Raw genomic sequence first — 576,716 nt, 5'->3', positions numbered from 1 at the left:
TTATGATTTCTTAGGGATACAACCCCAGTAGAGACACTGCTGGATAAAAAGTATGCACAGAACAAGAGAACTTCGGTTCTGCACACACATATTGTATCTAGGATATACAGTGACATATTCAACATGTATAAAACTGCTTGCCATCTGGGGGAGGGGGTGAAGGGAGGGAAAAGAAAAGTCGGAACAGAAGTGAGTGCAAGGGATAATGTTGTAAAAAAAAATTACCTAGGCATGGGTTCTGTCAATAAAAAATTATAATAATTTTTTAATTAAAAAAAAGTATGCACAGTTTATAGTCCTTTGGACATAATTCCAAATTGCTCTCCAGAATAGCTGGATCAATTCATAACTCCACCAACAATGCATTAGTGTTCCAATTTTCTCACATCCATTCCAGCATTTATCATGATGAAAATGCCCATTCTAAAACTTGATCAGAGGAGGGATGCTTGTTTAGAAAAGATTGGCAAAGAGATTTTATACTTATGCCTCATAGAGGTTTGGGTAAATCTCTCTATTTCAAAAGTTTTATTTTTAATAGAGGACCAGTCTCATATCCCTGTGAAGGAAGGATTTGATGTCTATTAATCTGGTGGAATCCTTCCTTCTGAAAATTACTTTTAAGTTAAATGTTACCTCAGCTCTCCAAAGTAATCTTCTTCATGTATCTTGGCTACCCTCTTTGCTTGACTTCTATACTCATCCACTTCTAATCCTAACTAGGCAAAGGACTTTTGATTAAAGTCCCATTCTAGGTGAAGATCTCTTAAAACCCCACCTTTAATGTATCCAAACAGCCAAGTTATGATCTCAAACTCTTAGGATTATGTTTCTCTGCCGATGTCATATTTCCTGAATTAAAGCTGTTTTTACTCCTGATGCAGAGAAAATTCCTCAAGAGGAAGAGCTAGGCCAGCACAAGAACAGTCTCTACTAAAAAAGATCATACTTTGCTTTGGGTTGTCCATTTCTTTCCAGAGTGACTAGCCTTCATGTCACAAATAATTCAAACTGTGGCTAAGAACATAAAATTGATTATTTTCTTCACTCTACCTAACATCCTCAATCTTCAGAGAAGGTGAAGAAAATTGATCATACCTATACCAGATTAATTGCTTTCTCCTACATTTCTTAAGCCTTTTTTCCCCGCTCCTTTAACCTCACCTCCCAAGAATAAGAGTTCTGCTCTTTGTGCTCTCTCTCAAGTTCTCCCTGCCCTCCTTATAGGCCTGTCAATGACGGATAAAAGATTTTTTGGTTAGATTAGGACACCCTATTATCCTTTCTACCCATCGCCTAAATGCATAGGTCCTTTTGAATACTTTGGTACATGTATTTTTGGTTACCTAAGTAACTCCTTTGCTGTTTGCAATGTCCCTAACCTCTGCTTGTCAGGTTTGTTTTCTTCTAGACTTCAGTCAATTCAGGGAGCAAACTGATTCTATGCTCATCTCCACTATTGTGCTCTGGTAACCAATTTGTTTTGTACTCCCTTGGTCTAAGTTTATCTCTGTAACACTCTCCCAACTGTATTTCACTCCCAGCTTCTGGACAGCTTTTATACTTGTTAAGTACAACAAGTATCTCTAGATTTGCCTTCCAAAATAGCCTCAAAAACTTCAGCATTATCTCCTAAGCCTCATCCTGTTTAGGGATGATCCCTCCCTGCCTTTGAAAGATTTCTTTTGCAAACCAGAGTGTTATATGCCCGAACTCTGAACTTGAAACAAAGGATTCTTACAAGGTACTAAGTGGAATTGATGAGACAATAGTTATCTAGTTTAGCATGGTTCAGTATGGTCGATTTAATCTTGCAACAAATAATGGTTTCCTAGTGATATAATGATTGGTTTATACTCAGTGTGGAGCATATAAACAGGGACTGAGAGCCACAGAGGAGAAGCTCTCCGAGCCAGAGAAGACACAGGACTGGAGGCAGGAGCTTAAGCTCTCAGAACCAAGGGGAGAAATTCAATTTGATCTTCCTGGCCTCCTCCACTTCCCCCACTAAGACCAAGGCCAGACTGAAAGGCTCTCCAGAAAGCTGCCCAGCATCAGTCAAAGAGATAATAAAGGATTTGGACTTTAACACCTGGCTGTTCTTGTAGTGATTACTGAACTGAAACAAAGGCTGCTCCCAGAGACCCCAAGAAAACTGAACCAAAAGAACACTACAAAAGAGTGAGGAAAGATGTAAACAGTATTTTCCCATGTCAGGAAAAAGTCCAAATGACTATTAGAGATATGACAATTCCAAGATTTTCCTGTTTATAAATATGGAGTGTTTGTGAGGATAGAATTCCTTGTCAACTTCCATTATCTATTCCCTCATTTCTGTGCATTTTAAACAGCCTTTGAGATATTGATTAGCCGATCTTTAGACAGGTCAGGGGCATGGTCTGCCAGGTGCATTCCATCTGGCAGCTCGATTCCCCTCTCTCTGAACTCCTTGGCACTTCCCCTCCTCTTTGATCTGCATTTCCCCTATGAAAATCTGCTTATGGTGAAGATCTTTGCTAAATTCTTTTCAGGACTAAACCCAATATGAGGTTATTTTTTTCTCTCCTCCTCACAGTGTCTTTCCTCTCCTCCTCACAGTGTCTTTCCTCTCCTCACTCTAGCTAACTCTGGTTAGTCTGTTAAACTTTTCTATGGATCTAACCTGCTAGTAAATGGCATACCCAGGTCTCAGGGAGTATTGTCTTTCTACAGAATAATTATGAGTTCCACTGGAATTTGTCTTTCATATGTGCTCCCATACTTTCATATTTACCATTCCTGGTATCTATTGTATCCATTCATTTTGTCTGTAACATATTTCCCCTAAATAAATCACTCTTTTGCTAAAGAGAATGGCCATTGTGAATTTGTCACATATTTATTTTGAACTAGAAATTGCTACTCCAACCTCATTAGTGACTGATGAATTATATGTGATACTGACTGTGGCTCTTCAATATTCGAATTCTTTCTGCTTTCAGGTTTTTTCCCCCTTGATAGCACACTGGATAGAAGACAGGCCTGGAGCCAGGAAAACTCATCTTCCTAAGTTCAAACCCAGTCTTAGACAATTACTACCTGTGTCACTTTGGGCAATCACTTAAACCTGTTTCTCTCAGTTTCTTTATCTTTATAATCAGCTAGAAAAGGAAATAGAGAGCTACTCCAGTGTCTCTGTCAAGAAAACCTCAAATGGGGTCACACACACACACACACACAAATAAGACAACTGAACAAGAACAGTAATTAGCTCTAATATTCCTAGGAGTTTTCATTTTGGGATTTCTTTTAGAAAGTGACCAGGGAATCCTACTTTGCCCTCTGGTTCTAAGAATCTGGTAGGTTTTTCACAGGATTTCTTAAAATATGTTTTAGGCTCTTATTTTGGTCAAAATATTTAGGTAAATTTTTCTTCTCATCAAACTTTTTTAGGTCAATTGTTTTTGCTATGAAATACCTTATATTCTGTTTTTTTTTTCCTTTATCTTAATATTTCTTGTCTCATAAAGTCATTGATTTCTATTTGGTTCATTCTAATTTTCATGGAGTTTGTTATTTGGTCAATGTTTTAAACTATGCCAATCGCTTAACTCCCTTCCCAATTCTTTTTAATTAATTTAATTTTTGATTTAACAAATTAAATTATTTAATTAATTTTAATTTCCTTCCGATTTTTATTCCTAGAACTCATTTCTTTTATGAAAACCATTTAACTTTTTTTTTTAATTCTTACTTCAGCTCTTCCAAAAATTCTAGTTGAATTTCTGCTCATGCTCTGGGTTTCTTTGAGTCTTTGCATGTAGATATTTTGGAATCATTCCTTCCAGGTTCATGTTTAGAGTATCTCTGTCACTAGAAAAAATTTTTATGATGAGATTCTTTTTCTGTTTGTTCACTCATTGTTTCAGTCTACTTCTTTTTTTCAGACTATTGTTAGGGCAATCTCTGTGGGAATGTCTGAGTTATTCTTGGGACATTGTTAGAATGTTTTTAGAATCTCAAAGACCTTTTAACAAGATAACCTTTCAATGTTCAAAAAAAAATCTTTAAATATACCCCCAAACAGGTCTGTTCTATGCAAAGTCTGTCTCTCTGGTCTGAGCTCTGCAAATTTCTGACCTGGATTTGGTTTTGAACAACAGGTCTGTGGACTAGCCCTTTGGAATTTCAATAGGCTACTATACAAACAACCAATACTGACAAGCTGGAAAGTTCTACTGGTTAAGAATGACTGAACTGCAGGCTCCCATTTGGTCTGTCCTGGTTATTTCACTACAGGTTTCAGACTGGACTAGAGGCTAAAATTAATACCTCATTTCATTAGTGGTGTCCATGTCACACAACTGCTACTTGCTCCTGAACTTTTCCCTCTTTAGGCACACACTCTTACCCTGTATCCTTTATGTTCAGGTCCCCTCCTCAGTCTGCCCTAGATCTATGACTTGAAAATGGGTAATAAACAACAGAACTGCCAATTGGCACTTGTTCCTGTACCGTGCACTTTTCAGCCCTTTTGTGTTGAATCTGGGACCTCCTCTTGCCCTAGTTCTCAGCCTCTTTGAGCTCCTAGCCAAATCCCATACCCCATGTATACAGACTTCTCTATCCATCTCACTATGCTGACCTGGAAAAATTAATGTCTGTGCTTTTTTCCCTTGAATTTCCCAATTGGGATTAATCCTGTTGCAGTTTCTATATCTGTTTGGAGAAGATTTGACTTTTTTTGGATATTGAAGCTTGCTATATTTCTTGCTACTCTGCCTTCTTGCCTCTACCCTCCTTAATTGATCTTTCAATAGCATGATCTTGGGACTTTTCACTATCTTGACCATTTTCTGAAAGCTCTCCAACTTATCTTTGCCCTCTCCAAAATGTGAAAATGTGTCCATAACTGATCATAATGCTCCTGAAATGATCTTACCTGGACAGATAACAACAATTGTTGTGTCTCTAGTTCTGCACCCTCTGTTTCTTGTAATGCAGTTTTTAGGGTAGGCGGTGATACACCATGGTTTTACCTCCTTGGTTTTATAGATTGTAGGTTTAGCCTCTGCTCTGACTCCTCCCTCTGAGGTAGGAGAATTGAGTCGATGCTACCTACCTCATTCAGTCTTTAGTTTGCGTAATATATATATATATATATATATTATATATATATATATATACACACACACATACATACATATATATGTATGTATATATATATACACATATATACATATATATATATATATTAATATAATATTATATATATATATAAGTGGGTACTCTGTGCCAGGCAAAAAAATGAAAGAATACAATCCCTGCTCTTGAGCAGCTTGTAATCTAATGGGGGAGACACAAGCAAATAACTGTGCAAATAAGCTATATGTCAGATATATTTTGATACAGAAATCCTCAAAGACCTGAAAAAGGCTTGCACTCTTTATGGGGCTACATCAGCTTATGTTAAGATATTATTACAGAATTTGGCTTTTGAAATCTTGATCCCTAATAACTGGAAATCTTTGCCAAGGGTATGCCTAGAACCTGGACAAAACTACTTGTGGCTTTCTGAATATAGTGAGCTCTGTAGGATACAAGACCAACAAAATAGTCAAAGTGCAGTTCATGCTGCAATCACCTGTGACCTACTAACAGGTGTTGGTTCCTATGCAGATGTTGCAGTACAGATTAATTATTCCATAGCAGCTTATGAGCAAATTACTGCTAATGCTATCAAACCATGGGCTTCTCTCCACAATAAAGACAAAAGGGTGAGGCCTTCACAAAAATAACACAAGGGCCAAATGAACCCTTTGCTGACTTTGTGGGACGTTTGCAGACAGCTATCACAAGAACTAAGGGTGAAAATGCAGTAATAGACATTTTGATAAGGCAACTTGCTAAGGAAAATGCTAATGAGGTTTGCAGAAGAATTATACTAGGACTGCGCAAGGATGCTCCTTTAGAGGAGCTCATAAGACGCTATGCCACAGTGAGCACAGATGCCTTTTATACCCAGGCTATGATGCAGACTTCCCAAAATCCAAACATGAGAAGACAGAGTCCTCTTGGCAAGGGACTTCCAGAGAGACTCGTAGATGCTTTCAGTGTGGTAAAGTAAGGCATCTGAAAGCTCAATGTTAGTATAGAGACAGAGTGAGAACACAGGGTGGGAGAACAAGACCCAATACTCCATGTCCAAAATGCAACAGAGAGTTCCATTGGCCTCAAAATGCAGACAGATTCAGGGAAACGGGATGAGGGGCCCAGCCCCAGGGCCCAAGGCAAAAAACACTTGGGGCATGATGGCAGCCAATGGTGCACCCAGGGAGGGCCAAGAAGTCCAGTACCCAGACATGACCAATCAGCCAGAAAGCCATATGATGGGAGAAGGGGATTACACAGTCAACCAGTCAGGAAGCAACCTGATGGCAGAAAGGAATTACAATTGGGGAGAATAGAGCTGTATGCAGCTGGGACAACTGAGATACCCCCTGGAGAGGTGAAATCTGTTCCTCTCCAGCCTATGGATCCCCTACCTCCAGGCACAGTAGGCTTGACCATTTCACCTCCTTTTTGTACGTACAAACCAGTGTCCATCCACACACTGATGTGGGAAACTGGGGAATATGTAGATAATATCCCAGTCACTAATACAGGTAGACAATGTGTGACTTATCACCCAGGAGAATTAGTAGCATCAGGTTTACTCATACAGAATCCTAATAAGCAGCCTGGTGATAGTCACCCAGATTCTGATTCCAGACCACAAAATCCAGAAATATACTGGACAGCAGCTGTAACAGCTGACCAACCTATGCTCATGATCTATATAAATGGCCTACCATTGGAAGGATTGGTAGACACAGGTGCAGATCGTACAGTCATTAGAGGTGCCAATTGGCTCAGTCACTGGCCAAAGATTAAAGCAGACACCTACATGTCTGGAGTAGAAGGATCAATAGCAGCTGAAGTTAGTGCTGCCCCTATGAGATGGACTTTTGAAGGCAAAACAGGAGTTTTTACTCCTTTTATAGTTGAAAAATACCCATCAATCTGTGGGGAAGAGACATTTTACAGCAATTAGGGTTAAAAATGAGTACTTCCATTTTTTAAGCAGGGCTGCTGTTGAAGGCCTGCCAACACTTTCACCTGTTCCTCTCCAATGGAAAATGGATACACCAGTGTGGATAGAACAGTGGCCCTTAGGTAGCGATAAAATTCAGGCCTTATTAGATATAGTACAGGAGCAGCTTGAACAAGGGCATTTACAACCTTCTCCAAGTCCTTGGAATTCCCCAGTGTTTGTTGTAAAAAAGAAATCTGGAAAATGAAGGATGTTGACTGATTTAAGAAAGGTGAATGAACAGATGGAAACTATGGGAACTCTTCAGCCTGGACTTCCATCTCCTCGATTGCCTAGAGAATGGCTTCTTTGGGTCATAGATATTAAGGATTGTTTCTATTCTATCCCTCTGAATAAGGAGGATATGATGAGATTTGCCTTTTCAGTGCCCAGCGTTAACTTAGCCCAGCGTTAACTTAGCTGAGCCTTATAAAAGATATGAATGGACAGTTTTGCCACAGGGAATGAAAAACAGCCCCACTATGTGTCAAATGTATGTTGCTGCTGCTCTTGTTCCAGTAAGAAAAGCATTTCCAAAAGTTATGCTATTACATTACATGGATGATATATTGGGATGGGCACCTGAGGAACAAATGCTAGAAGCATGTCTACAAAAGACCATAGAAACACTAAGATACTACAAATTGTACATAGCTCCAGAAAAAATTCAAAGACATCTCCTTTTCAATATTTAGGATATGAAGTATACCCTAAGGTGCTTACAGTACAAAAACTGTCCTTAAGAGCAGAGAAGCTAAACACCTTAAATGATTCTCAGAAATTCATAGGAGATATCCAATGGATACAACCAGTGTTAGGCCTGACTACCTATCAATTACAACTATTATATGATATTTTAAGGTGAGACAGTGCTTTAAATTCACCACACCAGCTTACAAAAGAAGCTCAAGAGGCTTTGAGAAAAGTTGAACTGGCTTTATCTAATGTGGTTGAAAAAGTCATTCAAAAACCCTTGGAAATATCAGTTTTTGCCACACAAGAAGCACCCACAGCAGTCCTTCATCAAGGAGACAGCGTGATAGAGTGGGTGAACCTCCCGGCACAACCAGAACAAAGCCTTACTCCTTACCCAGTGCTTGTGGCTAGAATTTTATTAAAGGCCATTAAATGAGCAGTACAATTATCTGGGACAAGACCTGACAAGATATACACCTTTTATACCAATACACAAATTAATGTGTGTTGTGAGACCATCCCAGAGTGGCAAATTTTATTAGTCTTGGCTCCAAATTTTACACATGGGTCTCCATTAAAGATAACCAGACTATTACATAATTGGCGATGGATTCTTGAAGAAAAAGTTTCTGAAGTTCCTCTTAAAGGACCAACTATCTTTACAGATGCATCCAAACATAATATTTGTGCTGTATACTCTCATGACTTAACTATAAAGAGAGTAGTCAGAACTCCTTTTCAGTCCACTCAGCAGAATGAATTGTATGAGATCATTCTAGCTCTTACTTATTATCAGGAGACATAAATATAATATCTGATTCAATAGGTGTGATACAAAGAACTGCCACAGCCCAATTAAAATTTGCAGCCTCTAATATATATCAGCTCTTTAAGAAACTTCAAGAGCAAGCATCCAGGTAAGATTTATATTTTGCATGTCCACTCTCATAGTGGACTTCCAGGTCCCATTTTTGATGGTAATTCAAAGACAGATAGCCTTCTAACTATGTTGGTCAATACTCCTTTATTCCAAGAAATCCAGGAATCTCATTCTAAATATCATCAGGCTACTTGAGCTTTACGTTTACAATTTGGAATAACAAGAGAGGAAGCGAGGAGCATAGTAAAAGCCTGTACGGCTTGCCTTCCTTTCCACGCTCCTACACGGCCTCCAGGGAAGAACCCTCGTGGTTTGAGACCCAATGAAATCTGGCAAATGAATGTGACCCATTATAAATCTTTTGGTCATCTTTTTTTATCCACGTTGTGGTAGACACCTTTTCAGGATTCACTTTTGCAATACCAGCAGCAAAAGAGACAGTTGGAGTGGTCACTGAATTCCTCACACAAGCATTTGCCATTATGGGTGTACCACAAGCAATAAAAACAGACAATGATCCTGCATATACTTCCAAACATTGTGCACACTTTTGTGTACAGTATAAGATTTTACACATCACTGGCATACCCTTTAATCCTCAAGGACAGGCAATAGTAGAGAGGAGAAACAGAGACATTAAGATGCTCCTCTAAAAATAAAAGAAAGGGGAAGCACCAGGTAACCCTAGAGAACTTCTAAATCTAACCCTTTATACTATTCTTGATTTTTGACAAAGACTCACTGGCTCTGGCAGATAGGTTTTATAACCCACTGGAAGGGCAGTGTCTAGTGCGAGCAGCTCACTATCTTTAGATAATCTCTAAGTGATGTGGAGAGACCCAAAAAGTGGTGAATGGTTGGGACGAGATAGGCTAACTGCTTGGGGGAGAGGGTTTGCTTGTGTCTCTACAGGTGGAGAAGGAATGAGAGGGTGCCAACAAGCCATATTCACCTTGTCCATCGCAGAGAGACGGAGCAGACTCTTGAAATGAAGGAGAAGACCCAAGAAATATTGGGTGGTTCTGTTGCTGATTGTGCCCACCATTGAAAGAGTGTGTCAGTTATGGCATTTGACTCATGGACATCAAAAATTGTTGGACTTCAAAATCCTCAGGAATCATTGGATTCTCTGAGACATAATACTTGAAAGCCCTCAGGAATCATTAGATTTTCTGAGAAATGATAAGACTGTTACAGGACTTCAAAATCTGCTGGAATCATTGGATTCCCCAACACATAAAAAGACTTTTGCAGGACTTCAAAAACTTGGGGGGATCATTGGATTTCCTGACATGTGAAGCAATAGACAATAGATTGGTTTTGGACTATTTCTTGGCTGCTGAAGAAGGCGTATGTGTGACTGTTGTTTACATACCCTCCTTCTAGGACTTCTGGCAATCTTTTACAACACCATGCTGATTTATATTGTTTGTTATACCGCTACTTGCATGTACAATTCATGTTTGTTACAACACATCAAGCCTGCACTGACTGAGGGAAGGGTAATCACTAATAGCCTCTATGTTATTGCTATGTGCTTGTGTAATACCTCCTATGCTGATGGGTTTGTGCATAATAAGACCCTCAGCCCAGAAACCCGCTAGCAACCCCCACTTCCCATTGGTGCTTTTCATCTTCCTTCCTGAGAAGTCACCTCCCCTTGGGGGCTCTGACCTCCCTGAGGAGTCAGGGATGGCATGACCACCTGTGTTCTAAAACAAAAGAAAGCAGGAGATGTAATGGGCTGAGGTTCAAGTTGATGCACTGAGGTCCCAAGCACATGAGGCTAAATAGTAATTGGACCATACTCTATTAATATATATGCTTGGAGAAAGAATGTCCCTGCCCACTCTTTGTGCAAGTCCTGATGTGTTGTATAGGAAATGATGATTTTGGTGGTGGAGGCTGGGGGGCAGGGAAAAAGGAGGAAAGAGACTGCTGGCTGGTTTCTGTCACAGTTTCTCACATTGCTATCGCGATCTCTCTTCACCTCTGCTGGCTGGCTTCTTGTTGCAGCTGCTCACATTGCAATCACGATCCTTCTTCACCTCTACAAAGAATAAAGATCGAAGATTTTCTCCTAACCTGAATTTCTGACTCCGACTGATTTTAAATACGTGGTCATCACATAAAGGAACCCAGGAAATAGAGATGAGGAGGGAAAGCATTCAATGCATGAGGGTGGGGATAATCAGTGAAATTACAAGGAGTCTGGAGGTGAAGTATTTTATGATAGGAAAAGCAAGGAGATTAGTATCATTTTATGGAATATTTGAGGGGTGGAGAGAGAAAGATATAATAAGCAGGGAGAGTGAAGGTTATGAAGGATTTTGAATGTCAAACAGAATTTTTATATTTTATTCTGGAGGTAATAGGAAGTCATTGCAGTAGAAGGGTGATGAGATCATATCTGAATTTTAGGGAAATTACTTTAACAATGGATTAGAATGACTGGAATGGAGATAGACTTGTGGGAGACAAACTAATAAACAAATTATTGAAATAATCTGGATGTGAGGAAGTGAGGACAGTATTTGAATGGTGGCAGTATCAAAAGAAATAAAGGGTTGTAGGGCAGAGATGTTATAAACAGGACAACAGGACTGACAACTGACTGATTGGATATGGAGAGTGGGAAAGAGTAAGGAGTGGAAGATAACACCTGAGAGAAGTAATTCATTTGTCCCCCTACTCTATATCAATCACTATTAATCAATTTGTTAAAACCATATCAATGTTCTATATATAAGGCCCCAGAACTGTGAACTGAAGATTCCAAATTTACCTGCTTAACTATAGGAAGTTAACTAAAGGCCCTCCATCCTTGTTTTACCTTGTGAGGGTGACCAACCCCAGTGTGACAGAGTTTACAGCTATGTGGAAAGTCCCGCAAACTATTTTTGTACCTCTGGACCAATCATCTGTCCAATAGGAGTAGATCATCATCTTATAACCACTTAGGTCACTGACTGTGAAAGTTTAACATAATTTGTTACCCTGCTGGTATTCATATTTTAGTCTATGTATTATATGTTAACTAATAAAATTGTTGTTCTGTATTTAGCATAACTATAACTCTATAAAATATAGCCCTAAGGGAGATTATGAGAAAAATCTGAAGTCCACTTCATTGGAGGGTAACAAGGACTCTTTAATAAAGTGTCATAGGCTCAGAAGCTCTGTCTCAGTCTCTTATTGTAGGTGGAATAATTTTAATTCCCACACACCTTAATTAGGAACCAGGGTATTTAAAAGGTAGGTGGTACCTTGACAGTAATGGGGAAGATAGAAATATATTGAGGCATGTCTTCCATGACACTCTCAAAGGACTCATGATGAAAAATGCTAATTGCCTCCAGAGAAAAAACTGATGTCATCTGAATACAGACCAAAGTATATTATTTTTCCCTTCTTTCCTCCTTCCCTCCCTTCGCTCCTTCCTTTTCCCCCTTCCTCCCTCTCTCCCTCGTTTTCCTTCTTCCCTCTTTCTCTTCCTCCCTCTTTTCCTTTCTTCTTCTCTTCCTTCCTCCCTCCTTTCCTTTTTCCCTCCCTTCCTTCCTTGTTAAGGACTATCCCTAGGTGACGGGGCAGGTCAATTCTCCTAGAGCCTCCACAGCTGTGAATCATAACATCTGAAGGAGTTGCCAAGCAGCCTTTACTACACAGGTGTTGCTTGAGGGCTGGAAATGAAATAAATTGGAGGCAGAGGGAAGAGGAGAGAGGTCAGAGAACAGCAATTGCCATCGCCATCACCTGCTCACATGAAGAGATCCATTTTATAGGTCTGAGTTAGACCTCCAGCAGCCACTGGTAGGTGGCTCCCATGTATCGAAACACTTCTTCCCATCAGCATAGAGATGATAATTGAATCCTTGGGACCTGATAAAAGCACCAGCTCAAAAACCCAGAAACAGAGTGCTATAGGACACCTAAGAATGAAGATCCAGCAAAGCAGACTGGGAAGGAGCAGTCAGATAGGAAGGAGAAGAACCAAGAGAGAGTAGTATCCTAAAAACCTAAAGAGAGAGTATCAAGGAAAGGAGGGTGGTGGATGCTGTTAAAATTAAAGCTAAGGATTGAGAAAAGGCCATTGAGTCTATCAGTTAAAAGATTATTACTAACTTTGAGAACAACTTTGATCGAAATTGTTGATGAGGTCAAAAGCCAGATTATAGGGAATCAAGAAACAAGTAAGAAGAAAGGAAGCAGAGGAGTCTATTAGAGATAACTTTTAAAAGTTAGCCATAAAAGGCAGTAGCGCTAAAGTGGGAAAAAAATTAGAGGGGATGGATAGATGAAGTGAGAAGTTTTGAGGGATGGGGGAGATGTGGGCATATTTATAGCCACTAAGTAGACTGCCAGATTAAAGGGAGATCACAACACATTTGAACGATACTGTTCACTGCTCATAAAGCTTAAGGGAAGGATGGTAAGTATCTTAAGGCCTAACTGATAGGAAGAGAGGAGTCCTGAATTTGGGCAGCTAAAAGAAGAGCTATTTGGGAGCTGACCACAAGGAAAGAACATCTCAGAGGATTGGTCAGTCCTCTACTTCAGGTTAATGCTTCCCATCTCCCAGGGAAATGCTTCCCATCTCTTCAGTCAAATATTAATCCAACTAGCACACCTAGGTGTTCTCCCTGAGAAAAATGGAGTGCATATTGATACAGGGAAGGGAATAGAGGATAATTATTGAAAGAATTATTTCAATAATTGTGGGAGGGAATGGTGACATTTTAAAGGATGTCTTATTTCTTTCTCTGGGTATTTTTCCTCATCATTACCCTCATCCTTCCATCACTACCTCCTCTCCTATTAATTTCTCTTGCCTATATTCACTGGTTCTTCTCAAGGTAACAATTTTCTAATCTGATAAACACATCGGTTCCCATGTGAGATGTCTCCCAATATTAGAAGTAGGATCCAAATTTTTCTGGAAATGACAATAATTCTGTACTTCAATGGATTTTTGATTTCACTGATGGGGATATTCTCTTTATTAGAATAGATCAGAATATACACAATTACCCTGTAATGTATGACTTTTAGCTACACTTTTAAAAATTATATTTATTTTATTTTATTTTTGGTCTATGTTTTATATAAAACCTACCCAGAAAATCTGCCTTCTAACTTTTAAAAATACTTTATAAGTATTTGGGTTACTAATTTGTTATCCTTGAATGTCATTAAAAGATTAGATTATTTTTCAATAATATATTTTATACATATATCCTGATTACTACTTTTTGCCCATAAATAATAGACAATATAAAAAAATAGAAATGTGCTGTAATCTACTTGTATCTACTATGCATTTCTCAATTGACCTTTGGATCATCTCTAATATTAATTATCAGACAGAGTAATGTTCCAAGATTCACAACCATACCACACTAATAAGAAGAAATCTATGCATGTAACACACAAGTTACAGTGCATGGGATGGCTATGTGATAGACAGTTAAGGCATATGTTTTTGCTGTGTGTCTCACACATACAACTTATTAATTGAGTAGGCTAATCTTTCAACTATATGTCATAATCTACATGACAGGCATTTTCATCCATTCAACTTTTCCTATATAAACTGTTAGGATGATATCTTTTAAAGTGATATTTACCTCATGGAGTTCCTATAATAACTTAAAATGATGCATTTAGCCCAAAGCCCTCCACAAAGAACAGAATTTGAACAATATGCATCAATTAGAAGGGGAGCACAAAGCTGGGAAAATTTTTTTTACAGTTAATATTTCTAATAAAGACCTCATTTCTAAAATATATAAAGAATTGTGTCAAATTTATAAGAATACAAGTCATTCCCCAAGTGATAAGTGATCAAAGGATATAAACAATTTTCTGATGATGAAAGTAAAGCCATCTATAATCATATAAAAATGCTCTAAATCACTATTGATTAGAGAAATGCACATTAAAACAATTCTGAGGTATCACCTCATACCTCTCAGAGTGGCTAAATTGACAGGAAAAGATAATGATAACTGTTGGAGGGGATATGGGAAAACTGGCACACATTAGTGGTATATTAGTAAGAGGGCCTCAGGTCTGGGTTCAAGGTCTGGCTCAGCCATTTACTTGGGCAAATCAGTCAGTTTCTTATGTCTTTATTTCTCTACCTATAAAATAGGAATGGTAATAATACCATATCATACTGGATGCGTGAATCTGTCCTCAAAGCCAAGAGTTCTGGGTTCAAATCCCATACCAGAAACATATTGGCTTTATGCTGGGCTAGTCACAAGCTCGAAGTGCTCTTAGCAACACTTTTGGACAAAGGTACCAAGTACTGGTAGAAAGAATTTGCTCACCTAGAAGTCCTAGAAGTTCCCAATACCACTAAATCATAGATCTGGCACTTTTCTCTATCTGTAATAAAACTTGCATTATCTTGGATTCTAGGATCGTTGTAAAGATTGAATTAGATAATAGATATAAACCATTTTTCAACTACAAAGCAATGTATAGATGCTTTCTTATATATTACTTACATGCAGGAAATGGTGTTGAAAGTTGTTAGTTAAAAAAAATGAATAGTAAAGGAGGGGGGCCAATGATGTACCAAAAGTGAAGGGTGAGGGTGAGTCTGTGTGCTGTTGTGCTTCATAACATTTAAGGACCTAGAAAGTCTTTAATCTGATGTATACCTCCATTAAGAAGGATTAGTGAAAGGATGTGGACAAAAAGAAGCATATAGGATGGGAAGACATAGGTTTTGAAGTATATGATTTGGGGATGTATTCATACTAATGAGATTTAAGATCCACTGAAGTGTTAAAAGATTAATATAAATTAATCACAAGGTCTGTGTTGAGAGACCTCCTTGTTCCCAGGCCAGATTTGATCTAACTAGTGGGAGAAAAATGAAGCAGAGACCATGGTCCAAGGTCTTAAGGACCACCCAGTCTAGCTTGAGGAAATCAAATTCATATACACAGGAGGTCTATAGGATGTTAAAGAAGGAGGGATAATGAATAATGGGATGGTGAAGGAAAGCCTCATGGAAGAAACAGGTCTTAAGCTTAGACTCAAGAAATGAATCAAATTTGGACAAATGGAAAGTGTGAGAAATATTGAAAAGTTAGAAAACTTGCAAGAAGAAAGTTACAAGCTTCAAGGTAATGTGAGATAATAAGTAGCACTGACCAAGGAGTTTTCAGAAGGAGAAACTAATTTAGCTACAAAAATCTGATAAAGGGGGTTTAGGCTAGAAACTGGCTTAAACCAGCCTAGGTCATTGACTTAGAGAAAGCTTTTCTTTATTACAGTTGCTTAATAAGCTTCATGCATATAAGCCGATGTACCTGACATAAAATTAGAGTCTCATTAACAGAACATGGACAGATGACAAGGGAAAAGGGGACATGCTTATACTTGTTTAGGGCAAATATAAAATGGACATGTTAGAAAAGACTGTAACCTGGAAGGGAACTGAACAATCAGTTCTCTAAAGGAAGGGAATTGCTACAAACTAAAAGTATGAAGCTTGTCTAGTTTCTGAACCCAGTGTTCCCTCTTCCTAAAAGAAAGGGGAGTCAGCTTCTGGCCAGAAGCATCCAGTTCTTCTGCACTTCTCTAAGATAAATTTTCTTTGATATCTGAATTTCAGCATCAGCCATGTTTCAAATAGAGAGAAAGAGAGCTGGCTTTGGCCATGACCTTAATGAAGAACAAGTTTAAAACCCTCATTTTTTTTAATCCTCTTTATCTTCTGCCCTAGTTCAATTAGACACTCCCTTATGAAAACATATTCCTGTATGTTGCTCAGATATAACTGACTGAGAACTTAAAGAGATTAGATCCCATAAAGAGATTAGCATTTTTTAACATGGGATGTTTACCATTTATCCCAGAGCAGCTAGGTGGTTCTAAGTTCAAATATGGCTTCAGATACTTGCTAACTGTGTAATCTTAGGCAAGTAATGTTTTGCCTCAATTTCCTCATCTGTAAAATGAGCTGGAGAAGGAAATGGCAAACCATGCTAGAATGTTTGCCAAGAGAACCCAAAAGGGTCATTGGAAACTCAGACATGGCCAAAACAACTCAGCAAAAATAATGAAATTAGCTTAAATTTGTCATCTAACTTAAATGGGCCTTTACTACAGCAAGATGTCCCTTTTATTCTTCTACATATTATTGTCTATCTCTTCCCTTATCTTAAGAAACACTAATCAACTAAATCAGCCAGTGAGGGGTGGGGTTATGCTTACACACACACACACACACACACACACACACACACACACACACTCTTACACACATATACACTGCTCTATCACTTGACTGTCATGCATTTCACTTGTTATTCCAAATGCCTAGGATTTTCTCCTTCTTCATGAATTCTGTCTCCAGGTTTCCAAGGCTTTCTTCAAATCTTGGCTAAATTTTCATTTTCTGCAATTCCCTGCTTTTCCCAGTGCATCTTAATGTGGGTATCTTCTCTCTAAGAATATTTCCAATTATCTAGTATATATCTGATTTGCACATAGCTATCTTCTACATGTTTTCTCCCCTCAATAGATTGTGAACTAATTGAGAGCAGAATCTATTTTTGCTTTACTTTGTATCTCTAGCACAGTATTGGCACATAGTAAGAATTTAATAAATGCTTGAGGGCATGTTGACTTGAATAGAAAAGTTTTGGGAGTGGATACCTGGTAGATCTCCATGGGAGTGGCTGAGAACTCTTAGGTTTTGATTAGTGCCTACTAACAAAAGTTTGGGGTTTGCCTGAAAATGCTTAGCTTACCTTCTCCTCCAACTACAGTGAAGGTGGAGGACTCTGTGTGGTAGCAGGTACGGTTCCAATTCAAAAAATGATTTAGGGGCATGAAAATTCTGATTTGGCTCTGCCCCAGCCCTATATCATGGAAATTTCCTTCAATCTAATCAGCTATCTAAATTTATATTACACACATGGTCTACTCTGGTAGACCATGGTTTATTAAAATATATGACTTTAATACACAATAAACAAAACAAATTAAAATGTCAATAAACATAATAAAATATCAAGCAACTATCAAGCACGCTCCTCTTGAAACACCTAATTCTCCTCCCAAACCTCCTTCTACTGTGTAAATCTAGGGGAGAAATTAAGAGAAAAAAAAGTGGAAAGTGAGGGAATCAGCTCTTCACCAGTGAGATTTTCCCCCCTTTTAGAGGAAACAACTCAGGGTAACTAGCAGCAGCCAATCCAATGCAATTCTGTCATCCTCTCTGATGGTCTCTTACCACCACTAATACCATAACAAATGCCTTGGACTTGGTTCTGTCCTTCAATTTCAACTTTATCACTGAAGATCTCTGGGACAAGAAGTCTTGTCTTCCTTGCTCCCAATTTAGGCTGCAAGTATTTTTACTGGAAGCAGCAGCAGGGAGGAGGAAGTAACTATCACCTGCCTATCCCACCAAAAATGTTCTCTCTCCCTCTCTCCCTGTCTCCCCCTCTCCCCTCTCTGCCTGTCTCTCTCCCCCCTTTCTGTCTGTCTTTCTGTCTCTCTGTCTCTTTCTCCCTCCCTCTCTTCCTCCCCCCCTCTCTCTTTCTTAAAAAAATTAGTAAGCATTGCATATTTGTTTTCCTTCTCAGGTTATTTCTACCTTATATCTAAATTCGATTTTTCTTGTGCAGCAAGATAACTGTATAAATATGTATATATATATTGTATTTAACACATACTTTAACATATTTAACATATATTGGACTACCTGCCATCTAGGGGAGGGGGTGGGGGAAGGAGGGGAAAAATTGAAACAGAAGGTTTTGCAAGGGTCAATGCTGAAAAATTACCCATGCATATGTCTTGTAAATAAAAAGCTATAAAAAAAATATTAAGCATTTATTTTTCCTCTCACTTTCTACACATGAAGAAGAAAAAGAGAAGAAAAATGTTGCAACAAATAGGCATAGTCAAGCAATATAAATCCTCATATTGTCCCTGTCCATTCTTATTTTGTATATTGTCTTTCAGGAGATGAGTAACATTCTTCATCATTGGATTTTGATATCATGACTAGTTTTTTTAATTATTCATTTTTATGATATTGATGTTATGCTGTAAATTATTTCCCTGGTTCTATAACAATCCATAAACACTCGAAATTTCTTTTCAGAACAGATGGAGAGGAAGTAGAGAACTTTGGGAGCAATACTACTGTATGCAGGCACCTCAATAATCTATTTTCTCTGCCAGGATTTCTAGAATTGTAACTCTGCACTAAGGTGAAATAATTTGTAGAAACAACCACTCTGCAAAAACAAATTACTTAGGAGATACATAATAGGAGGGAATCATGAAATCTAGAACTATACCTTACCACCCTTAGGGAGACCCACAAGACTATTTTCAATTACCTTGATGAGCAAATGAGCAAAGTGAATGAATAAATGAATGGATGAAAAACCATTTATTAAATACTGGCTAGAAAAACAGAAAACTTACAAAATAAACCCACATAAGTCATCAGCATTCTTATATATCACTAACAAAACCCAAAAGTTAGAGTTACAAAGAGAAATTCCATTTAAAGTAACTACTGATTGTATAAAATATTTAGAATCTATCTGACAAGGGAAAATCAGAAACTTTATGAGCAAAACTACAAAACATTTTCCACACAAATTAAGTCTGATCTAACCAACTGGAAAAATATTAAATGCTCTTGGATTGGCCAAGCAAATATAATAAAGATGACCATACTGCCTAAACTAATCTATTTATTTAGCGCTATCCAATCAGACTCCCAAAAAACTATTTGATGACCTAGAAAAAATAACAACAAAGTTCATATGGAAAAACAAAAAGTCAAGAATTTCAAGGGAATTAATGAAAAAAAAAATCAAATGAAGGTGGCTTAGCTGTACCAGATCTAAAATTATATTATAAAGCAGCAGTTACTAAAACCATCTGGTATTGGCTAAGAAATAGACTAGTTGATCAATGGAATAGGTTAGGTTCAAAGGACAAAACAGCCAATAACTTTAACAATCTAGTGTTTGACAAACCCAAAGACCCCAGTTTTGGGGATAAGAATGCAGTATTTGACAAAAATTGCTGGGAAAATTGGAAATCAGTATGGCAGAAACTAGGCATTGACCCACACTTAACACCATACACCAAGGTAAAGTCAAAATGGGTTCATGACCTAGGCATAAAGAATGAGATTATAAATAAATTGGAAGAGCATAGGATAGTTTACCTCTCAGACCTGTGGAAGAGGGAGGAATTTATGACCAAAGAAGAACTAGAGATCACTATTGACCAGAAAATAGAAAATTTTAATTATATCAAATTGAAAAGTTTTTGTGCAAACAAAACAAATGCAGACAAGATTAGAAGGGAAACAATAAGCTGGGAAAACATTTTTACAGTCAAAGATTCTGATAAAGGCCTAATTTCCAAAATATATAGAGAGCTGACTCTAATTTATAAGAAATCAAGCCATTCTCCAATTGATAAATGGTCAAAGGATATGAACAGACAATTTTCAGAGGATGAGATTGAAACTATTACCACTCATATGAAAGAGTGTTCCAAATCATTATTGATCAGAGAAATGCAAATTAAGACAACTCTGAGATAGCACTACACACCTGTCAGATTGGCTAGAATGACAGGGAAAGACAATGTGGAATGTTGGAGGGGATGTGGGAAAACAGGGACATTAGTACATTGTTGGTGCAATTGTGAACACATCCAGCCATTCTGGAGAGCAATTTGGAACTATGCTCAAAAAGTTATCAAACTGTGCATATCCTTTGATCCAGCAGCGCTACTACTGGGCTTATACCCCAAAGAGATACTAAGGAAGGGAAAGGGACCTGTATGTGCCAAAATGTTTGTGGCAGCCCTGTTTATAGTGGCTAGAAGCTGGAAAATGAATGGATGCCCATCAATTGGAGAATGGTTGAGTAAATTGTGGTATATGAACGTTATGGAATATTACTGTTCTGTAAGGAATGACCAGCAGAATGAATACAGAGAGGACTGGCGAGACTTACATGAACTGATGCTGAGTGAAATGAGCAGAACCAGGAGATCATTATATACCTCAACAACGATACTGTTTGAGGATATATTCTGATGGAAGTGGATCTCTTCGATAAAGAGAGCTAATTCAGTTTCAATTGATCAAGGATTGACAGAAGCAGCTACACCCAAAGAAATGCACTGCTTGCATTTTTGTTTTTCTTCCCGAGTTATTTATACCTTCTGAATCCAATTCTCCCTGTGCAACAAGAAAACTGTTCGGTTCTGCACACATATATTGTATCTAGGATATACTGTAACCTATTTAACATGTAAAAGACTGCTTGCCATCTGGGGGAGGAGGTGGAGGGAGGGGAAAAATCGGAACAGAAGTGAGTGCAAGGGATAATGTTGTAAAAAATTACCCTGGCATGCGTTCTATCAATAAAAAGTTATTAAAACAAACAAACAAACAACAACAAAAAACAAACAAACAAACAAACAAAAAAAAAAAAAACAGAAAACTGAGGAAAGCCTCTGAGTGCTTTGAGTAGTCTTGTTGAAATCAGAGTAGCAATACCTCATTCAAAATAAACCTGTGACAAATTCATAATGGTAAATTTAAAAAAAAAAAAAAGAAATAAAAAAATTGTGTGACCCTGGGCAAGTTACTTAACTCCAATTACCTTATTTTTTTTTTTTTAAAGAAACAAATTTACAATGGCTGTTCTTTGTCAAAAAAGGAAAAAGATTTATTTAGGAGAAGAGGTCACAACCAAAAATAAGTGGTAAAATAGGCATAAGGAGGAGCAAATATGAATTGAGAGAGCTTATAGTTAGAAAAAAAAAGGAATTTGGAAGAATCCATTAAAAGAATATGCCATGAGGCCTGAGTATGTTACTGTCTGGCAGTTAGAGGAGATTAGCAGATGAACCAGAGTTAGAATAAGGAGAAAGACTCCATTAGAGGGAAGGCACTGGTTTTAGTCCTGAAAAGATTTAGCTTTGGGGATCTCTCAGAGAAGTAAAGGCTAGAAAGGGGGGTAGGGGGGAAGAGGGGGATGTGGAGGGTGGGGCATCAAGGAGCCAAATAGAATGCAGACCAGGTTCCAGACCTGTCTAAAGACATGCTAATCAATATCTCCTAGGTTATTTAAAGACGCTCGGAGGTTTGAAGGATAGTGGGAAGAGTTCTATCCTCACAATAAATCGGGATAGTCTGGGAATGGGTTATATCTGATAATAGCCAGATGGACTTCTTCTTGTCAGTCCACATCACTCTGAGACCTGAAGAGAAAGGTCTAGTGGAGACTGGAATCGGTAGAAATGTGTGGAATTGGATTTTTCTCAAGACCAGAGGGGACACAGGCTGCCTGGAAGCAGAACTCAGCATGTGATCCGCAAACCACCGAAGACAGACCTAGCGGGTCCTAGCGTCACCAGCAGCCCCTCCCACCCAGACCCCGCACACGCACACCCCCTGCTGGAGGTGTAAGGGAGGTAATGCCGCGGATGGAACAGCCCTGGGAGTGGACATCTGCTACTTCCCACAGGAGAAGATGGTGACAGGATGGAGTTCTCAGGTTATGGCTTGCCTGATCACAAAGGATGCATTTACTCAATAGCCTGAAGTATATATTTTATTCCTAATGATGTGAATTAGGAAGTATATATGCATATATTTACAGTTATTTGTTGGGGAAAAATCTCTTTTATCATTTAGCAGGGTGGAGGAGGGGCAGAATGTGTAGGGGAGGGGAAAGAGATTGATCAAAAGAATGATCAAGTGAATATATACATAAAGCCTTAAGCCAAGATTCCCTAGCCTGAGGTTTATGAATTGGGGTATATACACGTATACGTACATACACATATGTATATGGACGTAAAACTGCGTATATGGTTGATAACTTAATTTTGGTTTAATTGGTTTTGTAATACCATATATTTCATTTTATATATTTATAAACATTAATCGGAAAAGGGCTTGATAGGCCAAAAAGGTCCATGATCCCAAATAGTTAAGAACCCCTGAAACCAAGGAGATTTGTGGTCACACAAAAGGGGCAGGCGAGGTAGCCCGCTGAGAGTCAGGGACTTTAGCAGTTGCCTCGGAGCGCCCTCCGGTGTTGGTGATGGGCATAGCCTCTAGAGGGGAATATCTCACAACCATTGTTATTAAATAAGGTCAGGGATTGGTCATTAGCGCACCCTAGTGGTTAACTGGTTCCTTTGATGAGGGAGAAAGCGTTCACCACAAGGGGGATCAGGAAAAACTCGCCTGACCCTCACAGCGACCTGGATTGCAAATCCATGAAGAAACCGAAACTCCTTCACATAACCTAACTTCAAAGTTCATCAACTTGACATATCCGTGCTCCTCCGCCCGTCTTCGGCTACACTCAGAGATGCCCTGTCCTTGGCCCATAAGTATTCCCCTTCTGTGTTCAGAGCTCTGAAATCCCTTTGTCTGGGCAGAATGTGGTGCTATTTCTCCTCTCCCTCTGCTTTGTATAACTCAAATCTGTTCGTCGCGCTCCCAATGTCCTCCAGTCCTGACAAAGATTTCCCCAGGCTATCACTCCTAGATTTCCCCAGGCTATCACTCCTAGATTTCCCCAAGTATCACTCGGGATAATGCTACCGGCAAGAGTTAGTAAAACGCGGACACCAAAGGTGAAGAGCCGCCCTGAGAAGGACTTAGAAAGCTCTTACACCCAAGTCCTCGAAGGAAGGATGGACCACAATAGCAACTCTTACAATGGTGACACTCTCTTTCTGCCCTTATTTTGGCTCCTTGGTGAATCAGTTCGGTTCTATAGAGACCCCCTTTCTCAAGACCTTTATTTCCTTGCTCTGTCAAGTCTTAGTTGATACTCACCACTTACTGTCTTTGCTCCTACTCATGGACAGCCAAAAAGAAGTCAAAGAAAACCATGAAACTATATTGACTAGGTCCACTACAAATTTATTTTTCCTTTTTTCCCTCTTTTTTATTAAAAAGCCTTTTATTTTCAAAACATATGCACGGATAATTTTTTAATAGGTTTTTATTTACAAGTTATATGCATGGGTAATTTTATAGCATTGACAATTGCTAAATTTTTTGTTCCAATTTCTCCCCTCCTTCTCCCCACCCCCTTCCCTAGATGGCAGGATGACCAGTTATGTTAAATATATTAAAGTATAAATTAGATACACCATAAGTATACATGACCAAACTGTTATTTTGCTTTACAAAAAGAATCAGACTCTGAAATAATGTACAATTAGCCTGTGAAGGAAATAAAAAATGCAGGTGGACAAAAATAGAGGGATTGGGAATTCTATGTAATGGTTCTTAGTCATCTCCCAGAGTTCTTTCACTGGGCGTAGCTGGTTCAGTTCATTACTGCTCCATTGGAGCTGATTTGGTTCATCTCATTGCTGAAGATGGCCACGTCCATCAGAATTGGTCATCATATAGTATTGTTGTTGAAGTATATAATGATCTCCTGGCCCTATTTGTTTCACTCAGCATCAGTTGGTGTAAGTCTCTCCAGGCCTTTCTGAAATTATCCTGTTGGTCATTTCTTACCGAACAATAATATTCTATAATATTCATATACCACAATTTATTCAGCCATTCTCCAATTGATGGGCATCTATCTACTCAGTTTCATGGATAATTTTTTAATATTAACCCTTACAAAACCTTGTGTTCCAATTTCTCCCCTTTCCCCCACTCCCTCCCCTAGATGGCAAATAATCCAATATATGTGAAATATAGTAGAAATATATCACTATAAATTTATATTACATAATCTAATTGAAGTCAAAAGTTAAGAAAATTTATAGAAAGGGGGACTTGGTGGGATGTTAATCAATAATGTTAAATGCAATAGAGAGATCAAATAGGATTAAGAACACAAATAGAAAAGACATCCTTGGTGGGTGGAGCCCATCTATAGCCCAGCCATTTTTAGCAGAGAAAAGGCTGAACTACCCCTCCCACACACACACACACTTTAAATTATGTCACCAAACAAATTTTAGAGCAGCAAAATTCACAAAAGACAGTGGAACAATTTTCTAGCCCAAGACAACTTAGAAGATTGGCATGAAAAGTTTGTTATGCCAGGAGTAGGCTTTGGGGTGACTGAATCAATAACATCAGTGGTGGTTTCTGGACTTTCAGCCCACAGATATTAAAGGGGTCAGACAACTTTGTTGATATTAGGGACAGAACTATGTTGCATTGCCCATACATGGATCTGAGTCGTAGTCCTGGGTTTCAGTTCCAGGGCAAAGAGCTCTAGCTCACCAGATACACAAAAAAATCAGTGAAGAAAAGATTCATTGAAAAGTAGAATTGGCCAAATGAAAAAGTAAGAACAAAAGCTCACTGAAGAAAGTAAATCCTTAAAAATAAAAAACAACTGACTTAGAATGGATCAAGAGAGATAATTTAATAATTATTGTTCCACTGAAAGCCGTGATTAAAAAAAAAAAGCCTGGATATCATATTTTAAGAAATTATCAAGAAAAACTGTCTTGCCACTATAAAACCAGAGAGTAAAATAAAAATTGAAATAATTCATTAATTACCTCCTGAAAGAGAAACTGAAATGAAAACTTCAAGCAACATTATAACCAAATTCTAGATCTTCCAAAATCTAGATCAAGATTCTTCAAGGAGAAAATATTACAGGCAGCCAAAAAACCCAGAAATTTGGGAAACCATCTTTACAAGTATCTCTAATAAAGGCCTCATTTCTTAAATATATAGAGAACTGAGTGTAATTTATAATAATAAAAACCATTTTCCAATTGATAAATGGCCAAAGGATATGGACAGGTATCAAGGGTGACTTACAACACTTATTCATACTTCTGTAAACAGCTTTAATTTCTTCAAATCACCGTTGATTAGAGAAATGCAAATTAAAACAGCGTATTAGATTGATTGATATGACAGAAAAGAAAATGACAAATGGTGGAGGGGCTGTGGGAAAATTAAAATACTAATGCACTGTTAGTGAAGTTGTATACTGGCATTCAACCATTCTGTAGAGCAATTCGGAAATATGTTCAAAGGGTCACAAAACTATGTATATACCCCTTGATCAAGCAGCACCACTACTATGTCTATATTCCAAAGAGATAAAAATGAAAAGGGAAAGAATATACGTGTGTGTGTGTGTGTGTATTTGTATGTATACATACTAGGCCAAATGGTAAAGGAAATACAAAAAAGTCAATGGGGAGAAGAATGCCTTGAAAAGCAGAATTAGCCAAATGGAAAGAGAGGCTAATTCACTGAAGAAAAAAACTCCTTTAAAAAGTAGGAGTGGTCAAGTTTGGAAAAAATATCTAATGAAGAAAATAACTACTTTAAAAGTAGAATTGGACAAATGGAAAAGGAGGTATAAAAGTTTACTGAAGAAAATAATTCCTTAAAAATTAGAGCTAAGCAAATGAAAGCTAATAACTTTATAAGAAATTAAAAAACAATAAAACAAAACCAAAAAGGAAAAAAAAAAGAAAACAATTTGAAATATCTCACTGGAAAAATAACTGACCTAGAAAATAGATACAGGAGAAATAATTTTAAAAGTATCGAACCACCTAAAAGACATGATAAAAAAAAGAGCCTAGACATCCTCTTTCAAGAAATGTCAAGGAAAACTGCTCTGATATTCTAGAACCAGAGGGTAAAATAGAAATTGAAAGAATCCAATGATCACCTCCTGAACGATCCCACAATGAAAACTTCTAGAAATATACAGCCAAATTCCAGAGCTCCTGGATCAAACAGAAATTATTGCAAGCACCCAGAAAGAAGCAATTTAAATATTGTAGAGCCACAGACAGGATAACACAAAATTTAGAAGTGTCTAAATTAAAGGATCAGAGAGTTTAGAATATGATATTTTAGAGGGCAAAGGAGCTAGGATTACAACCAAGAATCACCTATCCAAAAAAACTGAGTATAATCTTCAGGAGTAAAAATAGATATTCAATGAAATAAAGAACTTTCCATCATTCTTGATAGTAAAGACCAAGATAGAATATCTGAATAGAATGGAATAGAAAATTTGACTTTCAATAAGAGAAGCTTTAAAAAGTACACAAGGAAAGAGAAATGATCAGGTTAAACTGTTTACATTCCTACATAGGAAGAAACTTGTAACTCATAAGAACTTCCTCATTATTAGGGCAGTTAGAAGGAGTATGTATAGATGGAAGGCACAGGTGTTAGTCAAATGTGAAGGGATGATATCTAAAAAAATAAAATTAAGGGGTAAGAAAGGAATGTATGGAGAGAAAGGAAAAGGGAGAGGTACTATAGGGCAAATTATCACATATAAAAGAGATAAGGAAAAGCTTTTACCTTGGAAGGGAAGAAAGGGGAAGTTAGTGAACCTTATTCTCATCTGAATCAGCTTAAAAGGGGAATAACATGCACACTCAATTGGATATAGAAGTCTCTCTTACCTTATAGAATAATGGCAATGGGAGGAATAAAAAAGGGTGGGAAGATAATAAAAGAGAGGGCAGATTAGGGAGGGAGTAGTCAGAAACAAAACACTTTTGAGGATGTGACAAAAAATATTTGAAGTAAGTTTCACTGGTAAAGGCCTCATTTTTCAAACATAGAAAATGGAGTCAAATTTATAAAAATAAGAGCTATTCCTCAATTGATAAATGATCAAAAGATATGAACAGTTTGCTGAAGAAATCATACCTATCATACCTAGTTATAGCCCTATGTTCTACCTCACTAGTGATCAGAGAGATGAAAATTAAAATAATTTTTAAGCACTACCACATACCAATTAGATTGACTAATAAGACAGGAAGAGAAAATGACAAATGTTAGAAGGGATGTGGGAAAAATGAGACATTAATGGACTATTGGTGGCATTATGAACTGACAAGCATTCTGTAGTACAATTTGGAATTATGCCCAAACGGCCATAAAACTATGAATATCCTTTGATCAAGCAATACCACTGTCTGTACATCAGAGAGATAAAAAACAGAAAGAGAAAGAATATATATCTCAGCTTTTTTCTAGGGGCAAAGAACTGGAAGTTGAGGGTATGTACATTAATTGGGGAATAGCTGAATAAATTGTATGTGATTATGATGGAATATTATTGTGCTAAAAGAAATGATGAATAAGATGCTTTCAGGAAAAACCTGACTTCCATGAACTGATACAAAATGAAAGGTACTGTGTACTATGTACAAAGTAACAGCAATATCATAAGATGACCAGTTGTGAATGACATAACTATTCTTAGCAATACAATGATCTAAGACAACTCTGAAGGACTTATGAAAAATATGATCAGTTCCCAGAGAAAGAACTGATGGTGTCTGAATATAGATAGAAGCATACTTTCTTTTTACTTTATTTTTCATGAGGGTTTTTTTTTGGGGGGGGAGTCTATATTTTCTTTCACAATATGACTATTATGGAAATGTTTTGCAAGATCACATATGAATAACCTATGTCAAATTGCTTGCATTCTCAATAGGAGGGGTAAAGTGGGGAGGAAGGAAGGGAGAGAATCTGGAACTCAAAGTTTTTTAAAAGAATATTAAAAGTTTTCTTTACATATGTTGAGAAAAATAAAATACTGAATACATGAGTCAACTATGCTTAACTCAATAAAATACAAAAAGGGGCGTGGAGCCAAGATGGTGGAGCAGGCACACACGACTCTCTAAGCTCCTCTCATTATCCTCATAACCAACTATTTAATCCAGCCTCAAAAATAACCCTTCACTGTTTAAATTCATGAAGATTAGAAGCACTACAATTTACCAGCCGAAGTCCATCCGGAAACTCGCCAGGAAAGGTTTGTCCTGAGGGGCCAGGAACAGACTAGCACAAGTCAGAGAGGCTAGTGTCCTGAGCAGACCAGGGGCAGGGGTGACCTCTGTGGCTAGAGAAGTTATAGGGACCACTCTGCTATAGGCTAACTGCTATGCCTTGATTACAAAGCAGTAAACTGGCAGAGAAGTTAAAGCCTAAAACAGCAGGTACTCTAAAAAACGCCAGAACCTAACGAGATCTGGCTGTAACCCCTCAAACCCGGAAGTGACTCAGGCAGACTTTACCACAGCCCTTCAGCCACATCCGGCAGTTCGGGGCTTTTGCGGGGGCAGTTACAAATCTGCACGGCACAGGGCATAGCCTGGGCAGCCTCTAATCGGCACAGTGGGGGGCTCGGCCTGGGGCAATAGAACCTCCCCAGATGACTGTGCTTCCGGGGCAGACACGTCTGGTCCCTGCAAATCCATTCACTGCTCAGCTGCTAATACCCACAGCCCCAGGGCGGGCTTTGGCTTGGGAAATGAAACTCACTGCTCAGAGTCTAGCCCCAATGCAGTCGTTATCACACACAGCAGGGGTTCTTTGAAGGGCACTTTCTCAGCCCGGCCCTGCAGGCCTGAGTTACTTTCGGATGGGGAACTCTTTCCCAGAGCACTCCAGTACCTCCTTGCTTTTTGTAGCTGGTTGGCAGGACAACTACCCATCCATACACCTTTCACTGCTCTGTAGAGGAAGCTGGTAACCTCCTGGCTCTGAAGGCAGACGCTACAGGCTTTAACAAAATGAGTAAAAAAATCAAAAGAACGATTGATAGTTTCTACACAGAAAGAGAACAGCTTTTCAACCCTGAAGATACTAATAGCAGACAGTCTCCAGACAATTGTTGGTCTCCAATACAAAAGGCTCTCCTAGAAGAGACTATTAAAAACCTTAAAAGACAGCTAGAAGAAAAATGGGGAAAGGAAAGAGAAGGTATGCAAAAGAGTACAGAAAAGGCACATAACTCATTAAAAGAAAAAATTAATAAAGTGGAAAAAGAAAACAACTTCCTGAAATGTGAATTGGAAAAGGTAAAAAACTCCCAAGAAGTGCAGGGAAACAGAATTTGCAAACTGGAAAAAGAAAATAACTCACTAAAAAAAAAAAAAAAAAAAAAAAAAAATTAGTGAAATGGAAAAAAATTCCATCGAGCAAAACAACTCAATTGGACATATACAAAAAGAAGTAAAAAAAGCTAATGAAGAAAACAACTCACTAAAAATCAGAACTGAACAAATAGAAATGACTGGTTGATTGAGACATCAAGAATCAGTCAAGCAAAGCCAAAAAAAAAAAAATGAAAGATTGGAAAAAAAATGTCAAATATTTACTTGGAAAAACAACAGACCTGGAAAATAGATCTAGGAGAGATAACCTGAGGATCATCGGACTACCAGAAAATTATGATGAAAAAAAGAGCCTAGATACTATTTTACAAGAAATCATCAAAGAGAACTGCCCAGAAGTAATAGAATTGAAAGGGAAAATAAACGTTAAAAGAATTCATCGAACACCTTCTGAAAAAGACCCTAAAATAAAGACTCCGAGGAATATTGTGGCCAAACTTCAGAATTTTCAGACTAAAGAAAAAATTTTACAAGCAACCAGGAAAAAACAGTTCAAATACCGAGATGCCACAATAAGGGTCACGCAAGATCTGGCTGCCTCAACATTAAAAGATTGAAGGGCCTGGAGTCAGATATTCCGAAAGGCAAAAATACAAAAAGTCATGCTGGTTATGAAGTAAAATCGGAGGTGGTGATTAAGGCTTGAGAATAATGGGTAAAATTTGGAGTCCACATTAAGAAATAAATAAAAGATATAAAACAGAATTATTGAGGACCCAATATAAGTTGGATAGCTTGAATTTGTAAGGTGCCATGTTAACATGGTTTCTATTTTCTCTTTGTCCTGGAATCAGGAATAGAGAAGAGGGAAGTGAGGAAATTTAGAATTAGGAATCATCAAAGTAAAAAGTCCAAGCCCAAATGAATGTAATATAGTAGTGAGGATCAATAGTATCCTATTATATATCCTATAGCTGATCAAATGCTGTCAGAACCACCTCGTTTGGATGAAACAGAAAGTTTGGAGTGATTATAGCTCTGAAAGCTTTTTAGTGGGCATAGGGAAATGGGAGCAGAGGATGAGAATTTTTGATCACTGAGGGCACTTCCAAGAGTAGTAAATCTTGGCAGTGGAACAGATTAAAAATCACATGGTAGGAAGACTGGACTCTGCTACCTGTTCAAGTGATAGGTGTTGCCTATGTTTCTTATCTGATTTGCTTAGAAATTCCTTTTAAATGTGACGTGAGAGAGTGCAGGGATAGGGAAGGTATCTGTACCTCTCAGACTTTAGGAGTCAAGGCTCAAGAAAAGCTTAAGCAGGCTTTACTTTCAGTAACTTAGTTCAAAGGAAATCTTTAGTTTGCTTATCTTGTTTGTTTAGGCTGTCATGGGGAATGAATGGTTGATTGAGAAATAATGATTATTAAGGTAGCAACCATATGCTTATCTCCTTATCACACCTTGGAGTATTAGATATCCTAGAATCATAACACTAGAATGTTTATTTCAAATCTTACTTTCCTGTAAACCTTCCCAGTTCTCCAGTTATGATTGGGAGAACTTTAAATATAGATTAAAATCAATAACAGTTTGAAATCACATTAATACTGAAGGGAACATTCACTTGTATGAAACTTCTCTTTAGTCTGACTCAGTCTTGCATTCATGGTGAGTCAATTCATTTTTTTGTCCAGATTCCTCAAGTTAAGATGGTTCCCTGTATTTCCATATCTTATTTTTATGCTCTTTTCAGCTTCTGCACTCAGGGCTTTTGGCTTTTCTTTAGCACAGCTTTAGTGAAAGATCATTAACTTGGGTATCCAATGCTTTGGGCTTCCACCATTTACTGGCTAGCTTATTACTTTTCTCTTCTAAGCCTTAGTTTTCTCATCTGGAAAATGGGCATAATACTTCTACAAACTAAGCTAAATACAAGTCAGTAATTATTATTATTATTATTATTACTACCATCATCATCCTTGTCCAGTGAAAACTATATGATACTCACAAGAGATGAAAGTTCTCTAGGAGTCACAGTTTATTGAAAGTCAGATTGGCATAGTAAGTATAGCAGTACAGACTTGGAGTCAGAAAAATCTGAGCAAAATCTCACTTCAAATCCTTACTAAGAAAAGCCAAATAGTGAAGTGGATAGAATACTGGACCTGAAACTAAATGATCTGAGTTCAAATCCAACCTCAATAATTTATAAACTGTGTGTATTTAGGCAAATTATTTAACCTCTGTTTGCCTTGGTTTCCTCAACTGTAAAATAACAGCTCAGGTACACATAATTGTGTATGAAGTGATTAAGAAAGACAGTATATGATTTAAGGAAGAGAGATAATTCATTAGCATTTTGTGAGTTTAGAGAAAGAGGAGATCCTGAAATAGTCTGAGAAAGTTTCAGAGGAATGATGGATTTTGAATCTTTAAAGGATGGGTAGGGTTTGGTTAGATAAAGAAGAGGGGACAAGAAAAAGATAAGCTTGTCCAGCTGGTAGGCTGACAGAAAGCAGAAAATACCTGAGGGCATTGAGGAGATGATCCATATATTCAATCATCTAGAATCTAGCTTCTTAAACTTTTTCTACCTTTTTTGCTGGAGAAATTTTTACACAATCCTGGGCCTACAGGAATGTAAAATAGCTATACAAATTAAACATTTACTACTAATAAAGCATCATTCCATGACCCCCATATTCAGTTGCAAGACCCCATATGGGATTGTGACCCACAGTTTAAGAAGCTTTGATCTAGAGTGCCTGAAAGGAGAGATTTGTTCCTGGAACAAGTTGGGTAGTTCTGTGGCCAGAAGACTTAGAGAATGAGAGGTGGAGAATAGAGTGAAAAATATGTTCTGTATGCCACTTGAAATTCTGAACTTGAAACAAGAATGGTTCTTGAGAACTCTAGAAAATTAAATGTGGAATATGAGACATCAATCTAAATGAATTAGGCAGTCTGTGTTTGGCTTTTGCTTTCTGACATACCAAGAGAAAATATAAGCATGTACCTGACCCCAAAATGGCTGCTCATTTTTGGTGCTAGGAAGACTGAAAAACATGTTCAGTTTTCTATTCTGAGTGAAATGATGAAATTTAGAGAGAAGAAAGGGCGAGCATAAACCAGAGCCTTTCTTGCAAAGAGAGGAGATTCCTGGTTTACTAGGTCCTCCTGCTCATGTGAGGGAGGAATATAAAGAATGCTTGAAATTAAACAGCCTCCTCAGTGACCCAGTGCGGGTAGTCATGACAGAATTAGGTTTCTGTTATACCTGTTTAGACTTGACTGGAACAGTCACCATGTCTCTGGATTATACCTTCAGTGTAAACTTTAAAAAACTTGGTAAAGTGAAATGGTGAGCGGGAAAATATCATGAAACAAAGTCTGATATTTTGGACAGGTTTTTAGAACTGCCCAGTCTGAGAATTGACCTGTCTTTATTACTATAGTGATGGGGGAGGGAAGGGCAGAGAAGTATCTCACCAGGCCCACATATTCCAAGCAGGTAGGACTGAGGGATGGTTTCCCTTAGCCTAGACTGGGAGTATGTGGAGATAAGGGCGATCCCCTCCTCCTGGAAATCATGGAGCACAGTCCAAATTTCTGCAGAAGGAGGTGGGGGCAGGGGAAGAGAAGCAGGAAGGAAATAATGAATTGAAAAAAATAGAGTAAATGTGATCTGTGTTTGTAATAGGATCTGGCCTGGGGCAAGGCCATGGCTATTTTTGGCTGGGAAAAAAGAGAAGCATCCCCTAGCTCAGGGCTGGTTCCGGTCAGAGACTGTAATGTTCTCAGTTGGTTTTCTGGAGGTCTTGGGAACAATCTTCATTTCAGTTCAGTAATCACCACAAGAATAGCCAGGTATTAAAGTCCAAATCCTTTATTATCTCCTTCACAGTCTAGTTTCCTTGCCTAGAGCCCAGGCTAGCTTTTTAAAAGGCCTTCCAGAGTCTTGGTTTCAGTGGAAAAGCTAAGGAGGAGAGCCCTGTCACCAAGGCGGTGTGAGACGGGATGAATGAATGGTTTTTTTTGTTGTTGTTTGTTTGTTTTTTGTTTTTTTTTACTTTTTATTGATAGAACGCATGCCAAGGTAATTTTTTACAGCATTATCCCTTGCATTCACTTCTGTTCCGATTTTTCCCCTCCCTCCCTCCACCCCCTCCCCCAGGTGGCAAGCAGTCCTTTATATGTTAAATAGGTTACAGTATATCCTAGATACAATATATGTTTGCAGAACCGAACAGTTCTTTTGTTGCACAGGGAGAATTGGATTCAGAAGGTAAAAGTAACCCAGGAAGAAAAACAAAAATGCAAACAGTTTATATTCATTTCCCAGTGTTCTTTCTTTGGGTGTAGCTGCTTCTGTCAATCCTTGATCAATTGAAACTGAATTAGCTCTCTTTATCGAAGAGATCCACTTCCATCAGAATACATCCTCAAACAGTATCATTGTTGAGGTATATAATGATCTCCTGGTTCTGCTCATTTCACTCAGCATCAGTTCATGTAAGTCTCGCCAGTCCTCTCTGTATTCATCCTGCTGGTCATTCCTTACAGAACAATAATATTCCATAACGTTCATATACCACAATTTACTCAACCATTCTCCAATTGATGGGCATCCATTCATTTTCTAGTTTCTAGCCACTACAAACAGGGCTGCCACAAACATTTTGGCACATACAGGTCCCTTTCCCTTCTTTAGTATCTCTTTGGGGGATAAGCTCAGTGGAAGCACTGCTGGATCAAAGGGTATGCACAGTTTGATAGCTTTTTGAACATAGTTCCAAATTGCTCTCCAGAATGGCTGGATGTGTTCACAATTCCACCAACAATGTATCAGTGTCCCTGTTTTCCCATATCCCCTCCAACATTCCACATTATCTTTCCTTGTCACTCTAGCCAATCTGACAGGTGTGTAGTGCTATCTCAGAGTTGTCTTAATTTGCATTTCTCTGATTAATAATGATTTGGAGCATATTTTCATATGACTATAGTTTTAATTTCTTCATCTGAGAATTGTCTGTTCATATCCTTTGACCATTTATCAATAGGAGAATGGCTTGATTTCTTATAAATTAGAGTCAATTCTCTATATATTTTGGAAATTAGGCCTTTATCAGAACCTTTGACTGTAAAAATGTTTTCCCAGTTTATTGTTTCCCTTCTAAGCTTGTTTTGTTTGTACAAAAACTTTTCAATTTGATATAATCAAAATTTTCTATTTTGTGGTCAATAGTGATCTCTAGTTCTTCTTTGGTCATAAATTCCTCCCTCTTCCACAGGTCTGAGAAGTAAACTATCCTATACTCTTCCAATTTATTTATAATCTCATTCTTTATATCTAGGTCATGAACCCATTTTGACCTTATCTTGGTGTACAGTGTTAAGTGTGGGTCAATGCCTAGTTTCTGCCATATTAATTTCCAATTTTCCCAGCAATTTTTGTCAAATACTGCATTCTTATCCCAAAAACTGGGGTCTTTGGGTTTGTCAAACACTAGATTATTAAAGTTATTCTCTGTTTTGTGATGAATGAATGTTTCTGAGTCTGAGGGCTTGTGCTTTAGCATCCAGCCACCACAAAGGTGGACCATGGAATGAATCTGTCTCTCGGTGAATCTGGCTCTGACCCTGGCTGAGTTTGTCCCAGCTTATATGCTCTACACTGAGTATAAACCAATCATTATATCACTAGGAAACCATTATTTGTTGTAAGATTAAATCAATCATGCTGAACTTAGAGAACTATTAATCACCATGCTAAACTAGATAACCATTGTCTTTATCAATTCCACTGAATTAGCACCTTGTAAGAATCCTTGTTTCAGAGTTCTGGCCCATAACAAGAGGCGTTGGGCATTCCGGATTCTTTGACCTAGGAGGTCAACACTGCCAGTAGAAGGTTAAAGATAAGAAAAAACTGTATAGTGAAGTAAGAACCAAAGGATTAACTGTTCTAACCTTCTTCAAATAATATATATCATCCTCTAGAACTTACCCTCCCCATATCAACATCTATAAATCTCCCATAACTATTCTATCAAATGAAACAATATTTATAAAGCACTTGGTACACTACCTGGGACATAGTGGATACTTAATAAGTGCTTATTCCCTTTCCCATTCACTCTTCCTTCCCTTATAATTTTGCCTCCTCTCCATCAACCTGTGTAATTGTGTAATCTTATACATTTCCCTAAATTTTTTTCATCACATCTTCTCCAGTAACTGTTATATCACACCTAATAATTAGGCCTTCCCCATTATGCCTTGTATCAACTCCACCTCTAAAATTTTCTTACAACTGCTCTATTATCCTTAATTGTACACTTTCTTCATTTCACCTACATATCCTTTTACCACTGGCCTTCAATCCCAATAATAGCCCCTTCACACGTTGCCCATTCACTATAAATGTCCTTTCACCCCCATAACTCTTTCCTCTCCATATCTCTCCATAAGTCCCCCCAACTCCCTTATGATCCTCTCCATGCTCCTACAACTGCCTTCTATTCAAATCAGTTGTAGCTATAGCCTTTAGCTCTGAGGCACTTCAAAATAGCCTGAAGATATTTGAAACCATTGCCAAAATTTGGGATTCTAGTACTGAGTCATTTCTTCTTAAATAAGAGTCTAGAATTCTGAGGAGGTCCCTCTTATATTAGCAGGATTCTGTCCTTCCCTCTCCTCCAGCCCTGGTTTCCTTACTCCAACTAACTTTCCTTGTCCCTTTATGATGTCCAGCAGTCATTTACAAAAGCAGATTGGAGGAACATTAAGAGTTATGGAACAACAGACATGAATTTAAATAATCTGCTTGTCGTGGTGGCTCTGCTGTTAAATTTCAGTCACTGGGGCGGAGGGCTGGCCCTAAAAGAGCAAGTAAATTGTCAGGGATCATCCTTGACCTCATGGGAGAGGGAAATAGACTAGAAGAACCCAAAGATACGGCATTTTGTGTGCATCATTCTGTAATTCTTTCAAGATTAATCAACCAATCAACCAATCAACAAGCATTTATTGTCATTACTATGTGACAGGCTCTGAGCTAAATGCTAGCATTAGAGATACAAAAAAAAAAAAAAAAAAGGGAGGGGGCAAAAGTAGTCCCTGCCATCAAGGAATTTACATTTTGATGGAGGGAACAAGTAAATAAATTGATATAGTACAAATACATGCAGAATAGATAGAAGGGCCTTGGATCCTCCATGAGGTTCCCTAGGGCTAGAGAAGTTGAAGAAGTGATTAGAGGTGAAGAAATATTGTGAGGAGTAAGGAGATTGGTGGAAGTGATGAAGAAGGAGGGAAAGGAAGGAAAACACAGGGAGAGGTTCCTAGTCTACTAGAATTTAAAGAATTCTACTCTATTAAAGAGTCTACTAGAATTAAAGAATTTAAAGAAACCTTACTGGACATTTAGTTCAAGTTCTTCATTTTATAAAGTTAAACATTTGTCCAAAGTTCCAAAAGTAACAGAGCTGGAATTTGAATCCAGGTCTTCCTTCTGACTCAAACTCCAATATTCTTTCCCCTGCATGTCATTATACATGTCTCAGAAGTTTTATAGGTGGTAGGTATACATTCATCCATATACAGGCACTCTGATATCCTCCACTACGGGCCACACACAAGTAGACACATATACTGTCTCAATGTATGGAAGTATGCAGATAACACTCACTCTGATGCAAATGCATGTTCATATACATACAACTCCATCCTACCACATGTAACATAAAAGCTACAACTCTGGACGTGTCCAAATAATGTCACTATCATTTTTGCTTGGTTGTTTCAGATATCACACGTTAATGAATCTAAGATCAAGGTTCCAGACATTCATAAGTATAGAGATTATATTTTGCACATTATTGTTATTGATTGGTCCCTCCTCCTCTGACTCTTTCTGAGCCCCTTTGAGATTTTCTTGTCCAAGATACTGAAGTGTTTTGTTATTTCCTTCTCCTGCTCTTTTTGTGGATAAGGAACTGACTGAGGCAAACCGGGTTAAGTGACCGGGTTAAGAATCACACAGCTAAGAAGTTTCTATTTGTGTCAGCTATTGACTTAGTTGGCACTTAATACATGTTAAATTTTGAATATACTTCAGTGATATGTCAGTGTATTTACTTCTATGCATGGAGAGGATATAGCTACTCTACAAGTAGATATTTTTAAAAGAAAGCACAAAAGAAAGAAAGAAAGAGGGAAGGAAGGAGGAAGGGAATAAAGAAGAAAGAAGAAAAAGGAAATAAAAATGGAAAAAAGAAGAAAGAAAAAAGGAAGGGGGGAAGGAAGGAGGGAGGGAAGGAGAAAAAGAAGGAAGGAAGGAAGGAAGGAAGGAAGGAAGGAAGGAAGGAAGGAAGGAAGGAAGGAAGGAAGGAAGGAAGGAAGGAAGGAAGGAAGGAAGGAAGGAAGGAAAAGAACTTTCTATAGTGTGGGATTCTTGAGACTAGAATCTGGGTTGTAATATCTAGCGACTCAGAAAATTCTCATAACAGGCTTCCGGAACCTAGCAAGTATGTTCCAGTAATAGCTCTTAACAACTAAAGCTATTCCAAAGTAGGATAGATTGCTTGGGGAAGTCATGGGTTCAAACTCTTTGGAAGATTTCAAGTAGGAGTTTGATGACCACTTGTTCGGAAATTATGGAGGGGATGCTCTTCCAGGCATGGGTATAGGTTGCGGAGTGCTCTTGCAAACTCTGAAGTTCTCTCACTCCGGGTCTGTGATGCACAGACCTGCAAGCTTTGGCGCTGATCAGCTTCGTAACCAACGCCACCGAAGCAACTGGGCGTGGGGCTTGAGCAGGTGAACTAGAAGTAGGCAGCAGGCGTGGGTGCTCTCAGAGGGCCCTTTAAGGGGCGGTCCTCAGGTGGTTGGCGAGTTTCTAGCCCACGGTTTTCCCCTCGCTGGCTTTCCCGATCTCCCCGCTCCCTTTCCTCTCTTTCCCTCCCTCTTCCTCCTCCCCTTCTTCGGCTTTCCCCTCCTCCTGGGGGCGGCTCTCACCTGGGCGGACCGGCAGAAGCAGCCAATGAGCTGATGGGGCGGGCCGCAGGGTCTGGGTAGCGGCTGCGACCGCGGCGGTTTGGTCCTGCAGTGCCGGGGGTCTAGTTGCGGGAGAGTGCTGGTGATGCTGGCCCTCAGCCGGACTCAGGCCGCTGCCGACCCGCCCAGGTAACGCAGGCTCAGCCGGACTGACGGACGAAAGGGCAGATGGATGGAGGCCAGAGGCTCCCCCAGAGTGGCCCGACTGCCAGGCAGACCACCAGCTAGCCCTCTAGAGAGGCGCGTGAGTGGAGGGGGTGGGCGGTGCCGGCAGGCAGGCTGACAGACTGACGGCCAGCCAGTCTGACAACCAGACAGCCCGAGTGTGCCCGCGCCTGAGGTGCCCAGACAGACGCTGTCTAGTTCTTGCTTCGTCTGGTGGCGCGGGACGCCGGGACGCTCCGCCTGCCCGCCTTGGGAACGGGCGGGGAGCGCAGGAGAGGAAGGGGAGGGGAGGTCGAAGGACTGCCTGGGAGCCCCCTCCTCCGGCTGGCCCCGAGATTGCATCAGCCTCCAAAAAGTGGGTATGCCGGAGCTGGAGCTGGAGCAGAAGCCGGCTGTTTCCCCTAACTTACTCAAGCCCGGCCTCACTCTGGGCCGCGGAGCTCCCTCGAGCTTCGGTCCTTTTCTTTCGCTCTCTCTTTGTCCTTTCTCTCTGCCTGCAGGACTTTAACCGCCTTGGCAGCTCTGCCGGGAGCTGAGATCTGAGCCGGGGGCCCCAGGGGGTGGGAGGGGGGAGCCCTCAGCCCGCCGGACTCTCTTTCCCTGTCCCGAGTTCCAGGTTGCGGACAGTGAGCATCCGGCTCTCTCGTTGGCTCCCTCCACTGAGACAGCCTCTGTGCTGCCCTCTCTGCCCTCCTGGCCTCCCAGTGCCAGGTCAGTCTTGGCTGAGGACCTCGGAGGCCACTTAGCGTTCCGAAGGCATAGTTCCCAAACTGCTTTCTCTGACCTACCACGCCTCTTGGGGTGGAAGGGGGGGGGGGGGCGACCGTTGAGGACAGGGTCTGCCCGCCGTTTGTTTTTGCACTGTATATAAACACTTTCCCTCGGACCAAGAGGTTACCACCGCCTACTTGGAATGCCAGTGATGTTTGGCTACTGAGGCCAGGGTGGCGGGACTGGGGTGCTGTGGCTCCTCCGGAATCTCTTGAAGTAGGTTTGAGAGCTGGTCTCTTCCTCCTAAAGCTCCCAAGCCTAGCCCCGAAGTTTCTCCTTGATTTCACTTCTGAGGACAGTGGGTTTGGCGGCTTGGCACGGGAATAAAGACCATTTTATCTTGGAAGTGGCCTGAGGCTGTGGAGGGGGCAATGACCTCTCCTAGGTAAGGGAGAAAAGAGGCTGGTTTGTTTGAGGATGTAGAAGAGTCAGGTTATGTTGAATTTGGGTAGGAAAAGAAGTTGGGCATGTTTGTCCCAAGAGACTCAGATTATCGGAGTTTTGTGGACATAATTGTCCATTACTAGACCAATCCTAATTCTCTAAAAGAGTGAAGTTGAGAGGGCAGCCTGATACCTCTAAAGCTGCAAACACCCGTCCAATTTTACTTCCATATGAAGGCAAGCAGTGACTTGAAGAGAGGGACTCCTTCTCTGGGAGTTTTAGCAAGCTATAAACTCAACATGAACTACTCAATCCCTAAGAATTTATTAAGCACCCACTACGTGCCAGGTGCTGTGCTAACTGCTGGGGATACAAAGAAAGGTAAAAGACCAAAGGAGCTAACAGTCCAGTGGAGAACTAACTGTGTGAAAGGCAGATCAAAGAGACAATGCAGTCTTAGACTGTCTAAATCTTAGCTGTGTAGTATCCAGTATAAGAGAGATAATAATTGTCTATGTTCTGTTCTCTGGATCAGGCAACATTTATGGTGCTGTTCACTTCTGAGCACAAGCTGCAAGATTTCCAGAAAAGTGACTTAAGTTTGATGAGGGAACTGAAGACCCTGATTGAAAAACAACAACAACAACAACAATAAACAAACAAACAAAGAAATTAGAGATGTTAACATGGACAAGAAATTTAAAAGAAGCATGTTAGCTCTATTCAAGTATTTAAAAGGCTAATATATGGAAGGATTGCACTTCTGCTTGGCTCTAGGGGAAAGAAATTGACTCCTTGTAGAGAAGATTTAGGCAGAACAAGCCTCTTGCAATTAGAGCTATCCCAAAGTGAAATAGGGAGCTACGGCATGTTCTACTACATGCTGGGATATATCTAAGAGATTCTTGTTCAGACATGAGTTGATATGGCCTGTGAAGCCCCCTAACCAACTCATTTTGCGATTCATTCTTATCTACTATTCATTTCCTACTATGTTTTGGTCAGGAGGTCTCCTTTGTCTTGACATCCCTTGATTTACTAAGTGCCCTAAGGACACACTCTCTCCCTGAACCTTACTGTCTTGTAGACAGACGAAGTCAGCTTGGAGAGATCTGAGTTGTCCCAGCATGATTTTGGCAGCTATAACAAGATGTTTCTCCCTACCTTCAGGGAACAGCCACACCTATTTTAAGCAGCTGAAACTGTGTTTTAACCCATTGTTGGACTTTGGCTACTCCATCTGGAAGGACAAAGAATCTTGGTATTTTGAATCTTTTCTTTTGCTTTTTTTATTATTGTTAATTAAGGGAGGAAGGTTTGAAAGCATGTGCAGGTGGTGCCATTGCTAGAAGACAGTCATTAAGAGTTATTGATGGGTATCCTGGCTTTGCCTGACCTGATCCTGTCTTTGCCTGTGACTTGATGCTACTCCACCAATGTTATGAAGCTTTCATTTTGCAATCCCCAAAAAACCTGAATGGATACACTTGAGTTCTGCAGTATGAACAAGTAGCACACTGCTTCACTTTCAAAAACAACACTCATAAGAAAATATATCTGGGAGTAGAGAATGTTGAATCCACATTTCCTCTATTTTATCCTTCTTTTTGCTCTTTCTCTACCCCATTCCACCCAGAATTTGACTTTATACTCAGCCAACCTAACCTAGGGGCAATGGCTTCCACTCCAAGATCCTTAATATCAAGTTAAACCTTCAATATGGGCAGTACTTTGAGAGAATGAAATCTCATTCTTTATGTGACTATCTCTAAGTAAGCAACTTTAACAGTTTCTGTGTTTAGGTCTATTATGTTGAATGACCAGTATAATTCAAAAATAAATGTGAAGTAAGACAAAGAGGGAAGAATTATGTTGAAAACTACTTGTAAGGAGTATCCTCAAATTCCATTCCACTTTTTTCATGTTATTCTTTGTCTTAGACACATATAGGCAGGGGCACAGATAAGTACATCTTGAGATAGAAAGAGAGAACATCTTACTCCCTGTCCCCCAGTCACTTGGCTACAAATTTGAGGTCTATTGTTTTTTTCCCATTATATAATTACTAGCTCTTTATTATTATCTTTTTTTGGAGTTTCTTTTTTTAAACACTTTTATTTAAAGTATTGAGTTCCAAATTCTCCTTCCCCTGCCATGATAAGCAATCAGATATTGGTTATACATGTACAATTGTGTGAAACATTTCCATATTAGTTATTTTCTACTAGAAGACTCAAATAAGAAGAAAAAATGAAAGAAAGTGAAAAATAGCATGCTTCAATTTGTATTCAAACAATATCAGTTCTTTCTCTGGAAGTAGATAGTATGGTTCATCATTAATCCTTTGGGATTGTCTTGGATCATTATGATATTGAGAATAACTAAGTCAATTCTTCAAGCAATATTGCTGTTGCTGTGTATTATATACTCCTGGTTCTGTTCGCTTCACTATGTATCAGTTCATATAGGTCTTTCCTAGTTTTTCTGAAATCATCCTATTTGTCATTTCTTAAAGCAGAATAATATTCTATTATAATCACATACCAGAGCTCCTTTAGCCATTCCTCAAATGATAGTTGTCCCGTGGATTTCCAATTCTTAGCCTCCATAAAAAAAAGAGTTGCTGTAAAGATTTTTGTACAATTTTCCCTTTTTTGGATATCTTTGGGATATGTCTACTGTTTTGAACATATCAATTTGCTCTTCCCTCAAGGAATTTATAATCTAATTTTGGAAAAGTGGTAGGGAAGGCTTATAATCAAATTACTGTGATTCAAATTAGAATTGTTAAATGCAAAAGAAATAGAAGTATGGTGAAATGAAGAAAGCGATGAAATGAGAATCTGCATTCCTATTCCAATCTTGAATTACATTGGTAAATCACTTCACATTTCTGGGACTTTAGTTGCTTCCTATAGAAAATGAAGAGGTTGGACTAGAACGATCTCTGGAGTCTGTTTCAGCTCAAATGTTAATGATATTATGGGAAAGCCAGGAAAAATGCTAAAAAAAAGTTTCAAAAGGGAGAGCTCAAAGGCCATGAAGAACAACTTGTCTTAGGTTTGCCCTGAAGCTATAGTTCTCTAGGCTCAGGAAAAAAGGAGGGGGCAGAGCAAGGTCTTGAAAAATAGGTATTGCTTAAAGGGATGGTTTATGGAAAATAAGGTGTATGGCAATGGTAGGTAACCTTAGTTGAGATGTTAGACTCTGACTTCTGTACTAATTGGCTCTTCCATTTTACAAAAGATATAAGGATCATAGTGTCAGCATGGATTGAGCATGATGTTGGTTCGCAAATTAAGTTTAGTTAGAAAAGGAAGTGATAGAATCATCCCTTCTTGCAGTCCTGTTACTTGTGATTTGGGTCTCATTCACCAAGTACTTTAACCAGAAGCAACTGGTTATAGCCTTTTCTCAGAGGAAGAAACAGGTAGGAATTTGCTGGTTATCTTAAGATTCCCTAAGCATATACTCCCATGGTTTTGCCTGGTAACCCCTCCTGGATATTGATATTCCAAAGAGTTTTGCTTATTTTCAGAATTGTATTGATGTGCCTATGGATGCTGAAAAGTAGGCTGGGAGGCAAGAGCCAAGTTATCAGGTTGGTTTGTTTGGGAAGAAGAACAAATTCAAATTTTGCTGCGTCAGATCTCATCCAGGCCAAATGCTTCCTTCAGGGGAGTACAACTTGATGGAACTAGGCCAAGGCCATGGGGGAGAATGTTATTCTTTATCTTAGGCACATGTAGGCAGGGGCATAGACAAGTACATCTTGAGATGGAAAGGGAGAACATCTTTCTTCCTGTTCCCCAGTCATTTGGCTACATATTTGAGATAACTTGTTACTTTCTTTTTTTCTGGGGCAGGTACATGGGAAACTTGGCAGTTGACTCTAAGTCCTTATGGCTTCACTATTACTAGTTGGGAAATTTCCAGGGAAGAGAAAAAGAGTTGACCTCAAAATAATTGTGGAGGGGCCTGAGGGCCTATTCCCTATTTTCTGAGCTGAGCCTTCAGAGTAGGACAGAGCAACCTTGGATGCTTTTCTTCTAGGGAAAGAAAGGAAGAGATAGGGATCCCATAGCTGTAGAGAATGACTATAGAACTTCTAGGCATTGCTGGGCAGCTAACTGCCTCCTGGTAATGAGGATTCCTATATATATATCTGTCAAGGGAAGTCTGGTTCCTCTCTGTGTTCTCTTCTGTTTCATGTATTTTCTGGTTCATGGATTGGGAGCTGAGTATAGAGTGTAATCAACTATAATGCTTCCTGGCTCTGTTAGAATCCTTCCCCCATACCTTATTCCTCACTCTGATGAGTTTTATATTCTTGCTTCTTTATCTGTGACTTTATCCTGGTCCTTGGCCCCACAGCTTCTCATCCCCTTTCTCGTCTCTCCATCCTTCTTTTCTTGTACACGTCCAATTTCTCCTAAATTTTTTCGTAGCTTTAGAAAGAATTATTGCATTTTCTGGAAAGAATAATTCACTGAAAGCTCTCATGTGGATATTTCTCTCTACTCAAGTCTATACTCAAAAGATTCTCAAAAGTCTATGCCTCAAAAAAGGCAATAATGAATTTATATGGTCATTGTCTCACAATAATTCAGTGAGAGAAGTGTTAAAAAATATGTCCATTTTAAAAGTGAGAAAATTCAGGATATTGTGACTTATCCACACAAATGTTGCTGCTAAGAATAATGATACCTAAATATTTATATATCACTCTAAGGTTTGCTTTTGCAACTTTCACAAAAAGAAGGCTTTTTTGTCCTTAAGCACAGATTCCACTGATTCAGGCAGGATGCGTGTGCCTGGCACCATGACTAGTGGCTGCCTTTTTGGCCAAGGGCCATTCAGGGGAGATACGCTTCCTTCTGCATTCTTTAGATTGTGGGGAATTCTAGTCTTATAAGCCACAACTCAATTGGAATGCAGAGTCCTGGCTCCCATCCTGCTGAAGGAAACCTGCTATTGTCCCATAGAATGGCTAGTATGCTCAGGTGTGGACCAAGCCCAAATAATAAGACTTACATGACTGAATGAGAGTGAGGAAAGTGCTCTGGAAACATGAAAAACATTACATAAAGGTAAGCTGTTATTATTACTAATTTTTAGCTTTACTTGCCATTACAAATATACTGGTTTGCACCAATGTCACGTCTACAGAGTTGGGAAGAAAAGTGTTTCTAGTTAGGATCATGTGGTGTTCAAAACAAAAGTACTCAAGTTCCTAGTGACTTCCAAGCATGCGAGCAATGATTCCCAAGAAAACTTTCTAGAATACTCAGAGCCCAGGCAGGTGTCCTATATATGGAGTTTAACCAATAATATTCCTTATAGCTCAAAAGTATATGTTCTGTTTGTCCAAAGTGAAATAAGAGGGACTTCAGCTTGAAGACTTAAAGTTTGTCTTCTCCAGAATGACTCAATTCCTTCATCTATGCAATGAGGTACTTTCCCAGGGCTTTTTTTTTTTTTTTTAATGTAACCATGTATAGCAATGCTGAGAGCATTTCAAAGTCTATATTCTCTGCAGTAGGACCAATGAAAATTCACAGGGATTGCTTGAGAATGGTCCTAGTCATTAGGGTGGAGTTTTCTAGAGGATTAAATATAAACAACTGTTTCTGGTAGTTACTAGGAAAAAAAAAAACAATGAAAGTTGGGAATTAAGTATGCTAATTCTAGGCCTATCAGTAGATTGAATATTTTGGGATTTTAAAAGTTTAAGATTTGCTTTCTGGAAAGATGGAGGTACTACATCTCCTTTTTAGAGCTGTGTGAGCAAAAAGTAGCATCAACCCTAATCCATCCTGACTGATGAAGGGACCAAATTCTGCTTGTCCTTGTCATCCTGAGTGTGAAAATACTATATTTTCCAGATATTGGTGATGGTATCATAGGACATGTTTGCCAAATAGAAAAGTTTGTGTCTTTTTACTGCTTAAAGGCCCTGAGAATGAAGAAACTGGGAATAAAAAATTGTATGGAATCTTTCTTGCCCCAATCTGGGCAGTGGATGATGACAAAGCAGAGGGCACTCTTCCTGTACCCTTACCTCCTTTACCTATTGAGGTGTGCATCCATTCATTCTTGGCTCCTATAGATGCACTGTGCCCAAAATTTAGCTGAAATCAGGATCTTTTCAGTGAAAACTGCCTATTCTTCCAATGAAGTTTGCTACCTCTAGTTCTACAGGTAGAGGGCGAAGCCCATATTCATATTTCCTTTAAAAGAGCAGATCCTCCATAGAGTATTCATGGGTCAACATGGACAAGAATCAAGAAAGATAAATCATGGGTGTATAGGTTAAAATGCTCACCTTAACTAGATCATGAATCCGAAGAAATATTAAAATGTAAAATACAATAGCTTTCAAACAACCTGTGAAATGGGAGATAAATATATATATAAAATATATGTATGTATACAAATACATATACATGTACAGCCATTTTTTCAGATGAGACGATTGAGACTTGGAAATGTTAAATTCCTATCCTTCAGGCATACAATTCATCAATTTTAGACCTCAAACTGGCATCTCCTGACTCTAGGACCAGTGTTATTTCCATTAGACTAATATTGTTCCCCTTTGAAGCTGGAGTATGTTGTTGACAAGTAAAGATTAGAAAGGTTGGCTGGTTATAGTTTAATAATATGAGTTAAACAGTGACCCTGAAGTGCCAATGCTGAGAAAGAAGATCAACTGAAATCAGAATGGGCAAAGTTTACTTGGGAACCTGACTCAGCTATTGTGGCACTTGCCAGGCTTGAGGAGGGGAGAGGTGGCTCACTTTGTGAAATATTCTTACAGATGCATTCCTTCCCCAACTTTACATGTTTTTGCAAACCTCTTAATTCTGTTTTCCTAATCCAGTTTCCTTTCCACACTCTTGACCCTCCTGCTCAATACTGAATGATAACAATAGTTTGTATTTATATAGTTCTTCACATTACAAAGCTCTTTCCCAATATATTGCCTCATTTGGAAGATCTCCAAGTGACATCTGACATTTGACTTTATGGTCTGGGCAAACTTACACTTTTCCTTTGCACTGGACCAAAAGATGAAATGCTGAATCTAGGGACCAACTATTCTTAGAAACCCTTCCCATAGTCAGGGAATGTGTCTGGTCTTTTTTTTTGGGAGGGGGGGAGGCGGAGTAGGTAAGGGACAGAAAAAAGAACATTTAAACATTTATATAGTGCCTACTTTGTGCCAGGTACTATGTTAGTAGGAACTTAACAAATATCTCATTTGATCCTTTGGACAACCCTATGAGATAAATATTATTTCCCCCATTTTATAGTTGATGAAACTAAGAAAAACAGAGGCCATGTAATTTGCCTGGGGTCATATAGCTAGTAAGTGTCTGAGGTGGGATTTGAACTCAGGTATGGAGTGGTTTTTCCATCTTTCCCATTCAGTTCATTTCATCAAGCATTTATGAAACACCTACCATGTGCCAGGCACTATGACAGTGCTGGGGAGACAAACAGCAGACTGACAAAATCAATTCCTTCCTTCAAAAAGCTGGGAGATGCAGCATGCACGTAATAAGAAAAGTAAAGAAAAGAGGTATACAAAATAATTTCGGAAAGGGATGAACAACGGTGGGAATCCAGAAAGATCTCGTGTAGGAGCTGGCCCCGAGCTAAGACTGAAGGGAACTGAAGATTCTGAGAAATAGAGATGAGGCAGTAGAACTTTCCAAGTATAGGAAAAAGCCTATGCAAGATACAAGATGGTGGGAGATGGAATGTTTCCTAACGAGAACAATAAGTTGAACACTTTTTGTCACTGAAGATGAAGTAAGTGTAACCGGCCTGAAAAGAGACTAGAGACAGATTATGAATGTAATGATAGAGGAGTTTGTAGTTTGTCCTAGAGACAGTAGGGAGTCACTGAGGCTTCTTGAGCAGAAGGACATAGTTAGAACCAAGTTTTAGGAAAGACAATGCCTAGTCATTCCTTACTGTTCGTGTCTTGTCTCAATAACTCTGGATCAGGCGTTTGGCCGTGGCAAGAGCAGGGATGGAGGACAATTCTCAATGTTACTTAGATAAGGAGAAAGAGGGAAGAGATGTTGTCTTTCAAGGGCTCCCTGATAGATACTTATGAGAAAACCATGAAAGCAAAGCAACTACTTAAACACAGTTTCCCCTTTCCTAATGTTCAGAGAGAAAAACCTCTTTGATGGAAATCCAGGACTGTACTTAGTCATTAGGTAACTGGATATCCCATTATCCCCAAGCATCTCTGACTTAAGAGAAAAATATCACCCTAGATTGAACAGATGGTAGTAGCTGACCTGAACCACACATTATGACAGCACCCCTGTTGCTTTCTTGTTTTCCAAAGGTAACAATGTTCCTTTCACAGGTTGACTAGACACATGGTCCCCATCTGCTCACAGCTTCTGTTCCTAACCCATTTTCCAGCTTAGCCAAATTTTTCTAATGCAGTCCTTCAAATGCTGAAAGTCACACTGGCTAATGTTGAAAGAAGAACTTTGGGGTTAGGACCTTGAAGATCAGATTTATAGTTTTAGGTCTCTTTTTACATGGCTCTGTGAGCTTGAGGAAGATGTTTAACCTCTTAGGATCTTATAGACTCTTGTCAATATGATGGCAATTTAGATTAGAAAACAAACTTTATTTCCTTTGGACAAGATTTCTAGATTGGTGAACTAGGGAAATGCAGTGCAAGCACTGCCTTAGATTTCAGTAAAGCATTTGACAATGTCTTGTGCTGTTCTTATGTTAGAAGATAACTTGGAGAATTTAGAACTGCTTGAATATCCATGGTTAGACAGCAGTCAGTAACAGTTCAATGCCAGTTTGGAAGGTCTTTTAAAGAGTGAAGCACTCCAGGAATCTATCCTTGGTTCTGTGTTATTTTAATCTCTTTATCTAGAATAAAGACAAAGACAATCATATTGTAGTTGACCTGAAACTAGATTCAATAGCTCATGAGTTATATGACAAAGTCAGAATTCAAAAATTTCTTGACAAGCTATAACAATAAACTGAATTTAATAAGATTTTATTTAATAGTAACATGCAAATGCTTAAATTTGGATTCAGGTGTATTGTAGAAGACTAGAGGTCTTCTACTGGAGACTGACTACTTGCCAGCTACATTGCAATTATCATTCTTATTTTCTGTGACTTCTTTTTAATCATCATTTATTTATTTAATTATTTTTTGAAACTCCTTTCTGCTTTGGAATAGCCAAGGTGCTGGCACATTGTAGTATATGCTCCACCTGAGGGTTCGTATTGTCAAATTTAATCATGTAAATGTGTATGTGGTGGTGAAGGAGAGAAGTGACTGCAGGATTAAGAAGGAAAAAAATGAATAAACATGGTATTTTTCTTTACTATTTATTTGTCTAATACTTTCTGTCGAGATAATCAGAAGAGAGATAAGATTACCTTCGTTTTCTATCTCTGGCAGGTGGCTTTTCATATTCCTTTGGTTTCTTAGTAAGAGAAAAAGTTAATAGAATGGAAAGATTTAAGAGTCCAGCAACACTGAGCTTGACCACAAGATCTCTCAGCCTCAGTTTCTTTTTCTGTAAGATGAAGATAGAGTAAGTAATATCTATTTCATAGGGCTGTTTGGACTATCTAGTCAATAAATGCTTGTAAAATCCTTGGTGAAACTTAAAAAATTATACTTAGAAAAAAAACTTTCTTAGGCATTTTTTAGCTGACCTGCTGTCAGCTTTAAGAAAATGTCTATGGGATCTGAAATTGCTATTTCATCCCATATTTTCCCTTTGGCATTGGTGTGTGTAATGGTGATTAATGTGAAATGGACTCAAGGTAAGAAACTCCAGAGCTGGAAGTGTTTTTACATCCAATTCTCTTTAAGAGTTCTTATTCTGTGTTTTGAATCCATTGGTTTGTGTGCATGTTGTCTCCTTCATTAAAGTATAAGCTCTTTGAAGGTAGGGATTATCTTTTGTCTTTTTTTTTTTTTTTTGTATCCCCAGCATTTCACATAGTAATGACTTAATAGATGCTTGTTGATTGATTGATCCAATCCCAACTGGAAAATGAGGAAATCAAGGTCCCTACAACTAAAAATTGCTTGCTCAAGGCCATATAGCTTGTTAGTGGGATTAATAGCACTCATTTTGCCTCTGATAAGTTCTGTCCAGAGTGCTCTTTCCACTACCCTGGGCGGCCTCCCATCAGCTCTGTTAGCTTTCACTATTATCTCCTGACTACTAATTGAGACACTCACAAAAATAAAGATGCAGCTTTCAGCTGAATTCCCTATCTCTGTTCCCCAAACGCTGAGCACAGTGAACTCTCCCCTCTTTTTGTATTGGAAGGGCTTGTTCTATTTCTGTCGTCAGAACAAGGAAAAAGAAAGTGAGAGTTAATTATGGTGTTTGCAGCCTTTAAGTGAATCTAATTCTGGGTGTGACTTTCAAAAAACTTCTCCCTTCAGGCTGAACGTTTCCTTTTCTCATTCCAACTTCCAAGGCAAAAGGGATGAAAACTAGCAAAAAAAAAAAAAAAAAATGGAATATTAGCTCAAGCATGTGAATGCAGAAAGAACTCCAAGACAGAGAATGCACCTGCTTCAGTGAAAAAAAAAAAAAACCAATCACAGGTCTGAGCTTCTGCATCCCGCAGCCTTTCTTCACATCCTAGCCCAGGGACCTGCCTGTCCTGGAGATGAAACCCTTTTCCTTTCCCCCCCTTTCTCAGGAGCTTGGGGCTTCATGGCTGTGCTCCTCAATGCTTAGCTAAGCCAGCATTGTGTAGGTGGGGTGTAGATATGAGCTTTGTAATGGGTCTGAAATGGACTAATAATGAGAGAGACAGATTGGGACCAATACGGTGGGTAGGTGGGGTAGGAGTGGGGAGAGGGAGGGAGGGAGAGTTCTGAACAAGAACAAAATCAGAGGACAGGAGCGAGTTAATCAGAGGAGGAGTTGGTGAGAACAGCTTGGAGAAGGTGACTAAGGCTAGATATCCTTGTAGGGAAATATTTGTGGAGGAAGATTTCTGGTCTGGAGAAGGCAAGGCTTTCATATATCATATCAAACAGTTCAGGGTATCATATACCAAAGGGAAAGCAATGACATAGGAAAGTCAAAGTTCAAGGAAGTTGTGAGTTGTCCCATCGCTGGAACAGGTAATGAGTGATAAGAGGAAGAGGCAGAATTCAATCAGGCTATTTGTCTCAAAGTCGAGTGTTCTTTCTACTCTACCCTCCTGGGGATAGAGGTCACAAGGTCCTTCTGCACTTCCCGGAGTAGAGAAAATATCAATGTGGTCCCAAGTAACTCTCTAAGAGGATGAGAGCAGAAAAAATGTTGGTTTGCTTTTGTAGAGCAAGTTCCTTGCTGGATGAAATTATCCGGGAAAACAAACAAATGTAATAAACCACTTGGGCTAACTGGCCTTATCGTTCCAGTCTTTAATTGCCTTTGGAGTCAAGATTAAAAAAAAAAAAAAAAGAAAAGAAAAGAAAAGAAAAGAAAAAGAAAGGATTCAGAATTCATTTCTGAATTCAGAAATAATTTGAGGCTAAATATGGAAAAAAAAACAGCTGTCATTTCACTCAAAACACTCAAAATTCCTATTTTATCTGTTAAACTGTTTATTGCTGTTTGCTGTGTTAAATAGCCTCTGGGCCAATAAGCCCAGTGATCAGAGCATGAAATTAATAAAATTCAGGTAATAGGCATCCAAATAGGTCAGGGAGTTACATTCACAGAAGTTCCATTCCTTGGCCATAGAGTACCTCCTTGAGAAAATTGAGGGGTAGCCAGGAGATGGCAAATGGACTGATTCCTTAGAGTTTGGAACTTAATCTTTGATTTGAAAAGATGAAGGTAGCACATGCTACAGGAACATGACAATCAGTTATATTCCTTCTCTTTTTGCTTTGGAATTCAGTCTCTATGCTTGGGCCAGCCCCCTTTTCTGCCCATCCTAGCCAATATCTTCCCTCCTACTGGAAGTATTGTGCTGCTCTAGAGTTGAAGGTGGGAAGTGGTTAGGGGGAAGGGTAGTTCTTGCCAGTGTGTGAGTGTATCTGTCTCCACATGCCTTTGTGGGGATGTGGACATGAACATTCTTGCATTAGTTAAACCAGGGGAAAAAATTTGATAGTGTTACTGGAATGATGTTTTTGTATTCTTATTATCTCTATTCTGATTAGTTATGGGAGAACTTTGTGTTTGAGGAGTTGTGTCTATCTGTGATCTCAGTGTATCGATCCATCTGTATGGGAACCTTATAGAGCTCACTCCTCCACTAAAGGCTGCATTGCTCTGTCCCCCCTTTTCTCAGTACTTCTAGATTAATCACTGAGAGGGTATCCGTAGTCTTTTCTTTTTCTGTTATATTTCAATAAGTTTTTCCCATGGGTAGAAGAGGGAATAGACTCTAGGAACTCACGTAGACTGGGTCTTTTTTAATTTGTCTTTTTCCCCTTAATAGTTTTATATTTATCTAATTACATATAGAGATAGTTTTCAATATTCATCTTTGTAAGATTTTGAGTTGCAAATATTTTTCTCTCTCCCTTCCTCTCCTTCTTCCCCAGACATCAAGCAGTCTGATGTAGGTTATATATGTACAATCATTTAAAACATATTTCCATATTAGTCATATTGTGAAAGAAAAATCAGAACAAAAGAAAAAAACATAAGAAAGAAAAACCAACTAACCAAAAAAAAGTTAAAATAGTATGCTTCAATCTGCATTCAATATGCATTTATCGCCATAGTTCTCTCTCTGGATGCAGATGGCATTTTCCATCCCAAGTCTATTGGAATTGTCTTGGATCACTACATTTTTAAAAAATATTTTTATTTTATTTTATAATAACTTTATATTGACAGAATCCATGCCAGGGTAATTTTTTTTACAACATTATCCCTTGCACTCGCTTCTGTTCCAATTTTTCTCCTCCCTCCCTCCACCCCCTCCCCTAGATGGCAAGCAGTCCTATATATGTTAAATATGTTGCAGTATATCCTAGATACAATATATGGGATCACTACATTGTTGAAAAGAACTAATCTTGTTGATCATAGTTGATCATCACATAATCTTGCATTTATAATGTACAATGTTTTTCTGGTTTTGCTCACTTCATTCAGCATCAGTTTATGCAAGTCTTTCCTGGCTTTTCTGAAATCAGCCTGTTCACCATTTCTTATAGAACAATAATATTCCATTATAGTCATATACTATAACTTATTCAGCCATTCCCCAATTGATGGACATCTGCTCAATTTCCAGTTTCTTGCTACTACGAAACGAGCTGCTACAAACATTTTTGCACATGTGAGTCCTTTTTCCTCTTTTGTGAGCTCTTTGGGCTACAGATCTAGTAAAATAAGTCTTAAGAGAACGTTAGCCCAGACAGACTGAAGAAATCAGTTTCAGCGAAAACCTCAGATGTGATTAGAGCCAGTTTGCAGACTTCCCCAGTTAGATCCATTTGGATCATAAGATCAGAGATTTAGAGCTGGAAGCGGTGTTAGGGTCAAATGAGTCCAATCCTCTCATTTTACAACCGAAGAAACTTAGGATGGTTAAGCAAGCCACTTGCTCATTTTGGCTTCTCTGTAGGCCTCTTTTTGGAGATATTTGAACTGGTCCTGATGACCAGTCAACAATCTGTGCTGATGAAGACATAACAAGAATTAAAGTTCCTACCGAGGACCTCATTCTCTTTCCAAGCCGTAAACTGATTCCCAACCCCAACTACAGATTTATTTTTCAAAGTCATGTCTTGTGGATATTGGCATTGACAAAATTTTTCTCTCTTCTCCTTTCTGGCTGTTCCACTCTTTCCAAAACTTTCTCCCTGCAATACAATACACATTGTCTTTGCAGGTGAAGTAAATTACAGTACCTCAGGTACCGACTCACTTAAGTTTGAAATATCAGAAACACAGGAATATAGATTCTCTTACTAGTATCAAATTTGATTCCCCTAAATTTATAAACGAAGATCCTGGAGACTGTAGAAGGCTAGAGGCTGAATCAGAATTAGGACTAGAATTTCCCTTATCTTTGCCTGCCTATATGATGTTGAACAGCTCACTTAATCTCTCAGGTTTCTCATCTCTAAAATGAGGGATTGAACTAGATTTCTGGGATCCCAGTTAGCTCCAAAAACCTTGTTATTCTGTATACCTGGCTCCAAATCAGGCCTTCTTTATACTATACCTACTACAGTGTCACTTCATTTTCTTCAGGAATCTTCATTTTATCCTTCTTTTTATCTGTTGTTGCTTTCCAGAGTGGATCTCTGAAATTATTGCCTCCTCTTGCTAGTTTTCCCTTTTTTCTAGCTTTCTATCCAGACTGAAACCTATATTTCAACTCCTTAAGTCATAGAGAAACAGGGTCCTTTTTTCTCTGGGTTCCAAGTCTACTTTGCAGGTCAGTTCATGTAATACACACATACACACACACACACACACACACACACACACACACACACACACACACACACTGAAATATATCCAGTTAACTCCAGTGGTTCCATGTTACCTCTCAAATCAAATCTAAAAATCTATAAATCTTAGACTGTGTGATTCTGTCATTTCTTCTTTCCCTCTCCTCTTACAGTGACACAGTTTCTAAGTCTTGCTGTTTTTTTCCATCGCACTGTCATCTTTCATCTCTTCTTTCTCCTCTCACTCTCCCACCACTTAATCCCAGACCTTTATTCCCTTTCACCAACAACTTCCTAACTATTTTTTCCTAAGATCCCTTCCAACTCTGAGAGTCTCCTTTCTCTCCAATCCATCCTTTACATGGTTGCCAAAATAATCTTTTTAAGGCCTGGCTGTATCACTTGATGACTCAACCTTCACTTGGCAGCCTTTTGCCTTGAAGGTAAATTACAAACCTTTTAGATTAATATTTAAGACCCTACACATTTTGCCTCCAGCCTATCTTTCTAATCTCATTTAACATTGTTCTCCTTCACATATTCTTTCTCCTTCCTGTCAGACGGTTAGCTTACTCCCCCTCTCCTGGATTCAGACAACTAGCTGTTACTCCCCCTCTCCTGGAATCCCTCTGTTCCTGACAGCTGAATTTTCTTTCTCCCTCCTCAAATTTTCTTTTAGAACTTTGTTTCCATTTCTGTTTGGTCTGTGTAACATTTTGTATTTATTTGGGTACATGTTTTATTCCTCCTATCAGACCATTTATGTCCCTGAAAGCAGGAACTATGTACTTTTTAATATTTTTGTATCCATAGCAAGCACATTGACATCTTGATTTTGCTGAGTTGTTTCAGTAGAATCTAACTCATCGTGATCCCATTTGGGGTTTTCTTGGCAAAGATAATGGAGTGGCTTGCCATTCATTTCCTTTTCCAGCCCAATTTACAGATGAGGAAACTGAGGGGTTCGAGACTTGCCCAGAGTCACATAGTTAGTGTCTGAGGCCACATTTGAATTCAAGTCTTTTTGACTCCAGACCCAGTACTCTATTCACCATGCCACTTAGCTGCCCTCATTGACATTTATCAGGGATTTAATCAGTGTTCAATTGAATTGAATTAAATATATGTTCCTTAAACAATGATACAATCAAAACAAATGCAATGTATTAGTAAGCTTCTGAAGTTTTCTATAACAACGGATTCCCCCTTCCCCCCCCCCATTTTTTGTATCAAACATCTATTGTTTACCCTGCCTTCTATATGCCAGTGATTCTCAGCTTAAAGAAATGGCATGTCTGTCAATCTGTGTGTCTCATTCCAAGTGTGGTTATCCCAGGAAACTACTAGCTTCAGGATGGGGATGCTGGGACCATAGTTATCTTATAGTATATAGTATATACCCATTATATGCCCTTAGAGTATATAGTATATACCCATACTTATCAACCTTCGCACAAATTCTCCCACTCAGTAATGAAAGGGTTTCTGAAGACTCAGAGCCCCAGAGAGAGGAGGGAGATTGAGTAAGAGATATCTGTGGCGTTCTTTGTCCTGAAGTCACTAGCCTTTTTTTCTTTTCTTTTTTTTTAAATACAGGTTTACCTTAACTAAAGTTATTGTTTCTCTGAAAAGATACTAAAGTAGATGAAAAATGTTACTGGGTCAGACACTTCCAACAACAGAGATATGACTGTTTTATTAATGACTTAATTTTTTAACTGCCATGCTCCTAGTCCCTCTTTCTAGTGGAAAGAATTTTAGTCAATATTAACAGGTTCACGGGTATTCTGCTGAACTTGAGGTCACAAAGTGGTTAGAGACTCCTCCAGAACCAAGCTAAGACAAGTGATGTATGTACTCGGACTCAGGAAGAAAATCCCTTCCCCTGCTCTTCCTTCCCCAGACTCTGCTATATTGGGTATCTTTCTGTAAGAGTTTAATAACCAGCAGAGAACATTGATATCCAATGAAAAAAGAAGACATCTGGGAGTCTAAGACTTCCATGGTGATGTAGCCTTGATGTAACCTCCTTGGCTGCTCCCTCTCATTCCACACGATTGCTTCATAAACAATGAACATAGTTTCAAATTGCTTCTTCTCGTTAAATATACTCCTAGAATAAAGATGCTGTGTGGGTAGAAATATCTGTATATTATTAAAGAACAATGGATTCCCCTGCTCCCTTCCTACTTCTATGGTTATGATATAATTTCTAATGATTCAGAACAAATCTTAGACAGGATAAAGTATTATAGAGCATACTTTGGCCAAAAAAAATTTGTATAATTTTAATGTTACCTTTAAGGAGAAATTAGAGCATTCTGGTTCTAGGAATTGTCTTTGGATCATTCTTGTCAATAAAAAAATTCAGTGTTTATAATAATAACATGTTTCTTAGATACTTAGTTAGGTCTGTAATTTCATGGTATACACCTGTACCATCTTTGATGACTTCAACATCAAGAACCATATTAATTATTAACCCTAATTCCAGACTTATTTTCCCATTTTTAGATAGCTACCTGCTCCAAATTCCATTTCTGTCCCTGACTTGCCCCTGTCTTGATGGCCTGACAAAAATCTGGCTTGAACCAGCTAGTTGAATACAGCCCAGATAATGCTCTTATCTTCTAGTACACTCCCCTGAACTTATAAAATGACTTTTGTTGATAAGCATTTTTTTTTTATTTTCTTGTCTCCCAAAGGTCCAGGATCTATCGGCCTCATAGTTCTTTGACCTTTTAAGTTACCATGATCTTCATCTCTACTTTAGTTAGTACCAAGCATGGTCAGCTTAGACTCCATCATCTCCTGGAACTATTCCACCTCCTTCTCAGACTCTGACCTAATCTCCAATGTTTTTCCTTCTCCTTTACTCATAGTGACCCTGTTCTGCCTCCTCATCCTAACTTCCAGCATTTTGACCCTCTCTATTCTAATCTATCTATTCCCTTCTAACTTTATTCATGTCACTAATCAGCCTAGACCCCATGGTGGATTTTTTAAAATTGAATCTTGTTAGCATTTAAAAATTTTTTGCTCTTCTTACTCTGTTGTTATTTACTTGCATTTTGCTTTCTTTCTCAGTTTGTCTTTTCCTTCCTTCTTGATCTCATTTTTCTTTTGCAGCAAGATAACTGTATAACTATATACACATATATTGGATTTAATAATATATTTCAATATATGTAACACGTATCAGACTTCTTGTCAGCTAGGGGAGGGCATGGAGGTAAGTTGGGGAAAATTTGGAACAAAAGGTTTTGCAAGGGTCAATATTAGAAAAATTATCCATGAATATGCTTTGCAAATAAAAGCAAAAATATGCTTTTAAAAAATCTTTTGCTCCCTTAATCTTCCTCTGTAAACACTTTAACATTCTCAGCCTTGAGCACCCTCTTCCATCCATTTATTTCTTCTGCTTTTGAATTGCTAAGGGTTATTGGATAAGTCCACAAAGTCAACCTAACCCAGTATAAATTCATATTTTTTATCTTTATCTTTTTCTTTATCTTCTTTCTATTACTTAGATATTATAGACTCATTGGATTCTAAGAAGCCATCAAGTCAAGGGGATGGATACTTATATTTGAGTGGTTACATGACATTATAGATGAGTTCTAGATGGCAAATTCACATTTACCTTTGAGTCTTATTAGCTATGGACCTTTGAACAATAACTTACTTCACTTCTCTGTACTTCAGGTTGCTTGTCTGTAAAGAGGGAAGAGGAAGAAGAATACGTGTAGTACCTAATTCATAGGAAAACTCAAGTGGCATAATGTATGTAAAGTATTTGTTAAACTTTAAAATGTTAATAATCAATAATAACAAACTTAAGTTTTTAACACATGTAAGAGTCCTTAACAAATAATCATCTGGATTCTGCTTGAACACTTCCAGTGATAAGGAAATTAGTACTTCACACAGCAAATCATTAACATTGTACGAAGTTCTAGCTTTGTATTAAGCTGAAATTTGCTTTTACCCAGTGGTCCTGGTCATGCATCCTGGAATTCCACAGCAATTAATCTGCACTCCTACATGCCAAATATTTGATGATGTCTAGCATATCTTCTGCTAAATCGTTTCTTCTATAGCATAAGCCTCCTTAATTCCTCCACCTGTTCCTCCTGTGACATGGTTTCAAGACTCCTTTCAATTCCCATTGCCCTCCTCTTGACATGATCCAGTTTGTCAGTACCCCTTTTAAATTATGTTCAGGATCGAAGACAAACTCCAGATGTAGCATGATCTGTGCATAGCTCTGAAGGAGAGTTATGATCTTTTTCTGGAAATAATAATAGGAACAATAATAATAAATACTAAAATAATTTTTTGTAGTGCAGATCTAAGTCATCCTCTTATTCAATAAATTTCTTTGCCTCCTTAATGCCTCCAGGATCAGATAGAAAGCCCTTTGTCTGACTTTTAAAGCTTTTTTTTTTTTACAACCTGGGCCCAACCTATCCTTTCAGGCTCTTTGCACCTTGTTCCCCCTCCTTACAATCCAGTCAAATTGGTCCTCATTTTCCATATGTGATACTTTATGCTAACCTCCAAATGTGGAATTCTACCCCCCATCCCCTTCTCTATCTCAGAGAATTCCTCACTTCTTTCAAGTACCTCCTACACAGAGCCCATCCTAATTTAATCTTCTTTCTCCAGACTACTTGTTGCTGTCTTCCCCTTCCAGATTGATTTCTTCCTTCCTTCCTTTCCTCCCTCTTTCTCTTTTTATTTGTTTCTTTTTCTTGTTTTTTTTTTTTTAAAGGCCATTCTTTGCTTAATTTCTTTCTTACCTAGCCTTAATCCCTGAATGGGTGTGGCCTCAGTTAAATTGGGACCTGAAAAAGACCTTAGCTTAAAAAGACCAAGGTCTTCCACTGTATCCAGGGCCATCTCCAGTTGTCCTGATCTATATCTTGCCACTGGACCCAAATGGTTCAAGAGGAGAAAATAAGGTTGGTGATTTTGCACAACCCTCCCTTCCTCAAATGCAGGTCAAACTACAACACAAAGTCCATCCTAATTTAACTTTCCCCTACAACTGCTAGTACTTACCCTTTCAAACCACTTTGTAGTTTAAATTTTAAATGTATTCTGTATATAATTGTTTTGTGTACACATATAGGTACATAATATCTCTCCCAATAAAGTAGAAGCTGCTTTAGAGTAAGATAATTTCATTTCTTGTCTTTATGTTTCTAATGCTTAGTACAGTGCCTGATGCATAAGTCCCTTAATACAGGTCTTCTTAAACTTTTTCCACTCGCAATCCTTTTTCGCCCAAGAAATTTTTACTTGACCCTGGTATATAGCTATATAAAATAGGTTTACATATCAAACATTTACTGATAATAAATTATAATTTTGCAACCCCCACATTCAATTATAAGGCACCATATGGCATCATGAACCATAGTTTAAGAAGCTAGGGCTTAATACATGATTGTTGACTATTTAGTAATATATTACAGATTATTTAACCTCCATTTGTGTGTCTCTATCATTCTTTGGGTTACCTGCAATCAATCAACAAGATTTAGTTAATGCTTTCTACATGTCAGGCACAGTGTTAAATGCCAGGGATACAAATACAAGTAGAAAGCAAGCCAGTTCCTACTCTCAAGAACTTTACATTCGAATAGGGGAAAAAACTGTGAAGGAAGCTGAAAAGCCAGGAGTGTGGTTAAGGATAAGGAGGAAGACTTGGCTGAGCTGGGTGTCCTCCTTCAACAGAGTTTCTGGGAGGGGCCAGTAAGTCACTGGGAGAAGCAACAGAGGTTGAGTGCACTTCTATTTGTCTGTATTCCTCAGACTGAAGCATTGGAGCATGATAGAGGAATGTCAGAATGGATGTCATTCTGGAGAAGAAAGTTAATTCTTTAGCGTGGCCGTTACTTTATTGATTCTCTAAAGATCAATGTATTTTATGACTTGTGAAGAGATTGGAACCACACTGTGTCTAAAAAAAAAAAAAGATTGTCTTTTTTGCTAGGGAATTGCATGGGAATATTGAAGGTGATATGCAGATTTCCAAGTGCCATCCCATTACTAAATGCCCAAAAATAGGAGCAGGGATGGTGGTAAGGATTTTTACTTGTATTTTCATTGGTAGAAGGACATCCTAGGGGAGTAAACCCTCTTTTGGAATTCAGGTCAGCTCTTCTCTGTAACTTCTAATCCTAAAAGGTAAGACTTGCTCAAGCTCCTGCTGTCAGTATATATTAGAGATAGAACTTGAATTCAGATCTTCCTGCTTTCACAACCAGCTGTCTGCCACACTGTGCTGCTTCTCACTATAAGATATCTTTCAGGAATCATGCAATCAGGAGAAGAAGTAAGAGTTTGGGGCTAACTGATGGCCAAAGTGCCTAGGTATTGTGTTGGGCCAGTATTTAGATCTAAAGTAAATCTTCCTTTAGTGGATTGGCTGTACCTTCAGCAGATTTATGAGGGGACATTGGAAAAGAATTACCGTGATAAAAAGGTGTTGAACAATTATGATCTGTGCAAGGTTGGGTTGGGGCGAGGCACATTGATGAGATAATGTATCAATTGAAAGATGTAATTATATGCTCATACAGCACCAGCTTTTGCAGCCTAAGCTTACCCTCGCTTTTTTTGTTTGTTTGTTTGTTTGTTTTTGCCGCGGGAGGATGGGGTGGGAAATGGGACAAGACTTTCAATTTTATTGATAGAAAAAGTTGCTCAGTGTTGGGCTGTGGGAAATCTCCTCATTGAAGCAACTGAGCTTGTATCTTCAACACTTAGGATCCTTCAGCTACACCCACAGAGAGAACTATGGTAAATGACTCTGGACCACAACATAGCATTTCCATTCTTTCTGTTACTGTTTGCTTGCGTTTTTGTTTTCCTTCTCAGGTTTTTCTACCTTCTTTCTAGATTAGATCTTTCTTGTGCAGCAAGAGAACTGTATAAATATGCATACATATATTGTATTTAACGTATACTTTAACATATTTAACATGTATGGGACTACCTGCCATCCAGGGGAGGAGGTGAGGGGAAGGAGGGGGAAACTTGGAACAGAAGGTTTTGCAAGGGTAAATGCTGAAAAATTGCTCATGCATATGTTTGTAAATAAAAAGCTATAATAAAAGAAAAAAGAAAAGAAAAGAAAAACACTGACACTTCTTAGAAAGATGCCTTGGAGCACTGAAAGAGAAGTGTGATGGGCTTGCTCATGGCCACTGAGGCCTGCTTTCCAGCCACTAGTGCCAAGCTGTCTCTCTTATTAGTTTTTGTTTGTTTGTTTGGAGAAAAGCCATATCATATAAGTAGTTTCGTTTTGCATTTTCAGCCCAGCACCTGACACATTAGTAGTCACATAATAAAGGCTTATTGAATTATAGTTATCATTTTCCTAAGAACCTCTGTTAAATTTGTCCTCTCCTATCTTATATGTATAAGGTTGATTTATTGAACTCAAGTGCTTGACTTTATCCCTATGACAATTTTTAGAGCCCTATTAAATTTCACTATTTTCATGTTAGAGAGGGAGGCTCCCAGTGCACATGCTGGAGCTGTCCGCTTAGTCTCCCTCCCCAGGTTCCCTTATCCATTAACAGTAGGCATACCAGATATCAGACCCAGTAGTGAGGACACTGGGTAGACAAAAGAATGGGACACAGGCAAAGGAATTCTTTTCTTTCATTCCAGCTGACTTCCTATCACGTTACTCCCAGCAGCTGTTCTAAACTTGCTCTTAGCCCTGTTCCCCTGCCACTTATTCCTAGCAAATGACTGAGATAATTGTAGTCTTTTATGGAAGGGAACCATACTAGATACAGGGAATAGCCTGAACAGGAACTGAGGTGGAAAGTCCGGGGCCATATTCTAAAGAGAGTTTTGTCCAAAGCATAGAATACATGGAGAGAAGTAGGTGAGGTTGGAAAGGTAGATTGGGACCAGATTTTGAATGCCATGCTAAGGAGCCTGGATCTTCTGTGGTAGTTAATGGAGATCTATTCTGCAGAACAGGAGAGTGACATGATAGGTGACATGGATTAGCTCATAGTAGCTATTTATTACAGTTCTTAAAGGTTTGTGAGAAGCTTGCATATCATCTCCTTGGGGCCTCATAATATTCCTGGGATGCAGGATATTATCACCATTTTACAGTGAAAAGGGGGGGTTTGAGAAAGGTTATACAGTCCTCAGTGTCTATAGCAGAACTTGAATTCATTTTCTTGACTCTAAGTTCAGTATTCTATCCACTGTGTCACATAGCTGCCATGAGGTAATTGAACCTTGCAGTGTGTAGAATGTGTTGGGTAAAGAAAAGAATCATAGCAGGAAGAATCATTGAAACTATTGAAATAGTCCAGAAAAGAAGTAATAAGAATCTGGACCAGGATAGTTTTAATGCCAGGGCCCTCTTTTATTTCTCATTATTCCTTCATTAATTTTACTTCCATATCTCACATTCCACTACCACCACCCAGAATGTGGAAGACTTTAAAAGTTAAACAGAACAATTTGTACTTTATCCTGGGAGCAAAAGGGAGACACTGAAATTTCTTGAGTAAGGGAATAATCTTTGTTTTAGGAATATCAACTTGACACTTAAGTAGTGGGTAGAATGAAGAGGGAAGGATTTGGAGACAGAGAAATCAATTAAGTTATTGCAATAGTCCAGGTAAGATTTGGGCCGGGAGTAGAGTGGTAGCTGTGTGATTAAAGATTAACTGATTAAATATGGGAGATGAGGGAGAATTATTTTGAAACTGTAAAACAGGTTGACTAGAGGGATGGAGGTACTCTCAAAAAAAAAACAGGGAAGTTAGAGAAGGGGGGCGAGATTGGGGAAAGATGTCACTCTGAGCCTCAGTTTCCTCACCTGTAAAAATGAAGATCTTGCTTAAATGGACCTATTGGAAGGAAAATGCTTTGTAAATGAATTGATAATTTATGAAATTGGGAAGGCAGGTTTGCCTGGGTTTTTTAGGTACTTACTTGGAAAGTCCTTGATGGCAACAGAAAGTAAGGCTGCAATCACACTTTGGTAGGGCACAGATGGTGACAGGACAAATATCCCTGAAGGCATAGAGATAAGCAGTGAAAAAGGTTAAAAGCATTGACCCCAGAAGACATTGACAGCAAAGTCTATACAACTTTCTTTGATTCAGCACATATATTTGATACATGTTTAATATATGATATAATTGGCAAGTTATGCTTCTTTGATCTTTGGGATGGTTTATAGGTGACTTCTAGGTTCCCCTTTGTAATCTTACTTTCTGCTACTGCTCCTTTATATTGATTATTTAAAAACAGGCAGGAGGACCCTAGCAAGATACAATCTTAACATAGTAAACTTTCAAACTATGTAAATATGACTGATACTTTCAGTTTGGAGTGTTCTATTTTTACTTATTTATTTATTTTTTGCTGAGGCAATTGCGGGTAAATGACTTGCCCAGGGTTACACAGCTAGGAAGTATTCAGGGCTGGTACTCTATCCATTGCACCACTAGCTGCCCCTGAGTGTTCTATTTTTCAAAGACTATTAACTAGTTGGAACACATCCTGAGAATAGATAAGGGGTTCAAAGCTATGGCTAAAGAAGAGAAGACTTGAGGGGGCTCAGCTTTAAGGATTTGAAAGACTCTGGTGGAAGGATAGTATCCTTGGATGAGGCACAGAGATACAGGTTTCAGCTTGAGAAGAGGAAAAAATTACCTACAAGTAGAGCTGCTAAAAATGGAAGTGGGAGGGGCAGTATCTGTTCTTATCAGTTCTTATCTGCTAAATCCTGTCAACAGAAGATGATGCAAGCCTTTGGTGTTTGGAATGAGGTGAGTGGGTGCTAGGCTGGTGCTTTGAAGTGAAGAGATGAGCTTCCAGGAAGGGGAGGGGAGGAACTGATATCTGCTAAAGAGGCAACTTTGCAACCTCCTTTATATACTGGTGCTGAATGAGTAGGTAGGGTCTGTTGCATGGAAAATGGCATTACTATTGAAATACAGGTATGACTGGGTAGGCAGGCAGAATTCAGAACCAGGCACACACATACACACACACATATTTTACCTGGAGCTACCCACTGCTTCTCTGCAGCTTCTTGACCCAATTCTGGGTTTGCTTTGGGTTTGATTTAGTCCCATGCCTCGGGTTGGCTTTCGGTGTTCAGGCCAGGATAGAAGCAGGGAGGTTTGCTTGGGGTGGAACAGAGCCTTTGTGGGTGGATCAGGTTCTAAACTTTGTGTAGGTAGATCTGTGAGCTCATCTGCTTGGCTTGCTGTTCTGCAAGCTCCTCATCTGAGCTCTCTCTGCTTTACGCTCCAATCCTTTGTTGCCCCTTTTTTTCTCTTTCTTTATTATTATTGTTTTCAGTCTGTTTTTAATTGAGTCTGATTCTGTGTGACCCCATTTGATATTTTCTTGGCACAGATACTAGAATGGTTTGCCATTTCCTTCTCCAGGTCATTTTACAGATGAGGAAACTGAGGCAAACAGAGTTAGGTGACTTCCTCAGGGTCACATAGCCTGATTCGAACTTTGGGAGATCACTGTGCCACCTAAGTTGTCCCCTTCTTGTTCTTTATTCCCTCAGAGTCTTACTTTTTCCATAAGGCTTCTGAGAAGATGTCTATGTTGGAAGGTCAGAACAGATGACCACTTGTTAGAGATGTTGTAGATGTATTAGACCAGGTGACCTCTAAAGTCCCTTCCAACTCTGAGATGCTAGCATCCATTGACTATTCTGCCTAGAATAAACCATGTCATGGGAACCTAGGAGTTATTTAGAGTTGGAAGTAGCCTCAGATCGTCAGTCCCTTCATTTTACAGAGGAGGAAACTGAAGGCCTAAATGATAAAGTTACCTTTCCAACTTAACATGAACTGACGCTAAGTGAAATGAGCAGAAGCAGGAGAACATTATGCACGGCAACAGCAAGATTATACAGTGATGAAAGTCACGTTCATCAGAATTGATCAACAATGAGATGATTTAGGCCAGTTCCAGTAGTCTTATGATGGAGTGAACCATCTGCACCCAGAGAGAGACTATGGGGACTGAGTGGACCACAACATAGTGTTTTCACTCTTTCTGTTGTTTGCTTGCATTGTGTTTTCTTTCTCAATTTTTTTCCCTTTTTGATCTGATTTTTCTTGTGCAGCATGATTTGTGGAAATATGTATAGAAAATTGTACATGTTTAACATATAGTGGATCGCTTGCCATTTAGGGGAGGGAATGGAAGGAACGAGGGAAAAATTAGAACACAAAGTTTTGTAAGGGTGAATGTTGAAAATTATCTGTCTGTATATTATGAAAATAAAAAGCTTTAATTAAAGAAAATAAACATACATGACACATGCAATGCAAATGGGAAAAAGAGGTTATCTGTCCAAGGTCACAGAGATAGTAAATGAGTAAGATGGAGTGAGGTTAGCCTCCTATGAAGGATGAGTCTTGGCCCATCTCCCAGACTTTGGAGAGGTTTACTGATGAGTTGGTTTCAGGAATCTCTTTTATGGGTCTGAATTACAATGAAGTGTTATAAACCTATAGAATTACCTGACTGTGGGGGTGATTCATTCATTTAATAAATATTTGAGTATCTAATGTATGTAGTATATTCTGTTAAGTGCTGTTGGGTGACAAGATGAATAAACCAGTATCTGTGTTCCAGGAATTTGCACTCTAGTGGGAAACAGTAAGGCTAGTATGTGTAAAAAAAAAAAAAAAAAAAACAATGACTACAGTACAAATTGTAATATAATACAGGAGTGACAAACCAGTGGAGTGGGGAGGAAATTCTGAAGAAAAGCAGAGTTTAAAGGGACAGATGACTCCATTCTCTATCATGGCACAGCCCAAGTTGGGGCCTCAAATCCCTTGACCATTTGGAACAAGGTGGTCCTCATGGGCAAATTCAGGGGCTGCTGTATCACAGAAGTAGGTCTTACGTTTGACAAATACTCTCCTTCCCCCCCACCTTCCATCCCCTTCCATACACATTCATTCTGGAATGAATGTGGCAAATGTAAGACGGGAAGCTGGGGGGGTGGGGGGGAATGGTCCTCCCTTGTCTTGCCATTGTATTTTTAAGTGGATTTTGTCTGCTGCCTAAAGGATTCCGCAGCTGCCCTCAGCGGTTGTGTTTGTGATGACATCTCACCTTTAAGTCATGCTCTACAGTTTTTAAAGTTTGTCATATACATTTCTCATTTGGTGACCCGTTGAGATTGACAACTTGGCAGAGGTAACAATCACAGCTGTCCAAAAGTGGAATGGAATTCCTTAGAAGACAGAGGGTTTCCCCTCCCCTGAGGTCTTCAGTAAGAGGGCAGGTGATCAAGGATATCACAGAATAGTGCAGCAAAGTTGACAGATGCTAAGCTTGGAGTCAGGAAGTCCTGGATTCAAATTTCATCTCTGGTATTTCCTAGCTAGATGACTCTGCATAGGTCACTTAATAAGCCCCCACAATTTCCTAAATTGTCGATTTGATGATTGGATGATTGTGATGTGGAAATCACAGGACCCTAAGGGTGTTTATATGTGAAATTTGTAGGATGTGAATTATTTCCATTTTACAGTTGTGGAAACTGAAAGACATGGAGCCATTAAGATTAGCAGCAGATTGAGGAGGAGAAAAAAGCCTAAGTTTTCTGCTTCCTCATACCATGCTCTTTCATGATCCTGTCACAGAGGAGTCGGTTTTCCCCAAATCCAACCCTCTCAGAAAGAAAATGACCCTGGGAGGTTGGAAGATGGCTTAGGAAGTTCCCCATCATAGCCCAGGCTTCAATCCTTGCTCCTGTGAGACCCATGATGTTTTGATGAGTGGCTAAGCCCTGCTTCCCTCCCGTCTGCTTTCAGCGTCAGGAAGGCAGGCAGACAGGCTCAGGACGACAGTGACTTTTTATTTCCCCAATGAATGTGGGATTCATGTTTGCAGACTTGAATGACCAGCTTCTCGCCCAGAAACATAGCTGGGGCTCTCGGAGACCTCTGATCAGAAGCCACATCAGTATGTGGTCCAAAAGAAAGACTCTGTGTAACTCGGTTCACGTGGCCCTGGCCACAGATCTCCTCCTCCTCTGCTCATCAGGCTGTGGTGGAGTTGGCTGGCTGCTTCGGGGAGGCTGGGGATGATGGGGGGAGCAGCGCACGGAGTTTGTTCTGTTTGTGTCCATTGCCTTGTTATTCTGTTTGCCGTTGCCTTGTTAATTAAGCTTCCTGAAGAGCCTTAGTGCCAGTTTCCTCCTGTGTCAGTCATTAGGAATGTCCCATTTCCTAAAGCTGGCTTACACTCAGAAGCAAAGGAATATGGTATCAGTCTCTGCCCAGCCCCCTCTCTATCCCCACAGGCATTTCTCTGTGGCCAGTCATGCTGTTTCCTTATGTTAGAAAGAAAAGCATCTGTGTACTTAAGGCAGAAAAAAAATATGAAGCCTTTGTTCATTTCCCATCATGGTCCAGAGCCTACTGTTCCCCTGGAGTGGTGTTTCCCAGTAGTGTCCTAGTGTGACCTGAGTGTCTGTGCCAACGAGAAGGCTTTGGGGGCTGGTATGCCTGGAACAGGGGGCCAACCCCATCCATTTTTCTTTGCTTGTGCCAATGTATGTGTAGCAGGGGCAGGGAAGTAGTGGAAAATGTGGGGTTCGTAGGCAGGTGGGCTTTGTCATTCCCGACATTGTGGAGACATACAGATCCTCAGTAGGTATTCAGAGCAAATGACAAACTGCATTTTGTAGTACTTGAAGGTTTAAGGAAATGCATTTCTCTTCACCCTGTGAGGTACCGATTAGTATTGTCGTCATGGAAGCCAACTGAGGCTCAGAAAGGCTAAGTTAACTATCTGCCTGTGGTCACACTGTTACAGAGTGGATGAGGTAGGGATTCAGTATTTGTGGGAACTGTGGTGAGGAAGCAATCCACTATGTTGGAAACTATTGGCTACAAACACCTAGACCAGAGATTCTTAAACTTTTTGGTCTTAGGATCATTTACATTTTTTTTAATGGTGCTTTATTTTTCTGAATCTATGCAAAGATTGTTTTCAATATTCATCTTCACAAAACCTTGTATTCAAAATTTTTCTCCCTTCCCCCCTCCCCCAAAATAGTAAGCAATCTGATATAGTTTAAAGTTGTGCAATTCTTCTAAAGATATTTCCATATTCATCATGCAGAACCAGATCAAGAGAAATAAAAAACAGAAAGTAAAAAAAACAAGCAAGCAAGCAAACAACAACAAAAAATGAAAATACCATGCTCTAGGATTCTTTACATTCTTAAAGATTATCGAGGATCCTTCCCCAGAGAATTTTTGTTTATGTGAGTTTTAGTTACTGATATTTATCATGTAAGAAATGAAAAAATCTTCATATTATTATAAAAATGGTTTTAATCTCATAGATTCCCTGAAAGGATCTCTGGGCACGGACCACACTTTGAGAAGCACTCATCCAAACTATGCCAGGACTCAAGGATCCAGGAATTCTAAAACTGGAAGGAACCTTAGAGGTTATGTTAGTCAACTTTCTTATTTTATAGATGAAGAAAATGACCCCCAGAGAACTTGTGCTCTGTCCAAAGTTGCTTAGGTAACTTAGATCCTGTGACTCCAAGTTGAGGGCTCTTTCTGTTGCACGGTGTTGTCCCTTCTTTCAGTGAATTCTTTATTCTGACTTTATGCTGCCCACCCCAACCTTCCTTTAGCTCTCAGGAGGATTTGGGGACATGGGTAGCCAATTCAATGAGACTGTGGAAAAGTCATCTCTTCACTCAGAATCAAAATAGGTGGTGCAGTGGATAGAGCACCAGCCCTGAAGTCAAGAGAACCTGAGTTCAAATCTGGTCTTAGACACTAACACCTCCTAGCTGTGTGACCCTGGGCAAGTCACTTACAATTGCTTCAAGGGGAAAAAAAAGTGCTATTAGGAACTTCAGCCCAACTTGCTGAGCTGAAATGGGATAGGATATATTTATAACCATTCTCTCATTCTAATTTGATAAAAAAAAAATCACTAAATCTGCTTAAAGCTGCAATGGAGCTTAGAAATCAACTAGACCTATTCCTCTCTCATTTTTTAATAGATTAGGAAATAAAAGTTCAAAGGAATAAAACAACTTGATTGGGATTTCATAGCAAGCCAGTGGTACAGCCAAAATTATAACCTATATCAATTTGATCACTAATCCAGGACTCTGGAAATACTGAAAGTAGCTTTGACTGTAATTATATGGTAATCATGTTTGCCCATCCCTCCTTTGGGATAAACAGAATTGACCACTGACCACAAAAGATTATCAATTGTCTGAGATAAAGATGACCACAAATCTCACTGCTGATGGCCCCTTCCCCCAAACCTGCATAGGTAGCCGCTCCTCTGAGGGAGATGTGGATGTAGGCACTCAGTGATCTTCCTCTTTGCATCATCAGGCTTCTTGGGGCTAAGAGGGAGGGAGGGAGGGAGAAAACTATGTTTGTGGAGAATCTGCCCCTAATTTCCTGTGACATTTGGTAGTCTACTCTGCTTAGATATCTGGAGTACTTGTGCTCATCGCTCTGGATGCTATATATATATATGAAACATACATACACATATATATGTTTTTTTAAATTTCTTTTAAGAAAATTTACATCTATTAGAAGGTCACCAGCATAATGAGATGGCCAGGATTTTTTGGTGGTGGTGGTTTTTTTGGGGTTTTTTTTTTTAATGAACCACTGTGCCCAGAGGTTGTTCCAAGTGTTAAAACATAAAATATAGCATTAGCACATCATCATTGGCAGGGCACAATCTAGATGCTTCGGGACATTTATTTAGGACAGAAGAAGCATTATCTTTATTCAATAGGAAATATGCCTTCTGCTTTCCAGAATAAGGGGATGGATCAGGAAACATGTGAGGGTTCCATGTGACAAAAAACATAAAATCATTAGGGGGCTGGTATGAACTAGGAACACAAAAGAATCATGGGGTTTCCTGAAGCTTATACAGTATCAGATGTGGTTGTGACTGTGAGTGCTCCCAAGTGGGCTGGACCAATTGCTGGGTTCCTATGGAAACTGATCATTTTACATATTGAAATGTCTTTGTTGCAGCTCTTTGAGCTGATTCTAAGCTAGGAGAAGAAGATTTTCAGTGAGTTGGGGATAAGACAAAGATGCAGCAGGCAGGAAGAGGAAAAGGAAAAGAATTCTGGGTCCTTGGGTAGGCACAGTATAGTTGAGAGAGAAGTAGGAATAAATCCTGACTGGGCTTTAATCTAGTCCAATGGAGTTAATCTTCCTCTTCTAGTAATAGATATAAATAATAATCTATTAATAGTTCTTAAATATTGGTAAATAGCTCTCTTGGGATGGGAATGTAATCAGGAAGTAGCATGTACACATATAAGGATGGGAATTTGGATAATGTATAGGGCTGAGGAGATAGAAACATTAAGAGTGACATCTTGTGACTGAAAAATTGGTGTGATATCTTCAGGATTTATTTTAATAAGGGAGCACCTTTGTGGTGTTATCTGATGTGCACCCAAAGTACTATGCCACATCCACTATATGTGTATGATAATATATTTACTTTTTATGATCCCTGAATTCCCCCCGTAGAGCTTCATTCATTTGAATCTACAATGTTTTTTCTCTTTCCAAGAGTCCCTTATGATCCTGAAAATATTCCTCAGAAAGATAGGGTTTATTACAAAAGATAAAATAGATAACTTTGATTATATGATATGGAAAGCAAACCAAAAATCAATATACCTAAGATAAGAAGGGAAGTGGGTAAATGGAAACGTTTGTATTTTGTTTCAAAATTTTTTCTATTAAATATCTCTTTTATCTCTGATAAAAGTTTGATTTCCAAAGTATATAAAGGATTAATATAAAACTAATACCCATTCCCCAATAAATAAGTGGTCAAAGGATATGAACAAATGGTTATCAAGAGAAGAATTGAAAAGTTATCACAATCACTTGAAAGAACTCACTAATAATAAGAGAAATACATATCAAAACAAACCTTAGGTTTTACCTCCCACCCTGAAAATTGGAAAAGATGACCAAAAAATTGCAATATTCAATTGTTGGAGAGATTATGGGATCCTAATCATACTAAAGAATTGTTGGTGGAGCTGTGAAATGGTACAACCAATAAATAAAATGACCAATTTTGGGAGGGAAAGGGATTGTGAGGCAATTGAGATTAAGTAACTCATCCAAGGTCACACAGCTAGTAAGTGTTAAGCTTAAGTAAGTAAATGAGTTACATTTGAACACAGGTCCCCCTGATTCCAGGGCCTGTATTCTATGCACTTTGCCATCTAGCTGCCTTGATGTCTTTGAACAAGAGACTTTGTTAGTAGACTTATATACTCCCAAGAGCACTATTGATAAAAATAAATATTTATAGCAGCACTTCTTTGCTATAGTAAAATAATTGGAAACAGAATAAATAAATGCCCCTTGATTGGGGAATAGCTAAACAAACTGTGGTACATGAATGGAATGGAAATTACTATGTTATTAAATTTGTGGTGAATAGAGAAGCATGGAAAGATTTACATGAAATGATGGAGAGTGAAGCAAATAAAGCCAAGGAAACAGTTTGCATAGTAACAACAAAATGCAAAAAAACAAACAAACAAATATTCACCTCTCCCCTTAAAAATAAAATATGATGTAACAAAATTGTAACGTTCAAACAGGATTCACATGAAGAGAAATCAGGACATCTCCTTCATGGAAGTAGTTGGTCCACAGGCATTACGCATGGATTTTTTCAATGTATTGATTAGTTGTATTGATTTTTTCCTGTCTTAAAAAAACCTATCTCTTATATGGAATGCTTCTCTGGGAAGGGGGAAAAGATCGTGGGGATAGTTATGATAATATTAGAGTGCCAGGTCTGGATGTGATCCAGTTATTCAAGTTACTTAATCTGTTTGCTTCAGTTTCCTCATCTGCAAAATGGGGATAATAATAGTACCTTCCCTCTCAGGATTATTGTGAAAATCAAATGAGATAATAATTGTAAAGTGTTTATCATTCTGACTGACACATAGTAAGCACTATATAAGCATTAGTTATTATAATGTAAGAAACAGAAGACATCAATTAAGACGTTTCAAAAAAGAAAGAAAAATACTCCTTGGAGGATTTACAGCTTTTCCAATCATTAAAGCACAGCTTAGTTAAAGCAGGACTGTTAGGAATGAGGGGAAGGGAAGGGAGAGGATATCAGGGGAGTGGAGATCCCAAGGCTATATTAATTCTTTAAAAACTAGCAGATCAGTATCTTTACCCTCTCTATGTGTAGATAGATCCTCTGTGTGAGCCATTTCTTTAACTCAAAGCTCTCCCCAGACAGGGTTCTGTCTCTGTAGCTGTCTTTCCTACATAAACTTTCCTGGGAGCCAGAGAAAAGGGAAAACCTTTCTGTGGTTTCCCATTAAGTGCCTGCTATCCTTTTGTTCCCCATTCCAAAGACTCCTGTGTTAAGGATCGAGGATTCAGAGGCAAGTTTTCATCAAATGCACTGGTGAGGTAGAGAAGAGCTTTTCTCTTCTGACCCCTGCTCTGAAGCAGGCAGGATTAGGTGGAGGATTTGTGACTTAAACTGCTTCTAATCTGAAGCTAAATTTAGAAATGGGACTGACATCCACATGATTTTCTTTTCTTCTCTAAAAGGGAGGTTCCTAGATGGAAGCCTCACAGTAGTGAGGAGGGGAGGAGGAGAAATAGAGAAAGAGGGGTAACTAGAAGAAGGGATAAAGAGAGAAAAAAGAGAAAGAAAGAGGGGTGGGGGAGAGACTCAGGAAGCTCTAATTCCAGAGAAGGAGGCTTATCCAGACACAAACTTGATAATGTGGCTTGTGATACATATGAAGCATTTGTGGCCCCTGAACTGTAAATAATTAAAATTCTGGGGGCAGCTCAGCAGATAGAGTGCTGGCCCTGGAGTCAGGAGGACCTGAGTTCAAATCCAACCTCAGACACTTAATATTTCCTAGCTGTGTGACCTTAAGCTAATCACTTAACCCTGATTGCCTCACAAAAATGAAACAAAAGAATACATTCCTCTCCCCCTCAATCTATTTCCAGCTTCATTACTCAGAGATAAGACAAGTTGATGGGGAGCCTTAAATTGCTTCATAGGGCTTAGTGAGCTTAGAGCATCATAACACTGAAGCCTTCCTGCTCTGTCTCAATCCTAGACTTTCCCTCACCCCCAAATTCCAATACAGCCATGGCCACCTGCCAATTCTCCTCTCTTTCAGCTCTAGATCAGGCAGCTGGGTAGCACAGCAGATGGAGCACTGGGCCTGGAGTCAGGAAGAACCACGTTGAAATCAGCCTCAGAGATTTACTAGCTGGGTGATCCTGGGCATAGTGTGACCATTCAACTTCTGTTTGCCTCAGTTTCCTCAATTGTAAAATGGATAATAGCACCTACTTTAAAGGGTTGTTCTAAAGCTCAAATGGGATAATAATTGTAAAAGCACAAATATTTAGTAAATGTTATATGAATGTTATTAAGAGTTTTAAACTTGGGTTCTATGGGCTTTTTAAAAAAATTACATCTCAATATAATTGGTTTCTTTTGTAATTCTACAGATTTTATTTTATGCATTTAAAAGCATTATTCTGAGAAGGGATTGACAGGCTTCATTAGGCATTGCCACAAGGGTCCAAGGCACAAAAAGAATTAAGAACCCCTAGCCTCAGCCTATGTAAGATTTTAAGATCCTTCCAGGACAATGACACCATCATTGTAGTGGTCCTCACTCCCAGGACTGACTGAATTCGATACAACTTCCTATTTACACTTGTATTGTAAATTCACAGGGAATTTAGTGTCCAGCTTCCCCTCAATTAAATGTATATTGTGTTTCAGATCAGATGCCCTGTATTTTTGTTTTGAGATGACTTTCTGAAATGCATTCTTTTAGTTTCTTGGGCAGCTAGCAGGCAGGAACAGAAAAAAGAGTTAGAGGGAATGTTGCTGTGCCAGTGGGCACAGTCATTTCAGTTGTGTCTAACTCTTGGCAACCCCATTTGGGGTTTTCTTGGCAAAGATACTGGGATGGTTGGCCATTTCTTTCTCCAGATCATTTTACAGATGAAAAAACTGAGGCAAACTAAGTTAAGTGATTTGCCCAGGGTCACACAGCCAGTAAGTATCTGAGGCCAGATTTGAACTAAGGAAGATGAATTCTCCTGACTCAGGTCCAACACTCCATCCACTATGGCACCACTTGACTGCTCCAACATTCCTTTAGTCGAGCAGTATTTTAAATCCACTGGAGTCCTTAGTTAGGGCTTGTCAAGGTGAGAGAAGAAGAAACATGGCCTTGACTTTAGGGAGCTTATCCATTTGGTTTTGAGGAAACTGAGCAGGGGATAAACATCGAATGAACTCATGTTTACAAGATGGAAATGATCAAGTTCAAGTCCTTTGAGAAAAAGTCTCCCTCACTATCCCTTAAATGTCCAGGTTTCTTCAACTTGACTGTTGCTTGCTGTAAAAGGGGATGTAAAATGACCCTACAGTGTCAAGTTCTGGGACCCCTCATCGAGAGAAAATGATCATCTAGAACCTGTCAATGAGTAGGTTTCAGAGGATCTATAAATTTAGATAAGGGGAAAACTGCATATTCATTTTCACTAATCTCTAACTGAAATTTAGCTTTTCTTTCAACCTAAAAAGATTATTCTGAGAAAAGTTCTGTAGGTTTTGCCACACTGCCAAAGGGATCCATGACATACAAAAAAGGTTAAGGACTTCTATCCAGAACTAATTCAGAACAATGTCCTTTGAAAATTAATTGAAGGAATTAAGTATGTTATTAACATAGGGAAGAAAAGACTTAGGGGGACATGTTTAATCACCTTCAGTTTTTTTGAAGTGTGGTCAGAGAGAATCAGACTTCATATGGCTCCAGAAAGGAAAACTAGACCAATAACTGGAATTTACAGAAGAGGGATTTTAGTTCAGTAAACAGAAGGGTGGCTTTTTGTATGGATGTTGTTTTTTAAACAAAGTAAAGTGAATCACTTTCTTTGAAGATGGGTTCCTCATTACTGGAAGTATTCAGACAGAGACCTGTGTGATCATTTGTTGGGACTGTTAGTGGAGGGGATTCATACTTTGATGGGAGGGTGAGTGTTGGACTAGATATTCTCTAAGGTCTCTTTCAATGCTATAATTTATTCCTAGGATGGAAGGGAGGAGGAGGAATGTTCCAAGAGCCACAGTAAAGGAGAGTCCCCAGTCCCTTACAGTCCCCTTGCATACGAAAGGATGCTAAGATAACTCATTAAAAAACAAACAAAAACAAACCTCCAACTGCTTGGATAGACAAAGATCCTAGCCAGTTTATATGGCATCTAGGAAGATGACTGATTTTTAAGCAGGTGAGTTTTCTGTCTTTGAGGAGCCAGGCTTAGCTACGTCCCCTCGGACTGCCCCCATCGGTACAGAAGCTTAGTTCTCCTGGCTGTGGCCCGGCTCCCTCGCAGGGGACCCAGGACAGAGTGAGCCTACTGTGGTTTCTCTGGCTGTCCTTGCGGAGTCTTTCCCTGCCAGCAGTTGACAATGGCCTGTTTCAGAGCACCAGGGGCCAGCCTCTCACTTTCTTGGCTCCAGGCTCGCTGGCAGCTCGGCTCTCTAGGTGGCTGCTTGGGGGAGGAATTCCTGCCTCGGGCCTCTAACTAGGACACCTCCCCCACCCCTTTCTAATCCAGGTAAATCTCAGTGGGACTGACCGGCAGGGAAGAGAAAGTCGTGTGGAGACCTCAGCCTTTAATGTTAATGAAAGTTTCCGAGACCCCTGGGTTTGGGATCTTTGCAGCACTGAAGATGGGCCAACATGAGCAAGAGGGGGAATGGGGCCTTCTTAGGAAGGAGGAAGGACTGGGACAGATCTAGTTAGGAGACGGGCCAGTGGAACAAAGCTCAGCCAGATGATTCCCTTCATTTTGGAAAACTATTTGTTAAGAACGTTTTCCTTTATCTGAGGTAAACTTTGCCTCCCTCATTTTCCCTCTCCCTATTCCTTAGGTTAATTCCATTTCTCACTCCCAGTTTCCCACCCATGGAGAGACAATGAAGATGTCTGATCCCTTCCAATATTTAAACAGTCATCATGTCTTCCTAAGTTGTTTCTCCTCTATGCTTAATTACTTCAGAACCCCTCAAACTGTCTTTTCCTTTCTCTAGTCCCTCCTTTATTTTTCTTAGCTGTGTTTGTCTCTACCTCTCCCCCTCTCTCAACCTCGCTTTGTCCTTTTCCATCATCTGCCTGCCCCTGATGCTGTGTTGTACAGCTGGCTTCTGCTGAGAATCAAACCAATTTCTTATGGTTCTTTGTTCAGTGGAGATAGGGGTCAGCTGATGGCCCTGCAGATCCTTGGGTGCAGTCATTGTTTTGCTGTTGTCATAATCTAGTCATTCTAGTAAACTTTTGAATATTGCAAATGACAGAATGCAAAAATTAGTATCTGGAGAATTATTGAGCTTAGAAGGGAATTTTCCTCTTTCCATGATCATTTCCTCACTTCCCCTTTCTAATTAAGCACATGTTTAGGTCAGATAGTCATTACTGATTCTTCTAGCCATTCTCAGTGTGAAATAAACTGGGGTGAAATCTTTATGGAAATAATCCATTACTGCATAGTGGATTAGGGCAGGTTTTGGAATCAGGAAGACCCAGTTCAAATTCTGCTTTTGTCACATCTGAGCTGGGAGAGCTTGAGCCCAATCTCTTGGTGTCTCAGTTAGCTCCCTAAGCCTCTAAACTAGAAATTAAGGACTGATTTGTGTTGGTGGAGGGCATTTCCACATTGGTATTTCTCACAACAGGTGAAATTACAGTTCCCCACCCTCCCTTTTCTTCCATTATCTTGCCATCTCTATATACCATACTCAGTGTTATCAGGATCTGTTGACTCATGAGGTCATGGTGATCCTTGGAAGGCTTTTTTTTTTTTTTTTTTTTGTACACTTACTGCTGTTCTTTCTTTTACTTGTCTGAATGGATATTACACAAACTGTGAAGCCACATTAATCAAAGATTAATGTATAAAAGTTAATATAAAATAAATATAAACTCTATTTGACAAAATTTTTTACAAAATCATTCAACAATGGTTCTCAATTTTTTTTTGTTTGGCATGGTATTTTGTGCTTGAAGATGAACATTTAAACTGACAACAAATAAGAGTCCTTAGGAAGTCCTGCCTCCAGACTTATTATTCAGGTTTTGAGGCAGGTTTACTTTACTTCGAGGAGGCAGCTTTGTGCCTTTTCTCCTTGAGCTGCCATTGTAACCCTCCTGACATCTTCCTGAGATCAAATCCAGCTTCAGCCATTACTTGTGTGACCCTGGGCAAGTTACGTAACCGAGTTTGCCTCAGTACTGTATACAGATCTCATATCTGGAGAAGGAAATGGCAAACTCTATTACCTTTCTAACAGTATATCATGAAGAGTCAGACGTGACTGAAGACAACAGAACACCACCAATACCCAACTGGGTAGTAGCTGAGAAATATGCAAATCTTGGGGGATGTGGAGAGACGGTTCATTCATTGAAGTGAAATGAAAATGTAAAGTCTTACAATTCAGGCATTAAAATTCAACTTTGAGAATACAGGTTTGAGGAAACGAGGCTAGTCTATATAGTCTATGTGAAAAAGATCTGAGAGTTTAGCAGAGGACTTTAATAGCAGGATGCAGGATGATATGGCAGCCAAAAAAATTAAGTTCAATTTAGACGATATTAATTAGAAATCTAGTGTCCAGGAAAAGAAAGGTCATGGTCCTACTGTCAACTTAGATCTAAGGAACTGCATACTTCTGGTGACCCCATTTTAGAAAGAATATTGACAAGCTAGATAGAATGTGCCCAGGAGAGACCTGAGACAGTGCCATAACTATCAGCAGTGAGAAGGACATGTTAACAGTTTAAAAGTATTTGCCAGGCTCTTATGTGGACGGATTACATCTGTTTTGCTTGGTCTCAGAGTATAGATCTAGTAAAAATACAAACAAATATAAAAAAATACAAACAAACATCCCTTATAAGGGATACAAGAGCTTCAAACTATTTCCCCAAGCAGACTGCAGGAGATAGGAAGTGCCCAGACTAAATTGATGTCTACTTCTATTTTCTGCTAGTATCTTTTTTCAAACTCCCTCAGTTCAAGTGTCATTTGACATATAGCCAGCAACCCATTATAGTTCTTAGTTCTTATGGTGTCCTCTCCCCTCCCCCTCTCCTTACTTAAGTAAATATTCCCAGGACTCTCTTTAAACAAACAAAAAAAAAAAAAAAAAAAAAAAGAGAGCAAAGCAAAACTGTGGTAAAAGAATTGATTTCACCCTTTTCCCATCATACTCTCTGTTTTATGCAAATCACAAGGGCTGGTCTAATGGGAAGAGATGACGGCCTACACCCCATCCCAGCAACAAATTGCAGCTAATCTTTCTTTGGTCTTCCTATATAATTATTTGAAAAGGATTGTTCTTAAGTTGTCTTTTCACTTTCCAGTGAACCTTGCCAGGTCCTTTCACTGCAATCCCAGTAGAATTTTTGTCATTATATCAGTAGTGTCCATCATAGTGGAAGCAATTCAGAATTATTAATTGAATTGCATCTTGTTAATACTATTAATTTAGTAAATAAAATATTCATGGAAAGAACAAAGGAAAATTTTTACCAAGCCATCAAACTAATGATTTGATTCAAATGGCTTCAGTTAATGATGTTTGCTGTCATCTTTAGTATTAATAGTAGTGGTTTACATTGATTTAGCACTTTAAACTTTGCAAAGTGCTCTCCTCTCAACAACTGTATGAGGTATTACCTCCATTTTATACAGATGAGGAAATTGAGATTCAGACAGTTAAGTGATTATAGAGGACAAAAGAGTAAGTGGCAACAGAATGGTACAATAGAAAGAACCTTGGTTCTGGAGACAGGGATTGAGATCAAATTCCACATCTGTGACTTTGGACAACCTCAGCCTTCTCACATGTGAAATGAGGATGGTTGGACTCTAATCCCTTCCAGCTCTAGACTTATAATCTTATGAATGTAGATTTAAACCCAATTCTTCTGACTCCTATATTAATTACACCAGATTATTTTCAACTTTATTGTTTGTTCAAGAGTCCAGTATTTTTTCTTTCCTTTAGCTCTTACTCTTTACCCCAAATGGAAGTGAAGTTACCAAGAAGGTAAAAATCCTTGGACAAATTACTTTTCTGAATCATTTCCTCATCTGTAAAATCAATGGGTTTGTTAGATTAGATTTCTAATATTTCTTCCACATCTAACATTCTCTTCATGACTCTTATCATTCTTCAGGGTCCATAAAGACTCCTACCTTTTCCTTGAAGCCTTCTTTGGCTACCCAACTCATATTGCTCTAGTCCTTCAAGGTTAGACCTTCTGTCTATGTCTCTCCATCAATACTTAATCATTATAACTCCCTATACTTATATAGCACTTTTAACTTTATCTGAAATGTTCGCTCTATTAGTTTGTCCTTACATTATAAGGAAGGGAGATTCTTTCTTGTCTGTGTTTGTGTTACCTCCTTGAGATGTCATCAAGGCATATAAACGGTGTCTTCTCTGTGACCCAACATCCTGATTATCCTCATGAAGGACTTAATATATTAAATATATTAATATATTAAAGAGAAGTAATACATTAATAAACTGGAACATCTCCAAAGTCCCTCCTCAGTTCTGATATTCTATGATTATATTACATTACTTGAGTAAAGGGAAGTTTATCACTTGTTTGAGTTATACTTATTGAGCATGGCCTAGCATTTGCAATTCTCAAATCCCAAGTGTCTTCCTTATCTACTGGCACACATTTGTGTTCCTATTTACTATCACTGTAGATGTTCCTTTTCCAGCCTTGTGAAAAAATTTGGCCAACTTTCTGGGCCTGAGTACTAAGAGTAGTTGGTTCCCAAGAGTTTTTAATCTTAGGTGATGAGTGGCAGGTTCCCCATCCTCCTTCCCCTCCCAAACCAATCCTCTGCCACAGTGCCTGGCTTGGCAGTCACACAATAACCTTGCCTGTTTATACTGGGGCTGGGACAGACCACACTGTCTCAAGGGCATACTAAAAAACAAAACAAAACAAAAACCCCTAACCACAAAAGCTAATCAGGATGCACTTTCCCTGGGGTGGAGAGTATAGTAGGCACCCAGGATCCTAAAAAGCAGTGATTTCTATTCTATTCCATTCTTTTGTAAAACAAAAAATTCAATTCTCAAAAAATTTTGAGTTATAAATTTCTTCCCCCTTACTTCTTATTCTGCTCACTGAGAAGGCAGGAAAAATAAAACCCATTACAAATATGTATTGTCAAACAAAACAAATTCCTGTATTAGACATGTTAAGGAAAGGAGAGAGAGGGGAAGGAAGAAGGGAGGGAAGAAAGGAGAGGGGAAGGAAAGGAAGGAGGGAAGAAAGAAGGAAGAAAACATGTTTCAATCTTCACTCTTGAGCCTTTCTCTACCTGGAGGTAAATAATGTTTCATCTTAAGTCTTTTTTTTTTTTTTTTCTTTTTTTCTGAGACAATTGGGGTTAAGTAATTTGCCGAGGGTCACACAGCTAGGAAGTGTTAAGTGTCTAAGACCAGATTTGAACTCAGGTTCTCCTGACTTTAGGTCTGGTCCGCTATCCACTGCACCACCTAGCTGCCCCCTCATCTTAAGTCTTTTGAAATTGTGCTAATTCATTGTGTTGATTAGAATTTCAAAGTCTGTCGAAATGGTTTATTTATTTATTTACAATATTATTGTTACTGTATAAATTATTCTCTTGGTCCTGGTCATTTCATTTTGGATTAACTCATACAAGTATTTCCAGGTTTTTATGAAATTATTTTCTCTTCATCATTTCTTTTGGAACAATAGTATTCCATCACATTTATATACCATAACTTATTCAGTCATTCCCATTTTTGTGGACACTCTTCAGTTTCCAGTTCTTTGTCCCCACAAAAAGAACTGCTATAATTATTTTTGTATAGATGGGTCCTTTTTCTCTTTTTTTGATCTCTTCAGGATATAGACCTAGTAATGGAATTTCTGGGTCAAAAGGAATGCAAATTACTTTCCAAATTGCTTTCCAGAATAGTTGGAGCCATTCACAGTTCCATCAACAGTGCATTAGTGTACCTGCTTTCCCACAGTCTCTCCTTGTCTATGACCCTTTCTGGGCCTAGCCTTCCACTCAAACAATAATTCTTTCATAAGAATCTGTCCCAAAGAAACTTTCCGATGTTAATATGAGCAAAGTACATGGCTCCATTCTTGCAGTTATGCCCTCCCTCTGATGATACTCCATGAGCTGGAACAGAATTACCATTACACCACTTGGGCCTGGAATCTTGAGCCCTAATTTCTTGGGATAGGGTAGGAAGTCCTATTCTGTCTTGAAATTCTCTGAGACTCAATGAGTCCCATGGATGTAGGCTTTCTTGTTCCATTCCTTTCTTTTTGGGGGAACATGTGATCATTGACACAAAGACCATAGGCAAGATCTGAACTCTAGGGAATCTTCATGAAAATCCTAAAAATGATTTGTATATCCCAGGCCAAAATTCCAGAGTAGGAACCCACAAAGGTAGAATCATCTTATAGGCACCCTGGTCCAAAGTAAACCAGTCTTTGAAATGCAGATATGTTTTATAAGTTATTTCCTGGTTTTATTGGGTTTCAAGATGTCTTACTGCCCTTTTTGAGGACAGCCTTGATGCTCTGAGGGATCTCTAAATCCTCCTCCTGAAGAGTGAATCCTTCCTGAAAGATTCCATCTTCAAATTCTATTTCCCATCATAGTTCAGATCCCCTCCCATCAAAAGAAGTGCCTTGGTGATGTTTTATATGGGGAGGATTTATGGCTCTAAAGTCTTACAGTAGGAATTTACCTGCTGAGCTCTTTGGCAATTGGGAATTGGTCTTTTACAGAGCTATGATACTATCATCTGCATTTGATAAGCCAGGTATATCAACAAGCACCCTCTCTGAGTTCTGTGATGAGACATTTATGGGAATATGTTCTTGACTTCCTTGAAATACTTAGCTTTTATTTTCAACATGAAGTACAAATACAGTGAAGATAGCCTATCTCTGAAGACCATCAGAATGAACTAATCAACCCTAGGGACTCTGAGCCTGGATGAGATATAGGAATAGCCCAAAGTGATAGAAAGCAACAAATCCAAAGGAGACTGATCTTCAAATTAAGCCACATAAAGTGCTTTGACAGTCAATTATTATATCTACATAGTGCTATTTATGTTGGACTTTAAGATAGGTCAATGGTAAAATTATCATCATCATTTACATTTGAGAACCTGGAACAAGTTATTATTGGCTCTTATTAAAAAGTAAGTAATATTCTGTGATTCAGACCTCTTCTCATTCCAGATTTAATGTATTTTCTATACATGGGGAGATGGGGAAAGTACCATATTTCTTCAAAGTAAGGACTAAGTATGCCATCCCTTCAGAGTGAGGAAAAGAGAGCTAAAGTATTCACTCTTTGAGATTCTATATAACATTTGTTGAACTGAATTGAATTGCCCACACAGACTTTTTTTTTCTTCCAACAGAAGAATACTGGAATACCCTCAATGAACTTCCATTTCCAGATTTGCAATTTGGAAAGACTATACAAGGCTCTAAGTGCCTGCCATCATCTCCCAGTGTGAAGAAAGTTTATCATTAGAAGGCTGTCCACAAGGTAATTATCATTATCATTATCATTATTATTTATTTATTTATTTACCACAAGAACCCAGGAAACAGATAAAACTATAAAATGACCTGCATGTAGCCCCATTTTGCATCTACAATGATAATGTTGAAAATATTAAGGTAGAAGATGCTAAAAATCACCCATCTCTCCCTTTCACTTAATAGTGTTTTATTTCTTTCCAATTGCATGTAAAGATGGCTTTCAACATACACTTTTGTAAGATTTTAATTTCCAAATTTTCCCACTCCCTTTCTCTGTTTCTTCCTCCTCCTTCCCAAGATAGCAAACAATCTGATATAGGTTATACATATATAATCACATTAAACCTATTTCTACAGTAGTGATGTTGTGAAAGAAAAATCAAAACAAAAGAGAAAAACCACAAGGAAGAAGAAACAAAAAGAAAGTGAAAATAATATACTTTGATCTGCATTCAGACAAAATAGTTCTGGATGAAATCACACAATTCTTAAACTATCTAAATTCATTAATTTAATTGTTGGTTTTCTCGGTATTAGATTTTTATCCAAAGACAAATGATCTATTCCTGATTGAAATTCCATCTAGAAAGAAGGGTAACTCTTCTTGGAGAAGTTAATAAAGAAGCTGCTAGACTTTGATTCATTATATACATAGAAGCAAAAAAGAATTATCAATCCAAGGTATAAATGGACTAGATAAGTGGTCAAAGGATATGAACCAATAGTTCCCAAAAGAATTGCAAACTATTAACAATCATATGTTCCAAATCATTAATAATAAGACAGATGCAAATCAAAACAACTCTGGGTTTTGTGTCATACCCATCAAGTTGGTGAAGATGACAAAAAAAAAGAGGCCGTTGAAAGACAAGTACACAGATACGCTATTAGCAGAGCTATGAATTGATCCAATATTTCTGAACAACAATTTGGATTTATACTAAAAGAGTAAGTAAATTGTTCAGGTCCTTAGACATAGATATATACTCCAAGGTAATTAAAGACAGAAAAAAAGATCCCATATACATCAAATATAGCAGCATTTTGGGAGGGTGTAGCAAAGAACTGGAAAAAATAGTTGCCAATCAATTGGATAACAAACAGGTAAACAAATTGTGGTGCATAAGCATAATACAATTTTACTGCATTATTTAAAAAATATGAAGAATTCAAAGATGTATGAAAAGACTTATATAAACTGATACCAAGAGAAATAAGCAGAGGCAGTAAATCAATATACACAATACGCATAACAATGTAAGAAAGAATTAAACAACAATAACAATAACAAAAACCCTGAACAACTGTATAATTATAATGAGGGCAGCTAGGTAGGCAGAGCATAGAGCACCAGCCTTGAAGTCAGGAGGACCTGAGTTCAAAGATGATCTCAGACACTTAACACTTTCTTACTGTGTGACCCTGGGGTAGTCACTTAGCCCCATTTGCCTCAGCAAAAAAAAAAACAAAAAACAACAACAACAAAAAAAAACACCTATATAATTATAATGGTTGTTTGGCCCTGAAAAAGAGTTCAGAAACTTCCTTCTCTCTTTGCAGAATATGACATATTCTATCAAATAAGACCACAAGTTGCAGAAGAGTTATAGATTTGAATTACCTCACTGAGTTTCCTCATTAAAATTATGTATTTCAATATAATCACAGTTTTAGACCAAATGAAAAAATAGACCTCCTGCCATGTTTTATGACTTGAAGAAAGTGGTTGTTTTGGTAGAACAAAATACTATATTTGTAAGGATTCTCTACTGATGTTGACTTTTATACTAATTATATATATCCCTGAATACTATGAAGCCTTTTTAATTGGCATTTATATTTCTCATTTACAACAATGACAAAGAGATCAATACAACCTTCCATGATGAAAACATAGAGTGGACACAAAAAAGCATCTTGTCCAAGCTACAACATGCTGCTCTCAATTTCAGTGTGTATTTTTAAGAGGCATTGCAGAGATGAACAATGGGTCTGGGCTTAGCACTGAGTAGTAGAAAGCAGTCAATCTGCATCCCATCGGGGAACTTGAACAAATGCAGAGTTATAAATCAAAAGCTGTATCCTTTCTAAAAAAGAGTGATTAGAGAGAAAGCGTGAAGAAGCTGAATTCTGAGGCAGGGCTAAGTCCAAAGATGCTATTAATACAGTGTAGGGTCCAGTACAAGTATGAAGACACAGGTGTTATAAAAATAATTCTCTTTTCTTACCATTCCCTCTTCTATATGTCCATTTTCTACCTTTTGTTCTAGACTCTTCTGCATGTACTGTCACTTATTGGTGGGTTTCAGAGCAGCTAATGGAAGCTAGCAGTGATTTGGAGGAGCAGAGGCCAGGAAGAAGCTACTGCTTTTTGGGAGGGGAGGAAGACTTGGCAAGATGACTGGTTACTTGTTAGGATGCTGTAGGAAAGATTAATATATCAGGGAGGTTATTCGACCAGTTGACCTCTCAGAGTCACGTCTGAGACTCCAGGCCTGATATGGCTACTGAGCAGTACTCGCTCTCTACAGTACTGTACAGTAGAACCAGAGCAATATTGATTCTATAAGTCTAGAGAAGGATAAATATATTAATATTGTTTCAGCTTTCAAAAGCAGGAAAAGAATGGAGGAAGTAAATTATAGGACAGTGACCTTGACTCTGATACTTGGAAAAATTCTAAATATATTAGCAAAAGAATGATTAGTGAACAGCTAGAAAAAAAGAAGTGTTGGTCTACTAACCTAGGCACCCATTCTTGCAAGACTGTAAAATAAATCTTTCCTGCATTCATCAGTGAGTCAATGGAGTTTTTGGTAAGTAAGATATTTGGTTTCTTACAAATGGAGACTCTTTATCTGGGATCCAGACATTCTAAGTTGGGGTCACCTCTGTGGAAGCACGAGTAGATGTGTCCCTTTGATAGCTGATTTCAACGGCCTCATGGCTCGGCTCCAGCATCCCCTCCTCACTCATAGACTGTGCAAGATCCTATAATCATGTTGGTAAGTAAGACCACTGATGAATCCAGGAAACAGGAAGGGAAATAGAATGTGTTCTGCAGCAGCTAGGTAACTTTATGCACAGACCAAAATTAAGAATTAAAACAAAGGAGATGTCCATCAATTGGGAAATAGCTAAACAAATTGTGCTACATAAAAATAATGGATTATTACTATGCTGTTAAAAAAGTGAGTGTGAATATAGAAACATGGAAAGATCTGTAGGAATTGATCCAGAGTGCAGTAAGCAGAGTCAAGAAAACAATATGCATAGTAACTATAACAATGAACATGGAAAAAACAGTGACAAACCAAAAAATAAATAAGTGTAAAAATTCATAAAGATCAAGTGAGACTCAAATAAAAATAGACAATAGACAATACAAGCCAAAAAAGAAAAGAAAAAAGGAGTGTTGTTCATAAAGAGCCAGCATGGCTTCATCAGAGAATAGGATAAGCCCAATTTCCTTTTTTGACAGGTTTACTAGGCAGATAGATAAAAGGAAATAATTTTAGCTATAGCTATAAATAGCTATAGGAATAGTTTACTTAAACTTTATTTTAATTTTTTAAAATAATATTTTATTTTTCCAAATGCACACAAAAAAACAATTTTTAACTTTTATTTTTACTTTTGAGTTCCAAATTCTCTCTTTTCCACCTTTCCCTTACTCCTTCCTGAGACAGTAGGCTATATATGTGCAATCATGCAAAATACATTTCCAGATTAGTCATGTTTTGAGTTTACTTAGTTTTAACAAGACATTTGATAAAATAGAGAGCTGTGGGCTAAATGATAGAACAGTTAGACAAATTCAGAACTGGTTGAATGGTGACACACAAAGAATAGTCATTAATGGGCCAATGTCATCATGGAAGGAAATTTCAGGTACAATGCCTCAGGGATATGATTGGCCTACACTGGTTCCAAATTACTCTTAATGACTTGGACAAAGACATAAATGTCACACATGTCAAATTTGCAAATGACAATGTTAGGAGGGACAACTAATATAGTAAATGATAAAATCAGGAACCAAAAGAATATTGAAAGGCTAGAACATTGGACTAATTCTAATAAGATGAAATATAAAAGTCTTTTATATTTAGGTTCAAAAATTTGACTACTGAAATATAGTATAGAGGTCTAAAAATAACCCTGGGATTTTAGTATACTAGCAATGTGATAGACATAGTGACAGGGAATGGACCTTGATTTTTTTATATCAGGAATTCTGGAAGATGAAGCTCACTCTACTAGTGCAAGTTCTCTGAAACTTATTGTTATGGAGAATTGCCAAAACACTGAGAGGTCAAGAGATTTGCCTAGAACATTTCAGGATATGTTAGAAATAAGGATTTGTCCCAAATCTTCCTGAGTTTGAATCTAGTTCTCTCTCCATTATACATACTACCTTTCCTGATTGTTTTATATGGCAACAAAAAGCTAAGTTGAATTAGTGAAGTACTGGTGTTTAAGTTATAGAGGTATCAATTCTAGCATACACTGCTATGATCACTACACTTGGAGGATTGGTAACTTTTCTGGGTGTCCCATTTCAAGAAGAACACTGATAAGTTAAAGTTCAGAACTGGACAGCCAGAGTGGTGAAGGAATGTCCTTGAGATTTTGCTACATGAGAATTGGTTGAAGAAAGTAGTGATATTTAGTTTTAAGAAAAGAAGACTTTGAAGTAACATCAAAGAGCTATGTTGAATAGAATATGAAAGATGATCATATTCAAGAGGTTTGTAACTTGTTTTCCTTAGGTCCAAAAGTAGAATAATGGCTGGAAGTCACAAAGAAGCAAATTTAAGTTTGATTCAAAAAAAGTTTCTTAACTATAGAGCTACCAGAAGTGGGATAGAATGCCTTAGGAATCTATTCAAAAGACTGAATGAACATTTGTTAGGTATGTTGTAGAAGAGATTCTCTTTTGGATATGGCCTGGACTAAAGAACATCTCTGGATTCTTCCATCTGAAATTCTTTGTTTTCCTGAAAAAGATTCAGATTACTGGATAGATATTGCTGTAATTCAGTTGTTTTCAGTTATAACTGACTCTTCATTTGGGTTTTCTTGGTGAAGATACTGAAATAAGAAGCCAAGGTGGTGGAAAGAGTCCAGGAAGTTGCCTGAGCTCTTCTTAGTTTCTTTTCTTTCTTTTTTTTTTTTTTTAATAGATTTTTATTTACAAGTTATATGCATGGGCAATTTTACAGTATTGACAATTGCCAAACCTCTCGTTCCAATTTTTTTTTTTTAGCAAAATTTCAGGATATAAAATAAACCCACATAAATAACCAGCATTTCTATATATTATCAACAAAACTCGGAAAGAGAGCTGGAAAGGAAATTCAATTTAAAATAATTCTATGGGGCAGCTAGATGATGGATAGAGCATAGTCCTATAGGGACTATGGATCTTGGACTCAGGAAGTCCTGAGTTTAAATCCAGCCTCAGATATTTGACACTTACAAATTTGTGATCCTGGGCAAGTCACTTAACCTTGATTGCATTTCAAAACAAAAATAAATAAATAAATAAAGTAACTGGGAACAATTTAAAATATTTGGGAGTCTGCTTGCCCAGGCAAATCCAAGAACTGTATGAACATAATTACAAAATACTTTTCACATAAATAAAATCAAATCTAAACACAACTGGGAAAATATCAGTTGCTTATGTGTAGGCTGAGCTAATATAATAAAAATGACAATCCCTCCTAAATTAACTTACTTATTCAGTGCCATGCAATCAAACTACCAAAAATTATTTTATAACGGTAGAAAAAAATAACAAAATTTACTTGGAAGAACACAAGATCAAGAATGTCAAAGGAATTAATTTTTTAAAAATGCAAAGGAAAGTGGTCTAGCCATGCCAGATCTAAAACTATGTTATAAAACAGCAATCATCAAAACTCTTTAATATGGCTAAAATGAGTGGTGGATCAGAGGAATAAATTAGGTACAGAAGACACAGTAGTAAATGACTATAGTAACCTACTGTTTGATGAACCCAAGGACTCCAGCTTCTAGGAAGAACTCACTATTTAACAAAAACTTCTGGGAAAATTGGAAATAGCATGGCAGAAGCTAAGTATAGATCAACATCTTTCACTGATAACCAAGCTAAGGTCAACATGGGTATATGATTTAGACATAAAGGATAAATAAATTAGAAGAGTAAGGAATAGTTTATCAGTCAGATCTTTGGAGAAGAGAAGAATTTATGATCAAACAAGAGATAAAGAACATTATGAAATGCAAAATGGATAATTTTTATTATATTAAATTTAAAAATTTGATCACATTAAATGAAAAATTATTTAAATTGTTCAAATAAAACCAACACAATCAAAATTAGAAGAAAAGCAGAAATATGAGAAACATTTTTTACAGCATTTACAGGCCTGATAAAAGCCTCATAAAAATATATATATATATAGGGAACTGAGTCAAATTTATAATGTGGCTAAGTGAAGTGAGCAGAATCAGAACACTGTACATAATACAACAAACATTGTGCCATGATCAACTATGATAGGCTTAGTTTTTCTCACAATGCAATAATACAAAACAAATTCCAAAAGATTCATGATGGAAAATGCTACCAAGAAAAAGAACTATGAAGTCTGAATGCAGATTGAAGGATATTTTCCTTTTTTTTTTGGGGGGGGGTGGCTTTTTCCTTTTGTTCTGTTTCTTCTTTCACAACAGGAATAATATGTAAATATGTTTACATGGTTGCACACCTATCTCATATCAGATTGCTTATCATCTTGGAGAAAGGGAATAAAAAGAAGAAGGGAGGGAAAAAATGGAACTCAAAATCTTATAAAAAATGAATGTTGAAAACTATGTTTACATGTAATTGGAAAAAAACAACATACTATTTACAAAAAGAAAAGATACTGAAATAGTTTGCCATTTACTTCTCCAATGCATTTTACAGTCAGGGAAACTTAGACAAATAGTATTAAATGACTTTCCCAGAATCACAGAGCTAATAAGTCTGTATTTGAATTCAGGGAAGATGAGTCTTTCTGACTCCAAACTTAGCATTCTATTTACTGTGTCTCTTACCTACCTAATTGATTATTGGGGCTGGACTCTAAATCCTTAGAGTCAATACACTGAAGTCAATCTCTAATAGGAAAAACTCAGAGACTATAGATCATACATAGAGCTAGAAGGAACTTCAGAAGCCACCTAGTCCAGTTTACAAATGAGAAACCTGAGACTTGAAGAAGTTGTGCCCAAGATTGAACAAGTTGGTTTTGAGCTCAAGTCTTTTGACTTCAAACCAGGTGCTCTTTTTAATGTACTGCAATATACAGTAGTATACTTCCACTATCGTAAAAGGAACCAGTAATCATAGTTGTCCTTCCACTACTGATCCATATGGAATTTGCTTCTTTTTTGCCTCTGCTCTACTTGGTTTGCCCAAAGAACCAGGAACCGCTGCCGCCACCACCAGAACTCACTCCAAATACCATGTGCTCCTCCCTAGATATCTTTGTGGATACAAAGTGGAACTTTTCAAAAAAAGGAAACATTTTAAAGGAATCTCATGGAAAAACAAAAGGAAATTAAGAAGGAAAGACTTTCCAGAGCATAGGTTCCTTAATCTAAGTAACCAAATCTAGATAGGTTTTGCCACTACTATTTGACAACTAATTAACCACAATTTGTATTCTTCATTTCAAGTCTATCTGAGTGTGCTCTGATTTTCAGTAAGATTTATCTCCACTTTTTGTTTTAGGCTACTGCTTGGCCCTAGTTTTTCCAATAGCCTTCATCGTAAATGACCACTGACTTCCCCAGAACCTGTGTACATTACATCTTGCATATCCAGCAACAGACTCTCTTTCTTCTTGTCTCAAAGTCCAGGATTCTTCTGGTGCAGTCTAAGTTTCTGTTTTTCTCCTATCTCTACCCTTTCCAGTAACACCTATAGCATCAAGCACATTACTGCCATACTCTCTGAGCTCAATGGCAACTCAGATTATCAGATCTACCCATTTGCCCAGATCTAAGAAGGAAAGGAAGGGGGAAAGGAAAGGAGAAGAAGGGAGAAAGGAAAGAAAAGGAAAGGAAAGGGAAAGAAATATAATTCTATTTGATTCTCACATTATTTCTAGGAGGTTAAGTGCTATTATTACTATTCCCTTTTTATAACTAAGGATACTGAGGCAGAGTGACTTGTTCTGTCACTGGCTAATAAGTGTCTTGAACTCAAGTTTTCTTGATTCCAGGACCAATGTTTTATTCACTGAGCCACCTAGCTGCCCCTGACTCTTTGATGACTCACTCTTTAGGTGTGTCTCCCAGGAGAATAATTCCCCCCCCCCCCAGAATCCTGTTATTACTGGCTTACAACATTGAAATTACACTTATCATAAAAATAACAATTTTCTTTGGAAGGAGAGAAGATTATTCTTTTACACCCACCTATGCCACAGGGGCAAGGTTAAGAAAGGACAAACTCTGAATTCCTCTTCTTTTTTCTGAGCTTGGTTAGAATCATGGATTCTTCTTTCTTGTGGAGGTGGATCTGAAATATTTCCTCCTTCTAGTAAAGGATCCATTAAACTGCCTAATAGCAGCCCATATTAACTTCTGAAGAGATTTGTCAAACAGCCAGTGTTGGCTTGGGTAGAATTTTATTACATTAGCGGGTTGCTGTTTCTTATAGATATATCATACTTTGGCCTAGATTTTTAATTTTTATTATATATATATATATGTGTATATATATATATATATATATATATACACACACACACACACACACATACACACACATACATATATATATGATTTTGTTAATTATCAGCATGAGTCAGCAGCACAGGATTGTGTGTATGTGTGTGTGTGTGTGTGTGTGTGTGTGTGTGTGTGTGTAAGGGGGGGAATAGTTTGGCTCTCTTGGTAGGTCATTCTTTTTTTCTTATTCAAAAAAATGAGAAAATGAAACCCTCATAGTATATATACATCTTCATATGTTTATATATACATACATATGCCATGTGTATATACACATACACCCACATGCTTATTCCACAAAAGAAATTCCCATGTTGGTCATATTAAAAGTATGCTTCTCATTTTGTATTTTAAGTCCATCATCTCTCTGGCATGAGGTGGGTGGCGTATTTCATCTTGGGTCCTTTGGAATTGTTATTTACCAATGAATTGATCTAAGCTCTAAAATCTTTCAAAGTTGTATTTCTCTAGAATACTATTGTCATGATGTAAATTATTTTCCTAATTCTGCTTACTTCACTCTGCATCAGTTCAGAGGTTTTCCAGTTTCCTCTGAAACTATCCATTTTGCCATTTGTTGGAGCATAAATTCTATTATAAATCACAATTTGTTTAGCTATTCTCAATAGTTGGGTACTCCCTTAGTTTCTAATTTGGATATATTATGAAAAGAGCTGCTATAAATATTTCCTCTTTCTTTGCTCTCTTTGGGTTATAGACTTAGTGGTGGCTTTTGTTGTTTTTTGTTCTTTACTCAAGTCCCATTTTATATGACTCCATTTGGGGCTTTCTTGGCAAAGACATTGGAATGGTTTTCTCCAAGCATAGCTTAAGTAACTCTCCCAGGGGGTCATGCAGCTAATAAAGTGTCTGAGGCGAGATTGGAACTCTGAGCCAGCCCTCTAGCCACTGCACCACCTAGTTGCCCAAGTAGTGGAAAATGGTCAGATTTATAGTTCTAAAGTACATATAGTTTAATGCCTTTTCCAATGTCATGCTTTCAAAATTTCTTTTTTTAAAAATAGAATTTTAAATTGTTTTCAATTACAGATAGTTTTCAACATTTATTTAAGTTCCATTGTTCATCTCTCTCCAAGACAGCAGACAATCCAATATAGCTTATACATGTACAGTTATGTTAAACATATTTCCATATTAGTCATGTTGTGAAAAAAGAATCAGAACAAAAAGAAAAAACTATGAGAAAGAAAAAATAAAAAATATTTTAAAAAAGTTAAAATAGTATCTTCTATCTGCATTCAAACTCCATGGTTTTCCCTCTGAGTGCTGAAGGCATTTTCTACCCCAAGTCTATTGCAATTGTGGATCATTGTATGGCTGAGAAGTTGATCATCATACAGTTTTGCTGTTACTGTGTTCAGTGTTCTCCTGTTCACTTCACTCATGCTTTTAAGATTTCCAAATTCTGAAGCAGCAGCTAGTGAGTATATTAGCTACCCCCAGATGACTTCCCTAACATTTCCTACAGAGTAAGAAGGTGGGTTCAGGCTGAGCTGATGCTGAACCTTAGGCCCTACTCTCAGTGACGAGTGCAGATCTGCTCCCTTCTAATGGTCTGTGCATTTTCATGTTTCTGCATGGCTTTTTGGACCTTCTACAGCTCTAAACAGATGCATGAAACAGTTCCCTTGAAGATCCCAGTGGACCAACTGGAGAAATTGGAGGAATCTCCAAAAGAAAGGAGCCCCTACCTGGAGACTCTGGAGGAGAGGTGAGCAGTTCCACCCAAACACAGATTTCCTGAATACATTTCCCAACAGGACTTAGGGAGTGACTTCCTCTTCCCTCAAAGCCTATTCTTGAAAATTGGAGGGCTTGCTTCAAGGCCATCTGAGAGCCTTCTCAGCCATTCCTCTCCCACAGCTTCTTGAGCACAAGGACTGGGTTTCCACACCCTACAGTTATATCCTGCTGGCTTCCTTTTCCAGCTTCTCTGGCAGATTACTTTCACTTTGAAGCAGAGCATTTCTGACTTGGCTGGGTCCTGACCCTGGCTGAGCTCCTGGGGTCCTCACAGTCCTGCCCGTCTTCTCCCACCCCACCATCCCTTCCTCTTGACTATACTTATTCCTTGATTGATGTTCCAAATTCATAAGCTTACCACCCGTTGCTTCTTGAACAGAGAAATGGAGAAAGTTTTGAGGGACTTCAATGAGAATAAAGGAAAGCGAGAAGCCTTCCTAAGAGCCATACACTTAGCAGGACTAAGAGGATTCTAAGCATGACCCTGAATATTTGAATTAGTAATGCTCCCCTGTGATTGTACCCATACCCTGAGAATAAATTTTATCTTCAGAGTAGCTGTCCTCGGTCTTCAGAACATAGCCAAGGAATAATGAAGGAGCAGACTTGGGCCTGAGGAAGCATAGATTGGGAGGGAACTAAATGGGTTTGCTATTCTTAGAGTGGAATGTCTCCCTTGCAGTCTACCTGAAGGCCTAAAGGATGAAGAAATAAAGAAAAGCAGCCTAGAAGTGGTGAGTCTGGGACCCTTTTCCCTACCTTCCAGGAGCAAAGTTCCAAGAGATGGGAGAAGCAAGAGCTGGGGCTTCCCTTTGACCCGGCCTAAGATGTTTGAGGGCTGCTAAGGAAGTGGATGCTAGACCGTGATTTTGAAAGCCTTCACTCCATTGACAATGAGTTTTCCATAATGGTTGGCTCAGTCACCAGGAACCAAGGGAGCATCAGACTCCTGTGCTCCCTGGTGACCTCCTACGTCAACATGAAAGCATTAGGCCTTTCTCAATTGGTGAAGGTGATAGTTTTCACTTATAGATACTTGCTCAATATAAAAAACCACCATTCAAACTTACCTTTGTCCTTCTGGTAAGTTATTGAGTTCGTTTTGGGGTGTCTTACCTGGAGATCTTGGGTCTAGGGGTTGGCCTCCCAGGGTCCAAGTGTCTCAAACCTGCTATGTTTATTTGCAGACACCAAATAAATACAACCATCAATATCATAAGCTGTTCAAGGACATCCCCCCAGAGGAAACAGTTCTGAAAGGTGAGCTAATGACACAGTTTCATCTCAGACTGTATGGTTGGCTAGATCACGGAGAATCTTTTGGGTATTCCTACTCAGAAGCAGTCATGTTAGAGGCCTTTCTCTTGGCAGTATTTGAAAGGCAATGTACAGTGGAAAGATTTAAGATGAACCTTAAAGTCCTAACACTTCTGACCAAGAGCCAGTCACTTCTGTGCTCTGGACCGTCTCTTTCTCATATGTAAGAAATGGATCTTGAACTACTCCAAGGCCATTCAAGCTCAAACATGCTAGGATTGTTTTAGTGGGTGAGTTTTAGTGAACCTTGGATCTTTGTTGTTCCCTAATTTTTTTTAACATAAAAAGGTTTTGCTGATTGGATACAGAGTTGAAATCTTAAAAGTTTCTTGTAAATTGTGCATAGCCTTATAAATGTGTGGAGGGTTTTTTTTTTTTTTTATTCTTGTTATGGAAACTGAGTTTCTTCCTCACATATAGTGTTTTTCTTTTTTTTTTTTCCTTTTTTTAAAATAATTTTTTATTGATAGAATGCATGTCAGGGTAATTTTTTACAGCATTATCCCTTGCATTCATTTCTGTTCCGATTTTTCCCCTCCCTCCCTCCACCCCTTCCCCCAGATGGCAAGAGTCCTTTACATGTTGAATGGGTTACAGTATATACTAGATACGATATATGTGTGCAGAACCAAACAGTTTTCTTGTTGCACAGGGAGAATTGAATTCAGAAGGTATAAATAACCCGGGAGGAAAAACATAAATGCAAGCAGTTTATATTCATTTCCAGTGTTCTTTCTCTGGGTGTAGCTGCTTCTGTCCATCTTTGATCAATTAAGGCTCTCTTTATCAAAGAGGTCCACTTCCATCAGAATACATCCTCAAACAGTATCATTGTTGAGGTATATAATGATCTCCTGGTTCTGCTCATTTCACTCAGCATCAGTTCATGTAAGTCTCGCCAGTCCTCTCTGTATTCATCCTGCTGGTCGTTCCTTACAGAACAATAATATTCCATAACGTTCATATACCACAATTTACTCAACCATTCTCCAATTGATGGACATCCTTTCATTTTCCAGCTTCTAGCCACTACAAACAGGGCTGCCACAAACATTTTGGCACATACAGGTCCCTTTCCTTTCTTTAGTATCTCTTTGGGATATAAGCCCAGTAGAAACATTGCTGGATCAAAGGGAATGCACAGTTTGATAACTTTTTGAGCATAGTTCCAAATTGCTCTCCAGAATGGCTGGATGTGTTCACAATTCCACCAACAATGTATCAGTGTCCCTGTTTTCCCACATCCCCTCCAACATTCCACATTATCTTTCCCTGTCATTCTAGCCAATCTGACAGGTGTGTAACATATAGTGTTTTTCAAAGAAGGACTTTTCCTGCATAGTACCACTAGGTGAGGGTAGGGAGCCAAGAACTATGGTTTAGTGGAGCCCATTTTGAGGTAGTGAAGAAAGGTAGAGAGCAAAGAATGCTTTCACCAAAAAAAGGGCTTTGGAGGTGGAAGAAAAAGAATGATTATGAATGAGGTGACTATGGAGAGCATAACTGTTGTAGCAGGAAGAAAGAGATAATGAGATTTTTCTGAAGTGGGCTTTGAAATGCATCTCGGGACTAAGCTTCCAGGATTCTGAATGACAACAAGCTACTTAGAAGGAATAGAAAAATTTTGGAGAATTTTGGAGAGGAAATTGTTGGGGAGAGGACAAGAAGTAGGATTATGTAGGAAATCTTGTTAATTTTTTTAAAATTCTGAACTTAACCATCATCAAATAAAATAAGCACTTATATATTAAGTGAAACAGAGAAAAAGAATTTTACATGAAAATGAGTCTCACTTAAATATAGGATACTTTCCCCTTAAAGTATACATATATATATGAAATAACTTTAACATGTAGCTGTCCTGTTTGTGTTTCTCTCTTGTGTTTCTTTTATGCATTTTCAAAGACTTTAAAAACCCTTTCTCTTTTTTATTCCTTTGTTGAGACAATCTCTCACTACTTCCTAATTCTTTCCACCTTCGCATTTCCTACCAAAAAATAAAAATAAAAAATAAGACCAAAACCTTTATAAAATATTGGCCATATCCAAAAATGTATGTGTGAAAAAAAATTTTAGAGATAGAAAATATAGGAACAAAGTAGGAGAGGCTGAAGGGAAAAGGAAGGATAGGTTAGAGAGTGGCATCTCCTAGGCTCTGTTTCTAACTTTGTGGCATCAGATGGGCTAGATAGAACACAATCAAATAACCAACAAGCATTTATTAAGTACTTTCTCTGTGCTAGGCACTGTGCAAAGGGAAAGGGATTCAGAGAAAGGTAAAATAGTTCCCGCCCTCATGGAGCTTATATTCTAGTGAAGGAGACAACATGTAAATAATTAGGAACATATAAGATATATACAGAAAAGATAGAAAATAACCTTTGAGAGGAAGGCTGTAGCAGCTTGAAAATGGAGGGGAGCCCCCCCCCCAAAAAGCCTCCTTCAGAAGATGGTCTTAGAGCTGAGTGTGAAAGAAGCCAGAATTACTAAAAAAATAACTACAAGGAAGGGAAAGTGTCCAGGTATGGGGGATGAAGTCTGGAGAGGGGAATCGGTCTTTTCTAATAGTCTTTACTTCCTCTAGAGAAATCCAAAAGAATTGAGGGTAGAAGAAGCTATAAGATGAGTTAATTCAGACAGCCGACCTTCCTAGTTCAGGGAACTAGGGTGTGAGTGAAAGAGAGAAAGAAGGGTGGGGAGGAGGGGAGAAAAAGAGGGTGGGAGGGGGAAAAGAGAGAGAGCGGGGAGAGAAGGGGGGAGAGAAAGAGAGGGAGGGAGGGGGAGAAGGGCAAAAGAAAGAGGGAGGAAGGGAAAGGGGGAGAGAAAGAGAGGGAGGGAGGGGAAGAGGGGCAGGAGAGAGAGGGAGGGAGGGAAAGGGGGGACAGAGAGATACAGAGACAGAGAAGGAGGGGGAGGAGGGAAGGAGGGAAGAAGAGAAGAAAGAGGGGAAAGAAAGAGAGGGAGGGTGTGTGTGTGCTCACATGCGTGTGATAGAGCTCCAGCCTTGCCTTAATAAGTTTCTCATAGTGTTTGGGGGCGTTTCCTAATGTGATCTGTGCTGCATTATCTGCGATGTGTTTGCTTTTGGTGACTGGGGGTCTGTCTGTGTGCGTGTCTATCTTTCTGTCTTTGTATTCCAGTGTGTTCCTGTGCACTCCAAAGGGACATCCTCATCCAAGGTCGTCTGTACATCTCCCACAACTGGCTCTGCTTCCATGCCAGCCTCTTTGGCAAAGACATCAAGGTATGGCGGTGCTGCCCCCTTTCGGCTCCGCAGTCTCTGGCACGGGTTGGGCCGGCCGCGCGCTCCAGGCCGTCTGCTCTTTGAAGCCAGAGGCGATATTGTATGCACTGTTGTAGCTTCCTCGGAAGCTGAAAGCAGGAATAACTCGCTGGGACCGAAGGCTGAATAGCTGTACAGGTCACAGTCACTCTGGGATAGTCTTGTATTTGCTAACCTTCCATGTATGAAAACTCTCCCAACGTTGGGTAAAGCAGAACAGCCGGTCCCTGCGGCCTGACCAGCCCAGATCATTCTGGGCGTGTATGTGGCTTTTCCTTAGCAAGGGGGGAACCCAGAGTGGGACCAGAGAGTGCACGCCTAGCTGGCAAGCAGAAAAGGGTGGGAGACTGTTGCTTTGGAGGTGAAATGGAACTTCCAGAGCTTCTCTGTAGGCTACATTGTTCTCACAAATGGTCCTTCTGGGTGATCTCAGCAATGGGAAGTGGAAGGAGGGGAAGGGAGAGGAAGGCAGAAGGGGAGCTAAGGCAAAGATACTCTCGTAAAGGTAGAATCACACTATAGAGTATATTTTACTTTGCCTCGTTCACAGCCTTCAGGGGCTGAATGTCTGTGGGTCGGTGTTGATAATGCAGGGAATGGTGCCTTCTAACAGGTGGGGGAGGAAGGATCTCATGAGGAATATTTTCTCTCCCTTCAGGTAGTCATCCCTGTGCTGTCTGTCCAGATGATTAAAAAGCACAAGATGGCCAGACTCTTGCCCAACGGACTGGCTATTACAACCAACACAAGCAGAAAGGTCAGTGGGTCTCCACACTCCCCATCAGGCATCTCTTCTCTGTTCTTTGTGTCAACAGGTATTATCCTTTCAAGACTGGCCACTTTGGGATCTGGGAAGCTAGGGTGGATGGGAGAAGCTGGAGTTAGGAACACTCACTCATGTTCCTGATTTCAAATCTGGCCTCAAAGACTTAGTAGCTATGTGACCTTGGGCAAGTCACATAACCCTGTTTGCTTCAGTTTCCTCATCTGTAAAATGAGTTGGAGAAGGAAATGGCAAATTACTTCAGTAGCTTTGCAAGAAAACCCCAAATGGGGACATAAAAAATCAGATATGACTGAAAACAGCAATTGTTAACATAGCCCATCTCTCACCCCCCAAGGCCAGCCAAAATTCCCACAAGTCACTGTGGTTCTACAAGCCATTCTTCCTCTCACGGTGAGTTGTTATGTGAAATCTAAAATTGTTTCTTAAATTATGCTTTACTATTGGCACAGAGACCAATTACTCTATGCTCTTGCTGCCTGGGGCTATGCCCAGGGGTTCTGAACTATGGAGAAGGTACTTTTTATCTTAAGAACAAAGAGTTGCTGAAAATGGTCATTATTATAAAAGTACTTGTACTTTATTATTTTCTATGATAAGTAGGTTTTATCTTGAAGCTCATCCCCTGCCCCTTCTCTTCTCCCTCCTTCCCCCAGAAACCATATTGGAAATGGTGGTTAGATTCCTAGGCTAGTCCACAAAAAAATTATTTAATTCAGCATGTCATTGAACTATAGAACTAATCATACTTAATACACTATTAATAGTAATATTCTAGAAATTGTTTCTATGGGAATACTGATTCATGTCATGAGAAGAAAACATGGCAGCTTGGGACTATTTGTGCCCCTTGACCAAAAAAGACAAGTTGTTCACCACTAGACCACCAGATCAGGAAGGAAACTGGGAGACTGTTCCTATTGTCACTTTCCCATCTTCATTCCTTCCCACTTACTCTTCCTTCCCTCCCGAATTTCATATATTTGTGCACATAGACACTCAGTACCACTGAAATAAAACTTGAGCTACCTTACTGAGCTAGATTTCTTTCTCCTCTAAATTGCCAACCTTAGTTCTCACTTGCTAATCAAATCAGTAGCACAGAACCTCCAATTCAGTGTGTGGCAGACCTGTGGGCCATGATATTGAACCTTTTGGCACTGGAGCTCACCTCTCCAGACCAACAATCTTGAAGCAAACATTCTCTTAAAGGTTAAGGCATCTTTTGCTGTGGCACAGTAAAAGGTGATAATTCACTCAAGGACACGTGGCTGTGGGCCAAAAATCTGTATGCCCGTGGCAGGGGTATGTCATGTAAAAAGGAACATAGTGATAGAGAAATCAGAACACAAATTAACACTTGACTTTCAGCCCTAAGGCCAGGTAAACTTAGATCCTGTAATTCTTTGGGGGGAAGTAATGAAATACTGATCTGATCTGACCCAGTTAACCAAAAAAAAATTATTAAATGTTTACTATGTGTCAGGCACAAAATTTGGAGATAGAAAGAAAAAGCAATATGGTAGTCCCTGTCTTTAAGAAACTCCCATTCTAAAGGGGAGGCAACATGTATAAATCAGAGCCCAAATCTCCTAAAACAATTAGATCCTACCAGGGTATATCCATGGGTAACAGACCAAGTAGTAGTTTTGGCCACTTTCATCTATCTCACTTCCCTATGCCTCCTCTAATTTTGTCCCTTTCTTCTTGTCAGCTGATTGTCTGCTTCAGGTATGTTCAACTAGTAAAGGTTTATAGTGCCCCCCACAAAGTTTGCATTCTCATGGGAAGCTCTATAAGTTCAAAATGTCTTCCAAACTCAAAGGGATTTAGATATCTCTAGTGGTTAAATGATAGCTGTTATGATAGGCCTTTGAAATATGTATTTTAAAGATATGTGTATGTGACAGGGTTCACAGCCTTCCTTAGTTGTATCCTAGGGCTGATTGCCAATATTAGAGTTATGATATCTTCTTGAAGTCATGTTTGAGTGACAGAATGATCAGAATAGGTATTGTCAGTACCCTTTTCTCATTGCTGATATTTCTCTTCTGTATCATAGTATATTTTCGTGTCACTGATCTCAAGGGACAGCGTGTATGATGTATTAAGAAGAGTCTGCACCCATCTGCAGGTAATGTTGGGCACTGGCTTTCTTTGGGAGCTGGCTCTCCCTAGAACATCAGTCCGATGGAGGGCTCTCCCTGAGCTATAAACCTTTTCTAAGGGTCCCACTCTTCTTCTGCCCCAATATGTGAGATAGCAATACTGGCAAGCAAAGATGGGGAAAGAAGGGAGGGCAAGAGAGAAGATAAGAAATAGAAATATAGATTCTAGAGTATCCTGAGCTGAATTTTCAGATACTAGCATTTCTAATGAAGGCCATTTATCCTCTGTGGCAGAGTGAGCTATTCGGTCAACACACCTGCCTGAATGTTTCTGTGCTCATGGGTGTGCATTTATGTGTTTGTTGACACATCTGTGTCTTTGTGTATGCTCATCTGCTTAGAAGCTTAGTCACATCTGGCAGACTTAGTTTTTTTTCAGACAACCAAAATGATTCCTTTTCCCTATCTTCACCTTTATTTACAGAATAAATGGCAGTCAGAAAAAGCAATATAAAAATCATCTAAAAGCTTCTCTTCAGAACTTTGGAAATGGATGTGTGGGACAAGGGAGATAAGGATATGTGGACACAGGACCACCCAGGATAGTGTGCCCTCATCAGAGAAGGTGCTGTGCAAGGCAGAATTGAAGTGGCTCAAAATAAATACAAGAGGCACAAATTTAGAAAATCCACCCTAATTGTTCCTATGGACTATTTGGGCCTGACCTGTGGTGGAACATTCCAAGCTTGTATTGATATGATTAGCTACAATCAAACACACTGTATGTAGTTCAACTTGAACATAGTGATGTCATTTCGGTCCTCTTCAAGAATGAATAGCCAATCAACAATAAGAGTCCTTAACCTTTTGTGTAATCAGAGACTTTTTGAGAAGTATTTATGAAGCCCATGGACATTTTCTCAGAATAATGTTTTTAAATAAGTAAAATAAAACTCATTGGATTGGTTGACAGAAGGATGGAAATGATATTTTCCTGTCCTTTAACCTGGGACAATCTGAGGTCCATTCACTCCAGATGAAGGATTCTTAATCAAAGTTCTTTTCCAGACTCTATTTTAGGCTTTTGGAATCAATGTAAAAGAGGATGAAAAAGAAGGGTAATGGAGGAAGGAAGGGAGGGAGCCCTAGACAAAGAGGGAGGGAGCAGAATGAAAGTTCTGATGAAGAGGCATAATTAGTTGTCTCTGCCTATGGGACTTGCTCCTCACATTAGACTGGGATCCACAGGAGCTAGACCCTCAGGATTTCTCTGAAAATCCTGGAATCTCATGGAGCTTTAGCCCTGCAGAGAGAGTAACAGTTGCCTCCTTTATTCCGCAGCCTTCCAGTAAGAAGAGCCTGAGTGTAAGAGAATATCCAGATGAACCTGATTCTGAGTCTCTGGTGAGATTTGCCTATGGGAGCAAAGAGTTGGTGACCCACAATGTCTCTGTAGGAATGTGAAGCTCTAAGGAACAAAAAGGTTATCTGTTCAGGGAACCAAACACAATGGAATTAAAATTCAAGATTTGCTTTGGTTGATGCTCTCAAAGTGGGGACATCTGTTAGCAAAGCCATTAATTAGAGTCCTATTTATACTCCATTGTCACCTGTTGGAACTGAACTGATAATGTACCCCACTGATTAGCTCCAGTTAATGGGAGAAAAGCTGCTTGGATTTCCTAAATATATGTAAATTGTCCTTAAGAGAAAATCTAGCCTTTCCCTTAGCTCTTTTCTATCTCATTCCTCTCAGTAAAAAAGGTATAAGTTGGTGTAATAGAAATTCCATTTACAAAAAGTAGTTGGTCCAAAACCATGACGAAATGAATTGAAAAACTACCACAAGAGGTTTGGTTAGACTGAAGAATGGAGAAGCCATGATAGTTTTCAAATATTTGAAGAGATGATATATGAAGAATAACATTTGTTTTGCCTAAAATCAGAAGGATAGAAGTAGAACCAATAGGTAAAACCAGAGGCAGATTTTGGCCCAATGTTAGGAAGCATTTTTTTTAAAAAAGCAACTAACTTTCTTTTCTAAATCTGAAATTCTATTTCTTCACGTGGAAAATGACAGATGACTTCTAAGATACCTACCATCTCTATCTATGATCTTATATTATTTCACAATTGAGTCAGAAGATCTGGTTTCTAATCTGTTCTGTGATTTACTCACTTTTTTGGCAAGTCACCATACCTTTCTGGCTCTGATCTGTAAATTGAGTAGGCTGGATTGAATCTCCTTTGGTTCTTATTTCACTGGAAAGTTTCCCGAATTGTTAAATTAAGGAGTGATCCTTCGCAAAATAATAAGAAACTTAATAAGTAAGTCTGCATATAGATTTAGGGATAAGACTCTAGATACTGTTCCTGTGGTTAAAAGATGTAATGGTCTCTGAATATTAACCCTAAGAATCTGTCAATCGCTCAAGAGACATTTATTAAACATCTATTAGGTGCCCATTATGCTAAATTCTAATGATACAAAAATATGATTCCTGCTCTCAGGGAACTTATAATCAAGCCTAGGGAACCAATATTTAGATCTGTAAATGTATGTAGAATAGATACAAGGTAATTTGGGGAGAGGATATTATCATGTGAGAAGAGGAGAAAAGACTTCATGTAGAAGGTAGATTTTGAGTTAAGCCTTGGAGAAAATTAAGGATTTTGAGAAGTATAGATGAGAAGGGAGTGCATTCCAGGTACTAGGGAATAGCCGTTGCAAAGGCAAGAATGTAGTGTGAATTAGGAAGACTACTGGAGTCTCCTTTTAGTAAAGAGATCAGTTTGATTGAATTGCAAGTGTGCATGAAGGGGAGAACTGGAAATAAGCTTACAAAGATTGATTGGGCCCAGATTTTAATGGGCTATAAATATCAAATTGATTATGAAGGTAAGACACTGGCATATATCGAGTAAGGGAGTGACCTGCACTTTTAAGAAAATCATTTTGGATGTAGAGTGGAATAGGAAGAGACTTGAAGCAGGTAGACCAATTAAGAGATTATTAGAGGTGATGAGCCTAAACAAAGATCGGAGCTATGCTAGTGGAGAAGAGGAAAAAGAGAAGGTGTGGATATAGGAATGTCAAGAATTAGTGGCCAATAAGATATGTGGTATGAATAAGTCAGGAATCAAGCATGATGTTGAAATTGCAAACCAGGGTGTTTTACTGATGGTGGTGCCCTCAACAAAAAATAAGAAAGTTTGGAAAATTTGTGGGGAAAAATGAGTTCAATTTCAGTCATGTTGAATTTGAGATGTCTTGTGGTCTTTTTGTTGAATTTTTCAGTAGGTCATTGATGATGAGGGACTGAAGTTCAGGGGAGAGATTGGAGCTGAAAATATAGATTTGGATGTCATCCGCATGAATTTGGTACTTAAATTACAGAAGCTATTAAGGGAAGCATTTTTCCGTTTCATTTGGCTCTGTAGATAAATAAGGCTTTTAAGAGACTTAATGGAGTTCCATTTTCTGTCTTTCTGATAAAATCCTATGTTCAAATCTAATAGAGTTAGCAAGGTTTGTTCAACAAACAACCTATGTTTAGGTCAGATTCTCCACATGTGTTTATCAAAGAGTCTAGTGCTTTTCTCCTTTTTGTTTTTGTTTTACTTTACCAGACCTGTGATTTCTTCCGAGGAACTCCCTCCTCTGATACAGGCTGACACCTGCTCTGCAATTAGAATATTGGAGATTTGCCTGGGGCACTAAGGATTTAAGTGACTGCCCTGTATCAGAGGTGAAATTTGAATTCATGACTGGACGACTCTAAGACAAGGTTTCTAGCCTCCCTTCTCCCCCTAACGCCTGACTTTTTTTTTTTTTTTTTAGTCTATTAGCCTACCCCCTTAGGAAAGCAGTAGCTTCTTCAATGGAAGATTGCTCATGTGTCAGCATACACACTGCCTTTGGATGTGTAAGGAGGAACATGGCTATACATATCATAGAGCAGCATGAGAACAGGAAGTATGGGAGGTGGGGTTTGGGCTGTTGGACTTGAGAGCTAACCTGAGCAATGGCTTAGAGATGATATTAAGAGATAGGAAAAGTTTCTAGGTAACAAGCATTTAGCCAAGAGCATTGTTCTTATTTCTCATCCTCCCTTATGGAGTATTTGAGGAGGTGGTCTCATGGTGGACATGCTGACTCTCCCCAGAGAGTCATCTCAAGTTGCTCAGGAGTCAAACAAAAATTAGGGCAAACTCCATCTGGCTGATCTGAGGCAGAGCATGACTTACTTTTTTTTTGATTCAGCTGAAGGAAAAATGCACTGGGTCTGGTTAATTTTTAAGATAACATCATAGTTCTACATCAGCAGCTTTCAGTGAAATTGCTTTCCATTGATGCAGGGCAAATTAGAAAGGTCTGGAAAGGAGGATGGCTTATGAGTGGGTTATTTATAATGTTTTCACATTGCTCTGACGAAAAGATGATGGAACTGGTGCTTTGGGGCACTTGGGGGGTCATTGACTAGGTCTGTTTCCAGCTAACACTGAACCCTGGCATCAGACATATTCCAATGTAATTTTCCTTTTCTTATCTGTTTTCAGACCACAACAGGAAGGGGATTCATTCACTTTCACTTTAGTTTAAAGATTCAAAGACAGCTGGTTTGAGTCAACAAGAGAGACAGTGAACCTGAAAGATAGTGGGAGGGCATCTCCTTGTTACCATGGGAATGGCTTCCCACAGCTCTGAACAAAGGTCTAAAGGTTTTTTGGAGAGCACTTAGAGGTCTTGGACTGATTCCCTATCTTAGAGAAGCCTCCTGGGGATAAGGCAATGGTAACTATTTTGATAACAGTGGTGAGACAGGGATTTCTCTCCTCCTTAGGAGGGCCTCGTTCCAGAAATGAAATGGAGAAAGATGTCCCCAACTACATTGTCTCTGTCCCTCCCTGATGATGTCTTCCCCTGCATTCACCGGGGATCCATGAGCAGCCTGGGCACCAAGGAGAGCTCTTTCCCCTCTGAGAAACCCCTGGCATCTGGTGAGTTGAGCAGGGACAAGGTAGGATTATGTGGAGACCTTTGACCCACTCCCCTCTTCCCCCAGCTCATTTGTGTAAACTTCAGAATTCCAATGAGCCTAAAAAATGGAGGAGGAAGAAAGCTGGGCAGGGAACTTTTGAAGCAAAACTGAAATGAAAATATTTAGACATTATCAGGAAGGGAAGGCAGTTTTATGTAGAGTAGGATAAACCTGTGTGACAGGCCTCTCTGGATAATCTGTATCAGTAGCACCTACAGAGGAACTGCAGTTGTCCCCACTGCTAGTTTTATAGGGTTCATCATGGATGGGGAGGACTGTAGGGCTTTCTAAGAGCTGTTTGGGTACTACTAAAAGCCTTGTAACAAAACCCATATTTTAAAGTTCTTATTCTAGTTAAGGACCCAGAGTAACCCCCTTGGTTCCCAGGGAAAGGATTGGAGTTGGGATTCCTTGGGCTGTATCTTAGTGACAGGACTGTATGCCAGAGAGGCATTTTTCCTTTTCTACAACAGCTTCTGAAGAGATTGTGCTTTAAGGGGAGGTGGGGGAGCTGGGTACACCAAGGATTATAGGTTCTGATGCACTTCCATTTTAGATAATGTCATCCACACAGAGGAGGAGCTGGAAGGAGAACCGGAGGGCAGCCCAGAGCTGAGGCCCTGGGATTATCAACTGCTCAAAGTCTTCTTTGTACTGTAAGTGGTGTGTATGTGTTGTATGTGTTGTGTGTGTGTGTGTGTGTGTGTGTGTGTGTTTGCAGTAAGGAGTGGGTTTTGAGTCTTATGTAGAGAGTAAGGGCCTTGGGTATGGTGGGCTGGTCTCAAGGGTCAGGGGAAGAGTTTCCCCCAGCAGGTCTCACAATTCAGCAGCTCCCTAATAGAATCAGTGTGTTGCCACTGGAAGGGTGTACCAAAGCATCTAATCCAGTCCTCTTGTTTTATGGAGGAAAAAAATAAAGCAGTGTGACCAGGGTCCCATGGCTAGCTGGCTTTCTAATTTCTTTGAACTATTCTTGTGGAGTTATGAGGAAGCAGAGTTCTTCCTTAGGATCTTTCCTGTGCTCCTCTACCACCTGTAGATGTTTGTAAGTGTCACCTCCCAACCCTTTGTATACATACTTGTTAACTTTCAAGATAAGTCCTGGATATTGTAACAGTAATATGCACTGTGGCTATATCTCCTGTGAGCTTAGATCAGGATGACTCCCCATTGCACAGGTAGGGGGTGCAGACACAGGCTCAGGGGAGGCTGGAGTAGTCCCAGGGAGTCCTCACTGGTACCTGCTCGTTATCTCCCTGATCCCTCTCCTTTTTCCCCCAGTCCACAAACTTTGGACTTGATATCCTTGGCCTTCACTTGCAATCAACTCCAGAGATATCTCATTTTCATTTTTAAAAAATTAGACCTACAGACATAGGGAGTTCCTGGAGTGGAATTTCCTTTAGCCAAATGCAATCTTCAGTTTTGCATCTGAGCGACTCTTGTCCATATTAGCAAGTTCTTTACAATGGGTCCACTTCACAGGCTGAGGATTCCTCTAGCTAGGTTGTCCATATTTTATCTTTTATTCTCACTACATGACAAGCTCACTACCTTTTATCCCACATCTTGCCTTGGCCCCCCTGTGACTCTCATACTTTTCTCTTTTGTTCTTTGAATTATTCTCAATTTGGACCCTTTGGAAATTGGAGATAGTATTCCATGATTTGTTGCCATATATAACATCTTTGGAAGAAGGTTGGTGTTCAAAAAGATATTTTTGTCAGAGAAAATCTTGAGATCAGCAAAAGTACCACACTTTCCTGAATGCAATCAGCCTACCTTCTCCCTTTAATTCTGCGTTTTCCAGCTGCAGGGCCCAAGATATTTTATCTTAGCATAACAGGTTAAACAAGAAGCATTCTTCATCCATTCATGTTTTCCTATATGGATTGTTAGTTTTAATCTTTTTGGATTGTTATGATCTCACATAGGAAGTTCTGTAATATTCTGAAATTTGATGTAATCAAGACAATATTGTATGTAACTAGAAACATCTAGTGGACCTTTCCTTTGGTAGGAGCTTTAGAGTCTGTGCCAGACATCCCACGCAACAGTGGCAGACATCTTCAGCAAACATGTATATCTTTTTTTGAGAGACATGGACCTCTTTAGAGGCAGCTAGGATGTATAAGAGATAAAATGGTAGGCCTAGAGTCAGGAAGCTCTAATCTAGCTTCAGAGACTCCCTAGCTGTGTGACCCTACGCAAGTCACTTGATCTCTATCTGCTTCAATTTTCCCAACTATAAAATGAGAGTTATAACAAAATTAAGTGACTATAAAGATGTAGTCTTCTGAAATGCTTTTTTTTTTCATTTCTTGAATTTTATATTCATTAATTTTTTAAAAAAGACATGACGTGATAAAATTGCTTTTGTGAAAGCTCAACTATTCCATTTTCATTTTTTCATCATAGATATCTTAAAAACATGTACTGATCCAAAGTAGGCATATGTATAGTTATTGACAGTCTTTGACCTTTTAACTATAGTTAATACCCTCCGTGATTTTTTTGCATTTCATTATCTTTACCCTTTTCAGATATCTTGAGAATCAGTTTCTCAACATCCTCAGAATTATATTACTTTTAGCATCAGCTTCTCCCATTTTAAAAAGTAAGATTCTTCACTTTAGGGACTGTCTTGCTTACTTGTATTCATTTCTGTAGTGCTTAGCAAAGTGCCTGTCATGTAGTAAGTACTTAAGTAGATTAGATAAAGCATTTACTAAGTAACTATTTATCTGGCCTAATTCATTTGTTCTTTCTCTCTCTTCTTCTCCTCCCTCCCCCACTTTCTTTAAGGCTATTTCCACTTCTTCACATTGTACATGAGAATGTTTTGCTGTCATGGATGAAGAAAATAGTTATAGAAATATTATAACCACTCCATATTTGGAATTTCCCATTGGTCTCATTAGTGACTTCTTTACTTGACCCATTATTTCAGAGAACTGCTTCAAGTCACTTCTTATTCCCTAGCCATATTCTCTACAACAATTTTACCATTGGACTTATATCTTCTCCATCACACTGTAATTTTTGATCCATGAAAAGGACTATGTTAATCTACTATACAACGGAATCCCTCTCCACTACTGTTTTCCTGATTAAACCTTTCCTAATTGCTACTCTTTTATGTGTATTATCTTCTCCTATTATAAATGTAAACTCCTGAAAAGTAGGAACTATCTTTGTTTTTGTTCTCTTAACTCCTGTTCTTAGCACATAATAAGGGTTTAATGTTTTTAAATTCACTTATTCCTACAAATGTGGGCAGAGCTATTCCATTTTTCAGCAATATTATATCCTTCCAATTTCATCTTTAAATCTTTTTAGGATGATTTGGCTTAACTGGATCTCACATGGCTTTGGTTTTTTTTACTGCATTGATTTTTCTATTTCATGAGGTAATACTGCTAATAATTTTACACTTTCCTCTCCTGTAACATTCTGCAAAAGTGGTAATCTCTTCCCTACTATTTCTCTTCATTTGGCAAGGACATAAACTGTTGGCTAAGACATTTTCTGGGCTTCTTTTTTAGCCTTATTATAGCATCTGTTTTACATATGTAGAAACTGATATTAATGTCTTTTCCTTTGTCTGTTTCCTATTTTTTGTTTTTAGTAGGTTTCTTGACTAGGTCAGATAGGAACTATTTTCATATATATACACGTGTATATCAAGGTATATTACTATATATGTACACGTACATATCACTATATATGGACATGTACATATATTTCTATATATTATAATTTCTTCTGATTTGTTGCTTATTTTAACCTTTGTTCTGGCAAATTGAAGAAATTGAATTGAAGAAAGCATATTTAGGAATGACATATCAATAACCTGTACAAAAAAATAAAATTTCTTTGTTATTCAGGGTGATGTTATTCAGGACAAACAATTCTCTTTTTGAAGAAAATATTCAGGATTCATAGGCAGGAGACTTTCCTATTGCTAATAAGCCTTTGCCCTTTTTTTATCTCTTAATTCTGAACTACATTTTCAAGATTTCCCCTAGGAGCTATCTCCTGATTGTATCCTCATCCAATATTACATCCTAAATCTTCCCATCTTCTTAATGTCCTCTTTTGCATTGATGTTACTAAATATTAAGGAATGTGTTGTCTTAGGATAAAAAAAAAATCTTAGAAATGCTTTGATTTTTTTTTTTTACCTCTTTATCTTCTGCAATAAATGTTGGTACATAAGTCCTTTTTCATTTATTCATTCATGGTGGTCTTTTTGCTTGTATCCATTATGAGCACTGCCAGGTGAGATTAACATGTATCTGATGATGACACATTTTTTGTTGTCCTGGGATTAATTTTAAAAGCAATTCTACAAACTTCTGTTTTTGAGGACTGGCCTACCTAAATTTGGAGGGGCTAAGTACCAGAAAGTTGGTAAGTGAATGATGTCTATTTTTGGTTATAGCAACTCATACAATTTTTTAGTAAGGAATGAAAAAGTTGTCTCCACTCCAGTGAGAATCTCACTGTAGCTTCAATTTCCTTTTACATTGTGATTTTATTTTGAATGGGAATGTGCCATTGTTTAAATGAAAGTTTATTTTCCTAAAGAAAATCTGAACATCCTACCTCTAGGGCAAAGGAGTTATTAGGACTTAGAAAATCACAGGCCTTGGGAAATATTTAATCACCAATTCAGTATTGAAATCAAGTCCAAGGATTCAAGACCCAACTTCCTCTCTCCCTCCTCCTCTACCCCCCTCCCTTTTTTCCTCCCCCTTCCCCTTCCTCCTCTCCCATCAATATACTGAATTCTCTGGCTCAAGGGAATAACAGCATTATTAGTACTTAAGAGCAGGGAAGTGTATCAGAAGCCATATGGTCTAACAAAGCCTATCAGAGCCACAAACCTGTCAGGAGCAGCTTCTAAAAGCACAAAACTTTTTGCAGGGAGTTAGCATGATGCACTGAGGAAAATTTCCTGCAGCACTGATTTCTGGGTGATGTTCCTAGGTCTGCTATTGGATGGCCTTGTGATCTTGGTCAAACCACTTAAACTCTTGGACCTCTATTTTATCATCTGTAAAATGAGGATAATAATACATAAGGATCATGTAAGGTTATGTGTAAGGTATTTTTAAAAGTATTTTAAAATACTTTAGGTATTATTATTATTACCAACAGCAGAGTCCTGAGCAATGACTTACAGAGATGCTGTTCTGGATTTTAGCATGTGAACTCAGGAATGGTGGGAAGTAATCTAAGTTGTTCTATGACTTCAGAAAGGAAGCATTCTGATTTTAGTTTTGAGATGCACAGGGACTTGGTTTCTGTAGGGTTAGGTTTGTGGAACATAAATTTATTGAGGTTTAAGTTCCTTGTTTCTTTAAAAAAAAAAAAAAAACTTTCTCCGTAGACTTCTGGGATTCCAAAATTGGGTTGTAGCAGGATGGTTATGGGCCTGGCAGACCCTAAATAGAGAGTGAAAGTGTTGAGAAATAAAGATTTACATACAATGAGGGTATGAGGGATTTTATAGTCCCGTAGGTCTTTCTTTTTCTTTAATATGCTAATTTCCTCTGATTTTGTGGCTATTTTTATTCCAATATTTAATTTAAATCTTCCTGAGTATCACCATCAAGAGTGTCACTCAGTGACCTTCAGGGATTTGAGGATCAGAAAGCTACTCGATAACCACTAGGCCTTGAGACCAATGGAGCCAATCCTAATGGAAGGTGGCAATTGGGTGGGACCCTGGGTTTTCCCAGGGCGCAAAAAGAAAAAGTCTGTGGTTCCTGGGTATGTGGGGGGTAGCTATAGTTTGTTGTGTTAGGGATCTTGTAACTCTCTCACTATTAGAAGGAAATGAGACCTCATTTGAGAAATGGATCTGAGTTTCTCCTGATGTGGAAAGACTTTGGACTTCTGTTCATGAGGCTCTTAATAATCTGGAAAAATCAGAGAGGTGGGATCCTTTTTTTGGGAGGGGTTGATCCAGATGTCCTTTGCTCTTTTGTTACCTTAGGATCTGCCTCCTCGTGCTATCATCATCCTACATGGCATTCCGAATCTTTAGGCTGGAGCAGCAACTGTGTTCTCTGAACTGGGACTCCGTCTCCCACAAACACAGGTGAGGCTCTGCCCTTCCCAGCACCCGGGGGGCATGAAAAAGTGTTGCAGAACAAGCCCTTATTGTCTTCCTATTGGGCTCTGGGTGAGCTGTGACCTGTGGTACAATGACAGGGTTCAACATTTTTGGTGGGTGTGAGGAGGGAGGGGGATTTGTAGGGGAATCTGTGCAAGAGAAGGCTCCAAATCGTGTGTGTGTGTGTGTGTGTGTGTGTGTGTGTGTGTGTGTGTGTGTGTGTGTGTGTAGGAGGGGGATCCCATTCAGGAAAAGGCTCCAAATCTCTCCTCATCTCATTCCTAAGGGACTTGCCCATAAATTCCCCGTGTGGAAAGCCAAAGTGAAGCCTGGAAACCCTCCTGATATTTTCCTCCTCCTCGGCCCTGCACCCCCACAACTCACCCACAGACTACCTGCTGGTTTTCACTTTCCATCAGTCTCAGGTTCTTTCCCTGTGGCAGGTGACAACAGTAGAAGTTACACGCATCCCCTTTCCAAAAGAAGGGAGCTCTTGGTGTGGAGATTCCAGCATAGTTCCCCCTCAATTTGTGTTGCTGAAATGCTAAGAAGAGTCTTAATGAAAAGTTTGCTAATTTTCCTGCTACCTTGAACGCTTGATCTGAAGTACTGTTTATGAAGGAATCCTCTCCTGGTCTTAAAGGACTCAACTCATCAGATGGAGAAACCAGCTGTGGGATCCTGTGCTGTTTCAGCTGTCAGGAACAAGTGGGGGAAACAGGCTAAACTGCTTCTCAGAAATGGTTGCTTTCAGTAGGCAGAATGGTTTTTGGGCTACTTGGGCATCAAGAATAGGGTCTCACTGATGTCACTCCTACCATAATGTCCTTCACTCCAGTTATCTTTGGGATCCGAGGATTGAATGCCTCAGCTCATTCTGTGACTTATTCCTTTTGCTCCCCTGAACTAGCCTTCATCTGGCTAAATAAGAATTGCTTCCTCTGGGTTCCCTGAAAGTCTTACCCAGACAAAGTCAAACACCTGAAGCCAAAGAGAACTGTGTTGCTAGGGTACCTAGACATAAGTTCATGACAAAGCTGACTTGGAAAAAGGGGAGAGAGACTATGGTTCTTAGGTGGAGGAAGAGGAGATGTAGGAACAGAAGGAGGGCAGTGCTTGTATTTGTGGCCAAGTCTACTTGTGCCTGACAGCCTGGGAAGCTAGAAAGGCAACAAGGAGGAGATGACAGGGCACTCAGTGGCTTCTAAGGGCTATTTGGGGGAGGAGGCTGTGGGAAGAAAAGATGATATCCCAAAGGATTTCTTTGCTGAGTGTTGTCTACTTCAACCATTATGTGAAGCCAGAGAGCTGACAGGCCAGAGGTAACTTAGTAAAATAAGGCAGGGCCAGTGTTTTTGCTTGAATTATGGGAGTTATCGTTGGGGCTAAACTTAGGTATAGAAGTAAAGTGAATAATTGTGCCTTTAATCTATGCTATTCTTGAATATACACTTTCAGCTCTCTTTCACAAATGGTACCTTGGACTGTTGCTTCATTTTCTGAACTTCAGCTGGCACTGATTACTGGGGCTATATAGAATTTACTTAAGATCCTCTCTGAAAGAATATTATGATGGGAAGAGAAGCCTGTTTCACTTCTCTTTCCCCCACTCCCAAACTCCATTTAAATAATTTACTCACGGCTCAGGTGCTTCTTGGCTTTCCACACCTTGTTTTAAAGACTAGATATGTCAATATTTGAATTAAAACAGTTCCCAGATTTTTCTTCTTCAATCTTCCAGCTTTCTTTCTAAGTCTTTCCTATCAAGATTTTTTTTTTTTTTAAGGACACAACTTGATAATACTGGTCTTCCCCCTTTTGGAGAAGGGAAAAAAATTTCTGATCTTCCAATAAAATGTAAGCCCACAAACTCTTCCTGAGTGCATGAGATTTGGAAGAAGCAGAAGGAAATGAAGTTAGCTGAAAATGTAGTAAATTGGTTATCATGAATCCCAGTGCAAAAGACCTGTTCTCACAATTTCCTCTGTTTAGCATCCCATTCCTTATTACCATGGTTTCCATTCTTTCCCTTTCTTAAACTTTGGCTATCTTAGCACCTGGGATAGGCAGGGAGTCTAGCTTCTCTTCCTAACGTTTAAATTCAGACAAAGAAGGAACCTAAGGAAAAAGGGAACATGTCAAAGGCATCACTAATGACGGAACAGAAGTTCCTACCATGGAAAGCTATCCTTCCCCTTTTCAAGATTCCTGAGATAGGCTCCTTGGCCACTTGGGATGTTCCTTTTTGGACTCTAGAGAAAGAAAGCAGAAATACTAAGCTTTAAAGTGGACATATTATTGAATGAAAGTCCCAGCTTTCTGGGACACTTAAAAGACAATCTAAACAAAGAGTGGGGGGAGGGATATTTGTGAAACTTCCCTAATTGAACTCTGCAACCTTAATGCTGCTGTAAACATTGGAATGCCCTGCCCCTTCTGAGAAGCTCCTAGATCTGTCACACTACCTCCTTCATCTTGTCCTAGTCCGCGGAGAGTCAGACAGCACTGGGAAGTTGAAGCCATCTCATCCCTGAATCCTAGAGTGGGAAGGGACCTCAGATGTTGCTTAATTTAATCAATATCTGAAGCATGAGTTTGCATTACAGGGAATGTAGGCCTTCAGCAAATGGCCTTCGAGATCTTCAGATAGGGAACATACAATCTCATGAGACAGCTCATTTAATTTCTGGGAAACTCTATTTAAAAAAAAAAAAGATTTTGCTTATAATATGCAATCTCTATTTGTTGGTCTTACCTTTGTCTTCTGGGGCCAAAAAAATCGAGTCTAATCTCTTTTTGACTTGAAGATCTTCAAAGAGTTGAAAATAATGTCAATATTCTAAGTCTTTTATTCAAACCAAACACCCCCTGGACTTTCGTGTTTCCTTATCAGCCTGGCTGACCTCCTCTAGATGTGCTTCAGCTTGTCTATGTCCTTCCTTAAACATGGCAACCTCTTCTGAATGTATTTTAGATTCTATTTTCTGACAAAGAAATATTATAGAAGAATTATCATCTCCTCTATTCTGGACACTCATGTTTTTAAACATAAAATCACATTATTTTTTCTGGTTGCCATATCACACATTTAGTCATATTGTAGCCCATTAAAAATTATACTACCTTTTCATATGGATTACCTTCTAATAATGTCTTTCTTTCCTTCCTCCCCACCCTGACCCTGGCAGCTGACTTTTTAAATTCAAGTATAGCACTTCACACTTACATTTCTAAGGTTACTCTGGGGACTGCAGGGTTAGTAGTTGAGTTCTAGGGGCAATGTGGAGTCTTCTATTGTGATAACTGAAGTTGTAAACTATACGTATTTATTACACAGACATGTTTTGAACTGGATGTTTTTTTGACTTCTTGGGAAGATGGTCCAACCAAATTCTGTATTGTCTGGGGAAGTGGGTGGGTAATGCTGGGGATATTTCAATACAGTGTGATGTTAACCTGTAAACATATAAAAATATTTAAATTTTTTTAAAAAATCTGATTTTGTTTGTTTTCTTTGGTTTGGAAAATTCACTGTTATTGAGTCTGCTAATAGATTGTCCTGTACCCAGAAAGTAGTGGATCGTTTTTCTCTCTCTATGTTGCTGCAAAAACCACTGGAAATCTAATCCAAACTTTAATTGGACAGGATGGGATCACCACAGGAAAAGGCTCTAGCTGGAGTCAAAGTTTTGCAACACTACTCATAGTTGCTAGGAATGGTTACTCATAGTGTATATCTCCATTGCCCACATCTATCTATAGAGTATGTAACACATTGTGAAAATGCAAAGTGTACTGAACTTGGGTTGGGTTTAAATCTTACCTAAGACACAATAACTATTTAAGTTTCTTCACGTATAAAATGAGAGATTTGTACTCAATGGTCCCTAAGGTCCTTTTCAACTCTAAATATGAAAGCCATATTCCAATTTTGGATTCGGGTGAGTATAGAGCTGTTTAGGTGGAACTTTTATGTATCAAACCCATCAATATATCCTATGATCTTTAGCAACATCTGACCTTAGATTCAGAGGTTAAATTCCAAACTAGGCAATACTACCATTCCTAAGATGATACTACCCCTCTGAAATATGTAGATCCATGTACTTCAGTTCAGACTTGAGTGTTGTTGCTGTATCCAAGTGTTTTCCTCTTTGCTCCTCCAGAGGTGGTCAAAATTCCTTGATGATATAACTAACTAGTATAAATATTACCCTTCTTCACAAGAGCTGGGCCCATGCCTCATCTGAGGATGGGAGGAAAAAATACAGAAGGTTCCATTCAATATTTATTAAGCATTTATTATGTTCAAGGGTTTAGGCTAATTGCTACAGATATGAAGTAAAATCTTAAGATATTTCTCTAAAGCTCATCAGTAGTAACTTATTCATGGAGGGTAAAGTATTCTGAGAGGAATGGTTCAGAGAGGAAACTGACTTGCTATTGCTAGTAGGGTGGGCAATTGGTGCTTGGCCCATCTATTGATCCATAAGATAGTCCACAATGAAGAGAGAGAAAAGTGTTGGTAAAGAGAACATTAAATAATATAAGCAGTAGGAAGACATGGTTCCCTCTTAAATGAAATTATGTATCATCCTGGGAATAGGAATGTACTTTACCAGATTTGGGGAATAAAAAAATTTTATTGTCAATGAACAAACTTTTATTTTCTCTTTCCTACACTGAAAAAGATCTCATACTCTTATGACAAATCTGTAGAGTCAAATCAAACAAATCCACGAACTTGACTATGTCCAGAAATGCTTGTCAATGATTTTGCATCTTGAATTCATATCTATTGAAAACATTGGAAGCAGAATCTGTTTCAGATCTCTGGAATTGGGATTGGTTACTGCAACTGATCAAAGTTAAATCTGTCAAAGTTGTCTTTGTATGTTATTGTATAAATTGTATTCTTATTTCTGCTCAGTTCATTCTTCATTAGTTCATACAAGGCTTCTTAGGTTTCTCTGAATCTTTCCCTTTTGCTATTTCTTATAGCATACTAGTATCCCATTACATCCATGTGTCATAATTTCTTCAGTTATTCTCCATTTGATGGGTTTCATCTTAGTTTCCAATTTTTTGCTACTACAAAAAGAATGGTTATGACTCGTTTTTGTACATGTGGGTCTTTTCTGATTCTTTGATCTTTTTTCAGGTATAGACCTAATAATGTTATTGTTGGGTCAAAGAGACTTTACAGGAGAATAAGTGAGGGAACAATCATTTAACAGGTAAATAGTATATGTGTTAAGCATTATATAAATATTATCTCATTTGATCCTTACAACAACCCTGAGATGTTGGTGCTGTTATTATCCTCATTTTTCAGAGGAGTAAATTGAGGCAAACAGTATTAAGTGACTTACCCAGGGTCCCATAGCTAAAGCAGGGTTAAGTGACTTACCCAGGGTCTTCTAGTAAGTATCTGAGACTGGATTTGAATTCAGGTCTTCCTGACTTGAGGCCCCACACTCTATCCATTGTTATTCCTTGCTCTATTATATCCATTTTGTGAGCAAGAAAGTGCTATGTTCAGTGTGATGCACTCATGGCCCACAATGAACAAGTACAGTGGTCCTGAACGGCCATAACTTTCCACCTCCCTTTCTGTGCTTTCCCATGTATCTCAGTAGTTGAGATGAGAGGAACTGACAGAGAACTTGAGCAGCAGTGCTAGGTGTACTTCCCTTCCCAGGTCAATCTCAGGACCCAGGACCCCCACCTATCTCAGAAAGCCTACATTGGGAAGGTGCTGTCCAGAAGGCATCTCTGGCTGGCCCAGGATGTCAGCTTTCTACAAGAAGGCAGTTCTCAGTGTCACAAATGAGCTATCCTTACGCACAGGGCTGATAGACTTGTCAAGTGATGACTGCTTCAGGATCTAACTCTGAAGGTTCTCCATGAGCTTATCACTTCTGGCAGTCCACCAGGTGGCAGCAAAGATCACCAAAGCACCTCACGCTAATGCTTTGTCTTATACGCAGAGGTTCACAGCTGGTAGGAAGTGCTGATTTCCTTCTTCATAGGACATCCTTCCACAGCTTCTCCTATTTTTCTTACCTCTCTCCTTCCCAATGCAGAAATTTATCCCACTCTGGCCTTGTAGAACCTTGTAGACCTTGACATTTTTAAGATGACAACCTAGCTCCATCCACTTTTCCAGAATTATATTATTTCCCTCATTGCACTCTTCAGTCCAGGGAATCTGACCTTTTCATTGTTACAGGAACTCAATATGCCATCTCATTGGCTTGAATGACTTCTTTCTCATCTCTGCCTCTTACAATTCCTAGCTTCCTTCAATAACTAAAATTCTACCTCCTGTGCCTTTCCTGATTTCCCAACTGCTAATGCCTTTCCTACAAAATCACTTTGACCTTATTATGTGTATTCTTATGTGAGTATATGTTAGTTTTGCCAATAGAATTTAAACTCTTTCAGGACAGAAACTAAGGTATTTAGATCTTTGAATAATATGCACCTATTTAGCACATAATAAGCATTTAATAAATACTTATAAATAATAAATAAAATATCAAATAAATTAAAATAAATACTCATAAAACATGCTAGGAGCTGAGGGAGACACAAATATAAAAAATGATTATGCCATTCATTCATTAAATATTTATTATTTTGTGCAGTGATATGCTACAATCTCAGCAATACAAGTACTTTAAGACCTTATAAGAAATACAAAGTTCTTTGAGAATTCAGAGGACAGAAGAGATCACTTCCTTCTGTGGGTAAATTAATACATGCCTACAGTTACTCTTCTATGGAAAAGGAAATCAATCAGCAATGAATCATCTGATCCTTCCCGGTCCAAGTTCCTCTTCTCATTACCAAAAGTTTCCTTTCTCTTTTACTTCCTACTCCTCATAGGTAAATTAATATGATAGTAACAAAAGCAATTTGTTCTGAACGTCTGTTTTGAAGGATCCCAAAGTACAATTTGGAAAATTAACGGGTAATGGAGGATATTTGTCTTTGAATTCCCCTCCCTAAGAATAACCTTCATCTTCCAGGAACGGGCTACTCCCTTTGCCTAGCTCAATGTAACTGTCAGTTAAAAAATGTGAAGAGAAAAGTAAAAACAAAATAGAAAACTTGGGTCAAAATAAAGGGTGAACACATGGAAGTATCTGAAAGAATTTCCTTGTGAGTTTCTCTACCCCAAGCAGCCCAAGGTTGCTATAGTGACAGTACTTTACTGGAATGGCTGGGCAAGGTAGTTGCCAGGCTGCTTCCAGAACATGAGAATTCCTCTAAAAGTAGGCTCCTGTGTCTAGTCCAACTCTATATTGCTGCAATATTGCAGCAGGTGCTTTTTTTGAATGTTACCTCAAGGCTCAACCTGTTTTTAATTGATTCCAACAATCCTCACTCATTCATGCTTGATACTATGGGACAAAGCCAGAGGTTACTCTTTAAAAAAATAAAATAAAATAAAAGACATTCTTATAAAGGGTTATTCCTGCCTCGAAAGGGCAACCTTAGAGAAGGCAGAATTGTTAGGTTCTGAGGAAATCAGGACATGGAGAGGGAACCAAAGTCTAGGTTTCTCCCTAGGCTTTGAGTTGTGACTTCACTTGACTTCTCCTCAAGAGTTCAAACTTACTCTTAGTAGCCCAGGGGAGCCTGAAGTAAAATACTCTGCTTTGCCTTGGTTATTACTGGGGTGTGAGTACAGCTTTGTCTACTTTAGGAACACTCCTCTTCTATTTAGTGTCTGATCTTTATCTGAAGGAGGGGTAAGGATAAGAAAAGGAGTCAAGAAAGTTAAAATCTTTTGTGGCAGTGTCCCAGAAAAATCTGCCTTTTTGTCCCCAAACCATAACACAGATTCATAGAAAAGAAAATTCATCTTCCAAATATGATTTTCATGCCAATCTTTTGCTCTGGGGTCTCAGCAAAGTCATTGTGCTGAAAACTCCAAGCTGGCAAGGGTCCTGGACCTTCCAGGAAAATGGATTTCTTCCTGTTATTGCCACTGCTTAGCCCTCAGTGACACCTGAGGAGTGAAGAAAACACTGCATAAATAGAATGCCCCACAGCTCCTTTGTTCCTGGCTTCCCTCTCCACCTAGAGGCTGCTGGATTAGGACCCCTTCACCTGGATTGAGGCCAGGTTTTGGCTCTGTTGTATATAGGTTATATGGGGCTCTCAATTAAATTACCTCTCCCCAATAAATCCCACCCTGCTGAGAAAGCAGCCAAGCCGCAGTGAAGGAGGAACTAGAACCACAGTTTTGATGAATCCTTCCTTTTCAAGTAAATCTCTAAGGACTACATGAGGTTATTGATGCTGGTGTTTGGTACATTCACACAGGCCAATGCATAGCCAAGGGGAAAAGAGCCAAGGGAAAAAGAGAAGTTCCCAGAGAGAAAAAAAGGAAATGGTACATTAACTAGAAAAATACACAAGATATTCAGTAAGAATGAAAGCAGAGGCCTCCAGGCACAGAAAGCTGGCCACCCATGAATAGAATGACCTGTCAACATTAAAGGCTAGAATTTTTGTAAACAACAGTAACCCTTTATCAGACCATTATCTTAATCCTATCTGGCTCTTATCACTGGGTCAACAGACCTTTATCAGGCATTCCATTCCATCCTAAGCTTCCCATTTCACCAATAGGAAGTAAGGCTAACTCACTTGCTCAAGATCACATAGCAAGGAACAAGCTAGGAAAGCTCTGGGGTTTAGACTTCCAGCAGAGCTGACTTAAGCTCATCAATGCTTAAACTTGACCTGAAGCTTACAGAATGCTCTTCACAAATTGTCCTTTAAATTGGCTAGTGTTGTAGGTTGGCTCAGGCATGACTATTTGAAAACCTGACACCTATTGGAAAGGGATCGAGCCTTGCTTGAAGAAGTGTTAATTAGTATAGAATTTCTGGTAGAAGCTTTTCTTTGCTGAAAGTTCCGGGAATTCTATTAGCTCACAAATGATAGTCTCTCCAGGCCAAACAGTAGTTCAATATAATTTCACAGTTATTTATTGAGCAGCTTTTCTTGTGCTCAACAGAGTAAAAGAAATATGATATGGAGCCTGTTCAAAAGGAATAGGCTTCCTGTTGGGAAGAAAAGACACACAGATGAAAGTGACATAACAGAATGAGATAATATGAATATAGGTATAAAGAATGCCATATGAATTTAGAGAATTCATTTGTGGAATGGATTGGTTGAAAGGGGTAGACTTTGAGTTGGAAGTTGAAAAATGGGTAGATTTTAGAAAGGGGAGGAGGAAAATAACTTGAATATGGGAATGAGCAAAGTGTGTGTGCAGGTGTTTGTGGACATGGGCCTAGATATGAGCATGAGGAATAAAAGAGGAACAGCTGAGACACTGAGTTGAGTGAGATCAGATCACAGACAGTCTGAAGGCTGCGTAAAGAGTATAGATTTTATTCTTTAGGGAAAACTTTTTACAGATACAGTCATCATAGATGAAACTTCAGCAGGATCCTTGCAGATATGGCACAATCTTGCATTGATTTTTTTTTTCCTTAATGTCCATTATTGATGGCATGAAATAACACAAGGCTAATTTCTTTAAAGAGGTGGTAGGATGGATAGAGTATGGGCACTGGCCCTGGAGTGAGGAGGACCTGAATTCAAATTTGGCCTGAGACACTAACTATGTGACCCTGGGCAAGTCACTTTACTGTTTCTTCATCTGTAAAATGAATGGAGCAGGAAACTGTAAAGCACTCCAGTATCTCTGCCAAGAAAACCCCAAATAGGGTCACAAAGAGTTGGACACGACTAAACAGCAACAAACTTCTTTAAAAGCTCCTGCCTAGAGCCACTTTGACTTGCTTTAAAAAGAATTAGGCTTTCATTTCTTCCAAACCTAATCTTTTCAATTCAAACACACTGAATAGATAATCAACAAGCATTTACTAAGCGTCAACTGTGTATCAAACACTGTGCTAAACACTAAGAATAGAAACAATGATAAAAACAATACTTGCCTTCAATAAATTCTCATTACAATAGGGAAGACAATATATAAATAATTGGGTACATAGACAATACATTCAAAGTAAATGAAAAGGTACTCTTGGAGAGGAACATACTAGCACCTGGAGAAAAGCCTCCAGCAGATGGGGTTTGAACTATCTTGAAAGAAACTAAAAATTCAAGACTTAGAAATGGAAATGGAGAACATTGAAGGATGGGAGACCCACAGTACTAGGCAATGAGACAGGAAATAGAGTGTTAGGTTTGAAAACGTAAATTGCTTGGGATTGCTGGGATTGTAGTTAGAGGAAAGAGTCAAGAAAACTAGAAAGGTTAAAAGAAGCAGACTATGAAGAGCTTTAAATACCAGAGGACTTTAGACTTTATGAAGGGAGTCATTAAAGTTTACTGAGTAGGGACAAGTGGGAAGAAAATGGGTATGAATAATTCAAATGTTATTTACTCATAAGTCACAGTGGAATTGAAGGGATGAGATCTTTCAGCCATCATCCCTTGCAGAAGAAGCCTGACAGCAGCTTAAAAAGCTGAAGAAAATCCAGTGGGAATCCTTCATTCCAGATTCTCTTCCCAACTTTCTTAAGGGACAGTATTTTCCAAAAAGTGAATCAGGATATGGCACAACAAAAGATTACTCTCGTTTATGAACTGGGCAGAATATTTAATATAACTGTCTCAGAAAATCCACAAATATAGTAAAAAATGACCACCTACTAGGAAAACACAAATCAGCAGAATGGAATGTGGAACAAATAAATAGAAAGTATTGGAAGGAAAGGAATGATGAAGAAGTGGGGCTCAAAGAAAATGACAGGGATTTAGAAAATAGCTGAAAGAAAGTAGCAGAAACCCTGATAAAACAGTCATGTGTAAAACACAAAGCTGGAGGTGAGAAGTGCTAGAACTTCTTCAAGGCTAGGTGTCAGAGGGACACCCTGCAGGTGAGTATACATCTTTTCAGTTTCCTCAAGGTAGGAAGCTCCAATAGCTCTCCAATAAAGAGAGATAGAGTTGGAGAATAGATAACTGACCTTGGAGCCTTTAAGTTCTACTTCTCAAACATGCTGGCTATGTGCTCCAAGTCATTTTCAGACTATAAGCTGCAAGGTGCTGATTTAGATTGATAAAATGAATTACCTAGAGATTCTCAACTAGATAAAATTAGGATTCTAGGGGTTTTTTTGGTTTGTTTTAAGTGTCAGATCAGAATAAGGACTTAGAGAGGCAATGCTGTCTATGTAACTAGATTTGGACTCAGCTCTTTGTTCCTTTGGGGTCTGCTGGGCCCTGTGCCTGGCACATCATTATTAACTAAATAGGGACCTCTAACAGCAACAAAATGGGTGGCATTATTGTTTGAGTTCATCCCTCATAAATTTTTTCCCTTGGAAAGATCTCTTGGCTTTATTTGTTGAATTGCAAAGGTTAGTCAGTAAGTGAATATGCATTTATTAAGTATTATGTGGCAGCCTCTGTGCTTAAGAGCTAAGAATACAAAGAAAGGCAAAAGCCAGTTCCTTTTCTCACAGAGCTCGCCATTCTAATGCAGACACAACATGAGAACAACCATGTACAAACAAAAGATATATAAACATAAATTGGAGATAATCAATCAAGGGAAGATATGAGCATGGAGATCCAGAAAGGTTTTTGGTACATGGGATTTCAGCTGATACCTGAAGGAAGCCAGGAAACCTAGAGGTGGAGATGATGAAGAAGAACGTTCTAGGCATGGGGGCAGCCAATGAAAATGTCCAGAGTTGGGAGATGGAATGTCTTGCAAAAGAATCAGCAAAGAGGCCAGTATTGCTCCAGAATATGTTGGGGTGGAGGGGGTGGAGGGTAAGGGTTGAAAGGTAGGAAGGAGGCAGGGTGTGAAGGGCTTTGAATGCCAAATAGAGGATTTTAGATTTGTTTCTAGAGGTGATACTGGGCTCTCTGAGTTTGCTGAATAATGCGGCATGGCATGGTGAGACCTCTGATTAAGAAAATCAATTTAAGGCAGGGAGGCCAAAACTGGCTACTGCAATAGTGCAAGGTAATGAGATTCTACATTATGGGGTAAGGGAGGAATGTCAAAGGAGAGAAGGCAATGTATATGAGAGATATCATAAAGGTAGAAACAATAAGACTTCAGAAATGATTGGATATGGGGGGGCTTAAAGTAAGGAGAGGAGGATGATATATCGGGTTCTAGGTTGGATGACTAAGATGATGGTGACATTTTTAGCTGTGCATAGGGAAGTTTGGAAGGGGAAGGGTTTTAGAGGAAAGATATTAAGTTCTGTTTTGAACGCTTTGAAAAGTGCTGTTTTAGGCAACAAAGAGCTATTATAGATTCTGTTGCAGGGAAGCAATGTGATGGCAGCAGTATTTTCGGAAGATTAATCTGAATTGGAGGGAAAGGGTTGAATTAAGACAAGCCCAGATAAAAAGTAATTGCCATAACACTAGAGATCTTTGGTGTAAACTCCAAGGCATAAATAATGTTCTCTAGATACACTGGCAAGGTGGTGACCAGATTTTAAAGCTGTCTTTTTTTTTCCACCCCCAGAAACTTATTATCTTACTCACCGACCACAAAGGCTTCCTCAGCCTGCTTGTAGAATTTGAGCCCATCAACCAGAACTGGTATTGATCTGTGGTTTTGCTGGGTTTGCATCCCCTTTTCTTTCCAAAAGCATCTTCAGCCTTTTGGCAGCCCACATGCTGCTGGTAAAGTGGGTGGGGAGGGAATGCAGCAATGTAGCCTGGCCTGCCAATTAAGGGATTTGATTACCAAGATGTCTCTTCTGGGCAGGGCTGCTCCACACTACACACAGCCTAGTCTGAAGGAAGCCGCCTCCACATCAAGCCCTTAGCAAGACATTTTAAGACCAGAATCTCATGACCAGATTCGGTTTCTTTTACTGTGGTTTAACAATAGCTCTTTCTCCAACAAGTATGAAAAGCTTCGTTAGTAATATGGCATTGGTTGTTGTTGTGGTGGTGGTTTTTTTTTTTTTTTTCTTCCTTTTTTCAAGAGGGCTGTTGTGCCTTGGGGCAGTTTGTGAAAGTTTTAGAAGTGAATGATCTGAGAGTCAGAGAAAGATGATTCAGTTTTTTCTTTGTTAAATTGTTTCCATTTTCACTTTTCTGAAAGAGACAGAAACTTGAGCAGATGCTGCCTGTGATTTGGATGCTGTTCAGTTTCTCTCCTATGGGGAAAAGGGTTTTCTCTGTTTACTAGCCACTTGATTTCATTTGTGGCTGACCAGCATATAGTTACATGGGAGTAAAAAGCCCTCGGCTTGCTCCAACTAACACATGGTGATTTAACCGAGCTGCAGTATTGTTATTTTTCTCCAGGATAATGTTGGTTTAATTCTTCCTTACTGTTTACACTAATGGCGTCTATAACCACCCTTGGTACTTTAACATGTTTGCTTTGCCGTGGGTAAATAAATTCCATTTAAAGGCCTCTAGCACTTGACCCTTCTCTAACTGAAGTTCCTTTTTTTTTTTTTTTTTTAAATTAGCCATTTGCACAAATAATCTAGTTCCATTCTTTTCTCAGCTTTACATTATTATCCATTTTCCATATTTTTGATATCTATTTTGTATCTATTTGTAAAACTTATTTGGTAGGTACAATGTAAGCTCCTTGGGACAAGAACGGTTTTGTTTTGGTCTTTGTTGCCCTAGCATCTAATACATTGCCTGATACACTATAGATACTTGAAAAATACTTGAGTTTTTGGTAGTTATACAGTTTCCAAACTTCTTTTAGAAGTTTTTTTTTTATTTTTAAGTTGTTTAAGAAGTTGTTTTATTATTATTATTATTTTTTTAAGTTTCTCACAAGAACCTGTAGCATTTTTTAATATGGGAAATAATTGTTGCAAATATGGCTTCAGTAGCTGGTCATAGAACTTGTTTCTAATTTTTAATGACTTTAATAATTAAAAAAATATACAGATATTGAGACTAAGTTACTTCCAAAGGATTTGAGAGTAGTTCAGATATCCTCTGGACTTAATTGATATATTCTTCAACTTATACTACTCTTTTACTGATACTCTTCTTAATATTTAAAAATAAATGACAGATACTAAAAATGTTGAAATATGCTTTACCTCTTCCATCCCTTGCAGCCTTTCTGTGTTCCTAATGATTTAACCTAGCTTTCAGATAACATAAAACATTTTTTGGGGTGTAGAATCCCTAAAATTATGAGCAGGTGGCACAGTGAATAGTACGCCTGCCCGATAACTTCAAATATGGATTTAGACACTTAGTAGTTGTATGAAATGAACAAAACACTTAACCATGTTTTCCTCAATTTCCCCATCTGTAAAATGAAAGAAGGAAATGGCATACCATTCCTATATTTTGCCAAGAAAAACCCAAATGAAATCACAAAGTATTGGACATAACTGAAAACTACTGAACAACAAATCTAAAAATAAAATGGCTGAAAACAATACTCTGCATAAAATGTGTTATTTTCTATGAGAAGCAGTAAAGCTGGGGGAGTAGGAATTGGAAGTCAGATAAATCTTTTAATAGTATACTATATGTAAATCTGAACATTTTCACTGTTCAGTGAAGTGCTGAAATACTTTAAAAGTAAATAAACCACTGTATATGTAATATGAGTTAACATGATAATCTCAGCAATTGTATAAATTTTATTGAAAACAATGAGAATTAGCACTAATGACCATGTGTGACACGTGGCCAGGTGTTTTTATTTTAGAATAGTAAAAAGAAAATCTACCTGTGCTTATTTATATTTCAACTTCTGTTTAATGCACCTTAGTTTATCTCACTGTGAAAATTCATGATAAAAGGAAATTTCTCTTGTTCAAGTAAACAGTCATTTGATTATTAGCCAGTCTTCTCTTTGGGGTCTAAATTAGATGTACTTCATAGATAAGACTAATGCAGTGCCATGAAAACAGCAAAAGTGCAAAGTGACAATTATAGTCACTGGTATACCCATGGTATACTCATGACTATGTCTGACCCATTTTAATACCCAAATTTTCTAGGACATGAATCATAAGGTTGCAAAGTTCCCGGGGAACTCATTCAGTCTACCTTCCTGCTTCCAATTTTCTTTTTAGGAAAGGGCATTTCATTGCTTCACTCAGCAAATAAATATCCCAATTACTGCAGAAGTCAAAGTTCGACTTTATGCCTAACCAAGATATATTTTCTTCTTGTGTTATCTCCCCTGTGATTTTGGAGCTTGCTAGCTCTGGTTTTCTGAAAAACTGAAGCAGCTATGGGAATAATCACATTAACTCTATATTTATGCAATTATGGCCCTGTTCTTTTTAATAAAATGTGGCTCTTTGGGAGGCACTCAAAAACCAAGTATTATATCCTGCTGTCACCAGACAAGTTGATGAGACTGGGTTTGATTAAAATGTTATTAGAAATAATCTTACCTATTACATCTTGACTCCCCTAATCACTTAAATATGGTATCATACAAAAGTGGTGGTTACCCACTTGCATGAATTATGGGATGTCATAGTTTCTGCTAAAGGATCACAAGGTCACTATCACCCAAGTAACACTAACATTTATATAAATGACATTCTGTTGGAATTTAACAAAAAACACTTGTGACCTCAGTCATACCTTAGATATCTATATATATATATCTATATATATAATCTTAAGGACATCTTGTTCTTTCTTCAGTTTAATTCAACAAATAAATTCATTGCTAGGAAGAGACCAAAAAAAAACCCAAAACGTTCTTAGTGGTATTAATCTTCCAATTAGATACAGTTTAACTGTTCTCAATGACATTTTTCAGCGTAAAAATGCCCTCATCCTATTTGCATCCCCCAAACTTCTAAAAAAGATTGCTCTGGCTCAGCAAGACTCTGCCTCCTCCACAGCCTTGAGAATAGTACTTCTCAAGTCAACAGTAATATCAGTTTTCTAATCTTTATCTAGAAACCACAACTGTAACATATCCCTAGCCTTTGACTTTTTGGTACCAATACTCCCTCTTATTCTTGTGAGCTTTTTTCTTGTCTTCTCACTCCTTTTCACCTCTCACCCCATCCTTGTGGCCCACCCCCCATTTTTACCTCCATTCACCTGGCTGCTGAATGAGAACAGTGGCCCAAACTGTTTTAAGGTGTAGTTCAGTATGAACTCCCTCTTTGGTTAAAAGAAACTTTGTTCCTCTCTTAACATTCAGTTTGTGGTCAAGTTATTTTGGATGATGGGGGCTGGAGTACACAGCTTTGGAAATGATAAGAACAGGTTCCACAGTGAAAGCTTAACTGTTTTATGAACCATATGTTACTCTAGAGTCATGCATATGTATCCTATAGGTTTATGATCTATACACTTTATAAAATACATCAAGGCCTTTGAAAACATTCTGGAAAACACCACCACACACCAGTGACTGGGGTGGAGAGGCATTTCTCTTTATTCTTCGTTCCAGATATTGTTTACATTTTGAGCTAAGGGAATGGTTTAAGGTGGTGATTTTGTCTTTTTTTTTTTTTTTTTTTAAACATTCTAAAAAACAGTATAAGCTTTTGATATAAATACAATAGCAAAATCAGAATGAATCAAATCTCTTCTCCCAGAATAGGGAGAGGGAGGAGAGGAAAAAGGGGAATATATCATTATCACAAAGAGGACAAAAATATTTCTTTACAACAAACCAAGATGGTGCCAAATAGAATTTTGCATGTAGTTGTTTAATCTTTATAATATTTAAATGAATTATTAAAAAAGATGAATTATTAACAATGAGCTTTATAATTGTAGTTTCAATTAGGGGATTGTGTGAATAGTAACAAAAGTTGAGGCTAGGGAAAACTTCTGACGTTACACAGTGGCAGCCAGCCTCTACAATGCCAATATATATGAAATCGAAGCAAACCAGAGTAATCTGTTTAGTACAAAATTATTCAATATTTCTTTTTTTTTTCTTGCACTTTAGGAATTAGACAGAATGGGTCAGTGAATAAATTTCATCTTTCTCAATGATTTGCAGGGAAAGATTTCTTGTGGTGAATAGCAAATATTTAGAAATAAACAACCCCAAATAAAACTGATCCTGTTATTTTAGAGCTTGACTAAGGTTTTATCGTTATCAGCTTCCATTTCCTTGGTCATTCTGTATGTAGGGGGGTTATAAGGGACTGTGATTTTTTGAGTGTGTGATGTTCCATTTCTGCTATTTTAGTGAATGCTTCCTCATTATCATAGCTCTTAATTTTTCTAGATTGTGAAAAAGTTTTTTTTTAATTTGGCATAGACCAATTATACATACAACTAATGTATTTCAATATCAGATGGATGGTTAAATGTAATTAATTGCAAAATAAAAGTTTTGGTGCAAAGACTACTAACCAAAGTTTGAAAGTGACTGATTTGGAGGTATTGGTACATGTAGTTTCATAGGCTACATTATCCTGAAGTTATGGTTAAAGTATGGCCTTTCATTGTGACAATGCCTGAGAATTAAATATATTTTTTAAAGGAGGGTACATACAGCCTTGACATTGAGCATTTTCCTCTACCTTGCGTGCAGAATCAGAGATTTAGAGAATAGAAAGAAAAATGAGAAAATGTTGAAATTCAAGAAAAGATGAAGATAATTATTCAGAACAAATCATTTTCTTGCAAGTTTGGAGATGAGATCTTTCCACTCTGCCCTCTTCCTTGTGATATACATAGGTGTGATATGCTGCAGCCGTGGTTCTGGCTGTCCTTTAAAAAAGCTCTGACACAAGGCCTCTGTGTTACAGATTACATACATTCCACAGTCATAGCTGTTTTGTTGAGCAGGGGCTTTCTCTTCCACAAATGCCACTTTGTCCCCTCTTTTTCCCAAAAAGGCCTCCATTTTCCCTGCTACCTGTCTTGCATGGACAGAGTTGCTCCTGCTATGTGAATCATAATGGGAAAATCTATTTTTGTCTTGAAGATAAACCAACAAACTCCAATGAGTTCCCCCAGCTGCTTGATTGGAGTTATTATTGATGGGTAAGAATATAACTCTCTTGTGGGACAAGTCAAGAGGCTGAAGGAATAGGGTGATCTCCTCTGGATTGGTGGTACACTTGATGAATTGAGTAACTTCTGGGCTGATGAAACACACTTGGTCTGAGCAGTCATGGAACTGGTCACTAGCAAAGTACTCAAAAGCAAATCCAATAATATGATCATTAAGCCAGCTGGGAGGATCCAATAGTGAGACATCTGATTCCCGTAGTAAACTGTCCATGTAACTCAAAACAACAGGGTCCATTCTGCACAGAGACCAACTGGAAACAAACGCCAAGAGCTGAAGCAAAGGGTAGAAGATAACATTTACTGATGTATATCTTGTATAAATACTTTTGAGAAAACTAAATCATATTTGTACGAAGTGTGGAAGAACAATAGGTGAGATCAAACGACCTATCTTATATATTTTTTTAAATTTAAATTTTATTTTATTTAATAATAACTTTATATTGACAGAATCCATGCCAGGGTAATTTTTTACATTATCCCTTGCACTTGCTTATGTTTTGATTTTTCCCCTCCCTCCTTCCACCCCCTCCCCAAGATGGCAAGCAGTCCTATATATGTTAGATATGTTGCAGTATATCCTAGATACAATACATATTTGCAGAACCGAACAGTTCTCCTGTTGCACAGGGAGAATTGGATTCAGAAGGTAAAAATAACAAACGACCTATATTATAGCTCTTATTCAAAACATCTTATTCAGGGGTTTTGTGCCCAGATTTTTTATCAATGAAAAAAAAAATCAAATTTGTACCACCATATGTTGCCTTCCCCAAAATTCACTAGGTTGTGAGACTTCAATGACATAGTTTATATAGATATATTAATTCTATTTGCTACATAAATGTTGGTTATTATTACTCTATTCCTATTTTGTGAATGGGAAAATTGACAATTAGTAAGCAGGATAATTAAAACTAGAACTCGGGTCTTTTGAGTCAGTGCAGGGCTCTGTTGACTACTGTCATATTCACAGCTGACATTTTTATGACATTATAGTGCACATTCTGAAGTATTATAAAAACTTCCAGAAGATAACATTCTAGAAGGGTCCTTTCTCTTCTATGATAAAGGAAGTTTGTTTATTCATTCAGGAATTCCCAATTCCAATGAAATCATGAGTCTAGTCCTTGTCCTATAAAATTTAAAAAATTTCCAAAATAACCCCAGGAAGGAGCTACAGATATTGTTGCCCCCTTTTGTTTTAAAAGATGAGAAAAAATAATGTCCTGTTGAATAAAGAGCTGATATTCACAAATCTCATATAAAGGTGGGACTCAGTGCCTAAGTCCAAGTGTGTTATTTTCTCTCTAAAAAATATTTGTTTAAATAGAAATTGTTTTTAGTCTGCTAAGATGGTAATAGGCTTAATTCTTCCTCAAAGGGCTGTTGTGAAGAAAGTGCTTTATAAACCTTAAAGAACTATTGCATACCAAAGATTTATTTGTATTTAAATGTTAGATAAGATGCCTCAGCAAATAAGGAAACACTTTTTAATAATGCAACCAGAAAATTTTAGTAAGAATATAAGTTTTACTTTGTCTCAAAAGAAAAAAAAAAGGTGAAAAGTAAGCACAGCCTCCTTTTCTGCTTTTGGGGTGGGAGTAGAAATTGATCATTTGGGGGATTGTAATAAAGTTGATTATCTCCTGATCTAGTTCCTTGGAAATGTTTGCATTGAGTTAGGGAGCAAATTTGTTCCAGTATTGTATCTTTGGCACTAGGTGCTAGAGGGGTGCTTACTCCAAAAGGAACTGTTTGTTCTTTCCCCACGTAAGATGCCATTATAGAAAACATCAATATGTTATCAATGTACACAAATCAGGCAGTTCTGAATAGTACTGGATTTACAGTATCTTATGTTCTCTCCAGATAAATAAATCCAATAAATTCTTAATGTTTTAATAGAAAATTCCTTTGCGTCAAAGCTTAATAAAAGAATGAACCACATTATTTGTAATGATATATATATATATATATATTTTAACTTCATATACTAGTGAAGCTATTACAAAGCACAAAATAGTCAAAGATTAAATGTGATTTTTAAAAGGCTAACAATTTGATGCAAGGTGTCTTGATTACTTGTTAACTTAAGAATTTAAAAAAGCACTGGAGTAAGGAACTAGACATTAACAAGTTGCATGGTAAGTCATTTAACTTTTCTATGTCTGAGTTTCCTCAATTGATAAATGGCAGAACTGTAGTGGAGGATTCTGAAGACTTTTCTGGCTTGAAAATTCTGTTGAGTCTAAGTCTAAAACTTTCATGTAATTCTTGCATTGTAGGTACTTAATAATTGTTGAAAAAAAGAATTAATGTTTAAGAAGTGGTGGTTAGCTGTTACTTGAGGAAATATTTCCTACTGTAGTTTGTTAAATGATTTTCAGACCTAGTTAGCATGCTGTGTTTTATTGTTCAGTTATTTTTCAGTCATGTCTGACTCTTTATGACCTTATTTGGGGTTTTCTTGACAAAGATATGGGGGTAATTTGTCATTTCCTTCTCCAGCTCATTTTACAGATGAGGAAATTGAGGCAAACAAGGTTAAATGACTTGTCCAGGGTCACACAGCTAGGGTCTGAGGTTCAGATTTGAATTTAGGAAGATGTGTCTTCTTGACTCCAGACCCAGCATTATGCATTGTACCTGCTCAACTATGTCATTTAAATAGTAACTACTGAGCAGAGAAAAAAATCTTTAAAGTTGTTTAAAAGTTGACATGCAATATTAATATTTTTAAATCAAATGACACCTATATTTAAGACATCTGATTACTCTTGATATTTTATACATTACAAAACATTAAATAGTGATTAAATATCAGAATCACTCATTCTATAGAACTGCTTCTTGTAATATAGTTTAAAATCATATTATAATAAGGATGTTACAAGTAAATCAGAGCAAAGGAGTAGAATCTATTGATATTAAGTATTAACAATAGCATTTACAGTGAAATATACTCTATAGCATATATGGTTTCATCCCTGGAAAATGTGCATGTGGTTGTCAGAAGATGAAAACGCTAATATTGTTTGCTTTAGTAACAAAGCCTCATTAAGGAAGTCCAGACTTTTGACTCATTTCTTTTAAAATGTATAAAATATATAAAATTTATTTACATAAATATGTAACAATCTTTCATGTGTAGATCCATGTATATACATACACACATATACAGACATTTAAAAAAGAATGAGTCAAAAGTCTAGACTTAAATATCATGAGACTTTATTAAAGCAAACAATAAATTTATATAATCATTTAAAATAAAATATATAAATCAGTTAATAACAGCATCTCATAGCTACATATACATAATGCAGAAGATAGTTACTGATCTTTATACATTCATATATATTTTATATTACATAATGTTCTTTAAGTCATCTTATATTTACATACACATCTATAAAACAATCTCATTTTGATGTTATCATACAAAATTAAGTTTTTACATCTTTAAATTGAAGATAATATCCATAATTTTAGTTCCCAGAGGTTGATACATTATTCATCTCATGAGATTGCAAAGGAATTCAAATGGTAATCAATATAAAGTATAACCTTAAAATATTCTATAAATGAATTACAAGGAACTTTCTAACAATTATTTAGCTTACCCAAAATGCACCGAATACCAGAGATAGAAGAAACTCTAAAAAAAATCATATAAGGATTTGTTTTAAGACATCATAAAAAAAGCAGTAGCTCTGCTACACAGAATAAGTGCCTAAGAGTTCTTATTTTTCAAATATACTCTTTGTTGTACTATGTAGGGTTTAAATGTTAATTGCTCAGAAATATCTCAACTGCAACTGATGGTCACTGTAACATGACACTCTAATTGCCAGTAAAATGATTCCCTAAATTTAATCAAGGCATAAGTGCCAGTTGTGTATTAGTGGTCAAGTCACTTATTGAAGTTAATGACAATTTCATCTATGTAATGATCAGATCTGAAGTATAATCCAGCAAAATCAAGTGAAGAATTTTAACAAAATTTCACTTTTTGAATCAACCATGGAATTTTTGTTAGGCAGTATTTTGAAATCAACTAGCCCAAATTCCCACCTAACATATGAATGTTTGCTAAATGGTCATCCAGTCTCTGGGCTTGAAATTTCAGAAACGATACCTTCTCTGTTTTGATATGCAGCCCACTTCTCTAGTTAAGATCCCATCTGGAGTGTAAAATTCAGTTCTGGCTGCCACATTTTATGAACACTAATAAGCGGGAGAGTGTGCAGTGCAGAGTGAGTAGGATGGGATGGGCCATGAATACAACATATCCTATAAAAATCATTTGAAGGAGTTGGAGCTGTTTAGCCTAAGAAAAGAAGGCTTAGGGTTTTAGGGGTAGAGTGGGGAAGAGTGGGTATGACAGATATTTTCAAGAATACGAGGGGTTATGATATAGAAAAAAGATTAGTCTCTATATTGGGGAAAATTTCTAATTAGAAGAGCAATGCAAAAGTGAAGCAGGCTGCCTCTGAAAGTTGTAATTTCCTCCTCACTGGAACCTTCCAACCAAAACTTAAAAAAAGAGTTTACTTGATATCCAATGTTGAGCTAAGCACTAGGGAGACAAAAACAAAAGTGAAGTCAATGCTTGCCCTCAAAAAGCACACATTCTAATGGAAATTCTGAGAAGAGGATTTATTGTGATAGAATTGAATAAACTTAGAATAGTAGCTGTTTTCTAGAGCTTCTTCTCTGAGATTCTGTGCATTTTAGAAATTTGTTGGAAAGTTCTGAACTCATTTAGAGAATATTTTATGGTTATGCTTTAAATTGATTACCATTTGATTTCCTCAGCAATCTCATGAGAGGAATAATGTATCAACTTCTGGTAACTAAAATTATGGATATTATCTTCAACTTAAAAGATGTGGAAACTGAAGCTCAGAGTTTAAGTGAGTTGCCTGAGGTACTACAGCTGGAATCCAGGCCTTCTGATGCCTAGTACTCTTTCCATTACACAATTCAGATTCCCCATAACAGCCTCCACCCAGCAATGGTCCTAATATTGTTCTCTGGTGAAACAGTAAATTTAATCTCTTTTCCATATGACAGCCTTTCAAATAACAATAGATGAAAAATATTTTAAAAAGATAACATATGCAGAGCTGCTGAGAATTTAAACATCAACGGGGCCTACTAAAGACAGCTGGTGGAATATCGTCAGATTCAATGTGTTTGCATCTGTAGTGCCTGATCCATAATTGGCACTGAAAAATTGAATTTATTAAATGACATACAAATTTCATCTTTTCCTAAGCCCCATGCCATTTCAGATTCATTATTACATTACTGTGTTCCTCCATGTAGAAAACCAAACTCCAAATCAAGCTAACAATCATTAAGTCTCTTGAATTGGTACTAAAAACTTTTTTTAAAGGCCTTATTGCAATATATTTTATCCTAATTTTTATGTCAGCTAGTTTCTCTTAAGCATTCCCTCCTCTGATTAGCAGATTATTTAATCTCCATAGATTTAAATTTTACTGACATATCATTTTTAAAATTACTTCCAATTTCCAAAAAACTAAATATTTGATTACAATTAAAATATGACATAGGGTTGATATCATAAGTGATTTTCCAATGAACCAATTAAATTTCTTTTCACCCAAGATATTTTTTCATCAAAATTCAGCAGCAGCCTTGGTAAAACAAAAGTCTCCAAAGCAAAAAACCTGAAATGATCTCAATAAGCCAGCCAAGTAAAGAATGGCTACCACAAAAATCAAAGCAATAGTATACAAAGAACTATACAGAAAAAACCTGTTTCTGTGAACCTAAGCTGAGGAATTTCTGTTTAAAAAAAGTTATTTTATAGCTCAATATTAGTTTCGAGATTAAGGCAGATTTTTGTCTGCAATGTTGCTAAAATGAAAATTAAAAATGTCATAAAATAAATGTAATAAAACTCAAAATTCAAAAGTATAATTTTTCAATAAGTTTTCAAGTTATGTCTGTGAAGTTGCTCATGTGGTTTGGTGACTTAGAAAGTTAATGTGAAACTCTGCTGTAATAATATAGCATTGTTCTCATGGAATAACTCTATTTCTGTAGATTGGTCTAAAATTGGGTGAAAATTTGAAGGTCAAAAAGATAGCATCCTCTCCCTTTTTAATTATTAATGATCAATTGTTGGTGACAGTGATAGGCACTATAGAAATACACTGATGAGTGAATTTTGACAAAAAAGCAATTCTAGCATGTCTCTTAAAATGCTAATTTAAATTTTGTTAACTAGTTTATAGCTTGATATTTACATGACAGCACAAATAGAAATACTTTCAAAAAAGAAATTCAAACAATTTTAAGAAATTGACTATTTTCAATGTTAACCCTACAATCCAGAAGCCTTTTTTAAAAATTGCATTTGAAAAGGTCATTTAAATTTATCTACACAAGATATGAATGAAATAATGTGAATTAGATTTTCATACTATGTCCCAAAAATGCATCACACATGAGAATCTTTTGTGATCTAGCAAATATGAATTCATAAACATCAACATCCACACGATGACAAAATACCACTATTTTACAAGTGAAGAAATTCAACTATCAGTTTTTAAAAGAATTTTGATGCTATGCCTGACAAATTTTTACAAAACCTGGCAGTGGAAGATGGACACTTATTTCCTTCCATTACTTAAAAATGTCTTATTTAAGAGGAGAGAGGTGAAGACAACCTCTTGAGAGTCTCCTTAGTCCCAAAGTTCTAAGATTCCTTTTTTAAAAAATCTAGACATATTTATCAATGGCAAGGAGGTAAAGCAAAAGTACTGAAAGATAACTGTTCCCAGTCTTCCTTCAACTATTCAAAATATAATCAAATTATATATTTTTCTTTTATATTAGAAGGAATCTCAATTCGGAGTAAATATTAAACAATTTTCTTTTAGATGTCCATGATTAATTATACTTTTCTATCACAGAATTGTCCTTTGTTTGGAAAACTTCCTATACTGTACTTATATGATAATGAATTAAAACTTTATTAGTCTAAACAAATTAGGAAGAAGACTAATTTGAACTAGTAAAAAGTCTGGCTAGCAATCCCATTTTAAGGATATTGAAGGTGCAGTAGAAACAGATGGGATTTAGAGTCAGAAGATTGGGCTTGACTGCCTGCATTGCTATTTACTACCTATAACTTAAAACTTCTCTGGGCCTTAGTTTCTTCATCTTTTAAGATGGGAGTTTACTGGGCTAAATGATCTTTGATGGTACTCTCAGCACCAAATCCAGAGAGACTAATAAAAACCGAGGTTCAAAGAAGTTGGTCCATAGTCATGTAGCTAGAAAGTGTCCTAGTTAAAGAGTTCAAACTATGGCTCCTAAGTCTGGCATTGTCTATATTTTGTAAAAACATGAAAATAATTTTTTTTTCTAGAACCTACTTTAGCAAACCAAAAGCTAACACAGTATGGTCCAATAGAAGGCTCAGATTTAATGAATAACTCATTTATATTTATCGTTGTTTGGTATGCAAATTGTACTTGAAAAAACCTTGAAAACAGTTTTTAAAAAGGTTAAACATTTTCCTCTTAAAGTTAATTTATGTTCTGCAAATTCTTTTATAGCATAAGACATATTTTTCCTGTCCTCAAGTTATTTAATTATTGGGTTCCAAATTAATTAGATTTTTAAAAAATTTATTAAAAGTAGTTATAAGTTTGGTCTATGAAAAATGAACTTTTCCTTTCATAAATGTTTTTAGCCTTTTAAAAAAGTCTTCTGAATAACTGTGTTAAATAAAGCACATATAATGGACATTCTCCTGTAGTAGTAGACCAAGGTCGTTAATATAAACTGGTTAGCTAAGCAATGTTATTTTTATTTTCTCATTAACTTCAATGTAGACTTATGGGAAAAGTCATCAAATTCAGGTTTTGAAAAAGTAAAAACCTATAATAATCTCATGAATATATTTATTCATTGGTCATCAGGTAATACCAAGATTAGGGTCAAAACTGCCCTCTCAATACTCAAATATTAAAAAGGCAAACGTTTTTACAGGCATTGAGATGATAACACATTTTAATAAAGGAAAACATACAAAGTTAATTTCTTTCAGAAAGGTTTTCTCTAATGTGTAAGATTTTTTAAAAAGCTTTCCAATGACCAAATGTTATCTTTTCTTTATAAATAGAAAATATCAGAAAAAGTTTAATTCATATAAACACATTCAGCTACTGAATAAAGACTTTCCTATTTTGAAACTACTTTGGTCTTTAACAAATTTTTTGAGCAACAATAACATGGCATACAAAATAGGCACCTGGAACACAGACAGTGAACTCTCTTTAGAAACAGGAGATTTGTGGTACTATGGTATTCAAAACACAATTTGATGATTACTACATTTTAAGTGGACAGAGTGAATAAAAGCCTTGAATTAAAAAAAACAAACACTAGATTTGTCAAAACATTTTATGCATGACAATTTTTTAAATGTTAAAAGTTTGGATTGAAATGCAAACTGTTTAAATAGTTTTGAGTTAAGACATTTTAATAATATCCTTCTCATCTTAGAATATCTTTTATTAATAAGTTTAAACAGCTATAGCTCATTTTAGGACAACAGATTTACAGTTGGAAGGAGCTTCTATGAATATTTTGCTCTATAGTTCTCAATTTACCATACTAGTGTCAACAGTTCTGAACAGTTGGCTCTGACATGGATATGGCAAGTTCTTGGGGGAAGGGGGGTGAGGCGGGAGTGCTACAATCTGCAAATTCATTGGTGTGGAAACTCCTGTGTTAATCATCAACTTCATAATTTATAAATTTAGTTATCTGGGGGCAACTAGAGGTGAGGAGATCTGACCCAGGACCCAGTTCACAGTACTCCAATGTGTCAAAATAAGAATTTGAAGCTAGGTTTTCCAGCCTCCAGGATTCACTATCCATAAAATTATCTTCTTAAGATAACTAATATGGATAAACCATTCAACAAATAGCTTTGAAAAGTAGATTTCATATTCATATTCAGGAAATTACCCAGATTTTTAAAAACATTAGTTTCTTCTCATTGTATACAAATAATCTTGGAATTAAAAAAGTAACAGTTTCTTTTCCCCTTCCCGGGCTGTCTAAATAAGCTTTCCAACTCAACATTCCAGCAATATCTACTATGTTCATCTGCGAAGCAAAAGAGTTTTAAAATCTTTTATACAGAAATTCACATCTCAAATTTAAATATATAGGTATGGGTCTTGGATTTCTAGCTTGTTAAAAGTTGGAAGGTACTTTAAGAATTCTTTTAATCTAGCTCAACTTTATTCAAACAAAATGATCAGGAATAACACGTTTTACTTAATTATATCAATTCTTTATACGTTTATATCCATCATTTAGTATGGCATTTACACATACTATCTTGGATTCATAGTTGTTATATGTTTCTCATTTCTGGGAATATAAAACTGCTAGAGGACGGGTCCAAAGCAATAATATTTAGGTAGCATTTTATGACAGTCAAGTAGATACTGTGTATATTCCCATCCTCGATTTACACAAGGGGTTTAGTTACAGTCCCGATCCAATCTGTCCCAAGCTCTTTCCACTAAATTACACAGCCTATGGAGATTGGGTTTAGCCCAAAGCCCATTGGATTAGGAGTCTGATGAGTAGGGTTCTAGGCCGTCCTGCCACTTGCTATGTGACCCTGGTCAAATTAGACTCTATAGCTTGTTTCCTCATTTATAAAATGGGAACACTTGCCTTGACTATTTCTGTGAAGATCAACTGAGGACGCCTGTGAAAGTATACGGTAACTGCCCAATAGTTCAAGAATGTAAGGTAATAATATCAGCTGATTAAAATAATTATATGTTTGTTGAAGAAAAATATCTAAAATAGGGGGCTTGTGGCTTACCACATAATATGACATAAATTAATTTTTTTTAAAACTTCAAAGCCTTCTCCCAAATTGGGGGTGGATGACAGGAAGCTAACAACAGTAGAGATAATAGGTTGAACTCGTTTAATGAGGAACCTAAGGCAGGATTCCCTGCCCCCCTCCTCCCCACAGGTGATTCATGAAAAGGTTAAGCCCTTTCAGACTCACTAAATGGGGGCAGGAGTGGCGAGATGGAGGAGGGGAACAGCTGCTCTTCCTAGGTCTTCAGGTCAAAGCCTGAGAATTCCTAGCAAGGTCTGGGCGGCCTGACAAATATACAAAGTTGCCTTCTGCCGTGGGATACTTGGCGAGATCCAAGGGCTTGGGTGACAGTTTGCCCCACTACGGAGTCCTCCGGGTTCTGGCAGATGCAGCCCTGGGTACCGCCGATGTGGCTTCAGGAAGCTTACAGTAAACAAAGTCCTCAGCTAGGCGTCCCTTTCTAAGGGAGCTGCACGGCTACTGAGGGAGAGAAATCCCAAGAAGCCGCAGCTTTCCCAGGTAAAGGGTTGGGGAAAGGGAGGAGGGAAGAAGGAAGACTCCCTCGGGGGCGGGGAGCTCACCTCTCGGCTCAGGGTCCTTTGCCCACTCATGTGGAGCGGCACGTGTGTGTGCGTGTGTGGAGGGTCCTTGGCTCAAGGAGCGCTTGCCCTTCCCCTTCCTCAGGGTTTGGGGCCCTCTCCCAGCACTGATGCTGTCTCGGGTGACAGACCGCGGGACCCTGGAGACCCTCGGAGTCACGGCCTGGCTTTCCTTTCCAGATTTCAGAAGAGACCGACCGCCGGGGGCGGGGTTATGGGAACAAGCTGCCTCATCCCACCTCCCATTCCATACGAACGACTGACCCTCCGCAGGACCGACTTAAATCGGCTGCTCCCTCCCTCTTACCTGCCTCGGGCTTCACCCCCCGGGACGCGCCTCCGTTTTGGCTCGCGCCAAGCCTTCCCCTTCCCTCCCTCCCCCCCAGCCAGCAGTTAAGGTAGCACCGGCTGCCCGTAAAGCGAGGGCAGCCGTCGCAAACCCAGCTCTGTCTTCCTTTCTACCCGTTCTACCTTTGCGACATCGTGCTTGGAGGGAGAAAGTCAGGCGTCATTAAGAGTTGTAGTAACGGAGCAAAAAAAAAAAAAAAAAAAAAAAAAAAAGGGGGAGGGGGGCGGGGGAAATGGAGGCGAAGAGTGTCCCACGCAAGCGCGCCCTTCAGAGAGGGAGAGAGGGATAGGGCGTGTTGGGGGAGTCTAGGGGACTGACGAAAAGGGGCGTGGGAAGGGTGCGCGTGCCTGTCGCGGAGCCCCAGAGGGAGGGGCCCGAGGAGAAGGGGCGCGCGTGCGCGCGGTGACCGGCTAGCGAGGAGGCGGGGGCGCGGACTGAGCCGAGAGTGGGGGACCGCGTAGAGAAGGCAGCGGGGCGGTTGCCGGCGCTGTTTTCGGGAAGCCGAGAAGCGGCAGCGGCGGCGGCAGAGGCGGGTGCTAGGGGTGCGGGGGAGCCTCGCGGCGGGGATGAGTCCGGCGCGGGTGGAGTCGGGCTGACAGGGCGGCGGACGCAGGGGATGAACGGCGGCGGCGGCGGCCAGACCCTCCTGCTTCATCCCTCCCAGAGCCCGAGAACCGCCGCCTCGGCCCGGCCCGGGGTCTCTCAGCAGAGGCCTCGTCCGCCCCGGGCTGGGGGCTCCAGCTGAAGAGACGGCGGTGGCGGACCCTGTGACGACTCGGAGGTAAGAGCTGCGGAGGGGCCACCCTGCCCACGTCTTCTCCTCTCCCGCGGCGGGGCTGCTCGGCCCGCGCCCCGCCCCGGCGGCGAGCCGCCCCCGCCCGGCCCCAGCCGGCCGTAGAGACCGTTGGTCCGGCCTCGGAAGTCGCGGGGGCTCCGGGAGGGGGCGTGTCTGGGCCGCGCGAGGAGGCCGAGGCAGGCTTGCGCCGGACGGCCCCAAGCTGCGGCCGGGGAGGGGGCTGCAGCTCGCTGGGCCGAGCTTGGGTGCGCCGGCCTCGCCCCCCGGGCGCGGGGCGGGCTCCTTCAAGGTCACCCGGCGGCCCCCGCCCCATCCTCTCTACTCCTCGGCGTGACACCTCGCGCCGGGTAGGAAGGCGCCTGTCCCTCACTCCCAGAAGACAGCCCCTGAGGTCACTTCGGAGCTGTGTCTCGGCACAGATTCACCTGCTGCAGGGAAGGGTTTGCAGCAGAACTGCCTGGGCACGTGGAGCATGGTCTAGTTATCGATCTCTTTATTATTTATTAACCGGAGTCCTGATGAGAGGGATGCCACAGCTTTCCTACGGGCTCTTTGGTATCGCTTTTGGATGTTCTGGAAAATGAGCTCGGTAGCTGTGTCCAGGTCCCAAATGTTTCAAGTCAAAATAGTCATCTCGGGGCCGCTGCTGCTCCTTGGTACTGTCAGGTTTTCTCAGAAGAGCAAGTGCAAAGTGCTGCACTGATGTCATTAGTAACAAATCTGGCCGCTGGTAAAGCCATTCCACTCCAGAAAGTGCTCTCTTTGCTCTAGCTGTGTTAATTACGAGTTTGAACTTAGAAGAAGCTAATGCATTCAATCAGATCCAATGGTCCAGTTTAGAATTTACCTTTCAAGATAGGTCTCTTGGAAGCAAAAATTCATTCATCTAAGAGAATTTTATCATAAGTATCATGTACCATAAAGGGAAAAAAAAAGACTTTCCTCTTGTTTCCTCTGTATTATATAGTTAGCAGAGTAAAATAGCATGGTTTTATTCTAAGTTTATCGACAGTTAAGTGTTTGCTTTTTTTTTCCACTAGTGGTTGTATCATGAAAAAATTTTCCTGATGTTTGTTATAGTTTAGAGACTCAAGAATATGATGTAATTTAGAGAGAATTCAAAATTAATCACCGAATTGCCATAACACCAACCAATGTGACAGTTGTACTGGGGGACATAAGGCATCTTTTTTAGCCTTAATTCTGTTCCATTCTCCATTTGGTATAGAATTAGTATTTTAGCAATAACATTAAAACAAGCATGTTCTGCTTTCTTGATGTCTTTCCCTGTGAAACAAGATTAGCTTTTAAAATAAATTAAGCATTTCTAGCTGGAATTATAGACTAACTTAGTTTTCAATCATAATGTCAGGTGGAAAAAAATCTGCTGTTGCTCTCATCTTTCTAGAATTTTTTCTCGGGGGGAAGAGAAAAATTCCAGTGCTGCTTGGTATGAAGTGAAAATAAATTTTTAAAATTGTCATTTAAAAATTTTAAAATATTGTTTAAATTATGCTTTCTTTTATAGTATCTTGCTACCATTATCTTTGCTATTTAGTTATGGATAATGCTTTATTTTCTCTTTAGAATATTTGGTAGTCATCTGGGTTTTGTAGATTATAGATTGTGGCCAAAAAAAAGGTAATTTTGGCAGTTTGGCATTTTTACATATTTTGTACAGCTGTGATTTTTGTGTAATCTTTTTATTGGCATTAGATTGAATTTTGATGTCATCAATGAAATGCATGAATAAATAAAAACTTTATTGACCACATAATAAGATTGAGAGATAAGGGTTATACTGCCTTGGATTCCAAAGATATCCTTACTCCTTCAAGATAAGGAAGAAGGCCTCCTAGTCAATTGAATGGATCCTTTTTGTAAAACTTACTTGAAAGGCAGGGACAAGATAGGTAGGTGTGGCTAGATAGTGATCTGCAATTTGGAGGAATGTCCACATCACTATTATAGAGGGATCTACTCTTCTCCCTCCCCTAGTCCTTACTCTGTCTCTGTCTCTCTCCACACAACACACATACACACATAAATATAAAGATCATTTTAGAAAAGATGTTCTGAAAACTTGCCAATATTTTTTTAAGTTTTATTTTATTTAATAATAACTTTGTATTGACAGAATCCATGCCAGGGTAATTTTTTACATTATCCCTTGCACTCGCTTATGTTTCGATTTTTCCCCTCCTTCCCTTCACCCCCCCCTCCCCCCAAGATGGCAAGCAGTCCTATATATGTTAAATATGTTGCAGTATATCCTAGATACAATACATATTTGCAGAACAGAACAAAACTTGCCAATATTGAATGAAATTAATTATTAAAATCAAAGATAAGACTTTTTAATTTGAAAAAATAGCAATTGATATTTTATATTTTTGTTCATGATCTTGTACTAGTTATTAAGGAATTCTAGGCTAATAATAGAATGATTTCTTTCCTGTCCTCCTCCTTCTCCCATCTAATATCTTTTATATGACAGTGCTTTTCTTCCTATTAGAAGAATGTTGATGTACTCATTGAAAGCTTGGAATATATGGATTTGTAAGGATCTTGGCAGTTTGCTTCCTTGACCACAACTTCTTTTATAAAGTTGGACCCATATTCAGAGAGGGAGAGGGAGAAGGAGGGAAAAGGAGACTGTAGTAGATCTTTACTCTGCTATATTTGCTTCTTTCTTTAGGTTAAGGATCATGCATCATAGTAGAAAGTATTAACTAGTAAGTTGCATTTTGAAGTACTTTACAACCTTACAACATATTTATACATTTTGACTGATGAATAATAACAAAATAAATTGCACTGGTATTATTTAATTCTTGATGAAGAAGAATGATTATCTGGGTCTTTTATATTCTTTTTAAGTGAAGGATCTGGTAGAAATTAGTAATACAAAATCTGCCCATACCATTTTTCTTCCTTTTAGAATCTGTTCAATTGCTAATAGTCTATTTGAGAAGAATCTCATAAATTTTAAAGAAAAACTCATTGCCCTTTAAAATGAAAAGATTATTTTTATAATCCTAAAAATACTACTTTAATGTTGTCCTTTTATTTGTAGAATACTAATTTCTGAGGAGTTAAATAGAAGGAAGGACATTTGGTGAACCGAGCACTCTGGAGTCTGTGACTTGAGTTGGAATTTATTCTTTCACTATCTTTGTTGGATCATAGATTTAGAACTGACAAGGATTATTTAAACTCTGAGCCTCAATTTCCTTATCTTCATGGGTTTAAGTCTGGCCTGAAACACTAGGTGTATGATGTGACCTTTAGTCACTTAACCCTGTTTGCCTCAGTTTCCTCATCTGTGAAAAGAGCCTAAAGAAGGTTTAGTGGCAAACCACTCTAGGTGTGACAGAAATATCGATGTCACCACCACTACGTAGTGGGAAGGGAAGAGTTGTGAAGGTTGTAAGAAGCAGCATGAAGTTCATTAGGTCCTTCAAAGTTTTGACGCATTCTTATTAGAAAACCCTTGGGTGAGCCCGATAAGCTCTCTTTTAGCCCCAAGGAAATCTTAGACCAAATTGCACAGTTGTTGATCTTCATTGATAGAGGGAGTTTTTACATATTTTTACTTGAGATCACGCATGTGGATCAAAGGAAAAAAAGGACAATATTTAATCATCTATTTGAAGGAAGAGATAGATAAATATTACATTTAACATGTGCACTATTTTAAGTACTTCTGTGGGCAAATATTTGCTATTTTCATTTTCTAGGTAGGAAAAAAATTCAGGGAGATATTGAAGGACTTTTCCCTCTTTAAATGAAAAAAGAAAAACCAGGTTTTCATATATTGGATCTTATTTAAATCATAACATACCTTTATGTTGTGTTATTACCTTATGTAATCGGTATATAGTAATAGTTAAGGAATAAAAAGTCACAACAACATAATGGGTTGAAAATGAAAACCTCTGTTTAAAACAAACTAATTCATACAGTTAAACATATTTCCTAGGAAGAAGAGAATTTTTCTTTTTTAGGTGCCAGTCTTTGACCTAATGATAACAAATTGAATGACATTTGATATCAGAAAGTCAGTTGCAGAGTTCTGTGGCACCTGTTTATGATTTTTGCTTTTGATGGTGACATTTTGAGTGAAATACTATAGAATTTTGTAAATGTAGTAAAAGAATGGATTTTGGACTTAAATCACTTTAAAAATATAACTTAAGCATTTTCAATAGAATAATTTAGTCATTTTGAACTACAGAAAAGGAATTCAAATATATTCCTTTAATTTCTCCCTTTTATTAACAAAAAGCTGTAGTACTTTACATTCTACTTCTGTTTAACCCATATACTCCAAATATGATTATTTTGCACTACAAGTTTGTTTTATATAATTACATATTTGTTGTATGGAATGACTTGTCAATTTCTTTAAAATGTAATTTATGTTAATAACTTTCTCTCCTCTCACTTTCTTGTTAACCCTTTATAATCCAGCTTCAGACCCTATTATTCCACTGAAATTGCTCTCTCCAAAGTTATTAATGATCTCTTGACTGCCTAGTCAAATGACCTTTTCTCAGTTCTCAGTCTCTTTGACCTCTCTTCAATCTGATACTCAGCAGAATCATAGTCTCCTCCTTGACTTACTCTTTTCTTTCTAGGTTTTCAGAACCCAGAGAGTTCTCCTTTCTGTTTTTCTTCCTCACTATCTGACTGTTCCACCTCCTTTGCAGAATCCTCTTGAGATTCCATCTCATCTGCAGGTGTGCCCCAGGGTTCTGTCCTGGGCCCTCTTTTTCTGTATTATTTCACTTGGTGATTATCATCTATATGTTGGTGAATTTCAAATCTTTATGATCTGGCTCAAACTCTGCTGACCCTCCAATTTCAAATCTCCAACTACTTTTCAGATATCTCTACCTGGATGTCTAAAATGGCACTAATGCTCTTTCCTCCTACATCCTCCTCATCTTTTTATTTTCCTCATTACTGTAGAGAGCAACATCATCCTCCCAGTACACAGGCTCCCAACTTAGGAGTCATTTTGGATTCCTCAGTCTCTCTTACCCCCTTCAAAGGCATTCCCAAGCCTTGTTGATTGCACCTTTTCAACATCTCTCCAAGATGCCCTATTTCTCCATTTGACACTGCCACCACTTTAGAGCTTAGTTTAATTGATGAGTGTAATCAGCAGTTTTAAGGTTTTGTTATGTACTTTGAAATGTGTGATTACTTTTTTTGTATTTAATTTTTTCTGCCTACAGATACAATAGCATTGTATCATATTTTTTTTGAATGGCAGGAAAAATGTTACATACGAATAAATTTGCTGACAAAAGCACTTTTTGAATGAGATATAGTATGGCAGAAGAACCTAAGTTCAAGTCCCACCTGCTTCTGATACTGTCTTTGGGACTCTGGAAAAGTCACTTAACCTCTTAGGGTTCTAGGCAATTTTCTCACACTCTCATCTAGCTCAGGAAGTGCTATTGGTAAGTTGGATTTTCTCATCTAGGTATTCCTTATAATAAAAATCCATGTCCAGTGCTTATCCTTCAGGTTTTGGATGCTTAGAAAAGGTAGAGTTCTTAATCATCTAAAGCACTTTAAAGAAAATGTTTTGCCTCTAGGTCTTAAATGTGAATTATGATTCCAGCATATTTTGGCAGTGGGGTCATCCAACGGGCAGCTGCAGAGCAATGTTACATGTACAGCGAAAAACCCAGCTTGCTGTTTTGAGTCACAGACAGCTGGTTTTCTGAAATGCTTCTCTTTTATTACAAATGTAATGATCTTTGGTTGTGTTTTTCTTTTAAGATTATCTTTTTTCTAAAGATGTTGACAACCCTATATCTCAAGAAATGAAACATGTCATCTATGATTCCTAACCTAATTGGTTGCTAGGTTGCCTTTTAAACTAAAATTTTCTCTTCCATGTCCCTGCTTCCTGGTTTCTCTAACTTTTTTCAAGCCTCTGATAAAATATGGCTTATAAAAATCCTATTCTCCCTTCTTAATATTGGTGCTTTGTATGATTACCTTTAGTTTATTCTATTATCTTGTTTGTATGTAGTCTCCTACTCCACTAGAATTAGACTGGGAATTTGAAGACAGAGGCTGTTTTTGCCTTTTTTGGTATCCACAGTATATAATACCTGTCCTGTTATAGTAGATACTCAATACATGCATGTTGACTTGACTAAGCCATTTATTTTGAATAGTATGGCAGCATAAAGTTGCAAATGAAAAGTCCAGACCAGTAAGCTCTGGATCAGCTAACCTGAATTTAATCTTGGCAAATAAGTCATCTGACTTCTCAATTTTCGCATCTGTAAATTAAAGATAATAGTATTTTTAATGCCTATAGTCACTGCATAGGGTAGGAAAATGTCTCAGACCTTAAAAGTTCTATAGAAATGGAGATCGAGACAAAAATATACATTGGATGAATTCTGGGATAAGTAAAAATTTGCTTCCAAATGGAAGTAAATTGTAAGTTATGAAGTGTTTCAATTGTGTTCTTTTCTCATTGTAAAAAGTTTCAAAACATACTTTTCTTATGTGTATCTCCAGGTCAAAAATATAAAAAGCTTTGAATTCTTTCTGTTGTTGAGACCTTGGTACATTTTGTTATTTGATCTAATTGTTCTATTTTGACATGTGGTATGTCAAATCTTATGTCAAATTTTCTAACTACATACTTATGTGAATCATTCATTCATTGACAAGTTGTATTTTCAAATTATTTAAGATTTACTTTCATCCATCAATTATAATTCTAGATTAAATTGGATTTGCTTACAATTTCTTACAAATACTTGAGCATGCCTTCATGAATGAAAATGAGCACACTGCTTGAATTTTATTTTATGCTATTTAAATTTTTACTTCTTAAAACTTTATTGACTTTGCTAGTTTTTAATGTTAATGTCAATTTAAATTCTTTGGATAATTTTTTCCCCTCTCTACTGCTTTCCCCCAGTTTGATCTTTGTCACAAACTCCAGTTACTTCATTTTAAAAGTTCACCTATATTTATGGATGCATTTTTAAAAAGAAATTTCAGTTTTTAGTCATATGTAGCTTATTGTATTTACTATGTTTTTGTTGGTTTGCCTTATTGGACACAACTTTTTCGTAAAAGCTTGTTGGCCCCTTTTAATCACTGAAGGATGCATTCTAGTAACCAGTAAGAAATGTAAACTTAAAGCCCACAACTTGTCATTAAGCAGTAATATTTACCATATTAAGTAAACACTATCCTGTTGTTTAAGCTATAGAGTTTTACATTTGCTGTCTCAGCATGGTTCATGGGTGGGAGTAGGACAGAGGAAACCCTGATTGAGAGCTGGGCCAAGCCAGGAAGTTTGGAACATGATGGCTAACAAAAAGTCACAACAGAGGTGCATATGTGTTAGTGTTGACACAGAAATATTAGTATACTTTTTTTTTTTTTAAAGTATTCTTAATTCTAAGGGCAAATCAGAAGTTAGAATTGGGATTTCTGGCAAGACTGAATGGAATGTTGAATAAAAGTAAACAGTTATGGTTTGATGGCCGGAGGTCCAGTTTGTGGTAGGAAGAGACCTGTGGGTGGAAGTCTTGGTTGTCTTCTGCTTTAGTTGAACAGCAAGGTGTGTGCTGCAGACTTCTGTGGCTACTACCATAAAAACAGAAACTTAGGTATTAGGTTGTGTTGGAACTCCTCAAGTTATAGTAATATAGTGTAATATCAAGGCTAGCTTTCTGGAGGTCTTCTGGAAGGGCCTTGGTCTCAGCATGATAGACACCACGAGAATGGACAAGAATAGAGTCCAAAGTCTTTATTGTCTCTTACACAGTCTGTGTCTGTCATAGTCTGACCCAGTCTCATCTAGTAGTCTGCCAGTCTCAACCAATCCCCCCCCCTCCACTTTTTCCCCATTAAATACCCTATTACAATTACATTATTACAGTATACTGAGTATGTGTGAACTAGAGAACCATTACATCACCATACTAAGTACTAAGTATAAATGTGAACTAGAGAACCATTATCTCATCAATTCCACTGAGTTAATACCTTGTTTCAAGTATCCTTCTCCAGAGTTCCTGCTCTCTACAATATAGCTCACATTTATTTGCTTAACCTCTTGCTTTGTGATTTTCTCTTTTTTGAGATGAGCATCTTTTGAGATGCTTTTCTCATAATCTTATACAGTATCATTAATAATTTTGTACAAATATCATTCCCATTCTATATGAGAATAAATTGAGTCTCAGAGGTGAAGGGACTTGGCACTTTTGTCCCATGATTAGTAAATGTCAATCAAGGACTTATTCTACTTTACTGCCATGACCTCTCTGGATTCCACTTTTTAAAGGCATAGGGCAAAGGTAATTTCCCTGGTCTGGAATATCTTCCTACACATAATTGGATTGCTGAAATCTTGTCCTGTGTAAATTCCATCTTTCTTTGCTGTCATTTTCTCCCCAATACCTCCCATCTCTTTCCTAGGAACTTTTCATACACCCTCCTTTCTTGTTTATAGATGCTGTTCTGGGGGTCATAGCTCAGAGCTCCGTTTTTCTCTCCTGCTTGCCAGTGATTAGAGTAGAATTGTTTCTTTTTTGCCTTTGTATTCTCCAATGAGAATTCAAAGTCCCTGGTAAATAATAGGCACTTACATAGTGCTAATTAATTGATTGCTTATCTGTTTTCTTTCACTGATGTACTTAACACATTTTTTAGTTAGTACTAAATAGTAAAAATTGTTGATGATTACCGCTTTATAATATATCATTTGAGCTCTGAAAGTGTTATTTATCATTTCTTTCTCTCCTCTCCCTCCTCCCCCCCATTCCTTGAGATTCCAATTTCTTCAGGTGAATTTTATTGTTTTATTATTTTGTCTGCTTCTGTAAAACAACTCCTTTACAGTTTGGTGTAACACAGATTTCATAAATAAGATTAGATGATATTACCAGAGGCAGTGTAGTGTGATAAATATCACTGGGATTTGGAATCAGAAAGATCTGGGTTTAAATTCCAAGTCTGATGCAGAATTAGGGGTGGGATTCTGGGAAGGTTACTCTGTACTTAGGGCCTCATTTTTCTCATTGTGAAATGAAGGGGTTGGATATGATATCTCTAAGGTCCCTTTTCATTCTAAATCTATGAACTTGTGATCATTTTTATGTTTTTAATAGCCCAAACCTGAAGGGTAATTATGCCTCCAATTCTTTGTCGTTTGTTAAAAGAGTATTTTGTATTTTATGAAATTGACCCCTAGATATTTTATGCACTTAGTCATTTTGAATGTTTTTCCCCTTTCTGGTATTTTTCTTGTATTATCTTGTTTTATAGGAATCCTGGTTATTTTTTATTTGTTTTGCACTGCTACTTTTCCAAAAGTAACAGTTGTTTCAGTTGATTTTTTTTTGCTGATTCTCCAAAAGTTTCTAAACATCATGCTATCTGCAAATAGAGTAATTTTGTGTCTTGCAATTTTTTATATTTTTGTTTTTCTTTGCTTATAGTTATTACTAGGATTTCTAGAAGAGTTGCCAAGCAATATTGGAGAAAGGAGACATTCTTGATTTACTATTATATTTATTTGGGAAATTTTAAAAAGTATTTTCTCATTGCATATCATACTAGCAGTTGCTTTCAAATGCATACTTTTATAAAAATCTTATTAAAAATGGCCATGCTGTCTATCTTTGCTTTGTATTTTCAGAACAAGTTAATGGTATACTTTATCAGATTTTTTTGCAACAGTTAATATAACCAATATGATTTGTAATGATTAAGAATATTATCAATTATATAATTTTTTTGTGCTTCACTCTATTTCATGCCCTGCTGTTGCTATTTCAGCCTCCAAAATTGGGTGGCCATAGGCAACAACTGGATGGAATTAAACTTTTTGGCTCTGCCTTCCTGGACCACATATCCTCATCCTCCTTTTTTCTTCTACTCTGCCGTTTTTTCCACCTTGATGGTTTTCACATGTCTTCTCTCCCCCCTCATCTATTTCTCTTCTTTTTGCTCTAACAATTGCAAGCAAAGGAATTCTATTAATGTCTTTGGAAGACCTGGTGACATTTGACTACCTTATTGTGCTCACCATCTTTGTAACTTCCCCTATTTTGGCTCCCTTTGCTGGCAGCTCCTCTCAGGGCAGTGTTACCTCCCCCATTAGAATGTAAATTCCTTTCTTTAATGAACTAATGCAGAGTGAAGAAAAAAGATCTAGGAGAACAGTTTATACAATGATAACACGAAAAACAACTTTGAAAGAATATAGAACACTGATCAGTGCAATGACAAATCAGAAAAATCAAGATCAAACATACTATTCACCTGATAGAGATGAAACTTTTAAATGCAAATGAGATATGCATTTTCAGACTTGGCTTATGGGGGAAATAAATGCATTGTCCTAAATCAATCCACTTTATTTATTTTTTATAGCTTTTTATTTACAAGATATATGCATGGGTAATTTTTCAGCATTGACAATTGTAAAACCTTTTGTTTCAATTTTTCCCCTCCCCTAAATCCACTTTAAAAAGAAATTGTTCATTTGGGAGAAGGAAGAAAAGGAAGGATAAATTAATTTTTTAAATTGTTACTTGAAAAATAAAAATACAAAAAGAATGTAAACTTTTTGAGGGAAGGAATAGTTTTTTTTCTGTTCCTTCCTTTTTTTATTTTCTTGTATATTTCTGTTGCTTAGTATATTGCTTGGCACATAGTAAATACTTAAGTTTTTTTTTTTTTTTTCTTTTTTAATTCATCATGTCAATCCATTCCTTTATTATCTCTGGTATAAATCTGTTTTTGTTATAATGAATTATTTTGAAATATTGTTCTAATCTTTTTACTAAATTAAAAAAAAATTACATAAAGGGGCAGCTAGTTAATGCAGTGGGTAAAGCACCAGCCCTGAACTCAAGAGGACCTGAGTTCAAATGTGGCCTCAGATACTTAACACTTTCTACCTGTGACTCTGGGCAAATGGCTTAACCCCAATTGCCTCAGGAAAAAAAAGAAAGAAAGGAAGGAAGAAAATTTTACATAAGTAATTATTAGTGATGGTGGTTTATATATGTATATATTTCTTTGATTTTTCTCCTTTTGTAAGAATATTGTCATTCTCCCAGTCAGTCCAGTTCATAACATTGTCATTCTTTCAATCTCACTTTCCCCCTCTCTCCTATATCTGTTTGATTTTCAGATCTTATTGGTCTTACCTCTTCTCCATCTTTTAACATTTGTACCTTCTGTCCAATCACAAAGCCACTACTCTACTCCATTTTAGGGCCTCTGCTGCATAGTTACAATGGCCTCTTAGTTGACCTTGCTCTATGGTTTTCCTTCTGCAATCCATCCTCCACATGACTACCAAATCAGTAATCCTTATTCATAGGTTTGACCATGTCACTTTCCTGCTGAAGAAGATTCAGTGATTATTCTATTAGTCATTTAAAACTTTTGAGGTTTTAAGCTACATTACATATTCTTCTTTTAATCAATCCTTTTTTTTTTTTAAACCATACTGTCCTCCTTGTTCTCAATATATGACATTGCATTTTTTTACCTTAATTCATCATACTTTGAATATATTCTCTATCTCTGCCTCTTAAAATTAACTATTTTTACGCCTCAGTTCATGTCCCATATCCTTAAAAAGATCTTTTCCACTTTTATACCAATTAATGATATTCTATTCACTTCCATAGTTTTGTATTTATTTGTGTATGTAGTGTATTTACTTATCTTTAAACATGTTGTTTTTATCCTTTCAATGTAAACGTCTTAATAGCATGGAAGAACTACTTTACATTTTGCTTTTCAATCTTCTGTTCTTAGCTTAGGGTCTAGTACATGGTAAACACCATAATAATTGCTTATTGATTGATGGAAAACACATACTATGTGTTTCTCAACTATAATACTATAGCAGATGTTATTTATGTTGACATTTTTTCCCCTTGTATTAGAATTAGATTTTTGTACTTACTTTATTTCTCAGGATAGTGCCTTTTCACAATAGGCTTCCAATAAATGTATGCTGAGTGATTGAATAGTAAATTTTTTCTTTCTTTTCTCATAAGATTGAGAAAATTTTGTTTAGATTTTGACTTTTTTTTTTTTTTTTTGCTCTGGATCTTCAACTTGGTTGATTAATTAATATTTATTTAAGTGCCTCCACTTAGAGGTATTAATGTTCCTACTTTTCTCACCATTCTTAATGTTCACCTCAAGCCTTCTTGGCTGGAATGTAATCTTTAAAAAAAAAAAAAAAAAAAAAAAAAACTTCTATTTCTACCTGTTTGTCAAAGCCTATTCTCACCTGTTCCACACAACTTTCCATATTTGCTACACTGATGACTTCCTTTCTTGATCTCTTATTGTACTTTGTGCTACTTGCACAGTTATAATATGATCATAGACTTCTCTCTTTCTCCAGTTTGAGTTATACTTCATTTTTAAAGATACAAGCCAGCCTTGTACATGGCCATATTATCCCATATTAGTCCCTGAAAGCTTTAATGTATTGTCCTGATGGTATAAAATAAAGTTCAGTTTGAAGGCCATTGTGTACTGTTGTAGTTTACTTCATTCATTTGTCCAGGAATTAAATAGTACAATAAATATTGTCATCAATATAATAATGAATTTATATGCAGGTAACACAGCAGAATCAGATAAATAATAGAAGCCATCCTATGACGGGGATTCCAGTCTTCCATTAAAATAGTGGTTATCAAAGTGTGATCTGAAGACCTCCAGGATTCTCAAGCTCTTTCAAAGACTTCAGAAGGTCAAAACTTTTTTCATAATAAAAGATGTTTTTTACCTAATAAAGTACTTCTCCCTTTTTCCAGCTATGCATTTGGGTAAGGCAAGATTTTTTTCCTCATTTGTTGTTCAGTTGTTGCACTTGTGTCAGATTTTTCATGACCGTATTTGGGATTTTCTTGCAAAGATACTGAAGTGGTTTGCCATTTTCTTCTCCAGTTCATTTTACAGATGCGGAAATTGAGACACAGTGTTAAATAAATGACTTAGTCACACAGCCGAGGGCAGTGAGAATCCAGCTGTCTTCACTTAAGTCAGACATTAAGGAGATTTGCAAAAATAGGAAAAATGATGCCTTTCACTAAATTTTTATTATTTTGCAAAATTTAATTATTTTTCATAAACATTTGTTGTTATAACATAATAAATTTTTTATTTTAAAATATTAAATTAATATAAAATTTTCTCTATTTTGATATCTAATAAATTATAAAACCCACATAAAAGCTTGAGGACTGCTCTGTAGTACAAAACAAAAAGTTTAAATGTAAAAGTCAGCATTGACTTTCAGATGAAAAAGAAACATATAAATTTTAAAAGGTGAGTACAGAAAAATATTGATGAATTAATATATTGAGCATCCAAAGGAGTTGTTAAGGCTATGTGATATCTAATATATGCTAACTCTTTATGAATCATCTTTTTTGGAGATTAAAACCCCCTTTTTGCACAAAATCCTACTCTTCTTGAATCCTGCTCAGAACATTCAAATAATGTTTTTTTTTTTTTTTTTAAAAAGAGCCATCTAAGATGACAAGAAAAGATAATGACGAATGTTGGAGGGAATGTGAGAAAACTGGGACACTAATACAGTGTTGGTGGAGTTGTGAACTGATTCAAACTTTCTGGAGATCAATTTGGAATTAATCCCCAAAGAATTATCAAACTGCATATTCTTAGACTCATCATCTGTGTTTCTACTGCTTATACCAAAGAGATCTTAAAGGAGGGAAAGGGACCCACATGTGCAAAAAATGTTTGTGGCAGCCCTATTTGTAGTGGCAAGAAACTGGAAACTGAATGGATGCTCATCAATTGGAGAATGGCTGAATAAATTATGGTATATGAATGTTATAGAATATTATTGTTCTGTAAGAAATGATCAGCTGGATGATTTCAGAGAGGCCTGGAGAGACTTACATGAATTCATGCTAAATAAAATGAGCAGAACCAGATCATCATTGTACATGGCATCAGCAAGATTATATGATGATCAGTTCTCATGGATGTGGCTCTTTCCAACAATGAGATGATTCAGGTCAGTTCCAATGATCTTGTGATGAAGAGAACCATTTACATGCAGAGAGAGAGGATTGTGGGAACTGAGTGTGGATCACAAAGTAGCATTTTCTTCGCTCTTTGTGGTGGTTTGCTTGCATTTTTTTTTCTTTTTTTCTTTTTTTTTTTTTTTTTACTGTTTGATTTGATTTTTCTTATGCAGTAAGATAATTGTATAAATATGTATGCATATATGGGATTCAGCATATATTTCTTTTTTTTTTTTCAATTTTATTTAATAATTACTTTATATTGACAGAATCCATGCCAGGGTAATTTTTTTTACAACATTATCCCTTGCACTCGTTTCTGTTACGATTTTTCCCCTCCCTCCCTTCACCCCCTCCCCTAGATGGCAAGCAGTTTTATATATGTTAGATATGTTGCAGTATATCCTAGATACAATATATGTTTGCAGAACCGAACAGTTCTCTTGTTGCACAGGGAGAATTGGATTCAGAAGGTAAAAATAACCTGGGAAGAAAAACAAAAATGCAGATAGTTCACATTTGTTTCCCAGTGTTCTTTGTTTGGGTGTAGCTGCTTCTGTCCATCATTTATCAATTGAAACTCAGTTAGGTCTCTTTGTCAAAGAGATCCACTTCCATCAGAATATATCCTCATACAGTATTGTTGTTGAGGTATACAATGATCTCCTGGTTCTGCTCATTTCACTTAGAATCAGTTCATGTAAGTCTTGCCAAGCCTCTCTGTATTCATCCTGCTGGTCATTTCTTACAGAACAATAATATTCCATAACATTCATATACCACAATTTACCCAGCCATTCTCTAATTGATGGGCTCAGCATATATTTCTACCATGTTTATATATATTGTGGGACAGCTAGGTGGTGCAGTGGATAGAATACCAGCCTTGAAGTCAGAAGAACCTGAGTCCAAATCTGGTCTCAGACACTTAACACGTCCTAGCTGTGTGACCCTGGGCAAGTCACTTAACCCCAATCACCTCAGCCAAAAAAAATCACAACAAAAAAACATCTGATCTTATAACTGCCATGCTGTTGCCTCTCTTATTCCTCCTTTTCTGTCTTCTCTAGTTCACAATTTTATGAAACTTCTTGCCCTTTCCATTCTCATCTACTGATGACTAAACAGCCCTGCACCTTGCTATTTAAAGACTATCATTTTGGGACTTAACAGGCCTTTTATCCAGCCCATAGCTACCTTTTATGTATTGTCTCCCCCAGTTGGAGTGTGCTTGACAACAAGTATTGACTCTTATTTTTCTAGTCAATAAACATTACATGCATACTATTGTGGTATAGGCACTGTATTAAAAACTGTGGTTTCAGAGAAAGACTAAAGAGACTTCTTATTCTCAAGGAATTTACAGTTTAATGGAGACAACATGTAAACAACTATGGTGAAAAAGGAAAGAGAGTTTACAGAATAAATTGTTAATTGACAGAAGAAAGGCAGTAGGATTAAAATCAAGATTGGGAAGGACTTCCTGAAGAATGATGGTATCAAGTCCAAATAGAAACTGATCTCTGCTACTCTTTATTGACTTAGAAAATGATAAATTAACATTATCTATGCTGTCTTTTTAATTTTTTGTTAAACATTACCTAATTACATTTTAATCTGGTTCAAGCTGCACTCAAGTTTTTACTGGTTTTGTGGAGCACAGATTTGATGCCTATGTTGTAGAGATAGTATTTAGCTAGGACTCAAAGGAATTCGGTGCTTAGCATATATAATAAGTGTTTAATAAATTTTTTTCATTCACTATTGATGTTTACAGAAACATGATTTAATTGCAGGGCAAAACGTGGGGCTCTTCATCTAATATAAATTTAAATCATTTAACCAGGGATTTATTAAATTCTTATGTACCAGGTACTGTGATAGGTGCTGGAAATGCAAAAACAACAACAAAAAAATTAACAGCTGCATTTCTCAAGGCTCTCAAATGTATAAGTATATGTAGAATAAATACAAAATAAATATAAAGTTGTAAGGAAGGAACCAGCAGTTGGCATTATCAGTAAAGGTTTTGTGTAAATGGTATAATATATGGTTGCAGTAAAGTTCATTAACAATGGTGGACATGAATTCATATTTTAAATTTTGATAATTTCAATTATTTTTGACTTGCTTGTCAGATCTCATATTATAATTTTTTTTGTATTGGAGTAGCTTGTCTTTGTAGGGGGGGTAGAAATGTCATGTCCATCTTTTTATTATTGTTTGTTTTTGCTTGGATTATTATTAATATTACTTTCAACCTTTCATTTGAAGTCCCATTTTTTTAAGGATTAGTTTGTTAAGAAAAATTAGCCACAAATCCATTTAACCAGATTTATTTATTTCAGTCTTCTTTTGAATGAATAATTGGGGGGGGGGGGAATGGGACGCTCAATCCTACCATGTTTTAGAATGCTTTCTCCTCTTAGAAGACCTTTTACAATATGATATGTGACAGTTGGAGTGAATGTACTAGTATTAGTTCTTGTATTAATATTAGTAAAACTTAATTTGTTATTTTAAAAAATAAAATAAAAGTTTTGATATTTTTCTTATATTCTAATGTGTTGTGCACCCTACTTTGGAGGCCATTGATTTGAGGGAAGGGTAAAAGAGGAAGGGATTGGATTCATGAGGTGTAAAGGAAATGATGGTACTCAATAAGAGCTTTGAATTTTATTTTCTTCATTTAAAAACATTATTCTGAGAAAAGAGGCCTTAATAGACTGAAGTCCATGATACCAAAAAAAAAAAAAAAAAAAAGATTTGGAACCCCTAAATTAGGTGATCTCCAAAGTTTATTTAAGCTCTTTGTGCCCATGAATTCTATGGATATTTTATTGACTTGTCTAAGAAAAGTCTCATCCCTTCCCATGCTCTAAAAATCAGTCTCATCTATTTGTCCTTGGTTTTTGTTCTTACTGTTTTTTTTTTTTTTCCTGTGTTGAACCTTATTATTAAGCACAGTATTCTCTGCCACTTCTCAGATACATTTTAAAAAATTTATTTTTTTCTGGATTGCTTGGCCTTCATTACAGCTTGTTGTTACAGAATTTATATAGTTTAAAATTTTCCCTCTCCTATATTTGTCCCATGTGATGTTAGGCATTCCAGGTTGATATTTCCTGTTTCTGGCAATTTTTTTTTTAACCGTATTTAATTGAGTAGTGAACCAGGTAGTGATCATGGTTTAATTTATTTGGTATCCATTCCAACAATAAATATTATTAATGTACCTTACACTTTCAAAATTTTGCTGAGCATTTCTTGGGTTTGAGTTTATTTTGAAAAAGATCCTTGTCCTTTATTATGAAAAAATGCTTGGCTACAATTTTCTCCTTTTTTTATATCCTGGTTGCTGTACCTAGTCTGTTGCCCAATATAATTTTATTCACATACTCATAAACTTGGGTTAAGTTGTTAGTCCATATTAACAGGCCTATCACTTTTATTCTAGTATATCTCAATGAACATCTCTTTCGTTCCTTGCTATGAAGTGGTTAATTCTGAAGTTATGTGGTAATCTCGAAAAACAATATGTGCCAGTTGCTGTGGCCAGTAGGGTGTGGTTCAGAAAGGACTTGCTTCTGATGTTATTCCTTGGGCTGAGCTAGAATGGGCTAATTATAGAGACAAACTCTTGGGAAGGAAAAGAACAGGGTCAATTAGAGTATTCAGCACTATTTCCTTTAAATTAGTAGTTGAGTTTAGTTAGATAAAAATAAAGAACTAGTGAATTTTAAAAGCAATAGCTTAAAATAGTATTAGAGGTTGTCAGATGTTGTTGTTGATCTAATGGATTTTCATTCTCTTTCCAATAGAATATGCTAAAATTACTTTAAAACTACCAAAAAAAACCCCACTTGGACACATAAGTTTATAATTATTTAGAAAAATCTTAAGTGACTGCATCTCTTTTGCACTTTTTAGTTTAATGGATTTGCTTAATGAGTATGGTCACATACATTCTCAAATATTGGCGACTAGAGATAAGTATTGGACCTATGATTTCATTGCCATAGGGAACTCTCTTAGGTGAGGAAACTCTCTAACCAATGCAGGCTGTCACCTTCTCTGTCATTTTTGAGATTTATGTAGAGCAGAGATAGAAAGAATGGTTATATCATAAAGTCACTGTTCATTGTTGGGGGGGGGGGCGCAAAAATATCTCAGCATATTCTTATCATTGCCTTAAGAAAAGCAGTGTACAGAGTCAAAGAAGTGTCAGTTTTGTAAAATAAAAGGTCTTTTTCTTGCCTGCTGTACTGAAACTTCCAAATGAGAGAGAAGACAAATTGAACAACTTTATAATCTTCATTAAGAAGGTATTTTGAAAAAAACTACTTTAGAACAATATGTACTATTTTATTCATTGCTAAGCTGTAAATGCTCTAAAAACAAATATTGTTAATATACCTTATATTTTAAAATTTTTGCCGAGCATTTCTTGGGTTGAAATTTATTTTTTAAAATATCCTTGTCCTTTATTGTAAAAAACCCTTGGATATAATTTTCTTTTTATATCCTGGTTGCTAAATCTAGCCTGTTGCCCAATTTAGTTTTATTCACATTCTCATATAACTTGTATAAGTTGTCAGTCCATAGGCATTCATACTTGTTTCCTCATTTTTGGTGATCTCATCAACTCCCATGGTTTTAATTATCTCTATGAAGATGACTCTCATATCTGTATATCTTAACTTAGTCTTTCTCCAGAGCTTCAGTTTTGCATCAACAACTGCTTGTTTGGCTTCTCACACTGGATGATCCTGTAGATAACTGAAACTCATCATGTCCACTACAGAGCTATTATCTTCACCCTAATCTCTTCTCCCTCCCTCAACCCAATCTCAGCTACAGGGTTTTCTTTTTGGTTAATGATAACCACTATCCTTCCAGTCCCTCAGTTTCTCAAACTGAGTCATCAGTGGATATGTCATCCTACATGTCTAGTCATTTTTTAAACCTTTTTGATTCTCCTACCACATTTCTTGCATCTTTGATCCCTTTTCTACTCACATGGTCACCATTCAGGTTCAGACTCATTGCTTTTTTCACCTGGGCTATTGCAGTGGAGTTTCCTTTTTTCATTCTACCATCTCTGCAGTGCCTATTCTTCACAGAATTGCCAAAATAGTCTTCTGAAAGTATACATCTGAATATATATATATCCCAGTTCAGGATTCTCCAGTGACACAAATTCCCAATTTGTCTTTTCATACTTCCTTATGTTATATCATAAAGTCACTTCCACTTCACATACATGCCTTTTGCACAAATTGTCTTCTGTCCCTACATTAGTCATACAGTGATCATTTATTCAGTGCTTGTTAGCCACTGTGCTGAGTACCTGGGCTGCAAATAAAATAAAAATATAGTCTCTGTCCTGAAGGAGTCTTTCCTCACTTGTTTCTTTGAATTCTTAGCTTCTTCACAGCTTCTTTGGAAATCTTTTCTGATTCACAGTCATTTGTGCTGAATTCCTTCTTATTTTATATGTTTTAATTTTTATATACATTGTATTCCCTAATAGAATGTAAGCTCTTTGTAGCCAGAATCTATTTGTCATTTTCTCTTTGAGCTAAGTACCTTCTTTATTTTATTGGGTGTCCTAAAAGTCTTAGTGAAGTTTTAAGTAACTTTGTAGTAGGTACTTAATAAATACTTGTTGAATTGAATTGATTGCACTTAATCTTTACAAGAGACATTTATTTATTTTAAAGACTTGTATCCCATCCTGTTTAATGTTAAGATTCCACATACAAAGAAAAGAACACTGGATTCAGGAAGACTTTAGTTTTTCAACCTCTTTTCACCACCTGGACAAATTACTTCATCTCTTAGTTTCCTTAAATGGGGAAAGTACAGAGTTGTACTTAATGATCCTTGTAGCTCAAATACTCTGATTTCTGTTGAACGTAGGCATTTGGAAACAAAGAAAACTTCCCCTTTTCCTGTTTCTTATAATGTTAGCCATCCTTGCCTCAAGGATGATGCCTAGTGAAATTTTGCTCAGACTGATCTGATGACTTATGAATATGATTTTTGTGGTGGCAGGTGATGTAATTAATGTGTGTGTGTGTGTGTGTGTGTGTGTGTGTGTGTGTGTGTGTGTATGTGTGTGTGTTAGTGTTAGACTGTTTTTATTTGGAGGTAGGCAGGGATGTTTCCCTAAGTACATTTAATAGAGCAATTAAGGGATTTTTGCTTTCCTTTCCTTCCCTATTACATCTTCCATTAGGCGATTTCAGGACAGCTGATCCTGTTCTATATCCACTGTACCTTGTAGTTGCTCCTCCAAATTGAGATTCTTTCTTGGGGCAACCACATAAAAGTTGTCTTTGAGCATAAGACTTTTATTAAGAGTAAGGGTGAGGGAAATAAGATTAAGAGAGAAAGAGAGACAGGCTTACTATTCCTTTGCTTATTTTTAGGACATAGTACCTAATGGTAGAACAATTGAATGACAGGAGCGGTGAGGAGTGATGGGTTCAATCCATCTCTTTTTTTTGTGGGAATAGTGGAAAAAATGTGTTTTTGACAGCCCTGAGGGGAATGACCAAGAAAGATAACTTCTGGCTAGTGATGTGTGAGTGACATTTTCCTTTTTTTTTTGTTTTTTGTTTTTGTTTTTTTTGTTCCAAGAGTCAGGACTTTACTATCCAGAAACCAATTCCCCATCATCCTGTTACTAGAGGTTAGTGCAGATTGTTGCTGCTAGGGAGGGCAAATTAGGATGCTAATCTAAGGGGCAGTTGGATGGTGTGGTGGATAGAGTGTCCACCTTGCACTCAGGAGAACTGGAGCCCAAAGGTGGCCTTGGAGGCTTCCTGTCTGTGTGTGACCTGAGCAGGTAGACAATCTGAATGGGAAGGAGGGAGAGAGTTCTTCCTAGTTAGAGTTAGAGAAGAGATTGAATTCTCTGTTTATGAGTGTATAGCTATTGTTTTGTACTAATGTCTCTAGGCTTATATTATCCCTTGTGTTAAATGCTTTTATAAAGTATTGAGGAATGTAGTATAGAATAGTATAGAATTCTACATCTAGGTTATAGTATTACTTTGTAATCATCCATTTGGAGATTCTTTTGCTGACTGATATAGGAGTTTAATTGGATCAGGAAAACTGTGACCTAATGTCCTGATTTCCACACTCTTAATATAGTCTTCATTTAATTGCTATAGTTAGTGACTCTACTTCAAAATCTATTTCCCCTCTTTTCTGTCTGCTTTTAAGCTATTCTTTAAATCACAGTTCAAATGTCATCTTATCAATGAAGCCTTCCTTAGCTAAAAGTAATAATCTTTCTGGATTTGAGTTCTCTGCAGTATGATTATTTTGAATACCCTTTTCCCGTTCATCCTTCTACCAATCATTCCAAGTCATTCTATACTGGAGTGCTTACAGAGTTTTTTAAATGTTACAATTCCAGTCAAAATTAAAAATTTTTTTTCTCTGTCCTTGCTAGTTATTCAGAGATGATAAAGTTTTGTAGGCACTCTTTTTAGTCAATTTGCTTTTTTCATTGTGACAACATGTAAAATTTGGATGCTATAGTGCTGTTTGCACTCTTTAGCATGCAAGCATGGTCCTTAACACTTGGATACTTAGAAGCTTTAAGTTGACTCTAAACAGTGCATACCTTATTTTAACTATGTCTTTTTAATATGTATGATCTGTTGTATGTTCAAAGTTGTCCTAAAGCTTGATTTCATTGTGGCATATTATCTATGCTATAGAATGAATTTTCACTATCAACTCGCAAATGGAACTCTATTCATTATACCGACTCTGAGGATACTCTTTCTTTCTCCAGTTGTATTGTGTATTGCAATTTCTAACATTTCTTTTATGTAAAACACATTATTAAGAATGGCTTTTAGGCATCTAGATCTCCAGAAATCATATCCCAGAAGAGTTAAACCACTTAGCTTTGGAACACCTCATCTGGCCTACTAGATAATGCTGTCCTGATTGGTGAATCCATGTAAGTCTATTTGGCCTTGGCCTCAAATCCCTATTGTCCAATCATTCTTCACCATAGCCGTCTTTTTCCATCGAACATGTTCACCTTCCTCTTTCTCCCAAACACAATTCTTCCTTGTCTTTCCTATATGTATTGTGCCCTCCAATAGAATATAAAGGTTTTTTTTTTTTAAACCAAAGCTCATTGTATTTGTATCCCAAGACTTAAGGACATACATGGTAAATATTTGATTCATTTAGAAATGATAATTGCTTTGTGACAGGAAAAAGGACAATAGGTCAGATAATGTTAAAGATTGGGAATTAGGATATGTGTAAGCAAGGAGAAAAAGAAAAATCTGATTTATAAAAGAATTTGAGATACCTGAGAAAAAGGCAGCTGTACTGGATCTTAGGTTTAGGGGGCTTAGGGATGAGAAGAGTTTAAGGGGATTTAGTTATAAAATTAATATAATGTAGCAATCTCTTTACATGTACTGAGTAATGTGAAGAAATAGTTTTGATCTGGAACTTGGATTACAGATTAGGACTAACCAGAGAAAATCCATTTTTATTTAGGACTATTCAGGACTAGAGCTAGCTACAAGTAAGTTTCCTCTTAGAGGAAATCTCATGGAATATGTTAAGAAATTGGTATGGTGATACTGTGAATGGAGAGAGGGGGGTAGATTCAGGAACTGTTGTGGAGGAATAGTTAATAAATGGGTAGTATTGAATAGTAGAAATAGCTCTGAAGTTGGAGTCCAAAGATCAATGTTTGGAATCTTAGCTCTGCTGCTTGTTAAGTGACATATCACATCATTTTTTTTGGGACTCCATTTCCATTTGTTTAAAACAAATAGGCTAGATAGGGTAGTTTCTCAGCTCTCTGTAAACTCTTGTGATCATCCAGCTTTGTGAAAATATAAATCTGAGTCAAAATAAATTAAGTTATTAAATTATTACAGGCATATAAATTATATGACACATGTAAACATCTTACAAAAAAGGTGGCAGAGGATCTGGGTTTAAATCCTGACTGACATATACTATATGTTTGATCTGTGGGCTTTTAATCTCCTAAGGCCTCAGTTTCTGAAAAAATGAAGGGCTAGATTAGTTGTCCTCTGAAAAATCTTTCATTTATTTATTTATTTATCTTTGTGGACTACAAGCCCCAAATGAGTCAGTGATATGATGTGACAGCCAAAAAAAAAAAAAAAAAAAAAAAAAGAAAGAAAAGAAAAGAAAAGCTAGTGTAGTCTTAAGAGATACATAACTTCGACTAAAAAGAAGATAGTTCCCCACCAGTGATCTGGTGAGACAGTTGTGTTCACACACAGTTTAGAAAGTTTAGAAACAGTTTAGAAAAGATATTACTAACTTGGAGGAGGATTACCAAAATAATGAAAAACGCTTGAACAAGTCATTTGAAAAAATTGAGTGTATTGATTTTGGGGAAGAGAAGATTGGGATAATGCTTTGTTCAAGTATTTGAAATACTGATAAATAAAAAAGGGATTGGACCTGTGGTTGGCCACTGAGGATGGAACTGGTGCTATATTGTAGATAGAAGTTGAAAAGAGGAAAAGTTAGGATTGATATTGGAAAAGACTTCCTGAGAATTGGAGATACCAAGAATGGAATAAGTTTCCCAGGAGATAATAATTTTGCTTTCTTCTAATGGTCCTTTAAGCAGAGATTGAATGACCATTTCTTAGATATGTTGTGAGCTTCCTTTGGTTGAGGTAGATGATCTCAAAAGTTACTTCTGATCCTGGAAACTATAATATAATTTTTTTTATTTGTTGAATTAATTTGTGAATCGACATATTTTAATAATTTTGTTTGGATTTTACCATGTTTTGGAACTTGCTCTCTGATTCTTAATTCTGTTGCTCCTCCTTTCCCTCTCCTCCCTAGCAATTCTGAAAGTGTTCTGATGAGTCTCCCAAAATTAGGATGTTTGACAGGAAGAGAAAAGCTTTGTAAAATGTGTTGCTGTAAATCATAAGTGAAGGGGAAGAAGTATGACATTCTGACTCAAATTCTAAAATCTGACATGAGTAAATGGTCTTTTTTCAAGCTTATTTCATTAGAAGTAAATGAAAGTTTGAAATAGATTTAGGTTCATACTTGAGTTTAAATAATAGTATTTGATACTGAAACAAATTTATTGGGGGAAGCAGGATATGAAATGTTGTATTTTTTCTGTTTAGATTTGTAAAAGTAAAACTCATCTGCTTCTCAATTTGACTGTTTTGGAGAGGACAGTTAAAAACCATTTCTCCACTTCTGAATTGTTCCCAATGAGAAGAAAACAATTATTTGTCATCCTCAAGTCAAAACAAACAAACAAGTATTACAAGAGAATAGAGAGAATAGAAAAAGAGAATAGAAAGCATTATCTGGTGTAACAGATAAAGTTGGCTTCAGAGTCAGAAAACCCCTTGCGGGCAAATCCTGAGTCTTACAAATAATAGTTGTATGACCATGGGCAAGATACTAGATCTTAGTCTTCTAGGCATTTGTTTGAAGCCATAATTTACAGAGAAGGTGCAGACCTGAATTGGTAAAGATAGTGAAACATTGCATATTTCATATATTTCAGTACATGTCTCTTTCCCTGTGTTAGAATACGAGCTTATAATATAACTTAGAGCCCAAATATAATCAGTTATTTTTCACAACACAACAGTGAAGAAAGATAACATTTATCTTTATAATGGATACACAAAAATGTATTGTGTCTTTTCCTTATTACAGAAATAGGCATTTTCAGCACTGATAACCAGTGTTAGAACTGAAACAGATCTTAAAGATGTGATCTTAGGGTCTGTGAACTTAAAAAAAAATTTTTTTTTTATTAACTATTGCAATAATTAACTTCCCTTTAAGAAATGAAAGTTACTTATAGTCATATGAAAAAAATACTCTAAATTGCTATTGATTAGAGAAATGCAAATTAAAACAGCTTTGAAGTACCACTACATATCTCTCAGATTGGCTAACATGACAGAAAAAGAAAATGTTAAATGTTGAAGGGAATGTGGGAAAACAGGGACACTAATGCATTGTTGTTGGAGTTGTGAACTGATCCAATCATTCTGGAGAGCAATTTGGAACTATGCCTAAAGGGTATTAAACTGTATATACCTTGGATCCAGCAATACCACTCTTGAGTCTATATCCTAGAGATTATAACAAAAAGAAAAGGATACCTGTACAAAAATATTTATAGTAGCCCTTTTTTAAAAAAAATTAAACCCTTTTTATTTTCAAAACATATGCATGGATATTTTTCAGCATTAACCCTTGCAAGACCAAGTCTCTCTGAAATTTTCCTGCTGGTCATTTCTTACAGAAAAATAATATTCCATAACATTCATATATCATCTTATTCAGCCATTTTCCAATTGATGGGCATCCACTGAGTTTCCAGTTTCTTGCCACTACAAAAAGGGTTGCCACAAACAGTTTTGTAGCATGTGAGTCCCTTTCCCTCCTTCATGATCTCATTGGGATATAAACCCAGTAGAAACACTGTTGAATCAAAGGGTATGCACATTATGATAACCTTTTGGGCATAGTTCCAAATTAGCAGCTCTTTTTGTAGTGGCAAAGAATTGGAAATTGAAGGGATGCCCAAGTTGTGGCATGTGAATGTAATAGAATGCTATTGTGCTATAAGAAATGAGCAGGCAGATTTCAGAAAAATTGGAAAGACTGAACTGATGCTCAGTGAAGTGAGCAAAATCAGCAACATTGTGTGATGATAAACTATGATAGACTTAGTTCTTCTCAGCAATAAGTGATCTAAGACAATAGAAATGTGATGGAAAATGCCATCCACATCCAGAGAAAGTATTGTGGAGACTGTATACAGATTGATGCATACTATTTTTGTTTTGTTTTGTTTCCTTGTAGATGATTTTTCTTTCACTACATGCCTAATATGGAAATATGTTTAACATGATTGTACTGGTATAACATGCCAGATTACTTGCTGTCTTGGGAAGGAGAGAGAAGAAAAAGAAGGGAGAAAATTTTGAAATTGAAAAATCTTTTTTTAAAAAATGAATGTTGAAAACTCTTTAACATAATTGGAAAAAAATAAAATACTATTAAGTCGAAAAAGTAATTGGTTTCCTTTAAAAAATTTATAATTTAAAAGCATTCTGAGATAGGGTCTGTAGGTTTTATCAAATTGCCAGAAAAGTAATCTAAGAACTGCTGACCTAGTCTAACTCACCCCCTGATTTGGCAGAGAAAGAAACTGATTTTGAGATTAAAGTACCCTAAGGCCATAAAAGATATTAAGTGGCAGAACTGGGACTTGAACTCAGTTCTTTTCCTCCAAATCTAGGGGTTTTGGTTCCTAGAATAATGCTTACTAATGCTTACTAATACTGAAATTTTGTAGGTCTAGAATAGCAGGTAATGCTTGAAAACTTAGCAGCATTTTCTAATTACTGAAACTGAAAACTAATAGAGAACTTTGAGCTGCATGAAGAGATAATTGGTTCTGTTGATATTTCTGAATATTTTATTTCATTTTATTAATTCAAGTATAAGACTCCCTAAGAATTAGCAGAATTATACTTAAATTGAGCAAGCCATAAATGAACTCCCAAAGAAAACAATCTCTAGGATTAGATGGATTTGTAAGTGAATTCTACTTTGAAAGAACATTGAAAGAGTAATTCCAATATTATATAAACTATTTGAAAAAGTAGGTAAAGAAGGGTACTTAATAAGTTCCTTTAATGACACAAATATGGTTTTGATAACTAAACCAGAAAGAACAGAAACCTAGAAAACTAAGCCAATTTCTCTAATGAAGCAAGTATCAAAATTTTGTTTTGTTTTGTTTTTTATTAGCATTTTGTTTTTCCAAATACATATAAAGATGGTTTTCAGCATACATTTTTGTAAAACTTTGTGTTCTGAATTTTTCCCCTTTCCTCCCCAAGACAGTATAGGTTAAATATGTGCAATCCTTTAAAACATATTTCCATATTTATCATGTTGTGTAGTAAAAATCAGACCAAAAGGTGTGTGTGTGGAAACTATGAGAAAGAAGAAAACAGATGAAAAGGTCAAAATGCTATCTTTCGATTTATATTCAATCTCCATAATTCTCTCTGGATGTGGATGGCATTTTTCCTCCCATGTCTGTTGGAATTGCCTTGGATCATCACATAGTTCAGAAAAGGCAAGTTCATCATAGTTAATCATCTCATAATTTTGAATCTGTGTACAATGTTCTTCTGATTCTGTTCATTTCACTCGGTATCAATTCATGTACATCTTTTCGGGCTTTTCTGAAATCAATCTTGTCAATATTTCTTTCTTTTGGATTTTAAAAAATTAGTATTTTTTTAATATATGCAAAGATTTCAACTTTTACCTTTGCAGAATCTTGTGTTCCAAATTTTTCTCCTGCTCTTCCCTTCCTCCCTTCTCAAGACATCATGAAATCCAATATGGGTTAGACATAATTCTTCTAAACATAATCCCATATTCATCATGCTGCACCAAAAAAAAAAAAAAAAAAGATTCAAAAGGGAGGGAAAAAGAAAGAAAATTGGCAAAAAGAAAGATCAAAGGGGGAAAAAAAACACAAGAAAGAAAAAAAAAACAAATGAATATACAACAATAAAAAGGTGAAAATATTATGTTTTGATCTATGTTCACTCCCCATACTTTTCTCTCTGGATGCAAATGATACTTTCTGTCACAGGTCTATCGAAATTACTTTGAATCATCTCATTGCTGAAAAGACTCAAGTCTATCACAGTTGATTATCACATAATCTTGTTGCTGTATACAATGTTGTCTTGGTTCTGCTCACTTCACTCAGTATCAATTCATGTAAGTCTTTCCAGGCCTTTCTGAAATCACCTGAGTTTATTATTTTTTATGGAACAATAATAATCCATTACCTACATATACCATAGCTTATTTAGCCATTCCCCAAGTGATAGGCATCCATTCAATTTCCATTTCATTGCCATTATCAAAAAAAAAAAAAATGCTACAAATGTTTTTACTTAAGTGGGTCCTGTTTCCTTTTTTAAATTATCTCTTTGGGCTACAGACCCAGTAGTGAGACTGTTGGATCAAAAGATATTTTTTAGACATTTTGATATAGTTCCAAATTCATGGATCATTTAACAATTCCACCAATAGTGTATTAGTATTCCAGTTTTCCCACATTCTCTCCAAGCTTTATCATTATCTTTTCTTGCCATCTTAGCCAATCTGAAAGGTGTGAAATGGTACCTCAAAACTGTCTTAATTTGCAATTTTCTAATCAATAGTGATTAGAGATTTTTTTCATATGACTAGAAATGGCTTTAATTTTGAAGCAAAAATGTTATGTTTGTAGTGGCTAGAAACTGGAAAATGAATGGATGTCCATCAATTGGAGAATGGCTGGGTAAATTGTGGTATATGAATGTTATGGAATATTATTGTTCTGTAAGAAATGACCAGCTGGATGAATACGGAGAGGACTGGCGAGACTTACATGAACTGATGCTAAGTGAAATGAGCAGAACCAGGAGATCATTATACACTTCGACAACGATATTGTATGAGGACATATTTTGATGGAAGTGGATCTCTTTGACAAAGAGACCTAACTGAGTTTCAATTGATAAATGACGGACAGAAGCAGTTACACCCAAAGAAAGAACACTGGGAAACGAATGTGAACTATCTGCATTTTTGTTTTTCTTCCCGGGTTATTTTTACCTTCTGAATCCAATTCTCCCTGTGCAACAAGAGAACTGTTCAGTTCTGCAAACATATATTGTATCTAGGATATACTGCAACATATCTTACATATATAGGACTACTTGCCATCTAGGGGAGGGGGTGGAGGGAGAGAGGGGAAAAATCGGAACAGAAACGAGTGCAAGGGATAATGTTGTAAAAAAAATTACCCTGGCATGGATTCTGTCAATATAAAGTAATTATTAAATAAAATTAAAAAAAAAAAGAAGCAAAAATTAAAAAAAATACTATCAAGGATATTATAACAATAAATCATAAAAAGCATACTCTGTGACCAGTTGGAATTTATACCAGGAATGCAGGATTGGTTCAATATTAGGAAAACTATAATTGACTGTTTCAATAACAAAAATCATCTGATTATTTTAATAGATCTAGAAAATGCTTTTAACAAAGTGCAACACCTATTTCTTCTTCTTCTTCTTTTTTTGGACAGTACTATTGTTTCCTTTTTTTTTTGGCTTTTATTTATTTATTTATTCATTTATTTATTTTATAATAACTTTTTATTGACAGAACCCATGCCAGAGTAATTTTTTTTTACAACATTATCCCTTGCACTCGCTTCTGTTCCGATTTTTCCCCTCCCTCATGTTCCGATTTTTCTCCTCCCTCCCTCCACTCCCTCCCCTAGATGGCAAACAGTCCTATATATATTAAATATGTTGCAGTATATCCTAGATACAATATATGTTTGCAGAACCGAACAGTTCTCTTGTTGCACAGGGAGAATTGGATTCAGAAGGTAAAAATAACCTGGGAAGAAAAACAAAAATGCAAACAGTTTACATTCATTTCCCAGTGTTCTTTCTTTGGCTGTAGCTGCTTCTGTCCATCATTTATCAGTTGAAATGGAGTTAGGTCTCTTTGTCAAAGAAATCCACTTCCATCAGAATACATCCTCATACAGTATCATTGTTGAAGTGTATAACGATCTCCTGGTTCTGCTCATTTCACTTAGCATCAGTTCATTTAAGTCTCTCCAAGGCTCTCTGTATTCATCCTGCTGGTCATTTCTTACCGAACAATAATATTCCATAACATTCATATACCACAATTTACCCAGCCATTCTCCAATTGATGGGCATCCATTCATTTTCCAGTTTCTAGCCACTATAAACAGGGCTGCCACAAACATTTGGGCACATACAGGTCCCTTTCCCTTCTTTAGTATCTCTTTGGGATATAAGCCCAGTAGTAGCACTGCTGGATCAAAGGGTATGCACAGTTTAATAACTTTTGGGGCATAATTCCAGATTGCTTTCCAGAATGGTTGGATTCGTTCACAACTCCACCAACAATGCATCAGTGTCCCAGTTTTCCCGCATCCCCTCCAACATTCATCATTATTTTTTCCTGTCATCTTAGCCAATCTGACAGGTGTGTAGTGGTATCTCAGAGTGCAACACCTATTTCTATTAAAAACAGTAGGAAGCTTAGAAGTCAATGGAATCTTAAAATGACAAGTATTATTTTTCTAAAAGCAATTTCAAGTATAATCTGTAATTAGAATAAGCTAGAAGTCTTTGTAATTAGATCAGGAATGAAGTAAGGAGATTCATTATTACTGTTATTCAATATTGTGATAGAAATGTAGCTATATAGCCCTGGATCAGCAGGACTTAAGGTTTAAATCCAGTCTCAAGACACTTGACAATAATTGTGTGACCCTGGGAAAGTCATTTAATTGCGATAGCCTTGGCAAAAATAGAAAGAAAGAAAAAAAAAAAGCTAACTATAGCAATAAGACAAGAAAAATAATTGAAAGAATAAAACTAAACAATGAAAAAACAAAACTATTATCTTTTACAGATGATATAGGAGAACTTTTAGTAGAGAATCAACTAAAAATAGTTAATGGTAAGCAAAGTTTGAGGATATAAACTTACATAAATTAGCAGCTTTTCTATATATTACCATCAAAATCCCACAGGAAGAGCCAGAAAGAGAAATTCTATTTAATGTCTGCAGATATTATAAAATATTTGGGAGTCCATCTGCCATGACAAACAAACCCAGGGACCATATGAAATAATTGCAGAATGCTTTTTATATAAATACAACAGATCTTAAAAAATTGGAGAGCTCATGGGTAGGCTGAGCCAGTATAATAAAAATGACAAATCTATCTAAATTAATTACTCATTCAGTGCTGTACTGATCAAACTACCAAAGAATTGTTTTGTAGAACTAAAAAAAAAAAAAAAAAAAAAAAGAAAGAAAAAAGAAAAATAATTTATCTGGGAGATCAAAAGGTAGAGAATAGTGAAAAAAAATTATGAAGGAATATTAAGTCTACCTATAACCAGATCTCAAACTTAAAAAGCAGTAATCATCAGAACATTTTGGTACTAAGAAATAAAATGGTGGATCAATGGAATAAATTAGACATGTAACGCACAATAGTAAATGGCCATAGTAATCTGATATTTGATGAAATCCAAAAATTCATGCTTTGGGAGTAAGAAGTCACCATTTGGAAAAATTGCTGGAGAAACTAAAGCATTTTGGCAGAAACTTAGGTATAGACCAACATCTCTTATATACCAAATGTGAATGTATGAATTAAACATAAAAGGTGATATCATAAGCAAATTAGGGGAATATGGAAAAATTTACTTTGTCAGTTATAGGGGTAAGGGAAGAGTTTGTGACCAAACATGGGACAGAGAGAAGATCACAGGAAAGAAATGGATAATTTTGATTTCATAAAATTAAAAAGATTTTGCATAAGCAAAACCAATGTAGCCAAGATTAGAAGGAAAGCAGGAAACTGGAGAAAACATTTTTATATTGCCTTTCTTTGATAAGGGTCTCATTTTTCAAATATACAGGGAATTGGGCCAAGTTTATAAAAATACGAGCCATTCTCCAGTTGATAAATGGTCAAAAGATACAAACAGGCAGTTTTCTTTTCTTTTCTTTTTTTTAAATTTAATAACTTTTTATTGACAGAACCCATGCCAGGGTAATTTTTTTTTTACAACATTATCCCTTGCACTCACTTCTGTTCCAATTTTTCCCCTTCCTCCACCCCCTCCCCCAGATGGCAAGCAGTCCTATATATGTTAAATAGGTTATAGTATATCCTAGATACAATATATATGTGCAGAACCGAACAGTTCTCTTATTGCACAGGGAGAATTAGATTCAGAAGGTAGAAATAACCTGGGAAGAAAAACAAAAATACAAGCAGTTTATATTTATTTCCCAGTGTTCTTTCTTTGGGTGTAGCTGCTTCTGTCCATCCTTGATCAATTGGAACTGAATTAGATCTCTTTATCAAAGAGATCCACTTCCATCGGAATACATCCTCATACAGTGTCGTTGTTGAGGTATATAATGATCTCCTGGTTCTGCTCATTTCACTCAGCATCAGTTCATGTAAGTCTCACCAGTTCTCTCTGTATTCATCTTGCTGGTCATTTCTTAAGAGAACAATAATATTCCATAACGTTCATATACCACAATTTACTCAGCTATTCTCCATTTGATGGGCATCCATTCATTTTCTGCCACAAACATTTTGGCACATATAGGTCCCTTTCTCTTCTTTAGTATCTCTTTGGGGTATAAGCCCAGTAGAAACACTGCTGGATCAAAGGGTATGCACAGTTTGATAACTTTTTGAGCATTGTTCCAAATTGCTCTCCAGAACGGCTGGACGGAACAGGCAGTTTTCAAACAAAACAACTAAAGCTAGCTGTAGTCACTTGAAAAAATGCTCAAATTTGTTTTTGATTGGAGAAAGGTATATTGAAACGTCTTTTGAGGTACCATCTTATAAACTGAACAGATTGGCTAATATGACAGAAAAGGAAAATGGTAGTGATCAAGGGAAGTTGAAAAATAGGACATCACTGCATTGTTGGTAGAGTTGCAAATTGATCCAACTTTTCTGAAGAACAATAGAATTTTAAAAAATTTCTTCTTTATGACTTTAATTTTATTGTCTTATTGCTATTGCTAGCACTTCCAGAACTGTATCAAATAAGTATTGCTGCTTCATTCTTAATTTATTGGGAAAGGTTTTAGTATATTTCTGTTGCACATTTTGCTTGCTTTTTGTTTTAGAAAGATGCTTTTTAATGATATTAAAAAAAGTCATTCTGTATCTGTGTTTGGTAAAGCTTTTGGCATAAAAGAGTTTTCTATTTTGACAAGATTTTTTCTTTTTTGTGTGTATCTATTGAGATAGTGATGTGGTTTGGGATGTTTTTGAATTTCAGTGTGATTATGTTGATTGTTTTTCATCCTTCCATACTATAGATCCCATTAGATCACATGAGTGATTTCTTTCATAAATTTCTGCAGTCTGATAGAATTTTCTTTAAAAATTTTTAGTTGTTATTCATTAATGATATTGACCCATATTTCATATTTATTTAAGATCTTTATCTGGTTTTCTTTTGCTGAGGCAATTGAGGTTAAATGGCTTGTCCAGGGTCACACAACTAGGAAGTGTTAAGTGTCTGAGGGCAGATTTGAACTCAAGTCCTCCTGACTTCAGGGCTGGTGCTCTATCCACTGCGCCACCTAGTTTCCTCTTTATTTGGTTTTCTGCTAGTTTGGATACTTTATATTCTCAAAAATACTTCTCTTTTTAAAAAATATGTTTTCAATTTTATTATGCTATGTATATGTTCTGATTATTTTTGCTTGTTGATTTGACTTTCTGCTTTTTCTTTTCACATTAAAGATTTTTCAATTTTATTATTCTTCATTGAATCCGCTTTTGATTATCATTTGTATTTTTTGTTTCTAACCTTATTTCTCTTATTTTTCTTTCCTCATGTGCTTCTTTTGTGTTTGTTTCTTTATTAACTTTTTAGTTTTTACAAAATGTATGTTCAGTCAATTATTCTACTTTTTTTCTATTTTGTTAATTTTTATTAATATATGTGTATAGGATTACATTTTTTTTTTCCTTCTGAGGATTGCATTTTAGCTGCATCTCAGAAATTTTCGTATGTTGTTTCATCATTATAATTTTCCTTCATGTAATTACTGTTTTTAGGATTTGTTCTTTGATACATTCATTATTTAAATTTCATTGTTTAATCTCCGTTTGATGTCTGTCTTTTGTTTTTAGTCTGAAGCAATAACATTTATTGCATTATGTTCTATAAAGGGTGTATTAAGCTATTTATGCCTTTTAAATAGTTTGCAATATCTTTGTGCCTTATGGTGAGTTGAGAATTTTGTTGTATTTTGAAATATATGTTTATTTCTTTGTAGTTCCATTTAGAAGATTTCACAAGTCTGTTTCTCCAGTAATTTATTCTGGTTTATATTTTCCCTTTTGCTTATCTTTTTGTCTCCTGTCACTACTATGTTACTTCTTTTGTCAATTTAAATCTTAATGCAACCAAAGTATATAAGTATTATTGGTATTATTTTATTGACTATGGTTCCTTTCAACATCATTATTGTGATGCTTATATAGACCCCCTGAAAAGTCAATCTGTATTTGTTGCATATTGTTTCTTCTGTTGTTAGTGAGCTCCTTGAGAATAAGGGCTAGTTTTTGGTTTGCTTTGCATTTTTATTTCTAGCATTTAGCACATTATACTTTTTTGTTGTTTAGTCATTTCAGTTTGTCTAATTCTTTCTTTTCCAGCTCATTTTATACAAGAAGAAACTGGGGCAAATAGGGTTAAATGACTTGCCTACAGTTATCCAGCAACTAGTGTCTGAACTAAGGAAGGTGAGTCTTCCTGACTGTAGGTCCAGCATGTATCACCTAGGCAGTTGACTTGATGAGAGTTGTTAAAAATCTTTCAAAGTTGTTTTTCTTTTCGAAGTTATTTCTTTATAAATTATTTAGCTTTTGCTCTGTTCAGTCTACATTAGATCATATTATTCAATATTCTCTGAAATTGGCTTCTTTTAAAAAATTTCTCATAGCACAGTAATATTTTATTATATTCATATACCAAAATTTGTTTATCCATTCCCCAGTTGATTAAGACAATTGATTCTTAACTTTTTTTTTGACTACCTTGTTATTGTGAAGCTTATAGATTCCCTGAGAAGTAGATCTGTATTTGTTGCCTACATTCATAATTGAAAGAAATGCTGATTTTCATTTAGAGATGAATAAAAATGTAGATAGAATTTTTTTCCTCTTCAGAGCTCATGTTTCCCCTGAAATCTCTCCAAGGTCCTATGGAGCTTTCTGACTATTCTGATGATATGTCCAGAGAGTCCTCTGTTCTTATTGATTTACTAGCTTTTCATATTAATTATAATGTCCTTGACACATCTCTGCTCATGATGAGAAACTTCTTGATATTAGCACAAGCATTTTCTTTTTCTGTATTCCATATTGTCTTTTGGCTTACTATAATTTCTTATTTCATTTCTTGAACATTTAATAGTTTTTTACCCATCTCATTTCTATGAATTTTACTTTCTCATTCTATAAATTAACTTATTGATAGTGTTATTATTGTAATAGACATTAACTTAGGAAATATGGATAGTATTTATATGTAGGTATATATATGTTCATAATATTTATATGTAGGTATATATATATATGTTCATAGTATCTATTAGAGGCAATTAGGTGCATAGTAGGAGCAAAGTGTTAACTTTGAAGCTAGGGTGATCTGAATTTAAGTGTACTCTCAGATACATACTAGTTGTGAAATTCTATCTGCAAGTCACTTAACTTCTGCCTGCCTCAATTTTCTCTGTAAAATGAGAGTTCCAGACTTTTACTATAATATTCTTGAAAGTTTTCATTTTAGGAACTTTGTCATCTGTACACAAATAAAATATCTATCTCTCAGGATTGTTAGGAAGAATGAGATATTCGTAAAGCTCTTTGTAATAAATAAATAAATGTCATTTTAATGCTAATTCATTATTATTTGCTTAACCTAAACACATGTAAAGAAAACAATCTTCAGTTCGGTTCTAGATGCGTAATAAAATGTCTTTTGATTGAAATTGTGAGCAGTTTTTTTAAGTATGATAAGAAAACATAATGTTTGATGAAATCCTTAGTATGTGATACATTAAAGTGAAATAATTTTGGAATTATCCCCTGTGCAGCTGTAGTGGTTAGAGAAGCCAACCTCACAATCAGGAAAAACTGGTTTTGTGTCATGTCTCACAAATATCTTTGAAACACAAGCACTCTGATCAACACAATGACCAACCACAATTCCAGAGCACTCGTGATGAAATATGCCACCCACTACTAGACATAGATAATGGCCAGGGCTGTAGATTGAACTAATAAATTCATTTTATTAGTTCAATAAATTCACTCACTGCTCTTCTCCTTTTTCTTTCCCTTCCCCTTTACTTTTTGAACATTGCCATTCTGAGGATTTGATTTACTTGACTCTATATATTTCTTGCAAAAGTTTTAATTTTTTTCCGTGGTAATGAGTAAGATGAGATATGGAAGGAAAAGAAGATGCATACTTACTAATTAAAACCTTTGTCTGAAGTACATACTGACTGATTCTGAATGAATCATTTAACCTCTCAGTACTCTAAGCAGCTTTTTAGGTACTATTTAGGTACAGCTTTATAAATGTGGTTTTCTTTTTTAAAGTTCCTTTTTAGAAATTTTAGAAAATCTCTATTTCTCTTTCCACCCTTGACTCCTTTCTCTCTTACCCCACAGCAGCAAAAATACCAAAATCTCTTCTACAATTTTAATAGATATAGAGTCTGGATTTTCTTTAAGGAAGTCACCACAAAAAAGAGGTTTGGGAATAGAACTTTAAATAATATCCCCAAACAAATTCTGGAGTTGCAGAATCTATAAAAGGATGGGATGAAACAATTTTTCAGTCCAAGACAACCTAGAAGACAAAATGTCTATTGTACTGGGGTAAGAGTGGAGCTTACAAACTTTACCAAAATTTCTGTAAACCAGAAGTGGGCCAGTGGGTGACGGAATCAGTGGTGGCAATAGCTGTGTGGAGCTCTCAACCCATAGAAAGGCAGTTGGACAATTGGTCAGAAGGAGATTGGTAGCACAGATGCAGGACTTTGTTGCATTGCCCATATACAAGAGGACAAGGAAGATTTGTCCATTTTTTTCCTTGAAGTATTATACTCAGTTTTCCTGGATAGATTATTCTTAATCCTGGCTCCTTTGTTTCTGAATTATTGTATTTCAAGTTCTCAGATCCTTTAATGTAGAGGCCGTTAAGTCTGATGTTATCCTGACAGTGGTTCTGTGATATTTAAATTTTTTGTTTTTGATTGATTGCAGTATTTTCTACTTAACCTGAGAACTCTAGAATTTGGCTATAATATTTCAGAGAGTTTTCCTTTGGGGTTCTCTTTCAGGAGGTGATTGGTGGATTCTTTTATTTTTTATTTTACCCTCTGGTTCTAGAATAAAAGGCAGTTTTTCTTGACAGTTTCTTAAATGATGATGTACAAGATCTGTTTTATTTTGATCATGTCTTTTAGGAAGTCCAGTAATTTAAAAATTATCTGTTCTGCCTCTATTTCCCAAGTTGTTTTCCAATGAGATATTTCACATTTTCTTTTATTTTCTTCATTCTTTTGATTTTGTTTTATTGTTTCTTAGTTTCTCATAGAGTCACTAATTTCTACCTTCCCAAATCTAATCTAATTTTTAAGGATTTATTTTCTTCATTGAGCTTTTGTACTTCTATTTCCATTTGGCCAGTTTTTTACCTTTTAAGAAGTTCTTCTTTTCATTGGATTTTTGTGACCCCCTTTTAAAAAAAACTTATTTGTCCTGTTCTAGTTTTCAAGGTATTATTTTCTTTTACACACACACACACACACACACACTTTTTTTTTTGGGGGGGTGCCTCCTTTTATCAAGTTGTTGGCTTTTTTTTTTTTCTGAGGCAATTGGGGTTAAATGATTTGCCTAAGGACACACAACTATGAAGTGTTAAGTGTCTGAGATCACATTTGAACTCAGGTCCTCCTGACTTTAGGGTTGGTGCTTTATCCATTGTACCACCTAGCTGCCCCTCTTTTTTTTTTTTTAGGCTAATTTTTTATTCTAAAATTTTGATAGAAAAATATTTGCATTTAACTACATTGTGATATTGCAGGAAAACCACACACTCGATTGCTGTACCTTTAGTTTAAGCTTCAAAGAAACTAAACATTCATAATCAAGATATCCATTATTTACTATAACCTATCTTTGGAAGTTAATTGTATCTTTTTAAGCAAGCCAAATCATTTACTCATTCAAGTTAAATTCCAGGGCTGTATAATCTCTTGGTGTCATTGATATAGCATGTTAGTGAATAGTAGAATTAGATCTTTTTGATCTAAAATTTTGGTCAGAGAATGCAACTGCCTTTCAGTCTCCTTATATCATTATCATCCTCTAAAATGAAGGGATCTATTCTTTTGGTCAGAATTAGATCTCCAGCAGTCTCTAGCAGGTGACTCCTGTAACACTTGACCTTTAACTTTATGTTAAAGTTGGGCTCTGCTCTTGGGTGGAAGTTGGGAACTGTCCCACACTTCAAGGTTTTGTTATTTGTCCAGCTGTTATTAGATCTATTTCTGGAGATCTGTAGGTTTTTTGTGCTTCTGAGGATTGGTATGGTCTTTGCTCTCTTGGTTGTGTTTTGGTCTTTACCTAGGAATAGAGTTGTTTCCCCTCTAGCCACCAGTACTAGTACTTCTCCTGGCTCTGGGACTGTAATCACATACCTTGCTCTCCTACACTTGATGCTTCCCCCTGTCTTGAGATCTGGTCTCCTCTATGTTCTCATATCTTTCCCTGGGCCCCTTCCTCTCCTGTGGTCACAAGTACTCTTGTTCCTTTTGGCCCTGCGATGTGACCTGGCACTGCATATGGACAATGCAACAGAATCATGAACATAGGATTTCCTGCATTCTCCTTGCATTTCTTCTACTTCCCATTCCCACTCCACTGTCCATAGACCAAGAGCTTGAATCTCTTGCTGCATTTGCTCCAAAGTCAGGATTTAACACTGCCACTGTTAGCGGGACAGCCCTTTTCAGACAGTCCTTGTCTGCTAACTTCCTAAGTTGTCTCGTAATGGAAAATTGTTTTACCTGACTTTTCTATTTTTGGTTCTTGAGAATTCCGTTTGAGACATCATTTTAGAGTTGTTTGGAGAGTTATTTGAAAGAGCTCAGCTCTACTCCACCATCTTGGCCTTTTCCAATCTTCTCCTTCACTAGATTCTAAGGATCTCATAAAAGTCAATTTATAATTCACTCTACCCTCATCCTTTGAGAAGTAGAAAATCATAAAGATGAAAGTTTGCTTTGACTGGAATTCCATGTGGCCTCTGGTGCAATAGTACTTAGTTAGACAATTGAGCTCAGGGCAGGATTCTAGATTGTGCAAGATCTATAGGGCTTTCCTGAAGCAAAGGGCCTACCTAGCATGCAGTTGGGGCCAGAAAGTTACTTTATGACTTAAGGACCAGAATGTCAGTTGTCTTAGGTGGGAGGAAGCTGAGACAGTCCAGAGGAAAACAATCAAGGGAAGAAGTAAGAAAATGAGCAACAGAAAATTTTAATAAAAATAATATAAAGATTACTGAAGATTTCAGAAAGAAGAAAAGTAAGTCAAAGATATTGAGAATAAGAATATAAACCATAAAGGGAAGATGTTAATAGTGCCAGGAATATGGCATGTTTATCAGTAAAACTAGTAATCTAACTTTACACCTGTAAATAAATACTGCAAGACAAGAAAATGAGTCAACACCTGATGAGGCAGAGGCAGAATTTCTATGAGAATCTAGACTCACAGCTATGTGTTTCTGAATGTTTTAAAAGAGAATTGAGAATTGTCACAGAATTTGGGGCCTGCATAGAAGAAATAATTGGCAGAATAAAAGAGCTTAAATAGTTGGTGCCAATCTCACCAGAAAAACAAAGGAAAAAATAATTGGGAATAAAAATATATAGAAGTGAAAGGCAGTATAGAAGAGAAGCAGAATACTAACATTAAAAGAAAGATGATTTCTGTAGTTCATAATTGGTAAGTCACTTGAATTGATTCTAACTGAAAGTAAATAAATAGTATATTTGTAGTTTTGCATTTTTTTTTATTGCTGGCTTACCATGGTGATGTTTACCAGATGAAAAATCAAATTTTGAGAGGATGACAGATTAAGAGATTATAAGAAAGCCAGTGAGTTTTGTTTTTGTTTTTTAGTTCCCCTGAAAGTAAAAACAGAATTGATGAAAAAAAGCGGAACATCTGCAAGTGTCAAATAGCATAGTATCATATTAAAAATATAATGAATTGTAGAAAGAGCCTGATAGAAGAACCTCCAAAACTTTACTGTGCTAGAAAAACACGAGGGAAAAGGACATTAAAGCAAATCAAAGTAACACCAGAATCAATTTTTGTCCTGAGAGAGAAAATCATTAAGATAATAGTATTGAATCAATTTTAAAAATTTAAACATCGAGAGAGGAAAAAATCAAGAATTTGAACAGAGGTAAAATAACCCAGGAAATTAAAGGAAGAAATGAATGTGATAACTAATCTTAGACCACTTAAAGGAAAAATTTAAGACTAGAAAACAATATGAAGGACATGTCCTTTTAGGCTTCCTTTTTCCCCATAAAAGAAAAACTGCTTCCCTCTCCTCTCCTTCCCCCCCCACCCCCCAAACTTTCATAGCTACAATTATGGGTAGAGGGTTTATTTTTTGTTTGTTTTTGTCTTAAATCATCCAAGATTTTTCTTCTCACTTTCTTACCCTAACATGTTACAAAAAAAGTATAGTCAGGCAAACAAATTTTCCCACTGATCATAATAATTATAATAATGATCATAATAAAATTGTCTCACTTACTTTTGAGTCCTTCACCTCTCTCTACCAACCAGGAGGTGAGTAGTATATTTCGTCATCAGGCTTTTGGAACCATCATTGGGTATTTTGGTAATAAAAGGTGTTAGCACAAGAAATAATATTCCATAACATATATAACAGCTTATTTATCTGTTCCCCTTCTTTATAGACACTTCCTCAGATTCTCATTCTTGGAGAAGAATGGGAATGCCACCTCAGAGTTTTGTTTTGTTTAGGACTAATTCCTCTTTTAATCTGATCACTCTACTTGCCCTCCTTCTTTTTACACCTATTTTCCATAATTAGTGAAAAAGAATTTTTGTTGTAGTATGTGCATTCTTCCTCTTAGGGATAAGGTCCTAGTGTCAGCAGCTCCCTACCTACTCCTTATTTGAACAGGTATTTACTTAGGCACCCTGATTATATGAAATAGTATTCCCTAACCTTTTTTTTCCTTCACTTTCTCCAGTATTTTCCTCTTCTCTTTTTCCTTTCATTCTTCTCTTAGGATAACAGAACTAATCTCAGGCCTTTTCTAATTGTACTCCTCTGAACTCTGATACTGATAGGTAGGTTTAGAGTGGATACAGGTAGCATTTTCCCCATATTTAAATATAGGCAATTTATCCTTGTTTGTTGCTTCGATATTGTTCATTCATATTTACATATTTTATGCTTCTCTTTAATCCCATGTTTGAGTTTCATAGTTTCTTTGTAACTCTGGTCATTTTGTCAGAAATGTTTTGAAAATCCTTTGTTTTGTTAAAGATCTATTTCTTCCCTGCAGTATTATACTTAATTTTACTGGTTAAGTATTGTTGACTGTAAGCTCTTATCCTTCCAAGTTCTTTGCTGCTTTATAGTGGTGGTTGCTAAATTGTGTACAGTCTTGACTGTGACTCTTAAATACTTGAATTCTTTTTGCCTACTAGGAATAATTTTCTTTGAATAAAAGCCCTGGATTTTGGTTATGATGTTCCTAAGAATTTTCCTTTGGAGAGTTTATGAGTTGAGAATTACTTTTCAGAAAACATTATTTGGATACTCGTGTGTGTGTGTGTGTGTGTGTGTGTGTGTGTGTGTGTGTGTGTAAAACACAAAAAGAAATCTAAGTTGCAATATAACACTGCAAAATTAGCATTGGTTTCAAGCTCAGCATCAGTTTCCCAAAAACCTACTTTGAAGACATAAAAGGAACATTTTAAAAACAAGACAGACTAAAAAATTGATTCCTCCTACATAGTAACATTTTGAAAAGACATTTCAAAATGAGATGGAAATATTTTAGTATGTAACTAGAAGAATATGAAAGACAGAAGATTGAATATATAAAAAAAAATTGACAATTCCAAATCAAAACTATCTTGACAAAAAAATTGTAGTGGAGTGAGCTAAATTTTAGAGAAATTTTGCAATTTAATAGTGTGAAATATAGGAAGTTTTTAAATGAATTTAGTTATAGTTAAATAAAAATTATATACTTTTTCAGTCAGTTAGCCTTTTATTAAGTGTTTACTATCTTACAAGTACTATGCTCTACATTAGGGATAAAATGAAAGGAAAAATAGTCTACTCACTATCAAGGAGCTCAGAGTATTATGTGGGAGATAATTGGAATACATTGGATATAATTTCAGAGGGAAGGCACTAACATTAAGGGAGGTTCAGGAAAAGCTTCTCATAGAAACTGGGACTGTAGCTGAAATGAAGGAAGCCAGGGCTTGCAGTTGTGAGGGATGGGGAAGACCCTTATCCAAAATGACTACTCAGAGATCACTCAGTAACAGGCAGAAAAGTTGTTTATTAAAAACCTTCAGAAGATGAGCCATCCCATTGCGAGATAAGAAAGAGAAAGCTCTTGATAGGAAGGCTAAAGAAGTAGTAAAGATACATAGCTTTTATACACAAAATTATATCACAAATAAGAGAGCATTGAGAAAGGGGAGGGGGAGGCATCTAATTGGTTGTTGCTATTTGGAGAGATTAGAATGGAAGATTTCAGGGAAATCTCCTGATTTCTAGGAAACAGAAAATCAGGCCTTCAGGCTTAATCAGGCAGATAGTCCAGCTAATAGACTAAATATCGATAAATGTCAAATACCAATAAATGTCATCAGCTCAGGTTAAGTAAATATGTTTTTAGCTGGCCAGGACTCAAGTAAATATGAACCTGCACATATTATACAGGTCATAGGGGAAACACAGAAATAATGAAAATAAAATACAGAAAAAGAATTCATACATTCCTGTAAGTTCTTCACCTTATCTCTCTCTATTCCATACACAGGGAAAGGAAAATTTGGAGAGCATTACCGACATGGGGGATGTATGTCTAGTGAAAATGTTTTAAGAATTGAGAACTAGAGTGTGCTCAGAATAGAAGAGAACCCAGTAGCAATGGAAAACCAAATACATGGAAAGAGTAATATGAGACTGGATTGAAAGGAAAGAGAGAGTTTATGAAGAGCTGTAGATTTTATAGTTGATCCAAGACAATAGGCATTCACTGGAGTTTATTGAGTAGGGGGTGATATGATCAGTTTTGTGTTTTAAGAAGATCATTTTGATGGCTAAGTAAAGGACAAACTGGAGTGGGGAGAGATTTGAAGCAGGAAGACCAATTAGAAGTCTATTGCAATATAATCCAAGAGATGATGCCTATTCCTGGATAGCTGCAGTGATGGAGGAGAGGAGAGCAGATATGGAAGATGGTATGAGGATAGATCTCAACTGATGGGGTATGGAGGAGTATTGTGGGAAGGATGATTCCTGGGTTAGAAATATGGGTGCATGCAATTAGGAATAGGGAATATTATGGCAGGGAAGAGAGATAAGTCTAGTTTTAGACATATTGAGCTTAAGATGTCTGAAGAACATCCATTTCAAGATGTCTCTTAGATCGACTGGAGGTCAGGAAAAAATTTAGGGCTAGATGAATATATCTTAGGGCTGAATAACTAGATCTCAGTCATTTACATGAAGATGATACTTTAAGCCACTGGAACTGATGAGATCACTGAATGAGTGAAAATAGTATTTAGAAAGAAGAAAGCCCTTGGGGACTTTTGCCACTATTTATCTATAATATATATCAGATTTCTTGCTGAATTGGGGAGAGGGGAGAGGAGAGGGAAGGAGGAAAAAAAAAATCGATACTCAAAATCTTCCAAAAATGAAATTTGGAAACTATCTTTACCTGTGAGTAGGAAAATAAAATAATATTGAGAGGGAAAGAAAAGAAAATCAGATCTAAATTGTCACCTATTCCCACCAGAAATTGAGATGATAGGGTAGAGTAAGTCTCTGAGGTACTGAGGGGAAATGTTTATACTTGGTTCCTGCTATATCTTTGAAGTAGATATCCTCTTCTAAAAGTTAATAAACTTAAATTATTAAATGGAAATATGGCGGACCTCTTACTTTGTTAGTAGAGAAGAAAGTCCTACAAATCCCTCAGAGTACTTTATAACCTATAACCCCCTAGATTTGTCAGCTTGATTCTGGGAGATTAATTCAGAGAATATTTACTATGTGTTTCCTTTGTCCTGTCATACTTGTGTATGGGTCATTAAATGTCAAAATTCTTAGATGGTAGGGATTTGTCATCTTTTCATCTTAGTATCCCTAGTGCCTGACATGCAACTTGATTCTGTGTTTTTGTTAGAACCTGCAGTTTCTTCAATGTTGGGAATTCTAGGTGTGAAAACTTCCCACTTACCCCATCCATAACCCCCTCCAGCCATGCAGATCAGCCATTAGTTCATAATTTGTCTTAGAGAGTTAGCTAGGGCTCTGAGTGGTTAAATAATTTAGATCACAGGCTACCAGTAAGCATCAGGCAGTTCTTGAACCAAGATCTTGCTAATTTCCACACTGACTCTTGTTTTTGCCTTTTTGTACTTAGTATGTAGTAGGTCTTAACATTTGCTAGGTGATAACAAAGGAAGGCTGATATCAGTTTTAGTAATAGTGGATAAAGTTGAATTTGAATTAGAAAGCATGGAAACAGATTTTCTATCATGCTTAAATGATAATTAATTTTTACATATTTATTTTTTAAATTTTAAATATTTAAGGTGTATATCTTATGTTACAGTAATAAAGGAAAGTCTTTAGTTTTCAGAATGAAATAGAAAATTATTAAGGAATATTAATACTTCATTTTCAGCATAAAAAGGATAAAACAGTAAAAAAGACTATAGACTTGAACAGTTACATAATACTGATTTTGCACACAGAGAACTTAAGGGAACAAGAAAGTTATACTTTTCGGGTACACATGAAACGTTAAAATGAATGACAAAAACCTTTTAAAAGAGACATTTTATATAATTTCATTTTCAAATTATAATTAAATAAAATTAGAAATAGCAGTGGAAGGTTAAAATCAATTAATATCTACATTTAGACAGAAGAATAAAAAAATTATTCATGAAAGGACAATTAATAAATAATAAACATAAAAATCTGTAATATAATGCCAAAGAACCATGGAGAGAAAAAATGGATTAATTCTGCACTTAAAGTAAAGCTGTGGCAAAAGAAGTCAGTCTTAAGAAGGATTCTGCTACTAATCTGGAAAAACATAAATTATAGACAAAGCAATATTATGTGTATCAGTATATGCGTGTCTGTATTACATATGTATGTTTATATTTACGAAGGAAACTCAAGAAAATTCTAATTAAATCACAGAGGAGTTATAGTCTCTGTGGAAGGCAATGACTATACTGATAGAACCCAGATCTCTTGAAGTCTTGGTGTTATTACTTTAATACTTTAAAGATTTATGATTTATTCTGTTGGTTTGAGTATATTTCCTTCACCAGTGTATATCATAATATTGCTACAATTTAGAATATAGTGTTTGAGAGTTGGATTTTGTTGGGAAATATTATCTAGTAGCCAACCTTATGGTGAATTTCTTTCAATTTAGCTAAGTTTGTTCTTGGATGACAGTTTATATTTTATATAAATTACTTCATACTTGTAACTATTATCATTCTGGCATAGCATTCAAAAACCCAGGTTTACCTCCAAGCTAGTTGCGATATCAGAGTAGGATTTATGGTGGAATTGCCATATCCCTATGCCAGTACTGTTGGGATATTTACATTTATAATAAGTACTTATATAAATAAATGAATGTCTACTACAACTTCAAGTATAAATATTTACCCAAAAGGAAGTAAATTAAATAAGTCATTCTCATAGGAAAAATCATGAAGACCAGAAATGATGTGCCTCATAAAAAGACACCAGACCTTGATATTTGATGAGTATTGGTGTTTAGTTGTATCCAACTAATTGCGACCCCATTTGCGGTTTTCTTGTTAAATGAATGGAGTGGGTTATTTCTTTTTGTAGTTCATTTTGCAGATTAGGAAACCAAGGCAAAGAGGATGAAATGATTTTCCCGGCCACATAGCTACTAAGAATCTGAGAACAAATGTGAACTTCTGAAGATGAGTTAGGGTGCCACTTAACTGACTGATGAGTGGCTTCAGGAATTTTTAAGTTTTGTTTTCTCTTTGTTGCTTTTACATTTGCTTCTATTACTTTTGTTCTCTTTGGAGAAGTGGAGTATCCTTTTTCCTTCCAATAGCCTTTTAAATTACTAGTGAATAATTCTCTTTAACCTCATAAATTTCTTTCCAAGCTAAATATTCCCAGATTTACTCTCATAAGATATGAACTCAAGGCTTTTTGTTATGTGGGGGCAGAGTGTATCTCATTTTTATTCCTGATACAGCTCTCCCTCTTAATGTAGACTGATTGAATTAGTTTCAGTGTTACCAGTATACTATTTTTGATTCATCTTGAACTGGTTGTCTCCTAAAACCTTTGATATTTTTGTTTATATATGTATGTTTAAAAAATTGGAATGAGACTCTTTTTAAAAATAGTATTTTATGTGTCGAATTACATGCAAAGATAGTTTTCAATATTGACCTTTCCAAACCTTGTGTTCCAAATTTTTCTTCCTCTCCTCCCCCTCTTCCTCCTCCCCCCCACAGTAAGCAATTTGATATAGGCTAACCATGTGCAATTCTCCTAAATATATTTCCATATTTGTGATGGTGCACAAGAAAAATTAGATCAAAAGGGAGCAAAAAGCACAAGAAAGGGGAAAAAACCAAGCAAACAACAACAAAAAAGGTGAAAATAATTACGCTTTTAATCTACAGTCTCCATAGACAAAAGTAGAAAAGCATAACAGTCTGTGTTCTCAAGGAGATCCCATTCTAATGGGGAAGATCTCATTTTAGGTGGAAGATTTTAACTAGAAATCAGAAAAGCTCCATGTGGATATAGTGGTAAAGATATATGTTAATTTTCTTTAATGCCATTTCCATTGATAAAATGATAGCACTTTCTGATGTTGAATTATTTGACAATGCCAAAGACTTTGGTAGCAAGAACTTTCTTTTCTGGATCTCCCATAGTCATTATTGTGGTGGCATTTGCAGGAGCTATTGAGCCTGGATATGTTTGAAAGATAAAAAGATAGGTCTTAGTAACACATCTCCTGCGGGGAATAATTAGTTATTCCAAGTTATTAAATTAAATTAAAGGAAAATTAATCATGAAGATAAATGGGAATTGAGAAAATTAGCTTTACTGACAAGTCAAGTCTGTGACAATGCTAGGTCATGCAAAATCTTGCCAAAATCTTATATTCTCAAAAATTCGTAGAAACCACACATTTTAAACACTAATACTTTATGGGTCAATCTACTTGGAAAGGAGAATTAATGAAGTAAGAATTTGTTTTTTCATTATGTCGTTCCCAATTGTAATGTTTAGTAGATTTAACAGATCATTAATTTCATGCATATTTTGTGATCATCAATTCTAATCAAGGTACTGTGTAATTATCTTACTTTTAGTTTTCTTGAGATTTTTTTCTGGAAACATTTCTCTTCTCATTTCACTTTGACCTAGAAAACAAAGGAAATTAGAAAATGGGCAGAAGAGAAAAGACAGTGCGGGGTTATTCACATCACCACAGAAATTCTTCTTTGCCTCCCCTTTTCCCCTCACATTCTCCTTAGGCAATGGTTAGTTGCAGAATACACTCAAGTTGCTCCTCTGTTCACAGAGCTTGCATAAGAGAAGAATCATCACCCTCTGTTCCTCTGTCCTACTACTGCCTCCTGTGGTTTGCCAGATCTTAACATTTGTCTTGCTTATATTCTTAGCAGTATCTTGGAATGGTCATTTGATCTGTTTAAGAACTTCTGGGCCTTGCTATGTGCCTCTATATTGTGCCCTTAGAATCTCTACATCTTCTGTGTTAAGGCTAAATTTTGTGTGTGTGTGTGTGTGTGTGTGTGTGTGTTTTCTGACTCAGCTTTCCTATTAGAGGATGATCTCTTTGAGAACAGGGACTTTGTTAATTTTTCTACTTTTATATCCAAGATTGTATTGGAACCAGCTGCAAACCAACTTAGCAGATTGTTAAATTTTCAGTGCTACAAATCGTGTCTTTGTTTATTGGTTTTTGATTGTCTAGAAAGTGATAGAAAAATGTTAATAATGCAGATTAAACTTGAATGTTTCTGTGCATTTTTTTTTAAGTGAACCAGTATTAAGTTGTATGCATAGTAGTGTTTAGCATATAAGAAATCCTCCTATTTATATTTTTAAAAATATTATATCTGTGCTGATGAACTGAAACTGGTTGAACTATTTCAAGAACTGGCAAATATTGGATTGCTCAATTTACCTTTGTTTAGATTTTTGAAGTAAGAAAGAAGATAACAAAAAAGTAATTGAAAATGGAAACATTTAAGGTATCTTGAAAGGAAACATATTGTCATACAGTTGCTATAAGAATGTCACAAGGATTTTGCTGTTGTCTGTAAGAGGTTATCAGTATTTGAAAAGAACAAAAATTGTTAACAGATTGGATGCCAAGGACACAGATTTTCATTGCTGAAAGCTTGTGGAAAAGGGGCAGACCAAAAAGATGACAAGAAGGAAAATGTATCTGACTTTCAGTGATGATCATCCATAGAATAATGTGAATGTATGAAAATAGATTATTGAATAATGTTGCTTAATCCTTAGGTGATCATTATGATTATCTCTTTGCTTAATCCTTCGGTGAGCATTATGATTATCTCTTTGTATTGTCTTCTAAAAGAGTGTTTTGCTTGAATAGAGAATATGTTTTCTTTTCTTTTCTTTTCTTTTCTTTTTTTCTTTTTGCTGAGGCAATCAGGGTTAAGTAACTTTCCCAGGGTCACAAGCTAGGAAGATTAGAACTCAGATTATCCTGATTTCAGGGCTGGTGGTCTATCCACTGTACTATCTAGCTGGCCTGACATGTTTTCTTTTAATGTTTCATTGCTTTTTTGTTTCTCCTCTTCTAGATTGCCTTTCAACTTTGTGTATTTGTATTTCCAATCATTTGTTCTCATTTCTTTAGTGAGACTTCAAGGTTATTATTCTTCCAATTATTTCCGCTATGCAGATGACACATTTTACTTTTGTAATCCTCATTTTTCTTTCAAACCACTCAATAACAGCATATTATAGTCCCATTTATTCTCTTCAGAATCTACAGGTTCTTTTTTCTTACTCATCAGGTATTGAATTATTTTCCTTTATTTTGCAGAATTTATTCATAGATGCCAAAACTTATTATTTTTTTTTTATCAGTCTTTTACTTTGTATCTCTCATCATGACTGCTTAGGTGTTTTGTTTTGTTTTTTTTAAATAGAGATGCTGAAGTTGTTTGCCACTTCCTTCTCCAGCTCATTTTACATGGAGGAAACTGAGGCAAACAGGGTTTTGCCCAGGGTCACATAAGTTAGTAAATAGTTTTGGCTAGATTTTTAACTCAGGTCTTCCAGACTTTAGGCCAGCACTCTATCTACTGTGCCATCTAACTTCCCATACTCATTTACTGTATCTCATTTTTAAAATACTTCTGCTGTTGTAAGGAGGTTGGGATGTGATGTAGTAAGGGAAGTATGGGCAGCATTCAGTTACAAGCTTGTGGGGACTAATACAATATTGCTGCTAGTAACATGGTGAGCTTTTGGGAGAGAATGCCAAGTGAGCTCAAATTAGGCATATTTTTTTGGTACCTTTTACTTTTGGGGAGATTCCTGGTGGACTCTGGACACAGTTGAGATTGCTATATCTTTGATGCACACTTTCTGTTTTGGAGCGATGTTTGTAAAGGTTGTGGGGATGAGAAAAAATACTTAGTTCTCCATTTTGTTTGACCCGGAAATTTCAAAGCAAAACGAGCAAAATTTTAGCTGGCAGAGAAAAAAAGTTATAATTAGTAGGAAAATAGTCTTAAAAGAGCTTTGCCTGTAAGTTTGGTTAGAGAGTGATCAGCCTATAGTGAGACAACATTAGTAAGCCAGAGGGAATATGTGTGGGCTGACCAGGAATACAAGGAATAATGATTGACTTGCATCTTATCAACTTTGGTGTTCTAAGCAGAGTAAATAGATAAAAGTTGTAATGAAAAGAGAGTATATACTTATATTCTGTGCTATGAAATGTTTACACTGTGTGAGGTTTTTGAAAATGAGACTGAAATCTGAAAATGAAAATGAGAACAGCCAATTTATGTCTACCATGTTAAACTCACTCTTAGGATAGAGTAGAATGATGAAATTACATTATTTAAGTTATTGCTGTTTTTCCTTTCATCTAATCTGTAAGTTAAATGCTTAAATGATATAATTCCATTGTATAATAACAAAAAAGAGATGAAGAGAAAATGGTTCTAAGAGGCTAAGATCTCTGAAGGAAGACTATGGGATAAGAAAAAGAAAGGGAAAATAGAAAAATAAGGTTAAAGGAACAGGGAAGAGTGGATAAGAAATTCATATTAAAGGGACATAAAGTATGAATTCTTATCAATATTTAAAAATCTTTCTTGAGTGTTATCATTTATTATTGTTAAATTCATCCAGCGGTCATTTCCAATTTTAGGGAATTGTTGAGTTTTACAGAGGCTCAGAGTGATTTCATTTATTCATAATTGTTAACTCTGCCTTGTCATTATAAGCCTTTGATACTTAAGAAAAAAATTTTTTTAACCATTACATTAAACTTTCATATTCGTTTGTTTTCTTTGAAAAGATCAAGGAGAGAGTTTGAGACCAAAGAGAATAGGTTTTAAAGAGGATGGATGATAAGACTTTTCCCCCCGAGGCAATTGGGGTTAAGCCCAGGGTCACACAGCTAGGAAGTATTACCGTGTCTGAGATCATATTTGAACTCAGGTCCTCCTGACTTCAGCACCGGTGCTCTATCCACTGTGATATTTAGCTGCCCCATGAATAGGACATTTTAATGGGTTGACAGTACAGTAAGAAGAATTTGGCAGAGGTCACCTAGTCCAGCCCTCTCATTTTATAGATCAGGATAGTGAGACCCGAGAAGTTGAGTGAAGCCCATTCAGATCCTCCAGTAATCAAATCAACATACAAACCCAATTTTGGACTCCTCAGTGTGACTGGAAAGATCCAAGGATAGTGACAAAGAGTAGCATGGGTAGGTAGCTTTTACCTAAGAGAGATGAGACTGGATGACTGAAATTATTGGAGAGTCAGTGGAAAAGCAGATCTAAAGTTTAGGATAGGAACTAATTTACATAGAAATGATTATTGTAGCCATAGAAGGGGTTGAGATTGCCAGAGGAGAGATTATATTAAGAGGGATGCTGAAGTAAAGCAAAAATTAGGTTTAAAAAAAAAAAAGGCCTGAGTACAAGATAATCATCAGAATAGAGCAAAAGGAAGGGTATTGGGGGGATTCCAGATATTCAAGTGTTAGCTAAAGAGTGATAGTGATTGAAAGAAGAGTGGCTGGGTTTGTTGGTTTGGAGGTTATTTGTGATATTCTGAGTGAATAGTTTTATTAGAGTCCATATGATTCTCAGTTTTCCTTATCCAGCAGTAATCTCTTGCTTACCTCCAGTCTTACATCTTCAACTATCTTTTCATACATCTCAAGCAGGCTAGATATTCAGTAGATATCTTAAATGTATCTTGTCCAAAAGTGAACTTACATTATTTTCTCTTAAACTTTCCCAGTGTCTAAATTTTCCTGTTTCTGTCAAGGGCACCACCATCCTTCCAGTCTCCTACGCTTGCAGCCTAGGTATCATCTTTGATTCCTATTTAACACCCCCCCCCCCCCTACCGTGACCAGTCTGTTGCCAAGGCCTATCAATTTCACTTTTACAACATCTCTTGAGTATATCTTCTTTGTCTTTTTTGATAATGATAATATCCTAATGTAGGCCCTCATTATTTTTGTGCTTGGACTATTGAAGTAATGCTATTTACTGCCACATGTTTCTTTCTACTTGTGTCCATATTTAATCCAGTTGTCAAAGTGATTTTTCTAAAGCATGAATCAGACCATGTCACTCTCATACTCAATAATCTTCTATGGTTGTCCATCACCTCCAAGTTTAAATAAAAAATCCTTGATTTGGTGTTCAAAGCCCTTCCCCATCCCTTACCTTTCCAGTCTTGCACTACCCCCTCCCACCCTCATGTTTTGATGTGGTGACAGACCTCTTTGCTATTGAGTGAACTAAGCTGTTTCTCTCAGTTCAGGGTATTTTTTTTTCCTCCCACCATGTATGGACTGCTTTCCCTCCTCATCTTAATCTCCTGGTTTCCAGATTAAATTCCACCTACTACCAGAAGCCTTTCCCCATTCCTTTTAATTCTCATGCTTACCCCTCTGTTTACTATTTCCTGTTTACATTGTACACTTATTTTGGAAAATATTTGTTTTCTCTCTATTGTAAGCTCCTGTAAGGCAAGGGAACTGTCTTTTGCCTTTCCGTGTATCCTTACTTACTTAATTAAGTGCTTAATTATGGTGCTTGTCTCTTCCCTCCTCTACTTTTCTTCCTCTATGCATAGACTATCATATCCTATGTACAAATGCTCTTTAAAAGATTTTTTTTCTTTTGTACCCCTGAACCCTTCCCAAGATATCTTGGGGTTTACTGGCTAGAATTCTTTCTTCCAACCAGGCCTTGAACCAAAGCCACTCTGATTCTCATTGGCCACCTTAGGTCCTAGACCAAGCCCCATTTAGTTATTATTTGAGTCCTGATTGACTGGGATTGAAATGTAAGTAACAATTATTTCTGGTTTGGCTAGAAACCCTGAAGGTTTTCCCCTCCCAGATTTTTTTTTATTTCTTTAGATTTTTTCCCTTTTTTGGACTAAGTGAAAGTGAAGATTCTTTGTCTCAATTGCTACCTAGCCTTAATCATTGAGTGAGTACAGACTTGGTCAAAATGAGACCTGCTGAAGATCTTAGCTTAAAAGGCCAAAGTCTCCCACTACATTCAGGGTTGTCTCTAGTCAACCTCATCTATATCTTGTCACTGGACCCAGATGACTCCAGAGGGGAAAGTGAGGCAGATGACCTTATATTCCCTTCTTTCACTTATATCCAGTTCATTTGCATGTCATGGCACCATCTCTTTGATGTCATGATCCTCTTAAAGAATGAAGGACAAACAACCACTACCACCTATGGTACCTGTCAGATAATAAGTTCTTAATAAAATATTGTTGATTAATTAAATCATAAAATCTTCAGTTTTTAATCAAAATCTCAAGGACTTAGTAAGTGGCAAGGAAATGGAACCATCAAATTTTTTCCCCCAGATGTTTGCAGATAAGCCATGGGCTCTGTTTTTCCTGTGCATGAATGAAAGAGTTGGATTAAATTAGGTCTTTAAGTTCTCTTCCATATCTTAAAGATGTGTTTGTGTGTGTGTGTGTATAAGTCCAAAATAAAAACTGTGGGGTCCTCTTTCTCACCACTCTTCCCCCCTCCTCCTTTTTATTTGTTGATGATGTTGGAACTAAACTACTCAGTACTTTGATTTGAAAGTCCAATAGCATTCTGCCTACTGTTATTAAAACAAATGCATTGTTAAAGCAGTTTTTTTTTTTTTTTTTTAGAAAACAGCACTAAGTTTCTTAAACTTCTTTTTAGTTAATTGATTGTATCATTCATTTTATACAAATTTACTTCTTGTTGCAGCTTTTGTAAGGACTCATCTGTTGTATAGCTTGTTACATGAGTAGCCTTTTAAAAGGAAATAAAATTAATTTTGTTAACTTTAAACAGAAACAAATGTTACTTTCTCATCTGGGGTTTACTGCTTGCTTGGTTAATATATAGTTCTACTAGTTATTAATGCAAATAAATTTATTTAGATGTAATTTGTATGACAGCTCAGCAAAGCTTTATGTAATGCTCCAGGATGATATTCTGTATATCCATTCTTTATTCTTAAAAAATTAAAGCTATTTCTGTTTAGTGGTTTTAAACCACATAACAGGAAACATTAATGTGTATAATTTCCCCTCTTTGTCCTAGAAGAGAGACTATAAGATAAAATGAAAACAATATCAGTTACTTCCTGAGTTTTCAAAGTTAAGCAAATTTGATTAAATGAATTGTTTTAATATGGTGTTATTTATTTTATTTGGAGAAATAAAGTGAAATGTAACTAAGTCTTAGGATAATCTGATAGAATAAGAACAACATCAAAATGAACGCTTGGTAATTATTAACTTGTCACTTTTTAAATTTTATCTGTTTAATTTTTCAGTAGTTTGTAAGTCCTGAAGAGAAAATCAAAGAGTATCTTACTTTGTTCAACAATAAACAAATAAAAAAAAATTATTCACCCATCTTTTAATCATTTGCATTCATTCGACTTGATTAAGATGAGTGGGTTTTAGAAATGTTACATTTGGAATGTTTTTTTTTAAATTTTGCTTTTTTTAAAGTAAGTTTTTATTTGTTCCTCAGAATTTTCACTTTTAATTACATTTTAATTAGAAACATTTAAAATCAATATGAAATAACTCTCTTAGTACCTAAATATTATTGCTGGTGCCTGAAAATGTTCTCTCTAGTTCTTATTATTTCTGCCAGAAGGTGGTATTGTTCACTCATGAAGAATGCACTTCTATAAAACTCTCTTCTTCTGGCTCTATTTTTTTCTTAGGAGTTTTTTTTTTTTAATTAGTCATAGAATGGTAAAGGATTCTCATAAAATTTTTTATTAAACTGTGGCATTTTAGGAGACTAAATTTCTGCCTTTTAGAAGTAGATATTGAAAAATAAAATAACCCAATTAAATTGTTATTTAGTAGATACTTAAAATTTGGGTGCTATGTCTAGATGCTAAGGTATGCAGACAGACTCACACAGAAAATATTTTCTTCCCAGAACTTACATTCTATTGGAGAGAATCTGCATATAATTAAATATAAAATTATATATAAGGCAAAGAGAAAATAATATTGGAAATGATAGAGCAATAGCAAGTGAAAGATCAGAAAAGATCTGTTATAGGAATTGGCAGTTGAACTGAATGCTCAATGAAGGTAGGGTTTTAAGAGGATGGAGGTGAGGAGAGTGGTTTGCAGCATGGGAGAAAGTTCTTACAAAGATAAAGAGAGAGAAGATGGAATATTTCTTATGAGGAAGAAAATAAGTTCTTCAACAGTTTGGCCAGAATGTGAAAGGGAGTAATATATAATGAACCAGAAGAAAAGTATATTAAAGTCAAATTGTGAGAGACTTTTAAGTGCCAGAGGAGTTTGTATTTCATCCTAGAAGCAACAGGGAGCCACCGAAACTTTTTGAACAGAAGAGTTATGCCAGTGATCCTAAGTTAAATAACAGAGCCTGGACACAAATTGAAATTACTGCATTAACCTTCTGGCTGGTCTTCTTGCGTTGTCTGCCTTGTGTAGTATAGGCTTCATTCAGCTGTCAAATTTATCTTACTAAAATGCATGACTGACCATATCACCTTTGTTCAGTAAATTCCTTTGGGTTCACTGTTACTACCTCCAGGATCAAATACATAATTTCCTGTTGGACTTTCAAAACCTTTTATTACCTGATCTCTTTCTAACTTGCCAGTTTTGCTACATCTTAACTCCCCCTCCAAGTACTCCAGTAATAGGAGCTTTCTTTCTGTTCTTAGAATGTGACCTTTTGTCTCTCATCTTTTGAGCGATTTCACTAGATGACTCCCATACTTGAATATTTTCTCCCTCTTCCTTTCATCTTGACTCCCTCCAAGTCTCAACTAAAGGCCTACCTTCTTCAAAAAGCCTTTCCTGATTCCCTCCTTAATGTAAGTGTTTTCCTTCTGAGAGTATTCCAGTTTGTCCTCTTTCTTGCTTGTATGTACTATGTGCTCTTTGAGAGCAGGAGCTATTCTTCTCCCTTTCTTTGTGATCTTAACCACGTAGTATTAAAGCCTGGCATATGTAGTAAATACTTAATAAATCCTTGTTGATGTGGTCAGAATACAAAACAGAAGAAAACTTATTCTTCCAGCCTGATATCCTACATTGGAACTCTGTGTTTAGGTTAGGGTTCTGAGAAGGACTATAGTAATATTGTATGATCCTACTTTGTCTTATCTGGTGTCTTGCTGCAGGATTCAGAACCGTAATACTGATTTTTTTTTTTCTTCTTGGTGTCTCCCTTTGAAATCCCAGTTTTACCCCTGTTCCATATTTTCTGCCATGATCACTTGTCTGTAGGAGGAAATTTGTGATTTTATGCTTGAAAATGATTCATTGTGGTTTCTCTTTAGATTTTCCCCTTACTGCTCATTTTGGGAATTGTCTGAAGTATTTGTTAACAGTAGTTGTCTCAGGAGCTGGACTGCCTTTTTCTACTACTGGCATTTTGACTAGTCTCCCTTCTTTTATTTCTGCAAAAATGTTTCTTAGTTTTGTTGATATAAGTTCTAAATCTATAGATAGGCTAGCAGATGTTTTGTACTTTATAAAGTTATTTTGAATATAATATATTTTATCTTTTGCTGTTGACTTTTGTTGATTACATGTAATACCTCTTTTAAAAAAATAATTCTTTTTATTTTCAAAATACATGCAAAGATAGTTTTCAGTATCTAGTGTTAAAAACCTTGTGTTCCAAAACTTTGTCCCTTCCTCCCCACTCCTTTTCCCTAAACATCAAGTAATCCAGTATGTTAAATATGTGCAATTCTTCTTCTATACATATTTCCACATTTATCATGCTGCACAAGAAAAATCAGATCAAAAAGGGAAAAAAAATGAGGAAAAAAAGCAAGCTAACAAACAACAAAAAGAGTAAAAATACTATTATGATCCACCTTCAGTTCCCACAATTCTCTCTCTGAATGTAGATGGCTCTCCATCACAAGACCATTAGAATTGACTTGAATCATCTCATTGTTGAAAAGAGACACGTCCATCAGAATTGATTATCATATGAACTTCTTGTTGCTGTTTACAATATTCTCTTGAATACTACTCTTTTTTAAAGAGAATTTTTCATTGATGTTTTCTGTTTCTTATATCTCATGCTATCCTATGGATCTCTTTACCTCCTTCTTTTAAGAGCCATTCCATAGGAAAATAGTGTCATTAAGTTGTTAAGTATTGTTAAGAGAGGGAGGAAATTAGCATAGCTGATCAACCCATTGAGAAAATCTGAAAAATATGTAATATGTGGAACTCCCATCTTTACCAAAAGATAGGGGGACAGGGATGTTTTCATATTTCTCTTCAATCAAGTCCCTCTTTATCCTTATAATTATACTAATTTGCTTTTGATTTTTTGATGTTATGCTTTTTCTCTCCTGCATTTATATTCTTGTAGTTACTGTGTATATTTTTTCTTGGCTCTGATTACTTCACTTGCATTAGTATCCTTAGTATTCATTAGATAATTGTTTCTTTATTTTTTAAAAAATACTTATTTAAAATTAAAAACAAAATTGAAAAAGAATAACAGAAAAGGAACACAAAAAAACAGAATAAAACATTTCCATATGCCCAGCAGAAAATCAGGGAGAATTGAAAATATATAACAATAAATTTCCATTTTAAGAAAGCATATATACTAATAAAAGATTATATTCATGAATATCCATCTTTTCTTTTGTTCTATGATATGTACTTTTTATTTTATTCTTTTTTCTTCTCTTTCATCATCTCCACTTCTCCTATGCAGACTATAGTTAAGCAGGGATATATTTATATATACATACATATGCTTATACATACACACACACCCCACCCCCACATAATATACATCTGTCTATATACATACATTTACACATATGTAGACATACTTCTAAAACAGTAGTAATACGACTGACATAATATAGATTTCTCTCTTGACTTGAATCTTTTAAATTCGACTTTGTCTGAAATTAATGATTATTAGGCCTCCTTTTTTTCCTAATAAATTCTATTCCTGATCTTTATTTTAGTGTTTGTATATATCTTTTGTTTCCTATCCCTGTTAAGTCTGCTACTTTAATTCTACTCCTTACTGGGGTCTTCAAACTACGGCCCGCGTAGTTTGAGGACCCCTGTTAAGGAACTGAGGACGTTTATCCCCCTCACCCAGGGCTATGAAGTTTCTTTATTTAAAGGCCCATAAAACAAAGTTTTTGTTTTTACTATAGTCCGACCCTCCAACAGTCTGAGGGACAGTGAACTGAGGAACAGTAAAAAGTTTGAGGACCCCTGCCTTAACTTGTTTTGCTATTACTTAACCTCTTCTCATACCCACAGATTATCTTCCCTTCCTAGTTTTTCCCTCCCTCTTTATCCCAGTCTCATTAATCTACACATTTTATCCCACTATCTTTAATCTAACTAATCTTTCCTACCCCATCATATCCTATATCACCCTTTCCCTCTTTCTTTATCCCTTTTACATTAATCTACACCCCTTGTCTAACTGCTGTTAATCTACATACCCTGTTGTATTTCAATTTATCCTATTTCTTTTCCCCTTATTTCTTTATAGATTTTGGAGGGTGCTATAACTTCATGGTGTGTGTGTGTGTGTGTGTGTGTGTGTGTGTGTGTGTGTAGATTTTCAGAACTACCAGCTTTTCTCCTTCTTTACTTTGTCAGTTCTTCCTCTGCACCTCATTCATATAGCATAATTATTCTTTTTATCTTTTCTTAGATTGTTTTGCTTTTTAGAGCTAGATCATTCTCAATTCTGTCCCAATCTTTCGAATTACCCAATTACTGATTGGGTCAATCTTAAACATTTCCATGTAAAAACCAGTTTATACTTGTTGAGTCCCTTGAAATTATTCATTAATTTGCCAGAATGATTTCAGAAAGGCCTGCTAAGTAAGTCTCTTACTTACATTGACTGATGCTAAGTGAAGTGAGTAGAACCAAGAGAACATTGTATACAGCAACAAGATTATGTGATGACCAATTCTGATGGATGGAGCTCTTTTCAACAGTGAGATGATTTAGGCCAGTTCCAATAGACTTGTGATGGAGAGAGCCATCTGCAACCAGAAAGAGAACTGTTTTTTCACTTTTTTGTTATTTGCTTTCTTTTTGTTTTCTTCCTCATTTTTTTTTTCCCTTTTTGATCTGATTTTTCTTGTGCAGCATGATAAATTCAGAAATATATATAGGAGAATTGTATGTTTTTAATATGTATTTGGGTTACTTGCTTTCTAGGGGAGGGAGAAGAAAAAGGAAGGGAGAAATTTGGAATGTGAGATAATTTTGCAAGGGTGGATGTTGAAACATATTTTTGCATGTATTTTGAAAATAAAAAAGCTATTATTAAAAATAAAGTTGTGTAGAGGGGGAAAAGAAATTAATTTTTAGTGTTGGCTCTTATATATTAAATTTTCTATTGAATTCAGGTTTGGTTGATCCAGAGTCCTGAAAATCTGCAAGTTCATTAAATGTTTGTTTTTTTTATTCAGTATTATGGTTAGTTTTACTGGATGTGATATTTTTTAACCTTAGGCCTCATTCTTTTGATTTTTGATATGTATTATTCTGGGATCTGGGATCTTCTATTGTGTTTGCTGATAAATTTTGTACTTTTTAATTGTAGTTCCAACACAATTGATTTTTTTTCTTTTGTTTATTGTAAAAAAATTTTCTTTCATCTGTGAATTTTGAAATTTAGCAATAATATTCCTAGGTGTTTTTCTTGTAAGATCTCTTTGACATGATGATTGGTGGATTTTTTTTTTCCTATTTCTACTTCCTCTAGTTCTATCATTCCACAACAATTTCTTGTATTATTGTGTCAAGATTGTTTTTTGGTCATAGCTTTCAAGTAGTCCAATTATTTTTATGTTTTCTTTTCTTGTTCTGTTCTTTAGGTGTTCCTGATGTTTTCACATTCTGTTCTGGTTTTTTCTTTTTTTTATATTTTGTTTATATCTATTTATATTTGTGGTTGTTATATTTATATGTATGTATTGTTTATATATTGTTGCTCTATATGTGTTGGTGTCATAGTTTCACGGTCTTCCCTTTGTCCAATTCTAATTTTCTTTCTCTCCCCTTTTTTGTTGTTTTCTTTTTTTCCTAATTATATATGTATGTTAATTTTTTAAAATACACATTTCTTTATGAATCATTTTGGGAGAGAAATCAGAACAAAAGGGAAAAATCATGAGGAAAAAAAAAAGCAAGGGGAAAAAAAATAGTGAACATAGCCTGTGTTAACTTATATTCAGTCTCCATAATTCTAACTTTGGATGCAGATAGTATTTTTTATCCAAAGTTTGTTGGGATTGCCTTAGATCATTAAATGCCTGAGAAGAACCAAGTCTTTAGTTGACCAACACACAATCTTGCTATGGACAATGCATTCCTAGTTCTGCTTTCACTCAGCATCAGTTTGTGTAAATCCTTCCATGCCTTTCTAAAATCAGCTTGTTCATCATTTTTATAAAACAGTAATATTCCATTACCTTCATATGTCATATTTTCTTTCATCTGTGAATTTTGAAATTATTCAGCTGTTCTCCAATTGATAAGCATCTACTCATTTTCAATACTTTGCCCCCAAAAGAGCTGCTTCAAATATTTTTGCACAAGTGGGTCTTTTCTCTTCCTTTATGATTTCCTTGGGATACAATCCCAATGGTAGCATTGCTGCTCAAAGACATATTGCACAGTTTTATAGCCCTTTGAGCATAATTCCAAGTTGCTTTCTAGAATGGTTGGATCAGTTAATAACTCCTCAAACAAAACTAGTCCCTAGTTTTCCCACATCCCCTCCAATATTTATCATTATGTGTTCCTGCCATCTTAGTCAATCTAAGAGGTGTGAGGTGGTACTTCAGAGTTGATTTAATTTGCATTTCTCTAATCAGTAATTATTTAGAGCATTTTTTTTTCATATAACTATAAATGGCTTTAATTTCATCATCTGAAAATTGAAAGTTCATATCCTTTGATAATTTCTCACTTGGAGAATGACTTGTGTTTTTATAAATTTGAACAGTTCTTTATATATTTTGGAAATGAAGTTTTTTATCAGAAAAACTGGCTGTCAAATTTATTTTCCCCAGCTTTGTACTTTTAATCTTGTATTGGTTTTGTTTGCACAAAAACTTAATTTAATGTAATCAAAGTTGTCCATTTTGCATTTCATAATGTTTTCTAGTTTTTCTATTCCTCCCTCTCCATAAATCTGATAAGTAGACTATCCCTTGCTCTTTTAATTTGCTTATGGTATCACTCTTTATACCCAAATTATGGACCTATTTTGACCTTATTTTAGTATGGGCTGTGAGATGTAGCTCCATGTTGAGTTTCTGACGTTATTTCCCAGTAATTTTTGTGAAATAGTGAATTCTTATTCCAGAAGCTGGAGTAGTAGGGTTTATCAAATACTAAGTTACTAGATTAATGGTTGTGTTATGAGTACTTAACCTATTCCCCTGATACAGCACACTTCTTCTTCTTCTTCCTTCTTCCTTCTTTTTTTTTTTTTTTTTTTTTTTTACTTTTTATTGACAGAACCCATGCCAGGGTAATTTTTTACAGCATTATCCCTTGCACTCACTTCTGTTCCGATTTTTCCCCTCCCTCTCTCTACTCTCTCCCCTAGATGGCAAGCAGTCCTTTATATGTTAAATAGGTTACAGTATATCCTAGATACAATATATGTGTGCAGAACTGAACAGTTCTCTTGTTGCACAGGGAGAATTGGATTCAGAAGGTAGAAATAACCCGAGAAGAAAAACAGAAATACAAGCAGTTTATATTCATTTCCCAGTGTTCTTTCTCTGAGTGTAGCTGCTTCTGTTCCATCCTTGATCAATTGAAACTGAATTAGCTCTCTTTATCGAAGAGATCCACTTCCATCAGAATACATCCTCAAACAGTATTGTTGTTGAGGTACATAATGATCTCCTGGTTCTGCTCATTTCACTTAGTATCAGTTCATGTAAATCTCGCCAGTCCTCTCTGTATTCATCCTGCTGGTCATTCCTTACAGAACAATAATATTCCATAACGTTCATATACCACAATTTACTCAACCATTCTCCAATTGATGGGCATCCATTCATTTTCCAGCTTCTAGCCACTACTAAACAGGGCTGCCAAAACATTTTGGCACATACAGGTCCCTTTCCCTTCCTTAGTATCTCTTTGGGGTATAAGCCCAGTAGAAACACCAGCACACTACTTCTTAGCCAGTACCACATAATTTTGATGAGTGCTGCTTCATAAAATAGTTTTAGGTCTGGTACCAATTCTAATTTTCTAAGGATTATTTTCTTCTTTAAGATTCTATTTCCTTTTCTAGTTGCTTAACTTTTTTTTCATAATATTGTTTTTCACAGCTTTTATTATTATTTTTTAAGTTTTCCTCAATCTCATTTGATTTTTGATTTTTTTTTTTTTTAAGTTTTTCTGTAAATTCTTCCTGGATAAGTAGCCAAAATAAAATTAATGTTACTCTGAGGTCGAAGATGTTTTTTAATTACACTGTCCTTTTCTGACAATGAACTCTGGTCTTCTTTATCCCTATAGTAACTTTCTATAGTTGTGTTCTTTCTTTGATTTTTCTTTTTTTCTTTTTTTTTGGTGAAAATATTAGTATAAGCTCCTCTAATTTTGGGGTGGCGGTAGGGTGCCTTTAGTTTCACTTCAGCTCTCTATTCTGATATAGAATCCAAACTGAAAGCTCCCCACTCTTTCAAGTGTTCACAGCTAGCAATATCCCTGCCCTACTGCTTCTGCACTCACCAGGTAGACTGATTCCTTCTCACCCAGGGCTGCCTCTCGGCAGAATAGCTGGGCCTGACCTTCCTACTCAGAAGAAGTTTCCTTAGTCTTCTTGAATTTAGGCCCCAATGCTCCAGGCTGTCTGAGAGGTTCCTGTGGCTCTCTCTGAGAATTCCTTGTGCCCAGGGGGCCCCAGGGATCCCTATTTGGTGTTTCATTGGAACTAACTTGAAGGTGTGAGGTATTTCTACTTCACACTGGTTAAATTCCTGCCTTGGAGTCTTGGATTGTCCCAGGTGGACCCCTCTTAAGCCCCAAATCTACTACTCTATGCATTTTTTCTACTATTCTTTTTAAGATGGAAAATAATACTAAGATTTTTCTAATACTTAGAAAATAGTACATGACTATTTCATAAGTTTTTAATCTTTGCTTTATACAAAAGTTTGTTTTTGTCTCTTTTTCATACTTTTCCTTAAAGTTCATTTAATATTCTTTTAGTTAATGAATTCCTATCACTAACATGAAGAACTTCTTTGATTACTTACTGTACTTATTTCATTTCCCTTTCTCTCAAATTCCTTTTACAACTTTTTCAATATTCTGAAAATTTATATTAACCCTCTTCCCCAATTTTGTTGTCTTTTCCCCACCAATCTGTTCACCCTGAGGCATAAGCTTGTTTCTTTTGTGGGGGAAATCTGAAGAGCTTGGAATTTTATGACCTACTCTGCTATCGTTCCAGAATCCTCTCCCATTGCATACTTTCTTACAGCAGCACATTGGTATTCCATTACACAATTACTTTAGCCATTTGAGTATACACTTTGTTTTCACTTCTAGCTGTTCCAAGAAGTACTTCTATAAATATTTTGAAGTATATGAAAGTTTTTCTTATCATTTGGCTTCCTTGTGGTAGCGCAATTATCATCTCTGGTTCAAACTGTTTAGTCATTTTAGGCAGTTTATTTGCATAATGCTTAGAATTTTTTTTGAGAACTGTCCATATCCTTTGACCATTTATCTATTGGGAAATGGCTATTAGTTTTACACACATATTTCATTAATTTTGACTACTTTTTAGTCTTAGATGCATTAATGTTGTCTGTGCAAAATCTTTTCTGTTCAAATTTACTTTATCTTTTGTAATTGCCTCTATTTCTTTTTGATTAAGAATATCTCTCTCACCCATGGCTATGAAAAGTACATGGTCTTAATTTTCTATTTTTTTTTTTTTTGTATTACCATCTTTAACTTTAAGATATGGTTGTACAGTGTTAGTCTAAGCCTAATTTCTCCCAGATTGTTTTTTTAAATTTTTAAAAATTGAATCTTATGTTTTCTACTTTATTGAAAACTGGGTTATTGACTTTCTTTATTTCTGATGCTTCCTTGTCGAGTTTGTTCTGTTGTTGTTAATGCTTTTTGTTTGTTTTTTTTAAACTAGTAAACAGTAAACTGTTTTTGGTGACTACTGCTTTTATATAACTTGAGATCTAGAAGTGGTCCTTGGACCTTTTTTTCCTCCATATTATTTCCCATTATATTCTAGATCTTTTGTTTTTCCAAATAAATTTTATTATTTTATCAAACTTTTTAAAATATCTTCCTTGTAATTTGATTCTTACAGCATTAAGAATGCAAATTTATTTTGGTAATATTATTTTTATTATATCCATTCAGCCTAAGTATGGGCACTGATTTTTTTCCTTCAGCTCTTACAGATGTTTTTAATTTGTACAAAGCTTTTGTGAGCTTTTGAGGGGAGGATTGATCCCCATATATCTTAAGCATTTAGAGTGGGATTTATCTTTCTGTGATTCTCTTGTATTTTGTTATTGTGTAGAAATGCTGTTGATTTTTTTTGAGAATTTATTTTGTAGCCTGAAGCTACTAATTATCTCAGTGTCTTCATTTAAGCCTTGGGGTTTTCCAAGTAAACCATCTATCTTACCTTTAGCAAATAGGGATAGTTTGATATCCTTTTTATTCCTTTTATTCCCATCTTATTTCTATTGCTGTCATGTCTGGTACAATCTCAAATATAATTGGGGAAAGTGCTTCACTTCCATATTAGAAAAGACTAATGCATCCCTGTTGCATATGATGCTTGCTATTTTTTTAGATGCTTTTTATAATACTTAAAAAAATCTCTGGCTGTACTTTGTAGGGCATTTATCATATAACACTTTTATATATTTTGTCATATATAACACTTTATATTTTGTCAAAAGCATTGCTTTTCTTCTTCTGTTCTGCTCTATTGAGATAATTGTGTGGTTTGGAATATTGGGGGTTTTAATATGATTATTTTCCTAATGTTTAATTACCCTTGCATCCTAAATCCTATTTGATCATAAATTGTTATCTATTTGATTGGATTTTGTATAAAATTTTTGAGATGATATTCATTAGTGATATTGGTCTATATATGTGTGTGTGTGTGTGTGTGTGTGTGTGTGTGTGTGTATGTGTGTATATTTTTTAAATCCTTCCTTAATGTAAAATTAATTCTATGTGGTATTCTCTTCTTTTCTAAAATATGATGGTTCTCTGGGAGCTGTTTTCTTGGGGAGGTTTTCTGGAGGTAGCTTTAGTTTCGGTTCAGAGTAATAATCACCTCAAATGCAGCCAACTGATAAAAGTTCAGTCTTTTATTGTCTCTTCCAAAATAGCCCGGTAAACTTTCCTTGGTTCCGAAAGCTCTTGTTGCTAGTCCTTTGCCTCTGCAAGCTTCTGCCTCTAACTCAACTCTGACTCCTAGCTTCTCAATCCCCTCAACTCACTTCTTGTGAATCTCCCGAAGTCTCCTCCTTTTCTTGGAGGCTTCTAGCTTATATAAGCTCTCTAAAGGTGTGAACTCTAAAGTGTGACCTCTAATGTGTGAACTCTCCCAAAGTGTGAACTCCAAAAGTGTGAACCAATTACATAAGCATTGTTTTTATCAACTCTAGTGACTTAACACCTTGTAAGGATTCTAACACCATCTCCCCTCCCTTCCCTTCCCCCCCCCCCATGCAGAAAAAAAAAAGATTCTAGTAGGGGTCTTTCTTAATTTTTTTGAGAAGAATTTGTGAATTATGAATGCTAACTATTCTTTAAAAATTTCATAGAACTCATTTAAATCTTATCAGGTAAAGGAGTTTCCCTCTCTTTTGGTAGTTCCTTTATAGCTAGATTTAATTCGTTTTCTGAGATTGAGTTATTTAAGATCACCATATGGTCTTTTCACAGTTGGTATATTTTATATTTTTGAAGGCATTTTCTATTTTGTGTTCTCAATATATAACTGCGTAATATGTTCTGATTACTTTTTTAATTCTGGTTTTGTTGTGATTTCACTTGCTTACTTGCTATTTTATTGATTTTACTTTTTGGCAACAATATTCTGTAACAGTAACATACTACAGTTTGTTTAGTTTTATTTTTCCCAATTGATGGACATCTAGCTTCCTTACAATTCTTTTTTATTACAAAAATTACAATTGTAAATATTGTTGACCATGTTTTTCTAGATTTTTTGACTACCTTGGCAATATAAACTCTGTAGTAGTATTGCTGACTATACTTCATTTACTCTTTTCCAATTAGGGGATAAAATGCATAGAATTCTGGAGTCAGGAAAACCTGCCTTCAAATCTGACTTCAGACACTTAATAGCTGTGTCACTTTGTACAAATCACTTAACTTAAATTTGCCTCAGTTTGCTCAACTGTAAAATGAATATAATAATTCCTGTTCTATAGAGTTGTTGTGAGGATCAAATGAGATATTGGTAAAGTATTTGACAATACCTGGCACATAATGGGTGTAGATACAGTTGGTAAAAATCTCAAGGCAAGATATACTGTGATATATTGCTATGAATTTGGGAGCTAGATGTTTTTTGCCAAATGGAATGCATATCTCTTTAAATCATTACTAAAATCACAGCTTTTCTCTGACTATTGACCACCGATTCCAAATTTAAAAGCAAGAAGTCAGAAAAACACTCTGTGACTTAAGTGTTCATTTTGAATTATCTTTCACAATTTGATTTAAATCTAAACGTGTGCCTGAGTATAATAACCAAGTCATATTCTCTATGTATCTCACAATGCTTTAAAGATGCATACTCAATAAATATTTTTGAATGTATTTATATTATTGTAGAAAAAATATAGGACAGCGACTCTTGAGGCCTGTGTTTGAGTCTTATCTCTACTACTAGTTTGATCTTGGGCAAGTCTTTTCATCTGTTTTTTTAAAAAATTTTCTCATTTATAAATTGAGTCACTTGAATTAGATAATACCAGGCTTAAAATTCTATGATAAACAATTAATGAAAAGAAAAGGTCTTTTCTCTCTTAAAAAGTATTAACAAAAATTTTAAAACGTATGTTCGAAATTATTTTGGTATGTTTGATACATTTTGTTTTTGCATTTTTTTTTGTTTTTTCTTGCAGTTTTGAAGTTATGAATCTTTTGGCGAGAGTTCTAAACATGCAGTATCAATGCTGATGGGATAAGATCCAATATGAATGTGAATGATGTTGGAGGAAGAAGACGCTTTGAGGACAGTGAACACACATTACATATTTATCCCGGGACAATTTCAGAAGGCACCATCTACTGTCCAGTCCCAGCCAGAAAAAACTCAACTGCTGCTGAGGTGATAGATGCGCTTATTAATAGACTCAAGCTTGACAAAACAAAATGTTATGTTCTAGCCGAAGTAAAAGAATTTGGTGGGGAAGAATGGATACTCAATCCAACAGACTGTCCCGTTCAGCGAATGATGATGTGGCCACGGATGGCCTTAGAAAACAAGTTGAGTGGAGAGGATTACCGATTCCTTTTGAGAGAGAAAAATCTCGATGGCTCAATCCATTATGGCAGTCTTCAGTCATGGCTCCGTGTTACAGAAGAGCGTCGGAGGATGATGGAACGAGGTTTCCTTCCCCAGCCACAGCAGAAGGATTATGATGATTTATGTAGTTTACCTGACTTAAATGAGAAAACACTTCTGGAAAACCTCCGAAACCGCTTTAAGCAAGAAAAAATTTATACTTATGTTGGTAGCATTCTAATAGTCATTAATCCATTTAAATTTCTTCCTATTTACAATCCTAAATATGTCAAAATGTATGATAATCATCAACTGGGAAAGCTTGAACCTCACATTTATGCTGTGGCAGATGTAGCTTATCATGCTATGCTTCAGCGCAGAAAGAACCAGTGCATTGTTATTTCAGGGGAAAGTGGTTCTGGGAAGACACAGAGTACAAACTTTCTCATTCACCATCTCACAGCTCTTAGCCAGAAAGGATTTGCCAGTGGAGTAGAACAGATAATTCTTGGAGCTGGACCAGTACTTGAGGTAAGATGAGTTGTAGAGCGCTACTGTACTGTTTTTTAATTTGTTATTAGCACTCAACAAGTGCTAATACAATTTGTTTTGCCATAGTTAGCAAATAACTAACACAAGACTGTTAATATCATTTGTACTTTTACCTATGAATACCAGCATATCTTTAACTTGTCTGTAGAGTTATTAAAACAGTTGTTGGTAGAAAAGTAGCATAGGTAGCATTCAGTGGTAATGAAAGCTGAAAATAGTATATTTGGGGGTTACATTTTTTTTTCCCAAAGATGATATCTAGGCACTAGAATATATATGAATAAAAAACATGAATAAGAAAATTGTAGGTATCCAGTAGGAGAGGAGAAAGGACAATTATATAGGTCAAGGGGATTTATGCAACATATGAAGAAGGTGGTAGGTATATTGTAAAAGTGAATTATCCTGAATGTTTGGTTAGTGCCTCTATTCCTGGTATCTCTCCTAAGCACTGAAACTATTTTTAAAAAAGAGCTCAGTATCATTTTACAACCAGATAGTATTACCTAGTCTATTCTTATCATTTAAAAATATGCTTTCAAAATAGTATTATCAGTATTTAAAGGAAAGAAAGCAAACTTTTTTTTTTGTTTGTTTGGATTAAAAGTAAAGAAAGTAATACTGTTATTTGGCTTTAAAACATGTACTTGAAGTAAACTCAATCATAGATCATTAGAGATGGAATAAGTCCTTAAATATGGCTTAGTTTGATACTTCTCAAAGTTTTTGAATTGACAAAAATCTCTATTTTAAACAAAAGTTCCAAAACTCTGGGAGAACTTTGCAATATAATATTTCAGAAAGATTTCTTTAAAAGCCTTTCAACTAATGGAAACAACATAAAATTCTTCTACTTTTGAATCACCTACTCTGAATTTATAAGTGTTATAAATGATGTATTGAGAATAAGATTGCCCATGATATTCTTTATAATACTATATCTTATAGGCTATTTCATGTGATTTCATTTTCTCCTTTATATAAACAGATAAACTTTGAGCTTGTTGCTTTGTATCATGTTTGCACTTTAAAATTCTAGATTTTCCAAAAAATTGGCTGTTTTAATAAATTTCTTCATAATTCTTTGAGAACTAGTTAATTAGTAAGTGCTCTAGTCACTGTACTAGGGGGCTGGTAGACTACAAATGCCAGGAATGAAATAGCCCCATTCAAAGATTTTACTTTGGCCAGTCAGTAAGCCTCTATTAAGCTCCTAGTACATGCTGACATTGTGCTAATAACTGGGGATACCAAAAGAGGCAAAAGACAGCTCCTGATATTAAAGAACTTATAATCCAGTGAAGGAGACAATAAGCAAGCTAATCTGTAAAGAGAAGCTATATATAGGATTAATGGGAAATAATTAGAAGGATGACACTAGTTGGGAAAAGCTTCTTCCACAAGGTAAGATTTTGTCACTTATGGGGAACCAGTAGACAAAGAAAGAATTTCAAGCACAGAGAGAATTCCCAGATACAATAAGGCAACCAAAAGTGTATTTATCGATATGTGTGTATACATTCATACACATATACATAGCTAGATATATGTGTGAGTCTATGTGATGTAATATACACATGAGGCACATATATACAAATAAGTATAAGTATAAGGTATAAGTATAAGTGGGCATTAACCCATAAGAGGATGGAGAAAAGACTTCACATAGAGATTTGTGCTTAAATCGGGTTTTGAAGGAAGAAAATTAGGCCAAAATGAGAAAGTATCTCCATTCCAGGAATGAAAGTCAAGCAGTGCAAAGGTGAGAAGATACAAAATGGAGGATTATGTGTGAAGATTAGAAAGACCAACAGTTTGACTGGATTATGAGAATATTGTAGGGGGAGTAAAGATCATTATGTTAGAAAGAAAAGATGGAGCTATGTTGTCTAAGACTCTGAAAGCTCTGTCCTAGAGACAATAGAGAGTTATTGGAATTAATCAAGTTAGATGAGTGATATGGACAGATCTCTCTTTAAGGACAATCATTTTTGTACCTATTTCGATGATATATTGAAGTGGTGAGAGAGAGTGGTGAACTGTTCTTCATACCTTTCTTGAATGTTCCTGCCCTTCTTTCTTTCCTTTCTCTTCTCTTTGGAACCTTGACTGTCTACATTATTTTTTCATCCCAGCACTTTCTTTGCCTTCAACTATGTTATTTTAGCATTTGACTTCTTTAGTCACCTAGATCGTATATTGGTTTCATCTTGTCTAACAGATTATTAATAACTCTTGACAAGGGAGTAGTAGCCCTCCCTGAATGTATATATATGTGGATATGGGTGTGGGTGTATTCTTAAAAGAATCTTTCATAAGAGACAACTTGTTAGAATAGGTCCTACTCTACTGAATCAAATGCTTCTTTAAATAATAAGTTTTATAGATTCTTGTATTCTCTTCATCTTCGTTCTGTATGATAAAGATATGATCTATTGTGAAATGTTATTTGTAAAAACTTAACTCTAAAACCTTTATCAAGGTTGCCTATAAATTCCAATAAAATGTTATATAAATGGACAAGTAGGTCTATAAATCCTATTAGTATTATCATTCTTTTAGTTACTTTTTGGTAATAATAAAGTAAAATATAAAAATAAGATTTTTTTTTTAACTATCCTATTGGTATCTTCCCTTCCTTCAGATTAAATCCTCGATATTTAAAAAAATTGTTTCTGTTCCTCCATGAATTTCCTCTATTTAATTTTGGTCTAATTCAGTCTTTTTTCTCCATTTGTGTTTTCTTCATTGTTATTTCAACTACTTTTCTAAGCACATCATGGTCTTAAAAGTCCAAATATGGTGATTCTGTTGTCTTTAATTGTGAGAAGAGCTTGTTATTAAAATTTGCAGCTCTTTTCCATTTTTTCCACATATTTATTGTCTTCCTAGTTTCATCCTTAAACTACTCTTGAAATGGAATTGTTGGATATCTCTTGGCATTGTTTTGATCTCTTACCAGTTTCCCTTTAGTTGATTTTCTTCTGTACTACTTTGCTCAGTTATTTTGGGGAAGGCAATTTATCTTGGATCTTTGCTATCAAATTTTTGATATCAAAATGAAATCAAATTTTTTTGATTCAGTTACTTTAACTGATACCTTTAAACATGTCTGTGTCTATTCTACTGTTAAAAAGCTCTTCCTTTTGCTTCTCTCTGTTTCTCCTTTTTTTTGTAGCTAAAGACTTAAAAACAAAAAAGCCATCTACATCTCCACTACTCTCTCATTTTCTTTTAAATTCTCATTCAACTAAACCTGCCTTCTTTAGAGTTGCAAGTGCCATCTTAATCGCCAAACCCAATAATTGTTTCTTGATCTTCATTTTTTTTCCATTATCTCTATCATTTGCTATTTTTATTATCTTCTCCTCTTGGATATATGCTTCTTTCTATAGATGTCCATGACATTGTTCCCTCCTGATTTTCCTCCTCTGTCCAGCTGCTTCTTTTCTATTTCTTTTGCTGATTTTTATTTTTCTTATGCCTCCTAATTCTGAGTTACCACTGCCACAAACACCTTCTCCCCACTCTACTCCCCAACTTTATCTCATATCCTCTTATCTTTTCCTTTTATACTATCGCATTTATCATCAATTTCATTTATCATCTCTCTATAGATGATTTTCAGATCTATATGCTTAGTCCTACATTATTGCCTAATCTAAAATCCCATATCACACATTGCCTTTTGAACATCTCAAACTAGATGCCCTGTAATTATTTTAAACTTAGTGTGTCCAAAATAGATCTCATCCTTTTTCTTTCCAACTCATTCTTTCCTAATTTTCCTATGACTATTTCCAACTCCCCAACCCAATCCCATCCCATTCACTCAGGTTTACAATTTTGATATTATATTTAGCTCTCTCCCCACATAGCCAATTCATTGCCAATTGTTTTGTTATTTGTACATTCTCAGCATCTCACCCATCTATCTTCTTCTGTCTATCCCTATAGCTAGAAACCTGTTTCAAGCTATTATCATTTCTAATCTGGACTATTAAAATAATTGGAATTTCTTCCTCAAACATCTCTCCAATCCATTGCCTACTTAGCAACCAAAGTAATCTTAATAAATTGTAGGTCTCATGACCATATCACGGGTCCCCCTGACTCTCCTGCCTTTCTCCACTTAGTAAGTGACAGAGACTCTCTGTTGCTTTCAGCATTTTGAAGCATTTAAAAACCTTATAATCTGTCTTTTCTGTACTGTTCCAATCTTTTTTATGTTTTACATCTCTCCATCCAATCTACAGTTTAATTGTGTGCTTATTCTTAAACAAGATACTATGCCATCCATTTCCATGCCATTGTAGTGACTGCCTTCATGTCAGAGTGCTCCTCCCATCTCAGCTTCTTTGGCTTTCTTGAAGATTCATTTCAAATTCCACCAATTTCTTTATTTTATGAATCATCCTTCCGTGTTGCTATAACTTACATTTCTGGTTTCTTTATAGTGAAAATGTAAAGGTTAATATGATTCAGTTCTTTCATTATTATGTTTGTCCACTTGCTGGATAAGGAACACAGCACTTAGAGAACTGACTGCTAAATTAGCAACAATTGAAGGTCTAAAAACTTTGTGATTATTTGCCCTCTACAAATTCTTACTTTAAAGCCTTATTATGACATGGAAATGACCATGAGTTCTCAAATGTTATTCAGCAAGAGTTTTTTAGGTTTCATCATGCTGGAAATGTTTTGAATGTGGTCCCAATAAGCCTAACTAAGTATAGAGAGGCTCATCACTACAAACTGACTACTTGATACTGATTTTTTTTTTTTAATGGCAAGCCATAAAATAAAGAACAAAATGTCCCTTAGTTTTGTATTGCCTTTCTCCATTCTTCTGTTTCTGCTGTAAGGGTCATAGAGTGGTAGAAAAAGGAATAGAAGCATTTACAGATGCTATGACTAAGCAATTTATTGTTCTCTTTCCAGCATGCTCGAGGTTAGTTAAACTCATAAGATCTTTGTACCATAAGCTATCATCAAGCAATTATTAAGCATCTACTGTATGCTAAGGACTAAGCTAAACAGTGGGAATACAGAGATAAAAAGGTAGAACTATCTCTGTCTTGTAATGGGAGGAAGTTCATAGGGGCTTATGTAAGTATACATGGAATATATACCAAAAAAATACTGGTCTTTTGGAGAAGGAAGCTTTTTAGGTATTAGCATTAGGAAGAGATAAGGGCAAGGGGGCATTGATTCCAGCAGAGAGTAGTAGTCTGTGCAGAGGCACAGAGATGTCATCATTCCCTTCAAGTCAGCAGAGGGACACAGCGGAGAGAGAATGCTATACTTTGAGAAAGAAAGATGTAAGTACAAATCCAGCCTCAAACACTTAGGAGCTGGGTGACCCTGGACAAATCCCTTAATTTTTTTGCCTTAGTTTCCTCTGTAAAATGAGAATAGTACTAGCACTTACCTTTCAGGATTATTGTGAGGTTTAAAGGAGATGATAATATTAAAGCCCTTGATACAGTACCATGCACATAATTACTATATGGAAGTTATATGTGAATACGTATGTGTCTGTGTACCCACATATACATGTACACACATATGTATTTAAGCAAACAGCATTCATTAAGAGAATCTACTATGTGCCAAGTACTGTACTAAGCACTCAAAATATAAAGGCAAATATGAGGCAGTCTCTGCCCTCACAAGAGTTGATGGTCTAGATAGTATTTACATACATAGGCATATACCGAATATATAAGAATAGGTAGTGTTTGGACTGAGCCTGTAGTTTTATACCAGTATTGGAAACTCTCAGGTAACAAAACCTTTTCCAGTGCCATTGGTCTCTTTTCTGAAACTTGAGAGTTCCCCCTTTCGCCCCCCCCCCCCAAGTTTTACACACACACACTTTAACATTGATTATTTATTTGTTTTAAGTTTTGAGTTCCAAATTCTATCCCTCTCTTCCTTTGATGGTAAGCAACCTTGATGTTGGTTAAACTTTACATGTTTAGAATTTTCATATTCTTCCATGTAAGAATACTTGAACAAAAAAAGTAAAAAATAATATGCTTCAGTCTTTATTTAGACATCAGTTCTTTCTCTGAAAGCTGATAATTTGCTTCATCATTAGTCTAAAACAATTATTGTAGACCATTATATTTCTCAAAATAACTAAGTCTTCACAGTCGTTCATTGTACAATATTCCTGTTGCTCTGTGTAACATTTTCCTAGTTCTCACTTCACTTTGTGTCAGATCATGTAAATATTTCTAGGTTTTTCAGAAGTTACCTTGCTTGTTGTTTTTTACAGCACAATAATATCCTATTATAATTATATACCATAGCTTGTTCAGTCATTTCCTAACTGATGGGTATTCCCTCAATTTCCAATTCTTAGCCAACACAAAAAGAACTGCCAATCTTTATTTGATATAACTTTTTAAAATTATATAATAAATGGGACAGAATAATTATTTTTGTACAAATAGTTTGTTTCCTCTTAAAAAAAAAAAAAGATCTTTTTTGGCATACAGACTTAGGAGTTGTATTGCTGAATCAAAGGATATTTATAGTTCTTTGAGTTCCAGAATGGTTGTATCAGTTTACAATTCTACGAGTAATGAATTAGGGTACTAGTTTTTCCATATCCCCTCCAATATTATCTTTTTGTTGTTGTTGTTGTTATATTAGCCTAATATATGTCCCTGACTTGCTCAGGGACACATAGCTAGGAAGTGTTAAGTGTCTGAGATCAGATATGAACTTGGGTTCTCCTGATTTCAGGGCTAGTGCTGTGTGTACTGCACCATCTATCTGCCCCATCCTCTAAACTTTTTTTTAAAGGCTTTCTAACTTTCTAGGATTTCCAGAGTAGCTGTTCTTTTTAAAAATGTAAATAATAAATTATTTTTCCAAATACATGTAGAGCTAGTTTTCAACATCATTTTATTTTATTTATTATTATTAAAGAGGGAAACCCTAAAGAGGGTAACTTTGAGAGTTTTTGAGAATTACATAAAACGCTGAGACATAGGTGCCAGAGGAGGTACTTGAGTCAAGGGCTTTCTGGCTTTGAGGCCTATTTTCAATTCAATATACAAAATATATTCAAGATTATTTTGAAAGGAAGGCACTAGAAGCTGGGGAGAATCAAGAAAAGCATCATATAGAAGATGGTATATGAGTTGGATCTTGAAAGAAACCTTTACTTTTTGGGAGGTATGAGTGAAGAAGAAATAGAGTCCAAGTTTGGAGTTCTACCAGGGTGAAGTCCTGGAGACAAGATGTTTGTGAGGAACAGCAAGTAGTCATAGAATACTTAAAGAAAATAATGTGTAATGAAGCTATAAAGGTAGGAAGGAATAATAAACAGTTTGATAATAGAAGTGATCAAGAATGACCCAGTTTTATTAAATGGTGATTTTTTTCAGACTTGCACTAAAGGAAAATCATTTTGGCTGTTGTATGGAAGATAAATTTGAGTGTAGAGAAACTTATGGTAGGAAAACCAAACAGGAAGCTTGTAGTGATCCAGAAAAGAAGTGAAAAAATTTCCTTAACTAGAATGGTAGCTGTTGTGAGTGGAGAAAAGGGCCATTGTGGAGATTAAAAAGATTAATTGTATTTGTGAGGTGAATGAGAAGGTGAAGATGACAGAGTTATAAACCTAATGAATCTATTTTGGCTGTGTTTTATGTAAAATGACTAAGGAACATTCAGTTTGAAATATTAATAGGTTTGTGAAGTGGATCACATGTATACAAATATTGTCTATTACAGGGATAGTACTCAAAATTTTTCTTTGCAATTTTTATTGTGAACTTGACAATCAAAAAGATTTTTTTCTTATATGAAGAAGCATAAAAAGAAGAGTTAATGGAATTGCCAATCTTTATTTGATATAACTTGAGGGATGTAGAAGACCCTTACCCAAAATGACTACTCAGAGATCCCTCAGTAGAAGGCAGAAAAGTTGTTTATTGAAAAACCTCCGGAGGATGAGCCGTCCCATCGCAAGATAAGCTCGCGGTAGGAGGGCTAAAGAAGTAGTAAAGATACATAGCTTTTATACAAGAAATTACATCACAAGTAAGAGAGCATTGAAAGGGGAGGGGGAGGCATCTAATTGGTTGTTGCTATTTGGGGAGATTGGAATGGAAGGTTTCTGTTTCCCTGAAATCTCCTGATTTCTGGGAAACAAAGTCAGGCCTTCAGGCTTAATCAAGCAGACAGTGGTCCAGCTAATAGACTAAATATTGATAAATGTCAAATACCAATAAATGTCATCAGTTCAGGTTAAGTAAATATGTTTCTAGCTGGCCAAGGCTCAAATAGATATGAGCCTGCACATATTATACAGGTCATAGGGGAGACACAGAAATAATAAAATACAGAAAAAGAATGCATACATCCCTCCCTGTAAGTTCTTCACCTTATCTATTCCCCACATAACTTTTTAAAATTATATAATAAATTGGACAGAATAATCTCTAAATTATTCCCTTAGTGTTGCCCTCTAAACTTTTTTTTTTTTTGTGCTGAGGCAATTGGGGTTAAATGACTTGCTCAGGGACACATAGCTAAGAAGTGTTAAGTGTCTGAGATCAGATGTGAACTTGGATCCTCCTGATTTCAGGGCTAGTGCTCTATGTACTGCACCACCTATCTGCCCCATCCTCTAAACTTTTTTTAAAGGCTTTCTAACCTAAGATTTCCAGAGTAGCTGTTCTTTTTTAAAATGTAAACAATAACTTATTTTTTCCAAATACATGTAGAGCTAGTTTTCAACATTCATTTTATTTCATTTTTTATTATTATTATTAAAGTTTTTTTATTTACAAAGCATATATATAGGTAATTTTTTCAACATTCACCCTTGCATATACCTTTTGTTCCATATTTTCCCCTCCTTTCCCCAATCTCCTCTCCTAGTTGACAGGTAGTCCAATACATGTTAAATATGTTGTAATACATGTTAGATCTAATATATGTATACATCAGTGGTTCTCAAAGTGTGGTCTAGAGAATCTTGGGGATCTCTGAAACCTTTTTAGAGGGTCTATAAATTCAAAAATAGTTTTTATTTCCAATATGTTAAATGTCTATAAACATAACCCAGATAAACAAAAACTCTTTGGAGAGATCCTCAATAATTTTTAATAGGCTTAAGATACTGAAAACAAAAGTTTGAGAACCACTGGTATACATATTTATATACAGTTATCTTTCAACAGTCATTTTTATAAGATTTTAAGTTTCAGATTTTTCTTCCTCCTCTCCTCTCTTTTTCCCTTCCCAAGACAACAATCTGACCTAAAACACTTTCTAGTGTTTTTTAATAGAAATGGATGCTTGTTTTAACAGAACCTTTTTTTGCACCTGTAGAGACAATCATGTGATTTCTGTTGGTTTTCTTAGCGATATGGTCAGTTATGCTGATAATTTCCCTATTGAACCAGCACTGTATCTGTGATATAAATCTCATCTGGTCATAGTATTATTCTGATGATAAATTACTGTAATCTCTTTGTTAATATTTTATTTAAAATTTTTTCATCTATACTTTTCTTTCTGTTTTACTCTTTCTGTTTTATATGTTAACACTATATTTGTGTTACCACAGGAATTTAGTAGGGCTCTTTCTTCACCTGTTTTTCCAAATAGTTTATATAGTACTAGAATCATTCTTTTCAGTGTTTGATAGAATTCACTTTTGAATCCATCTAGTCCTAGAGATTGTTTCTTAAGGAGTACATTGATGGTTTGTTCAATTTCTTTTTCTTAAATGATAAAGATACTTAAGTATCTTATTTCCTCTTTTGTTAATCTGGACAATTTATATTTCATTTAGATTGTCAAATATTTAAATATGCATGGGCAAAATAGTTCCTAGTTATTGGCTTTAATTTTCTCTTCATTGGTAGTAAAGTTATTTCATTTTTGATATTGGTGATTTGATTTTTTAAAAAAATCATATTAACTGAAATTTAATCCTCCCCCCAATAAAATCAGCTCTTAGTTTTATTATTAATTTAATGTTTTTTTTTTAATTTTCAGTTTTGTCAATCTCTCCTTTGATTTTTAGAATGCCTAATTTGCTATTTATTTGAGGGGAGTTTAATTTGTTCTTTTTCTAGCTTTTTTAGTTGCTAATTCATTGATCTGTTCTTTCTCTATTTTATTGATTTAAATATTAAGAGAGAAAATTTCCCGTAAGTACTATTTTGGCTTTATTCCATTAATTTTGGTATGTTGTCTCATTGTCATTCTCTTTGATTAAATTATTGTTTTATATTTGTTTCTGTATGATTTATTGTTTGACTCACTCATTTTTTTAAATTAAAGCTTTTTATTTTTCAAAACAGTAGACAATTCTTCAACATTAGCCCTTGCAAAACTCTGTTCTAATTTTCTTCCACTTTCCCCATGCCCTCCCCTAAAATGGCAAGTAGCCCAATATATGTTAAACATGATAGAAATATCTAAATCTAATACATGTATACATATTTGTACAATTATCATGCTGCTCAAGAAAAAGGAAGAGAAGCAAAATAAAATGCAAGTGAACAACAACAAAAAGAGTAAAAATGCTATGTTGTGAACTACCCTCAGTTCCCTTAGTTCTTTCTATGGGTGTAAATGGCTCTCTTCATCACTTAACATTTGGAACTGGTTTGGATCATCTCATTGTTGAAGAGAGCCACGTCCATCAGACTTGTACAATCTTGTTGCTGTGTCCATCGTTCTTTTGGTTATACTCACCCTTACTCAGAATCAGTTCATCTAAGTTTCTCCAAATCTCTCTAAAATCATCCTGATGGTCGTTTCTTACAAAACAATAATATTCCATATCATTGATATATCACAATTTATTCAACCATTCTACAATTGATGAGCACCCATTCAATTTCCAGTTTCTTGCCATTACAAAAAGGGCTGCCACAAACATTTTTGCACATATGGGTCCCTTTCCGTCCTTTAAGATCTCTTTGAGATATAAGCCCAGTAGTAACACTGCTGGATCAAAGAGTATGCACAGTTTGATAACTTTTTGAGGATAGTTCCAAGTTGTTCACTAGAATTCTTTCACAATTCCATCAACAATGTATCAGTGTCCCAGTTTTCCCACATCCCCTCCAACATTTGTCATTATCTTTTCCTATCATCTTAGCCAACCTGAGAGGTGTGTAATGGTATCTCAAAGTTGTCTTAATTTGCATTTCTCTGATCAATAATGATTTGGAATACCTTTTCATATGACTAGAAATAGTTTCAGTTTCTTCACTGAAAATTGTCTTTTCATATTCTTTGACCTTTTACCAATTGGAGAATTTCCTGAAAGAAAATGTTCAGTTTAGTGGGGTATTTTATTCTTGGCTGTACTCCAAGTTCCTTTACCTTTCAGAATATCAGATTCCATGTCTTTCAATCCTTTTAAGGTGGAAGCTGCTAGGTCCTGTGTAATCCTTATTATGGCTCCTTGGTATTTGAATTGTTTATTTTCTGGTCGCTTGCAATATTTTTATCTTGGTCTGATAGTTCAGAAATTTAGCCACAATATTCCATGGAGTTTTGATTTTGGAGTCTCTTTCAGGAAGTGTTTAGTGAATTCTTTCAATGGCTATTTTACCTTCACATTCTGTGACATCAGGGCAGTTTTCTTTAATGATTTCTTTAACATGTAGGTTTTCTTTTTTTCATGGTTTTCAGGAAGTTTAATAATCCTTAAATTGTCTCTCTTAGACCTATTTTCCAGGTCACTTGTTTTCCCAAGTAGGTATTTTACATTTTCTTCCTTTGTTTTTTTTTTTGTTTGTTTGTTTTTTTGTTTTGAGTGACTGATTCTTGATGTCTCAATGAGTCATTTTTTCCCATTTGTTTAGTTTTGATTTTTAGTGAATTATTTTCATTTACTTTTTTAGTTCTTTTTGTATTTCTCCAATTGAATTTTTAAATGAGTTGTTTTGTTCTAAGTTTTTTTCCCTCCCATTTCTCAAATTATTTTTCAGGGGGTCGCTTTCTTTCCATTTCACAAATTTTGTTTTTCAGGAAGTTGTTTTCTTTTTTCCATTTTGTCAAATGTATTTTTTAAAGAATTATATGCTTTTTCCATTTCACTAAGTCTATTTTGTAATGAATTTTCTTCATATAATTTCTGTGTTTTCTTTTCTAAACTCTCTTGTAAAGCTCTAATTTATTTTCCCCATTTTTCTCCCAGCTCTCTTTTAAGATCTTTTTATTATTTCTTCTAAGAGAACCTTGTATGTTGGGGACCAATTTATAATCACCTTTTGGGGCTTCATATGTAGACAATCTGCTTTTAGTCTCCTCAGGGTTTGAAATCTGTTCTTCCCTTTCAACATAAAAACTATGTATAGTCAGAACTCTTTGCTTTTTTAATCATTTTTATAAAAAACTTGAGATCTGCTTTTAGAGCAAGGGAGATTGTAAAAGCTTCTACAAGCAGTAGCGGCTGCGCTGGGTTAGTGTTTGCTACACCAAGTCAGTGTTTGCTACACCAAGTCAGCGTTAACTGACTTCTAGTGCTGGGTGGGTGTGGCCAATACTGTGAGATTCTGGCACTTTCGGGGTTCACCATTTATCTTTTGTGTTTGTGTTGTATGTTTTAGCAGTATAGCCAACACTGCTGTAGATTTCACCCCATAGATTCTCTAGTGCACAGAGAGCCCTTACTGCCCTGGGTCTGTGCTGCCTGCACTCAACTGTGCTCCTCAGCCTGCTTGTGCTTGGCCCACTTTCCTCCATGCCTGATTGAAACAGACTTTTTCTGGGGATGTTCAAAATTATCTTCTGCTGGTAATTTGTTACACTCCCAATATTTGTGGATTCTGCCAATCCAGAGCTAATTCAGAAGCTGGATTTGCTAGTTAGTCTGAGGGTTGTGAAGAAAGACAGAAAGAAATGTGTGTCCTCTCTGTCATCTTGGTTCTGCCTCACCTCTGACTCACTCATTCCTTAATATTAGATTATTTATTTTCCAATTAATTTTAAATCTGGTTTTCCATGGCCCTTTATTATGTTATATAAATTGCTTCATGATATGAAAAAAAACACATTAAATTTCTATTTTTCTTCATTACTTTGTGAAGTTTCTTTTCCTTTAATACAAGATCAGTTTTTGTGTAAATGCTGTATATCACTCATTTAGTTTTCTCCAGAGAGCTATCATACCCAACTTTTCTAAAATTATTTTCACTTACTTTTTTTCTTGTTTATTTTATGGTTAGATATATCTGGTTTTGAGAAGGGAAAGTTGAGGCTCTCAACTAATATAGTTTTACTGTTTCTCCTGTTACTTAATTTAACTTTTCCTTTAGAAATTTGAAGGCCGTACCATTTGTTGCATATATGTTTAGTATTGATATTATTTCATTGTGTTTGGTACTTTTTAGCAAGAGGTAGGTCCTTTCCTGTACATTTTATTTAGACTTATTTTTACTTTAGCTTTGGCTGAGATCATGATTGCTACCTTTTTTTTTTTTTAAACTTCATCTGAAGTATAATCTATTTTATTACCGCCTTTTACACATTTCTTTTGTATCTCTGTGCTTCACATATATTTCTTGTAAACAGCATATTGTAGAATTCAGGTTTTTGATATTGCTATCTGCTTCTATTTTAAGGAGAAATGCATCCAAATCAAATTCAGAGCTATAATTACTATTTCCCTCCATCTTATTTTCCTTCTTTTTATACTTCTCTCTTTCTTTTCTCACTCTGTCTCTCCTCATCAGTATTTTGTTTCTGACTACTGCCTCTCTCACTTTGCCACCCCCTTCTCCCAGCACTCCCCTTTTCTTTCCTCTTCCCCTCCACATCCCCTGCAGGATGAGGTACATTTCTGTACCCAGCTGAGTGTGTATGTTATTTCCTCTTTGAGCTAAATGCAATGAGAATAAGATTCAAACCATTGCTCAGCCCTCCTCTGCTTCTTTCCCTGTACTGTAGAAGCTCTTTCATGTCTCTTCATGTGATATAATTTATGTCACTCTGTCTTCCCCCTTCCTATTCTCCCATTACAGTCCTTTTTTAAGCCTGTAATTTTTTTTATATTATTGCATCAAAGTCAAATTACAATTATATCCTTGTCTAATAGATTTATAGTTCTTACCTTAATAAATTAGCTAACCTAATAGAAATTCAGTTTTTTAAAAAAATTAATTAAAGCTTTTTATTTTCAAAACACATGCATGGATAATTTTTCACCATTGACCCTTGCAAAACCTTGTGTTCCAATTTTCTCCCTTCCCCCATTCCCTCTCCTAGATGGCTAATATATGTTAAATATGGTAAGAAAATATATATTAAATCCACTATTTGCATACATATTTATGTAATTATCTTGCTACACAAGAAAAATTAGATCAAAAAAGAAAAAAATGAGAAAATAAAATACAAGCAAACAACAAAATGCTGTTATGATTCACACTCAGTTTCCACCATCCTCTCTCTGGGTATAGATGGCTCTCTTCATCGTAAGATCATTGGAACTGGCCTGAATTATCTCATTGTTGAAAAGAGCCATATCCATCAGAATTGATCATCATATAATCGTGCTGTTCCATGTACAATGATCTTTTGGTTCTGCTCATTTCACTTAGCATCAGTTCATGTAAGTCTCTCCAGGCCTCTCTGAAATCATCCTGTTGATCGTTTTTTATAGAACAATAATATTCCATAACATTCATATACTACAACTTATTCAGCCATTCTCCAACTGATGGGCATTCACTCAGTTTCCATTTTCTTGCCACAAAACATTTTTGCACATGTGGGTCCCTTTCCCTCCCTTAAGAAATCTTTGGGATATAAGCCCAGTAGAAACAATGCTAAATAGAAGGGTATGCACATTTTTATAGCCCTTTGGGGAAATCTATTTCTTGAGAGTCATAGCTATCCTTTTCCCATTTAAGGATATAAATAGTTTATACGGTTTAACTGTAAACACTTTAAACAGTTAAAAAACATGCTTTTTTTTTTCTTCCTTTGCTTTTTAGTGCTTCTCTTAAGTCATATATTTGAAGATTAGATTTTCTGTTCAACTCTTGTTTCATCAGAAAAGTCTGAAAGTCCCTATTTCATTGCTGTATATTTTTCCTCTGAAAGATTATGCTGTTTTTCTGGGGAGTTGATTTTTGATTGTAATCCAATCTCCTTTGCCTTCTGGAATGTCGTATTCCAAGCCCTCTGTTTCTTTAATGTAGAAACTGTTAAGTCCTGTGAAATCCTAATTTTGGATCCTTTATAGTTGAATTTTTTTCTTTGTGTGCAGTTTTTTTCTCTTTGACTTGATAGTTCTAGAATTTGAAATTTTTATGTTTTCATTTTGGAATCTTCGGAGGTATTATTGCATTCTTTCAGTAATTAGTTTACCCTCTGATTCTAGGATCTCAAGTTCAATTTTCTTTGATAATTTTGTGAAAGATAGGGTGCAGGTTTTTTTTTTTTTTGATAATAACTTTCATATATAGTCCACTAATTCTTAACATCAGATTTTCTCAAATGTATTTTTCAGGTCAAATATTTTTCCAATGAGGTATTTTAGATTTTCTTCTATTTTTCATTCTTTTAATTTTGACTGATTTTTGATATAGAGTCTTATTTGTTTTTGTGCCTTCTTTTCTACTTGACCAATTCTGTTTTTTTAGGGAATTGTTTTTGTGCATCCTTTGCCAAACTGTTGACTTTTTTTTTCATGATTTTGTCTCCTAAATCTTATTTCATTTTCCATTTTTTCTTCTACCTCTTTTACTTGATTTTAAAAATGCTTTTTGAACTTTTCCACTAGGACTTTTTGGACTCGAGATCAGTTCATATTCTTCTTTGAGGCATCATGTGTATTTTGATGTTCTTGTCCTATTCTGAGTTTGTTTTGTTCTTCCTTGTTGCAATAGTAGCTTTCTGTGATCAGGGTCCTTTTTTTGTGCGTTTCCTGTATTCATTCAATCATTCATTTCTCATTATCCAGCCTATTTTGTGACTTTTAAAATTGAGCTCTGATCCAAGGATACGGGGACACTTTTCCAGGTTTCTTGTCCTGCAGGGTGACATCTGATCTCTGGATTAGGGTCTGTATGGTTGCTTGCCCAGAATACTGGGATGGCCTGCTCTTTTAAGTTGTACTTGTTCTACCAGGAAGTTGAGGCTTGCAAGTGTGTGTGCTGAGCTACTAGCTCACTAAACCAGCACGAGCCTCGGTTCTGTGATCTGTGCTGTGAATAAGAGTTTCCCACTGGCTTGCCAGTGCCTTTCCTTTTTATCCAAATAAGAGAAACCTTTGCTGCATTCATTTTAAGTTATCTTGAGTTGGAAAATAAAATTTATTGAAAGACTGTTATGGACCAGAACTCTGAAACAAGGATTCTTACAAGATGATAAGTCAGTGGAATTGATGAGACAATGGATAGCTAGTTTAGCATGGTGCTTAATAGTTCTCTAAGTTCAGCATGATTGATTTAATCTTACAACAAATAATGGTTTCCTATTGATATAATGATTGGTTTATACTCAATGTAGAGCATATAAGCTGAGACAAACTCAGCCAAGGGAGGCAGAGACAGATTCATTCAATTGTCTACCTTTGTGGTGGCTGGAAGCTGAAGCACAAACCCTTGCACTCAAGACTCACTTCATCTCACACCACGGTGGTGGCCTATCCTCCTGCATTTTCTCCACTGAAACTAAATCCCTCTGAAGGCCATGAGAAAGTTAGCTGAGCACTAGGAGGAGACAATAAAGACTTTTGGACTTTACTGCTGGCTATTCTTGTGGTGATTACTGTGAACTGAAAAGAAGGCTTGTCCCAAGACCTCCAGGAAAACTTATAAAAGACAGTTGACAAGATCTAAACTGGATGAGAAAAAGATATGGCTGGTTCATCTCCACTTTTGAAATGAATATCTCCTTAATGAAATTGCAGTCCCATTAAAGCAAATAAATAAGCTAAAAACTAGGTCCAGCATACTTGGTGTGTTTATTTTGGACGCTACTACCTAATCTCAAACATATCCTGTTAATAAGTTGCTTTTTTAACTTTTGAGTATGTGTTCATATTGTTTGAAGTTTGTGATTTAATCGAGGTCTTTTTTTTTTTTTTTTTTTTTTGATATGTAATACTGTTTGGTGGTATGTCATTTTGGGGACTTAGCAAAGACATTATTCTGGAGTAACTAAGGCAAGAAACTTTGGAATATTATTTGAAAACATTGTTAATATTTACTCATGCTGAAAGTATTAAAAAAAAGTCCAACAACAGAAAAAAAATAAACCCCTAAACTTTTTTTGCATGTGAATATAATTATTAACAAAGTGATGTTATAGGTTGAAAATTGTTTTGATAGAATTTCTCATAAAAATATATTAAACTGGTACTAATTAAACAAGCTAAAAGTAATAGAAGTATAATGCTTTTTTGTGTTTAATTCATTAGTTTTGTTAAATTATCTTTTCACATTCATGTAGTTAAAATTGCTTTATCCCATATATACAGTTTAGTTCATCTACATTTTCATTTGTTGGCAGATTTTTATGTTAATAGGAAATAACTGTCACTTTGACTAAGATGAAATTTGTTGAGTACCTTCATCTAGAATTACGTTTACAGTTAAGTCTTCTGGAAGACTTCCAGTGATAGAGAGCTTTTTGGGACATTATTTTTGTCTATTGTTCATCTATCCTGCCTGTTTACGTCTTACACAAATTGGTCTCATTCCTATTCTCTGTAGATATAAATAAAATACAGCGAAACCTTTAAATACTTCAAGATGATTATGGTTAGCTGTGGATTGTGTTCCCTCTCCTCTACTTCCCCAGTTTTTTTGAACCTATACCTTCTTGCATTCTTCAACCATTTTTTAACAGGCCTTAGAGTCTTTTCCTTGTCTTCATTCTCTTTCTATAGCTATGTTACTATTTGTGATTCCCAGAACAAAATTCAATTTTTTGCTTGAAGTTTTAGAACTTGAGAATATTTTTGAATCTGGATAATTTATTTATTTTTTTTAAATGAAATCTAATGTTCCCTTAGGGCTGAGGTTTTTGAGTTGGGACTCATGAACTTGTTTTTTAATCGCATTTTGATAACTTTCAGCATAATTGATTTCCTTTGTAATCTTATGTATATGATTTTATGCATTTAAAAGTGTTACTCCAGTTTTCAAAAGGTTACATTAGTCTGCCAAGGAGCTGTATGATACAGAAAAGGTCCCCTACTTCAGTGCTTTTTTTTTTTTTGAAACCACTTCTGTCACATGAATTGTTATTAAACTTCATAATCTTTAAAAAAAAAAAACATGAAATGTTGTCAAACTGTCTTCTTGCTTTCTACTTAACTAATTTTATAGCCAAAATGTAAAATTGCGTACTTATTCCCGTTAAATTTGTCTTGTGGTTGGCCCATTAAACCATCTTATCAAAACAGTAAACTCTGGAGAAGTGGCAAAATGAGCTGTAAAATCATCTTGAATTGCAAGGGGGTAAACTTATCCTTATGTAGGTATCATAGAATATCAGTAGGATTTGACTCAGTGTTTGGAATATGACAAGAGATGGACAAATACAACTTATATTTCCTTTTAACTATAAGTTCCTTGAGAGTAGGAACAATTTGACTTTTGTCTATATATACCCGGCACTAAGCACAATTACTAGTTTAAAAAAAAATAATATATATATACATATATTTATATGTATGTGTATGTATATATATATGTGTGTGTATATATATTGCATATAGTAGCCTGGTATATCAAAATTCCCCATATACTCATGAAGAAATAGATTAGAAAATATTGGAAATAGAGGACTAATAAAGAAGCAGACTTTATTATATTGATAGTATACTACAGTTCACTTAAACCTAATGAGAAAGTAGATCATGGCTGTACTTCACAAAACTGCAAAAAGGAATGATATAGTAGTGATGAGGAATTCAAATTGCCCTGCTATGACTATAAAGTTTTCTCTTGACTAAAAAAACAGAATAGCTGTTATTCTTGACCTGCCTCAGTGATAATTTTATATCACAAAAAGCCAGAAAACTGATGAAGAATATTTGTGCATCCTATTATGATTATCATTGAGGAACTGAAAATAGTGATGAAGCTGCTGAAGGGGAGTTGCTATCTGAAGTCTGGGTATCTGGGAAGGAAAGAAATGAATGGAAGAAATGACGAATCACAAAATTTTAGATTTGGAATTATAATAATAGGTAATTTTTCTATAGCCCTTTAAGATTTGCAAAATGCTTTATTTTATTTCATTTGGTCCTCATAAGAAGTTACTGATGAGGAAATTGAGGCAAACAGACATTAAGTGATGACATCTCGTAAGTGTTGTCAGCTGTTTGGGACACAAGTCTTCTAGAATTCAGATTCTGTGCTTTATTTACCTGAGCCTCTTGGCTACATAGTATAGTGCTATAAGGTTTGCAAAGCACTTTACTTGTGTAAGAAAGGACTTCAGTGAGCATCTAGTGCAATCCATGTAGAAAAAGAATTCCTATTCTGACATATATGTCTTGATTTTGGATTTCTACTTAGGTTTCTCTTGGGGGCCTCTGAGAGTAGCTTCTTTTTGAAAGCAATCTGCTAATTATGGATCAAATCCTTGCTAGTATTATGAAAATAAAAGGTTAGAAAACTACACCACTACCACCCCTCCGAGAAGTCTGCTATAAATAAGCCACACTAGTTTAACCACATGAACTAACAATAGTAACATGAGAACAGAGAATAGAGGAAATGGAGAAAATACAGTGCTGTATAGAAGGGGCTTTCTGTTTGTATTTCACTATCATTGCCAAGTAAGACGTATATGTACGGGTTGGTTTCCCTTTGGGAAGAGATCAAAGACTGTAGGAGCATCTTTATACTTTCTAAGTTTTAAAGAAGAAAAAAGACCTTTTTTAGAGGGAAAATATTCTTTAAAATGAGATCTGACAGAAATAGGTGAGGAAGTCATAATTGTTACAGGAGGTTGAAGGAAGGGAGAACCTCTGAACATTTGGAACTGTATATTAAAAACAAGGATATTCATTGAAAATGTAGCTATAATTTTATTTTTATAAACAGAAAAACGTAAATTCTTCCACAAAACACTTAGCATTTAAAAAATTAGAACTAAATGAATTCCTGGGCAACAAACAAGGAATTTGTTTGATCTGTGTTCTTTTTCTTATACTCGAGTTTTATTATTTTTGAATTTTCTTCTATTATATGTAGTCCAATGTATATAAAATTTTTTGATTCTGCAGATATTTTTATTAATTAACATAATTTTCATATTTCCTTATGTTCATTTTTATCTTTTTGTGAATGTGATATTTTGATATTTTGGAATTCTGTCCTTTTTTGCTTCTGAAATACTAATGGATATTTGTGTACACCTTTGAATGTTTATTCAGATTTATTCACAGTTTAAGAAGGATTTTGAACTTGAGGTGTTACCCAGAGATAAGGGGTGATAAGCCTTGAGCCTGTCTCATTTGAGGACAGATTGAAGGAACTAAGGAAGATTAAAGGAAGTGGGGATGTTTACTCTGGAAAAGAGAAAATTTAGGGGGTAGTTGGTCTTAATGACTGAGTTCAAAGTATTTGAAAAGTTGTCATAGAAGAAGGATTCAGTTTGTTCTTTTTTGTTCTAGAAGATAACCAAGAGAGGTGAAGGAAATTAGAAAGAGGTTAAATTTAGACTTGATATTAGGAAATATTTTCTAACAATTAGAAGTGTTAAAAATGAACTAGTCTACCTTGGGAGATGTTAAGATTCTCTTCTTTGGGGGGTCTCCAATTAAAGTCTAGACAACAATACTTGGATATGTTACAGTGTGTGGTATTCCATATAAGTGTGAAATCCCACCTTCTTGAAAGTGTTGGTCGTGATCTTCTATAGTGTCTCATAAGTGAACATGGGGATTGAAAAATGATTGTTTATTATCAGTAAGTATTTGATTTATATACTTATTTTATATGCTTGGGGTCACATAAGTATTTCTCAGGCAAAAAGGGATGGGGAATGGAAGAAGTTTAAGAAGCTCTGATCTATGTCATCCTAGTATATAGCTGTAGATCCGGTACTCCTAGGCCTCTTTCCTTTCCCCTTTTGTGTTTCCAGGTGATTTGGATAATACATTACAAAAATAAAAATATACTCTTAATTTTAAATTAAAATTTAAAATTAGTGAAGAATCATAAATATGAATTTTAAAATAGATGAATAGATGATAATAGATAATAGATATATAGATGAAACATATCTAGAAAGTGTTTGAGATACACACACACACACACATATATACCCTTTATGGACAAGAATTAGAATTTACTTTCTTTAAATCATTCTTTAATGATCTGAAAGAGTTTTAATTTGAAGTATTTAAAAGTAGATTCTCAGATGGTCTTTCAAGTAATAATTTGGAGGTGTTTATAAATAATGTTCAGCTCTCTGTACTTTTTGTGTATGACTAATGATTTGAATTTTTAAAAATAGATATGTTTATTAACTAAAATTTATTTCAAGGTAGACAAAAATTTGTGGGGTTTCTTTCTTTTTTTTTTTTTTTTGACACCTGTTAAGATCTCCAACATATTCGAATATTTCTTATTAAAGCCATTCTTTTAATAATATATCTAAAGATTGACACTGTTTCCTGTGGGGTTTTTCCTTTACAACAGAAGTAATATTTTGTGATATTGAATTACCATTAGTCAATTGCACATGGAATTTTTCTCCCACACTTTGAGAAAATTCAACCCTAAGGACAATGTTTAACTTCTCTTTATTGCTCATTACCTAATGCCAAAGGTTGGAATGTTGCTCAGGAATTTCACTTAAAATAGTTCAAGTCAGTCAAGAAGAATATATGGGGAGTTTTTAACAGCATTAATGTTTTCAAATTTTGCACTTCATTCTTCAGTGAAGTGGAGTGCTTCAAATAATTTAAATATGCTTGTATTCATAGCAGCATTTTACATTTACATTGTCCTTTTTTGCATGTTTAAGACACTTTAGAGTCAAGACTGTTGGGGATCACATTATAATGCATTGTGACTTAAAAAAAATCAAATCTGCATTTAAAAATATTTAATTCTGTTTTCTGAATTCAAAGCAATATAAAGATTTCATGTTTGATTTATTCAGTTTTTTCAGATTATGATGATTCCTTCTCATCTGCCTACCAGCAGAACAGCCTCTATCATATAAAAATCTTTGTTCCCTTGTCTATATTTGTTAGGAATACATCTTTCCCTTCACTTCTTACTTATTCTTCATAGTTTATATTGCACTTGTTTAAATAACATGCCTTTATCACCTTTCACCCTGATTTCCAAAATAGTTTCCTAACTAAATTTCTCTACCTCAAGCTCTTACCTCTCTAATTCTCCCCTCACAGATTTGTCAGCTTGATATTCCTACAGCACAGGTCTGATTATCACTGGGCTTCCTAACAGACTCTAGTGATTCCCTATTGCCTAGAAGAACAAATAGACTTTTCTTTTTCTTCCCCTTCCTCTTCCTCCTCTCCTGCCTTTTCCCCTTCTCTTTCCCTTCCCCTTCCCCTTCCTTTCCCCTGCCCCTTCTCCTGCCCCTTCCCCTGCCCTTTCTAACTTCCCTTTCTCCTGTCTATTCCCCTTCCCTCTTCCCCTTTTCCTTCCCCGTTCTCCTTCCCGAACCTTGCCCCTGTCCCTGCCCCTACTCTTGTCCCTGCTCCTACTCTTTCCTTTCCCTTGCTCTTTCCTTTCCCTTTTCCCTTTCCTTTTCCCTTTACATTTCCCTTTTTTTCCCCCTTTCCCTTTGGTAGTTTAAGACCCTCCACAACCCTTTTCCAAGTTTATTATATATGACTTCCCTCCATGTTTTCTTCTCTCTAGCCAAACTGTCATTTCTAACACATAACATGCCAGCTTCATTTCTCTATGCACATCTCTTGTTCCCATTACCTAAAATGCACATTCCATTTTGTCTTTTGCTCCTAATAATACTGAATTTCCTTTAAAGTTATGTTTGAATGCCATCTACTTCACCAGAAATTTCCCAATCCCCTTCAGTTGCTAATGTCTCCTTCCAAATATTCTTCATTTATTTTGTATATACTTAAATATATATACACATTATCTCTTCTGATAGAATGAAATTTAGTTGGAGAAAAAGTTTCATTTTTGTCTTTTTATCACCAGTCCTCAGCACAGTGATTGCTCCATAGGAGGTATTTAATAACTGATTCGTGATTGAACAGAGAGATTACAATTCTTGTTTATTTTATTTTATTTTTTTTATTTTCATAGATTGATTTATTTAAAATGGGGAGATGTAAAATAATCCACAAGAGAGCTTACAGAAATTGAGAAGTAAAAATAGGCAAGCAGGGCAGTCCTGTTTGGATTTTTAAATTTAATATATGCTTAAATAAACTATAACAGAATTTCATGGTGGCATGTAGATTACAATTTAGCAACAAAAATCCAACTAATATTTGTGGTTATATCTACTATCATCTAGTTTAGGTAAATAAGAGTGTAATGCAGGAGAAACTGAGGCAGGAGAGAGATTAGAGAGTTTTTAATATTTTATTAGTGGGAGAGTAAGATTGACTGGACAGGACTCTCATCTCAAATTTGTCTGCTCAGACAGAGATAAAGATATACTGGGACCAAGGAATCCATGTTGGTCCCAGGGCTGGAGGAGACTGTCATCCCAAAGAATCCAACATCCAGCATACAGCCGCCAGCCATCAACCTCCAGCAATGAATGGAGGAACCCCAACTTCTTAAATACCTTTTCTCTAAACAAAGGAAGGGGTAAGAAGTGAGGGAAAACCTCTATCAGGATAGGGAGGCCATAAATCCTAGAAAACCCAGAGACAGGATGTCTGAATACAAAGAAGTAAAGATATCAATGAGATATCTTGGAATATTTTAGAGGGATATTGTAAATCCTTGAGGACAGAAAAGAGTCAGGAGGCCTACTCTCCTGTTTATCTTGCTAATTTATAACCTTTGAACAAATAGTCCTCAGTCTTACTGGGTCAGAGAGGGATTTACAACTAAAGAGATTGAGACAGAACAGTTAAGGAAACTGAGACAAGGGAAACTCATACAGGGAAACTGAGTCAGGACAGTTAAAGAGAACTGTAGCATAACAGGAGCACATCCCTATTTTCAGAAAACAATAAGAAGACCAGTTGATTAGCTGAAGTAATGTGTGATAAAATTGGATATATAGGCTTGGGACAAAATTGTAAAGGGCTTTAAATTCCAGACAGAAGAGTTGATTTTACTTTTAGTGGTAAAAGGGAGCACTAGTAGATATTATTGAGTGGGATAGTAATGTGTTAAAATCTGTGCTTTAAAAATACTCTGTCAGCTGAAGCAAGAATGGATTGTAGTGGGAAGAAGCTAGAGGATGAGAGACCAATTAGGACTTCATACTTTATATACCTTAAAATATTTATAGCATCATTTTTCGTGATAACTAAAAACTAGAAACAAAGTAAATGCCTATCAATTGAGGAATGACTAAATAAATTGTGATGTATGAACATAATAGAATATTTAGAATATTGCTGTATTGTAAGAAATGACATGTGTGATCAAAACATGGAAAGCTCTATAGATGCAGACTGTAGTAAACAGAATCAAGAAAACAATATATACAATAACTACAACAAGGTAATTGATAAGAACAATCACACACACACACACACACACATACATACATACATACATATCATATCCCCCAATTAGGTCAAAGACAGAAAAGTGCCATATAAATCAGATTATTCCTGGTTAGCACTCCTCCATTAGTTATATTTGAAAATGTATGCCTTTTTTCTGAATTGTATATTTATGACCTCTATCAGGAGATAAGTTGTATATTTCATCTTCAGTTTTTAGGACTTGTGGGTTATAATTGTGTTTATAAGCATTCTGAATTATTTCAGAGTTGTTTTTCTTTATAATATTACCATTATGTCAATTGTTCTATGTTTAGTGACTTCAGTTTGCATCATTTTACAGAAGTGTTTCAGATCTCCTCAAAATTGTCTGTTTCATAATTTCTTGTAGCATGGTGATATCCTTACTTTCATGTAACAATAATCTATTTAGCCATTCCCTAAAAGAAGGATTCCCCAAACTTTCATTTTCTAGCTTTTATCTCCTCATTAAAACAGAAACTCTCATTTTCTGCATATCAGTCCTTTTCTCTTTGATTTCTTTGGCCTAGTAATGGTATAGCTGGGTCATAGAGAATGTAGAGTCTGGGAATTTTGCTCAGAAAGTTACCAAACTGTTCTACAGAATGGTTAGGCCAATTCATAGCAATACCCATCAGTGTCCTAGTTTATCTATTCTTCCACGACCCCTCTACCATTTGTCATTTTCCCCTTTTGTCATTTTTAGCATACTAAATCAGGTAAGATTCAATATAAACCTGTTATTTTAATTTTCATTTCCGTAATTATTTATGATTTAGATAACTTTTTCTTATGATTGTTGATAGTTTTGATTTATTCCTTTGAAACCTGTCTTCGTATTCTTTGACTATTGAAGATTAGCTCATAGGTTTAGAAATTTAATTTAGTTCCTTATATGTCTTGGAAATAAGACCTTTATCAGAGAAACTTGTTACAAAGATGTTTCCTCCAGTTAACTGTTTCCCTTCTAATTTTTAGCACGTTAAGATTTATTTGTCCGAAATCTTTTAGGGAAGTCAAAACTTCAACAGTACTTCTGATACTGGATCTAATGTTCCTGAAGCAGTGTTGTAGTGAAAAGAATATTGAGAATAATATGACTATTACCCACCTCCCAAGATTATTATGAAGATACTGTTTCTAAAGTTTTATGGTACTACAAATATGAATGTAAATTGATGCTGACTACTTTTTTCTGGTTGTTTAATTATATAGACTAGAAATAAATAATTCAGGTATATTCAGGATACAGCTCTTGAAGTATACCATAAGAATTCCCCTTTATTTTGACAGGCTTTTGGAAATGCAAAGACAGCACATAATAACAACTCAAGTCGCTTTGGCAAGTTTATTCAAGTAAATTACCAGGAGACAGGAACTGTTCGAGGGTAAGTAGCATTCCATCAGTATTATGAGTTTTAGAAATTATTTGCTTTTTATTATTACATTCTTCTCTTTTCAAAAAGTAACAAATTAAATCTACATTTGCTTTTTAGTATAGGCACTTCATTGTATTTACATTTAAATACTACTGACTCCTTGTCCTTTAGCTTTGCCACAGTATGTACATTTGCTGCTCATTGAAGGCAAGTGTTTCTCCTGACGTGGTCTTTCTTGTTCCTCTCCTTAATCATTCCACTTCTGTGGCTCTCTATTGTCTCCAGGATCAGAAATTTACCTTTGCACCATTTTCTCTCTTTGATACTGCTATCACTCTAGTACAGGCTCTCCTCACCTCAACTATAATATTACAGTAGCTGCTAATCGTTCTGCCTGTCTCAAGTTTCTCCCCTCTTTAATTCATCCTTCATTCAGCAACCAAACTAATTTTCTTAAACTTCAGATCTGACTATATTACCTCTCTACTCCACAAACTCAGGTGATTCTTTGTTGACTCCACGATCAAATATAAATTCCTCTATTTGATCCAACATCCTTCATGACCTAGCTTTCATTACTAACCTTTCCAATCTTCTTTCACATAATCTTTGCCAACATACTCTTCAACATGGTCTTTATTCCACATTATTCCAGAAACAAGACATTCTGTTTTTCATTTCTAGGCATTTTCTCTGGTTGTTCTCTGTCATAGAGCATCCTTTCACTTCTAGGTATTTTCTCTGTTCTCTCTGCCTATTTAAATCTAGGATACAAATCACTTCTTTCAAGGGATAATCTGCCATTTCATTATGAAATTTTTCATCTCCAATAACATTATCCTTCAGAATACTTCCCTCTAATTGATTTTATTTTGCCAATTTTATTAATCACGAGACTGCCCTCAAGAAGACTATAAAAACTACTGTACAAAATTGAAATAGTGAAGCACACCTCTTGCCTTTCTGCAGAGAAATGTGGATTATAGATGTAGAATGAAATATACTTTTTCAGACATGGCCAGTGTATATTGTTTTTTTTTTTTTATTAACTCTACTTATTATTACCTTTAAGTGAAGATCTTTATGGAAGGGAAGATATATCACCAATTAGTGACAGTGGCATTAAAAAGTGACATTAAGGAAACAGCTTTTCTTTAAAAAAAAAAAAAAAGTAATACAGCCTACCTTGATATATGATATATTCCAGTCACCTCTTCCATATCTTTGATATGTTCCTGATATTTCAGTATTTCTTATTCTTGTTTACTAGTTTCATTTCCAAAGTTTTCTTCTATTATCATTTAGTAAAAATTTTCCCTTTGAAGTTCACATTCACACTATCTAAATTTTAATCAATTTATCACACCATCTGTTGATTCACTATGGTATTCTTCCATTCTATTTATTTCATTATCTGACTTAGATTTTTTATGTTGTCTCCAACTTCTGCCTTTATTTTATATAAATTGCTCCCTCAACTGCTCCTAAGTTCTCAGTTCCCAAGTCTACTAAATATGTATGATCTGTTCTCTAGATCCCCAGATTCACCCCAGCTCCATCACACAAAAGATCATATCGTGTATTTTAACATGACACACAATGCAATTGCATTTTCATAACTCCATTATTCTTTGATTTGATTTTTATCATTTCCATGATTTATTAGCCCCTACCGGCTTATCATTCTCAACTTGTCCTCCATTCACTTATTTGGCCATTTTCATTCTATTATCTTTGGACTGTCTACAATGGTCCTCCCCTTATAAAATCAATTTAGTGCTATATCCTTTTTTCAAATCTTGTTCCATTGCCATTCCTATCTTGCCAAACTCCATTCTGACTTCCTACTTTCTACTTCTACATTCGATTAGCCTACTTCTTTTCCTTTTCATGTGGTTTGGAACAGAGGTGGAAGAAATCACGGAATTGTGCTTTTTAAGTATATTACTAATATCTGTCATCTATTTTAAGTGATCTCACTGCAGTAGTATAATTTATTTGATTCCTTTTTTATCAATTCCCTTTCCCACTCTCCACAGCAAAAGTTTATTTCAAATATTCTTATTTCTTCTCAGCCCTGTCATGACACTTTTCCCTTCCTCATATCTATTGAGGATTGTTTTTTGTTATTTCACTGATAGAAAATGAAGTCATTCATCCAGAATTCTCTTTTCTCCTCTCCTTCTCATCTCACATCACTCATATTTTATCTTCTCCCTCAGAATGGGTTTCTTCCTTTAAGATGCAGCTTGAATCAATCTTCGGCATGAAAATTTTCTTGATCTTCTAAAATACTATCACCCTTTCTTTTAGAGTACCTTGTAGTTTATTCACTTCATATATGCTATATTTTTGTGTACCTGTTGTCTCCTTCTAGGATGTGGATTGTTGAATTCTTTGTACTTAAATAATCTCAGTAATTAGGATAGCTGCTTAATCAATATTTGTTGGTTGATTGATTAAAAAAAAGACTAGATATATTATCTAATGAATTGAACATTTACCAAATATGGAAATTAGGAATGCTTATAAAAAGGTCACTTGTATTTCAATTGAACTAGTTTTTATTGATGAGATACTGTTAGAACTTATTATCAGTTATTAACTTATTATGCTTAAGATTTTGAAAATATATAAAGGCTCTGAACTTCAGGCAGTCAGAATTTAGTAACTGATAGGATAAAATATGTTAATAATACTTAATGAAAATTGCATAGATATCTATGTATCCTTTTTTATACCTATGTTTTTCTGTTAAACAAATGTTATCTAACATGTTAAATACTTTTCTTTCTTTCTTTCTTTCTTTCTTTCTTTCTTTCTTTCTTTCTTTCTTTCTTTCTTTCTTTCTTTCTTTCTTTCTTTCTTTCTTTCTTTCTTTCTTTCTTTCTTTCTTTCTTTCTTTCTTTCTTTCTTTCTTTCTTTCTTTCTTTCTTTCTGTCTTTCTTTCTTCGCAATTGAGGTTAAGTGACTTGCCCAGGGTCACAAAGCCAGGAAGTGTTATGTGTCTGAGGCCAGATTTGAATTCAAGTACTCCTGACTTCAGGACTAGTGGTGTATCCACTGCACCAACTAGCTGCCCTTTAAATGCTTTTCTAGTAAATAATTTTATCACTATTTTTTTCCCTTGCAGAGCTTATGTTGAAAAATACCTGTTAGAGAAATCTAGACTAGTCTATCAAGAACACAATGAACGGTAAGTTTTGTCTATCTAGCTATCTTATCTACACACACACACACACACACACACAAAACAAAATAAAAACATATATATAAATACACAAATATGTATGTATGTGTATGTATTTTTATATATGTTCACAGACTATATGAATCAGACTCTTAATTTTCTAGGTTTCATTTATACTATTTAGATATTACTACTACTACTACTATTTCTACAGCTGCTGCTGCTACTACTACTATTACCACCACCACCACCAATAATAAAATGGCACATTTGTTGCATATGCTCTCTTTCATATTAAATCATAACATCACCTGCTAATGACCATGTCCCAGATACAAATGGAATTCTGATTTTCAATGATGTAGGACTGTTGTGCCCACAGGCAGCAGAAATATGTATCCAGTGGGGGAAACAATACAGAGACTCAAGAAGCATACAGGCCAGTGCTAGATATAGTCTAGCCCAGATGGAAGCAGAAAGGTAGATTTAGATAGATTAACACAGAAGTGTGGGAAGGTGGTTTTTTGAGAAAAAGATGTCTTTTAAAGGATAAATTAGTTCCCATTGAGGATGTTTGTCCTAAACTTATTTTTATTTCTTAATGTTTGGCGGCTTTTAGAGGAAATATATGAGCTAATAGCTTAGTACTGATAAAAATCTGTTAAAAGGGTAATAATGTAAATGAAATCAAAATACTCTTAGATATATAGTCAATGAAACTTGGAATATATGTGACAATTTTGAAAAAAGACATTTATTTACATATACATTAAATAACCAATTGTTAAAGTATCAAGGAGATGTCCCAAAATGAATTTGCAGATAAAATGTTACCAGGACTATTTGAATTCACATGTTAATTTGCCATGTTCAGCCTTCATGCTATTATAAACTGCTTCCAAATAGAAAAAAAATTTTCCATTACTCTTTATCTGAAGCACATATAGTTCTGATTGATGGACACATAAGGGATAAAACAGACAAAGGAAAATACAAATCAGATCTTAATAAATACAAAGTTATATTTTAAAAAATCGTGATTTTGTTTTCATGGGTTCCTCTCAGTGTGGGAAGTCCCTTTATATAGAGTACCACCCATCTCTTATTAGAGAAATCCTTTGCTTGAGATAGAAATCATGTGACTTAACATATATGTATACTACACAAATTTACCGATATTTAAGTATTTTTGCATCCTTTCTCATTAATGGTATAGAGGTAGCATGGTAGAGTATATAGAAACTGCTGTAAGTAGAGTCAGAAGACCTGGATTAAAGATATGCTTATGTCTCCTCCTCCCCAACACCTAATATATACTTGGAGTAACATATTTAAAATCAGAAAACCATATACATACATAAGTGTGTGCATGTGTGTGTTAATTTATATCTTTAATGAGAAATGATGCAGAAATACTAAAATATTGATAAATAAATGACAATTATATGTTAAGGAAATTATTCATTTGGAGCAAATAGGATTTAGGTCAGAAATGCAAAGGTAATTCACAATTAGAAGACAATTAATGTAATTATATCAATAATAAACTTCATAGAAACCAAAAGATAATGATAAACTGCAGAGTTTATCTGCAGAAGCTGCAGAAGCTTTTGAAACTGTGAACTAACATAATTTGTTAAGGAGTAATAGACTTTTCCCCCTAAGAATATGAATATTGTACATTTGCCACCATCATTTTTTGACACTGTTTTAGAAATGTTTATTTTATCTCTTGGCAAGATGAAGAAATTAGAGGAATAAACTGAAAGAAAAAAAAAAACATTATTGTTTGCTAGTGCTATAAGGGTACCTTTTTAAACTGAAGAAAATAAAAAACTGCTGTAGCAGTAGAGTAATAAAAATACAAGATGTTTTGCATATCAGTAAAAAATTTCAGAATAAATTTATATGAAAAGTAATATAATTATGATAAAAATGATAAAAAAAATCTTTGAGTAATACCTATATCAAGATTTTGCAAGAGGGGCATCGAGAGTATTATAAAAACAATTTTAACAGAAGTATAAATAATGAATTAAATAATTGGAGAGGCCCAATGTACATGATTTTGCTGAGTTAATTGAATAAAAAAATTAAATAAAAATAAAAAACCCAAACTAATCTCCAGATCTATTAGCAGTTAGATAGATAACAAGGGCTATGTCACAGAATTAGCAATATTGGTGAATGTTGCTTTATATTGGTGAATAAGAGATAAAAATTGCAAGGAGGAATTACAGGATAGCAGTTTATTCTAAGAGTTGTCAGACTTTAACATATTTAATATGTTTTAATATAAATGGGTAATAAGCCCTTCAGGGCTGAATAAAATGGGAAAAAAATAATGTAATATATTGTTATCTGTACAGTGAACAGATAAATTTAACTTCTTCATCCTCAACCTATTTATTTATAAAATCAAAAGGCTATATTAGTAGTATTATGTCCTTCAAACTTTAGATCTACAATCCTATAATTCTTCCAATCCTTTTAAATTAAAAATTATGAATTCAGTGCTAACTTAACTGGGGAGAAAATAGGCATGGCATTCTACAATCAACAGAACTTTCATATGAGATAAGCAACTTTTGGAAAAGCAACTTCATATTTATTTAAAAAAAAAAAAAGAAAACCATAAAACTATTTAGACTCTTTGAATTCAATATTTTTTCCCCCTGGACTTTTTTTTTGAAATTCTTTTTCGTGTGGGAAAAGAGGTGTATACATTTTTTTTTTAATGATACAGAAAAAGTAGAAAAATCATAATTAGGGGTATAGTAATAAAAAAAGACATTAATAGAATGCAATTTTATTGTATTTTAACAAATGACAAAAATGAAGACTGTAGAGCAATTCATAAAATAAGAGAGAGTACAGAAAAGATAAGCAGAACTAGGACACACATTTTTAGTATTTTTAGTGGATCTTTGATTTGGTTCTTGTAGTTTGTTCTTCCTGTGGAGGTTCCAACTATCCATTTCTGCCCCTGTGTCACTCAGGCTTCAGTTGAGAGGAGTCTGTGTTCTGCTTGGTGCCTGAACACCAAGGTAGATTTCTGGAAGAAAAGAGCTTTTAAATATTCTTGTGTACAACTTGTCCCTACTCTTTTTTGTCCATTCTTGGAAATCAAATGGGTTAGGAGATTTTGATTTCGTCACATTGTTAGTTACCATTGCATGGACTTTTTCTTTGCTATATACATCATTCTTCCCACATGACAGATCTATATTCTTTTTGTGAGAAGTTGGTTGCTGTTAATTTTCTTCCAAGGTTTGCTCATTGTGTCCATGTCCTTCTATAAATTATACTTTAAAAAAAAATCTTAATGATACCTTTTGTTTTCATACTAGTTCTGTGTCTTTAACATCTCCACATTCTCCTTGCCATTTATTTCCTCTAGCACAGCAAGATATTTAAGCAAAATCATTATTCTTAGCTATGGTTTGTTTCTGTATACACCTCATTTTTATGTTGATTCTTTCCATCTCTCTTCTGAAAAGGAGCTTTTTTCTAAGATTGGAATTGGATACTATTATTAGTGTTAGACTTTTAGTTTTGTTTTCATTTATATACTATGTTCACTGTATATTTAATTCCCCTTGTTATTTTTACTTCAGTTTGCATCAGTTCATATGTTTTTGTTACTACAAAGTTTCTTCCTTTGACATGAATGCACAGCAGAATTGTTAGTTTAAAAGTGTCTTTTCTCAAACAATTTCAAATTGTTTTACTAAATAGTTGAATTTTAATCCAATATCAGAAAAATGAAGCAAGCCATAAATGAACAAAAAATACCTGTTCCATACAGTTTTACCAGTAAATTTTATCTAACATTTAAAGAGCATGTGATTTCTTTGCTATTAAACTCTTCTCAATAATAAAGAAATTCTTTTTACATCATTTAATGTCTAAATATGTTTTTTTCTACTGACAAATTTTTATTATTTATTCATTTTTATGACAGGAACTACCATGTGTTCTATTACTTACTGGCAGGAGCAAGTGAAGAGGAGAGGGCAGCATTTCACCTTAAGCAGCCTGAGGAGTATCATTATCTCAATCAGGTGGGACTTGGAGAGAAGGAAGGCATTTTGACATGTTGGGTATTGTTATAAATGCACTTAGTTTTTACCAGTGTTTATCTTTTGATGTAGGCAACAGTTATTGAGTGTAATAGTTAAAATCCTACTTTTATAAAATTTATAGGGTCAAATCTGATACATTTCTACATATTTTTAATCTCTTAGGTTTAATGTCTGAAATAAGGGGATTCATATTATTTTGCTTTTGCATATTTTTCATGTAGAAAAAAATTCTTATGTTGTTAAGGTTTTGTTATTTGTTTGAGTGTTGTTACTAATAATGTTACTAATCATCTTTTGCCAAGTTTTCATGTAAAGTGTAATTTATATATTTACAGGTCTTTAGTATCTAATTCCTTGCATGATTTCATGCTTAATTATTTTTTCTTGATATAAATATATATATAAATGATCTACTAATGTGTGCTTATGTATACTTATAGATAGACATATTCCTAGTATGATTAGCTTAACAAAATAACAGATCTACTCCTAAATCAAAATGAAATCCATCAATTATAAGGCATTTGGAAATTTTAGATCTTTCTCTGAAATTATTTTTACCAGAGCAGATTTAAACTATTTTCCCCTCAGCAGAATGATTGCAAAGACTAAGTAGAATACTTAAATGCCCTTAATAAATGTTAATAAAATAAAATTAGGTATCCTTCACTCTTTATGATTGTCATATATAAAAATAAATTCTGTCCTATTTAGGATTTAAACATCCTAATAGAAAAGATTAAAGTTTTCATGCTTAATGTTCCCTGAGTCATATAGGGATCTGTAAGGAAAAGCTTGCTATTTAAGTTAAAAGAATAATTACCTCTAAAGCAAATAACTTACTTTGCTAGCAACATAGGTGTTTTAGGATGTAGTTATAGCAATGCAAGTAGCACGTCAGCTTGGTAATTATGGACATTAATTTTGAAATAAAAAATTTAGCATGGTCTTTCATAATGTTAAAGATGATTATATTCTTTGTAGTACTTAGAGCTTTTTTATTAATTAAAATTAAGTGGTATTTTTTGGGGAAGGTCATAATTTTATTTCTGGGACAGCCATTCTTTGGATTTCTGAAATAACCCATTTGAATTATGGTTTAACAATTTATTCCTTTACTTACTATTTATTATTTTTAGAGACAAACACCACTAAAACTAAGTTAATCTTAGAATTTGTAATTTTTTTAAAAAGCTATCCTCCTGTTATCTGTTATTTGGACAGACTGTAACTCAAGTATGTTTTTTTATAAAAATCAGTATAAGAGCAAATATTGATAATTTAATGAATGATTTTCCAGAATATTTCTTAAATATCTTATTTCAGTCTTACTATGCAAAATCTTCTTTTATGTTGCTTGTAGCTGTGCTACATGCTTACTTAATTTAAAAGATGGTCAGGAAAATTTGTTGTACTTCTTTATCTTTTCCTAACTGGATTTGCCTTACTTTCAGATGACAAAGAAACCCCTCAGACAGAGCTGGGATGATTATTACTATGACTCTGAGCCGGTCAGTACAAGTACACAGGTAGTCTGTGTTGCTGGTGAAGGGTATTACCTCGCTCATTTGATTATCATCTCACAATTTACAACTTTGGGAATTAAATGTATAAAATTAGAACTTGAGCAATTGATAATAGTTTAGATTACTTGCTGTGTATTCTTACATGCTTGAAATTATACCACTAATAACCTATCTGAATTTTCTTAGTTAATTCTTAAAGCCAGAGTTCAGTCTAGATTCAATTGCATTTAAAGACCAAGATCATGAGTTTTTTAGATGATCTCAAAGTTGCTATATTTTATGATGGTGGAATTTTTAAATTTTAATTAAATGAATGTTTCTACAAACTAGATTGATTTTAATTTTTGAATCATTCAGTCTAATGGAAACTAAATTTAAGTTAAATGATAACAAAATTGAAGTAATTTATATAATCACTGCTAGTTTTTTTTCCCTTTAAAATGAAGCCAAATGGGTATTACTCTACTGATGCACTACAATCCTGTGCTTAATTTTTAACCTGGTTTTTCATCAGAATTTTGTTTGTGCATGTATGTGTCTGTGCACACGTGTGTATGTAAAGATCTGTGAATTATTTTTAATAGAACACAAATTCATATTTGGGTAATGATTAAATTTGATCTGTTAAAATGTAAGATTCCTTTAATTTTCTGTTTTTTAAAAATAAACTCAAATCACTTTTTGGTCCTGTTTATTTTTTAGTTCTGAGAGAAAATAATTTAATATTTCTTTCAAAAAAATTTTAGTGAAATTTCAGAACACAGCCCTGAGAAAATCAGAATGAACTGACAGTAATCATAATTTTTTGGGCTCTGAGCATAAAATCAAGCAATTCTTTAAAGACTTAGCTTGTTTGTTATGTTAATTGAGGGCAAATTGCTACAAAAGAAAATTGATGAAGAAAGGAAAAGTAATATTATTCTTTTTCCTGACCTGTGGAAACAATTCAGATGTCAAAAGTTTAAAATAAGATCCTTTTGGTTAATATGCTTCTAGTTATTCATCTGTGTGCTCTGTCCCTTCATTTTTCTTTGCTCTAGATTGCATTGTTTTAATCCTGATTGTTTGTGGTTACTTTTCTATTTATTAAAAATCTAGTTTATTTCAAAGACTTAAAAATGATTCTAGCATTACCCACATTTCATGAAGAAAAATTTATGGAGTGATTTTATTATTGTTTCTTAAATGTTTTACACTGATTTCTGAAAGGATTAAAAGATTCAGTGTATTAGTCAAATTGTAATAGGGCTCAATTAAAGCTATCCAACTTCTTCAATACATTCTAACAAATCTTAACAGAAATATTAACATTTTGTGTTATATTCCACTTAGAGTAAGTGTATAGTGCTAAAAATTATTCAAAGTGAGAGAGCAAATTTTTCATTCGTTTAGTGAGAAAATCATAACTACTCATTGCTTATGTGCTGTTTTATTTTGGACTTGATCTGCTATTTCCTTGGTATTGAGAATCTTCATGTGAGAGAAAGCCAGCTGAGAAAACTCCCTCTACCAATGTAGGTCTTCACCTTCTTCATAGTTTATACTCTTTAGCATGTTCCCTGTGGGAATGAGTGGTTAAATAACTTACACTGGGTTCCACATACAATGTGTGTCAGATAACTGAATTTAAACTTAACACCTCCTCTTGGGGGAGATTCCATAGGCTCCTTAGGCACCATACTAAGTGCTCTTAATATTGCTTAGCTAACTCTTTTTCCCCCATTAATTCAAACTAACTGAGAATGGATTAAATTGATAAAAATGCAAATTACAAAAAAGTTTTAAATAATTATATTTTATGAAGATCAGATAAAAACTATATTGACAAAGTACTGATAAGTAGTTTCTTCAGGAAATTGAAGGGGGATTCCTTAGACTTTTTCAGGAGATCCTTAAGGTCAAAATTATTTTCATAATATTTTATTTTCTTGTTAAAAATTCTTCTCTTTCCAATTTGCATATCTGCATGAAACTGGATTTTCTTAATAGACAAACCAAAACAGTATCATAACAGATTAAATGCAGAAGCAGATATTCTGTAATCCTCTTATACTACAAAGAAAGTCAAAGACAAATTGCCTCCTTAAGGAGCTGATATTTTGAATGGGACAAAATAGAAACAAATATTTATATATACAATATACATATATATGTGAGGGGAGGCAAGGTGATACCCACACATACTCACATCACATTGGGGAGAAAGAGGGAAAGAAAGAGATGAGAGAGGGAGATGTGAGAGGGTAGAAGGGGTGGATAGAGAGATTTGGAGAGATAAATATTGGAAGATGTTGCCTATGTAATAAGTGTTTTTGATGAGTGTAACATAAAACATTAAGTAGTAATGTTGGTTATTGTGGTAATTTTATGCCATTTTAAAGTGCTATGTAATCATAGTTGTTGTACATGAATCTGTCAGCATTCAGCATTAGATATAGCAATTTCAAAAGTAAGTTAAAATAATTAAATTTATATCATAAAGGTCCTAAGCAGAACTTTATCAAGGCTTGTCAATTACTGCTTTTTTCTTTATTAGTTATACTTCTTTAATTATCACTAATATTTTGAATGTTGCCTTCAGCTCTGACAAATGAAAGTTCTTCATTTGCAGTTTCCAAATATGGCTTTTAAAGAAGTAGAATTTAACCTACTAAGTAATAGAGTTTATCTAAAATTAAATATAAACTTTAAAATTCACTTAGAAGAATCGGGATTCCTTTGTTTCTAAGTAGACATCTATGTGTTGAAATTCCAAAGTCTTAAGAAAGGTAATTGGATTAAATAAATTAACATTTCCTCCATTTACCAAGTTGTAATTTTCTAAAATTTATTTTTAAATCAGTAAATAGAACTTAGAAAGATTAGTGTTTCCCAAGATTTTTTAGACAAATGCATGACATAAAGACTATTTATTTGAAAATGATTGTCATTTCTGTGCCAATCATATATTAATATACATTGTATTTGCCATATGCATATTTTAAACTTGCTATACACATTGTACTTGCTGTATGCACATTTGAAAACATTGATTTACTGTCACTTGTCAGTCTTCTTGGAAATGAACATTTTCTTTGTTTATAAAAATTAAGATTAAAGTGTTTTTGTTTAGTAAAATGTTACTATTTCTTTTTGCTGTTTTTTAAAATAAAAGATTCACAGAATTAAAGATTTAGAGCTTAGAGGAAATTTTAAGATTATCTATTTTATAGGTTAGGAAACTGATAATCATTGAACTTAAGAGATAAATGTCATGTAATTTTGGATGCTGCAGAACATATAGTTCTGACACTTCATATTTAAGTTTTTTCCTTGAAAAATAGCTCTTTAGAGTTGGTAGGACCATTAGAAGTCATCTAAGCTAACCATATGTGAAAATAAGAGAATATCACTGTATTTCTGTTGAGACCATGAGGTGATAATATCAGTTATCTTTTGAGCATATAGAGTAGTAGTATAGCCATGATTGTTTTTATCTTTTCTATTATAGTAATCTGTTCTTTGAGATAATTTTGTTTTCAAAGTTAAGATAATGGAAATGCTGGCTTGTTTTCCCCCCCTTTTTTTTTTAGTGTTTTTGAATGAGTATCACAAGTATATGATAATAATTTTGGTAACTTCTTAACTCAACTAATACTATTATATATACAAAGCAATCATTACACATAAAATTGTTACATTATATAATCTTAATTAAGAGGAATTACATATGTTTATGTACTATAACAAAATAATATCTATATTATAATATCTATTTTGTACCTTTCTGTCCTTTTAAGTAGTTCTTATATTTATTAGATTTGGTTGCTCTCATTTTGAAAATAGTTCCGTTCATTTTCTTCCTTCATCCTAAATTGCTTCATATTAGTATTTCCATATTTGTTTATAGTCTTCATATTTGTCATATTTTAAGTCTTAAGTATTCATTTACTTTTTATTTTTCACTATTCATTCCTTTTGATTAAAAAGTCAAGCCAAAAGCCAAAGAATCTTCATCTCTTTATCATTCTGTTTATTTCATTGGAAGCATATAATATTCATTTGATTTGGGATTATAAAATAAGTGTTTTTCACATAGAAGTTTTAAGATGAAAAAATATGTTCTAAGTTTACCATCAAAGCAGCCAAGTAACTTTTTTTCATTTCTGTTTTTACTTGAATAGATAATTTTCAATGAAAAAAAATAATTATTGAGGGAAGCATGAAGGTTCCCTAAGAATTATGAGGAAAACAAAACACTTGAATTCTTAAGACATAAATAATTTTCTGTTGTATATTTATAGTCTCTCATTTATAGATAGGGTTCTTTCTCCCTAAAGATTTCATACATTTTAAACATGCCACTCATTCTTGCATTCAAATCTCCAAGTATTTAATTGAACAACTACATGTCTTATTATGGCAAAATAAATTCTTAAAGTCGTTCTTAGTTTTCCAAAGCAGGATAATTTTCAATAATGGAGCTATTCCAAGATAAAATCAATGAATTATTTTATTATAAAGAAACAACTTTGATCAACTTGGAATAAAGTTCCCTTTTATTACTTAGGAAAGTTAAATGGAAATATTATGCTAACATAATAATCATTTTTGTGGAACTCTAGACTTTTTTAGCCACATTAGAGTATATATCATTTGAAAATTGCTCTTGTTTGCACATATAACTTTATCCTTATTGTTACTCATCCTTTATTTGGTTGCTCACTTACATTAGGAGCCCAGAAATAGTGGATTAACTAAACAGTGCACTATGTCTTTGATTTTGGCACATAAATAGAAATATGCCTTTATAATGGATAAAGGAATGGATAAGGATCTTATTTATAGTTGTTCTAAAACAATCTAAATGTCAAAATACTTTAGAAAAGAGTTATTGATATTATCAACATCATTTATCTGATTTGTAATAAGTAAAATATTGAGAATAGTGAATTTTTGGTGTTCAGATTATGATTCGGTCATATAAGCAACAGTTATATTTAGTTTTGAATCAAATAGATAATCTTGATTTCTTATATTTTAAACCAGCAGGATTGTTCCTCTGTTGATGGAGAAGATTTGAAGCATGATTTTGAAAGACTACAGCTGGCAATGGAAATGGTGGGATTTCTTCCCAAGACTCGTAGACAGTGAGTTCATTTGATAAATTCTTAAACAATTTTTTTAATACTTTATCCCTTTAGAAGCAATAGTAAGAACTACCTTTGAAAAATATGTCATTTGGGGAGCAGTTAGGTAGTACAGTGGATAAAACATAAGCCCTGGAATTAGGGGGACCTGAGTTCAAATGTGGCCTCAGACACTGGACACTTAACAACTGTATGACCCTAGGCAAGTCACTTTGTTTTAAAGTTGCTTTGTTTCTTCTCTGTGGTACTTGGCATCCTGAGGTTAGGAAGGAAAAAATCCTGATTGCAGAAATATCTCAGGCATTGAAGATTAACAGGTCTGAAAGTGGTAGAAATGCAGAGCCTGAGGGATTCTAAAGTATTGACTAATGAGTGTTGGAATCCTAGTGTTAACTCTACTTGAAACAAGGTGATTACTCAAGGGAGATGTTAGAATCCTAGTGTTAACTCAATGGAATTGATACAATGCTTGTGTTCATACCTTGAGAGAGATCATATAATCAAGAAGTATTTAAATACTCCTTGGAGTTCACAAGTATGGGAGGTTCACAAAGTTAATTTTGTAACTTTGTGAATTCACACCTCCCTTAATCCCTGCCTCCAGAAGAAGGAGTCAATCTTTGGGAGATCATATATATAGAAGCTCTTAGAGCTTCAAGTTAGTTATGTCAGAACATTGCCAGGGGTCGGAGAAGAGCACTCTGGGAGGAAGCCCATAAACCCATAAGCCTACTCTAAGAGGTGGAGTCAGATTCATTCCATTTTCCACCATTGTGCTGGCTGGAGGCTGAAGAAAGCAGAGGCAAAGGATAACTGCAAGAACTCTTGGAACCAAGCAGAAAGATAGGCCTCTAAGAAAAATTAACCAGGCTATTTTGGAGGAAGCAATAAAAGATCTGAACTTTTAACACCTGGCTGCATTTGGGGTGATTATTGATCTGAACTGATATTAAGGTTCTCTCCAGAAAACCTCCCCAAGAAACCTGGTCCCAGAGAGAACCTTCATATTATATTTTAAAGAAGAAAAACACCACAAATGAGTAGTGTTTATGTTCAAGGAAACTTATCATCTTGTTTCTTATACTATTATTCTACCTGACTGAAGCTAAAATAGATGTTTGGTTTTGAATTTGGGGGGCTTTTTTGAGTGGGGATGGGATTTTGTTTCTTTCAGTCCCTGAAGAAGTCTTACTTAATGTCTTTTCTTTCTGCTCCCCAGCTGAGTCATAATAAGTATGTTGAGGCTGGATTTTCCTAGACTACTGAGCAGTTGGCGTTCGTTTTTATGAAAGTCTTTATAAATGGGGATAATAGGAAGAGAGTCTTAATTTGAAAGTTAGAAAACCTGGATTCTAAAGCCTTAGGATTTCTAAGATTGTTTAGTGCTACAACTACTTTGTGGTTTTATTATTACCTTTGATAAGCTTAGTACCCTGATTTTTCTTTTTCTTTTTTATTCCTTTTTTGTACTTTTCTCTTTCCCATAGTTTCTCTTCTTCCCTTCTACCCCCAAAGCACACAACAATTAAAAGTCTTTTCTACTCATTACCTATTATAATTTAGAAGTGCTTGCTTTCCTTTTCTTTCTTTTCTCTTCCTCCTCTTCCTGTTCTCCATAAGATATTCCTTATACAATAAGTAGCAGTGTCCCAAAAGGATGTGCAGGAGTTCACATATAATTAGAAATGGATTGTCAAAGGATTCTGATATCAGAATTTCTGCCTTTTTTCTCTTACAATAGTAACTGAACAGAATTTTCAAATATTAGATAAACAGGGTGCCATGTTTTAAATTATTTTATTTTCATCATTCCAGAAATTTAATGTCTATTTAATGGAAACATTTTCTCTCTGACTCCATAGTCTTTAAAACAAAAACATCCCAAATCTTTAATCTACATTATTTATATAAGACACTATGTATTTAAACATTGTATAAGAAAGAGTTCACTCTGAAGATGTTTCATTTAATTTTTTATTTGAAATCGAGTTTTAAAATTTGTTCTAGGTTGTTTTATTTGCTCTATGGTTTAAATGAAATGGACTTGGCAAGAAGTAGTGTGGAGCTTGTTTTTAGAAAAATAGTCCATGATCAAAACTTAGGTTTGTATCATTTTTGTTTTACAGGATTTTCTCTCTTCTCTCAGCAATATTACATTTGGGTAATATCTGTTATAAAAAGAAGACATATCGCGATGATTCCATAGATATCTGTAATCCTGAAATATTGCCAATTGTTTCAGATTTACTAGAAGTGAGTATTGGAAAATTGCCATTTTTCTTTTCAGAAATGTTTATTTCCATTATTTAATGTTTCCGAATTACTTTAATAGATCAGATAGACATATCTTGCCCTGATCAATATTACACATCAAAGAAAATGTTAGAACAAAAACTGTCACTGTAGCCTTAAATGCTTTTTTCTACTTTTAATATTTAGGAAAATAAAAAAAAAATTATTGGGGAGCTAACTATGGCAAAATTCTGTGTTCACAAAGGGCCTACATGTTTGTTCTCTTTGTTTTGGCTTTCTTCTATCCTCCACAAGCCTTCCCTCCTCCGTCCTCCCCTCTCTCTTCCCCCCTACCCTCCCCTTTACGGGGTAAATGTAGAATTAGGAAGTCCTTTGAATTGCTGCTTTTCTCCCAGAAACTCTTTAGCAGCAGATATTGTGGATAGCTAATGCTATGAGTTCTGGAGCCAGAAAGACCCGAGTTCAGATCCAGTCTCAGACACTTACTGACTTTGTGATCCTGTCAAGTCATTTAACCTCTATTTGCCTTAGTTCCTCATAAGAAAAATTGGGATACACTGGAGAAGGAAATGGCAACCACTCCAATATCTTTGCCAAGAAAACCTCCAAGGAGATCATGAAGAGTCAGAAGGTCTGAATAAACTCATTTGGGCAGAGGAGGTGGAAATGGGTTTAAATTATGAAGCTGGGGAAGAGATATGAAAACTGTAAGGGCCTCAGTGCAGTGCCTCTCCAGGAATTCCTAACCATGTGGACACAGGAGACACATAAAGGACAGTTCTCCCTTAATATGAAATTTCTATTTGTTTGGGGTAGCAAAAATGAGGATGAAATTAAAGCTGTTAAGATGATATTGTTTTAGCTGTATAATAAACTTTTAAAAATTTCTTATTCTGAATTTTTGACTCATCAACATTTTACATTTTTAAAATTTGGTCCATTATTAACTCCTAATTCCCTCTTCCCCAGTTTTATGTTACTGAAATAGTTGATAACTTTTAGCAAGATATACTTTGTATTTCTAATTGGATATTAAATTTTATGCTTTATTTGTAGTTGAAGAACAAATAGAGATCTAGGAAAATATCTGTGGCCTATTTTTTCTTTTGATGCTTAGCGATCACTTTGAAAACAGGGGATATGATTTTTTAATCTAGTTTAGTATTATAGAATGTTAAAAGATGAAATTTGGACATATTTTCAGTTAAATCGAGAATTAAGTGATTGTGTTGGGATATGTATTGTTAGTAAACCTTTTTCTCAGCTAGGAATTGACATTTGAAGTGAAACAAGCCTTATTAGCTTCCTACTCTGGGCAAAATATGATGGCATGTGCTTTGAGTTATTCCATCCCTCCCTTTGCACATACCTTGCTTTCCCCTTCAAAGTGCTAATGGCATAATAAAGATATCAAACAAATACACATATTTATGATTATGTTTTATAAGGACAAAGTAAAATAAGTTAGAGATCCTTTTTATTTAGGGGAATCGGCCATGGATTGGGGAGGAGATAGCAGCAGAGTATAAACTTAAAAGAAGATTCAGTAGGCAATTCTGGAGGAATTGTGTTCTAGATATTAGGATCTGTTACTTAGAAGAAGTGGGAAAAGACATGACAAAATTGTGAACAACTAGGATCAGGAAGAGAGATTGGAGTCAGATTTTTGAAGGTTTTTGAAGCAGATGAGGTATGGATTAAATATAATTGAGATACTACTAGATTTGGAGTAAGATTGTGTGATTTTTTTTTTTAATTTAAATTTTATTTTCAGATTTTTATTCTATGCTTCCCATTTCTCTCCTTCCACTCCCTACTTGTACCTTGCTTCTGCTAATTGAGAAAGTAAGAAAAACAAAACCCCTGTTACAAATCTCAAAGTGACAAGTCCAACAAAACAAATTCCTGCATTGGACATGTTCAAAAGAAGAATCTCAGTCTGTATTCTTGACTCCATCACTTTTCATTGGTTAGGTGTTTTATCTTGATCCTGTGAAATTATGCTTAGTTATTTTGTTGAACAGAGTTCCTAAGACTTTCAAGGTTATTTGTCTTTACAGTATTGATATTATTATAAAAATATTCTTCTGTTTCTGTTCACTCTGAATTAGTTCATACAAGTCTATCTTTGTGTTTTGGAAACTTGTCTCCTCATCATTTCTTATCATATAATAGTATAAATTGTTCAACCATTCTCCAGTTAATGGATGTCCTCCCTTATTCCCAGTTTCCAATACTTTACCACCACAAAAAGCGCTACTATAAATATTTTTTGCACATTTAAGTCCTTTTCTTCCTTTTTCTTCCTTTTTTAATCTCTTTAAAGTATAGACCTACTAATGGTATCACTGGGTTCAAAAGGTATGCACAATTTAATAGTTTGGACATAGTTCTAAATCATTTTGCAGTGTACCTATTCTCTTACAGCTCTTCCAACATATATCTTTCCCCCTTTTTGTGTGTCTGCCAAGTTGATGGATGTCAGGTGAGGTTGAACAGGAGTTGTTTATTATTCATTTCTTTCAAAAATGATATGAATTTAAATGCTGGCTCTGCTACTTTTAACTTGTAAAAGTAGGCAATTCACTGCACTCACTGGGCCTCTGTTTTTTCATCTTTGCAATTAAATCATCTGACTAGATTTTTCTAAAATCTTTTCTAATTTTTTATCATCCTAAATTCAGAGTTAATATTAGTGCAAAATCAGAGTAATTGGGACAAGAAGTAGATTTTGACAAGTACAATTTAGGAGAGAACAGTATGGGATATGAACAATTCCTCTGCTTGGAGAATGTGAGTTTTACTTGCCACCTATTACTGACTACCCTGTAGCTCTTTCACCTTTTCTCTTTATTCCTAACTAGCCATGTAGGAGCAAACCATCCCCAACTCTCTGTTTCTGTTCTCTCATCTTCATCCTTCTCATTCTTATTTTAATCCCACACCCATACTAGGTAGCCCTTCCCTTGTTTCCTTTGAGCTTCCTATCCATAGTAAACCAGTGTGATTCTGGACCTCTTTTTCTCATGGTCTTTCTGTCCACTAGATTTCACAGAGATGTGGCTCATTTTTACTCTACTATCCTCTGCAGCATTGATTGCACCTTTTCTCATACTCTGTGGCATACTGGACCCAAAGAGGAAGTTGGACTACTTGCTTGTTACTGCTACTTTCAGATTTACTATTTTTAAACCATTCCTTTTCCCCTTGAAGTCCATACAATCACAATGTTCTATTCAATTCAAATTATGGCAACTCTAGTATAATAATCTCTGCCCTTCTCCCTCCTTTCTTAAGGAGTTCAGTATATGGTTTATCACATTTGTCTCCTCAGAATCTGTTAAGAAAGTAAATGACTTAAATATTCATGTACATACGGGTATATGTGTGAGAAACATATAATTAATATTCACATCTCCCTTACACTCTGTAGCCTTTTGATTCCTTAGCCTCTTTAAATCTCCAAGGCCTACACCTAGAGTATATGCTCACACACCAAATATGACCATTACTCAAAGGGTCTCCTACATTCCTGATTAGAAACTAGAATATTGCCTTATCCTAATACCACATGCCCCCATGTTCCTCTACTTAGACTTCTCCATACTTTCTCAGGCCCTACCCTGCTCTGATGTCATTTTCATCCCTTTATAACCTCAACCCCATGATTTTTCATTTTTACTCTTCATTGTCATCTGTTTTGAAGACCTTCCCCCATATCAGAACCCATCCATCACCAAATTGTACCTGAAGGTCACTGCCATCATTTGCTGCTTTTATTCTTTTATACAGAGTGGCAGAGAAAGCCTTACAACCCTGCTGACCCAGGTACATTAACAGTTTACCCAATTTCACGTGGATCTTCACTGCAGCAAGGCAGTGCTTCCATTTCTCTCCAGTTGAGTCCCTGTTTCACGCCTCACAAAAACTATTTTAAACCTTGTCTTCCTGCCTGCAGCCCACCACAATTCTTCATTCTTTCTCTCAGCTGAGGACTTTAATTTTAACTCAGAAAATTAAGTCCCTTAAGCTTGAGTGCCCCTTTTAACATTCTCTTTGACTCAAACTCCTTTCTATCACCTCTCACTCTCTCTTCTTTGTTCCCTGACAAAGAGGTGGCCCTTGCTTGTCAAGGACAGTTCCCCTCTATATGTGCTTGAAACTATACTTTCCTATCTCCTCTAGCAGATTGCATCTTGAGTCATTTCCTCTTTCCCTTTAATTTTCATCTTTTCCCTGTCTTTAAAAAAGCAAAAGCAAAAACAAAACACCTTTCATTGGATTCTTCTGTTCCTTTTCTCAACCACATTCCTTGAAAAATCTGTCTCTATTTGCTGCTTCCACTTTCTCTCCTCTGGACAGACAGCTCTCCAACCTTTTGTAACTTCATCACTTAAATGAAACTGATTTCTCCCAAGTTACCAATAATCTTTTAATTTCCCTTTCTGAAGGTATTTTTGTTGTTGTAGGCCTGTCTCCACTGCATTTGTCACTGTTGTCTATTCTCTCTCTCCTAGCTCTCCTCCATCTACTTCTCAGTTTGCTTTGCTAGCTCTTCATCCAGATTGTGCTTCTTAACTGGAGGTATTTTCCAAATTCTGTCCTAGGCTATCTTCTTTTCTCCATCTGTAATCTTTCTACAGTAACCACATCAACTCTCATGGAAATGTCATTATAAATATTGAGTTATAATCTCTTCTGAATGTGATGGTAAGTTTTACTGACTGGTTTTCCTGTGGTATATTTCTCTTAATATCTGTAATACATGAAGAGTTAGCTTATTTAAGAACATGGTTCTAAAGAAACTCCATAATATGGGTTCAATTTCTCTTTATTCTTTGTGGTTGTTCTCTAACTGACTACATCATCTGGTCATCTCTTTGGGGTATGTCATTTATCACAGGAAACCTGGGCAGTATATATGTGGCCCAGTGCAATAAGATACTTTGCTCCAGATAGAACTAAATGTTTTCCCTACTATTGGTGATTCCAGAGGGTCATTTTTAAAAATTTAATTCTCATACATTAAATGCTCTTCCAAGTTTCATTTTCCTAATCTGTGAAATAAGGGCCTGGAACAAATGTTCTCTGACATGCCTTCTATCTTTGCCATCATGTGATTTTTATCCAGTTTTTGCAAAGCAAAACACTTTGTGTTAAGGAATTTATCCCATTTAGAGAAGACACAATTTGTATTCTTATGGACTGTAATATAGATCTTTGTCTCTGACACAGATGATGGTGATATTTGTAGAATGGTGTGCTAGATGCCATTCGGAATGCAAATTCATTGTGAATTTACTTTTAACACTTTAAAAAATGAATTTTACATGATTACAGTTAACTTTTGATTGTATTAAGGGAGAGGCCCGAGTATTTCTGTGGAGTACATACTTCTATGTTTACTTGAATTTGACTTTGGAAAGTTATTTGTGTACCTTCAGTTAAATGTGGGTGTGCCTCCTATCATGGGAATTTACTTCCATTAAAATCAGGAAGCTCTAATATGAGAAGTTTTATTAGGAGGGGCTGCAGTTTGTAGTCTCTAAACTCCCTAGTACATGTTCTGGGTTTAACTGGACAATGTCATCTGACAACTTTGCTAAAGTTTGCAGGATAAAGGATAAAATTGGGGAGTTCAAAGAATAGTATTTATGATTTTTTGACATTTTATTATATGCGTAACTTTCCTTTTTTTTTTTTTCATTAAGATGAAAAAAAGTTCTCACAGCACCATTTCCTGTTTCTAAGCTGTGGGTTTGATAGATATTTTCCATGTTTTCACACCTGCTAGTGTTTATTTTGTTCACCTTTATTTTTCTTCATGGTATTTAGACTTTTTTTTTTCCTTTTACCAGTTTGTCTGTGGGTCACATTATGTATTTTGAATCATAAGATATAGAGATTCAATAAATCTTTCTTTTTTTTAAGGGGAAAAAAGAGCTGTCGATATTTAGGGTGTAAACTTCCTGTTGTCATTGTCCTTTACTAATACTGTGAGCAGCCCTTAGGAGTGGGGGAATCATCAAGCTAAGTCTTAAGGAGTGCTGAACTGGTTCAGTTCATAAAAACAGCTAGTTAAATTAAAGCTATTGTGCTGAAACAATGTTGGGGTCAGACTCACAAGTAGCCTCTAGATTTCTTTCCTGTACTTTTTTTCTTGTTGAGAAGTGATCAGAAATCTATCTTCCTACCTTCTTCCAAAAATCACATTGTCAGTCCTAAACAATGTAGCAAAATAAACTTTTAAAAATAGACATTTGGAACAGCTTCTGTGATCAAGGTACTTAGTAGCTGTTGGAATAGAAGCAGACTTTGAATAAAAACATAGTATCTGTCTTCAACTAGCTTGTAGCTATTAGAGTTGTGATAGAGTGTGATAACAAAATTATAAAAAGATAAGATCCAAAAGGAAGGATTGTTAAAAACGATTTGCTGGTGATTTTTCTAAACGAATAGATTTTTTTCCCTTAAAAATAATTTTATAGGTTGCATATTTCATTTTATTAAATAAAAATATTTATAAAATTATATGATTATATACAAAGGCAAAACATAGAGAAATGAGACAAAAAGTTTTTATGAATATAATTGTGAACACCTTTTATTTGCATGTGGTAAAAAGAATACAGAAAGGATGTTTATATTTTTTTAAATAGTATTTTATTTTTCCAAATGTATGCAAAGATAGTTTTCAACATTCACCTTTGCAAAACCTAGTGTTCCAAATTTTTCTCTCCTTTTCTACCTCCCCTAGACAGTAAGTAATCTGATATAGGTTAAACATGTGCAATTCTTCTAGGCATATTTCTATATTCATCATGCTGTTCAAGAAAAATCAGGTCAAAAAGAGGGAAAAACCACGAGAAAGGGGGAAAAAAACCCAAGCAAACCACAACAAAGGTGAAAAAACTGTTGTGATCCACATTCAGTTCTCATAATCCTCACTCACATACAATATTAGATATTGTATGCAGATGGCTCTCTCCATCACAAATCCATTGGAACTGGCCTGAATCACCATATTGTTGAAAAGAACCACTTCCATCACATTTGATCATCACATAATCTTGTTGTATACAATGTTCTCTTGTTTCTTTTCACTTCACTCAGCATCGTTTCATGTTAGTCTCTGCAGGCCTTTCTGAAATCGCCCTGCTGATCATTTCTTATAGAACAATGATATCCCATTACTTTTATATAGTATAACTTATTAAGCTTTTTTTCAGCTGATGGGTATACACTCACTTTCCAGTATCTTGTCACTACAAAAAGAGCTCCCACAAACATTTTTGCATATGTGGGTTCTTTTCCTTTTCCTTGTGATTTCTTAGTAGAGATATTGCTGGATCAAAGGATATGCACAGTTTTATAAGCCCTTTGAACATAGTTCCAAATTTGTTCAACTTTGTGCATATTAACTTTAACATGGCATGATTATTTTGAACTTTTTTTCTGGGTTTTGTTCCTGTTATTCACATGTGGTGTTGTAGTAATTTGTGGCTTTTTGATTCAACCTTCATGTAAATGTTTAAATGATTCATTTAATTCTTGATGTTCTTTTTATGAGGCAATGATATTTGATAACACTGTATATTGCATTAAAATTGTGTTCAGTCTTTTGTGAATCCTTGAATAGAATTTTCTTTTAATTTTTTACTATTATGGTTGATAAACTAACACATTTTTCAAGATTTAAAATTGCTCATAAATTTGTTCATAGTAAGAGTTTTATAAAGTAGTGTTACTTGAATATTTTATATATATATATATATATTTTTTTTTATTTATAGATTTTGTGGTGTTCTCTTCTTTTTTAAAAAAATATGATTGTTCTCTGGGAGCAGGTTTCTTGGAGAGATTTTCTGGAGGCAGCCTTAGTTTCCATTCCAAGTAATAATCATCTCAAATGCAGCCAGGAGTTAAAATCCAATCTTTTATTTTCTCTTCCAAAATAGCCCAGTTAGCTTTCTTTGGTTCCAAGAGCTCTCATTGCTAGTCTTTTGCCTCTGCCAGCTTCTGCTTCTAGCTCAACTCTGACTCTTGGCAATCTTCTGAACTGACTGACTTCTAGCTTTCAATCTTTTTCAACTCACTCTCCTCCACTGACTTCTCCACTCACTTAGGAATCTCCTGAAGTCTCCTCCTCTTCCTGGAGGCTTCGTTCTGTCCCACTGTAGTCTCTGGCTTTCAATCTCCGGAGCTGAACTTACTTTACTAACTCAGCTCTTTTTATGTTCTTTTAGAGGTGTAAACTCAAAGATTGACTCCTCCTCCGACATTGGATTATGGGAGGTATGAATTCGTGAATCTGATATACTGAATACTGAAATCTCCCAACTTGTGAACTCTGATGTGTGAGTTCTAATGTGTAAACTCTCTTAAAGGTGTGAGCTCTAATGTGTGACTTCTAATGTATAAACTCTTAAAGGTGTAAACACAAGCATTATTTCTATCAACTCTAATGACTTAACACTTTATAAAGATTCTAACAGATCTGATACCGCATGAGTTAGTTTAATAACTGGGGAATTGGGAAATGAATTTATAGGAATTAGTATTTGAACTTTTTTTTTTTAAGTGGAACTATAAACATTTGAGATGAAGATGAAGAAGGATATGTTACAGACATAGGGAACCACTTGTGCAAATAGACAAAGTTAGGAAATGGAAAGGGGGATATCATTTAATTCAACTGGATGAGAATGATGAAGGGAAATAATATGAAGACAGGAAAGTGGGGTGGAAGGTAGACTGAGGCTGTTTGAGAAACTGATGGCAGGCTAAGGATTTTGTGTTATGTTACAATTAATAGCAAATTAAAATTTTTGCGTAGAAGAAGAATATGGTCAGATTTGTGTTTGAAGAACATCAGTCTGGATAGTAAATGGAGATGGGTAGGAGAAAGTAAAGAATGGAGTCTAAAAGTCCATTCAGCAGGTTATTACAGTTGCCCATGAGAGAAAGGGGAGTTCCTAGGAATATTGTGGAGAGATTGGATCAAATAACTACAGCTAATTGTAAGAGGAGGATGAGGGTATGAAGAATAAAATATGATTTATTATATGTATAAATTTGCTTGGCTAGAATTTTATTATTGTTGTTATAGTGGGCTTGTTAGTAGTATCACAGCAATGAGGAAAGTTTAATGGGAAAGTGATTTGGAGGAGAAATGTAATAGTTCTATTATAAACATGTTGAGTTTGAGATGTCCAGCAGGCATTTGGAGACTAGAGAATGGAGCTCAAAAGGAAAGTGCCAAGGAGTTTTATTGATTTATTTTTAGATGAGATTAAATAGACTAGAGTTCCAGTTCTCTATATCCTTAGCTACATGTCCCCTTTCTCTATGGCATCTTGACATTTCCTTTATTTTTTTTTTCTTTCTTAGGAGTTAAAGATATGAGGGAACTAAAAAAGCAGCTCCTTTTTGCTGGAAGGTTTGACTCATTCACTAAGCTGCATTAATTAGCTAACCAGGTTAACTAACCATAAATCTGACCTTGAAATAAAACAGTATAACACAAGCCCAGTACAGTTTCTCATGAGATAAATCATGAGATTCAGTTAAAAAATACACACACATATACACACACACACAGTGTAACATTTCAAAAATTATGAGGATAATCTAAATAATTATTTCAGTCCTTTAAGGATGCTAATATTTGTCTTAAGCAAAAGAATTCATTTAATCTTAGGACATGCAAGTAATGTAAAAAGATAATTATAGAAACGTTTTGTGTATGGAGATTTTTTGAAAACATTTTTGTGTCAACTTAACCTTGTATTGTTTAACAAGCCAAAATGATTTCTTGATTGCCAAATCCAAAGATCTTTTATCATTTCTCATTCCTCTTGATCTATTTACAGCATTTGACACCGTTATCTAGTCATGTATTTGTTTTATAAAAATTTCCTTATTATTATTAACTTAGCTGACATCAACAAATACAAACATTTCTTTATAGTAAAACAGAAAAAGAGAATTGCTTATGAAATTGCACATAGTTAATTTTTATGGTTCAGTTTTCACTGTTTGTTTCAGATTTAATACAGAAGTGACAGTACTCTCCTGCTTGTCTACATCTTCCATTCTTATTATATGGGCTTATTTATTCCCTTTTGTGGATGACTCCTATATTATATTTCTAGCCCTTAGGCTTTCTTGAACTGAAATTCCACATTGCTAATTGCCCATTAGATATTGTCAATTTAAATGTACTATCTACATCTCAAACTGAATATGTTCAAAAGGAAAATTGTTACTTTTCTCCCTAAAGGCAGCCCCTTTTAAACTTCTGTATTTCTGTCAAGGATAGTATTGTACTTTCATTAACCCTGCTTGGTAACCCCAGTGTCATACTTCCTACTCTTCTTTACCCTAAATAGTCATTTAGCTGCTGTTTGTCTTTTTCTCTCTCCCTCTCCCCATCCCCCTTTTTCTCTTCCTCCCCTTCTCTCCCTCACTATCTGTTTTTCCTTTTAGTTTCCCTCTTGCTTTTCTCCCTCCCTATTCTTCCCTCCCACAACCATTATTATAATTCACATCCTTATCACCTTTTGCTTAAATTATTCTGATAATCTCCCTATCATCACCTGTGCTTTCCTCATTCATCTTTCACATAGGATCAAATGCAAACTACTCTGATATTAAAAACCCTTTGCACAAGTAGGTTGTGCAAACCTACTTTTATATCGTAATTGCATATTATTTCCTTATAGATACAGTCAAATTAACCTTGTTCTGATGTCTACAGAAGTCCTTTGTGAATGGAATGCTTTTTTTTCTTACCACTATATCTCAGAATCCCAATTTCCTTCAAGATTTAATTGCCTGAAGGTGAATTTAAACTGCTTGTGAAATCCTTTAAGATAAAAGGATAGTTCACTATTTTAATTATAATAAATGTGGAGGAGCAGTGTGAAAAACATTTAACAGCTGGACTATAAGGAGAAAAAAGTATGCATGACATAGTTTGTAAATTTAATATGCATTATTAACATTTTCTCCATCACTTCTGTAGATAGACAATCAACAGAAAAATAAATGAAGCCATCATTTATTTTGTTTGTGGATTCCTTAGGCAATAGTAACTGCTGAAAATTTTTTAATGGGCTTGAGCTGTTCTGTGCTGTTTTCAGCACACCCTTAGGGGCTAGAATAAGTGAGAAGGATATAGGGATTTATTTTTATGGCCGCCTTAAAATTTCAAAGGAGTGACATTTTTCCCAATGAGGAAAAATCTTTTGAAAGAGATAATACCATTTTAGGTAATTATTTTATTTTGTTTAAGGATTTGTATATGAATTTTGATGTAAACATATGTCAGAGTTCCTTGCATTAGAAGCCTTGCCAGAATCCATGGAAAATGAATGAAATTTGTTGCATTTTTCTGAAATGGAGTTTTTCTTAATCTTATTTCTTATAAAGAAAAGCTCCATTTCTATGTATGTGGACATATTCACCATGAATACTGCCAAAACAAATAATTATCTGATACATTTTCATGGATACTATTTTGTAAACAATTGCTCAACATTTGGTTTTTGGTGGCTACATTTAACTAAAATTCAGTTTAGTTATTAACAATCGAAAAATAACATTGCTTCTTTTGAGAAGTTTCAGAAATCACTCAAGTTTGGCTGACTATGCAATTTTGTAATTTTTCTTATTGTTTCACGTGTTTCATGTGTATTCTCGCCAATCAATACATACCTTCTTCCTCAGGGTATGTGACATATCTTTGTTATATATTTTTTGCCACATAGACTTTAAGTATTTGTTTCTTCTGTACTTAAACTTAGGTCCTAGTACTAATCTATTTCATAATTTAGCAAAAATATATCTACTGGCACTTACTTAAGTGTTATTTGCATATTTTTTTCCATATTTGGTTTTGATAATAATTATTCCATGGTGATGATTTAACTTTAATGTATTTTAAAACTGCATTTGTATATTTTTCTCTTAATTTTTTTTTAAAACAATTTATTCCTTTTCTGAGTAAGCACATAAAAGGGAGAATGCAAAGGAGTGGGGAGGGAGGAGAAAATCCTTATTTCTTATTGAGGAACTGGTAGAGTGTCTTGTTACATTTGGTATAGGGGGAGCCTTTTCCCCCTATTTCACTATTTTATCAGAACCGTAGTTTGACTAAGCTCTGTTTTATATCCTGAGTCACAACAATTTTATCTCCTTCTCCCTTCTTCTTCCCTCCACTTAATAAAATAGTTAAATTATTTGCTTTTTAAATGAAATACTGGTTATTTAATGCTTTACTCATTAACTGACAAATATTGCAGTTTCAATCTATGGATTGTTAAAACGGTAAGGTAGAATAGAGACTAAAAATATATTGAGAAAGAAAGTCGTACACATGGGAAAAGAGTGCAGTAATACATGAACTCATCATCCTAGATCACATGTCCTCTCTTCACATTTCCCCCTCTATCTTGCTAATCCCCAGCCCTAGATATTCTACACTGTAATTTGGTCTGTGTGTGTTCTATACTTTTTCACAAAACCAAATACATAGAAGCTCAGAGTTGGATTTGCAAAAGTTCAGTCATTCTTTTACATATTATACCTAGCATCCTTCAGAAGTGTCCATCAGAATTCTGTTACTTCAAGTAATAAAAATCCCCTCTGTTCTTTTAATGTTCTAACTATTATGAACTTGTTTGTTAGAATAACACAAAATCTGCTTTTGTCCCTTTTCCCTACTACTTAGACTTCTGTGGGTAGCAGAAGAAGTTTAATTTCTCTTTTGTGTGACAGCCTTTTAGATATTTTTTTTAAAAATCATCATATCCTTAACTAAACATTTTCTTCTGGTTCTTTGCCATTTCTTTTTCTTTTTCTTTCTTTTTTTTTTTTGGCTGAGGCAATTGGGGTTAAGTGACTTGCCCAGTGACACACAGCCAGGAAGTGTTGAGTCTGAGATCAAATTTGACCTCAGGTCCTCCTGACTTCAGGGCTGGTGCTCTATCCACTGCCCCAGTAGCTGCCCCATTTGCCTCTTCTTAAACATCCTCTTATTTTAATCCAAGCACCTTTGGAATTATCTTTCATTTTTCTTTACCTTTTTGTTGTAAATCCAGTTTTTGCCAGATTTTGTAAGTTCTTCTTCTGCATTTATTTCCTTTCCTTTTCCACAACTCCGTATCCCAGTGCGGGACAAATAAAACCATTGTAATAAATCCAGAAAGCAATATAGAAATTATTTGGCCTTGAACAGGAAATAAAGATTTTAGTGCTCTAGGTAATGGTTTAGTAACCACTACCAACTGAAAGTAAGGGTTCAAAAAGGAAAAGTAGATTTGGGAAATGAATGGGTTAATTAAGAAGCTGTTACTTAAAAATCTTTTAAAATTCTTATTTTTATTCTCTCTTTTTCTGCCAAAGAGAATAATCTTTGGTCTGGAACAGAATAAAAATAGCTAATAGGAAATTGATGATCAAGATAAGGGAAAAGAATGAAAGAACATCTAGTTGCCTTGATTTGTTTGTTATGTTGCTCAAATAAACAGTATCTAAAGTGAGTGCCCACTCTTCAAAATGCCTTTCATTTAATTCCTTTGTACATATTATATTTATTCCCTTGTTGATTATTCTGTATATATATATATATTTATTATATTTCTCGTTTACCTTACTAGATTGTGTGCTTATGGACTGGAAGTTGACTAGAACTTATGAATAACTAGCTTCTAAAATGAGTAATGCACTGCCTTGAAAAGTAATGGATTTCCCCTAGCTTCATGCCTTTAAAGTCGGATGCCTTCTTTTTCTTACATATTATTTAGAATATTATTGTTCAGGAATATGGATTGATGATGACATAGTCTGTGAGTTCCTTCTAATTCTGGAATTATTTCTGTGAACAGATTTTTCTTTTTTTTTTTTTTTTACACCAGCGCTCAAGTTAAAACGATGAGTATTTGATCATGGGTAGAAAGAGGTTGGAAAGACTGTGTTTGCATAGAGGTGAGATTTTCTGCACAAAAGAGAGAAGAGAACAGAAAATGTACTGCTACTAAACCCATGCTAGTTTATACTTGCTACTAAACCTATTAAATCATCCCAGATCCATGTCAGACTTAGAAAGTAGCAGCTTCCAGGAAGGTTTATCCTGAAGAAGGGCAGCCCTGTGCTCCTGGCCTATGCAATGTGTAAATAGCAAAAGTGGAGTAGAAATAACACAAGGAAGTAAGGTATATTTAATTTTATTTAGATATATTGACACTTGGCTTTTGTGTATGTAGGGATGGGGTGTGCGCTTGTTCATACACTCATTTGTATATGTGTCTTTGATGGGTGATATGTAGGGAAAACCACATGTGTGTAGTAATTTCAATGGTAGAGAGAATATCTGACCAGAAATTGCCCTCTTAACACTGCTGGATCCCATTTCTTTTGCAGTCTTAGAGAATTAATGGTGACACAGAGAATATATGAGATTTGACCAGTGCATATTGGACTTGAACTTGTCTTCTTGACCCAAAAACCAATACTCTTATCTTTTATATCTTGTTGCCTCACTATACACATGTTGTTTTATTTTATTTTTTAAAATTGTTTCTATTTTTAAGAAAAAATGAATTTTTCAGTGATTTCAGTCAATAATTTTGTTCTGCCAAATATTTTTTTTTTCTGCCAAATATTTTAAATAACTATTTGGGTTTTGTTTATATTAGGTGAAAGAAGAGATGCTATTTGAAGCGTTGGTTACTAGGAAGACTGTGACCGTGGGTGAGAAGCTTATTTTACCATATAAACAGGCAGAGGTACGTATTGGTTCATCTTTCGACTCACATATGAACATTTAAAAATTTTATTTGGGTTATCTTTACTATCATCGATGTGGTTAATATCATTAATATAGTTAATGATTATGAGAATAATATCAATCTTTAAAAAATTTATTTCTGTAGTGTATATCATTAGTATAAGTTTGCTCCTTTTGCGCACATTTCCTGTTTGTTTATTGTCCATGTCTTCCAATCAGTTCTTTATAGTTGTTTCATTCCAAGTACCAGAAATCTTCTTTGATCTTTTGATATTAGTTGTATACCAATTAAACACATAGGATGACATTGTTTAGTCTGTAGCTTAGATTATCTAGTTATCTTGAGCTCTTGCTCAATTTTTTGGTCACATTTTTCTTGGCATCCTGTCCATGATTTTTCCATCCCACTTTTTGGTTTCTAATTTACAGCAACCTGCTCATGTCTGTTATTAGCCTCTTTGTTGCACTTAGAATAACTATAATTTTAATTCTGTGGTGATTATTATATTCCATGGTTTATAGACATTTAACAAGGAGAATATTGTTTAAAGATGCACCTTTGTTTCAAGGAGAAGTGGTTGAACACATTTTGCATTTGTTAAAAAGACAAATCTACCTATTCTTTTGTCTTTGTCATATCCTCTTTGTCCTTTTGTAATGTTCTCAGATATATGAACTTATAAACCAGCTCTGTGGGGTTATGTATCCAACTACATCTCATTGTTTGGACAGTAGGCAGTTTTCATTGAAGTGGTGGTTCTTGTTAAGTTATGCTAAATGCTTTTAAGAGATTATGGGTCTGATTTGGGGGAGGGGGAGTTCAAATCTTGATGCACTTCTGCAGTATTATTGCAGAGATAAAGATCTTACATTTTTTGGACTCAGCAACTTCCACAATAGTGACAAATAAATTTATTTGGTATTAGTAATAATAGACTAACTGAACAAAATCATCCCTGGCAAGAAAACAAAAGTTTTTAATACCTCCATGGGTGACTTATCAGAAAAGAGCTTTTAAGATGTCATTTCCCCAAATCAGATGCTCTTTTATATCAAATAGCAAGCATATTGATATCTTATGTTCTTATATTTTTCAACTGCTAAATTAAATATGGTCTTTTCCTGTAGAATCTGTGAAAGCCTAAGTATTTGCTTCTTATTCCTTCATCAAAGATCTTTTGATGTATGTGTTGATTGTTCTTAAAAAGATTTTGTAGGAATGAGAAAATAATTCTGTAGATCAGGAATTAGATGTTCTGTCACCTTTTTTTGTGTGTGATGTCAGAAATGTTGAAGGTTTCTTCCTTGTTTTTTAACATATTCTATTGGATACCATGAGAATTATTCCTAATGATACTTGGAATTGTCACCTCTGGCACTGATCCCCTTTTGTGTATACTTCATTTGTTTAATCCAGATTTTTTTTTTAAGTTTAATTTTAAAAAAATTATTTTTACTTAAATGTAAAATAAAAAGTAACAAAATAGAAAAGAAAAAAATTGTCATGTGCCAGTAAAATGTCAAGAGAAGATTCACAATATTCAGTAACAAATTTTCATTTCAAAAAAGCATATATAATAATAGAAGAGATTATATTCATGACTATCCATCTTTTTTTTTTTTTTGCTTCCTTGTAGGTTATTCTTTTGTTCTCTTTGCTATGCATTTTTTACTTTATTATTTTTTTCCCCTTTCATCTCCTCCACCTTCCTCAAGTAAGCTACAGTTAAGCACATGTATATTTATATATATTCACACCTATACCCATGCAGATAAATGTCTGTTTATACACACATAAACACTCACATGCATATGTACACATAAACATGTATTTATACATATGCATTTCCACATACATAGACATGGGATCTAAAACAATAATATGACTGACATAGTGTAGATTTCTCTTTAAAAATCCAGATTTTCTTTTCATCTTGTTTTCTTCATTGTCATTTCCACTTTCTCATACAGCAAAACTTGGAGCTCTAATAGTATTTGAATTAATTGACCACTCAAATGGTGGTAGTAATTAATTGCTTGACAGTTCTTTCATTGGCAACACTATGTAGCTTACCTCTATCCATAATTTTTTATTATTTATAACCATGTGACATCATTATAGGAATAGTGATAGTAGATTTTTGTATCAGAAGCTTGTTTTATTTCTTCAAATTAATCCAATATATTCTCTTTAATATTTTTCACCCTTGGACTTGACTCTATTAAATTATAATTGTTTATCTTTTTTTAGTTGTGTCTGATTCTTTTATAATTCCATGGATTAACACTCTTGTACTGCCCATGAGATATTCTTGACAAATACACTGTAGTGATTTTCCATTTCCTTCTCCAGTGGATTGCGACAGAGGTTGCCCAGGTCACACAGTTAGTGAGTAACTGAAGCTGGATTTGAACTCAGATCTTCCTGACTTCAAGCTTAGAACTCTATCCACTGAGCTGCCTATCTGTCTCCAGTGCCAAAAACTTTCTTGTGGCAGCTGCTGAATTTCTAGAAGTAATTTTCCTATAGTTTGAAGTGTATGAAACTCTTTATAACATTAAGTTCTAGAGAGTTAGGCCTATTATTGTTTCCACTTCTAAAGAAAATGATATGTTAGCTTTATATTGGCTGTTTAAAATTCAGTTCACATAAAAATTTAACTTTATTTTTTTGAATATTCTTTGTGCCATACATTTGCATCTTCTTTATGAAGTACTTTGATCATGTGATGCATTTATGACATCCATTTCTTCTACCAGCTCAGCTCTCAACCCATTCCTGTTTTATAATTCTTTAGAGCAAGGATCATCAGCTGTGTGTTGTATAACTGTTTGAATACACCACAGAATTACCTATCTTAATCTTAATAACTGATACATTTAAACTATTTGGTTCTAGGTCAGTTTCTTTTATGTGGCCTTGTATTTCAGTGAGAATCCTTTTTATTCTTCTGGGACCCAATGCCACCAGTACACTGTTATCAATATATCAGAGTATTTCATTATCAGGATATCCCTTATGCATTTGTACTTTATGTAAAACATCCTTCAGGATATGAGGCCACAACTTTCGAGTGCATGTTTTACTCTTTTTCATTTCCCAAGGATTCCTTGCATCTAACAAGAAATTTTATATAACATATATGCTAAATCATATTAAGTGTAATTAAAGGGGTAGCTAGATGGCACAGTGGATAGAGCACCAGTCCTGAAGTCAGGAGGACCTGAGTTCAAGTTTGGCCTTAGACACTTAATACTTCCTAGCTGTGTGATCCTAGGCAAGTCACTTAATCCCAATTGCCTCAACAACAACCACAAAAAAAAGTAATTGAAAAATATTTAGCAAAATAAATAAAAATACATTTAATTTGTGGTTTTTAAAGTCAATATTTAACATGTAGAGATCACTTTTTATTTTAGTTTGATACCATTATTCTCCAGTATTAAAATAGACATGGGAAGCACTATAGAAAGACTGTCATTAAGGCTTCATTTTATTCTACTTAGAGACAATGTTGTAGAGTGGATAGAATGCTAGATTTGTAGATAAGAAAAGTGGGCTTGAATTCTTTATCATACACTTAAACATGATCTCTGTCAACATGGAAAAGTCTTAAGTCTTTTTGTTTTCAATTTCCTTATTTCACAAATGGAGTTAATAGTAGCCTTTACCTCACAGAGTTGCTGTGTAGATTAAGGGATATGATAATTTAAAGTGCTTTGCAACTTTAAAGTGCCTTATAAACATAAAAACATCACCTCTTGTTATTGCTAATATTGCATAGTGTTGTTGATTCAAATAAGAATTTGTTTTTGTGTTTTTTTTTTTTTTGATCAGCAAAACTGTAAGCCCAGAGGATTTATATTCTGCACATTAATAATTAATGACTAAGGATTTGATGATTTGCTTGATTGCTTTTCTTGTTTTTATCAATCAGTAATCCTTTTTAAGTACCTCTAATGGAATACTCACTGTGCTGGATATTGGCAATACAAAACTGAAATCTTATCTGCCCTCAAGAATCTAGGTAAATGTGTACCTATTAAAGAAAAGAGAAGATAATATTAAGATAAGGGTACTTGAAGGTTATGGCCCTTGAAATAGGCATTTGAAGAAAGCTAAATGTTTAGAAAAACCAAGGTAGAAGAAAATTCATTCTGGACATGAGGATTGGTCTCTGCCAAGGCATTTTGATAGGAGATAGAATGTTAATGTGTGGGAAACAACAAGGTCAGTTTAGGTAGATCATGGCATGAGTGAAGAGGAAAATCTTGGAAGAAGCTTGAAAATGTAGTTTGTGAAAGGCTTTAAGTGCCAAATGGAGAAGTTTGTAAATTTTTGTTCCCAGAGGGGTTATGGAGTCTCTTGAACTTATTGAATAGGGAAATGATTAGATTATACACATACTTTGGGACTGTCGGTTTATCAGCAATGTGAAGGATGAAGGGGAGAGGGAAGAGATAAGATTTAGGGATAAACGCAACTGAAATTGTAAATTTAGGATTGACAGGACTTGCTAACTGAATATATAAGATGAGGGAAAATAAGGAATTGAGGGTATGCAGATTTAGGAGATGAGATTTCTGGACTTAGTAGTTTCAATAAGTATCTATCTGAAAATTTTTATCTTCCTTCAAGATTTATTTCAGGTACTTCTTCTATATAGCTTATTGATGCTTCCCCCCCTTCATATTGTTTCATATTTTGCATTTTATGTATTTATGTATTTCCCCTATAGATTGTTAGCTCCTTGAAGAACTGTTCCTTATGAAAGAAATTCCTGTTCAACAAGCACTGCTGAAAAAATTATTCATCACTCTGACAGAATTTAGGTTTATGCATGTGTTATGTACCTCATACCATGGCAAGCTCAAAAAAAGACATACATTCTTACTCTTTAACATTATAAATAAATCAGAAGAGAACGGGAGGATTGTAAAACAAGCAATAGACATAATTAGAAAAGATAAAATAGGTCACATTGATTATGTAAAATGAAAAGCTTTTGTGTGATCAAAATCAATGCAGCTAAAATAAAAAGGAATACTGTAGATTATGGAAGAAACTTTGCGATCCATATCTCAGATCAAGGTCGGATAATTCTCATAGCTAACATAAATTTATAAAACCAAGAATCATTTCCCACCAAATTAGGAATCAAAAGATGTGAGCTAAAACTATTAACATAAGAATGCTCTATATAAGTAAGCAAAATTGAGTTTTTACTTCATACAATTTTTTTCCCAAATTTATTTAATTTTAAGAAACACAAAAAGCAAAAAGTAAAAAGAGAAAAGCAATACAAAACAAGAGAGAACATTATCATGTGCCCGGCAGAACATCAGGAAGGATTCAAAATTTATAACAACAAATATCGATTTAACAAAGAGTGTGTGTGTGTGTGTGTGTGTGTGTGTAGATAAAAGAATCATAAATTGACAGAGGAGAACTGTCATTGTTAGAAGCATTGCAAAGACAAATTCACCAATAGAATATTAACAAAAATTTGAGTTGATTCAGCCATTCTGGAAAACAATTTGGAATTGTGCTCTTTAAAAAAAAATGACTAAGATTCTCATATTCTTTGACCTGTCGATCTCTTACTAGGAATATACTCAGAGGAGATCAAAGTCTTACGTAGATCAAATCATTCTAAGCTGTCCATCCTGTGGTAACAAAGAAACAAAATAGATGCTCATCAATGAGCAAATGGTGGCAGGTAAATGTAGCATTGGATTTTTATCCCTGAACTTTATACCCATTTTATACATAGGAAATGCTTAATAAAATACAAATCTCTTTATCTTTGACTTGTTTCCCTGTTATATTGTGTTTAATTAGATTAAGTTCAGTGCTCAAGCCTATGGAGAGCTTTTAGTGTATTATCACTTTCTGTTAAGTATTATCTGTCAGTTGATGAATATTTATTTACTCAAATCATTGTTAAGAATGTTAATTAAACAAGGCCAAACACAGATCATTTATAGGAAATCTCAGCCAAGTTGACACTGACCTTGAGTTCTAAGTCCATTTAATCTCATTTTCTTCTCATGTCTTTATCTTATCCACTGTAATAGTTTAAGGAGTAAATTCAAGTAAATTCAGGTAAACTTATATCAGCATCATTTTCCCTAATTTACAAATTTAGTAATCCTGTCAAGAGAGGAAATCATTTTTATTTGACATGAATTCTGATGACTTTTTGTAATCACGTCTTCCTTTTTATATGTTGGCCTACCATCTCTTTAATATATTGTAACTTTTTCTCAATCAGTTATCTGTAGTTTTCAGATTGTATTCCTTTTCCTTTGTTTTAAAGTATTTTTTTAGCTTTAGGACATTCTTGAGCAGTGGAGCCAACCTGCTTCAATAATTTCAAACTCTTTCCCTAAGTACTCTCCTCATAAATTCAGCCAACTTTAGAGTTATTTTTAAATGTGTACTATATAGAATATTTATTTGGGTCTTATTGCTTCTTCAGATGTTCATTTAGCACTGCTCTAAATAAGTGAATAGAGACTATTTCCTTAACATTCATGACTACTCTTTTCCAATAGCATGAAAGAAAACTAGAATTAAGACTATTCTGCTTTCCTCACTATCTCCTTAGTAAAGAATGGATTTATTTTCTTTTTTGTTGGGATTGTTAACCTAATAGTTTTTTTTTTTTCTTTTAAAAAAGATTATTGGGGCCATCCAGATGGCACAGTGGATAGAGCACCAACTCGAATCAGGAGGGACTGAGCTTAAATTTGGCCTCAGACTACTTAACACTTAGCATATATGTGCCAGGCAAGTCACTTAACTGCAATTGCCTTGCAAGACAAAAACAAACAAGTAATAAATAAATGGGACACTTTTATTTTTTACCAATTACAGGTAAAAGCAATGTTAAATATTTTTTTTTTCAAAATTTTGAGTTCCACTATACTCAAAAAACTGTCAAACTGTGCATATCCTTTGATCCAGCAGTGTGACTACTGGGCTTATATCTCAAAGAGATATTGAAGAAGGGAAAGGGACCTGAATGTGCAAAAATGTTTATGTCAGTCCTTTTTGTAGTGGCTAGAAACTGGAAATTGAATGGATGTCTACCAGTTGGAGAATGGCTGAGTAAATTGTGGTATATGAATGTTATGGAATATTATTGTTCTATAAGAAATGACCAGCAGGATGGATACAGAGAGTTATGGAAAGACTTACATGAATTGATGCTAAGTGAAATGAACAAGGATATGATTATACACTTTAACAATATTATATGATGATCAATTCTGATAGAAATGGTTCTCTTCAGCAATGAGAGGATCCAAATCAGTTCCAATTAATCTGTAATGAACAGATTCAGCTACACCCAGAGAAAGAACACTGGGAAATGAGTATGGACCATAACATATCATTTATACGCTTTCTGTTACTGTTTGCTTGTATTTTTGTTTTTTCTTCTCAGGTTATTTTTACCTTCTTTCCAAATCAGATCTTTCTTGTGCAGCAAGATAAGTGTGTGTGTGTGTGTGTGTGTGTGTGTGTGTGTGTGTGTGTGTGTGTGTATGTGTGTGTGTGTGTATATATATATATATATATATATATATATAGTATTTAACATATACTTTAACATATTTAACATGTATGGGACTACCTGCCATCTAGGGGAGGAGATGGAGGGAGGGAGGGGAAAAGTTGAAACAGAAGTTTTTATAAGGGTCAATGTTGAAAAAATTACCCATGTATATGTTTTGCATGTAAAAAGCTATAATTAAAAAAATGTAAAAAAAAGTTTTGAGTTCCAAATTCTATCCTTTACTTTCCTATGATATCAGGTAAGCAACCTGATATAAATTATACATTTATAAACATATAAAATATTTCCATATTAGTTATTTTGTTCAAGACTCAAACAAAAAAAAAAAAAGAAAGAATGGAAGTGAAAAATAGTATTCTATTGTCTGTATTCAGACAACATCAATTCTTTCTCTGCAGCAAGATAGCATTTTTCATCAGGAGTCCCTTGGGATCATCTTGGATTGTTATAATGCTCAGAATAGCCAACTCATTCAAAGTTGTACCTTGTACTGACTCTGCTCTTTACTTTGTATCAGTTCATATGTGTCTTTCCAGGTTTTTCTGAAATCATTCTGCTTGTCATTTCTTATAGCACAATAATATTCCATTGTAATCATATCACAGTTAATTTATCTGTTCTCTGATTAATAGGCCTCACCTGATTTTGAATTCCTAGGTACCACAAAAAGATGTTATATAAATATTTTTCTACAAATAGATTCTATTCCATTTTTAAAAAAATCTCTTTGGACATAGTTCCAAATAGCTCTCCAAAGTGGTTGGATCAATTCGCAATGGCACCAAAAATGTATTAGTATCTTAGTTTTTCCACATCTTTGATATTTAGCATTTCCCTTTTTATGTCACATTAGCCAGTCTAATAAGTATGGTGTAGGACCTTAGAAATGTTTTAATTTTCTTTTTCTAATCAACATTTTCAAGCATTTCAAGCATTCTTTTTCATATGCTAGGCAAAGGTTGGTATCTTTGAAAATTGCCTCTTCATGTCCTTTGACCATTTATCAATTGAGGAATGATTCTGTTCTTAAAAATTTAACTCAATTCTCTTTATCTTTAAGAAATGATCCCTTTATTAGAGATATTTACTATAAAAATTTACTTAGTTTCCTACATTCTTTATATAATTTTGGTTTACATTGGCTTTGTTTTTGCAAATCATTTAAAATTTTATGTAATAAAACTTTCATAATGTTCTTTAATACCTTGTTTGGTCCTAAATTCTTCCTTTATCTTACAAGTCAACTATTCCATGTTCTACTAATTTGCTTATGCTCTCACCCTTTATTTCTAAATTTTGCCCCATTTTGATCTTCCCTTGGTATACAGTGTGAAATGTTGGTTTATGCCTAGTCTCTGTCATCCTTTTTTCCAGTTTTCCCATTAGTTTTAGTCAAATAATGAGTTTGGGTCCCCAAACCTAGACTTTATTGCTGACAATTTATGTAAGTTTATTTTGTGACTCTCATTCTTTGCACTTTATGTTAATTGAATAATTAACAATTAATAATTGATAGATTAAATTAATATATTAAATAATTAATAATTAATCGTGAATACGATGCTTTTTTTTTTAGTAGATTCTATAGGAATTTCTAAATATATTGTCATATCCTGTTTCTTCATTTCTTTGTTCATTACCTTTTCTATTTTCTTCAATTTCTTTTTCTTCTCTTATTGCTATAAGCCAGTATTTCTTTCTTTTTTTTTAATATATTTTATTTTATTTAATAATAATTTTATATTGACAGAATCCATGCTGCCAGGATAATTTTTTTACAACATTATCCCTTGCACTCGCTTCTGTTCCGATTTTTCCCCTCCCTCCCTCCACCCCCTCCCCTAGATGGCAAGCAGTCCTATATATGTTAGATATGTTGCAGTATGTCCTAGATACAATATATGTTTGCAGAACCGAACAGTTCTCTTATTGCACAGGGAGAATTGGATTCAGAAGGTAAAAATAACCTGGGAAGAAAAACAAAAATGCAGATAGTTCACATTCGTTTCGCAGTGTTCTTTGTTTGGGTGTAGCTGCTTCTGTCCATCATTTATCAATTGGTTAGGTCAGTTAGGTCTCTTTGTCAAAGAAATCCACTTCCATCAGAATACATCCTCATACAATATCGTTGTTGAAGTGTATAATGATCTCTTGGTTCTGCTCATTTCACTTAGCATCAGTTCATGCAAGTCTCTCCAAGCCTCTCTGTATTCATCCTGCTGGTCATTTCTTACAGAACAATAATATTCCATAACATTCATATACCACAATTTACCCAGCCATTCTCCAATTGATGGGCATCCATTCAATTTCCAGTTTCTAGCCACTACAAACAGGACTGCCACAAACATTTTTGCACATATAGGTCCCTTTCCCTTCTTTAGTATATTTTTGGGGTATAAGCCCAGTAGTAGCATTGCTGGATCAAAGCGTATGCACAGTTTGATAACTTTTTGGGCATAATTCCAGATTGCTCTCCAGAATGGTTGGATTCGTTCAGAACTCCACCAACAATGCATCAGTGTCCCAGTTTTCCTGCATCCCCTCCAACATTCATCATTATTTTTTCCTGTCATCTTAGCCAATCTGACAGGTGTGTAGTGGTATCTCAGAGTTGTCTTAATTTGCATTTTTCTGATCAATAGTGATTTGGAACACTCTTTCATATGAGTGGTAATAGTTTCAATTTCATCATCTGAAAATTGTCTGTTCATATCCTTTGACCATTTATCAATTGGAGAATGTAAGCCAGTATTTCTAATAGAATGTTGGATAATAATGTTAATAATGGACATCCTTGTGTCACCCCTGGTTTTAATGGAAAGGCTTCTAGCTTATCACCATTAAAGATAAGGCTGGCTGATGTTTTTAGATAAAGACATTTATCATCTTAAGGTAGGCTTCATTTATTCCTATGTTGTCTCCTGTTTTTATTAAGAATGGATGTTGTATTTTGTCAAAGGCTTTTTCTGAAACTATTAAGATAATCACATGGTTTTGTTATCAGTGTGATCAGTTATGCTTATAATTTTCCTAATATTGAACTAGTCTTGCATAACTGTTCTAAAATCCATCTGATCATAGTGTACAATTCCTCTGTGTTAATTGCTCTAATCCTTTTGCTTATGTTTTATTTAAAATTTTTGCATCAATGTTCATTATGGAAATTGGTCTATAGTTTCCTTTTTCTGTATTTCTTTTTATGTATCAGCACCAATTTTGATGGCACTACTTTTCCCAAATTGGTTATATAGTATTGGGATTAATTGTTTGTTAAATGTTTTGGTAGATTTGCTTGTGAATCCATCTGACACTGTAGATTTTTTACTTAGGAAGTTAGTTGATAGCTTATTCAATTTTTTTTTCTACTATAAGTTTATATAAAATCTTATGTGATCTTATAGATGTTTTATTTTTGTGTCTGGGTACCGGAAGGAATAGCTCATGCATGGTGTAAAGGGGAGAAGAGCCTGTCACAGATTAGGAAGTCTGGCTAAGTTACTTGAGCTGAAGCAATAAAGAAATTTTCCTCAGGAGAAACTGAAAGTCAGGAAATCACAGGTTTAGGTAGACCAAAAAGAAAAAAATCTTGGTGTTTATTACAAATCTTTAGTCATCTTTGATTCATGTCCTTAGGCATGAGTATTTTTTTTTAAACTTCATTGAATCTGTGATCCTATCAATCTGTCCATTCTCTCTGGTAATACAGATTATAAAATCCTTTCTCCCTCCTTTCTTAGACTTTTAAAAGCTATTACGCTACCCTTTGGTCCTATTAGTGGCACTACTGGGTCTGTTTCCCAAAGATAATGTAAAAGAGGGGAAAGAACCCACATGTGCAAAAATGTTTGTAGCAGCTCTGTTTGTGATGGCAAGGAACTGGAAATTGAGTGGATGCCCATTAATTGCAGAATGGATGAATAAATTGTGGTATTTGAATGTAATGGAATATTATGGTTTTTTTTAAGAAATGATGAGCAAATTGATTTCAGAAAAGCCTGGAAAGACTTCTAAGAACTGATCCTGAGTGGTGAAGTGAGCAGAACCAAGAAAACATTGTACACAGTAACAGCAAGATTATGACATGATGAACTTTAGTAGACTTAGCTTTTCTCAGCTACTCCCCAATAATTCCAATAGACTTGTGATAGAAAGTACTATCCATATCTGAAAAAAGAACTATGGAGATTGGATATTGATTAAAGCATACTATTTTCACTTTTGTTTTTGTTTTTCATGGTTTCCCCCTTTTTTAAAAATTTTTTTCACATGACTATTCTGTAAATATGTTCAACATGATTATAAATTTATAACCTATAATCATTTCACTTGCTGTGTAGGAGAAGGGGTAGAGAAGAAAAGATTGTGGAACGCAATGTGTTATAAAAGTAAATATCAAAAACTGTCTTTACATGTAATTGAAAAAAAAATTAAGTAAAAAAAGAAAGAAAGAGAGAAAAGGGAAAACTTAAAAAATAAAACCTACCTAGAGAAAAGTCCCCTTCCTGTAAATCTTGTAACATTTACATGAATACTTATGCAAAAGATTGACTATTCATCCACAATCACTGTTAGTTTATAGTTAGTCCACATCTTTTTTCCTGTTATATATTTCTTTGGCTTTTTTTTTTTTTTTTTTTTTTTTTTTTTTGCTATTTTTTGCACATAATTTGTTCATGTAAGGCTACATTGCATTATATGTCTTTCTTTTGCCTTCTAGGTGAATTGCATTCTTAATTACTTGGATATTATGGCATTAGATTCATATCTGTGTAACATCACCGTAAAAATTTTGATGCATATTATACCCTGGGCGAGCCTTGGGCAATTGAAAGTGTGAAACAATTTCTCCACTGTCAGGAACTCAGTTCTTTTGCAAATTTTTATTCATTTATTCCGTTTTCAGGAACACAATTATTAATTTTAATATTTTTTAAAGAAAAAAGTGTGCTTTACTTTCTGATGATTTAGTTTTGAAGATGACTTTCATGTATTTCTTTAATACTTTAAATATCTATGATTTCATCCTTGTTTGTTGTTCCCTCTACCAAAAGAGATAATTGACATTTTAATCATATTCAGAAGTTGTAGTTCTGAAAGAATCATCCTATAGCCAACTTGGTAACAACTCTCTCTGAATTTAGCTTTGGTTGTTATCAAATGAGAGATGTCCAATTTGTCATTGAGTCTCACTTAAAGATATTCCCACTTACAAGGACCTGCCAGAGTTTCCAATTTTCTTCATGTTGTTGGCCAGCACGGTGTCATAATGTTACAATGAGACATTGGTATGGTATTTATAAATTCAGGAGGAATATATTATAACCAAAAGAGAAATACTTGTGTTCTGTATCATTCTCTGCTGCAACAACCATGTATTTTCTTAGAGTGTTTGTTATTGATTAAATTGGGTAATTATGGATTATATACATAGATTTAAGAGGCAGTTTCCACTGAGGAAAATAAATCCTATCAGTTTTGAAATGAAAATAATTTGTTATGTAGTCATTTTATTCATGTCTGACTCTTCGTGACCTCATTTGAAATTTTCTTAGTGATTCTGGAGAGGTTTGCCATTTCCTTTTCCAGCTCATTCTATAGAAGAGGAAACTGAGGCAAACAGTGTTGAGTGACTTGGCCAGAATCACTTATACGCTTCCATCATATGCACCATCATGTTTCCAGTTACTTAGGTTTGCAACTTTTGTGTCCATTGTACAGATAATTTATTTTCCTGAAACTACAAGTTTGATCATTTCATTCTTCTACTAAGATAATTTTAGTGGCTACTTGTTATCTTTAGAAGAAAATAAAAACTGTTTTCTTAGGCTTTTAAAGCCATTTGCACCCTGTCTTATATGTTTCATCCTTTCTCCATGATTTTCATTGGTTGTTTTCATTGCTTAGTGTAATGGGCTAAGGCTCAAGTTGATGCACTGAGGTCCCAAGCACATGAGGCTAAATAGTAATCGGACCATACTCTATTAATATATATGCTTGGAGAAAGAATGGCCCCCGCCCATTCTTTGTGCAAGTCCTGATGTATAGTTTAGGAAATGACGTTTTTGGTGGGTGGAGGCAGAGGGGTGGAGAGAGAAGCAGAAGGAGAGACTGCTGGCTGGCATTTTGACACAGCTGCTCGCATTGCCATTGCGATGGCCTTTCATCTCCAAACCCCCTGTACTAACTGGCTTCCTGTCGCAGCTGCCCATATTGCTATCGCAATCCTTTCTCACCTCTTCACTTCAATAAAGACTGAAGATTTTTACCTTAACCTGAATTCCTGACTCCGGCTGATTTTAAATACGTGGTCATCACAGCTTAAAGTGCCCCTTCCTACTGTTTTTTTGAGAAACAGTTTCGTTATTTTTATTTTTAAAATCTATTTTATTTACTTTGTGATATATTTCCTGATTACATTAAAAAATTTACATATATATGTATGTATGTGTATGTATGTGTGTGTATATGTATATATATACTTCTTACTCCTGCCACTTCTCCAAGGAAAGCATTTTGATATCAGTTTATACACATGACCTCATGTAAAATGGATATTAGTTATGTTGCAAAATAAGAAAGGAGAAAAAAAATAAGAGAAAGTTGCATTCGAGTTCATAAGTTTTCATGCCTGAATGTAAATAATGTTTTTATCATAAGTTCTTTGGAATGGTCTTGAATCATTGTCTTGATTAGAGTGACTAAGTCTTTCACAGTTTCCCAATTGATTATCCTTATAATATTGCTATTTCTTTGTACAAAATTTTCCTTTTTTTTTTTTTTTTGCTTACTTCATTTTGCACAAGTTTATATTAAAGTCTTCCCTGTTTTTTCTGAAAACTTCTTCATTTCATACATTATAATTGTATTCCTTTACAATCATATGCCACATCTTGTTCAACTGTTTCCCAATTGATGAGCCTTCCCCTCAATTTCTAATTCTTTGCCACCACAGAAAGAGTTGTGTGTGCGCTCCCTCGTGCTCTCTCGCTCCCTCACCCTCTCACCTTTGGGTATTGTAATGGGCTGAGGCTTGAGTTGATGCACTGAGGTCCCAAGCATATGAGGCTAAATAGTAATTGGACCATAATCTATTAATATATAAGCTTGGAGAAAGAATGGCCCCCGCCCACTCTTTGTGCAAGTCCTGATGGGTGTTGTATAGGAAATGACGATTTTGGTGGGTGGAGGCAGGGGAGTGGAAAGGGAAGGGGAAGGAGAGACTTTTGGCATTGCTATTGTGATGGTTTGCTCAGCTCAGATCTCTCACTGTTAGCTGGCTTCCTATTGCAACTGCCCATATTGCTATCGCAATCTTTCTTACCTATATTTGCTATCACAATCTTTATTTACCTCTTCACTTCAATAAATATTGAAGATTTTTCCCTTAACCTGAATTCCTGACTCCGGCTGATTTTAAATATGCGGTCATTACAGGGTATGATTCTAAATTTTTTTTTCCAAGATAGTTAAATTAGTATATGTGGTGATCTTCTTCCCAAATGCAGCCAGGTTGGGCGCCAAAATGTTGTGATCTAGTTCAGATGGATCTGAATCTGTCCCTGTTCGGGCGCCAAAATGTGGTGAGCTTTTTCTTCTCAAAGCGCAGCCAGGTGATAAAAGTTCAGATCTTTTATTATCTCCAATATAGCCCGGTTAGCTTAGAGGCCTATCTCTCTGCTTGGTTCCAAGAGCTCTTGCCGCTTTGTCCTTTGCTTCTGCCTCTGCTTTCTTCAGCCTCCAGAGCTAGTACCAAGTTGAATCTGTCTTGCCTTGAAGAGAGGGCTTCTGGCGTAATTCTGCTGAAATCCCGACTTGTAGCTTCTTCACTCTGAAGAACTTCCTTGACTGGCCCATTGAAGCTCTATTTATGCTAGTGCTCTCTGGCCCAAAGAGCTTCAAGGGAGGTGTGAACTCATTGAACTCCAATGAGTAAAGGTGTGAACACAAGCCTTGTATTAATTAGTCCTACTTAGTACCTTGTTTCAGGTTCTGCCCAAAACATCTTCTTGTAAGATTAGATCAACTCTAATTAGTTAGCAGTTAGTAAGGATTCCAACAAGTATACAACTCTACTAACAGGGCATTAGTGCCCCTATTTTTCCACTTACGCCCCAGCATTTGTCATTTTACTTGTCTGTTATGTTAGCTAATCTGCTAGGTTTGAGATAATACCTCAGAATTGTTTTAATTTGCATTTCTCTAGTCACTAGTGATTTGATAGCTATGATTTCTTGTATAAAAAAAACAAACAAACAAACCTTCCTGTTCATATATTTTGACCATCTATTAACTAGGGAATGGCTTGTATTTTTATGAGTTTGGCTCAGTTCTCCATATATTTGAGAAATGAGACCTTTGTCAGAAAAACGTGCTGTAAAAACTTTCCCCCATAATTTCTTTTTTCTCTTCTAATTTTGTATTAGGTATGTTTGTGCAAATGCTTTTTAGTTTTATGTAATTGAAATTACCCATTTTTCTTCCCACAGCCCTTGTTACCTCATTTTTTCATTAAACTCCTTCCTTAGTCATAGATCTCTCAGGTGCATTTTTCGATGCTCCCTTCACTTATAATGTCATCCTTTATATCTAAATCATTTACCTATTTTGATCTTATCTTGGTATGGAATGTTTATTTATGCCTAGTTTCTGCTAAACTGCTTTCCAGGTTTGTTTAAGCAATTTTTGTCATTTGCTAAGTTCTTACTTCAAATTTGTGGATCTTTGTGTTTATCAAACAGTAGATTACTGTGGTCATTTCCTATTATTGTGAACTGTGTATTGTAAGGTATTTTGCTGATCCACTCCTCTATATCTTAATGCAATGATGTTTTGACGATTAACACATTTTTAATATATTGAAATCTTTTAAGCTAAACTAGCTTCCTTCACATTTTATTTTCTTTGATTCTCTTTTTATTCTGATATTTTATTATACTTTGTAGCACTATATAAAATAATTCTTTGGTAGTTTAATTGTTAAGGTATTGAATAAATAAAATTACTTAGGTAAAATAGACATGTTGGTTAGCTTACTCATGAACAATTAATAATTCTCCATTCATTTGTATCCATCTTTATTTGTGTGAAATGTATTTTCCAGTTGTGTTCATAAATACCTTGGGTTTGTCTCTCTTCACTCTTGTGTCTTATTTTCTTTACCATTTAGTTTAAGTATTCTCTTTCATATCATGCCTTTCCAAATTTCTACTATATTTTAGAGTCTTTATTCCAAATTAATCTGCATTTATTATGTATACTTATGAGCAAATGTTCTCTGTCTTGATAGACCATACACCTTTTGATGGTAGGTACTTTCATCATTTAGGTCCAGGCCTATTTGGCTCATAGTGAGGTGCCTTTAAATGCATGTTGATTGTTTCATTTAAAAATAATATTAACATTGTCTGTTAAAATGTACAAAAAAGGTTTCTCTCAATTCCAATTTCCCTTCTATTGTTTTCTTTAATAGGCTGTGACTGTCAGAAACTCCATGGCAAAATCTTTATATAGTGCCCTTTTTGACTGGATAGTTTTTCGAATTAACCATGCACTTTTGAACACCAAGGATTTGGAAGAGAATACCAAGGTAAACCATTGGATTTACTTATATTTTCATTTTTGTACATGTGAAATTTCTTTTTTTAGTAATAGTATTGATAACTTAAAGAAGTAATTTTTTTACAGGGAGAAAAACAGTTCTGCTGTGATTCAATTTAAACAATCATATTTTCTATATAGGGAATGCATTGGCATTCCTTTCTTTAGGTCTGTGATAAAAAAAAAAATTCTCATTTTTTATTTTTAAAATGTGAGTGAATTTAAGAAAAGATATGATAATATTTCTATTATTTATCTATTCAGGTAATTTGTTTTATATCTATATGTTAATTTGGAAACATCCTTTATCCTTCTAAATTTATGTATTTATTTCAAAAACATTCTTATTACTTTTCCTATAGACTCTGAACAGAAATTTTGAGATAGGGATATTCTTCTAGAAATCTTCTGTGAATTATCGTTTGAGAATTCTATAAAATTTTCTCCCTTTCAGTGCCTTTTTACTTTTCCCTTTCATTACGATTATGTTTTCCTGAGCCTTTCATCATAACCTTCTAACCCAGCCCACATCACCTTTTTTCTCTGTAGTACTTTCAGGTATTACAAACTTATCTGTAGTATTGGCTGACTTTATAGCTTTGATAAAAGCAGAAGTTTGGTTATATATTCAGCACTTAGCACAGTGACTGGAATATAAATGTTGCTTAATAAGTGCTTTCTGACTTCTTTACTATTTTACAATTTACAATTAACCATCATTTTGCCAGAAAATCACCTACTATTTAATGTCAATATTTTATAAGTTAATCTGTCAGTCAGCAAGCATTCTTCAAAACAAATTTTTATTTGTGTATTTTGTTTTTGCATTATCTTAATTTCCCCTGGCATCTTTTTTCTTTTACTCCTCAGAGATTTTCCTTATAATAATTTAAAAAAAAAAGAAAAAGGAAGAGCAGTGTCCCTCAACACTCTAAAGGAGCTGAGCGAAGTATCTTCTCATAGTTCTTTGGAGCCCTTAATATTCTTTGTAATATTAATTTTATTTGTATGATATATGTTGTTGTTCTTCCTTTTTCTCCTCTTCTTTCTCCTCATCCTCTTCCTCTTCATCCTCCTCCTCCTCCTCTTTGTTGTAATCATTGTATATTAATGTTTTCTTGTCTTTGCTTGCTTTACTTTCCTTTAGTTTAAATAACCTTGATTTTTCTGGAAATATGAATATTCATCATATTGATCATCTTTTATCCTTATTGTAGCTTTTTTTTGGGGGGGGAGGAGGTGTATAGAGGAAGGGAGGAAAAATAAAGCAAAAGGTGCATAGCAGAAAACAAAAGAAAATCTACAAGGAAGCAAAGATTGCTAGTTCTGAACATTGTGTGTATTATTTAATAAGCTTACATGAACTTTATAATTTGAATTTTCTCTTATGTTCTTCTGTGAACATGGCAACTTTTTAAAATTATTATTCCACTCAAAATTCTGTACAGTTTTGTCACTAAATAGTTAAAAAAAATTCTTTAGTTCTGGAAAGAGAGTAAATGAAAAGTAAGAAGGTATTTAACATTTTAACAATTCATAAACCATATAAAATCCATATGCTGAGAAAGCTTACAGTTGGGGAGGTGGCATTTCATTTGTAATAGTCTAAAGACAGTGGGGAAGCAGTCAGAGGGTAAATCAGTGATGTATTACGTAACTATCAAATTTATATATCTAGTCTAACTTCTCTCCTGAGTTCCAGCTAAGCATTTCAAACTGTCTACTAGATATTTCAAACTGGAAGCCTTATAGGCATCTCAAACTCATATTGTAATCTTTTTTTAAAAAATGTATTTGTTTATAATGAAATCTTGAATTTGATATGATTCAATTATTCCTGTAATATGTTCATTAATTAATCACTAGATCAACATGTCATATTTATAGTATCAAAAAGTCCATGATGGATAGGAAGAAATTTCAGAGAAGCAAATTTAGTCTTAATGTAATGAATGTCTTTAGGCTTAATGTCTTGGGGGAAACAAAGGACAAACAACAGCAACAATGAATGAGGAACTTCTTAACAATTAGAGCTATCTAAAAGTAGAGTAGACTGCTTCATAACTTGGTATATTTCCTATTTTGGAGAAATCCCCCCTATACACTTCCTCCCCCCGCCCCCCCCCCCCAAAAAAGCTACAATTAGGGTAAAAGATGATCAATATAACGAATATTCATATTTCCAGAAAGTCAAGGTTACTTAAACTGAAGGAAAGTTTCCAGACCTCTGAGACCACAGACACCAAATATAACTTAGAAGGTTGGTTAGGAAAAGTGGCACCTTGGTGAGAGTGGAGCACAGTAGAGTACAGGTTGTGCTGGCATAGGCACAACCTCAGCAAGCCAGGGGAGAAGAATGCTTTAAAAAGTAGAAATAAAATTTCCTAAAGCCAATTGTATTAAATTATATGTATTAAGTATGTCTTTGGAAATTGAGTTAGATCCATTTTTATTATAGAATTGACAAAGATCCTCTTCTACTAATTTCCATTCGTCTAGATCCAATTCTTTTTCCAGAGAGAAACAAGGACATATATTCTTTACAGTTTCTAAAAGTTCAGTGATCTGCTACAAAATTATAATCAAACCTTGACAATTTTCTCTAAACATTTTCCTTGAACAGAAACAGAAGGCTGTTTTCTAAATATCTGTCCCATCTTAGCCTAATTTCTGGATTGAGGAGACTTTTCCACTGGATTCAGGATCAGAGGCTTTTCCACTGAAATCAGGATTGGAACTTTTCCACCAGAATCAGGATTTTGTCAGTCCCACGTTCAGGGCACCAAAATGTGGTGTTTTTCTTCTTTAAAATAATATAATGGTTCTCTCTGGGAGCAGGTTTCTTGGGGAGGTTTTCTGGAAGCAGCCTTAGTTTCAGTTAAAAGTAATAATGACCCAAATGCAGCCAGGTGCTAAAAGTTCAGATGTTTATTTTCTCCTTCCAAAATAGTCCAGTTAGTTTTTCTTAGTGGCCTATCTTTCTGCTTGGTTCCAAAAGCTCTTGTAGTTGTCCTTTGCCTCTGCTTTCTTCAGCCTCCAGCCAGCACAAAGGTGGAAGATGGAATGAATCTCTCTTGCCTCCGAGAGAGGGCTTCTCTCTGAATTCACTTGACACTCCCCTCTCAATCTTTTTAGTTGAACTACAGACTGAGCCTCTGTCTGCTTCTTATATATGATCTCCTCTGAAAGAGTGGTATTATGGGATCTGATAGTGGGATTATGGGTTTCCTCTCAGAATGCTCTCTGGCCCCAATTGCTTCTTGCTTATATGAGCTCTCTAAAGGTGTGAACACAAGCATTGTTTCTATAAGTTCCACTTATTACCTTGTTTCTTCTGGCCCATAACATCTTCTTGTAAGATCAGATCAATCATATTGAACAATGCTAAATTAGGTAATTATTATTTCTATCAATTCTAATGACTGTACACTTTGTAAGGATTCCAACAACTGACCAAGAAGTAGGAGGAGAGAAGATTAATTTTGGTGAGGGATAGAAGGGAAGGCAGATCATGGGAAATGGTAGGGAGAAGAAAAATGCTGGTAAGAAGGAAAAAGGAAAAGAGAAGGGACATATGGAGGAAAAATAGGGTGAAGGGCAATTCACAGTAATCATAACCATGGATAAAAATGGGATAAACTCATAAATTAGAAATAAAAGCAGAGTAGCTCAACGTGCAGACTCCTATAATATGTTGTTTACAAGAAGCAAACTTCAAGCAAAGACACAGATTAAAAGGAAGGGGCTGCAGCAAGATCTATTATGCTTCAGCTAAATGAAGTAAGAAGAGCAGAGATGGCAATCCTGATTTCAAAACAAAAGCAAAAATAGATCTAATTAAAAGAGATAGGGAAAGAAGCTGTCTTGCAAAAAGGTACAATAGAAATGATGTAAAATCAGTACTAAACCTATATGTACAAAGTGGCATAGCATCCAAATTGATTTTTTTTAAATTAATTTATTTAAAACTTAGAAAAAGAAAAAAGATTTGCCAGATGCCCAGCAGATGAAAAGATTCAAAATATAAAACAAATGTCAATTCCAACAAAGCCTATATAATAAATACTACACATTGTTTTTAAAGTGGTCCAACTTTTTTTTTTCTTTTTTCCTTTCTGTTAACTTTTTACTTTGTTCTTTTTCCCCCTTCCCCCCAAGGAGGCTATAATTAAGTGGGATATATGCACACTTAAATAGATATAATATACATATATACCAATAATCATATACATATATACAAAATTGATTCATATGCATCTATGTAAGACTGTATTGTGCTTGTTTGTCCAAAGGTGGATAATATCTTACTTCGCAAGTCAAATTCTTTCCATATTTTTCTAAATTCACTAATTCACCACCAAGGAGGCTATAATTAAGTGGGATATATGCATATATGCACACTTAAATAGATATAATATACATATATACCAATAATCATATACATATATACAAAATAGATTCATATGCATCTATGTAAGACTGTATTGTGCTTGTTTGTCCAAAGGTGGATAATATTTTACTTTGCAAGTCAAATTCTTTCTATATTTTCCTAAATTCACTAATTCACCATTTCCTATAGCACAGCAATATTACCGTCATATAATGTCTAATTTTTTAAAATAGTCTAAAACAATATATATTACTGTTAATGACATAATGTAGTTTCCTTATTTTTCTTTTTTTTGATTAATATATTTTAGCTTTAACTTTGACATCAATGATCCCTTTTTATGTAAAAATTCTATTTCTGATCTTTAGTGTTATGATTGTGTGTTTCTCTTTTTTCCTACCCTTTCTGACTGCTCTGCTTTACTTCTACCTCCTACCTTGCTTGCTATTATTTAACCTATTCCCATAAGGATCCCTCCCTTAGCTTCTCTTCCCAGCATTTATGCCATTTCTTTTATCACATTCTTGCTAATGTGCACACCTTTTTATTCTATCTCCTTCCTTTCATGCTGTTCCACCCTCTTATTTCTTTATAAATTCAAAAGACATTTATTCCCTTCCAAATGTACATGTGGTTCTTTCTCTCTTTAACCTAGAACTGATGTGAACAGGGTTCTCTCTAAAAATCCCTTTCTTATTCTTTCCCCTTTTCTTCTTTTTCTTCCTAAATGTTGGCAACTTTTATATCTGTGTGTGTGTATGTATATATGTGTATGTATACGTGTCTATATATATAAATATGTGTGTGTATGTATGTATGTAGTTCTCTCTTTGTTATTCTCGATGGGAATAGGGTTCCAGAACTACCAATCCCTCCCAGAACTATCTCCTCCCCTATATAGTTCTTCTGTGTCACTTCTTTCTCATATACTCCATTGTATAAGATACTCTTTCTATTTTTTCCTACATGGTTTTACTTTTTTAGTATGATATACTCAGCTCTACTCTAGTCTTTCAAAGTATCTAATTACTAAGACAGTCTTAGACATATGATTTACATTTTGACATATAAAATGTAAACAGTTTGTATTTAAGTCCCATGAAATTAATTTCTAGGTTCTTATATGTCATATTTTCTATCAAGTTCAGGTCTTTTTTGTTCACAATTCAGTTCATTGAATGTTCATTTTTTTGTTGTTGTTGTTCAAGATTATGCTTAACTTTTCTGGATATGATATTTTTGGCCACAATGTTCCGAGGCAAAAAAAAAAAAAAAAAAAAAAATGAAAATGCTTCCTACTCCATTTCTAGAACTTTTTAATTGATCTTTTCTCAATTAGTAAGTGAACATAATTTTTGTCATCGTTTTTATTTTTTCCCCAGACATTGTCCATTGGAGTTCTCGATATATTTGGATTTGAAGATTATGAAAGCAACAGCTTTGAGCAATTCTGTATTAACTTTGCTAATGAACGTTTGCAGCACTACTTTAATCAACATATCTTTAAATTAGAGCAGGTAAGTGCCAAAATATATGACAACCTATGTAAGACACAATCTTGTCTTTTTCAATCCAGACTCTTGAAGTTGGAGTTCCTTGTGTTAACATAGTTTCACATTAAAGCAGATGAAAACAGTAAAAGTTTTTTTTTCCCCATGCTATATGAGAAAGATAATTTTGCATGCAAAATTGTACTTGGTCCCCAAAATGGAGTTAACACTGTCTTGAACAATCAACATTTGTTTCTTTGATTAAATTAATTTTTCTCTTATTTTTATTAATATCTTTGGTTTCTACATAACATTCATTTCTACTTTTGCTTTTCTTTTCCTTCTTCTCAATGGGTTCTGCCTTGTAATAATGTTTAAAAAAAGAAGGAAAAATAAAAGCAATTCAGCTAATCAAAACTGGAATGTGTCTGAGAGTACAGACCAGATTCCATGCTCATTCAGTCTCACCTCTATCGTGAAGGGATGGTGAGTGAATTTTCTGAACCCCTTTTCGAGATCTTTATTTTGCTTCTTTCTGTTTATATTGTAATAGTGTTTGCTGATTCTACTTCATTTTTCATCATTTCCCTTGTCTCCCCATGCATCTTTGAATTCTTTATATGTATTGTTTTTTTCCTGGAAAAGTTATACTCTTATTTCATTCACATAACACAATTTTAATTATTTCCCAGTTCATTGACATTGATCTTTTCAGTTCTTTGCTGTCATCTCAAAAAGACTGTTAATAGTATTTCTTTTTGTCTTTAGCCTCAATGGGCTATATTTGCATGACATTTTGACCTTGTTATTACTTTTGTCTGAATTGTGTTTCAGGTGAGAAATGTATTGGTGTTGATGGTCCTCTGAGATCTCCAGAATGACCAGGAGATCTTGATTGTTTTCTGGACTTTTCTCTTAGCCAAATGTTTGACTGCTTCTCTTTCCTAGTTTCTGATGATCTTATTCACTACTTTCTCATTTCTTCCTCTTTTCTTCCCCTCTTTCCTTTCTTTACCTTTCCTTAGAAAATAAAACAAGAATAGCAAACTTATGGGAGGATAAGGACCAAGAGTATACAGGAATGGGGTATGATCTGCAACAGAAAAGGAAACATGGAAATCAATTAAATCACAAATCCATTGTTTCCTGAAAACCTTACTGCAGTTTTAAATTATCAAATTGCACCAATATTGTTGGGGCACATTATTTTTACTATACTGTGAAATCATATTACATATTGAAATATTTCATTTTCAATATTTTCAATATTTTGAAAGCTGTTATTTTTTTTCTTATTTCAGTGGGGTTCACGTAGAAATGATTAGGCAAATAACATTATTTTACTGTTTTTCTTATATACACGAAGTTCTATAGAATGCAGTTGAATAAAATAGCTACTTTTAAAAATTAGGATAAATGTTTTAGGAAATGAACATATCCTTTGTAAGCTCATTGAAATTATCCTAAGGATAATATAACAGGGATGATGTATAGTTCATCCTCTTTCTATATTTCCTAAGTTATGTTTTCTGCTTTCTTGTGAACATAATTTTCAGGAAACATGTGAATATGTGAATTTAAATAACCTGTATACTTTTTGTGTTTTTTGGATTTTTAAATTTCTTCTGGGCATTTTGTTGTAATTGTATCACTGTCCTCTTACCTTTCTTCCACCACATCCCACTGTCCAAACCAAGTAGAAGCCCTTCTTTGTTCAGTGGGGGGAAAAAAAACCCACATTGGGTCACATTTTTGATTGTTTATTTGTTTCTTTAGTTCATTACCTCTCTGTCAGGAGCTGGACCATGTATTTCATTATCAGTCCTTTGAAGTCAGTGGTGTTCTTTGCTTTTATCAGAGTTTTGAGGTCTTTCTAAATTGTTTTCCTGAATGTCATTATTCCAATTAAATTGATTTTCTGGTTTTGCTTTTTTTATTCTGCTTCATTTAGTAAGAAATCTTTCATTTTTTACTGATTGTCTTAGTTTCATATGGTATAATTTTCCATTACATTTAATATACTGCAATTGCTTCAGCCAAATAAAAGATATCTATTGTATTTAGTTTTTTGTTGATAAAAAAAGTACGTGTGTGTGTGTGTATGTGTAGTATTATATAGAATAATACAATATATTATTCCATATTATATTGTATACAATATTGTATATGTGATTCCTTTCTGTTCTTCCTTGAAATCCCTTGAGATATATGCCTTACAGTAATCTTGTGTCACAGCATTTAGACATTTTAGTGACTTTTTGAAAACATCTCTAAATTGTTTTCCAGAATGGTTCAATTAATTCACAGTTCAACCAAAATTGAATTGGTGTTCTCAGATAACCCAATAATTGTTCTTTTCTTTATTTTCTTTGTTGATCTTTTAAATATAAGGTAGTACCTCATATTAGTTTCCATTTCTTTACCCATTTGCCATTTTGAGCATTGTTTTCATCTTTCATCCTTCAAAAATGAAGTTTTTTGTGACCATTTTTAGCAATCCTTTTTTTAAAAATTTAATTTTTTTGTATTAACAGCAATCTCTTTTCCTTCTATTTCTTCCCACCCTATTAGGGAAAACAACATAGAAAAAAATAATTCTTGTACTAAGTGTTTATATTGAAATGAAACATTTTTTTCACATTGGCATCATCAAAATATATATGTATATTTATGTATATATGTGTATGTATATTATATATATGTATACATACATATGTATAATCACAAATATATTTGTGTATATATACTTATATGCACATAGACATAGAAAATTTTTCTTTTTAAGTTCATCACCTCTCTGTTCAGAGATAGATAGCATCCTTACTTCCATAATAGCTTGTTACATCAGAATTTGGGGAAGGGGCGGGGTGTTGTTTGTTCATTCTTTCAACCTACTTCCTGACTTCATACTTTATATTAGGGCTGATTTCTGCCATTCTGCTGGAGGAACATTTTAGGCTCATTCTGTTGCTGTTTTTTTGGGATATTGAGTATGATGTTTTTTCCAAGCTGCCAGGGGTAGACCGGGGATTTGCAAACCGTCATTTTCTCCAAATTGGTGTAAGCCAGGGCAAAGTCTGATTGATATCCCCTTGGTTTGAACTCTGCAAGTTTCTGGCCTAGGTTTGGTCAAAACAATAAAGGCTGCTGCTGGACTCATCACTCACCACATATCTAGAATATTCTGTTAGTTCAGAAAACTATAGATTTCCTTTTGGTCTTGGGATTCTTCCATATAAGTAAGATGCTGGAACTGAGATCCAATTCTGCTGCTGTAATCTGAGCCACACTACCATTGTTGTTGGCTTCTGAATTTATTCCTCCCTCAGTACACTAGGCGTGACTTATTTCTCTGGGAATTCCATCTCTGTGGACAGGTCCCTTTCTCAGTCCACCCTCAAATCTCTGACCCAGAACTGAATGATGAGCAACAGTATTCCGAGTTATCAACTCTCCCTGTCCCAGTGGCCTGGGATGTGTCTAGGCTCAATCATGTGTGGCTGGGAACTGCTCTTACCATAGTAGTCAGCCTCTCCCTGGGTACTGGAATGCTTAGCTCCTAGTCTATCTATGTCACTCTGCTGACTTAGGCCAGACAAATGACTTCCTTGGATATTTTCTGGGTTTCCTCCTTAGAATTCAATGTGGTATATTTTCTACCTCTGGTGAAGGAGTTTGTGCATAGAAGCTCAGCTGTATTGTTCATCTTGGCTCCTTTTATCCATGAGTTTACATTTCATAATTTATGCTCAATTTTGGCCTCCTTTATCAGAAATGTTTTGAGATTTTAACTTCCTTTTTTTTTTCTCCTACAGGATTATCCTCTATCCTGTCTGTTCAGTTCTTGCTACTTGTGAGCCTTTTTCTTATTGATTTAGAATACTATATTCCAAGTTCTCCTCTATACTAGCATCTGCCACAACGTGTGTGATCTTGACAGTTGAACTCTTTCATTTTGGCTCCTACCTGTATTTTTTTCTTTGACCAGCAAACTCAGGATTTTGGTTATGGCTTCACTGAAAATTTTCATTTCTGGGTTTCTTTCAGGGAGTGACAGCTGGAAGGAACCTTTGTATTTTTACTTTGCCTTTTGGTTCTAATAGATTTTGATATTTTTAATTTATGATATTTTAAAATGTATTATACTATCTTTTGTTTTTCAGATGGATAAGGAAGTTTCAAAATTTTCAGGATTTGTAGTACCTCTCAGATTGAGTTCTCTTGACTTGTTTTCCAGGTCACTTTTTTTTTTAATAGTGGGTATCATATTTTCTTTTTTCTTTTTATCTTTTTGTTTCAGCATTTCTTGTCTTGGGAAGTCAATTGCTTTCTTTTTGGTTCATTCTTAATTTTCAAGGATTTCAATTCTTGATTAGATTTTACTACAGTTTATTCTAAGCTATTAATTCACCTTGTCCTCCTTTCTAGCTGTCATTTATTTTAATATTGCATTTTCTATCTCTTGTTTCATTTCTTCCAGGTACTCTTGTAGTCCTTGTGGGTAGATCATTTCTTTTCACCGAAGCTCTGCTGGAACTTGTTATAAAGTTATTCTTTTTCTTCTGAATTTTCCTATTGCACTTCTCTCAGCCCAAGGTATTTCTTCATTGTGTTGAGTGTTTTCTTCTTTATATTACTATTTCCAGCCTCTGCATTTAAAACTTTATTTTTGAGTTAGAATTTGTTCCTTTCTGCATTCTTGGTTGCTATGGGTCAGATCCTGGTTTGTCCTAGATGTGATAACTAAACTTGGTCTTAATCATTTGCAGGAATTGTTTTTAGCTGAGACTTCTATTAATTTGACTTAGGTTCAGGCCTTTTGCTCTTTTTCATGTCTCTTTCTCATGCAGTATGAAGTCTAAAGGTATCTCTGTCCTTTGGTAAAAACTACTGAGAAGCTTCAGTCAGATGTGGTTGACTGTAGTAGAAGGAAGCTTCCTTTTAGGCACCAAGTGCTTTGTTTCCCAGATGCCACTCTGGCGGTTTCTTCCTGTGCTGCCTTAGTGGCTTCAGGACTGGTGTTCCCAAGTAATAGTCTGGCTTTCCCTTTTGCTGTGATCCAGTCCAGACCACCTGGGCTCATTGTGGGCTGCTGGGCACTGATCTGATACTGTTTGGTACAGAAGCCCATTTCTTAGCCACCTACCTTGATTTACCTGTTCTGTTATTTCTTCGTTAGTGTGCTTGAATGATCTGCTTCTGATTGTTTCTGAAGAAGGCTGTTTTGTACTGTTGTGTTTTTTGGGAGACTTTTGATATTATCATCGATCTTACTCATCTGTGATCCTAGCAGCCATTTTTGGTCAAATAGCCATGTGCTGCCTTTTTTCCCCCCGTTGGTTTTTGTGGTGTTCATCACACATGGGTCCAGTTCTCTGGGCTGTAGATTCATTGCCATGATCAGCAAATTAGGGCCTGTCACGAGTGAGGGGGAAGAGAATGGCCAGAGTCTGTGAGAGGTTTTCTAATCTCTACACACAGTTGGTCAATCTGGCCCATGATATCAAGAGAACTGCCCTGATCTTGCCTAGAGCAGGAGTGGCAGTTTATGAGGAGCAAACTAGGAGGATACCTATATTATTGAATAGAGATCTCCAAGATTCATTGATTCCCACAAAAGAGAGTTCTGGAATAGAGCAGCATTGGCTTCCATTGCCACACAGATGGTTGAATGTTTAATCAGGATAGTGATGTGATCATGGAAAATGAAAAGCCTTTTCTCTACATTTCTCTCTTTGCTCCACTGTCAATGTGGGGCTTTAACATGCTTAGCATTTTTTTTTAAAGCGTTTACATTAGCATTTACAAAGTGATCCTTCTTCTGTTTCATTCAGTTGTACTCCAAAAACAAACAAAAAACCAAAAAAACCCTCAAACAACCAAGAATTCAACCAGAGTAACACACAAATTCTTAATACCAAGAAGTGAAAGGAAGATTTCAGAATCAAGGAATAAAGTCAGTATTTTGTCAGGCACATACTTTTCAGCATTTCTTTTATTGTCTGTCTTTGAATAAATGGGAACACAGTCATCCACCCATCCATCCTTATATGTCTGTATATATAAAGTGCATGTCTGTCCATATTTATGTGTTTATCAGGCAGGCCCAGGAAGAGAATAACTTGTGATTGGCTGCCATCCTTGTGTGGTGTATGTGTGTGTGTATGTATACATATATACACCCCTCATACACATATGCAATATATTTATATATGCATATGGACAAGTTAATTTATACATATGGGTATATATTTATTACAGAGAAAAATACAAAGTGGCAGAATAGAGGGAAATGGCTAACAGAGCCATTGTCTCACATCAAATAGGTAATTAGCCTTACATGCTCTGTTGTCTCTGATTCAAGCACACCTTTTTAGAGTTTCAGCCTTCTACACTATATAATAAATATTACACTTGTATTCAGAATTGTTCTTTTTTTTGCTTCCTTGATGCTTTTCTTTTGTTCTCTGCTATGCACGTTTTTATCTTACTCTTTTTTTTTGTATCTTCCTCCCCTAAAGAAAGCTATCATCAAGCATAGACATATGTGTGTATATGTATATGTTTATACATACACGTATTTGTATATATGCTTTTGTGTATATATGTATATACATATATATATATACACACAGATACATACATATGTATATGCATATATTGATAAACACACACATAGATATCTGCTATCATTCACATGAATACAAATACATTCCTGTGAATTTGTATAAGAATGCACTATGCTTATTTGTCTTCTGTTTTTCTAAAGGTGACTAACATCTTTCTTCCAAGTCTTCTTGTTTTTCCAACTTTACCAACTCATTATTTCTTATATCACAGCAATATTCCAATCTTATACTGTCTAGCTATTTTAAATAGTCTAAAACAATGTTGATTCATATGTCTGACATATATAGTGTAGTTTCTCTTTTGATTAAATTTATTTTATCTTTGACTTTATTTGAGATGATTGGTTGGGTTTTTTTTCACATAATAAATTCAACTCTTGATCTATATTTTATGTTTGTAAGTACCTCTTATTTCCTATTACTCCTGACTCTTCTTTAGTTCTATCCTTTTCCTTGCCCTTCTATTCTTTAAGGTATCCCAACTCCAATGATCCTCTTTAACCTACCCACCCCTCCAAATACCATCCCCTTATCCTCTTGCCCCACCCTATCCCTCTTTAACCTATTCCTGTTAACCTGTGTACCTTTCTTTAATACGCCCCACCCTCACATCCTATTCCTTCACCTCCCTATTTCTTTATAAATTTAGAAGACTTTTATTTCCTTCTAAATGTATATGTGCTCTCTTTAACCCAGATCTGATGTGAGTTGGGTTCCCTCTAAAAATCCTTCCCTTATCCTCTCTTCCCCTATCTATCCCCTTTACCCTTATATTTCTTTCTAACTTTAAGACTTTACATACAATATTGTATATTACAATATATTAAATATTGTAATTATTATATAAATTGACATTTACTTTATATTTCTCTTGATCTTTTATGTCAAATTTTCTATTAACTTCCGTCTTTCCCCAACAAAATCCTGAAAGTCTGGCAATTCATTGAATGTCCTTTTATGGTATTCCAAGATTTATAGTTTTTTACTGTATCCTCTGCTAGGTCTTATGTGATTCAAATTGTGGATTCTTCATGTTTGAATTTTTTTCTTTCCTGGTTGTGTTTCAAGTATATTTAAATGAGCAGGGTAGCAAGTAGCAGTCATAATTTCAAATAAGACTATCATTAATGCAAAAAAGATAAAAAGAGATAAGAAATTTAAATTCTGCTCAAAGGCACCCTAATGAAAAATATTAATACTTAATATATATATGTATCCAGTAACATAGCATCTAAATTCTTAAAGATAAATCATATTGAATTGGAATGAAAATAAGGTAGTAAAAATATAATAGTGGGGGACTTTTAATGTATCCTTTTCAGAATGGGACTAATTTAGCCAAGTGATAAATAAGAAAGAATTTAAAGACCTGAATTAAACTTGAGAAAAATTAGACATGATAGATCTCTGGTAATTTCTAAATGGGAACAGTAAAGAATTTATTTCTTCCTAGTGATGAGGTGAATTCTAGTTTTGGGGGTTCCCGGTATGGGAACAAAAATGATGAGATTTAGGTTTTGGGGTTCCCTTTAGTAGGGAACCAAATGATAAGGTCTAGATTTAGGGAACCATGATGAGATTAGGGTTTCTGGTGGTCAGGGAGTTAAATGATAAGGTCTAGTGGCAGGTTCGGGGTTCAGGGAACCAAATGGAGAAGTTTGGTTCCCCTGCACTCCCTTGGGATTCAGCACAAGGGTAGAGAGTTTTGGGGACCCCCCCTTCTGGTGACACAGGGATTCTCTGTAAATGAATTTATCTAGATTGATAAAACAGGTTTATTATAGGGATTGGGAAGTAAGATCAGAAATCCTGCCAGAGAGACATAAAGTCTCGTTAGGGAAATAGGTAAGGGTAAAGAGTGGATAGCACTGGAAAAGGATATTGTTTCAGTGGTCAGAAGCTTCCTTGGCATGGCGTGGCATAGCATGGTTTGGTGTTCTTGTTCTTTAAAATATATATAGTGTTTTTTTCTGGGGGAGAGCAGGTTTTTCGGGGAGGTTTTCTGGAGGCGGCCTTAATTTCAGTTAAAAGCAATAACCACTCCAAACGCAGCCCGGTATTAAAAGTTCAGATCTTTATTTCTTATCTCTTTCCTTGGGCCCGGTTAGCTCAGAGGCCAAGCTCTCTGCTTGGTTCCAAGAGCTCTTGCAGATTGTCCCTTGCTTCTGCCTTTGCTTTCTTCAGCCTCCAGCCAACACCAAGGTGAAAGTTGAAATTGAATCTGTCTTGCCTCTCAAAGAGAGCTTCTGGCTCTCAATCTCCCAGAGTGCTCTGTGTCTGTCCCAGAGTGCTCTCTGGCCCTAAGAGTTTCAAGAGAGGTGTGAATTCACAGAGTTGCAAAGTTTACTTTGTGAATCTCCCATACTTATGAGCTCTCTAAAGGTATGAACACAAGCATTGTATCAATTAGTTCTACTTAGTACCTTGTTTCAGGTTCTGGCCCAAAATCCCTTGTAAGATCAGATCAATGATACTGAACCATGCTAAATTTGATAATTATTGTCTTTATCAACTCTAATGGCTTAACAGTTTGTAAAGATTCCAACAGTATGGCATGGTTAGAACCTCTGCAAAGAGAGGATTTTAGATTGGCTTTTTTATAATATGAGGTTTGACTACAGCTGAAGGGGGCTGCCTAGTGGGTCGAGTCCCAAGTTAGTTCATCTACTAGCTGGGTTTCAGCTTGAGCTGGAATTTGAATAGAATTGAGTAAGTTTCTTTAATTCAGTAGGGTTGGAATTATTTTGCTCTGGACTAAACCAACCCCACCTAGATAAAAGAATGAAACTGTCTTGTTTCCCTCTGGCGGGGTTCCTCACTGAGGCAGAGTTGAAGATTTTTTCCTTCAAGGAGTTTGAGTTTGGGGTCCTTTCTTCACTGGTACATAGTACATAGAACAAAAATTAATCATTCATTGGTACATAAAATCGGAAATACTAAATGCATTGTTTTACTAATGATAATACAGAAAACTTCAAATTAAAAAAGTTCCCTTAAAGAAAATTTTAGAGCACTTAAAAAATAAATAACATGATTACAATGAACTGGTAAGTCAGAGAGAAAATTAAAGGAACCACAGAATGTATCATTAAAGTAACGAGACAATGTATTAAAAATATAAGATGAAATTAATGCAGGTCTCCGAAAAAAAATTCTAAATTATTCTAAATGCTTTCATCAACAAAAGAGAAAGAGACCAAATAAATGAATTAAACATGCAATTTTTAAAAAAACTTAAGCAATAACAAAAGATCCCTAATTTTTAAAAAGTAATTCACAGTTAAAACATAAAAATGAAAATAAAATTATATCAGATACTTGTAGTTTGTTTTTTTAAAAATCTGATAAAATATACTCAGCAAACAATTGTCAAACATCTGCTATGTGCTAGGCAGTAGGATTAGTGCTAGGGATGCAAATAAGGAGAAATAAAAAAAAACCTTGCCCTCAGGGAGCTTAGAGGGTAATGCCAGAAAACTGTGTCGGAGAGGAAGGTAGAAGTTTGGGGTTTGAGGGTGAGACTTCTAGGTACCCAACCCAATGCAAATTAAAATTGTTCTGTAATTAGTTCACTCCACTTTATATCTGCAGCCTGTTTGGTTTCAATGAAGTCCTTTTTCTTTGATCTCTTTGGAATACTGATTTAGTGCTCAGTATTGCTGAGTCAAAAAGGCAGTTTTTCAGCCCTTTGGGTACAATTCTAAATTGTTCTTCAGAATGGTAGAATCTGTTGACAAGTGAACCATCAATGCATCAGTGTCCCATTTTTTTTCTATATCTCATTCAACATTTGTCATATTTCTTTTTCTCATCTTAGTTATGCCCAGAAGAAACAAAGCAAAGAAAAAATAGTATAGTCAAATTTCCCTAATTGATTCCTATATCATTGATGCAAAAATTTTAAATAAAATATTAGTAAGTATGTTAAACTGCACAGTACAAATATTATACATAAGGGTAGTTTGGGTTTATGTCAGGACATCAATAATAACATAAAGAAGACTACAAATATAATAAACTGTAGTAGTAGTGCAAATAGCAAAATCCATCCAATTATATCAGTAAATTGGGGAGAGAGGACTTGAAAAAAATGCAATATACATTTTTACTTAAAGTGCTGGAAAAATAAGAATAAAATGATCTTTTCTTAACATAGTAATCAGCTTTAAACTAAATCCAAGAGTAAATATTTTATTTAATGGAGAACAGATATTTCTGCTAAGATCATGAGTAAAGAAAGGATGGCCCACTATCACCACTATTATTTAACATAGTGCTAGAAATGCTACTTATAGAAATGGGGGGGGGGATGGGAGGGGAGAAAGGAAGGAATATGCCTCGGTAAAGAATTAGCAAGGTGGCAATAATAGAGGGGTAGAGTCAGTGTCTGGATGACCCAACTTGAAATCCATCTCCAGATGAGCACTAGCTTTTTGAATCTGGGCAAGTCACTTAACTTCTATTTAACTTTCCTTATCTACTGGGAATGATAATGACACCTCTTAAGAGTTCTTATGAAGATGAGATATTGTTTGTAAAATGCTTTGCAGATCTTAAAAGTTCAACAAATGCTAGTGATAATATCCTTGGAAAACAAATTTAACTTTTTGCTATGATATGATTGTATACTTTGAGAACTATAGTTAACTAAAATTAATTGCAATTATATGTTTAAGAATTAAGGTATAATGTAAGTACACATAAGTCTTAAGTATAATTATCTCTAAGACCAACAAAATCTAATAAGAGCTAGAGAGAACAAGTCAGGAAGTCATATTTAATAATGAAAAAAAATTGAAAAACAAGGGAGAAATCTATCCGTATGTCTCAAACTATACTATGAGGTACTCATCACTAACATGATTTGATACTGTTTACAAAAAGAGAGAGGTCAGTAAAAAGAAAGAAAAGCAAACTTGCATAGTAACAATGACATAGTCCTTGATAAACCCAAAGACCCTAGATATTAAGGGCAGAACCTGCTATTGGCCAATAACTGGACAATACCAGAAATTAGGCTTAGATTAGTAATTCACATCATATATCTAGACCTTAGTTATATGGTTATGTGAACTAGGTATAAAAGGTCACATCATAAATGAGAGGAACAAGGAAGAAATTACCTTTTGAATCTATGGATAGGGAAAGTGATCATGACTGAAGAAGTAAAAAAGATGAAATAGATAAAACAGACATTTATGGTTATGTGACATTTTTAAGATTTTCAACTAATCTAATTTAGAAGGGAAACATCTTTGCAACAAATTTCTCTGAGAAATGTTTCATTTCTAAGGTATGCGAGGACCTAATTTAAGCATTTGAGTCTGCAAACCATTTCCCAATAGCTAAAAAGATAAAAGGATATGAATAATTTTCAAAGACAGACATCCAGACTATCAATAATCTTATGAAAATTTTGTTGTAAAATCACTGATAGAGAAATGCAACTTGGAGGTTTCATAATTCTTCCCTCCCCTGCATTCCTTTGGTGGATTATTTATAGTTTGTCCTGTATCTAATTTGTTTGAATATAGTTATTTGTATGTTAGCCTCATTAGCCTGTGAGTTCCTCAGAGCAGGGTCTTGCTTTTCTTTGCATCCCTGGCACTTAGCTCAGTCCCTAATACACCCCAAAATTTTCTCTTAATTTCCCCCAGCCATTTCAATATGCCCTCTGGAATGCCTATTCCATAGGCAATAAACATTCTTTCATCTTAATTTTTTTTCCTCTTCTGCTCGTTTCATCATTCCACCAAAATTATTCCCTCCAAAGTCACTAATTCTCTCATAGATGCCAAATTGTGTCCTTTACTCTGTCTTCATTTGCTTTGATCTCTGAAAGCTTTGAGACTATTGATCACTTTCTTTTTAGTATTCTTTGCTCTCGTTTTTGACAGACCACTTTCTCCTGGTTCTCCTCTCCTTCTCTGACCTCCCCTTCCCTGTCTCCTTTGCTACATCCTTTTCCAGCTCAAGCTTAATTGAGAGTTCTTAATCCTCTTCTCTTTTATTTCTGTATTCTATAGTTGCTCTCATCAAATCTCCTGGATTTAATTAATACCCTGATAATTCTCAAATTTTCCTAAGGTGCTCCAACTCCCTTTCAGATATCTCAAATTGGATATCCCAGTGGACACATCAGTGTGCCAGTATACAATTTATTATCTATTCCCCTAACTCGTAAATCCTACCTCCTACATTACAGTAGGTGGTCCAATTATTATTTAGCCTTACGTGCTTGGAACCTCAGTGCATCAACTCAAGCCTCAGCCCATTACACTAGTCCTCCAGAATTTTATCATTTTATGTAGGAGACATTATGCAAATATATATTCTTGGAGAAAGAATGGCTCCCGCCCACTCTTTGTGCAAGTCCTGATGTGTTGTATAGGAAATGACAATTTTGGTGGATGGAGGCAGAGGGGTGGAGAGAGAAGTGGAAGGAGAGACTGCTGGTTGGTGTCTTGACACAGCTACTCGCATTGCCATTGCAATGGCCCTTCACCTCCGATCCCCCTCTGCTAGCTGGCTTTCTGTCGCAGCTGCCCATATTGCTATCGCAATCCTTTTTCACCTCTTCACTTCAATAAAGATTGAAGATTTTTCCCTTAACCTGAATTCTTGACTCCGGCTGATTTTAAATACGCGGTCATCACAGACTGGGATTGTCTTTGACCTCTTTTTTGTATTTTCCTGTGCCTAGCCCAGTATCTGACACATTTAAGGAGCTTAGTAAAAACTTAAAAATTGATTGATTGATCAAAGAACCCATGATTTACAACCTTGCTTGATTGTAGAATATTGTTAAATAATAGTATTAATCATTACCTAGTCATAAGGGGGGAGAGGGGGGAGAAGAATCACCTTTGTTTTCCCCTTAAGGATTCCTATTTAATTTGCACAATAACACTTTTCCACAACCTTGAAAAACTGAGCCCAGATAAATTTTAAAAAATCATTATGTGTGCCCTTAAAAATAGATGAGATAAAGGTACTTTGGGTACAGATTTCCAGTTTAGACTCCTTCATTCTCTTTTTTGTTCCTTTGCTCAATTTTAATAGTCTAGGCCATTTACAAATAAATGAATTACTCTAGCAAAAAAAGAAAAAAAAAAAAGGCATTGCACCTGTATTAATATTCCATCCTAGCAGTACTAGTAACAGAAATACATTTACCTAAATATTGTGTATCTGTGTATTAATTCATTTAAGCCACTGCCTTAAAAAATGCATTTGTTAGGGAAATAACGGTCTTTGGTGCTATGATTGTACAGTTGAATAGTCAGCAAGAAGAAGAAAATTGATGCCATTTATGACTTCACTTTCAAAAATGTGGTTCTGGCTCTATTTCGGATTTGCAAATTGTCAAAGTCACTGTGGTCCTGAGCCAAGGCAACAAAGCACAGTTTGATGATGTATTTTTTGTGCTCATCTGGATTAACAGCCTGTATCTCAAAATAAATTATTCACTTAGTTTTAGTAATATAAAAAGCATTTTGATTTTTTTACTATACTCAGCTATAAAGTCTGCACTCTAGGGTAAGAAGGGAAAAGGACACAACAAAATAAATAATTTGCCAATTTTCATGACTTTTAAATTAAAAATTCAGAACTAGTTTTTAGTTCTGACCAAAGTGACCAGACAAGTATATTATGATACTTCATAGAAGTTAACATTTTCCTATGTTCCCTTCTTAATGATTATTCCTTAGTTTTATCTGATATGACTTTAATGGGAAAGATTTTAACTAGGAACTTAAGGGTCAGGGTACATTCTGAAGTGTTTAACAAGACTCTGAAATCAGTGATATATGAATAAAATAAATAAATTGGCAGCTGTATATTAAAACTTTTCAAGTGAAGCTTTACGTGTTTCTCTAACTATTTTTGGCAAAAGAACTCTGCAGCTATTTACAAATAATCAGTGTATTTTAAGGTTTCTGGTACATCAATTCAACAAACATTATACAGCTATATGCAAAGCACTATAGATATGGAGAAAAAAATAAAATCACCTCTATTTTAAAGGAGCTTATTCTTTATTGAGAATGGCCTGGAATATACATATATAGGTAGAAAGTATTCCAAATAGCAAGAGAATATTAAAAATAAGGAAAGATTAGGAAGGAAAGGCTTTTCAGAGGCAGAGGTAAGGCAGAAGGATGTTCTATTTGTGGAGGGACCACTTGTACAAGGGCATGGAGTCAATAGCAGAATTTTCTAACCTAAAAAGAGCTAGTTTGCTAGCAGGTCAGTTTGGAATGAACTGTGCATGAAGAGGAATAATGTGAAATAAGACTAAAAAGAATGAGTGAACCCAGCTTCAAGAGGTCTTTAAATATCAAGCAATGCTTTTGGATTTTATTATATATGTAACCCTAATCTCTACTGAAGTCCAGTCCCAGATTGTCTCTGCTTACTGGCTATCTCTACCTCAATATCATAACAGCACTTCAAATTCAATGTATCTAAATGAGAATTCATTTTCACCAACATCCAGAACTGCTCTAAACTTCCCTATTTCTGTTGTAGATGCAACTATCTATTTGAATCACCCAGATTTATCACTTGCATCATCTTCAACCCCTTCCTTTTTCTCCACCTCACCCCTCTCAGTCTTTAGCAGTAGATTAATCTTATCAATTTTACTTACATACCCTCTTTTGTATCTGCCCTCTTCTCATTCACGGAACCATTACTTAAGTTGAGGCCCTAGTCCCCTTTTCACTTGGCCTATGATCATAGCGTCCTGATTGATCTCTGTTATTTCTCTTCTCTCCCTTCTTCAGTCTATATACTCCATATAGAAACCATATTGATATTTCTAAAACAAAAATTGAAACATTCTCTGCCTTTCTGTTTTTTTCTAAGAAAAACAAACATTTTGGGTAGACATTTAAAGACTTTGACTGGCATTTTCCCACCTGTTTTTCTAAACTAATGGGACATGTTATGTCATATTATCTATTCTTCTTTCCAAACAGGCCCATTTGCTATTTTCCGAATTGAGGATCCCATCTTCTCCCTCGGTTCCTCCCCCCATGACTGAAATATGTCTTATGCTCATTTCTATTTCTTAGAATCCTAGCTTCTTTCTTGGCCCCATGTTGGTGCTATGTTTAATATGAAACCTTTTCTGGACATTCCTTGACCCCATCTGCCAAGTGGTTAGTGTTCTTTTTCTCCTAGAGGAACCCAAGGATAGAGAGCCTAATGGCTGGAGTCAAGAAGACCTGAGTTCAGATGATCTCAGACACTGTTTGTGTGATACTGAACTAGTTACTTGATTTTTTGCTTCAGTTTCCTCACCTATAAAATAGGGATAATTATAGCACCTACTTCCCAGGGTTTTTGTAAGGATCAAATGAGGTAAATATAAAACACTTGACAATACCTTCTTCCCTTCTCTTTTTATTCCTCAACATCCCCCCCCCCCCCAACCCACATTCCTCTGTATTTCGTAATCTGTGTTATCCCAATAGAATATAAATCTCGAGTAGGCAAAAGCTGTTTCTTTTTTTTTTCTTATATTCCTTAAGAGTGTGTTTTGTGCATCATTATTACTCAGTAAATATTTCATACGATGAATTAAATATGCTCTGCTTATAATTTAATAGGGCAAATGAGACATACAACAGAGTAACAAATAAATAAGTAAAACATGAGAGCCAGGTGATTGAAATAACCAAAAAAACATTTTTTAGAAAGTGGGATGTTGCAAAGAGATATAAATGCTAAATAGAAGAGTTCATTTTTCATTCCTGAACTGATTAGAGTTTATAGTAGTCACAATATCAGACCGAAATCATTAGGCTGGGCTCCACAGAGAATAGTAGGATTTGAAACAGGCCTTAAGGGATGAGCAGCCTGGATAGAAAGAGAAAATAGCCAGCTCATGTAATCAGAATATTTTATGATCCACTGTTAGGAACATTGAGCTGCTTGAGGTTTTGCCTTTTTTACACAAACTTCAAACAATGGCTTGAAATAAGAATTTCCTAATTCCAAATGAGATTTTCAAATTGCTGGCCTTCAAGTCTACTTAGATAAATGTTGACAATTTGATACCCTACTAATGTTTTGTTTAGTTTCCTTCACCGTTCCTTAAAATACTAAGATAATTTACTACAATTCAAGTCTCATCTACTTTACTATTATTTTACATTTAATTCAAAAGAATTTGTGTCCTGATGTTTCCTGAAATCAAATTTCTGATAAAATCTATCCTTGAAAAATTTCTTTTAGACAAAGGTAATATTATAATAATACTTAGCTTTGATGCCAAGGGAAAAAGAAAAGAGATGTCATTCCATTAGTCAAGGAATCCAGTGCTTCCTGTATTAAAAAACAAACAAACAAACAAAAAAAAAAAAAACAGTGTTCTGACAGGGGTGAAGTGTTCATTACAAAATTATCATGATAGCTCAACGGAGCCATTGCTGCAGGCAATGAATATGGCAAAGTGATAAGTTTAATGTCAGTTTTATCGGGAATTCTCAAATGCAGAGGGAGTGGAACACAAGAACTCTTGAAGACTGAACTAAAAATTAAAGCTCAGTCATTTCCCAAACTTTTGTTGGGAAATTGGTTTGGAGTAGGGAGGGAACAAAACAGATTCAAAATGCTGAGAAAGGATCTAGCCAAGAATATGGACCAGTTAGCCAATCAAAGGCCCAAGAATTAGTGGAATTTAACAGGCTGGCAGAGGCCAATTGGCAGAGAAGCACTTACTCAAGAACTATTTTGAACTCTCTTCTTTTAAAGGATATCCATAGTAAAGAGTGCCAAGAAACATCCCAGTCACTTACAAAGAACATTTTGTGGTGATCTTTTCTAATATTTTAATTTAAATAGGTTCTTTTAACTTAGTGAAATGCTGAATTGGAGCCAGTGCTCAATACCAATTCTAAATCTGCCTCTTTAACTTTTATTACTAGTGTGATCCAACTCTGCATTTTTATTAGCATTCTGCCATGTCTAGAATTTTGCTTCTCATATATGTTTCCTGACTTCCTTCGAGTCCCTTCTAAAAGTTTGCTGACTAAAAGATGCTTTTTCCAATCCCTTATAATACTTGTACCTTTACTCTGCTGATCATACCCAACTTATATGTCTGTATATAAGTTATTTGCAGCATTCACTCTGGTTCTCATGGGTTAGCCAAGTCTGGAAGTCACTAAAATTCCTCAAACCAGAGAAAGCAGAGTGGGGTGTAAGATGTGTAGGGAAGGCTAGTACCTCTGGTGTGAAGACTGCTGAGACTGCTTTCAACTGTTGGGTCCACTTGGTTCATTCATCTAACTTTCACTTGTGGCTCCAAAAATCTGAAGCATACACACCGTCTATATCCCATTAAACACTTTGAATAGACAGAGTAATTAAGGGATTTCAACCCCATCAGTAAGTTAGGGGAGTGTCTTTTCCCAGCATGTGAAGACTTCTCCTGATATAATAGGCAGATGAGAACTGTTTGTTCCAATGGCCATAAAAGCAGCTGGAGTGGGTCTTACGGAGAGCTTAGAGTTAGTTTAGACATTGAAGGTACCAAGGTCATACACTGCATCTTGGACCTTCCCCAGTCATCCTGTCTCTGTCCTCCCACTGGATAGTGGTGACTTTGGAAGAGAGAGCAAGGTGAATGCCTGCACCCTTCTGTCTCACTTAAATCCAACTTCCATCTGAATCAAAAGACGTTACCCATACTGTTTTACTATTTTTACCCATCTCAGAGTCCTGTGGTGACAGGTAACTAGTGAAGCAGCAGGTAGGGATGCCCTGGGAGCTGTGAGCACAGTACTGCATAGAATTGTCTACTCATTGGAAGTTGTGATGTGATTCAGCAGTTCCCCCCTCCCCCCTCTCGGGGGATGGGGTTAAAAATTAAAAGTACAGCCCTTTCAGCATCCCACTGCTCACTTCCTGGTCTGAGGAAAGGGCTAATTGTCTGCTTATCCAGCCTTGGGCTAATTGCCATGGCAGGTGGAGATCCCACCCTGAGGTCAAAACATAAAAAAATTGTACAAAATCTACAGAGATGATTCTCCTCATAATTGGCTTGTGGAATTTGCCCATGCTCATCGACAAAACAAAATCTAGCAGACCTGAAAGCTCTGGAGCAGGTCTTGTGAGAGGACTCGGCAGATATGACAGCCAAACAGCCTTAAGTGAGACAAGGCTGACAGATCAAGGCCATCTTACTGATATAGGACTGTCTGCATGGTTTTCTGGAGTGATCTCAATGAAGGAGAGCACGTGAATCTGCGATCAAAACTAATCTAGTCAACAAACTCAATGTAGATGTACAGCAGGAGTCAATAACAGGCTCATGACAGTGAGATTATTACTTGCAGGAACATGCCACCATCATTGGTGCCTATTCTTTCACCATGACGAGATCAAAGAAAAATTGTATGAAGGCTATTATCAATGTGCCAGTGCTGGGTGATAGTAATGCTAGAGTAGGTGCAGATAGTCCTTGGGAGCAATGGGCTTGGAAAGAGCAACAGCTATGGTCATTTACTACTGAAGACTTATGTATCTTGTGACCTCATCACCAACACTGTCTTCTGTTTATCTCAATGCAAAAAAACTTTGTGGATACACTCTCACACCAAACATTGGCACATAATAAGAGTTTGCGCTTGTAAGGAGAAGGTTTAGACTGAATAGAAGAGTGAAAATATTCACATTCAACAAAAATGGCAGCTCCAAGGTAAGAAGGACTACCAGAAGATGTAATGGCAACAGTTAGAGAGCTTTTTTGAGCAAGAACAATTTGTTTCTAATTTGGAGGAAAAGTTGACTTAACACATAGTTGGCAACAGTGGAGCAAAAATGGAGTGAGCAGCTTTCAGAGATTTGATGCATTGTATTTGTTCATATGGGTTAGAACACTCATAAATAACAAGACTGGTTTGCCAGAAATGATTGGAAAATTCAGGAGCTGCTAAATGAAAAATAAGAACTCCATAAGACTTAGTAAAAATGCTGATGAAACTCTGTTTAATACTGAGAGTAACAATCCAAGCTTTATGAAACTCTGAAGGCTATGGGCTAGAGAGATGTGGTGCATCTCAAACTAAGTGTTGATAGGACCACATTGATTAGTGATAAGGACATGAAGCTTGAGAGATAATCATCAATTAGTGCTGAAGCTATTGATTGTTTATCATAAGTTGAAGTCAATTCAACTAAACTAACTCAATTAGCTAAAGTCCCAGCTGAAGAAAATATTTTGAATGTCATTAGGCTCTTTTGATATGGCAAAATGTCTGGTGTTGGTTCTATTTCCAGCTGAGATTTACAAGTTGGGAGGGATCCATTGCTCATATAAAAGTTGACTGGAATTTTTCAGGTTATATGGAAAGAGGAGGTTATTCCCCATGAGTTAAAAAACACCTTCATTGTCTGTCTCTATAAAGGTAAAATGATAGATTATCCTGTGGTGATCACAAGGGGGTCTTTCTCTTAGTCTTTTTTAGTAAGATTCTTGGTAGAGTCTTCCTTAATGGTCTGATCCTTCCCTTAGAAGATTGACATCTACCTGAGAGTCTTTGTGGCTTTAAAAGGAGCCAAGGAATGGTAGATATGGTATTTGTTGCTTGACAGCTCTAAGAGAACAGAGGTGCAGAACAGAGGTCTGTATACAATTTCTATAGATCTGATAAAGGCCTTTGATACTGTTAGTTGTGAGGATTTATGGGAAATTTTGTCGAAATTTGGCTGCTCAGAAAAATTCATCAGTATTATATATCAGTTTCATGATGGCCTACTTGCTTGGGTTCAGGATAATTGACAATGCTCTTGCGTCATCATCCAGTCCCCATTGTAGTGAAATAAAACTGTGTGCTTGCTCCCAACCTTTTTTAGAATGATGTTCTCAGCCATGTTATCAAGTCCTTTCAATGAGGACAAACACAGCTTCAGGGTCAGCTACAGCACTGATGATGAGTTCTTCAACTTGAAAAGGTTGTAAACCAAGATTAAAGTGGAGATTATTTATTTGCAGATGATTATGTACTCAGGGCAGCCTCTGAAATGCAATAAAATATGAATCTATTTCCTATTATTTGTACTAATTTTAGCCTAACAATGAATACCAATAAACATCCCAAATGGAGAAGTTTTGAATGCTGTGAATAAGTTCACTTATCATAGTAGTTACTTTCCAGAGATATACACATTGATGATGAAGTTGAAACATACAGTGCTAAAACTATCTCAGTGTTTGGGAAGAGAATCCTTCCCAAATGTTCACATGGACTATTTGTTCCTGACTTGTGATATATTCTGAACTTTTATTGGTCTGATCAGCCATAGGTACGCTATAATTTGACTTTAATATTGTGCTGTCATTTTGGTGTCTTCAGGAATAAAGGATAACATCCAAGTTATTTGCATCTTGTCTTTCTCATTAGACTGAAAAAGCCTTGTTTGTGTGTTTTTCTGTCTCCATCCCATTCTTTTTAAATTCAATGCTTAACATAGCTGACACACAGTAGGTATTAAACAATAAATCCTTGTTTGTTTAACATGTATGACAAATAGGAAATAAACTAAAAGTGGGAATGCATTAAAATTAAGAGAGTTCGGGAAAGGCTTTCTATAAGTTTTAGGAAAAAAGGAAAACAGTAAAGTGGAGATGAAGAGGTACAGTATTCCAAGAATGAAGAACAGTTGGAGAAAATGTCCAAATTTAAGAGATGGAGTGTCTTTTTCATGGAACAGCCAGTCTGGTAGCACTGGATATAACTCAGTATGCATTGAGAAATAAGATACAAGGAAACTAGAAAGATAAGTGGAGGAATATAGGTTATGAAGGGCTTTGAATGCCAAATTAGGATTTTGTCTTTGAAAAAGACAAAAACACAAGGGAACCTTTAGAGTTTATTGAGTAAAGGAATGGCAAGATCAGAGCTGGCCTTTAGGGAAATCATTTTGATGACTGGAAGGAAGACAGATTGGAGTGAGGAGAAACTTGAATTAGGATCACTCATCATAGGCTATTGCAGTAGTATGGGTGTGATGTAATGGGAACCTGGACCAGCAATGACTGAGGAAAGAAGGGGATGTATTGGATAGATGTTGCAAAGTTAAAAACAACAGACCTTGGCAACAGATTTGATTTGAAGGTTTAAGGATGTGAAAAGTCTAGGACGATTCCTTAGGTTCCTGCCTGGTGGGCAATGAGGATGTGCTGCCGTCTATAGTAATATGGAACGTAGGAGTAGGAAAGAGTTTAAGGATAAAATTAATGTGCTTTGCTTTGATTATATTGAGTTTAAGATGTCTACTGGACTTCCAGTTTGAAATGTATGAACGACAGTTGGAGAAATAAGATCGAGGCAGGATGGGTAGATCTCAGAATCATGAGCCTAAAGTTAATGACTAACTTCGTGGAAACTAATGCAATCATCAAATAAAATAGGAGAGGGGGAGAAAGGAAGTAAGCTCAGGACAGAACCATGAAGAACACCTCAAGTCAAAGGGCATGATCTGGAAGAAGATCCAGCAAAGGAAAAGGAGCAATCAGTTAGGAAGAGAAGTGGTGTCCACAAAACATACAGAGACCAAAAACATCAGGGAGGAGGGGTGAACAGTGATCAGTAATGTCAGAGATTGCAAAAAAGTCAAAGAGAATGAGATTTGTTAAAAGCCCAAAATAATTTTTCAATTAAGAAATCATTGGTGATTTTGGAGAGAAAAATTACGGTGAAATGATGAGGTTGGAAGCCAGGTTTTAAGAGGTTAAGAAAAAAGAGAGTGAAGAGAGAAAGGGATTTCTAATGTAGATGGCCTTTTCAAGGAGTTTAACCACAAAAGGCAGAAGAGATATAGGATGATAATTAGTGGGAATGAATGAATTGAGTGGCAAGACTTTTTTTTCATATGGAAGAGAGACACAAGCCTTTTTTTAGGCAATAGAGAAACTATTGAGAATAAGCAGTGGAGTGGGAATTACAGAAGGGGCAATCTTCTGGAAAAGATGCAGTAGAATATGTCATAAATGAAATGGAGCTAGAAAGTTTTAAGGTAAATCTAGGTTGAATGTAAGAGAGAAAATATCTAATAATTATAGCTGTCTAACCTATGGAATTTTCTCCCTCTTTTAGGCAGAAATCCTTGCAGGATTTCTGACCATGGACTTCTAGGTAACATGACCAAAAATATAGAGGACTAGACTTTCTCTCTCTGATCATCACTTTTCAAAGGTCTACAAAACAAAATTATATTCCAAAGATAAAACAACCTTAGTTGTTTTCATGGCTTAGGACACCACACTACTAAAAGAAGGTTTAAAACAGCACTTCATGAACCTAATGCCTACCTTGAGATAACTTAGCACCCTTTCTCTTATCTCCCAACAAGTTACCAGCAATAAAGCTACTGTAGCTAACTTGTTCTACATGTTTTTAATAAAACACACCCCTTTCACTGGTCCTCCTTTCTATTCTCATTATTGAGGAGGTTCAAGCTACAAACTATTTTTTGTATTGATTTATTAATTGTTAAAAACAAATGCCTCTACAAAATTGGTATTCTAAAAGATCTTCATTGGAGAGAGAGGGAGCAGAGGAAAAGGCCCAACAATATCTTGGCTTAAAAGAGAGCTCAAACACAGGTTTACCAATCCTCCCTACTCCTACCTCCCCGCCTAGATCTAAACTATAGAAATTATCTTAGTCTGCAATAACGTTAGCAGAATAACGTTCTGAACTACCAGCAGCAAACTGAGTAACTGAATAAGAGACAAGACATCATGAGAAGTATGAAGGTAGAGAGAAAGTGTTATGTAGGGTTATGTGTCATTCCATTAAGCTCAATATTCATCTGGGAACAGTTTCTGTCCTATCCTTCTTTTCCCCCCTCCCCCCTCCAAGCCCCAAGGTATGTGAATTGTAAATTGCCTGGTATGAAATGAGGCTGAGTTGCTCTGAAACTAGCCTCCCAAGGATATGACCACCAGAGAGGAGGAAGTCAGAAAATGATCAGTAGGGAAAAATAAGGAGCAAAAACTTTTAATTACCAAAAATTCTCCGAAGGGAAAAAACTCAAGACCTTGAGCATAGTCAGTAAATCAACAGGGAAAACATTAATTGCAGAAGGAAATGTGTCCTCCAAATCTAATAAACAAATTAAGATCTATATAAATTTAAAAAAAAACTATAAAATCAGCAAAAATGTCTCAATACTTGATAAGACAAAAAACTCTATGGAATTTGAGGGGACCCTATAACAAGTTCCTGAGTGGCTTAAAATAGGAATGAGATTTGTGAGAATTGTGAGAGAAAATTGTTATTTTCACAGCAAAAAGTGGCAGAATAGAAAAACATGAATCTGAAATGGCAGATGTCACCAAAGAAACTAAAGAGAGGACAAATAAATGGGAAAACAAATAAATGTGAAGACCTATCTAGAAGGGAAGCAAAAAGCTTAACTTAACATTAATGAGAGAAAACATGTTCTCTGTTAAAGTAAAACATTGATCTTAAAGATAGTGTGCATAAAGACAACCTAAGAGTTATAGGTTTCCCAGAAGAACAACTAGACTCTATTCCCCCCACACACAAATGAACACTTAAAAAAGAAATAATAACAAAGAAGCTCCCAGAACTTCTAAATACCTCAAATTAAATAGAAGTTGAAAAAATGTATAGATTGTTTCTGGAGAAAACAAAAACCCAAGGCTGGAAATTGTGATAGTGGTTAAATTTAGTAATTCAGTTTAGAAATCACAAATTCTACAAGTGAACTGGAGAAACAATTTCAGATTCAAAGAAAAGGAAATTTGAGTAATACTAGACTATTCCAAACCCACAGAAAAAGAATAATGTCATGCAAAGAGCAGTGGAACTCATGATCCAGACTAGGTGACTTATACTTCAAACTTTTGCTTAATTAATCCTAAATGAAAAAATATGGACATTAAATAATGTTGAGGCATTTGAATTACGTAAAAAGAAAACCAGATCTGAAGAAATTATTTGTTTTTTTTAATACCCCAGATAATAAATGTGAACAAATACATAGCATACACAGCAATAGCAAGAGAGTAACATCAGAGAGACCAGTAAGAGATTTTTAAATATACCCAAATAGACAAGGGTCAGGATGGAAGTCATGAAAATAATGTGGAAAAGAGGACCTGGGGCATTGTAAATAGAATCTTGTGACATCCTGGATTTGGATTTTGGAGAGGGGTTGGTACTTGTATTACAAAATGGGAAAGTGTAAGGAAGAGCAGAAGGGAAGTGAATCTAGGGAAGTATGTGATATGCCCTGATTAAATCAAGGACTAGCGATGATGGGAAGGTAATCTCTGTAGTCTCATAGAAAGAGAAGATTACCTGTTGGTGAATAGATGAAGTTAGGAGAAAGGAAGAGAAAAACGATAGATATTGGAAGGAGGTTCTACTGATGGATATTCTTATAAATGAAGAAAAATGGGAACGATATGTTGGGTTTTGAGATGGGAGATGTGGAAATTCCTTGGGCCAACTAACATCTAGGAGCCTGGACTAAGGGAAATTTTGAGGCAAATAGGAGAAGGAAAGTAATCTGGGAGAGAACGTAGGCCACTGATAGGTTGCTTAATTGATAGTGGAGGGAGGAGATATTCCTGCTATGGGACTGTGTTCTTTCTGCAGCTACAGAAATTAACATTGTTCTGGAAATGAAATATAATGGAAAAGGAGAATCTGCAGGGTAAGTATCAAGTTGGATACGTTGGAAGTTTTGACTCTTTGAGGAATTCAGAGAACAGAGAGGGATTAAATAAAAAATAAGGGACCATAAATGAGAGGACGAATATCCAGAGTAGACAGAAAGAAGGGATGGAGAATGACGAGATTGAAAAAACCTATCTGGAATGGACACCAAAAAATGAAATTCAAAAACCTAATAAACTGAATTAGTTGAAGGTGGAGAAGAAAGGGATATTTAAGATGGAGAAAGATGAGGAAAGATTTAAATAATCAGATAAAAGTTGAACAGAAAAGAGGAAAGGGACATTTATTTGGCTAAGATAAGGAAAGAGAAGGGAAGATTTAACTAAATAGATAAAAATTAGGGGGAAAAGGGGTTACTAAGCAAAATTGTAAAGAGAAAATGGTAACAAAAATGGAAAGAAAACATGAGTGAGGTAAAAACCATTGATTATAGGACCACCCTAAAAACATATGTTAAGCTAAAGTAAATGAAAGAGGATAGTATTATTTACAGCAATAGAGGTAAAAGAAAATCAAGTTAAAAATCCAAAATTAGTCAAAATAAAGTTTGTAACTTTAAATATGAATGAATTAATCCAATAAAATGAAAAAGATCAGATAAGAAACAATATCCTATTATCTATTCATTACAAAAAACATATTTCACAAAAATATGGAACTGAAAAAGTTGCTGGAGAAACTACTGCAACTATAAGAAACAACTTATGACATATAAAGAAAACTTCAAAAGTATAAAATGTATTTTTTAGCACCATATGAAAATTTTTCAAAAATTGACTATTAGGATACAAAGACACTGAAAACAAATGTAAAAAAGACAGAAATAGTAAATACATCTTTAAAAATAATGCTACAAAAACTCATGGAGCACTCAAAAAAAGATACAGAAGCAATTGGTGATTTAATAGTAAAATGCAAATGAAGGGTTCAGAGAACAAATAATTAAAATAGTAATTTTGTGAAAGAAAGCATAATGAAGAAACAATATACCACAGTTTTTAGGATACAGTTAGATCAATCCTACAGAGAAAAAAATATCACAACAAACCTATATCAAAGAAATGAGAAAATTGAGGATTATTATAAAGTGAACAAATGATACCCAAATTAAACCGCAAAGACCTTAAAAATTAGAAAATAAGTAAATTGAAAACTAAAGAAAAACCCATAGAAATGACAAAAAATGGTAAATTCAGCTAATCTTCAAAAGAAAGTATAAAATGAAATGAAAAATAAAAAGCAAATTAGCAAGATGAAATCTCATATGAATGATTACTTACTGGGGAAGTTAATAGCAATTTTTGTTATTTTTTTTCACTTGCAGAGTCTGATCTTTCTGATTTTTAAATCAAATGCTAGAGTTATTGAGAGTAGGGAGAATGTTTTAGAGGTCTAATTAGACAGCAATAATATATTGGGAAATGTTTTGGTTTTTTGTCTTTGTTTCCCTGTTTTAAGTCTAGCACACTTGGCATACAGTAGATAGTTAAATGCTTATTGAACCAGATTGAATTGAATTAGGAAGAGGATGTTATTTGCTTCAAGCCATTAAATTAAGGAGTGAAGAAACAGTGGTGGTAGAAATAGGTATTGAACCCTCATCCTGGAATCAGGAAGACTTATCTCCCTCAGTTAAAATCTGGCCTCCAGACACTTAATAGATGTGTGATTCTAGGCATGTCACTTAATTCTCTTTATCTCAGTTTGCTCATTTGTAAAAAATAAACTGAAGAAGGAAAAGGCAAACCACTCTAGTATCTTTACTAAGAAAGCCTCAAATGAGGTCATGAAGAGTAGGATATGACTAAAACAACTGAACTTTAAATTGACTGACAATATCAACTATTAAAGGGCATAGTGAAAGGAAAGCAGGGAGAAAAAGACTTAGATAATTGTAAGCATATATTAAGGAGGTATAAAGGATAACAAGATTGAAGAAAGTAGGAATTTGGTATTATCAGCTAGTGATTCTTGTTGTCGATCGGGGACAGGCAGCTCAGAATAGAGGCAGTTTTGTGATTCAAAGAATATACAAGAGTATACAAAAATGCCAATGTAGGCAGTATATGGGTAGCCAGAGAAAAAGTTAATTGGGGGAAAAAAAGACTTGAATATATAAGCTTCAGATTTCTTCCAATTTAAATATTAGTTTCATATTATATTTCTCTGCTTTCTAGTGACCTTATCTGTAGCTTTAGGTTGCCCACAGGAAGATGTAGACTTGCTTTCAAATTTTCAGAACTTAAAAAAAAAAAAAAAAGCACATCCTGGCTTATTGAGATTTTAAATAGTAGTTGGAATTCAGCCGGTCAGCGAATTGTCTTAAACCTTAATACTAATCTTATGCTCTTTCGTGTTTGACTCCTCCTTGTTTGTTCTTTTCTTGAAATCTCCTAAGGTGTTTTATTTGCCATAACACTGATTTATTTGAATTATTAACCTTTCTTGCATCCTTTATTACTAGTGATAATGCTTTCTTTATTGGTTACAATTTTTATGAACATAAAACTATGTTGGTTTTAGAGATAAATAGAGATTGGTATTCTTTCTTATGCTTGTGTATACTTCATCTTCCACTTTTCATATGTACAAAAGCAAAAGACAAAAAACAGCCTTATTGTAGCTTAGAATTCTTCCTGAAAACTCTTTGAAGTATACGTTTTGGTAGAATAGTTTTTGTCACCTCCGTGGTGTGGTAGATTTGCCATGACAGGATGGGTCCTGTTGAATTAAAGAGGTCCTCATTAGAATAGTTCCTGCCTGTTCATAAAGGTATCTTAACATACTGAATTCTTCCTGAATATCTTCATCTCATACAAGACATTTAAAATTTTTCTTATCATTTTGCTTTTCTAGGAGGAATATAGAACTGAAGGTATCAGCTGGCACAACATAGACTATATTGATAATAGTGGCTGCATAAATCTCATTAGCAAGAAACCAACAGGACTCCTCCACCTGCTGGATGAAGAAAGCAAGTGAGTGTGATGCTGGTTGAAATGCTTAATTGGCCGCCTGCTTCTTACTTTGAAACTTCACACAGTCCAAGTAGGCTACGATTTACATGTTCTTTCAATTCTGAAATTAGGAGATGAGATAAGAAAGGATCCTCAGGACTGCATCCTTGAGTTCTATTTTTTCTTTAGCTTATGGAATCTTCAACTTTGTAAATCTGAAATCACTTCGGGGGGGGGGGGGGGGGAGGCGGCGCTGGGGGAAGGGTGGGGGATAGGGAAGCCACTAACCTATGCTTAATGTCCATTGTGTACTCTCTAATCTTGTAAGATACTATATATATTTAGGATACATTTTTGCCGACCTGAATATCTCTACAACATTTAAGAAGTAGTTTGAATGATCTTGGTATGTCTACACCTAATAATTATAATTTAATAAAAAGCCCTGATTCTGAAGTCAGACGGCTTGAACTTAGTTTTATCTATTGCATGACCTAGGACAGATAATTTATCCTGTTGGTAAGTTTCATTATCCTTATTTGTAAATTGAGGTTGAGATTTAAAATAACCTTAAGGTCCTCTTCCAACTCTTGCAATCCTATAATCCTCTAGAATCAGCTTTAGGAATAGGTTGAAAAAAGTTACCACCTACTATTTTAACTTGCCCACTGTTGGTGCTTGCTTTGCTTACTCTATGAGCCAGTTTTCTGAATTCAAGATCACATGTATTTACATAATATATCCTAAAAACTTTGCTGACCCTTTTGTAAATATATCTTACTCATTTCTATGCAGTGTGTCAGAAAAGAGGTTATTGATAAAAAAACCAAGTGTGTTCTTTTTTCAATTGTATTTAGATATACACTGGAGATCATATGTAAATTATATTGTTTATGAAATAAGTATTTTGCTCTTTAGGGGAAAATTTCTTTATTATAAACATTTAGGCAAAGCTTATATTTCAACACTATTCATTGTATTGATAATTAGTTTTTTAGATTTCTTACAATTCTTAATGATTTGGAGCCCTTGCTTGGAAAAATTTCTCATAATTGCAGATAAATTCAGTACTACTTTGTTTCTGGCAATTATATATCTACAACTGTATCTGTACCTATAGTTTGCTGAGAATTTGAAACAGAATTTCACATTTTTATTAGCTATATGTCTATGTGTGTGTGAGAAAATCTGCCTGTCTGAGATTCATTTACAGAAAGGACAGACCAAATATCATTCATTCAATACAGTGGTAAAATTACAAAGTACATGTAAAGAATATACAAAATATCTTCACCAGATGTCACAGCAGATGAATTTCTTGTCATAATCTCATATTATTAGGCCACTATATTATGTAACAAGTCATTATATTAAATTCATCTCTTAAGTAATCAGGAGTATATGTTATTATAAAATGTGAGCAAACCATGTATTGAAAAAATGGGGTAATCAGTCCTAGAGTTACCCTTGTGTCCATAGTTACACTGATATCCTAAAAGAAGTTACCATAGTATCCAAAAAAAAAAAAAGGATGATAAAATATTCAGAAGAAGCTATTTAGCCCATTTGGTAGATGTTCTACAGAAGATCCATAGAAGAACCTGATAAAGATGTAAATGGATAGTCATCTAGAACAGGGCTTCTTAAACTTTATTTTTTTTTACCGTAATCCCTTTTGCTCAAGAAATTTCTATGCCAGGTATAAAGATTTATAAAATAGATATATAAACCAAATATTTATTTACTGATAATAAATCATAAAAAATTTTTTAAAAATTTCTTTGATATTCATATAATTTAACCATTTATTAAAGATAAAGCAAATTTGCATACTACTGATAGATGTGCTTGTTTATTTTTACTTAAAGAATTAAATCTTGGTGGAATGTTCGATATCTTTTGTGTAATAGGCCAGAATTCTGGCAAAGATTTTTGCAACAAGGTGTTAACTCAGTGGAATTGACAAGACAATGGTTATCTAGTTTAGCATGGTGATTAATAGTTCTCTAGTTCAGTATGATTGATTTAATCTTACAACAAATAATGGTTCCCTAGTGATATAATGATTGGCTTATACTCAGTATGATGAATTGATTTAATTGTAACAGAGTATATAAATTGGGGACAAACTCAGCCATGGAGAAGATTTGACCAGCCTCATGGTGGCTCTCCTGCCTTCATTACTTCTCCACTAAGACTAACGACTCAGGCTGGTTCCGAGATCCTCCAGAGAGCTAGTCTATTACACTTGCTGTTGCCAAATTTTTTTGTAACCTCCATATTCAGTTAACATGACACATAAGTAGTTGTGACCCACGGTTTAAAAAACTTTGATCTAAAATAAGGGAGAATTATCTATATAGATGAGGTCATAGCATTTATGAATAATTTTTATCAGTTAAAATAATACATTTTTTAAATGTAAAATCAATAAAAGGGTTCACATCAGGTACTTAGTAAATATTTTAAACTTATCCTTAAATTTTATTGTTTCATTTACTTTATCAAAATATCTTTAAGACTCATTTGCAGAAGAAACTATCTTGACATTTTTTCATTTGAAAGATGGGATACCAATTTTGCCAAATTAGGTTTGTTTGTTTGTTTTGGTTAGATACTTTTTCTTTTAGGAAACTTTGAGTTTCACTAGAGAAAGGCAATATATTCTTTCATTTGCATATTGATGAAACGTTTACTAAATTATGATGTTTTCTTAAAAATCCTATTTATTTTTGTAGTATGTACCATAATTTAGCCCACATTTACACTACTGGGACTTCATTAATATCCTTTTGGTTTTCTAAATATATTGTAAACTTTTGGAGAGCAGAAGTTTTATATATCTTTCAGATCCTTCCTAATATTTAGCACAGGGCTCAACATACAACAGAAACTCAGTAAGTACTTTTAGATTTTTTGATATAACCTTTAAGTAAGAACATAAAACAGTAGTTGAATAAGGGTTGCATCAAACTCAGATAGACAGTTGAGATGGTAATGTAAAAGGGTGCAAAGAAGTCCAGTTCTTCTAGGGACTACAGAAAAATGGTGATACAGAAAACTGAGAGTAAAGTTTTTGTATTCTGTACAAAAATACAAAAAGACACCACAAACCCAGTATAGGCATAGAGAAGGGTTGCCAATGCAAATGATTATGAAGAGAACTAGAAGTCAGAAAAGAAAGTGCAGCCTTCCACAAATGGTCCTAAAGTCAACCATCATACTTAAACTAAAGTTCAAGCCACTATAATCACATAACTAGAGCCAAGTCCAATTGGTCACTGCACAAGGAAATAGGGCTTCTGGGCATTCCTTAAACCATTGGGAGTCACAGGAGATGGGGCAACTCAATACCTGGCAGGTTAGCCTAAAAAGTATGGTCTATAATAGTTGTTCTCAGAGTACTGTCTAAAGATACTTATGACACTTTACAAGGGTTTACAAGATTAAAACTATTTTCATGATGATGTTTCCATTTCTAATATAAATGTTGATAGGAATAATTCAGTAAACAAACTCTTTGAGATCCTCAGTAGCTTTTAAGAGTTTAATATTATTTAGAACAAAAGGTTAGAAAACCATTGATCTGCTAAATCTCTTAAGGGTCTATCAGGATCTCAGCCAAGGATGTAGCCAGCTACAATTGGGAATTATTCAGGAGGAAAGTCTGAAACATATGACCACCAGATAATTGAGGTGAAGAGTCAGATTTACTTTCACCCCATTCCAACAGCAGTAGTACTAGGATCCATCATCAAACAAATTGTATACAATTCATCCTAGAGTACCAGAGGGACAAAATCCCAAAACAAGAATTAAGGCTACAAATATTAATAAACAAAAAACTAGAGTGAAGTAATCCAGTGTGGTAAAAGAATTCCAAGAGGGAAACTGAGAAAAAGAGAATTAAGACTATATAGTAACAACTATATAGCATAATTAACATCAATTATATATAACATCAATAGCATAATTAAATAAGTTGGTCTTTAGCTGTTAAATTGCAAGTCTCTTTTTTCTTATTTTTCTTCTAACAATACTAATTCTGTAACCTTTTCTGTAATAAATAGGTGGTCTTACTGTACATAGATAATTTAGAGATAATTCCTGCATCAAAACAAATCTTTTCTATCAGTTAATATACTATAAGTTTCACTTACTTTATTTGGTGTTCACTATGTTACAGCTTGATCATTCCTTATTTTCTTCCCTATCCTTTCCATTATAAATCTCCCTATCTTAACATGTAATGTCAAATTTTAGATTTAGCTTATGCTATCCTTTTTAGTTCTTAATAGAAATTAATAAAGTATAATTATTTTAAATAATGATCTGTTTCTAAATATCATGAACACTATAATATTAGATGACCAAATGTCCTTTTTATTTTATTTGATTTGATTTGGATATTTATTTGAAGTGATTTATCTTGTTTGGGGGTATGTAATAAAACAAACTCCTCTACTTCCTTTTTTTGCCTTTCCAAGGAGTATGTGTGAGTCATTTCTATTTAGATGGATCTTTATTCTTCTGATTTCTTTTATTACAAGAAGGTCAAGATGGATACAATTCATTGTTTCAGTAGTTTGTTTCAGTACTTGATTCTTGGACAAGAATCTAATTTTTGTTTATGATATGAGTGATATATTGTACACAGCAACAAGATTATATGATGATCAACTCTGATGGTCATGGTTCTTTTCTTTTCTTTTCTTTTCTTTTTTTTAAATTTTTATTTAATAATTACTTTATATTGACAGAATCCATGCCAGGGTAATTTTTTTACAACATTATCCCTTGCACTCATTTCTGTTCTGATTTTTTCCCCTCCCTCCCTCCACCCCCTCCCCTAGATGGCAAGCAGTTTTGTATATGTTAGATATGTTGCAGTATATCCTAGATACAATATATGTTTGCAGAACTGAACAGTTCTCTTGTTGCACAGGGAGAATTGGATTCAGAAGGTAAAAATAACCCGGGAAGAAAAACAAAAATGCAGATAGTTCACATTCGTTTCCCAGTGTTCTTTCTTTGGGTGTAGCTGCTTTTATCTGTCATTTATCAATTGAAACTCAGGTCTCTTTGTCAAAGAAATTCACTTCCATCAAAATATGTCCTCACACAATATCGTTGTCGAAGTGTATAATGATCTCCTGGTTCTGCTCATTTCACTTAGCGTCAGTTCATGTAAGTCTCGCCAGTCCTCTCTGTATTCATCCTGCTGGTCATTTCTTACAGAACAGTAATATTCCATAACATTCATATACCACAATTTACCCAGCCATTCTCCAATTGATGGGCATCATTCATTTTCCAGTTTCTAGCCACTACAAACAGGGCTGCCACAAACATTTTGGCACATACAGGTCCCTTTCCCTTCTTTAGTATCTCTCTGGGATATAAGCCCAATAGAAACACTGCTGGATCAAAGGGTATGCACAATTTGATAACTTTTTGGGCATAATTCCAGATTGCTCTCCAGAATGGTTGGATTCGTTCACAACTCCACCAACAATGCATTAGTGTCCCAGTTTTCCCGCATCCCCTCCAACATTCATCATTATTTTTTCCTGTCATCTTAGCCAATCTGACAGGTGTGTAGTGGTATCTCAGAGTTGTCTTAATTTGCATTTCTCTGATCAATAATGATTTGGAACACTCTTTCATATGAGTGGTAATAGTTTCAATTCCATCCTCTGAAAATTGTCTGTTCATATCCTTTGACCATTTATCAATTGGAGAATGGCTTGATTTCTTATAAATTTGAGTCAGTTCTCTATATATTTTGGAAATGAGGCCTTTATCAGAACCTTTAACTATGAAGATGTTTTCCCAGTTTGTTGCTTCCCTTCTAATCTTGTTTGCATTAGTTTTATTTGTACAAAGGCTTTTTAATTTGATGTAATCAAAATTTTCTATTTTGTGATCAGTAATGGTCTCTAGTTCATCTTTGGTCACAAATTTCTTTCTCCTCCACAAGTCTGAGAGATAAACTATCCTATGTTCCTCTAATTTATTTATAATCTCGTTCTTTATGCCTAGGTCATGGACCCATTTTGATCTTATCTTGGTATATGGTGTTAAGTGTGGGTCCATGCCTAATTTCTGCCATACTAATTTCCAATTATCCCAGCAGTTTTATCAAATAATGAATTCTTATCCCAGAAGTTAGGGTCTTTGGGTTTGTCAAACACTAGATTGCTATAGTTGACTATTCTGTCTTGTGAACCTAACCTTTTCCACTAATCCACTAATCTATTTCTTAGCCAATACCAAATGGTTTTGGTGACTGCTGCTTTATAATATAATTTTAGATCAGGTACAGCTAGGCCACCTTCATTTGATTTTTTTTCATTAATTCCCTTGAGATTCTCGACTTTTTATTGTTCCATATGAATTTTGTTGTTATTTTTTCTAAATCATTAAAATATTTTCTTGGAAGTCTGATTGGTATAGCACTAAATAAATAGATTAGTTTAGGGAGTATTGTCGTCTTTATTATATTCGCTCGGCCGATCCAAGAGCACTTAATATTTTTCCAATTATTTAAGTCTGACTTTATTTGTGTGGAGACTTTTTTTTATAATTTTGCTCATATAATTCCTGACTTTCCTTTGGTAGATAGATTCCCAAATATTTTATGGTATCAACAGTTATTCTGAATGGAATTTCTCTTTGTATCTCTTGCTATTGGGTTTTGTTGGTGATGTATAAAAATGCTGAGGATTTATGGGGATTTATTTTGTAGTCAGCTAAAATTATGAATTATTTCTAATAGCTTTTTAGTAGAATCTCTGGGGTTCTCTAGGTATACATCATATCATCTGCAAAGAGTGATAGTTTGATTTCCTCATTGCCTACTCTAATTCCTTTAATATCTTTCTCGACTCTTATTGCCGAGGCTAGTGTTTCTAATATGATATTAAATAATAATGGTGATAGTGGGCAACCTTGCTTCACTCCAGATCTTACTGGGAAAGGTTCCAGTTTTTCCCCATTGCATATGATGCTTACTGATGGTTTTAAATATATGCTCCTGACTATTTTAAGGAAAAGTCCATTTATTCCTATGCTCTCAAGTGTTTTTATTAGGAATGGATGTTGGATTTTATCAAATGCTTTTTCTGCATCTATTGAGATGATCATATGGTTTTTGTTTGGTTGGTTATTGATATAGTCAATTATGCTAATAGTTTTCCTAATATTGAACCAGCCCTGCATTCCTGGTATAAATCCTACTTGGTCATAGTGTATTATCCTGGGGATGATTTTCTGTAATCTTTTTGCTAATATTTTATTTAAGATTTTAGCATCAATATTCATTAGGGAGATTGGTCTATAATTTTCTTTCTCTGTTTTCAGCCTACCTGGTTTAGGTATCAGTACCATGTCTGTGTCATAAAAGGAGTTTGGTAGGACTCCTTCAATCCCTATTTTTTCAAATAGTTTATTTAGCATTGGAGTTAATTGTTCTTTAAATGTTTGGTAGAATTCACATGTAAATCCATCTGGTCCTGGGGCTTTTTTCTTAGGGAGTTGATTGATAGTTTGTTCTATTTCTTTTTCTGAGATGGGACTGTTTAGGATATTTACTTCTTCCTCTGTTAGTTTGGGCAAGCTATATTTTTGGAGGTATTTTTCTATTTCATTTAAGTTGTCGAATTTATTGGCATAAAGTTGGGCAAAGTAACTCCTAATTATTGCTCTAATTTCCTCTTCGTTAGTGGCGAGTTCTCCCTTTTCATTTTTAAGACAAACAATTTGATTTTCCTCTTTCCTTTTTTAAATCAGATTTACTAAGGGTTTGTCTATTTTGTTGGTTTTTTCATAGAACCAACTCTTAGTTTTATTAATTAATTCAATAGTTTTTTTACTTTCAATTTTATTGATCTCTCCTTTTATTTTTAGAATTTCAAGTTTAGTGTTTGACTGGGGTTTTTTAATTTATTCCTTTTCTAGCATTTTTAGTTGCAAGCCCAATTCATTGACCTTCTCTTTCTCTATTTTATACAAATAGGCCTCTAGAGATATGAAATTTCCCCTTATTACCGCTTTGGCTGCATCCCATACATTTTGGTAGGATGTCTCATTATTATCGTTTTCTTGGGTGAAGTTATTAATTATGTCTATGATTTGCTGTTTCACCCAATCATTCTTTAGTATGAGATTATTTAGTTTCCAATTATTTTTTGGTCTACTTCCCCCTGGCTTTTTGTTGAATGTAATTTTCATTGCATCGTGGTCTGAAAAGGATGCATTTACTATTTCTGCCTTACTGCATTTGAATTTGAAGTTTTTATGTCCTAATATATGATCAATTTTTGTATAGGTTCCATGAACTGCTGAAAAGAAAGTGTATTCCTTTCTGTCTCCATTACATTTTCTCCAGAGATCTATCATATCTAACTTTTCTAGTATTCTATTTACCTCTTTGACTTCTTTCTTATTTATTTTGTGGTTTGATTTATCTAATTCTGAGAGTGCAAGGTTAAGATCTCCCACTATTAAAGTTTTACTGTCTATTTCTTCTTGCAGCTCTCTTAATTTCTCTTTTAAGAATTTAGATGCTACACCACTTGGTGCATATATGTTTAATATAGATAGTGCTTCATTATCCATGCTACCCTTTAGCAAGATATAGTGCCCTTCCTTATCTCTTTTAATTAGATCAATTTTTGCTTTAGCTTGATCTGAGATCAGGATGGCTACCCCTGCTTTTTTGACTTCACCTGAAGCATAGTAGATTTTGCTCCAACCTTTTACCTTTAACCTGCATGTATCTCCCCGCTTCAGGTGTGTTTCCTGTAAACAACATATTGTAGGATTCTGGCTTTTAATCCATTCTGCTAACTGCATCCTCTTTATGGGGGAGTTTACCCCGTTCACATTTATGGTTAGAATGACCAATTCTGTATTACTTGCCATCTTGTTAACCCTGGTTTATGCTTTTCTCCCTTCTTTCCTCTTTACCCCCCTTGCCAGTATTAAGCTTGTGAGCATCACTTGCTTCTCACAGCCCTCCCTTTTAAGTATCCCTCCCCCCGCCTTAGAGTTCCTCCCCCTATCTTACCCCTTTCCCTCCCAGTTTCCATATTCCCTTCCGCTTAACTTATTCCTTCCCTTTTCACTTTTCCCTTCTCACTTTTCAATGAGGTGGGAGAAGTTTCACCATAGATTGAATATGTCTAAAATTTTTCTCTTAAAGCCAATTCTGAAGGCAGTAAGATACCCACTATATTCATCCCCCTCCATTCTTTCTCTCAGATATACTAGGTTTTCTTTGCCTCTTCATGAGATGTACTACCCCCACTTTACCCTTTTTCTGGTACAATGTCCTTTCCACATCAATTTCTAGAACAAGGTATACATGTATTCTTTATACATCTTTATAGCCGAAATATAGTTCCCAAGATTAATCTTTACCTTTTTAGATTTCTCTTGAGTTCTATATTTGTAGATCAAACTTTTTGTTAAGCTCTGGCTTTTTCATCAAAAATAAGTGAAATTCGCTTACTTCGTTGAATGTCCATCTTCTTCCCTGGAAAAAGATGCTCATTCTAGCTGGGTAAGTTATTTTTGGTTGCATACCAAGTTCCTTAGCCTTTCAGAATATCATATTCCAGGCCCTTCAATCTTTTAATGTGGATGCTGCCAGATCTTGGGTGATCCTTATTGTGGCTCCTTGATACTTGAATTGGGTTTTTCTAGCTGCTTGCAGTATTTTTTCCTTCGTCTGAGGGTTCTGGCATTTGGTCACTATATTCCTTGGTGTTTTGATTTTAGGATCCCTTTCAGTGGGTGATCGATGAATTCTTTCAATGTCTATTTTATCCTCTGTTCCTATGACTTCTGGGCAGTTCTCTTTGATAATTTCCTGGAAAATAGTGTCCAGGCTCTTTTTTTCATCATGCTTTTCTGGGAGTCCGATGATTCTCTGATTGTCTCTCCTGGATCTGTTTTCCAGGTCTGTTGTCTTCCCCAGAAGGTATTTCACATTCTTTTCCATTGTTTGATTTTTTTGGATTTGCTTGACTGATTCTTCTTGTCTCCTCGAGTCATTCAATTCCAATTGTTCAATTCTGATTTTCAGTGAAGTATTTTCTTCACTCACTCTTTTAAAATCTTTTTCTAATTGTCCCATTGAGTTCTTTTGTTCTATGGAATTTTTTTCCATTTCGCCAATTTTGTTTTTTAGAGAGCTATTTTCTGTTTCCAGTTCACCAATCCTGTTTTTCAAGGATTTTATTTCTTTATCCAGTCTCTCTTTAACGGAGTGCGATGACTTCTCCAGCCTCTTTTGCCAAGCCTCCCTCTCCTTTTCCCATTTTTCTTCTAGCTCTCTTGTGAGAGCCTTTTAAATTTCCTCCATGAGATTCATCTGTGCTGAGGAACAGACGATCTCCTCCTTTGGGGATTCACCTGGGTACTGTCTGTTTTTAGTCTCCTCAGGATTTAGAGTCTGCTCTCTATCTGTATAGAAGGGTCATGGTTCTTTTCAACAATGAGGGTGATTCAAGATACTTCCAATGGTCTTATTATGGAGAAGGCCATCTGAAACCAGAAAGAGACTGTGAGCTCTAAGTGTGGCTCTTAACATAGTATTTTCACCTTTTTTGTTTTTTGTTTTTTTAATTTGCTTGCCTTTTTTTTTTCTTTCTCATTATTTTTCCTTTTGGTTTTTCTTGTGCAGCATGATAAATGTGGAAATATGTTTAGAAGAATTGCATAGGTTTAACCTATATTGGATTACTTGCAGTCTAGGAGAGTGGTGAGTAGGGAAGAGAAAAAATTTTGGGAACATAAGGCTTGGCAAGGATGAATGCTGAAAACTATCTTTGCATATATTTTGAAAATAAAAAGTTATTTTTTTAAAAAAAGAATCACTTTTAGAGTAATGACAATCAAGTTAAAGTTTATAGAAGGGATTTAAAAAAACAGTGATTTGGTATTTTATTTGTTTTACAAATTGCCATTACCAATTTATCACCAAGTAACTTCTCTATTAGTGATGAGTGTGTGTTCTGTGGCTGGTCCTTAGAAAATAGACTGTGAAACTATTAGCAGGACAGAACATGAAATCTTTTTCCCATGATAAATCCTGTCAAGAGCTGACCTTCTACTGACACAGCAGACTTGAAAAATCAGGATCAACCCAATACAACAATGAAGCATTAAAGTAGGACTTACTGGAGTACTTGAGTGCTTAAGTTGGGACTTATGTTGCATTTTAAAGGAAGGGGATCTTTGTCCTAAGAGCTAAGATTCTCATGGTTCTTGAAAACTGAATTATTAAATAAATTTGTTCCAATGAGTTCTTCCTCTTATTTTTAACTAGTACCAAAATGTTTTGAAAACTTTTGAGCTCTTACATTGGTAAGCTCTAGTTCATTCCTATTTTTCATTATTTTCCTAAAGGTTCTTGACCTTAGCCTCCATATGAATTTAAAAAATTGTTTCTAGTTCTGTAAACTAATCCTTTAGTAATTTGGTCTGACATAAAAATAGGTAAATTTCTCATTTTTAATTGTACTGGCAAATGCTTCCTATAAATAATGAATTATTTTCTAATTTTTTGTTTCTTTATTTTCATAAACAGTGCTTTATTTTATATATGTGTATCTTGGTGGGTAGGATCCCAGGTTCTATTTACTTTAAAGGGAATTTCTCTAACATTGTACGACAAGTTTTTTGGGGGGTCTTTTATAAAATGTTTATATATTGTGTGGATTAATTTTATATCCTATAAGTTTGCTGAAGTCATTAATTCAGTTTGTTTTAATTGACTTGTTTTAAGGTTCAGTCAGTAAACATTTAGTGAGTTCCTGGTATGTTCCAGGTACTATAGGAAGTGCTGGGGATACAAATAAGAAAAAGAAAGTTTTTGCAGCCTAACTGGATAAGACATTACACAAAAAGAGGCTAAAAAGAGAGGTTACAATTGGGGCCTACCTGGCTGAGAGTATGAAACCAAACAGAGTCTCTGACAGAAAATAAAGCCTTATTGTGAAAAGTTCTGCCAATTCCATAAAGGTTTTAGGGGTTATTGTTTTTATCCTCTCCTCAAAGGAAATAGGTGGCTGAAGGTGCAGAAAAAGTTCTAAGGGTCAAAATTGAGCCAGTGATAGATGGTGAGATTCGGGGTTGAGCTAATCCTGGGGAGGCCTGAGCCACACAGAGAAGTGTGCAGGGAGGTACCCCATCCTATCATTTACAAAAGGTGATGGTTTTGGTTATTATTTACCACTACTTATTTCCTCAGTTTTTTCTTTTCTTTTTCTTTCTTTCTTTTTTTTTTTTTTTTTTTTTTTTTTTTTTTTTTTTTTTTTAACTTATAGCTGGTGTTTGTATGCTTTGTAAATTTTTGACAACTGTTGGCAAAATTGCACAGTAGTATAGATGAAACTAATTTTGGACAACACCTCCCACCTTATCCTAAAATAAACTGCAAATGGATAGGTGGTATAAATATAAAGGTCACGTCATAAAATTTTAAACTATGGGGAAAATTACCTGCTAGATCTATGACTAGAAGAAAGTTCATGACCAAACAAGAAATAGAGAGAACCACAACAGATCAAATGAAAAATTTTGTTTATATAAGGTAAAAAAGGTTTTGCATAAGTAAACCCAATAAAGTGAATACTAAAAGGGAGATAATTAAATAGTATTGAAAATCTTTACAACTAGTTTCTCTCATAAAGGTCTCATTTCCAAGTTATATAAGGAACTGATTTAAATAGAGATATTTAATAGCTGTTTGATAAATGATATATGGATATCAACAGGGAATTCTTAGGCAAGATACCCAGGCTATCTAGAGCCATGTGAAAATAATTTTCACACTTATTTGAACTTCTCTAAGTCATAGTTATTTTATAGTTATTTGAAAATAACTATGACTTAGAGAAGTTCAAATAAGTGTTGGGGACTCTGATGGAAAACAAGGTATATTGATATACTATTGATGGACTTGTGAATGGAGAAAACCATTATAGAGGGGAAAATAATTGGAAAATTTCACAAAAAATCCTAGAGTACATGCTCTTTGACTCAGATATTCCACAGATACATTTACTCCAAAAAAAGATCAAAGAATTAGACACTTATATGAACTCATACCGAATATAGTGGAAGAACTGAAGAACAATTTACACTATAACAATAATGTTATAAAAACAATTTTGAAGAGTTTCATAAAAGCTTCAGAATGAGATGAGTTAAATCAGAAGAACATTTAATACAATAACATTGTAAAATGAAAAAAACTTCAAAAGTTATAAGTACTATGATCAATAAAATCATCATCCATAATTCCAAAAGACCAGTAATGAAAAATGTGACCAACCTCTTTGAAAAGTAATGAATTTAGGATACAGAATGAGACAGGCATTTTTGTATCTAGCTATTGAGGGATATTTTTTTTTTTTTTGCTTGACTGAATTTTTGTTATAAAAAATTATTTTTTCTTTTTTCGGTTGAGTAGAAAGCTAAAAGAAAAAAATAGATTTCTCTTAATTTTAAAAAATAGAGAAGTGGCATTCAGATATGGAATTCAGAGGATGTATTGTTTTGCTTAATTTTTAAAAATTTTATGACAAGAGACTACTCATAGAGGTGTAATCTATAAATGATTGTAAATTTGAAAACAAAATATGTTAATAAAACTTGGAAAAAAGCAAGTAACTCCAAGGCAGGAGTGTGGAAGAAGCATGTTTCAACCTTGGGTAACTAACTGACTAGTGCAAAAGCAATGAGAAAAGAAATGGAATGTTGTGAATGAGAAACAGAGGAAGCCAGTTTCCCTGCTTTTCAGAGTTTGGGAAGATGAATTATGTTAAGTGAGAGAAGAAAGGCAAGTTGGGGCAGGATGTGTAGACGGTGTAAACAAATGAATTGAGATTTTATTCTGGAGATAATAGGAAGCCCCTTGAATTAGTTAATTAGTATAGTCACATGGTCAGATCTATTCTTTTTTTTTTAATATTTTGTTTTATTTTATAATAACTTTATATTGACAGAATCCATGCCCAGGTAATTTTTTTACAACATTATCCCTTGCACTGGCTTCTGTTCCGATTTTTCCCTTCCCTCCCTCCACTCCCTCCCCTAGATGGCAAGCAGTCCTATATATGTTAAATATGTTGCAGTATATCCTAAATACAATATATGTTTGCAGAACCGAGCAGTTCTCTTGTTGCACAGGGAGAATTGGATCCAGAGGGTAAAAAACAACTCGGAAAGAAAAACAAAAATGCAAATAGTTCACATTCGTTTCCCAGTGTTCTTTCTTTGGGTGTAGCTGCTTCTGTTCATCATTTATCAATTGAAATTGAGTCTTTGTCAAAGAAATCCACTTCCATCAGAATACATCCTCATACAGTATCTTTGTTGAAGTATATAATGATCTCCTGGTTCTGCTCATTTCACTTAGCATCAGTTCATGTAAGTTTCGCCAGTCCTCTCTGTATTCATCCTGCTGGTCATTTCTTACAGAACAATAATATTCCATAACATTCATATACCACAATTTACCCAGCCATTCTCCAATTGATGGCCATCCATTCAATTTCCAGTTTCTAGCCACTACAAACAGGGCTGCCACAAACATTTTAGCACATACAGGTCTCTTTCCCTTCTTTAGTATTTCTTTGGGGTATAAGCCCAATAGAAACACTGCTGGATCAAAGGGTATGTACAATTTGATAACTTTTTGGGCATAATTCCAGATTGCTCTCCAGAATGGTTGGATTCGTTCACAACTCCACCAACAATGCATTAGTGTCCCAGTTTTCCCGCATCCCCTCCAACATTCATCATTATTTTTTCCTGTCATCTTAGCCAATTGGTCAGATCTGTTCTTAAAGAAAATTATATTGGTACCTGTTGGTACAATTTTGGTACTATTGAGGCATGATGTTCAATTAGAAAGCTATTGGAATAATCGACTAGAAGTGATGAGGGACTAAACTAAGTTGGGGTATGTATATGTATGTGTATGTATGTATGTGTTGTGAAAGTAGCAATGACAAGATATGGTCATTGATTGGATAGATGTCTAGGGTGAGAGTGAGGAGTCAAGGACAATGCTAAAGACTTGGAATAATAGAAAAATTATGTTTTCAATATAAATGGGAAAATTTGGAAGGTGAAAGGTATAAAGAAAATAATTAGTTTTAGACATATTCGGTTTCAGATGTTCCCACATAACTGGGTCATAGTCACTTGCTCATGAAGGTCTAGAGCTGAATAAGGAGATTAATTAGATATAAATCTGGGAATTATTTGTATAGAGATGACAATTAGATCTAGAGAAGCTGATGAGGTTATCAAAAGAGAAAGGAAAGAAAATCAAATTGTTATTATCAAAAATGAAAAGCGTGAACTCTCCACCAATCATGTGGAAATGAGAACAATAATTAGGAGGTATTTTGCCCAACTGTATACCAGTAAATATGATAGTCTAAGTAAAATGGATAAATACTTACAAAAATATAGATTGTCAGATTAATAGAAGAGGAAATACTTAGTCCTATTTTGACAAAGAAAGAGGAAATACTTAGTCCTATTTTGACAAAGAAATTGAACAAGCTGTTAATCAGCTCCCTAAGAAAAAATCTCCAAGGCTAGATGAATTTACATGTGAATTCTACCAAACATTTAAAGAACAAATAATTCCAATATTATGCAAACTATTTGGAAAAATAGGGAAAGAAAGAATCCTTTCAAACTCTTTTTATGATACAGACATGCTGCTGGTATTTAAACCAGGTAGAATCAAAATAGAAAAAGAAAATTATAGACTAATTTCCCTAATGAATATTGATGCAAAAATATTTAATAAAATAATATCAAAGAGATTACAGAAAGTCATCTTCAGGATAATCCATCATGACCAAGTAGGATTTATCCTGGGAATGCAGGGGTATTCAGTATTAGGAAAACTATTAGCATAATGACTATATCAATAAACAAACTAACAAAAATCATGTGATTATCTCAATAGACACAGAAAAAGCGTTTGACAAAATTCAACACCCATTTCTATTAAAAACACTAGAGAGTATAGAAATAGAGTTTTCCTTAAAATGATCAGTAATATCTATTTAAAACCATCAGCAAGCAAAATATGTAATAGGATAAACTAAATCAGGGATGAAACAAAGTTGCCCACTATCATCATTATTCTTCAATATTATATTAGAAATGTTAGCTTTGGCCATAAAAGAAGATAGATTAAAGAATTAGAGTAGGTAATGAGGAAATCAGGTTATCACTCTTTGCAGATGATATAATAGTATACTTAAAGAATCAACTTAAAAACTACTAGAAACAATTTACAGCTTTAGCAAAGTTGCAGGATACAAAATAAATCCACAGAAAATCATCAGCATTTTTATACATCACTAACAAAGTCCAGCAGCAAAAGATACAAAGAGAAATTCCAATTAAAATAACTGTTAATAATATATAAAATATTTGGAGGTCTATCTGCCAAGGCAAAGTCAGGAACTATGAAAAACTATAATTTCTAAAACATATAGAGAACTGACTCAAATTTATAAGAATTCAAGCCATTCTCCAATTGATGCATGGTCAAAGGTATGAAGAGACAATTTTCAGATGAAGTTATAAAACCATTTCTAGTCATGTGAAAAGATTCTCTAAATCACTATTGATAAGAGAAATGCAAATTAAGACAATTCCAAGTTACCACTACATACCTTTAGATTGGCTAAAATAACAGGAAAAGATAATGATGAATGTTGGAGGAGATATGGGAAAATGGGATACTAATACATTGTTGGAGGAATTGTGAACAGATCCAGCCATTCTGGAGAACAGTAGAACTATGTTCAAAAAGTTATCAAACTGTGCATACCCTTTAACTCAGCAGTGTTTCTATTGGGCCTATAACCCAAAGAAATCTTAAAGGAGGGAAAGGGACCCATATGTGCAAAAATGTTTGTGGCAGCCCTTTTTGTAGTGGAAGAAACTGGAAACTGAGTGGATGTCCATCAGTTGGAGAATGGCTGAATAAGTTATGGTATATGAATATTATGGGATATTATTGTTCCGTTAAGAAATGACCAACAGGATGATTTCAGAGAGGCCTGGAGAGACTTACATGAACTGATGCTGAGTGAAATGAGTAAAACCAGGAGATAATTGTACTCAGATGCAAGATTATATGATGATCAATTCCGATGGACATGGCACTTCTTCTCAACAATGAGACAATTCAGACCAGTTCCAACGATCTTTTGATTTAGAGAGCCATCTACATTATATTCCCACAGTGTGGAACTGAGTGTGGATCATAATATAGCATTTTCACTCTTTTTGTTGTTGTTTGCTTGCATTTTTTTCTCATTTTTTTCCTTTTTGATTTGATTTTTTTTTGTGCAGCAAGATATTGTATAAATATGTATGCATATATTCAATCTAATATATATATTTACCATGTTTAACATATATTGGATTACTTGCTATTTAGGGGAGGAGTGGAGAAAAGAGGGAAAGTTGGAACACAAGGTTTTACAAAGTGTAATGTTGAAAAATTATCCATGCATGTCTTTTGAAAATTAAAAAGCTTTATTAAAAAAAAAAAGAGATAATCATTTAAAAAAAGAAAGAAAGAAAGAAAATGGGACACTAATACATTGTTAGTGGAGTTGTGAAGTGATCTAGACATTCTGGAGAACAATTGGCAACTATGCCCAAAGGGCTATCAAACTAAATGATAGGGTCTCTCTACTGGGCCCATATTTCAATGAGATCATGAAGGAGGGAAAGGGACCCACATGTGCAAAAATATTTATATGGCAGTTCTTTTTGTTGTGGCAAGGAACTGGAAACTGAATGGCTACCCATGAATTGGAGAATGGACTGAATAAGTTATAGTATATGAATGTTAAGGATTATCATGATAAAATAGTTCAGAAAATTCCAGGCTCTCCAGATTTCCAGCACAAACGAAATTGGGCTTCAGGGCAAAAATAGAATGGTTAAAAAGAAATGAGTTGGAGCAGAACAGTGGTGGTCCTGGGACTATCAGAGAAGATCAAAAGAAAGATTGTTGAATGGAGGTTTGATCTCTGAAGTTGCAAACATCTCCAGGCTAGTTCTATTGAAACAGCTAGCAGGGAGCCCTGGAGCTTGCTGGTTTAAGAGGTAGCCTTGGCCAGGCCACAAGAACTTTACCTCCCAGGCACTGTGGGGACTTGGCATCTGAGAGGGGAAGACTGAGGGAATCTCTGCTGATAAGGAATTCCAGTACAGCTGTGCTGCCCAGATGTGAACCCTGAGTGAGAAGGAACCAGTACACTCCCAGTGAATATAGAAGCAATGACAGAGGGACTTTACTGGTTATGGGTACTTGAGGGCGGAGTTCTTGGTTTGGGCTTCTGGGCCAGAAGGGAAAATTGAAGAAGGACCTGGTGTCAGAGGCATCCTCCCTCATTTTCCAAGTCTAGAGATGACTACACCAACAATCCATTACAAAATAACGAGAGAAAGAAGAAAGAATCCAGTCATAGAAAATTAAAAAGGGAATAGAGAAGACTGAGATTCATCTTCAGAGGAGAATACTGAAATAAAAATGCCTTTCTCTTCCTCAAAAAAGAATGTCAAATGCTTGCTTGCCCAAAAAGAATTCATCAAAGAACTTAAAAAAAAAAAAAAAAACTTTGAAAGTCAAATGAGAAAAATTGGGGGAAAACCAAAAACAAATAACCAAATAAATGAATGAATAACAATGTAAGAAAGATAATGTAAAAAAAGCCAACCAAGCAGGAAAGGAGATCTGGAATTTATACAACTAACAAGTGTCTGACATGGGAATCAGACTGTAAACTTTCCAGTTTAGCAGTCTAGAGCACTACTACTAGTGAAAATAGATGGCAACAAAGCAATGGTTTCCTCTTGAGTTCCAGATTACATTTCACAGTTGATAGGACTTTTTTCTGTCTTTATCTCCTGTTTTCATAGTGTATGCATCACAGTGTAGTGCGCTTGAGTTATAAGACCTGGATTTGAATCCTGTCATTTTCATTTAATAACATTTTGATCCTGTGTAAATCACAATCTCCTTTAACTTCACTTTCTTCCCATTTTTAAGACAATTAGGCTAATTCCATTTGCCTATATACTTGCAAGGACTGTTGTACGATTTCAAAAGATCAGATAAAATGGTGTATGATTTGTAAGATACCCACTACTTAAAATTGTGGGACTACTACATGCTGCAGGAGATAAAACTCTAAGCCTGGTGTGCAGAAGATTCATGTTCATGAGTTTCTTTCCAGTTTCAGACACTTACTATATGTGTGATCCTGAACAAGTCACTTCCTCCCATCTATTTCAGTTTTTTCATGTGTAAAATGAGCTGGAGAAGGAAATAACAAACCACTCCAGTATCTGTGCCAAGAAAACTCCAAATGGGGTCAGGGAGAGTTGGTAACAAGTGAAAAACTAAACAAAAAACATAACTGCAATTTGTAAAGTATCATCATTAACTTTAAAGTCCTGACTAATAGCTGTTTCCAATCTTCTCTTTTTGTGTTCAGTTTTCCGCAAGCTACAAACCAGACGTTATTGGACAAGTTTAAGCGCCAGCATGAGGGGAATTCTTATATTGAATTTCCAGCAGTGATGGAGCCTGCCTTTATCATAAAGCATTATGCTGGAAAAGTGAAGTATGGTGTAAAGGTCAGTAAGCATTCATTGCTTGTATTTTTGACTCACTCTTTAGTTATAATTTAGAAACACTTTTCAAAAGAATATGGCTTGAATCAATATGATGGGCAAATTGATCACTGAACAGACTTCTATATTAATTCTCCTTGATTTTTAGGTGCTTTTCATCCATGTAGACATGGTTATTATTGCCCATTTGGTCTCTTTTCTCCAGAAAAATAGGAGAGGAGAATATAACATAAAAGCCCCTTAGCTACCAGGTAGTCTTTTCTCTTCCACAATTTTCCCATTTCTATCTGTCCTACTATCAGGTTTACCTGAAATCTGTCTCATGTTCTCAAAGATCAGTTTCATAAATTGTATGATGGATCCAAGAATCCAAAACAAAACAGCCCACAAGAAAAAGTGTTTTTGGTTAGTTTGACTATTTTTCTTTCTTTTTTTTTTTCCTTAAACTTAATGACTTTGCTACGTCAGCCTACTTCAAATTTAAATTTCCAAATGAGAAGATCATGGATGTATTGATGATAGCATGTACTCTAACATTTAAGAAAGAGCTAGCTGACTTTTCAACAAAATGAAATGTTGACAACTTTAAGACTGGTAAACATCTTAAAGCTAGTTCTTACCTTTAAAATGAGCTAGACCTCTGTATGTTGATTTTTCACAATTAAAAGAAAAAAATTTCCCCCAAAAGTTTTCCATTGTGGAAAAGTGTAGATAGAAAGGGAAGGATGTGGGTGTGGGGGGTTGTGTGTCATGGGTGTCTGCTACATCTCATATGTACAAGCCTTCAGTTGAAAAGAGGAAAGATTGTATTAAGGGAAAGTGGTTATAATATAAAAACACAAGATAACTCAAGTGGGAATGAAATACATAGATACAAATCTATGAGATCAGGGGATAATTATATGGTTAATAGTGAGTAAACAGACTTTGAATATATAATTCATTTTATCAGGTTTAATAAAAATTGTGAGACACATAATTTCAACTTTATTTGGGGATTGGGTGATGACTGATCATCCAGTGTTGTTGATACTTGAGATATTTAAGGTACATTTATTTGTCCTAATTATAGATTTCACTACTAAGGAGTAGCCAGCCACCGAATTCAGTCCCTGAAGTGTTACTGGGCTTAAGGGCTGCCCTGCCTACCAGAGAAAATACTAAATACCTCATTTACAACTGATTCTTAATGATCTTAAGTCATTTCTCAGCCCTAAGCCCACTTTATCAATTTTTGTTACCTGGAGGAGAGTTTGGTCTTTGAACAGCCTGCTGCCTTTATTATGATCAGTGATAGTGATAATCATTCATGGTTCTGTAATACTTTGCAAAAAGTGCTCATCAAACCTCTTTGATGCACAAACCAGTGTATGATTTGGTCTGAACTTCTGTTATAGTCTCCCTGTGGGGAGGGGGAGGAGATCTTGTAATGAACCTAGGTCACCCATGGAGAGACAGAGCAGGGCTATTATCTTATTTTATTAAGAGGAGCAGAACCTGTACTTAAGACAAAGCCCAAATTTAGTACCTGGAGAAATAAGTAAACTGAGGAGAGAAAACAAACTATCTCTGTTATGACATATCTAGACACTACTCAAAAAGGACATGAAAACCTAAAAGAAATGAAGCATGGGATTAAAAAAAAATTGAAATGAAAGCTCTGGTTTGAATAAAAGCTCTGGAGTAAAGCATAGAAAAGGAGTTTAAATAACTTCAAATACAGCATGGTATACTTTGCTTACCTAACAGACTCCATGAAAATTAGATTAGGCCAAATGGAAATTGATTTCTTCATGATACAACAAGAAGTATAAGAAACAAATTAGAAGATTGAAAAAAAATTAAGTTCAAGATGTCTAATATTAAAAAACATATATTTGAAAAGTAGGTCAAGGTGATATGGTTTGAATCATTAGGTTCCGTGAAAAACATTTTTTAAAAAAAATCTGGACACTAGTTTTCAAGAAATCATTAAGTGAAAACTCTACATGTCTGCTAGAACTAGAGGACAAAGTGGAGATAGAAAGAATTTACTTATCACTTCCTGAAAGGAACCCTAAAAAAAGAAAATTCCAGAAATGTTATAGCAAAAATCCAGAGCTTTCACATTAGAGAGTTTAAAAAAAAAAATAGACATCTCAAAAGAAGAAGTATCAACCAGCTACAGTCAAGATCTGGCACATAAGATCTCGCATCTTCTAATATTAATAAAAAGAAGTTTTGAAATACTCTACTCCACCTCTCCCCCCAAAAAGAAAAACTATAAGCTTATAACCAAAAATAACTTTCATGGAAGATCTGAAAATAATCCTAAATAATAAATAAATAAATAGAACTTCAGTGCAGTAGAGAACTTAAGAAGCATTTCTGTTTGAAAGGACAAGAAACTAATATGAACTTAGAAATGCTAAGAGCAAGAGGTAAATTTATTTCAGCAGTTTTACATTGGTAAGCTTCTAGTGGGAGAAGAAATATCTTTTATGAATGAACCACACTGAGTATTGAAGGAGTGAAATAGAATGATGGAAGACCTGGGACTTCTGTTCTGAAAGTTTTAAGAGAAAAACTATGGAAAGATTTTTTTAAAAATTCAATAGTAGAAAAAGGAGAAGTAAGGGAATGGAACTTGCTATTTCTGGTAACTGATAACTGAAATGTCAAAATAATAATATGCAAATGTGGAGAAAGGAGTAAGGGCAGTAGACATCTGATGAACTTCATTTTTAAACTGGATGAAGGAAGGTTGGCCATGCAAACACTTATGTACACACACAGAATTTATTGTAGACATATACCAAGCTACACATAAAAATTAAGAGTGAGAAAACTTAGTTCAATATGGTGAGTAATGCTTGGGAAGGAATAGGTGTAAGCATAATAAACTTCCTAATCTTTAAGGGGAGATTAAGAAGGAAAAGAAAATAAGAAAGAAAAGCAAAAAAACAAAAAAAACACATCAACCCAAGGGAAAGTCTCTCTCAGCTGGGGAAAGACAATCATTTGCCATATATGAATTTAATGGAATATGATTATTTCAAATGAAGCAATGTAAGAGATGATTGCAGAGCCCTGGGTCATATGGAGAGTAAAGTTAGCAACGCCAGAAGAATTCATTCAATGATAGCAACATTCTTAAGAAAAAAATAACCTAAGAACTTTGCCATGTTTCCAAAAAAACTGTGACAGAGAGCATATTACTCAGGTTTCAGAAAGAGACATATTTTTGGCTCTGGCCATTGCATGGATTCATTTTGCTTGGCCAAACTTACTATGAGTGTTTTTTCCTTTGTCTTTGGTTTTTTAATTGGGAGATACAGTTAGGAGGGAAAGAAGAATTACTTTTCCAAAAAGAGTGTCATTAAAATATTTTTTAAAATAAAAAATAGAATATAACAGAAGTTCAGACCAAATCATACACTGGACAGTTTTGAAGCTAATGTACAAAACATAATACTTATTTTAACACAATATCAAATGGAGACTCACAAGATCATATGTAAACACCTTTTTTTGTTTTGTTTTTGTTGTATATATATATCTACCTTCATGTTTGTATGTATATGTAGATAGAGGGATAGATAGATATAGATATGGAAATGTTCCTTTTTTTGGTTTTAAATTTAAAATAATAAAATTAAACAAAAACATTACTTTTTTTTCCCAAAACAAACAAAAAACTTTCACTACTAGCTATGTGACTCAGTCAAATCATTTAACCGTGTTTGCCCCAGATTCCTCATGTGTAAAATGAATTGGAGAAGGTAAGGCAAGCCATTCTAGTATCTTTGTCAAGAAAATCCCACATAGGGTCATGAAGAATTGGACATGATTACAAACTACAGAACAACAAGAGACCTTACCATCCCCCTTTAAAGTTTACAACCATATTTTTATTTTTTCTAAACCAGACTCATCGAAAAAGTTGTGTACCCTTCTTTCTTCTATATCTTTATCAGATTGGCAAAGTTGATTAAAAAAAAAAAAACAAGAAAAAGAAAAAATACTGGAGGAAATGTGGGAAAACAAGTTCTTTAATGTGTTATTGATAGATCTTTGAAGCATTCTGAAAATCAAGTTACAGTTATGCCCAAAAAGCTATTAAATTGTACATACTTAGTAACCCCATGATATTGTTACTAGGATTATTTCTCAGAAAGATAAATGAAAGATATAAAGGACCTTTACATACAAAAATATTTATGGCAACTTTTTTTTTTTGATAACTTAAGAATTGGAAACTAATGGTATATCTTTCAATTGAAGAATGGCTGAACTAGGAATAGACTAAATATAATGGAGTACTTTTGTTCTGTAATGAGTGATGCAGAAGATGGTGTCAGAAAAATCGGAAAGCCTTTTGTAAAGTAATGCAGAGTGAAATGAGGAGAACCAGGAGATAAGTTTATATATAAAAACAATATTGTCAGGACAATTAACTTTCAAAGACTCAAGAATTGATCAACACAGTGCTTAACTACAAATCCAAATGACTCCTGATACAACATGCTTTCCATTTCTGGATAGAGAAATAATGGTCTTAGAATGTAGATTGAAGCATATTTGGAACTTCCTAATTGCTAGGGGTTCCCCCCCTTCCAAACTTCTGTTTATTAACTTTGAATTTTTGTATGCCTCTGTTGTCTTCCCTGATAATGTAGGAATTGTTTTAATTTGTTCTTATTTCCCCAGAACCTAACAGAGTGCCTGGCTCACATGAGGTGCTTTATCAATGCCTTTTACTTGATTGATAGATTAGTTGATCTCTCAGAAAGGCTTTAATGTGTTTCAAAATATTACATTAGCTCTTTTTCTTTCATCAGGATTTCCGAGAGAAAAATACAGATCACATGCGTCCAGATATTGTAGCTCTTCTACGAAGTAGCAAAAATGCCTTTATTTGTGGAATGATAGGAATTGATCCAGTGGCTGTTTTTCGCTGGGCAGTTCTTCGAGCTTTTTTTAGAGCCATAGTTGCATTCAGGGAGGCTGGAAAGAGATATGTTCAAAAGAAAATTGGTAAGTAATCTATGTTAGAATTCTGCTTTGCTTCATTTTTGTAGAACAATGTTGAGATGTTTCAATATGTTAAATATTAACCTAAAATTATAATAACTCCAGGAGTCATGAGCAACTGAGTAAAAACTGATTTTGTGATAAAAGAATTTAACCTTGATAATTAAGAATTTAACCTAACCTTTAATCATGAATCAATATAAGATTTAATTGCAAAAATGAAATAGCATAAGAAAAATAAAAAATTTAAATATTTTATTATGATTAGAAATAGTTCCATGTTGAATGAATAGTTAGATTATTTTTCCAAAATCTCTAAAACTCTCTGTTGCAGTTAGTCAGAAATATTTTGCTATTCTTATGCTGTACTGAAGTGGTAACAAAATGAAAATAGTAGAATATTTGCACCCTGTGGCTGGCAGGTCTTTAGTAGACATGGCTAATATGCTGGTGTGAGTAAAGCAGTTCCCAAAAGATAACAGAGTCACTTTCACTTAAGCCTAATCAGGCTTGTTGTCGCAAGACAAATTGTCTCAGAATACTTCAGTGTAGTATTGTGATAGTAAAAGGGAACACTCAATTAATTGACTTCGGATTCAGGCAACCTGGATTGTCATTTTCTTACTGTGGGATCTTGACAAGTCTTGCACTTAACTTCTTTTTCCCTGTCTTTAAAAGAAGTGGATTGGACCAAGTGTTTCTGAGATCCCTCTAGCTCTGTTTTCTAATGCCTATTATAGTTTTTCTTTAATATCTAAATCTTTAATTTAATTTAACATTTAAATGCCTACTAGATATAAAATGAATTTTTCTTTAAAATGAATTTAAAGGATTCTAATTTTTCTTTATCTTCTTAAAAGCTCTTCTAGGCAAGGACTATTACCTTTGCATGCTCCCTCCCCTCCCAGAAAAAAAAATCTCCCAGTGATTCATGAATTTTTCCCTTTCATTTTGTTACATTGTGGAAAATTCTACTATTCAGAATTATATTTGGTTTGAAGTACCCTTTTAAAAATAGTTTCACTTTGAGAGTTGAGTATTAATTGTCATTCACATTGATATAAAATAGTTGGGTTGACATTTTAAACATCTTATACTGAAAAAATTAAAGGTTTTATTTGAAGAATAGGATTAAAATACTGTTTAGCAAGAGGATTGCAAAGACTTGGATGAAGATCTGCACCAGTACTGAAGGACCTTGAGAAGAGTCCTCAGAGATCTGAATAGAGAAAGGGAAATGAAAGTTTCTCAAAGATTAACTTAATCCATTGCACTATATTGTCCGAAGCTGGCCTTAAATACTGGCTGGGGAAAAGCTATTCTCTTACTCTTTTCTGATTTGTAAGACTTCCTGTTTCCAATGGCTTAAGAGTCAGCTGACTTGGATTCCAGTACTCACTCTACCACACAAGTCACTCAAGTGCCCTTGGTTCTCTCTTTCTTCACATACACAAAGAAAGAATTGAATTAGATGATTTCTAAAGATCCTTCCAAATCTAACAAGTTCAGTGATTCTGATTACCACTTAGATCATTAATAAATCAGTTTAGCTACAATGAAGATTTTTGTTAAAAAACCACTATTTTAAAAAAATTTGTTTCTGTGGGAAAGCCTCTTGTAACTTCCAGAATAACTAGCTTACAGATAAACTTTTGGGTAACAACTCATTCATTCGTTTGGAATTGCTATATATGAAAAGTTTCATTTCACTAGTATTTTTTTTAATCCTTATCAAATATTCTGATTAGGAAGGATGAGTAGTGTTGCAGGATTGAGCAGAACAATTAGAAACTGAGGCAGGACAATTTAGGGAAACTGAGTTAAGAGAATTAGGGAAACTGAGTCAGGACAATAAAAGAGAACTGTGGCACAACAAAAGTTTAGGTATCAATTTAATGGGTCTCTAGTATATAATGAGCTGTTTCCAGATTTATGCTAATCAGAAAAGTCAACATTTAATTTCCCTTAGAATAAGGCTTTAGCACATAAGTCTTATTCTAACTCTAGGCATTCCAACAAATTACAGAATTTTTGTAAATTGAAAGTCAGCTCTATAAACTGACTAATTGGACCCATAAATAAAAATGAATACTCATTACAGTATACTCAACAATTGATAATTCATTCTTTGGTATCCTAGTTTTGGGGTAACTAACCACCTTCTAACACAAACTATTCAACTTTTAGATAGCACTAATAATTAGATTTTTAAATTTAATCTGGAAATTGCTTTTAAGATTTCAGATTAATAATCCATTATTCATTGAAAGTTGTGTAAGAAAAATAAATATACAGAGTCATCTTCCTCTTCTGTCTATAGGTCAATAAAAGTAGTTATTTGTAAAAGCTCTTTTTTAAAAAATTTCTTCAACACTTTCTTAAATTGTTGTGCTTGGCCATTTCTAAGTGTATTCTGTCATCAATGTGATCATGTTTGTTGAATTACATTGACTAAATAAAATCTCCTCTTGTTATATTCTTTCTTATTGGCTTGAATAACATGCTTCTTGAATGGTTCAAATTGAGGTTTGTTGAATCAACATTGTAATCCAATCCTTAATGGGCATTAATAGCACTTCTTCTCCTGCCAATATTCCTATCTCACTTTATTTTCTATCCAACTTTTGATAGAAATGGTATAAATTACTAGTTTAGGCTAACCTTGTGTGTATGTGTGTGCATGTATGTGTGTCTCTCTGTGTGTGTATATAATATACACATACATACACACACACACATATATATTTGTGTGTATATATACATATATACACACATATCAAATATAGCTATTATATATCCTTCGCTTTCTTTTCTGTGTTTCTTTACTGTCCCAGGGCAATTGCACTTCATTACTATGTGATTTATCATAAATGTATATTAATGGGAATTTATGGCCAAGCCATTTAACTTTTGGTAAATTAGATTATATTTCTCTTTGGGATCTAGCAAACATTTCTTACAGTGCTGCCAATCATGTGCACATTCACATCAAATGATTAATAAAAGCAGGGGATATTTTTCATTTGTTTTTTATAACTGAATGATATGTAATGATACAAATTTTACTTTGGAGTTATATTTTTATTAATTATATCATCACTTAATGGGGAGACAATGCCTGTCCCAATAAGGTAATCAAAAAGGACTTCTGATTCCTGTGAACACATTTGTGTAATTTCTGCAAATGGAAAAACTATTATTTATTCACATAATTTCTCCAACAAGTAGCCTATCTGTAAGCTCCTCAAATGGTTGGCAGCATTGGACTTAACTCTTTCTTGGTGTGGGCTTGTGTAATGTTTCTTTCTTCTTTCCATTTTTTTTCTTTTGCTTCCTAAGGGAATGATGATGCAGTACCATGTGCGGTTTTGAAAAGTGTGGATAGTTTTAGCTTTCTCCATCACCCAGTTCATCAGAGGAGCTTAGAGATTCTTCAGAGATGCAAGGAGGAGAAGTACAGTAAGGATCCCAATTCCAGTTTCTTCTCTAACAGCATGCAAACATCAAGAAATGAAAACCAGGAGCATTCTGCACAAGCATAGGGCAGAAGGTTCTACAGATAAGCAGCTCCCTTCCCGCAACAATTTCAAAACACTAATGTGAGATGATTTCAAGTCTTTCTTGAGGAATTGCCAGCTTGGATATGGAACAGATTTTTTGACTCTTTTTTTTTTTTTTTTTTATGTTTGGTATTCTCCTATTTGTCTCTAATCTTTTTCTTATTCATTATACTTCATGTTAATCCTTGAATGGCTGTTCCCAGATTAGTTTCCAAGTAGAAGACCAATGTGTCAAATCAGTAATATTTTTTATACTGATGGGTTGTTCTTGTTTTTACTAAAAATAAGAAATGAAAATTCTTCATATTATTTTACCTGAGATATTTTACTACCACTAAGTAATCAAATTAGCCTTTTTCAGAATAGCAACATTGCTATTCTGACGAATGAATCACAATTTGATTAGCCTAAAAATAATAGGATGAAAACTAATTTGAATCCTACTGAAATTAATTGCATGCCAGCCACAGTGTTTTCTTTCAAGGAAAAATGTCAGAATTACTTTAGTTCTCTCAGTTAAATATCAGATGCTCTTTTATTTGTAAAATGGATGTGGAGAAATGCCCCTGGTGTCCATTTCAGTTGCTTTCTTTTTTACTTGATGAATCATTTTGACTGAAAATTAGATTCTTGTCTATTATCTTTCATTACCAAATTCCTTCTACCCTGGAAATTAAAAGTATATACCAGTCATTGCCTGATATAAAGAATTAGCTGTGTTCCCAGTATCTCTATGTATTTTCTACATGGTGGAGAAATTATGCTATCATTTCCCTAATTTTCTGAATGTTTTTTAAATAATAAGAGCATTAATTTCCTTATTATGAAATTCATTGTTTTAAATACTATGTTCAAAATGTACACTTCACATGAAAGAATTTTACAGTATCAGTATCCAAGCAGTTGAAAAAGATAGTGAATCTTTTCAGAAACTTACTTTTTGTTTATTTTATTCTATACAAATCAATTATATCAAGGTAAGCATCTTGACAATGTATTATTACAGTAGTTGAAGTCTAATAAATTATGTGAAATGTCTTATAAATGTGCAAATTATAGTTCTTTATAATTCTCTTATAAATATGCCAATTATTGTTCTTTATGATATATTTTTAAATGATTGTCACAGGTTTTATTTTTTCATTCTTTAATTGTCAAGGTAAGTATTTTATTTTCATCTAAATAATCCAGTAAATAATTTCTCAATATTAGCAGCATTTCTTTTATTAAACTGTATCAGCAGTTTTTAGGCATTCACATTTGCTATTTTTCATACGAATTTTTCCATTTATGTTAGTGAATCAAATTTTAACATCCCATGTAACTTCATTTTAAATATAAAGGCTCACTTCTTTATTTTTTTTTTCACTTAGATAAGAGTTCATTAGAATTAGATTATCAGCTAGTAGTCTGCTTTATGACATAGAGACACAGGATCCCAATTAGATCTCATTATATAGACTAGGGGTCCTCAAACTACAACCCGTGGGCTAGATGCGGCAGCTGAGGACAACTATCCCCCTCATCCAGGATTATGAAGTTTCTTTATTTAAAGGCCCACAAAACAAAGTTTTTGTTTTTACTATAGTCCAGCCCTCCAACAGTCTGAGGGACAGTGAACTGGCTTCCTATTTAAAAAGTTTGAGGAACTAACATAGATAGTAGGACCTACCTGGAAGGAACATGTTCAATTATAAACTAGGGAAAGAAGGAAAGGGAGCATATGTGCATCTGTGTGTATCATATGTGTGTATATACACCCCAGCTTCATACACAGAGGATTCCAAAATGATAACACTTATGTGAAGCTTTTCTGTTATTTTATATAATTTTTTAGCATTTTGTCTTCTAAACAAATAATCCCAGATTGACTATAATTTTATAGTTTGAAATATACTTAAAATTAAAGCCAGCAACATAGAGCAGTTTTCAAACTGATATGTACATTGCATACTATTAAAGTATTTGCTTAGTCATGCCTTTTAAATGCTTTTTAAAAAAATTTTTTTGTGACATTGAATCAAATTACTGACATCATTCAGTTCCATATATTTGGAAATTTTGAAAAGGAACTGGGAAAGCTATGTTTCTAAAACCTAGAAATATGGAATCTGTTTTTTGTATGAATAAGCATAATCAGGAATTCAAGTGTTTGGATAATAAAAATAGTTCATTTTTTACATCTTCCATGTTTGTTTTTTAGCATGTGTTAACTCTAGACCTTCTTCAGGTCTAGATAACATATATTCTAGAGTACTGAAAAAAAGTCTCAGTTTTGTTTCTTGGGCCAATCAGGAACCTTGAAAATAATGGATAGCGACAGATATGTCAAAAGATCAATGGGCAAATATTACATTTAATGTGGGTATGTGAGGGAAAGAGAAAAAAATAGATTCTGGAAATTACACTTTCTAAGTAAGCTTACTGTCATTTTCTTGCAAATTTTAGAGTATATAATTAAATAAGTGATTTGAAAATATTCAAAAAAAAAAAAAAAGAAAGAACTCATCACTTAGCACATGAAATGAACTGACTCAAAACAAATCATGACAAATAGATATAATGAGTCAGCACAACTTACATAGTATATTTAATGGATTTCGAGTTCAGAAGAGCTGGGTTCAATTCATGCTTCAGAGACTTACCAGCTATGTGACTCTGGACAAGTCACTTTACCTGTCCATCACTCACTACTGACTGACACCACAATCACAATTGAGATTTTTTATTTTTATTTTATTCTTTCTGTTTTGAAGAATTTTCTCTTTGGTGGGGTGTAGAAGCAACAGAGATGAACAGTTCTATCTTTGAACCATGGCTTTGATAGAATTTCAAACATGCAACCAAAAAAGCTAAGTGCTAGACTAAAGGGATGGTAAATGGGGTTTATATACATGGCAGCTTTGTTGTTATTCAATTGTTTTCAGTCATGTCTGAGTCTTGTGACCCCATTTAAGGTTGAGTCTTCCTGACTCTACTGTATCCACCATATCACCTAGCTGCTCCATACATGGTAGCATGCAGTTCAGAATCACTGGAATAGAGAAGTTATGAGAAGTTAAGAGTATGGTATCTAGTGAGCAATGAATCAGCAGCCAGAGGGAAGCAGGTGATTAAACTGTTCAAAGCCCTCCCTTTAGAACCTGGCAATCAGGCAGTAATTTATTTAATAAAGGGAGTCATCTTCATAGTAGGTTAAGATATTGCTTGAAGTAGTTCATACTAAAGACAGAAAGTGGATGTTGAAGCTGGATAATTCTGGACCTCATTGGCTTTCAGAGTGTTGGAGACGACCCAAGGGGGAGGGCAGAGGTGGGAGATTTGGTTAAAGGCAGTAGGGATGGCTTAGTTGGGGACTAAGGAAAAGCTCATGTAATAGAATTAGATACTGAAGAAAATTTTCTTCTGCATAAGTATTTTTTGTTGTCTTTTCTTCTTTATATGAAAATGTCTATTCTCAAATCAAAATTATTTAAATAAAGGTATTCATTTGGGCCAAACAAAAGATCCTGAATCAAATCTCATTCTGTTATCTAGTGAGATTCAGATTTCACTCTTTATTAAGTAAATTCCAGTTACTATCCTGCTATGTTAATTTAAAAAAAAAAAAAAAAGGACTGGAGTTGAAGGAAGAAAGAAAAGAACTGAATCTGAAGGAGGAGGGATTAAGGAAGATTTGAGAAGGACTTGAGGAAAAAAAAGTTGATTTTTTTTTTTTTAAAAAGACCTTGGTTCTTAGAGGTGAGAAAGGTTAGGGTTTTAGTCAGCAGAAAGATGAGACTGTGGCTGCCCTGAATCAGTTTTGATACTTCCTGAAATGAACTGCAAGCAGAAGCAGAAAATTTCTTTCCAGCTGGTCTCATTGCAGAGGCAGAGTCCATTAATTTTACACATGATGACTTACCTGCTGGATTCTTCTTGTAGTTTTGATGTCTCATGGTCTGAGCAAACTAAAATCACCTAACTCTTACCTAAAAGGAGTGTTCCTATCTTTTCTTGGGGTAGTATGTAGACAGAATGAAGATAGGCTAGATGATCCCTTATTGATTACCCTCCTCTCTCTTTAATGGTTGCTTTGGTTTCCACAAGAAAAAGATAGGGGAGTTCTTGAAGGATCATGACTCACTAAATGGACACTTTTTTCTAAGAGGATTATGAAAAAGATGCAGGTAACCACATTGAGAAATGAGGGAGCAGTGGTCATTCTTCATTTGATTCTCCATGAGCTAAAATTTACAATGCATCTTGAGATGTGCAGCTGGGACAGCTTATATCTTCATACTATCTCAAATAAATACACCAGTATTTATATAAAGTTTTTAGTTCTGTGGATATACTTCTAAAATAACCAGTAAAGAATCTAATGAAAATGACTTGGATACAAAGTAAGTGGTATTTAACTTTTCTCAGATCTTCCCCAATAAGCAAGTCAGACTTCTAAGGCTTCTAAGAAGAAAGAATATGAAAAAAGAATAGACAAAGCCATGCTACTACTCCAAGTCAAAGTGTTAAGAGTTAGCCATTTTTACAAGCTGAGCTGGATTAGAATCAGCTCTTTCTAAAAAATATCACTGCTCACTAAAGAATCTTGTGGGGTCTAAACAGAGTACCTATGGTAAATTTGGCTCCAGTGGACTAAATTGATAGTATGGAATATCAAATGCAAAAACCAAAATAGTACCTCTTATCATGAGAAACTATCCTTCATTTAGACAGCAGTCTAAACTGATGGAATATGACTCAATGAGTGGATAGAAATTTTCCCTTCCCCTTTGTAGATTCTAAGGCCTTGCTTCATCAGTTCTAGCATACCTCAGTTGTCTTATCCCTACATTGTACAGAGTTGCCCCAGTGCATCCCTTAGTGCTCAGATCAATTTTTATTCCTTCCTTACTTTTGTAAATTTTTAAATTATTTTAAGGAAACTTTTTTTTTAAACAAACTTTGCTATCTTTTGGTACTTAGCTGTTTTGTATGAGATCCTTTTTTTTTTCTTTTTTCTTTTTGCTTTCTTTAGCTGTAGTAATGCAGTACTTGTGTAGGATTAAATATGTGTTATACCCAAGTAAATTCTATTCTGTGAACTACTGTTTGACTCCCAACCTTGAGCAATAATCTCTTGCCATACAGAAGGAAAATTTACTTATGTAGCTATTTTTTTTTTAACTTAACTCTGATTATTCTGCAACTAATAGACTTGTTCGTTTTCAACTTGGAACTGCTACCAGTATTATAAGTTAGCAAACCTAGGGTATTTTAGTTGAGTAAAGGGGGACAAAAGTTCTATTGAAAGGACATAACTAACTGAATCTCTTTAAGTTGTCTCCTTCACTTGGGTATTTTCCAGTTGCCATTTTCTTAAGGCTTTTTACTCTTCATTAAACCCATTCTGTTTTACCAAACAACAAAAACCCAAATTAATAAGAGATGGCACTGGAAGAGGTGCTAATGAGAAGACTAAGATGTTAAATGGAATGATTTCAAATCACCCATAGACAGTGAGCCAGAGCTGTTCCTTGCACAGAGAAGACTGAGCATTGGCTCCCAAGTCAAATCAGATGTTATCGCAGGTGCATACCACTTGTATGGCCTTCAGAAAGTCACTTAATCTCCCTAAGCCTCGATTTCCTCATTTGAAAAATAAGGAAGTTTAACCATATGATCTGAAGTGCTTTCCACTTTAGAGCCATAATATTGTAACTGGGGAATTTCATTTCAGTAGTATGAAGAGTCATGTTGTTGTGCCTGATGAAAGAATGTAACCTCTCCTTCAATTTTCATCAGCTATTGATTCTACTCCATCTATTAAAATGCAAACTTTTGCTGTCTTTTGCTCTAAATCTTAGCAAACTTGCAAAGCTAAACACCACAAAATGTACTACACAGTTTTGCTCAAAAAATATAATCCATATATATATATATGGAAATAAAGCTCACAATTGTTTTCATAAATATTTTAGTGCATCATAATCTACACTTTCCAGTTTAGCCCAGCAGGACCTGTCTTAACCTGAGAAAAATATATTCATCAAGTCCCAGCAGAGAAAATGAAGGGGAAGTGAACAGGGAAATAAACAGATTTCTGATTATTCCTGTACTTAATAGAAGCCTTCTATCCACCCTGGTCCACAGAAATTGGGATAGGGTGAGGGAGATTAGAATACAGAAAGGAAAGAGACAGAGAGAAAAGTGGGAAGAAAATATGAATGAGAATATGAATCATAATGTGTACATGGTGCACATGGGAAGAAGTAACCTGCCTGAGACCACACATACTACTTAAGTCAAACTACATCACATTCTTGTCTCTAGAAAAGCTGACTACTTTCATTTCCCTTCTCCACCAAAGATCCTTCCATGATCTAAAAAAATCCTTATAAAAAAGGGATTAAGCTTATTCTTTGTTTCCATAAAGCAAAAATCGGAGCAGAGATAAAAAGTTAAATTTGATGTCTGGAAAAACTTGTTAATATAGCTATCTAACACTGGGGTGGTTTGCCTCAAGAGAGTGCCTTCCCTGATATTAAAAGTCTTCAAGCTAAAGGCAGGTGATGGCTTGTTAGGCATGGTGTAGAGATTATTCCTTTTCAGATCTGGGGTGAACTAGGATACAACTCAGATCATTTCTAAGTAAAATTTTGTGATTCTAATGATTCACTGAGCTACAGATAACACTGCCAAAAAGAACTTAGAAAACATTTCTGAAGAGTACAAAATATTATACAAGAAACTTGGAAGACTAGGTAGTGATGTTCTGATGGTTGCCTGTTACCAGTGGTGATATATGACGAATACAGGTAAGCAGAAGCAAGTTTTATATAAACAAGAGGCAGAGAGTACTAACAACTATGGGGATCAGGAAAGGTTTCACATAGAAGGGGGATGCATCTTTCTGTCCTCTTCAATGGTGTAAGTTCTCTAAAGCTCAGTGCTCAACATTCTACTTTTCTCTATGTATTCTGTCTCTTAGAGCTGTGGTCTATTTTTTGGGCTTCAACTATAATCTGGAAGGAATGGTCAACTCCCATTTCTACATTTTCATCTCCAGCACTACATTTCTGGATTTTCAGTTTCCCATAGGGTCGCTCTCTCTGTATATACTATTATTAGCATTACCTGAAACTAATCTGTAGTTGTCAGAAATCCAGTGTCCAAACTGCTACCAAGGATTGCCTGTTTCACTTTGGTAACATCTCTTTGCCATGCCACTTTGTCTCCTTTGTCTGGTCTAGGCCTTCATCACCTCACACTCTAGAGTACTGTAAGAATAGCCTGCTAGGGGATCTGCTGCCTCAGGTCTCTTCCTCCCCTCACGCTCCCATAGTCTGTGCTCTAGTTGGCATTTCAGGGCCCTTCTACTTTTCCACCCTTCTTACTCTCTATTCCCTACAACTCTTTCTTCAGAAACCTGACAGCAGCCTCCAGATAATTACTCAGACATTTTTTCTGAATGTCCCTCCTGCCTGGAATGTTCTCCGTCCTTTTTTTCTGCTTATTATCTTCCCTAGCTTCCTTTAAGTACCTAAATAAATTCCCGTCTTCCATAGGAAGCTCTTTCCAATTTCTCTTAATTCTAGTATCTTCACTTTATGAGGTTTTTTTTCCCTGTTTATTCTGTATGTAACTTGGGGAATTGTTCATATGTTGATATTTATTGTCTCTCTCATTAGATTGTAAATTCCTTGAAGGCAGGGACTATCTTTCTCTTTTTGTATCCCAAGTGCTTAGCACATGCCTTGCACATGATAGGCATTTATGTTTATCAATATCTTCATTATATTACATTCTTTGAAAATTAATACTCCATGTAAACATATAGCAATTCTCAACATGACTAATCAAAATAGTGTTCCTTAATTTCATGCTAAACAAAATTCATAATATTAAAGCTGTTTACTAATATCCTTTTGAACACTGGAAGGAAATGAAAGAAAGGATGAAAAGTAAAATAATGAAAAGGTCTTTTTTTTTGTAAAATCATTACTTCTTTGTCCCATGACTAGAAGGAGGCTATAACCTTTAAAATCATGATAAGCCCTTAAACTAAAAAGTGAAAAAAATATAAAGGTAACATGGTATGACAGAAAGAACTGTGAACTAGGTTAAGAAAATTAGTTCTTACTTTCATCTCACAATTCCCTTCCACATATAAAATGAATAAGTTGATCATTTTCAGTTTGTTGACAAAATATTGCCAAGGAAATTTTCTGACTAGATTTTTGAAAATAAAAACTAGACTTTTGTGCCTGGAAACACAGTATTCTGTTCGACCCAGTGCCATTAAGACACAGAATAGATGAAATTATTAGCTTTTTAGATTTCCTCATTGACCTATTTAGTATCCCAAAATGGACATTAATCTTTAGGTCACTATTTTTTTATTTCTGGCTTGCATGACAGAAAGTTTTCATTTATTTGACTTGTAGTTAACAGAATTATTTTATGCATTTGAGATTTTTTTTTCACATGAATAACATTTTGAACATTTCTATTTTGACATGCTAGGTATAACTAGGAAAAGCCCCAGAACACCTCTTTCTGATCTTCAAGGCGTAAACACTATTAATGAGAAAAGCCAACGGTAAGGATTTTTTGTTACTTTTAGAAAACACAGAAATGATCCAGGTGTAGTGGGGTGGAACTGGGAACAAAATGTCTGACCTGAAATCAGGAACATTAATTTTCCTGAGTTCGAATCCAGCTTCAGACATTTAAGTATCTATGTATGAAACTGTTTGCCTCAGTATCCTCCTCCGTAAAATGAGCTGGTGATGGAAATGGCAAACTACTCCAGTATTTTTTTGCCAAGAAAATATCAAATGGAGTGATGGAGAGTTAGATAGGATTGGCTAGCAACAGCAAATAGAGACAATTTAATATGTAAATAGTTATAATTCTGCCCCAAAAAAAGTACTTAAGTTTTTGTTTTTTCTTTTTCACAAATCTTACCTTTTGTCATTTTGGATAGCTTTCATAAGTGAAATGGGAATAACTAAAGCTAATAGATTATTCTCAAGAAAAGGAATTTTCAGGTTTTAAGTACCAAGGCATTCTGAACTTTATAAAATGAGTGTGCTATATATTTTCAAATCCTGCTTTACATGACATCATAAAGAAATATTTACACATAAAAATTTTACATACTATGCTTAAAGCCCCAAGCACCTAGTTGGCATTATATAGATGTTTATTTGATTCCCTGTCATTTGTTATTTTGTTTTTTTAATCTTTGTAAAATTTGAAGGCCAAGGGTAATCTTTTGGAATTTTTTAATAGAAAATTTGGTCTTTAATAATGTGGCTCAAATTAAACAAACTACCCTGAACATGTTTCTTTGCATCTGGAAAATAAATCTGGAAAACCAAAACTTAACCTCAGAATTATTTAAATAACTCCCTTGAGGCAAGGGCTGAGAAGTCAACATAATCACTTTTCAGAATTTTAGAAGTAAACCCATTCAGCTTTCAGGTGAACAGTTTTTGAATGTTTGAGCCACTTGAAGAGCAAAAAACTTTTTCATTTTAGATGATCTCCCAATAAATGTGTGGGTGTGTGTATATATATACATATATATATATATGCACTAAACATTAAATATCTTAGCAACTAAAGTCTTAAGCATTATAAATAGTGATCATCGCTGTTATTAAATTTTAGTTGTTAAGAAACTTCTCTTGCATTGATATATTGAGTTAATATAATAAATGATATCTGTGTGGAACTAAAAACATCCGAATTATTATTCAGCTTTAACAGATGAAGAAAAGAAAAATCCTAGCTCATGGTACTCAATACAATTTTGTTTTCCCTTATTATTATATAATTTTCTTGCTTATATTTCCCTCTGTTCTTTTTATTTTTAATAAAAGTCCTACTATCCCTAGTACTTAGGAGTAAAATTATTCAGTAATTATATTTAAAAGTACATAGAATGTTTGAAATCATTTAGGTTAACCCCTTTATTTTACACGAGAAAATTGAAACCAGCAGGCGAAGTGGTCTGTCCAAAGTCACTCAATTATTGGAAAAGTTGGGACCAAGTAACTAGATAGCTAAAACTTGATTCCAATCCAGTACTTCCTCCCTTATGTCACAGTGTGAATAAGGATGCCTGAAAATGATTGTTAGAAACTTTTACCCACAAACTTTGTTCTCCATCAACTTTTCCGTTTTTTTTTTTTTTTTTTTTTCCCTACTCTCCCAAGTTTATTGAATCAGGGTTATCTTTGACTTCTCATTTTACCTTACTTCCTAATTCTAATGAGTGGCTAAATATTGATTGCTATTTCTGCTTCCACAAAGGTTCTCATATCCACCTCCTCTCCATTTTAATAGTTACCACCTTAGTCAAGCTTTCATCACCCCTTCCTGAACGTTGCAATGAATGGCCTCCTACTTCAGCTTTCAGCCTTAAGTCTTTTCACTTGATAGACAACTCAAGGAATGGTTAAGGGATGTGAAAAAAAATTACTTAAAAGAAAAAATGTTTAGTCACTGGTGGTTAACTAGAAATCCTTTCAAGGCAAACATTTATTTTCCTTCATTTTCGTTTCACCCACAGCACTCAAGTGCAATGCCTTGTATAGTGTAGTGCTCGATAGTTATCTCACATCATCTTTGTGTTGAAGCTTTGTTCTACTAGCATAATGTGTATTTGAATTTTTTTATTGTTTTGTTCAGAATTTTACTTTTCCCAATCAAGAATAGAAGATGTAGAGTAGGAGATATCCTGGTTTTAATGAACTTTGTAAACATTAAAATATTATATGTATAAAATCTAGCTCTTGTTCTTATTATTTCCTTAATTTTTTTTTAAGTACAAAATAATCTCTCTTATATTTTCAGTGATACATTTGGCATTGACTGGAGTGGCAGAACTGGCATCAGACAGAGCAGACTGTCAAGTTCTAGCTCCTTACTGGATAAAGATGGAATATTTATTAATTCAACTAACAGCAAGCTTCTGGAGAGGGCGCATGGCATTCTCATGTTAGTATTTAAGTGATGTATCTTTCTGTTCTCTGTTGAACTATGGAAAGGATGAAAATCAATTTAACGAGTTTGTATCACCATCAAAATAATTTGAAGTCAAAGAGCTCAAAAATTGTTCAGTATGAGCTCAAGAAACTAGTAAGTTACAGTTGAACCAGTTTATTCTTTTGTTATCTCACAGAGAAAGGTAGAAGGTTAAAGTCAAACAGACCAAGTGTAATAGATATTCCTGGAGGGATTGGGTCTTTGTCAGATACTCAGCTAAGAAAGAACTCTACTTCCTGCATGTCTTAAGACATGGACCAGAATCTAACCTCAGCTTCCTCCCAGAGAAATCTATGTATGATGTAAATAGACTTCTATCTCAAAGCCTTATCATAAAGGCAAATTTAGGCTGCTCCAGCAGCGAGAGAAGGAATAATAAAGTATTGGTTTGGTCTCAGAGAATTCTCTGATCTCTGAAATTCTATGTTAAGTCAAATGAATAGCTTATATCTTTCCCGGATTTCAGCTGCCTCAGAAGGATACAAGTTGTGTTTTTAGTCTTCAGTAACAATCTGATTTGTATACCTTCTAAACTCTAACTCTAAATGTTCTTTGGTCTCTCACTTTAGGTAGAGCAGTTTACAGGAATGAGAAACATGATACCTACTCATTTCTTAAAATTAAGAAAAGCCCTAATTATTTAAATCAAGCATAGCATTAAGAGAATGAACAGGTAACAAAGAATGTAAAAGTATGAGAAAAGTTTCCATTTTGAAGCATCAGGACATCCCAGGTTCTAATGAGGAACTGTTTCTAATTAGATCAAGAAAACTCATGGGACAAAATGGGAGCCTTTCCCTAAGTAGATAGGAATGTTTTCCAGGTCCTTATGTGAGGTTTTGATCATTTTTAAGCCAGATAGGAAAACAAGGTTCTACAAATGCCACAGAGAAAATTTGAAAAAATAAATTTATGTAGAACCCTTCAAATCTACTCCCAACAATAAGTTATATTATTTCTATTTTCTTCTTCAGGAGAAACAAGAACTTTAAACCTAAACCTGCTCTTCCAAAGGTAAGTAATACATCAATTTTGCTGTTTTTTTTTTCAAGTAGGTATTAGAACATTATTTTTTTTTATTGTTGTTATTGAAAATCAGGAGGAAAAATTCTTTGCATATTACAGAAATGAAGATATCTGTTGTGAGGACTTAGATGAGTCTCTTGGTCTCTTTGGCAGCGGATCTAAATGGTCAGCAGAACTGTTTCTTTCTCACGACAAACCCTCCAGGTCCATTTCTTTTATGTCATAGCAATTGTTCTTCCTACACTCTTAAGTTTACCAGATTTATATACTTATTGTCTTTAAGAGATGCAAAGAACACCCAGAAGCTAAGTGACTTACTCTAGTTCACATAACCTATATATGTCCAATCCGGGCCTTGAATCAAATCTTCCTGGCTCCAAGGCTGGCTCTTTTATCCACTACAGGCTGAATTTTTCTTGTGTGTATGTGTGTGTGTGTATTTTATTTTTATTCAGTCAGTGTCACAAAATCAGCATTCAAAAGGGTTTCCAAAACCTATCTCATTTTTAGCTCAAAAATAGCCTCTATAGAATATTCACCCAAGTGACCATAGCTTTTATTTGAAACTTCAATTGACAAGATTGCCTACTTCCTCCTGTGGACAGCCTCTTCCAGTTTTGGATTATTATGAAATATTTCTTTGCATTGTCATAAATAAAAACTGCCTTTCTATAGCTTTCTATCTATTTTTCCTGGTTCCTTCCTATAGGTTCAAGCAGAACAAGTTTATCTCCCCTTTGTTAGATTTTTCAGTACTGAGAGATAACCTTCAAATCTGTTCTGAGACTTATTTGGTCAAACAATTCTTGAATGACATGGTTTCTAGTCTCATTTCTGTCCAAGCTGTCCTTATTTAAATGGTTTCCCTAAATTGTAGATTTCAGAACTAAACACGGTCTTAAGAAATGTAGTTTGATCAGGGCAGAGTAGAGGATGATAACAGCATAACCATGATGTTTTTCCTCTCCCCTCTCTCCGTTCCTCCCTCCCTAAAAAAGGTTGACTTCCTTAGGTAAATATGATGTAGTCTGAGACTACAACAAAAGTACAAAGAACTATAATTTCTCTACTTGTGGACACCAACTCTTCTACTCTTCTGTTAATGTCTCAAATATCACAATTTTGTTGGCTGCCATATCACACTAAACTTATTTATAAATTTGATTTTTAAAATCTAAGTGTAAATTGTTTTTCTTCATTAACTTTTATCTTCTTAAACTCATTCATAATTCTAACCCATCTAGATTTTTTTAATACTTTCAGATTTGATTAAACATATCACTATCTTTATCCAATCAAAATATTAACTAAAACTAAAATGTTAAATGGCACACATCTAAAGACATATCCATTAGATTTTCCCTTCAAGTTTCATTAAGCATTCTCATTCTGTTTGTTTAAAAAAAAAATTTTTTTTAAGCTTTTGGTTTCTAATTGAATTTGTTGCTGAGCTGTGTTTTTATCTGAGATAATGCTTATAAATACTTTGAAATCATTCTTTTCTTCTGTGTTTGTGTCTTGCAAGTCTCTGCCACCATAATGGTATTTTATTGTGGCAATTTTTTTACATTTGATTATTCTTCGAGCTTTCTTCCTGACTTCAGACTTGATATTAAGATTAGGCCCCACCAACACTTCTAAAAGGAAGGTGCTGCTTTCTTGGGATACTAAGTGTTGTATTACTCCAGGATCTCAGGGACAGGTGGAAGACTTCTAATTTTTCACAGTTGCCAAAATAATTTGATACAGAGTGGTCTGATTGTTATCCTTCTCACTTGGCCCCACAAGCACTATGCCTATTAAATAGTAAGTAAATAATAAATGCTTGATTGATGGAAGATGGGAACAATATTAAAGGAATTAAAATATCATATATGAGTAGGTGATTGTTACCTTTGAAAATAACTTTTCAGTTTGTAAACATGATCATTGATGTCGCTTTTTTTTTTATTAAACAGTTAAGATGTTTGTCATTTCTCTGTCTTACTAATTTTTTCTTTATGATTTTTTTCTTTCATGAAATATTGCCATTCATTCACCATTTATTTGTGTTCAGCACTCTCAAGTGGAAAGAACGCTGGATTTCAAGTCAGAGAATCTGAATTTTAATATTAGCTCTGCTTCTTACTATCTTTTTAACTTGAGCAAATCACTCTTCATTCTGAGCCTAGTTTTATTTTCTGTAACATAAATGGATATAAACCCAATGATAATTTTGACTTAATAAAGGGAAAATTACTTTTTAATTCATCTTGGTTTAACTTAGTCATTGATATCACATCCTTATAATAAGTAAGCCATTTTCACTCCAAAGTAAGTTTATTATATCTGTAACTAACAATGTTCTGTTTGCTCTAATTAGGCCTGTTGATTATTCTTTGAAATCAAACATGGAAGTACACTTCTTCTGTGGTTGTCTTGTTTCCTTTACAGAATCTTAAAATATTTCTTAATCAGTACTGTTTGGTTGATCCTTTCCAATTATCATAGTGAAGCAAAATTGACAACAGATAATTCAGGGTAGAAATGAGCCCCTTTATCCCTTACATTTCTGAGATTTTGTGAATTATGCTGTCAGAGAATTTTGAATTAGCTACCGCAATTTAGGTGACCACAAAGTTTTTATTTTAGGAACCATTTTTTATATTTGCCAAATTTTCAGCACTTTTTAGCAAAAATGTGGTTTAGTTTTAGACTCCAAAGATCTTTAACTTCTCTCAACTAAAAATCTTTTAGTGAAAATGTTTGCAGTTTACTAATTTTAAATAAATGTAAAGTTTCAAAGCACTATCATGTATTCCTTCATTGCTTTGTGTTATATTGATCTTGTCTCCTCAAATAAATCCTAACTACTAAATAATAGAAATTATGTCTTTATATTTTATGCTTCATTATTACTTAACAATAGTCTTGGGAATACAGTGAATTATATAAAATTCTTATTTAATTCAATTTATTTATCATTGCAGAGAGAGAATAATTCAATAATTAAATAGAAGGAAAAAACTGACTAAAGAGTTAGAATATTTATAATAATTTGATAACAATCTTACTTTCTTTCCTTCCCTCACTCCCTACCTTCCCCTCTTTCTTTCCCCCCCTATTTTCTCTTTCCATACCTCCTTTTCTTTCCTCTTTTCTTCTCTTTCTTCCTTTCCCAGCACTTGCTAGAGGTAAAGTCTTTAAAGCACCTGACCAACTTGACCCTGCAGGATCGCATTACTAAGTCTCTCCTTCATCTGCACAAGAAGAAGAAGCCTCCTAGCATAAGTGCCCAGTTTCAGGTAATGTCTATGTTGTTTATTTTAAATTATAAACTCAATTTGACCTTAGTTTGGAAAAGCAGAAAAATAAATGGGAATAGAAATCAAATTCACTATTATAGAGGAGTTTCTTTCAGTGCCTTTTTCCTATTTTTTTCTTTCTTTTTAAGGTCTGTTAAAGGTAAGTTGACTCCTTAGTATCTCTTCACCTTTTTGCTTCATTTAAACTTATAAAAATTATATTTTGAAATGGTGTTTAATTCTCATAGTTCATAGGTGGCAAGTTTGATTATAGGATCCAGTGACACACTTGCAAGTCAGTTGAATAGCTAAAAAAAAAAGGGGGCTTACCTAGGAAGAAGATACAAATAGCAAATAGTGGCCCTGAGCTTCACTGGATGTGGCCCTTCTCAATATAGAAATATTTCTGGTCATAGGGCAGAGGGTATAAGGAAGTACACACTGATACTCCTCCACTGGGTATCACTGTTCTTGACCTTTAAGTAACTGGGAAGTTGTATTGGGGAAGACCACACCATTTTGATCCCAAGGGCAACTTTGTCTCCCTTTAGAAAAAGCTAGTATCCAACAAAGGAGGGGGTAACAAGGACAGAATTAGATTCATTCAATGCTGTGGTAGGGGGAAAGAAACTGCATCAGGAAAACATTTGTAAATGTTAGTCCTGTCATGCCATATATTTTCTTATTTCAATCCACTCTTTCATATGTGTGACAGCTGCATTTGTGCATAATGGTCAGAAAGAACCTTTCCTTTTTATGGTTCACATGTAGCTTTTTGCATGGCACTTATTTTTGATTTTTCAGACAGTGTTATATTCTGAGTTTCATTGTTATATAGCTGCATCATTGGAATATCGCTCCTAAAAAAGAGGGACTGTGGGTGCCTTGGGATCATTGTGTAGTTTTTCAATTTCCCAGAAGCAGAATAAGCCACTACTCTTCTTCCATTCAATTTTACTCCCAACTCATTGCCCTTTGGTCCTTTAATGTAGAAACTGCTAAATTTTGTGTTATTCTGACTGTGGCTCCACCATACTTGAATTGTTTCTTTCTGGATGCTTGCAATTTTTTCTCTTTGACCTGGGAGTTCCAGAATTTGGCTGTAATATTCCTGGGGGGTTTTCATCTTGGAATCTTTCAGGAGATGATTGGTGGATTCTTTCAATTTCTATTTTACTTTCTGGTTCTAGAATATCAGAACGGATTTCCTTGAGAATTTTTGAAAAAGTCTAGACTTTTTTTTTTTTTTTTTTTTGATCATGACTTTCAGGTAGACCAAGAATTTTTAAATTTTCTCTTCTAAATCTATTTTCCAGATGAATAGTTTTTCTACAGATACTTCACATTGCTTTCTATTTTTTCATTCTTTTGGTTTTATTTTATTGTATCTTGATTTCTCACAAAGTCATTAGCTTCCATTTGCTCAATTCTAATTTTTAGTATTTTCATCGGTGAGCTTTTGTTCTTCCTTTCCCATTTGGCCGGTTTTGCTTTTTCACTTGATGTTCTCTTCATTAGCTTTTTGCATTTCCTGTTGCATCACTCATTTTTCTTCCTAATTTTTTCTCTACCTCTCTTGATTTTTAAAATTCCTTTTGAGCTCATCCATAGCCTGAAATCAATTCTTATTTTCTTGGAGGCTTTGGATGTGTATTTTGATCTTCCTTGTCACCAGAGTAGCTTTCTATCATCAGAATATTTTTCTGTTCTTTGCTCATTTTCCCAGTCTATGACTTTGCTTTTAACTCTTTGTTAAAATAGGGCTCTCTTTCCAGGAAGGATGGTGTAATGTTCCAAGTTTCAGAGGTTTTCAGGGTTCCAAGTCAGATATTTTCAAAGATCCATACAGGGATCTGTACTGTGAGCCTGCGCTGCTACCCAGATCTGAGTATGGGTGAAGCAGCAAAGTCCTGTTGTGGTGCCAGCAAAAAGGCCCCTGAAACCTCCCTCTGACCATTTGTTCCTGATCCCCTATTGTGGGCTGAGATCTCTAAAAGTGACTGCTGCCACCACTGTTGACTCAGCAGCTCCCAAAGCCTGATTCTAGTTTTCTGCAGCTCCCCTGACTCCTTAGTGCACAAAAGTTGCCTGCCAAGTCATGCTTGGAGTCTGTGGGCTGAGAGGTCTAGAGGTTGCCACCACTGGCTGCTCCTCATTTCCTGGGGTCCAAGCTGTGCTGGCATGGCCTGCACTGCGATTCTGCTTCAGACCCACCTGATACCATAGGCCCCTTATGCCGACCTTCCAAGTTGCCTTTGGCTGAAAATCCAAAGAAATCCATCTTTCTATGGATGCTAATATTCTAAAATTCGTTTAGTGGTTATTTAAAAATTATTTGCAGGGGTTTAGGAGATAGTTTAGGTTAGTCCCTGCCTTCATTCTGCCATTTTAGCTCCTCCCCTATTTCATTTTAATAAATGTTTGTTAAGCATGGGAACTAGGGATATAGAGGGAAAAAAAGATCAGAATACAGTCAATGGATGTGAATACAAGATAATTCTGTGCATGTGTATAATAGAATGTAAATTTCTTCAGGACAAGAATTGGGTTACTTTTTTCTTTTTATTCCCTGACCATTCTCATAATGCCCGATGTAGTAGCACTTGATAAATACTTCTTGAAATGAATTGAAGTCTACAAACATAAATAGCAAAGGGAAGATGTCAGTTGAGGCTTCCTTCAGCAGATGAGTGAGCCCAGCCCTAAGTGGAGCCATTGTTCAAGAATGCTAAGGCCAGGGAGTAGCACAAGAGATATTCCAGGGAAGAAGGGCAGGCCCAAAGAAATCAAACAATTTCACAAAAATACCATTATTTCTTTTCCTCCCAGATTATTCAACAAAATCTCCTTCCCTGAAAAAAGCTGTATTTCAAAGCTAATTTTTTTATTATTCCCAGTATATGAGGTTATTGTAGATTATTATGAAAATCTTTATTATTTGAATATAACAAACTATCATTATTCCCAAATTAAATATTATAATCAAGTAAACAATGAAACTAATTTTACTGTGAGTTGGCTAAAATAATTAGATTTAGTTATTCCTAAATCATACCAGTATGGAAAGATATTTATTTAACATTTATCACTTTTTGAAATTCTAAGATGAATGTTGATTAATATCCTTTGTAAATATTTTTGAGAAAGGAAACCTATTTATTTGTTCCTCCCTAGTTTTAGTTACTTGCTCAATATTATCATTCTAGTAAGTACTTTTGAATGAATCATATACCGTTTACTAATCTGAACTAAAATATACTGAAAATCTTTGTTTTTTAGGTATCTCTGAACAAATTGATGGCTACACTTGGTCAAGCAGAACCATATTTTGTCAAGTGCATTCGGTCTAATGCTGAAAAGGTAAAGATATCTCATATATACTGCCACTTAGGCCAGCACAATCTATACCAAATTGCAAGATTTAATATCATTATGAAAAGGGTCAGGGAGGAAAAACAGTTTCCATTTCTTTAGGCAGTAAATTATTTTAATGGACATTTTACCTGGCTAACATGCAATTCATTTAGTATATATAAAATTTGATATTCTTAACTGGTTAAAATTTTAACCAAAAAAAATTTATGTCTTCTACTAAGACAATGTTAGATGCTATAGTAAACCTCTTCATCTAGGGGTTGTGAATCTCTTTTAAAAAAATATTTTGATGGTTTCCTTTGTAGTTCTTTTTGTATTTTATTTTATGCATTTTAAGACATACTGAGAAAGGGCTTATAGGCCTCACCAGATTGCCCAAGGGGCCCATGGCACAAAAAAGATTCAGAACCCTGTTGTAGTAGAAGGCATTCCCAATTTGGAGAGAGGTAAGCTCTGGGTTCATGTTTTTTTATTTGTTCTGTAACTATTTTGTTTTCTCTGAGCTCAGTTTCTTCTTTCACATATGTCTACGTGTACATGTATGTTTATATACATACACCTAAAACATACAGGATTTTGTAAGAGGTATAGTTAACTGTTTCAAATTTCCAAAGTGTTTTTATAAACTTATATATTTTGATCCTCAACCTGGTGAAGCGGATAATATAGGTATTGTGGTGATATTTTATGGATAAAGTAATTGGAAGTGACTTAGCCATGATCTTACAGCATTATACATATTTAACTGCTCCTACTAATAATTATTGGGTTGGGGGGAGTACTTGATAGCACAGTGGATAGAGCATCAGCCCTTAAGTCAGGAGTCAGCCTGACTTAAGTAAGGAGTCAAATATAGCCTCTGACTCATAACTTCCTACCTGTGTGCCCTAGGCAAGTTATACTTAACTCCAATTGTTTCACAAAAACAAACAAACAACCAAAAACAACAACAGCAACAATAGTCTTTTTTTCTCCTTATTGTTTGTTTTTGCCCCAGTAGCTTACATGGTATGTTTGGAATTAGCCTCTCATTATTAAAAATAATAATAAAGAACAATGAATTAGACAACATGGTTTCCAAACAATAAAGGAAAAACAAAATCTCTTATGTTGAAGAGTTGTTAATTATTATCATCTTTGAATTTTGGGTTTTAGCTATCTACCTCACTGACATATGCAGTGCGTGTCACTATTACGTCCTGGGAGTGTTATTTATGTATATCCTGAGAACATAATAACTTTTATAGTCACTAATTTCATAGAGGTAATGTGACATGGTAAATAGTGAGCTGATCTCCTTATCAGGAAGAGTTGGATTCCAGTTCTGATTCTGGGTTAGTCACTAAAGTTCTCTTTGTTCCAGGGAACTCTCTTAAATTATAAATTGCAGAGAAAATACCAATTTATATTAGTTGAAGGAGTTTCCTCATCAACTAGTTCCTAATACCAATAAAATCATAAATCCAGTTTCTATCATTAATTTTATAATAATACCATAGGCAAAATGGGTTTATTATTAAACAGTTGTTTGAACTTGGGTCCTATATTTAGCCACAATGCTAAAAAATTTTAATTACCTTCTTAGGTAAATTTTAAAAGTCTAGGTTAAAGAGTCTTTATTTCATATTAGTCTCTGCTTTTTTTTCTCTGCTTTGTATTTTTAGCTTCCTTTAAGATTCAGTGATCCATTGGTACTTAGACAACTACGTTATACAGGAATGCTGGAAACAGTTCGAATTCGGCAATCAGGATACAGCTGCAGATATTCTTTCCAGGTTAGGCCAGAGAGACTCCTTTTGAATTTAAAATGTACATTCCTGTATTCTCTTTTTCTCTCACAAATTTGTGCGTGTTGATTATTCATTCACTCCATATTTCTGATGTATTTCATTGTTTATTATACATGTGTATTTTGCAAGTACTTATTCCTCCCTTCTTCCTTTTCTTTAACACCTGTTATTTGAAAATGGAAAAGATAGAAAATAGGTGCACTCTATTTATGCTAATATAAGGATCTTTTCTGTACTTCTATAATCAATAGTGCCTTCCAATTCCTAGTTGTTATAAATTACTCCTAAAATTTGAAAAAAATTGTATCTCCTTAGTCAGAGAACTCTAATCGTTTATCTTCTTGGATGCTCTAAAGGTTAATGGAACTCACATTTGCCTTCACAGATGTAAAGTTTTTTTTCTTTGAGTTCTTCTGAATTTTCTGCATATAGCTTTTCCTTGACTGCTGCAACATAGCCGAAAACCAAAGCTTTTTGTTAAATAAAGTTGGCTCCTGCTGATGCCATTACTAGTTGGGATCATATAGCTTTCTCTGATCAGCTCTATAGAGGTTTCTGTGTAATTGGGACCCTCTTTAATCTCTTCACTCTTGGCCTCAAAGCCTCATTCTTAGCTATACACTGACATCTGCCTCATTCACTTAAGTTTCTGTAAAAATTCTTTGGTTACAGTAAAATTACTTTTTCAGTATAGTAGAATAGACAAGGACAGCTCTGTAACTTTTACAGTTCACTTAATCTCTTATCCTCACTTTTCTTATCTTGAAAAGAAAGGAATTTGCTAGATGATTTCCAAGAGCTCTCTTGTCCTTAAATTTGTATAATTCTATAATTATCAACTACTACAGTTACTACCTCCATCATCTTCCTAAATTTATTTTATCCTCAGGTATATACATTCTATATTGTTTGAATTTAAAGGATAAATTGTAATTATAAGAAACTCTATTGATTCCACCAAACCTTTTGTGAACAATTAATTTGCTGTTGAAATAGTTCTTGTGGGGTGTTTTTTTGTTTTGTTTTGTTTTGTTTGTGAAAATCATTGTAGACTGTTGAGCACATTGTCTAGCACATCGTAACTACTATAGTAATGTTAGTTGTTATGATTATTATTTATTTTTTTTATTATAATAGTTTTGTCTTTTTTTTCATTTTTAAAGGATTTTGTGGACCATTTCCATGTTCTTCTCCAGCGTGACACTATTCCTTCAAAATATAACATCCAAGATTTCTTCAGGAAAATAAAGCTTAGTCCTGATAATTATCAAGTTGGAAAATCCATGGTAAATATAGTGTGATAATCGTTGATGTCTATTTAAAAACTAAGGTATTTGCATGTCTGAAAAAGTTTACCTAGGTAATGTGACATAATGAGCTCTAAAAGAGGAACAGTGTTCAAATTCTGCTTCTGATGCCTACTACCTGTGTGATATTGGGCAAGTGACTTAATCTTCCTGGGCCTGTTTTCCTCACCTGTGAAATGAAATGGTGGACTAAATGTCCTCCAAGGCTTCTTACAGCTTTCAATAAATGCTCAAATGCAGTATACCATAAGAAAATTGATAGAGCAAATATTGATAATTATAATAATGAAAAACTCTGAGCTACAAGTATTTTATTTCCAACAGACTGTGGTTCATAGTGTATTACATATTCTTCTCTTATTACCTTGAACTCATCATGTTCAAAATAATCTCTCCATTCACTTTCCATTTACTGTTCCCAAACTCCACATTCCTGTCTATGATACTACCATTCTTTCATTATACGTAAACGGAATCTTGAAATTATACTTGCTTATGGGAGCAGGTAGCTGGCACAGTGGATAAAATACCAACCCTGAAGTCAGGAGAAGCTGAGTTCAAATCTGGCCTCAGACACTTAACACTTCCTAGCTGTGTGACCTTGGGCAAATCACTTAACTCCAATTGCCTTAGATCAAAAAAAAAAAAAAAGAAGAAGAAGAAGAAAATAAATTATACTTGCTTTTTCCTTTTCCTTTCACTCTATAGCAGATCTCTTGCTACATTGTCATTTATTTCTTGGAAATGCTTTTCAGATTTTCCTCTTTTTTCATTGCTGCCATCACCAATGTAATCTGAAACCACTTTATCACATATATTGATTACTATGTCTGCTTTTTCAATGGTTTGTCTATCTCTAAAATCTTCTCTGCAATTCAACATAATACTTAAGATAATATTCTTAAAACCATAATCACATAACTCCCCCTACTCTAGGACTTACAGTGACTTCCTATTGTATCTCCACTCCATTACAAAGTAAATTCCTTGACCAACTCTTCAAAAGCTTCCACAATCTGGTATAATCCATTTCATCTAACCTAACATGACAGTGCTTGCCAAAACATACTGTCTAATTCAGTGAGACAGGGACAGTCGGATAAACTGAAGGGTTTAGGGTTTTGTTGGTGTTTTCATTTAAGGTTAGGGGAGTTATAGTCATGTATAGAAAAGAGCAGGAAGGAATAAACTACTTGAAGTAGGAACGAGAATGCATGTTGAGGGGTTGGCTTTGGTGAGGAAGGGGAGTTGAAGAGAAGGAGGACAGGCTTTGAAAAGGAGGGGCACCGTGAGAGCATTGAGGAGAAAAGAGACTGTTAGGAACAACCACCAGAAAGTAGGGCACTAAATTGATTAGGGAGGAATGTTGAATGATTTCCTTACTATAATGAAGTTCTGATCCTTGCTCTCTAGGAGCTTACAGTCTTAAATAGGGCACTTTATCCATAAAATAATAAATAATAAACAAAATAAAGCTTCCACACAGTCAGAGAATAAAGCAGATAACAAGAGGCAGAGCACTTCTTGCTGAGAGTCCTAGGAACGGCTTTCTTCATCAGGAAGGGTTTGAAGAGGGAGAGCTTGCCAGACACAGAAGACAGTCAGTGCTGACCTAGGCCCAAGACCATTAGGCCCAAATGGGGGTCGGGCAGTGAGTTCTCAAAAGACTTGGGAGGCATAAAAGAGCCTTGACTACCAAGCAGAAAAGTTTCCATTTTGTCTAAGAGACACAAAGAAGTCAATAAAATTTAAAGGAGGGTGGAATATAGACATGTACTTTAGGAAAATTACTTTTTGGTAGATATGTAGAGGATCGATTAATTAGGGGAATGGCTTCAGGCAAAGAGACCAATTAAGAGGCAATTATAATAACCCAGATGAGAATTTTTAAAGGTCTGAACAATGGTAATGCTTGTGTGATTACCAAGAGACAGGTGTGTCCAAGAAATATTATAGATAGAAATGACAAGATATGACAACAGATTAGAGATGTAAAATATGTAAGGAGTCAAGGAAAACACAGAGGCCCAAAATATACTTAGGAAGTATATGTTAGACAAGTAGAAAAACCAAGAGAAAACAATGCCATGAAAACCTAGAGAGAATAAAGCGGTGAACAGTGTCAAGTGGTGCAGGTTGAGGATTGAGTTATTTTGTGTCCAGTTGAATAATCTAAAGTAGATTTGGGGGAAGGCTGTTTGGATACCGAGGAGAAATCAAAAGCATGAGATCCAAAGATGTGTTCAAGATGTTGTTAAGGGAGAAGACTTACTGTAGATATCGTAGTGAGGATTTATGTTTTAGGTACAGGTTAGAGTCACTGTCTTCTGGGATACATTCAAATGTTAAGGGTCTGTGATTCAGCGCAGAAGATGCAATCAATGGTGACTGAAATGAGGTCCCTGAATTCTACAAGGTTATAAAGTTGTAAGAGCCATGACCAGAAACTTAGAATTCTTAGGACCCTAGGACTAGAGTCGGAAGGAATCACAGATGCACTCAACTGCAATCTCTGAGACTGAGGGACCCAAGAAGCTGAAGGGCTTGGCCCAAGGTGAGGCAGAGGCAGAATCTGAATCCATGTTCGTAGATTCCAGAATTTCCCGCTGTACCAGGGCATGCGTAGTGATGTATTGATAAGCATTATAGAGAAATGACTGCCATTTGTCCCCATCAAACTGATTCACAATCAAACTGACTCACAACGACGCCTGAATACTTTCTTCTCTAGATGCTATTTGATAAAGACACATTTTCTGTGGCTATAGTGGTGACTATTTCTTCATTCTGTTAGGTGTTCCTTAAAGAACGGGAGCGGCAGCACTTACAAGACTTGCTGCATCAAGAAGTGCTCCAGCGAATCATACTATTGCAGCGATGGTTCCGAGCCGTGCTTTCTAGACAACATTTCCTCCATATGAGACAAGCAGTCATCATCTTGCAGGTGAGAAAGATAGCATCTTCCCAGGACTTTTGGCTCAGTTTCCTATTTTAATCTTTGTTTCTAAGAACAGAAGACTTTGACACTGAGATCATATTTATTAGCAGTGTGCCTTACAAATTATCACTAGCAACAAAGGAACATGAGATATTAGTTTTTGATGACTCTTGTATTTTTATAAATATTTTCTAAATGATATTTTCTAATTAGAAAGCATAAAATTCTTGCTGCGTGCTGTTTTTGATTTTAATGATATTGTTGTGATGCAACCTTCAGGGTCCTCTAATAATCATTATCCTAGGCTGTTCTTTGCAGTATGTTTTTTCCTCTTTGTCCTAGAGCATCATTAACTTTTTTTCCCCCAAAAATCTATTATTCCTTACCTAATATATCCTATGATTATTATTCTGAAAAATTCATGGAAATGTCAGTCTGTCAATAGATTATTAAAAATCTTTGGACTAGTCAAGCCAGGTACTCTGTTCAATTAAGTGGTTACTGAAGCATCATTATTAGAAATCTCATCATCAGTCCATGTGTATGGTAACACAGGAATTTTTGAAAGATTATTTTAGATTCTATTCTATGTGTTAGTAACAAATTAAATGTCCTTTATTTGAGGACCAGCCTAGCAAAATTCAGAGGTACTCATCATTAGATAGATTTTAAAGGTGACAAATTTTTGGCCTCTCTTAAAGTTGTAGAAGCATTACAGTATGTGTCTATAAAAAGAGTTATTCTCCCCACTTCCCCTCCCAGTGAAATTATATATCTTCAGATTACTGAATTTTTTTTAATCCTATGGAAATTCCTGTTAAGGAAATAATTTTAAAAAGTAATTTTTTAAAGTGAAGCATAAATTTGGAACTGTGCTCAAAAAGTTACCAAACTGTGCATACTCTTTGATCCAACAGTGTTACTACTGGGCTTATATCCCAAAAAGATCATAAAGAAGGGAAAGGGACCTGTATGTGCACGAATGTTTGTGGCAGCCCTCTTTGTAGTAGCCAGAAACTGGAAACTCCATCAGTAGGAGAATGGCTGAATAAATTGTGGTATATTAATATTATGGAATATTATTGTTTAGTAAGAAATGACCAACAGGATGATTTCAGAAAGGCCTGGAGAGACTTACACGAACTGATGCTGAATGTAACAAGCAGGGCCAGGAGATCATTATATACTTAAGCAACAATACTATATGATGTTCAATTCTGATGGACCAGGCCATCTTTAGCAATGAGATGAACAAAATCAGTTCCAATGGAGCAGTAATGAACTGAACCAGCTACACCCAGTGAAAGAACTCTGGGAGATGACTAAGAACCATCACATTGAATTCCCAATCCCTATATTTTTGCCTGCCTCCATTTTGGATTTCTTTCAAAGGTTAATTGTACAATATTTCAGAATCCGATTTTTTTGTACAGCAAAATAACGGTTTGGTCATATATACTTATTTTGTATTTAATTGATACTTTAATATGTTTAACATCTACTGGTCATCCTGCCATCTAGGGGAGAGGGTGGGGGGAAGGAAGGGAACAATTGGAACAAAAGGTTTGGCATTTGTCAATGCTGTAAAATTACCCATGCATATAACTTGTAAATAAAAAGCTATTAATTAAAAAAAAAAAGTGAAGCATAATTTATTATGCCATCCAATGGAAAGCACACTGAATTTAGAATCAGGTTCTAACCCTCACTCTTCTGTTCAGTACTTGTTTTTCTTGATCAAGTTATCATTCTCTGCCTTATTTCCTCATCTAGAAAAATGACGTATTCAAACTGAATGACCTCCGGGGTTGCTTCTAACTTTAAACCAAAGATTCTTTAAGTAGCAAAACCAATAATAATCAGTAATATTTATAGTATCTTTAAGGGTAGACAAAGTACTTTTCCATAGTTTTCTCATTTGATTCTCCTGACAACCTTATATAGTAGGTGCCCTCCAAGTTCAGGACTTTATCTAACACACCAGTCTTAATTTCTTTCGAATATATCCTTTTATCTGGCTATGCCCTTTCTCTGGCTGATAGAATGCAAACTGATGTTAACAGCATGATATAGATCTTTTCCCAGAAAGTAAATGAAATAAGGAATATCTTTTCACTCCTATAGAATTTTTAATGTGAAATATACTCTTTTTTTTTTTTTCTCCATGAAACACCTTCCTAAAGCACTGTATCAGGAGCTGGACATTCAAAAGCATGAAACTGAAACTTTATTCTACAGCAGTTACTATTTTCTGTGTCCAGAATAAGGAAATACAAAGGAGAGATCCTAGAGTGTGTGGAAAGAAAAGAAAATGCAGCTATATTTCAAAGAAATGTATTATGGATACTTCATCATTTAGTGAAATAGCCAATGTATTTTTGGATAAAGGGGTCAGCTCCCAGTTTGAGGCAAACAGAACAGAACAACTATTAATAGTCTTTTCTGTGGAAAGAAATAAAATGTGGATAAATGAATTCTACTAGAGGAACAATATCAGTCAAAAGACCTGTGGCATAAAGTGTCCTGATAGATGCACCATAGCAAAATGTGAAAAAAGGGTCCAATTTTTATAAAGGGAAAATAGAGTTTGATAACTACCTGAATTAAAAAATCAATGTGATACCTCACATAATGTGATAAGCATTCTTATTCCTTATTTTTATTCTTTAACATAGTATTTCTGAATTTCTCCATAAAAGAGAAGGAATAAATTAGATAGTCTATCCAAAACCAGTCTTAATAATTCTGATTTTCAAAGCTCTTAGTCTGTGAAGTTTTCTTGATCAAGAATTAAAGTACTCTGAAAAATAAAATTACTTTCTCTACTTTGGCTTATTAAAAAAACAATGACGACAAAACTTCTCAGTGTTTTATTTCATAATGACAGGGTATTTCATTTCCATTTCCTTGTATTTATAAAATGTGGTATGAGAGAATCCTACATCATAAACTGTTGGGTCTTTTGTAGCGAGCTTGGCGAAATTATTTGCGTGAGAAACATGGTGAAGGCAGAGGTGTCCAAGATGATGCACTGGTTGTGAATAATGCCGCAACTGTTCTCCAGGCTGCTTGGCGGGCTTACTGGGGGAGGCGGCAGTACCTGCAGATACGAACCGCAGCCTCCATCATTCAAGAGACTTGGCGGGATTACTGCAGACGAAGGCATGCTGCAGCTACCTGCATACAAGCAAGATGGAGAGGCTACTGGAAAAGCAAACTGTACAAGGAACAAAGAAACAAAATTATCCTGTTACAGGCAGCATGCCGAGGATTCAGAGCTAGGCAAAGGTAATATCTGCAATTAGTTAACATAAATTGGTAAAGAAAAAATGGGTGGCCTGTTGTTTCTAGAAGCCTAGGTGCACAAACTGGGGTTTGAACCCCATTCAAGTGAAATCTATGTTTCCCAAGTATAAGCTGCTTGACTAGAAAGTTATAAGATTATATCTCAACCTCAAAAAGTAGCTTTAGTTACCTTCCTGGTTATAGAAGTACCACTAAAAAAGATGTTTATTTTTCCTCTATAACTTTACATATGCAAGAAGCTATAAATTTTAAAGTTGCAACTGAGTGCTTGGATTTTACTTTACATTCTCAAGAGATTCCCTATTGGCTTAGATCGTTTGACTCTAGACCCCTGATTTAATCCATAAAGAGACATTCTGCTGTGGAAATAGACTCCATTGATTGAGGTCAGCCAGTCCTCTACAACTTAGTCTTAATTGCTTGGCCCACTGGGAAGGTAACCTTCCCACAGTCAAAAAAGCTCGTATTTTTCAGAGGCAGCACTTAAATTCAGGTCTTCTGACTTGGAGGTTCACCATCTATCCACACACTGCCTTGTAGGTCTTAATATGATCTATAGATTTTCCCAAAATCTGACTTTATAATATCTCAGGGAATTTCTTCATTGTTATCTTCATGTCAGAGAGGAAGCTTACATTTCATTAGTGTACCCAGACACAACCTTTTTCCCACTAGAAAACACAAGTCTGAAGGAAATGATGCCATACGATCCCTGATATTGGTGAAGCAAATTGAAGGAGATCCAGGGCTTCCAGCATCATTCTTTCTGTTACTGCCTGCATCATTATCCTGAGTTTTCTTCAGGAAAGAAATACATTAGTGAAAAGTCTGGGAACTCTGATCTGTAACTTAAAATATAGAAGCTTCTGGGAATGAGGGATAAAAGATTTTTCTGGAGTCTTCCTTACAGTTTATACTTTATGGCTCAGGTGCTATTTGCCACTTGTGAAGGTAGGTGAGCCTTGTAATTAACTGCACAAATGGCTCCAGGAAGTTACGTATCAAAGCAAGAAAGGATGAAATTGGAGAGGAAGCTCTAGTACAGTGTGAGGTTTGAGGCTTTCCAACTGAGGGAAGAGCTGGTCTGAAATCTTAAAGAAAGGGAAGGTCAGATTTGGGGGCCCAAATTCCTAGACTTATTTTCCAGTTTAAGTATCTAGCCTTTCTGGAGGTTCTTTTAACAATTCTCTCTCTCCCCTTTCCTCCCTTCTCTTCTTTCTCTTCCCTTCCCCTTTTTCCCTTCCCTCCCCTTCTTTCTCTCCTCGACCTCGAACTCTACATCTACCTCTGCTTCTACCCCTACCCCTACTTCTCCTCTCTCCTCTCTCCCTTCTCTCTCTTATATTTATTTTTAATTAAAATTAGAGGTTTCTTCCAAATATGTCTATTTTGTTTCCTATACATGGTAATTTTACATGTTTTCAATATTTACATATGTGTGTTTGTGGATGTATTTCCATTTAAATTATGATTTAATTGAAAAAAGTGGTGCCCCAGTTATCAGAAAATTTGAGTTTTGGTCCAGGTTTCCTTCCTTCCTCAGTCATATTACTTTAGGCTAGTAATCCCTGTACTTCAGTTTGCTTCTTTATAAAATGCTTCACCATAATGATATCCTCAAAAGATGAAGAAGTCAAAAAGAATGTCATTAGTTTTGTTTAAAATACATAGAAGAGAATATGATGAAATTTAAGAGATAGGCAAATAAAGTTTTGAAAACATTAAATTTATCATATACTTAAAAAACCAAATTTAGTAATATTCAGAGTTTTATATACAATGTTCTTTTGCTCTTTATTTTACATGAAAATGATCATGTTAATGTTTGCCAAATTCAATACTAAGAAAAATTTGGTTTGCATTTGTTTTTTTCCTATATGTAATCACTAACATTCCTTTCAATTAACATTTTATCAATCTGAGATTAAATTTTAGAGGCACAGCTTTTATTTTAACCAATACTGTTTATCCTGTATCCAGTTGTGACCAAAAGATGATTCCAAAAATTCATGTCACACTTTTTTTTTTTATAGATTTAGATCTTTGAAAGAACAACGATTAAAAGAAGCTAAATTGAAAAATGGATTAGCTATTAAAGAAAATAATCTAGAAATTTGGGGTTCAGACCCTTCCAAATGGGAAGATGGATCATTTGAAGAAAGAATGAAAGCTATAGAAGAATACAAATATGTGATAGAAAATAATCGGATCAGCCATACCAATTCAGTGGATATCTCTGGAGATTTAGCATGCAAAGGACAGGAAAAGACTATTAGCCAAAGTACCATAGATTTGGAGCAAGATGTAATTGTAAGACAGAGACGCAAGTCATTGGAGGACCTCAGTCCAAAAAAAGTAGGACGGGCAAAAAGAGAGAGTCGTAGAATGCGTGAGTTGGAGCAAGCAATATTTAGTTTGGAATTGCTGAAGGTACGGGGTGGAATGTCTCCTTCAGAAGAGCGTAGATGGTCCACAGAATTGATTTCTGAGGGCCTACAATCATCACAAGGAACCCCTGAGAGTGAAAGTTCTCAAGGGAGCTTGGAACTCTTGAGTTTTGAAGACAATCCAAAAAACAAACTAGAGGCAGTGTTTTCAAATGAGGGAGACTTAGAGATCCCTTCACCTAAGGCACAGAAAACTTTACCCTGTGATCTAAAATTTGATTTACAAAAAAATGTCCCCCTCATATCAGATGAGAGTAGTAGTATATTGATTAGAAAGAGGACACCTTCCAATTCAGAGTTCTCAGAGAGCCTTGTCATAAAAGACAGGATGGACAGTGATTCTCAGACCATTACCTGTAAGCCACAATTCAGAGAGCCCTTCATCCCAAATAGCCTTCCAACATTCTATATACCACCACAAGATCACACAAAAGTAAGCTCTGAACTTGGGACAAGTACTTTGAAAAACATAACTTTGGAAAGTGAAGAAAAGCCAGAGATAGATTTTACCTTGGACACAAACAAAGAAAGCAGAAAATGCCACTTGGTTGAGGAAAGCAGAACAGCTGCTACTGCTTCCATGAAAAATACTGACTTTTCTAATACTGTGCTTAAGAAGTTAGAAAGACTAAACATGGAAAAAGAAGAAAGACAAAAGCAGTTGCAACAGCAAAATGAAAAAGAAATGATGGAACAGATTCGTCAACAGAAGGACATTCTGGAAAAGGAGCGAAAAGCCTTCCAAAATTTAGAGACACCGTGGAAAACAGGAGAGTCTTTGCTAACAAGATCTATCCGGCCATCAAAGCAAACAATTGAAAGGCCACAGTCTCTCTTCATAAACCCTACAAATAAGGAAGAACGGAATGTTCCAGGACCTTTGTCTGTAACTATTAAAGGTCTCACTGTTACTCCAAAAGGAAATACTCCTGATCAGCCAGTTCAAAAGGACCGGCCTGTCAGTATGTTCTTTGAAGATCAAGAAAGCCAAAAGCAACCTGGTCTTTCACAGGTCAGGACTGATGGATGGAAGACTAAACTGAATGGAGCTTCCAAGGAGCTGCATTCCCAGGAGGGAAGGACCAAAGCTATTTTCTTCACACCAAAAGAACATTTGGGTCTCTCACAGTAAGTGAAATGTGTCTTTAGTTTGATTTCAGAATCTTTTTTGACTATTGATTGCCCAGTGCTCAAACAAGATTCTGATGCCATCATTCTCCTACTCAATGAAGTCCTCTAGTTCATTTAGGATCACATGCTAGTTCCTCTGATATTTAAGGACCTTCACCACCTGTCTTCAGCTTACCTTCACAGCTTTCTTTTACATTACTTTCCATATCCCTTAGGAACTTAAGAGCACACTAGTCACATGCCCTCCCCTTTTCTATTTTAGAATGTCCTCCTTCCTGACTTGTGTTGTTTAGAATCCTTAGTGTCCTTCCCTGCTGCTCTCTCGAGTAAACCTTTAAAAAAAAAAAAAAAAAAAAGTCTTTTATTTTTCCAAATACATTAGAGGTAGTTTTCAAGTATAGAAACTTTTGTGATCAACTTCCATCCTCAGAAGCTAGTACCTTCTCCCCATCACAAAATTTATTTTGTTATATATATTTATTATCTCTGTTGTACCTCCTTAGTAGGATATAAATTCCTTGAGAATACAGTTTCCTTTTTGTATTCCCAGTGCCTAGTTTAGCACTTCACCAATAAATCAGTAATTTTATTCAGTAGAGCAAATTCTGTTTAAAAACAACAGATGGCGCAGTGGATAAAACACCAGCCCTTAAGTCAGGAGGACCTGAGTTCAAATCTGCCCTCAGATACTTAACCCCCATTGCCTCAAAAAAAATGAAATAAAATAAAATAACAGGCCACTTGCTATCCATCACTCCCTAGTAACTTTTGGCTAAAATCAACCCAAGTATATCACAAATGATGTTCCTGATATTTAACACTCTAATATAGCACATAAGCCTAGAGAATTGGCCATGGCTTGTGGCATATATGTAGTTTTTATAAATTCCCTATGCATTCTATAATTTTAACAAATTAAGTTGTATGTATGAATTTTAAAATCTCCAAGTGGCATTTAAAATCAAACTTATTAAAATTTAAAACCATTATATTATCCAGATATATACTCTGGACTCATTTAAATTGTATTAAAATGGAAAAAGGGTATAATCAATGAGAAGGTAAGCAATATCTTATAAAAATCATGTTAAAATAGCCCATATTATCTATAAAAAGTATGTAGAACTTGCCTTTAAATATCATTAAGTTTCCTTAATTCGCTTATTAAAATTTTAGAAGTTATAAATCATAAATCTATCCGAGGTTCCTTGTAAGCAGCCTTCATCTTAATATATTATTATTATTGTGTCTCCCAGCTTTTCTGGCTGTGAAATACCAAAACATTCTGATGGTATTCATTATGCAGTCTTGCCATAATTCAGCAATACTACCATACTTGTAGGAATTAAATTGCACTCTGGTAGGAAGCAACTAGACTTTTTTTTTGGGGGGGAGGGGGGAACCTTACAACTTTCCATTGTAGTTCAGTGGAAAGAGCACCAGATCTGGAGCCAAAACCTGGGTTTACATCCCTATTCTATTTTCTATTATTTGTAAGTCACTTAAGCCTCTGGACCTCAATTTTTTATATACAGAAATGAGCAGGGATAGATAAGGCAACTTCTGTAGTTCTTTCTTTCTCCAAATCTGGGATCCTGTTATGGATTTGCGATGGGCCACTAAGATAATATTAAATCATATCTCACAAATAAAATTCTTTTTTTTTTCATCCTCTCCTATCTTCAAAAGTCTCTCCAGATTTATTGCTTATTGAATTGACAGGTGAGAATCTGATGTTGGAAAATGAAAAAAATTGATATCATGTAGCCTTTCAAAAAAAATTTAAGGTCTTTTTTTTCCTATTCATTAGCCTTTTTTAAACTACCTTTTATCAACCATAAATCACCTTGCACTATTTAATTTTCTTTACTTAGATCATACTTTCTTAATTTTTCTGTTATGTTAGTCTTTTTCACTCAGCATCAAGCCTCTTTCATACTGTGGACTTATAGACCTGTTTGTTTCCATTCATGATAAAGTATGCTATGATTATTTTCTGACTTCAGTATTTTCAAGATAATTTTTGATTGCAACAGAAATCAAGTAAAAAGATAGAAAAAGATAAAAGATAAAAAGTAAAAAGATAGAAAAGTACTTTCAGAATTTTTGAAACTCAAGAAGTGTTAATGCAGGCAGCTAGATGGTGCAGTGGATAGAGCACTAACCCTGAAGTTAGGAGGACCCGAGTTCAAATCCAGTCTCAGACACTTAATACTTCCTGGCTGTTTGACCCTGGGCAAGTCACTTAGCCCAATTGCCTCAGCAAAAAAAATAATAATAATAATGTGTGAAATTATTAAAATTCTAGTACTTCCCTAGATATTTATAGGACTTTATAGGACAGAATCTTCTTGTAATTTGTGTAATTCTGTTGTCTTAAGTTTCAGTAAGGAATATTTAAGCCATGGAAATAATCAATTCCACACAAGAGGTGAACCATCTAGGAAGCCTCTGAAATTGACTGGGCCTGGCAGAGGAGAGGTAAGCAAAAGAATTTGTTTATTTTTTCTTTTAACTGAAACAAATTGATGTTGATTTAGGAATTATTGCACTTCCTGATTGCCTTTATTCTACCCAACTTGACTACAAACATTTGCAATAAAAGAACTATGAGCTAAATTGATTTGCTAATGAGTAGAAGCATAAAGCTGACAGGGGAAGCCCAGGCTTCTTCAGGAAAGTTGGGAGTTACATCCCAAAATAGCAGGGCAAAATTGGGCAGTTGAATTATATGACTGTGGTGAAACATTGACACTGAACCATGTGAAAGGAAGACTTGATTGCTCCTTTGTGAAATTTAGCAGCATAGATTTCCTAACATCTCTTTCTATCCTTTTTTCTAATTATTGTGTGTAATCCTTTTTGTTTCTTTATTGCTTCTCCTTATGGATATGGTTGGGTGGAGGGATGTTTTAAGGAAGACTTTAGCCCTTGTGAGACCTACACTTTGATGCCTTACATCAGCAGAATCTCCTTTAACAAAAATAGAAACAAAACAAAACATTTTTGTATTATTTGTTTTATCATTTGGTCAAGCAGGTTGCCAGACCGGCCCATAAAAAGAAAGCTCGCATGGCGCGGACGCGCTCCGATTTCTTGACTAGAGGTACTTTTGCTGATGGGGAGGGGGATACAGAGGAAGATGATTATGATGACATTATTGAGCCCCTTCTATCCCCTCACCAAGCTTCTCACCCTGAGCCAGGGCCTTCAGCAAGCCTGGGGCAGGCCTATCACAGTGACTCGGAAATGGTAATTTTACAACAAATATAAGGGAACCAGGGAGTAATCAGGTGTGAGGGGAATGTTCATTGCTAACTATACTGACAATTTTCCACTGCCTTTTCTCCCTCTCTTGAATGATTTTGTAAGTGGAAAGCCTCAGTGAATATAGCAAATAAACAGTATTCTATGTTTTCAGTGATACAGAAGCAATTTCACAGTGGGTATTCATGAAAAATGTTAAGATTATTGCTAGTGTTTCTTGAGATCACAGCTTTAACATAATGAAGAGTTCTTTTACCATTTAAAAAGCAGGAGAGGCATGAAATATCAACCCATAGCTGAAATATAGGTTCTGCTCATTTAATGTTCTTTAAAACATTAATCACTCTACTGTGTCCAGTTCAGTTTGCTTTAAACATAACCCTTCATTTTGTATGTCATTTCTCAGTAAAAGAACCTGTGTCAATATTTTTACCTAACAAAAATGACAAAAAATAATGCCTTTCCTTCCTAATATAGTGGATATGGCCATGAGTATGACATTCAAATAATATTTCAATAAATTTTTATTATATTTTGAAATATCATTCACATATAAAAATTTGTTATACATGCATATTACATATATGTATATTAATAAAAGAATGGAACACTTAAATATCAGTTAATTTCCTTTTTTAACAATTGGTTTCTTCTACCTTCAATACTTACTGTAGTTAGGAAAGTTTTAGAACACTCTTGTCATTTGCTCAGTGAACAAATTAAAAACTTTTTAGCTGATGCTACATCTGTTGAACTTAAGAAATTTGTATACTTCCTAGCCAATGATATAGTTTTGAATTTATTCTTTTGTCAGAATAGCTACTTTAACTTTGTCATGTGTTTGCTGGTATATTCAATTTTTTAAAAATCCATACCAGTGATCCAAAAAACAAATGGATGAAGACAGGTACAGTTCAAGTTGGCCATTTTGAATCAATGTTTTTTAGAAAGAGCAACCCCCCCCCCAAAAAAAAAAAAAACAAAAACAGAAAGAAAGAGGCAATTCTGATGTAATCTTTTACTGAGAAAGCATACATATAGAACCGAAAGAGATTTTAGTCCTCTACAACAATTTCCTGCATTTCCAGATGATGATACCGAGGATCTAAGGATGAAGACTGGCATTTATTACCTTTAATGACCATGAGCTTGTCACTCTTGGCTTTCATGCTGACCTTTTTTGTGATGAGAGAGAAAGTCTTATTAGAAGTAATCTATGTCTAAGTCACAAAGCCATAACAATCATATAACCTGTGAAAAAGCCTTTGGTATCATTTTCAAAAAAATAAATTATTTTGATTTTGATTCTCATATTTCGACTATGCAAAAAAATTTCAAATTAATCTATCTGGTAAGATAGATCTGATCATGTTGAAAAAAGTCTCTTTGTTAACATGTTACTGCTATTGCATTCCTGAGTGTTTATCCTTTACAAAGCATTCATTCTTTTGGCACTCCAGATTTTATCCACTAGAAACCTTTGCTAAAAAACTTGAAAGGGAATGGGGCTTACTGCTTAGAGGATTCTGTCCTTTTTAAAAAAAAAAAAAAAAAAAAAAAAAACTTCTTCATTGTTTGGGATCTCTTCTGGCGATTCTTCTATCCACTTAGTTTGACCATCATTGCATGCTTGTAGATCTAGAACTCATCAGTGCACATTCATCTCTTTGCACTCACTTACTAGCTCTTTTTTTATTATTGGGTACAGGTGGCAGGGTACATCTCTGCTGGCTATGTTTGTGCAACACACTTATTAGCAAAAGCTGGTGACAGTAGAACTTGTAGTGGGAGGGATAGGCAATATAAAGGGGTGGGACTTTTGAATATAATGTGGAACTACCTATATTCCATTTGTGTCTTGATTTTATAGGTGCAAGATTGAAGACAGTCCTATCTAAACATTTATTGAATATACTAAATGTAGAACTCTTCTGTTATTTAAAAAAGCTAGGTTTACAGAGATCAACTTTATTAACAGTATTTCAGTTTTAATGACCTATCTGACTTTATGACAGAACAATCTGTATCAGGAAGTGTTTAGCCATCGGAAAGCTTAGAATTTTGTTTTAAGTTTCAATGAAAATAATTGATAGACCACACTGAATATGAAACAAATCTTCCTTTGTAGTGGTTGTCCTAGTAGGAAGAATAAAGCAGTTTATCCCAAATTAGCAATTGTTAATTACCTTAAAGTGCCATTAATAAACATCAAGAATTGGTTACTCATTTGTCAGTTACTTCCCAATTAAAACAATTCAGTACTCTGATGTTACTGACCTTTTAAAAAAATTATCTTTTAAGACTCTACTTATTATGAATATTGATGCTTCTGTCGCCCATTTTAATGTGACACTAAGCAGTCCTTATCTAGCTTAGGAAGAATGACAACTTCATAGAATCCTCGATTTATTGGTATGAGGGATCTAACAGGTCCTCTCCATTTTATCTATGAAGAAAAAGGCTCACAGAGGCTATCAAACAGTATTTTGTGCAAGCTAATTTTGTTTTATTGCTTTTTGTTTTCTGGACAATAAATAAGCTGGTTAAGAATCACTTCTATCCCACTCTCTCTACTAATGTTAAAATTGTCTTCTTTTTCAGTTATCACCTTTACTCTTATGACTTTCACATCTATATAACTCCCATCCAAACATCTTTTAGAAGGTTGAGCTCTGAATTTCCAGCTATTTTCTTTATATTTCCATCTGGCTGTAGGATTTGAGTTTACAACGTTCCACCCTCACAGTTGTTTCCTCACAAGTCACATAATTTGAGTATTTGTTCCTAAGATTGATTTTGATTTTGTATCCAAGATGGCTAATGCCACATGATATTTATTCCCCAGTATTCGAGATAAGCTTCATGAATACCAGATTGTGGGTAAAAACCTTTACCTTTACCAGGTAACAAATTTGTAATTTAAGATGTAGATATAAACTATGCCAAGTTTTAGAATTTCCCTAGATGAGGCTTTTTTGTCAAACTTCAGAGCACTCGAGGTAAATGTCAGTTATTTATAAAAAGTACCATGGTAACCTATGGCATGGTACTTGGTTCCCTTCTAGCCCAATTTTATATGTTAGAATATTTCTAAACTGTTAGGTCAGTTGAGAAGAACTGAAAATTGAAGAAAAAACTTCATTTTAGGTATCTTGTAGTTTGTAGCAACACCAGCATTGTCTAATAGAATACCATTTCACTTGCAGAGTTCTTGATGCCAGAGATTACTTGCTCATTCTATGCCAGAAACTATGTCTTCTGTCACATTAGTCATACAATCACTATTGCTGTTAGGTCAAATTGAATTTTCAATACAATAAAACCAACAGATCTTTTTATTCCAGTAAATTGCTAACTGGCTATGCTTGTCATCTTATGTATATGAAATAATGGTTAAAGAACTTAGACTGAAAGTCTTCATGGAATGATAAGCCATTTTCTAGAGTCTTAATCCCTGCCAAGATGAGCATTTACAAGAACCCATGAAGAAATACTATTCTCTGCTCTGAAATATTTGACAACATTGAAAACCTTTTGTTCTTAGGGTAAAATAAAAGAATTTTAGAGCTGGAAAACCTTAAAAATCATTTGGTCCAAACTATCCATTTACTAATGATGAGTGGAACAAAGAGGTTAAATAATTTGGGAAGATTACAGCTGATGAGTGCAAGAGATAAAACTCACTTCTTTTGATTTCCAGACTTATGTTTGGTGCTTAAAATGGATAGTTTGTTTCCTTTGTCCACTTCTGTGGATGAGGAACTTGTGAATTCTCATTGTTTTTTGCAAGGCTTGTAAGTATCAAATGTCTGAGGCCAGATTTGAACTTAGTTCTTCCTGGCTCCAGGGCTAGTGTTCTATCCTGAATTCTTTGTCCAAAGATTTGTTCTTTACTATTCTTTCAATGTGGGTAACTTAAGTAGGCAGGGTTTTCCTTATTACACACCTGGTCCCAGTTTCACATTGATTTCAGAAGTTTTTGACTTAGGATATTATTTATACTCAAAAGACCTAGCTAGAACTTCATAGGCTTCTCATATTGGATATATCACTACCTGATATAGTAGCCCATCAGTAGTTTTCTTAAAAGTGTCTTCATCCCCAAAGAGTAGACCATCATTCTTTTCTTTAAGCATTATGTTCTTTTCTTTTAGCCAACCATATCATATGGGTGGCCCATGAAGGTGGCATAGTTGGGAAAACACTGGGCTTAGAATTCAGAAGACTCATCTTCATGAATTAAAATCTGGCCTCAGATTCTTACTTTGCCCTGTTTGCCTCAATTTCTCATCTGGAGAAGGAAATTATAAATGACTCTAATATCTTTGCCAAGAAAACCCTATATGGGATCATGAAGAGTAGACATGATTGAAATGGCTGAACAATTAGAACAAGCAAATCACCTTTATTGGTTCATTCTCTTCCTATAGCTCCCAGTAGTCATCTATATTCAGCAGAGTCAAAAACCTAAGTATGTACAAATCTGCAACTTGAGAGATTTCATTTTCTGAGGGAAGAATCAGTGGGTATCATCGCTATGGTTGTTGTTTTTCAAAATCATTCAATCCAACATTCATTTATTAAACATCTACTATGTACCAGATACAATATGGGCATTATACATACAATTACAAACTTCTAGAGTTTCTTCCCTCTAAGAGCTTTCATTTCACTGGGACATACAAGCATATTCACAAATAAAGGGAAGAGGTGTAGTGGTGATGGAGATAATGTGTAATGATAAAGGAGGACAGATTAATAACTAATGCTATATGAAAGGACCTCTCAAATGGAGATAGCACTTCAGCTGAGCCTTGGAAGGGGTTGAAGATGTCAAGAAACCCAGGCTAAGTAAGGAAAGCATTAGAGGCAATGGGAATAGTCTACCATATCTCTGAGGGAAACAGTGCATTCTGGCAGAAAGGGAAAGCAAGCAGGCTGGTGTGGCTGAAGCACAAAGTGCACAAAAAAGTGATGGAGCATCAGCCCAGGGAGCCTTCCCCTCTAGCCTTACTTTCTGCTGCCTTCTAGAACTTCCCATGTCAAACCTGCACACTAATCGGGCCTCTAGGCCTTTCCTCAAAGTCACTGGCAAGAAGAATCCACCCTGTCCCTCCCCCCCACCCCTTCAGTGTCCTCTCTCTTTTGAAGATTTACAGATTTTTATGATGCTTATGATAGAAAGTCTTGTGTATACTTACAAATGCTTTGAACACAATTGTGCTCCATAACTATTGTTTTCTATTCCATGGTTGTCCATAAGCACACTTTCTGGCTTTCTCTAATCCAAAGAGATTGAAGATTGAAGAAAATCTCAAATTATATGCTTCAGAGAAGAGATATACAGAAAAGAAGTGTGAAGTAGCAACAAGTGATTATAATTAATTTAGCAAGTTAATATCACTGCCTTGTAGAGTGTTTGCACATTATGTAGTTTGAAATTACTACTTCTAATAAATTTTCTAAAACATTTCTATATTAGTCATTTTATGAAAGAAAATTCAGGAAGGAAAGAAAGAAAAAGAAAGTGAGTGAGTGAAAAACAGTACACTTCAGTCTGTATTCAGACAACATTAATTATTCCTCTGGAAGCAGATAGCATTTTTCATCATGAGACCTTTGGGATGTCTTGTATTGTTATATTGCTGATAATAGTTAATTCATTTACTCAGTTCTTCATTATACAATATTTCTGTTACTGTGTACAATGTTCTGGTTCTGCTTGGATGTTTGTGTAAGTCCAGAGTTTTTCCGAAATCATCTGCTTATCATTTTTTATAGTACAATCATATTCCATTACAATCTTGTACCACAACTTTCCAGGTTTTTCTGAGAGCATCCTGCATATCATTTCTTATAGCACAATAATATTCCATCACAATCATATACCACGGCTTGTTTAGCTATTCCCCAATTCATGGGCATCCTTTCAAATTCCAATTCTTTGTCACCACAAAAAGAGCTGTTACAATTTTCTACAAATAGGTTCTTTGCCCTTTAAAAAATTTTTAAATTTAAATTTAATTTTAAATTTAAATTTCTTTGGGATCTAGATATAGTAATGGTATTCCTGCATCAAAAGGTATGCACATAGTATTATAGTCCTTTAGGCATAGTTCCAAGTTGCTTTCCAGAATGGTTGAGTCAGTTCACAACTTCACCAGAACTGTATTTGTGTCCCAGTTCTTCCACATCTCTTCTAAGATTTATCATTTTCCTTTTCTGTCATAATAGACATACTAATAGGTTAGTCTGCTAACCAAGCAGAACCAGAACATTGTATACAGTAACAACAGTATTGTACAATGAAGAACTAAGGATGAATTAACTATTCTCAACAACACGATACAAGACAATCCCAAAGGACTCATGATGAAGGATGCTATTTGCTTCCAGAGGAATAACTAATGTTTGTCTGAATACAGACTGAATGTATAAGTTGGTATCTCTGAATTGTTTTGATTTACATTTCTGAAACCATCAGTTAGTATTCATTTTTTTTTTTTTAATTTTAGCTTTTTACTGACAAAACATAGACATGGGTAATTTTTCAACATTGACCCTTGCAAAAACTTCTGTTCCAACTTTACCCCTCCTTCCCTCCACCCCCTTCCCTAGATGGCAAGCAGTCCTATATATGTTAAATATATTAAAGTATATGTTAAATACAATATATGTATACATATTTATACAGTTGTCTTATTTAATGTCTAAACATTTAGGCATAGTTCCAAGTTGCTTTCCAGAATGGTTGAGTCAGTTCACAACTTCCCCAGATTGTGACAGATTTAGAAAAAAGGTAAAAACGTGGGAAGAAAAACAAAAATGCAAGCAAACAATAACAGAAAGTTATTGTTATTATTAACAAAAATTATATAGTCCACACTCATTTCCCTGTGTCCTTTCACTGGGTATAGCTGATTCTGTTCGTTACTGATCAATTGGAACTGATTTGAATCCTCTCATTGTTGACGAAAGCCACTTCCATCAGAATTGATCAACATGTAATATTGTTGTTGAAGTGTATAATGATCTCCTGGTTCTGCTCATTTGACTCAGCATCAGTCCATGTAAATCTCTCCAGGCCTTTCTGAAATCATCCTGCTGGTCATTTCTTACAGAACAATAATATTCCATAACGTTCATATACCACAATTTACTCAACCATTTTCCAATTGATGGGCATCCATTCAATTTTCAGTTTCTTGCCACTACAAAAAGGGCTGCCACAAACATTTTTGCACATGTGGGTCCCTTTCCCTTCTTTAAGATCTTTTTGGAATATAAGCCCAGTAGTAATACTGCTGGATCAAAGGATATGCACAATTTGACAACTTTTTGAGCATAGTTCTCTGCTCACAACGCCACCAACAATGCATTAGTGTCCCAGTTTCCCCACATCCCCTCCAACATTCATCACACAAAGGACATGCGGGTGGTTCCCCTATTTCTTGATACCATATCTTCTAAGACTTGACTTGAGGCAATGAGGAGCTAACCCATGAGACTCTAAGGTACCCTAGAAGGTCATTTACTGATCATTTGGATCTTCTTCTAAATGCCAGGTGGAACCACACTCAATCCACACAAATGAACTCAATTTCTAGGCAGGTACCTAAGATGACCTTTTTTGTAAATCCTTTTCTACATTTGATGATTTAAGAGCTTTCACAGATAAGTAGTGCTACTGATCAGATATTTTTAAAAGTATAGTTGGAGAAAAAGCTAAGGGAGTTTGACACAGTCACTCAATAAGCATATTTGGAGCCAGGTGCTAGGCATACAAATAGCAAGTGGAAATAGTCTCCATTCTCAAAAATCTTTTGTTCTGTTGAAGATGTGTATATCTGTATGTATGGACTAATTATATGCACAGTTAGCGAGGGAGGAACTAGCGGGAGAAAAGGCTTCATTTAAAAAGCTGATGCTTGAGTTGTCTTGAAGTAAGAAAAAAAAATCTTTGAGGAAGTAATAAGGATGGAGGTTATCATGGGAATGGGAGAAAGAAAGATGTAATAAGGAGAAAAATATTGTTTGGGTAATGGGAAAGTTGTTGTGGTAGTGGGTAGATTTATGCAGTGATTCATATAAAAGCCTTTGATTTTCTTTCAGCACATCCTTACTCTACTGCTTCTATTTTTCTTCATCCATGTTCCATTGAGTATAACTTCACGGACTAGCCCAGCAGCTCCCCAAATCCACACAAATAACTTGTATGGTGAAAGATGAGTTTATTTTTCTATATTTGAAATCAGGTGATGCTTTTTATCTGTTTCAGAATAGGCAAGAGTAAAAATCTGTTTTAAACAATGAAGCAATGTGAATAGCAGGTATCCATGTAAGAATGATGTGTATGTAAATAGCATACCTATAAAGCCCCTTTCCATGTTACTTGATGGTTATAATCTTAAAGGTCATATAGTCCTTTTCATTTTACAGGTAAGGAAATAAAGCCAAGAGGCTTAAATATTGACTCAGCGGTCACATAGATAATGAGTAACAGAGTTGAGATCAGAACTCTGCTCTTTTAGGCATTATTTTGAGTCTGTTTCCTGACTTATAATTTAATTAGACAATCACAACATAAAGTTCCTTCCAGTTCTAAAATTCTATGATTCTTTTCTAATTTGATTTTTCTAAATGAAATAGAAAAAAAGGTATAGTTAATTCTCATATTAGAATCCTGGCACAGTTTTAATGAATGGGAAATGATATTTCTAAGTGGTATTCCAATCTTCATATTATAACCTTGTATTTAAGTTGCTAATACAGTGTTTATAAACCACTTAGCCATTTTATTTTAGTAGTCAAGATTAAATTCATTTGATATTTAATAAGACTATATACAATCTAACACACTTCAAGTGCTTGAAATAGTAGTCAAGATTAAATTCATTTGATATTTAATAAGACTATATACAATCTAACACACTTCAAGTGCTTGAAATAACTGTACTTAACTTTTAAAAACTGTGGAAATTTTCTTACTTGTTCAGTGGAACAGATCTAATTTTGAAATTACAATACAAATAAAGATCCTTCCTGGGCTATAAACATGAGCCAGGAGGCCTATTTTATTGCTCTTCAGAAGACTAGGTCAAACTAGTCTGCCACAGACTAGGTCATTGATATGTAATTCAAGCCTCTGATTAAATCTGATGTTTCTTTATTATTAATCATATTTGTTTATTTTCACTTCACTGCTGTAACTTCTTTAATTCCTATGTAGTTTCCAAGATTTGTGTTTCACTTTAAATGTTATCAAGCAGTGATTTAATTTTAAAGCCTTTATTGCAGACTTTGCAGCGTTTTGCTTCAGCAGAAGGCCAAACAAAGCTTCATAAAACTATGTCCCAGGGAGAGATTACAGAGTTAACAGCTGTACAGAAGACTTCAGTTCCTGATGGAAGGTATTTTGACCTTGCAGAAAAAGGTTTGACAGGAATAAGTGCAATCCATTGTCTGACATCTTATTAATGTAAATCTTTAATTTCTCAACACTAACACTTTTTCCCAGTTTTAATTAAGACTCATTTAAAGATAATAAAAATTGCCTTTGGTGGAAAGTTGTGGTAGAGGTATGGTGTATTGGAAGACATGTATTACTAGCAAAAAAGAAACTTACATTCTAATAAACATTAACTATGTCACTTAATAGATTAACTCATCTTGAGGTAGTGCTTTTTGTTAGAGCTGGATCAGTCTTATAGATCAATCTTGTTTAATTTCTTTATTTGATGAGAAAATGGAACCCAAAGACATTGTGATTCCTCAAGGGCTCAGTAGATTTGGAATTAGAACTCAGATTCTTGATTCCCTTGTTATCTTACACTATACCAATTACTTCTCAGGGTCTCAATTTCTTCAACTATAAAATGAGAAAAGATGAATTAGATCCTCTCAAATCTCTTCTAGCCATTAAAATTATGAGAGTATCTTAAAATTTTCTGATTATACAAATGGAAGCAGAGAGAAGATAATACATATCTTGATTACATTATTTTAATATTTGAATTAATGTTGTATGTTCATGTATAGAAAAAGTATTATTTTTCTATTTCATTTCTTTTCCAAAAGACCACAGTTATATGCTTTTAGCTTTGCCTCTAAATTCATCACAATTACATGAAATCTAAAAACTAAAACATGCAGAAAAAATTGTAATAATGGAAGGGGGTGAAGTCTCTCATCATTCAAACACCTTTTTAAAAATATTTTCACTTTTTACAAATGAAAATATTTACTCCTAAATATGAATTGTATTAAATAGGTCTTCATTGAACACCTGACGACCATGTTTTTGGAAATGAGAATAAGTCTTAGCACTTAACCTTACTAAATTCCAATTCCAATGGTTATTATAGTGCACTAAACTGATATAACCCAGTTCTAGAATAGATCTTAGTTAGACTGGGCCTGAAACATTTCTAACTACCTGCTTGTTGTCTGTAGTTTTTTAAACAGATAAAGTTCATACAGACCTCAAATTGAAAAGGAAAATTAATTATTTATTCTTTTGTGTCCTAGAGTAAAAGAATTAGATTATAAAGTGATTTTTTTGGACACAGTTAACTATAATTTTTATCTTTTTTTTTTCTTTTTTAAACAGACCTCAAAGAGCAAAGATGAAATTCTGGGCAAAAGGGAAACATGGGGATAAGAAGACTTCTAGAGAAAAACTTGCTACCCAGTCAGAGTTGTTGGAGTTTTCTGCTGATTCAGAGACAGGGAGCATTGATATGTTTTCTGCCCACCATCATCCTGAAGGTAAGACGAGAAAAGAGAATGGCTTCCTTATATGTAAATCTTGAAAATGTTGCTATCATAGTGTTCAGAAAGGGAGTGCAGTTTACCAAATCCTCTGATTAGATAGCATTAGAATTGATATTAAAAAGACTATAGCTTACATTTGATCTGTCAAAAACATTGGTCATTGGTAAACATGCCACATTCTGTGTAACAGATAATTCCAAGGGTCTAGGTCTGATTCTTATCTCATGAAAGAAAAAAGGCACTTTTTTCACTTTTACTGTTAGTAGTAATTGTCATAAACTGATGCAAACATAGATTTGAGTGACTTGTCCAGGGTCATATTAGTAAGTATCTGAAGCATCACTTGAAGACGTAGATCTTCCTGACTCTAGACTCTCAGTGCTGGATCCGCAGTGCCACTTACCAGGTGGACAGAAAAGAAAGCAATCACTACCATTCCCCCTAACCCCTTCTAGGAGTGGAAATCTTTCCTTGTATTCCTACTTACTTGCTTTTCCACAGGCCATTCTGCTCTCTTTTTTTATTTCTACCTTAGAGACTCTAGCTACTATTATTGAATAGGGCTTAAACTTTTTCCATTCTCACTGAGGGGAATTTTTACATGCTCCCAGGCATATTGATGTAAACATTCCCCTCAGTGAGAATGGAAAAAGTTTAAGCCCTATTCAATAATAGTAGCTAGAGTCTCTAAGGTAGAAAAAAAAAAAGTGAAGAGAATAAACTAAAGATTTGCCAGTGAATTTAATAATGGTTCCTGATAAAATCATAGAAATGAGTGGTTAATAAACTTCTAAAAAAGGAAGCTATGACCAAAAAGAACTATCATGATTTCATTGTGAACAGGGAAACATCAGTTTCATTCTCTTTTCTTCCCACAGTTTAATTGGAATTTAATTAAAACAGAAGAATACCATAAATGTTGTTTACCTGCATGTTATGACACCATTAGTAAAATGATGCATGCTATTTCAAAAAATAGTTTATTTCTCATCTTAAACTTACACATAGGAAAACACAAAAAGGATTATAACTGGTATTGCAAATCTCTATTTCATAACACTTTTTTCAAAGTTCCAATAAAATCTGTAAATGATTTTTACTGTGCTTTCCTATGAACTTCTTTTCATTGGTTCTTTTTTTTGGAGACATTAGTTTTGTTAACACCCTATCAACAACAGTTCTTCCCTTGTTGATTCCCTATCACACAGTCTGCAGTAGCTTTTCTAAACCTTCTCAGCTTTCCTCAGATGCCCCAAAAAGATTCTTCTCTTTTCTTAAAGAACATCACTTCTCAAATGTCACCAGTTCTCTTTTCTCCCCCATACCACAACTCTAGACCTATCATCTTCATTGTCTCTTCCATTGCTCCATATTCTGAAGAAGTGAATCTTCTCCTTGCCAAAACCAACCCTTTCACTTATGCTCTTGAGCTCATGTCTTAAGTTGGAAGCTGTTTCAGAAAGAGTTTTTTTTTACCCCATGAATAAATTCTCCTAATTTTCAGTCCCTCTGTATCTTCTGGACCACAAACATGTCAAGACGTTCTGCAGCATTTAAAAAAAATTTTTTTGACTATATCATCTTCTTAAGCTAAATTGTTCCATATCTCCTCGTCTTTTCACAGCTAAGCTCCTAAAAAAAGTTTATATTTTTTACCTCAGTTTCCTTATCTCCAACGTCTCAATCTTCCTATTTTGTTTTACAAATCCAACTCTTAGCAAAAACTGTTTTTTCCAAAGTTACTAATATTCTCAATTACCATATTTTATTAGCCTTGGTTTTCATGTTCTTTGGAATTGAGATACAATGCCTGGAACAAGATTTGAACTCAGGTCTTACTGATTCTTGCTTTTCTCTCTAGCCACTAGCTTAGCAACCATCTGCTAGTTTTTTCAGTAAGCTGGAAATAATTTGTTTTTTATAAGTGGGAATCTACCTATATTTCTGGCATTCTATGGTGGTTAGTTAACATGTTTATAAAAATGCATGAGTAAATAAAAATTTCAGGAAATGAGTACAAAACAGCTAACATAATGCATTTCATTTTATTTGCTATTTCATTTTGTATTACAGAAATAGGGCTCCATAACCCAACTCCCCCTAGGAGCCCAGACCTATCTGGAAACTGTAAGAAGGAATTCAAAGAAAACAAAGACCCTTCTCCAAAGGCAAAGCGCAAGCGCAGTGTGAAAATAACTAATGTTGCACTGGAGTCTGTCCAGTGGCAAAATGACTCTGTCCCAATCATAACAAGGGCCAGCGACTTGAAGAGCATGGATGAATTTCTTCTTAAAAAGGTACATTGATCTCCTAAAAAAGTTCACTGACAACAACATGGAATCTGTATCAAACTAGACACTTCCCAGGGCCCAATCTCCATGGTAGGTATGTCACCTAGGTGGAATGTATCCCATCAAAGTAGAATAGAATACCTCTCATCACCTAAGACATGATCTTCAAGAGTTAACCTACGATTTCATGGTTCTTCTGCCAAATCTCAACTAATCGTCAGTTGATCCATGGATATAAGAACTGAAGCATCTCCATCTTGATGGGGATCCTACCAGGATTTGTACTTTGGTAAAGAACTTCAAAACTGACATTTGTCTTTTCAGCCTCTATGCAGCAAATGAGTCATTGGAGTTGGACTTTAATGAAAAACATTGAACAAAGGATTGGCAATATGATGGAAATGTATTATTTGGAAGCAAACATCTTCCTGATTGGCCAGAGCTTCTCAGTCCCCAGTATATTCTTTCATTAGTACATAGAGTAGGCTTTGTAGAAATGTGTCACTTTGATAAATTAGAGGGTAAGAGCTAATGATGGCTTTGAGATTCCAAGCACTGTTACAAATAACTTATACTATTTCTACCATTGAAGTGTGCATGTGTGTGTGGGGGAGAGGTACAGAGAGGGAGGGAAAGAGGAGGTTAGTTAGACACAATTATTATATAAGTGTACACTTATTTTTTCTTTTGTTCTTAGATGAATGACTTGGATAATGAGGACAGCAAGAAGGATACATTAGTGGATGTTATGTTTAAAAAAGCGCTGAAAGAATTTCGGCAAAATATCTTCAGCTCTTATTCATCTGCATTGGCAGTAAGTAACTATTCACTGAGTCATTTAATAATAATTCAACAAATTGAAACATTGGGATGAAGATACAGAGGTCCTGGTGAACTTAGAAATCTCCAGTCCCTAGAACTCTTTTTTCCTTTATTAGAGAAGATGGAAAAACCTTATTTACTGACAGAATAATAGCTTTAACTTTTGAGTTCCTCCTATAAAAAGTTCTTTTTCAAATTTGCTTTTTTATTTTTCTTTTTAAAGACTGTCTCTCCTTATTTCACTTTTTTGGAAGTAAAAAGACACATAACTCATAATCCCACAAGTGACAGTTTCTTTTCTACTCTGGGCTGGTTTGGCACTTCTTAGACAATCAGGTGCCCCCCCACTTCATCCCACTTGCAGATAGTATTGATGCCAGATCTAGTACAGGCACCTGATTAACATAGCCCACTGCATACCACATTTCAGTACTGTAGCCTGTACAGCCATTCTCCAATTTATGGGTATTCCTATAGATTCCTATTCTTTACCACCTCAAAAACAGCTATAAATATTTTTGTAGATATTTCTATATAACTTCTCATGCTTAGAACTTATCAGTCCCTTAAACTACCTTCCCTCTAATTCTCTTTTCTCCCTTTTGCTTCCATTTTCTGGTCTAGCAAAATGTATTTCTGTTCCCAACTCTGCATATGTGTGTTCGTGTACATTCTTCCCTTTTGGACCAATTGACATGAGAGTGAAGTTCAGTATTAGCCAGTTACCCCATCCCCCTCTACTTGCATGTGTTGTGTGTATTTACGTACCCTGATTCTGTGAAATAATTTCTCCTCCCAACTCTTCCCCTTCTACTCTTCCCAGAATATTCCTCTTTTCCTCCCTTTTCATTGTCTTTTAAGTTCCCCAAGATATAACAGAACCATGTCCAGCTTTTTTTCTAATTACATTCCTCTATGACCCCTGATGTTGAAAGAGTTCAGAGAGGACACATACATCATCTAACTCATATCTGAGTGTAAATAGTTTATCCTTGTAAAATCCCTTTTCATTATTCATTCATGTTTACCCTTTATATTTCTCTTAACTTCTGTGTTTGATGTTCAAGATTTCTATGTAGGTTTAGTCTTTTCATTAGGACTATTTGGATGTCCTGCATTTATTTCATTAGAAGTCCATTTTTCCCCCGTAGCATTATAGTTAATTATTCTTGGTTGCAAATCAATATTTTTTTTTGTTCTAATATATTTATGCCAAATTCTTCTTTTTTCTAATGGTAACTGCCAAATTATATGTGCTTCTAACTATGTTTCCTTACCTGAAAACACTATCCCCAGGGGAAGAAAGGTTCCCTTCTCAGTCCTCCTTAGATCTGTGACCTACAACTGGACAGTGAGCAATAAAGCTGCCAGTTAATTCTTCTTACAAGTGTAGGATCCTATACTTGTGTGTGTGTGTGTGTGTGTGTACCCCTTGATGTGTATCATCTAGAACATCCTGTTATTATCATTCAAAGCCTTTCCCTGGGTACAGAAAATTTCCAATGTGCCTCATGCTCCTGGGCAAACTGGAATCCTTGTGCCCACAGATCTCTCTCTCTATACCAAACTGGGCTGGAAACATGACTCACTTTTTCTGAATTTCTCCATAAGAGTTCTGCCTGGCAGGTTTTCTAGATTTTTCTGAAGGAGTGGGAGAAGGTTAACGTGGAACTCAGTTTACTACTTACTGCTATTCTGCCATCTTGGCTACCTACTCCCCTCCTCTTTTATTGCTAATATTCATTTTGTCTGCCATGTAACAAAAACATATAACATATTTTGTCTTCTATATAACATTGACACAAATGTGCATATATAGATATAGACACAGACACATACAGGTGTGTGTGTACACATATGTGTGTATATGTATAGGTATTATATGTATAGATATTGCTAGTCCCTAACCTCATCCTATTTCCCCAAAATTCATGTTCATCATAGTATTTCTGCTCTCTACCCTCCTCTAGAAAGAGAATAATGATCTTTCCCCCACCCCCACCTCCTTCGATGTTGTCAGAAGCATTTCATTAGCACAAGGGTTAGAGTTAATGTGTATATACTCAGCTAGAATAACTGATCCCCCACCTATTAGAAAACCCTAAATAGATATTGTGTACCAGTCACCTTGCCTTGATATGATGGACTTAGCCTCCTTAGAAATCAACACTGAATGTAGAGCTTAGACTCTTTGGCACAGAATCAATAAAGGAATGAATTAACATCAATCCCCATAGGCTAAGCTCCCTCAGTTTCTTCCAGAATAAGCAGATTCTGCCAATTTATAACCATACTTGGAAATCCAGGACTTCTAGCTGATTATTTCCTGATCTGGAAATGAGGAAGGAGTTCTGTGCAATAAAACACAGTTCCTGAATACTGAATAGCTCATGGAAAGTCAGTGTCACAGAATCAAGGTTAGAGAAAACTCTGTAGCAAGGACTCCCTCAGTATCACTACTGTTCTCTTCATGATCTTTTCTGAGGGAGCCATTTGCTAGCCTTTGTTTTGTTTACATCCTGCTTTGGTTAATGGACCATGGTGTATAGGACTCTAGTCAGCTTGTTGATCACCATAGTATGTGAGAGTGGTAGGGTATAGAGAAAGGCAGGCTAGACAGATTGAGACTCTCTGCCCTGATCATCTTCACTTCTCTTCTGTAATCTTAATGTCCCAGGATAATCTCTTCATGTCACATTAGCTTCATTTCCATCTTGAAGTACTTTTAAGTTCTCATTCTGCTTTTCTTGAACACAACTAGTGTCTTAATGAGTTTGGAGGCAGAGAAATTAGCCTGAGAGACAGAGTTTGTCATATGGGTTCTGTCTGTGATTTTTCCTACAGAGTTAAAGACTTTGACTAGAAAGTTATTAATGTTGTCTCTATACTGGGGATTGTGAATAAAGTATTTTATAAACTTTAAAGCAGGGTGTAAATGTAAATTGTTAATAACATAATGCCACATTTAATACTCAGAGTAATAAGCAACTTTACTGTCACATTGCTTCCCTTTTTTTATTCCTTTTAAACTTTCTCCATTTCCTTTTTTTTTTTTTTTTTTTGCATTAATACTACAGTCAGATTGTTAACAGAAGCTCTACTTAGTAGTGTGTATTTGAATAATCTTGTCAAATCAGTTAATGAAGAAACTCTTTGCTGGCCATTGAGTGGAAAAACAAACAAATTTTCACTACTCTAAGTACTCTTTGCTAGCTATTGAATGGAAAAAGTTAGATTCCACTAATATATCCTGTATTCCTTTAGTAAGTTTGAGCTAATATATTTTATGAGTAGTTCCAATGATCATGTTCTTTGAAAAGAATTTATTGATCCTAACTTTTTTTTTTAATCTCCTGGTTTTATTTAATTTACTTCACAAAATCGGTTCATGTTGGTCTTCCCTTTTTTTTTTTTTTTTTTTGAAACTATCCCAGTCTGCCATTTCTTATAGCACAATGGTACTCTACAACTCTACAACCAAGTTGTTCAGCCATTTTGCAATTGATGGGCATCCCTTTATTTTCCATTATATAGGTCTTTTATCTTTTTTTTTTTTTTTTTATCTCTTTGAAGAACTAATCCAGTAATGGTATTTATGGGACAAAGGGTACAGTTTTCTGGCCCTTTGGCCATAGTTCCAAACTGTTCTGTTGAATCATTGGAAAATCACAACTTTACCAATAGTGTATTATTTTCTCTATTTTTCCATATCCTTTCCACCGACCCTAATTTTTTATTTCAATAACTTAGTACAAGTTACATCAGTACAAGTTTCATCTTAAAAATTATATTTCATGAGAGGCAAAGCCAAGATAGTGTAGAAAAGGCAGGCACTCTCCTGAACTTTTCCCCAAAGCCCTCTGAACACCTTTTAGGAATGCTCTAAAAATAATTCTGGAGTGGAAGAATCCACAAAAAGGTGGGGTGAAATAATTTTCCAGCCTTAGACAACTTAGAAGGTCTGTCACACAAGGATAAGAGTGGAATGCAGTCTAATGCAAGCTGTGCCAGCATACACCAGACTTCAGCAAACCAGGCCTTCAACAACCAAGCCTTGGGAGCTGCAGTGGCTGTTTCTGGAGGTTGAAAAACTGGTCAGAAGAAAATTATGGGGTTCTTTTTGCTGATACTAAAGACAGAGCGTATACTCAGATCTGGGTGGCAGATCTGAGCACTAGCAGACCAGAATAGGGACTCTCATCACAGTTCCCGGGGAAAAAAGAGAACACATAGCTCAAGGAGTTGTTTGTTTGTTTTTTTAAAGGGAAAAAAAACCTATTTGTAAAAACTATTCATAGCAATTTTTTGTGGTAGCAAAGACTTGGAAACTGAGGAAATGCCCTTCAACTGGGGAATGGCTGAACTAAATCCAAAGGACTATAAAGCTTTACATAGCCTTTGATCCAGTAATAACATTATTAGGTTTGTATCTTAAAGATATCAAAGGAAAAAAGGAAGAATGTATATGTACAAAAATATTTTTAGCAACTCTTTGTGATGACAAAGAATTGGAAATTGAGAGGATACTCACCAATTGGGGAATGGTTGAAAATGTGATAAATGATTGTGATGTAATACTATTGTGCTCTAGGAAAGGAGGAGCAAGCCTGAATTGTATACAAAATGACATGAGCAGAATCAGGAGAACATTGTACACAATAGCAGCAATATTGTAAGATGAAGAACTATGAATGACTTAGTTTTTCTCAGATATACAAATAATCCAAAACAGCTGTGAAGGCCTTATGAAAATGCCCACCAGAAAAATCTGGTGGTGTCTAAATACAGATTGAAGCATGTCTTTTACAAGATGACTAATATGGAAATATAATGTGCGTGACTACACATGAGTAATGTATATCAGATTGCTTGCCTCCTCATTGAGGAGGGTTGAAAGAAAAGAGAAAATTTCATACTCAAAATTTTAAAAATCAATGTTAAAAATTGTTTTTGCAAGTGATTGTAGAATAATAAAATGCTAAATAAATAAATTGTATTTCATAAAACCTTCATTTTGACTCCTGTTTCTATAATAGATGGATGAAGGGAAAAGCATTCGGTACAAAGATCTGTACGCACTGTTTGAGCAGATTCTAGAGAAGACCATGAGACTTGAGCAACGGGACTGGAGTGAATCCCCTGTCAAAGTTTGGGTTAATACTTTTAAAGTCTTCCTAGATGAATATGTGACTGAATTCAAGCTTTTGGATTGTATTACAACAAAGGTATTCATGACATACTTGAAAAGCAGACAATTGAACCATGAATTAACTCATTGACTACTTAATAGAATGATTCAAAAGTATCTTGAGTTTGGGAGAACAATCTAAAATCTATGTGGGCCTTTTTTTACATTCTTTACCTTGTATTCAAATATATTATTAGAAAGGAGAATATATCTAAATCCTGTCATTTCAGTTTCTCAAAACCATGGTTTCAGAGAATTAAAAAAATTATGCCCATCAAAATAAGCAGTTTTCATTTGAACAATATTTGTTATAGGTGAATTTGTGGGTTTGGGGCAGAAGGGAAGAAGCAAGTAGTACATATAGATGATGGAGCCCATTTAGCCCAGCGTTTTTTTGTCTTTTGTCCAGAAACTCAGAGCAAAATCCAATGCCTATGCACACAGATTAAATCAACTCTAGTGTGTGGCAATAGCAAATAGATGCTTTTCTTTTCCTGTTCATTGTTTTTTGTTATTTTTTATTTTTAATCAAATTAAACAACTTGGTAAAAATTGTTTTAAATCCTTTTTAACTATATATCATCAGTAAATGACTCTGAAACATCTTTAGACTGGGATTAAAGTGTATATTGAGCAAAACTGTTCGTGATATAGAAAATTCTTCATTTCATAAACATGTTTTTTAAGAGATTTCAGTTTTATAGATACTAGAGCAATTTAGGGTGGTCTTCCCCTGTGCTCTTATTGGGAAGGAATAACTCATAAAGGAGAGATGTTATGTATCATCAGTGAAAACAGTAGAGATATTATAGACTTGTTGCCCTATAGAATCTTGTATAGTGGAAAGAAGATGTGGAGTCAGAGGACCTTGCTTCTAATTCATTTCTGATTATTTATTTCCTGTGTGGATGATAGTCTCTGAGACTTTACTTCCCTTGACCTCAGTTTTATCATGTGTAAAAAGAGGGGATTGGACTAAATGGACTTTGAGGTCCCTTCCATTCTAGACTTATAATCCTATGAGCCACTAAAACAGAATCAAAGTTTTGTGTGGGGAAAAAAATAAGCCATATCCTATTAAGTTTCACCAATGATTTTTGTGAGCACTTTTAAAAAAAAAAAAAAACAGGTTCAAAAATAATAATGGTCTTTGAGGTTGTTTGATGAAAGTTGTGAGAGTGTGTGTGTGTGTGTGTGTGTGTGTGTGTGTGTGTGTACAACCCATGTAAATCCTACCATATGCAAAGAAAATTTGTTGTCTTTCAGTTGTGTCATTAGCTTATTTCTTTTCTAGGTGCCAAAAACAGAAAGAAAGAAAAGAAGGAAAAAAGAAACTGATTTTGTAAGTTATTATCTATATGTCTAGTGTGTTATAGAAAAATATTTTACCAGTTTTGTTTTAAGATTTGATAAGCTATTGTACTTCAACTGACATGCATAGATAATGAATATTCTTGTAATTTATAATTAATCATTTATGTTCATAGTTGTGTCAATACATTATAGTACCCATTTTAGATCAATTACTTTATTGTATTTATGATTCGTTTATTATCACATAAGGCAAAGATATGTTCCCCAATAAAAGTTACAAAATGGAGGCCAGTATTTCCCTTTGCTGCCTTTTAGAGGTTAGATATTTTCTTGGTTGAAACAGAAAAAAATATATATAATTTATAATATCTGAACTTTCAGGTCTCATGTTTTTAAGTACTTTAATAAAATTTTCCAGTAGATATAAATATTTTTTTAAATTTGGAAGGTTGAATTTTTTTTTCAAATCAAGATATTAAAAATATTAAGCATGAATTTTTTTTTAATAAGAAAAGAGTTGTACATATGTGACCAATGATGAAATGGAAGACTTTATTATAGCTATGTATAAATTATAGGTAAAGGCTAAAGTTTGAAGAAAATAGTTTCTAAGTGTAGAATGTCAGTTGAAGAATGTCTTCCTTGCTTGAAAATAACTGGTACCAGTAAAAAGGGAATTAATATTTCATAGTTAATGGGGTAGAGAAAAGGTGTCATTGAAACTTTACCTTGAAATTGAAACTAAAAATCATGAAAATTAACTTCCTTTAATAATTGCAACTCTGATGATTATTTGAATAAATCATGTTAATTTTTGGCATGATTTTCCTGCAAGTTATGATCGCACAAGACAACATTATTTACCATTCTCTTTGATAGCATGGTTGTAGAGTTATTGTTTTAACAAAAAAATTTTTACGGTTTCATTGGTTTTCCCAAGGATCTTTTAAAATCCATTAATATTTTATCTTTCTCTTTTGAAGTACCTGTCCATAATCAGCAAGCTGTATTGACCAAGCTGGTACAGTGGACTGGAAGGGACTTATTTTCTTAGTGATTCATTCACTATATTTTCATATTGTGATGATTGTCTTTTCCATGCCCTAAGGCTGTGTAGAAGGAGAGTTAATCTTGGAATTTACATCCCACCTTTGACCAAATTCCCAAGGCTAACAAACAGTACTTAACTTAAGCTAGCGTGCTCCTAAAAATATTCCTGATGTTCACTGGTAGAACATCACTGGTGATGTTCACTTACAAAGAATTCCCTACTTCCAGTAAAATTTAATTAAAGTTTTTTTCAATTAACAAATAGATTTTTTCTGCCTCATCAAGCTTTCAGCTCCCTATCCTATCTTTCCTGGGAGGAACAGAAGAGGGAAATAAACAGAACCTGTTATAACAGATATGCAAAACAGATTTCTACATTGGTCACATCCCAAAAAGTATGTCTCATTTTGTACCCTGAATCCATCCCCTCTCTGTGAGGGAGTGTGTGGAATTCATTTGTAATACTCCAGAATTGGTCTCTGGGTAATCTTTGTTCTTAAATCTTTCATAGTCATTTGTTCCCAGTTGTTGCTAGTTGTATAAATTGTTTTGAGTCTTCTCACTTCATTCTGCATTACTTCATAGAAAGCGTTCCAGATTTCTCAGAAAACTCCCTTGTTTCTTATGGTACAGTGATGTTTCATGGCATTCGTGTACCAAAATTTGTTCAGCCATTCCACTGTTGATGGACACCCTTTTAGTTTTCAGTGTTTGGCAACACAAAAAGATGTTATGAGTATTATTAAAAATGTGGGTCCTTTTTTTTTCCTCTTTGAAGTATAAGTCAAAATGGTATTGCTGGGTCAAAAGGTATTCACACTTCTGTAGGTTTTCAGAGTATAGTTCCAAATTGCTTTCCTCAGTGATGGAATCAGTTCGCAGCTCAGTGCATTAACATGATTATTTTCCATAGCCTCTACATTTTCCTTTGTCAATGCAATGAACATGAAGGTAAAGCCTTCTAGTCACTTTAATTTGTCTGCTTATTAGTAGCTGTATATATTAAATTAATACAAAATCAGTGTAAGGGAAAGCTAATTGGTGCAGTAGATAAGAGCACTGAATCTGGCAGCAGAAAAATGGCTAGATGACCTAGATGAACAAAAAGTAAATGCCATGTGAAAGTGAAGCATGGATGAGAGAGTCCATCTCAGTTAGTTGTAGATTTGACTAAAGTGTTGCATTTTGTCATAGGTGGAAGAACATAATGGGCACATTTTTAAAGCCACCCAGTATAGTATTCCTACCTACTGTGAGTACTGTTCTTCCCTCATCTGGATAATGGACAGAGCTTCTGTTTGCAAATGTAAGTGTCATTGATTTCCTTGGAATTTTCTAACTGTTTTTCTCTGTCTTTGAACTGTCTTATTACTAATGCATTCTCTGCTTTATGAAAAGGCTCTTAGGTGTCCTAAGACTAAATTTCAGATGTGCTGAAAGTTTTTCAAAAACAGCCCCAACAGTAATCTGAGTCTGCTGGCTGATGCTTACCCAGTCTCAATCAAGTCAATAAGTGTCATTAAGAACTTTATGCATGCTACACATTAGAGTTTATGGATAATGCAAAGTCCTTCTAGGAGCAACCCAAAATAGATTCCTTGTCTCTATATTTTTTGTGTGTGTCATTATCCATTAAGGGTCAATTCTGTACATAGCATGGTGACAAGAAAGGCAGCACTGCTAGAGTGCCAGCCTTGGAATCAGAAATAACTGGTTTCTGGGACGTCCTGGCAATGTGACTCTGGCTAAATCATATAGCCTTTTAAGTTCCCCATGCAACACTGAATGTTATAGAGAAAGAGAGAACAGAAAAAGGAGGTGGGAGATAGAGAGAGATGGAGGGAGGGAGGAAGGAACGAAGAGGGAGAAGGAAATTGGGGAGTGGTATCCATCAAAGAACATTGAGCAATCAGGAGATTTTCATTCTGCCTCAATGACATTTTCACACTAAAGAATTCACATTCCAGGACTAAAAACTGTAGTCATCTAATTTATAATTCCATTCCTGTTCAAATATTGCCATGTGGTCTGGTCCTTGACAGAATTAGATAGACATCATTTTAATTTGTTTTCTTTGCAGTATTACACTGGTTCTTCCTACCTCCTTCCATTCCCTTGCCCAGAGACTTTATACACTTGAATCAGACTTGACCTGCCTTGATTTATAAAACAGTCTAATAAACTAATCCATGTTAGTATATAAATGAGTATATTTGTTACCTCCCTAAAAAATTATAGTTGCTTTTTAACAGAAGCCCTATGGCAGTGATTCCAACATATTGGGATTGCCATACACTACAGACAAGCCTTGGGGAAATGTTTTTAGGCAAATGGGTACTAATTTTCTTATCACATCACCAAAGCTGACATGTATCCCCCCTGCTAAGTAAAAGGCCAAATGAACCTCCAATTTAAGAATATAGAGCTTTGAATTTTATTTTAAGCTTTTTCAAAACTTAACTTTGATTCTACTATTACTAAAACAAGCAAATAAATTAATAGATAAAATTATGAGCATCTTATAGATAAGGATTTCTTAAAACATTTTTATGCCATTCTCAGAGTAATGTTTTTCAGTGCATAAAATACACAGATACAAAGGAAACTAATTATTGAAATAAAGATTATTTTTAAAAAAATTTTTTTTAATTTAGCAGAATTCAGGTTTTAGACGTTTTATTCTTGAATTTGTGGTAGGTTACACCAGGTAAGTGTTACAAGATTATTTTATGTGATATTTTAGCCATGTATAATTTTAACAAAAAGTAATTCTAAGGAAAGCTTTTACCTTGTAGAGAAAAACAGGCTTTCCCTAACTCTACTTCTTGCCATTATTTTTCAGTATGCAAGTATGCTTGCCATAAGAAGTGCTGTTTGAAAACAACAGCCAAGTGCTCTAAAAAGGTAAGAAGCTCTGCCTTACAATTCACTTAGCAATAAAGAAAAGATCCATTTATCCCCTTTACAAGATCTATGCAGTGGAAATTATTATTCTTCATAGGCAATCTCCCCAAGAAAATGCCCTGGTGCCTTTTCTGGGCATGGTTTTGTGCAAGAAAGCCTCTAAGGATGTATTCCCTGCCCTCAGGTAGCCTATACAAATAAGAATTTAATATCAAAGCTGAATATTGAGAATATGGAATTTGGTTCAAATGTGGGAATGAGCCAGATGGTAGCAGCATTCACCATCATAGAAATGTTTCATTGTTGAGAGCAGGTATCCATCTCAAAACTGGAACTTGACTCCTTATATCTACTAATAATTTCATTCCCTCCTTTCCTTAGGGTTCATCACATAGCCTTTTTTCCCTTTATTCAGATATCTTATCAGAATAACATAGAAAAAGCTTTTCTGAATGACATGAGTCTTGCACTGTGCAACTACAAAGACTACAAGATATATTTTAAAATAAATTTTATTATATTATTACATATTTAATTATTATATAATAATTGCATATAATATAATTATAATATATTTATTACTTTTTTATAATTTTAAGTTTTTTAATGAAAAATGGTTAAAACAACTTAATACAGCTGATTGAAAAAAGAAAAAAGCTTTAGCTAGTATTTTTAATTTCAGTTTTATATTGAGTTCTAAATTCTCTCTGTTCCATTTCTCTTTCCCTTCCTTGACAAAACAAGAAAAACAAAACCTATCACAAACATATATACTGAAGCAAAGCCCCAATTCCCTTTCTAAAAACATACTCTTCTCTCTGTATTGTTCTTATTTCACTCTCTGGATTGAATAGAATGTTTCACCCTGATCCCACTGGAACTATAATTGAATCAGCATTAACCACTGTTACTACAAATAGATAAGTGCTATAGATTTAAAACAAATGTGATTTTTCTTTGGACAAAAGGAAACACTTTTTCACTTAATTTTATAAGATTGCTGATTTTTATTCCTATTTATTCCTATTCTTTTCATCTACAATCATTATTTGTCAATCTAGTAAACATATATCAATAGTTCAGATAATATTAGATTCCTGTAGGTCTTTATTTGTGGTGTTCTCTTCTTTTCTAAAATATGATGGTTCTCTGGGTGCAGGTTTCTTGAGGAGGTTTCTGGAGGCAGCCTTTGTTTCAGTTCCAAGTAATAATCACCTCAAAACACAGCCAGGGAAAACAGTCTTTTATTGTCTCTTCTAAAATAGCCTAGTTAGTTTTCTTAGAGGCCTATCTCTCTGCTTGGTTCCAAGAGCTCTTTCAGCTTGTCCTTTGTTGCCTCTAACTTCCTCTGAATCTTGGTTCTACTTCTCCGAATCCTTAGATTCCTTCTGCCCAACTTCAGTCTCTAGTTTGTCAATCTCCTGAATAGAACCACTTCACTAACTCAGCTCCCTTTATGCTCTTTTAGAGGTGTAAACTCAAAGTTACAAAGTTAACTTTGTGAATCTCCCGTATTTGTGAACTCCAGTGTTTGAGCTCTGATGTGTAAACTCTCTTAAAGTTGTGAGCTCTGTGTGACCTCTAATGTGTAAATTCTTAAAGGTGCAAACTTAAACATTGTTTCTATGACTCTAATGACTTAACACTTTGTAAGGATTCTAACATTTATTGACTCATGTTTATTATACATAGAGATATTTTGTCATCCATTTTTAAATTATTGACTATTTGTGAAGTAGTCAAGCAACATTTTCCCATTTAGAGTGAACCTTGATTTAAAATGTTTGTTTTTAAAAGACCTTTAGTTTCAATAAGTTGTATTAAGTTGTTTTAATCAATTTTTTCATTAAAAAACTAAATTATAAAAATTTAGTAAATCTTGTAGTCAGTCTTTGTAGTTTCACAGTGCAAGACTCATGTCATTCAGAAGAGCTCGTTATGAACCATAACACTGCAAATAGATACATAATACAATTGAAAATAATTCAACTTCAGTCAGAAATTAAGCTGTCATCCAACATTCCAGTGAAGGATGGAATATATATATATGTATATATATATATATATATATATATATATATATATATATATATATATTATTTTATATATGTTATCTTTAAATGATTTGTAAAATAATTTAGAGACAGGTTACTCACCCATATGTATCCTGAAAGGAACTGTGCATATTAAAGACATCCCATATTTAACCTTCACTTTGCCTTCCATTTTAACAGCCATTTATCAAAAACTTAGTGAAATCTGCTCTGCACAGTGCTCTGAATATGGGAAATAGAAAAATGGATCAAATATTTTCCTTCCTATGATGAGGCCTGTAGTCTGAAGGAGATAAAATACAGAATACATAGACAAGAATGAAAGTGTAGCTAAGTAAAGTCCTGAGTACTTACAAGATATTCAGAAAAACAGAAGATTGCTGCCAGCTGAGGAAATAGGCAAAGCTTCATAAAGGCATTTAAAATTTGAAAGGGCAGCCAGGTAGAAATGAGGGGAAGAGCTTTTCAAGAGGAAAAAAATAATCAATTATTTTAGTGTTACTTCACAAGGAATAAAATATAGAGGTAGTTGTTAAGACTTATAGGGAGGGCAGTTGTGGATGTCAGCTGCCCCTCATTGATGTGCGATGAACAAAAAACCCATTCCTCCTTGCCAACAATTATCAGCCTGAGAAATCAGCTTCTTATCAGGAAGTTGTCAGGATCCCATCTATTGAGAAATAGATATGAATTTTTAATGTTTTTCTTAAATTTAAACGAATTTTAAATCTTTCTTCCATTTAGTATGATCCAGAACTTTCATCTCGACAATTTGGGGTGGAACTATCCCGATTAACCAATGAAGAAAGAACCGTTCCACTAGTGGTAGAGAAGCTTATAAACTATATTGAAATGCATGGACTTTACACAGAGGGTATTTACCGAAAATCTGGCTTAACTAATAAAGTTAAGGAACTTCGTCAAGGTCTAGATACCGGTAAGATAGAAGGGGTACTTTTCAAATAAAAGCTAAAGAGGAAAAGAAACAACCAGAGGGAAAAATTGCATTTAAATAAATCATATTTATTTTTTAAGATTCCATGATGATTTAAAGTGGGATCCATCTTAAAACAACTCCATAAAAGTCCTTGAAAGTTTAGAATATCTCCATTCAAATCAGAAGACTTTTCAGCATAGTGGCTAAGAGTCTGAGAAAAAGTCTGGTGCAATGAAAAGAGCAGAGAATTTTTCAATCAAAAGACCTGGATTCAAGTCCTAATTCCTGTATATACTACTTGTATGATCTTATCTTAGTCATTTAACTACTCTGAAACTCCATTTCTTCATTTAGAAAATGTTGGTATTGATGTAATACTATCCAGTTTTGAGATTTAAATAAACTCGTGTATACAAAATGTCTTTTTAAAAACTGTATATAATTTTGAGTTATTATTATAAAATCTGTCTACAGTTTCCAATTTCATACTTGTTATGGGCTTTTAATGGAACTGTAGGAAAGTTGTAATCCTGTTGAACTTCTGGGTTGTTTTTTTTTCTTTAATTAGCAAAATGAGAAATAGTAAGAATTGTTAACTTGATTTCCTCCTTTTCTCTAACAATAGATATTGACAGTGTGAATCTGGATGACTACAATATTCATGTCATTGCCAGTGTGTTCAAACAGTGGCTTCGAGAATTGCCTAATCCTCTCATGACTTTTGAACTCTATGAGGAATTTTTGAGAGCTATGGGTAAGCACATAGGACCAAAAGACCAGTAATGTGATGATAAAACATACCCTGGATGAATTTTTGAACACTAATATTGAGTATTTTATTCAATATTAGACTTTATTAGACAGATATTAGACTTGACATTGAACTAATAGAATTTTAAAAATGAACTTAGGTATTTGCTCTTGTTTGGAATCAGCTCTGTTTAGATCCTACCCAACAAATTCTTATAATGTGGCTTGATGTATAATATTGTATTTTCAGTTGCTTCATTAAACTTTTCCATTACAAAAATTTTATACATAGCAGAGCTTCATGTATTCTATGAGTTAACAATCCCTTTGCTACTTACAAATGTCAAATGATGTGTTTAAGAGTTAAATGAGTGAAAGGTATGGCTTTTATTGATTTAGATTATGAATCATTGGTTAAGAACTGTGTGTGTTGTAATACAATATAATAGTTAAGGCTCTTGGCTATTATAGTTTTGGTTTTAACATAGTCCAGGATATAGTCTCTGGGTCCTTGATGATTTCTGAAGAGTTCTCTGAAAAGTGACTAATGTTTAAAGTAATTGGTTTAAACTATACAAACTTAAACAAAATTTATTTATTAACCAGATGAGAGTAGATTTTTTTGTGTGTGTGTGAGTGAAATTGCTAGTTTCTTGTATATATTTGTGCTCACTGAACCAGATAACCTCTTTTCTCATAGCACTATACTTGGAAAATTGGGTAAATAATCAGAAAATTACTTAGCATATTTAAAAATTTTTTAGAAAGAAAGTTGGATAGCTGAGGTGGAATATCTGCAACAGGCTAGAACAACTTATTGGGTACCCTTTGGTCTTAAAGGGACATAATTTGCCACAGATTATATATATATTTTTGTGTTGGCCAGGGTTCCCTTTCCCCTGAAAATTGCTGAAGATGTGCTGCTAAATTCTCTTCAACTTTCCTGATTTTCTTAACATTAATCATTATGGCATTCTCCCTATTTCAATAAACTTTGGTATCATTTTTGATTCTCACATTTGTAATATATTTTCATTTCTAACATTTTTGTTTCATTTATTTTCTGGTAACATATGGAAAGGTATTTTAGTTCTATCATTGGACTTTCTCCAGATCACATTTACAAAGTGACATGTTTAAAGGAATTATCTATGGTTTAGTTATTATTGTTTACTTCATATACAAAGAGTACTACACCATGATCTGGATATCTTATATTTTTTCCTGACTTTGTCTTTAGCTGTTAATGTCCAGTGTTCTGTGGGTCTCTGTCTTCTGATAACCTTATGTCAGTGTTTTTTTAAAGTAGAATTGTGCACAAGAAGGAGTTGCATTCTGACACTCCTAGAAGCATATTATGGCTTCTTGAAAGTTCCCTTTCTTTAGTCTCCCAAAGATGGAGTTAAAAATGTATTTGCCTAACTATTTTTCAAAACTGGTCTCCATATGAGGAATGGCCCACCTCTAATTAGCCATATTTAATCAAGAATAACAGATGCCATATTCATTCTAATTGGTTCACTTTTTCTTTTAGGTCTTCAAGAGAGAAAAGAGACTATCCATGGTGTATATTCTGTGATTGATCAGCTCTCCCGAACACATCTTAATACTCTTGAACGCCTAATCTTTCATCTGGTCAGGTAATTGCTCTGAGGGAAAAAGAGAGATTTAGTAGTTTTCCTACCATGATTCTTACATGTAGAGTTCATACTTTAATATTTTAGGGAAGAAGTCCCCAATACTTTATACATTAAAGTACCTTTTATTCTCTCTAATGGTAGAATAAGGTAACTAGAATTGCTTGTCTGTTATAGAATAGATTCCTTCTTACAGCTGCTACTATAGTGTAGAGGGCCGGAACTTTGGAGAAGTATACTTGAAACAAGGTGTTAACTCAGTGGAATTGATGAGATAATGGTTCTCTAGTTCACATATATCTAGTATAATATAATGACATAATCACTCTAGATTGGCTTATAATCAGTATACTGTATGATGTAATTGTAATGGAATATTTAAGGGTTGAGAAAACTGAGGACAAAGTCAGACTCAGACTGAGACTGGTTGAGACTGGCAGACTGCTGGATGAGATTGGGTCAGACTGAGACTGTGTCAGACTATAACAGATACAGACTGTGAAGGAAACAATAAAGACTTTGGGCTCTGTTCTTGTCCATCCTCTGCTGAGATCAAGGCCCTTCCAGAGGACCTTCAGAAAGCTACATTACACTGTAGGATATGTTTTCTTGAGTAGTGCACAATCTCTATGCTTGGAAGAGCAACTCATTCTATTTACCTCAAAGAAACATATCATGACTGGCTAAAGTCTAATGTTAATGACTTGGCCTGTATAACTTCCAGAACCAAAAGGATTCATATTTATAGCACTGATAATATCTCACTTAAAGGGCCAATATGTTAAGCAAGAGTTTCAACATGTATTGGAAATACCTAGGACTAATTTCTTTCAATTTAGGAAATGACAGCAGTCAACTGGAGGAAGAGAAACTCTTACCATTGAGCTAGTTTCTTGAGATATGGTAGTGAAAAGATATATCCTTAAATTCAGTATTTTCTGATTTTACTTGATAGAACAATCTGTTGATCCTAAGGATTTCAGTTAGAGGAATGTAATAGATACTTGCAAAATATATAGCCAAAAGGGCAGTGTGGGACCATACCTATCAAACTTCCAAAAATTATTTTACAGAATTAGAAAAAATAATGATGAAGTTCACCTGAAAGATCAAGAGGTCAAGAATATCAAGGGAATTAATGAAAATTAGCGCAAAGGAAGATGACCTAACCATACCAGATCTAAAAACATTATGAAGCTTCAACCATCAAAACAATTTTGTATTGGCTAAGAAATAGAATGATGTATCATTGCAATAGATTAGATACACAAGAAACAGTAGTAAATGACTATAGTGATCTACTGTTTGATAAACCCAAAGCCTCTGGGTTCTGGAATAACAACAATATTTGACAAAAACTACTAGGAAAACTGGAAAATGGTATGGCAGAAACTAGGCATAGACTTAATGTCTCACACCATAGACCAACATATCTTGACAAAATGAGTATTGATCACAAATTAGGATAGCAAGGAACAGTTTACCTATCAGATGTATGGAGAAAGGAAGAATTTATGACCAGAGGAGATGAAAAACAGTATAAAATGCAAAATGAATAATTTTGATTATATTAAATTAAACTGTTTTTGTACAAACAAAACCAATGCAACCAAAATTAGAAGGGAAGCAGAAAGTCAGGGAACATTTTTTACAGCTAATGTTTCTGACTGAAACCTCATTTTTCAAATATATAAAGAACTGAATCAAATTGATAAGAATACAAGTCATTTAAAGGCCTCATTTCCAAAATATATAGAGAATTGACTCTAATCTATAAGAAATCAAACCATTCTCCAATTGATAAATGGTCTAAGGATATGAACAGACAATTCTCAGACGAAGAAATTGAAGCTATTTATAGACATATGAAAATATGCTCCAAATCATTATTAATCAGAGAAATGCAAATTAAGACAACTCTGAGATACCACTACACACCTGTCAGATTGGCTAGAGTGACAGGGAAAGATAATGCGGAATGTTGGAGGGGATGTGGGAAAACAGGGACACTGATACATTGTTGGTGGAATTGTGAACACATCCAGCCATTCTGGAGAGCAATTTGGAACTATGCTCAAAAAGTTATCAAACTGTGCATACCCTTTGATCCAGCAGTGTTTCTACTGGGCTTATACCACAAAGAGATACTAAAGAAGGGAAAGGGACCTGTATGTGCCAAAATGTACAGCCCTGTTTGTAGTGGCTAGAAGCTGGAAAATGAATAGATGCCCATCAATTGGAGAATGGTTGAGTAAATTGTGGTATATGAACGTTATGGAATATTATTGTTCTGTAAGGAATGACTAGCAGGATGAATACAGAGAGGACTGGCGAGACTTACATGAACTGATACAAAGTGAAATGAGCAGAACCGGGAGATCATTATATACCTCAACAATGATACTGTTTGAGGATGTATTCTAATGGAAGTAGATCTCTTGGATAAAGAGAGCTAATTCAGTTTCAATTGATCAAAGATGGGCAGGAAACAGCTACACCCAAAGAAAGAACACTGGGAAATGAATATAAACTGCTTGCATTTTTGTTTTTCTTCCCGGATTATTTATACCTTCTGAATCCAATTCTCCCTGTGCAACAAGAAAACTGTTCGGTTCTGCACACGTATATTGTATCCAGGATATACCGTAACCTATTCAACATGTAAAGGATTGCTTGCCATCTGGGGGAGGGGGTGGAAGGAGGGAGGGGGAAAATCAGAACAGAAGTGAATGCAAGGGATAATGTTGTAAAAAATTACCCTGGCATGAGTTCTATCAATAAAAAGTTATTTTAAAAAAAAAAAAAGAATACAAATCATTTTCACAATTGGTCAGTGGTCAGAGGATAGGATTAGGCAGTTTTCGTATGAAGTAATTAAAGCAGTCTATAAAAAATGATGTGAATCACTATTGATTACAGAAATTTAAATTAAACAACTCTGAGGTATCACCTCACATTTTTCAAATTGAGTAGTATGACAGAAAAGGAAAATAAATATTGGACAGGATATGGGAAAATTGAACTTTAATGCATTGCTGGTGGAGTTGTAGAACTAATCCCATCATTTTGCAGAATAATTTGGAACTATGACCAAAGGAATATCAAACTCTGCATGCCTTTTGAATGAGGTATAAATGCCTGTATTGTATACAAGTATACAATACCACTACTAGGTCTATATCTCAAAGAGATCATAAAAAGGGGGACATGCACAAAAAATATTTGTAGCAGCTTTTTTTTTGGTTGGTTGGAACCAGAATAACATAGTACACAGTAACAATAATCGTTTGTGATGATCAACTATGATAGGTTTAGCTCTTCTCAACAATATAATGATCCAAGACAATTCCAAAAGACTCATGATGGAAAATGCTATCCACATCCAAGGAAAAAATTAATCTTAATATAAATCTTAATATAGATCAAAACATACTATTTTTACTACTTTGGGCTTTTTTTATATTTGTTTTTTGTGGGTTTTTTCTGATTTTTTTTTCACTGACTTATGTAGAAATATGTTTAACATGATTTTACATGTATAACCTATATCAAATTGCTGTATTAGAGAGGGGAAAGTTGGGAAGTGGGAAAGAAGGGGAAAAAATTCAGAACTCAAAATCTTACAAAAAATGAATGCTGAAAACTATCTTTATATGTAATTGGAAAATCTTAAACACTATTTACAAATAAAATAGAATAAAATCCTTTTGAATAAAAACAAACAAACAAAGGAACATTAGAGTTGAAAATTAATAGACTTTAGTTCAGGAATCTGCCGCTGATCGGGAGCTGTGTGTGACAATAAATCACTACCACTCTGGGCCTCAGTTTTCTTGTTAGTGAAAGCATTGGACTAAGATGATTTTCAAGGTCCTTTTCAAATTTCAGTATTCTATAATTATATTCATTCCAAAGGCAGAGGACCAAACTTTTATGTAACACTTTAAGGTTTATAAAGGAATTTACATACATTATCAAATTGAGCCTCAAAACAACCTGATATATTACAACCTGATAATAAAATGATATATATTAATCCCATTTCATAGAGAAGGAAACTAATTCTCAGAGTGGTTAAGTGACTTGCCTTTGATTGCACAGCTGTTACAGGTAGGACTTGACCACAAGTCTTCCTCATTCCAGATCCAGCCAACATTCTTTCAACAAGCTGTATCTCCATTGAATCTCTCTTTCTGTACCCATATCTTTTTTATACAGTGAAATGGTAGGGCAGGTTCCCTTACTTGGCATTCCCTTTTCACTCTGGTTTCTTGGATGGCATGTTTTGGTCTTTAGGATTGCGCTTCAAGAAGACACCAACCGCATGTCTGCTAATGCCTTAGCCATTGTGTTTGCTCCTTGTATTCTCCGTTGCCCAGACACAACTGACCCACTGCAGAGCGTGCAGGATATCAGCAAAACAACCACGTAAGAATCACTGCATTGTCTACTTTCAAAAGATCTGGGAAGCATTCTGATAGCTCAGTTCCTTACAATCATCTAATCTTGAGGTCAAAGATGGGTGGATATTTATTTAGTATTCCAGATATCTTTTAAAAAGAAGAAATGGAGGAACAGCTAGATGGCACAGTGGATAAAGCACTGGCCCTGAAGTCAGGAGGACCTGAGTTCAAATCCAGTGTCAGACACTTAACATTTCCTAGCTGTGTGACCTTGGGCAAGTCACTTAACCCCAATTGCCTCAGCAAAAAAAAAAAAAGAGAAAAGAAATACTGGACTGAGCTGATGCAATTTTTTTTCACAACATTAAAATACCTGAGTTGTCATTTATTGAAATTGAAAGAAGCCAGTCTGATTTCTCCATGTTTTCTCTCCTTGAGAGTTATTTATCAGTTATTTTTAGTAAAATCATTTTGAAATTACACACTCTCTTGGAATTACATGTAGTTCCCAGTAATTTTTTGATCGCTCATTCTTACCAAATTGTATACACTTTTTGCGTACCTGAAACTGAATTCATTTCCGGCCCATGACTTATATCTGGCTCACAGCCCAAGAAAAGGACAAGTTCAGAGAATGTTCTTAACATTTCAGATTGTCCATTCTCATTTTGCTCCTTCCTAGAGGACTGTTAGAAAATTCTTATATTAATCTTCCTTAAACTCTTTATAGTTTATTTTTCAGTTGAAAGTTTTACTAGAACCTCTCCTTCCAAGCCCCCATCTTGTACCTCACCAAAAACTGACTCCTAGTCCTGCTTTACTCCAACATGGCTGATCTTGAGGTTTTAAATACACATTCATCTCTTCTTTTTCTAGCTGTGTGGAGCTAATTATTGTGGAACAGATGAATAAATATAAGGCTCGTCTCAAAGATATCAACAGCTTGGAGTTTGCTGAGAACAAGGCCAAGACCAGGCTGTCCCTGATCCGACGATCAATGGTGAGATGTAGGAGATCCTAAAGTCTCAGATATAGTTGCATATATTGTGAGTTCTCTCTAAAGTGAAATAGAGAGCAGTTCTCTGAATCTTCTTCAGTGAGCTCTAACATAACTTGTATTTAAAAAGAAAAAAAAAAGATTAGTTCTGTTAAAAACCTTAGGTTTGTAGACATCTTAACTTTTTCTCTTGAATTAGTTTTGTGTAAAAGCTTGGTGAAGGCTGTAAATCAGTTCTGTTCTCTTCTTATTTTCATAAAAGTAACCTACCTAAATCTTCCCTGAACTTCTTTCCAGGGTCTGATCCCAGCAAATCTCACTTTGAAGTTCTATCCAAGATTCTTATGTATTGAAAAAGAACTTAATGTTTATTGCTCTTGTTTTTAAAAATAACTTCTAAAATAGTAGGAATTTCTCTTGCAGTTTCAATGCCTCGTCACATTGAATACAGTATCATGTATTGTAGGATTTTTTTTCTTTTTGTGCTACTTCTTATTAATTCTGAGATCTCCACTAATAAATTCCAGTGTTTAAGAATGTGAAAAACTTACCATACTTCCCCTAGATTGAAACATTGAGCATGGGGTTTCCACACACTCTTCCATTTTTCAGCGCATCTAACCCACTTCAAAAGAAATCATTAATGAGATCAGGCCAGCCGCACCACCCAAAGGTGCTTGATGTCACTACAAGTCAATCCAGTTTGTTTCCCATTGCTCCTCATTCTGACTGCATTTTAATGGGAGGAGGAGGCAATAAGCCTCACTCCCTCTTCTACAGATTCAGTCATTGCTTGGGTTGGTGGAACTAGATCCATTTCCTCTCTCACTGGTGCTCAATGTATGTGTATCGAATGCACAAACATCTGCATGTGCTTTCTTGTGACAGCAAGATAGACAAGGCCGGCTAATCTCAGGACACCATCCACATTTATGTCATGGAAATGGAGCAAAAGTTGCATTGAAAAAGGGAAGCCATTTCTGAGGCCTGCTCTTCTTTCAAGAGCATCGCTTTAAGAGTCCTAGCTAGGACAAGGCAGTTAGAAAGGGGAGACACCTTTCCAATGCAATAGTCACTTTGCAGACCATCTGGCCCAGCTGTGCTTTGTTGATGGTCCTGCAAAGAGATGATGGATCCATTACTTTCAAAGACTAAACATTCTCTTCGAGGGGGAATGATGTGTACTCTAACTTTCTGCTTTCCTTTTCATGTCCTTTCTAATCCAGAAACCTGTACTCATTGCAGTTAGATTTATGAGCATAACCCGCAATCCAATCCCGGTATGTATTAAACATGTCGCAGTGTATCACGGCTGCATTACATCCTTGCATGTCACTCATCCAGGAGCTGTACTGCTTGGTCATCCTTCATGATTGTCCACACATCATGTGCAGCCCAAGGCCTCAGCCCCCATCCTCACCCCTGGCAAGGCGAGGTCTCCTGGAAAGGGGGAAGAGGACTTTGAATGGCAGGAATGACGTTGGCTCTTGGACTGCCCTCAAAGTCTGTCAGACTCCCCCTGCTCCTTTACCATGGGTATGGACCACTCACCAAAACAACTTAAGCATCCCTCATCTGAGAGATTCTCAGGTGCTAGAAGGTCTTTACCTTTACCTTTTGTCTATACTATAGTCTTAACACTTTTACACTCTCCCATTCTTGTTCCCTTTTCATAACTCCTGTGTTGTCTGCCCATCTTTTTTCCAGGTTTTTTTTTTTATCCTATTTATGGTTTTATTGAATAAAATCCATTTATTTGTTTGGTCTGTTTGATGGAGGACAGCTAGGTGGCACAGTGGATAGAGCTCTGGGCTTGGAATCCAGAAGATTTATCTTCATGAATTCAAATTTGGCCTCAGGTATTTGCTAACTGTGTGACCCTGGGCAAATCATTTAACCTTGTTTGCCTCAGTTCATCTTTAAAGAACTGGAGAAGGAATGGCAAACAAAGCACTCCATTTCCTCTGCCAAGAAAAACCCAAATAGGATCATGAAGAGTCTGACCCAACTGAAGAATGACTAAATGACTGGTGGAAATGGGTAGATATTAAATCCAAAAGTTGAAAATTGCAAAAGAACAGAAATAAACTTTTTAGCCAAGCATTGCTCCCATTAGATCCCTTGCTCCAGATTCATCTCACCCACAGCCCTTATCCTATTATAATAGGCAACATTGACAAAGCTCTTGATTGTTGGTTTTGATAATGTGTCCAAGATTGGTAAAGGGACACTAGTTTCTTTTCATCACAACTGAAAAGTAACTGAAAACTAGACTAACAATTAGAATGATACAGATTTCACTCAATAGTGTTAGACCAGAATGAACAAATGGACGGCCTAGCTCGAGGCTTGGACGTGAGAGTTTATTCAAATTCTTCTAGTCCTTCATCCCTAGTCTTGCAAATGGACCTGTGTTTCTTCAGAAAAAAAAATAGGCCATGGAGTGGAAAGAGTAAAAATGCCTTGTAGTAGACAAGGCTTCTTTCAACATGTATGGTATACATACTATATCATTTAAAAAATAAGAATAAAGAGATGAGTTCTGATAGTTTTTTGTGGGGAAAGATGTCACTGAAGTTAGTTACAATTTTAAGGCCTTTTCCCAGATAGGTGATTTCATAGGAACATACATTTAGTGCTAGAAAGGATCTTGGGAAGTCATGCTGCCCAGCCCTTTTACAGATAAAAAACTGATACCAAGAGAGCTTAAGTGACTCCAAAGTCCTGCAGGAGCAGGGTCGTAACTCCTGCCCACAGTTGCTCTTGCTGGGCTTTTCCCAGTTACTCCTCATGGGCCTGAGGTGTCTGAAAGAGAGTCTGAAAATCATCTGCAGGATAGGGCACCAGACACCAAGGTCCTTTCTCAAACCAAACTGCCCAGCCTTTCAGCATTGGTCCTCAGAACACAATCCCTTTGGGCCAGCAACATCGTTTAAATGCCAAATGTACGTTTGCCAAAAAGACTTACTTTATGGAGAACTCACACAGGGAGAGCCATCACAGGGTGGTCAGGAAAAGCAATGCCAGTACAGAACTTCAGAATCAATTGTGTGACATGGGAAACCCGGCACAGGGCCGCCCAGTCTGGCGTGCCCTTATCAGAGAGGGCGCTGTGCTCCGTGAGCAAGGCAGAGGGGAGTTAGCCCAGAAGCAACACAAATGCACAGAGTTAGAGAGGCCGCCCCGATGTGCCTAGGGACTATCTGTGCCTGACCTGCGGCCAGGCACCCCAAATCTGTGTTGGTCTGACCGGCCCCGGGCACACTGTGTAATTCGACTCTAACCTAGGGATGTTGTTGTGGTCCTTGTCAAGAATGGAGGTTACCCACCAACCAATCCTGGCTTTGCTGTTGAGCCAGGTGCAGGACTGCCTTTGAGAATCAGTATCAAGTCCTAGGATAGTAGAGAATGAATGAGACTACAGGCAGAAGATGGAGAGGGAAAGGAAGATTGTATTAGAAGGGCAGGGTTAGAGAAATGAAGATGCATCAGGAGCTGTCCCATTTCTGCTTGCTCTTTCTCCCTTTTCCTTATGACTTTTCTTTTCCCTTTGTCTCTCTAATTCCTGAACTCTTCTCAAAAAACTCTCCCCAGCCCCAATCCTAGCCTATTTTTGACACTTCAGTTGAAACTTACTTAGGCTGCTACAGTATTGATCAATGACTAGATCTGAAAAGGAATTCTCACAGCTTTCTTACAAATACTCGCAGTGTCTGTGAAGAATTGTGGGCAGCAGAGGACTTGGAGTGACAGACTGAGCCACTTTCTCAACAAGGATACTAGATATGGACTGACTCAATACTTCCCTTCCTGGGAACCACTTTGTATGGGGTAAAAAAAAAAAAAGTGAGTCAGCCATGGATTTAAACTATACAGTTTCAAATCATATTAACATAATTAAGCATAATTTGTGAGGAATAGTTGATTAGTCAAAATGATTTTTGAAAATAAATGCAAAATTACATGTTTAATCTCAAAAAATTTAGCTGTTTTCCACTAAGTTTAATTAACTTCCTTGATATTTTTATATTATACTATGGCAGAGAAAGAAGTTAATTGAATAACTCTTAATTTTCAAAGAAATTTGATTATACAAGTAATGATAAATCACATTTAATTCTAATGATTTTTAAAATAAAGGATAATTCTATAGTCTGAATTTTGGGTTAAAATGATGTAATTTCATATTGAAAATTAAACACACTATAAGTCACTGTAAAACATTTTCAAGTAAATGGGAAAAACTAAGTAGTTAAAAAATTCTTATTTGTTGGTATGTTTCATCTATGCCTCAATTTTAGTAGTTGCCATCAGGTCCAAACAAACTAGTTTATTCAGTCTTATTCTTTTTCCCATCTCCATGCCATAGTATAGCTGTCCCCTATAGCTGGAAGTACTTCTTCCTCACAACCACTACCCCTTAGCTTCCCTAATTTCTTGCAAAACTTAGTTCAAACATTACTTTCAACATGAAGCCCTTCTTGATTCCTTCCAGTTCCCCTAAAAAAAAAGTTACCTTTATTTATTTTATAGATATCCTGTAGATATTTGTACAAGTACTTATCTTCCCTAGTAGAACAGAAGCTTCTCCAGGGCAGGGACTGTTTGATTTTTGTCCTTATAACCCTACTATCTATCATGGTACCTGGCATATAGTAAGCTGGTTGACTGATTAGTTGATTATTGTAGGAGGAGGGGAGTTCAGGAAGGATGCTGATGGTGTCTACAAATAACAGTCATTTATTTCACCATCCTGAAGTGAAAAAGGAAGAAGTCCTCCATCTGATCGTACAGTTTAAAATAAGGCAAAAACCCAATTGTGAACGAGTTCTAGAAAGAGGATAGTTCTCCAGCCTTTTCTCCCTGTTCTCTTTCTTCTAAGAACTTCTTTTCCATTTAGGTTTATCAGTTTCGCCAGCAACTTGAAAGCCAGTAAGTTCTTCAAAATAATATCCTTGTGGAATAAAAAAGGAAGCAGCACAAAGGTGGGGTGGGAGAAGAAGGAGCAGGGAGTCACTGGTTGTTTTAGAACAAATTGGCTAATTTCCATTCACCCCTATGCAAAGAATCTATCTTCTTCTAGCAGAAATTGCACTATCTCTAAAACTGGAGAGTTTCCAACCCTAGAAAAGACGCAGAGTAAGTTTCACTCCACAGTCTCATGTTACTAAGATACCATCTGGGAAATAGGATTATGATGATAAATTCCCTGTGCAGTTTGGAACAGAAGTAGAAGTCAACCTTTGGCTTCTGTGCTCTGAATATTCATTTATCTTGCAAACAGCAAATCTGATTCTTGGGATTTAGGAAGATTTATATGCTCATTTTTCACTAGAGTATGATTCATAAAGGTACTTCATTCCCAGACCGGCTCATTATCTTTCCCTTAAAGCTTCTCATGCCTCCTTCCTTCTCTATTTCTGTTCATGATACCATTCTTCTGTCCTTTAAAGATGAAAACTTTATCATCATTTTTAACTTTTCCCTTTCTCAATGCTTTCCCCCTATCTCTAAAGGCTTTCATATTTCTCTTCTCATTTCTGTTTTCACTGTTAGTAACCTAGTTCAGGCCCTCATTTCTATCATACTAGATATTTATCCTTCATAAGATATGTTATTCTATTGAAACACCCTCAGTAGTTTCCTCGGATCTCTAGAACTCTGTAGCTTAGCATTCAAGACCTTCTACAACCTGGCACTGACTCACTTTTCCAGCCTTATCTAATGTCCCATCCCTTTAGATATTCTACACCTCACCTAAGCAGGACTCCTTTTCATTCCCCAGATTTACCCCTGTGTTCACCATATCACTAGAGCTGGGAGTCAATACCTTTGCCTCCTGTAGCTATCTTTTGAGACTATTGCTATTTCTTTAGTGAAGCCTTCCTTTATTCTGCCATCCTCAGCCAGTATGCTTTCCTCAAATTACTCATAAAATCTTATTTATAATCCTTCATCTAGACATTGCTGTTTTCTAAGTTGCCTTGATAGTTTGGGACTGGTCTTTTCCTAAATTAGATCCTTCTTTTACTTGAAGGCAGGGACCATATCTTATTTATCTTTATAACCAATATCTCTCTCTCTCTCTTTTTCTTTCTCTCTCTCTCTCTCTCTCATACACACACACCCCTCATTGTAAACTTAATAAAATGCTTGTTGACTTAGAATTATTTGAAATTAAAAGGGTATATTAATTATGACACTAATGTATTTAAGTACCAAATTTATGAGACATTGTAGTATGGTGAAAAAATAGTGGTCCAGAATTTTAATACCAGCACTGCTAACTAATCATGTCAGATCTTTGGCAAGTCACTGCTCTCTAAGGCTCAGTTTTACACAATGAAAATAATATACCTCTCCCCACTTTATCAAACACACACACACACACACACACACACACACACACACACACACGCTTACCTTTCCTTACAAAGAGTTAATATTGGAACTAAAGTGCTGCAAGAGAAAAAGTTAAAATGCTCTAGTTTCCAGAACAGTATAGTGTGCTATACATAAGGTAACCATGAAGTTGAGGGGGGTTGGTGGTATGTGTATAGGCAGCAGGTAAATAGTGGCCACATTTTATAAGCTTCTACTTTCCATTTGCCACATTTCAGGCTTTCTTTACCAGATGGTACCCAGGGAAGGGATCTTGTATAAAAAGTTTCCCAAAATTCTTTCTTCCTGCACCCGGCTTGGTTTGCCTCCCTCCTTTTCATGCTCTCTCACTTATTGCCTCTTTAGAATGTAAGTTTGGGAGCATGGATTGTTTCATTCTTTGTACTAATATCCCCAGTACTTAACACAGAGACTGACACAAAATAGGTGTTTAATACTTGTTAGTTGATTAGATAAGTTTTACAAAAAGTTTTCTTTGACTAGAAATGCTAGATTTTGTGTAAGATATTCCTGGGACATTCCTTGAGGGGTTTCTTTCTCAGTGTGATCATTGAATTCTTTTTATTTGCACTTTGCTCTCTGGTTGTAACAGATCTAGATGGTACTTATAATTTCATAAAACTGTCCAGTATTTTTTTCTCATGGATTTCTAGGACTTTTATAGTTCTTTATGCTTCCTTCCATTTTTTTCAACCTCTTTTGGTCCAATATATCTTATGGTCTCAAGAAATCATTAAATTCTATTTAGTCTATTCCAGTTTTTAGCAAGAATTGTTACTTGCATTAAGTTTTACCACTTTCTATTATAAGCTATCAGTTTTTTCTTCGAGCTTTTATTTCATTTTTTATTTTTTGTTTCATTTCTTCTAAGAATTGATGTGGTCCTTGCAGCAAATCTATTTTTCCCGCAATTTATGGATGTAAATTGTCCTACATGCACTTTTTTTGTTGTTTTTGTTTTTTATTTGAGGGAATCTCTGGATCTACAATAATTTTTTATACTGGTGGGAATTTTCTTTGGCTTACTAATTATTCAAGCCTTAGTCCCTGAAGAGATGGGTTGTACCTGGGACACGCTTTACTTCAATTGTGGGTGGGGTGATCAGCCCCTCTTGATCTCACTTTGGATTTCCTATATTTCTACTCTTTTTTTTTTTTTTAAACCTCCTAGAATTACACATACACACACTCTCGTTCTTTTTTTCTCCCTCTCCCTTCCAAGCTTCTCTCCAAAACAAAATTTCATCTGAAAACACCATCAAAATTCTGGAGTTATAAATCATAGTACATCAAAATTTCTGAGGAATCCAAATTGTGGCCATCCATGGAGTACATTGGATTTAAAGCAGCAGCAGCAGCACCATATTGCCAGAAGCAACTAGCACAAACACACACACACAAACACACACACACACACACACACACACACACACACACACTCTAGTATCAAAGATAATATAGAGATATATAATCTTTTTTAAGTTGATGAGCTGGTAATATGGTGAGAGTACGAGAAGTGGAGGATTATTAGTAGGACAGCTTTTGTAATACTACCTATATAAAGAGAACTAGAGGATCTGTGATGGCCCTCTTTTGGAAGGTCTATAGAAGGATATGGACAAAAGTGTCACACAGTAAGAAAGTATAGATGAGTTGCTATCAGCATCAATTGGAGAAAAACATCCACATCAGTGAAATTAAGGATAAATTGAATTGTTATTTTTAGGAGACTTTTAACAGGAAAAATGTTTAAGCTATCCTTCCTACTAGCACTTGGAACTTTCAGATCTCATAAAGAATACTGAGATGTTGGGAAAAGGGCTGCTTTCTCTGAAACAAACTACAGTAGGCCTTCAGAAATATCACTTTAAAATAGTTATCCTTGCGTTGAAAATATAAAAGAAATTCCCTCTTCCTTTTTAAATATAAACATTTTCTGGGATCCAGTTTGTAAACTAAGTTGAATTTTTTGAAAGTGTATCCTCAACTGGTCAAAATGGTACCATGCAGAGATTGAGTACTTGACTGGAGGCCAGACTCAAATAAGCTCAGAGTAGCTTAGCAACCTTTTTATAAACCACTTTGGCCACCTGATCCCTTTCCCTCTAAAGTAAAACTCTTAAAGAAGGGAGGAAATATATATAAATCAATTAAGAAGGGTAAAAAATAAGATAAATTATTCACTTTCTATTTAAAAGAATTTGAATAAAATCTCACTGAAGCTAAAGGCATCTTCTTTCATTGAACTGTTAAGGTCTGGGATAGAGCCAGAGAGTAGGGAGTACTCTGTCTTCATTGGTTCTGCAGTAGTTTGCCTATCCTTCTGACAGATTATGCTCCCTTTTACAAAGTACTTATGTCAATGCCTGATCCCCAGTGTGAAAATCTGAGGTCATCCAATCTAGTGAGTTATCTTTACTATATTTTCCTAAAGCCCAAGTGCTGCTGTACCTATTTTAAAACAAGAGATTTTTCTTCCTTCCCTATCTTTTGAATCTCTACCATCTTTTACATTTCAATTCACATTCTACCTCTTGAAGTTTTTACTCCTCCCCCTATCAATAACACCCTTCCTCTGGACTTCACTTAGTACTTTGTTTCTGTCTTTCTATTTTTCTTACATCATCTGGATCAGTGTTGGTGAAGTGTCCATTGCTTACACTGTCAGTAAAAAGACCATGTCATCGTCAAACTTGTTATTGATTCCATGGCCTAGCACTGGATTTTACTAAGTGTTGGCTGGCCTAGGGTGGACACCAAATAAGCCTAAAGGTTATTCATATTTTGTGTATCATATTACAGACAGAGATAAGTTTTGTGCTGAAAGTGACCTTTCCTTTCAGATATTTATCACTACTTTGCCCAATTCTTTGCCCTTAATTCATTCTACTGCTCTTCAGTGACAAAAGCAGAGAGTAATTCATGGTCTTCCACATTACCAAAAAGAAATAAAATTGATGTCTCCCATGTCATACATTCAGTGTGAGCAGACAAAACAATCCAGATGGGTTCTGAGTGACCCAGAGCTGGACAAGAAAATCAGTCAATGGTGGTCCTACTTTCTACTTCTCAGATAGATGATCCAAATGGGTTCTGAACAGCCATTGAGAGAAAGAGTATCTCTTGTGGGCAGCTATCATTCTTAAGCCTTGCCTTTCCCACCAGAGGACAGGACTTGTTTTTCATTTTTGTATTCCTCACATCTAGTGTCATGCCCTTCACTTAATAAGCACTTTATAAAATGAATGTTGAATTAAGCAAATTAGTGCAGTCTGCTATTTCTGGTTCCTGTCTAAAAACATTTTTATCTTTTTGGTCACAAGTTCACCTCCAGAAAACTAGAAGTGAAAATAAAATCCTCATAAAATTTCTTCCTTTGTTTCTATTCATCTACATTGAAGTGAACTGAGATGTCATTACAATCGACAAATAAAATCAGTCCCTATATTCTTATTCTTCACTAAAAACTTAAAGTTAGGAAAGACAGTGGAGGGAAACGAAGATAAATCTTCTAAGATGAATCTGTCTTTCTCCATTTTCATAGCAAAAACAACTACAAACACGTTACATTTCACCATTGTTTTAAATATATGTACATTTAACATATGGAGTCAAGACAAATCCATAGTTAGCCAAGCCAAATTCAAAGTGAGCATGAGACATACAAATCATTATTATGCTCTCTTCCCTAGGATTCCCCTCTGGTATGTTTTCATAAGCCATACAAAAAGGCAACCACTCTCTAAGGTAGTACTTTTCTTGACATAGATAGGATTTTACAAATTTTAAGATGAATACCTTTATGCCCAAGGTATATATTGTGTCATATAGCCATGGTGGGTTATGCTTTGCTAGTACATATGATAAATTTCATGTGGGTTATAGCAAAAGAACTTTTGAAATCTGCCTATGTGAGAGGCAGCTAGTTAGTGCAGTGAATGGAATATTATCTGTGGAATCCAGAGGACATGAGTTCAAATTCAGCCTCAGACACAACTCAGATTGCCTGAGAGAAAATAAATCTATATGTTATAATATCCCTCCACCCTCTTGGGTTTCTTGCAATAAAATGTCAATATGTTTGTGTTTAGTGGATATTGTCCCAGGATTCTAAAGTCCCTGCCAATGACAATTTATGTGCTCATGCAGTGGACTGCAAGCATGCTCATTATCCTAACCTTTCTGATCAAAGAAGTGAAGACATGAAGTTTTTTATATGGATCTTTCTCTACAGGGCAAAGGGCGTATTCGTAAGGGAAACTACCCAAGCCCATCATCTCCAGTTGCAGTCCGACTGCCCTCCATGTCTGAAGTCCCAGAAGAACCTGTGACTAATGAGGAAGCAATAGAGATGGATGTCACAGAGCAACAGCAGGCAGCCATGCAGCAGGAAGAGAGAGTGTTGACTGAGCAGATTGAGAACTTGCAGAAAGAAAAGTGAGTTTCCAGAGTAGAAAGGGAAAGAGCATTATTTTCATGTCGTCCTTCTATGAGGGCAGTGAGTAGAGTCAGCCTTGGGATGAGCATCAGGATACCCAAGTCTGGATCCTTAGACTTTTAGCATTAACCAGTCTATTCTCTGGGCTGGGTATTTTGAGTTGTTTTTTTGGTGTTCATTGGCCATGTAACAGGACTGCTTTAAAAGTGGTTCTTTGGTTGTCAGCGTTCCCTTTCTAAAAGGGGAACAAAGTAAAATGAAGTTTGGAGATTATGTAGTCTGACTTCTTCACTTTTCAGATAAAGAAACAGACCTGGAGAAGCTGCCTTGCCCAGGTATAGCTAGTCAGTGACAGAAGGAGAACGAGGCACCAATACTCTTGACGCTTAATTCTTTTCCTTGCATCTCTACTGGCCTACAGTCTTGCTCAGCAAGTTTTCAACTAAACATGGACAAAATATTGAGCAAGTCTGAGGAGAGAACAGCAAGTTTGTGAACCTATTCTCAGGGGTTTAAACTCAGAAGGAACAAGTGCAAGTATTCTATCAAGAATAAAGATCAAACTCCACTAAAATTTGGATCTTCTCATTAATAAGTGTCCTGTGAGCAACAATAGACTGATTAGGGAGAAATTGCCTACTGTTAACCAGCTCCTAACTGGAGAAGAGTGGGGTACGGGGAAGGAGGAAGAGAGAAAGACCATTTCCTACCTCTCCTCCCCACTTATTATTCTTGCTTTGCTTCAGAGTATTAGTCTTTTTCACTGTCTGAACTATATGAATAAGTAGCATCAGTCATTTGTACTCACATCTGTTGGGCCTTTTTTCCTAGAATTTCCTAAATACTGATGATCTGATTGGGTTTTACAGGGAAGAATTAACATTTGAGATGCTTGCCTTGGAGCCCCGGGCTTCAGATGATGAAACACTGGAGTCTGAAGCCTCTATTGGGACTGCTGATAGCTCTGAGAATTTGAATTTTGATTCGGAAGGAGCTTTCTCTGATAAAACAGGTAAATGAGGGAATTGGATTTTGTATTTTTTCCTATGTATTTGATCATTGAAGAGACAGAGATTCCCACCACATGACGAAAGCCGACTTCTCCCTTCAGCTGTGTACTTATGCTGCCAGCTGTCTTATCCTTCCCAGTTTGAAATGACTTCTTGATCTTAGCACCTGTGGTGCTCATGGATAGTAAATTAGGAATGAACAAGGGAATTTTTAAAAGTATTAACTAAGCATTTGCTGTGTGTGTCAAGATTGTTCTGTTAAGCACTATAGTAAAATTAAAACAGTTCCTTCTCTTAAGGAACCTCATGCTCTTACTGGGGGCAGCCGCACATAAACAATTAATCGTTCTTTGGGGGAAGGGGAAGGCCCAGAAGCCATTAAGGATGACAGTGTAGGGGATGGCAGGCCTCAGGCTTCAGCATAACAGGCGCTGAAAGTCCAGTCATGGGGAAGCCTTGGGGACCTAAAGCATGCAGGGACAACAGCAGACTCAGAATCTTCCATGTTACCAAAGGGATAGAATTGCTGTCTCCCACATCATCATTCAAAAAGTCCAGATAGGTTCTGAGTGACCCAGGATTGGAGGACGAAGTCAAGTTCACAGATGGCCCAAGGGGGTTCTGAGCAGCAGGGTTTGTAGCCTCTTGGTGCTAAAAGAACTTTCTACTGATCTCAGGTACTGGATTTCAAACTGAGATTTCTTCTATTAAATCTCCTGTGAGGCAAGTTTTAAAGGGGAAATGGTTGCTCTGTGCTATAATTTAAAACTAGAAAGACATCAAAAATTGTCTGATCTAGAATAACTGGGAAAGAAATTAAAATCCCCTGGGGGGAGGAGATGACATCATAACTGGGTCCCTGAAGTGCCCCAGGAGGTGAGGTGAGTACCTCAGCACTGCAGGGTTATCAATTGGAGGTAGGGAGTGAGTGGCCTTGTTTACTCTGCCCAGTATGGATAAATCTGTCCAGCTTCACCTGTAATAGGAATTTGGGAAAGTCTATTTATGACAGTGATTGTTAGTATTAAAGAGAACCCAGCTTGACTCAATTTGTCTTTGTTTTTGTCTTAGAGAGAAGTTTAGCACTTAGCTCTCTGAAATCTTCCAAGACTGAATCATCAACAAAGTTGCGAAGGCAATTGAAAAAACAACAAGAATCTCTAGATTCAACGGATTCTGCTGCCTCTTCCCTGTCTTCATACAATACAGTCTTTTCTCATGGGACCAGAAAGCGGTTTCAAATCCATTCCAAATCACCCTTCTACCGAGCTGCTTCAGTTGGCGAGACCACCGAGTCCCGTCTATCAGTGGAAGGTTCCCTGTGCCAGGCCAGGACCCTGGAAGATAGGCCTCAGTTTATTAGCAGAGGCACATTCAACTCTGCGAAGGGCAAACAAAAACTCAAGAATGTGAAAAACTCACCCCAAAAAACCAAAGACCTTCCTGAGGGGACATTAAGGGCAAATCCCAAGAGAAATGTGGACCCTGACTGTAGTGCTCCCCAGCAGCAGATTGTTTATGGGAACAACGAATACATGGTCTAATCTGGCTGGCACAGGTCTCCTTGTTGCGAGGTTTTTTCCATCACTAAGCTCTCCCGGAGCTGTCCGTCATAGGCAGCAGCAGCCAGCAGCCAGTCTGCCTTCTGCCTGAGCATTGCCTCCTGTTGGGAGAGTGGGATGGAGGAGCCAGACAGACTTAGCTGTTTTTAGTTTGGGGAGAATCCAAGGATCTACCAGGATTGGTTTTTTTGAACTGAGATCCAAAAAACTGTGGAAAAGCTTGACCAGTTACTACTCCTGCGGTGCTTTGTCCTTGCCTCTTCTCCATTCCTCATTCAGCTTCCACTGTCTGAGGTGCCCAGGAGGCAGAGATCGCAAAAGCAGGAAACATGGTGTTGTGAGCCTGTTGGACCTGTAAGAAACAGGTCCATTCTTCTTGACCCTAAAGGCAAAAGCTATAGACTTTGGTTATTTGGGGGGTACTTAGAACCTGCAACTGATTTAAACTTTTCCAAGGACTTAAAACAAACAGATGGAGCCCTTCACTCCACACTATTTATAATGCACTCCACATTGTTGTCAAGTGAAAATTAAAAAGCTCTTGTTTCCATTAAGCAATCAGAGCACATTTCACATACTATAGGGTTATGCAATGAAAGAAGAAATTAATTTTATTTTATTCTATTTTATATTGTAAAGATGTCAGAATAACCAATGCTAATTTGACTCGTGGTTGGTTTGCACCAAATACACGTGTGCCGAGTTTTCAATAGCCATACAGTTCCCATGTTCCCTGGGTGTGCAGAACCAAGTTCCTCTAAAAATAATTTTTAATATATTATTAGTAGACTTTAAAGCTACATCATAATCTTTCTGTGTTGCCCCCTATCTAGTGATCATTGAACAAGAGACAACGTATTAACAAACACACTCTGCGGGGAAATTATCAGGAAAGTCTTACCCCCACCAGAAACAGTGTGACTGTTTAATTACATCTTCCAAAACGTTCATATGCAATAGTGCATGAATAAATGTTACAAAAAGCTGCCAAAAGGAAAATACTTTTTTTTAAAAAATGTGACCTGACCCAACTAACTTTTCTCTTTTTTTCCTCAGACCATCAGTATTAAACAAATGAAAACAAAAAAACAAAAAAGAAGGACTACTTGAAGCTATTTTTATTAATTTTCTGGTTGCTGAAGTTTACTGTAAATATATATATATATATGTATATATATGCATATATATATACACATATATACATATATATGTGTGTGTATGTATATATATACACACACACACACATATACATGTAGAAATAGATGTATGTGTGTGTGTCTGTGTATGTGTGGCTCTTTAACCTGTTTCCCATGAAACTTTTTCCCACAGAGAAGAGGAGCAGGGGAGAAATCATGGGCCATCAGGATTGACAAGATTCCCTTGTTCATGTGTTTGGGGAAAGTAATGCCATTATTTTTCACCACAGAATGTTCCCATGTAGTTTGTGATGAGCCCTTATCCTAAACTTCTTAGCATTTGTGAGATTATAAAACTTGTCTTTGCTATTTATGATGTGTGAGAAATGAAGGTGTGCTCACCTAACTGAACTGTGACACCCTTTCTTGAGATATGTGAAAATGTTATTTTTGAAGTTCCTAATGCAATTTGTCTAACTACCATATGCACTGTTCTGAGAAAGAATTTGCCATCCATAATCTCATGTCTGGGCTGGTTTATTCCTAACATTGCCTTGTGACGTGCCATTTGTCAGCACTATTGTAATACTTACGTGAATTGAATATTAAGACCTATCATGAGACCAAATCTCTCACATTACCCAGCATTTTGTGACCACCATTTAAAACTGGCATACCTTTGGCTGATGCTATGTAACAAAGGTGACATATTTTTGGACCAACAGGCATGGGGCAACATTCTGGTATGGTAGTTATAGGTAACAGTAAACTCGTGGCTCAATATTCTCCCATGCTCTCCAGAATTTCTGATAGGAATAGGAAGACTTCAAACTCCGGGATAGAATAACCAGTGATAGAATATTCAATTTGACCCCCTAGAAAAACAGTTTTGAAAGTCTGAATTTTTCAGATTTTCCTGGAGCTAGGTTTGTCCCCCTATTTGGGGACAACAAACTCTGTTCTCACATAGTGGCTAATGTGGGCTCTCCAAATGTTGTTCTAGAAGTACTGATGTCTTAAATTTCCCCACAGAGTATCCTTTTTCATAAGATTCCATGGAAACATATTTTAGAACCTTTTCATATGAAGAAAATGACCCATTTTCCACCTAAGCCAATCTCATTTGAGTGACCATTCCTTCCCATTTGTAAGTCCTGTAAATGTTAGATCCCTTTATGAGCTGGGTGCCAGAGAAAGAGAGAGAGAGAGTTATTAACTGTTATTTTATTACTCCTAGACATGGGACTGACCTGCCAGCGTGTTTCCCATCTGAAGCTATGTTTCTTTAGATGATAAATGTTATCATATAGGTCACTTTATATAAGAAGAGGCTAATGGCAAATAAGAGTAATTTATAATTTTATTCCCAGGGACCTCTTTCTTAATTTTGGATCAAATAAAACGAATTTGTTCTACAGTTGACAGATTGATGGATTTCTAGTCATGTTATAACTAGCTGGAATGGTTAATAGGGATTGGTGTTGGAGTGGAAAGTAGGTCTTTACATATAAGGAAACACAGAAAGAATCTTCCCTAGGAAGGACTCTTATTGGCTATTAAAGAAGTGTATGATTGGCAATGCCATAACTACTTGAACTTCTTTTTTTAATTTTTCAGTCTCAAGTAGGGCCTGGTTTTAACTTTTTCTACATTGTTCCATTTTTAATTGGGAGATCAGTAATTTGACAAAATTGAAATTTCATTTTAAAATCACATCAGAAAATATGTTCTACATCAGTGGCACATAATCATCCTATATATTTTTTTTCTTTAATGATTCATTGTTACCACTGCACTTACAATTCTGAAAGGATTTCTTATTTAATGTAGTGGTATAGGGTGACAACCGCCTGATCTTGCCAGGCTTCACACACACCAACCCTTTTCCCCAACCAGGAGCCCAGCTTTTAAACTTTGTAATTTAAAATTACTATCATTGTAGTTGATAGCTGAGACCAGTCAACAGCAGCTCCTCCATCAACATTACCTGGCTTTCTCTCATATCAAGGAAGCTTGGGCAGAAATTAGTGGAGCCATGTGATCAGACTGAAATAAACCAACTACAGCAATATAACTTTAGGCCTGATTTTGAAAAGTGACATGTTTCAGTTAGGATTTACTGTCCAAGTAAAATTTTAGAACAGGTGGAATCCTTATTTCTCCCACTTAAATCTGTGTACTAAAGGCCAATTCAGTTTTGGTTTGTTTTTCCCTGTGTTGCCACCTGCAGGTACTTTAGAGACTGACCAAGCCACTCAGCTCCCTCTTATTCATCAGGGGAAACAATCATGAGAGCTACGCTGCAGGATGGAGGGCTGCTCTTCTGTTCCCACCTCTGGGCTTAAAGTTTACCCTTGTTGGGCAAGAGTGCAGTAAGAGCAGATGAGAAAGAATCCATTCCACTTCTGCCATGCCATTTAGCTTAAAAGAAACCATGTGGGTAAAATAATTTTTCCTTTTTCCCAGGAGAAGTAAAATATACAGTGTTCTCAGAATTGTTTTCATATCCAGTGCAATTTTGGATTAGGCAAAAGACTCAAGAGTGGGATATTTCTTTTCACTGGATACTCATCAAAGCCTTTACAAACTACCTTCTTCATATTAAAGGGTTGTACGTTGCTGCTATTTCCACTTTTCAGAATTTCTGCTCCCTTCGAATTTCTTCCCTACCCCCAGCCAAGGAGAGCATCCTCTTCATGAAATCCCTTGGGTAATGTTGGTTTGGGTTTGGCCAATCCTCTAGTTTTCCTTGTTTCTAAACATTTTCATGATTTCTTTTGACTAGAGGGATCCCACTACCACTAACCATCTCCATTTTGAATCATCAAGGAAATAGTCTTAAATGACTAAAATTGCCTGGATCAGTTTCATCTGTTTGTTCTCTATTTTGAACAAAGATTCCAGAAGTCTGTATTTAACTGACATGCAGGTTTTCCGGTCCTCTCTTAAGTAGGTCAGAAACAGATTATCATATAATAAAATACACTCATTGTACCAAGTGATTGTAGTTACTATGGGAAAGGGCATGATGGACTGTGGATTATTATATTATTTTTAATGAATTTTTAAAGTAATTTATAATAAGTATGCTGAGTATAAATTAAAACAACAAAGTATATATATTGTAAAGGGATATATATTATCCTGTGTAATACTCTATAAATTTTACCTGTTTAAAAACAAAGGAAAAAAATAATACACACACACACACACACAGACACAGATTTACCTTGGCCACAGAGCTGGATTATATCCATGATGCAGTCAACAGGCACTTTTAATTCCATGTTGGTAGGTTTTTCCTTTTCCCCCTTTTGGGGAACAAGGCTTCATATGTGTAAAGTGCAATTTCTGTCATTTCTTAAATATATCCTGTATGGCTGTCAAAACCAGCTTTATGAACAAATAATATTGGTTTATTAAAGAACAAAGCTTAACAAAGCAATATCCTGAGCGATTTATTTTCTCTCAACTCTGAAGCATGAACTGCCATAACTTCCTGGTTATATTGTAAGAGAAGAGGTGTGGTGGAACTTACAACTCTGAGGGGAGGGTAAGGGTTATTACATTTATGATCCCCATCCCTGAGACCAGCTATGTAAGAACTTCATTCTGTGATGACCAAGGTGGAGGATGACATTTTTACCTGCACTTTTGTTTTGTTTTGTTTTTACAGTTGATACAGAGAGAGAGAGAAGGAAAAGGGGCTGTAATCAGGCTCCATTTGGTCTCTATCTAAAATGAATATTTGTGGCAGCTCCAGGATATGCTAATTAATAAGTCTGTGGTTAAAAACTGACTTTCTGAAACCATGAGACAAATAAGGAAATTAGTTTGCTCATGAAAAAAAACAGACGTTCTTTTTGAAGTCTTAAGTGAGAATTGGACTGATAATGAAAAAATATAAAACATAATTTGTCCAAAAGCTTACTCTTTATTTACCGTATTATGGTACCAAGTCTACAATACACCAGCTTTCCTGGGTGGAAAGTTGGGTTTGGAAGCCCATCTCTAAAAAGGGACCAAAATAAATGATAGTGTATATGGAGGAGAAAAAGTCATACCTTGGATTAAGCTTCTATAATCCCACCGAGAGACAATGTTCTGATAGACTCCTCCTCAGTAAAACAAATGAAGCTTTTTCAGTCCGTAAGTTATCATTGCTGCAGATCACAGCCAGCAATCTGAGGTCTGACTTATTAGCTTATTAGTCTCTGTTAGGATTAAAGCCTTATTTTCAAAACAGCTCTCATATATTGCGAGTGTCCAACTCACCAAATTTAAGCTGTGCTCTGTGCTGAAAGTTATTTTCTAAGCGTTCCAATGGGAACTATAATACTAGGGATGAGATATTGAAAAATTGAGTTTAGCACAGGTCATTAATTCCACTAGAGAAACTGAATAAATTGAATTAAGTTGGAATATCAAATGTAAAGCTGTTTGGATTTAAAGAGGTGAGTCTGTATTCTTCAATTATACTTCATTCAAATATCCAGCCACCAAGTATTTCACGGGGTACCTCTTCAGGTAGTCCTTTCTATTCTTTCGCAACCCATTAGAACATAATGGGTTGTGAGCCCATCTTTCTTCAGACCACCACCTCTACAAAATTCACCAGGCCTAGAAAGGGGTGTCTAACTAAACACTGTTGTCATTAATGGATTTCTCACAATATTTTGATTGACCTTAGGCACTGCTTCCTCTTCAGAGACAAAAAAAAAAAATTACCTTTTATTATCACTCCAGCTCATTTTAGTAAAACAAGGTTGTTCCTGTGTATTTTTAAATGCTTGTTTTCATGGGACCTCACAGATGTCTTTTAACAAAGATTTGGTAATGCTGATTTATATTGGAAAGGGAATTCAGTTGGATCAACCTTTGCCTTGTTGGAATGGAAAGCAGAAGTCCTGAATCTAAGGTTTCTTGTAGATTGGCTTCCCAACTGGTCCACGTTGGTGCAGCAGGAGGGAAAGCGGCAACATGATTACGTCAGTTTTTGAACATGTCACAAAGGAGTTTTTCCATGGGGGTGTTTCCTATGGTTCTACGAAAAAAGAGGAGCTCAATGCGGTCAGAAGAAATAAATCTCAGAGAGGGTAGAAGCAAAAGAAGTTTCCCAAACCTGGAAAGGAGAGAAAGACATCATTGGTTACTTAAGGTCATTGTCCTTATGAAGGTTTGACCAGAAAAATGCTAACAGTAAAAACATACTGTTTAGATGAGTCCAAATCATCAGCAAAACCTTGAAGAGGGGATAGAATGGGAAGATTTACAAAACTACAGCAGCAATATACTCAAGCATTAGAGCTTTGCTTTACGAGACTTTATTTGCTCCATGAGACTTTATTTGCTCCATTCAAGAAATATTTCTGGGGGAAAAAAATTAAGCTGTTCTGACCTCTCCCCACTATAGTCACAGTGAAAATGCTTGGTGAAGGTGAATTACTCCAAAAGGAGGAGGGATTACAAATGCTGTGATGTGTGTGGGGATGCAAGCCCACTGCCCCTGGGAGCAGCTTAGAACGAATATCCCTCTCACAACCAACCTGCTCCCAGGACACGGGCAGTGGATCTGTGGAGAAACACTCTATGGACACAAAGGGCAAGTGGGCAAGAAAAGATCCGACTGTACTGAGACCCAACACTGAGGATTTATTAACCACCCACTGCATACAAAGTGGTGTTAGGTCTTGAGAATGTAAAAACAAAAAGAACATGACCCTTGCCCTCAAAGAGATTGTATTCCATCCAAATGACTAAAAGAGGGTGGTAGTGATGCCTCCAAAGACAAAGACAAACATCCTTGATGTGAAAACAAAATCCTGGCCAGCTTTCATACCTCACAGGTTGGCTGGGATAATGCATCTTGTTGTGCTGACCCAGCATCACTTGAGACTGGTCCTGCAAATTCTCCACCTGCTCAGGATCCTTCAGGCCCCGAGTCTCTATGAAAAGGAAGCACCAAATGAGGAAAAGGAAAAGGGGAAAGGAGAGGAGGATTAAGAGAGGGAGGAGGAGGAGGAGAGGAAGCTCCTTCTATGTGCATCCCAAATACAATCCTACTTAAATGAATAAACAGGAACTATGAAGGAGCTCCTATGTCTGTAGAGCAACACGAAGCTAGGAAAACTTGGATCAAGAGCAGTCATTGAACTTTTCCAATGACACCCAGTACCTTTCAGCATAATTCTTACAATTAGAGCACTGGGATTAAAGTGTTGGATTTGGAATTGAAAGTGTTGGAGTTCAAATTCTGCCTCAAGCAACATTTACTAGTGACTATGGGTCCATCAATCTCAGCCTCAGTTTCAGTAAAATAGGTGGCTTTGAGTAGCAAATGAGATATTTGTATAGTGTTTTGCAAGCCAAAAGAACTGTCTAAATGCTAAGGCAGAAAATATTTTTCTTCCCAGAATTTAGAAGGAAATTTTAAAACTCTATAATACTCTTTTTGAATGCCCTTTATAATCAAAAGTGACTGTGTTAGTTTGGGAACGTAAAAATATATATTATATATAAGTTGCCTTGTTTGTAAAAATCATTTAGTACAATAAATATAAATTTAAAAAAAGAATAGATTATTCAGATAATTACACATGTAATCCTGACAGTATGTGGTGTTTTATCAACTGGATAGAGCACTGGGTCTGGAGTCATTTTCTTATGTTCAAATCCTGCTTCAGACACTTACTGGCTAGATGACCCTGGACAAATAATCACTTAACCTATCTGCCTCAGTTTCCTCATCTGTAAAATGATCTGGAGAAGGAAATTGCAAATCACTCCAGTATCTTTGTCAAGAAAACTCAAATGGAGTCAAAAATAGTCAATCTAGTCTTCTGAGTCATTTGTTCTCAGTGGCTCAGTGGCTCCTGCTCCTCTGCAGCCTTTATTTTGATCATGACTTCTGAAACAACAAAAATAGTTACTGAAACAAAACCTAAAGAATATATGTAAACTGTTAATCATCTGTCTTAGTAGCTAACTCTGAAGTTAGATAGCTATATTTGTATAATACATTAAAGTTCCCAAAGCATGGATTATCCATTTCACTTGATCCTCCCAACAACCCCATAAAGTATGTGCTATCACTATCCCCATTTTATATATTAGGAAACTAACTGAAACTGACTGGCTTTATCCAGCATCATATAGCTTTAAAATGTTCTCCGTAAAAAAACTCAGGTTTTTCTGACTACCACTACTTAATCCCTCTGTGCCATCAAGATGACTTAAGTAGTTACTTTAAGTACTAAGCCTGTTTTACACATGCTTGGGAAGCCAAGGTTCTATAACAGACCCAAAGTCCTACAGCTCTCCAGGATGAATCAAATTTATTTTGAACTTATAAAAAAAAAGTTTGCCAAGTTATAAAAATCAATTTCTTCATTTGTTAAAAAGATGGTCTCTAAGTTCCTCTCCAGCTCTAAAGTATATAATTTTCTGGGGCCAATTAAACACAATTTTGAACAGAAGCCAGCAATATTCTAGGTTATTTTGGTTTTGTTGGTTTTTTAAGTTCTGACTTCTCAATCAAGTATATTCTACACTGTCTAATAGAGCCTTATTTACAGGAGAGTAGTTAAGGAAAGGAAAAGAAAAGAGGAAGGGGGGAATCCTCCTTCGGTATAACTTGAGCCATAGAGAGCTTGAAAGGAGCCATTTGTCTAGTCTTCTGAGTCATTTGTTCTCAGTGGCTCAGTGGCTCCTGCTCCTCTGCAGCCTTTATTTTGATCATGACTTCTGAAAACAAAATTTCTCCCAAGTACAAACAGCCTCATCTCTCGACTCACATGTGAGTGTCTTGTCAAACACTGACTTCTTATACGTGCCGCACAAAAAGGAAGGTCTCTCTCTAATACCACTGTTAGGTCTGTATCTCAAAGACATCCAAAAAAAACAAGGGGAAAGGATCCATTTGTATGAAAATATTTGTAGCAACTCTTCTTGAGGTGGCAATGAATTGGAAACGGAGAGGATGGGGAACGGCTGAACAAGTTGTGGTATGACTGCGATGGAATATTATTGTGCTGTAAGACATATGTGAGTTCAGAAAAACCTGGAAAGACTTCATGAAATAATACTGAAGTGAGCAGAACTAGGAGAACAGTAGCACCGTAACAACAACATTGATAAAGAATTGTGAATGACTTATTCTCAGCAATACAGTGATCCAAGTCAATCCCCAAGGACTCATGATAAAGCATGTGCTATCTACCTTCAGAGAAAGAATTGATATTTTTTGAATATAGACTGAAATACCTTTCCTTCCTTCCTTCCTTCCTTCCTTCCTCCCTCCCTCCTTCCCTCCCTCTCTCCCTCTCTCCCTTCCTTCCTTCCTCCCTTCTTCCCTCCCTCTCTCTCTCTCTTCCTTCCTTCCTTCCTTCTTTCCTTCCTTCCTTTCATCCTTCCTTCCTTTTCTTCTTCCCTCCCTTTCTCCCTCTCTCCCTCCATTCCTTCCTTCCTTCCTTCCTTCCTTTTCTTCCTTCCTTCCTTTCTTTCTCCTTTAGTCATTTTTTATGAGTCTTTTTATACAAAATGACTAATACGGAAATGTTTTATATGATTGCAAATGTAAAATCTGTATCAGATTGCTTAGCATCTTGGGGAGCAAGGAGAGTAGGAAGGGATAAAATTTGAAACTGGTTTTTTCATTTGTTAAACTAAGGAAATTGGACTAGATGATATTTAAAGCCTCCTACTAGCTCTAAATCTTATGATCCTATATACTCTGGCTTCCTCTATTCTGTATAAAAGGGAAATAAACTAACCTTGACCTTAGTGAACAGGAACTGACAGTATTTGAGAGTAAGCTGTTCATTGGCTCAAGGTGCAGCCTCAGTCAAACAGACCTGTTTCAGATCTTAGCTTAAAAAGGCCCAGGTCTACCACTGCATCCAGGGCCATCTCCAGTGTCTAAACCTATGTCTGGCCACTGGACCCAGCTGGCTCTGGAGGGGAAAGTGAGGCAGGTGACCTTGCATGGCCCTCCCTCATTTAAATCCAATTTACTTGCACATCATGGAGTCACATCCTCTTGGAAATGAAAGACAAACAACAACTTCTGTGATTCAAGATCACAAAGTAGTCAGGCTTGCAATCTAAGTCTTTTGACCTCTGTTTTTTGCCTATAAGAAATACAATAGAAAACCCACCAAATGTTTTCTTTGTTTTGAGAAAGAATTCCTGGGGGGGAGGGAGGGGGAGGAGGGGGAGCGGAACGGGACAAGCCAAGTTACTGGGAAATGATTTTTTTCCCACAATATTGATAAAGAATTTAAAAGAAAAAATCGGAAATTGGGGGGATACCTATCAATTGGGGAATGGCTAAACAAGTCGTAGCACATGATTATGATAGATTACCACCGTGCTATAAGAAATGATGGGCAGGTCGATTTTTAGAAAAATATGAAAAGACTTCCATGAAATAATAAAGCATGAAATGAACAGAGTCAAGAGAATATCATACACAGTAACTGCAATATGATTAGAAGAATAATTATGAATGACTAAATCATTTCGAGTAGTATTCTAAATACTCAAATCAATGTTATCCACTTCCAAAGAAAAAACTGAAAATAGATGTACAGTATGGTTTTTACATATATACACACACTCACATACACATATACATATTTATGTCTAATGGTAGTCTTCTCTAGGGTGAAGTGGGAGGTGGCTAAAGTGAGAACAAAATGAATAGTGCACAACAGAGGACAAAAGAAAACTTAGGAGGAAGCACAGAAAAGTAGAATGGTTTTAAAAATGATATGCAATATTTTTACATAGTTTTTTAAAACATAAACAATGTAAAATGGAAATTCATGGCTTTATATTGAATCCTCCTTTATGTAGTACTGTATACATGGAAACTTTTTTGTCTTTTTGTATTTAAGTTCCCAATTAGTATTTTTAATGCAGGAAAAATAATTATAAAAAGGTGACACTTTGTTTGAAATGAGGCTTAGGGCTATATTTTTCTCTAACAAGCAAAAGGCTCGTTACATAAGCAAGTTAGATAACTCCTACACCTGTTTCCTTACCTATAAACCAAGGAAAATGGACTAGATGATCTCTAAGGTTCCATCCACACCTAAATCTATGCTCTTATGATTCTAGTGACTTGAAATCATTGATGTTCTCACTTATCTGCCATCTTCTAACTCCAAATCTAGGATGCTTTCCACTCCCCAACGCTACCTCTAAGGCTCCCTTCTGCCTCTCTTGATGTGGATAATTCTGATAGTACTGGGGACAATAACTGAAGACTCTCATTATCATTACCTGGACTAATATGCATTTTTATCTCGAGGAGAGAAGGTACATGATAGATAAAATTGGTGATAATCTTAGGACCCCCAGTTCTAAGGAATCCCCAATTTCTAATTGGAGAGTGTGCACACACAAGGTAAAAAAGGTGATTTGAGACTTCTGAATTTCTTTTTCCAGATTCCCCTTCTATCCTATCTTCCCTTTCCCAGCTGGCCCCTACCATGCTAATTGGATTTTTCAGCCTAAGGATGGCTGGGGTAGTAGCTACCTGGTTAAAATAACCCTATGGAATTCAGTTCTCACGTAAAGGCTTTAAAAGAGAAAGAAGGGAATAGGAACCTTAAATCCAGGGTGGACGAGATGTTACTATGGGAACAATGAGAACTTGTCCTGGGAAACAGCTTCCCTAGCATTCATATCCTTCCTCTCTTTTCCTACTTGACCAAACACTCACCTGTAAACCATGGGTACTTAACAGTTTGAATATATGCCATGGACCCCTTTGGTAGTACAGTAAAGCTTATAGACTGCTCCTCAGGATAATGTTTTAAATTCATATGATAAATTGCATAGAATGACAAAAAAAATTATATTGAAACACAGTTATCAAAATATTTTTAAAAATTAAGATTCATGAACTATGGGAGCTGAGTGTGGACCACAACATAGCATTTCCACTCTGTTATTGTTTGCTTGCATTTTTGTTTTTCTTCTCAGGTTTTTTCTTTCTTTCTAGATCCAATTTTTCCTGTGCAGCAAGATAACGGTATAAATATGTATACATATATTGGATTTTAACATATTTAACATGTATTGGACTATCTGCCATCTGGGGGAGGAGTGGAGGGAAGGAGGAGAAAAGTTGGAACACAAGGTTTTGCAAGGGTCAATGTTGACCCTTGCATATGTTTTGTAAAAAAGAAGCTATAATAATAAAACAAAAAAATTAAGATTCCTGAACTCCAGGTTAAGAACCCCTACCAAGAACCTAGTTCAGGGAAAGGGGGTGGGGGTCTCAAGGATCACAAGGTACATCTAAACCTAGCAGCCATGATGTTGCCTTTTTTACCTCACTGCTGGGAATTTCAGTGATAACTAAATTGGTCCAGAAGAAGGAGTCCTCGTTTCAAGAAACTACTTCTCTACACCCACATACTTCCAACCCACCTGAAGCCAGTCAACTGTCAGCGAGTCCCCTGCATCTAGGTTGGTGGGACATAGGGGAGATGTGTAAGATGGAAGACAAGCCTGTAAAAAACCGGGAGGGGTACAATCCGGTGGCTTTGGGGAGGGTGCAAAACTGCTGGTCTGTGGGCAGCTTCAGAGCAGGAGGCAACAGATGTGGGGAGTGAAGCGGAGGAGGTTCTTTCATAGAACACAGGCAATGACAAAGGTGCCCATTTTCCCAAAGGTGTTGGAAATCCCTCTGGCCTTCACCTGATTTCCCGGTGACCAAGCCTGGCTCCTGCCTACCTGGTTTGAAGAGGACGAGAGCCTTCATGCAGGCAAACTCAGTGGGGTCCACTGTGAGTGACTTAAACCGAGCGATGGTTTCCTGAAGAATCTGAGTCTCCATTGGAGCGCTCATGAGCTTTCCCTGAATGCCAGGGGTGGGGTCTGGCACAGACAGCAGTGGGCAGCTCTCCAAGGGCAAAGACCATTGGATGGCACACAGAAGGAACAGCTCACTCCAGGCCTCCTCCAGCAAAATAACCTGTGGAATAGAAGCATTTTTTAAGATCTTCCAAAGAATACAAAAGCCACTGAGCCAGTCAGCTGCTGAAGCCATTGGTTCATTGCTGTCGGCTCTGGGCCACTGCCTGGGGAACTTCAGGCAGAAGTCCTCCCTCTGCCAGGGGCTGTCACCCATGGCTTGTCCTGGTGCCCTTTCAGAAAGGGGGATGGGTGAGGGACAAGGGAGGGACAAGGTGAAAGCTGCGAGATAATGATGATTAAGAAGGAACTGAGGTAGAAATTCGAGATCAGGAGGCTCAGCAAAGCATCTGACAGCCCCTCAGGCCATTCTGTTTGTTCTCTGAAAGGCAGAGGATAGGGCATACTCAGGCATTTTAAGAACTGGATGAACAATTCAGAGTAATCAATGATAACTGGATGTCAGTTTCGGAGGAGGTCGGCAGTGGAATGCCCCAGAGATCTGTGAATGTGCTTTTTACATTTTTATTAATGGTATAAATTAATATATAATTATAATAAAAAATAAATATTAAAAGTATAAATAGATATTATATTTGTCAAACTCACAGGTAACAGCAAGCTTAGGGGATGATGAAGTCCGGATTCAAATAGATCCTGACAGAGCAAAATGATGGAACAAATCAAATGAGATTAAATTTAGAGAGTTATACATGTAAAATCGGATGCTCGGTTCAAAAAATTAACTTCACAAATATAAGATGGGGCAGGGAGAGGACTATGCAGACATTTGTTTGAAAAACGCACAGGGAAACCTGGGGGAAAGTGCATAAGCATTTTTGAAGTAAAGGGAGCAGAAACAGAATAATTTTTATGGGGGGAAAGAAAAAAAGGGGAAGGAAGAAGGGACAGAGAAAGGGAGAGGAGGGGAAAGGAAGGATGATTTGAGGTCTTCAGGTAGACTACAAACTCAACATAATTCGGCAGTAGGACAGGGCAGCTGAAGAAGCCAGTCTGATCTTAAGTTGTTACAAGATCCCGAAGTTATGGATGGATTTACCACTCAGGGGACTTTAAAAAGCCTTTTTGTTCAACTCCCTCATTTTACAGATGAGAAAACTGAGGCAAACAGGAATAACAGGGTTACACTAGCAAGTGTCTTGAGGATTTGAACTCATGAAGATGAATTTCATTCTTGTCTTTGTAACCCCAGCACCTTACACATAGGAACTTGTTGGATTAAACTGATCAAAGTGTCAAGGGGATTAAAAGAACATGAATGAATGAATGAATGAAGAAAAATAATTTAAATATTTCCCATGTGCCAAGCACTCTTCTCAGCCCTGGCCATTCAAATGGAAAAAGACAATCCTTGATCTCAAGGAGATCACATTCTTTTTTTTTTTTTTTTTTTTTTTAATTTAATTTTATTTAATAATAACTTTGTATTGACAGAATCCATGCCAGGATAATTTTTACACATCATTATCCCTTGCAATCACTTATGTTTTGTTTTTTCCCCTCCCTCCCTCCTTCCCCCCCCCCCCAAGATGGCAAGCAGTCCTATATATGTTAAATATGTTGCAGTATATCCTAGATACAATACATATTTGCAGAACCGAACAGTTCAAGGAGATCACATTCTAATTGGAGCAGGAGAGACAGGTGGGGTCAGATGAGTATCATTTGAAATGGGATGCTAGTCTTGGAGGAGAGAAGGTTTAGGGATAGCTTGGCTGTCTAAATATCTGAGGGGCCATTGTGTGGAAGAGGAATTGGACTTCTTGGCTAGGGAGCAGAACCAGAAACAGTGGGTGGAAATCAGAAAAGCAGATTGAGATTGGAAACATGGAAGACACTTCCTAACAATCAGCCCTCTCCTAAAAAAGGAATGGGAGATGATGCTTTGCCCTCATCATAGGTCTTCAATGAGAGTCTGGACGAAGGCTTAGAGATGTTCTCGAAGGCAGTCTTAGACATCCTTGCCAGCTTATATGTCTGGTGATTCTCAGAGGACGTATTTCTCTCCTGCTTCTGACTTTGAAACCCAAAACCCTAAGCTCTTTCTGGGGATTTTTTTCTCTTTTCACCTTCTTTATTTGCCCTTCTGCAGGCCAGTTAATAGTAAGTAGCAGGAATCTATGGATCCCTTTCAGGGATGGCAGTCCCTATAATCAAGGGGCATCTCTTGACAGACACAGGCTGCTGACAAAGCTCAGGAGCATCACTCTCCCTGAGATGTACACCTCTTGATTGATAACATTTTTTCAATTGATCATGTGCTTAAAAGATGTGTCACCTCAATTAAACTCTGGGATTGTCTCTTCTCCAAGGAATACACATGTAGTCTCTGGTTGACATTTTATGGGCAATGCAGCCTGCAACCAGCACACATATGTCTCCAAGCATCTCCACAGAGTGACCCAGTGGTGAGCACACCCTAGTCACATAATTCACAACCAAGAGTTTGGGGGCTTGGGATGTAGGGAGGAAAGGGGTTCACCCAGGGGACACCCACCATTGATGGAGAAAGCACACTGGGATAATACTTTCATGACCAAATTCTGATGCACCGGTTTGCTGGATCTGGATTATGATGATAGCTTCTTTTAAGTGGTCTCTCAGCTTTGACGAGAACAAAACTCCAGGCACCATGGCCTACAGCGCCATGGATCTGGACTCGGGATGCTAATCCAGATGGTAATACCACAAACCTTCGTTAAAATGAAATATTGGTAGGGAGATGTTTGGGAGGTGGTGGTGACTCCTTTGGAGTAGGGAAAAGCAGTAGGGCTTCTGGAAGAACAGGCGTGGCTTTACCCCCGAATTTACCTGGTCTCTGAAGGGCAGGTTAGAGAATACGGGGAGGTTCTTCGCCCACTTCACAGCCATGAAGAGCAGGCGAGCGGACGTCTCATAGATACTCTCCGGGCTGCTAGAAGGATATGAGCCCTGCTGGTCATCAGCCAAGGGGCGTTCTGGCTCATTGCTTGTGACATCCACATTCTCATCAACTGCAGAGAGAAAGGACACCTAGATGTTGCCTGCAGTCCCTCCTTCTGGCTAGGCAGCTCTACCAAGATGTTCCACTGGCGCTCCATAACAGGTCCATAAATAAACCCTCTCAGATTTTCTCCTCTTGCCTTCCCAATTTCAGTTAAAAATTCCATTTATCACTCCCAGGAACCCAGGCCAAAAAATGCCCTTTTTTTTCCTCTTTGTCTCCAGAACTCGAGCTAGGGATAGATTAGGTACCTGAAGGCAAAGAGAAAAAATTAATATGTATACATACGAAGGAATCTTTTAAAAAATCTAGATGACATTGCTTTGTAACCTAGAGGTCATACCCCACAAAGCTGTTCATTTGCTGCAAACTAGAGGTAGTCAGGTGGCAGAGTGGACAGAGTTAAAGAGATTCCTCATCTTCCTGAGTTCAAATCTGACTCAAGACACTTACTATGTGACTGGGAAAAATCATTTAATCCCGTTTGCCTCAATTTTTTCATCTGTAAATGAGTTGAAGAAGGAAATGGCAAATCATTCCAGTATCTTTGCCAAGAAAACTCCAAATGGGGTGGTGAAAAGGCAGACACAACTAAACAACCACTTACATCTACCATGGATCTCTTCATTGCACTTTGAGTAATCTTCAATTTGTACTCCTCTGAAATGGTGGTGGTCCCAAATGGATAGCCTTAAGCTAGCTAGGTGCATAGTGAATAGAGTGCTAGACTGGAAATCAGGAAGACCTGAGTTCAAATGCTGTCTCAGACACTTTCTAGCTCTCTTTTTCTCAGTTTCTTCATCTGTAAAATCAGGATAACAATAGCATATACCTCAGAGTCAGGACCACATGCAATAATAAATGTAAAGTACTTTGCAAACCTTTAATGCCACATAAATGGTAGCTGTCTGTTATTATAATATCACCAGAAGAATATCATTTTATAAATGTACTTGGCAGCAGGCAGTAGCCTGTGATCATTGAAAGTGATCAGCACTATGAAACTCACAAATTATAATCCAGCACGGCCTCCTCCCACCAAACTCTGGGCCTAGCTCCTACTTGTTGTGAGTTATTGATTCAAGTGAGATCATGCTTGCAGAGGACCTAGTACATACAGTGCCTGGCACATAGCAGGTGTTTAATAAATTCTAGTTTCCTTCTTTCCCTCCTTCCTTCCTTCCTTCCTCCCTCTCTCCCTTCTTCCCTCCTTCCTTTCCTCCCTCCTTCCTTCTTTCTCTCCCTTCTTCCTTCCTTCTTTTCTTTCTTCCTTCATCTATCTTGCCTATGTGTCTACAATATTTAAGCTAATGAACTAATTAAATCCAACAGCATGTCATGAAGCCTCTTTTTAATCCATTTGGCTTTTCATTTGGCAGTTCATACAACTGCCATCTCTATTTCTCTGGAGAGTCCGTGGATATTGCTCTAGAGGTGCAAAAATACTCTAGGACCTGTTTTAATCCGCATAACATCATCTCCAAGCAAGAGCATCCGGGGACCCTCCTGTCCTTGGAGAATTAGCCTGTACTATATGGTCTTTATGGAGAATGCCCTGTGACAGAAGCCAGAGGTGAGCACATAGTTCTTGGCTTTATGAGTTGTCAGTGGTTTTGACAAAAGATTGCTGGGGGAAGGAAATCATGTTTGCTAGCTAACCAACTAAAGAACCTTGAATAATTTTAGTCAAAAATGAGATAATATTCATAAAGTGCTTAGCACAAAGCCTAGCACACAGTACATGAGTAATAAATGCTTGTTCCCTTTCTCCTTCCCTTCCTAGTTACATCTACAGTCTTCTCTGTCTCTCTCTTCTTTTGCGTGTGTGTATCTATGTATATGCATATATATGTACACATCTGTACTTGTGTGGTAGCCATCATTTTGCGAACTTTAAACTTCTGTATAAATGTTAGCTATCACTGCTATTACTAGCAGGTAAGCAGAGCTGGGATTAGAACGTGCGTGCCCTTTCCACTGCCTCCCAAGCAAAGCCAACTGGAGAGATACATGATGGAGAGATGTAAATAAGCTGGCATGTATTACCAGGGGTAACCCACGCACAGCAATAAAAGACATTAAGGACAAGGACTAACTGGGAGAGGAAGAATGCTAGGGATGACTTAAGAGTAAGGAATCATACACAGTCCTGGAATATATGAAATATTAAAAGACTCAAGGAAAAATCTCCAGTTCATTGAGTAGATTCTCTATCAAGGAAGGATTCTTAGAAAGATATGAATTTCATGGGATAAGAAGGCTTACAGTGTGGGGATTTCCACTGGGTAAAAGATTACCCTACAAATAAAATCCGGCAGAGATTCATCAAAGCCTTACTTAGTCAATCAAGTCTCATCTTTTACAGAGAAGGTTCAAAGCCCTTGGGTAAACAGTATGAGAAGGAGCCCTTTTTTTCAAACTTTGCTTAGGATTCACAAATGCCTTCTCTGCTCCTTCCCACCTCTCGTCCTCTGCCACACACCCAATTATTGGGGGTGTGACCATGTTTTATTAATTTCACCTCCATAGTTTCTCTCCCATCCACTCTTTCCTTTTGACTCCCAGCAACCCCCTTCTCCCCCCCAAGTTTGATCATAAGAAAAGCCCTCAGAGAGACCATTTCATCAAACCCTCTCAGGGTTACTGAGGGAGACCTCATAGATTAAGTGACTTGGCCAACATCACCCTCCCACCTGTCATGTTCTCACGGGTACCTGAGAAATCTTCCTGAGGCACAGCTTTGATTATGTCAGTTTTGTGTTCAGAGACCATCAGTAGTTCTGAAGGGGAAACCACTATCCCAACATTCAAGACTCTGCAAATTGCCTCCAATCTGCCTTCTCAGGCTTTATCTGCAGGACTCCCCTTTAGGGATCCTATGATCTTGCCCAACTGGATGACTCTCCCAACTCGTCCACCTTTACTGCTTTGGGCCGTCCCTCTATCTTCCTTTTTTCCTCCTGGCAAAATCTCTCAAGACTCGGTTAACTGTTATCTCTTCCATAAAACATTCCCTGATCCCACAGTTGAAAGCTTCTAAAACTTTATATGGGTCATGCCCCACATGGGGTCATATAATTGAATGGGGGGTTGCAAAAATAGGATTTATGATTCGTAAATGCTTGATATGTTTACCTGTTTGATGTACCCATATACCCGGGTACCTCTATACCAGAGGAAACATTTCTCAGGAGAAAAGGGGTCCTGCTCTGGCTAACAGCAATCTCCAGCTCCTGCACACCCTCCTTATACTTTATTCGCACCTCCCTTATTCATTTATCATACGGGAGTTGCAGATCACGAGGCAGGGATGGACTGCAGTCCCCACTTTGGAGGAAAGTTGTTCAGTAGTTCTCTATTTATCTTACATCCCCTATTAGATTTTAATTTTAGATTTTAAATTCACTAAGGTCAGAGACTATGTTCATCTTCATATTTCCAAGACCAGCATTAACAAATGCTTATTAAATTGAACTAGACATCTCTGCAGGTAAAAGGGGGAAATGGGGGCAGCTAGGGGGCGCAGTGGAGAGAGCACCAGCCCTGAAGTCAGGAGGACCCCAGTTCAAATCTGGCCTCAGACACTTAACACTTCCTGGCTGTGTGACCCCGGGCAAGTCACTTGACCCCAATTGCCTCAGGGGGAAAGGGGGGGAATGCAGCAGTTTAGTGCAGCGGACAGTGCAAGGGAATTACCGGGGCAACCTAAGGGCCCTCGGGAGTGCGAGGTCACTCACCGTCCTCTGGTTCCAGCTTCGCACACGTCTCAGCTGTCATGAGACTGGCCAGGAAGCGATGGTTTCCTGGCGGCGTCAGAGCGCGGGCTCCGGGGGCCGCAGCTACGGAGGCGGAGGCGGGCCCCCGAAGGCCCAGCACAATAGGACTGGCAGGCTGGGGGCCGGCGCGGGAGGTGGCGAGGTGCTCCGGCCTGAGGCTGGGGTCCAGCTCGATGCTGTCCAGGCGGACCTGAGCTGTGCTGCGGGGCTGGCGTTCGTTCTGCACGGCTGGGGGAACCAAGAGCGGGGGAGTCCCCTTCTGGGGACCTTATCACCACAAGCGGGTGGTTTAGCTGAGGGACGGTAGGCCCGGCCCGGACCAGAGCTCAGCATCCCTGCCCAGTGAAGCCCTCCCAGACCCCGGGGCCCTCCCCACTCACCATCTTTGTTCATGCCCGACTGCAGACACTTCCTCAGGCGGCAGGCCTGGCACTGGTTTCGGTGGGCCTTGTCCACGGGGCATGTCCCGGACCCAGCCTGGCATCTGTAGGGCGGGAGATAAGCTCCCTGAAGCGGGGACGTGCTTCCTGCTTTCCTCGCACACGCATGACCCACGCCGGGCCTGGCACACAGTAGGCGCCTTTCGAACGCTTGGTGGTCGGTTAGAGAAGGCAGACCCCGTCTCTGCGGTCTCCATCCACTCCCCACCGAAGGATCCGGGCCGGGGACGGCTGGATCTGTGTGCGAACTCTTGCTAGGAAAGGAGTTTTATCCGGAGGGATTCCCGGCTGCCCACCAGGGCGGTGAGGGAGAGGGCAGGCCGCAAACCCCCCGGGGTCTTCCGGAGACCCTCTGCTAACCCGCGGCGGCTCCCGGCCCGCAGGAAGAGGGCGCCCGAGGGCGGCCTCTCACCTGTAAATGAGCTTCCTCCTCACACTTCGCTTGAAGAAGCCGCTGCAGCCGTTGCAGGCGTAGATGCCGTAGTGCTTCCCACTGCTGCTGTCCCCACACACTCTGCACAGCAGCCCCGGACTCAGACCTGCAGGGAGAAGGGCAGGGGGGCGCTGTCGGCCCGAGCGGCCGTGTCTCCCAGAGACCCTGCTTGGGAACTCCCGCTCTGGGGCGCGGGCCAGGGTTCAGCCCAGTCAGGCTCCGGCCCCGCCCCCCCAAGGGCCGGGGTTCAGCCCAGTCAGGCTTCGGCCCCGCCCCTCCCCCCAAGGGCCGGAGTTCAGCCCAGTCAGGCTCCGGCCCCGCCCCTCCCCCCAAGGGCCGGAGTTCAGCCCAGTCAGGCTCCGGCCCCGCCCCTCCCCCCAAGGGCCGGAGTTCAGCCCAGTCAGGCTCCGGCCCCGCCCCTCCCCCCAAGGGCCGGCTGTGTGATGGCCTCCTAGCCAGTGCTGGGGAAATGGGTGGGGCCGCGGCCTAGGGGCTGCAGTACCAGCCTGCGGCCTTCTTCCTGAATAAAGATCTGGTCAGCTGTGGGACCCTGTTTGCCTCAGTTTCCCCATCTGTAAAATGGGCTGGAGAAGGAAATGGCAGGCCATCCTAGAACCTATGACCCAAACGGGGACCCAACAACAACAAAAGGAGAAAACCTCTGTTTAAACCCAACGTCAGACACTTAGTAGCTGTGGGATCCTAGGGCAGACCATTTAAGAGCTCCGTGCCTCAGTTTCCTCCCGTGTAGAATTAGGAAATTGGACTCAATGGCTCCCAGGAAGGGCCCTGCCAGCTCCAACTCTAACTCTCAGACCCTGGCGATCTGAGCCAAGCCCCATCAGAGTTCTCAGAGCCCAGGAAAGCAAACATTTCCGGCTTTATTTCTCGTAACAATGTCCTCGGGATCTTGCCTCTTAAGAGACTAGAAAACTGGTTTGACTCGGACCATTGTGTGTCAGTTTGGTCTGAAGGTTGGAGGCCTGAACTGGCCTCCATCCTTTCAGCATGAAGCCATCTATTGAAAACATTGTTCTTAGATGGCTTTTGGTCAGAGTTAAGACTTTTTGTGAAAAATGCTATTTTTTCCCTCTTATAATTTGTTGGTTCCAGAACAGTTTCTTTGCTAAATTCTCAAAAATGTTTTTGTAAATGTGGTACAGAGATTTTTCATTTGTTAGTTAATGAAGATTACAGGACTCCTGGTCCACGATTCTGGTGATTTGATTATGGCCTTCCAACTACTCAGTCAACACTAACATTTTGTAACTCATTGATGTTACATGGTTTGCTTCATCTTACTGCATAGCATATATTAATCAATAATTTCATTTTTTCCATTATTTCTGGTAACAATGATTTGATTCTGAATCGCTAGATTATAAATCTTCTGTCACTGAAAACAAATCTGAATGACTCAAAAAAAAATTGGTTTGAAACTAATAAACTGAAATTTAGCAGGCATAAATGAAAAGCCCTTTCACATCACTTCCAGAAATCAACTTCACAAATACAAGATAAGAGAAGGAAAGGCTGGATAGCAGTTTGTCTAAGATAGACCTGAGGATGTCTAAATTGACATTGAAAAAAATTATGAAATTGACTAAAATAAGGTAATGAAAATGGGGAAACACCTTAAGCCTATAATCATACTTATATCACATTATATATCATATGATATATATCCTGTAATAATAGGTAACATTTATATAGCCATTTTAGGATTTAGAAATATGCAATTCCTATCCCATTTTACAGCTGAGGAAACTAAGACTGAGAATAGTTAAGGGTTAGGGGTCACATAGTAAGTGCAATAATCTAACCACTACACATCAACTTCCATATATCAAAACTATTAAAACAAATGGGAGCCTTTTTGTGTGGTGAATGGAGGACTCAGGAGGAACATATAGAAGGGAGATTTAATTGTTGGGCCCCAATAGTGGAACAAGAAGAATAAATGTTGCAACAAGACAAACATAGGCTTGTTTTAGGAGGAAACTTCCTCATAACTAGGGTAGAATGAGCTAGCTGGAGAAGCAGTAGACTCTTCGTTATTAGGGATCTTCCAGAGCATGATCATCTCTCAGGTAGTTTACAATAAGAATTATTTTCCAGGTCTAGGATGGACTCCATCACCCATGTTCCCTTTCAACTCTGGATTTTCTGCAATATCCAGAGCTGATGAGATTTAGAATTATAAATAAGTTTTCTCCCTGTTCTATTCAGAGAAAGGAGCTCAGTGAGGGAATGGAGAAAACCATTAAGAGTATTGAGGAATGAGTCCCCATCACCTCCCAGCTCTGAGTCTAAGTTGAGGAGTGAGACTATCCAGAGCCATAACTAGCTTTCTTCCTATCTGGGGCAAGCAGCAGCTTTAAGGCAAATTCAGTTGTGAGGGAGATAATGAGCCTTGTCCCCTGGAGAAAGAAGAGGGCAGCAGATATAGGAGGAAGGAATACCCAAGTCAATGCCAATGATTGAGGAGCCAACCAGTAGCTTTTCTAATTTTCAAAGCTAATCTAATTAATTTAGCTAATTATTCTTCTCAACTTGATATGTTTGCTCCATTGTTTCTAGGCTGATGAAATATAAGTACCGTTAACACCTTCCTATTTTCCCACTTTCGTTTTTTTATTTTTTCCAATCACATAGTTTTAGATCAGATAGTTTTCAGCATTCACTTTTATAAGATTGTGAATTCCATTTTTTTTTCTCCCTCCATCCCTCCCCATCCCCAAGACAGCAAGCAATCTGATATAGGTGACACATGTACAATCATATTAAACACATAAGTCGTCAGTACCTTCTAACTCTCTGATGCCCTGTGGCAAAGCCTCTGTTGCCCCTTCTTAGCTCTGACTTTGAGGGTATATCTACTGAAAGGCCAGAGGACATTAAAATGCCTTTTCATTTCAGTGATCCAGACTTCACTCTTACAAACACATACACACAGAGGGACAAACACAAATGCACTTCACGCCGATATTCTCAGGAGCAGTATGATACAATGGGCCCTGGCTCTGGCACCAGAACACTCGGGTTCCAGTTCTGCCTGTGACGTTACTGCCTCTGTGTCTGTGGACGAGCCATTTAGCCTGCAGAAGGAGGCAGTCAGACCTCCATATCCTCATCTAGAACATGAAGGGCTTGGACTACGTGTCCTTAGGGCCACTTCCAGCTCTAGGCCCATGATTCTGTGATCCCAGAGATGATAAAGGACTCTGAGTGTAAGGGATCAAAAATTTAGGTTGTCATAAGTAGAAACACACAGTGAGCAGCATCTTATCAATGGTGACTTACATTTAAGAAGTGGCGTAAGAGAGAGCCAGGTTCTAGCCTCCCCCCCCCCAATCATATTTAGGTTTTTATCCTATTTCCTTGTATATTCATAGCATCTCTCTATTAAATCACAAAGCTGGTCAAAATAGCAACTTTTAAATTCTAATTTTTACACTCTTTACCTAGAAAAAAATTTTGTGCAGAATAAAAGATTAACAAATATTTATTTGTGAATTGAGATTTTTTTTAATCTCCAAATATTATTGTTTTATATGAAATGATCAGCAGGACGATTTCAGAAAGGCCTGGAGAGACTGACATGGACTGATGCTGAATAAAGTGAATAGAACCTAGAGAACATTATACACAACAACAACAAGATTATACAATCATCAATTCTGAGGTGATTCAGGGCAATTCCAATGGTCCTGTGATGAAGAGAGCCATCTACACCCAGAGAGAGGACTGTGGGGCTGAGTATGGATCAAAACATAACATTTTCATTTTTTTTGTTGTTGTTTGCTTGCATTTTGTTTTCTTTCTCACTTTCCCCCTTTTTGATCTGATTTTTCTTGTGCAGAATGATAAATGTGGAAATATGTTTTGAAGAATTGCACATGTTTAACATATATTGGATGACTAATTCTCTAGGGGAGAGAATGGAAGAAGGGACGGAGAAAAAATTTGGAATGCAAGGTTTTGCAAGGGTGAATGCTGAAAACCATCTAGACATGTATTTTGAAAACAAAAAGCTTAAAAAAAAAAAAAAAAAGATGTCCAGGAAGAACAAAAGTCAAGAATTTCAAGGGAATTAATGGAAAAAATACCAATGAAGGCAGCCTTGCTGTATCAGATCTAAAACTGTATTATAAAGCAGCAATCATCAAAACCATTTGGTATTGTCTAAGAAATAGAAATAGAGGAGTTGATCAGTGACAAGACACAATAGTCAATTGTAGAGGGCCAGTATTGAATAAGTCCATGTACAGGAAGAGTCCAAGTAATCTGCTCTCTGTAAGGGCAAACAATTCAAAGCATTGGTTCACCACCTCCCTTAAAGTGAATGAAAGACATACTCGAGATATATTTAGGATAATATTGGTGGAGAATGCATGTGACAGGAACAAGGCAGCACAAATATGCTATTTACGACTCTATTTTCACAAAGATCCTGTTATTGATAGTTACTGTTATTTACAACCCTGTGATGATAGATACCTTGCTATTGCTAGTTAAGGTGGAACTGAAGTGTCCAAAGTGTGGACTATACATTAACCCTGGAATGTATATAGTACCACCTGGAGGTAGCTGGTGTTAATTCAATGCTAGTTTAAAGAGTATATAAATTCTTGCTCTCAGATTAATAAAAGAAAATTGCAAAGCAAATTTTTCCACCTGCCTCATAGAATATTCAATTCTTCTATCCCAAAGAGATTTTAAAGAAGGGAAAGGGAGCTGTATGTGCAAGAATGTTTGTGACAAGTAGTGTCACACGTGTAGTGGCAAGGAATTGGAAACCTAGTAGATGCCCATCAATTGGAGAATGGCTGAATAAATTGTGGTATATGAATATTATGGAATATTATTGTTCGGTAAGAAATGACCAGCAGATAATTTCAGAGAGGTCTGGGGAGATTTACATGAACTGACATTGAGTGAAGTGAGCAGAACCAGAAGATCATTTGTATATGGCAACAAGATTATGTGATAATTCTGATGGATGTGGCTCTCATCAACAATGAGGTGATTCAGGCCAGTTCCAACCTATTTGTGATGCAGAGAATCATCTGCATCCAGAGAGAAGACTATGGGGACTGAGTGTGGACCACAACATAGCATTTACACCTTTTTGTTAATGTTTGCTTGCTTTTTGTTTTCTTTCTCATTTTCTCCCCTTTTTGATCTGATTTTTCTTGTGCAGCAAAATAATTGTGAAAATATGTATAGAAGAATTGCAAACGTTTAACATATATTGGATTACTTGCTGTTTAAAGGAGAGAGTAGGAGAAAAGGAGGGAGAAAAACTTGGAACAAAAGATTTTTCAAAGGTGAATGCTGAAAACTATCTTTCCATGCATTTTGAAGATTAAAAGCTATTATTAAATTTTTTTAATTAAAAAAAAAAGATCTCCAGGATATGTATGCACTGAACAAAAATGGGCCAGTCATATAGCAAGAATGCAGGTTATCAGGCAGGCAGCGGGACAGTCATGCTGGTACTTAGGGTGATAAAGAGCCTAAGGCAGGGGTAATTAACTTTTTGTATGTTGTGGCCCCACTAACAGTCAGTCTGATGAAGCCCATGAACCCTTTCTTGAAATAATGCTTTAAATGCATAAAATAAACTACACAGGAATACAAAGGAATCTAATGATTGAAATAAAGTCATCAAATTTTTAAAAATTAGTTCACAGAAGCCCAGATTAGGAACATCTGATCTGGAGAAGGGCCTCCAGTGTGTAGAATAGATCCTCTGTGGAATATTTGCAAGAGGAAATGGATAAGAATTGTATTAAATGAAAAAGGATACGTAGGTTACAATCTACATCAGTGAAGAGAGTGCACCCCATGATGAAACCAGAAACCCATTGAAATACTGGAATTGATTCATGAACTGTGACTACTTGACCAGAGCAAAGGAAAAGGAGGAGGGTAGAAGCAAGAAACAAGCATTTATTAAGTAGCTACTATAATCAGCTTTCCTTGCTTTATGAGTATTATCTCATTTGATCCTCAAAACAGCTGTTGTTCTCCCCATTTTACAATTAAAAAACTGGTCAAATGACTTGCCCAGGATCATGCTGCTGGTAAATGTCAGAGGTTAAAGCCTAAAGTCCTCCTCAAACAGGAGCTTGAGAGCAAGCAAGTCTAGATGGTTTGGACTCTGTGAAACATCCTCAGAGGTCTTTCCAGAGCAATGGACCCAAGAGGCACTGCAAGTGTACCTGCTACAAACAACCCCTTGCCCCCACATATATATGCACAGGCACAGCCCCATGCACTCATTGGCTTACGAGCATATTCTTGGTAGATGACCTAGAGGATTTGATACAGAATCTGGTTCATGGGTTCTAGTCCCTGGCTCTATGAAAATGGACCCCTTCCCTAAGAATAAAATGTTGGAGGCAAGGAAAGCTGACCATGATCAGTCCAAATCAGTAGTAGCTTTCTTCCCACTGAAAACAGAAAGATTTTTTTCCTTTGTTTCCAGAAGACAGAATAATGAGCAGTGGATAGCATCTGGAAAGAAGCAATTTAGTGTTGAGGTCAGGAAGAATTTTCCAAGAATTGGCATTATTCCCCATACACGAACATAATAATAATGATCAGGAGTAGAATTTATTAGAAAAAAAGTAGAAATAGTAAATCATTGATCTCAAAGTCAAACTTTAAAAAGATTCATTCAGGAAAGAAATCTACATTATATCAATATTGTTTTAAATGTAGGTGTAGTTATGGTATATGTTCATGTATATATGTATATGTGGGTAGCTGTATTTATGGGTATATATGTGTATGTGTAATTATATTTACCTATGTCTATATGCCTATCTATATGTTTATGTACATCTATTTATGTGAATATGGATATAAATATATCCATGCTTAACTGCAGCCTGTTTGAGGGAGGTGGGGAGGAAAAAAGAATAAAGTAAAAAGTGCACAGCAGAGAACAAAAGAAAACCTACAAAAAAGCAAAGATGGACATTTATGAAGACAATGTCTTCTATTACTATGTATGCTTTCTTAAAATGGAAATTCATTGTTATATATTTTGAATCTTCCTGATGTTCTGCTCGATACATAACATTGTTTTTTGATTGTTTTTCTTCTTTTTCTATTTTGTTTTTTTCCCATTTTACATTTAAGTTTAAATAAATTCACAAAAAGGGAGGGAAAAGAACTGTCCAAAAGGTAGCTATCATGGACATGTGGAAAAGATCTGAGGCTCTTCTGCCCTAGACTTCTGGAGAATTTTGCACTATTTAACCGCTAAAACACTTTAACAATAAGCTTGTGACCACTTTAAAGTAGATTTCCTTCGGAACTTCTGGAGTGGAGGAGAGTTTCTTGACACACACACACACACACACACACACACACAAAAAAAAAAAAGGCATCCCTCCCCTCCCTACATTTGGCTGCCTGAGAAGAGCTGGGATTTCTCTAGTGAGCTAACACTGGAGGAAGAAGCGTCCATCATGTATGTGGCCTGCAGCCCTCCCAAGCGTAACTCAAACCAAATTAAAATGCAGTTGATAGCTATTTAATAAAATGAATAAAAATACAGTAAGACATAGATAATGTTACTATGTGGTTTTCTAAGTCAATGTGCAGCTTGCAGGGATTCTTACCCATGGCTCAGTGACCTTCATCTCCGTTTTTGGAGGGCTTGCTCCAGCCATCTGATCTAAAGGCATTCTTGGAAAGCATTCTTGCCCACCCCAGTGTTCCTTCCTCCAGAGTCCAACCCTCACCCCCAACCCTCACCAAAGGGGAGAGAGGTCTTCAGACAGGAGGTGAGCAAATTCCTTACCTGTCTGAATGTCCTCCCGGTCCGTGGGTGTGGAGGGATCAGTGGGGGAAGCAGACATCCTTGAGCTCTGCAGGGAAGGAGGGTGGATCTCAGTGGGGAAGCCTTGAAAGTTCCTTTGTGCCACGGCCTAGGAGGGTCCAAAGGAGCCTGGGCCACCGGTCACCACTCCGCTTGGCTGTTTCTTGGAAACCTTTGGATTGCCCCCACCTCTGGCCTCCCAGCACTCAGAGGGAACCCCAGCATCCTTCCCACTACATGTAACACGGCGGAATGGAGGGCCAGAGGGTCCGGCTTCTCATGCAGGTACAGCAAACAGAGCCAGACTGGGGAGACTGGAGGTATCCAGCCCTGGCTCCTCAGGGTTCAGAAACCCCAGAGTCTAGGAGAGGCTTCAGCCCCAAAGCCTGCAATGGCCAGCTGGAGTTAGGCCCTCCTTCCCTCTCTTTTTCCTCCCTCCTCTCCTCTGGGTTTCCACTCTGTCTCCACCACTAACTTTCTCTCTCCCCTCTTTTTCTCCTTCTCAGCCACCTTTCTGCTCCCCTCTTTGACTCTCTAGCTCTCCTTTCTGTCTTTCTGACCCTCCTTCCTCCCTCTTCCTTCCCTCTCTCTTCAGTCCTGTTTCCCTCTCTCTCCTGTGCTGAGAAGGGTCCCTTATGCCTCCTGGCTATATGTGTGCATGTGTCTTGCAGGGCACTCAGGCAGGAAGATTACCTCCTAACCCCTTGTAAGCAGATGCCTGACTGTCATCCTCTTAATCTTTACTGTCTCTGCAAAGGTGGATCAATCAGCCACCCGACGAAGAATTAAAAAGGTGCTGAGACCCATCCATCGGGGGCCGCCGGCCCACTGTAACCCTAGCCCCAGGGCAGCCCCCAGGCCTGACAAAGGCATCGGGCCCCCGCCCACCGCCCCAGCCTGCTTTCTCCCCCAGTGTCCCTTCCTCTCACCCCGAGACACTGACTGCATCTTATTTGTTCAACCTTCACTTTGGACTTTGAGGTGAGTTTTGGCTCCACTTCCCCTTGGGAATTTGATCTCTTGAGTCTCTCAGAGAACTGATCCCCCCCCCTCCTTCCTGTGCTAGAGCAGTAACTCCCCATTCCCCCCAATCCCTCCATTCACTGGGCTTTTGGAGGCGTCTGGGAGGGATCACACACTAGACAGGGCAGCTAATGATAATCAGATCTTTTAATGCCAGATGACTTTCTCACCTTGGCAGATGCCTTGTAGTCTCTAACCTTGAGGAGGGAGTGAGAGGGAGGGAAGGAGGTTCCTGGACTGGTGAGGAGGCGAAAGAGGAAATAATCAGAGGGTTTTAAAAGTGGACTCTACTTTGTCTCATAGCCCAGAGAGAGAGTTTTCTTTTTAAATTACCCCCAACCCAGGACTCCAGGGTAGAGGTTCTTAACCTAGAGTCCATAAATTTAACTTTAAAAAATGTTGGGGCAGCTAGGTGGTGCAGTGCCTTGAAGTCAGGAGGGCCTGAGTTCAAATCTGACCTCAGATACTTAACACTTTCTAGCTGTGTGACCCTGGGCAAGTCACTTAACCCCAATTGCCTCCGGAAAAAAAAAATTAATAGCTACATTTCAATATGATTGGTTTCCTTTGCAATACTGAATTTTAGTTTTATGCATTTTAAAACACTTTTCTGGGGATCCACAGGCTTAATCAGATTGCCAAATACATCTTTCACATTAAAGGAAAAAAAACCAATCCAAGCCTACTCTCCAATTTGCCTAAGAGGACACCATTCTGGAGCAAGGGAATTGAGGAGTATGGGGAGAGGCTGTCTGAATACTCTGTATGCAGAGAGCAGGAGAGGCCAGAAAGAAGACTAATTTTCAATTTGGGAAATTGAACACCCAGGGATTCCTTCCGCTGGGGGCATAGTGAAGGGCAATGATAGAAGGAAAAACAACTTTATATCATTTTATAATCCCCACCTTATGCCAGCTTGGCTAGTCTTTAGTGGACCGTCCATCTAAGTTACTACCATTGCAGGGTCCTCCCCTAGGTTACTGAAAATACGTACGCATTCAAATGGACATCCCTGAAAGTTGGACTGGAATAACGGTGGGTGTCCTCTCTGATGTTGCCCAGGGCAGTCCACCGAGCCCGGCCACCCTGGGGGACTCATTCACAGCCACATTTGTGCAGTGGGTCTTGTCCCTTTCTCTTGACGTTGCAAGAATTCTGGCGGAGCACAAAGGCCCTCCCTTGGTTACCTCCCTCCCGCCAGCTTTTTTGTTCATTTATCACACCCTTCACAAAGCCCTGCTCTAATGCCTCAGTGCAGTGAGAAAGTGACCCCATATTCTCCAAAAATAACATAAGAGAGTTCAGACTACGGCAGGTACCTCCACACCTTAGAAGGTTTCAATTCTGCTCCCAGCAACAGACTGAGATTGCTTTCTGGCAAAACACAGAAAGGCCCATCTCCAAGAGCCTCCCACCTGAAGTCTTCAGCTAGGGATAACAGAGATACAAGGGGTGTAAGTGAGAGAAGTGGCTCATTCCAGGGCTCCCATGCGCAAATTTCCCTTGGAGTCCTCAGAGCAGACTGAACAGTCTATGAGACAGAAGGGAGAGGACATCCCCTCTCAGGTCAGGTCACTGGAAAGCCTTAGCAAGGTCAAGAAAAACCATTGGGCCTCCGAAGACATCTCACAATAGAGCTCTGGGGCCGAAGCTTCCAGCTATAACTACCTCTTCAAGGGCGGGGACACAAAGAATGACAGAAGGTTTTGCAAGGGTCAATGTTGAAAAATTACCCATGCATGTGCTTTGTAAATAAAATGCTATAATAATAATAATAAAAAGAATGACAGACTTTTTCAGTATCTTGATTAGTTTTACGGACTTGTGTTTTTCCTTTCTCATTCTGTTATAAAGGGTGGCTCTCTAGGAGGGAGGAGGAGGGAAGTGTTGATGTAAAAACAAAAAATATTAATTTTTTTTAGTAAGTGGCACCCTTGAGGTTCCACAGCTGATTAGAGATAGAACAAAGGCTCGAACTTATATCTCTTAACTTTCAACTCAGAGATCTGTCCACTACATGACTCCGTTATGTCTGTATGTACCCAAAGATCTGGGGACACATCAAGATCTTGGCACTGTGGCATGTAAGGCAAATTAAGGGACACACATCTTACCAATCGTGACTAAAAATGATGATGACATGACTCCTGGGACCTTGCATGAAGGAGGCAAGGAGAGAGAATGCTAGGAAGCCAAGGGAAGTCACAGGAGAATTAGAGGAAGTCCTATGTGTGTTTTAGGCGGAAGAAGTGGCCCCCATAGTAACCATAAAAAGTCAAGGGAAGATAAGGGGGTGATGAACCAACCACAAATATTCAGCCAGCCCAGTAATCCCTTTACAAAGTATGAATAAGAAGGGGCCTTTGTCTTTTAACTGAGAAATATTGGCTACTTTCTACAAATGTTCCTAAAAAATTAGTTGAATGGTTTTAGAGTGAATCAATTTGAAAGTATAAAGATCTTGAGAAATTCTGTGAACTATGAACCCCTATGTCAAAGCAGAGGACAGAATAGGAAAAGGAAATCTGGTCTTCTCTCTCACAGACACAGAGACTTTGGCAAGAGTGGGGAAGCCATTGGCCCGGAGGATCCAGTAAATCAAGATTCAACTCAAAAATGTTCGGTTGAGATGCATCCAGCAGAGAGAAGAGACACATATTCTTCATTCTAACATAAACACAGTCAGTCCCTTGAGACAGAAAGCAGTTTCAAGAAATATGACCCCGGGGACAAAAAAAGAGAGCTGGCTGTGAATTAGCCCTGCCAGTCAAGAAGTGAGCTGGGAGAAGACTCCACAAGTAGAGGGAAAAACGGCAAGGTCCTGCACTATTGGGGTATTAATTGCCTTTGCCATATGTATTCCTCCAATGTAGTCCTCGTTGTTGTCCTCTGTGCCTCCTCTTCCCACAGAGACTCCTCACAGGGCACGTTTGGAAAAGAGTGAACTCTAAGCTTAGGGGGGATGTTTTGCAGCTACTCTACTAATTATGCCGTCTTAGCAAATGTTGTTGATTTGAGTTAATTGTGTCTGCTGGCTGACTGTCAGTGGGAAGTTCACTGATTGGGGTTCATGAGTCATAATCCTAGGATTGCAGACACTCCGGATGCCCTATAACCTGGGAGTAGCAGCTCCCTCTGGAGACCCCAACACCAAAAATATGAGTAATAAGTTAACAAGTTAAGGAGAGACAGAGAGGGAGAGAGGGGGAGAAGGGGAAAAGGGAAGAGAAAGAGAGAGAGAGAGAGAGAAAGAGAAAGAGAGAGAGAGAGAGAAGAGAGAGAGAGAGAGAGAGAGAGAGAGAACAGAGAGAGAGAGAGACAGAGAGAGAGACAGAGAGAGACAGAGAGACTGAGACAGAAAGACAGAGAGAGACAGACAGAGAGAGAGAGAGAGAGAGAGAGAGAGAGAGAGAGAGAGCTTAATAAAGGGATTATACTTTGTAAAGTATCTTCTTATCTTCCTTTGATTTTTTATGGCTACTCTGAGAGTCAATACATTAGCCTAGAACTTCCTCCTAACCCCTCTCCTCCAGAGTATATTTGTGTGTATATACGTAGACCAGCATTATGCACTGTTATGTCTCATTTGTAGTCTGTACTTCAATGTTCCAACCTTAGGAAGAGCAGTAGTTTATCAGCATGGGGACTCTCTCCATCAGTACAGCTCACAACATCTCCAAGCCTTAGAGGATGGGTTCCAGAATGTTCATAGCAGCACCTTTTGTAGTAGCAAAGAACTGGAAACCCAAAAGATGCCCATCGATTGGGGAATGGTTAGATTAGCTGTGATGTAAGAACACGAAGATGAGGATGAATATAAATGCTTAGGTGAAGCATTACAAAGCACAATATATTAACTGATGCAAGGTGAAATAAGAATTAGGAAAACAATAAACATGATAACAGCTATGCATGTGGAAGAAAAATTAAAATTAAACTGAATATAATGACAAAAAGAGAGATGAGAACGCTCCTTATTTCTACATTGGAGAGCTGGGGATCTATGACTGGGATATTGATCGCATATACTGCCAGATTTGAGTATGTGCTGGTTCCACTGAAACTGATTTTTTTTCCTCTTTTAAAAACAAAAAAAATATCAGTAGGAGGTCTATAGATGTTGTATATTGCACCTATTTTCAGACCATTTCTCCAATGGATTTGAATCAATGTATAGATCAGTAACACTGAGTTTTTTTCCTTGTTCATTTTCCTTTTTGTGTGTCTTTATAAAATACTATCTGTTTTATTGAATGGCTCTCTGGGGGAAGGAGAGGGAGGGATAGTGAGGAAATTATGATGATTTTTAAAAATATCAATAAAACTTGATTTTAAAAATGTATCAATGACATTTTTAAAAAATGATTTTTGACCAAGAAAAATATTAGCAGCCAGTGGTCTGATGATAAGCCTCCCCAATTTAACTAAGTTGCTTTTTAGAGAACATGTAGTCATTAGGCTCGTTATTAAAGCCCTTTTAGTTTAGTAGGGCCCTCCAGAGTTTTATATTCCACGATACAACCTTTGAAACCTATGCTCACCTGCACACCATGATGAAGAATTAGAGGAAAAATCTCACTTCAAGGGAGGCTACAATTTGCACATTTTGCAAAGTGTACAATAGGAGTCTATGTCATACATACATGTACACACAAACACACATGTTCTTCCAAGCACACTGTGCTCTGTGTTCCTGTCCGATCACTGCCACAGCCTGAGCATTGATATCCATACACATCGGTCGGCCCATTGCTGCACATAAATCCCACCATCTGTGACTCCTGCACACCCGCATAAATGCCATGGTTGGTTTTTTGTTCCCCAATGCCCCAGCTTACACAGATGCTGGGAACTTGATATGCAGATACCACCCCCTGGACATCGCCTCTCAAGAATGCTTCACTTTACACAGAATAATACACTGCTCTGTGAGAACAAGGGATATAAACCAGTCAGCCACTGGCCTGCTCCACTGGAATTCTCGGCATGCTGAAGTAACTTGAGAAAGGTCGCCAACAGGTTTTTATTTCTTTTCAAATTTTTATTTTTTTCAATTAATAAGCATTCATTTTGTCTCCTCCAACCACTACCACCTCTCCACTAAGATAGAAACAAACAAAAGAAGGAAGGAAGGAAGGAAGGAAGGAAGGAAGGAAGGAAGGAAGGAAGGAAGGAAGGAAGGAAGGAAGGAAGGAAGGAAGGAAGGAAGGAAGGAAGGAAGGAAGGAAGGAAGGAAGGAAGGAAATGAAAAAATGAGAGAAGAGAAGAGAAAGGAAAAAAAGAAAACCTTTGGGAAATATATAGTCACATGAAACAAATTCTTATATTGGTCATGTGCAAAAACATATGCTTCATTCTGCATTTTGAGTCTCTTATTTCTCTGTCTAGAAGCAGACAGTATATGTCATCATCTGTTCTTTGAAAACATGGCTGGTCATTAGAATGCTCAGAATTCTTAAGGTTTTCAGACTTTTACAATGTTATTATTGTACAAAGTATTCTCCACACCCAACACACTGGATGGATTCCCTCTGGAAAGCTTATAGGAGGACTGTAACAATCTTGTGAGAACTCCACAAGACAGGCAGGCACTCAGCCCAAGGAGCTCACAGTTGCAACAGAGCATCCATAACGTTCAGCACAGTGCTTTATATATAGTGGACATTTAGTAGTATTTACTGAACTGAACTGAATTGGCAGTTGTAATGACATTGTTGAAGCACCCAGCTTAGTTTCCAAGATCTCCTCCTGAATAGGAAACTATGTCATTTCAATTCCATTATGTTCCATGTCATCCCATTTCATTCCATAAGCACTGAAGAATTTTCTTTTCTGCCTTGATGTGGTGAGAGGGGAGAAAATAGTGGGGGAAACCAGCCCCCTTTGGCTGCCCTAGTACCTGGGCTAAACATGGCTCCTGCCCAACAACTGACACAGTTCTTCACCGGACCATACCTGAAGTCTTTCCAGCTGAACAGGACTTGCCAAATGTGATGCTCCATTGACATTGTGTTGGAAAAGTCACATCTCTGCATCACATTGAGGGATGGGAAGACTTCAGGGAAGTAAAAAGAGCTAAGACTTGAACTGAGAGAAAAATGAACATAGATGGTCTGACCTCCTCGTAGTAAAGTCCTTCTGGGGAGGAGCTCACTGATTAGAGGAGGGACTACAGGGGTAGAGGCATTTTCAGAGTGAGAAAGGTGTTGCCACAGAAGTGACAAAAACTGCAGAGTTAGGAGCAGATTGGGAGAGCTCTAGCTGTCAGTCTGTCTGCTCAGGGGAAAGGATAACGTTGTTCTTTCACCCCTAAAACTGAACAGGTCTAGGATGGAGAATGTGCATGACTATATTATCTGATCAGTCTATCACAATCAATGACAAATATTTGCTTGAGTGCAAGGTTGGGTTGGGGTGGAAGTCCTCACTTTGGAGAGGAGAATATATAAATAAATTGGAAAGTGTTGGAAGGAAGGAAGGAAGGAAAGAAGAAAAGAAGGAAGGAAGGAAAGAAGAAAGGAAAGAAAGAGGGAGGGAAGGAAGGAAGGAAAGAAGGAAGGAAGGAAAGAGAGAGAAAGGGAGGGAGAGAGGGAGGGAAAAGAAGGAAGAAGAGAGGGGAATGTGTGTGCTAATGTTCTGAAATCCTTTTCTCATCTCTGGACAAATCCAATGGTTAAAAGGGCTATCAATCAAAAAAATCTTGTTAATGTTTTTTTGGGGTTTTCCCCCCAGGCAGGATGAATTGAGAACAGATCCCCAAAGGCAGAGATTGTATAGTATAGTAGAAAGATCACTGCCTCTAAGGCCAGAGGATGTGGGTTCAGATTTCACCTTTTATCCTCACTGCGTGACCTTCGGTAGTTTATTTAATGTTTCTGCACCTCAGTTTCCACACCTATGAAATGACTGACTTGAATCTGGTAACTTCCTAAGTCCCTGCTAACCCTATGTGTTCTATGACAAAGAAGGGATAAACAGACAAAAACAGAGACAGACACAGAGACACACAGATAGATGTCTCCCAGTCTCCTCCCACAGGGAAACCGAATTTGATGGATAAGGTTCCGTTGTGCAGGAGCACTCAGGGCCCTCAAGGCCATAAAGGAAGCATCTTGCTCAGTGGCTGCCACGAGCCAGGTCCCGGAGTAAGCTGAGCTGACCTCCTAGGGCTCTGATCTAGGGTCAGTGAGGGGGGCACTGCAGGGGGAAGACAGAAGCTGACCCCCACTATGGATCAGCTCAAGTTGGGCTTAGAGACTGCTAGGTGGCTGATGCCTCAGAGTGCTGACACCGTTACTTTCCCAGCTGCCACCCTCTCCCCCCACCTCCAGCCCAGGGCAGTGCCCCTTACATAACCTGCCACTAAACCCTTGCTCTGACAGAGAAGCACTATTTGGGATTTAGCACATCAGCTTGAAGGCTTGGCTATGTAGGGGGCAGCTGGTTGTGTCTGCCCCACAGGAGGAGGGTTGACACCGGTGCTTTAGCCCAGAGAAGGTCATATCACTTCATGATTCTATTAGCGTCAGCTTCAGAAACTACCAAGAACTGCCCCCCAAACTGACACAGACATAGGTCCGGCTCTCATCCTGGAGAGGACTTGATGTCAGAGTCTATGCTCTGTTCCAAGAACCAACTGAAGAAACCCACCCACGAGAAACAGGGGAGACCCTGGAGCCTTATTTATGTCCATCCACGTTTACTGTCTCCCAGCCCTGTGGGCCCTGGGGTTGACCAGGTCTCAGGTATGACCATCACCCCCTGATCCTGGGTCCAGCTGCTGTGGAGCACACGATGCCTTTGTTGGAGGAGACTCAAAGGCTCTGGGGGCCTGAGGCAGGAGTTATAAGCACAGACTGAAATCTGGAGGAGAAATCAAGGAGTAAGATCACAGATTGAGAGCCGGGAGAGACTGCCCTGGTCAGTTAGTCCAGTCAAGGAAACAGAGGCTCAGAGAGATTAAATTTCTCACCCAAAGTCCCCCAGAGCCGTGAGCATCCTTAAATCCTCCATTTCCCTTTATCTCCTCAGAAGCAAGCTCAAATAGCATTCTCCCCAGCATCCCTTCCTCGGCAAAACTGCGCAGAATAACAGTTCTTGGGCCTCGGACAATGAATAGGTCCCTATTTCTCCCACCCGCTCAGCGTTCTCTACCTGAATATTGTACCAGCACCTGAGAGCGTAGTGACCAAAATGGCCCTTAGCACCTTCCTCCGCCCCATCCCTACTGGCCTTCCTATTTCCTATTGATGGTATATAATCCTCCCATTCTTCTGTACCCAAAAAAGCAGAGCCATCTGCTCTAGTCACTGCCAAATATAGAGCGTGTGTACCTCTGGACCATGGAGTTAGGTGGTATAAACCCTATAGTGGATCAATTTTTAAGCCTGGATCAGGAAGACCTGAATTCAAACCCTGCCTTCCACCCTTGCTATATTTGTGACCCTAGCCAAGTAGCCTCTCTTTCCTTAATTTCCCTATCTGAAAAATGAAGCTTGAACTCAATGGCCTTTAAAGTAAGTCTGCCTCTAACATATCTTTTGTGTCTTTCATCCCCTCTCTGTTCCCATTCCCCCACATCATTCAGTTCTCTGTAGGACCTCTTGTTGCTGTTGAGTCCTTTCAGTCGTGTCCAATTTTTTATGAGCTCATTTGGTGTTTTCTTGGCAAAGATAGTGGAGGGGTTTGCTATTTCCTTCTCCAGATCATTTTGCAGATGAGTAAACTGAGGCAAAAAGGTCAAGCGTCTTATCCAGGGTCACACAGCCAGTAAGTCTGAGTCAGATTTGAACTCAGATTTTTCTGACTGCAGACTGGACATTATATTCATGATGTCTTCTAGCTGCCCTCAGGCCCTCTCCCTTCAATTATTTTCTCTAAATCCAGGCCTGGGCTATGTGTGCCCTACAAGGACCCAAGAAGCTTCTCAAAGGGATTCAGAGTATTTCTGGGTAAATCATGGTATATTGTCCAGTTGAGTTCATCAATGTCTTCGTTTCTTAACACAAATACACGTTGTATACTTTACAATTTATTGGCTTTCACAATGAATAAGGAGATGAAGGAAGGACTCATGTTAAAGAGAATGAAAACAGTGAGACAGCAAACCAGAACTTAGCTGACCTCAGAGGAAAATCCATAGCTCAGAAAACACATTAACAAAATTAAAAAAAATTGATTAACTAAGCAAGCAATTTAAAATACTATTTAAATCATCTCCTGACTGATCCACCGTCCACATAGCCAACAAATTCACCTTCCTTATGTCCACATCTGACCGTTTTCAAGGACTTGTAACTGGATGCAACAATGGGGCTTGGGTCCAGGCCCTGGACCACCCCTATTCTCACTCCCCATCCCCATCATAGGCGTACTTTCCTTAGAATCACTAAAACCTCAGTTGCTCTCTCACCATCCTCTCTTTACAAAGCTATGTCCGGGGGCGGGGCCCCCTCCGCCCCACCCCAGCCCGTGCCCACCTAAGAAACAGCCTTCCCTGCTGGCTCCCCTCCCCACAGCTGCCCAGCCTCAAGTCCGACCTAGATCTCTGACTGCCGCCATCTGTGGCTACAGCCCCCTTCCTGACCTCAGCAGATTTATGGCCTGGCTAGGCTGAGCAGAGCACCGGCTGTCAGATTGCTCTTCCCCTATCCCTCTGATGGATCTTAGCCTTCTTGAGATCATTTAGAACATCCTGAGCCTCCAAGCCACCATCCCCATCCTCTCCCCCTCCAAATTCCAAATACATTATTCTCTTAAGCCCTCCCATTGGGTGCCCTGGAAGGTGTCCTGCTCTAAGTCAGAGCATCCTTAGCTACTTCTCCAGGTCATCAGTTTGACAATGCTAACAATTAAGCAACAGTACAGAGCAAATAGCAGAATAGACAATGAAGTAGCTTATGGCTCAGGGGATAATGTGTTGGACCTCAAAAGAGAAATACCTCTGTCGGAAACTTGCCTCAATGCCCTACTGCCTATATGACTGTTGGCAAATTATTTAATTTCTTGAAGCCTTAATTTCTTCATCTATAAAATGGGAATAATAACAGCATCTACCTCACATGATTATTGTCAAATAGAGGTGTGACAGACTTGATTTATTGTACTACAGATTATTTAGAAAATATCAACAAGGCCAAAATACTTAAAAGCATCTGTGCAATAATAAATGTGAAAAGATCTTTACAAACCTTAAAGTCCTAGTAAAAGCTAGGTGATTTTAGTAAAAATGACAATTTTATCTAAATTAATCTATTTATTCAATGATCAAAAAGTTTATAGAGCTAGAAAAAATATAACAAAATTCATCTGGCAGAGCCAAAGCTCAAGGATATGAAGGGAATCAATGAAAAAAATGCAAAAGAAAGTGGTCTAACTGTACCAGATCTCATACTGCACTATAAATTATCTTTTTTAAAAAAAAATTCATTAAAAGAAAAGAGAATAGAAAAAAGGAAAACAGAATAGGAAAAAAAAACCCAGAACAGAACCTTTTGATGTGCCCAGTAGAACATCAGAAAGGATTCAAAATATGTAACAATATTACCAGTTCAAGAAAGGATATGTTATAGTAGAAGAAATTATATTCATGAGTGTCCAACTTTTTTTTTGCTTCCTTGTAGGTTGTTCTTTTGTTCTCTGCTGCATACTTTTTAAACTTTATTCTTTTCCCCCCCTTTCATTTCCCCTAGCTCGTCCAAGAAGGCTATGTAGTTAAGCAAGGAGGTATTTAAGTATATATACATATACATATACATGTATATAAATATATAAACATATATGTATATTTGTATATACATATATGTATATATACATTTACACCCACCCACAGACCCACTAACATATACATATATTTATAAACACATAGAGCAACAAGCATACATATTTACATATACTCTAACACACACACACACACACATATATACACAGGCATTTATCCATACATAAACATGCATCTAAAACAATATTAATATGGTTGATATATAATATAGATTTCTCTCTTGATTAAATCTTTATGTTTGACTTTGTCTAAGATCAATGATTACTAGCCATGCTTTTTTTTCTAATAAATTCTACTTCTGATCCTTGATGTAGTGTTTGTAGATATCTTTTCTTTCTAATCCCTGCTAACTCTTCTGCTTTCATCTGCTCCTTAACTTGAGTTGCTATTACTTAACCTCCCCCCACCCAAGGATCCCTTCCTTGTCTTCCCCATCCTTTGTTTTCCTCTCCACCCATCCCTCCCCCTTATTTCTTTACAGATTCTGGAGGGTGCTATACCTTTCATGGTTTACATGTAGTGTTGCCTATTTAACCCATTCCCAATGTGAGTAGGTTTCCAGAACTACAAGCCCTCCTCCCCCCACTAATGTGTCTGTATCTATTCTTCCTCTGCACTTTATTTGTTTAACTTAATTACTATTTTTACCTTTTTTAGATGATTTTTTGCTTTTTATAGTCAAATCATACTCAACTCAAGTCATTCCCCAATTAATAATTATTCAAATTTAAACAAAGAAATCAAAACTATAGTCATATAAAAATGCTGGAATCGCTATTAATCAGAGAAATGCAAATTAAAACAACTCTGAGATAACACCTCATCCCTACCAGAGTGGCTAATATGACAAAAGAGGAAAATGTTGGATTTTTAAGGACTTATGGGAAAACTAGCACATTAATGTACGTAGGTAGAATTGTGAACTGATCCAATCTTTCTGGAAAGCAATTTGGAACTATGCCCAAAGTGCAATCAAACTGCATGTATATTACCACCAGGTCTATATCCTAAAGACTTTCAAAACAAAGGAAAAGGATTTATTTATACAAAAATATTTATAGCAGCTCTTTATGTGGTTGTTAAGAATTAGAAATTGGGGGGATGCTCATCAATTGAAGAATGACTAAACAGGCTGAGGTATATGATTGTAATGGAATACTATTGTGTATAAGAAATGACAAAACGGGATGATTAAAACAAATCTGAAAATTTTTAAAAATAACAATCATGACATTTAACATTTATATAGTATTTACTATGTGTCAGGCACTGTGTTAAGTACTTTGTGATTTTTATCTCATTTGATGCTATTGTTATCCTATTTTACTTCTGAGGAATGTGAGGTAGACAGGTTAAGTGACTTGTCCAGGGTCACACAACTAGCCGTTCAATCACACTAGAGGATGAAGTGATTAGCCAACAAGTTCTTAGTGAGCATCTACCATGTGCTAGTCAAACTGGGGTACAAAAAAGCCAAAAACAGTCCTTGATGCCGAAGAGCAAACACTGACATGGTGGAAGCACCAAATAGCCAGGTAATATACAAGAATGTAAGTGGGAAATAATATCTTTTTTTAAAAATCACATCCCTTAATCAGTATTGTAGCCATTTTATTTTATTTTATTTTATAATAACTTTATATTGACAGAATCCATGCCAGGGTAATTTTTTACAGCATTATCCCTTGCACTCACTTCTGTTCTGATTTTTCCCCTTCCTCCCTCCACCTCCTCCCCCAGATGGCAAGCAGTCCTATACATGTTAAATAGGTTACAGTATATCCTAGATACAGTATATGTGTGTAGAACCGAACAGTTCTCTTGTTGCACGGGGAGAATTGGATTCAGAAGGTAAAAATAACCCGGGAAGAAAAACAAAAATGTAAAGTTCACATTCGTTTCCCAGTGTTCTTTCTTTGGGTGTAGCTGCTTCTGTCCATCATTTATCAATTGAAACTGAGTTAGGTCTCTTTGTCAAAGAAATCCACTTCCATCAGAATACATCCTCATACAGTATCGTTATTGAGGTATATAATGATCTCCTGGTTCTGCTCATTTCACTTAGCATCCGTTCATGTAAGTCTCTCCAAGCCTCTCTGTATTCATCCTGCTGGTCATTTCTTACAGAACAATAATATTCCATAACATTCATATAAGGTGGGAAATAATCTCAAAGGAAAGGTACCAGAGGATAGTGGGCAATTATATAATAATGGAAACAATGTTGGGCTGGAAATCACGAAATTATATATGGGGCTAAAATCCCCAAACTGCCACTGAACAGCTCTGTAGTTATGTATGAATGACTTAACTTGGGAACAGCTAAAAGGCACACAGTGGGTAAAGGTTGTGAATTAAAGTCATCGAGATCTGAATTACAATCCTGCCTCAAAAACTGACTTTCAGTGTGACTGTGGGCAAATAACTTAAACTTCATAGTCTCAATGGCCTCATCTGTAAAATGGAGGTGATAATACGATCTGCCTCATAGGAGTGCTGTGAGAATCAATTGAGATAAGAGGTATTAAGTGCTTTACAAAATTTAAAGTGTTATATAAATGCTAATTATCACTTAATTCCTCTGAGCCTCAAACTTCCTCACCTTTAGAGAGATGGTAGTGTATTATGTCTCTTGGGTTTTACCTGAGGAAACTCTATTCAAATGTGATTTTATTCTTACAATGACCTAGGCTAAAATCACTTTATGTTTTTGGATTTTTAGTTTTCTGATCTGTGAAACACAGGGTTAGATGATCTCTAAAGTTGCTTCTTACTCTGATACTGTACATCTCTACAATTCAAATTCTCATTTTAAAAAGTGTATTAATGTATTTTGTATTTTTTTAAACATTGTTTCCATTTCTTCCTTCTAAGTGGTTATTCCAAGTCTCCTGTCTCTTCAAGCTTCCCACACCACTCCTCCACACACCCCTCTATGCTAAGAATTTTCTTATGCTTCCCTGAAAAAAAAAAGCCATTTATTGGCAGTCCCCTCCTCCTCCTTCCCCATCACCTCTTCCTCTTCTCCTCCTCCTCCTCCTCCTCCCCCTCTTCTCTTCCTCCTCCTCCCCCACTTCTCTTCCTCCTCCTCCCCAACTTCTTTCTCCTCTTCCACTTATTTCTCTTCCTCCTCTTCCTTCCCTGCCTCTTCCTCCTCCTTCTTCTCCATTTCCTTCTCCATCTCCTCCTCCTTTTTCTCTTGAGACATTTTCTTCCATTATCTCCTCTTTCAATCATTTCTTGGAGAATGAGATGGCCCTTTTCCTTTCCAAGGCCCAGTTCTCTACATCAGCCCTAATCTCGTCCCCTCTTGTCTTCTCCATCAAATTGTCCCCATGATCACAATTCCCCTCCCCTTCATCTTCAGTCCTTTCCTATCTATTGACTCCTTCCCTGATGCTTACAAACATGCTCATCTCCCCAACTTTAAAACAAAACAAAACAATTCCCATCTGATCTGAACATCTCTACTAACGATTTCTAATCACTACTATATCTAATAACTATATCTAGCACCCAATATCTCTCCTCCCTCTCTCAAACACCAAAAAACTAGAAAAAAGCCTTTTCAACAGGTGCCCCCATTTCCTCCTCATCCTCTTCCTTTTCCTCCTCCTCTTACTCTTTCTCCTTCTCCTTCTCCTTCTCCTCTCCCTCCTCCTCCTTTTCCTCCTTCTCTTCTTCCTCTTCCTCTTCCTCTTTCTTCTCCTCTTTCTCCTTCTTTTCTTCCTCTGTAACAGCTGTCCCCACTTCCTCTTCTCTTGCTCCTAAACACTCTGTAATCTGACTTCAGCCTTCATCCTTCAACTGAAACAATTCTCTCCAAAGTTAACAATGATCCCCTAATGTCTTTCCTCACTTCTCCTCCTTCTTGACCTCTCTCCCATTGCCCCTTAAGAGCCTCATTTTGCAGATGAGGAAGTTGAGGGTCAGAAGGGTCACGAGCCAGCCAGGACCTCCCAGCTACCGAGTGTCTCAGGAGCGTCCCAGTGCGGGGAAGCCGTCCCCTGCAGCCTACAGCGTCATTCAGGTGCATGAAGAAGGTCAGGAAAGAGCTCCCAGGCCCATTTGGCTGAAACGCAGAGTTTAGGAAAGGCGGGCAGGAATCAGGCTGGGGGAGGCCTTAAATGGCAAGCTGAGGAGTTGGTGTTTTATCGGGATCACAGGTGACAGAGGATCGGGCTGATCTGTGACTGACATCTGCTGGGGCAGACGCCAAAGGATTACCTTGGCTAAAGCTTTGAATCTAAGGCTGTCAAAGACCATTTAATTACTCAATTGCTAATTACCCAGCAGGTCTAGACATGACTGCCAGGAAGCCTCACATGTTTGGAATATCTTCGGGGGCAGATGGCTAAAGAAAGCAAAGTCAGACCTTTGGAGAACCTTAGAGGGTCCTACTAGTAACGAGCCCCCTCTTCATGGTTATGGCCTCCACGTCTCCCTCATTAAAACTGCCTGTTTATAACCTTTCCAGTCACAGATTGATCCTGGGTCATAGACCCCCTGATTGCAGACTTCCCCTAGCTGTGGGCTTCTCCCTTGCAGATTCCCTAGCAAAGTTCTTTAGAAGCACCCCCTCCCCATCATAGGCCTTTGTGATTGACAAATCATAGGTCTTGACAATCATAGTTCCACTCAAGTTATAATTTATTCTTTTTTTATTTGTTTTAAAATTTTTTTATTAAAGCTTTTTAATTTTCAAAACATGCATGGATAATTTTTCAACATTAACCTTTACAAAACCTCTAAAAGTCAGCTCCCTTTTCAAGGACACAATCTGTATTTAGTGTTTGTCCACAATAGTCCCATGTTGGCCTTCTTGCCTGTATAATTATTTGTATTTAATAAAAGGGGGGTGGAATCCCAGAGAAATTAACTGAAATGCCCACAGTCACAGCCCAAATCTCTATTGATTCCACATCCAATATGCTTTTCACTGTACCATGACACATTCTCTGTCTTCAAGGTGCTTATAGTCTAGGAGGGGGAATAGATCTGTGCAAAAACAAATGCAATGTAAAGTAGAATATGAAAGTGAGAGGGAAGTTGCATGAATAAATGTTAGAAAAATTCAGAGTGGAGAGAGATCACTTTTCTAGGGCATCCAGGAAGGTTTCATTGGTGGCAGTGGTGGTGACCTTTGGCCAGCACCTTGAAGAGGTAGAGGGTTAAAGAGATTTAACAGATTTTAGAGGAGTGGAAAATTAGTTCAACAGATCAGCATTCTGAGTAGAAGGGAAAACAGTGTGAATTATTGCAACTAGATGGCACAGTGATGTGAATGCTGGGTGTGGAGTCAGGCAGGACATTTAACTTGTGGTTCCCTGGTTCCCTCAGTTTCTCTGTCAATAAAATGGAGTTGATAATAGCACCCACCTCCGAATCATTGTGAGGATCAAATAAGATAATACTTGTAAATTATTTAGCACACTGTCTGGATTGTTATGTGATCTAAATGGTGTCAGTTATTATTATTATGCTTAACAAATGGCAGGTTCATTTTGGCTAAAACAAAGAATGTGGTGTGGGGGGGGGAACAGTGGGAGAGAGAAGATTCAAAGCGTCTGAAAGTGTTGGGCCTTCATCATTGGGAGAATAGTAGGGCCAGGAATATCCAGATCAAGGTTCCACATTAATTATGTGATCATTTCTTTGGGGAAAAGGAAGAAGCATTTTATATTATTTTCCCTTCACAACATTTCTCCCTGACCCAGGTCTAGTCATAGGATGCCCATCAGATCAATGATCTGAATAGAGTGTGGCTGAGTGGGGATGGCATTCAGATTCAGGAGATTACTCCCTAGAAATAGATGAAGACTGAGAGAGAGAAAAAAAAAGCCTGGTGAAGCAGATAATCCATTTTATTATTAGAGAAATTGTTTTCTCATACATATATATCTCTATTTGGCAATATCTACAATCAAAGTCTTCTCCCCTGTGTCAGGATACTCATGTATTGGAAGATTATTTTCCTCTCCTTTATAGAATCTAAGTTGACATTTATATGGAGAATACCAAAAGAAAGACTGTAAGTGCTTTTGCCACAGGCTCTTTGATGTCTCCTGTGGACTGGCATTGAGCAAGCAATTTAAAGATAGAACTCTGGGAAGACGCACACCCATAATATTGAGTTTGGTCCTGTAGCCCATGTGACTTGAATTGCTTCTCACTCACTTTTGCTTTTCCCCTTAATAATAGACAAGGAGACCAGGGATCTGATTTGGTCTACAATCTCTCACCATTTGATACAGTTGTTGTCCTTCCTTCTCAAAAAGGACCAAAACAACATTGTTCTGTTAGAGTCCAATTAGTGTGTCCGACTGTGGCTGAGCAGTCCTTTATGAGCTTGGGATGCAATAGTTCGGACACAAATAGTCCCTATGCACATTTGGGATGGATTATCTAACTCTGGAATCTCTCACTGTTAAAGAGTCCTCCTTGCCAACTTCCAATCCGTGTCCATATGTAATTTCAGGACCTAAGACATGTCTAGCTGCACTAATTTTCCCAAAAAGCCATTCAAACTCGAGCTCTATAGGATTCCCTTAAAGCTGGGAGGAGCCTTTTTTCAGTAGGCTCCCCAAAGACAGTGGGGTGATAATAACTATCAGGAGTACAAAGGCAGAAGAGAGCACATCTTATCTTTTCATATTGTCTTTTTTAGTGAAGGGGAAATTGTGCTTTCAATTCCAGAAAATTCAACTGGATCTCCTGGCTGTTCTGAAGGCAAACCAAATTTGGAGGAAATTCCTCCCCACACCCACACACAAGAACTTAAGCAGCTTAACTTACCAGACTGAAAAACCCAGGGGACAGTGCTGATGGGAAGAAAAGACATTCTGCTGAAATCATCTTCAAGATATAGTTCTCAAGGTCATAGCACATCCTCCCATCACTTTCTCCAGACTCTCTGTACTGAATGGGTATAGGCAATTCCATCTCTTAGGAGTGGGGAACACTTCATAATTATCTCTAGAGGTATCACCAAAAACATGAAAACTAATCTGAATTCATTCTCCTCTGCATGGTCCATTCCCTATTTCGGGCAGTCCATCATGGACCAGTCCTGCACGACCACTTTAATTGCTTTGGCTGACAGCCACCTCAGGCAATCTCTCTGGAGATTTAGGTTCCATATTGGAACAAAATGAGACCCTTGTATGCCATTCAACAGTTAATGAGAGGAGATGTGCTTAGCCACAGAGCCAAGCAAGAATATTAAATTCAATAAGGAAAAGCACGGAGGACACCTTGAATTGACTTTTTTAGTTGAAATTCCTTTGCCTGAGCTGCTGACTGAAGTCCTACAAATGTCAAGAGAGCTTCTGGGGCTCTTAATGGTTGTTTTGTACTCAGGAGATTAGGAAGCAATGTCAACAGATTGAGCTTTTAGTTCCCTGACTCAGCCAAGTCTCAAGAATGATCTTGATAAGCTTAAGGAAAAACAAGACCAACTTTGCATGAGGAAGTTTATTTCTACCATAGTTGAGCTGCTTCTCAACCAATCACCATCCTAAAACCCACCCCCTCTCCTACCCATAATAGAAGGAACATTCCTAATATGTCTCAGAAAAGAGATTTCTTTTCTTGTAAGAGTTGGGGAGAGTTGGACAGCCATCTAAAGAGCTTACATCATCATCTCAAAATCTGTTCAGACTTAGAAAATCATAGTACCCATTATCCCCAGTATCCTGAGGCATTGATCAACTATACATAATGCATTTTAATATATCTCATTTGGACATAAGTTTCATACAGGGTTTTATTCCCCCTTTCTCCCTCACGACAGAGGATGCTATTGCATAATCACTTATCTGAAGAGATCTTTATTGTCAAATGTAGGAATTAAAATAGGTAGGGGAAAATGATCTGGCTCCCACCCCTTTCCCCATCAATTTTCTCCCTTTCATACCATATATAGACCAGTCCAAACAGTTATTTACTGGCTTTCTTCCCACTGTCTGACCTTTCCAAATTCCTTTGCAAGATGCAGTATCCAAAAGAACTGAGTTCAAATTAGGGCTCTGCTTCTGCACTTCTATGATCTGAAGGAAAATCATAAATGCTCTCATGGTCTCATTTATAGAATGAATGGTTTGGCCTTGATCAGAGATCCACAAATTTTTTTTTTTTAATAATAGCTTTTTAGGGGTAGCAAAGTGGCACAGTGGATAGAGTCCCAGCCCTGAAGTCAGGAGACCTGAGTTCAAATCTGGTCTCAGACATTTAACACTTCCTAGCTGTGTGACCCAGGCAAGTCATTTAATCCCAATTGCCTCAGCAAAAATAATAATAATAGCTTTTTATTTTCAAAATATATGCAAAGATAAAAATGTTCAACATTCATCCTTACAAAATCTGTTATTCCAAACTTTTCTCCCTCCCTTCCCCCACCCCTTCATTTAGACAACAAGTAATTCAATATATGTTAACCATGGGAATTCTTCTAAATATAGTTCCACAGTTATCTTGCTGCACAAGATAAAATCAGATCAAAAAGGAAAAAAATGAGAAAGAAAAAAAAGCAAGCAAACAACAAAAAAGGCAAAAATACTATATTATGATCCACATTTAGTCCCCACAATTGAGAGATCCATAAATTGTTTTGTGTCATATACTCCTTTGGCAGCCTGGTAAAAAGCTCTTCTCAGAATAAACTGTTTAAATAATTAAAAGGCATGCTAAATTTTAGTTCAAGGTTAGTGAGAATGAAGATGTAATTTTTCCACATCCAAGTTTATGGGCCCCTTGAGACCTATCTGAAGATGCTTTGGGATTTAATAGAAACCTTGGCGGGGTCTGTGGATTCCAGGCTAAGAACTCTTGACCTAAGTAATCTTTAAGGTCTCTTTCCCTGCTAAATACAGTGAGCTTCTATTCTCCCTCTGGTGGTCACTCTAAGCCACAACCCCAGTGTTCTTGCAGATGTCCAATAGCCAATAATATTGCCATCGGCACCCTGCTTTCACCCACAATAGAGCAGGTCATGTTTATCAGAGGATTCTGGCTCCAAGCCACGAGTCTATCTAATTAGGAACAAAAAAAGAAATAAGCTCAATCAGCCAGTCATTCAATAAGTGTTGACTAAATTCCTGTGCACCCAGCTCCCTAGGAAGCAGGAAGAGGAGGTACCCTGCCCTCCAGGGGGATCAGAGTCTTAAAATGAAGATAAGATTCATACTCATGAAAAGATAATTCCCAGAACAAGGAAATATGACTAAGCTCACAAACAGCAAGTGCTGTGAGACATCAGAAAAGGAAGAACAGCCAAATGCACTGGGGTGATACTCAAGGAAGACTTCACAAAAGATAAGAGGCTTGATTTGAGCCCTGAAGAAAAGCTACTGTACTTCAGTCTGAAAGCAGAGAGAGCTTTATTTATGATCAGCTCGGAACATGATTGTTTTTCTTCCTTAAAAAATATTACTAAGACAGTGTCCCTATTCTCACTAGGTTTCTTATCAACTGTCTTATGGTGACATTAGTCTGCATTAAAAAAAAAATACTGAAGCTCCGGCTGAGTTCAACCTTGAAGATTTCTCAATAATAATTCTTTTGGGTTTGGATCAAATTGCTTTTATTCATTTCAATGCTTTTTGCTCCTTTACTCAGTTTATTTAACAGAGAAAGTAAAATCCCCTACTCTATTTCCCATGTTACATTCTGGAAACCACCTGAATTCATTTTCTTTTTTTTTAATTTTAAGTATATCTTTCTATTGACAAAACATATGCATGGATAATTTTTCAACACTGCCCCTTGCAAAACTTCTGTTCCAACTTTCCCCCTCCTTCCCCCCACCCCCTCCCCAGATGGCAGGTAATTCCATGCATGTTAAATATGTTAAAGTATATGTTAAATACAATATATGTATACATATTTATACCGTTGTCTTGCTACACAAGAAAAATCGGATTTAGAAAGAAGGTAAAAATAATCTGGGAAGAAAAACAAAAATGCAAATAAATAATAACAGAAAGAGTGCAAATGCTATGTTGTGGTCCACACTCATTTCCCAGTGTTCTTTCAGCGTAGTTGGTTCTGTTCATCACTGATCAATTGGAACTGATTTGGATCCTCTCAGTGTTGAAGAGAGCTGAGTCCATCAGAACTGATCATCGTATAATCTTGTTGTTGCCGTGTATAATGATCTCCTGCTCCTGATCATTTCATTCAGCGTCAGTTCATATAAATCTTTCCAAGCCTTTCTGAAATCATCCTGCTGGTCATTTCTTACAGAACAATAATATTCCATAACATTCATATACCACAGTTTATTGAGTTCATTTTCAATAGACAATACCCAATGTAATATCACTTAATAAAACTTTTAAAAATAGCTAACCAGCCTAAGATGGCAGAAAAGACCATGGTAATGGCCAACTAGACACACACACACACACACACACACACACACACACACACTCCTCTGTTTATCAGATTTATGCTATTAAGATTATTACACACTTAGGAGTTTATTCCACATTCATTACAAATTCAAGATGAAGTCTTTGTTATTTGCTCTTCCTTTGAAGAGGATCATTGCATCAGAAAGGTGATTCCAGGTCTTGCAAATGGGTTACAATGACATATATACCCTTAGGAAAGATCTACTGTTTTCCTCAATATTTGAGGAAAGTTCTTTGTCTACTAAACAAAAATGATTATGCTCCCCACTTTTTTTTAAAATAATAGATTTTTATTTACAAGTTGTATGCATGGGTAATTTTACAGCATTGACAATTGCCAAACCTTTTGTTCCAATTTTTCTTCTCCTTCCCCTCACCCCTTTCCCCAGATGGCAGGATGACTAGTAGATGTTAAATATATTAAAGTATAAATTAAATACAAAATAAGTATACATATCCAAACAGTTTTTTTGCTGTACAAAAAGAATTGGACTCTGAAATATTGTACAATTAGCCTTTGAAGGAAATCCAAAATGCAGGCAAAAATATAGGGATTGGGAATTCAATGTAATGGTTCTTAGTCATCTCCCAGAGCTCTTTCCCTGGGCGTAGCTGGTTCAGTTCATTACTGCTCCATTGGAACTGATTTGGTTCATCTCATTGCTGAGCATAGCCACATCCATCCGAATTGATCATCATATAGTATAATTGCTGAAGTATATAATGATCTCCTGGCCCTGCTTGTTTCACTCACCGTCAGTTCGTGTAAGTCTCTTCCCCACTTTTAAAAATTTTATTGATGTAATTTATCATCAAACATTTATAATCCCCCCCTTCATGAATATTGTGTAACAAAGTAAAACAATTAAGTGAAGGTAACAATACAGTGGCTACATCTGAAAGCATATGCAACATTCCATTATCCATAGCTCCCTTCCACTTCTCTGACCTTACATTTTTTTTTAATTAACAGAATTCTATTTTTTCTCCTTTATACCCTACTGGGAAAAAAGATAAAAGTTAGCTCTTTGTCACAAGTATAAATAGCAAAAGGAAAGTAAACTCCTTCATCAGCTATCCAGCTTCAAAAAATGTGTACACCTCATTCTATACCCTAAATCTATCACCTCCCTATTAGGAGGTGGACAATATATTTCTTGACTCATATGATCCCGAACTACAAATTTCCCTTAAAAAATCAGAACCGGGTTCATGTCCCTTAAAGCTCCAGCCCCTCCACAAACAACTGAGGCACTGATATAGGATAGATTTGTTAAAAGTAAAGAAAGGACTGGTACCCTAGTCTGGTTAGCAAGAGGATCACCTTTGCATAAAAACTGTTTCTTCTCTTGCAGAGGTTCCATTTAATGGTCTCTGAAAACTGCATAATTGAATTCATGACTTTTGCACAGATATTGCACTCTACTGTAGCATTAGCTCTTCTCCCTAATTCTGATCTTTCTTTGACCTAGTTTCTACTGCTTTATTGTGGCTCCTACCCACTACAATGACCACTTTGACTCTGGAACTCGAGCAGCTCACCAAACAGTTGTTACCCCTGTCCTTGGTGACAGCTTTAGTTCTTATCACTCCAGACTATCCAAAATCCTCTCTCTATTTTTTTTTTCTTTTTGCAGAAGTCTTATAGTTCTTTGAGAATGACAATAATCACTAATGAATGTTGACTCAAAAATTGTAAATCAAATCCTGGTTTAAAAAAAAATCTATCACAAATATTCTGAAAAGTATTCATCATGATAAGTTGAATTTATAACAAGAATGCAAAGTTGGTTCAATATTAGGAAAACAATTAGCATAATTATTTAAAAGGACATCTCAAGCTAGATGATTATATATTAGTACAAAAAAAGTCTTTGATAAAGTATGACATTCATCTATGCCAAAAATCCTATATAGAGTAGGGCTAAAGGACTATTTTTAATATAGTAAAGGTATATATCTGTAAGGAATCCTAGTGGGGAATCTCAGTAAGTCTCGGGGCATTTCTTTGGGTAAATTCATTTGCTGAGAACTTTGGAATGCACTCTTAGATGTCTAATAAATCTCAGGAGGCATTGGGAAGACTGGCCATTCTCCTGGTGCCTTGATAAATGAATATCCCTGTGACTTGGATTCTCCTAGCTTTTGCAATCCAGATGTTGGAGCTTTCTGGAAGTGCTGAAGATATATGTTGCATGTCGTCTATTGTCTGTTTTTTATATTGTCTTGCTGATCACTGTGTCTGTTAATTGCGCATTACTTTTATGTTGTTTCCTCTTTTTCTTATATCTTGTTTAAATCAAGGTTCTAAGCAGTAATAAACTTTTTATTTCACCTTTTAAAGTCTATGCTTTGTTGAATGCTAATTCCAAACCTAGATTAATCCTACAATATCTAAAGACAAAAGCTAGCTATATGTAATAGAAAAAATATTTTAAAAAAAATTCATAGTAAACACAGAAATAAAGTAAGAATGCTTCTTTTTCTCCCTGTTACTTAACATAGTTCTAGAAATGAAACTAAAAATATAAACATAAGTAAAGTGAAGACAAAATTGTTTCTATTTCCTGAAATTCCTCCACCTTTCCCTCCCACCCCACCCATTTCTATTAATGTAGAGGAATCCCACCCAGTCCCTCAGGCTCACAACCAACGATACAGTCTCAGCTTCTCACAATCTCTCACCTTTCATATCTAATCTGTTGCTAAAATCTGTTGATTTCATCTTTGCAATATCTCTTGAATATTCCTCTTCCCCCAAAAAACCCAAATGCCTCTCTCTCAAAATAAATAATAAATCCCAACTAAAATCTCATCTTTAGCCATAAGCCTTCCTCAACCCTTCTACTTCTATTGCTTTCCATCTATTAATTATTTCCTATTCATCATGTATATAACTTGCTTTATTTTTTTTTTTTTTGCATGCTCCATTAGTTTGTAAGCTCCTTGAGGTCAGAGCTGATCTTTTGCCTCTTTTTGTAATGCGTGCAAAAATATAAATATAGTAGACACTTAATAAATAATGATTCATCAGTTGATGGTTTGACAGCTTATTTAGGAAATCCTAGAAACTCAGCAAAGAAACTAATCATGACAATAACTATTAAGGACTAAGGCTCAAGCTATTGACATAGCTTCCCAATATTTTTCGGAGGCATTTGAGATGAAATTATTTTCTTGGGGTCACACAACTGGTAAGTATGTGAGGTTAGATTTGAACTCAGGTCCTCCTGATTCCAGGCTAGTGCTCTATCCACTGTGTGGCCTAATTTTCCCAACTTCCCTATTGTTAAGGATATAACAGAGACCAGCCTGTATGGAATTGATGACTGTTACATTGCTGTGTAAGTCATCAGATACCCTACTGATCATGTCTGTGTGGAGATGAAGGGGGCCAAGCCCACCTGACCAAATTTTTTTCTGATTATCCATTTCCAGCCAGTGATAAGGGAACCTCCTTTTGTTAACTGTTATATTTCATTTCATTCTAGTCTTGAACCTAAATTCCCAATCGGGACTGAGTCTGACTTTGCCTGTAACACCTTGTGTTAAGAAAAAAAAATTAGTTGGAGATTAGTTTGTAGGATCAATGAAAGGAGAAGGGTAGGAATAGAGAGAAGAACATAATTTTAAAAGCTATTATAATATTATAATTATCAAAAGCTTGATATTATCATCAAGCTATTATCTTATTATCATACTAATTATGATAATAAAAAGTAATGGGAGTCTCAGTTCCAGTGGTCTTGTGATGGAGAGAACCATCTACACCCAGAGAGAGAACTGCGGGAACTGAGTGTGGACAATAACATAGTATTTTCAACTTTTTTTGTTGTTGATTGCTTCATTTTTTTTTTCATTTTTTTCCTTTTTGATCTGATTTTTCTTATGCAGCATGATATGTATAGAAGAATTGTGCATGTTTATCATTTATTGGATTACTTGCTATCAAGGGGAGAAGGTGGGGGAAAGGGAGGAAAAAAATTTGGAATACAAGGTTTTGCAAGGGTGAGTGTTGAAAATTATCCATGCATGTGTTTGGAGGAAAAACGATTTAATAATAATAAAAAATAAGTAATGGGAGCAGTAGTAGTAGGTGAGATATTGGGAGAAATTGTTTCATCAGAGGTTCTTAAATTTTTGTGTCAGTAGTAAAACAGTTACAAATTTTTTGTAAAGAAATGAGTTCATCCAGAGAGAGAACTATGGAGACTGAATGCAAATTGAAACATATTATTTTCACTTTTTTTCTGTTTTTCTTTTTTCTTTTTCGTTCTTGTGGTTTTTTCCTTTTGTTCTAAACCTTCTTTCACAAGATCACTAATGTGGAAATATATTTAACATGATAATATATGTAAATCCTCTATCAGATTGCTTTCTGTTTTGGGATGGAGGAAGGAAGGAGAGAGAAAAATTTGGCGCTCAAAATCTTACCAAGATGAATGTTGAAAACTATCTTTATATGTAATTGGAAAAATAAAATATTGTTAAGTAAAAAGAGAGAGTGAAGGAGAAGCAAAGAGAGAGAGACAGAGACAGAGACATGGAGAGAGGGAGAGAAAGAGAGAAGGAGGGAAGGAGGGAGAGGGAAAGAAAAGGAGAAGGGAGAGAAAGAGAGGGAGAGAGGGAGAGAGAGGGGGAAAGAGGGAGAGAGAGAAAGAAAGAGAGAAGGAGAGGGAGAGGAAAGGAGGGGGAGAGGGAGAGAGGGAAGGAGGGAGAAACAGACAGACAGACACACCCACAGAGAGAGAGAGAGACAGAGACAGAGACAGAGAGAAATATGCTATGATCTATCATCCCCAGATTTAATCCCAGAAATCCCTTGGTCACTGGGTTTTCCCTAGAGGAAAATCAGAGGCTTTCCCTGCAGACTTCCATATTCCCAGAGATGTTGCTGAGGAGTGGAAGCTGTAGGGAGGCTACCCTTCAGTCAGGTCAAAGCTTCACACTTGGCTTAGCTTTCCCATGTTGGCTTTTGCCCCTGATGGGCAATGATTGGTATGAAATGGCCCTGGGCTTTCCTGGTATGTTCTCTTATCTGCTGCATCCTTGGTGAATCTGACCGCTTCTGAGTACCAGATACAGGACATCAGCTCCAGCTCCGGCTCCCTGTTCATCAGACAGAGTTCTGCGAGTCTTGCACAGGTTTGCAAATAGTGCCACCGGTGGGAAAGGAGGATTCCTGGTTAGGAGGTCGGAGGAGAGGGGGATAGTTGGGATGTAACTCTGTCAGGAGGGGGAGTGAGAATTACTTCCAGGCTCAGCCCTCCCCTCTCTTGCCACGTCCGTGCTCCTATTCATGGGGACCTTGGCTGGAGCAGCTGGGCTGTGTATTTGTGACTCTGTGGGTGGGCACTCAGGGCATCTGGGATGGGACTGAGCCCAGGTGCCAGTGAATTCAGCAGCCGGTCATGGGCGGAACCCCCGAAGTTAAAGAAGGACACGCACTGCTCTTTGCATGAAGTTTGGGGCAGGGAGAACTACTGCTTGGCAGATGCAATCGCCAAAGGGTATTAGGTAATGGAGCCCAGAAACGCCTGGTTCTTCCCTCTGTGGCGATTCCCCCTTTTTCCCCTTTTCTTTCCCTTCCTTTCCCTTTAGAAAGGAGAGAGTCAGCAGGCTCTGGAGCTGAAATGACTGGGATTATTCACTGAGGAGCTCATGAACCAGTCTCTTAGCATTGTAGTACACTGTAGTACATGGAGAAGGCAAGAAAAGAGGGCAAAGAGACATTTTAGATGCTTTTCCATTTCTTGAGCAAAGAATATAGAATTGCAGAGGTAGAAAAGGCAGAACTAGTCTTAATTCTGTCTTTATAAGGCAGCCAAGTGGCGCAATGGTTAGCAAGATGGAGTTAGAGTTAGGAAGGCTTGGGTTCAAATCCTGACTTACTACTATATTTAATAGCTGTAAGTACAATAAAATGACCCTGGGCCAGTCACTTAACTTCTCTTAAGCCTCAGTTTTCTCACCTGTAAAATGGGGATGACAATGGCACCTTACCTCATAAGGTTTTTTGTAAGGATCAAATGAGATTATTAATGCAAATTACATCCAAACTATACACTATATAAGAACTATATAAATTCTAGCTACTATTATTCCACCAGTGTTTTCTACTTATCTATACAAACCCTATCACCTCTTCTCAAGTCTAGGAGCTGAGACCATTGCTGATGCTAAGGGAATAATGCTCCCCCACTCCCATATTTTAGTTGACACAAAATTAAGAGAGAAACCCATAATCTGTCAGCCAACCATTGCTGGGACCAGCTTCAAATTGTGTGCATGAGAAATAATTGCTCTGAACTCACTCCTTTTTTCCTCCTGTTTCTCCTTCATTTGTAAGGGTTTTTTTTTTTTTGTTTTTGTTTTTGTTTTTGTTTTTGCTTTTTTTTAGAGGAGGAGATGAAACAAAACTGAAATTAAATCAGTTATCAGCTATCAGGATAGAGGAAGAACAGGCTTCCCTCTCGTGGCTAAATATGGGTAATTGCAATGAGCCCACCAGTTACCCAAAGGAAGAAAGCAAGCATTTATTATGCACCTACTATATGCCAGGCATTGTATTAAGTACCTTTAAAATATTACTCGATGGCATAAGATCAAAGCTCTAGAGCCGGGAGGGACCTCAGAAGTCAGATAGTTTAATACCTTGGTTTTAGAATTGAGGGAATGGAAGCCCCAGAAAGCTTGACTTGTCCAAGATCACACAATAGAAAGTGTGAGAGTTCTTTGTGAGAAGGGCTTAGAATAAGAGAAAGTTAGACCTCTAAGAGATCTTAAAGAGATTCTTCAGGATTCGTGACCTTTTTTTATCTCATGGACTCCTTTGGTAATTTAATGAAGCCCATAATCCCCTTCTCACAATTAAGGAATAAGTAACACATTAATTTAAATGAACAAAATGAAATATAAAGCATTACAAAGGAAGCCAGTTACACTGTTATTAAGAAATGGATTATATAGTTATCCAAAAAAAGGTTTTTTTAAATAAGTTCACAGATTTCTGCATCTAATCTAGTCTAGTTTGACTGGCAGAGAGGGGGGAGACAGAAATAGACAGAGACAGAGAGAGATAGGGAGGGAGAAGAGGAAAAAAGGAGAAGGGACAGAGGCAAAGGGCACAGAGACAGAGATAGAGGTAGACAGATACAGAGAGGAGAAGAGAGAGAGAAAAGGAGGAGAGGAAAGAGAGCGGTCACAGAGAGACACAGAGACAGAGACAGGGATAGACAGAGATAGTGACAGACACACATAGAGACAGAGGCAGAGAGAGAAACAGGGAGGAGGAGAAGAGAGAGATAGAGAAAGAAAGAGAGACAGAGAGAGAGAGAAAGAGACAGAGGGACAGAGACAGAGAAACAGAGAGACAGAGACAGACAGAGAAAGACAGAGAGAGACAGAGGGACAGAGAGAGAGAGAGACAGAGGGACAGAGACAGAGAGACAGAGAGAGACAAAGGGACAGAGACAGAGAGACAGAGAAAGACAGAGAGAGACAAAGGGACAGAGACAGAGAGACAGAGAAACAAAGACAGAGAGACAGAGAAAGACAGAGAGAGACAGAGGGACAGAGAGAGAGAGACAGAGAGACAGAGACAGAGACAGAGACAGAGAGACATCCAATCTAGATCTGGGGAACACGTGGGCTTGACCCAAATGCTGATGTATCTCTATCCTTGCCTTCTTGCCCCACCTCAGGGACACTGTGTACTCAGCACAGACACATCCCAAGGGCCTCCAAAGGCCGCAGGGTCCCAGAGGCCATAAGAAAGGGGGTTATGATCTCTCCTGAGCCCCCTCTCTCCCCCTTTGCGATCTCGTGATGCCGGAGGAGGGTGACACTCCACGTGAGGGAGCAGCAGTGCTCTGTGTGGGCCCATTGTTTGGCCCCTCGGAACCAGCCAGACCAGTCTGGGTGAAACAAGCCGACCCCTCCTTCCCCCTTGGGACACCTTGTCCCCATCACGGCCCACTCCTGCGATCTCTCCCTGAGGCTGAATGAGTGGCCCTCGCCTAGCTGCCCTCCCCAGACAGGGGAGAGTACAGAGTGAGCCACAGCGGGTACAGAGGGACAACAACTGCACCAACGGCCACAGAAGGGCTTCCTCAGTCTGGGATTTCTTGGGGTCAGCCCAGGTTTTGCTCCCTCCCTGTAACCCTTCCCAGGTGGTTATTAATTGTATTTTAGAGAAGGAAAATGACCCAGGGACACAATGTAAGTGACTGAGCTGAACCAGAAGCTGTCTTTTGGCTGCCTGTATTCCTGGACATAGACAAATAATCAAGAGATGGCTTTAAGACTGGCAAGCTATTTCACCTACATGACCTAATTCGTTCCTCTCAACATACACTGGGTGCTGTGAGACTCAGAGAGGGAAAGTTATTTGCCCAGAGACATACTGTGAGGGGGCATCTGAGGCCAGATTTAGATGAATATACACACACTAGAGAAGATTCTCATATACATGTATGTGCACAAAATGCTGGGATTTCTGTGGTTCTTTACTGTTTACAAAGACCTTTATTATATTTTTTTCATTTTCTCCCAATAACTTTACCCCAGGAATAAGAATGGGATTGTTATTATCTTCCCTTTAGACATGAGAAAATGACTTGCCAAGCTAATATGATTCACCAAACTAATCAAGAAGTTCAACTCACCTTTGACTCCAACTCAATGCTTTTCTACTGTACCTCAAGCCCTCCCTGGCACAAAGGCAAATTTACGCTCATATACCTGTGCACATGAATAGGGGTGTACTGCTCAGGCAATGTCTCCACCTGGGGAGGTGGGGCGGAGAGGGGAAGTGTGCAACAGTGAGCTTTAAAGTCTAAACTATTAACAGCAACAAAAAGTCAAACCTTGATTTATGGCACTTGCCCGATTCCAAGGTGCAAATTTTGCCACTGAAAATTTAAGAACCAGTTCCTTGGGGTGGGTTTGAATTGGCTCCTGCACAGTCTTACTGACCACCCAGTGGAAGTAGGCAGTTAAGTAGTCAGTCAGTTAATAAGCATTTATTAAATACCTATTACATGTACCTGTGTACAAACAAGCTATATACAAGATGAATAGGAAATAATCAACAGAGGGAAGGCACTGGAGTTAAGAAAATCGGGAGAAACTTCGTTTAGAAGATGGAATTTTAATAGGAACTAGAAGCCAGGGAAGGGAGGAGGCAGAGGCGAGAAGGGAGAGCATTTTAGAAAAGGGAGCCAGAGAAGATGTCTGAAGCGGAGAGATGGACGGCCTGTTCAGGGGACAGCCAGGGCTGGTATCATTAGATCAAAGAAGAAATGAAAGAGAGTAAGGTATAAGAAAACCAGAAAAGTGCAAGGAGGGGTGCTTAGGTAATGAAAGGTTTTGAACACAAACCAGAGAATTTTATATTTGATCCTGTAGCCAATAGAGAGCCAGTGGAGTTTATTAAAGGAGAGATAGGTTAGAACCCCTTCATTGGTTAAATGCAGGATCGTACTGGAGCCAATTCAAACCCACCCAAGAGAGTCAGTTCTTAAATGTTTGATGTGAAAAGTTGTATCTTGGAATTTGGTACATAACATAAACCAAAGCTTAATTTATTGCTTTGTTGACTATTCAGACTTTAAAGTGTGCCATTCCTATCCCCTCCTTCACCCCCAGAGAGCTGGTAGTTAAACATTTAACTAAGCCGTACACCCCTGGTTAGGAATGTCTGTGCATAGGTAGGTGAGGAATGTATCATTAGTATTCTGGTGGAATGGTCAGAGGAAACAGTTTTAAATAATCAGGAAAGATAACCGTAACCCCATGAAGACAAAGTACTGGAAATCAACTGTCTAAAGAGTCATTTTGCAGCAAGACAACAGATATTCTTGGCAATCACTCACTTTGGGTTTTTCTTTTCCCCCAGATGAGTTTCCTAATCCAGGTAAGTAACCACCATCCTCAGGATTTCCTTAGCTCTTCACCTCCTCCCTTCTGTCTGAGGAAATCTGAGCCTGTTGGGATGATCTAGTCTCATTCTCTCCCCCTGTGACAGATCACTGCCTAATACCAGCCTCCCTGAACAATCTCCAGCAGCTTGTCCAGTCCCCCAGGCCTCCTGGCGGTGGTCATGGGGAGTAATCCCACCCTGCTGACCCAGATAATAGATAATAATAATAACAACAACAGATAATAGTCCCGTAGAATTTAATTATCCAGTGTGTAGGGCAGCTGCTATCCCTGCCCTCCATTCCCTTCTGCTACACACATAATTACACACAGGATAGATAGAGTTCCACCTTCTAGTACAGGGTGGGAGGTCCATGTAAGGAGCAGAATAAAGGGAGGGGATAGAAGGAAGGTAGGGAGGAACAAAGAAGCCCGTGTAGTAGAGAAAAGCCATCCTTGTCATTATACTCCCGTTTCCAGCTATTAGCAATTGCAAGACCTCTGAGGGGAGAGTATAGAGAGTCCAAGGGGATGAACTCCTGAGGAGATATTGGGGTAACCAGATTTAGAATTCTCTGAGAGTGGAACATGGCTGTTTACCCAGAAAGGGAATCCCAGCCCTGGGCAGAGGAAGCAACCAACCATCTGATTTTGAAGCACACACACTCCCTTCTGCCCTTCCTATCATATCCTGAACTAGGCACTGAATGGGAACTAGAGGGGAAAACATATTCACACCTCAAAAAAAAAAAAACCAAATTAAAAAATAGAGGCTAATGCAAGGCTATATATAATTAACACGAGGATGGAGGATCAGCCTGGCCTGCAAGAAAGGAAGGCTTCATGGAGGGAATGATTCTGGAGTGGAACCTTTAAGAAACCTTTTCCCCATTAGTGCGTTCCAACAACTAGTTCATCATGGATGCTAAAGAGAAATTAAGAAATAGTCTCTTCCTTATCCCTGGCCTATACCCATGTCCCCCGGGGGGCTCATGAGCTATCCGCCATCCAGTCACATATTTTTTCTTTGCCCCAAACAACACGCTTTCCCAGCCTAGGCAGTCTTTCTTTCCGTACTTCCCTACCCCCAGATCCATCCAGGCTGGCCTCCTACTGCCACAGATTCTCTCTCCATTTAGATGTTCTCTTCAAACAAGGTAGTGGCAATTGGACTGACCGCCTCACTTTGCCTCCAAAGAATGGCAAGACTGGGGGGAGGAAAGAGGGAAAAGAGAGGATCTTGGAGAGGGAGAGATGAAGAACCTGGGAGGGAGGCAAAAGGAAAAGAGATCTGCAGATGGGGATGTGGGGATTGGGACCAGAGATGAGGCGCACCACAGGAGATGGAGATGTGAAGAGGAGGAGGGAGGTAGATTCCTGGGAGGAGGTCTTGACCAAGGCTGGATGGGTGGGATTGGAGGATGGTTAGTGAGAATGAATAAGAGGATCCTACAAAATTCCAGAGGGATTTCTTCACTGACATTCAGTGAGGTTTCCACAAAGGAGGAACTGAGGGCAAAAGGTAAACTTTAAATATAACTTTCTGAAAGCTGCCCTCCCAAATCGCCCTTTGAAGTCTTTTCTGCCCCACTCTGGACGGTGCCTGTTGGCTCTGCCCCCTACCCTTAGGCTGGAGGGCTCAGCCATCAAGTGGAAAGTCCCATCCAGGGGACAGGCTTAGGTTCAAGAGGCAGGCAGGGTCTTGTTTCTACCTAGATCCTGTCTAGTGCACTCAGCACTGCCCAGTTCTTCCTGTACGAGGCTGTCTTGGCCAGCACTTTGAAGCTGTGGAACTGGAAGGGTATGAGCCAGGACCTGGAGACTTCTTCCTGTTTCGGTTAACAGCATCCTGCAGGATGCTGGCTGGGGGCCCACACCTACGTGGACTGTGGACAAGGGGAAATCATCCACTTTGAAGGAGTCGGGAAGACTGTTTATTTCATGTGCACATATATGCACATACATCCATACATAAGGCCCAGTGTGAGCCCCAGAAGCCCAACTTTCTGCTTACAGAAGAATTCAAATCCAATCCAGAGTTACATTAAGTACCAGGTAGTTAGTCCATACTAACGGACTAGATATTATGGATAAAGTACAGAGCCTGGAGTCAGGGAGACTGATCTTCAAGTTCAAATCCAATCTCAGGCATTTATTAGCTGTGTGTTCTGACCCTGGGCAAGTTAGTTAGCCCTATTTACCTCAGTTTTCTCATCTGTAAAATAAGTTGTAAAGTGGCAAACTAATATTGCCAAGAAAATCCCAAATGGGATTACAAAGAGTTGGACGTGACTGAAAAACAAGTGAAGGATTGAGTATGCATGCTCAGCCCTATTCCAAGGAGAAAACACTTCCTTTCCTCAATTTAACAAGTGTCTATTAAGTCTTTATTTTATATCACATACTGTGCATGGTGCTATGTAGAAATTCCAGTCTCTGTGTAGAAAACAAAACTTATACGTGGAAAAACAAATAGGGCAATGTATGAATATGTATCTAACAGTATAGACTATAAATACTCTGGGACTGATGAAAGATGGATGAGAAGGAAGAATGTGGAAAAGGCAGGGAAAAGGGAGTGAAAAGGGAACCAAGGAGTGACAAGAAAGAGGTGGGGCTGAGATGTTGTGTTAGCAGGGAGAAACATTTGGAAGTTATTGAAGTGGGAAATAAGTTCTAAAGGGTAGAGTTTGGGAAATGAGAGTTGGGTGAGGATGGGAGATGAGAATTCAATTGAACAAGAATTTATTAAGCATCTGTTATGTGAAAAGCATGGGGGATACAAAGACAACATGGAAAAATCCCTACTCTTACAAAATGTATATGACTAAGGATTGGGAGGATAACGGGAATTGGGGACTGAATGAGCATAATGAGAGGGAATGGGATGGAGATGAGGAGGTGGGCAGGGATTGGGAGTTTTGTTAAGTGACAAGGTTGAGGAAAGATGAAGGAAGAGATGATAAGAAGGGATTGCAGAGTTTGGGGGACCTGGTTGGTAGAAGCTGAGGGGGAATGAAGGTGAGAGGTAATAGAAGGATAGGATTGGAGTTTAAGGGATGAGAGAGATTGTGGAGGACTGAACATGAGGTTTGGGAGGGATAGGGAATGTAGGCTGGGCAAATGAAAGGTTGGTAGGGTGAGGGACGGGGATGAAGAGCAGAGCTAGGATTTCCGAAGGTGATGAGGCTGGGGCTCGATGGTAGGTCCCAGTGAGGGCTAACTGAATCGGAGGTGACGGGTCGCAGTATAGAGGGGTGATTATTGGTTAATGGCAACTCGAGATGGAAGCAAGAGGGCTTGCCCCCGTCACACAAGATCCCCTTTGCCTTTCTCCTTATTCCCAGGGAGACCTCCCCGGGGCCCCAGGCCTTTCTGGGCCCCTGGGAGGGCACGGTGTCCGAGCAGGGCCGGCGGCCGCTGCTGCGCTCCCGCTCGCTTTGGCGAGTTCTTCGGAAGAAGGGCGGCGTGGACCGCAAGGCGCTGAAGCGGAGGGTGCAGGAGGCCACGGACGCGGACGCCCTTCCTTATCACCCGACCACAGCAACTGTGTCCACTTCGCCTTGACCCTCCTGGGCCAGGGGACGGCTGAGTGCCCTGAGTGAAAGTAACAAGGTGGGATCCGCTCGCCGTTTCCTCTTCCCTCCCGGTCCTCCCGGGGCCTGGCTCCGGAGCAGTCCCACTTCTCACCCCCCGAACCCCCGCGGCTGCCGGAGGTGGGAAATTCTGGGGGAAGGGGAAATGCGTGCCCGAGGAGGAAAAACGATGCGCTTGAAACCGAGAACCGGTTGGGAATCCTGGCTTTGTCATTACGACCTGTGCCGCTGGGCAAGACATTTCCCCTTCCTCCCTCCTTCTCCCCCCACGCCCCCTGCCTCAGTTTCCAATACTTCCCCTGCCGGCTGCCGTCCCGTAAGTGGAGGGGAGCACCTGGGGTCGTGGCTCTGCGGGTTCAAACGTGCCCTTTCTTCCCAGCTCTCCGTGGACATTAATTCGGATGTGAACTTGACCGTGACTGGATCTTAGCTCTCCCAGAGACCCTAGAATCACCTCGTGCGGTGTTTCCAAGGAGAAGTTTAACAGGATGTCATTAAACTGTTCCCTTCAGACTTGGTGTGGGCTCTCCATTCTCAGAATCTCAAAGGAGTCAGGGGATCAAGAAAAAGGACTGGGGTGGAGTGGGGCCCGACCCACTGCCTCCTGCTATTTTTGAGGGACCCTGGCAGGTAGTAGTAACAGACAGCTAATCTTGTAGCCGGAAGAAATCTCAGTGCTGATAATCCTACCCCTGACACTTTCTAGCTGAATGAGTAATGAATGAGTAATGACCAGTGGCCTGGTCGCTTAACCTTTCTATTTCTCAAATGCCTCTTCTGTAAACAGGAGATAACACTTGTCCTTATTACCAGAGCGATTATGGGGTGAGGCACAAATGAGAAAACAAAAGAAAAATGTTATATACATATCAGCTACTGCGATCATTTCTGCCTGCCCCAATTCCACCTCAAATCCTACAGAGACTTTCTTTCCCCTGACTCAGGGACCTGGCCTGCAATCACTTTTATTTTTATTATTATTATAGCTTCTTTTTTTTTTTTACAAGATATATGCATGGGTAATTTTTCAGCATTGACAATTGAAAAACCTTTTGTTCCAATTTTTCCCCTCCTTCCCCTCCCCCTCTCCCCCAAATAGCAGGTTAAATATGTTAAAGTATATGTTAAATACAATATATGTATACATGTCCATACAGCTATTTCCTGCAATCACTTTAGCAGAATGGGGTCACTTTCTGTCAGCAGCTTTTCTGTTTTCTGTGTCTTTTGTTCTCAAACTCTTGTAGTCACCTTTCTCTCCCGTTCCTATATTCATCTAGTCATCTCATCTGCTTTGGCTTTAAATGTCCCAAATTAGGCTTTAAATATGGACTGGTGAGGTGAAACTCAAGAAAATCCACCTCTGTATGAACTTAACAGTAATTATGGAATCATCATATGTTCCTCTGGAACAGTTATTTGATTTATAATTCATCTTTCAGTACATACTTATTACATGGGCAGTTTTCTCTCTGATCCTTAAAACATTGTGTCTTTTTTCCAGCATTTTTTATTTAAGAAGCTCTGTCTCTTTTTAAACTGCTTTTGGTTAGAGTTCCTCATACAAACATTCTTTTCCTTATCCTTTCTGCAACCATGATATCCACAAAATAGTAGCAATATCTAACTTCAAAAGTTGTATAACTATCTCATGAGTTGTTGTTCCATAAAAAGACCCCTCCTGCTGTAATCAATCTGAGTATTTAAAATTCTACCCTATTCAGTTAATCAATCAATAAATATTTTCCATGAAACCTGGACTAGGGAACTCCAGGTCATAGGTCTTCTGTCACTAGAGGGCAGTGCAATTACCAGGGAAATCTCTTATTTCCCAAGAAGGGTGGAGAGGGAATCTGATGAATCCTTTGCTTTATAGGGGTTGGGATTTGCTTGGGACGGTTTCAAACAGTTAGATCAGTGTCCTTTAACACTAGCATACCCCACAGCAGATGATGCAGGGCTATCTACTTCCTTAGGTCCTTTAAATGAGGAGGTGTGGTGAGTAGATTGCTGAGGGAAGAAAGTTCCAAAATACTCCAATTCTTAACGTGTCCCTCCCCAGTCCATGCCCTTCTCTTCTCATTTTTCAGTCCATGTACCTCATCCTAAAATAAAATGTGCCTCTTAGTAATAGTAGTATTTATATAATGCCAAATATGTGTCAAGTACTGTGATAACTCCAAATCTCATTTTACGGGTCTCAATTTGATACAACAATACCCGGATGTAGGTGCTATCATTAACCCCATTTTTCAAATGAAAAAACCGAGTCAGACAGAGATATACTGATTTGCCCAAGTTCCCACAATAAAGAAGTGTCTCAAAGACTGTATATGAACTCATATCCTTCTGACTCTCCTATTTAGGAAATTAACTTGAAAAGAAATTCTACTCATGGGTCAGTAGCCAATAATGAGTTAGCTTGAAATAATAGATAAATATGAGTGTTTTCACAACAGTTGGACCCGGGGAAAAGTCCTTCAAAAGATCATTTGTTTGAATTGTACTTGACCCTTGACCAAGGACATTTTTTGTAGTCTTTTAAAGATGACATAAACATGCCCCACACATTATGTGTATTTAATAAATATTTATTGAATATTTATTTTCAGGTTCCTTGAAATTCTGTTACTTCATCTGCTGTTAGGACAGAGAAAAAGCTGAAGCATAGGGAAAACAGAGTGAAATAGACGTATTATTAGATCAAGGTGCCAAGATGTAATGAAAGAGCGCTGGCTTAAGAGACCAAAAAACAAAAATAAGAACTAAAATTTGAGATTGAGTTCTACCACTTACCTCCACATGATCTTGGGCAAATTACCTCATTATGACTCTTTTCCTCATCTGGTCAATTGGTTCTTCCAGATCTCTATATATGGTGCTACAGAACCTAGCTTCTTAAACTTTTTCCATTCTTGACCCCTTTTTTGCTGGAAAAACTTTTATTTGACCCCAGATATACAGATATGTAAAATAGGTCTACAAACCAAACATTTGCTGACAATAAATCATAATTTTGCAGCCCCCAAATTGTTACACCACCCTATATGAGGCTGAAACTCATAGTTTAATAAACTTTGTTATAGAAGAACAACTAGCTAGCACAGTAGATAGTACTACAGAACATAGGTTCAAGTTGTCTCCTTGTCTGGAGTAGAGAGAGATCTCTTCTGGCTCATCTTAAACTTGAAGATAAGAGAGATAGATGGAGGACAGAAAATGGATATGAAAATGTAGACAATTCTCTACATTTTACTCTCCTGAATCGGGGGATCTAGGTTACATAGATTTGTACTGTTGGATATGTGTAGCTCAGATTTAGTGGTTTTTAACTAGATAGTTCTAATTAAAGTACCTATTGTCCTTTTGGTTCTGCTCTCCTCACTTATCAACATTTAGGTATTAAGCACAGGAAAGACCATGGGAAGGCTAGCTCATGGAATTCCCTTGTCTTGTGAGAAGGCACAGGATAAATCCTACATAAATTAAATTAGGTATATAGGAGCAAAGAACTCAGAGAGGTTCTGAATTAGGGGAACTGAGGCAGTGACTCTCCCAACTTGGTAGGGAGAGACAATGAGCTAGGACTGGATCTGATGGTTAATTAGGCATTAAACCTAGAAGGAAAGAGAATCCTAAATGTAAGCATCATCTTTCAATCATATAACCTTTGCCTACCCCCACTCCAGCAAAAGAGAATTGAATTTTGAGCGAGCGCCTGTTTTCGTGGTGACCCTGAGATGGCAGATGTTTGGCTTTGATTTTTCAGTTCTAAATCCTCCGATTTTCCTGACAGGCATAGGAAGCCTTGTTTGAAGTTTTTGTTTGTTTTTTGTTCTGTTTTTACTACACGATGAGGTATTAGAGAAGAAAGTTCAGTTCCTATTCCATATCGATTATAACAAAGTCACTTCTAATGAACAAGATAAGCCTCTGAAAGATGAATGCATACCGATGGAAAAAAAGCCACTTGAAGATTGTTTTTCATTTTGGCTATTATATCTCTACCACACAAGGGGCTAAGTGATAAATAGGGGTAGGTGGGCTTGAGATTTCATCGTTAGGGAACGCTCAGATGAGGGAACTTCTGCTAATGCAGACCAGGACCTCCTCTTGCTAGTCTTACAAAGTTGCCTAGACTCTGGATTGGCACAGAGGACTTGGCTAAGATCACACAGCCAAGAATAAGTCAGAAATAAGACTATCTCGTCTATCTTACGTCACTGCTTCTCCCACGTAGAAGATTAATCAATTCATGTTGTTCCCTCACCTCCCTCTTCCCATTATCACAGGATAGCTTATTCTTTCCAAGGTCTGGCTCCCATCTGTCTCCCCGGAATGAAGAAGGAAGGGAAACCTCCTTCTATCCCTTTAAGAGGAAGGGACGCCCTTTGGGGAGGGGGGTTTCCTAGTTCACGTGAGGATGACGTCACAGCTTCTCGGTGGAGGCGGGGAGGAGCCAGGTGCCTGCTGCAGTATCCATACCCCTCCCCCTTCCCCCCTTTCCCCCCCACTTCCTTTCCGGAGCCTGGCCCTTTAAGAAGCTCAGCCTAGATTCTGGATTTCTAAATCCCAGCTCCAGCATCGCCGGGCACACCTTGCTTCCTCCAGCCTCCGCGGCCCGGCCTTGCCTCGCGGACCCTGACCACCATGTCGGCCGCTCCAGCTTACAGCGAGGACAAGGGCGGCTCCTCCAGCCTGGGGGAGCCCGAATACGGTCACGACCCGGCCAGCGGCGGCATCTTCTCCTCAGACTACAAGCGGTAAGGCGGGCCCCGGAGGATGGAGTAGGCTGGGATGCGGGCCCCGGTTCCAGGAAGAATGCTCTTCCTGGCAACGGGGCCCGGGGTTTGTGGGGAGGGGGCGGGGTTATCAACCCGGCCCCCCTTGAGCAAGTGTGGCCCAAGGCTTGCACTCGCAGCTTTCAGAGGGAAGAAGTCTTTCTTGCTCCGAGATTTGCTACCAGACTCTTCACCCTGCGAGGAGCTACTGTACCCTTCTTCTCACCTGTCCCCCTCACCCCGCATCCTTGTCCCTTAGAGGCCTCCTCCTTCTTGATGAGGGGAACCCAGATCTCGGTCTCAAATTCAAACCCATGACCCGATTACACCTGGGACCAGGAGAGAGGAAGGGAAGCTGCAGAAGGTATAGGGTGCGACCCAGGACTCAGATCAGGAAAAGATAATGCTCCTATAGAGAGGAGCACCAGAAACTGGGAGCATAAGTCTGGAGAAAGCGAAGATATGTAGGGGCAGAGGAGGGACATCCGCAGTGTAAAGGGGGACCTAGGAAAAGGCTTTGTGGGAAGGAGTAGATAAGGCGACCTGGGCAGAGGCAGCCTGGAGGAGGGTGGAACAAGCTTGCGAGGAGCTATGCTTTGACAGGAAGGGGCTTGGGACGGGGATTTGGGGAGAAGACACCCGGTGGGGAGAATGGTGGAAGACCTGGTTGGATGGAGGTAACTGAGGACCTTAGGAAGATTTGGGGCCGGGGGGAAACCTGGAGGCCTGCAGAAGAAGGAGTGAAGGGAATAGGGCGGGAGACTGGTGGCTGAGTAATGAAGTACCTGGGGTAACGTGACGGCAAAAGATCTGAGTGGTTGTGTGAAGACCCTGGACTGGACGAGGACCGGAGTGTACTTGGAGGCTGTGATGATGGTGTGCGGCGAGGGAGGGGAAACCCAGAAGCGGGGAGGTTTGGGGAGAAACAGTGGAAGAAATCGGAGAGCCAGAAGCAGACCTGATTTCATCCCTGGAGTAAAATACCTGAGCGACGGGGCGGGAGAGGGTCCCAGCGAGTAGCGGGAGCCAGGTCTGTTTGGGGGAGTTCCCTTTTTGGGACTTGTCAGTCCCGACCCCGACAGTGGCCACCGCCACTCCGAGGTCTTCCTGGAGTTCTGTCAGCCCCGGACCATGGACAGCTCTTCCCCCGCCTCCTGCTTTGAAGCTCCACCCCACAGCCCTTCCTAGCCTGTGACGTGGGGGCGGGGAGGGGCGATGTGACTTGGAGGGGCCGGCTGGAGCGGCCTGCTTTTTGTCCCCCCGGGTCTTTGTGTGCGACTCTGCCCTAAAGTGCAGTTGATTTACTCGTCCCCCTCTCACCCAGGCGTGAATTGGGACTTACGTGGCCAAGGTTCGCACGGAGCTGCGAGCAGGAGATCACTCCTCCTCTCCCCCGAGCTCGTCACCTCCCCACCGATCTGGAGGCTGGTTCGAAGCACGGGGATTTCTAGGCTATCCCTCTCCGCCCCGGGAGCCCCGCGGGACCCCAGACCCAGACTCTTTTCTGGACGCCTTCTCTGCCCTTTATATCTGCATCCCCTTCCCAGTTAGTTATTCCTCTCCCCCAAAAAGCTAACTGAAATTCCCTCCAGGGCCTCCATACTTAACCCGACTACGAATGTCCTTCCCCACCCTCTCTGTTGCCCCAAGAGACTTCATGGGGGTCCTACCCCAGGAAACATCTTCTGGGAGAAGTCCAAGCAGTAGAATGTTCCTGTGGAGTTGGAGGAAACGGTGAAGGGAAGTTAACAAATCCCATAAATGCCACAAGTATCAGGCTCTCCTCCACCGGGGAAATCTCCACCCTCAAGGCCCGAAATGTCCTATTTCTATAAACTTTAAAAAGTTCATATATGTCATATTCCTTGCACCTCTGGCCAGCCCCACTTCCATCTTACCAGTGCCTCTGATTCAGTCGATCAGTAAGCATTTATTAGGTGCCTACTGTGTGCCCAACACTGCGCTAAACTTTAGGGATACAAAAGAAAGTAAAGATTAGATGGGGGGAAGAAGGGAAGGAGAAACAACATGCTAATTACTATGTATAAATACATACTATGTATAAATAATCTATGTAGAGAATATATTAGAAATAATCAAGAAAAGTAATGGAATTAAGGAGGATCAGGAAGTGATTCCTGAAGAAGATAGGATTTTAGTTGGGACTTAAATGGAAAGTCAGGAGACAGAGAGGAAGGAGGGAAATCATTTAAGGCATGGACAGCCAATAGACATTCCCAGAGTCAGGAGATACAGTGTCTTTTTCTAGGAACAGCAAGGAGACCGATGTCAAATGGATTAAAAATACAGTGGATGTGGGGAGAGGGAAAGAGCAAGAAGACTGAAAAGGTGGGAGAAGGGGAGGGCCAGGTGTTGAAGGTATATGAATGCTAAACAATTTTAAATTTGACCTTAGAGGTGAGGGGAGCCACTGGTGTTCACTGAGTAGGTTAGATGGAATAGTTGCAGTGGATATAGAGTGCTGGGTCTGGAGTCAGGAAGCCTCATCTTCCTGAGTTCAAATCTAACCTCAGACACTTGCCAGCTGTGTGATGCTGGGCAAGCCACTTAATCCTGTTTTCCTCATTTCCTCATTTCCTCATCTGTAAAATGAACTGGATAAGGATACCATTCCAGAGTCTTTGCCAAGAAAACTCCAAATGGGGACAAAGAGTCAGTCGGGTCTGAACAACAATATCAGACCTTGAATTTAAGTGTGGACTGGAGTGCAGAGAGACTTATGGGAGAGATCAACCAGCCAGTTATTGCAAATAATGCAAAATCAGGTTTGAAGGTGGTGACGGAGGAAATAAGGGGATGTGTTCTATCTTGTACAAAGATAGAATCAACAGGACTTGGCAAAAGATTGGCCATAGGGTAGGAAGAGGTAAAGAGTAGAGTTCTTTGCCTGGATAATTGGGAAAAATTGGTGGCGCCTTAACAGTTATGGGAAAGTTGAGAAGACTGTTTCCTTCATAACTCCTCCTCTCAGCAAAACTCCATCTTATTAGAACTCGTATCTGCCTCACAGCCCCAGTTTGGAGTTTAATTGTCCCATCTGTGCTTTTGGTGTCCTAAGTTATCTACCTCACAGGGTTGTTATAAGGAAAGTGCTCAGGGTACTTTAGAACACTTTTAATTGTGAACTATTATTATCATTGTTGTATAATTTTTTATCCCAATGATGGTGATCTCTCTCTACTGCTTTCTCCCATTTAGACTAAGATGGTTATTTCACTCCTTAAGGTGAGCAGAATATTCTCTTATAACAGAGCTTAGAACAAAGCCCAGAGTCCTAACTTCTCCCCTCCTTCCTAGACCTCCAAATAGTCAAAGTAACCTTTTGGACTTTCCTGAAGGTCCTACCATTCCTGACAACAAGTGACAGACAGACAGATATCACTTAATGTGAGGAAAATTGCCGACCAAAATCTAATTTCTGAACTTTCATTAGGTTCACATTAAACCTATCCCTTGAAATATAAATGAAGTTTAGTCCTTCTGGAGGTCCACTGGCCCTTCTGGAGCAATCACAAAGAAACTTCTACTTCTATCTTCGAACTATTTTTCTTGTGATTAATACCCCTTGGCTTCTTCTTTGCACTGAGCCCCTTGGGTTTAGAAACAAGGACTAGATGATAAAGTGGCTTCCTTGGTCTAAAATAAGACTCATTTGTAATTCAGAGAGAACTCTAAGCTCAGTAACTGTCTCTCAAGTACTTTTCTCACTCACAAAGGAAGGCTAATGAAGACCATGAAAAGAGAAATGGCTTGGAATTCAAGAGAACAGAATCCTGGTCCAGAGTTCTGCCACTAACTAGATTCATGTTGATAATACTTTCTAGGTCTCACCTGTAAAATGAGATAACAGAAGTTCTTAATGTGAAGACCATAAGTTTACTTGTACTTGGAGAAGAAAACAATTATATTTTTATTTTCACTAACCTCTAATTGAAATTTAGCATTTTCTGTAATTACAGATTTAAAAAACCCATTATACTGAGAAGGGTTCTATGACACATAAAAAGGTTAAGAACTCCTGATCTAAAGTCTTCAGATCCACGATTCTGATTCACTAACATCCTCATGTACCATCACCTTTCTTATGCCCATTGTTCAGAATTCCCATCAATATCTCTACCCCAATCGAGCTAGATCTCATTTTGATTTCTTCATCCTTCTTTGCCATTGATGCCCCATTCCTACTTCTGTCCTTATATCTTGTTTCTTCCATATCTATATCTGCTCGCATCTCCATCGTTATTTCCCCCCCCCAAATTCCCACCCCCCACAAAACCTGAGTTTTTTTGGAGAGTACTTTAGTTATCAAATAATACTCCCATTCCTTCACCACCACCACACATAAACCTTCCCCCAGAATCTCTAAGAAGAAAAAGGGAAATTGGAGCTGCCCCTCACTGCCCTCCCTTCTCACTGCTTTACCATCCAGACTCCAGCTGTCCCATAACAGCATCACATTTCTGAGTTTCCGTGGAGCTTGGGCGGGTGGAGTATCAGTGAGGGCTCACTGAAGCAGGGACTGAGTCACAGATCAGCTGGGAAGAGAGGAAGGGAGAGAAGAAGGAGGCGGACTCTGTCTGCCTGGGGGGAGCTCCGGTGTCTAGGACCAGATTTAGGGGTCTCCGGGGAACCTTGGTATCCGAGACACGAAGCCTGATGACGCCAATGCAGCGGTTCCTGCAGCTCCCAGGGACTATGGTGAAGCCGCCGGGGAGCAGGGGGGGTGAGGAGGCAACCAGCCCCGTTCTAACCCCTGAGGGGGGGACCCCAGCCTGGTACCAAGCCCTGCAACCAGATGAGCTTCGGCAGCTCCAGACCTCCGAACAGGATGTGTCCCCAGAAGGTGGTTCTGATGGGGCCAGCCACAGCCAGCCTCTACGGTATGGAGGGGGGGCACCCTGGGGACCTCCATAAACCCCAGGAGATGGTGAGGGGCAGTTTTCCAGGCTGAATCCCTGGGGCTGAGCTGATCTCACTCTCAAGGGGAATCTGCTCAGGATGTGTGAAAGGAGGAAAGAAGTGTGAGTCTGTGTGTGGGGGGTGGAGGGAGATACAAAGAGAAGAGATCTCTGGATTGTGTTAGAGGGATAAAACACAGGACCTGGGGTCCAGGTCTATACATACATACATACTATACATACATACATACATATATACATATACATATACATATTTGTATATTTGTGCTTGCAGAGTGGGGACAATAGGAAGATATAGTTGTCTTTTTTTAATTTGTGAAAAGAATTCTGAGATGGGAGTTGGCTGCTCATGGTGACCTCTGGGGTTTCCCCATCCTTTAGGCCCAGGATAAGGATTGGGGGCTGGTAAAAGCTTTTTGCAGACTGAAGGACAAAGTTCTGGGGGATTCTTGCAGAGGAGGATTTCAAAAATTCACAGAGAACTTTCTCCAACTTCTGTGATCGCCAGAAGGGCAGTTGTTGGAAAGGCTATAGGAGGAGAGCATTTTTCTTGCCATGGTGCGTAGAATATCTTAGGAAATTGGGCTTTAATTTCCCTTAATGGCCCTGCACTCATCGTACCTCTCTGGCAGACTTCACCTACCCTCTAGAAAAGGTGATTTCTCTTCCCTCTGGCTAGGATGGGGTCAGAAGTGAGGAATGAAGCCAGAGGACCTGGGTCAATACAGGGTTAGCCTAGACTGTAAGGGATCCTTCTCTAAGAGATTAATATTTCATGGCCTTGGGAGTCTCACCGATTCCATCTCTCCCTCCCTCCCATGAAAGCGTAGAGTAGGCAGCAACAGGAGGCAGGGGGAAAGAACTGGAGGATGTGTTAGGGCCTGCCAGATGGCCCTCTATCTCTCTAATAGACTGTGGCTATTGGGGAGGGTGGGACAAGGGGGTCTGTGCACCTGCTTCAACACAACCAAACCCAACAAATATTTATTAATACTCTACTATATATATACTATATATAACTGTGCTAGATTCTGGGGCTGCAAAAACAAACGTGAAAACCAATTCTTGCCCATAATCAACAAGCATTTATTAAGTGCCCACTTTATGGCAGGTATTGGTTTGTGCCTTGGGGATAAGGGCAAAACACAAGTCAAGGAACTCCAACCTAACAGGGTTGAGAGGGGGGAACAGAACATACAGCTATATACATACTATATATATATACACACACACAGGGAAGGTACCAGCACTAAAAGAACTCAGGAAGGACTTCTTATAGAAGATGGGGTTTTAGGTGGAACTTGAAGGAAGCCAAAGAAGCTGATGGAGATAAGGCAGAGAATTCCAGATGAGACATTTTACTAGAATGTGTTGTTATTGTTTATCTTTCATTCTCCAAGAGAACCAAGACATCACAAGGGCTTGAGTTTTTGACTTGTAAGCTAAGAATCCTGGGGAAAAATAAATAATGAGGAAGATTCAGAAAGAACTGAGTCTAGGAGGAATCTTAGAAGTAAGAAAGTAAGGAAGGAGCAAATTCCAGACATGCAAAAGAGCTAAGAGATGGAATATTGAGTTGGGGAAGAGTGACTGTAAATTAGGGCATGCGAAAATGGAGAAATGCAGAATAATCCAGGAGAAGGAGTCTAGCACCAGAGTGTGAAGAGATTTAAGCCGAGGAATCTGATTTTTATCACATAAGCAATAGGGAGTCACACATATTTTTTTGATCAGGAGAGGAACATGATCAGAACTTGTTTTAGGAGAATTATTTTGACATCTCTATGGAAAATGAATTAGAGATAAGAAAGACTGGCAAATGGGAATACAATTTTGAGGTTATCTTTGATCATACATTAATAAATGTCTGAGGTGTCAGCATTAATCAGTAAACATTTATTAACCTACTATATATGACATTGTACAAAGTTCTTGGTATAAAAGATAAAAATTAAAGTCGATTCTTAAGATGCTTATACTTTATAAAGAAACAGAAGTTATATATTGGATTACTTACTGTCTTGGGAAGGCAGAAAAATTTGTAACACAAGGTTTTATAAAGGTAATGTTGGAAACTGTTTTTGCATGTATTTGGAAAAATGAAATACCGTTTAAGAAACAGAGTAAAGTGACTTCTGTATAGTCACATATATAGATTAGAACTGAGTTCCTCTGACTCCAAAGCCAATGATCTTTTCACTCCAACCCCATTAGGCAGCTATCATCCTTTGCAGAGCCACCAGCCCAGACATTTAGCCTGTCTAAAAAAAATGATTTGCTTTAATCAATCAGTTCCAGTAGAGTTCTCTTCTGGTAGCTATCATGGCATAGAGGTGGCCCTATCTCTACTCCCTCAGATTGTACAGACTTTCCAGTGGACACTGCATCAAAGTGTGCACCTATGATCTGAAGACCACCTAAGTTAAATTCAGAGAAGCTTTTCCCCAGGATGAGTTCCTGGGAATGACATTTTCCCCCAGCTACTTCAACTATCTTAGACGTCAAGCTAATCTAGAGGGATCTCAAACTTCAAATGCGAAATGTGGGTGAGACTCCCAAACCAATGAAATAATTCTTCCTTGGAGTCTATAGCCAGAATTAAATTGATCAGGGTTCTTGCCATCCCTGATCTGGGCTGAAAATGTCTGAAAGCTTGAGGAACCCCAAACCTGGGTCTCCTTCAGCAGCAGGATAGGTCAAACTGGGATTGATTGTCCACAGACTTACAGGGACAAGGTAGGTAGGTGATCGTGGATGTCATAAGGAAGAAGTCCAAACAAGTAGGTGGTTAGCTAACATCAAGCAGTCCAGTGTCAGGAAAAGGAAAACCAGGTATTGGGACTGGAATGGAGGGAGAGACTTTTGGTTTCTGAAATAATTTTAGGTTCAACAGTTTGCTATATTTAACTACATTAATTTGTTAGAAGGGAAGATTCTACTGGGGATGGGAAGGAATATGCCATTGGGAAGTGACAATGATGTGGTTTTAAGGGAATATCAATGAAACATTAAAACAAATAATTATAGAACCAAGGTAGGGCCCTCATCTTAGGGAAATTGAATAAATTTAGCTCAGGGGCTCATGAGATAAGGTGGGAACCCAGTTATGCAATGTTAAATAGGGATTAGTCACACATATACATGAGGAGAAAAACAAAACAAGTTAAGAATGCTGTATAATTATAGGGAAGCTAGGAATTCTAACAGGGAGAGGTAAAGAGGAGGTTCATTTCAGATATGCAAGGGAACCAGGAGATGATATTGAGTTGAAGAGCAGTAGGTAAGCCGTATATGTCACACACATACAAGAAAAAAACAAGTAAAGAGTGTTACAAATTATGTTGATCCAGAGAAAAGAGGGGAATGAATCTCCATCTTTTGTGTCTATGGATATGGAATGTTGTATGAACTGTCAGGTGCATGCATTTTGGCAGTTATTTGCTCAAAAGTTTTTATTGGTGGTTTTGTTGTTATTGTTACTTATATAATTAAGAAAAAGGAAGAAAACATTCAGAAATGTTTTTTAATGTAAAAACAAAAAGCAGTTTTATGCTATTTTAAAGATTGAAGTACAAATTCAGAGCATGGGATCAGCAATGAAGCGACTAGATACTAATCCCCAAACTAGTAACTTAGGGTCCTTTATATACTCTGACCCTATCCAGTAGCAGAATTAGTTTGAGTCTAGAGTAAGGATGAAAATAATTATTGCTAGACTTCTTCTGCCTCGTACAATTTATTATTGTCTACTATGTACTAGGCAATGGAAATTCAAAGACAAAAATGACAGTTCCAGCTCTCAAAGAGCTTACAATGTTTCTGTGTAATTATTAAATTACAATTATTAATTAAGCAAATGTTAAATATATGGCAAATTATATGAAGTAATTTTGAGATGAGGTGTCAATTGGGGAGGGGGTCAGCAAAGGCTTTGTGTGGAAGACAACCTCACAGCTCTGTGTCTCAAAGGATGCTGGGGCTCTTAGAGATAGAGAGAAATATTCTAGGCAAGGTGGAAGGTGGGTACAAAGGTATAGAGCTGGAAGATTAAATGTCACGTATATGGACCTGATCTCAAGGGAATGTCCCTGGTCACCACTTTCACCAATATAGTCCTTTGTAAGATGTATAACAGAAAGAGATGAATATAAGTGAGACGGGGATACTGAGGACAGAGTGATGCTGTTTGCACTGTACAATGCTCCATTTATCTTCCCACACTTAATGAATGGTTTACCATTACGTGTTGATATCAGTCGACATGTGAGATCCAGTCTATTTTCTGGATAGCAGATGACATGTTATCCATATATAGTTTGGGAAAGACTTAGCAATTAAGAGAACTAAAGATATTCAACATGCAAAAGGAGACTTGGGTAGGTGAGGACATTGGATTTTAAAGGGATTTTATGCACAAGAGAGATTAATTTTACTTTACTTGGTTCCAAAGGACACAACTGGGTGAAAATAACATAAAGGCAGATTTCGCTTAACGTAAAGAAACTTTCTAACAACTAGAATCGTTCAAAAATGAAATGGGCTCCACTTTGTAAAGGACTGAGCTCCCCATCAATAAAGGTCTAACTGGGTAGATCCTTGTTAAGAATGGCATAGAGGGAAGGGGGTTAAACTCGAAGTGTGATCAAGTCAGCAAGCACTGATTAAGAGCCTGCTACGTGTCAGGCATTGTACTGAACCTCAAAGAGCCAGAAATAATTCTGTTTTCAAGAGGTTCTTAATGTAAGAAGAGATGTAGGATCGTGGTTGGGGATTGTTTATGAGGGAAAAGATCAGTAGATAGAGGGAAATTGAAAATTAGGGAGAGAGTGGAAATGTTAAGGAGCTATTGGCTGGAGAAATGGAAAAAAATGGCCTCATTTGTGCGAGGGTTTACCTTGGCAGGTAGCTCTCTCTTAGATGGCCTCTGAGATTCCTCCAACCCTGTAATTCTATGATTTTGTTGCTATGGTGACACCAGTTCCAAGCCAAGCTAAGAACAGGTCCCTTCGTCCTCCAACAATCAGAACTTCTGGGTCACATCCTTTCCTTACTTGACAAAGAGCAGATCTTCTCGAGGTGAGCACAGTAGAGTGCTGGAATCAATGTTAAATTTTCAATGTGAGTAATTCTACCTTAGAAATTGGCAAATGCTATTTTGTTGAACTTCTCTGGACTTAAGAAAATGATGGAGAAAATGTTAAATGATGTAGATTAAATTTTAAAGTGTGCTGTGCTTTTTCAGAAATTCCATTATTATTCATTTACCAGCACATCCCTGTGTGTTACCCCGAATGCCAAGGACCTCTCCTGGTTCTGAGGTTCTCATGAGTATTTAATAATACTCAAGGATATTAGTAAAAGTTCATTTCACAAACTGACAGAGTGATATGTAGCACTTCTGACAAATCTTTTATTGAAAAGTCAAGCCTGGAAAATCCTCAAAACTCAACAGGCTTGCTATTCCATGAATTATGTGCGTGCACACACTTCTGATGTGCCTGGCACACAGTAGGTGTTTAATAAATGTTTCTTGATTGATTACTTGCTTCTTGACCTTGTGTCACTCCTGTTCTTTTCCTCCTTAGGCCCCAAGGACTGACCCACCACTTGCCTCATGTTTTCATCAGGGATTTTTCTCCTCCTTGACCCAATGCAGAATGAAAATAAGTCCAAGAGCTTCTTCACTGCATCCCCATCCCTGAAGCAAGTACACAACCCTTTCAAGGATTTTTTAGTGCTTTTTATTATTAGTGACAATGAAAAAATAAGCCCAAATAACAGATATGAGTAAATATGAAGGGAATTAATGAAAGATCTTTAATTTTTAAAATCATTGACTTGTATGAAAGCGTAGCTGGAATCCTCCTCACATTTTCAGATAATAGAGTTGGGAGGGAAGTCTAACACAGTAACACACACTAACCGAGTAGATGACAAAGTTGGGCTTTGATCCAAAGGGACCTGGACGGGATAGATTATTGGGTTGTGTGTCTAGTCCAGTAGCATAAAGCTAACTAGGCAGAAATGTAAAATCTTAGACAAGTTCAGAAAGCTAGTTTCATAATCATAAAATATTTCTATTGAACTTTTAGGTCTATAAAGCACTCTATATACTTCATCTCAATTGGTTTTCACAACAACCCTGGACGTGCAGATTCTGTTACTATCCTCATTTTATAGGACAAACAGAAGTGATTTGTCCAGCTACTAAGGGGCTGGGTCCAGATTTGCATCAGTCTCCCTTATTCCGGGGCCAATACTCTATCCACTACACTATGCACCTGTCTCTAAAACCAGGGGAGAGAAATGTAGTTAGTGTCTTTAAAAAATGTGAATTATAAATTAATGGTTCAATAGCCTAACCTGGCTAATTAAACTCCAGAGGTCCTCAAACTACGGCCGGCGGGCCAGATGCGGCAGCTGAGGACGATTATCCCCCTCACCCAGGGCTGTGAAGTTTCTTTATTTATTTAAAGGCCCACAAAGCAAAGTTTTTGTTTTTACTATAGTCCGGCCCTCCAACAGTCTGAGGGACAGTGAACTGGCCCCCTATTTAAAAAGTTTGAGGACCCCTGCATCTAAGCTGTGGTGTCTAGAATGAAAGGGATGCTAGTCTTGGCCCTATCCCAGAAATAATCCATAGGACATAATCCACCATAGGACAGTCGCGGTAATTATAACCAATCTCAGTCACCAAGACGGCACATTTCTTCCCATGATCAGTGATGATTAGGAGGCTGAGGAACCCCTGGGAAGTAGAGGGAGATGATCCATATAATGGGCAAGAATTGTCTGTGCCATATTTCCATGGTGGGAAACACCTGGGCTGGGTTGGACTTGATGGAGTTGCAGTTTCCACTGCCTTGTTTTAGGGTGACAGAGGAGTGGAAGGCTGCTGGTGTATGGTGGAAAGCAGAGACTGACCTTAATATGAAAAGAAGGCATGGTGGCAATAACATGTTTGGTAAAAGGGTGAAATGAATGCTGGGGAAGAAATCAGTGGAAGCTGGAAAGCACAGTGTTTGTGTGACGATCCAGTTTAGCTGTAATCCTGGGCAAGTCATTCAATCTCTTGTAAAGTGGAGACAATAATAGCATCTATCTCCCAAGATTGCTGTGAGATCGGCAAGTGATAGAATATTTATAAAACATTTAGCATAATACTTGGCACATAGTAGGTGCTATAATATGTGATTGTTCCATTGCATTCCTCCAAGATTACTGATGTCCACATGGAGTGTCACAGAATTTGTCTTTGATACAAATACTTGTGCCTCCACCTAGCAAAGTGTTCTCCCAGAGATGTCATCTCTGGCATTTTTCTGCCCTCCCTCTATTGCCTTTCTGTAATGGGCTGAGGCTTGAGTTGATGCATACTGATAGAAATCCAAAGGCTCCAAATGGATTTTTAAACTTTACTCAATAGACAACAGAGAACTTTTAAGTCATGGGAATCACCAGTGGCCAGGGGAAGTTTCCTCTAGGGCAGGGGAAAAGGTATGGCTTTCTACAGGCCAGCCCGGAGATCACATATTCCACAGACTGTTTGGGGGATCATTAATTATCACTCATTGATAAGCCCCCTCATTGTGTCACTTAGTCATTCTATGAGTATTCTACATTGGTCCGCGTAGACTTCACCTTCAAAAATGTTTCTAAAACTTCAATGCATGCTGTGCACACACAGAATCCCCTTTTAAAGGGGTCTCAATTTCAGAGCATGGCCCCTATTTGGACTATGCAGAATATTTCACATTCTACCCCCTTCCAGTGGCTTGTGGAGCTGGATGCTCAGCTGCAGACGTTCCTCGTGTTGTTCTTGAGTCAAGTCTGACTCTTTATGACCGTAGGGGCCCATTCTTTCCATGGGATATTTTTGGCAAAGGTACTGGAGGGCTTTGCCGGCGGCTCCTTCCCAGGTGGAGTAAGGCTAACAGAGATTAAGGAAGGGATTTATTTGCCCAGGATCACACAATGGGTAAGGACCTGAGGCCAGATCCACTGCATCAGCCAGCTGCTTCCAATCTGTCCCCAGTTAATGGACTTCACAGAATTGATGTAGAAATCCTAGAATATCAGAACACGGAGGGACCCAAGGAATCACTCTGTCCATCCCATTTTTTCACATGAAGAAACTGAGGTTAGAGTAAATTAAATGATCTAGCTTGGATTAGATTCGCCTTGCTGTCTCCTGCAAGACCCAAGGAATTCTGTATTTTACACGTGTGTGTGTGTAAATATTTTGGCTACATATGCACATGGGTGCCTAAAATTCTGGACAAACATACATAGTGTCCATATTTTCAGTATCATGTGAAATGAAAAAGGACTATTAGTGAGAACCTGCCCGTTATTCACACAAAAGCAGCCGGGTCCGTGCTTTCATAGCCAAGCGCTAAGTTCAAAACACTGCTGCTGACAGACATTATGGCCAACTGAGGCTGGAAATGATCAAGAGCATCTTGTCCAATTTCATTTTCCTCCTGTTTTTTTGGAGGCAGCTGGGGCAAAGTGGATATACACCTAGTAAGTAGCAAGTATCTCAGGTCGTATTTGCTCAGGGCTGATGCATTCCTTTTTTTTTTTTAAATAATTTTTTATTGATAGAACGCATGCCAGGGTAATTTTTACAGCATTATCCCTTGCATTCATTTCTGTTCCAATTTCCCCCCTCCCTCCCTGCACCCCTTCCCCCCAGATGGCAAGAGTCCTTTACATGTTGAATGGGTTGCAGTATATCCTAGATACAATATATGTTTGCAGAACCGAACAGTTCTCTTGTTGCACAGGGAGAATTGAATTCAGAAGGTATAAATAACCCGGGAGGAAAAACATAAATGCAAGCAGTTTATATTCATTTCCAGTGTTCTTTCTCTGGGTGTAGCTGCTTCTGTCCATCTTTGATCAATTAAGGCTCTCTTTATCAAAGAGATCCACTTTCATCAGAATACATCCTCAAACAGTATCATTGTTGAGGTATATAATGATCTCCTGGTTCTGCTCATTTCACTCAGCAGCTGATGCATTCCTTATCCACTTTGCCACCTAGCTTCCTTTTACAGCTGAGGAAATTGAAGTTCATTTTACATAACCTGTGGGTTCCAAGAGTGATTCTCTCTCTTTTTTTTTATATTTTATTTAATAATAACTTTATATTGACAGAATCCATGCCAGGGTAATTTTTTTAAACAACATTATCCCTTGTACTCACTTCTGTTCCGATTTTTCCCCTCCCTCCCTCCACCCCTCCCCTAGATGGCAAGCAGTCCTTTACATGTTAGATATGTTGCAGTATATCCTAGATACAATATATGTTTACAGAACCAAACAGTTCCCAAGAGCGATTCTCCGAGAGGATCCTGGAACTGAAAGAGCCTGGGATCTCCTGAGACCTCCCCGCAGTGCACACCCTTCTGGATTCCAGGCTGAATCTGAGCATTCTTGGTTTATCTTTTTGTCTGCAAATCCCACAGCTAGCAGACAGATCCTTCTATCAGACCTTGAGCTTACTGTTGGAGGAATCACACTGCAGAGGTGTGCACTTATCCCCCAGGCTTATCTCTTTATGAAGGATGGGATTCCACCGGTGATGTTAGATCCAGGAAAGAAATCAGCCCTTGGGCATGTGGGAAAGGATGGGAGGGTTAGCTGCAGGGCTCAGAGGATGAGTGCAATTCTCAGAGGAACTCCCCAGATTGTGGAGTAGGAGGAGTAAATGGTGCAAGAGAGTTAGCGGCTGTGACTCAGAGCAAGTGAGAGTGTGTGCCTGGGGAGGCTGGGCTTTGCTCTGCAGGGTGGTAACCCCCTAGACAGGGACACTAGGATTAAAAGCCATGATAAGCAGCCCAGGCAGATTTAATATTCCACAGCATGTCGGAAGGTCAATGAGCTCCCTTTGTTTCCTTATAGTTTATTATCACCTATAATTTACATTTTGGGAAAAGTATCTAAGGTGACCCACAGTGGAGGTAGTGAGTGATAGGATGAGATACGTCCCTAACCCTTTACTTTTTAGTGTTAATCAAGCATGTAAGTGCTTAGTATTTGCCAGTCTTTGCATTAAACAGAGAAAGATAAGAGCACAGGGACCCTAAAAGGCCTCAGACAATGCAAAAAATCCTATATACGGTCTATATACAGTATCAGTGAAATGTGATCTCAGGGAGAAGCACCAACAGTGAAAGCAGGAGAAAGACCAAAATCTGGAAGAGTTTGGGGAGAAAGATGATGAGTTTGAGTATAAAGTAAAAAGAGAAGGTTCAGAATGACGCCTTGGGGGAGACATGTACAGGTTAGTGAACGTGACCTGGATGAAGATATAGCAAAGATTCCTGATTCAGATATATAGGAGGAGAATCATCAGCAAGCAGTGTCATGAAAAGCTTAAGAGGAGGAAGTATGGGGAGTGGATGATTAGCAGTGTCAATGCTGCAGAGAGATCAAGAGATTCACCTTGACAATTAAAAATCAGTAGTTTTATCCTCTCAGCAATTCAGTGATCCAAGGCAATTCCAAAAAACTGATGGAAAATGCATCTGTATCCAGAGAAAGTTACTGTGGAAACTGAATGCAGATGGAAGAATACTATTTTCACCTCCCCCCCCCCTTCTCATGGTTTTCCCCTTTTGTTCTGATTTTTCTTCTCCAACATGTACATATATAACCTAAAAAAAAAAAATTAAATGAAAAGTTTTAAAAAATCAATAATTTTAGAGAGCCATTAGTAGAAGAAGTTAGAAACCTCACCCCCCTCAGGGTCCCCTCATTCTTCTTTTTCTATAACTTCCAGCTCTACGCAGTTTGTTCCTTTATCTAGAAGTCTCTGTCATTTGTTCCCTGTCCTTGTTTTAGGGACAGGAGAGGGGAGCTATGGCTCTCCTCCTAGAGTTTCTAGGAAGAGAGAAATTTAGTTTTTAAAGAGCAGGTGAGGGCAGATAAGCAAATTTTTAGAACTGAGTGAGAGAAAAGAGGAGGCACTACTTGTAGAAGTCTTTCTCAAGAAGTTTAGCCAAGGGGTGGAAGGGGATAATTATAGGACGATAGTTAGTTGAAATAGAGAGTCAAGTAAAGGTTTTTTAATGAAGAGGGAGAGATGAACATATTTGTAGATAGGGAAAGAACGAATAGAGAGTCAGGGTGATAGGGTGGCAATCTGAAGGAGATGATATGAAAGTGCATGGAGAACCCTTCTGAGAACAATTTGTAACGATGCCCAATGGCTAAACAACCATGCACATATACTCTCTGCCCCAAGTAATACTCTTAACTGGTCAATTAAAATGATATCAAAGAGAAAAAAGGAGGCATTCAAGAAACAAGAGGTTCATAATTTTATGTAAGAATTATATTATGGCAAGAAAAAGTTTGCTCAGTAATTTTGTATTTTGTAGCTCCCTGAACTAGAATTATCATAGAATAAAGTTACATATTCAGAAAAAAATACTATTACCAGGTCTGTATATCAAAGAAATCCAATCAAAAGGAAAGGGACCTATTTGTATAAAAAACTGTTACAGCAGCTCTTTTTGTGGTAGTACCATCAATTGGGGAATGGCTAAACAAGTTGTGGTATATGATTGTGATGGAATAAGATCGTGTTACAGGAAATGATGAGCAGATGATTTCAGAAAAAACTTGGGAAGACATATCAAGTGATGCAAAGTAAAGTGAGCAGAACCGGTATGATTATCAACTGAATGACTTAGTTGTTCTGATTTATACAATGATCCAAAACAATTCCAAAGGACTCAAGTTGAAAAATGCTATTCACCTCCAGAGGAAAAAACTGATCAAGTCTGACTGCAGATTGAAGAATAATTTTTCCTTTATTTTTGGGGGGTATTTTTGGCAACATGGATACCATGGAATTATGTTTTGCATAATTTCACATGTATAATTGATAGCACATTTCTTGCCTTCACAATGGATAGGGTAGTGGTAGGAGAGAGGAAGAGACTTTGAACTAAAAAAAATTTAAATAAATGTTAAAAAGTAAATCAAAACAATTTTATAAAGGATGCATGTGGAGGGGTTTGCCTCGACAAGGTTTAGGGCCATTTCTTAAGTTGAGACATGGGTGAAGAAAGGTGAGAGAAAACATCTGAGGCTCTTGACATGAAGAGGAGAAGAAAAGAGGAAGTTCTCAGTGAAAAACTTTAATGTTTCCCCCAGCAACTACAGGTTCAGAGAAGCAAATAGAGAGTGCATGGGTTTGATGTCTCTTCAAAGTATGGACATTAAATCTTCAAAGGATTTGCTTAACCCTCACAAGCTCCAAATGAGGCAGTCAAGGTAGAACGGTTTTCTCATCACAGGATCATAGACTTAGAATTGGATGGGAATGTAGATAAAATCTGACTCTCGTTTTTTAGATGAAGATTTGCCGGAGGCACAAACAAATTAAGTGGCTTGGCCAAAGCCACACAGCTAGTGACTGAACATCAGTCTAGGCTCCCTGACTCCCTCCCCTACCAGGTTATGCCCTCAGCTTCTAGCATGAGACTGGGAATCTGTCCTTTCAAGGACCAGCTGACCTGACTTTGGAGAGGCTTTTCCAAGCATTAGCTATCAGGGGATGATTTTTTTTTTTTAGCTCAAATGGGCAGCTAGGGGGCCAGGTTTGGATTCAGGATGACTCATCTTCCTGAGTTCAAATCCAGCCTCAGATACTTCCTAATTGTATGAACTTAATCCTGTCTGCCTCAGTTTCCTCATATGTAAATGAGCTGGAGAGGGAAATGGAAAATCACTCCCAATATTTTTGCCAAGAAAATCCCAAATGGTATCATAAAGAGTCAGACATGATTGAAAAATGACTGAACTTGAGAAGATCAGGTAGGTCCTGATCACTCCCCCCTCAACATGGATAGTACAGTAGCCTCCCAACTAGTTTTCTTGCCTCAAATCTCTCCTCACTTCATTACTATCTCCAACAGATAATATTAATATTAGCGACAGATTAGTATCATTAAAGCATGTCTGACTTTATCACTCCTGCTTAAGAAGCACCAGAGGCTTCCTGTTATCTGTAGACCAAAGGCATACTCTTCCATTTGGCATTTAAAGCCCTGTACAATGTCTCCAAAGTCTCCACGTTAATTATTTATTATTCTCCTTCACACACAGTGCCCTAGTTAGACTGGCCTGCTTGCTGTTCACTATACGTGACAATCCACAGTCTGTCACCGTTCCTTTGTACTGGCTGTCTCCCCCCTCCCCATATACCTGGAATGTACTTCTTCCACCTTTACCTCTTAGAATCCTTCATCTCCTTCAAAGCTTAGCTCATGTTGCCTCCTGATCCTTCCTGATTCTCATCTCCCCCATTTTTGCCATAATTGGTTTTTACTTTGTGTGTCTGAGTGTATCACATTTCATTACATGTTTACAAATCGTTTCCCCACATAGAACATAAGTATCTCGAGGGAAAGAACTGTATAATCTTTGTCTTCATGTTCTGGGAACATGGTTGGCAATGAATAAATACTTATTGATTCACTAGTTGATTGATTACTGTGCTAAAGTATAAAACAATCATAATCTGTATTGGTAGGATATCCATGCCAATGGAATTAGAAATTCTTGAATAAGGAGAATTAGACAGTTTTAAGAAGTCTCAAAGGCAACAAATTAACATTGCCCATGAGTTTCATGGGATCCTAAATAGAATTTAGGCTGATCTCTTTTATTCTCTATAATATCAATATTTATCTAGGTTAGAAGAACTGCTTCATACCCCTTTTTATAGCTCTTAGCTCTGGTTTCTGGGTTTGCCCCTTTATTTCATTCAGAAGTCTCTTTTCCTTATTCCCTATTGCATTTATTGTACTACTTATAAAAAAAATTTAGAAAATTCTAAAGGGACTTTGTGATTGTTTCAGGTACAGGAGAGAGAAACAATTGCTTTCTTCCTAGGAAACCTAGGGAAAAACAAACCTGGTTAGAATAGGTGAGGATGGCCCAAAAGACAAAGGTAGATGTGGCTAATAGTGGGCTCTTAGGAGGATAGAGTCATTTTACCTAATAAGCCATAGTTTCCTGATCTGTAAAAATTGAGACAATAAAGTATTTCACGGCCTTATTGGATGATCAAATGATATCCTATATATAAAATAAAACTCTTTATCAACTTATATTAAATAAATGTCAGTTATGTTAAATATTTATTATGGTAATTATAACTTGAAACTCAAATTACAGAGTTCCTTATTCATTAATCTACTCATTAGTGTTCAGTTTGCCTGAGATTTCTGGCCTTAGAATAGAACTAAAAGAAATGTTACAGATTATCTCTTCTAAGCTCTTCATTTTTTCAGATGAACTAAACAAAACTTCCTTACCGCTTAGAAGCCAGGACTAGAAGCTACAAAGGGAATCACCCTCTCTCCAGTCTGGAAAATATTGAAAATGAAGTTCAAAACCTAGAGAGGTTAACTGAGTCACCCCGACAGAACAAAGAAGGATTCCAATCCAGATTCTGCGGCACCAGACCCAAAATGCTTTCTGCTGTGCCAGGAGCTAGCTGCTTTAGATGCTCGGGCTTGCCCAGCTCCCCGGCTTCTTGGTGGCTGACCCAGTCTGTCCGAGGATGCCCTTGCCTCGTTCTGGATACTTAGTCCCTTACGAACCAGAGCAGCAATTGGCTGCTGCCTCCCATTGCAGCATCTGCAAGGCTGATGCCTTCTGCAGGATCTCTGAAACCTGTAGGGGCAAGAGACTTTGTGATGTCTAAAGGGATCCCCGGTTCTGGTGACAGGGAGAAGAGATGTTCTTCCCAATTTTTCCACCATTCTCATTCTCTCTCTCTCTCTCTCTCTCTCTCTCTCTTCCCTCCTGTAACCTCATCCCCAATCTATCTTGTTTCCTTGACTGACCTCTCCCTTCCCATCCCTCCCTAGGCATGATGACCTGAAGGAAATGCTGGACACCAACAAAGATTCTCTCAAGTTGGAAGCCATGAAGAGGATTGTGGCGGTGAGGGAGGGGAGGGGGAAGCCAATGGGGGCAAAGCCTAGGAGGATACTCCTATGTTTCTGGGAACACCTTCTTGGGGTCCTACCCACTTGGTGCTATACGAATCACTTAAGATCTGTAGCCAGCTAAAATTTTTTCTAGCAAATTTATTCATGGGGAACACATAGGATGAGGAAGGTGCGAGAGTGGGTGGATACTGGGGCATCGGACCGTCTATGGAGGGTGGAGGAAGTGGCAAGGGATGTGTTGCACAGGATAGACCCATCTCAGGTAAAGTCAAACTAGCGAAGGCCATCTAACCCCAGAGAGTCCTATGGGAGCAGGTTGCCTCCCTGTCAAGGCAAATGATTTGGGCAAAACCCTTTTGTTCTTTGCTAATTCTTGTTCTGTCTCCCCTTCCTCCTAGATGATTGCTCGTGGGAAGAATGCGTCTGACCTGTTCCCAGCTGTGGTCAAGAATGTAGCCTGTAAGAACATCGAGGTGAGGGTCCCAGCTGGGAAGGGGTGACTCATGTAGGGAGTTATAGGGAAGGAGGAGAGGCGGAGATGGACCTCCCCGTCAGTGAAGAAGTTTGTGTATTGTACGTGGGCGGGAGTTGGAGATGATGGGTCTCAGATATGTCCCCCTCCCAGAAGAAGACTTCCGGGGACCTGCATCTGGGGTTGGACTTAGGGAATGCTGGGTCCCAGGAGCCATCTGCTCAGGGGAGTTTCTCCTCCCAGGTGAAGAAGCTGGTGTACGTGTACCTGGTTCGCTACGCAGAGGAGCAGCAAGACTTGGCCCTGCTGTCCATCTCTACTTTCCAACGTGGCCTAAAGGTCAGAAGTCTCATTCTTATTTCCCATGGTCCAGGGTCTATGTGTGGGAGGAGGGAAGAGGAGTGGGGATGAGGAGGACTTTTTCGTATTTCATGTTGTGGAGAATGACTCATAAAGTAGAATCACGTGGAACAGTGGCTAGAGCACCAGCCCTGAAGTCAGAAGGACCTGAGTTCGAATCTGGCCTCAGACACTTACCACTTCCTGGCTGTGAGACTCTGGGCAAGTCACTTAACCCCTATTGCCTCAGCCAAAAAAAAAAAAAAAGTAGACTCACTCCTGCTCCTACGAGTAAGAATTTCCTATGACATAATAGAAAGAATACTGAAACTTAGAGCCAAAAGGTCTGTGTTCAGATCCTTTTCTGGACCCCCATGTCTTCCCCTATAAAGTGAGATAATTCCAAAATTTCAAGAATCACTGGAGGATGAGAGCCCTTTCTCTTGAAAAATATTGTAGCAAAATATGCCTACTTTCTACAAAAAGACACAGGGACTCAGATTTCATTGGCTTTGCTAAGGCTAAGAAGCAGAGTACTTAAATCAAAATGGATTAAAATCGAAAATTTCAAGGAAACAAAGAAAAGCATTTTCTATTTTCATCTATTCACATCTCACTGGAAGAGAAGCGCATTTCAAAGAGTTCAGACTTCCTTTGTGGCAGGGTTCTAGCTAAAGCCGTGAGTATGGATAGAAAAAGCACCAAGCTGGTAGTCTGGAGATCTGGTTCCAGTTCCAGCTTTGCCATTGATTGGGTGACATTATGTCAATTATTTTTGTTCTCGGAGTCTCAATTTCTCCATATATGAAATAAAAGATTTAATCTAGAGGCTCTCAGGTCCCTTTCAGCTTCAAGATTCACTGATTGGATGTTGCTTGCTTTCTTCGAGCTTTGAGAGTGGAACCCGGAGCCGGACGTTCCCAGTCCGGAGTCAGGGATGGCTTTGGAAGGTCATAGGTACAAAGGCCATGTGACTAACCACTTGCTGAGTATATTGTAGAGGAGCATGCATCTCATAGCTGCCAGAGCAGAGCGCAAGCATGATACACGCCAGCCAAAGAAAATGATTTCTGTAAACTCCTCCTCCACACGACTGGGAACGCTTGTGTCCGTGGTGATTCAGGCTCATCCTGAGTCACCAGATTTCTTCTCAGTGAGTGCGGACTCTCCATGGCCATATCACGGTGGCACACGGGTCAGGCTCAGGGAGGCAGTTACAGTGAGCAGAAGACAGTACCTCCTGCCTTGCCTTTGCCTGCAGGACCCTAACCAACTGATCCGGGCGAGTGCCCTCCGAGTCCTCTCCAGCATCCGTGTGCCCATCATCGTGCCCATCATGATGCTAGCCATCAAGGAAGCTGCCTCGGACATGTCCCCTTACGTGCGGAAAACGGCGGCCCATGCCATCCCCAAACTGTACAGGTGACCTCCTCGGACCCTGAGCCTCGTCTCCAACCCCTGCCCCCGAGGCTTAACCCTGAACACTTGGGGGGTGATGGACAGAGGGATCGGGGGAGGAGGTGGAGACGCGGGGAGCAGAGGAGCCTGGACAGGGGTGGGCCGGGGATCTGGGCGCCGGAGCAGCTTGGGGGGGGCTCAGGTTCAGAGGCCGGGGGGAGGCTGCCTCCCTTCCAGCAAGCCCTCCATCCCCCCAGTTTGGACTCTGACCAGAAGGATCAGCTGATTGAAGTCATTGAGAAGCTTCTGGCTGACAAGACCACGGTACGAAGGCCGGAGACGGGACTGTGGAAGGAAGGGATGTGGATGTCTGAGAAAGCGTTGAGGGGAGTGAGGGGGTCCTGCACGGCGTAGGATGCCCCTCGCCCCTTTGGCTGACCTTTCGTCTCTGTTGCTCACGGGCGTCTCTCCGTATCCTGCTCTCAATCTCTCCTCCCCGCCTGGCGGGACCCCCTTCAGCTGGTGGCTGGGAGTGTGGTGATGGCCTTCGAGGAGGTGTGTCCGGAGCGCATCGATCTGATCCACAAGAACTACCGTAAGCTGTGTAACCTGCTGATCGACGTGGAGGAGTGGGGCCAGGTGGTCATCATCAACATGCTGACGCGCTACGCTCGCACGCAGTTCCTGAGCCCCAACAAGAACGTGAGTCCCCGGGGCGGGGGCAGTGATGGGGAGGGCCAAAATAAAGAGCATTTTCCACTCTAGGACTAATGGCGAGAAGCCGGGTCCAAAAGATGGGGAAGAAACAAACAAACCTTGTTCTGCCCCAGGAGAGACAGCGAGGGGTCATAGTGGAAAAGGTTCCCAAAGCAGGATGTAGGGAATGGCTCCAATGGGTCTCAGAATGGAACCTGCAGGACCCAGGGAGCATTTATGGGGGAAGCCGTGAAGAGGATTTGTGGAAGGGATAGTTTGGGAAGACTTCCTGAAAGAGGCAGATTTCCAGCGGACTTGAAGGAAAAAGGGCAGGGAATCCAAGGGTGGACATTAAAGCCCCTTCCCCATCTCTTCTCCACCCCCAGGAATCTCTCCTGGAGGAGAATCCTGAGAAGGCCTTCTACGGATCGGAGGAAGACGAGTCCAAGGGGTCAGGGCCAGGGCCAGAGGAGGCAGCTGCTCCCCTGGCTGCCCGGAGGCCATACATTATGGACCCTGACCACCGCCTGCTCCTGCGCAACACAAAGCCGCTCCTCCAGAGCCGCAGCGCAGCCGTGGTCATGGCGGTCGCCCAGCTCTACTTCCACCTGGCCCCCAAGGCGGAGGTGGGCGTCATCGCCAAAGCCTTGGTGCGACTGCTGCGGAGCCACAGGTGGGGCAGCCAGGGGGCCGCTCTGGGGACCCTGTGGGCCTGGGGTCTCTCTACTTTGTAGAAAAAGACACAGGCCCCGGAAGAGAGATTTCAGTGGCTTTCCTGAAGCCAAGTCGCAGAGCACTTAAAAGGGGTTAAAATGGAAAATTTTGAGGAAACAAAGAAAAGCATTTTCTATTTTCATCCAATCCCATCTCACGCCCACGATCTCCTCACCCTCCCTGGCCCTGATTCCCTCCTTGCCTGGGGACCCCAGCCCCGGCCATTTATCCCACTCCAGGGCAGAGGCGGGAGCTATGGCCAAGGCACTGGTCTGGCCCCTGCGGCCGCAGTGAGCGCCTGGCTGGACAGCGACACTGATTGGCACAGTCACCCCTCAGTCCTGACCCCTTTTGTTCACAGTGAGGTCCAGTACGTGGTGCTGCAGAATGTGGCCACTATGTCCATCAAGCGCCGGGTAAGTCAGCCGGGATAAGGCTTCAGGTGGACTTCAAGGTAAACCCTGGGATCCAAAGGCCTGAGGTCTGCACTGGGGAGGGCGGCACCTCAACGGGGAACTGCATGGGCCAGAGCAGAGGGGAGGTAGCACGCTGCAGGGGCAGAGAAAACACTGGCCGGCACCAAGCGGTGGCTCCTGCCCGTCGTGCCCGCCGCCAGCTAGAGCTCTTTGGCCTTGGGAGGCCAATCTGGCCAGGTGTCCCCACTAAGTCTGCCAGGAAGATGGCGAGTTTCCTGTATTGGGGGAGCCACCAGGGAGCCTAAGGAGGAGCAAACAAAACAGGTTAAAGCTCTGGTGCTGATCAGTAATGGGATTGGGCCCATAAATAATCTTACACTTCCAGTCCAGGGGAGAGAGAAGATCCAGTCTTGAGGGGTGGGGACAGAGAGAAGGAAAGAAAGAGGGGGAGAGAGAGGAGAGTGAGAAATGAAAAGAGAAGAGAGGAGAAGGGAGAGAGAAAGAAAGGGAAGAGAGGAAAGGAGAGAAGAGAAAGAAACGGAAAGAGAAGGATAGAGAAAGAAAATGAGAAGAAAGGAGAGAAAGAAGTGGAGAGGAGGAAAGGAAAAAAGAAAAACATATATATGTATATATATAGAGAGAGAGAGAGAGAAAGAGAGAAGAGAAGAGAAGAGAAATGAGAAAGAGAAGAGAGGAGAGGGAAGAGAGAAAGAAAGAGTAGAAATTGAGAAGAAGAGAAAGAAGAAAAGAGAAGGATAGAGAAAGAGAAAAAGAAGAAAGAAGAGAAGGAAGTGGAGAGGAGGAAAGGAAAAAAGAAAAACATATATATGTATATATATAGAGAGAGAGAGAGACAGAGAGAGAGGAGAGGGGAGAGAGAAAGAAAGGGAAGAGAGAGAAGAGAGGAAAGGAGAGAAGAGAAGAAAGGGAAGAGAGAGAAGAGAGAGAGAGAGAAATGAGAAAGAGAGGAGAGGGGAGAGAGAAAGAAGTGGAGAGGAGGAAAGGAAAAAAGAAAAACATATATATGTATATATATATAATAGAGAGAGAGAGAGAGAGAGAGAGAAGAGAAGAGAAATGAGAAAGAGAAGAGAGGAGAGGGAAGAGAGAAAGAAAGAGTAGAAATTGAGAAGAAGAGAAAGAAGAAAAGAGAAGGATAGAGAAAGAGAATGAAAAGAAGAAAGGAGAGAAGGAAGTGGAGAGGAGGAAAGAGAGAAAAGAAAAACAGAGAAGGAGAACAAGAGAGGGAGGGAGAGGAAGGGGAAGGAAGTAATAGAGTCAAGAGAAGGAAAACAGAGGGAGAGAGAGACAGAGAGAGAGGAGAGGGGAGAGAGAAAGAAAGAGTAGAGAGAAGAGAGGAAAGGAGAGAGGAGAAGGAAAAGGAAAGAAAAAATGAAGAGAAGAAAGGAGAGAGAAAGAAGTGGAAAGTAGAAAAGAAAAAACAAAGACACAGCAAGAGAAGAGAAAAAATGAGAAAGAGAGGAGAGGAAGAGAGAAAGAGAGGGAAGAGAAGAAAGGGAGACAGAGAGGCAGAAACAAAAAGACAGACAGAAAGATGGAGGGGGGAGATAGAGAGAGACAGAAACAGAGAAAGACAGAGATGAGAGAGACAGAGACAGAAACAGAGAGAGAGAGAGAGATCAGAGAGACAGAGACAGAGCAAAGGGGAAGCTTGTCGGTGGGTTGGGAGGAGATGCTAAGCCCCTCCATCTCTCTGTCTGTCTCAGGGGATGTTTGAGCCGTACCTGAAGAGCTTCTACATCAGGTCCACAGACCCAACACAGATCAAGATCCTGAAAGTGAGTGGTGCTGACACAAATGGCTTGTCTGTCTGTGACGCGGCGCGCCCAGCCTCCGTTACCCCGCAGTTCCAGGGGCTCCCAGAACCCCCAGAGCTCTCTTGCAGGGGTTTCCCCCAGCACCTCCACAAAACCCTGCCTCCTCCCATTTGCAGCTGCAGGCTCCTCGTTGGGTCTTCGGGCACCTTTGCTGTTGGAGCCCAACTGAGCCGTGAGCTCAGGCTAGAAAGCAGGGGCCGTCTGAGGGCCTCGTGGGAAGGAAGTCACTGACTCCAGCTGGAAGTTCACTTGGAGCGGGCGGCCCCGTCCCTGCCGCACCCCCACGGCCGCCGGTGCAGCCCCTGATCCGTTGGTCATACTTTTGCCCACGTCTCTCCTTCCCCCCAGTGCCAGGGGCCCTGCCCAGGCCTCGGGCACGCAGCCTGGCAGACGGGCCAGGAGAGCTAGTCCGCTTATTGTCCCCTCAGTACCCGGCGCGATCCCGCTTCTGGAAACCCCATGCCACCTGTCCTACATGCCCCTGCCGTGGGCACGCGCACCCCGCCAAACCCCGGGGCCCAGGCCCCCGCAGCGCGTACTGGTCCTTGCACACTTAATGTTCTCGGCAAAGCACAAACGCTTTCCGCCCTACCCACAGACACAGATCTTCACGAACAGCAGGAAGAGAAACGCCCACAGAGGTAGAAAGCACGAGGGCTGGTTTCAGCGTCGCCACCAATTCTAGGTGTCAACCTGGACAGATATTTGTGTTGTCCTCCATTTTATTTGTGAAAAGACCCAATCGTCTTTCCCCGATATTTAGCAGTTTTGTGACGATCAGCTGAGACATTGGCTGGGAAGAGCCATAAATGCCATGTCAACATAAGGCAAATGATGAATTAGACATCGTTGCTCTCTCTGCTTCTCCCTGCAGCTGGAGGTGCTGACCAACCTTGCCAACGAGACTAACATTCCCACAGTCCTAAGGGAATTTCAGGTACAGGGGTGTCTTACGGTCCCCAGGGGGTGGAGATCCTCCCAGATGGTCACTCAGTGGGACGAAGAGATCAGCAAGACCTTGCAGGCCCCCACATTCAGTGGGAAACAAATCAAATATGCCTGAAGGAAGGGAACGCTGGTCCCCCCATGTCTTACCCTCACCCCGACCTTGCTATTTCCCCACATCTCGGGGCTCTGAGAACCCGCTCCTCTCAGGGCAGGGGGCGTCCCTGTCCTGTCTGGGTGGTCTCATTCTGGCTGCGCGACGCGGCCCATTCTGGGGGGCTCTGCCTTGCCTGTGAAGTCACTGGACCAGGAGACCACTGGCCAGCCCCAAGGGAGACTTGCCAGCCTCGAGTCCCCCGTGTTTGCATTCCTAGACCTACATCCGAAGCATGGACAAAGACTTTGTGGCAGCCACGATCCAGGCCATCGGCAGATGTGCCACCAACATTGGCCGGGTCCGAGACACCTGTCTGAATGGCCTGGTGCAGCTCCTGTCCAACCGGGACGGTTAGTGTCTGTCCGCCTTCAGCCTGGGCGGGGAGGGGGTTGTCAAGGTGCTCAGCGAGGGTGGGAAGTGTGCGTCCCCAGTCACAAGGGGCAATGGAGAGGGATAAGAGAAGGAGAAGAATTATGGAGCCAGATGAGCAGTCTGGTCACCGGGAAGAGCACTGAAATTTGGAGTAGGGGACCTGGGTTCCAAATCAAGGCTCTTAAATTAAAAAATTTATGAATTTGTGTATTTTCCTTTGTAAAATAAGATTGAATTAGATTATCTCTAACGTCTCTTCTAACACTCAGTTTGCGGTCGTTCTCTTGACCCTCACGTGTACGTCTCCATCACAGGAGTCCTTGTCCATCCGTCTGTCCGTTTTCTAGGATTCACCGGGCTGCCACCTATGACCCATCCTCACTCACTGTCCCTCTATTCCCAGAGCTTGTGGTTGCTGAATCGGTTGTTGTCATTAAGAAGCTGCTGCAGATGCAGCCATCACAACACGGGGAGATCATTAAACACCTGGCTAAACTGACGGATAACATCCAGGTGGGTGCAAAGACAGAGCCTGGGCGATCCCTGACGGGAGGACCCCGGCTGCAGGCGTCAGAGGCACGGAGAGGATCTGAGGGAACCCAGATGGTCGCCTGGGAATTATAGGAGGGGCAAAGGAAAGGCGAGCTCCCTCCCCACGCTCCTGTCCCTACCCTTGTGCCCCTCTGACGCCCATATCTCTGTGCCCCCAGGTCCCCATGGCCCGGGCCAGCATCCTCTGGCTCATTGGAGAATACTGTGAACACGTGCCCAGGATCGCCCCTGATGTTCTGCGGAAGATGGCAAAGTCGTTCACAGCAGAGGAGGACATTGTGAAACTACAGGTCATCAACCTCGCTGCCAAGCTCTACCTGACCAACTCCAAACAGGTAGAGCTCCCAGAAGTCCCTGGGCCACTCGTCCGAGCACAGGGGCACGCCAGCGCTCACAGTAGTTCATGGGGAGAGAGGAGGCAGTGTGGTCCGGAGGATGGAGGAGCATCCGTGGAGTTAGGAAGACAATTTGAGGGCTGACTGACGCACACACAGGGAAGTTACAGCCTCTCAGAACTTCAGACAATGTGCTAACGCTAACTTACAGATAAAAGGCCGATCTGCATGATTTGAGGGGGAAATTTGCATCAATGAGCAGGTGAAAACATATGTTTGGACCAAAAGAAAAAAAGGTTTTGGGATCAGAAATCTCCATAGTAATGATCCCAGATAAATATAAAACGAATTATATGTGAGAATCAGCTAGAAAATCTTTAAATGATCTTGATGACAGAGCTCAGGGAAAGGGAGAAGACGGGGAGGGTGGGACAAAGGGACAGAAGACTGGGTTTGGAACCAGAGATCCAGGATCAAGTCTTGGTTCTGCCATTTCTATCTGGGTCTCTTACACTCTGCCTAGTTGAGGTCCTCACAGAAAGAAATGGGCGGACAATGGGCGGACTCTAAAGGAAGTGCAGAGACCTGAATATTTCTTGTTATCCCTTTATGAAATGTGAAATTCTCCCAGGGATCAAGACTAGAGGGAACCTCCACTGCCTCCCAGAGTGGGGGCTTCTCTTTGTAAAAAAACTTTCAGGGATATGGAAAATCCTTAGCCGGGCTGTGCAAAACTACCCTTCCTATTCGGAGAGAGTTCTTTATACATTTCTTAATGTCTTAGGTAGTTAAGTAGCTCAGGGGATAATTATGTTAAACATTAATAACTAGTTATTATTAATTAATAGCACATTCCAGTGGGCCTGGAATCAGGAAAATCTGAGTTAAAATCAGAGATCAGACATTCACTAGCTGTGTGACCTTGGGCATGTCACCTAACCTGTTTGCCTTAATCCCACTGGAGAAGGGGATGGTAAACCACTCCAGTGTCTTTGCCAAGAAAGCCCCATATGAAGTCAACAAAGAGTGGGAGATAATGGAATAACAGCACCTCATTAACTATTAAAAGTTTGATGATTGGGGAAGGTGAGTTAGTTGATCTGGAAAATGTCCTAAAAATACCCCCATCTCTCTGTGTCTGTCTCTCTCTCTTTTCCTCTCCATATCTCTGTCTCTCTCCCTGTCCCCACATACACACTCTCTCCATGAAAAGTAAGGGAGGTGAACTGGATGATTTCTGTTAAGTCCGTTCTAATTCTAAATCTATAAAAGGATAAAACTTGCAATGGGTGGCAAGTGAGACAGCCCAGCGTTTGCCACTCTCAGGAGTTTCCCTGGCCCTCTGCTCTTTGCTGGGGCTGATAAGTAGTCTACCTCTGTGGATTCACTTGCCTCTGTCTTCAGGCTGGGATTAGGGAAGGAAGGGACTATTGCAGGGCAATTTCAGAGCAGGGCCTGAAATGTTTATTTAATATTTACAACAACCCAGGCCTGAGCTTTTAAGAAGCCACTTTTATCTCTTCTGGGCTAGAGAGAGACCTGGTGAATTCCAGGACAAAAAGTACAGGGGAAGTTCCCACATGGGCCCAGCGAGGTAGAGGGGGTGGTGTCCTTAGGACTGAGAGCTTGAGGTTCAAAGGCTTTAGGGCCTGTTGGACCAATGGTGTCAAATTCTTACAGGCCCCTTTATTGACTTGAGGACCTCCTCAGGGGCCCAGCACCCTTAGTAACAACTGTTTCATCAAATTTTGAGCCAGCTTTTTTGGTCTGGATTCATATATATATATATATATATATATATATATATATATATATATATATATATATATATATATTGCTGAGGCAATTAAGGTTAAGTGACTTATCCAGGGTCACACAGCCAGGACAAGTTAAGTGTCTGAGATCAGATTTGAACTCAGGTCCTCCTGATTTCAGGGCTGATGCTCTATCCACTGGATCCATGTTTCAAAGAGACCTAGATACAGCATTGACTTTCTTGGAGCAAGATGGTTAACCTGACCATAAATGACCATCAGGCTTGTTAGCACACGGCCTGACTTGAGTCCTTAATAAATACTTATTGATGAATAATCGCTCCATCAGTGTTTGAGAAAGTGTGGTTGAGGGATTGTGTGCATCGTTTATAGAACAAAACTTCAACTCCCTAAGAGTCTCCAGAGACAGTATCTGAAAATGTTTACTTAGTTCTAGTACCTGCTTCTGGTGGAGGGACTTGTCCCCGAAAGCAGAGTTTTTTAAAAACAGATTTGTGTGCTCCGTTAGGTATTGGGAAAAAAAAGAAAGGAAAGAAAGAGAAAAGAAAACAAAGAAGAACGGAAGGGGGAGAGAGAGGAAGAAAAGAGGAAGGAAGTAAGGATGGAAGTAAGGAGAGAGGAAGTAAGGAAGGAAGGGGGAGAGGAAGGAAGGAAGGGAGGGAGGAAGGAAGGAAGGAAGGAAGGAGAGAGGAAGGAAGTAAGGAAGGAAGAAGAGAAGAAGAAAGGAGAGAGGAAGGAAGGAAGGAAGGAAGGAAGGAAGGAAGGAAGGAAGGAAAGAAGGAAGGAAGGAAGGAAAGAAGGAAGGAAGGAAGGAAGGAAAGAAGGAAGGAAGAAGGAAGGAAAGAAGGAAGGAAGGAAGGAAGGAAGGGAGGGAGGGAGGAAGGAAGGAAGGAAGAAGAGAAGAAGAAAGGAGAGAGGAAGGAAGGAAGGAAGGAAAGAAGGAAGGAAGGAGAGAGGAGGGAGAAAGGGAAGAGAACACTTATTAAATGTTCGCCACGTGTCAGACACCGGCAGCAGCGAAGGAAGTGCTGGACTGAAGGTGACTTGGGAGCGCGGACGAGGCTTGGGGGGCAGGCAGTGTCCGTGCCCCAGCCGATGACCAGCTACACGCTACACGCGCGCCTCTTCAGGCAGCCCCTGACCGCACCAGTAGAATTCCAGGGTCTGCAATTAAGCCCCTCCCACAGAGCGTACGTGGGGACCCTCGCGCTCCTCATAATGGCTTCCCTGCTTAGGGCATCTCCTGGATGAAAAAGCTCGGTGGGTTCTGGGCAGGAGACCCGCAGCAAGGGCTCCTCCCCAGTGACCTACACGGGCCTTATCGTTCTTGTGCCTGAAAAAAATAGTGCAAGGGGACCAGGGGTTAATTGCTGCGGTTTGAGTGAGATAACCATCTTTAATCAATACCCTCTGGTCGCGATATGCAATAGACTAAGCCGAGTCCCGGGGCAGAAACGGACATGGTTAGACTTCCGGTGTTGCCGATAGAAGCCACTAGGTGGCGCCGTGAATAACGTGCTGGACCTGCAGAGTGAAATAGACTTGAAACAATCACGACCTGGGCAATCCTGCGTCTCTGCTTGCCTCAGTTTCCTCATCTGTAAAATGGGGATAATAATAGCCTCAACCTCCCATAATGGCTTTGAGGAGAAAATGAGATAAAATTCCTTGTAAATGTTAAAGCCCTATTCAGTTGATAGTTGTCATTATTCCCATTAAGGTGGTAAGGATTTATTTATGTGGTACCATAACTTAGCTGATATTTTGATTTCTTTTTCCCTGGCCACCATTGTTTTCCCAAGAATATGTTGCCAAGGTGAGGAAAGGGGATGTGTTAAAAGCCAAACAAGATTTGGTGTTCACATTTTTTAATTTTAAAAAACCTCTCTGTGTTAGACCTCTGGTCTAAGAGACTTTAAAAAGCTGATAAACCAGGGTGATGTCATGATACTGTAGTCTCATGATAATAAACGCCGTGCTAAGCGAATTGTTATTCAGATAAAGGTCAACTACAGAATGGGAGATAGAGTGAGATCTGCTTGTGCTTGGGTTTGCTCTCTGCCCTTCCAGATCGCCACAGGGACCTCCCCTCCTCCTCCCAGGTAACTCAGCTTTCCAAGCAGGCGCTAATTGCTGCCGTCGTTCACTTGGAGCCATCCGTAAGGACAGAAGTAATGGGCAGGCTACAGAAGAAGGGACTCTTGTAAGAAAGAGCTTTTCAGGGATTTGAGCGAGCCTTTAAAACACTACACTTCTGTCTCACCAGATATAGTACCAGCATATGTATTCTGAAAGCATAATTTCCCAATTTGGTGTCCTCGTCTAGAAAAACCCAATGGATCCTCTCCTCAAGATACGGACCGAACTTGTGGTTTCATTGACACAGGAGCTTGTTGATGAGAAAGTTCCTTCTGCCAATGACAGAGTTGTTCCTGCCCCCTCTGGTGTTAGAGAGTTGCCCACCGCACTAAAAGGTTAAACGACTTACCCAGGCTCACACAAGGTTCTGTGTTGGAATCACCAGTCAGACCCTGAGCTCGGAGGCTGGCTCTGTCAGCCATGCTGTCTCCATGAATCCTCCCTATCTCGTTTCCCCTCTCCACATTCTTAGGCGCTTCTTCCCTTCGCTCATAAATAAGGCTAAATGGGTTAAAATCCACAGACTCTTGGTAATTTCTCTGAAAGTCAGAAAGTGCATAAGACAACTTGTCATTGCAGTTACTTCCTTTGGGCTGGATTAATTCTTTTCCACAGCTTTTTTCAATAGTTCTTGAGCAGTTGTGATTGAAATCATATCACATGAGAAACATTTGGATTTAAATGCTTTGTTTCGCTGAATTTCAATATATATTTCATAATTTCTAAAGGAGTGGGGATGGTTTATACTTGTCTGTAAAGAACTTTAAGGAGAGTCTCCTTCTCCCCTTCCCCAATCATTTCGGTTTCATTTGCCTTCCATCTGAATTCCCTTCACAGCCATGTGAAGCAGTTGATTTGCTATCTGGACTCAACGCTCTCTCCTTTTATTTTTATTTATTTTTTGTTCCTTTCCCCTTTCAGACAAAGCTGCTGACTCAGTATGTGCTGAGTTTGGCAAAGTATGATCAGAATTACGACATCCGGGACCGAGCCCGCTTTACCCGTCAGCTCATTGTCCCCTCGGAGCAGGGGGGCACCCTCAGCCGTCATGCAAAGAAGCTCTTCTTGGCTCCCAAGCCTGCCCCTGTCCTGGAGTCATCCTTCAAAGGTAGGAGATTGAAAAAAAGGGGATAAGGGAACAGGGAGCTCGGGGTCTCTTAATTAGTTGGGATCATATCCCTCATGGGGCAGGAGATTGTGTCCAGCTTTCTCTCCCCTACAAAGCACCTCTGGCCCCCAGTGCCCTCTCCCTTTGACTGGGGTACAGCCTCCCCAACTTTAACAAACCCTCTCATTGGCAAATCTCTCCATCATGGCAATCAACTCCCCAGTGAATTGCTCCAATCCCAATCTGATTCCTGAGATAGTCCCTGTCTTTTCTTCCTTGGGTTTGAGGGATTAGCCTTCCTTCTTCCCTCTGGCTTTTTTCTGGCTAATTCTCTGTTCTCCCTGCCTTTTTTGAATCAGAACATACTTTTTCATTTTTTCTCCTACTTTCCTATTTTTGAAGCAAGCACACAGCCCTTTGATTTTCTCTACAGACTTTACAACTCATGACACTGGGGAAAAGATACGATTTATCCAACCAAAAAAAAAGGAAAGTTACAAATCTGCACAAAGTCTTAGAAGTCTCACAATACAGTAATTTCTGGTATGAATTAGAATGTAAAGGCAGTTCAACTCTACTGCCTTTTGGGCTTGGTGATCTAGTTTCCCACCCTGACTTCTTTTATTTCTGGAGTTGATTTTTAGAACCCTTACTCAAAGGAGGGCTGTGTAGTAGGCCCCTGCCACTCAATTGTTTTCTTTGAAACCCTTTGTGGTCAGTAAATATTTTCACATATGATTTGGGTTCTTCACTAGACAAAGGAATTCTGTAATATTTATCGATATTTTATATAGAAACCCAGACTCCATATTTCTATAGTGTCATCTTTGTCCACAGGAGAGGGTTATGCTTTACTATTTACTCCAGATCCCTTTTGAATATGTTCTTCCTTCCCACACCACTAATTATTATTGTCCAGGTACCTCCCTCTTTGGGGACCTTCTCTGTCCCCCCCACAAACCCTTTCTTCATGTAGAGGGACACAGAATATTTATTATTTTTTTCACTAAATAAATATGTTTATTTATTAATGTTACTATTTATTATTCACTAAATAAAAGTCATTATTTTTTCACTTAAGAGGCTGCAAAAATGTTATTGATCTATGATTGTAATTCAGGAAAGAGCTTGGGTTGGATGTATTGATCTAGGAATCATCTACATAGAGATAATCATTGAATCTGTGTGGGCTAATGGGCTCCCCATGTGAAATAATATGGAAGGAAAAAAGAAGATTAATGACAAAGCCTTGGGAAATGTCCATGGTGGTACCATATAAGGGAATATGGCATGAAGAAACAGCAAAGCAAATTGAGAAGGGCAGTGGACAGATAGGAGAGGCAGGGGAGAATTGTGTCATGAAAACGTAAAGGAGAGGCTGTGTTGGACATTACAGAGAAGTCATAAAGGATCAGGATTGAGAAAGGTCATTGGAAGTGACAAGTAACAAATCAAAGTAATTTTGAAAGGGGCAGTTTCAGAATAAAAATCAGATTGTAGAAGGTTTAGAAAGGGGGAAGTAGAGGCACTAAGTGTAGGTGACTTTCTCAAGAACTGCAGCTATGAATAGAAAAAAGAGATAATAGTGTTTAGAAGAATCGCACATATTTAACCTATATTGGATTACTTGCTGTCTAGGGGAGGAGGTTTGCAGAGAGAAGGAGAAAAATATGGAATATAGGGTTTTGCAAAGGTGAATGTTGAAAACTATCTTTGCATATATTTTGAAAAATAAAAAGCTATTATATAAAAAAGAAAGAGAAATAGGATGAAAGTTGGTACAGATAGTTGAATCAAGTGAGACTTGTTTTTTTTTTTTTTAAGAAGTTTGTTTCTTTTTAAAGAAGGGGGTAGACTTTATCATATTTATAGCAGAAGGGATAGAATCAGTAGACAAATTGTATTCCAGTCTGGTCTCCTGGCGGTTTCTCGAACACAACACCCACCTTTTAGCTCCAAACATTTTCTCTGGCTATTGCCCCTAACTACAATGCTCTTCTTCCTCATCTCTACCTGTTGGTTTCCCTGACTTCCTTTAAGAAATGCTAAAATGCTAAAACCCCATATTTCACAGAAAGCCATTCCCAAGTCATCTTAATTCTAAGGCCTTCTCTTTTAATGATTTCCCATTTATCCCATACATAACTATTTTTCCTACATATTTGTTTGCTAGTTGAATGCCCCAATAGATTGGGATTCTTGAGAATAGGGACTATCTTCTGCCTCTTTTTGACCTCCAGGCTTATGTGCCTGGTACTTTGGGGTGCTTCATAAATCTTTATTGACCAACTGAATGACTGACTAGTGTTCTCATGGCTTCCATGTCATCTCTCTCGGCTTGGCTATAGCTTACTTCTGCTATACCCCCTCCCTGTCCCTACTTCTTCCTTGGTCCCTGAATGAGGGGACAAGTGACAAAAATCCTGAGGAGTGGGCCAAGGAGCATTTAGGCAGATGACAGAAGATTTCAAGGGGAGAGAGGAATGCAGTGTTTAACCCCCTCCCTGCCCCTACTTCTTCCTTGGTCCCTGAATGGGGGACTAAGGTAATTTTAAACATTACTTGTTGACCCACTAGAGTCCTTCCAGCTATTACATCATCTGGCATTGACCCTGTAGCTCCTTTTTTTCCACTCTCCTGGAAGGATCTATGGAGCTGGGCTCTCCAATCCTATTTTAGCTCGAATCCATCTCTCTTAGTCTTCACTAAGCTATTTTTGAGGTTGTTTCTACTATTTAGTGAAATCAGCTTCGTTACCACTCTTTCTATGTCCATATTCGAGCCTCGTCTCTTCAGTGACCATGAGTTCTTAATCATCTCCTTTCCTTTCAGCATTTCTAAATCAAGTAAGCTTCTTCCAACAAACAAGTGAATCCTCCTGCTTTTTTTTTCCATTTTAATGTCTAGACTCCCTGTTTGTGTCATAGTTGAGAAACTGTCTCTGATCATTTGCACAACAGAAGTGACAGATATGCTTTGAGCCCAATTAGGTTCTCAGCTGTACCCACCACATTGGCTTGTCTTGGTTACTCAGCTATCCAGATATTCCTAAAGAAGGGCTGGAACTTCCCAAAGTTCCATAATTTCAGTTATACAGTATATGATGTACAGTACACACTTTTAAAAAATTACTGGTTGTTTTTAATCATCCTCTGATGGAGTCTGTCCTTTCCTTGCAAAATCCCCCATGATATATTCCCTTTCCAGAGCCTTAACTAGGAATATTTTTACCTGGAGGAATATCGTTGGGGAAGAGGTCATATAAAAAGATCCATGATATATAGGAGAGTCCAACCGTGATTTGTAGCTATGTCAGGAGAGGGGATGTCCTCAGCATTCCACACCTCCTTTAGATGTTTGGAGCCAGAAGGCAGATGATAGGAGAAAAGTACCAAGTGACAAAAATCCTGAGGAGTGGGCCAAGGAGCATTTAGGCAGATGACAGAAGATTTCAAGGGGAGAGAGGAAGCATTTCCTATCCTCTCTCCAACCCATATTTCCGTCTTGGGACAAAGCCTCATTTGTCTTGTGCCTTTTCTTCTTTTCTACTTCTCTATTTTCTCAGTGTCAGTTTTTCCACTCAAATCCTGTTAGTAAAAATCTTCCTGAATGCTTTCTCCATGGGCTCCCCTTCAGATTTCCTGAAGTATATATATCCTTTCCCTTTATGCTTTCCTTTTCTATGCACATAATCTGTCCATCTTTCTCAAACATCTCACTATGATATGCTCTTTACTATTAAATTCCCCTATAGTGTGTCTCTCTTCCTAAAAATAATTTAAGATCCCAACATCATCATCTATAATCCTAGTAACCTTAGACTTTTCCCTAGAAATGAGAAAATCTGGGGTGTAGGGTTCAGTATGCCAACTTTGGATCTTGAGACTTATACTTAGAAATCTGGAACAGTATAAGCACCCTTTTGGAACAAAACAAAAAACACTAAATCATAATCATTTTTAGTTCTGATTACTGTTTACTTTCTTTTTTTAAGTTTTAAAATTTATTTTAAACTTAAGTACAAAATAAGAAAAGAAAAAATATGGCCATGTCCAAGGCAGAATATAAGAGAGCATTAAACACAAAGCAAAAATTTTCATTTTAAGAAAACTTATATAATAAAGACTACATGTTGTTTTAAAGTTGTCCAGCTTTGCTTTGTTTCCTTATAGGTTTTCTTTTATTCTCTGCTGTATACTTCTTATTTTATTTTTGTTCTCTGCTCCCTTCCTTGCCCCCCCAAAAGGCTACTATTAAATGCAGATATATTGAAGTAGATAAATAGGTATCTATAAATATATACACAAATACACTCAGACACATATATGTAAAACCATATTATGCTTATTTCTACTTATCTTTTTCTCTAAGGTGGATATCATCTTCTTTCATAAGTTCAAGTCTTTCTATGTTTTCCTGAATCAACCAGCTTATTATTTCCTATACCACGGCAAAATTCCAACCTAAACATATTCTTCCTGAGAGATTGTCTGTGAAAGTTTATCGCCCCAACTTTCTGCATTTTTCTATTCTTGGCTGCAAGAAAATTTTAATATAAAATAATCAAAATTATCCATTTTACATTTCAATAATGCTCTCCCCATATAATAAGGTATAATTTATTACTGAATTCCTTCCTTACATCTTTTTCCTCCTGGTTTCTTTGAAGTTCCTTTTGTTCTTCTAAATGAACATTGTCATTTTTTCTAACTTAATAAGATAGTTTTTTTAGTAATTTAATTGCTTTGGAATTACATAAATAGGTAAAATTGTCACTTTTTATTATATTGGCTTTCAATTGCTGCAATCATTTAGATCTAATTTTATATGTATAAAAACGATTCTGTTTATATTCATATAACTCTTGAGTCTATTTTTTTTTTAAATTTTTTTATTTTATAATTACATTATATTTACACTCATTTCTGTTCCGATTTTTTTTCCCCTCCCTCCCTCCACCCCCTCCCCTAGATGGCAAGCAGTCCTTTATATGTTGGATATGTTGCAGTATATCCTAGATACAATATATGTTTGCAGAACCGAACAGTTCTCTTGTTGCGTAGGGAGAATTGGATTCAGAAGGTATAAATAATCCGGGAAGAAAAACAAAAATGCAGATAGTTCACATTCGTTTCCCAGTGTTCTTTCTTTGGGTGTAGCTGCTTTTGTCCGTCATTTATCAATTGAAACTCAGGTCTCTTTGTCAAAGAAATCCACTTCCATCAAAATATGTCCTCATACAATATCGTTGTCGAAGTGTATAATGATCTCCTGGTTCTGCTCATTTCACTTAGCATCAGTTCATGTAGGTCTCTCCAAGCCTCTCTGTATTCATCCTGCTGGTCATTTCTTACAGAACAATAATATTCCATAACATTCATATACCACAATTTACCCAGCCATTCTCCAATTGATGGGCATCCATTCATTTTCCAGTTTCTAGCCACTACAAACAGGGCTGCTACAAACATTTTGGCACATACAGGTCCCTTTCCCTTCTTTAGTATTTCTTTGGGATATAAGCCCAATAGAAACACTGCTGGATCAAAGGATATGCACATTTTGATAATTTTTTGGGCATAATTCCAGATTGCTCTCCAGAATGGTTGGATTCGTTCACAACTCCACCCACAATGCATTAGTGTCCCAGTTTTCCCGCATCCCCTCCAACATTCATCATTATTTTTTCCTGTCATCTTAGCCAATCTGACAGGTGTGTAGTGGTATCTCAGAGTTGTCTTAATTTGCATTTCTCTGATCAATAATGATTTGGAACACTCTTTCATATGAGTGGTAATAGTTTCAATCTCATCCTCTGAAAATTGTCTGTTCATATCCTTTGACCATTTATCAATTGGAGAATGGCTTGATTTCTTATAAATTTGAGTCAGTTCTCTATATATTTTGGAAATGAGGCCTTTATCAGAACCTTTAACTGTGAAAATGTTTTCCCAGTTTGTTGCTTCCCTTCTAATCTTGTTTGCATTAGTTTTATTTGTACAAAGGCTTTTTAATTTGATGTAATCGAAATTTTCTATTCTGTGATCAGTAATGGTCTCTAGTTCATCTTTGGTCACAAATTTCTTTCTCCTCCACAAGTCTGAGAGATAAACTATTCTATGTTCCTCTAATTTATTTATAATCTCGTTCTTTATGCCTAGGTCATAGACCCATTTTGATCTTATCTTGGTATATGGTGTTAAGTGTGGGTCCATGCCTAATTTCTGCCATACTAATTTCCAATTATCCCAGCAGTTTTTATCAAATAATGAATTCTTTTCCCAGAAGTTAGGGGCTTTGGTTTGTCAAACACTAGATTGCTATAGTTGACTATTCTGTCTTGTGAGCCTAGCCTTTTCCACTGATCCACTAATCTATTTCTTAGCCAATACCAAATGGTTTTGGTGACTGCTGCTTTATAATATAATTTTAGATCAGGTACAGCTAGGCCACCTTCATTTGATTTTTTTTTCATTAATTCTCTTGAGATTCTCGACTTTTTATTGTTCCATATGAATTTTGTTGTTATTTTTTCTAGATCAATAAAATATTTTCTTGGAAGTCTGATTGGTATAGCACTAAATAAATAGATTAGTTTAGGGAGTATTGTCATCTTTATTATGTTCGTTCGGCCTATCCAAGAGCACTTAATATTTTTCCAATTATTTAAGTCTGACTTTATTTGTGTGGAGACTTTTTTATAATTTTGCTCATATAATTCCTGACTTTCCTTTGGTAGATAGATTCCCAAATATTTTATGGTATCAACAGTTATTCTGAATGGAATTTCTCTTTGTATCTCTTGCTGTTGGGTTTTGTTGGTGATGTTCTTGAGTCTATTTTGGAAGGTACAATCAGGTATTTTGGAAGGTACAGTCAGGTATTTTATACTTGTCTAGTTATGTGAAATGGTCCCTGTTTTTCTCTTTTGATTAAATCTATTTTAGCTTTGTTTGAAGTCATGATTACTGCCCTTGATTTTTTTTATATAAAAATTCTATTCCTGATCTTTATTTTATGTTAGTGTATATATCTCATTTTTATAGCATTTTCTGAAAGCAGTATATTGTTGAATTCAAATTTGCAATCTATTATCAGTTTGCATTTCATGGATAAGTTAATCCCATTCACATTCTAATTATTTGTTCCCATACATTTCCACATCCTTAACCCTGACTCCTGACTTTTACCACACCTTTGCATTTTCATAGATCGGGACCACTTCCAGCTTGGCTCCTTGTCTCACCTGCTTAATGCCAAGGCCACTGGCTACCAAGAACTCCCAGACTGGCCTGAGGAAGCTCCTGACCCATCTGTCCGAAATGTAGAGGTGATTGGGAAAGTGGGGAGGGATCCAGAAAGCCAAATGAACAGAGGAGTGGAGGGGCACAGGAGGGTAGATTGAGAGGAAGCAAAGGGTTGGGACAAACAGGAGCTTATCGACATCAATAGATTCAAAACATGATGCGTACTATCTATGGGGTTAGGGAGTGGGAAGGAAAGCTCACCTACTGGTCTCTGTGGTAACTTGGGTCATCATATGGACAACCCCAGCTCAGATTCCTCAGATCACACTCCTAGGGTCTATCATTCCCCACAAGCTCCCTTATCCACCTGCAAAGTCTGGTCCCCTAAATCTCCCTAGACCCTTTCTGATTGTTGTTCCTTCAAACTCTTAACTCCTCCCTTCTGGTGTCAGTTGGAGCTACCTGGACTCTCCAAACCTTGAAGCTTGTTCAGAAGAGTCCTAAATCTTTTCCTCGGGGTATTTATTTTAGGGGCATGCTGGTCCACTCCTTCCTTCTTTATTGCCACAACTGAACGCCTCCAAATGCAAATCCCTGTTCCCTAGCCCAAATGGTAGCTCTTGAGCACAGTTGTGGTTTCTTCCCACTTTCCTGCTATTCCTTAAGCGCAAAGCCTTTGCAGGTTTTCTAAGGATTTTTACTACGATACTGGTAGGTAGTAAATAGATGAGGGAAGTTCAGTGTTTCAGTCACAGCCATCACAGCTTGTAATCCAATGATGCTAAATGCTCTTGGACCTCAAGTAGACTTCTGCACTTACCCCTGGCCTAAGTACCTTAGCTTGTGTGAAGACCTCTTTGATTCCCTGCTTTCCTTGGCTTTGAATCTGCTTTGCTGTAAAAGAGTTAAACTATAATATAAGAGCAGCTTCACAACTTCTCCTCTTGTACCTAAAGCAAATACATGGCCCTTTGAGATATTTGTAAGAGTTTCATCGCTGCCAGCCACAGGGGGCCAGAACTTTAAAGACGTCTACAAATCTCACAATAGTAACTGTCTTTAGTGTTTGAAACCTAAATGGAACTAGACCTTGCTATCTCTTAGCCTCAACAAACTCCAAGAAATCCTGACAAACTCTGTCATCTTTCTGGACTTCCTGGATGCCCTATGCAACCTTTAATTCTCTAACGTCCAGAATTTCCTTCCCTTTTCAGTGAGACCTTTTGGGTCTAGGTAATGTGAGGGGCAATACAATCAATAGTCACGTTGAATTTCAGAGGAAAGCTCAGGCGTCTGTCTGTTCCTCAAGGGCATCATCCGGTAGCTTCTGATATTTATGTCTTATCTTATCTTCCAATAAGAAGATGGAGTTTTCAAAAGACTATGCTGAACATTTATGTAAAGCAAGTCTTTGAGCAAATCATTTAGGTTAGAGCCGACAAGAGCTCTAAGAGCAGAGAGCAAGATGCAACAGAAGAAGCGCTTGGATCGGAAGTGGAGGATCTGCATGTGGACCTCAGTTTCCTTGATTGTAAAAAGAGAGGGTTGGACCAGAAGATTTTTTAAGTTTCCTCCTATCTGTAAATCTACAATTATTTACTTCAACTCCTTCATGGAGCTTAAGTGACTTGTCTGATGCCTCAGAATTAGTAGTGCAGAGCCAGTGTTAAAATCCAGAGCCTCTGACTCCAAATCTAGGTCTTCTATCACAGCACACCAACCAAGGTGCTCGATTTTAAGTCATCCAGTATACTTCAAGGAAAGTCTGAGAGCCTATTGTGTACAAGGTAACCGCTAGGTGCTGCTGTAGAGAGAAAACATAAATATATACAAAAAACATAAAAATTGAACATGAAAAATGTATAAGGAGAGATAGGAGCAAACAGTCAATCAGTTAGCATCTCTTAAATGTTTACTATGTTCCAGTCCCAACCTTCATGTAGCTCGCAATATATTGGGAGAGATGCTATGTGAACATTTATGAACAAACAAGATACAGGCAGGATAATTTGGAGATAATTAATAGAGGGGAGGCAATAGCCTTAAAAGAGAATGAGAAAGGCTGCTTCTTGCAGAAATTAGGATTTTATCTCGTCCTTGAAGAAAGCCAGGGAAGCCCAGAGGTGAAGAAAAGGAAGGAGGTTGTTCCAGTGAGAGTCACAAGATGGAGTGTCTTGTTCAAGGAAAAGCCAGAACTAGTGTCAGTGAATTGAAGAATATTGTGCTAGGGAAAGTATAAGGAATAGGGGGGATCAGACTATGAAGGGTTTTAAAAGCCTCCCATGTATTATAAGAATTCACTGCAAGGAAAGATATCTGGCTAAGGTGCTCAGAGAAGGCTTTGTAGAGGGGAGGGGAATTTGAGCTGAATTTTAAAAGGCTGGTAAGATTTGAAAAAGTAGAGAGGTCAGGGAAGGATAAGGAGCATGGGATGGTGGGTATGGCACTAGGTTTGGAGTCAGGAAGACTTGGGTAAAAATGCTGCCCCAGACATATACTAGCTGTGTGAAATTGGGCAAGTCACTTAACTCTGTTGTGCCTCCATTTCCTCATCTGGGAAAGGAGGGGGTTGGACTTGATGACCTCAAATATTCCTTCCAGATCTAAATCTGCAATCCTATGACCACTAGGTGCAAGGAAAGGTGTGAGCAAAATTACAGAAGTGAAAAGCTGCTGAATGTGTTCAGGAGGTGACAAGCACCATTTGCTTTTTTGAGAATTAATAGATCAGGGAAAGATCTGTCTGGAATGTGCTATATCTGGATTTCAGCAAGACACTTTGACAGTCTTTCATGATATCCTTGTGGACAAAGATGGGCAAATGGAAACTGGATAATAGAATTAAGTGACAGAAGCTCCCCAAAGAATAGCCATTAATAGATATGTGGAAAGACTCCGTCCTTGGCCCTGTGCTAGTCAGTGTTTTTATCCTTGACTTTGGATGAAGACATAAAAGTTTTGCAAATGACACAAGTTGGGAGAAAGAAGGACTATGTTAGATGGTAGCTAGAACGATGAGTAAAACCTAACCAGATGAAATGTCACGAGCATCTTGATGTAAAAGCCTGTATTTATGGATGTGGGATTTATTGGGAGGGGGAGGGGTTAAGCCAGAAGGAAAACAGTGGGCCTACAAAAACACGCCAGAAGGATGCTGGGGTTCCTTGGGATTGCACAGCAGTCCAGCGCCAGGGTGGGTGGCTGCGAGGCTCTCCGGAGCGGTGGTACAACAGCCAGCTCATTGGTCCGCTTGCATAAGCCATTACACCAAGGATATGCTCGACAGCTAAGGGAAAGGGAAAGGAGTCATTTCATCCAAGTCCCTAACTTTCCCCAAATGCTTCTTAACCTACAGGAGGAGGATCTATCCTTGATTGAAACTCACATGGGTCTGTTGGGCGATTATACCAAGGTCCCTTTGGTGTGAAGTGTTCCCCATTACACGCAGCCCTCCTTGGGTCTCCTGTGTGCCGTGTCCTCCTGATCCCTGCATGTTCACTCAGCCCATCCTGGGCATTCCCTTCTCCCACGTACACACTCTTCCACCCCCCTGGCTGGTGTGCAGTGGCTCCCTCTTCTCCCTCACCTCCCAGATCCCATGTCAGACCCCCCACCTTCACAGGAGGAACCAGACCTGGCTTGCCTCGTAATCTGGGTTAACAGGAAGAAACCCTACGGAAGAGAGGGGTCCCTGTGTGGAGAGGCGCAGGCGGGGGAGAACAGGCTTGACTTGGCTTTTTCTTGCCCTCTTTACGCTCCTCTCTCCATTTCTCACCCACTCAGGTTCCTGAATGGACCAAGTGCTCCAACCGGGAGAAAAGAAAGGAGAAGGAGAAACCTTTTTACTCGGACTCGGAGGGAGAGTCAGGGCCCACGGAGTCAGCAGACAGTGGTAAGAATAGAATGCGCCCCCACAAGAGCACCCCCACAGATGTGCCCCCCTTCTCCAGTCTGTGGGTGCAGAATTCCTACAAGTGCGTGGCAGTTCTCTGTGTCTGGGCGCACCCGCACCCAGGAACATTCATGCAGACACGGGAAGTGCCGTAGTTGTTTGCATGTGGGTGTATTCATGAGTCTGATGGGTCCCACCTCCAGTAGACACGCACACACTGAAATGTCTGTCCCATGTACGTCTGGGTCTTTTTCCATTTCGCTGAGTCCTGGCGTCTGTGTGGTAGAATGTGGGCCATGTCTATGTGTGTACATTTACATGCATGAGGGTGCATTCGGATTGTGTGATCTGAGCAGTCCAAGAGACTGGGATTCCAGGCTTCCCTGAAAGAACTGGGGCCAGGGAGTGGATTCTGCTGGAACCCTGGGCCCAGGGAGCCTGGCCAGGAGCTGAGCAGTCACAGAGCCCTGGCCCTGATCTGGCCCTGACCCAGCCCTCCACCACAGACCCTGAGTCTGTGAGCGAGTCTGAGAGTAAGAGCAGCAACGAGAGCGGCTCAGGAAGCAGCAGCGATGAGGACGAGGAGGAGGATCAGAGTGACGAGCAGGAGGCAGACGAGAAGAAGAAAGGGAGGAGAGGCGGCAAGGAGGCCTCCAGGGAGAGCGGAGAGAGGTGACTTGGGTCCCTTCCCAGACCAGAAAGGACAAAGTCCACGAGCAGCCCGGGGAGGGAACCGTTGATAAAGTACAGATCGCTGGCCCCAAAGCTGAAAGGGACTTTAGACACAGTCTCATGAGCCCCTTCTTGTCTTGTGATAGCTGACAAATTGGGAGCCCTACTTGCTTGTGCTTTAGGCTAGCTTGTGTGTACCAGGCCAGCCGCTGTCCACAAAGGCTGGAGGTCAGGGATGACTGGTCAATAACTGGCACCTTCTTAATGGAAACTTCAGGCTCCTATGGTTAAGGATGTGGATCTAATGCTTTCCAACTTCCCCAGAGAGAATCCAGGGTCAAGCTTGAGTCAAGTAGCAATACACAAGGTTTGGATGCTGTTTAAGTCTCTCACAGAAAATCTTGTAGAGAACCTGAAGTGATTTTTGGCTTAAGCATCTCAGCTCTGTCTGTAGCCTTCATCTCTACTATATAGATGGCATCACCTCCTCCCAGTTAAGCTGTGATTAAAAAGGAAATCTGTCCATCTACTCATCAAGAGGAAGCTTAAAAAGTCTACTTTGGAATAGTTGACCAAGTCTAAATGAGAGTCCAAATGGCAGAGTTATTTCTTCCGAAGAATGGAAGCTAATAGATCCCCTGCTGTTTTTTGAGGGTGACTCTACAGGGGCTTTGTGGCCATCCCTAGAGTGGGTTCTCATTTAAGAGACATGCAGAGTGGGCTGGAGCTAACAGTGTGGGCCCAGGCATTAGCAGATACAGAGCATAGCATGGGGAGAGCTTTTCTAGGAAAGGGAAAGGTCAAAGGGAAGTGGCCCGTGAGACAACAATTATAGCTACTATACCAGATGCCCTTAAGTATACATGGGGTTTTACATACATTAACAGGTTGAAGGAATTAGGGTGATTTTACTGAAGAAAAGACTGACAAAGGACATGATAACAGTATTCATGTCCTTAAGAGATTAAAATGTAGAATAGTCTAAGACTTGTTTTACTGGGATGCTGCGCACAAAACTGAGATTGGAAGTCACAGGGAGGTAGATTTTGGCTCAATAGAAAGAAAAGCTTCTTAGTGATTACTGTTGTCCAAAAAGTAATATGTCATGCTTTGAGACGGTAGGCTTCTCTTTCCTACAAGGAGATGCTTCACTTGTTGGGTATGTTGAAAAGTGGTCTTGTGTCTAAAGTGGTCTAAAGTCCCTTCTACCTCTGAGAGTCTTTGATTCGGTGAAAGTGTCCCTGACCATCTTTGCCAAACTGGATAAGGAGCCCAGAAAAAGCCTTCTTTCACTGTTTCAAAGGGCAAGATTGAGAGGGATTTGAGCTCTGGGAATATGGTCTTAACCCCTTTCTACCCCTCCAAGTGATCAGAGTGAAGAGGAGCAGGAGAAAAAGGTAAAGAAGAAGAAGAAGGCACATGAAAGGAAAGAGACGTCTGAATCCTCAGAAGAGGAGGGAAGCGCTTCCGACAGCAGCTCATCTGAATCCGAGTCAGCATCGGAGTCTGAGGATGAGGAGGACGAGGAACAAGCAGAGCCTAACACTTGGAGAAGAAAGACAGTAAGAACAAAGGATTAGGGAGAGAGAGAAAGGGAGAGGAGACTATCCTAGGAGTCAACTCAATGGAATTGGCCGGGCTGTTGTCCTCTGCCTTTCTCAGGCACAGACTGTAATGTGTTTCCCTTCCCTCTTTCTCCCCTATGCTCAGCCTCCAAGTAGCAAGATAATCCCCAAAACCAAGGAGATCTCCCTGCTTGATCTGGAAGACTGTGAGTGGGGAAGTTTGTTATTGGGGGAGGAGAGTAGGGAAGTTTGTTGTTGAGGGAGGGGAGTAGGGAAGTTTGTCATTAGGAGGAGGGGAGGAGGGAAGTTTGTTATTGGGAGGAAGGGCGTTGTGTGATGGAGGGAAAAAGTCACCCCATGATGGGAGCTGCCAGTAGGGGATGACTTTGCTAAATATGTGGATCTATAAATAGCTCAAGCCTGATGGGTGGTTTATGCACAGGGAGAAAAGTTGTTTTAATTCCACAAGGCATTCTGGGGACCACTGTCTAGCCATGTCTGGGTAGGTCCAGGCCCTGTGTAGCCTCCGTATGGAACTCAGCAATCCCTACTATCTTTCTGGGAATTAGCACAGTGCAACTTCTGTCTGGCAATGTCTGGGGTGGGGTTGGAGCCACAGGTCTCAGTCTTGTCCAGGCTTTATTTCCCGCCTGCCTGCGGGCAGAGGAGCCCGACTTCTGCCCAGCCCCCGTCTCTGGGCCACTGAGGCTGTCTGACCTCTCGCTGGGGCTGACAGGCCTGTTCCAGGCTGGGGAGCTCACCTGACTCTGGCCTGGCTCCGGGCTCGCTGTCCGTGGTGCTGAACCAGACCCTAACTCTCCTCTCTCCTCCCTGGTTCCTTCTGGGGATGACCCACCCTCCCTCATTCTCCCTCTCCCCCCCCCCAGGCCGTCCTTGTGAACTGCTCCCTTTCTCCCCACAGTTACTCCCCCCAGTGTGCAGCCAGTCTCCCCTCCAAAGGTCGTCTCCACCAGTCTAGTCACCGACCTGGAAGGCTTGACACTCACTGACTCCTCACTGGCGCCCTCGGTGAGAGGGGGAGCCCTTAAAAAGTCAGGCCGGGGAGGACTGGGGTGGGGGGAGAGGGGATGGAGAACACGGAGTTACTGTCGTCTCTAAGTGACAGGGGCAAGCCTGGGGGGGTGGGCAGGGGTCTGAGGGTCCTGTTGGACTAATCCTCTTCTTCTTTCTCCATCCCTCGTCTGTGTCCGTTTCCTCTCTGACTTCTGCTGTTCCCACCTTTATGTTCTCTCCGCACTCCCTCCTTCTCCCCCCCACAGCTGCTCAGTCCTGTGATGGGCCCTGGGAAGCGGCAGGAGCTGCTGCACCGGGTGGCAGGGGAAGGGCTGGCCGTTGAGTATGTATTCAGCCGACAGCCCTTCCCTGGGGACCCACACATGGTCTCGGTGTGCATCCACTTCTCCAATAGCTCAGAGACCCCCGTGAAGGGTCTGCACGTGGGGGTGCCCCATCAGCAGTCCGGCATTTGCATCCAAGAGTTCCCCGAGATTGGTGAGGGTGGTTATAGGGAGACGGGGGAGGATGCCCTCGATAGCCTCGTAGCCCCCGACCAGGGACTTGTGTATCCTCTTTATACCCCGGGTCTATCTAAGTTCCCCGCTGAATGTCTGCATGCTTATTGAGGATTGTGAGCTTCCCAAGGGCAGGGACAGGAGCCACTGATTTCCTCGGTGCAGCGCCCAAGACTTGCCACATCCCAAATCAACGCTGCTCCCTATAGATTGGGACTGGCACCCATGTCCCAATTGTGCTCTCTGCCGCTCGTGCCTAAAGCACACAACCCTGGGGACAGATGGGTTTGGGGGCAGGCGGAGGCCATGTTGCTTGGTACAGCGGTGCCCACAGAACGCTGCCCCGGGTAGGCAGTGCCGAGGAGCCTTGCCCTGGCACAGAGAGAACTGGGTGAGACAGTGCTGGGTGCAGACGGCGGCCGCCCAGACTGCGCAGGTATAGACTGCACCCTGAAGGCACTGCCTGGCACCAGCAGCCACTAGTGTAGACACAGATGGCGCTTGATATAATATGAACGATGCTCAGTGCAGATGGTGGCTGGTACAGAAAGAGAGTGACCAACACACAAGCGTCCAGGAGACGGGGCTCTGAGCAGATGGTGCCCGTGTATGTTGTGCCTGGAAGAGAATGTCTGGCACAAACAGCGCCAATATAGAAATTTGTTAAGTGCAGATGGAGCCTGTACAGATGGTTCCTGGGAGACACTGCCTGTCACCCGCAGATAATTCTTGCTTTGGAGATGCTTTAGAATTGGGACTGGGAATAGGCAGGTAGGAGGATGACGATGTAGAGCAGGGACAAGTGATGGAGAAGGAAGACTTTTTCTTGGGCAAAGAATATCAAGAGAGGGGAGAGGAAAAAGAAAGAGAAGAGAATCCCTCATTAGTCTTAATACTCCATTGGGGTTAATGGCAGGGCAAGGAGGCAGAATACAAAGAAATCATGGTTTCATTTCTTTGGGAACTTAATGGTACTCAAGGGTCAGGTTCCCTGGGAAGGATGGTGACAGCAGATTTCCTCTCTCTTTACCACAGAATCCCTGGCACCTGGTGATTCGGTTACAGCCATCATGGGCATCAACTTCTCTGACTCCACCCAGGCAGCCACCTTTCAGCTATGGTATATGTTGCTTTTAGCTCCCAAGATGTCCCGGAGGGAGGGAAGTGGGGTTCTTTCCTGGAATAGAATCGGGGGGAAGGAGAGACCCCATCCATTATCCAAGGCCCAACTCTCACGTTCAGACCCATCCCAGCCTTTGTCAGGAAAGAAGGGTCTGGTGTTAATCTTACTTTCTCACTTCCCCCAGCACCCAAACTCGACAGTTCTACGTCTCCATCCAGCCACCAGTGGGGGAATTAATGGCCCCTGTGTTTATGAGTGAAAATGAGTTCAAGAAGGAACAGGGTGAGTAACCAGGAAAGCCCCAAATTGAGGGCCCCCCATCATCCCTCTACAAGGTTACAGTGTTATTAGCTAAACTCTGTCCTAGAAGGGTTACCTGTTCATAACTGCGGAGAGGGCCTTGGGGCGGGCGGATTTGACACTTGGCTCTCACCTTCTCGGCCTGCCTGGTCAGAGAAATTCTGAATAGGCCTGGGTGCCAGGTTCCTCCCTCCATCCCACCTTATCCCCCCATACCAATTCATTACCTCTTGGGTCCACAGCGAAGCTGACAGGAATGAGTGAAATCACAGAGAAGCTGACCCTACCAGACACGTGCTCAAATGATCCTATTATAGTCCAGAGGATTTCTGCCACAGCTAATCTTGGCCGGATACCCTGTGGGACTCCTGATGAATACAGGTGAACCAGGGCCCTAGCTAGGAGGGGAGGGATCCAGGAAGAAGGTAGAGGGATTTTTATGGAACATGGGGGTTCTAACGAGGGTCTGGTTGGGGTAAGAAACGACATGGAGTAGACTTGGACTCTATGTGGGTGGAAGGTGCCCCCTAACTTATGATACCCCTTCCCTATTCAGAACTGGAGTTCCTGCCCACTTTACCTCTTCCTCCTGGCTCTCTTCAGAGACTTTTCTCAGGACTCCTCTCTTCCTCTGTACTTATGCCTCTTATTTCCCCTCTTCTCCATAGGTTTGCTGGAAGAACGCTGACCAGCGGAAGCCTGGTTCTACTCACCCTGGATGCCCGGGCGGCTGGAGCTGCTCAGCTAACAGTCAACAGTGAGAAGATGGTGATTGGCACCATGCTGGTGAAGGATGTTATCCAGGCTTTGACACAGTGATTCTATGCACCTGCATCGTTAGCTTCTCCCCTTTCCCTTGCCCCAAGCCACAACATTGACCCCTTTTACTGCCTCCATCAAATCCCCGCCCAGAGCTGCAGACTAGGCCCTGAAACTGTCTTCCTCCTCAAGCCCTGTCTCCTGCTGGTTCCACCTTCACTCCCAGTTCTGTCCTTGGTGAGGGACTCACTTTGCTGGTTATGGACCTTCACTGTCCTCCCCAAGGGAGTCCTTAAGGATGGGGAGGGAGAGGAGGGAGTGGCAGCTGCCTCCCCTAGCCCAGTATCCTTGTTTACTTATGGAGAACCTCAATAAAACTGCCTCCCTTCACCTACCTCTTCTCTCTGGGTCCTTTGGAAGGTGCTTAGGAGAGAGGGCCAGAGGCTGGCAAGGCCCTACAGAAGCATCCATTACTAAACCCATGAAGTGATCTGTGTATGAACTCTCTCGCACAGCTCTGAGAAGGAGCCAGGGATGGCTCCGGGTCAGCAGAAATGGGACACAGCATACTGTCCTATGTCTGGGGTGAAAGCAGCGGTACTCTGCCTAAAATAGTAAGGATGAAGAGAGCTTTTGGGACTTTTGATTTGAAGTTTACTTAAGGACCAGGGCATGAGAACTATTTGTTCAGGGAGATATGAGCCCAAGAATCCCTACTAGCTCTGGGAGTTGATGGCAGGAAGAACAATCATGCTGGAGGAGCAAGAAGACACTGTAAGACAGGTGGAGAAAAGGTGCTAGAGAAGGAAGGAGAGACTCCCATTGTTGGTGTAGACAGGGCTGGGGAATGAGAAGGCAGTGTAGGAGAGGGGAGAAGAAAGCCAAGGGAAACCGAGGCAAAACAATGAATCTCCAGCCTCTTCAAGATTCATCTTTTCTGTTCAAATCGCATATCTCTGCAGTTATCTATAGTGAACATCTTTAGGTAATCCAAAAGGACTTAGTGTGTTTAAGGGTCAATCAGTGAAAGGGACTGTATTTTTGGTCCACCATTAGCTTTGGTTTCTAGCTACAAATGCAGGTAGTTATTGTGGCAAGAGAAAACAAAGAACAGTCTGTGCTATTGCTGGAGCCCAGAAAAAAAAATACTCACAGTCCAGAACCCCGAGGCTATGGAATGGGAAGACTATGTTTTCAAGGCCTTCATTTGTCAAAAAGGAAGATAATTAAATATGGTACACATACATCAAAGGGGCCAGAGTTCCCGCTGAAATATAGATGAATGTTATTTCAGTCCTCTGTGTAACTGATTTCAAAGCATTATTTTATTATTATCCATTATTATGTATCTGTTCTTAACCAATTTTGTATAGAAAGATCTGAAAGGATCTTTGTATGAAAAAGAAGGTAGTGATGAAATTGAATATAAACCTATATAACAAAAGAAGGAGGTCCCTGAATAAAATAAAGTGTAGAGGTTACGAAAGGTCATGGAAAAATCAAAGCATTTTAGAGGGCATTTATTTTTAGCTCCCTCATTTTGCAGATGATGAAGTAAAATCTATAAAATCCTACCCAAAGATGAGGGAGACAGTAACTATCATGTACAAAGATCTCATTTGATCCTCATAACAACCCTGTGAGGTAAATGCTATTATTAACCCCATTTTACAGTAAGAAAACTGAGGCAAAGATACATATTCCTCCAATGGTACATACACATTGACTTGTCCAACTAATAAGTGTTTGAGGCTAGATTTCCAATTGGGCCTTCCTGACTTCAGGCTCTGTTCCATCTAACTGCTAATGATTTAAAATCAGGTCATCTTACTCTAAATCTAGGACTCTTTCCACTGGGATAAGAGGCTAGATGTAGGTCTATAGTAGACCCCAGGGTGAGTGGGGATGGATGCTAAGAAAAGGAACCAAGATTCATTTAAACTCCAGTTTAATACTTGGGTCAATTTTAATTGTGAGATTGTAATTTTTCACATGTTTGTTGGTTTAGCTCGCGCTGCTTCCTTAGGAATTATCAGGAAAGGTCAAAAAGACTATAAGCTTTCTTCAGGAACAAAAATCCTTCTGAGAGTGAGCTCTGTAGCCCAGGGAGGTGACAAACCCTGACAATCGATTTTATTAGGAAAGGAGGCTCTAAGCAGCTCATTAACCCATTCAGGACGGCTGCAAAATTTCCTTGGGTTGATACTAGCAATGGACCCATGGCCTTAATATCTAGAACCAATGTGGTATCTCAAGCTGAGTACAAAATAGCCAACTCAAGAAATAGAAATATTAGTCCAGAAGGAGAGAACTCCCAGGGTAGGGAAATTGGTAACAAGAAAGAAGGTTAAATGGGTAGTCTAAAAGAGTAATTTCCAGAAAACTAGGAAGTATGTTTAGGTTGGTACCAGTCCAAAAATGCGACCAACCCACAGGGTCCTCCAAGACACAGCTGAAATACATATCCATGGCAACCTGGCTGGAGAACGTTCTTTGAGTAGCCTTTGAATATGCTACATGCAAAGCACATCCTAGACCCTAAGAGCTTAGAGACTGAATAGATTTGTGTTTTTAACATTGAAAGTAGGACATATTCTCTATCCACACACCTTTTTTCATGCTACACTTGTCACGTCCTCCTGTAACTCCACCAGCCTGGGGACCATCCCCTCTCGCTCTCTCGACATTCCCCGGGTGCCAAGTGTTACATCTGGGATCTCTCTGTTATGTTTCATTCTTGCACACTTCTGAAAATATCCTAAACTCGGTTTCTGATCAACTCTCCAGCAATAGTTTTCTATAGCTTCTCTGTGTCTGCCGTGCCTCTATCCATTGCTTCTTTAGGTGACCTTAAACTTAAAACTTCATCAAAGACCGTGGTAAAATTTGCATCCATAAGGGAGGAAGGAAGGAAGGAACCAAGCAGGCATATATTAAGTGCCTACTATGGGCCAGACAATGTGTTAAAAAAAAAAACATTTTGCAAATATTTCATTTGAACCTCACAATTACTCTGGGAGGCAAGGGCTATTATTCCTATTATCCCTGAGGCAGAAACCTGTCCAGAGTCACACAGCTAGTCAATATCTGGGGACAAATAGGAACTCAGAATCAGAATTCCAGACCTGGCACACTATCGACCAGCTGCATCAACTAGTTGCCTGGCAAAACTAGAAGAATATTGGTGTTTAAAACATAACGATATGAAGATAAATGAAACACATTTTCAAAGATTTACTGCTTGGGGAGGGTTAGAAACACCTTGAAGCAGAGGCAAGACTATGAAGGTGAAGCAGATCGTGATTCTGGGATGAAGGCCAATCAGAGCCAGAGCTGAGCATGTAGGGAAAATGCAATGATATAGGACAATGAAAAATATAGGAGACCAATTTAGCTCTTACTTCAGGGAAGCCTCATGAAATAGCTAAGAAAATTGGGGTGGTAAAAGAAGAAGGTCAAGGACCGAGGTAGCTGCCATGAGAGGGTCTTAAAATTCTCAGAATGAATGATACGGTATGGAAGACAGGAAGAAAGCAAAGAAATAGAATCCCTCACTAGTCACAGTGAGTCACAATTCCAAGGGTTAAAGAAACACACAATATCCTGCCCTCTATGTTGAATGGCAAATGATCCCTAAATGTATAGAAACATGATAAATATTTCCTCTCCATCACTAAAAGGTAAAAATAAAAATAACACATGATTCACACATATTCCAGTGGATTTATTGAAGGACACGGCCTAGCGGCATAGGGACGTGAAAAACTACTTCTTGGGCTCTTAGACATCCAGGAGTCTTGCTCTTGAGTCCAAAGTTACTGGTTACCCACCAGCCTTTGTCATATCAATAAAAGCACTAACATTAATTTGATGGTTGCAGGAAACAGTCTTCAGCAGCAATGTAATATGCGAAACAAGATTTACTCTTGTTCATGCAATAACAGTGATGAAAAGCTTCAGGTAATGTGTCCAATAGCTGAAAGAGAGTGAGCAGGACAACTAGCTATTCCTCTTTGCCTGGTCCCTGACTCTAATATGAGTGGTTGTATTATTTCCCTTCAGGCACAGCTTTCTCCTTCATTAATGCCCTTGCCTCCACTCCGAGAGAATAAGTTTTTTCCCCTCTGAAAAAACAAAACAAAAAACTGAACAAAAAATTTGTGGAGGGATGATATGATAGAAAAGGGGGAAATTGATAGAAGCAATGCCTTATTTACCAGAGTCAAGCTTCACCAATTTGCTGGAATCACATTACATTTGAAATAGTCTGATTCACTGATTCTTCTCTGCTTTGGGGAAGCTACAAATATGACGATGTCAAATGTCTTCTCTAGCTTTGAGCCCCCAATACTGAGAATTTTCCCTAGAAGTTAAAAAATTGATCTCTTTCTGGCAAATACATATTTTATTTTTAAGATCTATTTTTCTCTTCTGTGTCATTTGCCAGTTATATCCTTCCTGGAATAAATGAAACACATATCAGTAATGTAATAGTTAATCAGTTTTATTATTTATTCGGATATTAGGTGACCAAAAACGTAAAATAAATTTAAAAGAAATAAAAAGGCTTTAGAACAAATACAAGCTCTCATTTTTTTTTTATAATCACAAAAGAATTTATGACCTAGAAGAGGGACCAAACTCTGAGAGAGTTTCACAATTAGAAACAGTGGGAGAGTTTTATATACTGAAATTTGGGGTTTCTGGTAGCAGAGAACAAGGTACAGATAAGAGAAGAGTCAGGATGTCTTTTCCTTCATTTAGAAGATGGGATTTTTTTTTTAGCAAGGTATTTTTATTTTTTAAAATCCAATATATGTGTACATATTTATGCAGTGTTCTTGCTGCACAAGAAAAATCAGATTGCAAGCTCTCATATTAAAGAAGAGAGGAAATGGAATTATAATCTTGGATCAGCCCAGTCACTCCTCTTGGCCCTCAAGTGTGGTCCTGGCCTCAGCAGCTCTGTTGCTATGCCCAGGGTGCCATGCTGCTGGCTCTCCGTGGTTTCTGGAGGTCTATGTTTCTTGATACTTGACTCAATCTCCTTAAGGCTGTTGCTAAGGCTCACTTTCGATTGCATCAGCAGCTTTAGCTGCCCAGGTATTAGGGATTGCCATAGTAATGGCAGCTCAGGAAGCTTCCTTGAGCCAATGTACTTAAACCTTCTCAAAATCTCCTGATCAGCTGCCTTTCAGGAGGCTTCTCCACCCCCTCAGGAAATGAGAGAGTTCTCCACAGATTTAAGTAATGAACACTGGAGAATCTGTCTGCCGATTTCTTGTTACATTTATATATAGAAAAGAGCTCTATCTCTTACATTACTTATCAACAGTTATCTCACTCCCCCACCTCCCCTTTTTTTTCTCACTTTTCAATCAGTCTTGAAGATCTAGGTGTGCTAATTAATTAGCACATGTGACTGAGTTCACCACTCTTTTCTGAAGTCATTATCAGTCTTTAGGGTAACTCAGCTTGACATATATATGTTTATAAAACCCTCAGTGACCTTAGATGAAAGTGTTTAACTAAGGGAAGGCCTCTAATAGGAAGTTCTTTGTAATTAGCCTGCAGAAAAGACCTTCTGTGATTTTGGAGAGGCAGCTGTTATCTCTGGGTGGGCAACGTGCCAGTGCAGGTATTAGTAATTATCCTGGGAATGACTTTGGAAAAAGCAACTGTTATTCTAGAAGACTCAGGGGAGATGAGGAAGTACCGTCTGATTTTTTGCCAAAGCTACCCCCAAATTGTTGAACTTTTAGCATGCAAATGATGAAGTTATAAGTGGCAATGCTTTCAAAGAAAACTAGTATGAAAGCAAAAGGGATTGCAATAAACCATACTTAATACAAATGTTTCTTTTCTGTTTAGGAAAAAGAGTCTCCCAAAATGGAGATCAAGCTGGAAGTTTGGACACTGGGTTTGAAACTGAGGAAAACCTGAGTTCAGATGCAGCCTCATACATAGACTAGCTAGTGACCCTAGCTAAATCACCTAATCTTTCTCTGCCTCAACTTTCTAATCTGGAAAATAAGTTAATCATGATGATCTTTAAGGTTCCTTCCTTCTCTAAATCTGTGATCCCATGGATCGTTGAAGTACAGGAATATAATTACATGGGCCAAAAAATAAGTCCATCCAGAACATTAAGGAAGGAAAATAAATTAATTTTGTTGAAAGTCATATTACAAGTGGCAGACTGTCCGTGGGGTGAGAACTTATCAAAGGGAAGCCAAATATTTCACGCCCAGATTTTCTTACTAATACAGAGAGAAGGTGTCAGTTTTGGAAGGGAAAGGAGTATGTTCCCCATCACTGGATGGGTCTTAATTTTGTTGTTGTTGTTGATTAGTGATATCTGACTCTTTGTGTCCCCTATCTGACAAAGTGGTCTGCCATTTCTCTACAGCCATTTTAAGTGATGAGAAAATTGAAGCAAACAGGATTAAGTGACTTGTCCAGGGTTACCCAGCTAGCCAAATTGAACTCATCCCCTCCTATCTTGTAATGGCCAAATTATTTGTCAGTGGTACTCTTGAGGGGTTTTCTCCTCCTGGTATAAGTTGACTAAGGTAATCTCTGAGGTCTTTCAACTGCATTTCTACAGGATGAGTTTTGTGTCCTGGAGAATCTAGCAGAAGTTGGGTAAAGGACCTCCCCTTCAGCTTTTCTCAGGGACAGCAGTATCCTGGATTCTCTGGGAGCAGCCTTGTGTTCTGAGTCCCCTAGGTACTGATGAATGGGCTATCTCCCGGGAGTTGTGAGCTCCTGTAGGAGAGCTGCGGGAAGTGGCAGGTGGAGGTGATGATGAGGGGGGCAGCTGGTATTGAGAAGGAGCCAGCCCGGCTCCTCAGCTTCCTCTGTTTAGCTTATCAGGAAACTTTCACTCCAAGTTTCAAGTCAGAGAAGGGGAAGGAGACAAAAGCAATTAAGTAGAAACTCTGGATTGATTTCAAGTCCTGCCAAAGACAGAGCCTGCTCCTTATTGAGAACATTTTTTAAAAGGTCAGAATTTTAATTAAATAATGATTAAGTGCCTACTATGCAAGGGAAGGAGGGTAAGAATTAAGCGCTTAGAGGTGCCAGCCTTAGCTTGGTGCTGGTTGAAGAATCTCTGGTTTTTTTACCATTTGGATTTTTTCTCTTAGGAAGAGAAACTTGCTATCTGACACAGCGTTCTGGAGGAGCATAGGAAGAAGGGTGACCTAAATTCCCAGAGTTGGGGTTCAGTTACAAGTATGGGCTAAAAGACTGAAATGACTGAATAAACGATGATAGATGATCACATTGGAATACAGGTGGGCCATTAAGAAGTCGCTAAGGGGATAGATTTAGAGAGCTATTCATTATTTCCTAATGAATGCAGAATAAAGTAGGCAGGACTAGGAGAATAATTTACCCAGTAACAACATGCAAAGACAAACAAGTTTGGAATATGTAATAAATAGGATCAACAAAATGACTAACCATTATTCCAGAAGGATGATGAAACCAGATCCTGACAGAAGTCCCAGACACAGAAGAGGACATTCATTTTTGAACTTGCCTAAGGTGGGAATTTAGGGCAGCTAAATAATACAGTACTAGGTCTAGAGTCAGGAAGACCTGAGTTCAAAGATTTATTTGATATTTATTGAGCTGTATGACCCTAAGTGAGTCACTTAATTCTGTCTGGCTCAGTTTCCAGAATGAAGGATCATTAATTATAATTCTGGCCCTCATGTTCAAGACAGAGTGAAAGACAATTTTTATGGCCAGCCTCCTAGATTGCCCAGAGAATGTTGCATAATGCTGTCAGCAGCCTCCCTAAGTGTCCAAAGCAACTCACATTTCTGGCACTGCAGGCCCTAAAGTTCCCTCTATTTTTGTGAAGATTTGCTGGGTAAATGGCTCAGTTTGGCTTCCTGGATGTCTTTCTACTTCTGGAGTTCTCCTTATCACAGCCAGGGCTAGTTCTTTCTTAAGGCCTCAGTCAGCCCTCTTGTCTCCTGACAAAAGTCTTGCTGCTTCCTGCCCAAAACACTGCTCCTTTCTGTGACTGTTTCTATGCAGAATGCTATGCCCTTGTGTCCCCACTGTGCCCAGAACTCAAGAATTGCCAACCCTGTAACTGCTCCTCCCTTTCACGTAATCTGCAAATTGGCCCACATACTATTTTTCACGTACAACAGTTCTCCCCCCTCTCCATACAAGCTATCACCTAGACCTGAAATGCGTTCCCTCCTCATCTGTGCCTTTTAGAATTCTAGTGTCCCTTGTATCAGAGAGCATCCCATGGAATATACATGAAGATGGACCTGGTCCCTTCTGATAGAACACATGTGTCATGGCCCCTTACTGAAGGATCTGGGTGACTAGCAAGATCCCATGACAGATAACATGACAGGTAACTGCCAAGATGACTGGTGGATGAGCCAGGACAAGCCATTCATTCAGTAGGTTACAAGAAAAACTAAGGAAGAAAAAAGAACTTTTTTGGCTTTGTCATTTGGGATTCTGTCAGTTGGACTGCCCCAAAGGGGGAGGGATGAAGATCTTTTTCCCTTCCTCTCCTTAGCAGTAGCTATGGCACTGTGTCAAGAATATGATCTCAAAATATGTTCCAGAAAATCCTGAGGGTCTCTGAAACCCGTTTAGAGGGTCTACAAATTCAAAATTAGCTTTTATTTTTAATATGGTAAATACCTATGAATACAGACAAATCTTCAATAATTTTAATAGTATAAAGTAGTGGTTCTCAAACTTTTGTTCTCAGTATCTTCATGTTGTTAAAAAAAACTATTGAGGATCTGTTCAAAGAGTTTTGGTTCACATGGGTTATATTTATAGCTATTTACTATATTAGAAATAAAAAATGATTTTGAATTTGTAGACCCTCTGAAAGGGTTTCAGAGATCCTAACAATTCTTTGGACTACACTTTGAGGACCACTGGCATAAAGAGAACAAACGTTTGAGAAGCATTGGTCTAGGTAAGTCAGAATGCATGTTTCTCAACTCCTAGGCTGCCCTTTCAACTTTGTGTTTTTCCCTGAGAATCAAGTGCATGGATGACAATGCTGAAAGATGGACAATTGCTAACCCTAGTAGCTAATTTGTGAGTCTGAGAGGTTATAAATTCATAACTGCAGCAAGAAATGCTTCCTGGAATGATATAACTTCTCATAGGAGATGACCATGCTTGGTTGCCTGGGGGATAGGGTTCTTGGGTGATTTTGTAGTTTGGGCCAAAGCTTTGGCTACTCTGGATAAATACATCAAATGTGAGAACATCAAGACCTTTATCAAGATGGACTCTAGTTCCAAATGAGAGAGAAAGGCTAAATTATGATCCAGAGTAAAGATTCTTTCAACCTGACTGTTTTATCTCTGGAAGCTACAACCAACTCTGGTGATTTGTATGATTTTTTTTCTTTTTCTTTTCTTTTCTTTAGATTTTTTTATTAAAACTTTTTCTTTTCAAAACATCCGCATGGATAATTTTTCAACATTAACTTTTGTAAAACCTTGTGCTCCAATTTTTCTCCCCTTCTCCCACCCTCTCCCCTAAATGTCAAGTAATTCAATATATGTTAAACATTGTAAATATATATGTTAAATCCAATATATACCTATATATTTATACAATTATCTTGCTGCACAAGAAAAATCAAGTCAAGAAAGAAAAAATGAGAAAGAAAAGAAAATACAAACAAACCACAACAAAAAGAATGAAAATGCTATGTTGTGGTTCACACTCAGTTCCCGCAATCCTCTCTCTGGGTGTAGCTGACTCTCTTCATCACAAGATCATTGGAACTGATCTGAATCATTTCATTGTTGAAAAGAGCCACGTCCATAGAACTGATCATTGTAGAGTCTTGTTGTTGCCGTGTACAATGAGCTCCTGATTCTGCTTATTTCATTCAGCATCAGTTCATCTAAGTTTCTCCAAGCCTCTCTGAAATAATCCTGCTCGTCATTTCTTATAGAACAATAGTATTTCATAACAGCCACATACCATAATATATTCAGCCATTCTACAACTGATGGGCATCCACTCAGTTTCCAGTTTCTAGCCACTACAAAAAGGGCTGCCACAAACATTTTTTGTGCATTTTTTTTTCAAGGAGCCTTTGGGTAAGAAATGAATAATAGGATGAGCAATTTATTGACTTTGCCTGAAAATAAATAACCCTCCTGACATTTCATCTAAAAAAGGTCAAAAGGAAAATACATTTATTAAATGCCTACTATGTGCTAGGTACTATACTAAGCACTTGGCAAATATTGTCTCACTTAATCCTTACAGCCACACTAGGAGACTGATGCTATCTTATCTTCATTTTGCAGTTGAGAATGAAGGTGGAGGTTAAGTGACTTCTCCAGAGTGATAATGCTAGTTAAATACCTGAGTTAAATATTTTTAAGTCAGGTCTTCTTGGTTACAGGGGCAATGCTCTATTCACTATATTACCTAATTGTGCTATGTCCCATATACCCTATGGGTATTTCTTCTTTTAATTATTTGTTAATGTGTGCTTCTGAGTTTTTTATGTTTTGAGTATTTCTTTTGTGATAGAAGAAGTACATAGCTATTCTATATCTAACATTTGCTTTGTTCATTGAGTATCTCTACAAGAAAACCTATTAATCCTTTTTAGAGGAGATCTTAGACATAAATTATATGCAAGCTTTGTTTAAGAGATTTTCCCCAACATTTTTACAGTTAAAGATTCTGATAAAGACCTCTTTTCCAAAATATATAGAGAATTGATTCAAATTTATAAGAAATCAAGCCATTCTCTAATTGATAAATGGTCAAAGGATATGAACAGACAATTTTCAGATGATGAAATTGAAACTATTTAGCCATATGAAAAGGTGTTCCAAATCACTATTGATCAGAGAAATGCAAATTAGGACAACTCTGAGATACTACTACATACCTGTCAGATTCGCCAAAATGACAGGAAAATATAATGATGAATGTTGGAGGGGATGTGGGGAAACTGGGACACTGATGCATTGTTGGTGGAGTGGCGAATGGATCCAACCATTCTGGAGAGCAGTTAGGAAATATGCTCAAAAAGTTATCAAACTGTGCATACCCTTTGATCCAGCAGTGTTTCTACTGGGCTTATATCCCAAAGAGATATTAAAGGAGGGAAAGGGACCTCTGTGTGCAAAAAATATTTTGGCAGCCTCTTTGTAGTGGCCAGAAACTGGAAACTGAATGGGTGCCTATCAAATGGAGAATGGCTGAATAAATTATGGTATATGAATGTTATAGATTATTGTTCTGTAAGAAATGACCAGCAGGATGATTTCAGAGTGGCTTGGAGAGATATACATAAACTGATGCTGAGTTAAATGAGCAGAACCAGGAAATCATTATACACTTCAACAACAATACTCTGATGGATCAACCCTGATGGAAATGGCCTCTTCAACAATGAGAGGATCCAAATCAGTTCCAATTGGTCAGTGATGAACAGAATCAGCTACACCCAGCGAAAGAACACTGGGAAATGAGTGTAGACCACAATATAGCATTTACACTCTTTCTATTGTTTGCTTCCATTTTTGTTTTTCTTCCCAGGTTATTTTTACTTTCTTTCTAAATCCTATTTTGCTTGAGCAACAAGATAACTGTACAAATATGTATACATATATTGCATTTAACATATACTTTAACATGTTTAACATGTATGAGACTGCCTGCTATCTAGGAGAGGAGATGGAAGGAAGGAGGGGAAAAGTTGGAACAAAAGTGTTTGCAAGGGTCAATGGTGAAAAATTACCCATGTATATATTTTGTCAATAAAAAGCTATAATAATAATAATAGATTTTCCCCTTCTATCCTGAAGTGGGGATATATGAGGCAGAGAGTTTGAGACAAAAGCCTGATTCTTTCCCTTTAAGGGCCCATTTTTGGAGCTTCTGTTCCTCTTTTAGTTCACATCTTCATAGGTAAATTCAAACACTCTCGAAAGGCTTTCCCCTAGCCATTATTGCTTCACCAGGAAAATTAATTTATTTTTTTGTGAATATTTGCACATATGATACACATGTCCATCTGTGCAATTGTTAATTCTCTAGATAGAGTGTAAGCACTTTGAAAACAAGGACTGTTTAATTTTTGTCTTTGTAACCCCAGCACCTAGCACTTAGGAGGTGCTCAGTGAATGCTTGAGGACTGATCTTTCAGACTGGGAAAGTTTGCTGTTAGGGACTCCAGTCTGAACAGTGCTCAGAAAACTGTTAGGTTATACCTGTAACTCCTATGTGCTCTTTCCTCAAGGTCACCTCCTGGTTCTGGCAGGACTCTGGGGGGTGGGGGGAGATATCTGTGCAGAACACAGTGCAGGTCCATCCTGCTGCCTTCTGGTCTTCTGAATATAACCAAGGTGAACAGACAAAACGGGGCCTAGAGTTATCCTTCATTTACATGCTGGTACAAAGGGGCAGTTCCTATGATTGAGTAGGTGGCAATGCCTTAACCGTATATTTGTTGTAAAGGCCGCTAGGACCTCTTCCATCCTTATCAAGGGGAGTGCTAACCTTCTCTCCTTTCATACAACACAGTTCCTATGATTGAGTCCTAGTCCTGTCAGCCAATCATCTTGGGAGCAGCCCCAGTTGGTTAAAGATTTTGATAAAGACCTCATTTCCAAAATATATAGAGAATTGACTCAAATTTATAAGAAATCAAGCCATTCTCTAATTGCTCCCAACCAACTAGCAACCAATAATGATCAGAGTTACTGCAAAGCAATTTGGAGCTGTCAATTGTTCTCTTAACAAAATGCTAAAGCTCATATTCATGCTATACACAGAGGGGAGATATGATCAGCCTGATGGCAAGAGCAGGAATTCCTATGATTCACCCTTCTTACAATGGATTATGGAAAAATCAATGCTGTTTACAAACCAGAGGCTAAAATTGCTAGATGATAAAACTGGTGAATATATGAGAAAAACACACTTCCCTCCTATCTTTGCAGAGGTGGGGAGCTATGGGTATGGAACATTATATACATCATTAAACACAGTTGATGTGTTGGATAGTTTGCTAATCTGCTTTTCTCACTCTCTCTTTTTTATTCTTTGTTACTAAAGATGGCTTGCTGAATGGGGGGTATTATTGAGAACAATAGTTGTAAAAATACAAATTTTAAAAAGATAAAAATGTAATTTTTTGAAAGAATAAATTTCTGGCTTTCAACTAAAGTGATATCTATAGACTTGTTCAAGAAAAGGTAGCTCCATTAGAAAAACAGAGTCTTGTTTATCACTCTGCAAGACAATATCAATTTAAGGTCCTACCTTTCTTAGAAATGCTTAACCCAGTAGTCTCCAGAAAATGGAGAAACAATGGCAGAAATGAACCTGGAATAAGTTGTTGAAGATAACTCCCCTGTGGAAGAGAAGATCCAGGTAGAGCTCTCACCTGGAGATTGTTCTGGCCCAGTCTGTGATTGGAAATGATGGATGATCCCTGGAGCAGAAAGGCAAACAGAATGGGAAAAGGGACTGGCAAAAGTCATGATCAGAAAGGAGGATCTGGAACTAATGATGAAGATGGGAGTTCTCACCAGCAGAAGCAAAATAGAGTTTATAAGGTAGAGGCTCTTATTACCTTCATCAATTCCCAAAATAACTAGCAGACTAGGAGTTAGGAGCATAGATTCTATCACAGGAACTGCCCCTTTGTACCAGCATGTAAATGAGGAATAACTCTGGGCCCCTTTTTGTCTGTTCACCTTTGAACAGGTCACCTCCTGTTTCAGAAGACAGACGAGAAGGCAGCAGGATGGACCTGCACTGTGTTCTGCACAGATGTCTTCCCCCACCCCCCACAGTCCTGCCAGGAACCAGGAGGTGACCTTGAGGAAAGAGCACATAGGAGTTACAGGTATTCCCTGACAGTTTTCTGAGCACTGTTCAGACTGGAGTCCCTAACAGCAAGTTTTCCCAGTCTGAATGATCAGTCCTCAAACATTCACTGAGCACTCAGTGAATGAGCACCTCCTAAGTGCCAGGTGCTGGGGTTGCAAAGACAAAAATTAAACGGTCCTTTCCTTCAAAGAGCTTACATTCTATCTGGAAAATTAACAATTACACTCATGGACATGTGTGTGATATATACAAATATTCACAAAATCAAAAACAAGTGAATTTTGTGGTGAAGCAATAATAGCTGGAGTAAGGTCTTTGGAAAGAGAAAGAAAAAAACCAGAGACAGAGAGAAAGAGAGAGAAAGGGAGAGAGAGAGAGAGAGAGAGAGAGAGAGAAGAGAGAGAGAGAGAGAGAGAGAGAGAGAGAGAGAAAGAAAGAAAGAAAAAGAAAGAGAGAGAGAGGGAGGGAGGAAGATGAAGGGAAGGAATGAGGAGGTGGGGAGGGCAGAGAGGAAGAGAAGGAAAGGGCAAGAGAGGAAAAGAGAGAAAGAGAGGGAGGGAGGAAGAGAAAGGGAGGGAGTGAGGAGGTGGGGGGAGGGAGGGAGAGAAGGAGAGGAAGAGAGAAAGAGAGAGAGAGAAGACAGACTCAAGAGAGAGATGGAGGGTGGGAGGCAAGAACAGGGGAGGAGGAAGAAGAAGAAGAAGAAAAAGAAGGAGAAGGAGGAGGGAAGGAAGGGAGGGAGGGAGGGAGAGAGGGATGGAGAAAGGTAATGTGTCAACCCCTTCCCTATGATTAGGCAGTAACTTTTTGTTTGAAATAAAATTTCTTGAGGGATACATATATAGATGAGACATTCATTTTTACTCAGATATAAATCACATCTTAGATACTTATGTCCTCCTTTATATGTGCAATCTAGTGAAAAGTTTGAACGGCATGACTTAGTACATTTGCTCCACAAAATGAGGAACGGAAGAAGAGTGATCTTTAAAATAAGAGAAAAGTAGGGGATTTTAAAGATAAAAAAGCTTTTTCATCATCAGTTCATTGAACCCCCAAATTGTAAGGGACTTGGGATCAACAAAGGAATATCCATAGTTCTAGGACTGCCTTGAACTCAGGACTTCATCTGAACATAATATTTATTATTACAAACCAACATCCCATTTTCTCACTGTGCGTCCTTGGCATTTGACTAAGAATGAACCAGACAAAGAAACTTGGACTCTTCCCCCACCCACCCAATTTGTGCTTCAGGGCTTTTAACCAATTAAAACCCAGTTTGTCAGGGTAAACACCATCCTCAGTGCCCTTGATTATTCTAGAAGATTTTTTGTGAACGCAGTTGCTTACAACAGGGCCTAGGGACAGTGATGAAGCTTTCCTTAGCAGAAAATTGATATCCAGGGAACAGAGCCTGGCTGTAGTCCAAAAGGATTAATTTTCTATTGTCTGGGCTCTGGATAATTATGTTCCTATCTGTGGAGTTGGTGTTTATTTCACAGATCACAAAGCCCTGGAATGGTCAAACACCATTTAAAAAACAACACCCTCTGCTTTCTGTGTTTAACATATGTAGAACACTAACATACAGCCATTCTTTAATAATCATATTAATAGCATTTTATAACACTTAAAGGTTTACAAAGTTTCTAGTATCTGTGATTTTATTTGATCTTCCTCTGAGGGAAGTGCTACTTTTTTATGGAGCTACTAAGGATATTTTACCTAAGGATGCTGAAAGAAAAATGTAAGAGGTTTTGAGCTGTCAATTCAATAGACACTTTTAAAATGTCTTTTGTATACAATATAATGTGATAGAAACTGAGTTATACAGTCAAATTTAATTTTTAAAAAATTATCTTATTAGAACTTAATATTGGAGATTTTTACAAAAACTACATTTGCTGTTTTCATTACATTATTAAATTTTAGGGAATAAAGTATCATAATTTTTCAGGTACTCTAATTCTCCATCAGGATATTCTGCCCATTTATTCACTCATTTATTCATTTTTTAATTGTTTGTAGTTAGTGTGCATTGCATTATTCTGCTCTTTTCTCTCTCCCTCCTTCCCTCTTCCTCTCCTCCTCCTCCTCCTTCTTTTCTCTCTCTCTCTCTCTCTCTCTCTCTCTCTCTCTCTTTGTATTATTTCATACAATCCTTCCAGATTGATCTGTATTCTTCATATAAGTTGGTTAGTAATTTCATTATAACATTCCATTACATTTATGTACCACAGTTATTTAACCATCCCTTCCCTAGATGTTGAATATATAAGTTTCTTCCAGGTTCGATTTGATTTTTTTTCTCATCCTTTGAACATATCTCTGAGGGGGTGGAGGTAATAGTTTTTAATTACATTTTCAGGTTATATTTCCAACAACAGAAGTATTTGAGTCCAAATGTATGATAATTAAAAAAAAATTTTACTATGTACTGTGATTTTTCTGCAAAAGAAGTCTATAAGTTTGCAATTCCTCCAATGATAAATAAATAGATCTCTCTCCACAATCTAGCCATAATTTATTTCATTGCTTATACTTATATTTGTTAATTCAGTGGGTATGAGGTATGCTTGACATACCTTGTTTCTTTGTATGCTTTTCTCCTTCTCCTTCTCTTCCTTCTTCCTGGCTAGAAATACAGCAGCCACTCTCAGAATCCATTCCACTGCTGACTAGCATGGTAGCTTTATCCTAGTCTAGTTCTAACTCCGACTCATCTGTTCCTTTTTAAGCAGCCTATTGGCTCAATAGTGAGCTCCCAGGGCTCACTATAATAGTGATGGTCTTAGTGCAGACCCACATTTGGCTTTAGCCCCAATTCAGCTCAGGATTTCCAAGTTCAAGAAATCCACCAACCTCGGCTTCCCCCCAAAGAATTACAAGCATTTACCACCATTTCAGGTGGTCCTCTTATCCTCTATGACATTGTCTCCATGCTTCTCAAACTACTCCTCTGTCATCTTCATTGATTCCTCTCCTTTTACCCATACTCTTTATTTGGGCATTATCCAAGACCCTGTCCTTACTTCCCCTCACCCTTTTTTATTCTTCTTCTCTTATCAAGGTCACTTTTCCCCATACTTCAAGTATCACCTATTAGAAAACAATTCTTACTAGTCCAGACTGCTCTGAGCTCCAGACATACTTTCTAATTGCCTTCTAGATAGCTCCATTTGGATGTCCCATTAAGACCTCAAACTCTATATTGCAGATCAGTATAGTCTAGTGAAATGACTTCCAGAAGTTTAACAATTTGCTTTTCAGGGGAAAAATGTACATGAACATTTTTCTCCATCACTTCTTAAGTCAAGACACACAAAAAAATAAATTGAGCTTCGACTTATATGTTCACTGATTTCTGAGATGAAAACAATCACATTGACAATTGAACAGTGGGGTGATGGCTCTGGCACAGTTCTGAACTGACTTCTGGATTTTTATTCAGAAGATCAGGATTCTTTGTTCTGTGACTTCAGGGAGCAAACTTAACCTCTTTGGGTCCTTATTGTCTAGTCCATAAAATGAGAGGATTGTACTACCTCAGGGGTCATTAATCTTCTTTTGTGTGTCATGGACCTCTCTGAGAATCTGCACAAGCCTAGGGATTCCTTAAAATAACGTTTTCATAAAACATAAATGCATTATGAAGAAAACATAAAACAAAAATGCATAATAATGTAAGATTACAGAGGAAACCAACTATATTAAATGAGTTATCTATCTACCCTAGATAACTGTAAACAAGATGAATTTATATGTACTATATATATATATATATATATATATATATACAGTACAAATATATATGTTATATATACACTACAAATATATATTTGTTTATGCTTTTAATTAACATTAATATTATATTATTATTTTCTACATCACTTTTAGGTCTAGACAATAAAACAACAAATCTGACAGTGATTTGTATGTTCACTGATAAATATATATGTATGTACACATATATACACATATGTATAATCTCTATCTAACCATGCTAAGAACCCCTGGACTTTTCAATCCCTTACAGTTCTAAATCCCATCAAATTTTTTGCTTGATGAAATTCCTTCCGTTCGTTAAGACTCAGTTCAGTTCCTAGTTCTTAAAGAGGCATTTTCCCCAGCCAGAAATTTCCTTTCCTTAGACCTGGCTGTACTTTGTGGCTTTCAGGTAGCTCTGCTCCCCACAGTACCATGATTATTTGCATCCCTACCATGCCCTTTTACTAGGCTTTAGTAAGCTCCCTAAGAGCAGGGATGAAGTCTTACTTACTCTTTTTGCATCGGTCCTCTGCGAATGGTGATTAATGAAGCTGTGTTGATTTTCTTACTGAATACACTGTTCCTGCCTTCAAGGGGTTTTCAGTCTGTTTGGGGGAATAAACGAGAGATCAGTGGGTAGTTCCAGCTCTGCCTCCGGCATGGACTCTCGGCCTGACCTGGACCGTCATTAACCTCTTAGTGTCCCCCGGGCAAGTCCTGGAGTTGACTGAATGAATAAAGCCTTTTTTAAGCGCCTGCTAAAAGCGGAGGGCTCCGATGGTTTTAGGAAGGTCTCTGTGCTGCAGCGGGAAGCCAGGACCAGGGTGACGCGGGAATCGGCCGCTTGGAGCAGGTAATTGAAGCAAGTCGACTTTCTACGAGAGGAAGGATAGACAGGGTCTTGGGGGGGGGTGCTCATGGGCAGAGGATGGAAGGAGGAAGAAGAGCCGGCGAAGTAGGCAGAGAGGATCAAGTATGCCTGGGAAGAGCCTCTCCTGGAGCTCCCAGAAGTTATGAAATCACAGGTCTTTTTGGAATTTTTTAAAAAGCCACGTACGTCATAGGAAAATAACAATACAGCATGGGCTGAGAACCCCCCAAAGTCCACTCTACTCCCTTCCCATACAAAAAAAAAAACCCAACAACCAAAAAACAGAACAATACTAAGAGTTCAAAGGTGAACTATGCCCAAAGAGCTAGAAAAATGTGCATATTATTAGATCTAGCAATATCACTGCGAAGTCTGTATCCCAAAGAGATCGTAGAAAAGAAAAAAAGAATCTACATGTACAAAATATGTTTATAGCAGTTCTTTTTGTGGAGGTAAAGAAATGGAAACTGAAAGGATGCTCATCAATTGGGGAAATGGTTGAACCAGTTGTGGTATATAATTGGGAGAGAATACTATTGTGCCCTGAGAAATGATGAGTAAAATGGTTTCAGAAAAACCTAGGAAGATTTATATAAAGGGATACAAAGTGAAATGAGCAGAACCAGAATAGTGAACCCAATAACAGCAACATTGTATAATGATGAATTGTGAATGCTTTAGTTATTCTGACCAATGTAATGATTCAAGGCAATTCTGAAGGATTTCTGATGAAAAATAACTATCTACCTCCAGAGAAAGAACTGATGGAGTCCAAATATAAATCAAAACATATTTTTAAAACTTTGTTTTCTTTTTTGGGTCTGTGTTTTCTTTTGCAACATAGCTAATACAGAAATTTGTTTTGCATGACTTCACATTTACAACCTACATCCAATTGCTTGCCTTCTCAAAGATGGGGGGAGAAGAGGAAGGAAGATAATTTTAACATTCCTTTAAAAAGGAATGTTAAAATATTGAAAAATACTTAGAGAAATATATTTGGGGCAAGGGGAGGAGGAGGGAGGGGACACGTAAGGAGTCTAGATTCTTCTCTTAAATGAAGAAGAATCTTATCTCAGACTTTTGCATGTCATCTAAAAAGCTAATTGCATCCTCTAAACACACTTTTGTCTTTTTCCTTTGAAGAGAACCAGAGAGAAGGCTTGAAAGGTGAAAAAATGGAGGGAGGGATTGTGGAAAGAAGTGTATAGTAGAGTTTTCTTTGGGGAAGGCAGAGAGACTTGAGAGCAATAACGTCAAGAATAAAAAATTAGCTTGGTCATCCAGAAAACAGCATAAACTGAAGCTTTAGTTGACCAAGAGGCCAAAGTCCATTCATATTCAGTGAACATCTGGAAGTTTTATTGTGACTTTTCCCCAGTCTGTTACTTTATCCCTGCTTGTTCCTTTGCTACTGTAGTATACTGAGGGAAATACCCCACTGGGGAAAAGGGTGGTGAACAGAGGAGAGCAGAAACAAAGGCATGTGTGAATGAAGAGCAGAAGTACCCACTACATAAATACAACCCAGTGAAGTTTGATGATCTCCACTAGCCCACACACATTGGGGACAGCAGCTTTTGAGGTTTCCTCAGTCTACCTGGTAGACAATCAGCTCCAAAATTGTTGATTCTCTAGCTCTAGAGGGTATGTCTTTGGAACTGGAGTTCTTAACCTGGGGTAGAATTACAGGCCTCCAAGGATCCACAGATAGATTTTAAGGGGTCTGTGAAATGAAAAATATCTTTACATCTTTACATTCACCACATCTACTATAAATTGAACATTTCTTTCAATTATTTAAAGAAAAGAGCAACATTATTCACCAGAATGCCAAAGGGGTCTTTGATGTTTAAAAAAAAAAAAAGAAGCAGCAGCATTGCTATATAAAACCTTAGAGGACTATGAGTTTGCTTTAGGTACAGAAGTGGTAGAGGTAAGGAGGGGGGCACCTTCTGTGAGAAGGAATGGGTGGTAATGTGCTTTAGGGAGACTGATTGAACAATCTTTGGAGGGTCTCTGGGGAAAAAAAAAAGATGGATCGTCACTTTGGAGTCCTCCAGAGCCTGAGAAGCAGGTCTGGTGATGATGGAAGGGAAGGCTGCAGACCTGACAACACATGCTCCTCCAAGAGAATTATTCTAAAAACAATGGCTCTTTACCACTATGTTGGGTACCTAAGCCATCACTTAGAGCTTTTTGAGGAATCTCCCTTATGCTACCAAGAACTTTTGTTATTTGGGTTCTATTGATAGTTACCGTATTAGAAATTAGTCTTAGTATTACTATAAAAATAGTTTTGATTTTGAGGATCCCTTGGAATGGTATCAGGGATCTTGGGTCCACATTTTGAGAGGTACTAGTCTAAACTATCATCTGGTATAGGAAAGGAAACAAAAGGGAATTAAAGTCAATTAATTCCAATTTTTTGATACCTGGTATCATGCTAGCTGTTGTGGATTGGTATGTTTTCCAGGCCCTCATCATGGACTCTCAGACTTGGAAAGAAGCTCACTGGTCAGTTAGCTAATCTAAAGGTGTCAAACATATCTGGTGGGTCTTCAGCCTCTCTGATTAGGGCCTGAGCCAGATTAAAATGTAATTAGAGAATATTTAACAAAATAAATGAAAATACAATAAAGTATAAATATCACTTTAAAACAGTCAACATGTGTCCCACAGGGATCCTTATCCATGCATGAGTAGCCCCCCTTTTCTATTTTTGAGTTAGATAGCATTGGTCTAGTTCAACTTGGCCCCAAGCAGGCATTTCCCTTATGCTTTTTTCAAACAAGTGACTATCCAGACTAGGCTTGAAAATACTAATAGAAAACCACTACCTCCAGAGCCAGCTGGTTGGATCCACTTGAGCTTAGCTCTCATTACTAGGAATCTATTCCTTATAAAGAGCTGAAATATACCCCCTTTTACTTTCTATCCTTGTTTTTCCCTCTAGAATCAATCAAGCCATCGAGCTGACAATTCTTCAAATAACCAAAAACCACTTTTCTGTCCTCCTTTCCACCCCCACACTCACTTCCCACCCCCGTCCTCTTTTTCTAAGCTAAGTATCCCAAACTTGGGAATTATCACAGGTTCATAGATTTTAAAGCCAGATTGTCACATTTAAAATCCTCATTTTGTAATTAAGGAAACTAAGACCGGGAGCAGAATCCTAACTGGTATGAGGCCACAAACAGAAGTAGCCAAAACATAATCTGAACTCAGGGCCTTTCCCTGTCTGACACTGCCTCCCCATTGTAGTTTCCCTATTATAGATGTGCTCCAATTTATAATTATTGTTCATCCTAAAAAAAAATAATAATTCCTTCTTCTGCCCCACAGTGGCACGATATTCCAGAGAAGCTTGTCTGGTTTACAAAACTGTTTCATATCCTTTCTAGGTGTACCTAGAACAAGTGGATCTTGGTGGCCGAGCTATTTAGAGCATGGTGTTCCCAAAGGTGAGGCTTCCAATAGCACGACTGTGGAATTAACAAAGTATTAATATTAATTCACTTCTATTAAAAGAAGAGTAGCAGAGTTGCATTATTCATTAACATTGTACCAGCAGCCAAGGATCTTGTGATCTTTAAGTCTTCCAGTAATTATCTACATGAACTTCTTGAGGTCTTTCCATCCCTGTTCTCCCACTTCCTCATCTGTAAAGAATATGAACTTGATATCTGTTGGGGTCATTTTCTAGAATTTTGTTCTTCTATTAATCTATGTGTTTATAAGCGTGACGTTAAGATTAATCAGACAATCTCTTTGGGATGATGTTTGGCTTCAGCTAAATCAAAGGTGGAAGAGGAAAAATCAGCACTTGAAAGGTTAGGAAAAGGCCTTTTAGGTGTAAATGAAGCATTCTGTCCTTAGATTAGAGTTCTGGGATGTGAATTAGTAATTCAATTGCATATGAAAAAGCCAGCAGACAATGAATTTGCTCCAGGGGCACCAAGGCCCCAACACCTTCCCCTCACACCTCTCCAGCTTTTTGCTCGGGAAGTGACTTACCTCCAAGCTAAGGAACTGAACTGAACTGGAGAGTTTAGAGTTAATCCATCAACCAATCAACATTTATTAAGCACTCACTGAGTACTGGGCATTGTGCCAAATGTGCAGATACAAAAGGAGACAAAAGACAGTCCCTTCCTTCAAGGAGTTTACTGTCTAATTGAGGAGGTAATTTATTCTAGGACTACAGCTTTCTGCCCTTTGGGGGGGGGGGGGGAGGAGGGGAGCGGAAAAAAACATAAAAGTTTTCAAACTAAAAAGAACAGCTTGGTACTATTCAGCCGAGCCTGAAGCTTGAAGTAAAAGCGACTGTAGCTGTCCATCAGGAACAATCAGCTGATCTTCTGGCATCTAATCTGCCAGTAGCCCAGAAGGACTAATCATTAATTTTCAACTGCTATAAATTATGCCTTATTCTAACCCTGTTCTGTCTTCTAGATCTAAACAATCTTCAGTTTATCTTTATCTTTTCTTAGAATCAAAAGCTATACTTTATATAGGAAAGTAGAGAATGGATTTCACTATCTGTCTCAACAACTTCAGAACTTCAGGGTAGTCATTAGAGGTGACTTTCTTGCCACTTTTAATTTTCTCACCTTGTTAGCTAGTGCTCAGTTTTCCTTAATTCTTCAATCTTTTTCTTAAAATATGAGGAAGAAATTGGCTTTCTATTCCACATAGCTTATTAAATAAAAGAAAAACATATCCACATCATGCTTTACTTTTTGTGCAAATGGGTAAACTTGGGAAAGTTTATGCTCTAATTTTAAAAGTATTTTCCTTCCTATGACTTCACTCCTCCCCCAGCCACTCTAAGTCAACTGCTAGAATGAAGTCCTAATTTGCATCAAATACTTAAAGTTCTTCACTAACTTGTTTCTTCAAAGTTCTACTGCCTTTATGGAATAAGCCACCTCTTAAAAGTGTTCTTCAGGATTTCCTTGACGATATCCTGAGAATCTATATTTTAAAGTATGTTCAAACAGAATATTCCATATTCAAAAATGGGGGAAAATGGAAGAAAAAATGGAAAAGATTTTAAAAAGCTATTACCCAAACCTTCCCATCAAGGAGTCCCAAGAGCAGGTCAAAGCTCCCTTGTTGACTACAGCAGGATTGGGCCCATGAATAATCCCTACACTTCCAACTGGGCCCTAAAATTGTGGTCCCTAAAATACATAGAAAATAGAGATGGTAGTAAAGAGAATAAACATGGGAAAAGTGGATGGATTGGATCAAGTATATAGAGAGAAGAGCTGAAAATGAAGGCTGTATATAAGTATGAAGGCATTGAGGGACTGAATGATTAGTAATTTAAAGAAGGAAAAAGCTAAATGAATAGAAAAAAAAACCCAAGCCTCATTAAAAAAAAAGATGTCTGAAAGAATGTTAACAGCCACTGATCTCTATATCTACATACATATAAATTTTTATGAGAGTCATTTGTACACAAACTGAGGACATCTTCAATGACAATATGATAAGGAACAAGTAGACTTTTGAAGTGTATTTCACAACAGACCATGTCTTTACCATCTCACAATTGGCTCAGAGATATAGAGTACAGAAGATACTGTTGTGCTTATTGTTTACTGATTTCAAAAAACCATTCCATTTGGAAAAACCAAAATGTCACTTAACAGACTCTTTTATAACAAGGTATTTCTCAACCATATATCAAGATCATTCAGATGATATAATTACCAAGCAAACCCTGTTCAATGATCTTTGGACAGTAGACTTTAGAGACATGGGCATAGTATGGCAGGCTTGCCTGAGAGGTTGAAGCTGGCTCTTAGGAGTTCTAAAGCCCACAGAAGCTAAACTGGTCAAGTGTCTAGTCTAAGTTTAGCATCAGGAAAGGGGAACTCTTCCAGTTTGGAAAACAGACAAGTCAAAAGAACCATGTTGACCAGAGTGGGCCATGACCCATGAGCAGCTCCTGAACTTCCCTCCTGTGTCCAACATAAAGACCCAGTTTTTTGTTTTTGTTTTTAGAAAGGGAGTGGTATTGATGGAGTCTGAATGCAGTTTGAAGTATATATTTTTAACTTTATTTTTCTTTTTGGAATATTTTTGGTCTTTGTTTTTTTTTCACAATACAGCTAATATGGAAAAAAGTTTTGCATGACTATACATGTATGATCCATATGAAATTGCTTGCCTTCTCAAAAAGGAAGCGAGGTGAGGGAGTATGAGAATTTTCTTTAAAAAATGTTTATCCATTTTTAACTTAAATACAAAAAAGACAAATAAAAGCAACATTTCTATGTTCACAGCACAACAACATAAAAAGAGGATTTAACATAAAACCATGAATTTCCATTTCACAGTTTAGTTTAAAAAAACTTTGTAATAAATATTATACATCATTTTCAAAGCTATCCTGTTTTTCTGTGCTTCCTTCCAAATTTTATTTTGTTCAAAATAATTACTCCACAATAGGAACATGATTAACTTTACTGGTACTGTTGTATAGCAGCAAGACCAGGAACACTACTGTCTCAGAAGAACACAAGGTGAGCATTGCACGCATGGAAAAGAGTGTGGGAGATGAGAATTGCTAAAACAGGCAAGCATGTTTAAATTGTCAGCTTTATGGTTGAAGGAAACTCCTGAAGTGACGAGGTTATAATATTATGAGGTTATATGATAAAATAGATATCTGAATATTGAGAGCTAAATTCAAAGAGAATATCCCAAGGATTTTAAGTTGGATTATACTTTTTTTAACTCTCAAAGAAATAGAGAAGACCAGTGCCAAAATCTTATTGGGATAAAAAGACTTGTAAAGAGTTGAGAAGAGAGGAGGATTGAGGGAGGATAGAAGGAATTCTGTTCTGGACACATTGAGTTTGAGATACCTAGAGGATACCAGTTCAAGATGACTAAAAAACAAATGATGTAACATTGGAACTCAAGAAAGAAATTAGGAGGAGCTATACAGATGAGGGAATTGAATCCATAGGAGCTGATGAGATTACCAAGGGAGACAGCATGTACTGAAAATTGCAGAGGACCTTGGACAGAGCCTGGGAGATAGACATAGTTACTGAGCATAATCTGGAGAAAGAACTAGCAAAGACAAAGAAGGAGCAGTTTGGACAGGTAAGAGGAGGAGAAAGGGAGAACAGTTTCAGAAAACTCCAGAGAGAAAAGAGCATGCAAGAGTAGTAAGTAATCCAGTGTCAAATGAGGGGTCAAAAAGGATAAGAACTGAGAAAAGGCCATTACAGCAATATAGAGAAGTTTCAATCGAATGATGAGACTGCAGAGAATTCAGACAAGAATGAGAAGAGAGGGACTATAGATATGGAAAATATATTTTTAAAAGGAATTTAGCTAAGTAAGATGATTTCAAAGAGGCCTGGAGAGACTTACATGAACTGATGCTAAGTGAAATGAGCAGAACCAGATCATTGTGCATGGCATCAATTCTGATTGATGTGGTTCTTTTCAACAATGAAGTGATTCAGGCCAATTCCAATAGATTTGTGATGGAGAGAACCATCTGCTTCCAAAGAAAGAACTATAGAAACTGAGTGTGGATCCCAACACAGCATTTTCACTTTTTTTGTTGTTTGCTTGCATTTTTTTTCTCATTTTTTCCTTTTTGATTTGATTTTTCTTGTTCAGCATTATAAATGTATAAATGTATATCCACATATTGGATTTAATATATTTTTACCATGTTTAACATATATTGAATAACTTGCTACCTAGGGAAAGGGGAGGAGAAGGGGGAAAATTGGAAAGCCAGGTTTTGGGGAAAATTGGAAAGCCAGGTTTTGCAAGGGTCAATGTTGAAAAATTATCCCTGCATATGTTTTGAAAATAAAAATTAATTTAAAAAGTAATTTAGCTAAGGAGAGGGATGATATAGGACAGTAGTTAATAGAAACAATAGGACCTAATGGGAAGTAGGGTTGATTTTTGGCTTATTAAGCCATGGGGAACTGGGAAAGTTTGTAGGCAGCAAGGAACAAATCAGTAGTACTTAGGAAGATTAGAAAGATAATGGGAACGATAGTAGCAATCTACTCTACTGAAGAATACTGAAAGGGATGGGGTCAAGAATACATGTAGAGGTGTTGGCCTTGGAGAAGAGCCATCTCTTTATTAGATATTTGAATGGAGATAGTGGAGAATAATAGCAAAGGTTATGAGATGAGAAGAAAAGAAAGGACTTCTTCATAGTATGTGGTGAGTAGAAGAGAGAATTGATTAGGGAAGGATCAGATAACATAAATTTGTAGTAAGTCTAATCAACATGAAGTTTTGTGAATTCTTCCCACTCCATTAGGCAGAACATTAATGGAAATAAAAGTAAAGAGTGTGATTAACCAAGGTTGGAATAGTAAGGCAATATTGACAGTAGAAGTGGGCAAAGGATTGAAAGTAGACTGTAGTGTAGAATTGAAATACTTCACTAAGGGTTGAAATTTGGAAGGGAAGAGAATGTAGCTAGAACAAAGATGGTGTAGT

The 576,716-nt window shown here is 37.1% G+C and overlaps 5 protein-coding genes and 1 non-coding gene across 9 annotated transcripts; 3 read left to right on the top strand and 3 right to left on the bottom strand.

Moving 5' to 3' along the window:
* Positions 1-38,670: 38,670 nt before the first annotated feature.
* On the top strand, positions 38,671-115,747 carry GRAMD2A (GRAM domain containing 2A). 2 transcript variants are annotated; one of them, XM_051981927.1, is made up of 13 exons: positions 38,671-38,801; positions 83,086-83,216; positions 93,609-93,719; positions 94,434-94,485; positions 94,939-95,011; positions 98,209-98,312; positions 99,010-99,108; positions 101,198-101,269; positions 102,585-102,647; positions 106,088-106,244; positions 106,842-106,941; positions 112,290-112,394; positions 112,853-115,747. In XM_051981927.1, the coding sequence occupies exons 3-13, from the start codon at positions 93,619-93,621 to the stop codon at positions 112,854-112,856; spliced, it is 930 nt and encodes a 309-aa protein (XP_051837887.1). In that variant the 5' UTR covers positions 38,671-38,801; positions 83,086-83,216; positions 93,609-93,618; the 3' UTR covers positions 112,857-115,747. The 2 variants fall into 2 exon arrangements, with proteins under 2 accessions (XP_051837887.1, XP_051837886.1); XM_051981926.1 differs by having other exon boundaries at positions 38,674-38,801; positions 112,696-115,747.
* Positions 115,748-128,784: 13,037 nt separating this feature from the next.
* On the bottom strand, positions 128,785-141,496 carry SENP8 (SUMO peptidase family member, NEDD8 specific). Of its 3 annotated transcripts, none has more exons than XM_051981931.1 (2): positions 141,426-141,496; positions 128,785-130,719 (listed from the first exon to the last, which is right to left on the bottom strand). In XM_051981931.1, exon 2 carries the CDS (start codon positions 130,681-130,683, stop codon positions 130,045-130,047), a length of 639 nt encoding a protein of 212 aa, XP_051837891.1. In that variant the 5' UTR covers positions 130,684-130,719; positions 141,426-141,496; the 3' UTR covers positions 128,785-130,044. The 3 variants fall into 3 exon arrangements, with proteins under 3 accessions (XP_051837891.1, XP_051837888.1, XP_051837889.1); XM_051981928.1 differs by lacking the exon at positions 141,426-141,496 and adding an exon at positions 140,937-141,417; XM_051981929.1 differs by lacking the exon at positions 141,426-141,496 and adding an exon at positions 141,262-141,417.
* Positions 141,497-141,995: 499 nt separating this feature from the next.
* MYO9A (myosin IXA) lies at positions 141,996-431,459 on the top strand. Its single transcript, XM_051981925.1, has 44 exons — positions 141,996-142,084; positions 209,294-210,207; positions 236,207-236,301; positions 239,426-239,488; positions 243,447-243,546; positions 245,022-245,078; positions 250,125-250,222; positions 252,349-252,475; positions 267,175-267,264; positions 284,322-284,438; positions 290,222-290,356; positions 318,543-318,664; positions 338,209-338,350; positions 343,168-343,363; positions 346,700-346,819; positions 355,426-355,501; positions 357,766-357,909; positions 358,932-358,971; positions 362,145-362,267; positions 365,547-365,627; positions 367,307-367,417; positions 368,596-368,718; positions 371,534-371,683; positions 374,646-374,965; positions 377,017-378,558; positions 380,943-381,042; positions 381,601-381,813; positions 391,126-391,238; positions 392,438-392,595; positions 394,675-394,898; positions 395,590-395,706; positions 400,751-400,939; positions 402,197-402,244; positions 404,461-404,572; positions 406,109-406,170; positions 408,969-409,161; positions 409,787-409,915; positions 411,446-411,551; positions 415,845-415,976; positions 416,828-416,951; positions 418,175-418,228; positions 427,585-427,787; positions 428,658-428,800; positions 429,870-431,459. Exons 2-44 carry the CDS (start codon positions 209,365-209,367, stop codon positions 430,340-430,342), a joined length of 7,908 nt encoding a protein of 2,635 aa, XP_051837885.1. The 5' UTR covers positions 141,996-142,084; positions 209,294-209,364; the 3' UTR covers positions 430,343-431,459.
* Positions 431,460-435,410: 3,951 nt separating this feature from the next.
* Positions 435,411-451,267, bottom strand: NR2E3 (nuclear receptor subfamily 2 group E member 3). Its single transcript, XM_051981924.1, has 8 exons — positions 451,054-451,267; positions 450,582-450,685; positions 450,163-450,429; positions 446,254-446,435; positions 444,031-444,078; positions 443,242-443,482; positions 437,336-437,441; positions 435,411-436,618 (listed from the first exon to the last, which is right to left on the bottom strand). The coding sequence occupies exons 2-8, from the start codon at positions 450,592-450,594 to the stop codon at positions 436,486-436,488; spliced, it is 990 nt and encodes a 329-aa protein (XP_051837884.1). The 5' UTR covers positions 450,595-450,685; positions 451,054-451,267; the 3' UTR covers positions 435,411-436,485.
* Positions 451,268-499,103: 47,836 nt separating this feature from the next.
* Positions 499,104-550,085, top strand: AP3B2 (adaptor related protein complex 3 subunit beta 2). The gene is made up of 26 exons (XM_051981923.1): positions 499,104-499,406; positions 519,262-519,337; positions 519,744-519,818; positions 520,061-520,156; positions 521,418-521,578; positions 521,812-521,878; positions 522,074-522,256; positions 522,637-522,923; positions 523,326-523,380; positions 525,108-525,179; positions 526,093-526,155; positions 526,538-526,670; positions 527,096-527,205; positions 527,403-527,579; positions 532,415-532,601; positions 539,813-539,931; positions 543,632-543,740; positions 544,247-544,412; positions 545,779-545,974; positions 546,123-546,183; positions 546,900-547,006; positions 547,258-547,489; positions 548,545-548,629; positions 548,817-548,914; positions 549,175-549,313; positions 549,601-550,085. The coding sequence occupies exons 1-26, from the start codon at positions 499,294-499,296 to the stop codon at positions 549,749-549,751; spliced, it is 3,318 nt and encodes a 1,105-aa protein (XP_051837883.1). The 5' UTR covers positions 499,104-499,293; the 3' UTR covers positions 549,752-550,085.
* A 12,044-nt stretch (positions 550,086-562,129) lies between these two features.
* On the bottom strand, positions 562,130-562,256 carry LOC127552690 (U6atac minor spliceosomal RNA). The gene has a single exon (XR_007951545.1). It is a non-coding gene; the product is annotated as a U6atac minor spliceosomal RNA (small nuclear RNA).
* Between the last annotated feature and the right edge of the window lie 14,460 nt (positions 562,257-576,716).

This window comes from Antechinus flavipes, chromosome 2, assembly GCF_016432865.1.
Source record: "Antechinus flavipes isolate AdamAnt ecotype Samford, QLD, Australia chromosome 2, AdamAnt_v2, whole genome shotgun sequence".
In the NCBI taxonomy this organism is placed as follows: domain Eukaryota; kingdom Metazoa; phylum Chordata; class Mammalia; order Dasyuromorphia; family Dasyuridae; genus Antechinus; species Antechinus flavipes.
This window is presented reverse-complemented; position numbering and strand designations above follow the sequence as displayed.

Coding starts and splice junctions, on each gene's coding strand:
- SENP8 (XM_051981928.1), bottom strand. CDS start 140,966: ATGAGTGGGCAAAGGACCCTGAGCCGAGAG. Junction 130,720..140,936: donor AAAGGACCCTGAGCCGAGAG/GTGAGCTCCCCG, acceptor CCTTTGCTTCAG/CTCTTGGCGTTTGTTTCCAG.
- GRAMD2A (XM_051981926.1), top strand. CDS start 93,619: ATGCATGAAACAGTTCCCTTGAAGATCCCAGTGGACCAACTGGAGAAA. Junction 95,012..98,208: donor AGAGGAAACAGTTCTGAAAG/GTGAGCTAATGA, acceptor TTTGTATTCCAG/TGTGTTCCTGTGCACTCCAA. Junction 102,648..106,087: donor AACCTGATTCTGAGTCTCTG/GTGAGATTTGCC, acceptor TCTCCTCCTTAG/GAGGGCCTCGTTCCAGAAAT.
- MYO9A (XM_051981925.1), top strand. CDS start 209,365: ATGAATGTGAATGATGTTGGAGGAAGAAGACGCTTTGAGGACAGTGAA. Junction 284,439..290,221: donor ATTTGGAAGAGAATACCAAG/GTAAACCATTGG, acceptor TTTTTTCCCCAG/ACATTGTCCATTGGAGTTCT. Junction 290,357..318,542: donor ATATCTTTAAATTAGAGCAG/GTAAGTGCCAAA, acceptor TTGCTTTTCTAG/GAGGAATATAGAACTGAAGG.
- AP3B2 (XM_051981923.1), top strand. CDS start 499,294: ATGTCGGCCGCTCCAGCTTACAGCGAGGACAAGGGCGGCTCCTCCAGC. Junction 499,407..519,261: donor TTCTCCTCAGACTACAAGCG/GTAAGGCGGGCC, acceptor ATCCCTCCCTAG/GCATGATGACCTGAAGGAAA. Junction 545,975..546,122: donor ACACTTGGAGAAGAAAGACA/GTAAGAACAAAG, acceptor CCCTATGCTCAG/CCTCCAAGTAGCAAGATAAT.
- NR2E3 (XM_051981924.1), bottom strand. Junction 443,483..444,030: donor CCCTAAGCTTGCTGTTACCT/GTGAGTTTGACA, acceptor TCTATTCCACAG/GTTATTTTGCTGGAGGAGGC. Junction 437,442..443,241: donor TCTCGTCCTCTTCAAACCAG/GTAGGCAGGAGC, acceptor TCCTTTTCATAG/AGACTCGGGGCCTGAAGGAT.